Source organism: Schistocerca nitens, chromosome 3, assembly GCF_023898315.1.
Source record: "Schistocerca nitens isolate TAMUIC-IGC-003100 chromosome 3, iqSchNite1.1, whole genome shotgun sequence".
NCBI lineage: Eukaryota > Metazoa > Arthropoda > Insecta > Orthoptera > Acrididae > Schistocerca > Schistocerca nitens.
The window spans coordinates 750,331,987-750,908,702 of NC_064616.1; the positions used below are offsets into that span (position 1 = coordinate 750,331,987).

Sequence of the window (576,716 nt, forward strand, 5' to 3'; positions counted from 1 at the left end):
TTTACATTGCCAGTTTCATTCAAATTTCTTCCCTGTTTTGGACAAATTTAGTGGCCAAGATTGGAGTCAGTACTATTTATTCCTGATTACCAATTTTATCAGTTAAGACTGTCATTTTCTAATCTTTAGAAAACTTGTTGTTATACATATTGTTCACTTTGACTATATCACATGTACCAAAGTGACATTATACATTCATAATGGAACAGTACATATAAGTATAAGTCTTTTAAAGATCTGAAGATGACAGTATTAACTATTGAAACCAGTAATCAGGAATAAATAGTAGTGAATGAGATCTTGGGTATTAAAATTTCTCCAAAGCAATTATGGATTTCTCCTTCTTATGAGAAATTTCAATCTTCCCTGTTTATTGACATTTATTAGCAGTTCTGTGGAAGCATCATAGTGCAGCACTGCAGAAACAATAGGCAACTTGCAAGCATAGGATGTTGGCATACTGATTACAGCAACAATGCTGTTTTCACATTGTGAGTCAGACCAGGCCCCCTACCGCAAACCAGCCAGCACAGTGTTAAAGCAATTATCTTACAGAATGACCCAAATAGTTTACCTACTGGTGGGTTGCAGAAATATTGTCAGGAATATGACTAGAGATGATGCCTCAGCACAAAAAATTAGCCACTATCTCGTATAAATTGCCGTGACTTACTATCAGAGATATTCACAGTGCAGCAGATTGACTATGAAATGGGCCAATGATGGACACTGCCACACCACAGAGCAGTGAGCAACTACTGTGAGTGTGGCCAGCTGCCACCATGGCACCATCGGCTAGTACCAAGTCCACTTTCTGGGACTTGGTACCACCTCACTGGTGGGTCACTCTTTGTTTGCCCAACAGCAGCTCGACTCATGCCCAGCAGGCAGCAGGTCATAACTGGAGCAGTAGAGATGCCCTCCCTTCTATGTTGGCGTGGACACTGATGGTGACACATGCCACCACTCACAGAGATGGGACTTGCCATTGGGAGGCTAACACCCTCTGCAAGTGTCCTGGTTATCTCCTGCACCACTGATGTCACACCCACAGCACGAAATGCATGATTGGACAGATAACTGAAGCAGTAGAGCTGCCTCCCTTGTATGCTGGTGTGGCCACTGATGGTGCCACATGCCACCACATACAGAGGCAGGACTTCCCATTTGGAGGCTAACACCCTCTTTTTGACTGACTTCAGCTGGTGTCAGCAGTGGGACTTTTATGGGTCACTAACTTGTTTTTGCTGGAGGTATCATGGAGTGTGAATGGGTCTTTTTCCAAGTGTGTAATTAAATTTATGAACTTAGTATGTGGTGGGGAGCCACAGGCAGTGTTCTGTGGGTGTGTAAATAAGCATATTAGTTTCACAATATGTGTTATCATGAGCAGGGAGAGTGGCTCATTGTCTATGAATATGTAAGGTGTTAACCATGTGTAGAAATCAAGGAGGTGAAACTGAGTGCTGTCAAAAGTATTCATTGTTCTCAGTGTATAAAATAATGGGAATGAGCAGCTGTTCAGGCAGAGCAGTTAAGCTACAGTAGGAAGTATTATGATGATGTTTCAGTTCAGTGTCCTCTGTTTGATTTTATTTTGCTATGTTGTGTTTATTAATTAGAGTTTTCATGAAAGGAGAGTATTGGAATTGTAAGAAATGTGAGTTAGTTTGCATTCTTTGGAATGGGCACTGGTGTTGAGGTCAGTACCACTGGGACTGGGGTTTTCAGTACCACAAGCTGCCACTACAGAGGAGGAGTTAAAAATTGTAGCAGCCAAAGGAGATCAGATGGAAGTATGCTATGCAAAATTGTCTAAGAGACTGGGAACACTTTGGTCGGAGGGGAAGGAACATCTGCATTCACATCATACTCCAGAAGCCTGTCATGGTAGGTGGCAGAGGGTACTTCTTGTACCATTACCCTACCCTCTTTCACTTGCAAGTGGTGCATGGGAAGAATGATTGTCTTACACCTCTGTATTGGATCTAATTTCTCGAATTTTCTCATCATGGGCATTATGTGAGATGTATGTGGGATGAAGTAATATATTGTCTGACTTTTCCTGGAAAGTGTTCTCTCAAAATTACAATAGTAAACCTCTCTGTGATGCTTGACACCTCTCTTGTATTATCTGTCGGTGGTGTTTGTTGATCATATCAGTAACACTCTCCTACTACTATGACTAAATGATCACATGATGAAATGCACCACTCTGAATCGAATCTTCTCTACCACTACTATCAGTCCTGTTGTGGTTCCATGTTGATGAACAGTGCTCAAGAATCAGTCAACCAAGTACCTTATAAGCCACTTCCTTCATGAATGAGTTACATTTCCTTAAGATTCTTCCTATGAACCTCAGTCTGGCATCTGTTTTTGCTATTATCTGTTTTATATGGTCATTCCACTTAAGATCACTTTGAATAGTTACTCTTAGATATTTTGTGGTAGATACTGTTTCCAGCAAGTTGCCATCAATAGTCTAGTTGTGCAGGACTGGATTTCTTCCAAAAGGTATGCAATATATATATATATTTATTTACATTGAGGGTGAACTGCCAGAGCCTATGCTATTCATCAGTCCTGTGCAGATCATTCTGCAAAGTGATACTGTCTCCTGGCATTGCTACTTTGTTATAGATAACTACATCATCTGTGAACAGTCTTAAAGAGCATCTGATGTTTTCTAGTAGATTATATATATATATATATATATACACACACACACACACACATTGTAAACAATAATGGTCCTATTACACTTCCTTGGGATACACCAGAAATTACCTTTACATCTGTTGATTTTGCTCCATTAAGAGCAGTGCGTTGAGTGCTTTAATGACTTCCATCCCAACTCGCGTATCATATCTGCCACACTCTCTCCCCTATTATGTGATAATACAAGATTGTCTCTTAGGAAGGCTTCTAGTGACACTTTATCCGCTTTTTTAAATAAAATTCTTTTGCGTTTGTTTCTGGTGGATTTGGAAGAAACGGTATTGAGCCTAGCTACAATGACCTTGTGATCACTAATCCCTGTATCAGTCATGATGCTCTCTATTAGCTCTGGATTGTTTGTGGCTAAGAGGTCAAGTGTGTTTTCGCAACCATTTACAATTCACGTGGGTTCATGGACTAACTGCTCGAAATAATTTTCGGAGAAAGCATTTAGGACAATCTCGGAAGATGTTTTCTGCCTACCACCGGTTTTGAACAAGTATTTTTGCCAACATATCGAGGGAAGGTTGAAGTCCCCACCAACTATAACCATATGAGTGGGGTATTTATTTGTTACGAGACACAAATTTTCTCTGAACTGTTCAGCAGAGTCTGGGGGTCGGTAGAAGGAGTCAATTATTAACTTAGTTCAGCTGTTAAGTATAACCTCCACCCATACCAATTCACACGGAGTATCTACTTCGACCTCACTACAAGTTAAACCACTACTGACAGACACAAACACTCCACCACCAATTCTGCCTAATCTATCTTTTCTGAACATCGTCTGAGACTTTGTAAAAATTTCTGCAGAACTTATTTCAGGCTTTAGCCAGCTTTCTGTACCTATAACGATTTCAGCTTCTGTGCTTTCTATTAGCGCTTGAAGCTCAGGGACTTTCCCAGCACAACTACAACAATTTACAACTACAATTCCGACTGTTCCTTGATCCAAGCATGTCCTGTATTTGCCATGCACCCTTTGAGATTACAGCCCACCCCGCACTTTCTCGAGGCCTTCTAACCTAAAAAACCACCCAGTCCACGCCACACAGCCTCCGCTACCCGTGTAGCTGCCAACTGAGTGTAGTGAACTCCTGACCTATTCAGCGGAACCCGAAATCCCACCACCCTATGGCGCAAGTCAAGGAATCTGCAGCCAACACGGTCACACAACCGTCTGAGCCTCTGATTCAGACCCTCCACCCAGCTCTGCACCAAAGGTCCGCAGTCAGTTCTGTCAATGATGCTGCAGATGATGAGCTCTGTCTTCATCTTGTAAGCAAGACCGGCAGCCTTCACCAAATCAGATAGCCATGGAATCCAGAGAGAATTTCCTCAGATCCAAAGCGGCACACGTCATTAGTGCCAACATGTGCCATGACCTGCAGCTGGCTGCACCCTGTGCTCTTCATGGCATCCGGAAGGACCCTTTCCACATCAGGAATGACTCCACCTGGAATGCACACGGAGTGCACACTGGATTTCTTCCCCTCCTTAGCCGCCATATCCCTAAGGGGCCCCATTATGCACCTAACATTGGAGCTTCCAACTACCAATAAGCCCACCCTCTGCGATTGCCCGGACCTTGAAGGCTGAGAATCATCCTCTGAAACAGGGCAGGCAGCTGCATCTGGCTCAGCCAGAGACAGTACCTGAAACCTGTTTGTCAGACGCACTGGGGAGGCTTTCTGATCAGCCTCTGGGGACTTCTTTCACTGCCTGCCACACCTTGGAACGACCTCCCAATCAACCACAGACGAGGGCTCAGCCCTACTGCGGGCAGCAACTGGAACAACCACAGCGGCAGACCGATCTGGGGACAGATAGGACGAGGTTGACATCCCCGTGATACCCAAGTCCGGCTCCCCACAGTGGTGCCCATTGGCAACAGCCTCAAGCTTGGCGACCGAAGTCAGCGCCGCCTGCAGCTGTGAGCGAAGGGATGCCAACTCAGCCCTCATGCGAACACAGCAATCACAGTCCCTGTCCATTCTAATTGAAGCTGAACAACAGTTACTGAAACACGAGTCCGTGCCTAGATAACGCAAGGTAAACACGCAAATAATGTATGAACTAACCTGTACAAATGCCTAACTACTGCACTACAATCTGCCTGAATTTACGATTACAGTAACTAAAACTCGAAATTACACCTCCTATACGAAACTCACATGCAATTTAAGTAAGAATCTACGAAGTAAACATAGAAAAGAAGCTATATACGTATCTTTCTGTGCTATCGATGTGCACCAACTGGGAGCTCACGCCACACTGGTCTCTGAGAGCCTACTAGGCAGACAAGTGCCGCTGACGTACGGAAACAAAACAAATGCCTAATGAGTGCACTACAATCTGCCTGAATTTATGATTACAGTAACTAAAGCTCGAAATTACACCTCCTATACGAAACTCACACGCAATGTAAGTAAGAATCTACGAAGTAAACACAGAAAAGAAGCTATATACATATCTTTCTGCACTGTCGATGTGCACCAACTGGGAGCTCAGGCCACCACTGTCTACAGTACTATGAGTCTCATTGAAGGAACAGAGTGAACTGAGTTTTGCAAGATCTCTGTTGCACAATCCATGTTGCTTTATACAAGGAAATCTTTGTTCTCCAGAAACGTCATGATTCTTGAGCATAAAACGTGTTCCATAATTGTACAACAGATTGATGTCAATTATATACATCTACAATTGTGTGCATCTATCCTATGGCCCTTCTTGATCATTGGAATGACTTGAACTTTTGTCCAGTTGCTAGGTAGCCCTCAATGCTCCAGTGACTTGTGATAAACTGCTGCTATTAAGGGAGCAAGTTCTTTTGCATACTCTTTGTAGAGTCTTATAGGTATCTCATCTGGTCCAGATGCCTTTCCCCTACAAAGCAACTGTAGTTGCTTTTCTATTCCCTGATTGATTATCTCAGTATCTGCTATTTTAACATTCATATGATGACTGAGAAGAGGGACTGTGTTAAATCTTCTGTGGTGAAATAATTTCAGCAGATCAAATAGAGTAGTTCAATCTTCTCTCTTTTATTGTCAATTTCAGTGTCAGTATGGTCTTTTGAGTGAATGAATAAGTGATTTCAAACCATTTAATGATTTTACATAAGACCAAAACATTTTTTATTCCCAGATCAGGTGACAAAATTTTTCTTTCAATGTCATTGGCTGCTTCTATCATTACTCTCTGTACACTCATTTGTGTTTCATTCAGCTTTTGTTTTCAGCTGGGTTCTGACTCTTCTTGAGTCTGAGATGAAGTTCTCTTTATCTTTTTATTTTCTCTGGGGCCCACAGCATGGTAGATATCTTGTAATGACATAATAAAATAAAAAATGATAATGTACCAGAATGCTGTTATAATTGTTAATTTCAATTACATTAGCATAGGCCTATTTTGGCATTATCTCCATCATCAGGCTATCTGCAACCAAATACACTTTGTTAAAATTTGTAACATTATAGCTAAATACAATTTTGCTTTACTGTGTGCTAGTACTTGCTTCCGTATTGCATTGTGGCACTGTTGCATAGCTTGTTTTCAACTGTAGCCAAGCTTTTAAATATTTATCTTAATTTCTATTAGTTGCTTTTTGTCACAGATGTAATCTAGGCCTTTTATTGCTTATAAATACTGTCAATGTTTCGACAGCTATAATTGACAGCTAATTCATAGATAATTACAAATGAATAAACAAATTGTAACCATACAGCATTGCTGGATTAGCTGTCACTACATTATGTACAAGCAATAAAAGACCTAGCTTACATCTGAAAACAACAGCCATTAATAGAAATTAATATAAATATTTAAAAACTTGGCTAGTGTTGAAAATGACCTAAAGAACAGTGAGATTATAAGACAGAGCCAAAATGAAATATAGAAGTAAGTACTAGCACAGAGTAAAACAAAACTGTTATTAGTTATAATGTTACGACTTTTAACAAAGTGTATTTGGTTGTAGATAGACTGATAATTGTAATAATGCTGAAATAGGCCTATTGCTAACGTAATTGCAATTAACTGTTATAGCAGCTTCCTGGTACATTACTGTTTTTTATTTTATTATGTCATTACAAGAAGCTCTCTTTGTTTATGGAGCACTTTTCTAACAGAGCTATTAAACAACAGTGGGTCTTTACCATGCCCTAAGACCTTCCTCAGAACAGACTTGTCTAAGGCACATTGAACAATGCTTTTGAATTTTTTCCATTTGTGTTCCACATCTTCATCCTCATCACTGAATATTTGATGCAGCCTACTCAGAAACTCTGCAGTTTTTATCCTGTCACACTTGCTAAGCAAAAATATCTTCCTACCTTTCTTAACATTCCTCATAAAACCTGTAGTCATAGTTGCTATCACAGCCTAATGATCACTGATACCTTCCTCTGAGTTACCGTAACTGGTTGGAAAAGTTCAGGTCTGTTTGTTGCTAGGAGGTCTAAGATGTTACCTTCATGAGTTGGTTCTCTATCTGCTCCAAGTAATTTTCAGACAAGACATTCAGAATAATGTCACATGGAGTCCTGTCTCTGGCACCAGGCAATTCATCTCTGATCGCAAGGGCAGTTTCTCTAACCTTGAAAACACTCACATCCCTGCCACATGTACTCCATTACCCTAGTAGCCAATACATTCTTTCACATAGTGCACATCTGACCTACTAAGGGGAACACTACAGTTCTCCATCCAGTAGCAAAAGTTGAAAAATTAACATCTAATACCATCATAGAGTTGTTTGAGCCTCTGGTTTAGACCTTCCACTCTGCTCCAAACCAGAGAACTGTGATCAACCCTGGGTATAACGCAACAAGTAGACAGTTTAGCCTGCACCCTGTGTGCAGTACTAGTTGCCTTCACCAAATCAGCCACCTGATGAAAAGAGCTGATGATGGCAGGCACCATTCGTGGCAGCATGTGCGACTGTTTGCAGCCAGTCAGTGCACTTGATATCCACTGACAGAGCCTCTTCCATGTCATGATGTACGAGACGTCCCGCCAAACATACCGAGTGCACATTGGCATTCTTTTCCACCCTGCATGCTATTTCCCTGAGAGGCTCCACCTAATATTGCAGCTCCCAATGTCTAGCATACCCATCCTCACCCCCAGCACTTGTCTGTATCAGGCAGGAGAATCGGCCACTGGCTCAACAGGAGTGGTGCCCATGCTGGCTCAGGTTAGTACCTTGTACCTGTTACTCACACATAAGGAGCCAGTCATGCAGCTCATTCCCTCTTTTGCCTTCCACCTGGTGACATGCAAACCCACCACTGTCTGCCACTCACTCTTGAGTGATGACTGACATTCAGATGTTGTATATTGAAAGATGCAGTGACAACCAGGTCACCAGTGGATTCCAATAGCACCAAAGGTGTCACAGGTCTCATCACCAGTGCCCCACTGTTATGGCAGCTTTGAGCATTAGCCATAAGCCTGTTGACCACAGCTAATGCAGCATCCAGCTGTTTATGGACAGCAGTCAGTTCTCTTTGTGTCTACTAACAACAAGCACAATCCCTGGCCTTATCATATTGTGTAATTACTGATACAAGATTGCAAAAAGTATGAACAAAGCAGTCAAGATAAACTTAGAAAGTACTAGCACATCCTGTGAAAGGAAGCTTAAGAAATGGAAATTAAGATGAGAAAAATTAAGAAGAGAAAATATTGATGAAATAGCTTTCCACAATACTCTGGAGTATTCAGACGAGGTGCAGAGACGATTCAGTGACTGTTGGGTTAAAATGGTGGGGGGGAGGGGGAGGAGGAGATAAAGAATAGGAAGATTTTGGAGAGGATGGAGAGAAGGGACAGAGAGGAGCAAGAAGAAGAAAACTGAAAGATAGGGGAAGAGGTTTGTGTCTAGTTTACCTGCTCCTGCAGTATGTCCAACAACCATTTATGTAATTGAGCTTCTCAACTCTGTTAGGAGTAGGTCAGAATCTGGTCAGATAGTCTCTTGAATGGAGTAATTAAGATAAATAGTGAAGAGGGAGATGATGTGCAAAGTTGGCTCATTACAAGAGGTACTAATATTATGGATGTTGAAAGGAGTAATGAGGGAATATTAGCTCTGAAATCACATTGAACTGTGAAGGCTAAGGTAGCTGTAGTGCCATAAGAAGCAAGTGTGGACTGCACTAATGCAAATAAGCATGTGGATAACAACCTAAGTAATTTAAGTACAGTAGTTTCTATCCCATTTGGGTGATAATGGGTGTTGTTTAGAAGCTATGAAGTCTGGGCCAGATACCCATGGAAGTGTACATGCCACTGATTCTTGGGTTGTGTAGAGTGGAACAGCCAATGATTATGATGTTGTAGGTACTATGGGGAGTGCACAGATAGCTATTAATGTTGATAGTTGTGCTGCAGATGTTGTGGAATAAATGGTACAAGTGCATATATTTCCTCAGAATCAGGGTGTACTTATGAAAAGGAAGAAGCAATGTGTTTGTGAAGTTAGTGATCAAATCAACAAGGTGGAATCTGCTGAGGAAGGTATGCATGGGGTTCAGAATGCCATGGTAGTGTGAGCATTAGTTCACAACCTTGCAGAGCAAGCTGCTGGTGTGTGCTATGACCTGTTCACAACACTGCAGTAGTCTGATGTGCACAATGAGTGTAATGTAGGTGAAGGATATGAAGAAAATCAGAGAGTAAACTTTCTGTCCAAACTTTATGCAAAATTGACCTTTTTGTGCAAACAATGAAATTTAGGGGGACAAAATTCCAGCTAGGGCAAACTGTCACCAGCAGATTCCTGTTGCAAGGTTTGTCCATTTTAACGGACAAATTGGTTAAATTGGGAACAAAAATGCTAATATTTAATTCATGTGATACAGTGCCACAAGGCACCAGAAAGTTACTTTAGGTGATCAGGGGCACTGGAAAGCTGAGCATTTTGGAAGAATTCAGTTTGTGATTAAAGCTACAATGACTATCTGTTGATGTATTGTGAGTAGTAGTACCATGTGTGATTCATGGGTGAGGAAAGGTCTGGGAGTATGTTTTATAGGAAAGCATGGGGGAAACTATTGACACAGAGAAAAGTTCCAAAACAGCAGATTGAAAATGCTCTGGATGGACAAAAAGAGATTCTGGGCATAAGAGTTTAATAAAGCCAGACAATGTGCTTTTAAAGAAGTTTTGTTCATGATATTTTATTAAAAGGCAAACAGTTTTTCAGTACCATTCTTCTTTATAAGTAGAAAGTAAGAAGTAAAAAATAATTATTGTATGTGTGACATTGTAATGTGGGTAGTAGTAAGAAATGTATTCCACAGTATTTAAGAGGTTATAAGACTATTGAACAAGCCATAAGGATCTTGAATGTGGTGAGGTGATGTGTTAAACAGTATACAGAGAGTTTCCAAGATGATATGGCTAACGGGAAGTTATTAGTTGAAAGTTGTATTGTACGTGCTCATAGGAACTATTGGACTGCTAATGAGTGTGGCAAAGATGTAACCTTGTTGTTGTAAGTAAGGATCTAGTGGGCTAAGCATCATAGCATACAGTTGCAGCCTCTGGACCTCGTGGTTCAAACTACCTGGTACTTATGAAGTGAAAATTTTTGTAAATATTGTACATTGTTGGCTGTGGATATTGAATTTTGCTGCAGTCCAGTCCATAGTAGTGGCCCAAGGGCTGGGTCTTTGAAAGAAAGGGGGTGGGGCTTGGTAATGTAGCACCACCACTATTTTTCTGGCAATTCTGTGGAAGCATAGCAGCACAGCACTGTATGAGGTCTGTTCAAAAAACTCTGGAACATTCATAATTTCATACCAGTGGAAGTGAAATGTGAGTGGCATCCCTGCAAATGCCTGTGTTTAATGTGTAACTGCCAGAAGTATCATTGTTGCATGCCTGTTAGTTATTGTTCAGTGCTGTATTAAGTAGAATGTTTGTCACACAGTTTGTGAATTTTGAGATACCAGAGTTAGAGGAGCAATACACCTGCATTAAATTTTGTGTGAAACTCAAGAAAACCTTTAAAGAGACACATCAAATTATCCAGGGTGCCTATGGTGATGAGTGACTAAGCCATACATGATGTTACAAATGGTTCACACAGTTTAAAAATAGCCAGATGGAAGTTAAAGATGACCCTCACTCAGGACACCTTTTGAATTCTACTGATGATGCTCATGTTAGGAATGTCAACAAAATTGTGTATGCCAATCAAAGACTGGCTGTTTGAGAGATTGAAGAAGAATGTAACATTTCAGTTGGATCACGTTATGCAATCCTGAAACAGCATCTTGGAATGCAACATGTTGCTGCCAAGTTTGTCCCATGGCTCATGAGTTAAACCTCACAATGTGTCAGGAAAGGTTTTTCCAAGACCAAAAAAACTCATCAGGTCAGGTCAAATGTCAAAGCCATGCTGATAGTTTTCTTTGACTTTGAAGTATTAGTTCATAATGAATTTGTGCCAGAGGGACAAACTGTTAATTGATGGTACTATTGGGATTTGTGACAATGCCTGTGAAAAATGTGAAAAGGAAACATCCTGAAGTGTGGCAAGACAATTCATGGCTCATGCATCACGATAACACATCTGCACATTCATCCTTGTTGGTGTGTGACTATTACACAAAAAACAAAATCACAATGCTGCCTCATCCTCCACAGTCTCCAGATATGACCCCTATGGACCTTTCTTATTTCCAAAGTTGAAAACCCCATTGAAAGGATAAAGATTTGCAATGATAGATGAGATGAAAAAAAAAAAAAAAAAAAAACTCGCAGATCGCAAGTTGCATGATCCAGCAAGAGGCATATCAAGACTGCTTCCGGAAGTGGAAACAACACTTGGAGCAGTGTATCAGTTGTGAGTGAGAGTATTTGGAAGCAGATCATGCACAATAAGTAAGAAAAATTTTGTGGACAAAGTTATGAAATTTTTTGAACAGACCTCATAGAAGCCTAAGGCACGTGGCAGGCACACGATGCCAGCATACTGATTATAGCAAGAGAGTTTTCTTTTATGCAAGACAGATCAGATCCAGCACCATGAACAAGCAAGTGCAGCAATAAGGCAAGGGTCATACAAAATGGACCAAGTGGTTTCCCTGTTGGGAGCCAGATAAATGTAGTTGGGAACATGATTGTAAGCTATGCCACAACACAAAGAATGTGACACTGTCTTCTATAAATAACTGAATGACTGTCAAGAAGGGCTATGCCACACACTGCTGCACCATGGGAGAGCATGCAGCCACCATGAGCTCAGCCATTTGTCACCATGGTACTATCTGCTGCCGCAAGTGCCGCTTGGATGCTGGTATGAGCACTTTGACACCTTGCACCATCACTCGCAGAGGTGGGACTTCCCACCAGAAAGCTGCAGCCTCTGCAGGTGTTCTGGCCATCTGCTGTGCCTCTAATGGCAAACACTGAGTGTGGCATATGGAAATGGTGTGCATGCTGCTAGCCGGCCATAGGCATCAGCATTCTGGGTTGCATCATCAGGACTTGCCATTTGGATGCCAGGTGATGGTACAACATGCGTGCTATTACACCACAGCATCTGAGTGTAGCTTCATAAGTTGTAATAAAGTGACTGGCTTGTTGACAATCTTTTAACGAGCTACCACTGGCCTGCATTCTCACCATGACCCCTTGCCACTGTCCAGTCCTGTCTAGAAGCAGCCTGCCACTCCCTCATGACTTTAACACTGAAGGACAATGATTTGCTTCCTGACTGCCAGTCATGAAGTGAACCACTATTGTGTCCCTAATAACATACTGTTCCAACTTATGCAAAACTATTGCACGGTCCATACAATGAAATGCTTTTGTTAAATCAAAGAAAATACCTGCTGTCCTTAAGTTGTCATTTTTTCCTAATAATGCCTCACATAAATAAGAAATATTGCCTTTCTGTTGATAATCCTCTCCTGAAGCCATATCTCAGTATATGAAATTTGCTGAGTCTGACAACAAATTATCTCAGCTGAGATGTGATACTTCTCTCTTATACATTGCTTTCTCAAAAAATTCTAGAAACACTGTTAGCAAAGGCATATGGTGGTACCAGTAATTGAATGCATTCTGTCTTTCTCCCTCTTTAGAAAGTGGTTTTACTAATGAGTATTTCAAGCTGTTAGGAAACTGGCCATACCTGAAAGACACATTGCACCAGTGAACGAGTACAGAATTAATACATTGTGCACTGATTTCCATAAGAATACTTGATATTTCAGCTTATTCATGGAGTTTCTACTTTTTAGTGACTTAATAACTTATTCAGTTTCATCTTTGTTTGTTATGTGTTCATGCATGAGCTATTATTTGTCACAGAACATCAAATTTTATAAATTCTGCTTGTTTATCTGTACCAATAAACTTCTGGTTTAACCTACCAGCTACTGTCAAGAAAGATTATTAAATTTTTGGCACAACTATGGTAAATCACTAATAGGTTCATTCTGTAATATACTGAATGTCCACATTCTGCCCTGATACCTCTTTCACAATTGGCCATCTAGTTTTGATTTTTTCCTCAGTTTTCTATTCTCTTGGTGTAATTCATACTTTTTAATGTGAAAGAGCTGTCAAAGAAAGTGGTAAAGATTTGTGGAAATGAGTTTTATTTATCCCAAACTGTCTGTATTGTAGACTTCTTGTCCTTTGTGATTCGCTTTTTAATGTTTGATTTGCAGAGCTACTCATGTCTTTAAATCTTTTGTTTCCTACTTTGGGTTATTCCTTTCAGTATTACTAGCTGTGCATCATGATCTGATAGAATATCAATGATTTTTCTCACACTGTGCCCATCAACGAGAGAAGAATCTTTGAAGGAATAAGTCTCTTACAGATGTCCTAGTAAAGAGGAAACAACATTCAAGCTCACCATGAGATCATGTTGGCCTAGTTGAAAGTTCTGAAGCCACTGGACGAAATGCATGAACTTCTACATGTGATGCTGACAATTGCCAACAAAGCAGCTGAGCATCACTGTGAGAGTTTTTGCCACTTCATACATTGTTGCAACAATACTGTTTATGATGGGACAGAGCAGCATCACTTGTTTATTAACTTTAGGTAATCCATAAAATCTAGAAGGAGAAGCCACTTTTGGACAAAGTTTTCCTCGTTGTTTTATCTTTGATAGTGATCTACTGCATTTTGGTAGTCTCCCTCTTTACTTGGTTGGTTGGATCATTTTTTGTAGCCATTATCCTCTAGTAGGTTGCACATTTTCTGCTTGTATCCTTGAAGTGGTAACAAGACCTGCTGAATGAATTACTGTCTCAGAATCTTCTGGGAGGCATTCAAGTGTTTTCCTCTCCCCCATGGAACAATTTGGCTCTTGTAAGTGTGTATCATATTTCATGCTGTATTTTTGTTACTGCATTGAGGGGAAGAGCAACCTGTTCCACTGCACTGATAAAATCTGCTGCTGGTACTGTTAGTGTTGGTGAAAAATTTAATCTCTTCCTCAGTACAGATAAGACTGCATCATCAACTATTTTCCCTCTACAATTGATTTAAGTCCAATGAGGCTCTTCTTCCTTTGATTTAGGTACAAGGCATTTGTATTTTATAGCTTTCCAGCATGTTGTGATCCTTTTCCTCTCCAGAGCCAGGATGTTACTTCCAGTGACCTGTGTGGTGGCTGAAGTTCTGATATGATGAATGAACTTCAAAAAAGTTGGTATGATTCTGTTTTGGCATCTCAGCAAGTGTTTACCATAAGCCCCTGCTTATAGTTATATGCTTCCAGCTGCTATGCATCCTCACTACAGCTGTGCAACTGGATCACAGTTTGCTGTCAGAAAAATCACAGTTCATAGTAATCAATCGAGAGTCATTGAGTAGAATGGAACTGATATCCGGGATTCCCCAATGAAGTCTCATAGGCCCTCTGCTATTTCTAATCTATATAAATGTTTTAGGAGACAATATGAGCAACCATCTTAGATTTTTTGCGGATGATGCTGTCATATACAATATATTAACATCATTAGAAAATGAAAACCAAATGGTGCAAAAAGCAGCAATTGGCTGTAAATAAGGAATAATGTGAGGTCATACACATCAGTATTAAAAGAAATCTGTTAAACTTCAATTAAACAATAAATCACATAAATCTAAAGAGCGTCAGTTCAACTATATACCAAGGAATTACAATCATAATAACTTAATTTGGAACAATCACAAAGATAATGTTGTGGGGAAGGTGAACAAAGAGTGAATTTTATTGGCAGAACACTTAGAAGATGTAACATGTCTACTAAACAGACTACCTATACTACACTAGCTCATCCTCTGCTATAGTATTGCTGTGTGGTATGGGATCCTTACCAGAGAGGATTGGCTGAGGACACCGAAAAAGTCCAGAGGAGGACAGCTCATTTTGTATTACAGCGAAATACCAACTTTCTCCTCTGAAGGCAAAAATATTTTATTGATACCAACCCACTTAGGAAGATGGGATCATGATAAATTGGGGAAATTCAGAACTTGTTCAGAAAGATTTAAATGTATCATTTTTCCCACCCACTGTTCAAGAGCAGAACCATAGAGAAATATTCTGAAGGTGTATCAGTGAACTTCCTGCCAGGCACTAAGTGTGAATTGCAGAGTAGTCCTATAGATTTAGAAGTGCTCCTAAGCACATTAGTACATTTGATTCACAGGTTCTCTGACAAAAAAGAGTTTAAGAGTGGAACTGCAGAGCTACAGACCATCTTCCATAAGAAAAATTATAGCACTCATGATATCCAGCATCCCATAAATCTGAAGACACTTGCATCACAGCTTGCAGAGGAAGGAAAGACGTGTTGTGATAGTGTTTATCTGTTACATTCTGAACACATCAGCAAAAATTGGAAGACTACTCTGGCTGCCCACCACCCAAGATGGAATTCTACTTGGATTTTTGTAGGTATGACCTAATACTCTGGAAACCACAGAATTAACACGTGCCATGCAAGTACAGGAAAATGTACAAAGCTCAAACTATCCTGACAGTGCAGAAAAGATACCTATAGCTTATGCATCACTTGAATAAAGAACAACCAACAAAGTCAACTCAGAGTTTGCTCCACCTCTAATGGTCATACCAAGGCACCAATTTGTTAAAACAGGCTAACACATTCTGGGACTGCATACTATAAGAGTCTCTAGAGATCTATCTGTATGTTGAACTTATAAATAAAGATAATGGCTACCAACTCTGTAAGGGTTGTAGCATATCATTGAGTGTACTGTAAGCACAATGGCACTCTGTGGGAAGATTCACTCACATCATGGCAATTAAGTAGCTAAGGGCACACCTCACAAATCTGGCTCTTCCACAGCGGCATCATTTTGAGGCCTATGGTCAAGGCACAGGGGCTGAAGAAAATGGCTTGTTCCACAACTTTGCATAACCCACCCCTCTCCCCTCGTCTCCATCTAAAGGGTAGCAATAAGGTAAATTGCAAAAGCATCATACAGTGAAAAAATGTAAAATCATACTTCTGTTATGAATGTTTTCCATGACTATTTCTGTGGCTTGGGTCTTTAAAGTATTAATGTAGTGTACGAGCTTAATATTGTTCATGACCTGACGCTACATTAATCACCCACAGTAATATGTGGGTACTGTTTATACTTTCAGCCATTTTCTACAAAAAAATGAAATTTGTGAATGAGTCAGTATTTTTACTTGTTTTCTGTCAGTTGGAATTTAAATTTATCAATATAAACTGTGTAAAAACCCACGAGAACAATTTTTTTAAAAAGAATATGTGGCTAAAACAACACTTAATTATGTTTCCATGTAGGGATTACTCATGCACAAGGTTGAGATTTGTGGTTGCCCAGTATAAGATGTTGTGAGAATTTACAAGTTCCAACAATGAAATCATATTTCATCTGTCTTAAATAGTAGAACTAATCTTCATCAGTCATACCAAGAATCTTTCTATGATGTTGCAGTTACAGTAGTACCTAGAGTTCCCCTAGTTTGATTTCATCTATTCTTGGACTTGTGTGAGTCAGCGCATTCTGAAGTTCTTACTTTTTTGATGCAGATCTTTAATAACCATCTTGGCAATAGTGCTTGGACGAGATGGCTGAGATGCCACTAGTCTCCCTGCTGGAAGACTTTAAGACAGTCTCGCAATGTGCACATAAAATGAGTGCAATAGACACACCCTGTGACACTCACTGCTGTGTTTTTTATGAAGCCATCAGTGATCTGACATCTAGATATAGATATATGAGCAAACTCATCTTTGTTTACATTGTAAACATTACCTGGCTTATCACAACATGGCTTCTAATTTGTTTATGCTTTACACTGATGTGAGAAAAGTCATGGAATACCTCCTAATATCATGTTGGACCTCCTTTTACTAGTGCAGTGCAGCAGCTCAGTGTGAAATGGACTCAACAAGCCATTTCCCTGTAGAAATGTTGAGCCATGATACCTCTATGTTGTTGTTGTTGTGGTCTTCAGTCAAGAGACTGGTTTGATGCAGCTCACCATGCTACTCTGTCTTGTGCAAGCTTCTTCATCTCTGAGTAACTACTGCAACCTACATCCTTCTGAATCTGCTTAGTTTATTTATCTCTTGGTCTCTCTCCCTGATTTTTACCCTCCACCCTTCCCTCCAATACTAAATTGGTGATCCCTTGGTGTCTCATAATGTGTGCTACCAACTTATCCCTCCTTATAGTCAAGTTGTGCCACAAATTCCTCTTCTACCCAATTCTATTCAGTACATCCTCATTAGCTATGTGGTCTACCCACCTAATCTTCAGCATTCTTCTGTAGCATCACATTTTGAAAGCTTCTATTTTCTTCTTGTCTAAACAATTTATTGTCCATTTTTCACTTCCATGTTTCACTCCAAACAAATACTTTCAACAAAGACTTACTGAGACTTAAATCTTTACTCAGTGTTATCAAATTTCTCTTCTTCAGAAACAATTTTGTTGCCATAGCCAGTCTACATTTTATGTCCTCTCTATTTTGACTATCATCAGTTATTTTGCTCCCCAAATAGCAAAACTCATCTACTACTTTAAGTGTCTCATTTCCTAATCTGATTCCCTCAGCATCACCTTATTTAATTCTACTACAATGCATTATCCTCATTTTGCTTTTATTGATGTTCATCTTATATTCTCCTTTCAAGACACTGTCCATTCTGTTCAACTGTTCTTCCAGGTCGTTTGCTGTCTCTGACAGAATTGAAATGTTATCGGCAAAATGCAAGGTTTTTATTTCTTCTCCATGGATTTTAATTCCTACTCATTTTTTTTGTTTCCTTTGCTGCTTGCTCAATATACAGATTGAATAACATTGGGGATAGGCTACATCCCTGTCTCACTCCCTTCCAAACCACTGCTTTGCTTTCATTCTCCTCGACTCTTCTAACTGCCATGTGGTTTCTGTACAGATTGTAAATAGCCTTTCACTCCCTGTATTTTAGCCCTGCCACCTTCAGAATTTGAAAGAGAGTAATCTAGTCAACATTGTCAAAAGCTTTCTCTATGTCTGCAAATGCCAGAAATGTAGGTCTGGCTTTCCTTAAGCTATCTTCTAACATTGTCATAGGGTCAGTATTGCCTCACGTGTTCCAACTTTTCTACTGAATCCAAATTGATCTTCCCCAAGGTTGGCTTCTACCAGTTATTCCATTTGTCTGTAAAGAATTTGTGTTAGTACTTTGTAGCCGTGAATTATTAAACTGATAGTTTGGTAAAGTTCACACCTGTCAACACCTGCTTTCTTTGGGATTGGAATTACTATATTCTTCTTGGAGTCTGAGGGTATTTTGCCTATCTCATTCATTTTGCTCACTAGATGGTAGAGTTTTGTCATGGCTGGCTCTCCCAAGGCTATCAGTAGCTGTAATAGAATGTTGTCTATTCCCAGGGCCTTGTTTTTACTTACGTCTTTCATTGCTCTGACAAATTCTTCATGTAGTATCATGTTTCCCATTTCATCTTCATCTACATCCTCTTCCATTTCTGTAATATTCCCCTGAAGTGCATCGCCCTTGTATAGATCCTCTATATACTCCTTCCACCTTTCTGCTTTACCTTCTTTGCTTAGGACTGGTTTTCCATCTGAGCTCTTGATATTCATACAGGTGGTTCTTTTTTCTCCAAAGGTCTCTTTAATTTTCCTCTGGTCGTATCTATCTTAACCCTAGTGATATATGCCTTTACAGCCTTACATTTGTCCTCTATCCATTCCTGCTTAGCCATTTTGCACTTCCTGTTGATCTCATTTTTGAGATGTTTGTACTCCTTTTTGGCTGCTTCATTTACTGCATTTTTATATTTTCTCCTTTCATCAATCAAATTCAGTATCTCTTCTGTTACCTACTTAAACCTAACTAACCTAAGGACATCACACACATCCATGCCCGGGGCAAGATTTGAACCTGCAACGATGGCAGCAGCGCAGTTCCGGACTGAAGCACCTAGAACCACTCGGCCACAGCGGCTGGCAAACTTGATGGATTTGCACACACATTCCAACAACTGGTTAATGTGCTCAGTATGGGGTGTGACCACCTCTGGCAGCAATACGGGCCTGACAACAATGGGGCATGCTGTGAATGATGTCATCAGTCTCATGTTGTGGCAGTAATGCCCATTCTTCCTGCAGAGCTACTCACAGTCTTGGAGAGTTGGGTGGATGCTGACGTGATGCAAACTGTCTCCCTAGTGCATCACAGACATGCTCTATGGGATTCAAATCAGGAGAGTGAGTAGGCCACACCATGTGTGCAATATTTTCCATTTTGAAGAAAACATCAACCACTTGTGCTCTATAAGGTCAAGCATTATTGTCCATAAATAAAATGTCTGGGCCCACAGCACCTCGCAACAACTTTAAATGAGCTCCCAAGATCTTGTTACAGCACCTCCTACAATCCTCCTCAATCTCAGTCTCTTTCCACAATGTTTGGGTCCCAAAATTGTGTTCCACATTCCCTTCAGATGCAAATCCATCCAGAATCACGCTCCAGACTAAATCAGGACTCATCTGTGAAAGCAACATTGGCCCACTGTTTGTCTGTCCAGGTGGCAGGTTGATGACTCCAGGCCAGACCTTCCCTTCTGTGAAGACATGGCAGAGGTACACTTGCAGCATGTCTCCAACAATAAAGGCCACTCTTCCACAGTCTTCTGCACACCGTTTGTCCTGTTACAACATGTCCAGTGGATGCCGCAAGCTCACATGCCAGTTACTGTGCAGCACTAAGGCAGTAATATCGTGCCCTTACAGCCAAATAACAGTCCTCTGTTCTGAAGTCACAAGTGGTCTGACCTGCCCTAGTCTTTGGGACACAGTTTTGGTCTCTATAAACTGTTGCCACATCTGAGAAACAGCAGAATGATTAACATTAAGCCATGGGGCCAAATAAGTTTGCAACTGTTCTGCTCCCTTTCTTTCTATGACCCTCCACTGTAGAGAGTCCTTGTAGGCAACTTCTCTGTGACATAATGCACCATCTGTGACAGTGTACACAGCAATTGTGGATGTGGGGCTACTCAGCAAATGCTACCTTGTTTCATAGGTGCCCTGACATCATTGTTGGCTTGGTTATCCACTGACCAGAATGCCATCTTACCATGCAGAACATGACTATACAGACATGTGGTTAACAGTTGATATGATTATATCATGGATTAGACACAGGACAGGGAAAGAACAGTTTGTTGCTTTAATTTTGGACACCAATATAGTTCTTATTTAACTTTGTGAATATTCTTCTAGCAAGCACCACCTGCATCAATGTTCTATTATTTGCAGATTCTCTGCTCTGAGCAAAAGTTGTACATTTCTGCTACTATTTCGGCACTCATTTTCCTATACACCTTCACTGGTTTCACAATGTTCCAGACTTAGTTACTGTCAAGTATGAAAGAAAGTGGCAACATTGACAGCTCCTAAATTGCTGATATTATTTCAGTATAAATCCACAGTTTTAGGATTTGTGGAAACAGCAGGTGGAATTGCAGCAGCAAATACAACAGGTGATGCAGCTATGATTAGCTTAGCAACAAGAGTAGAACTGGCAGCTGATACAGCTACTGATACAACAGCAGCTGTGACAACATCTACATCTATACTCTGCAAGCCACCTTACAGTTTGTGGCAGAGGGGATTTCTGGTGTCAATACCTTTTCCCCTACCTGCAAATGGCATATTGGAGGAATGACTGTCAGTAAACCTTTGTATGAGCTTTCTAACTTTCTTACCATGGTAATTTTGTGAGGCATATGTGGGGGTAGGGAGGGGGGTATATGTTGCCCAAATGTTCCCAGAATGTACCCTCTTGGAATTTATATAGTAAGCCTCTCCATGATGAATAATGCCTCATTTGTAGCATCTGCCACTGGAGTTTGTTGAGCATCTATGTAATGCTCTTACACCAACTAAATGATCTATGGTGAAATGAATCACTCTTTTTGGATCTTCTCTGTCTTTTCTATTAATTCAAGCTGGTTCCAGACTGAAGAGTAATACCCAGGAATCGGTCAAACAAGTGTTTTTAAGCCACTTCTTTTATGAATGAATTAGGGGAAGGTGGGGTAAGGTGGCTACTCTATGGGAAATTGAATTTTCACAAAATTATGGTTATCAATAGAAGCTTACTGCCTACACTTTTTGAAAGTAAATATTATAAGGTATCATACCAAATATTTGTAAGTGAAAATAAAAATAATATATTGGAATTATATGCTTCTGAAATCTAATGAAGAGACCACTTTCCCCTATCTAGTGGGGTAATCTGGCAAGTTCCATCGCAATCCCATGTTTGTTGTTCTTATTTTTGGACTTACTTTCTAGACCTTTTGATGTCCTAGTATCTGATACAATACCACTTGCCTCGGACACATTGTTTCTAGTCTGATTTTGTATTAGGCCACAGGAGATAGTTTTTTTTTTTTTATTTTTTATTTATTTTTTTTATATTAAATGTAAAATGGACTAACGATGAATCCAACCTGAAGTATTATGCTTGATATGTGGAAGTAATCTAACACTTACCAGGGTAAACAACTTGGTCACTTTTCCTGACATGTAATGTGACCCCTTTTCCTGATCAGATGCCAGGGTGGCATTAGTGGTTTACAGATGAAACTATCAAATATAATAAGGCAACAAGGAACTACATTTGTAGTCCGAAAGACTTTGTTGAAACATTGATATGTTAAAAAAGTGTTACTGTAAATATAAGTGAGGTAACAAGACTAGTATAACTTATGTATGTTACATCAGACAACTGAAAATCAGAAAAGTTTTTACTAAAACATAGTGGAACAAACTTCCTGTGTCAAACTCACTGACAACAGTGATGGTGCATATTAGAACTAGTTTGACCACTTCTTTTTAGACGTCAGCAGTGTCCAGGTAAAAAAACATGCAATGACCACATTTGCCATCCTGGATACTTTATCCCACCTTCCTCTACATTTCCTTAAAATTCTTCCAATGAATTCCAGTCTGGCATTTGCTTTTCCTGTGATTTGTTTTATGTTGTTATTCTACATTAGGTTACTCCAGGCGGTACCCCTAAGTATTTTACAGTAGTTAATGTTTTAGTGGTTTCTCCCTAATAGTGTAATCAAACAGTAGTGGGTTTCTTCATTTATTTATGCACAATACACTACATTTATTTATGTTTGGTGTCAACTGTCAGCCCTACATCAAATGTCAATTCTCTGCAGGTCTTTCTGCATTTTGCTACAGTCTTATGACATTGAAATCCTCCTTTAGATAACAGTATTATCTATGAATAGCCTCACAGAGCCTATAATGTTGTCCATGAGATCATTAATACATGTTGTAGACAGTAGCAGCCCTATCACACTTCATTGGGGTACTAGCTTTATTACATACAATGCATTATTCTTCTGAGTATATAAGGCCTGACCAAGGTCACATATACTGGTCAGTGATTATTCTACATGACACAAGATAATTTTCTTTTAACTCTGTTATGCAGGCGAGTTGTGTCTTGCACAGTGACCACCTTCACTGTTTTAAACTCTCACAAGACCAACTGTCAATCCCTGCATCGACCATTGATTCTCTGCAGGTCTACCTGCATTTCAGTAGTCTTCTGTATCTGGTACTTATCTGTGGACAAATTCATGGTCTGCAAACAACCTCATTGCGCTTCTGATGTTAACCACTTGATCATTTACATATATTGTATACAGAATGGACCTATCACACTTCTTTGGATGCTCCTGAAATTACCTTTACATCTGTCAGTTTTGTGCCATTAAGAATCATGTGATGAGTTATATCTGCAAGGAAGTTCTAAATACACCACATAGCTGGTCCAGTATGTGATAATGTCATATTCTGTTCACCAAACAACAATGCGGATCTGCATCAATTGCCTCATTGAACTCAAGGAACATTGAATCAAGCTGGACACTATTGTCTATGGTGTTCTGGATCCATGGACTAAAATAACGAGTTGAGCTTCTCAAGGTCTCCTTTGTGGAATCCGTGATGATTTTTATAGAGGAGATTTTTGTTCTCTGGGCATGTTGTAATACATGAACATAAAACATGTTCCATAATTCTGCAACAGACTGATGTCAGGATCACCACAACAAGTGTCTGTTGACAATTTTTACCAAGCAGAAGAAATGCGGGAAGTTTATCTGTATCAACTAAATTCATGTAAGTTGTGAAGTATTTCTTACCCTTTGTTTCTTCAGGTCGTAAAAATATATGAATTAATTAAAAAATTACAGCTGTTTGCTGAGCCTATCAGTCTATAAATTTCTGGAACTTATGATATACTTTCTAGCCTGTATAGTAAGAAAACTCATGGCATAGCCACAACTATAAAATTTAATCAGTGTATCAAGTAACTGGGTAAATCATACACAGCATGAGTCACTGAACTTCAGGCTTTATTCAGACAGAATAAATTTTCATGTGAATCATGCAATGTGTTTTATTAATGAAGTTGAGTGCTTACTCCCCAAAAATCATATAAGAGCTAAAGTACTAAAAACATTAGACCACCTCTCTGTGAAGTTTTACAAATAGTATGAGTGTTCAACATTACTTCTTCTGTTCAGCAAACTTTTTGTGGCCAAATCTGATAATTAGCTGCGCGTCTGATGACATGCAAAAGTCATAATTATTGTCAGGGGATACCAACACAAGCCTACAATTTTGCTGCATCCCTGTGACAAGGCCTAAATTAAAAAGTAAGGTAGTTGGCAAATCATGTTAAGCCACAGTATTGGTAGACATTCAAAGACAAGAGCATAAATTATAATGTGTCATCAGTCTCCAGCACAAGCAGCATATGAAAGACATGGCTCACACAATGTTATCACTTTCAGATACTCATAAGTTACTGTAGTAATGTCCTGACTTCTACAACAAACACAAGAGAAGTCATTTGCTAAATGGGATGCAGAGTGCTTTGTCTGTCACATGTCTGGCCTCTTGGCCAACATGTGCATAGTTAGGTAGTGTACACAAAACAGTGTAACATGATTGTGTGCATTGCCACATTAAATTCAGCAGTCAACAGAGCTCCAACTAACATAGTGATCAAGGTGATTGTTAATAAATATGAGGTAGAGTTCCAAGCTGTAACAGAAGCAGCTGTGTCCCTGATTAACTAGGATACTGATGCAGCAGCTCCCTGTCACTACTGCAATCTCAGCAACAGACAGTCACCTACAAGTGTCAAGAAATTCCACTAATGGGCTAGCTCAATATAAAAGAAAGGTGTAAGCATGTAGGTAGAATACTAAGTCAAAAATTGATATTAGTCTTGACCACCATGTTTATTTTATTCTGCATTACATGTTTCAGACTTGTGCCATTCTCAAAGTCATCAGTGAAGAAACATTGGTACAATTACATAAAATGTTTATCACAAAAGTGGAACACACAAACACACAGTTAAAAAAATTGTAAAAGTACATGAAATATAATGTATATAAATACTATATAATATGAATTGATTGTATCAGTATTTCTGTATTTTAAAACAATATGATTTTCATAACTGCTGAATAGTACCATCCTCTAGTGATCTTCTTTACCCAGTACTTTGGCATGTACAGTTAGACAGTTTACACTCAAATGCCATCATGTAAGGTAGACCAGATACTCTGTATCCATGTTTGACAACTTCACTTTACATTTTACATATGAAAGTATTGTATATACAGGCTGTCTCAAACCTTTTGGTTCCAAATCAAACAGTTGATAGTGGGTTCATAACTGATTGTATTGAGATAGGGAACCAATGGCACCAAATTCATATTTATTGTGTTATGGACACACACACAATGTACAACACATAACAACAACTTAGCTCATAGTTATTGTTCAAAGTGACAACTGCCAGTCTCAATGCACGTACTGCAATGGCCCATGCAGTTCTGTTGCTCTCTTGTAAGTATCTCAGGTGTCTGTTGTACACTGGAACAGGCAGCATGTAATAAACAGCATACACCCCTGATCACCAGATAGACATACTGCACTCAATTTAGCCCATAGCATATATGTCATGTGGTAACTGCATGCATTGCACCAGCACATTAACCTGTGCTGCACACACACCATATCCCTTGTGTCAGCTGTCCATTGTATCACACAGCTTGTGATGTGCCCATGGTGAGGTGTGTTACTGTGTACAGTGCATAACATGTAGTCAAAGATGGAACGTTATACATCACGAGAGTTGGCAGACATGTATTTAATGTATGGTGCAGCAGGATGTAGTGTCCTTAAAGCAGCTCAAATGTACAGAGAATGCTTTTCCAACAGGCACCATCCCAATTGGAAGATGTTTATCTCTTTGGATACCAACTTACAAGAGACAGGATTGTTCACAGCACAGAGTGCCATTCAAACTCCAGGCTTTGAGGAGATAGTGTTGGATCATGTGGCCAACCATCCAGCAATAAATACCCATCAACGTGCCCATGAAATGCACACTTCAAAGGAAACAGTGTAGACAGTACTGGTGGAACAGGTATTACACTCCTATCAAAAAGAGCATGTGCAAGCACTGGGACCAATGGGTTTCGAGCACTGCATACATGTCTGTGAATGGATTATCCACTGTAGTGCCAAACATCATACAGTTTGTTTGTTCATGGATGAGACTTCATTCACCCATGATGGTGTTTTTAACAGTTGCAACAGCCATTTCTGGGGTGAGGACAATCCCCAGACCATCCATACTGGTGGCCACCAGCAATGACTCTCTGTCACTGTATGGGCGGACATTCTCCAAGATCACCTAACAGGACATTATTTGCTGCCTTCCCATTTGAATGGTCCACATTATGTGCTCCTGCGAGATGTGCTTCCACTGTTTGGAGACTTTACCCCTTGTTGTCCATGAAAGGATGCAATTTCAATGCAATGGCGCCCCAGCCATTAACATGTACAGTCATTGTTAGATTATGAGGGAAGGTCCTGTCCCATGGCCAGTGTGATTGCCAGTTGTCACACCTCTGAACTTTCTCCTCTGATGTTACATCAAGATGTTGGAGTATGAAACCCCTACAGAAATGGTTGAAGACCTGCTTCCCAGTGTCCAAGATGCCTTCCTCCTGGTCCAACAGGCATCAGGGATCTTTGAGATAGTGCAGCAGAACTTCATGCACCATTACCATGCATTTGTTGGGACCGGTGGTTGTCAATTTCAACAATCACTATGAGCTACATTGTTGTTACATGATGTGTGCTGTGTATGTCCATAATACAATAAACATATGTTTCTGACTTGGTTCCCTAATTCAGTATAATCAGTTGTGGACCCAATATAACCTCTTTTGGTTTGACCAAAAACGTTTGAGACACCCTGTATTTTTGTGAGTTTTACCTTCCTTAGCTTTTTATGATGTGTACTTTATCAATGGTTTTCACTGTGTGTTTGCTTCTCCATACTTACAATGTACATTCTATGTAATTGTACCAATGCATTTTTACTGATACCTTTTTGTGTATTTCTCTTATAGAGCCTTATAGAATGGTGTAAGGCCAAAATGCATAAGGCAGAATAAAATACATATGGTGATCAAGACTAATCTCAGTTTTTGAGTGCATTAAAATGGCCACAATGACTCATAAAGTATTTATGCATTTTGCTACTAGAATACAAATACTTCATGTAGTTAACTCGCTAGTGACAGCTAATATTTTGAGTTGGTCATTTTTACTAAATTGATGATCAGTATCCTTAGAGCCATCTCCCATTCAATTTAGCAACCTAGAAAAGTCTTGTACAGAATATTAATAATTGTTTACACCCAGGGCAGGATGTGCAAAAAAAAAAAAAAATTTAAGCAAGTATTCCACTGAAATCAGCTAAACAGTTGTATACTTGTCATGCATGTCCAGTACAATTTGCAATGCTGGGAACAGTTAAAACTAAGGTAGATTGCATGAGGTAAGTTCCATTATGCTTATGTTGATCAGTCAGTAGGTACCATAAAAAAATGGTCATAATCAAACAACTGTATGGGTCTATTAGAATAAATGGAGATTTTAAGGCCGCAACAAGGGAAAAAAAAAGATAAGGAAAAACTTTTCTTTTTTTTTACATCTACATCTACATTTACATATGTATTCCACATGCCATCATATCGTGCATCATGGAAGGTATCCTGTATGACTACTAGGGAGTTCCTTTCTTGTTTCACTCATGAATAGAGTGAGGGGAAAATCCACTGTCTATATGCCTCCATAAAAGCCCTAATTTCTCTTATCACATCTTTGTGGTCCTAATGCAAAATTTATGTTGGCATCAATAGAATCATTCTGCAGTCAGCTTCAAATTTTGTCAACAGTATTCCTCAAAAACAATGTCACCTTCCCTCCAGGGAATCCCGTTTGAGTTATCAAAGCATCTGTACAGCACTTGCATGTTGATCGAACCTATAGGCTGTTAGCAGTATGTCTCTCAATTGTTTCAATGTTTTCCTTTAATCTGACCTGGTGGAGATCCTAAATACTCAAGCAGTACTCAGGAAGTGGTCACACTAATGTTTATATGCAGTCTTCTTTACAGGTGACCCTCACTTTCCTAAAATTCTCCTAATAAACTGAAGTTGACCATTTGTCTCCCCCACTACAATCCTTATATACACTCCTGGAAATGGAAAAAAGAACACATTGACACCGGTGTGTCAGACCCACCATACTTGCTCCAGACACTGCGAGAGGGCTGTACAAGCAATGATCACACGCACGGCACAGCGGACACACCAGGAACCGCGGTGTTGGCCGTCGAATGGCGCTAGCTGCGCAGCATTTGTGCACCACCGCTGTCAGTGTCAGCCAGTTTGCCGTGGCATACGGAGCTCCATCGCAGTCTTTAACACTGGTAGCATGCCGCGACAGCGTGGACGTGAACCATATGTGCAGTTGACGGACTTTGAGCGAGGGCGTATAGTGGGCATGCGGGAGGCCGGGTGGACGTACCGCCGAATTGCTCAACACGTGGGGCGTGAGGTCTCCACAGTACATCGATGTTGTCGCCAGTGGTCGGCGGAAGGTGCATGTGCCCGTCGACCTGGGACCGGACCGCAGCGACGCACGGATGCACGCCAAGACCGTAGGATCCTACGCAGTGCCGTAGGGGACCGCACCGCCACTTCCCAGCAAATTAGGGACACTGTTGCTCCTGGGGTATCGGCAAGGACCATTCGTAACCGTCTCCATGAAGCTGGCCTACGGTCCCGCACACCGTTAGGCCGTCTTCCGCTCACGCCCCAACATCGTGCAGCCCGCCTCCAGTGGTGTCGCGACAGGTGTGAATGGAGGGACGAATGGAGACGTGTCGTCTTCAGCGATGAGAGTCGCTTCTGCCTTGGTGCCAATGATGGTCGTATGCGTGTTTGGTGCCGTGCAGGTGAGCGCCACAATCAGGACTGCATACGACCGAGGCACACAGGGCCAACACCCGGCATCATGGTGTGGGGAGCGATCTCCTACACTGGCCGTACACCACTGGTGATCGTCGAGGGGACACTGAATAGTGCACGGTACATCCAAACCGTCATCGAACCCATTGTTCTACCATTCCTAGACCGGCAAGGGAACTTGCTGTTCCAACAGGACAATGCACGTCCGCATGTATACCGTGCCACCCAACGTGCTCTAGAAGGTGTAAGTCAACTACCCTGGCCAGCAAGATCTCCGGATCTGTCCCCCATTGAGCATGTATGGGACTGGATGAAGCGTCGTCTCACGCGGTCTGCACGTCCAGCACGAACGCTGGTCCAACTGAGGCGCCAGGTGGAAATGGCATGGCAAGCCGTTCCACAGGACTACATCCAGCATCTCTACGATCGTCTCCATGGGAGAATAGCAGCCTGCATTGCTGCGAAAGGTGGATATACACTGTACTAGTGCCGACATTGTGCATGCTCTGTTGCCTGTGTCTATGTGCCTGTGGTTCTGTCAGTGTGATCATGTGATGTATCTGACCCCAGGAATGTGTCAATAAAGTTTCCCCTTCCTGGGACAATGAATTCACGGTGTTCTTATTTCAATTTCCAGGAGTGTATATTGTAGTTGCATGAGAAGGCCTGACAAATAATATGTTCATTAATGTTAAAACTGATAATGTACACACACCCTGTAAACTGACTCATTCCACATTCATTCCAATAAAAGAATTGTTAAAATGAGCTAACTAACTAACTCAGCTTAATAAAGATGAGCATCTGATTTTGTGACTTGAAGACCTGCTGACAAAATTATATGAAGGCCAGAATTTTTGAAGACTGATCTCACTAATATATATTTACAGATTGCCTTGGACACAGAAACAAGGTAAAAACTGGTGTTGAATATGCTTTCTGAAATGTAATGGGTCAACTGGTTGCTATTTGTAGTGGTCAGTGGTTTTGATTTTTCTGAGATTTCCCAAAAAATTGATTCACTGTTGCCTAAACCATGTTAATTACCTTGACAATATTATTGTAACATGGCCTACTTTAGAACAATACATGGAAAATCCATAAGTCTTGTTTGCCCACCTCCCAGAAAGTAGATGGTATATTTCTTATGCATGGTGTTCTGCAACTTCAAAAAATTGTATGAAATGTGTACTATTGCAACATTAATCCACCAGAGCTGCTTTTTATATTTTGCTCACTGCTACTGGTTTTGAGAGTTGGCTCATTCTCAGACATTACATTATACAAACTAAAATTCTATTTTTCAAATATTATCTGCTTTTGTTTTGGCATATTTGTGCTTGTAACCATGCACAAATGTGACAAAATGAAAGTAGATTATATCTGAAGAATAACATTTAAATTTGTATAAAGCACTGCTTGAGAAGGAACCATTGCTCAAAACCAGTAGCAGTAAATAAAACACAAAAGAAACAGCTCTGGTAGATTATTATTGCAACAATATGCACTTCACACAAAATTGATTGTGTTGCCATCTCAACAAATGAAGCTTCTTAAAGGTAAACATAAAGTACCTAGGACATCTTTTGAGTAAGAATGGTCTTATCCCCAGGGTGGAGCACACAGACACCACTAACAATCTATCAGTGCTACAAAATGTGAAAGACTTGCAGACTTTTTTGGCCAAAATTAACTACTATGATATATATCTATACTTGGTGTGTGTGTGTGTGTGTGAGTGTGTGAGGGGGGGGGGGGGGAGGGCAGTTCAAAATATGTTTTGTAGTGACCTGAGTACAATAATGATATGTCATAATTGTAATTTATATCATGTTTGGCCCCAACTGCTTACTCTCTGAACAAACTCCACAAAAAAGGCATTCAGTAGGGGTGGTCAAACACATCCTGCAATTGGGCCTGCATCTTCAGTTGGAATCCCATCTGGAGACAAGGCATAATCATTGGCCACAGTGAGTGCCATGTTTTTGAGATGGTCACTGAATATGATCAGCTGATCTAACAACAAAACAGCTTTGATACAAACCACACTCCTGTTTAGGACTGTCAAAGACTTGGAAACCCATATTATGACCCCAGCTCCAGTCCCACTAGCTAGCATGGGTCAGCCTTGCCCCTATCCTCACTCTAGTCTCTGCACTGGCCATAGTGACATTACACCATAGGGCCATGCAATCAGGAATGTTTTCTAAGGATTATACAGAGTAGAGATACTCACCAATGAAGGTAGTTCCTGATCTGTCATCATAGCAACTCTAACTACTCACTCTGATGGAAACAGGCCCTAGCAATGCAGCACAACCTGTGTAGACTGACCAGCTGTACCACCACCATCCTCACTGCAGCTGACCTGTCCAGACACTAAATTCCCACTAGATCATGAGGCTGAGGATCTCAGTGTCAGCCATACACTTCCCCAGTGGTCCTGGCAAAACCCCAGGCAACATCAATCCTATGTGCTAATTTAAGGGAGGAGTGATTTAATATCACATGACAGTTATTTCTACTTAGATGAGATGGCAAGAAATATTATTTGTTTCAAAGCTAAAGACTTTCAAATGTTCTTTTGTTGGGCACTCAAGACAAAATCCCTGTTATAACTGGAGTCAAAGGGGCACAAGTTCAATATCAGCGTTTATAGACTAACATCATTTTTGTGTAGAGTTATTATAAAAAAAGGAGGAGCTGCAACATATGTTCAAGTTGGACACAAAGTCGAAAATCTTGAAACAAATCATTTTTGTGTTGATCAGAATGTAGAAGCACATGCTTGTGATTTGCTATTGCAGAATATCTCTCTGATAATTGTAACAGTCTAGAGATCCCCTCTAGGAAACTTTCAGCTGTTTATATGAAATCTACATGCATTGTTGAGCTACCTGTCAGACGTAGAAGTAACAGTTATTAGTTTGTGATGATTGCACTGCAGATTTCTCAAAAGATGTAGACCAGAAAAATGAACCAGAATTATTATTAGAGTGTTTCAATCTAATTTCAGTAGTCAATTTTCCAACTAGTTTTCAGCAAGATAATAGGAAACTGATTGATAACGTTTTTGTAGACAGTGCTCAGGTTGAAACAGTTAATGTGTACCCATTTATTAATATAATATCTGATCATGATGCTGATGTAATGGAAGTAAACAATACAGCAACTTAAAAATCTGAGGCAGGTTCATAAAAAGCAGTGAGGCTTATTTATGAGAACTGTACAATCCTTTAAGAGTAAGTGAAAACAGGTGGTATGGGATGGGGTATACATATAATGATACTAATGATAAATTCAATTCATTCCACAGTAAATTTGTGTAAATATTTGAAAGTTGCTTTTCTAAAAAGTTACCAGAAACCATGTAATCCAAGGATAACTAAGGGAACTAAAAACTCATGTAAAGGGAAGAGGGAAATTTATATAAAGGCCATAATAAGTCAAGATCTGACATTACCTGCGTACTAGGGAAAAATATTATAATATTTTAAGGAAAGTCATTAAAACCTCAAGAAATCTGTGTCCTGATAGGAATTAACAAAGTAGATAATAAGGTTAAAACTATATCGGATATTGTCAAATGGGAGGCAGGACAGCCAGTCAGTGTACAAGATACCGTAACAATTACACTAAATGATAATGTTGTAACTGATAATTCAAAAGTAGCAAGCACTTTTAACAGTCACTTTGTAAATCAAGCAGCAAAAATAGGATTAAATGGTTTGCTTTAAGAAGCAAGAGAATACATTAAAAATATCATTCCACAAAACTTTAAGCAGCTAGAAGTAGCACCAACATCCTTCACAGAAATTAAGATAAATGCAAAAATACTAAAAAACAAACGTTCATATGTCACTGATGGAACTTCATACTCTTGAATTATGAAGCAATAGCAACCAAACAAATAGAAATACGAAAAGAATGTCCAGAAAAAGTTGGCTTGCAAATCTCTTTTCAGAAGTCTGAATTCTTCCGCTCAAAATTAAACATATAAAAATTAGATGCAAAGTATGGCAAAATAAACAGAGTTGCACATTTCAAATATCTATATGAAATTCTCAAATCTACAGGAGGAGAAAATTTGACTAAAAATATTAAGAGAGCTAACTGCAGAGTGTGAGACATATATAAAAGAAATGCATGTCTATTCCAACAAAGGTCACACACTGCAACACAGTCATCAAGCCTGAAATACTGTATGGAAGTGATTTCCCTTATGAAAAATTATGTGGAAAGCATACTGAAGGAAGAACACAAAACCAGTAGGAAAATTCTCATCCCAAAGCTGACAGAAGAGGGGTACAGATTACATTCTAGGAAAACCACAGAGAAGATGTCAAACCTAGCAGTAGCAGCAGATGTCAGAAAAAGAAGGTTAAAGTTCTACAGGCACATTAGCAGGCTACCACCAACAAGACTCACCAACAGAATTCTGGCTTACATACATGGGGTCAAGTCAACAATACCAAGGATCACAGAAGTTAAACATCACTAGAAAAAGTGCAAATCAATCCTATAGATATTGAAGACAGAAACATATACAGAGGTAAGATATATAAGTTGAATGTTAGGTCAGAGAATGAAGTTCCAAAGAAACAAGGGACGTAGTGGACAACAACAAATGAGACAAAATGCTTTGTGTGGTCCTACAGGGTCTCAACACAAATAAGGCTTGATTAGGGGGGGAAAAAAATTAAAAAAAAAAAAAATAAAAAAAAATTAAAAAAAAATTGCGATACTGTGATCTTCCAAGGTTTTTTTTTTTTATTTTATACTTCTTAAAACGCTATTTTAGTTCTTTTCTGAGCATCTAAAAAGGTGCATACGACATGTTTTATATCACTTCAACCACAGTGAAAGTACTATTGTACCACAGTTCAAATTCTACAGTTCTGAATTTTTCCTTCAGAGGTACAAGTGTGTACAGTCACAAATCCCGCACTATGTGTGTGTTTGTGTGTGTGTGTGTGTGTGTGAGTGTGTGCGCGCGTGCGTGTGTCTCCTGTGTCCACATATAATGTTTTTAAGTGTAGTTGTGTGACTAAGACAAAAAAAATAATGTGTACATTAAATTTAACACTAATTGTGTATGCATATCCTGTAAAGTGTAAACTGACTTTTTCCATATAATTTTGGTAAAAGAATTGTCCAAATGATCTATGGAACATGTTACTAACTAACTAACTAGCTAAGCATGATATGTGTGGCTTATGACACTTTGCACACAACAAGAAGGCTGCTTCAAGCCTCTGATACACACTTAAGTCCTTGTGTATGAAGCTGCAAGTATGTAAAATTAAGATATCTGTATATAGCTTGGCTCTCATTTGTTCACATTATGGATTTCACTTTGGATTCTCAACTTCTGTTATGACCATTTAGCTTCTGCCTTTTTGCTATCAACTACCACTCATGTTGGTAGCGTGCTTTCCATAGTTCTGCTGTTCTGAGCCAAACTTTTGCATCACCACTGATACTTCAGTGCTTAGAAACATAAACAGCTATGCTGTCTTCGCCATGTTCTGAACTTTATCACTGTTGAATATGATAGAAAAACCACTAAATTTACTAATCAATGACCATGTTTGGAATAGTTTTATAAAAAACCTCTGAGAATGTCTACATCTCTCTCTCCCTCTGTCCAAACAGGTCTCAGAAGGCCCCATGGTACAAACCTACTGCCGTGTCATCCTAGGCCAATAGACATCACTGGATGCTGATCTGGAGGGGCATGTGTTCAGCAAACCATTTTCCTGGCCATTTTCAGTTTTAATGACCAGAGCTGCTTTCTCTTAATGAAGCAACACCTCAACTGGCTCACAGGGGCTGACTGCACCCCTCTCACCAACAGCGCTCAGCAAACCTGGATGGTCTCCCATCCAAGTGCTAGCCAAACCCAACAGCAGTTAACTTCAGTGACCTGACAGGAACCAGTATTACCACTGCAGCAAGGCCACTAATGAGAATGTATACAGGATGTTACAAAAAGGTACAGCCAAACTTTCAGAAAACATTCCTCACACACAAATAAAGAAAAGATGTTAGGTGGACATGTGTCCAGAAATGCTTAATTTCCATGTTAGAGCTCATTTTAGTTTCGTTCCACCCACGCTCAATGGAGCACGTTATCAGGACTTCATACGGGATACTCTACCTGTGTTGCTAGAACATGTGCCTTTACAAGTACGACACAACATGTGGTTCATGCACGATGGACCTCCTGCACATTTCAGTCAAAGTGTTCGCACGCTTCTCAACAACAGTTTTGGTGACCGATGGATTGGTAGAGGCGGACCAATTCCATGGCCTCCATGCTCTCCTGACCTCAACCCTCTTGACTTTCATTTATGGGGGCATTTGAAGGCTCTTGTCTACGCAATCCCAGTACCAAATGTAGAGACTCTTCGTGCTCGTATTGTGGATGGCTGTGGTACAATACGCCATTCTCCAGGGCTGCATCAGTGCAACAGGGATTCCATGCGATGGAGGGTGGATGCATGTATCCTCGCTAACGGAGGACATTTTGAACATTTCCTGTAACAAAGTGTTTGAAGTCACATTGGTATGTTCTGTTGCTGTGTGTTTTCATTCCATGATTAATGTGATTTGAAGAGAAGTAATAAAATGAGCTCTAACATGGAAAGTAAGCGTTTCCGGACACGTGTCCACATAACATATTTTCTTTCTTTGTGTGTGAGGAATGTTCCCTGAAAGTTTGGCCGTACCTTCTTGTAACACCCTGTATACACCTTCTAGCAAATACACGGCTATTACAAATGATTGAAGCGATTTCATAAATTCACTGTAGCTCCATTCATTGACATATGGTCACGACACACTACAGATATGTAGAAAAACTCATAAACTTTTGTTCGGCTGAAGCCGCACTTCAGGTTTCTGCCGCCAGAGCGCTCGAGAGTGCAGTGAGACAGAATGACGACAGGAGCCGAGAAAGCGTATGTCGTGCTTGAAGTACACTTACATCAGTCAGTCATAACAGTGCAACGACACTTCAGGACGAAGTTCAACAAAGATCCACCAACTGCTAACTCCATTCGGTGATGTTATGCGCAGTTTAAAGCTTCTGGATGCCTCTGTAAGGGGAAATCAATGGGTCGGCCTGCAGTGAGCGAAGAAACGGTTGAACGCGTGCGGGCAAGTTTCACGCGTAGCCCGCGGAAGTCGACGAATAAAGCAAGCAGGGAGCTAAACGTACCACAGCCAACGGTTTGGAAAATCTTACGGAAAAGGCTAAAGCAGAAGCCTTACCGTTTACAATTTCTACAAGCCCTGACACCCAATGACAAAGTCAAACGCTTTGAATTTTCGGCGCGGTTGCAACAGCTCATGGAAGAGGATGCGTTCAGTGCGAAACTTGTTTTCAGTGATGAAGCAACATTTTTTCTTAATGGTGAAGTGAACAGACACAATGTGCGAATCTGGGCGGTAGAGAATCCTCACGCATTCGTGCAGCAAATTCACAATTCACCAAAAGTTAACGTGTTTTGTGCAATCTCATGGTTTAAAGTTTACGGCCCCTTTTTCTTCTGCGAAAAAAACGTTACAGGACACGTGTATCTGGACATGTTGAAAAACTGGCTCATGCCACAACTGGAGATTGACAGCACCGACTTCATCTTTCAACAGGATGGTGCTCCACCGCACTTCCATCATGATGTTCGGCATTTCTTAAACAGGAGATTGGAAAACCGGTGGATCGGTCGTGGTGGAGATCATGATCAGCAATTCATGTCATGGCCTCCACGCTCTCCCGACTTAACCCCATGCGATTTCTTTCTGTGGGGTTATGTGAAAGATTCAGTGTTTAAACCTACTCTACCAAGAAACGTGCCAGAACTGCGAGCTCGCATCAACGATGCTTTCGAATTCATTGATGGGGACATGCTGCGCCGAGTGTGGGAGGAACTTGATTATTGGCTTGATGTCTGCCGAATCACTAAAGGGGCACATATAGAACATTTGTGAATGCCTAAAAAAACTTTTTGAGTTTTTGTATGTGTGTGCAAAGCATTGTGAAAATATCTCAAATAATAAAGTTGTTGTAGAGCTGTGAAATCGCTTCAATCATTTGTAATAACCCTGTACTTACTACAGGTTCAAATGGCCAGATAGATTGCATATTGTGCAGGACATTTGCAGTGGATATGCTTGCATACTGTTTCCTCAGCAAGCACTGAACAGAAGTTCATAACTTTCATAATGTTGAGCACCCTGAACTCAGTCAACAATGTCAACCAAGTATTGAATATTGCTTTTTATCGCAATTGAACAAGTAAGTGTGTGACCTTTCTCCATGTGTTAAAGTTTTCTGTGTTCACTGTACTTTTCATATTTGTCACTGCTAAGCACGAGGTCTGTTCAAAAAATTTCAGAACATTTGTAATTTCGCTCCAGTGGTGTGTTGGAGCAAAATGTGGTTGGCATCCCTGCACACACCTGTATTTGATGTGTAACTGCCAGAAGTTTTATTGTTGTAAGTCAGTTATCATGCAGTGCTGTATTGAGCAGAATGTTGTGTCACACAGTTTGCAAATTTCAAGATGGCAGAGTTCGAGGAGCAATGCGTCTGCAATAAATTTTCCGTGAAACTCAATAAAACTTTTACAGAGACACCCCAAATGATGCATGCAGGAAGCCTATAGTGATGAGTGCTTAAGCCACACTTGGAGATAGGATTGGTTCACACAGTTTAAAAATGGCTAGACAGAAGTTAAAGATGACCCTCATTCAGAATAGTTTTCTTTGACTTTGAAGGATTGGTTCATCATGAGTTCATGCCACAAGGACAAACTGTTAATCAATGATACTATTGGGATGTGTTGTGATACCTACAAGAAAATGTGAGAAGGACATGGCCTGAAATATGGCAAGACAGTTCATGACTCTTCCATCATGATAATGCACCCACACATTCATCTATGTTGGTGCATGACTATTGCATTAAAAAAAAATCACACTGCTGCCTCATACTCCATATTCTCCAGACCTGGTCCCTGCAGATGTTTTTTCTATTTCCAAAGCAGAAAACCCTATGCAGATGGCGCTTCACATGATCCAGCAAGAGGCGTACCAAGACCGCTTCTAAAAGTGGAAATGGCATTGGGAGTGGTGTACCAATTGTGAAGGAGAGTATTTCAAAGGAGACCATGCACAATAACTAAAAGGTAAGTGTAGAAAAATTTTGTGGACAAAGTCCCAGAATTTTTTGAACAGACCTTGTAAGATCAGTTTTCAATTGCCAAAATTATATATTTCTGCTTCACTGTTAGTGTGTAAGATAAATACTTGTCATTTTCAATGAAGTTCACAGTAACACAAGACATTTGTAGGTTATTTGCTTAGCTTTTCAAACTCTTGATTGATATGAATAGCTAATTTCTTGACCATTTACCCAGATGAATGGCTACCACTATACAGTGCCCAAGGATCAACTGGAACATCAAATTGTGAAATATATTGCTTAGCGTAAGTTGCATTTCCATCATCCTCCTGAACTCAGTCTCCACTAGCCCCTGTTCTATACTTGCCTCTATCCCATCTCCTATATCCACCTCATCCTCTCTCCTCGTGCCACACCAGCTTCAGATAATCCTAGGTGCTTTTCTACTACATCTTAGTTCACATTCATGTTTGTTGCCTTACCTCTAGACCTTCAGCCATTCCCCTGTACTGTTTCATTAAGTGAGGAGGTTCAGTGATAAGACACTCGACTCATATTTTGGAGGATGGCAATTAAATCTTCATTCGCACATCCAGATTTACTTACCAATCCTTCCCTAAGCTAAGCTTGTGCTCCATCTCTGATGACATCATTGCCAGTGGGATTTTAAACCCTAATCCTCCTACTGTACTGTTTTATTATTCTTAGTACTCACCATAGCAACAATCACTATACATCCCACTAATCCTACAATTATTTAAATGTTCATTTAGTCTATTTATTAAGCTCCTTGATACATTGTGATGTTCTCATATTTAATTGCAGGCCTATATTATCTTGGCTCTTTATTTTTTTATTTATTGCTAGTGTTATTGCTATTCTGCAAGCCCTTTCATTTCAAACCTGACAATTTTTTATGTGTTTGTCCAGCTCGAGACAAGAATCTACTATTCATTACCTTTTCTCAAAGTCACTGTTGTTGTCTGGCTGCTCCACAAAAATTCTGTTACGACATGTAAAATCAGACAAATCTGACTGCTCATAAGTGTTACAGGGATTGGTAATACAGTATAAGAACTTAGATGAGAGAACAGTCTTAGCTGGCATTTGCTAGTACTATTTTTGTCATTAAGAACTTTGACAATTTTCAGTGTTTTTTACAACACTAAAAATATCATGAATCTTTACAGATATAAATAACTTCTGACAGACTTCCATAGTCATAATTTATGAATAAGTGCAGGATAAACATTGTCACATAAATTTGTGTTAGGTAGTGATTCTTATATTTGAAGACCCATTGCTGCAAAACTCAAGTCAAGACATAACTGATAGATCTTCTACTAAATGTACTCACCAGATTAATGTAGGTTTGTTTCTTCCTACACTACAATGATGGGAATGAAAAAAATCACAAGTAAAAAACAAAATAGAGGTAACAATAAGAAATTCTTTTGTTTAAAACATTAAAAAATACTCATTTTTACACAGTATGTAATGCACAATTTTTAACATGTGTAGATAATTTTTTTTTTGCATTTTTGTACTTAAAATGGCATCTGAATTATCCTCCTATTTGCTTCAACATAGAAACAACACAGCTGCAGCAAAAATATCAATGTGATATGTAACAACAAATGATACACTGAACAAAAACTGAGCTGACTCACAGAAATATAGAGTATGTTACAGTTTTAGAATCTGTATCTCAGTTTTGATGTGCTAGGAAGAATCATTTCATGACTGAAAGAAATCTGCATTTTAGTCTTATATACAATTTATTCAGCTGGATGTTTTTGACCCAAACAGCTGCTCCTCTTCTTGTACTTTTATACATTAACTGAACGAACTGCGACAACACCCATTACTTCTCCTCCACATTCTGATCTAGAACTATGGTTTCTTCCTCTTGTGCTGCCACTCTGGTGAGTGGCAGCAAATTCAGATCCACTATGGCATCCAGAGTCCAAAGTAGCATCACTATAGCAGGTCGAAGTTTGCTGTGTCTGTGACTCAGATTCTTCCTCAGTACTGGCATTTGCTTGATACAATCCTTCTATGAAGCTCCTACTACTGTTGATGTTGTTTGGATTATTTGACAGTCTCATGGAGCTATCCACATTAGCCACTGTAGGGACCAAAAAATTTAAACATCTGTCACTAGGAGATGATGATGCTGGGGAGTTAAAGTTTGTGCAGTGGGATGCATTAAGTCTTCCTGTAGTGTTTACCACATTATTTCCATTAAAGGTGTCATGTACTGTAATAAAATTTTTGTGATGCCAGTGAGTGTGTAAAAGCTGGGGTTTGGCTATTTGCAGTGGCTGTTCAGGGATTGTTTCATACTGTGCATCAGGAGCCAGAAAATGTTTATTTCTTTGTAGTAAGGGAAAGCTGTCTAGAGGCTCACTGTTAGCTTTATGAATACTGTTCCTTTGCTGATGTATGTGAAGCTTACTCAGCTGCAGCACTGCTGAGATGCAGGGAGTTTCATCCTGGTTATTCTTGTTGCTCACTAATACTTCATCATTGGGTATTCTTAGAACTGATGAGGGCTCTGGGCTTGTAATGGTATCTCCTATGACAACATCATTGTTACAGTATACTGAATTGTGATTGTAATTGTCACATTGTGGCAGAGAGTGTGTTACCTGACATGTATAACAATTTTCATTATTATCTGGTACATGAGAAGTAACACCAGCTTCACAGTCTGAAAGTGACATGGCTGACTGTTGGATATTTTGTGAAGTGTCATAATCATCATGAGATTTTGGTTCAATATGTTGCTTATTGCACAATAAATTATTATGATGTGATGCTTCCTGCTTGCCCACTGACAAATTATCTTTTGACAGGCTCCTCTGTCTTGTTAATATGAAATGAAAGCAACTGTTTGATAACGTATGTTTTTGGTGATTAAAAATATCAGTTGTTGAATTTTTACATTCAGAATCAATAATTTCATGCTTGCACTTGTTATGATATTGATTATTACTTTCTGATACTCCCAATTCATTTTCTGAAGTATTTTTTAAATTAACATGCTTTGTTGTGACACTGCTTCTTTGCTGTATGCCTGTTTGCTTCATATTAAGATGATGACTTTTATCTGATGTGGCAAAACACTGTGATACTTGGTGTAATACTTCTGGTTTGGGAACAATAGGCTCTTCTGCTGAAGAAGCTGTAACATTTTGTTTCTGTGGAGCTGAAGCTTCATCATAGAAAGATGAATCTGGCCCATCATTGTGAACAGACACATTACAGCAAGAAGAAACATCAGCAAAATAAACCTCAGATTCAGTTGGTTCATTTCCATTTCCATGTGGAGCTTCATGTACAGTAAAAGCTGAACTTGCCACTCCTCGCATTTGTGGTGATCTGTGATTTGGCAGTCTTCCATCATCCTCTGGCTCTGAATGACCATCAGTCGTTTCCAAACGATGTGGAGTCAATTTATCAGCAACATTAAAATCATTTAATGCTATTTTTTCAGACATACTTTGACTGCGGTATGCTTCTGTTATCTGACGTTGTTGACCAAATAATACTTGTATACTGTTTCGTGGGAAACTGGATGTTGTATTAATAGCAACAACATGAGTTGGAGATGTGTGCTGTTTCTTTTGATCAACAGAAAATGGTATGTTAGCAACTGATTTCACAGATGAAATATCTATCCTCTTCTTTGCTTTTCGTACTGGGAGTGTGTTACTTACTCTTTCTCTACTAACTGATGAATTTTTAGTATTTTCACTGCTACTGTCAGCTGAAGCAGGTAATTTTGATTCATCTGCATTTGTATAACTTTCAGTAAGCACATTTTTCCTAACTTCTTCCACATTTGTGTCATTGGAGCCTGCTGCCTGGAGCTGTGAATTACCAAAGCAGTTCTGCTCTCCAAGAAACTGGCCTTGTACATGACAGTGTCTGTGAACATGACTGACACATGGTGGGCTCATAGAACTAGAATGTGGGAGCACACCAAGGATAGGTTCACGATGAGCTGGACTACTATGGTTTGAGTATGGCGGTGGTGGTCCCCACATGTAGTAACCTGGGCCATAACTCTCCACTTGTACAGATGCAACACCAACTCTCCTCTCTCCCTGGTGGTTATGCATGTCTGGATTGGGACGGCTGCTGAAACCATATTGACTGTCTGGACTGCTAGTGGTATTCCGGTAATTTTGACTGCTTTCTCTGAAAATTTAAATAAAAACAGAGTTAAATGAATTATATTTAAGCCAAATGAATTTTTATCATTCTATTATTAATACCATATGAAATGTTCTGTTAGTTCAGAAAAATCTCACGTTTCGATTATTCTAACATTTTACGTACAAAAGATATGGAAAAATGAATGGTTGTGAATTATTCTACTTATATGACTGTTGTTCAGATGTAATCAAGTACTTTTATTGTTAGATAATGGATAATTGAATTGTAAGTTGCCTGTGCTACTGCAATTATTAAGGGATGCTGCTGAAAGGGTTTTTCTATTTAATAATTTCAGTGTGGACATGAGAAGGACTATGAGCAAACATTTTTTGTGCTCATACCAGATTAGTAGAATTCCACAATAAGTGTTACTCTGCAGAACAGGATTTTCAAAACTACAAACCAAGTGGGGTGGTGCAATGTTTAGCACACTGGACCCACATCTGGGAGGACGAAGGTTCAACCCCGCGTCTGGCCATCCTGATTTAGGTTTTTACGATTTCCCTGAATCACTCCAGGCAAATGCTGGGATGGTTCCTTTGATAGGGCATGGCTGAATTCCTTCCCTGTCCTTTCCTACTCCGATGAGACCAATGAACTCGCTATTTGGTCTCCTTCCCCCAACAACCCCAACCCCCCTCAAAACAACATCTAACAACCTGAAGACCACAAAGCTTCATTTGCTACTTTACAGATGATGTTCTCTTTCATAGAAATGAGCTTATTTGTTGATCTGACAGTGGCAGATCGGTTTGAAAAGAGAAATCCTATTTGTTCTCAGTGAAATATATTTTCAAAATCACCAGTGACTGAAAATACTTCAGCACATATATATAATTTTATTTTATTAAAGCAGGAATTGTACAACCTGAAAACCTGAATTATTTATTTTGATGCCTTACATAACAGACATTACCTGGTATTTTGGTTGGTTGTATTGCCTCGAGCCCAGGGCAAACGACACCAGCTCCAGCCAGATGTAGGCCTGTGTGTATTTGAATTCCCATCTTCACCTGGGTTTGGTGAATATAGGTTACCCACTCTGCGTGGTGTCCAGTATCTGCTAGGATTTCAAAAAACAGCGTAGATAGTGTAAAGTTAAAAGATTGGGTTATTTATTCTGCATTTGAATGTAAGTGCAGAGAAAAAATGACAAGAGAAACTAGAGACAGGAAACAAATAAATATGAGTTAAGTATCACAAGTAAAGTACCCAGTTCACTGCAAATAAATATTTTCATCTCAAATCACAATTGGGTCCAAATCTGCAGGCAGGTCATCAATGAAGTACAACACTTAACACTGAAAGCACATTTATAACTGAAACCAACATACAGTCAGAACAGAACTGCACTCCTGGATGAAGATTGCATCTCTTCATACAAACATCAAATACTCCAGAATGCTGCTCTTCATGTAACGATTAAATATTCCATAATATACAAACATTACAAACACAACATACTTCAAGAAAAGATAAATGTTAAGTAACAGGCTTGAATTGGTGAGCTGCAGCACATAAGCCAGCAATGGTAACTATTATTTCACACTGCATGCACCACAGCTCATAGCATTGATCACTCTCCTGGAGAAACAGCAACCCACTGTTTCAGATGTTGTCATTGGAGCCAACTACAGTGCTCTTGACCTAGATCTTATCAATGGTTCTCTATGTAGTGGCACTGGTGGGTCCTTGTGTTCTGGTCATGCCATTATATTGTCTTCACTACTGTGAGCATAGAAGGTAGCCCATTCCATAGAAGCTTAGTGATTCTCAAGTGGGTCTCCATGCAGAGGACGTGAATAATATCTCTGACCTTTTGTCGTCTTGATGAAGAATCATAACCCTTGACTTCATATGTGACATCCAACGAGCAACAAAGGAAATATTCTTCTCGGGAATGCAGCCGGATCATTACGTTTTCATGACACAATATTTCCGTGGTCCAACTGGCCGCCATCTTCAGGCGAGAGTGCTGAACGTTCGGCAAGATTGCGCACCAGCACTCTCACCTGAAGATGGTGGCCAGTTGGACCGCAGAAATATTGTGTCATGAAGATGTAATGATCCGGCTGCATTCCCGAGAAGAATATTATCAATTATTACGCCGGGAAAGCCTTCGTAGTCACACAAGCAACAAAGGATATGATATGGCCAAAAGTAGCACTTTAGTAACTTTTGTGGAAGTCCTACTTTCTGCACTGGTGTAAAAATCCATACCCAGTCTCGTGGGCTGCATCTCACTGGCTGGTGCTTCACATTATAGTGCTCTCAGTCTTCCTCCTACATGCCTAGGTTCCTTAAACCAACTATCTGCCTTGCTTCTTTGGTGCTGTTGATAAGGTGTTTCACATATTCATCCTGAGTATTACCCAGTTAAAACAGGAACAGCGTATCCATTGTCATTTCGGCTTCACAACCATGGAGCAGAAAGAATGGTGTGAATCATGTAGTGTCTTGCTTTGCTGTGGTGTATGTTAATGTCAATACAGGAAGTACTGTATCCCTATCTCTCTATCTGACACTAACATACACCAAGAGTGTACCAGCCAGCACCTTATTAAAGCATTCTGTGAGATGTTGGAGTAACATTGAAATGCTTCAGGATAGCTGGCTGTAGAAGCTGGGATGATGAGCAACAATTTCTGCCCCAATGGATCATATTTCCTCTTATACAATGCTGTGTTTAATAATTGGAATTCTCCTTTGGTTGGTTCCTCCTTTTTCAAGGCTTCTGTGGTTTTCAGCAGAGCTGGATCTTCCCTCTGTTGGGCAGCAGTACCATTTAATCCAGTGATGACTGAGATTCCATCCACACTTCTGTGTTCCAGCAAAGGATTCCTTGAAAGGCAGTCATGATCTTGTGTTTGCATCCACCTTTGTATACCACTGTGACATTGTGCTCCTGAAGCCTCAGTGTCCACCTCACCTGACAAACTGATGGATCATTTAGGTTAGTCAGCCTGCATAGAGAAAGGTGTGCATCACAAAGATGAATGGTTTACGAAATAAATAGAGCTGCAACTTTTTGTTACCCCACACAACTGCATGGTACTCTTTCTCAGTTGTAAAATAGATCATTTTGGATTTTAAGGGTAATCTGGAAATGTTAACTATCATTTTTTCAGCACCTTCCTGAATTTGCCCTAGAACTGCACCTATTCACAACTGCTAGGGCCAGGGTCAACTTCCATCTTGGTGTTCTTGTCAAACAATGCTAGGACTGGAGAAGGTGTTAGCACCTTCTTAAGGACAATGAAAGATGTTTCTCATACATTGTTCCAAGCAAATTTGGCATCTCCCTTCAGTAGCTCTTACCAAGAGATTCCAACGCCGTTCTCTTGCTTCCCCAAGATTTTTATTTCTTGGGCAGTTAGGAAGTTAGGAGACATATTTTTGGATTCGTACAGAGGCCTGCAGCTTGAGTGCACTTTGACATGGTTGGCAGGCAGCTTAGATGTTCTTCAAATTTCTTGAAAAAACAATAATGTTGTCTAGATAGCAAAGACATATTTTCCAATTAAGGTATTAAAGAGGATGTCCCCCATACATTCATAGGTGGTTGGAGCATTGCACATTTCAAATTGCATAACCTTAAACTCACAGAGTCTGTCATAAATTATAAAGACAGTCTTTTTCGAGTCAGCCTCATCAATGTCAGTTCTATAGCCTGCCTGCACGTCCATAGTTTAGAAATATTTTGCTTCTTTCAAGCAGTCTAGGGTGTCATCAATGCATGACAATGGATAGATTTCTTTCTTCTTCATTTTGTTCAGTTGTCATAGTCGATTCAGAAATGTCATGTGCTATGCTTCTTTTTCACAAGGACCACATGAGAAGACTAGTAGCCCTCTGGAGATTTAATGATGTCATCTTGCAGCATCTTTTACACTTGTTCCTATATTATTCATTCAGCAGGCAGCACTCTATATGACCACTGGCTAATTGGTGTATGATCCCCAGTGCTGATAAAGTGTTATACCTTGGATGGCTTGGTCTACCTTTTCTGCACTCTGGATTTGAGAGCATCTGAAAATTTACACAGAATGGCTATCACTCACCAACATTGTTCCTCAGTCAGGCTATTTCCCATGGGTAGTTTGATTGAAGCTTTCTCCCCCTGCATTATCTCTAATGGTAGCAGAGAATGATTCTTTGTTGATGACACTAAGCTGTCCTTCATGGATTGATTTGGCTGTCCCTTCACACATATCTTTAGAGATGAGTTCTGGCTGCTTGTGAAAACTGGTGATTCACAGTTTTCCAAAACCACCTAACAATGCTTGAGTGTCACTTTCTTTTGTGAGCCTGAGTAGCTTTGTGCAATTGACAAAAGCTTCACAGTTTAACTGAGCATCTCAAATGACCACTTGTCTCATTGATGATGGCTGGATAACGTCTTTAGGATAAACAGCCAGCTAGAGCAATTTTTGTTATGTGTGCTTATTGGAATTCCTTCATCAGTCTGGAGCTCTGATCCTCCACAGTCTATGACTGCTTATGGTGCCTGCAAGAAGTCCCATCTGAGAATAACATTGTGACTACTTTCTATTGGAATGACAGATTTAAATGGCTGTGTTCTGTCATTGATAATTATTCTTGCAATATGTTTTACTGTCAGCTGGACATATGTCCGCCCCTGGTAACTGAGTGGTCAGTATGACAGAATGTCAATCCTAAGGGCCTGGGTTCGATTCCAGGCTGGGTCAGAGGTTTTCTCCGCTCAGGGACAGGGTGTTGTGTTATGCTAATCATCATCATTTCATCCTCATCGACATGCAAGTCACTGAAGTGGCGTCAAATCAAAAGACTTGCATCTGGCGAATGGTCTACCCGACGGGAGGCCCTAGTCACATGACATTTACATTTATTTTTAGCTTGACATATTTCCCATTTGTGACCTTCAGCACAATTGCTTTCATCTTCTTTAGCTACTGTGATAATTGCCTGACATTACAAGAAAAGAAGCTCCTGAATCAACAAGTGCCTGGATAGGCTGGTCATCAGTGATGACATCAATGAGATTTCTTGACATCTTGGTGACTGTTGTCCATGGAGGATTTGCATCTCTGGCAGTCTCACCTTCACAGGTGGTCACCTTACTTAGTTTTCCTGAAGTTATGGCTGGTAGCTCTGTATGGCAATGGGAAAAAGCTGCAATGTATTGGGAGTGACAACATCCAGGGCATGACAATGGGCTTTGTCCCACAGGTCAACTATGACTGGCATGGAGAAGACTGTTGTGATGGTTGGTGTATTGCCATGTAATAGTGATAAAGCACTTGTCTTCTCTCTCTGCAGTAGTGTACAATGTGTCCAACGCATCCATGGGGAAAACATATTGACATGATGTCCTCTGTCCTCCAAATGTCTGTTCTTCCATGGGATGCAGTACTTGTCAGTGGAGTTGGTCATATCTGCAGTGATCAGATGTTGCATTGTCATTTGATGGTTGTTGCATAAGTCTGAGTTGGCCACTGCATAAGTCTGAGTTGGTCAAGTCCATTCTTGGAGTGTTTGACTAGTGGCAGAGATTGGTGCTAAAGATCAATACACCCTTCTTTAACATTCCCTGTTACCTCCTAATGCATGGGGCCCACATGGATGGCTGCTGTCCCTTGTTACTGTGACTGCCATACACTACTGTATCTCTTGTCTTCCTATCTGGCATATGAGAGAGGTGAATTTGTGGTGGTCTTCCACAACTGTCACAGAAATCACATTCTGCAACTGACCATATTTCTTTCATCCAGTTCTTCTTTGTAGCATTTTCTCAATTTTCTGGCACCACTTGGTGAATTTCTCTGCCATGACATACTTTACCAGAAGATATTGGCAAATGTCTTCTGTGACTCCTTTCATCAAGTGTGAGATTTTGTTGACTTCTGTCATACTGGGATTCATGATGGGGCATAGGGCCAAAATATCTATATGTATGAGCAGGTCATTTCCCCATTATGTTGGTCCTGTGCTTAAATTGTTCTTTTAATAATCAGACCTGCTGCAAATTGTTGCCAAATGTTTTCATCAGTTTGGCCTACCTTCACCAAACAATATCACATTGAAACCATAATCAACTCCAAATATGAAGGCAGGATCATAAGAAAGTTTTAAACTTAGCATCACTTGACACCAGCTTATAGGCAGAACAGAACTAAACTCCTGGACAGAGAATGCAGTTGCTTATACAAACACTGAATATTCCCAAATGCTGGTATTTATACAAATACTGAATATTTCAAAATAAACAAACATTACAAACATAACATATTTCAAGAACTGATAAACATTAAATGAGAAATAATTCCTGATGATTGGATTTGAACTGGTGATCCTAAGCACACCAGTCAGTGATGCTAACAATTATGCCATACTGCATGCACCACAGCTCATGACAATACTGATGAGAAACAAAGCAAACAAAATGGAAAAGAACTGATGTAATCATGAGAGCAGTATTTAAGAATTTTGAGAATTACATATTTACATCCAGCATTTGTGTTTAACCAGTTCAACAGTAATTTGGTGTATCAATTGGTGATGTGAACTAAGTTCACTGCTTTGCAATTTACATATTCAGATTCAAGGCCATTTTCAAAGTTAGCAGCTTCACAAAGTAATGGTGCATAGAAACTCCACACAACATAACTGATATGCCTAGGAAAATGCCAGTGCCTAAAATGATTACTAAATTATCTTATATCAGGATTGTCTACTGAACTGAGGAAAATGTGTAAAACCATTTTATATGCATGTCTGTCCACAGAATTTATTTTACTAAACAGAAAGAAAAGGAAGAAGCAAAAATAATAAACAATAATTAAAAAAGAGTTTTTGATTTTAACACAAAGTATTGAAAATATAATCAGTACCAAGGAACAATATTAATCTCAAGCAACATTAGATGATTTTTTTAAAAAAAATAGTAAGAGGTTCTTCAGAATGAGATTTCTGGTTGGAAATTCCATAGAGGCAAGAAAAGGAAAATAAATCTCTGTTTGCAGCAAAGAAAATACATGGCTCATCCATTTTCAAAGTAATGAAATGCAATAGCTTCTTCTTTAAGAAATTGTGCTTCTCATCACTGACACATATGTGGGAAAATTAAAGAGATGTGCTTTTGTGTTTCTGTTCATTATAATTGACTGCAGGAAATGAAGAACTGTTGTCTCTTATTCCTTGGATGTCCAAAGGCAGACATAATGATGAGAACTTCTCATGGTTACAGTACTTAAGGTATCTGATAGGAAGAATCACCAGAGATACTGAAGATCTTAAGCACCTCAGCTATAGATCTTGGATGATGATATCATTCATTTGCTTCAGTTTTAGAATTATTCTTTGCAGTTGCAGTTAAATTCTCCATTCACATTATACAGAGCTGTGAGACCTACATATATCAAGACCATCGGTATCATCCACCATGTGGGAATGAGGCTACCTATGGCTGCTTCCATCCACATTCCGTGGCTGGGCAGCCTACACTAGGAATCTGGTGGTAGCACCTTGTGGTGTGTTATGTCTATAGATGTTTTGCTGTTCCATGATCATCTACATTCCAAACTGTACCGCATTAAATGAATCGCCTATGAACACTTAAACCATTTGATATGTATGCCAAGCAGGGCCTAATGCTAGGTGGCATACTGAAAATATCACCCACAACCCAGAGTTGGAGCTGACTTCTAACCACTCTATTGAAGAGGCCCAAAAAAATGTAGGTTTAGCATTTTTAACTCTATTTTATAGAATTTTAAATAAACTCCACAACTAAATGGGTATATTCACTGATAGATCTAAACAGATGGGTTTTCATAGCTGCATTGTAACTTCTCCTGAGAATGTTCTTAAAATGTGTTTATGAAATTGGTGTACTCTGTCTCATGCATAGTTACATATAACCTAAAGGAACTGGAACAGATGATGTGTATTTGTAAAGCAAAATGTTTCACATGCTCTAAAGTTCTGAATCCATTGTATATGTTACACAGTCCAGACAATACTGGTCAACATTATACAGCTACAAAGGATTTGAATGAGGTGTTATTCCACTGGGTCAGAACACATGAGAATTCTGGGAAAAGAAGTGGCTGATATGACAGACAAGGAAGCATGTGCTGAAAATACTGTTGATTCACTGTGCTGTTGCCAAACAGACTATCACCTCAATGTTGATGTTCAGAGTCATATATCAGTGTAAATTCCATTCTAATGTAGAGGTTGTCAATCTCACCAACGTTATTATCCATGTACTCATGTGTAGCACAGGAACTGAGATTTGCAAAGCAAAATGAGAAACACTGAACTGTTTCCAAACATTCCTTCACAGAAAATATAATATAATTGGATGGATAAAAAATCAACTCACCAAGTGGAGTGGCAGAGGAAAACACACTTATCAATGGTATTGCAATTTACAAACTTTTGGAGCCAGTGGCTCCTTCATCTGGCAAAAGGGTTGAAGGGGAAGGAAGACTTCTTCTGCCAGAAGAAGGAGCCACTAGCTTTGGAAACTTGCTAGCTCTGAATACATTTTATACGTGTGTTCTGCTGTTGCCACTTGTTGAGTTGATTTTATATCCATCCAATTACATTATATTTTCAAAAGTTGCTTATTTTCATCGATATACACTACTGGCCATTAAAATTGCTACACCACGAAGATGACATGCTACAGATGTGAAATTTAACTGACAGGAAGAAGATGCTGTGATATGCAAATGATTAGCTTTTCAGAGCATTCACACAAGGTTGGAGCCGGTGACAACACCTACAACATGCTGACACGAGGAAAGTTTCCAACCGATTTCTCATACAGAAACAGTAGTTGACCGGCGTGGCCTGGTGAAACGTTGTAGTGATGCATTTTGTAAGGAGGAGAAATGCGTACCATCACATTTCCGACTTTGATAAAGGTTGGATTGTACCCTACGCGATTGCGATTTATCGTATCGCGACATTGCTGCTTGCGTTGGTCGAGATCCAATGACTGTTAGCAGAATACGGAATCAGTGGGTTCAGGAGGGTAATATGGAATTCCATGCTGGATCCCAATGACCTTGTATCACTAGCAGTTGAGATGACAGGCATCTTATCCGCATGGCTGTAACGGATCGTGCAGCCACGTCTCGATCCCTGAGTCAACAGATGGGACGTTTGCAAGACAACAACCATCTGCACGAACAGCTCGATGACGTTTGCAGCAGCATGGACCATCAGCTCGCAGACCATGGCTGCAGTTACCCTTGACTCTGCATCACAGACAGGAGCGCCTGCGATGGTGTACTCAACGACGAACTTGGGTGCACGAATGGCAAAACGTCATTTTTCGGATGAATCCAGGTTCTGTTTACAGCATCATGTTGGTCGCATCCGTTTGGCGACATCGCGGTGAACGCACATTGGAAGCGTGTATTCGTCATCGCCATACTGGCGTATCACCCGGCGTGACGATATGGGGTGCCATTGGTTACACGTCTCAGTCACCTCTTCTTCGCATTGATGGCACTTTGAACAGTGGACGTTACATTTCAGATGTGTTATGAGCCGTGGCTCTACCCTTCATTCGATCCCTGCGAAACCCTACATTTCAGCAGGATAATGCACGACCACATGTTGCAGGTGATACAGTTGTCTATAAGACAGTAGAAATGCCAGAGGGAAGATCTATTTGCAGAAGTATCTACAGAGGATTGATGAATGGTGCAGGGACTGGCAGTTGACCCCTAACACAAATAAATATAACATATTGCGCATAAATAGGAAAAGAAAATTACTACTGTACTACTACACTATTGTAACCACAGTAAAATATCTCGGAGTAACTACCTACAGCGAGCTTAATTGGAATGACAACGTAAAACAATTAGCAGAAAAAGGAGATGCCAGACAGAGATTCCCAGAAAGAATCTTAAGGAAATGTAACTAATTCACGAAAGAAGTGCCTAAAACGGAGCTTATTCCCCCGATTCTTGAGTATTGTTCACCAATATGACACCGTTACCAGGTACACTACTGGCCATTAAAATTGCTACACCACGAAGATGAAGTGCTACAGATGCGAAATTTAACCACAGGAAGAAGATGCTGTGATATGCAAATGATTAGCTTTTCAGAGCATTCACACAAGGTTGGCACCGTTAGCGACACCTACAACGTGCTGACATGAGGAAAGTTTCCAACCGATTTCTCATACACAAACAGCAGTTGACTGGCGTTGCCTGGTGAAACATTGTTGTGATGCCTCGTGTAAGGACGAGGAATGCGTACCATCACGTTTCCGACTTTGATAAAGGTCGGATTGTAGCCTATCGTTGGCGACACCTACAACGTGCTGACATGAGGAAAGTTTCCAACCGATTTCTCATACACAAACAGCAGTTGACCGGCGTTGCCTCGTGAAATGTTGTTGTGATGCCTCGTGTAAGGACGAGGAATGCGTACCATCACGTTTCCGACTTTGATAAAGGTCGGATTGTAGCCTATCGCGATTGCGATTTATCATATCGCGACATTGCTGCTCGCTTTGGTCGAGATCCAATGACTGTTAGCAGAATATGGAATCGGTGGGTTCAGGAGGGTAATACGGAACGCCGTGCTGGATCCCAACAGCCTCGTATCACTAGCAGTCGAGAAGACAGGCATCTCATCTGCATGGCTGTAACGGATCGTGCAGCCACGACTCGATCCCTGAGTCAACAGATGGGCACGCATGCAAGACAACAACCATCTGCAGGAACAGTTCGACGGCATTTGCAGCAGCATGGACTATCAGCTCAGAGACCATGGCTGTGGTTACCCTTGACGCTGCATCACAGGAAGGAGCGCCTGCGATGGTGTACTCAACGACGAACGTGGCTGCACGAATGGCAAAACGTCATTTTTCGGATGAATCCAGGTTCTGTTTACATCATCATGATGGCAGCATCTGTGTTTGGTTACATCGCGGTGAACGCACATTGGAAGCGTGTATTCGTCATCGCCATACTGGCGTATCACCCGGCATGATGGTATGGGGTGACATTGGTTACACGTCTCGGTCGCCTCTTGTTCGAATTGATGGCACTTTGAACAGTGCACGTTACATTTCAGATGTGTTACGAGCCGTGGCTCTACCCTTCATTCGATCCCTGTGAAACCCTACATTTCAGCAGGATAATGCACAACCACATGTTGCAGGTCCTGTACAGGCCTTTCTGGATACAGAACATGTTCCTGTGCTGCCCTGGCCAGCATATTCTCCAGATCTGTCACCAACTGAAAACGTCTGGTCAATGGTGGCCAAGCAACTCGGTCGTCACAATATGCCAGTCACTACTCTTGATGAACTGTGGTATCGTGTTGAAGCTGCATGGGCAGCTGTACCTGTACACGCCATCCAAGCTCTGTTTGACTCAATGCCCAGGCTTATCAAGGCCATTATTACGGCCAGAGGTGGTTGATCTGGGTACTGATTTCTCAGGATCTATGCACCCAAATTGCGTGAAAATGTAATCACATGTCTTTTCTAGTATAATATATTCGTCCAATGAATACCCATTTATCATCTGCATTTATTCTTGGTGTAATAATTTTAATGGCCAGTAGTGTATTCCTTTACAGAGGAAGAAGATACATCAGTGCTACCTCTATTTAATTCAGGTAACACCGCCAAGATGAGTGAGATATAGATTTTAGTATCAGTGCCATTGAGAAACAGCTGAAATCACTAAAATTAAACAAGGTTCCCGGAAAGTACTACAGACTCCCATGTATTCCTCTGAAATGGATTGTAAAGACAGCATTGTATATATACACTGCTGGCCACCGTAAATGCAACACCCTGTAGGAAGCATCCGAATCAAGTGAAATTTACACCATGGGTTTGCAGCGATGAGATATGCAACTGATTAGAATTTCAGCGCAGACGCACATCACGCGCGCCTGTGGCGTCATCTCATAGCGCCATTTAAGGCTTGGCGATTTCGACGAGTGTACATTTGGCACGTGTGTTTACCTTGTGGTTGTTTCACAAGACGATCAGTTATGCCTCGTAGACAACAGCGAACATCTTTTGATCAAGTATCCGAGTTCGACAGAGGAAGGATAGTGGCTTACCGAGATTGTAGATTATCATACAGAGAAATCGCTAGTCGTGTTGGACGAAACCAAACAACTGTAATGTGGATAAGTGACCGTTGGATGCAGGAGGGTACGACGGACCGACGTGGTCAATCGCATTCACCTCGGTGCACCACTGCACGTGCTGATAGGCAAATTGTGCGCATGGCAGTGGCGGATCGCTCAGTGACATCCCGAACGATAGCACAGCACACTGTGTCTGTAACGCATCATCCAGTGTCTGCGCGTACCATTCGACGCCGTTTACAGCAGTGACGCAGAACCACAGACGTCTCCGTCGCCAATGGTGTGATGACAGACGGATGTGGACGGCAGAATGGAATGACGTTGTCTTTACTGACGAGGCACGCTTCTGTCTGCTCACCACGATGGTCGGATTCGAGTGTGGAGACACCGTGGAGAGAGGATGCTGGACAGCTGCATTATGCACCGCCACACTGGTCTTGCACCGGGTATTATGGTATGGGGCAGCATTGGATATTACTCTCGCACGCCTCTAGTACGCATTGCCGGTACTTTAAATAGCCGACACTACATATCCGAGGGGCTGGAGCCAGTTGTCCTTCCTTACCTTTAGGGCTCGGCCACAGCCATATTTCAACAGGATAATGCGCAACCACACGTGGCACGCATTGTACAAAGGTTCTTCGTCAATAACCAGATTGAATTGCTTCCCTGGCCGGCTCACTCTCCAGATCTTTCGCCGATAGGAAAAATGTGGTCCATGGTTGCTCAACGAGTGACCCAGATTACATTCCCAGCTGCCACACCAGATGATCTTTGGCAACGTGTGGAAACTGCTTGGGCTGCTGTACCCCAGGAACACATCCAACGTCTCTTTGACTCAATGCCGAGACGTGTGGCAGCGGTGATCCCCAACAATGGCGGCTACTCTGGCTACTGATTCTGGCAGGAACCACATGTCACAGACGTCTGTAAACGTAATCATTTGATACTTGGTCAACATGTTATCTACAAAATAAATCTTGTTGTGCTACCTCTTGTCTTTCTTGGTGTTGCATTTACGGTGGCCAGCAGTGTATTAGAAAGTGCACAGAAGTATTTACGAGGTGTGGCTAGAAAAAAACCGGACTAGTACTGGTGAAACAATAAAACGAATGCAATAAGGCTGAAAGTCGCGTGGCCTGTCACGTGACTCTCGGTCCGCCTACTGCTTGAGTTTCATCTGCCTCCTGCACTCAGTCTGCCCGTGGCGTCTGTTTTAAGTAGTTGACGTTTTGTCTGTGCATCGGAAAATGTTGAGTGTACAGAAAGAACAGCGTGTTAACATCAAATTTTGTGTCAAACTAGGAAAATCTGCAAGTGAAACGTTTGTAATGTTACAACAAGTGTACGGCGATTATTGTTTATCGCGAACACAAGTGTTTGAGTGGTTTAAACGATTTAAAGATGGCCGCGAAGACACCAGTGATGACACTCGCACTGGCAGACCATTGTCAGCAAAAACTGATGCAAACATTGAAAAAATCGGTAAACTTGTTCGACAAGATCGCCGTTTAACAATCAGAGCAGTGTCTGAGTTAACAGGAGTTGACAAGGAAAGTGTTAGGCAGATTCTTCATGAAAGTTTCAACATCAACAAAGTGTGTTCAAAAATGGTTCCAAAGTGTCTCACAATTGAACAGAAGGAATGCCGAAGAATGATTTGTTCTGACATACTGGAAAACATTGAAAGTGATCCCACCCTCTTACAAAATCGCCAATCGATGCATTGGAAAACTCCTGGTTCTCCACGACAAAAAAAAGCACGAATGTCAAAATCGAAATTCAAGGCAATGATGATTGTTTTTTTTTGACATCAAAGGGATTGTGCACATTAATTGGGTACCAGAAGGACAAACAGTGAATCAGCATTACTACATTAGCGTCCTGGCTACCCTACGTGAGCGAGTACGGAGAAAACAGAACGATTTGTGGAGAAAAAAGTCATGGATCCTTCACCAAGACAATGCCCCATCTCACAGTGCGTTGTCAGTGAAGACGTTTTTGGCAAAACACAACATTCCCATCTTAGATCATCCACCCTACTCACCTGATTTGGCCCCTGTGACTTTTTTCTTTTCCCTAAAGTCAAGTCAGCTTTGAAAGGAACTAGATTTGAGACTGTTGAAGCAGTAAAAGAAAAAGCGACAGAAGTAATGTATGGACTTACCGAAAATGATCTGCAGCATTGCTATGAACAGTGGAAAATTCGTATGGAGCGGTGTAGAGACCGAGGAGGAGAGTACATTGAAGGAGATAACATGAAATTGTAAATAATTGTAAATAAATGTTTTTTCCAGCATCAGTCCGGTTTTTTTCTAGCCGCACCTCGTAAACAGTCATTCTTCACATGCACTTCACAGTTATTTTCAGGGTACAGTTGTATTTTTAGATTTTGATGTAGAAAACTTGTGGGTGGTAATGTCCATATCTCAACCATGACTGCAGTCTCAGGCAACTGAAACCACACTGTGAGCAGTGGCACCAGTGCATGATGGGAGTCACAACTGGGTGGGGGTAAGGAGGAGTCTGCGGCGGGGAGGGAGACAGATAGTATGGTGAGGATGGCTGACAGTGAAAAGCTGCAGGTTAGGCGGTTGGCAGGAGAGAGGTGGGGAGGGAGGAGGGAGCAGTAATGGGAAAGGAGAGAAATAGAAAGAAAAAGAGAAATAATTATTGTCAACAATAGCGGGCAGAGATTAATGGAAACTGATGTCAGAAGGGTTATGCGACCAGAGGAGGTGTTGCACAGATATCACTCAGCTGTGTAGTTCACAAAAACCGGTGGTGGATGGATGGCTCCAGATGACCCAGATTTGAAGCAGCCATTGAACTCAGGCATGTTGTGCTCAGCTGAATGTTGTACCACTGGGTGGTCGATGTTGTTCTTGGTCACAGTTTGGTGGTGACCAGTCATTCTGGTGGGCAGCTGGTTGGTTGACATACAGTCCCTGGCCAAATTATTAGACGAACTGCACATTTTTAATGTTGTTTGTAATAATTACATGTTGAGTACTATATTTAATGCGATTAATCAGAAAAATGATGACAGCTATTCAGGGAACTTATTACATTGTTGAATTTTGTATCTATTGTTGCTTCATGGCATTGGATTGTTGACTTATTGTAGGTATTAATATGCAGAGTACAATACAGGAAAGGACCTGTTGAATAGTGTTCTCACATGTAACTAGTGTAATATTTTGCTCACTTTTATTATCAATTTTGTAATGTCGACATCACAATTGATTGTTTAACAAACAGATATTACTAACTGTGACCTTTAAAATGGGTAAAAGAGGGGATATTTCACCACATAAAAAAGCTGAGGTCAAAGCCCTTATTAACACAAAAATGTATTCCAGTCATGAAATTTCACAATGGTTGGAAACATCAGAAGCTAGTGTGAGGCGCATAAAGAAGAAAATTGATTCAGGTGAAGAACTGAGCCCCAAAAGGAAGAATAAATGCTGAAGAAAACCAATGTTCACTCCAAGGTCAGAAAGTTTTCTCAAAAGAACTTGCCTAGAAAACAAATTTGAAACAACGAAACAGATAAAATCTCCAGAATGAGATTTTCACTGTGCAGTGGAGTGTGCGCTGATATGAAACTTCTTGGTAGATTAAAACTGTGTGCTGGACGATGACTCGAACTCAGGATCTTTGCCTAACACAAGCAAGTGCTCTACCATCTTACCTACCCAAGCACGACTCATGACCAGTCCGCACAGCTTCAATTCTGCCAATACCTCATCTCCTAGCTTCCAAACTTCACAGAAGCTCTTCTGTGAACCATGCAGAACTATCACTCCTGGAAGAAAGGATATTGCGGAGACATGACTTAGCCACAGCCTAGGGGTGGTTTCCAGAATGAGATTTTTCACTCTGCAGTGGAGTGTGCACTGATATGAAATTTCCTGGCAGACGAGGTACTGGCAGAATTGAAGCTGTGAGGATGGGTCGTGAGTCATGCTTGGGTAGCTCAGATGGTAGAGCACTTGCCCGCAAAAGGCAAAGGTCCCGAGTTTGAGTCACGGTCTGGCACACAGTTTTAATCTGCCAGGAAGTCTCATATCAGCGCACACTCCACTGCGGAGTGAAAATCTCATTCTGGAGACATCCTCCAGGCTGTGACTAAGCCATGTCTGTGCAATATACTTTCTCCCAGGAGTGCTAGTTCCACAAGATTCACAGAACAGCTTCTGTGAAGTTTGAAAGGTTGGAGACAAGGTACTGGCAGAATTGAAGCTGTTAGGATGGGACATGAGTCTGCTTGGGTAGCTCAGGTGGTAGAGCACTTGCCTGCAAAAGGCAAAGTCCTGAGTTTGAGTCTCGATCCAGCACACGGTTTTAATCTACCAGGAAGTTTCAGATAAAATCTCAACTGGAAGAGTCTAATGTGAATGCATCTGATGCACTGTTTGCAGAAAGTTGAAGGATATTGATTTCAAGGCCTGTCAACCCAATAGAAAACCAATGTTAACAGCCACAATGAAAGTAGAGCATCTGAAGTAGGTTAAACAGTGGGGTGATAAGGATGTGGATTTCTGGAGATTGGTAATTTAACTTTAAAATTATTATTTACAATATGATATAACCTATGTACATTTATTCATAGTATATTAATTATGTTTCTTGATTTTTACAGGTATGCTTCAGCGATGAAAACACATTTGAAATTTTAACTAACAAATGTCAGTATGTGCACCATCGAACAGGAGAAAAATTTCATCCCAACTGCATTATTCACACCACAAAATGCGCAACTAAGTTGATGATTTGGTCTGTCATCTGTGGCAAGGGTACAGGATGTCTTTACATGGTTAAAGGCATAATGAGGCAAGACCAGTTCAAGGAAGTCCTGCAAAAACAAAAACAGTTAATACCACAGCTCAGAGAATGGTTCCCGAATGGGGAACCATTTATTTTTATGCAGAATGGAGCTACCTGTCACACAGCCAGGTCAATTAAATCCTTTCCGAAGGAACAAAATATCCCTCTGTTAGACTGGCCTGGTAATAGTTCCAACATGAACCCCATAGAAAAAAAAAAGTATGGGAACTAATGAAGAGGGAGGTGGCAAAAGATGTCATCACAACAAAAACACAGCTCTTTGAGAAGATCATCAATGTGTGGTATCATTATCCGCAAATGCAGGAAACTGTACAGTCCTGCATTGACAGCATGCCATGTCATATTAAGGCTCTCATAGCTCCAAAAGTTGGCTCAACAAGATATTAAAATTAATGTTTTCACTTTCATAATATTTTAATTTTTGTTATAATTATTGAAATAAAATATTTTCAACAAATGCTACATTTTATTTATTTGTTATATCATCTTAGTTATGAAGTAGACAACTCATAATCATTTTATCACACTTTATGTATTAAAAACAAACAAATTTTGTTAGACATAAATAAAAAATTTACTTAAAAACTGTAGTGCATCTAATAAATTGGCCAAGGACTGTATTGACATAAAATGCTGTGTACTGATTGCAGCAGAGTTGGTATATGACACGGCTGCTTTCACAGATGGTCCTGCCTCTGATGGGATAGGATAACCCTGTGACAGTACTGGAATTGGATGTGCTGAGTTGGTGGATTGGGCAGGTCTCACACCTGGGCCTTCCACAGGGGCATGATGCCTGTGGCAATGGGATGGGAGTAGGAATGACATAGGGTTGGTCCAGGATGTCATGTAGTTTGGATGGGCAATGGAGTACAACTTTAGGAGAGTGGGAAGAATCTTGGATAAGATAGCCCTCATTTTAGGGCATTGTGATAAAGTCCTGGCAAAAATTATGCTTCAGTTGTTTCAGTCCAGGGTGATAATGGGTCATGAGGGGGCACATTTTTGTGGTTGATTCTCGGAGGTGGTAGAGGCATTAGGTGTGTGTGAGGATATGGCATGGGAAATCTGGTTGTGGAGTAGGTTTTGGGAGTAGTGCCTGCCTGTGAAGGCCCTCATGAGATCTTAAGCATACTGGGCAAGGAAGTTATCATCAGAGCAGATATGCTGTCCATGGCTGTATGGGAGTGATTTTTTGGTGTGCAAGGAGTGGCAGCTGCTGAAATGCAGGTACTGTCCCTACCCCTCTACCTAATGGTTTCTCCTTCCTCCCTCCTGCATTTATGACCACCTACCTGTCATTTTGCTTGGGACAGACAGGTATGGCTGAGGGGCCACATAAAGGTAACATGAGAGTTACCTGGGAGAATCTGCAGCAAGCAGATGTGTCTCAGCCTGGATAGCACTTCACTGAGTGGGATGCATTGTATCTTGCCTTATGTTAGAATAAGTTACTTTGGAGACTGCAGTTATCAGATTTATGTCTCATCCTGGTAAGTATTGCAGTGAGCAGAAAGCATTGTTATCTTGCCATGTGTTAGAGTAACAGGTAGCCTGGAGACTCCGTCACTGGTGGAGGTATGTCTCAGTCAAGTCAAGAGCAACAGTGAGTACACATCTTGTGTATTATGAGAATAAACATATTTTTATATCAGGGGTTGTGTTCTGGTAATTCATTTTAGTGAAAATAAGGGGCGACAGTGAATACTCTTGTACAATACACTTACAAAGTAAATGGACCATTGCAGAACCAGAGACCTGCAAGTGAACTGCATACACATTGATTTTTCATTCTCCTGACATATGTGAAATTTGGCATCTAGAACATTTTCCATTTCCACTCTTTAGTTGTATCAAAATATACTGAACAGCTGATGATGGTGTTTTAGTTAGAATTGAAACCTTTTCATTTCTTTTTCCATTTACCTGTGAATTTATAATCTATATTCAGTTACAAATGAACCACATTTGACCCGAACTGTCAGTTTATATGCTTAGGGATTGGCAGTTTTATATAAAGGCAGAATTACTGTACATTGTCAATCATATTACATTTATCACCACCTAGATGTGATGTTAGGAAACATAGTTCATGATGAAGGTTATTTGATGCCCACTGGTCAAGTACGTACATAAGGGAATGGACAGGGCATTCATATGAATTTCACTTACTGCTATATGTTACATATCTTTATTGCTGATGATAAATGAAATTTTTCAGTTTTTGTTAGTAACTTAAATGTAACTTAATATATTTTACAATTTAACCAAGTAATTATCCATGTTAAAGTTGTTGGCAACATTCCCTCATGCCACTGTGAAAGGGGAATATTGTATTGGTATATTTTAAGAGTTGTAGGTGTAATCTTTATGTAGATGGTTTTGTTATTTCTGTATACTTTTAATAATATTTTATTCTAACACATAAATTCAATTAAAGGTTTGTTACCTCTCATCCATAACCTCCCAAGGGAATCCTTCATGTGGAAGTGGGTAGCGGCAATCATCGCAGCAGTTGCAGTGGCGTGCTGTGTGCTGTTGTCGATACATATAACGACACCTCATCTCCAATTGTTCCCAGTACATTTTCTTTTTTTCATGACTGAAAAATTAAAACAAACTCCAATAAATGTTAAGTTAGAATTGTAACATTTTCATTTCTTTTTCTATTTGCCTATAAATTGATAATCCAGATGCAGTTACAAATGAGCCACATTTGACCCTAACTGTCAGTTTATATGCTTTGCTAAACGAAGTTTGTGAACTGCTTGCATAGCTTTGTGATGAAAATATTTTGTTAGAGGGCTAGCAGCACCATCATGAGTAGCTTTTGAGAAAACTGCAGGGCACCATGTCCACAGTTTATATTGCCTACACTAATACGTTATGACCTACCACCATACTACAGAGGGACAACTCACCATTCAAATGAACCAGGAGGCAACAAGAGTCATGTATACCACACTGTTTTGTTGAATTCTGCTGTATATAGATTACTGAAGGACACAGATGGACTTTAACCATGCTGAAAATGGTGCATGAACAGAAAAAATTTGATCAAATGAAGCCATATAGTTCCGGCAACTTTTTTCAAGACTCAAATATCTATGATGTATATTTGCAGACTGAAGCAATGAATGAAAAACAGTTTTATTTGATTAAAGCACCTATGATTGGATTTCAGACAGGATTCTCCATTTTATTTGATGCTGAGGTATTATTCCAATACAGCGGGAGAGACTCTGCAATGTTGTTCAAGTTTTGGGGGGAGTACCAAGTGGGCTGAGGTGTGAATGGGAATTTGGATTGAGGAAGGAGGTGTGCTAGGTTGTCCATGCTGTTGTGCAAAGCCACTGCACCAGTATGGCATAGTGGTTGTGCATCCGCCTAGTGAGTAGAGACCCAGGTTTGAATCCTGGCCTTGGTACAAATTCTCATTCACCACTTCAATGTCCATACACACAGAAAAAAAGATTTGAATTAGCTCTATGGAATTGAAATTGGGATGTGTTGACTGATGACTTTTCCAAATAATCATATTTTCCACTTTATGAGGTGGATGTTGATTTTTTTGTGCTTTTATGACAGTAAATGAGATGCATGAAATTTTGAATGAATTAAAAAAATTGTGTTTGTGGTTTGATGGCATATGTTTGTGGTTTATTTCTAATCACCATGACAACCAGAAAACAAGTATTTTTTTAATGTTGTTAACTTCATTTCTTGACAATGGGTGGCCACAATGGAGTGAGTGGTTTCCATCCATTTGCAATTCAATGTTCTCCTAGTATGGCCCATTTTTAATAATAGTCATGCCTGATGGTCTAATGGTGAAGCACATATCTGGAAACTGAAAGGTTGCAGGATCAAATCTCGGCCAGACCACAAAGTATTTCCATCTGCCTTTAACTATCCTTCACCTCTCAATGATGTGAAGATTCACCAGGACTGACAGGTGGTTTGGATTCCACATTAAACTGTACTTCAGCTTTCCCTGGTATGATTACTAGGGTAGGTTAGGGACATGTAAGTTTCTGAAGAGGCATCCAATTGAAAGACTCACACCAAACCTTTGAGCCACATGGACTCAGTATTATTGTCTCTGATGATTTTGTTGTTGGTTGGTTGGTCAGTTTAAAGGCAGGGGGAGGGACCAAACTGCTTGGTCATTGGTCCCATATCATTGTTAATGGGATGTTAAACCCTATACTTCCTATCTTTTATCCTAAATGAGGTATAAATGAAGCCATGCTACAAAGAAAAAGAAAGGAAGATTAGAGTTTAACATCCCATCAATGATGAAGTTCGATTTCAATGCTTGTTTTCAAAAATTCTTTTTCATGTGTATTCTGATTTCACATCTTCTAAGTTCTGAGGACTTTTGCCTTATAGGCCTTTTTCATTCTACAGAAGAGGAAAAGGTCACACAGGAGTTTGGACCTGCTGAGTAAGGTGGGTGCAAAATCTTGGGCATTTCATTTTGGCCATGAACTGCCTAATACTTCATGACATAGGATCAAGAACATTGTCATTTTGGAGGAACCTTGGATCACTACAATGTGGACAGTTTTTTTGCTGTATTGGCTCAAGCAGTCATTTTAGTATTTGAAGGTACGCACATTGGACAAAAACTAGTCACTCTCAGAAGGTGTTATACTAATACTGGGTAACACAGTCTCTGATCTTGCTAATGGCCTCAAAAAGTGAGGAAGAGAGTCCACAAATTTCTTTAGGTATGTCACATCCAACTCAAACCACTCATTCGTGATTAGAACCTGTAGAGCTACAAAATTGTGGGGATGTTGACTGCTAGATTTCACCTGCTGTTTCAAATGGTCCCAGACATTTTCTGTGGGATTAACAGTGGGTAATTTATATGTCAGTTGAAATTCAATAAGGTCCCTGAGTGTTTATCAAACCAGAATTTATACATGCTGCTCTGTGAAAATGGCTGTTGTCATCTTGGAGGATTGAAGTATCCACAGCATACTCATCATGAAGATGTAGAAGAAAAGGCTATCCTTGGTCACCAAGAATGTTCACAGTAACTTGAATAAATGGGCTAAAGTCACATTGTGAAAAACATCTTCAAAAAACCATTGAACTACCTCTGACCTGAACTACATCTGGATCAGAATAAAAAATGGTGTCTGACAGCTGTTTGATTACAGGACAGCAACAATCAGTCAAAAAATGAGCTCAGTCATGCCTTCTGTTCACTGTTGTTGTATTTCTCTGCTGTCTCATCAGTTTCTAGTTGCTACAGCCAGCTGTGGATGATACTTGCAACCAGTAATGTAATAATCATGGTTAATTTTCATTTTCTCCATTGCTTTCTTTTAAATAAACCCAGTACTGCACATTAATGAGCGGCATGTGAATGTATTCAGAATGGAATTGCCCAGCTCTTGCTGTCACTGCCATATTGCATGCATAGGCTTAGGTGAACTGACAACATCATCTCTTCCAATGCTGAACTGTCAATTACTTTGTTATTTTGATCATAGTATACACTCTCCTCACACTGCAGGTTAAATGCATTATTGGACTATCAGTTCACTTGTCACCTTGCATCATTCAAAAACATCTGCTTCCAGTCAGTTACTATCCAGTTTGTGTGTTGTTTGGCACACTGAAGATAGGCAGCTTTATGAAATGCTTTGAGTGATGGTCTTTTGCCAGGTACCCAGCTCTAAATGTCATATTACATGTAGTTCCCTTCACAAGGTTCCCTTGGAAACTGGTTGAGATGGCTCTGAAGTCAATGACAGCAGCAAAATGTCAGTAGAGTTTGAAACTGGTTGTCATTGCTGAGGTGTGACATTTGTCAGTTAGGATCTGTTTATGATCATTGATTTATACCATATTACATGGCCCTGAATGGTATATCATTTCTTGTAGACATATTGTACAGTCCAAATTAATACACTAACAGATCTGGCAGCATCATTCATGGTGTGGGAATCATCATGTTAGCTCCTTTCTGTCATGTCACCATGGTGATCCATGGAACTGCACCAATTCCATTCAACCAACTGGCACATATACACCACTTCATTGATATAGCTTATGTCAGCAGTGGAGGGTCACTTGATGACCTGGTACCAATTCTGCAGTACTCCAAAGTGTCGCTCTCTTGACATGGAGAGTGGGGCAGGAGGAGAGGAGTGGGGAAGTTGACTAATATTTTGTACAGTGATCTTATTAATATTGGTTAACTGTGTTGTGGTTCTCGGATACTTTGCTTTCTTAGCCATGCTGATGAAAACATCTTCCAAAGGCTTAGATTGTTTTGTATTTATTCAGGTGACAGAGATTGGCTGAAAGAGCTGCAGATCTGGATTTAAATCATAGCTGATCCTGTGCACACTTAATCTTAGATTGTATTTGTTTAATTTCAACAATTACAGTCATGAAGTCATAATTTTAAAAAAAACATTTTCAGTAAATTTTATCACTGTAATGGGAAATCCAAAAGAAACTGTTCAAAAGAAACAAAAAAATCAATAAAACATAAAATCTCACTACAACCAAGCTGCACTTCTAACAGAAATGTATAGAAATATGTTGGACATTGCATTAATATGAAAAAATTGCCATGATAGGTATTTTTTTTTTTACATGCAAGTAGCACTCTGGGAATCCCAGTTATTATTTAGACATGTTTTCTAACTGTTGCATTTAGTAGCAAGTGTGACTAGATTTTGGTGCGCAATACTTCGCTGTTAGTAATGTTCATTACTATTACTGTGAATATTTAGGTTAATTTTCTGCATTTGACATTTTAAATTGGAGCTCAACACTCCATTAAATTGAAGTTATATAATTGGAAATCCAAATGTGCAAATGTAACATGTTGCTTCTATCATTTAGTATAGTGAGGGGTGTTCAAGAATGTGAAGATTCGAAACATCTGTGTAGGGTTGTTCAGAGCCTCCATGTGGGGAAAGTGGTACATGTGAAATTTCTCATGATGAACAGGTGTTTCATATGGAGTTGGTTAGCAGTCTCTTCAGATTATTTACAAAAGTTTTCCTTCCATATCCAACACATAGAAGAACTGGAATCATCTGACTTTAAGAGATAATAAGAACTTGAAAATTTGGCATTTCTACAAGTGGAAAATAGTGTTAACTGGCTATTAAGCATATAGTGAGCAGAAAAACTACACTGCCTGTTCAATGGAACTGCAAATGTACACATCTGTTGCATCTAGACAACTAAGAACTCACATAAATGAATTTTATGCACTACTTCTAAGGGAAAACACTATTTCTTCCAATAGATGCTGCTCCATAATATAATATGCAATGTAATATAAAGAGCATCTTTTCTGGCAACTACTACTAATGATACAGATGATCTACACTAATAGCCATTAAAATTGCTACACCATGAAGATGACGTGCTACAGACGCAAAATTTAACTGACAGGAAGAAGGTGCTGTGATATGCAAATCATTAGCTTTTCAGAGCATTCACACAAGGTTGCTGACATGAGGAAAGTTTCCAACAGATTTCTCATACACAAAGAGCAGTTGACCACCGTTGCCTGGTGAAACGTTGTTGTGATGCCGCGTGTAAGGAGGAGAAATGTGTACCATCATGTTTCCAACTTTGATAAAGGTTGGATTGTAGCCTATCACGATTGCAGTTTATCGTATTGCGACATTGCTGCTCACGTTGATCGAGATCCAACGACTGTTAGCAGAATATGGAATTGGTGGGTTCAGGAGGGTAATACGGAACGCCGTGCTGGATCCCAATGGTGTCGTGTCACTAGCAGTCAAGATGACAGGCATCTTGTCCTCGTGGCTGTAACGGATCGTGCAGCCATGTCTAGGTCCCTGAGTCAACAGATGGGGACGTTTGCAAGACAACAACCATCTGCATGAACAGTTCAACGTCGTTTTGCAGCAGCATGGACTGTCAGCTTGGAGACCATGGCTGTGGTTACCCTTGACGCTGCATCACAGACAGGAGCGCCTGCAATGATGTACTCAATGACGAACCTGGGTGCACGAATGACAAAACATCATTTTTTTGAATGAATACAGGTACTGTTTACAGCATCATGATGATCACATCCGTGTTTGGCGGCATGGTGATGAACGCAAATTGGAAGTGTGTATCCATCATCGCCATACTGGTGTATCACCGGGCGTGATTGTATGGGGTGCCATTGGTTACACGTCTCGGTCACGTCTTGTTCTAACTGCAGGCACTTTGAACAGTGGACATTACATTTCAGACATGTTACGACCCGTGGCTCTACCCTTCATTCGATCCCTGCTAAACCTTACATTTCAGCAGGATAATGCACAACCGCATGTTCCAGATCCTGTACAAACCTTTCTGGATACAGAAAATGTTTGACTGCTGCCCTGGCCAGCACATTCTCCAGATCTCTCACCAATTGAAAACGTCTGGTCAATGGTGGCCGAGCAACTGGGTCGTCACAATACGCCAGTCACTACTCTCGATGAACTGTGGTATCGTGTTGAAGCTGCATGGGCAGCTGTCCCTGTACACGCCACCCAAGCTCTGTTTGACTCAATGCCCAGGCATATCAAGGCCGTTATTACAGCCAGAGGTGGTTGTCCTGGGTACTGATTTCTCAGGATCTATGCACCCAAATTGCGTGATAATGTAATCACATGTCAGTTCTAGTATAATAGATTTGTCCAATGAATACCCACTTATCATCTGCATTTCTTCTTGGTGTAGCAATTTTAATGGCCAGTAGTGTATTTATGTGCTCATGTTGCACATGAAATCAGAATGATTTAACGATATTTTGAGGAAAGCATTTACGTACTATAAATTGCTACTGAAAGTAATACAACATGAGAAAGGTCATATTAACTGTCATGATATTGCTTCAGTAAATAAGAATAATTTCATTCCTGGGAGTCATTTAACTTCTCTACAGTCAACTAATAGGAAAGTTTGTGTACTCTATGGTTCAATGTCTCATTGTCAGCAAGGTATTAGAGATGGAACACCAGTTCATTTGTACAAGGATGTGAGAGGGTCTTAGCCAAGTGTTTGTCAAAGAAAGCACCTCTGCCTTCATTTTAAGTGACAAAAATAAATCAGTATGTTGAGATAGGGATTTCTTGACTACAATTCAAGTGGCTATATACTGTGCTAAATTACTTGAATGTTGTTCTCTATGGAAATGAAATATAACATTATCCATAATAGAATTTGTCAGTTGAATTGATGTTTCAATGGTTATGAGTACGTTTATGAGGTTGTTAATGGCATTTGTCATATGCATGACACATATTATGAAGTTACTACACAACCATTCAGAATTATTACTTCTGTATTTGAATTTTTGTTTCTGAGTGTAATGTTTTTTTGTTAGCATAGAAATGTATGAAGTCATCAGGAGCATTATTCAAGTGTATTCAACCCAAACTGGACTCAAATTTAGAAGGAGTAAGCTTCAAATCATTGTCTATCTATTCAGATTTATGTTTTCCTGAACTACTTCTTGTAAATGCCAGAATAGTTTTCTGTAAAGTGTAAAGACTACAGCAGAGTCCTCCCCATGTCCTTCTCCAGCTGTCTCTAGTAATGACTGAGACATTAAACTATAACTAAGCAACAATCAAGCAACATGGCATAATTTTTAAGCCCATAGACTTATGTTGGAGAGGGATTAAATCCTTGTATCACACCCTGATTCAGTTTCTTCATAGTTTTTTTAGACATGGCTTAATTTGAAATATGGTCCTTTTATAAATCAGTGGCTTAGTCCCTCACACAACCTTCTTCAAATGAACAAGTGCTCCATTTATAGTTACCTCACTTGCAATTTAATATTCTTCTACTACCTCATTGTTCCCTACCATGTCTAGGAGCTCTTCTTTTCTGCAATGACTACTCTCCTCATTGACAGTAAACTCAAACTATTTGGCATATTACATATGAGCAAGTATGGCTGCTGACTGCAGTAGCTTTCTTAGCAGGTCAGTGGGCATTCACTTTCCTATTTGTATGAGGGCAAGGTAAAAGGTTCTTGGCCTGCCAGTGAGAGATTTTTTTAAATAAAAAATCATGCACTTATTGTTTTGTCCCCTTGTTCAAGATTTCCACAGTGTGTTGATTACATCCCTGAAGTGTGATTCTTTAAGTTCTCAATAAACCCATTTATGTCTACTCTAACTTCTTCCCATGACTCAAAATATTTTCCCATGCCAATTTCTTTTTAGGTCTGGGAGTACTATAAGCACCCCAGAAGATGTTACACCAGTTTTTAAGCAAGTCAGCTACCTCCAACATTACATCCTGAACTACCAGAATTGGCCCACCTACCACACTAGCAATGAGAGGGCTGATGTTTGTCACTTGGAGTTTGCTACTAATGTTGCACTTGCATGTGAGGCATTTTGTTTTGCTCTTGTTTTATGCCTCATACTTCTAACAATGGACATCTCATGGCACAATCATAGTTGGTAGACATCAGAAGATGCCAAATGTTGTCAACATGGTGGATGTTCCAACCAGTTCATACTCAGATCCCTATCATTTCCCCATTGCCAAAAACTTTCAGGTCATTTGCCTATGTCATGATTTTTTCTGGAACATTTCAGACTTCTTCAGATATATTTTGTAATGCAATTGGTCCAGAAGATGTTTTAAGTATTAGCCAGTCATTGTTTTACTCTTTGAAAGGTAATCATGGCCAACCCTTTGCACCAGAGAAATTTACTTCACCTATTTTGGTGCAAGGCAACATCATTATGCCACTGATTTGCTTACTGTTTTGTTTCTCACTTAATATGGTAGATCAAGCTTTCATCTACAGTAACAAGTCAGGGCATAATATCACTGAAAAATTCATTTTCATATTTGCTTTTGGTCAGTATTCAGCAAATATGACACATTTACTGCACAAAACCTTTTCATTATAAATATCTTTTGTGTGCAGTCAATTTATACACTGTCCCTAATTTAGAAAAGTTTCTGTTGTTGCTAGAATTCAAAACAAAGTATTTAATTATGACATATTTTTCAGGTTATTCACTTAAATGAAACACACAATGCATGGATATTTTAAATTGTTGTACAAGTAAAACTATTTTCTAGATTAAGTTGACCACTTGAGTTATATTAATATGCAATTTTTACCAACATATTTTCATTGTAATCATAATTACTTCTCTTGACCAACAAGCTGGTTGTGATTCTATGTGAGTCTCTTCAACATTGTCCAGTCACATTAATGTGACCATCTGTCAAAAGCCTGAATAAAAATCTTTTGCAATGCAGACCACTGCAAACATACACAAAAAGAGTCACTGAGACTCTCAAAGACACAAACAGGGATGTGGAGCCATGCCACTCCAGTACCATGGCCGCCTGTGATTGGTTTCTCAGCTGAGAATCCATGGTGCAAACAGCCCAGTCAAGGTGGTCCCACAGATTCTCAGTTGGGTTTAAATCTGGGGAGTTTGGTGTTGTGCCCAGGGGAGTTTGGTAAACTCATCCTGGTGTTCTTCAAACCACACACGTACACTGTGAGCTGTGTGAAATGTTACAATGTCCTGTTCATAGATGTGAATGTGCTGAGGAAAAACAAACTGCATGTAGGGGTGAACATGGTCTCTAAGGATAGATGCATACTCCTGTTGATCCACTGTGCCTTTCAGGATGATGGCATCACTGAGGCAATGCCGTGAAAATAATTACCAGGCTATAATGTTCCTTCCTAGTTGGAGAGTATTGGCTTCAGACATTTCACACCGTAGACACCAACAACCATCTGTCCAATGGAGCATAAAACATGATTCATCTGAAAAGGCCACCTGTTGCCACTCAGTGGATGTCCAATTACAGTACTGGCATGCAAATTCCAGCCTTTGTCACTGATGAACAGCAGTCAGCATGGGTGTGTGAATCAGGTGCCTGCTGCTAGTCCCATTCACATTAGCTGAATGGTTGTTCAGCAGACACAATTGGTAGCCCCTTGGTTCATCTGGGTAGTCAGTTGTGCAACAGTTGCATGTGTATTTACCCATACACATTTCCACAGCCTTTGTTCACCCTTGTCATCTGTGCCCCATGGTACATCACAGTTGCCTCATTACCAGTTTTTGATAGCACTAGTTTGCCATGCATGGTATATTTTAACCATGGCTGCATGCGAACAGTGTACAAACTTAGCCATTTTGGAAATTATTCCACCCCTCATCCAAAAGCCAATGATAATGCCCTTTTTGACATCAGGTAAATTGCTACGTTTCCGCATTATGACAATGACTGCACTGTTTTTCACATTCCTCTGGCACACATTTTATACCCTCCACAGTTAGTGCTGCCACCTGCCATCTGTGAGTAGTTATTGCATGATGATGTTGAACATAGACAGTGGTCACATTAATGTGAGTATATGTTGTATTATGCTTTGTTAATACACAATTTATGTTCTTGTTCATACACTGATGCCAATTTATATATATAATTTTGAGGTCCTTGAAGATCTGATTCTCCCTGTAATCACCATAATGTCTTTCTCTTTTTATCTTTTCAGGTGCATTTTGATAAAAGCATACTCAAGGAGATGTACATAGAACCACTATTGTCATATGAACATACCACTACAGTCATTCTACTTCCAGGATTTACAATAGTCTTTTTTATGGTCCTAGTTGCTATTGGATATCTTCAAAGTTTATATTATCATTGTTTGTCCTTTGTATCTGAGAAAGTGGAAGTGCTATTGTTGCCTTGAGATTACTCTTTGGTGGCCTAGTAATTTTTGATTATATCCAAACATCACTGTAGGTAGAAAATATGCTCTGCATAAGCAGTACTGCAATATCTAACATGCTAGATGGGGGAATATGGAAAAACTTGTACTTTGTTTCCATTCTTTTAGTGTATGATATATCTAAAACTATAATGCTACCTAAGTTCTGGAATTTCTCTCTCTCTCTCTCTCTCTCTCTCTCTCTCTCTCTGTCTCTTTCTCTCTTTGTCTCTCTCTGTTCATTCTCAATTTCAGAACAGACTCTAAACCCATTGTATTGGTTTTTCTGATTTTGAGACCCATCCCAATAAGTTCTTCATGTCATAAATTTAATTTAGCTAGCTCTTCAGCTTCTGTCACACCCTATACCACTATTCTGTCAGCACATGTGAAGTAAAGACCACATCATGATTAGTTTTGTGACTTGATAACACAATATTTCACAATGAAGAGTATTCCCAAGCATAAACAGCAGTACTGGACAAGCCAGATTTTGTAAATATTGCAATAAAAGATAGTTTTCTACATTAGGAGCTGAACTGAGCAGATACCTCATTGGAATACATCAGTCTGAATATAGAGGGTTTATTTGATGGTTTTTCTACCAGAACTTGTGTTGTATGAAAACAAAGCATTTCAAAACACTGTCACATAAAGACTTATTGAACACATTTTTAGTATGACATTTTATAATACAGCATTAAAAAATTTACACATCAGTGGTTGAAAGTGTTACAGAATCACTACATTCAAAAATATGGATGGAAATATGACCTCCCACAGTGTTTTACTCCCTCAGTTGGTGCATGTATATTGACTGTAGAAGTTAAAATTTTGTTTGAGTTAAACTTGGAAAGTTTGGAGTGAAACAAGTGAGAAGCACAAACTTTGAGTAATTCAAAGGGATGTGCACAAAAAACATCTTGGTAGTATACTGTCTTCAAATACAGCAAGTTGAGTTCTATTTTCCAGTGGCTATATAATTTTAACTTCTCATAGATGTTCAGATCTCTCGTGAAAACAGGAGTGTTTTTAAAGCTCCCATTTTCAATATGTTAAGCAGTCTTGAATCTGTTGATGTATCCACAATGTCCTTTGGAATTTTCTCTGCGTATCTTCAGCAATCATTATTAAAATTAATGCAGCTTCATATGTATTGATTTACAGAAGTCAAATCTGAGTAGTTGGAATTCTGGGTATAACTGACAATTTAGCTGGTGTTGCAGCTCACATTGATGAACATCCACCAAGTGATGATATTTGAGCACTCACAAATGTTATTGGAAATCATGTGAATAACATCTGCTATCATGTATTGTGTGAATATAGCTAAAGGGATTAGGTATTGGAGTTTTTTTTTTTTTTTTTTTTGACAGCTTTTAATACTTCATCCATTATGGAATGATGATAAACAACTTATAAGTTAGACCTGAGACTGTGTTTCAGATGTATCTGATCTTCTGTTCTTTAACTATTAACATAGTAAAATTGTTTCCCTCTTCAAATTATTCCAATATGTGCTTACATGATATTTTCACAATGTTCAGAAAGATAGTTACAAGTAATTTATTTGTCTCCCAGTTCTTCTCAGGATGCACTGTTTTCAGAAAAACATGTTCAACAATTTACCAATTAGGACTAATGTTGTGGTATACCACCTTCAGTGCAGATTCAATAGATTTTCTTAACCTGCCCACATGAATTGACTCATATACTTTAGAGGAAGTGAAATCAAAGTAACAACTCTGTCAGTGCAATTTTTCCTATAACCCTTTTTGAAGAGAGGGATGATGATGCATTACTTGTAGTCTATGATTGTTATATTTACTTTCCAAACCTTGTTGAGTATTCTGTACTACACCTCCTGACCAGTCTCGTCAAGTGCTTTGATTGTTTCTACACTGAAATTATCTGATCCACTACATTATTGTTTTACACTTTATATACTGCTGTCTTCACTTGTAATCAGGACAAACAATTTGTATTTACATTGCCAAAATAGTGCACTCCAACAATCTTCAGAGGATCAGCTGAAAATTAATGGATGATGATGGCCTGCTGAAATGATTTTAGCCATAACTGATCAGAAGATGATCAAAATGTACTTACAAGTTGAAAGACGAGCCCCAGAGTTACAAACATAATGAAAATACATCTTCAGTGATATTGATTACAAATTTGGGACAGGCCAGCATCCTGCAGTGACTGGTCATATTTTCAGCAAATAACATTAAGATTTTTTTTAGATGGTGGGATATGCATGGCCATAGCACAAGATGTAGACCAAATGTCTTAGTAGGTTTATACCACTCCCAAAAATTCAGAAATGACCTATTCAACTCAGGTAACTTTGTAAAAGCTCTGTGTCTCATATAAGATAGGAAATTAATGCATGAAACCATTAGAGTATAATACATAATTTCTTCTATAAACTAAATAAATTATTTTTCAGAAATTAACTTACACCATTTATAACCATTATTAAAAGAAATTCCCACAGTTTAGTAATTAACTGAAGCATGATGTGATTAATTTCAATTCCAAATTTGTTTGTTGCTACGAAAATTCAAAAGCAGTAATTTCATTTTTTGGTAAAGACCTACAACTCAATTACCTTTACGTAGCATTGCAGCCCAAATTATTTTCAGTAGGATTTATTGGATATTGTGTGAGTGTGTGAGGGGTGCGGGGAGGGGGAGTGAGAAAATTGTGTATGTGCAGGTTATATTTACCTGAGAAGCTGATAGACCAGCATACAAGAAAAAATACATATTAGAATTCCAATAACAGATAATCCAAATAAAGCTCGTAAGCATGAGTAGAGTGCTCCATGGATGACATCACAGTCTGGTGTTGAGTTGAAAACATACCGTAAACCTGCATGAAAGGAAAAATTGATTTCTAATTAATTTTTCAATAAAATAACTACTCAAACATTTCTATCACTCACCAACATTGCTTAGTTCTTAGGAAATTTAATTTTAATTTTTTAATGAATTAAAAAATGCCAAAAATCATTCAAAAAGCTCATATAGGCTCATTAAGAAATTGTTGTTTCCCACATTAAATCAGTTTTGTTAGCAGGATATATATAGAGGCAAAATGCTTAGCTGCCAAGAAGTATCAGAGACACTATGGTTGAAAATCAGAGGTTTCCAAGTGAAGAAACAGTTAGAGGAAACAAGATCAAGCCCTAAATCAGTAGAAACATTACCCAGGACTCTGGACACAGTGAGATAAACCTGTTGGTGATTTTCGTAATGAAATCCTGGTTATTCTTGTTTAATTTAATAATTTCTTCTTTTTTGCGCTATCCTATGAAGGATCCTCTGGTTCCAAAAGCTATTTGATGCCTATCTGTGCTGCTGCTTGGAGGTTAAAAAATGTTCTATGTAAATCAAATGGTTCAAATGGCTCTGAGCACTATGGGACTCAACTGCTGAGGTCATTAGTCCCCTAGAACTTAGAACTAGTTAAACCTAACTAACCTAAGGACATCACAAACATCCATGCCCGAGGCAGGATTCGAACCTATGTAAATCAAATTGTAGTTTAATTTTTGTGAACATTTTCCATATAGATATTAATAAATATGACATTATTCTTCATACAGTGTCAGTTACTGTCCAAACCAACCAGTAGTGTTTTTCTTTAATCATTTTCAAGACATATTTCTTAGTTGAATTATTAATTTTGCTAGAGAGTGTAAACATATCAACTGTACATCAATATCCAGCTATTTAGTGATACAGTTTGCAATGTAGAGCATGATGAGAGGAGGAGTGTGGGGGACAGAACAGAAAAAAAGTGTTTGCTTCCTGATAGTGAGCCTTTGCATTGAAAAAGTGTACAAATTAGATTATAAAAGGTTTGGCATCTGAGTTTTCATTTTGTATTGTCATTTATTATATAGACTTGAGATGATAATTCTATTTTGTTGTTACACAGTGCCATTTAAAATTCTAACATATATAAATATAGACACACATGGAATGTTATAGTATGTTAAGAATGGTACTATCTACAGGGTGGTTATAATCAAAGTGCAGCTACTCTTGGGGGTCCAGTGCAGGTTTTAATTATCATATGGCAATAAAACTTGGTAGATATGTTAATAAATTAATGTGGAGTAACTTACACTGGAAAAAAATTAGTTCCAGTTTTGATCATCATGTGCAAATCTGCTGCTATGCACAGTTAGTTTGATGGTATGACATCCATGCTGTCATTTGACAACCATAACATGAGTGGAAAGTATGGCTATTGAGAAATCAAGAAGAGAGACTGTGCACAGCTAGTGAATTTTTTTTATGTGAAAAGCAGCAATTAAAGTGTTGCATTGAGAGAGTATAACAGACTGAAAAGCCTGAGGAGAGACCCAATATCATTAAATGAATTAAGATGATAATGAAATTAAAATCTACAAACAAGCTTGGTGTGGCACCTAGAGAAGGAAGGCTGTAATTGACCACACATCACATGCCCTGATTAGCGCTAGTGCTCATGCAGTGTCACAAAAACTGTTCAACCCACGGCCAATAGCATGAAAAATTTTGTGGTCTATTTTACACTGGTACCTGTACAAGATCCAGATGGTGCACCAACTGAAACCCTATGATCTGCACAATGTTCTGAATTTGCTCTTCAGTTTCTGGCATGGATCAAAGTTGATGACTTGGGTGGTCAGGAAATATTCTATGGAGTAATGATACAATTTTACACTCCAGGGCGCAGTGAATACACAGAACTGTCAATTTAGAGGCACTGTTAAACTTTGTGTTGTGCATGAAGAGCCACTGCACTCAGCGTATGTGACTGTGTGGTGTGGATTCACAAGCACCTTTATTCTTGGCTAATTCTTCTTTGAAGACAATCTGCCTCTCAGATGCACCATGTCTTCTGGTGATTATTGAGACCTCCTTGTACAGCAGGTGCTTGCACTGTTTTCAGGCAAGATGGGGCAACACCTCATGTTGCATGCCTGGGGAGACATCTGTTTAATGCAACCTACCATGAACATGTTAGCTCCAGAGGTTTTCCACATGCATGGTCGGCAAGATCACCTGATCTAAAGCCGTGTGACTTTTGATACTGGAGATATCTAAAAGAATGGCTTTACCAGGGATACATTTGGCCTCTCCCTGTTCCGTAGGCCAGTATAAAGGAACTCATTACACAGATTCCACTGGATCTGCTGTGAGAAACTGTTGATTGCACCGTCGTCGTAACTGCCGTCTGCTTCACGTCTGCTGTGCAGCGAGCTATGTTAATTTAAGTATTAACTGTATTTTTCTTACTTGTCACTTCTTCTTCCGTGTGTTTTTGCTTCTAGGAAGCTTTAATTGTCGAGTGCTAGTGATAGTGTTCCATAGATTTAGTGTTCATTTTGAATACAGTCAGAGAGAGTCCCATTAGTCAGCCAGTAGTGCTAGTGTTTGTTTTGAATACAGTCCAGAGACTGGTAGTGCTATTTTCATTGTTTTCTGTAAGAAGTGTCTAGTAACCACAGTTTAGTCAACTATCAACAGCCTTTAGTGAATTAGCAGTCTAGTTAAAAGTTGATTAACTCTCAACAGTACATTGATTTCTTAGGATGGATAGGATGTGTGACTGCTGTGTACGGATGCAGGAGGAGCTGGCCACTGTTCGTGAACAGCTGAATGTGTTGATAGCAGCGGTCAGCGGTATTCAGGCTGCTGCCTCGGAGTGTAGCGGCAGTGGGGAGTCTGGTGCATCACATGGTACACCCCAGGTGTTCCATGTTTCACCCACTGTCCCTGCTGTCGAGACATCTTCGTGGGTACTGAGCGCGATTGGGCCACCCTCTCCCCAACGGGAGTGGCGGGTTCAGCAGCATTTACGGCACACGAGGCGGAGGGTCAATGTGGAGGCTGGCCGTGTGGCATCGCTCGCTCTGCCTGTGAGTGGACATGTGGCCGCTCCTTCAGCAAGGTCTGAGCAGGCACACGGGGGGAGGGGTTTATTAATTATTGGGAGCTCCAACGTTAGGCGGGTGATGGAGCCCCTTAGGGAAATAGCGGAAAGGTCGGGGAAGAAGGCCAGTGTTCACTCTGTCTGCTTGGCAGGGGTCTCATCCGAGATGTGGAGGAGGCCCTGCCGGCGGCGATAGAGAGCACTGGGTGCACCCGACTGCAAATTGTTGCTCATGTCGGCACCAATGACTCCTGCCGTCTGGGTTCAGAGATCATCCGCAGTTCATACAGGCGGTTGGCGGAGTTGGTGAAGGCGGAAACCCTCACTCGCGGGGTGGAATCTGAGCTAACTATTTGTAGTATCGTTCCCAGAACCGATCGCAGTCCTCTGGTTTGGAGCCGAGTGGAAGGCTTAAACCAGAGGCTCAGACGATTCTGCAGAGATCTGGGGTGCAAATTTCTCGACCTCCGCTATCAGGTGGAGAAATGTAGGGTCCCCCTGAATAGGTCAGGCATGCACTACACGCATGAAGTGGCTACAAGGGTAGCGGAGTACGTGTGGAGTGCACGTGTGGGTTTTTTAGGTTAGAGAATTCCCTCCCTAGACCCGACAAGACGCCTCCAAAGATGTGTCAAGGTAGGAGTAGGGAAAATGCAACAGGGAATAACAATATTAATGTGGTAATAGTAAACGGCAGGAGCATCTATAGAAAGGTCCCAGAACTGCTCTCATTAATAAACGGTCACAATGCCCGCATAGTACTAGGGACAGAAAGTTAGCTGAAACCAGATGTAAATAGTAATGAAATTCTAAACTCAGATTGGAATGTATACCACAGAGACAGGCTGGACGGTGAAGGGGGAGGTGCGTTTATAGCGATAAGAAGTGCAATAGTATCGAAGGAAATTGACGGAGATCCGAAATGTGAAATAATTTGGGTGAAGGTCACGGTTAAAGTAGGCTCAGACATGGTAATTAGATGTCTCTATAGGCCCCCTGGCTCGACAGCTGTTGTGGCTGAGTACCTGAAGGATAATTTGGAAAATATTTCGAGTAGATTTCCCCACCATGTTATAGTTCTGGATGGAGATTTTAATTTGCCGGATATAGACTGGGAGACTCAAACGTTCATAACAGGTGGCAGGGACAAAGAATTAAGTGAATTTTTTTTAAATGCTTTATCTGAAAACTACCTTGAACAGTTAAACAGAGACCCAACTCGTGGCAATAACATATTAGACCTTCTGGTGACAAACAGACCCAAACTATTTGAAAAAGTTAACGCAGAACAGGTAATCAGTGATCATAAAGCAGTTACTGCATCGATGATTTCAGCTGTAAATAGAAATGTTAAAAAAGCTAGTAAGATTTTTCTGTTTAGCAAAAGTGACTAAAAGCAGATTTCAGAGTACCTGGTGGCTCAACACAAATGTTTTGTCTCTAGTACAGATAATGTTGAGGATCAGTGGACGAAGTTCAAAACCATCGTAAAATACGTGTCAGATGAGTATGTGCCAAGCAAGATCATAAGAGATGGAAAAGTGCCACTGTGGTACAACAACCGAGTTAGAAAACTGCTGCGGAAGCAAAGGGAACTTCACAGCAAACATAAACATAGCCAAAGGTTTACAGACAAACAAAAAATTACACGAAGCGAAATGTAGTGTGAGGAGGGCTATGCGAGAGGCGTTCAATGAATTCGAAAGTATAGTTCTATGTACTGACTTGGCAGAAAATCCTAAGAAATTTTGGTCTTATGTCAAAGTGGTAGGTGGATCAAAACAAAATGTCGAGACACTCTGTGACCAAAATGGTACTGAAACAGAGGATGACAGACTAAAGGCCAAAATACTAAATGTCTTTTTCCAAAGCTGTTTCACAGAGGAAGACTGCACTGTAGTTCCTTCTCTAGATTGTCGCACAGATGACAAAATGGTAGATATCGAAATAGATGACAGAGGGATAGAGAAACAATTAAAATTGCGCAAAAGAGGAAAGGCAGCTGGACCTGATGGGATACCAGTTCGATTTTACACAGAGTACGCGAAGGAACTTGCCCCCCTTCTTGCAGCGGTGTACCGTAGGGCTCTAGAAGAATGTAGCATTCCAAAGGATTGGAAAAGGGTACAGGTCATCCCCATTTTCAAGAAGGGACGTCGAACAGATGTGCAGAACTATAGACCTATATCTCTAATGTCGATCAGTTGTAGAATTTTGGAACATGTATTATGCTCGAGTATAATGACTTTTCTGGAGACTAGAAATCTACTCTGTAGGAATCAGCATGAGTTTCGAAAAAGACGATCGTGTGAAACCCAGCTCGTGCTATTCGTCCACGAGACTCAGAGGTCCATAGAAATGGGTTCCCAGGTAGATGCCGTGTTTCTTGACTTCCGCAAGGCGTTCGATACAGTTCCCCACAGTCGTTTAATGAACAAAGTAAGAGCATATGGACTATCAGACCAACTGTGTGAATGGATTGAAGAGTTCCTAGATAACAGAATGCAGCATGTCATTCTCAATGGAGAGAAGTCTTCCGAAGTAAGAGTGATTTCAGGTGTGCCACAGGGGAGTGTCGTAGGACTGTTGCTATTCACAATATACACAGTTAGTTTGATGGTATGACATCCATGCTGTCATTTGACAACCATAACATGAGTGGAAAGTATGGCTATTGAGAAATCAAGAAGAGAGACTGTGCACAGCTAGTGAATTTTTTTTATGTGAAAAGCAGCAATTAAAGTGTTGCATTGAGAGAGTATAACAGACTGAAAAGCCTGAGGAGAGGCCCAATATCATTAAATGAATTAAGATGATAATGAAATTAAAATCTACAAACAAGCTTGGTGTGGCACCTAGAGAAGGAAGGCTGTAATTGACCACACATCACATGCCCTGATTAGCGCTAGTGCTCATGCAGTGTCACAAAAACTGTTCAACCCACGGCCAATAGCATGAAAAATTTTGTGGTCTATTTTACACTGGTACCTGTACAAGATCCAGATGGTGCACCAACTGAAACCCTATGATCTGCACAATGTTCTGAATTTGCTCTTCAGTTTCTGGCATGGATCAAAGTTGATGACTTGGGTGGTCAGGAAATATTCTATGGAGTAATGATACAATTTTACACTCCAGGGCGCAGTGAATACACAGAACTGTCAATTTAGAGGCACTGTTAAACTTTGTGTTGTGCATGAAGAGCCACTGCACTCAGCGTATGTGACTGTGTGGTGTGGATTCACAAGCACCTTTATTCTTGGCTAATTCTTCTTTGAAGACAATCTGCCTCTCAGATGCACCATGTCTTCTGGTGATTATTGAGACCTCCTTGTACAGCAGGTGATTACTGATTTGAAGGCGGTCAATGAATTCGAAAGTAAAGTGCTATGTACTGACTTGGCAGAAAATCCTAAGAAATTTTGGTCTTATGTCAAAGTGGTAGGTGGATCAAAACAAAATGTCGAGACACTCTGTGACCAAAATGGTACTGAAACAGAGGATGACAGACTAAAGGCCAAAATACTAAATGTCTTTTTCCAAAGCTGTTTCACAGAGGAAGACTGCACTGTAGTTCCTTCTCTAGATTGTCGCACAGATGACAAAATGGTAGATATCGAAATAGATGACAGAGGGATAGAGAAACAATTAAAATTGCGCAAAAGAGGAAAGGCAGCTGGACCTGATGGGATACCAGTTCGATTTTACACAGAGTACGCGAAGGAACTTGCCCCCCTTCTTGCAGCGGTGTACCGTAGGGCTCTAGAAGAATGTAGCATTCCAAAGGATTGGAAAAGGGTACAGGTCATCCCCATTTTCAAGAAGGGACGTCGAACAGATGTGCAGAACTATAGACCTATATCTCTAATGTCGATCAGTTGTAGAATTTTGGAACATGTATTATGCTCGAGTATAATGACTTTTCTGGAGACTAGAAATCTACTCTGTAGGAATCAGCATGAGTTTCGAAAAAGACGATCGTGTGAAACCCAGCTCGTGCTATTCGTCCACGAGACTCAGAGGTCCATAGAAATGGGTTCCCAGGTAGATGCCGTGTTTCTTGACTTCCACAAGGTGTTTGATACAGTTCCCCACAGTCGTTTAATGAACAAAGTAAGAGCATATGGACTATCAGACCAACTGTGTGAATGGATTGAAGAGTTCCTAGATAACAGAATGCAGCATGTCACTCTCAATGGAGAGAAGTCTTCCGAAGTAAGAGTGATTTCAGGTGTGCCACAGGGGAGTGTCGTAGGACCGTTGCTATTCACAATATACATAAATGACCTTGTGGATAACATCAGAAGTTCACTGAGGCTTTTTGCAGACAATGCTGTGGTATATCGAGAGGTTGTATCAATGGAAAATTGTACTGAAATGCAGAATGATCTACAGTGAATTGATGCATGGTGCAAGGAATGGCAATTGAATCTCAATGTAGACAAGTGTAATATGCTGCGAATACATGGAAAGAAAGATCCCTTATCATTTAGCTACAATATAGCAGGTCAGCAACTGGAAGCAGTTAATTCCATAAATTATCTGGGAGTACGCATTAGGAGTGATTTAAAATGGAATGATCATATAACGTTGATCATCGGTAAAGCAGACGCCAGACTGAGATTGATTGGAAGAATCCTAAGGAAATGCAATCCGAAAATAAAGGAAGTAGGTTACAGTACACTTGTTCGCCCACTGCTTGAATACTGCTCAGCCGTGTGGGATCCATACCAGATAGGGTTGATAGAAGAAATAGAGAATATCCAACGGAGATCAGTGCACTTTGTTACAGGATCATTTAGTAATCGCGAAAGCATTACGGAGATGATAGATAAACTCCAGTGGAAGACTCTGCAGGTTAGACGCTCAGTAGCTCGGTATGGGCTTTTGTTGAAGTTTTGAGAACATACCTTCACCGAGGAGTCAAGCAGTATATTGCTCCCTCCTACGTATATCTTGTGAAGAGACCATGAGGTTAAAATCAGAGAGATTAGAGCCCACACAGAGGCATACCGACAGTCCTTCTTTCCACGAACAATACGAGACTGGAATAGAAGGGAGAACCGATAGGTGCTCAAGGTACCCTCCGCCACACACTGTCAGGTGGCTTGCGGAGTATGGATGTAGATGTAGATGTAGATGTAGACTCTATGGATGCAGCATCTCATCATCATCTCCAGTCCACAAACTGACCAAACTGTATATATGACAGTTAATAGTAAAATCAATGTTATGCCTTTCTCATTGGTTTGGCTGTTGCTGTTCACATCCTGTTCTTAATCCATTACATATGGAAACATTTCTATATGCTTTTCTTGCATTCACAGTGCCAGATCTGCTTCTGATGGCTAAAACTGAAACCAATTTTTTTCCAGTATAAATTTTATTTTATTTTATTTATTTAAATGTCAAGTTCCGTAGGACCAAATTGAGGAGCAAATCTCCAAGGTCATGGAACGTGTCAGTACATGAACTTACAACGTAAAAAGTAATAACAGATAAAAATAAATGTTCATGAACCTGAAAGAAAATCAGTCCATAAGTTTAAGCAAACGCTATCATCAATACAATAAGAATCATCTTAATTTTTCAAGGAACTCCTCGACAGAATAGAAGGAGTGACCCATGAGGAAACTCTTCAGTTTCGATTTGAAAGCACATGGATTACTGCTAAGATTTTTGAATTCGAGTGGCAGCTTATTGAAAATGGATGCAGCAGTATACTGCACACCTTTTTGCACAAGAGTTAAGGAAGTCCGATCGAAATGGAGGTTTGATTTCTGCCGAGTATTAACCGAGTGAAAGCTGCTTATTCTTGGAAATAAACTAATATTGGTAACAAGAAACGACAATAAGGAATATACATATTGAGAGGCCAATGTCAAAATACCCAGACTCGTGAAAAGAGGTCGGCAAGAGGTTCATGAACTCACACATTTCTATATGCTTTTCTTGCATTCACAGTGCCAGATCTGCAACTGATGGCTAAAACTGAAACCAATTTTTTTCCAGTATAAATTTTATTTTATTTTATTTATTTAAATGTCAAGTTCCGTAGGACCAAATTGAGGAGCAAATCCCCAAGGTCATGGCCTGAACCGCCCGTTTCTGAGCCAAAAATATCCTTCTAGAATGGGAAGAGTTACCCCAAAACATAATACCATACGACATAAGTGAATGAAAATAAGCAAAGTAGACTAATTTACGTGTCGAAATATCACTCACTTTCGATACCATTCGAATAGTGAAAATGGCAGTATTAAGTCTTTGAACAAGATCCTGAATGTGGGCTTTCCACAAGAGCTTACTATCTATCCGAACACCTAGGAATTTGAACTGTTCAGTTTCACTAATCATATGCCCATTCTGTGAGATTAATATGCCAGGTTTTGTTGAATTGTGTGTTAGGAACTGTAAAAACTGAGTCTTACTGTGATTTAACATTAGTTTATTTTCTACAAGCCATGAACTGAGGTCATGTACTGCTCTACTTGAAACCGAGTCAATGTTGCACACAACATCCTTTACTACCAAGCTAGTGTCATCAGCAAACAGAAATATTTTAGAGTTACCCATAATACTAGAGGGCATATCATTTATATAAATAAGGAACAGGAGCGGCCCCAACACTGATCCCTGGGGCACTCCCCACTTGACAGTACCGCACTCAGATCCCACATCACAGCCGTTATCAACATTGTGAATAATGACCTTTTGCTGCCTGTTGCTAAAGTAAGAGGTGAACCAATTGTGAGCTACTCCCGTTATTCCGTAATTGTTCAACTTCTGGAGCAATATTGTGTGATCAAATGCCTTCGTTAAATCAAAATATATGCCAAGCGTTCGAAACTTTTTGTTTAGCCCATTCAGTACCTCACAGAGAAAAGAGAATATAGCATTTTCAGTTGTCAAATGACTTCTAAAGCCAAACTGTACATTTGATAGCAAATCGTGTGATATAAAATGATCAATTAACCTTACATACACAGCCTTTTCGATAACTTTTGCAAACACTGATGGCATAGAAATAGGTCTAAAATTATCTACATTATCCCTTTCTCCCTTTTTATAAAGTGGCTTTACTACTGAGTACTTTAATTGCTCAGGAAACTGACCATTCCTAAAGGAATAATTACAAATATGGCTAAATACAGGGCTAACATGTGCAGCACAGTACTTTAATATTCTACTAGACACTCCACCATAACCATGAGAGTCCTTAGTCTTCAGTGATTTGATTATTGTCTCAATCTCCCTCTTGTCTGTATCACAGTGGAGTATTTCAGACGTCAATCTCAGAAAGGCATTTGCTAAGAAATTTATATGATTTCCTGTAGATACTAAATTTTTATTTAATTCACCAGCAATGCTCAGAAAATGGTTGTTAAATACTGTACGTATATCTGATTTATCAGTGACAGAAATATTTTTACTGCAAACTGACTTTATATCGTCAACCTTGTGCTGCTGACCAGACACTTCCTTCACAACTGACCATATGGCTTTAATTTTATCCTGTGAATTAGCTATTCTATTTGCATACCACATACTTTTTGCCTTGCTAATAACATTTTTAAGCACCTTACATTACTGTTTGTAATGGGATACTGTAGCTTGATTGTGACTACTTCCAACATTTTGATATAATTCCCGCTTTGTTCTACATTATATCCTTATCCCACTAGTCAGCCAACCGGGCTGTCCATTACTGCTAATACTCCGTTTAGAATGTTCTAATGGAAAGCAACTCTCAAAGAGCATGAGAAATGTGTTATGGAAAGCATTGTATTTATCATCTATATTATCGGCACTATAAACATCTTGCCACTCTTGTTCCTTGACAAGCTTTGAAAAACTCGCTATTGCTGTTGGATTAACTTTCCTACGTAGTTTGTAATTAAATACGACACTGGTTAGAGTACAAAAACCTTTTAGTGTTAAAATTTGTGCATCATGGTCTGAAAGGCCATTCACCCTTTTACTAACAGAATGCCCATCTAGTAATGAAGAATGAATAAAAATATTGTCTATGACTGTGCTACTGTTCCCCTGCACCCTAGTTGGAAAAAACACAGTTTGCATCAGATCATATGAATTTAGGAGATCTACCAACATCCTTTTTCTTGCACAATCATGTACAAAATTAATATTGAAGTCACCACATAGAACTACTTTCTGGTACTTTCTACAAAACGAATCAAGAGCCCTCTCTAGCTTAAGCAAAAATGCTCTGAAGTCAGAGTTACGGGACCTATAAACAACAGCAATTAGAAGTTTAGTTTCACTAAATTCAACTAATGCTGCACAACTTTCAAATATCTGTTCAGTGCAGTGTCGTGATACGTGTATGGTCTCAAATTAAATACTGCTTTTTACATACAGAGCCACTCCCCCAGGCCGCAAGGAGCTCCTTGAGAAAGAGCCAGCTAATCTGTAGCCTGGTAAAGGAAGCCTCTGAATTATCAAATTATTTAAGTGGTGCTCAGATATACCAATAATTTCAGAGTTAGCATCTATTAGCAGTTCACTAACTTTATCTCTAATACCTCTTATACCTTGATGAAATATGCTAATTCCTTCTCTACTTTGAAACATTACATCCTCTGGAGGTGAGCCCTTAGTTAGAGGCAGATGATGTTCATCGGGCATTTGCCATACCCACACCCTGCCATCAGATCACCACATTGTGTACCATGATTTGTCACTCCACACAACATTTCTCCAGTGTTCAATCATCCAGTGTTTATGCTCCTTACACCAAGTGAGGCATCGTTTGGCATTTACCGACATGATGTATGGCTTATGAGCAGCCACTCGACCATGAAGTCCAAGTTTTCTCACCTCCGGCCTAACTGTCATAGTACTTGCTGTTGATCCTGATGCAGTTTGGAATTCCTGTGTGATGGTCTGGATAGATGTCTGCCTATTACACATTACAACCCTCTTCAACTGTTAGCGTTCTCTGCCAGTCAACAGATGAGGTCGGACTGTATGCTTTCATACTGTATGTGTCCCTTCAAGTTTCCACTTCACTATCACATTGGAAACAGTGGACCTAGGGTTGTTTAGGAGTGTGGAAATCTCATGTACAGACATATGACACGAGTGACATCCAATCACCTGACCACATTCGAAGTCCATGAGTTCCGCGGAGTGCCATATTCTGCTCTCTTACGATGTCTTAATGACTACTGAGATCACTGATATGGAGTACCTGACAGTAAGTGGCAGCACAATGCACCTAATACGAAAAATGTATGTTTTTGGGGTGTCCGGATACTTTTAGTCACATAGTGTATACATAACTCACAATGACTGCTTGATAATAACCTCAAAAAGTTGGTTGACACTTTAGTCAATGAAACTGTCAAAATCCTGTGTACATCTACATCTTCATCTAATTAGATACTCTGCAAGCCACTGTACGGTGCACAACAGAGGGTACTGTGTGCCACTACTGGTCATTTTCTTTCCTGTTCCACTTGCAGACAGAGTGAAGGGGTTCTAGGCGCTTCAGTCCGGAGCCGCGCTGCTGCTGCGTTCGCAGGTTCGAATCCTGCCTCGGGCATGGATGTGTGTGATGTCCTTAGGTTAGTTAGGTTTACGTAGTTCTAAGTTCTAGGGGACTGATGACCTCTGATGTTAAGTCCCATAGTGCTCAGAGCCATTTGAACCATTTGAACCAGAGTGAAGGAAAAACAACTGTTTATATGTCTCCGTATGAGCATTAATTTTTCATATCTTAACTTCATTGTCATTACGTGCAACTGTGCAACGTATGTTGGCGGCAGTTGAATCATTTGGCAGTCAGCTTCAAATGCCAGTTCTCTAAATTTTCTCTATAGTTTTCCTTAAAAAAAAAAAAAAAAAAAAAAAAAAAAAAAAAAAGAGAGAGAGAGAGAGAGAGAGAGAGAGAGAGAGAGAGAGAACACATCACTTTCCCTCCATGGATTCCCACTTGAGTTCCCGATGCATCTCCGTAACACTTACATGTTGTTCAAACCTACTGGTAACAAATGTAGCAGACTGCCTCTGAATTGTTTCAATGTCCTCCTTCACTCTGACCTGGTACAGATCCCAAACACTTGAGCAGTATTCAGGAATAGGCCACACCTGTGTCCTGTGTGCAGTCTACTTTACAGATAAACCCTACTTTCCTAAAATTCTTCTAATAAACTGAAGTTGATCATTTACCTTCCCTACCGCAGTTCTCACATGCTTGTTCGATTTTATATTGCTTTGCAATGTTACACTCATATATTTAAATGAGGTGACTGGGTCAAGCAGGACACTGCTAATGCTTTATCTGAATATCAAGTGTTTGTTGTTCCTACTCCTCCTCATTAACTTAGTTTTTCTATAATCACACCAACTAGAAATTCTGTCTAAGTCATCTTGTATCCTCTTACAGTCACTCAACTTCAACACCTTACCATACACCACAGCATCATCACCAAACAACCACAGATAACTGCCCACCCCATCTGCTAAATCATTTATGTATATAGAGAAGAACAACGGTCCTATCACACTTCCCTGAGGCACTCCTGACAATATCCTTGTATCTGGTGAACACTCACCATTGAGGACAATATACTGGGTTCTATTACTTAAGAAGTCTTCAAGCCACTCATTATTCATACCTTCATTAACAGCCTGGAATAGGCCACCATGTCAAGTGCTTTTTGGAAATCTAGAAATATGGACTCTCCCCTTTGCCTTTCTTCCATAGTTCTCAGTATATCATGTGAGAAAAGGCCAAGCTGAGTTTTGCATGTGTGATGCTTTCTAAAGCCATGCTGATTTGTGGACATGATCTTCTCAGCCTCAGGAAAATTTATTATATTTGAACTCAGAATATGTTCAAGGATTGTTGGAATAGTTTCCTCCCTCTGTCAGAAGGGCTGTTGCTGGCAATGTTGAGAGGGCAAAGCAGATCAATGACATCCATCATCCACTGCATGATCATCAAGCTGCAGTCTGTCGATTGAAAACTAGAAAGAGCTTCATCACTTGGACACAGCCACTCGAGCGAACACCTGAGTCTAGCTGTATCACCAGTTGAAAGAGCAATCTGCCACTGGATAACCCTGCAAAGGAAGAGCTGGCCCCAGGAAATGATCTGTTTGGAAATCACACAGTCATCTTAATGTGGATGTTCCCCAATGACAGACGAAAATGTAAAAATGGGGCATCCTTCCAGGTGGTGGAGACATGCCCTGCAATAGCAGAACAACACAAGATCTGGATCACTTGCTCATATGCCCTCTACTGGAACAACCTTGCACAATGCAAGACTTGATCAAGGCAAATATCAAGGCCATCAGAATTACTGTGTTCTGGAAATGCCAACTGGACACAGAAATGAATGAATGAGCAATCCCAAAATTTCCTATATAATACTTATATTAGCACTTATAAATGCAATACCATTTAAGATATTTATTCATTTTATAAGATTACATTTACAAATACTTTGACAAAGTAGCAAAAGTGAACTGTAGGAAATGCTGTAATTTTGGTTAGAAAATAAATCCCTTGTTTCTCAAGTATTTCATTTCTGTGGTAAGAGAGATGAAAATTTCGGTGCCAGTGTACTTAATACTTCTTTCAGATTCATAGTACATGTCATTCTTGTATGTGGTGGATATTTCTGGATACAGAACAAAGCACATGAGAGGAAACAAGCAATGGTATGCATCCCCAACTGCTGAAATAATTTGTGACAAGATATTCTTGGACTCAGTCTAACAATGATTCTACTCATTCTTTTCTGGGTGATGCAGATTTTTTTGAACAAGAGAATAGTCCCTCCCCCCCCCCCCCCCCCCCCAAAAAAAAAAGAAGGATAAAGTTCCACATAATGGGCAATGTGTACACAAATAAACCTTAAGAATTAATTATATATCTTCTTAAGCTCAAAAACCATTTAAAAACTTTTATTTAATTTTAATAAAATATTACTCAATCAAATACAAAAAAATTTAAAATATTGGATAAACTCAAGGAACCCACCTTCCTCCGTTTTGTCTGATGACTGTAGCAAAGCAGAATAGCATGTGCAGGTCTGTGTCTTTTGTGTGTACATACATTCACGTAGAGTTTGGAGCCTACTCATATGTATAACTGTTGTGCTAATGGTCACCACAATACACAGCACACCGCCAACTAAACAACATATCCCACACAGCTTGATCTAAAACAAGACAACAGTTTGTAAATTACAGGTTGTATTTCATTATAAGAAAGGATAAAACAGGTAGGAGAGGGCTGTTAGGGGACTCCTAAGGGTATAACAAAATGTATTACATTTTTAACTCTCATATACCTTTCAGCAACAACTCTTTCAGCATACTGCCTTCCATTTGTAAATGAAGTAATTCAAGATGTGCAATAACACACACTTAATAACAGCCACAGATAAAAGTATTTGTAAGTAACAATGATAAAAAAAACTAAGTATTTATGTGTAGATTTTATCTATTATCATCATTTCAAATGTTTGTGGATCTCAAGTTTGAAGAGTTCAGTGATAGGGTTGTTGTCATCAGATTTGACAGCAAGCCAATGCCAACAGTGGTAGCTCCAGTGTACAGAGCAATGTCACAAGCCACAGATGAAGAGAGAAAGAGAAAGTATATGACGATTTTGAATGGATAATTCATTAAGTAAAGGAAGATGAAAATCTGATAGTCCAGGGAGATTGGAAAGTAGTTGCAAGGGAAGAAATAGAAGAAAGGGTTATGAGAGAATATGGGCTTGGCAGTAGGAATGAGAGAGGATAAAACCAACTGAGTACTGCAATAAATTTCAGTTCATAATAATGAATATTGTGTTCAAAAATCACAAGAGGAAGAGGTATACATGGAAAAGATTGAGAGACATGGGAAGGTTCCAGCTGGATTATGTCATGGTCAGACAGAAATTCCAAAATTAGATGTTGGACTGTAAGGCATCACTGGGGGAAACGTCTACTCAAGTTGGTGTGTAGAATCTATGAAATTGGCAACATACCATCAGGTTTTCAGAAAAATATCATTCACAAAGTGCCAAAGATATCAAGTGCAGATAAGTGCAAGAACTATCACACCATCAGACTAACAGCTCATTTTTACAAGCTGCTGACAAGGACATTATGCAGAAGAATGGAAAAGAATATCAAGGATTCATTATATGATGATCAATTTGGCTTTAAGAAAGGTAAAGAAACCACAGAAGCCTTCTGACAGAGCAGTTGATAATGGAAGCAAGGCTAAAGAAAAATCAAGGCATGCTTATATGGTCATCAATCTAGAAAATGGTGCAATATGAACAGGAGTAAGCTTTAGGGAAAGGTGGGTAATACACAGTATGTACAAGAACCAAGAGGGAAAATTAAGACTGGAAGACCAAGAATGAAGTGCTTGGATTAAAAATGGTGTAAGACAGATATGCAGGTATTAATCTATACAATGAAGAAGCAGTTATAGAAATAAAAGAAAAGTTCAAGAGTTGGTTAAAATTAAGGATGAAATGTATCAGTGATAAGATTCCCTGATGATATTTCTAGCCTCAGTAAAAATGAAGATAGATTACTGGATCTGTTGAACTGAATGAACAGTTTAATGAGTACAGAATATGGATTAAGAGTAAACCAGGAAAAGACAAAGGTAATGAGATGTAGCAGGAATGAGAATAGCATGAAACTTAACATCAAAATTGATGATCATGAAATAGATGAAGTTAAGGAATTCTGCTATCTTGGAACCAAAATTAACCAACACAGACAAAACAAGGAAGACATAGGAAGCAGATTAGCACAGGCAAAGAGAGCATACCTGGCCAAGAGAAATCTACTGGTATCAAATATTGAGGAAGAAATTTCTGAGGATGTACATTTGGAGCACAGAATTGTGTGGTAGAGAACTATGGGCAGTGGAAAAACCAGAACAGGAGAAAATCAAAGGACTTGAGATGTGGTGCTAGAGTGGAATGTTGAGAATTAGGTGGACTGATAAAGAATGAGGAGGTTCTCCACAGAATCAGTGAAGGAAGGAACATATGGAAAACATTGACAAGAATAAGGGACGTATCAGCAGGACATGTATTACAACATCAGGAAATAACCTTCATGGTACTAGAGGGAGCTGTAGAGGGTAAAAACTGTAGGGCAAGACAGAGATTTGAATACATCCAACAAATAATTGAGGACATAGGGTGCAAGTGTTAGCCTGATATCAAGAGATTAGTGAAGGATTGGAATCCCTCACAGGCTGCATCAAACCAGTCAGAAGACTAATGACTCCAAAAAAATTTCAAAATTGGGTGTAACGTCATTTACTTAATTTGTGCCCATTATACTGCACTTTTGTATGAATTTCTTACAACTTTCTTTCACGCCATTTATTATTTCATCATTTGCTTTTAGTACTGTGCTGTTGTGTTTATGATATTGCTTTTCCTACAGTCTTTATACATTATTTCCCAGGTTGTTTTACAGACACAACTGGCAGAACTTATGTAACAAGCATATGGTAAATATAATTTTATAACAATCTAGGATAACACCAGGATCAGTCTCTGTCTTACTCTGTATGATGTGAGATTTGATATAGTCCATCATTTTCTAGTGTACTATTTGCAGACTTTGCAAAGCTCAGTTCAACATAAACTGTTATGAAGAGACAGACCATTAGGTTGTGGTTTTGCCTCCTAATAGTTATAATAGTGAATTTTTGGTGTGGATAATCCAGTTTTCAAAGGCTATATGAGATTACTTTCTTAGTTGCAGCAAGTTATTGACATAGAAAATTCGTAAAAATGTTTTTATTCATGTTGCTTAATAATATTTGATCACAAACAATTTCCATGTAAAATAGTATTAGTGTTGGAATCTCTTTATAGTGAAATAACTGTGAATCATTCCATAAAGCATGTTCATTAGTAATTAGGAATACAGCAGTCATGTGGTCTGTCCATGAAATTGCTGTGTTCCCTTTGGATTTATGACATGTGAGCACTATTGTTACAGGTTCTTGCATTTTTGTTGCATGTGACAGCAGCCCCAGATCTAGTATATTTCAGAACAGGGCAAAAACTTGATAGTGGCATAGTGGCACCCCCCCTCCCCCCTTTCCCCTCAAGTGTTTGAGATAGGACATCAAAATTTAACAAAAATTTGATTTTTCAAAAATATGTTCACTTTGTAGTCCACTTCTTCCTGAAGAGTGTGATACATAAAACATATATGTTCGAAAAAATGGAAGATGTTATTTGGTCTTAAGTGTGCCAAAGTGCAGTGCCATGCCTCTTCACACAACATTCTTCTATCTCACATCACTGTATTTCACTCTGTGGAATTCAAGCATGTATATTTTGTAATGGAAGCCGTGAAACCTATATTCAGGACAGTGGAAATTAAAATGTCCTATGGTGCCTCTCCTGCTTGCATTGACTGGTCTGACATCGTAACCCCCTCAAAAAAAAACTAATAATTAATACTGGGTGGGATTATTTGTAACCAGGAGAGTAAGAAATCTTCAGAAACTTTGCTTTCTTTATTGGCTGTTAGCTAACAACTTTCTGTTTTGAGTGCCATAAAATTTAGTAAATGAGTGTTGCCCACAATGTAATGTACGGATTTTTTTTCTTCAACAATTCTTTATTGAATGTAATGATAATTACGCATATGAAAGAATGATGTTTTATCTACACACTCAATTTTTCCACGTAATCTCCTTCCCATTCTATAGCCTTTCTCGAGCGCAAAACAAGGGCATCTATGCCTTGTCGGTACCAATCCTTGTCCTGGTGGTGGAGCCTGTGCTTCACTGTGTGAATCACCTCCTCATCATCCTCAAAATGTCTTCCACAAATGGCATCCTTTAATGGCCAAAGCAAGTGGAAGTCCAAGGGCTTGCAGCAACATGTCAGGTGTGATGGACGTGGATGGTCTCCCCAACCATTGCAAATTGTGGGGCTCCGGCAAACTGCCTTCTGATGATCTCAACCTCATGCCCAGTGACTAACTGTACTTCTGTCAACAGCAGATGCTCCATAGATTTTGCACAAGTGTTTGTGAATATTCCCCACAGTTTCTTTCTCTGCAGTGAGAACTTCAATGATGGCACATTGCTTGTAACATACATCACCTACAGATGCCATTTTGAAACTGTAGCAACTATGCTATTTGTCAGTAGTGATGAAAGCTTGGTCTGCTCATTCAGGAGACTTTAAATAAGACATACATAATGTTTTGCATTTCTAGCATCGTTTTTGGGTGAGAAAAAAATGCAGTGTATTACTTCCTGGCAACCCTCATAGGAAAGATTAAACCAGCAAAGACAAGAGACAGGTAAGGCAATAGACATTTTTCCAATCCTTATGTCCCAGCATTTTCTCTCTCTGTAATCTTGCTACAGCTTTACACAGCATGCTTTCCTTTCTGTGAAAGAACCTATTATCTCATCAACATTTGTCAAACACTTTTCTACATGAAAAATCAAAATGTCATTGTCTAATACTGAAAAAGCTGTTAATACAAATAGTACCCAAGACTGGTGTGGTTTCTCAATTTGATTATGTCTATTTTCTCAGTGTTGCTAGATAAAATGAAGTAGGCCTTTCTAATATTGCAGCAATTGTAACACATGCCAAATAAGCGAAACTGTTTCAGAACAAATGGTCATTTTTATCCACCGTAGTTACATAAATAACATGATAGAATATAATTCATGAAGTACCAATATCAAATGCTTAATAGATCTACTACAAGCAAAAAGTTTTATGTTAGGAAAAAGTTTCAGATTTCATTAATATGCTCCAGTTTATCAAGCATGAGATCAAAAAGTAGTAGTACAAAATTTTATATAAATTTGGAATTGTGATAATTCTTCCATACAATTTGTGTGATTCTGTAATATTCCTGCCATTGTCAAAACTTATTCTCTGGTTAGCTTCACTAACCCTACCAGAATCACCAGTTTAGTTATCCTGCATTTATTCTCCATTTTTTTATTTTTTTATTTTTTTAATATGTGTTAATACAACACATTTCCATGCTATTCTGAGAATAGAACTTAAGTGGCTGCTAACCAGGGACTGTATAACTGGGGCCTAGTAGTGTAGCAATCTGGCAAAAATTTTCTGTCAAAATTTCATTTCATATGTAATCTTTCTTAAATCTTAAAATTTCCATTCAGTAGTCTGAATCTATGGATTTCGCTAGTAATTATAGCAATGTTGATCATTCTCATACCCAATCAACCACATAAACAAACAGTGATTAGCATTCACCTATGCAAGTTTATTCAGCTCAGCTCTTATAGACCTGACCCCTTTTGTCTGTAGGAAAGTTTTTATTTCTAGATGCTATGGGGAATCCCCTGGCAGAGATGTCACATAAACTATGCACAAATTTAAAAATCAACTTATGATCTGTTCAGATAGCAACTTAGAATGTGTTCACAGATGTTCAAAATCCAATATGGATGCATTTGAATATCGAATGAACAACTGATAGAAACAACATGTGCTAGATGCTAGGCGCTTTGCAAAAAAAGTTTTTTTTTTCTTCAAGAATATTAATTTGGCACCCCCTGAAATTGCTGCCCAGAGCAGATACCTTCGTTTGCGTCCCCCCCCCCCCCCCCCCCCCCTGGATCTCGGTTGGTATAGCATGTGGCAGCAGTGAAAATGCAGAATTCTGAGAAAATACTGTAATTCTTTGACTGTGGTTGGCCAAGAGATCTGGTGGATGGCTTTCACTTTGTGAGGTAGTGGCAAGGAGCCTGATGGGAAAATATGATGTCCAGGAAAGACCACTTGCGGTTGACTGAAGATCATTTTATCATGTTCAGTACCACCTCATACTGTTCTAGCCACCTGAATACCTCAACGATATGTTGACAATGCTGTTCTAGCGAGACTGAAAATATCAGCATGTCATCTAAGTAGGCGAAACAAAAGGAGAGCCCTTGTAACATAGAATGGATGGATCTCTCCCAATTTTGCATGACTTTCTGGAGGTAAAATATCATGAACTAGCTCTCAAATAGGCTGAACAAGGTTATTATGACTGTCTTCAGAATATTTGTATGTAGGCCTTGGTGCACACTGTACAGGCAGGTGCCACTCATCACATGGTTGTAGTTGCAGAGCAATGGCACCGGGTCTCAATCTGTCACTGTATGGGCATTGAATGCTCTGTAGTCACCATAAAGCTGCCATGTACCACACTTCTTTGAACCAAATGCAATTAAAAACACTGCATGCCATATGTTGCTATGGAGAAACTGTTGATAACAGTTAATCAGAACGACATTGGCTGCCTACAACGGCGTATCATGATACATGGGTGTACAGGAGCAGATGCACAGATTGGACCCTGTGTCCACTAAATATTTCAAACCTGTCCATTGGGCAGTTTTGAACAGGTGCTGCAGCATAGATCAGATGAAGTACCTACATACAGTGGCACGCCTGTTTTCCAAATTTACTATGATACCAACAAATTTCTTGTTGTGGTTCAGTCACTGGTGCAGAAGTGGTGGATGATGGCCTGCCACTTGAGCATCCTCAGTGACTTGGCCAGTCTCGATCACTACTTGCATCACACTGAGACAATTATTGACTCATGTGCTGGGTCAACACGTCCACTTTAGCTGTCAGTGCATCATAGTCTACACATGATGCAGTTGTTCATGTGCTTGTGCACTGTATGGTTACCATACTGATGGGTGCCGCAGACATAGCATCTTGTACTTTATCCACCAGGTCCACCACTGCATCTGGAGACATATCTAACTCAGTTGCTATAATCCCCTTAATTGGAGACAGCAAACAGCTACTCCAAATAGTTCATAGCAGGCTGTCTGGATCTGTACCAGCATTGATCTTACTCTGCAGATACTGCAGGTACTGGGATGGTTTGTGGTCCACAATGCCCTCTTGTGTTAAAACCTGATGGAAGCATTCTTGTAGTGAAGCTGATACTTTCTGATTAACTATGTATTCAGCCAGTCATATAAATTGCTTTGAGGTGGTGTGGTAATTACATCCTGCACCTCAGTGACATAGCAGTGGTCGAGTTGACTTATGACCAATGTGAACTTCACAGACTCCGCAGTGATACCCAAGTAGAAGAAGCTAGCTTCAACTTGTGTGAATCAGAGGGCTGGATTGTGAGACCAGAAGGGCAGCAATCATGCTGTGTGTCTTAACACAGGGGGATTCATCACTACCAAGCATTCCATCATCTCATGAATTACCTTTGATAGTAACATGTCAAACTCATGCATTATGCAGGCAGATCATTTTGGGGTCATCACTTTAGCCATTGAGCTGTGATCCTGCCAATGCAACTGCAAATCTCACATAGAGTTATGATTAATTTGTACAAATGACACCTTCATTCTGAAGTAATAATAACTTTGTTCATTGTTGAAACTGGACAAAACAGCGAAACTTGTGAGCATCATGAATGCAGATATATGTGCTAGTCAGGAATGAACAAAACTTCTGTGTTTACCATAACTAAAATGACCCACGACAATGATAATTCTTTGTCGAAGAAAGAGTGTACACAAAACATAAAACTTCTATAGGCCTGAGAATAAACAGAACATAGGAAACATAATAGGAATTCTGCACTCCTGGAAGCTAGCGCAAAAATTGTTTTTAACAGCACAAAGTTTATAAACATAAAAATCACACCACACATGCACCAGACTGCACAGACAGCGCTGACATCCATGAAAAATACACCTCATAACTACATAGTATCAAAATTATGGCCCAACTTTTTGCATGGGGTCAACTGCTGGGGGCTGATATCTTGCAGGGGAACTTTTTTCTCCACAAAATATGAGGTCATGTTCCCTTGTCAGTAGTATCATAAAGCTGGAATTTATTCTGTGTGTAGCTCACAATACAAATGAAGACAACAATGAGAGATTCCCCAGTTATTTAATTATTAGCATTTAAAGACAAATATTTTTTATTAGTACAAGCACTTGTTTGTGCATTCCCTATATCATCAATAAATTGGAGCAATAACCTCGTTAGTTACCTACTCATGTATCCACATCACTAGCATTGCAAATATAATGGGAGCTGTTCATTATTGTTAAACTGAAGCAGAAATTACATGATTTTTGTAGAATTGTCAGAATTCTTGTGGTTAAAAAACTTGATGAAACAATTATAATCATACACATTAGCACAATAACAGAAAATCCAGGAGAGGATACAAACAATTACAAATTATGTTATTGTGACAACTGCTCATCTTTTAGTGAAACACATTAGTACTGGGAAGTTTCCAACTTTCATTCTTGTAAAGAATGCAGCACACTCACATATAATGCAAAATAGGTTTGGGTGAATGTGCTCATGTATACATGCATGTGCCTGCATGTGCACAGGCTCCATTTGTATGTTTTCAACCACTCACAGCTTTAGGTCAGATCAATATAAATAATGTACATTTATGAGTACCTTTATGTACACTTAATAATATTCCCTAAGTAGTTCTAAAGAGTTTCTAATATAAATAACTGATGCTAAGGAGGAAAAGTTCCCTGCCATTTAAGGACTTCAGTGCAGTGTTTTGCTTACCAGGTATTCGTAACGGTTCTTCCTACTTGCCAAACACATCACAATTAATCCAGTGACAATGAGCTGGAAAGAAATAAGAGAGGAAGCTTGTTTTAGTTGTATTGCATTATGCATGAAGTGATAATCCTGTTATTTTAAATGTGATGTAACCAGTCATGTAAAATTTAATGATTTATTGTTCTCCACAGTGAAAGAACCTACCAACAAAAATAAAAATCAAGAAATTGATGTATGATTGAATCAATACATGCTTTCTGTGTGTACTTTCCACTAATCATAATCAAGTGACAAAAATGGTATAAGTAAATTATCACTAAATTCTCAGTTCATGTGAAAAAATAGCTTCAAATAATATCCTTAGAAGAAACAGGTCTTATAATTCTCAATCTTAATTATATGTTTTGACCATGGACACTTGCAGCCACTACTAAAACATTAGGTTATCTAACAAAAAAAAAATTAATTCATTTGCATAAAGAAACATAACTGTAGCCAGTATTTCAGATTATAGGTTCAATCTGTGAAATGTACCAAAAAATAATAACCTAGAAGTTTCTGAGACTTAATTTCTCATCTTATATTCTGTTTCTTTGTCTTTTCACACATTATTTAATCATTTTCACATGGAGAGATGTCTCACCTGAAGAATCTCAACTATACTGGTTATCGCAGTATAATACTTTTGACAGCACTTCAGTTTGCTATCCATAAAAATTTTCCTTTAGTTGTCTTCATAGTTTTTGAAAATGTATGTTAAAGCATTGAGTAATTTGCTTTTTGTTAGTGTTAAATACAAGGAAGGCATCTCATTGCAACTGAAGACTTGAAAAACAAGTTAATACATTTTCCTGTTATATGGGAACATCCAGCTGTCAAGACATAAGTAATGCTTACTATAATATGTTTTCCAAATAGAATCCAATCAGCAGAACATATTTAAGTGTTAAGATTCTTGTGTTGCTGCAAATCAATAATTCTGCGAAGTGCTATGCTTTTGTAATATGCTTCTTCTTTATTTTGTAATGTTTGTCAAAAGAACTGCTCTCAGATCTCATACTATCAAAATAAAATGAGAACAAAAAGGAAAGGCCTAACTAGTTTTGGTAAATGATAAAAATCCAGGACATGTGGAATTAGTACTAAATAAAACAGGACCTCAGAATGTGGTGTGAATACATTGTGTGTTCACTAGTTACAAAAATTGTTCCTCAAAATGTGTTTTCCATGGAACTGCAGATGAACAAGGACATTCAACACTGTTGAGAAAATCAAAATTTGAATTTTTAAAAAAAATTTTTGTGTACTGAAGTACCTAACATACACTGAGGTGACAAAATTCATGGGATAGCGACATGTACATATTCAGGTGGTGATAGTATAATGTACACAAGGTATAAAAGGGCAGTACATTGGCAGAGATGTCATTTGTACTCACCTAATTCATGTGAAAAGGCTTCCCATGTCATTACGGCCATGCAACAGGAATTAGCAGACTTTGAACACAGAATGGTAATTGGACCTGGATGGATGGGATATTCCACTTTGGTATTCATTAAGAAATTCAATTTTCTGAGATTCACAGTGTCAACAGTGTGCCAAGAATACCAAATTTCAGGCATTACCTCTGACCATGGACAACACACAGTCCAACAGCCTTCACTTAATGACCAAGAGCAGCAGCACTTTCACAGAGTTATCAGTCTAACAGACAAGCAACACTGTGTGAAAAAACCACAGAAATCAATGTGGGACATATGACAAACTTATCTGTTTGGACAATGTGACAAAATTTGCTGTTAATGGGCTATGACAGCAGAAAACTGACACGAATGCCTTTGCTAACAGCATGACATTTCCTGCACTGCCCCACCTCGGCTCATGACCATGTCATTGGACCCTTGATGACTGGAAAACTATGGCCTGGTCAGATGAGTTCCAATTTCAGTTGGTAAGAACTGATGGTACAGTTTGATTGTGGTACAGACCCTTGACCACAGACCCAAGTTGCCAACAAGGCACTGTGTGAGCTGGTGGTGACTCCATAATGGTTTGGGCTGTATTTACATGGAATGGACTGGGTCCTCTAGTCCAACTGAACGAATCATTGACTGGAAATGATTATGTTTGTCTACTTGGAGACCATTGACAGTCACTCATTGACTTCACATTCTCAAACAACAGTTTCATGTCACCAGGTCACAATTGTTTGTGATTGGTTTGGGGAACATTCTGGACAATTTGAGTGAATGGTTTGACCATCCAACATGAATACCATCAGACATTTATGGGACATAAGCGAGAGGTCACATTGTGCACAACATCCTGCAATGGCAACACTTTTACAATTAAGTATGGCTGTAGAGGTTGCATGGCATAATATATCTGCAGGGAACTTCCAACAACTTGTTGAGTCCATGACACACTGAGCTGCTGCACTAAACTGGGCAAAAGGAAATCCACCATGATAATAGGAGGTATCTCATGACTTTTGTCACCTCAGTCTAAATTGTCTCTACAAACTGTGTTCATATGTTTTTTTTTTAATTTGATTTATTAGTGAAATTCTTCCACTCATATGTTATGATCAAACTGGACCCATGTGACAGATAAAAATTTATATACACATTCAATTACATCTTACCATAGTTGCTGGTACATAAGTTGGTACAGTCTCAAAGTAATTCAGTGAAGAAGTGTATGATCGTAGCATGAAGTATACTGTGAGAAACAGTATTCCCAAGAGTACAGACAGTCCTCCACATGCTGTGCAGAGGAAAACATATTTTCGGAGCCAGCAGGAATGTGGCAGAGCTGAAACAGAGCAGAAAATATTTAGCTTTATTCATAGTTGTGAACTACAGAGATGAAGGCATTTAATTGACTATTTCAAATATGAATGTAATGAAATTGTTTCTCAGTTTATCAATTTTCTCAGCTGACAATTTAAAAACTAATTTTATAATACATGGACATAAATGGAGCCTGTGATCCAATTCTTTCTCTATCCAAATACATCTAAATTAATTCTGGGCCACCTTATCAACAAGACTGATGAATGACTTGACAGTGGGTTATGATCAGTGATATGATCCATACCACATGTCTCTAAGTTCTGCATAGTGTGAATCCCAAATGACCTCACTGGTCATGGTCACTTCATAGATAATCATTACATTTTAGGCTAAGCAAGAATGTAAAACGTTGGAAACTCTGCAATTGATACTAGGTCATACGAATGATACAACATGAGAAGATGCCATTAGATCACAAGTGGCAGCTTGTTACCATTGACACAGTCTGGAAATCAGGCTGATTTTATGTCCTTTTGCCAACCTAATCAACTCATGGTGAACAGAATTCTGTTGTGAGGTATTAACACTTACAGATCCTATACTGGAAGATGTTTAATGTATAGTATCATCAGAGTCTCACAGGCTGCAAGCCTGCAGATGCTAGCTGCCGCAGAAGTAGCTGAGGTCAAATCATGGCTTTCACATTGTTTTGCCTATCTAACAACACTGTTCTCTGCAATGGATGGCTCAGAAACTGAATCCCAGTGCAGTTTCCTACCAATGTGTAAGGACTATTTTACATTATGTCAAATTTTGTAGTGTTCCTTGTTAGGCCCACTTTGGGCAAGCCATTTATGAGATGATAGCTTTATTAAGCAGCCAAGGGAGATAATTTACATTAACTATATCTGTTCATTACAAACAGTGCACTAAAATGCAGCAAACTGCACACAAGAAAAATAAAGGGTTAGGTGTGGTAGCTGCACGAAAGCAATTAAAGTACATGAATTACCAACTTTGGACCACAGCTAAGTTGATGGTATTGGTAGTGGTTGTTGTTTTGCAGTTGTCACTTCAAGGACAGGTTTGATGCCTCATCCCACACCGATCTATCCTGTGCAAGGCTCTTCATCTGTGCACAACTACTGCAACTTACAACCATTTGAACCTCCTTGCTGATGTCAAGCCTTGATACCCATCTAGAATTTTTACTGTCCACACTTCCCTCCATTACCAAACTGACGATTCCATGATACCTATCAAACTGATTCCCTATTTTAGTCAAGCTCTGTCATTTTTTTTTCCTCCCCAATTTCGTTCAGTATCTTCTCATCTAATCTTCAGCACTCCCCTGTTATACCACATTTCACTTTTTTTTTTTTTTTTAAGGCTGAACTGTTTATCATCCACACTTCACTTCCACATTAGGCTGCACTCCAGACAGACAAATACCTCTAGAAAAGACCTCCTAACATTTATATTTGATTTTAACACATTTCACTTTTTCAGAAATGCTTTCCTTGCTATTGCCAGTTTGGACTTTATATCCTCCCTACTTTGGTCATCATTAGTTATTTTTCTGCACAAATAACAAAACTCACCTGCTACTATTAGTGTCTCATTTACTAAAATAATTCCCTGACCATCACCTCATTTAATCTGACTATATTCCATTACTCTTGTTTTCCTTTTGTTCATGTTCATCTTATAACCTTTAACCAAAATGCTGCCTATTCTGTTCAGCTATTCTTCGAAGGCCTTTGCTGTCTCTGACAGAACTTCTGTGTTATTGGCAAATCTCAAAATTTTAAATTCCTCTCCCTGAATTTTAAGTGCTGTTACAAATATCTCCTTGGTTTCCTTCACAGCTTGCTCAACGTACACATCAAATAACGCCAGGCACAGTCTGCAGCCAATAATAGACAAAGGTGGATTATTCTCCATGATCTTGTACCACTCTTGCTGCTAATATTAATTATTTTTTTCTTTTAGAAACCGTTTTCATTAATAATGCATATAGATACATCAACGTATAGGGATCTACAGGAAATTACAAAATTTGTATTTAATTAAATTTTGTTTTACACAGTATAATTTACAGTCTGTTGATGTCAATAGTGTAAGGAGTTCATACAGGAACATTTTATTTAAAGAAATAATCATAATTTACTATACCTGAAAACAATGAGCTCATCAAAATTCTATCTTGATAGAAATTGTTTTAAAATTGACTTCATTTATTTGAAAGCTCTTATTCTTCTCATTCAAGCTAATGTTTTACAATTTCTGAAAACTTAATATTCCAAAAGTTACTCATATTCAAAATGTTTGTTTTCCAGAATATCCTGATTTTAAAAAACTTTCCAAAATCCACTGGTATATTTTTGTAGCCCCGATTTTTCTACTTCAAAAAATGTATACTCTTATTGAAATAATCTGACAGTTTATAAATTATTCCAGTTAGAAAATTTCACTAATGGCAGACCTTGTCTGGAAAATGCTTGGCAAATCTTGGGAACCCCTGAGCATATTAAAACTTCCCTGTAGTAAAGTAGTACCATTTTTAAATTATACAGATTCTGATTAAATAAATCTATTGTATCTTTGAAACTCTCTCTTTGTCTGTTTTTTTTATGTTAATGTCTGAAATTAAATGGTACAGTCCTTTGCCTTCTCAGGATTTCTGTAATATGTGCATCTTTTTATTCCTGGCATATAAGCAACATTGACACAGCTACTGTATAGTAGCAGCTTGAACTGACAACTGTAAACAACAAACGTGCATTAGACCAAGCAGCTTTGGGGATATAGAAGTATGTAAGTTACTATATTTTGCATATTTTTGTTCACTGATGTCTTATGGGATAATATTGTATGGCAACTCCTCACTTAGGCTAAAAGTATTCATCACACAAAAGAAGATAACTAGAATTATGTGTGGAGTTCATACACATACATCTTGTAGGTGTCCCTCTAATCCTAGAACAATGAAAAGGGGGGTGGGGGATGTTACATTGCTACTAAACTATCATAAAGTTTACTACTCCACATTTTATTAAAGGTAGTCAATTTATAGGTTATTCGTTAGCTAATTACCAGTATGAGCTCTCCAATAGCATGCAACGTACCAAATTAAGTACAAAATGTCATGTTACACTCTACTGCGTTTGTAAATTTTGTGAGGGTTCAATAATGAGGATTAAGCAGCTGGGAATATTAACCATGGCCTCACAGTACATTTATTCACTTATATAATCTGTTATCAACAATCCATCTGAGTTTGAGAGTAACAGAGATATTCGTATTTACAGCACTAGAGGGAAAAATGATCTGCATTACCCTTTATTGAATCTAGCTCTGCCACAGAAAGCAACAAATATGCAGTTATTAAACTCTTTGACAATATACCCATGGACATAAAATGTCTGGCAGATAGCAAAAATATCTTCGAATGTAGATTAAAGGGTTTTCTGCTTAACAACTCCTTCTATACCATAGAAGAATTCTTGAGTAGAGATAATTACTTATAATAATACCATAAATGGCCAGTATGCAACAATATAATAATTATTGTTTATTTTTTACTTAGTTGCATATAAGTGTTCTATGTTTGTTCTGTTGACACATTCCACATCATAACATTTATCGTGAATTTGATCTATGGAACAAGTACTATGACTAAGTGACTGAGCAGGCAGCATTCAATAGTGGATATGCAGCCACAATATGTCAACAATGTTGTATCGCAAATTGCAATGGAGCAATGTCTATAAATAAAGTGCTCAATATATTCTTCAGAATGTTTTGAAGCAGAGAAAAATGTGCCCAAACTTTGACAGGCACACTTTGACTCCAAAACAAAAACAATGATGAATGGATGCCTGCCATGACTTGGCTGAAATGCAAGATGTGAGGAACTCTATTCTGTAAAAAAGCATCACAGGTGACAAGACCTGGTGTTATCAACACCAACCTACCAAAGTAAGACAAAGTGCAGAAATTCACATGAAGCACAATGCTTTGAAGTCATAACTGACATTGAAGCCAATGTGATATGCAAGTTTAACAGTATCCCTAAGAAGGACTTTTCTGACAGTTTCACATGGTGGTATGAATGTTCTGTTTGTTGTAGTCAACTGAGGGGAGACTACATAGAACGTCTAAAATGTTATAGTTGCCATCTTAACTGTTCTCTGTTTTATCTATTAATCCAGTCTTGAAACTTTTTGGGCCAACTGGGGTTTTCAGACATCGTCCATAAAACCACAGTCAGTGGCTAGCGAGCATTCAGTATGTAAAAATCATTTAGTTGTCGTAAGTCATGATTGTGGAGTTATAGCGTAAAGTGTAGAGATTGGACTAAAAATATTGGAACACAGTGAGAAATGCATCCTTGAACATAAATGCAGATGCTAGCCAAGCCTGCATGTCATGCTGTTGTATTTGTCCATGAATGGCATCTGTGCAAGGCCCTCAATACACTGCAAGTGTCAGTCATGGTCAGAACAGTGTCCTGTGTTGTTGTCAGTACATTATGTCAGAGCTAAGTAAACTCAAACGTGGGAAAATAGTTGGTGATAGTATAATGAGTGTTTCTGTAACCAAGGGAGCTGGAGTGTTTGGTGTTTCAAGAGACTGTGGCGAATAGCTCAGGACTGGTTTTGTGAGCACGAAAATGAACTCTCACATCTCCCCTGGGCACCACAGTCACCAGATCTTGGCGATCTACTTTAGAGAGAAGGGTGCATGATCGCTATTTAGCTTCATCATCACTGCCTAAAGTTGTCACTACTTTTCAGGACAAATGGTACAATATTCTCTTAAAAACCATACAGGACCTGTATTATCCATTTCGAGGTGACTGGGAGCTGTTTTGAATGCCAATGGTTTTCCTACATGACAACAGGCATGGTAATGTGTTGTGGCTGTGGTGTTCGCATATTTTTGTCCATCTATTGAAGTATGCTACTTCACTGTGTTGCCATTTGAAAAATTGTGTTAAATTGCTCACAGATTATGTGAAGTGCTGACCTGTGAGTATTACAGTTGCAAATTGTGTGTTGGTCTTAAGGCAGCATGATTGACTGTGTGCAAGTACCCTATTTTAGTCATCCAGTAAGTGAGAATGGTGACAACGCCCGTATCGCAGTGGTAACACCAGTTCCGGTTAGATTACCGAAGTTAAGCTCTATCACGCTGGGCTAGGGAGCTGGACGTGTGACCATCTGGTCTGCCGAGTGCTGTTGGCAAGCAGGGTGCACTCAGTCCTTGTGAGGCAAACTGAGGAGCTACTTGACTGAAAGTAGCGGCACTGGTCTCGTAAACTGACATACAGCTGGGAGAGTAGTGTGCTGACCACATGCCCCTCCATATGATGCGTGTTGGCTGAGGATAACATGGCAGCCAGTCGGTACCACTGAGTCTTCATAATAATAATAATAATAATAATAATAATAATAATAATAATAATAATAATAATAATAATAGCTTTATTCAACATCGAATGGTACACTGCACATGTACAAAGAAACAGTAATGATTAAAGTTATTTGTACAATACACAAGACACATTCTTCTGAATACGTCATTAATTTACAACAAAATTACAATAAGATGTTTACTGATTTCTATTCACATGATTTCACAAAGCATTTGTTGTTCTTCATATAAGTATGGTACTCTTCTAATGTGTAGAAAGGGTGTTTTACTAAAAATTTCTTAAGCTGATGTTTCAGTTTAACTGTAGGAAGAGCCATAACTGCACTAGGCAGTGCATTAGCTAATTTTATACCTGAGAGCAGCTCAGTCAGTGTCAGTTAGACCGTCAGCGAGAGCGCATCGCTAGCTCCTGCTACTACTAAGGCGAGTACACCGTTTGCTTCTTACATATTTTACAAACAGCAGCGACTTATTTTCAGTTATCTGTGTAATTACTAGTTTATTTTTGTAATTTCTTGCGTGTTCGAGTGCTTACTAGGTAGAACCTTTTATTGCAATAACAGTGTTTTTGTACTTATTTGCTGCGCTTAGCTTTTAAATAGTTTTTCTGGGAAAACCTAGCGTAGTTTTCGCGTCTCGTATTTCAGTGAGTGTTTCTTGATTATCAGAGTAGCTCATCAGAAGATTATCTTGGGAATTTGTCACCGTATAGAGTAGGGTAAACATAGTCATGTGTAGGGACTGTGGTTGTTGTGAGCGGACGCAAGGAGAATTGGCCACTCTTCGGGGACAGGTGGAGGCTTTGTCTGTTAGGCTCATCGAGCTCGAGGCGCAGGCGTCGGCTCGTAGTGGCGTTGGGGCAACTGTGGTGAGACCTATGCCTACTTCGGTGGCCTTGGAATCACATGGAACCCCTGATGTCGCTGCGTCTTCCGGCAGTGAGCATCTTACCGGTCAGCCATCACTCCAGGGTGAATGGCGGACAGTGGTGGGCTCGCGCGTGCCTGGCCGAAAGGCGAAGGTGGGATCTGGCCGCGTGGCAGCTGCCTTACCCCTTTCCAACAGGTACGGGGTGCTTCCTAGTGGTGATGACATCGTTTCCGAGCCACCACAGGATGCCTCGCCTGTTGGGCCAGTGGCCGATTCTCCGGCAAGGTCCCGACAGTCACAGAGGGCGGGCCTATTAGTTATAGGGAGCTCCAACGTTAGGCGGGTTATGGAGCCCCTCAGGAAAATAGCGGGTAGGTCGGGGAAGAATGCCAGTGTGCACTCGGTGTGCTTGCCGGGGGGTCTCGTCCGTAATGTGGAGGAGGCCCTTCCGGCAGCTATTGAACGCACTGGGTGTGACCGGCTGCAGATAGTAGCACATGTCGGAACGAATGACGCCTGCCGCTTGGGTTCTGAGGCCATCCTTGGTTCCTTCCGGCGGCTGGCTGATTTGGTGAAGACAACCAGCATCGCACGCGGAGTGCAAGCTGAGCTTAATATCTGCAGCATAGTGCCCAGAGTCGATCGCGGTCCTCTGGTTTGGAGCCGTGTGGAGGGTCTAAACCAGAGGCTCAGACGACTCTGCGACTATAATGGTTGCAAATTCATCGACCTCCGTTATTGGGTGGAGAACTGTAGGGCCCCCCTAGACAGGTCAGGCGTGCACTACACACCGGAAGCAGCTACTAGGGTAGCAGAGTACGTGTGGCGTGCACACGGGGGTTTTTTAGGTTAGAGGGACCCCCCCTTGGGCGAAACGATAAAATACCTGACGGCTTACCAGAGAGAACATTATCATCGTTGATAAAGAACGTCCGTCCTCAGAGACCAAAAACAGGAAAAGTTAACGTAATATTGGTAAACTGCAGGAGTATCCAGGGCAAGGTTCCTGAATTAGTATCTCTTATTGAAGGAAATAGTGCGCATATAGTATTAGGAACGGAAAGTTGGTTAAAACCGGAAGTGAACAGTAACGAAATCCTAGACACAGAATGGAATATATACCGCAAGGATAGGATAAACGCCAATGGTGGAGGAGTATTTATAGCAGTAAAGAATTCAATAATATCCAGTGAAGTTATTAGCGAATGCGAATGTGAAATAATCTGGGTTAAGTTAAGTATCAAAGGTGGGTCAGATATGATAGTCGGATGCTTCTATAGGCCACCTGCATCAGCAACCGTAGTAGTTGAGCGCCTCAGAGAGAACCTGCAGAACGTCGTGAAGAAGTTTCGTGATCATACTATTGTAATAGGGGGAGACTTCAATCTACCAGGTATAGAATGGGATAGTCACACAATCAGAACTGGAGCCAGGGACAGAGACTCTTGTGACATTATCCTGACTGCCTTGTCCGAGAATTACTTCGAGCAGATAGTTAGAGAACCAACTCGTGAAGCTAACGTTTTAGACCTCATAGCAACAAATAGACCGGAACTTTTCGACTCCGTGAATGTAGAAGAGGGTATCAGTGATCATAAGTCAGTGGTTGCATCAATGACTACAAGTGTAATAAGAAATGCCAAGAAAGGAAGGAAAATCTATTTGCTTAACAAGAGTGATAGGGCACAAATCGCAGAATATCTGAGTGACCACCATCAAACGTTCATTTCTGAGGAAGAGGATGTGGAACAAAAATGGAAAAAATTCAGAAACATCGTCCAGTACGCCTTAGATAAGTTCGTACCGACTAAGGTCCAAAGCGAGGGGAAAGATCCACCGTGGTATAACAATCATGTACGAAAGGTGCTACGGAAACAAAGAAAGCTTCACCATAGGTTTAAGAGTAGTCGAATCATAGCTGATAAGGAAAAGCTGAACGAAGCGAAAAAGAGCGTAAAGAGAGCAATGAGAGAAGCATTCAACGAATTCGAACATAAAACATTGGCAAACAATCTAAACAAGAACCCTAAAAAGTTTTGGTCATATGTAAAATCGGTAAGCGGATCTAAATCCCCTATTCAGTCACTCGTTGACCACGATGGCACCGAAACAGAGGACGACCGAAGAAAGGCAGAAATACTGAATTCAGTGTTCCGAAACTGTTTCACTGCGGAAAATCGTAACACGGTCCCTGACTTCAGCCGTCGCACGGACGCCAAAATGGAAAATATTGAAATAAACGATATCGGAATTGAAAAACAACTGCTATCACTTAGTAGCGGAAAAGCATCCGGACCAGACGAGATACCCGTAAGATTCTACAGTGATTATGCTAAAGAACTTGCCCCCTTTCTATCAGCAATTTATCGTAGATCTCTGGAAGAACGTAAAGTACCTAGCGACTGGAAGAAAGCGCAGGTCGTTCCCATTTTCAAGAAGGGTCATAAATCAGATGCGAATAATTATAGGCCTATTTCGCTTACGTCAATCTGTTGTAGAATAATGGAACATGTTTTATGTTCTCGTATTATGACGTTCTTAGATAATACAAATCTCCTTCATCATAACCAACATGGATTCCGCAAACAGAGATCATGTGAAACTCAGCTCGCCCTATTTGTCCAAGAAATTCACAGTGCCGTAGACACTGGCGAGCAGATTGATGCCGTATTCCTGGACTTCAGGAAGGCATTTGATACGGTTCCGCACTTACGTTTAGTGAAAAAAATACGAGCTTACGGAATATCGGATCAGGTTTGTGATTGGATTCAGGATTTCCTAGAAGAAAGAACACAACATGTCATTCTTAACGGTTCAAAATCTGCAGATGTAGAGGTAATTTCGGGAGTACCGCAAGGAAGCGTGATAGGACCTTTATTGTTTACAATATACATAAATGACTTAGTTGACAACATCGGTAGCTCCGTGAGGCTATTTGCAGATGACACGGTTGTCTACAAGAAAGTAGCAACATCAGAAGACTCGTACGTACTCCAGGAAGACCTGCAGAGGATTAATGAATGGTGCGACAGCTGGCAGCTTTCCCTAAACGTAGATAAATGTAATATAATGCGCATACATAGGGGCAGAAATCCATTCCAGTACGATTATGCCATAGGTGGTAAATCATTGGAAGCGGTAACGACCGTAAAATACTTAGGAGTTACTATCCGGAGCGATCTGAAGTGGAATGATCACATAAAACAAATAGTGGGAAAGGCAGGCGCCAGGTTGAGATTCATAGGAAGAATTCTAAGAAAATGTGACTCATCGACGAAAGAAGTAGCTTACAAAACGCTTGTTCGTCCGATTCTTGAGTATTGCTCATCAGTATGGGACCCTTACCAGGTTGGATTAATAGAAGAGATAGACATGATCCAGCGAAAAGCAGCGCGATTCGTCATGGGGACATTTAGTCAGCGCGAGAGCGTTACGGAGATGCTGAACAAGCTCCAGTGGCGGACACTTCAAGAAAGGCGTTACGCAATACGGAGAGGTTTATTATCGAAATTACGAGAGAGCACATTCCGGGAAGAGATGGGCAACATATTACTACCGCCCACATATATCTCGCGTAATGATCACAACGAAAAGATCCGAGAAATTAGAGCAAATACGGAGACTTACAAGCAGTCGTTCTTCCCACGCACAATTCGTGAATGGAACAGGGAAGGGGGATCAGATAGTGGTACAATAAGTACCCTCCGCCACACACCGTAAGGTGGCTCGCGGAGTATAGATGTAGATGTAGATGTAGATGTACTGAGGCCCCTTTTCGTAAAGTGCTGTTCTGTGGCTGCCAATGTAAAATCTTTCCTTATTTCTAGTATTGTATTGGTGGAAATATGAATAAGTGTTTGGGTGCAGTCTTTCCACAAGCAATATGGCTTTTAGAATGTATGTGTTTATAACAGTTAACACCTCTGTTTTTGGAAACAAGTTGCCACAAGATTCCCTATATTTTGCTCCACATATTATTCTCACACCCCTTTTTTGAAGAATGAGTAGCTTATCTAGATTAGCTTTGGTTGTTGCCCCCCAAATTTCAATACTGTAGTTCAAGTGAGAAGAGAAAAGAGCATGGTATGCAATCTTTAGGACTACAGTGTCTTTATAGAACTTGTTAATAGTACTGATTGCAAATACATTTTTTTACAACTTAGTTGCTAGGGAGTCAATATGTGTGTCCTATTTCAGGTTGCTTTGGATTGTTACATCAAGGAATTTTACACTAGACTCTTTCTTTACCAATTCGTTGCCAATGTATAATTTAATCTCATTATTCAAACTACTTTTGTTAAAGTCCATCAAACATGTTTTAATGGTGCTTACATTTAAGTGGCTTTCATTAAAAAACTGAACAATTTCTTTTGTCACATTATTACACTTGGCCTCTAGTTCATTACATGATTCCTTTTTACACACAATGGACGAACCACTGGCATACAGAACAATTTTGGAATTTATAGTACAGTATTTAATATCATTTACATAGATCAAGAACAGAAGGGGGCCCAAACCGAGCCCTGGAGAACGCTATATTTTATGCAAGTGATCTCTGATTTGTAGACACCACTTTCCGTTTTAAGCAGAACAAACTGTTTTATATTGCTCATACAACACTTTTTAGGCCATAAGCAGCGCCTCTAATGCCCATGTTCCATAGCTTGTCTCATAGCATGTCAACATTCACACAATCAAAGGCTTTTTCCAGGTCTAGGTATACACCTGCCACACATTCCTTGCTTTCGATACCCCCTAACACCTCTTCAATTAGTTGAGCAGCTGCAGTGCTACTTGATTTACCTTTTAGGAATCCATTTTGATTTCAAACATCAGGTTGTGTTTGTTAAGAAAGCTTCTAATCCTGTTATATGTAACTATCTCGACTATTTTGGAAAAGACAGGAAGGATTGAGACTGGTCTGTAGTTTTCTATTTTGTTTTTGTCACTTTTCTTAAAAATGGGTGTTACCTGTGCTATTTTTAGTCTGTCTGGAAAGGTGCCTGATTCTATTATATTGATGACTGCTACAGACAGAGGTACAGATACATTTTGGCTACAGGCTTTTAAAACATTAATATTTAGGCCATCATGCCCAGCTGAATTAGAGGGTTTTAGAGAGCTAATGATGCCCATTATTTCTGCACAGTTTGTGTGGGCTAGATATCTACTATGGTCACATGTATTACCTTTAAAACTGTAGTGCATGTTTTTATGTTTGTCATTTATGGCTTCCCCTACAGAAGAAAAATATTCATTAAAAATATTTAAAATTTCCAGTTGGTCTTTTATGAGCATGCCATTGTGGTTAACAGTAAAGTCCATACAGGATTTGTCATTGCAGGTTCTAAAACTGTTTATGACTACCCAGATGCCAGCAGTTACGTTGTGTGAGTTTTGAAGCTTATTTGCAACATAGTTGCTCCTGGTCTGTGTGACTAAGTCCTTATAGTGTGCTTGATATATTTTGAAGGCTTCCTTTAGCTCAGGAATCTCTCTATTATTCAGCATTGCACTGTGGAGTAGTTTTAATTTTTCCCTAGCTTTACCCAAAAATTTTTGGTTATATTCTTTGTTTGTTTCATTTTTGTGATTACAACTGGGCATGTGGTACCAAAGCAGTAATAGAAGTCAGCAGCAAAGCTATCATATGAAAAGCTATTATTTTCAAACTATTTTATATGTGCTAGCATGCAGTTTAGTCTATTTATGTTGTCATTATACATTATTCTTTTAGTTCCAAACTGTTGCTTTGTGGTGACAGTGGGGGCCTCATGGAGCTCCAATTTAAGCTGTACTGCATGGCCTGTTCGGGCGGAGTTTAGTTTTAGTAATTGAGAAACAGAGCGCTTAGCGGCTTCCAAAAAGCTGTACACATAGTATCGAACGCTTATGAAACTTTTTCTCACTGACATCCGCCGTAAAATGATGAAAGAAGTTTATCGCTTACTACATTTTCGCTGTTCATGCCGTGCAACTTTAGCATCAGACATGACGGAAAGTTATTACTTTTTTACTATCGTCTACACTCACAACACAATTGGTAGACAAGTACCACTAAATGTACCTGCAAAATTAAATCACCGTACGATATACAGTTCAGGAGATAGGACGTCATTGATATTTAGACGCGCGAAAACTAGCTTTTGCTTAGAAATAGTGCGCAGTAGAAGTTCAACATCAGGCATGACATTTTAATGTATTACTTCTTTACTGAAAACTCTATTCGCATCTCACTTTTCAGAAAGTATTCCACATATCAGTAAACGAAGCTGCAAAATTATATCACTGTGTGACACGTAGTTAAGGAGATGCCACGTCATTAGCATTGAGCTCAGTGGAAAACTGCTTTTGCTTAAAATGGAGTGCAAATCACCCAGACCACATTCATCCAGTGTTTCTTAATGAGAGAAGTTAGCGACTTCCAACAAACCTTAAGCATACTTTCAAATCTATTCTAAAGCTATCCTCACTTACACGCTTAAGGCCAAATATTTAATACATGCACTCGTTTGTAAAGCAGTCGGACCTATGAAACTTTTTTATGCACGGGAGTTCGCTTCTTTACAGTATCGTGCGTTTACTGGTATCTTTCACTCTGTTATTTACCCTTTACAAAATTACTTAATGCCGTATCTTGCTCTGAAGTGTGTAAACCAGACAATTAATATCCTTTCATCACAAACGTGTTTGAAAAACCATAACACACTACTGGCCATTAAAATTGCTACACCACGAAGATGACGTGCTACAGACGCGAAATTTAACCGACAAGAAGAAGATGCTGTGATATGCAAATGATTTAGCTTTTCAGAGCATCCACACAAAGTTGGTGCCGGTGGCGACACCTACTACGTGCTGACATGAGGAAAGTTTCCAACCGATTTCTCGTACACAAACAGCAGCTGACCGGCGTTGCCTGGTGAAACGTTTTGTAATTCCTCGTGTAAGGAGAATGCGTACCATCACGTTTCCGACTTTGATAAAGGTCGGACTGTAGTCTATCGCGATTGCGGTTTATCGTATCGCGACAGCAGCTGGTACCGGCGGAGGTTCGAGTCCTCCCTCAGGCATGGGTGTGTGTGTTTGTCCTTAGGATAATTTACATTTCAGCAGGATAATGCATGACCGCATGTTGCAGGTCCTGTACGGGCCTTTCTGGATACAGAAAATGTTCGACTGCTGCCCTGGCCAGCACATTCTCCAGATCTCTCACCAACTGAAAACGTCTGGTCAATGGTGGCCGAGCAACTGACTCGTCACAATACGTCAGTCACTACTCATGATGAACTGTGGCATCGTGTTGAAGCTGCATGGGCAGCTGTACCTGTGCACTCCATCGAAGCTCTGTTTGACTCAATGCCCAGGTGTATCAAGGTCGTTATTACGGCCAGAGGTGGTTGTTCTGGGTACTGATTTTTCAGGATCTATGCACCCAAATTGCGTGAAAATGTAATCACATGTCAGTTTTAGTATAATGTAATTGTCCAATGAATACCCGTGTATCATCTGCATTTCTTCTTGGTATAGCAATTTTAATGGTCCGTAGTGTATGTCCATTTCCTTATTAATCATCGCAGGGTGGTTATCCTGCACGTTACTTATTGACGACAGAGGCAAACAGTGCTTTAGTGCTTGTCTTTACCAGGTTGTGCGTGTCTGGTGTAGTGGTGTCAAGCGACTGTCGGCTTTCAAGCAGTCCACGTGAGACGGCTGCTACCTCCACATGCTGGATGTTGCATGCATGTGGCTGTGGCTGGGTTGGTCCGGACCAGGCGTTTGATACCAATGACTCTGTCATCACCGACGAAGTACGTGACCCTACAGCAGGTATTAAAGTGTCTATCATCAAGCATCACAACGAAATGTCTCCCAGTTGGAGCATACAGAAACTTCTTGTCTCCCCTAAGCTTCTACAAAATTTTGTCCTGGAGGTTTCTTTATTTTGGTTTGGTGAACTCATAACGTCGTGCCACCAATAGAATTATTTGGTAGTAACTTTCCTTGCTCCTGAGTAACGCTGTCTTTTGTCGCACCATAAAACACACATTTTCCAATGATTGTTCCCCTTGCACTCTTTACAGAGCAGTCTTTAGTTTGCATATCCTGCCTCAGTCATGCATACTGTTGGATCGTAAGGTCAGTGGTCCCTGGAGTGTCCACTGTGCACTATCTTCGCTGACTTTGCGAAGCTCCAATGCGTAAGGTCACTCTCACAGGTACAGTGGCGCATGGTGAGACGCACAGTGCGACCTTGTCTGGCAACGTACATTTTTTTATTGCGTCTTAGGGCTTCCTATTCGACAGACTCATGAGGTCAATTTTTCACACTACCAAGAATTTTGTGTAAAATGTGGGTGACAATAGTGCCTTGCTGCTGTGTCATCATAGTTAGTTGTTCCCACTCTTATCAATTGACAACTCGCTTGGAACATGTGTAAGTCCATAGTACGAGGGTAATCCCAAAAGTAAGGTCTCCTATTTTTTATAAGTACATAGACCTGTTTATTTCTACAATGGTTTACATCAGTTTTCAGCTTGAACATTTAGCTATTTTTCGACATAATCACCATTTCTGTCGATGCATTTTTGGAGAAGCTGTGGCATGTCATACCAGCTCGCCGCCATGCTGTTCAGAAAGTTATGAACCTGAATGAGATTTTCACTCTGCAGCGGAGTGTGCGCTGATATGAAACTTCCTGGCAGATTAAAACTGTGTGCCGGACCGAGACTCGAACTCGGGACCTTTGCCTTGCCCGCGAAAGGCAAAGGTCCCGAGTTCGAGTCTCGGTCTGGCACACAGTTTTAATCTGCCAGGAAGTTTCATATCAGCGCACACTCCGCTGCAGAGTGAAAATCTCATTCTGGAAACATCCCCGAGGCTGTGGCTAAGCCATGTCCCCGCAATATCCTTTCTTCCAGGAGTGCTAGTCCTGCAAGGTTCGCAGAAGAGCTTCTGTGAAGTTTGGAAGATAGGAGACGAGATACTGGCAGAAGTGAAGCTGTGAGGACGGGGCGTGAGTCGTGCTTGGTAGTGCACTTGCCCGCGAAAGGCAAAGGACCCGAGTTCGAGTCTCGGTCGGGCACACAGTTTTAATCTGCCAGGAAGTTTCAGTTATGAACCTCTTCTTTCACATCGCCGTCGGAGCTGAATCGCTTTGCGGCCAAATGTTCTGTTAACCTAGGGAACAGGTGATAGTCAATGGGCGCCAAATCAGGACTATAGGGTGCGTGGGTGATTGTGTTCCACTGAAACTGTTGCAGGAGAGCGTTGTCATGGAGAATGTGTACGCCGTTGCCCAACATTCCTCTTCTTCGGTTCTGGATTGCCCGTTTGAGTTTTTTCAGAGTCTCACAGTACCTGTCAGCTTTAATTGTGTTCCCAGTGGGCATAAAGTCCACCAACAATACACCTTTCCCATCCCAAAAAACGTTGTCATGACTTTACCGGCAGACTGTGTTTGTTTGAATTACCGCGGCTGTGGCGAAGAAGGATGCCGCCACTGGCGTGATTGTTGCTTGGTTTCTGGTGTAAAGTTGTATGCCCAGGTTTCGTCACCCGTGACAATTGAGTCCAGGAACAGCATGGCGGCGAGCTGGTATGGCATGGACATACAAAAACTGCCACAGCGTCTACAAAAATGCATTGACAGAAATGGTGATTATGTCGGAAAATAGCCAAATGTTCGAGCTGTAAACTGATGTAAACCATTGTAGAAATAAAAAGATCCATGTACTTATATAAAAATAGGAGACCTTACTTTTGGGATTACGCTCGTATTAGACCCAGGTAAACCATTGCCAAGGTTGTTTTAAATTTGACTGTATGCGATACCAGTACATGAGCCACATTAATTAATATTGTCACCCACCATATTAGTTCCCTGTCATTGTCACTGGCCTTGTGAAAGTTAGTAGAATATAGATATCACCATGTTCTGCTGAAGAGAGTCTTCTCAGTATACACATCCTACAAGCGTGTCTCCCAACAACAGGATGTACATTATCTGATGACAAGTTTACGTACACCGTTACGTAATGCAGAACTGACTACTAGACGTCACGAGAGGTGGACTCGCCAGGGAAGTATTGTGTTGTCGGTATCCCACTGCCACCAGTGTACAGCATGGGTCAGTGTCTGACTTGATCCTGTATACATTGCATACAGCAGATGTCCCCACAACACCACTGATGAATCTGGCCTTATACGCTGATGACACAGCCTTGCGCACCAACAGCCTTAATGCATGGATACCGTAACGGAGAGTTCAGATGCATATAAATCAACTCGACAGCTAGGTGACACAATGGTGACTAGCTTTCAAACCAAAAAAATGAAGGCCATCATCATTATGAAATGGGTGGCGCCAGGATCTCTGCCACCGCCATCGTCGGAGGAACAGCCGTGAACCGGGCATCATCTGCCTGATACTTTGGCTTCGCGCCAGACAGCCTACATTCGACGCTACCCTCTCACGCCGGTCTTGATATCTACAAATGCCTCATATGATCTTTCCTCGAATATGCAGTAGCTACTTGGGGCAGTGTTCCAGACACCCACATCCGACGGCTGCAACAAATTCAGAGCAGGGATAGCGACTGACCCTCCACCTTCCTCAGGATTATCCACAGTACGAACTGCATCTGTTAGCTGATGTACCACGACTGAAAGAACGATATTGAGAAACTGGAAGAAAGTTTTACCAACAGACTGCCAAATCTGCAAACATACACATCAGAAACCCGGCCAACAATGGCAAGTACCGGCTCATTGAACAGTGGCCACAACACATTCGGGACTAGTACTGTGCGATAATTAAAAAAATAGAAAACAACAACAAAAACTGAATAAATAAAGTAAAACACAAAGTGTTAAAACTTCATCTTAAACTGGGAGTGAAGAGTTTCCAGTGCTGAAGTTCACTTCTTCATCGCAACGACAGAATGCGTTGGTCATAAGAGCTCAGTGACTTCGAAGGTCATCGGATGTCATCTGAGTAACAGAACCATCAGAAACATTTCAACCCTTCTACAGCTGCCAGACGCGACTGTTTGTGACGTGACCGTGAAGTGTGAACGAAAAGAAACAGCCACAGCTATCCCGAGGACCAACCAGGAAACTTGTACTGACGGACAGGGATGGGGAACAATGGTCGAGTATCTCGTCACACGCCACACATTTCTGTAGTCAGTGCTAAGCAACGCTTGACGTGACTTAACAGTGTGTAACACTGGACAGTGTGGATGGCTGGAAACGAGGGATTTGGTATGATGCGTTATGCTATACCACGCAGCAATCCGCTCGAAGGAAATGGGTTTGGCGAATGCATGGAGAACATTAGCTGCTATCATGTGTAGTTGGGTTGATGTGAGGGGAAGAGACCAAACAGCCGGGTCATCGGTCTCATCGGATTAGGGAAGGATGGGAAAGGAAGTCGGCCCTGCCCTTTCAAAGGCACCATCCCGGCATTTGCCTGAAGCGATTTAGGGAAATCACGGAAAACCTAAATAAGGATGGCCGGACGCGGGATTGAACCGTCGTCCTCTCGAATGCGAGTCCAGTGTTCTAACCACTGCGCCACCTCGCTCAGTTATCGTGTGTAGTGCCAACAGTGAAGTATAGAGGAGGTGGTGCTATGGAATGGGGGTGTTCTTCACGGTTGGGATGAGATCCCCCGGTTGCGCTTAAAAGTGCGAAATGCGGAAGGATAGGAATACATTTTACAGTATTGTGTACTGCGTACAGTTGAAGAACAGTTCAGAGACGATGACTGTTCGTATCAGCAGGGCAACGCCCCTTGTTATGAAACAGCATCTCTTAGGAAATGGTTTGTGGACAATAACATTCCTAAAATGGACTGGCATGCCCAGGGACCCGATCTGAACCCAGTGGAACACCTCTGGGGTGAATGAGAACGTCGACTTCACTTAAGATAGCAGTGTCCAACATCATTACCTTTTCTAGTTTTGGTTCTCGGTGAAGAATGGCCTGCCGTTCATCCACGAGCATTCACACACCTCACTGCATGTGTTCCAAGTAGAGATCGATCCGCCACAACGGTGACGTGTGGACACACCTCATATTAATGACCACTATTAGATATTCGGATACCTTTTATCAAATAGTGTATTCACGTATTGTGAGTTAGAAAGAAGAACTGACTTTTAGGTAGTTCGTACTTGTGCTGTCAGAGAGTATAGGACCATTTTCGGACTTACAATTATTCCAGATGAGTGGCTGGATTAATCAAAAGACTTTGCACATTAAGTAAGATTTCCTTAAGATGTGCATCATCATCATCATGATCATCATCCAATTGACACACACTGCTGGATACAGCTCTCCTCTGGAAAATTTCCCATGCAATGCTCGCGTCACATATCAGTATACGAATAAACAGTTTTGTCTAAGAACGATCTCAGGTTGATACTAGAACAATTACACTGTTGATCATTAAACTGCAACGACAGGAAAGGCAGCAAATAGCGAAATTTTGCTTATTATGTGTTAAATTGTAGAAGAAAGAATGCGCGATTAAATTTGGAGGTGATTTGCGGAGTATAGAGGATGCGAAATTTGGTACACAGAGCTGCCAGCAACTATAGCTCTAACCTGGCTACACATCAAGCTAAACTGAGCTTGGATGACAGATACAGATACGTCATTCCAAGCTACTTCAATGCTGTGCCAGAGCTCATCATTTGCAGTGGCTGGCGAGAGGTTGCATGACAGCTTCCCGGCAACCTGTGTCCAGATCGCGTAATTGGGTGAGAGATTTGGAGAACATCTACATCTACATCTACATGGGTACTCTACAAATCACATTTAAGTCCCTGGCGGATAGTTCATCGAACCACCTTCACAATTCTCTATTATTCCAATCTCGTATAGAGCGCGGAAAGAATGAACACCTATATCTTTCCGTACGAGCTCTGATTTCCTTTATTTTATCTTGGTGATCGTTCCTCCCTATGTAGGTCGGTGTCAACAAAATATTTTTGCATTCGGAGGAGAAAGTTGGTGATAGGAATTTTGTGAGAAGATTCCGTCGCAACGAAAGACGCCTTTCTTTTGATGATGTCCAGCCCAAATCCTGTATCATTTCTCTGACACTCTCGCACATATTTCGCGATGATACAAAATGTGCTGCCTCTCTTTGAACTTTTTCGATGTACTCCGTCAGTCCTATCCGGTAAGGATCCCACACCGCGCAGCAGTATTCTAAAAGAGGACCGACAAGCGTAGTGAAGGCAGTCTCCATAGTAGAACTGTTACATTTTCTAAGTGTCCTGCCAATAAAACGAAGCCTTTGGTTAGCCTTCCCCACAATACTTTCTATATGTTCCTTCCAATTTAAGTTGTTCGTAATTGTAATACCTAGGTATTTAGTTGAATTTGCGGCTTTTAGATTACACTGATTTGTTGTGTAACCGAAGTTTAACGAGTTACTTTTAGCACTCATGTGAATGACCTCACACTTTCGTTATTTAGAGTCAACTTCCACTTTTCGCACCATTCAGATATCTTTTCTAAATCGTTTTGCAGTTTGTTTTGGTCTTCTGATGACTTTGTTAGTCGATAAACGACAGCGTCATCTGCAAACAACTGAAAACGGCTGCTCAGATTGTCTCCAGAATCGTTAATATAGATAAGGAACAGCAAAGGGCCTATAACACTACCTTGGGGAACGCCAGAAATCACTTCTGTTTTACTCGATGACTTTCAGTCAATTACTACGAACTGTGACCTCTCTGACAGGAAATCACAAATCCAGTCACATAACTGAGACGATATTCCATAAGCATGCAATTTCACAACGAACCGCATGTGTGGAACAGTGTCAAAATCCTTCCGGAAATACAGAAATGCGGAATCGATCTGAAACCCCTTGTCAATATCACTCAAAACTGCATGTGAATAAAGAGATAGTTGTGTTTTCTAAACCCATGTTGACTGTGTGTCAATAGACCGTTTTCTTCGAGGTAATTCATAATGTTCGAACACAATATACACTACTGGCCATTAAAATTGCTACACCAAGAAGAAATGAGATGATAAACGGGTATTCATTGGACAAGTATATTATACTAAAACTGACATGTGATTACATTTTCACGCAATTTGGGTGCATAGATCCTGAGAAATCAGTACCCAGAACAACCACCTCTGGCCGTAATAACGGCCTTGATACGCCTGGGCATTGAGTGAAACAGAGCTTGGATGGCGTGTACAGGTACAGCTGCCCATGCAGCTTCAACACGATACCACAGTTCATCACGAGTAGTGATTGGCGTATTGTGACGAGCCACTTGCTCGACCACCGTTGACCAGGCGTTTTCAATTGGTGAGAGATCTAGAGAATGTACTGGCCAGGGCAGCAGTCGAACATTTTCTGTATCCAGAAAGGCCCGCACAGGACCAGCAACATGCGGTCGTGCATTTTCCTGCTCAAATGTAGGGTTTCGCAGGGATCGAATGAAGGGTAGAGCCACGGATCGTAACACATCTGAAATGTAGCGTCCACTGTTCAAAGTGCCGTCAATGCGAACAAGAGGTGACCGAGACGTGTAACCAATGGCACGCCATACCGTCTCGCCGGGTGATAACGCCAGTATGGCGATGACGAATAAACTCTTCCAATGTGCGTTCACCGCGGCCGCCAAACACGGATGCAACCATCATGATGCTGTAAACAGAACCTGGATTCATTCGAAAAAATGACGTTTTGCCATTCGTGCACCCAGGTTCGTCGTTGAGTACACCATCGCAGGCGCTCCTGTCCGTGATGCAGCGTCAAGGGCAACCGCAGCCATGGTCTCCGAGCTGATAGTCCATGCTGCTGCAAACGTCGTCGAACTGTTCGTGCAGATGGTTGTTGTCTTGCAAACATCCCCATCTGTTGACTCAGGGATCGAGACGTGGCTGCACGATCCGTTACAGCCATGCGGATAAGGTGCCTGTCATCTCGACTGCTAGTGATTAGATGTCGTTGGGATCCAGCACGGCGTTCCGTTTGTTGTTGTCTTGCAAACGTCCCCATCTGTTGACTCAGGGATCGAGACGTGGCTGCACGATCCGTTACAGCCATGCGGATAAGGTGCCTGTCATCTCGACTGCTAGTGATTAGATGTCGTTGGGATCCAGCACGGCGTTCCGTTTTACCCTCCTGTACCCACCGATTCCATATTCTGCTAACAGTCATTGGATCTCGACCAACGCGAGCGGCAATATCGCGATACGATAAACCGTAATCGCGATAGGCTACAATCCGACCTTTATCAAAGTCGGAAACGTGATGGTATGCATTTCTCCTCCTTATACGAGGCATCACAACAACGTTTCACCAGGCAACGCCGGTCAGCTGCTGTTTGTGTATGAGAAATCGGTTGGAAACTTTCCTCATGTCAGCACGTTGTAGGTGTCGCCACCGGTGTCAACCTTGTGTGAATGCTCTGAAAAGCTAATCATTGGCATATCACAGCATCTTCTTCCTGTCAGTTAAATTTGGCGTCGTAGTGTAGCAATTTTAATGGCCAGTAGTGTATGTTTTAAAATCCTGCTGCACATCGACGTTAACGATATTGGCCTGTAATTTATTGGATTACTCCTACTACCTTTCTTGAATATTGGTGTAACCTGTGCAACTTTCCAGTCATTGTGTTCGAATCTTTCTTCGGTCGAACGGTTGTATATGATTGTTTAGTATGAAGCATGCATCAGCATACTCCGAAAGGAACTTAATTGGTAAACAGTCTGGACCAGAAGACTTGCTTTTATTAAGTGATTTAAGTTGTTTCACTACTCCGAGGACATTTACGTTACTCATGTTGGCAGCTGTTCTCGATCCAAATTCTGGAATATATACTTCGTCCTCTTTTGTGAAGGCAATTAGGAAGGCTGTGTTCATTAACTTTGCTTTGGCAGCGCTGTCTTCGATAGTATCTCCATTGCTATCGTGCAGAGAAGGCATTGATTGTTTCTTGCCGGTAACATACTTGAGGTACGACCAGAATCTCTTTGCATTTTCTGCCAGGTTTCGAGACAAAGTTTCGTTGTGGAAACTGTTATAGGCATCTCGCATTGAAGTCCGCCCTAAATTTCGAGCTTCTGTAAAAGATCGCCAATCTTGGGGATTTTGCGTCTGTTTAAATTTGACATGTTTATTTCGTTGTTTCTGCAACAGTGTTCTAACCCGTTTTGTGTACCAAGGCGGATCAGTCCGTCGTTTGTTAATTTATTTGGTATAAATCTCTCAATTGCTGCCGATACTATTTCTTTGAATTTAAGGCACATCTTGTCTACACTTATATAATTAATTTGGACTGAGCGGAGATTGTCTCTTAGGGAGGCGTCAAGAGATCTCGAAAACACAGCGCATCCATCGGCCTCAACATTTATAAAGGTAAGTCGTGGTGTCTGAATTACTGGCTGAGTGAACCAGAGGTGATCGTTTTATGTACCCTGTGACACTCCATAAACCAGGTGCTTGGCCTGTATTATGAGCATTGAGACATGTGTATGTCCATTATGTGCTGTGTACCAGACTCGATAGGCCGCCATCCTGTACCTGATGTTGTCATTGGGCGCACCACTATTGTTGTGCTTCTCTCTCTGCTGCCACATCAAGGGAAGCTGCAACAGTGGTTGCTGTGCTGACAGTCTATGGTGCTCCAGACGTCATTGCACTGTCTGTGTGGATATTTGTCTTGCTGTAAGAAAGCCCATTTCCTTATTCAAGGTGCGTGACGTGCCTGCAAGATCCTACGCTGTTCTCTCGGGCGCTAGTCGCTCGGGCAGCTGATATCCTTTATGGCGTTGAGTATGGGTCTCCTGAACCCATCGGTTCCACATGCACATCGCAGTCGTGGGATCCTATCAGTGATCTCTGGATCCAACGAATGGGAGCAACGATAGTACAGAACGACAAACTGCAGTTTCGATAAGCAGCGATTCTGCTGCTGTCGAATTTTGAAATGTGCTGGTAAACTTTTCTCCTTTTAATATGAGGCATAACAGTATCTTGTCACAAACAAACAACATTAAAATGCGATTTGTGATTGAAAATCCCACTGAGTAGCCTTTTCTTATATACAAAATATTACTCCTACATCCTTTGTGTGGTTACCCACTGGGGTAGCCGAGAGCGATAATGCGCTGCTTCCTAGGCTCGGGTAGGTGCGCCAGCTCCGAATCGAATTCGCCTGGCGGATTACCGACGAGGGCCCAGCCTGGATGTCGTTTTTAGGCGGTTTTCCACATCCCGCTAGGTGAATACCGGACTGGTCCCCACGTTTCGCCTCAGTTACACGACTCGCAGGCATTTGAACACATTCGCACTATTCCATGGCTTACACTAGACACTGACAGCTGCAGTACACTCATTCTGTCCCAGGGGGTTCGGGGTGGCGGCAGGAAGGGCATCCGGCCACCCTCTGCAACTAACACTGCCAAATCAATAGTAATACGGCCGATCCCGCGTGACGCAGGACCAAGGCCCCAAGAAGGAAATCCTTTGTGTGGTTGTGTGTTGCTTATTCTAGCATTTAGTACACTTAATGCCAATTTTACGTTTATTGCAAGCCACCTTCCTCGTGTGGCAATGTTAACAGCCACCAGTGTGTACAGGGTGAATTGCCTAAAACTTGCACTGCATATATTGTGGAAATGGAAAGTGTTATCGATGTGCGGGTTTCACAGCATGGATTGGTAGTCAGGGACTCGTATTGTTAGCCAATCAACAGCCTGTAATAACATTTAGGAAGTGCATTTCTGTGCAAATATACGCTTCCTTAAATGGAACAATGCCACATTAAAAATGGGGTAAATTAGAATGTCAGTGGCGTTTGTTGCAGGATTCTTGTGAGAGTCGTTACGGGATATCGTATTTAGAAAAGTTGCGACACTGACACTTGTTTGTGTCATTCAGCCTGCGTAGTTGCTAGGAACGATGTTGTTTGCTTATAGTTTACTTGTGTGTTCCTTGAGTGCACTGCGTGTTGCTAGTCAGCGTGTGACAGTTCAAGCAGTAGATCGTGAGTTGACTATGGGATTTACCAATGCAGAAGAAGCCAACATGCTCATAGTGTATGAAGAGGGAGGGTGTAAGAAGAAAGCAGTTCGTTCTTGTGCGGTGTGTGCGGCAAGATAACTCAATAGATGTCAACCTTCTCGGCAATTGTTCATCAACCTCTTCAACCAGCTGTATGAAAGTGGTAATATAACACCTAGACAGCTTCACAGAAGGAAACAAGTGACGACAGAAGAGAGAGAAATTAATCTTCTTGTTGCTGTTGCAGTTGATCTGCACGTTAACTCCTGCGCAGTCGCATGAGGCAGTGGTATGAGTCAGGAAAGTGTCCTACACATTGTCCATTGACAAAGGTTCCGTCCCTATCACATCTCTCTCCATCAAGAGCTGCATGGAAATGATTGTGAGAATCATGTTAACTTCTCTACGTAGGCATTAAGACAGGATACTCCAGATGTATCAAGTATCTTGATAGTGATGAAGTCACATTTACCAATCATAGCCAGATAAACCGCCGAAACATGCACTGTTGATCTGTTGACAATCCCCGATGGATTCGTCAAGTGGAATGTCAGCGTCCATGGAGTATAAACGTGTGGTGTGGGATGGTGAACCATCAGCTCATAGGCCGGATTTTCTTAGACGGAACACTGAACGCGCATATGTATCGCAGTCTTCTAACAGACCATCTTCCACGGATGCTAGAAGACGTTCCTCTGCAGACTAAGAGGAACCTGTGGTAGCAACATGATGGCTGTGCAGCCCATACTACACGAAGTAATATAGTATGTTTTGACTAATTTTTTCCAAATCGTTGGATTGGACGCAGAGAATCTGTACCTTGGCCGGCCTGTTCCCCGGATTTGACGCCTGTAGACCTTTTTCTGTGAGGAAAGCTGAAAGACGCTGTCTGCAAGATCATGCCAACTACACCCAATGATATACAATGACGCAGTACTGCAGCCTGCTCGGACATCTCCGCTGAAATGCTAGCACGTGTGCAGCAGTCGTTCCATGCTAGACAGGAAGCATTTATTGCCGCTGTCGGTGGTTGTTTTGAACACAACCTGTTATGGGCAATTGTTTCGTTACTGGTCAGAATCCACGTAACTTGTGTTGTTCTTTAGTGCGTATTACCACACGTATTGTGTAAGTGTTGGTGTGGGAACTTTTCAAAATACGATACCTAGTAAACGACCCGCCCAAGAATATTGCAACAAACACCACTGATATTCTAATTTACCCTAATTTTAGTTTCTTAATGTCAATAGGCATGGTTCCATTTAAAAAGTGTGTGTACACAAAAATACACTTTCTGAGTATTGTTACAATCTGTTGATTGGCTAACAATGCCAGCTCCTGACTTCCAATCTATGCCGTGAAAACCGCACATCAATAGCACTTTTCATTTCCGCAATATTTGTGGTACAAATTTTAGTTAATTCACCTGGTAATTCACCGTGTATACATGCTGATTCCGTTACAAACTTTGAGGGATGATGGAGAAGGGTAAGCGTATGAATCTGAGGTAAAGGACCCTAGGCAAGAAACTATCGAGTTGAAATATATAAGCGAAACTCTACTCACGTTCCACCTTAATCTCCCGCAGTGCTCAGGCGAAAGACCCCAGCTTCCAAAAGCTGATCATGACGTACAGAATTCTCGTTGAATACTCTTCAAAACCCTCAGATAATTTCCCCTGTTGATAAAGTAGTTATGGTGCACGTAACTAGATTCAGAGAGGCCAGAGCATGGATTGGTAGTCAGGGACTCCTATTGTTACGATACAGTAATAACGAATTCCATTTACCTACATAAGTTTCACAAGCCACATCAATATCAATAGTTGTCCAAAACCGGCGTCCCCAAGCGTTAATGCAGGCATGGCATCGTAGCACATAGTTCTGTCGAACCCTTTCTAATAGCCCTGATGCCATCTGAACAGTGTTGCAGACAGCGAGAATTCTTCCCAGGAGATCCTCTTCGGTCTCGACAGGCGCCTCGTGCACAAGGCTTTTCACATGGAACCGTAAGAAGAAATCAAGTGGTTTGAGAGCAGATGAACGTGCTGGCCACCAAACAAGATCTCCTCTGCCTACCCACTTTTCAGAGAATGTCTGATCCAGGTGCTTACAAACCCTCAGTCCAAAGTGAGATGCGGCTCCATCAAGTTGGATCCACATCCGTTCACGAATAGCAAGTCGGATATATTCCAGAAGCCTGGCTCTTTGATACACACTATCGGAGGTATCGGAATGATTTTCGCTTATGGCTTTTGACCCGACCGTTTCCGGACCAGGGTCCCTTAACTGAAATTGATACATTTACCCTTCCCCATCATCCCTGAAAGTCTGTAACATCATCATGGAATCACTCTGTGTATTGTGAACAGAAACGGTCCTATAACACGCCCGACACTACTTACTCCATTCGCATTTCCTCTTCGATGAGACCTGTTGGGTTTTTTCCTGTTAGGAAGTGCTGGATCCCGTTACAAATGGAGCTCGTTATTAGGTATGAACCTTTTTTTAAATTTTAAGTCGTATGTTTCGCAGTTTTTACGGAATCTTGCTGGGGGGGGGGGGGGTGAGGTGGCACAATGGCTAAAACATTGTTACATGTATGTCGAAGGAAATGGCTTCAAATCCCCATCTGAAATGTTCATATGTGTGTGAAATCCTATGGGACTTAACTGCTAAGGTCATCAGTCCCTAAGCTCACACACTACTTAACCTAAATTATCCTAAGGACAAACACACACACCCATGCCCGAGGGAGGGCTCGAACCTCCGCCGGGACCAGCCGCACAGTCCATGACTGCAGCGCCTAGACCTCCCCATCTAACAATTGAGTTTAACGTTTTATGTGGATTCCCAAAAACTATAACAGCTGATGCCAGGATGGTCACTTTCATCCATTTCATCCATACCTGCAGCTACATGATTACTCTGCAATTCACACTAAGTGTTTGGCAGAGGGTTCATAAAACCGCTTTCAGACTATTTCTATACCGTCCCACTCTCGAATAGCGCTTGGAAAAATGAACACCTGAATCTCCCCACACGAACACTGATTTGTCTTACTACGATGATAATATCTCCCTAAGTTGGTGGGAGTCAACTAAATATTTCGGCATTCGGAAGCGAAAGCTGATTGAAATTTCGTGGAAAGGTTTTGTCTTAACGAAACTCACAATTGTCTTAATGATTGGAGCCGCATCTCACTTATCGCATCCGTGTCATTCGCTCCCCTATTTGGTGATGGTAAAAAAACGAGCTGCAATGCTTTGAAATTTTCTCTTTCTCATCTTAGTTCAGTCCGAGCGGCATACGCCTTTTTCTACACCGCGCAACAGAATTAAAGGATCACTTTTTTGAATCCACGTAATTGTCTCCCACTGCGACATATAAGTTTGAAATTTGTCTCAAAGGTGTGTACGACCTTCATTTCTAATGGTGCGAAAACGTGGCGCCCTGCGACGTCACCCTCGGGTTCGACGACGCTTTAAACAGCAAGGAGTCAATACGTGAGACAATAAGACCACAGCCCAGAAATTCATATGACGTGTAAGGTGGGTTAATGATCTCGTATTGGCGCGGAACTTGACCAAAATTCTGCCACCGTGGATGGAGCACTTTTATCTGACCCCCGCCCACCTCCACTCCCCACCCTCGCCGCGCGGGATTAGCCGAGCGGTCTCGAGCGCTGCAGTCATGGACTGTGCAGCTGGTCCCGGCGGAGGTTCGAGTCCTCCCTCGGGCATGGGTGTGTGTGTTCGTCCTTAGGATAATTTAGGTTAAGTAGAGTGTAAGCTTAGGGACTGATGACCTTAGCAGTTGAGTACCGTAAGATTTCACACACATTTTTGAACTCCCCACCCTCCGACCTGCCTCTGTGCCTGCCGTCTGCGTCCAGCACCTCCCCCCTTCCTCCCCACTTCCTCCCCCCCCCCCAAACCATCCGAACCCATTCCTTCCGTCGACATCGTTGCTCCGTGTACGGTTCGCACCCAGGTATGCGTGCTGGCGGCGCCTCCGCTGTTCCTCCAACTGAATCTGAAGTCAGTCCGTTGTGGGATATCTCCTTCCTCTTCATAAACAGGCTAATTGTGGGGTTCCTGGCCTTACCAAGAGTGTAGTCACTACCGCGACTGATGAACGGTTTTCTTACTCTAATCTCGGCAGATTATTTACTGAGACAATCCCTGAAGTTAAAATTTGTGTCCGAACCTTATTATCGTAATACATTCTTCGTAATTCTAATAGACAAAGTTCCGCTACTGCCGACGTGTTATGGTGCTGCAGTCTGGTGTGTCATTGATGTTCTCGGCAACGATCTCCGACAGTGCGCTCCGTTTGACCAATACATGTCTTGCAAGTTGGCGAGGTGTCTGATCCCAGATTTCCGTAGTCCGAGGTCGTCTTTGACATTATCAAGCCGTGCCTCTGTTTTAGCTGGTGGGCGATAGACTGTCCTCAGTTGGTGTTTCTGGAGAATTCGTCCTATTTTCCGAATAATGCGCTACAAAAAGAAATCAAAGCAGTGACCGCGTTTTCCTCAGGTTCCACTTCTGTTTCCACCGGATATACAGGGTGTTACAAAAAGGTACGGCCAAACTTTCAGGAAACATTCCTCACACACAAAGAAAGAAAATATGTTATGTGGACATGTGTCCGGAAACGCTTACTTTCCATGTTACAGCTCATTTTATTACTTCTCTTCAAATCACATTAATCATGGAATGGAAACACACAGCAACAGAACGTACCAGCGTGACTTCGAACACTTTGTTACAGGAAATGTTCAAAATGTCCTCCGTTAGCGAGGAAACATGCAACCAGCCTCCGTCGCATGGAATCCGTGATGCGCTGATGCATCCCTAGAGAACGGCGTATTGTATCACAGCCGTCCACAATACGAGCACGAAGAGTCTCTACATTTGGTACTGGGGTTGTGTAGACAAGAGCTTTCAAATGCCCCCATAAATGAAAGTCAAGAGGGTTGAGGTCAGGAGAGCGTGGAGGCCATGGAATTGGTCCGCCTCTACCAATCCATCGGTCACCGAATCTGTTGTTGAGAAGCGTACGAACACTTCGACTGAAATGTGCAGGAGCTCCATCGTGCATGAACCACATGTTGTGTCGTACTTGTATAGGCACATGTTCTAGCAGCACAGGTAGAGTATCCCGTATGAAATCATGATAACGTGCTCCATTGAGAGTAGGTGGAAGAACATGGGGCCCAATCAAGACATCACCAACAATGCCTGCCCAAACGTTCACAGAAAATCTGTGTTGATGACGTGATTGCACAATTGCGTGCGGATTCTCGTCAGCCCACACATGTTGCTTGTGAAAATTTGCAATTTGATCACGTTGGAATGAAGCCTCATCCGTAAAGAGAACATTTGCACTGAAATGAGGATTGGCATATTGTTGGATGAACCATTCGCAGAAGTGTACCCGTGGAGGCCAATCAGCTGCTGATAGTGCCTGCACACGCTGTACATGGTACGGAAACAACTGGTTCTTCCGTAGCACTCTCCATACAGTGACGTGGTCAACGTTACGTTGTACAGCAGCAACTTCTCTGACGCTGACATTAGGGTTATCGTCAACTGCACGAAGAATTGTCTCGTCCATTGCAGGTGTCCTCGTCGTTCTAGGTCTTCCCCAGTCGCTAGTCATAGGCTGGAATGTTCCGTGCTCCCTAAGACGCCGATCAATTGCTTCGAACGTCTTCCTGTCGGGGCACCTTCGTTCTGGAAATCTGTCTCGATACAAACGCACCGTGCCACGGCTATTGCTCAGTGCTAATCCATACATCAAATGGGCATCTGCCAACTCCGCATTTGTAAACATTGCACTGACTGCAAAACCCCGTTCGTGATGAACACTAACCTGTAGAGCAATGAGTGGCATGTCAACACAAGCACCGAAGTCAACATTACCTTCCTTCAATTGGGCCAACTGGCGGTGAATCGAGGAAGTACAGTACATACTGACGAAACTAAAATGAGCTCTAACATGGAAATTAATTGTTTCCGGACACATGTCCACATAACATTTTTTCTTTATTTGTGTGTGAGGAATGTTTCCTGAAAGTTTGGCTGTACCTTTTTGTAACACCCTGTACATTGGATGTAGGACGTAGAGCTCTGCGAATTTTTCATCCTTGTAACTGTTCTTCCGAAACCCCGTTCTTTGTTGAGACTTTCATTGAAAGGGAGGTTGCAGCCCAATGTACCAATGTTTGAGCACTCCATTCCTCGGGTGGTGGCGACTGTCCTCGCGTGTTTGTAAGTTGGTGCGCATATTCTTATGATACATACTGTAGCTCAATGTGCCCTCCGTTCTCCTTTTTACCATGGTATCCAGAAAGGGGAGCATTCCATCAGATTCGACTTCCACTGTAAAACTGATGTTCTGGTATATGCAACTGAGATGTATGAGGAAGTCATTCAGCTTGTTTCTTATCTTCCACATAGAGTGAATCAGAGGAAGATGGTAATCGGTGTATGACGCGTATTTGCTAGTGTTACTTCACTGTGCCAAGAGAGCGCAACATTCAGCGGTCTGCTGCTTCCTCGACTCTTAACTCTCGAGTGGCTAGCGGTAGCTGCCGTTATAGCGGATATTTTTAGTCCCTGGGAACCACAAAACTGTGCTATGTGTCAAAATCTACTCCGTAAAATAACAGCAGATATTTTTAAAAACAATAATAGTGATTTCTATACATTTGTAGCAATTCTAACAATAAGTTTATCACGTACTCTGTGTCTTGACCATAATGGAACCCGTGTTTCAACTTCCATCTCATCACGATACCTGGGAAAGAAGACGTATTTTCCTTCGGATAAGATGGACACGCGTAATACCTTTTTGGCACATTTACTTATTTTCAGACAATGCCTTGAGATTACGGAGAAGCATTCTAAAAGAACCAACATTCGTGGTGGATCTGACATCTCAGAACGCGACAATCCTAATGAATCCATTATTGCAAAAAATGTTCAAATGTGTGTGAAATCTTATGGGACTTAACTGCTAAGGTCATCAGTCCCTAAGCTTACACACTACTTAACCTAAATTATCCTAAGGACAAACACATACACCCATGCCCGAGGGAGGACTCGAACCTCCGCCATAATTGCAGAAGTTGAATCCAACGCAAGTGCTACACCTAAAGACGGGATCTCTACTTTGTTTGATAAGACTGTACCGATGCCAATTTCGGAAACACCAGAGAAAAGGAGAAAGAAAACTTTATCGCTGTTGACAGACCTGGAAAGATTACGAACTTTGAAAGCATCGCAACAGAAAAGGACTGACAAAAAAAAGTTCTCCAACCGCCAAACGAGGGAGAGAAGTAAAACCAATTTCTGAAGACAATGACTGTGTTGTGAATAAAAGAAACTGCTACGAAGAAAACGGCCCTTAAGTGGACTGGATTCAGGACATTGAATGGTCGGTAATTGCATTACCAGTTTTTCGTTTGTACTATTTCGCAATAAAATACCCGTATGTAATTAAATTGGTGATGTCAAATTTTGCCATCTTACCACGATCTTCTAGTAGTTCAACCCATAAAAAAATTACTACGGGACGTGAAAGTTATGTTTTTAACACATACATCAGTTTTCAACTCGGAGAAACCTTGCAAACACGTGTGATCAATTTCGTTTTGAAAATCTCAAAATTATCGCCATAATTTCATATAAAAACAAATAGTATGGCACCTTCCTCGAGGTACTTTGCATATTGGCAACAGCTGGTAAAAGTGGACTCCCATTGGCTACTCCTTCCATCTGCTGGTTATAGCCACCGCCGAAAAGAAAGCATTTTGAAGCCAATATATGCAATACATGCCGACTATACCTAAACTTGGACGGCTGCCACCACTCGGCGCAGCAGAATGGGATGCTCAAAATATTGATACATACACTACTGGCCATTAAAATTTCTACACCAAGAAGAAATGCAGATGATAAACTGGTATTCGTTGGACAAATATATTATACTAGAACTGACATGTGATTACATTTTCACGCAATTTGGGTGCATAGATCCTGAGAAATCAGTACCCAGAACAACCACCTCTGGCCGTAATAACGGCCTTGATAAGCCTGGGCATTGAGTCTGTAGTGGACTGACAAGGCAGCCAGTCCACAGAGACGGGTAGCCGAAAGGGCACACGTACACACACGCCGACTGGCGCGAAGTCTGGAACAGGATACGTGATGAATGTGATAAAGAAAAGAACGTAGTTACTAGAACACTTAACTTTTGTATCGTCCTTTGGTATACAGCATTCTTGATGATACAAGTGAGACTCTTTAGATTCATGAAGTAACTAATGGCGCCTTGCTAGGTCGTAGCCATGGACTTAGCTGAAGGCTATTCTAACTGTCTCTCGGCAAATGAGAGAAAGGCTTCGTCGGTGTAGTCGCTAGCAAAGTCGTCGTACAACTGGGGCGAGTGCTAGTACGTCTCTCTAGACCTGCCGTGTGGTGGCGCTCGGTCTGCGATCACACAGTGGCGACACGCAGGTCCGACATGTACTAATGGACCGCGGCCGATTTAAAGCTACCACCTAGCAAGTGTGGTGTCTGGCGGTGACACCACAGAGTCAAACAGAGCTTTGATGGCGTGTACAGGTACAGCTGCCCATGCAGCTTCAATACGATATCACAGTTCATCAAGAGTAGTAACTGGCCTGTTGTGACGAGCCAGTTGCTCGGCCACCATTGACCAGACGTTTCCAATTGGTGAGAGATCTGGAGAATGTGCTGGCCAGCGCAGCAGTCGAACATTTTCTGTATCCAGAAAGGGCCGCAACATGCGGTCGTGCATTATCCTGCTGAAATGTAGGGTTTCGCAGGGATCGAGTGAAGGGTAGAGCCAAGGGTCGTAACACATCCGAAATGTAACGTCCACTGTTCAAAGTGCCGTCAATGCGAACAAGAGGTGACCGAGACGTGTAACCAATGGCACCTCATACCATCACGCCGGGTGATACGCCAGTATGGAGATGACGAATACACGCTTCCAATGTGCGTTCACCGCGATGTCGCCAAACACGGATGCGACCATCATGATGCTGTAAACAGAACCTGGATTCGTCCGATAAAATGATGTTTTGCCATTCGTGTACCCAAGTTCGTCGTTGAGAACACCATTGCAGGCGCTACTGTCTGTGATGCAGCGTCAAGGGTAACTGCAGCCATGGTCTCCGAGGTGATAGTCCATGCTGCTGCAAACGTCGTCGAACTGTTCGTGCAGATGGTTGTTGTCTTGCAAACGTCCCCATCTGTTGACTCACGGATCGAGACGTGGCTGCACGATCCGTTACATCCATGCGGATGAGATGCCTGTCATCTCGACTGCTAGTGATACGAGGCCGTTAGGATCCAGCACGGCGTTCCGTATTACCCTCCTGAACCCACCGATTCCATATTCTGCTAACAGTCATTGGATCTCGACCAACGCGAGCAGCAATGTCGCGATACAAAAAAAATCTTCAAATGTGTGTGAAATCTCATGGGACTTAACTGCTAAGGTCATCAGTCCCTAATCTTACACACTACTTAATCTAAATTATCCTAAGGACAAACACACACACACCCATGCCTGAGGGAGGACTCGAACCTCCGCCGGGACCAGCCGCTGTCGCGATACGATAAACCGCAATCGCGATAGACTACAATCCGACCTTTATCAAAGTCGAAAACGTGATGGTACGCATTTCTCCTCCTTACACTAGGCATCACAAGAACGTTTCACCAGGCAACGCCGGTCAACTGCTGTTTGTGTATGTGAAATCGGTTGGAAACGTTCCTCATGTCAGCACGTTGTAGCTGTCGCCACCAGTGCCAACCTTGTGTGAATGCTCTGAAAAGCTAATCATTTGCATATCACAGCACCTTCTTCCTGTCGGTTAAATTTCGCGTCTGTAGCACGTCATCTTCGTGGTGTAGCTATTTTAATGGCCAGTAGTGTAGTATCGTATGTCTTACTGATATCGAAGAATATGCCAGTACAGTGATGCTTACCTGGGGAAGCCTGCTGAACAGCCGACTTTAGCAGGGTCAGGTTGTCGACAGTGGACCGAAATCTCCGGAATCCATTCTGAGAGTGGCTAAGGAGTCGCCTGGTCTGTACAAGTAGGATACTTGCGGTCCTTTCCTGGTTTGAGGAGAGGTGGTAGAAGTGCCTCCCTTCACGAGATGGTGAATTTGCCTGTCTGCCATATAAGATTAAAAAGATTCGAGGAGGATTTCCTTCGATGTTTGTGGCGAATGTCGAAGAATGCACTACCTGCTTTGGTCGTGACCAGGTGTAGTGGCATGCCCCTCAGGCAGGGCTGTTTCCAGCAGTCTAATTTGTCCCTCTCTACAGTCCCACGGTAGCTGTGAAACGTTAGATCCTGGCTGGAATGGGCAGTAGTTTTGCAAAATTCTCTGCCAGCGTCTGAGCTATGTCTCTGGACTTGTCCTAAGAGACAACCCTGTTTCAACACTGCTGCCATTGGTAAACGACTGTGTTTACCATAAATCCTCTGGATGGCTTCCCATACTTTTGTGTAACAAGTGGAACGGTTGATGGAATCCAGGAACTCTTGCCATGACCTTTTCTTGCTCTACTTACTCACGGGTCGAGGCCTGGTTTTCGCAACTCGAAAGGTTGTGAGGTTGTCTGCTGTTGGTCGGCATTTAAACTGGCGAAGAGCTGCACACCTGCCCTGGATCGCTGAACGGCACTCAGCAGTCCACTAAGGTGCAGATCACCTCCTACGATGACCAGAAGACTAGGGGATGGATAAGTCAGCGGCATGATGGATCACTCATGTGATGTGGTCCACCCATTTCTGGATGCTGTCACAGCGTTCAAACACAGCCAGCTGGCTAAACAGTGTCCAGTTAGCCCTGCTGACCATCCATTTTGGTGGCTTCTCTTTAGGTAGTGCTTCATCCAGTAGGTGAATGTGGAATGGGAAGTGGTCACTGGAATGAAGGTTGTCAATGACCTATCATTGAACAGAGTCTGTGAGGGCTGAAGAACAGAAAGAGAGGTCGATGGCTGATAGTGACCCATTAGCAGTACCGAAATAAGTGTTAGTACCTGGGTTGAGGATGCACAGCTGGTGAGATGTCATGAGATTTACCAAAAGCCGACCCTGAGGGCAAGTAGAGTTCGATCACCACAAGACATGATGGGCATTGGAGTCTTCCAGGAGGATAAATGGTTGTGGAAGTTGTTCTATAAGATTTGTTAGAGTCTCAGGGTCTATTGCACCTTGCGAAGGTAAATACAGCGAGCAAACAGTGGTCCTCCGACACACATGAATTTCAACAGCAACTGGTTGCAGCTCAGTAGCCGGGGGGAGAGCTGAGGAGTGGTGTGCATTAGTGTCAAACACAGCGACCCCTCCCTTAGCTCTTTCCCGTGATAGGTCATCATTGCAGTTTAGCAAATGTGCTTCCTGTAAACACAAGCATAAGAAGCGTGCCTGTGCTACGAGTTTTAGTTCCTCCACATGAGTCCTGATACCATTCAAGTTCCACTGTAGTATGGGAGCCATTTCAGTGGTGTGGTTTTAATTTACCCCTCTCTTTGCAACAGTAAGGTAAAGCACTTCTGCCGGCCGAAGTGGCCGTGCGGTTAAAGGCGCTGCAGTCTGGAACCGCAAGACCGCTACGGTCGCAGGTTCGAATCCTGCCTCGGGCATGGGTGTTTGTGATGTCCTTAGGTTAGTTAGGTTTAACTAGTTCTAAGTTCTAGGGGACTAATGACCTCAGAAGTTGAGTCCCATAGTGCTCAGAGCCATTTGAACCATTAAAGCACTTCTAGTGCGTGGGGGGGGGGGGGGGGAAGTGGAGGGGCTGTCTGATTCCTGGGCATCTAACTCCATGATGTCCTCCTCATCAGTCAGACGTGCCCAAATGACATCTGACGGCAGCTGGCACAGCTTTTGACCTGAATGTCGTAATCCTTTCCCTGCACCCTGTCCCTTTGAGGATGAGAGGGAAAGGGGGCGTTGGGAGGCACTCTGCCTTTCGTGCGCCTTTTTGATGCTCACTGCAGAAATGTTGTTGGTCATTTCTGTGGCAGCTGCTTGGATTGCCTTATCCTTACTTACTTTACCTTGGCATGTACACATGCAAGTACTGGTGCTGGTGGTGGATAGTTGTACGCTGAACATCGTCTGCGTCGAAGCGTCGACCGTATGAGCAGGTTTCTGTGCCATAGAAGCACAAGAAGTGGTAAAGACAGGTGGTTTCGTCGCGTTATATTCCTTTTTGGTCTCTGCGTGGGGTTACCCCGTTTGGTCACATTTAGTTCCAGAATTTTTGGTTTATCTGCAAAAACAGGGCAGTCTCGGCTCCAGACTAGGAGGGTCCCAGAGCAGTTAGCACAGACTGCTGGAGATGAAGAGTTAGTCCAGCTTCATGGGCTGCCTTTCCAAATTTTCCACAGGTCGCTTCAACCCCGCAACTCAGCTATATGTGGCCAAAACACTTGCATTTGTAGCACCGCATAGGTTCAGGTAGATAAGGCCTAACCATAAGTTAGAGGAAACCTGTCACGATGTGTTCAGGCAGCGTTAGAAATTGAAGGTCACAATGAAGGCGGCGGTCTCCTCAATTTCTCCATTGTTCCTACGTGTCCTTTGCTCTACGTCCACTATCGCATTTGTAGCACCGCATAGGTTCAGGTAGATAAGGCCTAACCATAAGTTAGAGGAAACCTGTCATGATGTGTTCAGGCTGCGTTAGAAATTGAAGGTCACAATGCAGGCGGCGGTCTCCTCAATTTATCCATTGTTCCTACATGTCCTTTGCTCTACGTCCACTATCGCCTGTGATGCCCATTTCTGTTTAATTTGAGCAATGTCTTTTTCAATAATGTCACGGCACGTGACCACATCCTTTTTGGAGTCAAGGGAATTATGCAATTCAACAATTATGTCATAATCACCCAAGTTTTATGACTTTTTAAGTAGTCCCACCTGCTGTGCCCTGTTAAGTCTCGACCATTAGGTAACCATTTCGCATCCGCTTTATAGATTTCAGGCTTCCAGCAAGTTCTTCCAAGCCTCTTAATCGCAAAAAAATTTGATTTACGACTCCTTGAGCTCTATTTCTATAGTGCAACTGATTCCTATTCTCAGGAGGGCTAGCGTTCCTCATTCATTTGGATGACTAGGTGTGAGTGCTTCCAGGCGGTGCACCCATGACGCTGGGAGGAGAAGAAGAAGATTTCACGGGCTCCATCTCGGTCCCACGAGCACATAGGGAAATAAGGGTCCACTCAGACAGAGCCCTGTGTGCCTGAGTAAGCCTTACACAACCGAGGCGCTGCAGGTTCCCCAGAGGTTGCCCGCTAACGACTGTTCCACCTCAACTGCCATGCATCTCACCAGCACGCAGTACACGTTGAGACTGAGGTTTTTTTGTTTTATAGAAGCTTTTACTATTCTTACAATCCGGGTGGTCAAGCCAAGATCCCCATTGCCTGTGACAGACAACATTCCACTGCCGCACCACACGGTGGTCACTGAAGCATGCGCAGAGCTTGCGGTGACAGAGAAGTGGGAGCACTTACCAGTCCCCAGTTCAGGAATCCCAGGGTCGCCAAGCCCGTATCCAGCAAACGAATGCTGAGCCCCTGAGGGAGCTGATTTTTGTGCTGTCAAGTCTACAAGTTCACTTGGCCAGTTATCGCTGCACAGTTGCAAGTTTCCATCAGTTGTCACGAGTTGCCAGCAGTTACCGTTGGGACATTGCCGGACAGTTACTACACAGACAGTTGTCGCAGTCGCTGCACAGTGTCACAGTAACCACTGAGTGTCTCCATGTGTATTATTAATAGATCCAGGACTTACATACTGTCACCAGCAGTGGAGCCAGACTAGAACTACTATTAGATTACCTAGTCTTTGTTCACTGGAGTCAGGTTTACACCAGTGTTCAGTACTTTAAATTCATTGCAACGTCTTCTTCTCATCATCACACTAAAGCTCGTTGTTTGTATAGGATATATATGATTTTAATAAGACCCGCCAGGTTAGCCGAGCGCGCTAACGCGCTGCTTCCTGGACTCGGGTAGGCGCGCCGGCCCCAGATCGAATCCGCCCGGCGGATTAACGACGAGAGCCGGTATGCCTGCCAGCCTGGATGTGGTTTTTAGGCGGTTTTCCACATCCTGCTAGCTGAATACCGGGATGGTCCCCACTTCCCGCCTCAGTTGCACGGCTCGCAGACATCTGAACACTCTCCCACTATTCCATGGATTATACGAGTCGCAGACAGTTGGGGTACACTAATTCCTTCCCGGGGGGTACGGGTAGGCGGCAGGAAGGGCATCCGGCCACCCCTTCCACTAACATTGCCACATCCAATTAACCATGCCCGCCCTGCATATCCGCGGGAAGAACGGCACAAGCGAAAGAAAGAATATATGATTTTAATAAATGAATGTTATTTGTTACTCACTGTGTTGCCACTATTAATTCTGTTGTTGTCTATTTTTGCTCTGTGACAAGACTAGTTGCAGAGTGTAAGTATGCCACCACAATGCCATAATTACTTTGTACTGTAGGGGGTTCGCTTTCTGCCATCTTTGTGCTGGATACCAAAGGTATTTGGTAAATACAGCAGTCATCACTCATTTGATTCCGTTGCCAGATAACGACCATTCTACACAATCTAGTCACATTAATGTGACTACCGCCTATTACAGACTTCAACGTGCAATAACCACTCACAGGCGGCAGGTGGCAGCAGTAGCTATGGAGGGTATATAAAGTGTGCTGGGGAACACGGAAAACAGTGCAGTTGTTGTAATGCGTGCGATTTATCTGACGTCCAAAACGACACGATCATTGGCTCTCGGGCTAAGGGAGGAAGCATTTCCGAAACGTCTAAGTCTGTAAACTCTTCGAGTTGCACTGTAAAAGCATGCAGTGCATGGCAAAATGGCGCTATGCTAAACGGGGACAAAGGCAACTGTGGTGCACCATGGGCCATAGATGTCAGGGATGAGCGACGGCAGCGAAGATGTGTACGGGCGAACAGACGTGCTGCTGTTAAGCAACTGACCAGTCATTGTCTCCTCAACGACGGTTCAGCGAACGTTTCTGCGTATGGACCTTCGCAGAAGGCGGCTGGTTCACGTATCCATGCTGATCGCTAATCATCAGACAGATGGTCGTTGTTGTGCACGGCGTGAAACGTCCGAAAGTAAACACCCTGACACAATCGTCGGAAGGATCCGCGACCGAGGAGGGAGCGTTATGGTCTGGGCATTCCCTTGGTGATGTCGTCATTGTGGAAGGCACAATGGATCAACGCAATTATGCATCTATCCTTGAGGACTTTGTCCACCCCTACACGCAGTTTGTTTTTCCGTGGCACGATGGCATCTACCAGCAGGACACTGCAACGTGTCACACAGCTCGCAATGAATGTGTGTGGTTCGAGGAGCACTAATGTGAGTTTACTGTACTCTCCTGGCCACCAGACTCACGATTTAAACCCAATCGAAAATCTGTGGGACCACCTCAGACGGGCTGTTCACACTATCGATCCTCAACCAGAAACCTAGAGCAGGTGACCACGGCACTGGAACCATAATGGCTCCACATCCGTGTCGGTACCTTCCAGAATCTCATTGGCTCTCTTCCCGCATGGATCGCAGCTGTCCGCACTGCAAAAGGTGATCATTCAGACTTTTGACATGTGGTAACACTAATGTGACTGGACAGTGTATGCATTACCGTGTTCAACTATATGCACACATGTCGCTTCACCTACCACCCATTTGCCTTCCTACATGTACCTCTCACCTCCGTTTCCTTTTCATTACTGTCATAATTACGTCTTCAACAGTAGTTTGTTCCCCAATTCATATGTTTGTTTTCCTATGTCTCCAATTAATTCCTAACATGTATCTTGCCGTTGCCACCGAACAGATATTAGTTTTTTAAAAGTTTCCGTATTAAAACGCCGTGTCTCACGGACTTACGCCAAAAGTGGTAATTACAGATGTACTATGTTGGAAAATTATCGATGCTGATTTCGATTTTATCATCTACGTCTGAACATCGATGGCCGATAATAACATCCTCGTTAATTGATGAATTTACAGATGGGCATAAACATCTACATCTACATCTATACTCCGCAAGTCACCCAATGGTGTGTGGCGGAGGGCACTTTACGTGCCACTGCATTGCCTCCCATTCCTGTTCCAGTCGCGTGTGGTTCGCGGGAAGAAAGACTGCCGGAAAGCCTCCGTGCGCGCTCGAATCTCTCTAATTTTACATTCGTGATCTCCTCGGGAGGTATAAGTAGGTGGAAGCAATATATTCGATACCTCATCCAGAAACGCACCCTCTCGAAACATTGACAGCGAGCTACACCGCGATGAAGAGCGCCTCTCTTGCAGAGTCTGCCACTTGAGTTTGCTAAACATCTCCGTAACGCTCTCACGCTTACCAAATAACCCTGTGACGAAACGCGCCGCTCTTCTTTGGATCTTCTCTATCTCCTCTGTTAACCCGACCTGGTACGGATCCCACACTGATGAGCAATACTCAAGTATAGGTCGAAGGAATGTTTTGTAAGCCACCTCCTTTGTTGATGGACTACATTTTCTAAGGACTCTCCCAATGATTCTCAACCTGGCACCCGCCTTACCAACAATTAATTTTATATGATCATTCCACTTCAAATCGTTCCGTACGCATACTCCCAGATGTTTTACAGAAGTAACTGCTACCAATGTATGTTCCGCTATCATATGATCATACAATAAAGGATCCTTCTTTCTATGTATTCGCAATACATTACATTTGTCTATGTTAAGGGTCAGTTGCCTCTCCCTGCACCAAGCGCCTATCCGCTGCAGATCTTCCTGTATTTCGCTGCAATTTTCTAATGCTGCAACTTCTCTGTATACTACAGCATCATCCGCCAAAAGCCGCATGGAACTTCCGACACTATCCACTAGGTCATTTATATAGAGGGTGTTACAAAAAGGTACGGCTAAACTTTCAGGAAACATTCCTCACACACAAATAAAGAAAATATGTTATGTGGACATGTGTCCGGAAACGCTTACTTTCCATGTTAGAGCTCATTTTATTACTTCTCTTCAAATCACATTAATCATGGAATGGAAACAGACAGCAACAGAACGTACCAGCGTGACTTCAAACACTTTGTTACAGGAAATGTTCAAAATGTCCTCCGTTAGCGAGGATACATGCATCCACCCTCTGTCGCATGGAATCCCTGATGCGCTGATGCAGCCCTGCAGAATGGCGTATTGTATCACAGCCGTCCACAATACGAGCGCGAAGAGTCTCTACATTTGGTACCCGGGTTGCGTAGACAAGAGCTTTCAAATGCCCCCATAAATGAAAGTCAAGAGGGTTGAGGTCAGGAGAGCGTGGAGGCCATGGAATTGGTCCGCCTCTACCAATCCATCGGTCACCGAATCTGTTGTTGAGAAGCGTACGAACACTTCGACTGAAATGTGCAGGAGCTCCATCGTGCATGAACCACATGTTGTGTCGTACTTGTAAAGGCACATGTTCTAGCAGCACAGGTAGAGTATCCCGTACGAAATCATGATAACGTGCTCCATTGAGCGTAGGTGGAAGAAACTAAAATGAGCTCTAACATGGAAATTAAGCGTTTCCGGACACATGTCCACATAACATCTTTTTTTTATTTGTGTGTGAGGAATGTTTCCTGAAAGTTTGGCCGTACCTTTCTGTAACACCCTGTATATTGTGAAAAGCAATGGTCCCATAACACTCCCCTGTGGCACGCCAGAGGTTACTTTAACGTCTGTAGACGTCTCCCCATTGAGAACAACATGCTGTGTTCTGTTTGCTAAAAACTCTTCAATCCAGCCACACAGCTGGTCTGATATTCCGTAGGCTCTTACTTTGTTTATCAGGCGACAGTGCGGAACTGTATCGAACGCCTTCCGGAAGTCAAGGAAAATGGCATCTACCTTGGACCCTGTATCTAATATTTTCTGGCTCTCATGAACAAATAAAGTGAGTTGGGTCTCACACGATCGCTGTTTGCGGAATCTATGTTGATTCCTACAGAGTAGATTCTGAGTTTCCAGAGATAACATGAGACGTGAGCAGGAAACATGTTCTAAAATTCTACAACAGATCGATATCAGTCGCCTATAGTTTTGCGCATATGTTCGACGACCCTTCTTGAAAACTGGAACAACGTTTGCTCTTTTCCAATCATTTGGAACCTTCCGTTCCTCTAGAGACTTGCGGTACACGGCTGCTAGAAGGAGGGCAAGTTCTTTCGCGTACACTGTGTAGAATCGAATTGGTATCCCGTCAGGTCCAGTGGACCCTCCCCTGTTGAGTGATTTCAGTTGCTTTTCTATTCCTTGGACACTTATTTCGATGTCAGCCATTAAACAAAGAAATACACTGTCTGACAGACAGAATGAAGCAACCAGAAGGGGAGAAGGAACCGGCACGAAAACTCACTGGTTGAGAGGGTATGTGATTTTATTTCAGTGATTACAATGTCGAGTCAAATTTGCAAGAAACTTAGCAGTATGAACCCAGCTGCCAGTACGACGTCGCACGGCCTCCGCCCTGCTTAATTCATGCGTCGATTCAGTTCGGAGGTGCGTCACAAAGCCTTTGCATTCTCTCCTGATGCAAGCTGGACAACAGCTATTGTAAGTGGTCCGTGATATCCTGGACTGAACACTGGAACAGGATTGACGTCCGAGCTGGTTCCTCCCATGTTCTATCGGGGACAGGAATGGTGTTCTTGCTGGCCACTGCAGCGCTTCAACATCACCCATGAAATTCATCGAAACACGTGCAGTGCGTGGGCGAGCATTGCCCTGTTGAAAAATGGCAGCACGACGCTGTTACATGAGGGGTAACACATGAGGACGCAAGATGTTCGTAGCGTACTGTTAGGCCGTGAGATTTCCCTCAGTCACTAGTAGCCGTGACCTGAAGGCATATCCGATAGCTCCCCACAGGATGACGCCAGGACTAATAATGCTGTGTCATTGCAAAACATTGGAAGGTCGCCGTCATACCTCAGGGTAGCTGAACACAATGCAACACCATTCATCAGCAGTCCATGCTTCCCAGTCATGGCACCACTCCAAACACAGCCGTTTGTGTTGTGGTGTTAACGGCAGCCTACGCACGGGATGGTAATTCCGTAGTGCAACTGCTGCTAGTCTCCGGCCAATGGTTTTGGCATAGAATGTTGCAAGGGACAGTTAATTGTTCTCGGATGGCAGACGCAGATGTGAAGGGGTTACTAAGTGCTTGGTGCACCATTCGGCGATCCTCATTGCGGTACAGAGATGCCGTCGACCGGATACTTCGCGGCTAGTATGCCTGTTCTCGTGCTCCCGTGCAGTCCCACATAGGGCTACTGTCACATAAGAATGCCCCACGAATCTGGATATTGCACGATTCGACTAGTGGGGAAAATGGAGACCCACAATGGGTCCTATTTCAAACTCCGTCAGGTACTGATAGTGCTGTTTCAGAGGAGTACTCTCCGTTCCCTTCACAGCAATCACGGAACATATGACGCCGTTCACCATTCTAATATACCCTATCGGGTCTGGTAACAACACTATACACGAACAACACTCATGCACTCTGGTGGTCGTCATACCTGTCACGGAGATTTGTAACTCGAATCATTTACATACCCTCCCTGGTGTGTACACGTACGAATGTACTCTGACATCGAACATGCATTCTGGGCGCGACACTTTTTTTGCAAGCAGTGTACATCTAACATAAAAACTGTTAATAAAAATACAGCAATAATCAATATGTAATATTCTACAAGTTTTTTTAAGTACTTTAAAAATAGCATTTTGAGCGAAGTTTTCCCTTCAGTCTCTTGCGCTGTTGACAGCTTCTGAGAATGGTCTTTCAGAAGCTAACGATATGACTGTAAAACACAAATATTTAAGTGCAAAATTACTGTTGCTTTGGTTTGGTAATGCCGATGACGTGATTCCATTGTGTGTATTGTGTATTGTGTATGGAACTGGGGACCTAGAAACGACGGAGAGGCTTCGTCACGCCCTAGCCCTCAGTGGTTCACAACAGGCCATAGCAATCCAACCGCTCCACCGCCGCTCCACACCGGATCCAGGTTTATTGTGCGGTTCGACAGTGTTTGCGCAGCAATCGCCGACATAGTGTAACTGAGGCGGAATAAGGGGAACTAGTCCGCACTCGCCGAGGCAGATGGAAAACCGCCTCAAAACCATCCACAGGCTGGCCGGCACACCGGACCTCGACACTAATGCGCCGAAAAGATTCGTGCCGGGGACCGGCACGCCTTCCCACACGGGAAGCAGCGCGTTGGACCGCGCGGCTAGCTGGGCGGGTTACGTGATTCCATACTTCTAATTGATTTTTTTTAAAATTTTGAAGGCGGTCTGTCACATATAACGGAACTGTGTTCGTAGGTTCGTTTCTGTTCTAGTTTGCTAATTACCCTTTTGTTTTGCTATTTGATATCCGCTCCATCAATCAAATTTAGTTTCTCTGTTTTCATTTAATTTATCAACGTATTGTCCATCCCCAAGGATAATAGTTTCAAGAGACGCAGGCATATCCTTCATAGCTTTGATTGCCTTCGGACATTCTAACGCATCCTGAAAGTACATGTTCTTGTATCTAGGATCGAGTAAAGCACACATGGCTAACATGTTTACAAGTTCGGCTGGAAGCACTTTTCCATTCTATTATAATGTGGCTCTTCACTTTATCTGCAATAGTCTGAACTGGTTACAGGATAGATATGTTGATTTTCAACATACTTGTTATTGTGATTACTTTACGGCAGTTGTGGACAACATTTGATGACCAGCGGACCTGATTGACATACACTATTGCCCTTAAAATTGCTACACCAAGAAGAAATGCAGATGATAAACCGGTATTCATTGGACAAATATATTATACTAGAACTGACATGTGATCACAGTTTCACGCAATTTGGGTGCATAGATCCTGAGAAATCAGTACCCAGAACAACCACCTCTGGCTGTAATAACGGCCTTGATACGCCTGGGCAATGAGTCAGAGCTTGGATGGCGTGTACAGGTACAGCTGCCCATGCAGCTTCAACACGATACCACAGATCATCAAGAGTAGTGACTGGCGTATTGTGACGAGCCAGTTGCTCGGCCACCATTGACCAGACGTTTTCAGTTGGTGAAAGATCTGGAGAATGTGCTGGCCAGGGCAGCAGTCGAACATTTTCTGTATCCAGAAAGGCCCGTACAGGACCTGCAACATGCGGTCGTGCATTATCCTGCTAAAATGTAGGGTTTCGCAGGGATCGAATGAAGTGTAGAGCCACGGGTAGTAACACATCTGAAATGTAACGTGCACTGTTCAAAGTGCCGTCAATGTGAACAAGAGGTGACCGAGACGTGTAACCAATGGCACCCCATACCATCACGCCGGGTGATACGCCAGTATGGCGATGACGAATACACGCTTCCAACGTGCGTTCTCTGCGATGTCGCCAAACACGGATGCGACTATTATGAAGCTGTAAACAGAACCTGGATTCATCCGAAAAAATGACGTTTTGCCATTCGTGCACCCAGGTTCGTCGTTGAGTACACCATCGCAGGCGCTCCTGTGTGTGATGCAGCGTCAAGGGTAACCGCAGCCATGGTCTCCGAGGTGATAGTCCATGCTGCTGCAAACGTCGTCGAACTGTTCGTGCAGATGGTTTTTGTATTGGAAATGTTCCCATCTGTTGACTCAAGAATCGAGACGTGGCTACACGATCCGTTACAGCCATGCGGATAAGATGCCTGTCATCTCGACTGCTAGTGATTAGATGTCGTTGGGATCCAGCACGGCGTTCCGTATTACCCTCTTGAACCCACCGATTCCATATTCTGCTAACAGTCAATAGATCTCGACCAACGCAAGCAGCAATGTCGCGATACGATAAACCGCATTCGCGATAGACTACAATCCGACCTTTATCAAAGTCGGAAACGTGATAGTACGCATTTCTCCTCCTTACACGAGGCATCACAACAACGTTTCACCTGGCAACGCCGGTCAACTGCTGTTTGTGTATGAGAAATCGGTTGGAAACCTTCCTCATGTCAGCACGTTGTAGCTGTCGCTACCGGCGCCAACCTTGTGTGAATGCTCTTAAAAGCTAATCATTTGCATATCACAGCATCTTCTTCCTGTCGGTTAAATTTCGCGTCTGTAGAACGCCATCTTCGTGGTGTAGCAATTTTAATGGCCAGTTGTGTACTTAATTAAGCTCGCAGGCGATCAAATCGTGTGGAGCGACAGCAGTGCTCATAGTGCATGAAGTAAAATCTATAGCGTCCGTTACATTAAGGTATATGGCACCAAAAGCGAATGGCACCTCTTTCACACGCCACGCCAGCAAACCATGCCGCACAACACGCGTTTTTTACAGCATATTAATTTTATGTTCAGCTAATATTCACCTCTTTACATACATTTAAGCGTCATGGACTTTGTTTCTTTACTTACGATATTTTACAATAGCTGTCTTAAAAACTTCCGTAGCAAACTTTTGCAGCGCTCGCTCACTTTCCCACGATTGGCTTCCGCGGGCCGGACTGAAACCAAGAAGTCGCAAGTTCCGCACCCGTGCTTAACGACTTGCAACGTACTTTTCTACGCAAATTTCACAAATAACCATTTCCATAGGCCGAAGAATGTCACAAATATCTGCCAGATGTACAATATCTGCAGTCTACAACTAGGTTTTGTTTGATGTGTACTTACATAATTCGAAGTATCATTTTTAGCAATTAAATAAACCTTCCAAACAACACGGATAAACACTGCATGATACCACGAAAGCATAACACGTATGAACAATGAAAGTTATTAGTCCATGCTTAGCTGCAACAAAAGTCAGCGTTCCTGCCATAATTTGTTCAAAAATATTGATCGCCGAGCCCCATTACCATGCTTGAGAAGATGCAAATGAGTAACACTGGTTATGACATATGATAAAAAAGATTCGTTTAAATAAGGAAAAAAAAATATTGATAGTCGCAACAAGTAGCCTTGTTTTTTTTTTTTTTTTTTTTTTTTTGACAACGTCGAAGGTCGATTTTTTGTTTGTCTTTAGTGACGATGTTACGTCATTTCAAAGACTTTAGTATCGATAATGGAACATCGATGTTAAAATCCCAGAATCGATATTTAGTAACATTCATTCTGGTAATACACAATGTTTCTAACCTTTTTTTTTTTTAATAAATCGGAAGCTAAGAATTGAGAACCGTATTTAGTGTACCAAAACATTACAGGCCATATTTACTCTTCAGTTTATTTCTTTTACTATCTATCCATTCCTCGTCTTCAAGTGCCCTAAATATAAAAAATCATCCATTTTTTCTATGACTCCACTGCTAATGTGAACTATTTCTTTTCAATATATTGGTTGTATATTATTTCACTCTTATCGTAACTGTCTTTCAATCGTACTTTTAAACTCGCTGTAGTAATTTCTTTTTTTCAGTGTTGAGAATTGTCTGCTCTAGAGGTGAACTGTACAATGTCATCATCAAAACAAAGCTGGTTCGTCCGCAGCTCGTGGTCATGCGGTAGCGTTCTCGCTTCCCACGCCCGGGTTCACAGGTTCGATACCCGGCAGGGTCAGGGATTTTCTCTGCCTCGTGATGACTGGGTGTTGTGTGATGTCTTTAGGTTAGATAGGTTTAAGTAGTTATAAGTTCTAGGGGACTGATGACCATAGATGTTAAGTCCCATAGTGCTCAGAGCCATTTGAACCATTTTTGAAGCTGGTTCAAATATCTCCACTAACATGCATTTCATCTTCATTTTCCCAGCTTAAGGACGTTAAAACTACTTCTAGGACTGCTAATATCTCGGGTAAGAAGCATCAATACAAAGTAGAAGACATTATGGGCACATAATGAAGAATACAATGATTTTTGCCTCGTTTCCTACACGGATGGAAGAGAACATGAGCGAGGAGTAGGGCGAGAGTAAGTAGGGTGGAAAATACCGTTGACGTCACGGTCAGTAGAGACGGTGCACAAGCTTTGATTGCGAAATGCATGGTGAAGGAAGTCCGTCGTGGCCGTGTCAAGGAACCATTTCAGCATTTGCCTTAAGTGATTTAACGAGGCCACGAAAAACCTAAATCAAGGATAACCAGGCGGGGATTTGAACTCCGGTCCTCGAGAATGCGAGCCCTGTGCATTCTTAACCACTGCGCCACCTCATTCGTCAGAAAATGGAGGCCGCTAAGGAATGTCAGAAGCATCTTCTCCCATCATCTCTACAGCGGCGAGCGAAATATATATCTACCTGGTATAAAAGTCTCGAAAGTGGAAAGACCAAGTGAAGTGGCGCAGTGGTAAGAACTGGACTCGCGTTCGAGAGTACAGCGGTTCAAATCCCGCATGTTCTTCTAAATCGCTTGGGGCGAATGCAGGGATGCTTCCTTCGAAAGGGCACGGCTGATTTTCTTCCCTATACTTCCGCAATACGCGCGTGTGTTGATGATCTCGTTGTCGACCGGATGTTAAACCCTAATCTTCCTTTCTTTCTTTCCAATACGAGACGGCATCAATTGTGGTTCCGATAGTAACACAGTTAGACTCTGCGTTAAAGGAGCTAATAACATCATCGAGCAGTATAATTTTCGTTTCTAAGGTACTCAGTTACACGAATTAATATTTTCTAAAATATCGACACAATTTTTCCTTAACCCTGGAACACTGAACGGGTGAAATGTTACATCGTTAGTAAACCATCGTAAATTTTACTACTCCATATTTTAGTCAAAGGAGGTCATAATTTATTGTTTATGCATTAATTGATTACAAGGTCTCCAGTGGTATGTCACATACAAGATAAGTACAAAATGTCCTGTTTTACTATTCTGACAATACTATACTGACAGTACCAGATTGACAGGAACCGCGAATTGGTATCAACTGCAATCGTAAATTTTATCCATAATCTAAGATTAAAGATTTAAATCTTGCAAGGCTGTGTGACGACAGATCTCTATAAAAAAATGTACTGGTGTTAAGATAAAGAAAGAACCGTTTGATGTAGTGCATCCAGTGTATGATTATTGATTAAAAATGTGTATAACATTCTATGTGTTTTTTATTTCTTACCTCTTATTCTATTGCAAGTACTAAAACTATTGTCACCAGTATTTTCACTGCAAAGATGCAACAGCAGAAAATCATATCATTTAACTAATTCTCCGTAAAAGCTCACTGCACGCCAGTATCTGACACAGTCGGTATCATGGAAGGGCATAGTGGTCATTATTTCCTATATAAACCCATTGCACGGAAGTATCTAATGTACAAAGCGTATTCGGAAAGTAAGGTCCGATCGGTCGCGAAATGGAAACCACTGTGAAAATCCAATAAAGCTTTGCACATATGTGTTGGGCAGTGTCTCTAGTATGCCCGTCGATCACATGACGTCGCTCTTTTCAGTTCGGTGCACACAGCGATCAGATGAAGATGCCTAGAAAATAGTGTCTCTCACAAGTACGAGAGCCTGGTGAGAAATTTCGCCTGAAGCTATGCAGCCCACATCACATAACTGTCATGCGTTTGCTTCTTCTTCAACACGATTCTCAGCCGCCTTTTGCAGAGGCAATGAAAATGCTCCTGCAGCGTTTTCAGTTGTGTTTGATTACCCACAATACAGCCCGTAATTGGCTCCCTCTGAGTTTCATCTCTGCTCCCATGAACCGCTGGCTATGAAGTCAACATTTTGGCACAGACAACGAGCTGTAGGCCAGTGCAGAGAATTAGCGGAAAGCGCTGGCGGCTGCCTTCTATAACGAGGATATTGGAAAGTTGGTACAACGCTAGGACAGACGTCTGAGTCGGATCGGCAACTATGAGGATAAGACGCTGAAAGTTGTAGCTAACTGTTGCAAATAAAACATTTTTGGTTTTCACAGTGGTTTCCATTTCGCGAGCGATCGGACCTTACTTTCCGAATACGCCTCGTAGTATGCATCATGGCAGAGTGGGTGAAGCATCAAGATTTTGTTGTAATCGACTGGAGCTACAAGAAAACCGGAAGAAGAATGGCGTACACCTTCCCGACAACATACGTGCAATAATTGTAAGTCCATCCAGCTGCGACAAGACATTCTCATGTCGCTCCTTTCACAACCGGATGGAGTCCGCTTTCAGCATGTATGTGTATTTTCAAAAACACTGTTTCAGCCCAATTATCAACTATTACCGGAGATATTGTAGGGTGTAGATGGTGTGACATACACATTTAATGAAAGCAGTGGTATCTCTCCACCGGAAAAAGTTAAGCCAAACACAGTGTTTATATTTGACGGCGTTGCTGTGGAAAACAAAGATGAAATTCGGCGATATTTCTTTTTCGGTGGCCATATTGCTTTTGACGTATTTTATCTGAGTCAGACATATTTCAAAATCCGAAAACAACTCGTGAGGGATAATGCAAACTTAATTATATAATTCAAACAGGACAATCTTAATTTAAAACACATTTACCAGAGTCGTCTAGGGACCGATATATCGTTCAATGATTTTGTAAAGATATGTGCAGATAGCAGGAATCACTCACAGTGTGAGTTCCTCGTTATTGATAAAACAAGAAGACTGAATGATGGCAGGTATACAGGGGACTTCCAGGAGTTACTATACACACTATGTGATCAAAAGTATCCTGACACCTGGCTGAAAATGACTTAGAAGGTCGTGGCGCCCTCCATCGGTAATGCTGGAATTCAGTATGGGGTTGGCCCACCCTTAGCCTTGATGAAAGCTTCCACTCTCGCAGGCATACGTTCAGTCAGGTGCTGTAAGGTTTCTTGGGTAATGGCAGTCCATTCTTCACGGAGTTCTGCACCGAGGAGAGGTATCGATGTCAGTCGGTGAGGCCTGGTGCGAAGTCGGCGTTCCAAAACATCTCAAAGGTGTTCTATAACATTCAGGTCAGAATTCTGTGCAGGTCAGCCCATTACAGGGATGTTATTGTCATGTAAGCACTCCGCCACAGGCCGTGCATCATGAACAGGTGCTCGATCGTGTTGAAAGATGCAATCGTCATTCCCGAATTGCTCTTCAACAGTGGGAAGCAAGAACGTGCTTAAAACATCAATGTAGGCCTGTGCTGTGATAGTGTCACGCAAAACAACAACGGGTGCAAGCCCCCTCCATGAAAAACAAGACCACACCATAACATCACCGCCTCCGAATTTTACTGTTGGCGCGACACACGCTGGCAGATGACGTTCCCCGGGCATTCGCCATACTCACACCCTGCCATCGGATCACCACATTGTGTACCGTGATTCGTCACTCCACACAACGTTTTTCCAACGTTCAATCGTCCAATGTTTACGCTCCTTATACCAATCGAGGCGTCGTTTGGTGTTTACCGGCGTGATTTGTGGCCTATGGGCAGCCGCTCGACCATGAAATCCAAGTTTTCTCACCTCCCGCCTAACTGTCATAGTACTTGCAGTGGATCCTGATGCAGTTTGGAATTCTTGTGTGATGGTCTGGATAAATGTCTGCTTATTACACATTACGACCCTCTTCAGCTGTCGGCGGTCTCTGTCAGTCAACAGACAAGGTCGGTCTGTATGCTTTTGTGCTGTATGTGTACCTTCACTTTTCCACTTCACTATCACATTGGAAACAGAAAACCTAGAGATGTTTAGGATAATGGAAATCTCGCGTACAGACGTATGATACAAGTGACGCCCAATCACCTGACCACGTTGGAATTCCGTGAGTTCCGAGGAGCGCACCATTCTTCTCTGTCCCGATGTCTAATGACTACTGAGGTCGCTGATATGGAGTACCTGGCAGTAGGTGCAGCACAATGTACCTAATATGAAAAACGTATGTTTTGGGGGATGTCTGGATACTTTTGATCACATAGTGTACATAGCCATGCAAAGAGGTGAGTACATCAGTATACGCATCACCATGGATAAATTCGCACGCATGCGGGGAGCTCTGTTTGGTAGAATGGATGTGCACAGACAAAACATTCGCTTGTACATGGACGCGAAAATTAAAACTCTCGAATGTAGAGTTGTAGGCGTATGCAAGGAACTAGAGACGTAGTGCCATACCCTTCTGAGACAGTGTATTTCTCCCTGTCAGTACAATCCGTGTTCAATGAAACATTGCAAGGAACTCATATCTCAATGATTGATTGGTTCATTCAATTTATGGATTCTCCCTATCAGTTGGGACAGTGCATAAGATTGTTGAGACTCCTACCACCGCTACCGTGACAATTCAGACATTAGACTACCTGGAGCTGCGTATTGTGGGTCAGAATAACCAACTTGTTGATTTTTGTGGTGAGGTTCAAATGGCTCTGAGCACTATGGGACTCAACTGCTGAGGTCATTAGTCCCCTAGAACTTAGAACTAGTTAAACCTAACTAACCTAAGGACATCACACACATCCATGCCCGAGGCAGGATTCGAACCTGCGACCGTAGCGGTCTCGCGGTTCCAGACTGCAGCGCCAGAACCGCGCGGCCACTTCGGCCGGCTTTGTGGTGAGGAAATCATTGTAAGACGACATCGATGACAAGATGGGCGTAAGGTACAAGCGCACACTGCGCACAGCACAGCACTTTGCAGTAGGACCGCAAGGTGATAACACATGTGAACTACGAGTTTCTTAGATTAGTAGGCTTGAAACCTCGCAATGACGTCGTCGCTCAATATGTCTCACCCAGTGGAATACGGTGACCGAATCAAAAGCCAGGGCCGGCCGCGGTGGTCTCGCGGTTAAGGCGCTCAGTCCGGAACCGCGTGACTGCTGCGGTCGCAGGTTCGGATCCTGCCTTGGGCATGGATGTGTGTGATGTCCTTAGGTTAGTTAGGTTTAAGTAGTTCTAAGTTCTAGGGGACTGATGACCACAGATGTTAAGTCCCATAGTGCTCAGAGCCATTTGAACCATTTGAACCAAAAGCCAGGAATACTTATCGCGTGAACCTTATGCTTAACGACATTTAACAAGAACGATGAAATTAAGATTGTCATCCAGCACCAAGACGCTTTAACTCTTACGTGCAAGAGTTTAAAAATTGGGATGGAACATTTAAGAAAAGGGATGGTAGTCAGACAGTGGGATCAAAGCTTACACGTAATACTTTGGCATTCCTGTTCCAGGAAATACGATATGAACTTAATGGGGTAGAGATTGATCGTACACGTAATGTTGGCATAGCATCAACCCTTAAAAAATATATCTCTTCATCACCCTCGGATTTGAATGGTTTAGAAAATGCAGCATGGTTCATAGACGAGCCTGTTGCAGAACAGCAGAAGAGTACCGCCGATCTACCGTATGCACACCTCTAAAAATGCTTATTGGATACTCTGAGGACATACAGCGAATTATTAAGAATGCTAAACAGGAGCTTATTCTGGTACGAAGTGCAACGCATAGCAACTCATACATTCAAGGAGCTCAAGAGGAGAATCAGATCATCATCAATAAAATTATATGGAAAATGCCACAAATCACAGTTGCAGACGAGCAGCGTTTGAAGCTTTTAAAAGTTCTGAATACCAGTATGTATATGCTATTAACTTTCTCCTCATGGGAGGTGTTTGAGTGCCCGGCGTTACCGACAGCGATATGACAAACATGGGCTATTGAAACCTCCGTGCAGCTGTAAACACTGACATTCACCATACTTGCATTTCAGACTAACAGAAGGAGAAATTAAGCAAATGATTTCACCGTATTTGACAACTGTAATTTAATATATGCCAAAGCCTACTTGAATTCAGAATTCTGTCCGTATGACAATTTACTGCTACAGTGGGATCAGAATATATACAGTCTAGCATTTGACATGTATGCAAGGTTCCGTGCTTCTAACCATGAAGGTGATGAAGAGATGAAGAGGAAGGCTGCCTACTCAGTCCACGGAAATTCAAGGAGCTGGCACCAACCATTGTAATAGACTGTTCTAAGCAGAATGAGATAGTTGAATCAGGACCAATAGACGTACAAATCGATTTTGAATCCTCATCAAATTTCCCTGAACACACTGCACCGTATGCTCTGTTTCTACATGGACGCGTGATTAACTGTTGGCCACTTACTGGTGTTGTGCAGCGTGCTGTATAAATGACCAAGTGCTGTGGCATACCCACAGCATTTCACAATGATAACTTGCAGTGTGAATATCGTTCCCGATATTAAAGGTTTCTGTGATGATGAGTGTAGACAATTCATATTTAAAGATCTTGTACTCATAGCATACGCAAAAGATGATAGTATAATAGAGACATTCTCAGCAAGAATTGCATCACCGAGGCCTTTCAAGGATGTGAACTGTGCTAAAACACGGAGGAGTGCTAAGTGGCTAACACGTTTCTTTCATGGACTCCACTGGGACTATTCTGGTATACCTTACAAGGAAAAGATGATGTCACTTCGAATATTCGATCATCCTGAGACCATCATCTACGTCAAAAGCGAGGAGAAGAGCACATGGATGCAGCGAATCTTCAGGTTTGCAACTATTCAAGACCTTGAAATCTACGGGTGCCCTGCTATCCATCAGCTCAAGAAGAAGAAGAAGTGTCAAAATAGTGTTGGCTGCTTAAAAAATGTGTAATTGCTATTAAGCTGGATTAATGAAAATAAATGAATTTTTTTACCTCACATTCTGTGTTTTTCTTTCTTTCTACCTAGCTCCTACTTAGATAGTATGTAGCTTTGCCCAGATTCTACGTCTGTGGCTTTGTTCAAGCACAGGAGATATAATTTCAGCCATGTTTGTTGTATGTCTTTGGAAGCGGACACGATCACATGCCGCCTGTTCCCTAACACCTTTACGTGCAGCACGATAGGCGAAATCCCATGCAGTCATTACATATATTTTATTTCCTACATCTTAAACGGCACCTCCCTCATTCTTCAAACTAATATCTTGTGCATCTTGTACAGCCTTTATATACATTTGTAAGGGTATGGATTTGTGAAATAACAACAATGACGTATGGTAACGAATAACAACTTTTTATTCAGACATAAATAGTCACAGCATTAATACAGCTTTACATCCACAAATCTTGTTGCTTTTACGATACACGAAGTAATTCTGTTTTTATATTCACAACTTTTTGTTACTATTTGAAATTTGTTTATTCACAGTTCTTTGTTTTACAAATAATAGTACTGATTGAATTTTTTTTTTTTTACTTTCTATTGCAGTACTGATTACAGCTATTGCAAACGTATAGTTTCTCTTACACTAATACTACTACTAGCGAATTCCACCCAAACAGAAGACCTAATTTATACGTTGAACTGGCTGGCCCTAAGCTTTTTGCACTTCAAACAGCTGAAACAATTTAATAATACAATGAAGCGGATGGCCTTAAAATGTTCATCCCAACCATCTACACTAAAATGAACTGGATGGAACGCACAATTAAAACTAGTATGACTTGGACAGCCAGCGGTAGGTGAAACTTCAAAACTAATCTATTTACACATGCACTCACAGAATCACACACGCATATGAAATGCAAAAGAGAAAAATATGGTAGAATTTTTTTCGCTTCATTCACTATTTTTTAAATTTATTAATGATTTTAGTTCAATTTTTAATCTGTTATATATCTGTTACCGGCCAAACCCGATTTTAGGATGAACTAGTTTCGCCTAGGTCAAACTCGTTCATCCTGTTACCGATAGAATAAAACAGTTTAGCCTAGGTCGAACAAGTTTATCCTAGTTAGAATTTTCATGCTTTAGGATAAATTGGTACGTCCTAGTCAGAACTAATTTTGCCTAGTGGCAACGCATGTCGCTGCCTGTACGAACGGGGAATCCCCGAATCATCTCTGGCTTGCCCCTCGCGCCTCTCAACGGCTCTTCGCTCGCACTGTTCTTGTTTTGAACGGTATTTTGCATCGACGAGTGGGTGTGTTAAGTTGCTGGTTGCGTTTAAAAGATTATGTAGTATAATTATTGTGAGGCGTTTCATCATGGATGAGCCTTCGTGTAGTAGACAAGCCAATCAAAAGCTGTGGGGAGAAAAGTTTCTGGAGGAAATTTTGCAGAGTGAAAACAAAAAGTCCTCTCATTATAATGTGTTATCAGTAGACGAATATGCGGATTTGGTTAAACAAGTAGAAGACGCGGAAAAGTTGGAAAAAAGAACATCATTACAAAAAAGAAGACTGAAACGATTTGCTGTTTTGAAAATTGGTGATGTGAAAAAACTCATTGCGGGGTATGAAGGGAATAAAAAATACTTTGAACCAGCTGATGAACTTTATGATGTGATTGACGCAGCTCATGTAGCTGTGGGTCATGGTGGTGGCGAGAGGATTTTAGCCGAGACAGAAAAAAACGCCAATATCACAAAGGAAATAATATGCCTCTTTTTATCAATGTGTGATGTTTGTCAACAAAAGAAGACAAAAAAGAAAAGACGGCTAGTTTCAAAGCCAATTCTCTATTCGGAAGTGAATAGCAGATGCCAAGTCGATTTGATTGATTTCCAAACACAACCAGACGGAAATTTAAAATCCATTCTAGTTTACCAACACCATCTCACAAAAGCTGTTCTCCTTCGAGCTTTAACATCAAAGAGGGCTGAAGAAGTGGCTTATCATTTGAATGACATATTCCTAACTGTATTATTCAATCTGATAATGGCAGAGAATTTGTCAATAATGTTATAAGTGAACTCTCAAAGCTTTGGTCAGAACTGAAAATTGTTCATGGAAAACCAAGGCACAGCGAAAGTCAGGGTTCTGTTGAATGTGCCAACCAAGACATTGAAAATATGATAAGCTCTTGGTTAAAGGACAACAATTCGACGAAGAGGTCGCAAGGATTAAGGTATGTCCAATTCATGAAAAATCGAGCTTACCACTCTGGTATAAAACAATCACCTTACAAAGCGTTATTCGGAATCGAATCTAGAGTAGGACTTTCCACTTCCTCGTTGCCTCAAGAAATCATAAATGATATTCACGATGAAGACGACCTAAAGAAGGCAATCGAAGGTGACAGCAATACTGAACAGTACGAAGACAGTGATGATGATAACATTGTTAAAATTGACACAAACGTCATTTAAGATGCTAGAAAAATTGCGACAGAAAATTTAAAAAAACAAGCTAAAAGAATGAAAGCTTCCTCCGACAAATGTCATCCACCAGCTGACACTGGAGACAACGTAACTATACCTATTCCAGATGTAGATAAAGGCAGAGGTGACCTTCGAAACATAATTGGAGTAATACTTACAAGGGAACCTTCCCATCGCACCCCCCTCAGATTTAGTTATAAGTTGGCACAGTGGATAGGCCTTGAGAAACTGAACACAGATCAATTGAGAAAACAGGAAGAAGTTGTGTGGAACTGTGAAAAAATAAGGAAATTATACAAACTGACTAGTTCATGGGAAGATAGGCAACATCATGGACACTGGGACTGCAGGAGCGCCGTGGTCTCGTGGTAACGTGAGCAGCTGCGGAACGAAAGGTCCTTGGTTCAAACTTCCATCGAGTGAAAAGTTTAATTTTTTATTTTCAGTTTATGTGACAACCTCTTATGTTTTCATCACTTTTTTGGGAGTGATTATCACATCCACAAGAAAACGTAAATCGGGCAAGGTAGAAGAATCTTTTTACCCATTCGCCAAGTGTACAAGTTAGGTGGGTCGACAACATATTCCTGTCATGTGACGCACATGCCGTCACCAGTGTCGTATAGAATATATCAGATGTGTTTTCCTGTGGAGGAATCGGTTGACCTATGACCTTGCTATCAAATGTTTTCGGTTCCCATTGGAGAGGCACGTCCTTTCGTCTACTAATCGCACGGTTTTGCGATGCGGTCGGAAAACACGGACACTAAACTTATTACAGTGAACAGAGACGTCAATGAACGAACGGACAAATAATAACTATGCAAAAATAAAGAAAGTAAGATTTTCACTCGAGGGAAGACTCGAACCAAGGAACTCTCATTCTGCAACTGCTCACGCTACCACGGTACCACGGCGTTTCTGAGCTCACGTTCTCCATGATGTTGCCTATGTCGCCCATGGACTACTCAGTTTGTATATTTTGCTTGTTTTTTCACAGTTCCACACAACTTCTTCCTGTTTTCTCAATTGATCTGTGTTCAGTTTATCAAGGCCTATCCACTGTGCCAACTTATAACTAAATCTGAGAGGGGGGCGATGGGGAGGTTCCCTTGTTAGAAAGACTGATGAGGGCCTCTACAAAGTTGGCACCAAACTTGGCCTATTTCAAAAACATTATTGCAGGTATAATTTCATTAAAATTTTTCATAATTTTTTGTAATAAAATATTAAAAAATATTTGTTTCAACTTCTTTTTTATTTTTTCAGAACTGATTTCGACGTCTGCATTCAGAAGTTTATAGATGTGGGAGATATTAACCAGGATATTGAAATATCTTTAAGGACTGCAGCCACAAAACATTCTGTTGGATCAGGGCAAGGCTTCGTAAAATGCAGTTCTATGAAAAACTGTACAACAAACAAATGCAATTGTAAAAAAGAAAACAAAGTACTCTGTAATTCCGAGTGCCACCAATGTAAACCTTGCAAAAATAAGTAAATAAGCAAATTGCAGATAAGGTGATTTCTGTGGATGGATATATTTAAGTTGACCTAGTGATAGATGTGAAATTACTGATTAGTTAATAAATAACTTTAATGAATCATATTGACTATTTTATTTCTATTCCTTTATTCAGTTTACTTTATAAAACTTGTAGAAGATACAAAGTAGATGAAATTATTTCAGACTAGGACGTACCAGTTTATGTAAATTTTAACTAGGATAAACCGATTCGACCGAGGCTAAACGGTTTCATCCTCTCGGTAACAGGATGAACGAGTTTGACCTAGGCGAAGCTAGTACATCCTAAAATCGGGTTTAGCCGGTAACATATATATATTGCACATTTTTAACTATTTTATAATTTTTTCTAGCAAATTCTGCTAATATATTCATGCATACACATTATGCTACTTATTCAAAAAAGATAAACAGAATATATTTATACACAAGTGTACGGAAATCCACACTAAAACGCACACACAAGCATACACACAGACAAAACTCACACATGCGGGCATACCATACATCATACATACAATATTTACACTATGGTAAAAGAGCCATACTATTCGGCACAAGCTCTCACTCTGCCAGTACTCACTCTCTCTCTCTCATTCACACCGTCAGAGTCCCTCATCCCCTCTCGCCCTTCAAGTAGATAGTGTGAGTAAGGGAGGGTCTCGATCCCGTCATCACAAATGGCTCTTTTATCGTCATTAGATGACACTCCGACTTTAGACTGCAGCACAGTGTACAGATCATGGCCTCGTGATCGAATACTAGTTTGCTGTACCAAATGCGAAGGTTGCGGCGGAGCACCGCGAATGCCATCGTACAGGCACTGCAAGAAGTCTTCGACCGTGAGGATACATGGTGCCGTACGTCGCACACTCTTACCCCGCCTCTGGGTGGCTCCATTTATTGCAGGATATGCATACATTTTGGATCATATACCCACAGACTCCACAATCCGCAATCCATGCGCCTCATCTTTATTAAGCTGATAACCTTCTTGTTATAACAGGGAGCGAAAGGCTATTTACAATTTGTACAGAAACCAGATGGCAGTTATAAGAGTCGAGGGGCATGAAAGAGAAGCAGTTGTTGGGAAGGGAGTGAGACAGGGTTGTAGCCTCTCCCCGATGTTATTCAATCTGTATATTGGGCAAGCAGTAAAGGAAACAAAAGAAAAATTCGGAGTAGGTATTAAAGTCCATGGTGAAGAAATAAAAACGTTGAGGTTCGCCGATGACATCGTAACTCTGTCAGAGACAGAATATATTTATACACAAGAGCATGGACAGTGTCTTGAAAGGAGGATATAAGATGAACATCAACAAAAGCAAAACGAGGATAATGGAATGTAGTCGAATTAAGTCGGGTGATGCTGAGGGAATTAGATTAGAAAATGAGACACTTAAAGTAGTAAAGGAGTTTTGCTATTTGGGGAGCAAAATAACTGATGATGGTCAAAGTAGAGAGGATATAAAATGTAGACTGGCAATGGCAAGGAAAGCGTTTCTGAAGAAGAGAAATTTGTTAACATCGAGTATAGATTTAAGTGTCAGGTAGTCGTTTCTGAAAGTATTTGTATGGAGTGTAGCCATGTATGGAAGTGAAACATGGACGATAAACAGTTTGGACAAGAAGAGATTGGAAGCTTTCGAAATGTGGTGCTACAGAAGAATGCTGAAGATTAGATGGGTAGATCACATAACTAATGGGGAGGTATTGAATAGAATTGGGGAGAAGAGGAGTTTGTGGCACAACTTGACAAGAAGAAGGGACAGGTTGGTAGGACATGTTCAGAGGCATCAGGAGATCACAAATTTAGCATTGGAGGGCAGTATGGAGGGTAAAAATCGTAGAGGGAGACCAAGAGATGAATACACTAAGCAGATTCAGAACGATGTATGTTGCAGTAAATACTGGGAGAAGCTTGCACAGGATAGAGTAGCATGGAGAGCTGCATCAAATCAGTCTCAGGACTGAAGACCACAACAACAACAACCTTCTTGTTCTGAGGAAAAATACTGTAAGGGTTATCGGCTGCATATCACAATGTGTCGAATTCATTACCGTGACATCTAATTACTTCATTTGGATCGCAGTTCTTCACCCAATAAAGCAAGTTATCTGTATCCATATGAAGTAACTTTTCGTACCAGGAAATGAGTTTAAGCAAACTCATAGTGGGAGCGGTACATGTGGAGTTGGGAGGTGCCCAATATACACATACCCAAATAGACTACTTTTGTAAACTCTTCTGAAACCTTCGACATCTCCACAGCAACGAAGTTCTTACTGTAATTACTGACCTGCTGAAAAGTTGGACTGGTGATGCACTTTCCTCCACCCCAATGCCCGTCCTATTTGGTCCTAATCAAAATATCACGTTCATTTCTTAAATTCTGCATGGTTTTACCGAAAATGGAATTATTCATCAATTTATAAAAATCTTTTTCGAAATCACTAGTCGTGCCCGCCCTCTTTTCGATATTTTCGGTATTTTCCTTCAACGAGGGGGACTGATTGAAGCATTCTACCCAGCTCCATCCCTAAGATGATACACTGCTGAAGATTATTATGATGAATTACATACCTTTGCTTGTGTCCAACAGTGATCAGTTTACCGAGAGTGCTTATTCGCAGAACTTGTAGCTCTGGACATAACGGGAAGCCGCTTGTCATTTCATGCAAACTAACAGGATGCTCTTGAACATTGTACTTTTTTTCCGTTATTCGTATGTTATAGGGGTGCCACCAGCACCGCCACGACAATAGCTTGATGCGGCATGTACACCTAGAGCGGTGGTTGTAGGGGGAGGTATCAAACACTCACCAGAGCAATGTGCTCCTTGCCCGCATCTCGTGGTCGTGCGGTAGCGTTCTCGCTTCCCACGCCCGGGTTCCCGTGTTCGATTCCCGGCGGGGTCAGGGATTTTCTCTGCTTAGTGATGGCTGGGTGTTGTGTGATGTCCTTAGGTTAGTTAGGTTTAAGTAGTTCTAAGTTCTAGGGGACTGATGACCATAGATGTTAAGTCCCATAGTGCTCAGAGCCATTTGAACCATTTTTGAACCGCTCCTTGCTGCACGAGAGGCAGCCACGGCTTGTTTTGCCGGCCCCCACACCATCGCATAACTTCTGGTGTCTGTGGATGATTCAGTCAGAGCAACGATATCCCAACCCCAGACTGGCGATTGTGGCGGCTCCAACATGCAGCAGCATCAGAGAGCGCCCTCGCCACAGCCTGCGTGCTCCCACAGAAGCTCACCACCATCACCTCCTCCTACTATGGCTCCGGCTTTTCGCCCTCGCCAGCAGCAGGTATGTGTGCCTCAGCGAATACCACTTCCCCCTCCCCAGTTCCCTCATCCACCTGTTTGACGTTTTCGTCTCCTAGTTGTACTATTAATGATAATGAACCTGTGGCTAGCGGTAGTGCTCTATCCTGTCCTGATAGTAAAGAACATCAGATTAGCGGCGTCATGACCCCTGTAGAATACTCGGCGGTTGCCACGGCCTTTGAGGGGCGTATCTTGTTTACTAGGATTGAGAATCCGGCTTGGGGGGGGGGGGGTTATCGCGACCCAGTCTGGTTTCTAGAAGCATGCCTCCCGGTGCTGGAGGCAGAGCCCCTCAAAGCCCTAGATGATACAGGATATAATGTCATTAAACGCAACGCAGTACTCTGCTGCGGGTTGAATCGTGAAACCACCTTGGGTGCTATACGGGACCTTTTTTCCAAGATGGAAGCGAGAAGGTCAGCTAAAGCACTCACCCAAATACCACACCGCGACATTCATATTCATGTCTATGATCCGTTAAATGGAGGGTCCAGTTACATCAAACTCCTTGAGGATATTAAGAACAAGCAGGCTTATATAAATGTTCAAAATGAAAATGATAACACTTGTTTTGCGTGGTCAATCCTGGCTTACAAAAGAAATTACCATTCCCGATACTATCCCGAGCACACAGCAGCATACAATGTACCAAAGAAAAAATCCCCGGAAGTTATAATTTTGATGCTATCGAGTTCTCTGCAAAGATTCAGGACATACCAAAATTTGAAGCACAAAATTCCGGAATATCGGTTCAGGTTTATGGCCTGAAGAAGTACCAGGAAAGCAATCCAGATGAGCAGAACAAGCATACTGTAGTTGGACCACTCCCTTTTTCTAAATAAGCAGGTGAGCGTGATCTTCATGTAAACATGCTGCTCTTCTTTGAAGGTGATAATCAGCATTACGTATGGATCAAAGACATGTCCTGCCTCCTTTACAGCCAATTGTCTAAACATAAAGATAAGGAAAACATTTGTTTCCGGTATCTAAATACTTTTTCAGAAGAAAAGTATTTAAAAAGCGATCTGAGGGACTGTGTATCCAAGGAACCAGTGCATGTTGTGATGCCTACAGAAGAAAACAAGTTCATTCAATTCAAGAATGCTCACCACAAGGAACGTTGTCCGTTTTTGTATACGCAGACTTCGAATGTCTCCTTGCCCTATCACCCGCTGTGAAGGGAACCCCTTAGCCTCACATACCACTTTCACACAAAAACACGTACCGTATGCGGCAGCCTACAACCTTGCATGTTCATATGATTCAAGTCTTAACCGCTATGAATCTTATGTCAGGGATAATCCTGCGGTTTGGTTGCTTACTGAGCTTGAAAAACTCTCATGATATGTTGATAGGCATTACAGCACCAACATACCCATGACCGAATCGGAGGAGGATAAAAAAGTATACAATGATGTAGTTAACTGTTGTATTTGTGTGCTGCCGTTAAATAGAAAAGCTGAAACTCAACGTAGAGATCATTGTCATTTTACGAGGAAGTTCCATGGTGCAGCTCACAACCCATACAATTTGAAGTATCAGTTACCACGACACGTACCAGTTTTCTTCCATAGGGTAAGATGCTCACTTTCATGTTGAGTAATTGCTTAATTTCGGCTGGAAGAAAAATCAGGTCAGTGTCCTGCCTGAGAGTGTTTAGAAGTATATTTAATTCTCCAAACGCATGACAACAAAAATTACGCTCCGCTTCCTTGATACACTACATTTTTTGTAGGAGCCACTCCACAAACTCGTTAAAACTCTACTTCGGAAGGATATGCATATCACCCAATCTGCACACCCCGATGAGGAAAGGTTCCAGCTTGTGACTAGGGAAGTAGGTTTCCCTTATGAATATCTGGATAGTAAGACGAAACTCGACGAAACCAGGCTACGCGACATATATGCATTTACCAGTTCTCTCACAGGCGATGCCATCACTAGTGCAGATTATGAGCATGCCATGAATGTCAGCCGGGAATTCAACATTCCAAATTCGAATGAATACGCAAGACTATACATGGAAACCAACATGCGCTTGCTTGCGGATGTTTCTGAGAAGTAGCGGAGTGTATGCATGGCCACGCACTCCCTGGACCCTGCCTTTTATTACACGGCACCTGGGTTGTTCTGGGACCAATGCTCAAGAAAACGAGGCGCAGCATCGAACTTTTGACTAATGCTGATATGATTCTTTTCTTTGAGCGCGGGATCCGTGGAGGACGTTTACAGTGTGTCCATAGACACGTCACGGCAAATAATCCACGTATGGGTGCGGGGTTCAATGGGGCCCTCGATTTAAGTTATATTCTATACTTGGATGTGAATAACATAAACGGGCCCGCCATGATACAGCAACTGCTGGTTGTTGGGTTTCAATGGGTGCCCAAAAGCGAATTAGAGGGGTTAGGTGGAAAAATATTGGGTTTGGCGGGTGGTGCTGATGTAGGGTATGTGGTGGAGGCACAACAAAGAGTGTTTTTCTAAAGCTAGCGGCTGCATCCAATTTTCCAGCCACTTGCCAGCAAACAAAGGATGTTTGTCTCAAATTTTTTTCTGCTTTACAGCCATGTTCTGTTCTTGCACAAAGCATACTTGAAGAAAAACAGAAGGCAAGTTATAACTTGCTGGTATGATATTCTTAGTTCCTGTTGGTCCTCTGCAAAATAGAGGGTGGTGTCTGAAAGTATATAAAGCCCAAACTCCACCACAATCGTCAGTCTCTGACAGTACCTAGTTGTGTCCATGTTATCCCTCAAATATGAAACGGTCAGCCAGCAGTGATACCAGCGGTAGTGGTGGTGGGAAATGAGCAAACTTGGGTCAATTGCCATGTAAGTGTTTATAAAAAGATTATAATTTCGAAGTAGAAGTATTCAAATTTTTCGAGATTGTGATACATTTTTGTAACAATTGGTCACAAAAGTTCTTTTTTCTTGCTATTACAGTATCTATTTTCCAAAATAAATCTCCTTTGTTTGCTGTCAAGTGGATGGAAAATTTGACACATCTGCTATCTTTAGAAAAACACCCTTTGTTCATTCTGAGATAGACAGATAGTCTGGCACGGCCAATGCCTGCTGCATCCCTCGAAATATATGTTGTTGTTTTCGTTAGGAAAAAATTGGGAATTTGTGGTAAGTACTATGGGACCCAACTGCTGAGGTCATCGGTCTCTAGGCTTCCACTGATTAATCTAACTTAACGTAACATACACTAAGGACAACACACACACTCATGCCCGAGGGAGGACTCGAACCTCTGACGGGGAAGCTATTTTCGTTAGGACACAGCTGTGGGGGAGACACTAACCTTCGAAAACAAATCTATTGCCTAACAATGCGCGCCTTGAGAACAATCATCCGATTTCCTGCTGGCTGCTGCCCCAGTGTAGTGTGGCGGCCGACGGGACCACAAGTGAGGGTGGTCACTATGCAGATCATTGGATATCGAGACAAATGGCGCACGTCGCATAGGTTGTGTCGTATAAGGCCTGCAGAAAGTTACGAATGCGCGTGGCATGGCGCCCTTTTATCGCAAGCCCCCCCTCACCCCCACCCCCACCCCCAGGAGAGTGGGGCAGGAGGCGGTAGGTGGGTCCGGTCGGGACCCAGGAGGAGAGGCAGCTGCAGCAGCTGTCAAGACTGCGATCCAGTGGGGGACAGATGGAGCACCCCCATGGTCACGCGAGGCGGCCTGGTGCCTGGTGTAGAAGGTGATGGAGGGATGAAACCTGGCACACCACTACTGCACTCGCGCCCAGAAGCGCACTACGGAGCGTCTTAATATACACTCCTGGAAATGGAAAAAAGAACACATTGACACCGGTGTGTCAGACCCACCATACTTGCTCCGGACACTGCGAGAGGGCTGTACAAGCAATGATCACACGCACGGCACAGCGGACACACCAGGAACCGCGGTGTTGGCCGTCGAATGGCGCTAGCTGCGCAGCATTTGTGCACCGCCGCCGTCAGTGTCAGTCAGTTTGCCGTGGCATACGGAGCTCCATCGCAGTCTTTAACACTGGTAGCATGCCGCGACAGCGTGGACGTGAACCGTATGTGCAGTTGACGGACTTTGAGCAAGGGCGTATAGTGGGCATGCGGAAGGCCGGGTGGACGTACCGCCGAATTGCTCAACACGTGGGGCGTGAGGTCTCCACAGTACATCGATGTTGTCGCCAGTGGTCGGCGGAAGGTGCACGTGCCCGTCGACCTGGGACCGGACCGCAGCGACGCACGGATGCACGCCAAGACCGTAGGATCCTACGCAGTGCCGTAGGGGACCGCACCGCCACTTCCCAGCAAATTAGGGACACTGTTGCTCCTGGGGTATCGGCGAGGACCATTCGCAACCGTCTCCATGAAGCTGGGCTACGGTCCCGCACACCGTTAGGCCGTCTTCCGCTCACGCCCCAACATCGTGCAGCCCGCCTCCAGTGGTGTCGCGACAGGCGTGAATGGAGGGACGAATGGAGACGTGTCGTCTTCAGCGATGAGAGTCGCTTCTGCCTTGGTGCCAATGATGGTCGTATGCGTGTTTGGCGCCGTGCAGGTGAGCGCCACAATCAGGACTGCATACGACCGAGGCACACAGGGCCAACACCCGGCATCATGGTGTGGGGAGCGATCTCCTACACTGGCCGTACACCACTGGTGATCGTCGAGAGGACACTGAATAGTGCACGGTACATCCAAACCGTCATCGAACCCATCGTTCTACCATTCCTAGACCGGCAAGGGAACTTGCTGTTCCAACAGGACAATGCACGTCCGCATGTATCCCGTGCCACCCAACGTGCTCTAGAAGGTGTAAGTCAACTACCCTGGCCAGCAAGATCTCCGGATCTGTCCCCCATTGAGCTTGTTTGGGACTGGATGAAGCGTCGTCTCACGCGGTCTGCACGTCCAGCACGAACGCTGGTCCAACTGAGGCGCCAGGTGGAAATGGCATGGCAAGCCGTTCCACAGGACTACATCCAGCATCTCTACGATCGTCTCCATGGGAGAATAGCAGCCTGCATTGCTGCGAAAGGTGGATATACACTGTACTAGTGCCGACATTGTGCATGTTCTGTTGCCTGTGCCTATGTGCCTGTGGTTCTGTCAATGTGATCATGTGATGTATCTGACCCCAGGAATGTGTCAATAAAGTTTCCCCTTCCTGGGACAATGAATTCACGGTGTTCTTATTTCAATTTCCAGGAGTGTATTTGCGACTGGAATATTTGAATCAATTGGAAGTTAAAAAAGACTATCCCTGTCCTACAAAATGAGAATTATGCCCTTATCACAGCATAATTCAACGATTTCCCGTTTTTTTCGATTTCTACAACCTATTCCCGTTTTATAAACAATTTCCACCAACAATTTCCATTAATATTATGTCCTCTGAATTGGCAATTGAATTGTACAGCGAAAATTCGGAATTCCCGCTAAAATTCGGAATTCCTGCCAATAGGGTAGGTGGGGGAGGGAAAGGGGGAGGGTTGGTGAGGGGGAGGGGTGCGGGGACCCACGTGCCGGCTGAGGAAAACACATGACGTCATCTGAAGGTAGGGTGGGTGTGGTTGTCTATAGGGGGTAATTAGTTGATCAATTTAATTAATTTGCATATCAATTTTATATCAAAATTCGTGTCATGGCCTGTTTACTATACCACTGATAACTCCACTGTACCCTTGGCTGGTATTGAATCTGGATGGCTCTGCCCCTCAGTGGACCATACGGCACAGTACTGCACATCATGTGGCCAGGTGGATGTGTGGTGTCCGACCCTACCATGGGCGTGTACTTGTGCATTGCCTCCATCACTTGAGATGTCTCAGCCTACTGTGTGGGGACAGTCTATGTCAATGGTATCCATTACACCATCAAGACCTGCATGTTACATGACAAGAGTGGCAGACTTGGACATTGCCCTTCTCCAGGAGGTCTATCCACAGCTGCATTTAGATCTTTATGGCTACACCACCTACAGCCTATCATCTGGTGATGGGGTGGGAGGAACAACTACCCTTCTCTGAGACAGCATTGAAGGGATGGGCGTGATGTACTTGCTGAATGCACGAGGTATAGCTCTCATGCTTTTTTTGGTCCATCTCATTAACGCTTACGTGACCTCCAGTACTATACACCAGTTATAGGCATGTTTTCTATTTGAGGGAGGTCGTCCCACTTTTTCAGGGAAACATAGACCATTATATAGTGGGCGGCGATTTTAACAGTGCCCTGTGGCCCAGGGACCAGATACCGCATTACATCCCATGCCCAGCTCTACACGCTCTGGTACGTGACCTCGTGGTCCACGACACATGGCTTTTACATCATGGGAACCAGTGCAGATATACGCACTTTACGGCTACTCTGCCAGTCGCGTGGACTGGATGTAAGTCTCGCATGGGCTCCACACAGTGACCTACGATGCAGAAATCTGACCACTGGTCTTCACCGATCACCTCACGTGTGTCTGCACTGTCATCTTGCCCTGGCAACTTATCCGAGGCAGCAGAGACGCATGGATGTTAAATGTCACTCTCCTTCACGAGGAAGCATGTTGGTAAGCAGTTGCTAACACGTGGCGGTGTTGTCCCAGACGCCTGCCCACATACGGTTCCACATTGCTGTGGAGGCTGTGATATGTCAAACCTGCACTCCAAAAGGCGCTGATAGCGTACGGACGTGACAGTTCGAGCTGGCAAAGGACGACAACAGAAATTTACTATACAGCGTTACGTGAGCTGGCGATGTAGCAGCCGTGCCCGAACGTCAGATGTCCTTACAATGCATCAAAGGCCGTCTACTACGCAACAGGGCAGAGCAGCTAGAAGGCGTCTGCATCTGTGCGAGAGTGCAAGACGGGATCCCCAACGAAATCAGCTCATCGCGGCGATAAACACGGAGACGGGGCCGCGCGGGATTAGCCGATCGGTCTAAGGCGCTGCAGTCATGGACTGTGCGGCTGGTCCCGGCGGAGGTTCGAATCCTCCCTCGGACATGGGTGTGTGTGTGTTTGTCCTTAGGATAATTTAGGTTAAGTAGTGTGAAAACTTAGGGACTGATGACCTTAGCAGTTAAGTCCCATAAGATTTCACACACACACGCGGAGGCGGGAGGACGCTCTGTGACACAAAAGGACATAGTACACACTTTCGCCTGGTACTAATGGGATCTTGAACATGGAAAATCCGCGGAACTTACGGGATTATGAAGAGGTGCTGCACTATCCCCCTTCTGCCCCCTAGGGACGTTGCACCCGATGATACCCTGCTGTTGCCCATCACATCCGACGAGCTGACATCGGCCTTAGCACGAGGAGTACCGAACAAATGCCCAGGACCAGGCGGTTTACCCCAGCAATTCACCCGCACTTTTTATGACCTTATGGGCAACAAGTGGCTCCGATGTTTCAAGGAGTGGTCCGCCGTGATTTCGCCGTTCTCACGAAATTCACAGACGGCATCCTGACCTCAGTAGCGAAACTGAATGGTGGTTGCAGGTGGCAGGACTTTCGCCCACTCACACTCCTCAACAACGACTACAAGATCTTCGCCAGCATCTTCAGCGCGCGTCTATACACGACTGTCGAAAAAGCAATCCACAGCGATCAGACATCTTTACGTGGTGTCAACAAGATTCATACAGAGTTAGGTGCATACCGCGACATAATAGCATTGCCAGTGGCCTGCAAAATACGAGACGCCCTTGTCATCGATTCCGACAACACATTCGACTGTGTCGACCACGGATACCTACGCGCAGTTTTGGAATGTAGGGGATTCACTCCAGGGTTTTCAAAGGTGGGTCTTCAATCGATCCACGGGGCGCGTTCCTGCATGATGGTGAAATGTTGCTAGTCTGGTCACATTGTTGTTGGACGGTCGGTGCGACAAGGATGCCCCTTGTCGGACATATTATTTGCGGCAGCTCTCGAACCAGCTTAGCATGGTCTACGTCTGCGATTAAAAGGCATCTGCACACGGGACGTGACCTTTCGTTGCGGTGCGTTCGCTAATGATGTGGTGTTCCTTGCCAGATCAGGGGATGAAATACACATGGCGCTTCAGTGGCTGCCGGCCTGAGTGGCCGTGCGGTTCTGGGCGCTACAGTCTGGAACCGAGCGACCGCTACGGTCGCAGGTTCGAATCCTGCCTCGGGCGTGGATGTGTGTGATGTCCTTAGGTTAGTTAGGTTTAATTAGTTCTAAGTTCTAGGCGACTGATGACCTCAGAAGTTGAGTCGCATAGTGCTCAGAGCCATTTGAACCATTTGAGCCATTCAGTGGCTACGCTAGTACGGGGCAGCCGCCGAGAGCGTCATCGACATTAAGAAGATGTCGAAGGGGGCTTCTCCTAACAACGGCGGTCACTTTTGGCAAGGTGCCCGTACTCAAATCTTTGGGAGTGCTGTTCTATAGCAATATCCGTCGCACGGCCGCTGCTACGTTCCGCTGACTACTACACCATACATGTGCTCTGATACAGGGCAACAAATTACGTCGAATGTACATGCTCCTATTACCACGTTATGTCAACACCTATCTTGTCTCCAAACTGAACTATTTCGCGCACGTCTCTTCCTTGACGGTTACGATGGCCGATAGATTTCATCAACATATGGACTTTTCGTGAGCGCAGGTCTTGTTTTTAAAGTCCGATACGCCACCCTGACGCCGCCGCAGCGGGCTGTCGGTATCGGTTTAATTCCTCTATAACAGAGCGCGATAGCTCTGTCTCAACGCTATGAATCGCGCGTGGACTTCTGCCCAAGTCAATCTGACGGGCATCCTGATAGCTAAAATGGCAACACGCTCTCTATAACCACCGATTTCTGTGGGACACATTTCTCCGACCCTCACCCACACCAGAGGGTTCTTGACTGACCTCAGCTACTTACGATCGGACTTTCTGTCGACACGGATGCCCAACACGAAAGTCTATTATTGCTTTTACCAACAGCAACAGCCCATCAATACGGTCGCACACCGGCACCCCTAAGTTGGCTGGAAAACGGTGTGGCGAGCAGTACACAAGCCTCTTCTACCGACGGCGACGTGTTCGTTGTGGTACGCGGTTGTGAACGGGGAATTCGCTACTCGTCAGCGGCTACAATGGATTCATCTGACGGTGGTTCCCTTGTGTCAAAGATGCTCAGTAGTTGATTCGGATGCGTACAGGCCTGACTAGTGACGCGACCAGCGGCTGCTGGCTGCTCAGGCAGCGCAAGCTGGCATTACTCTTGCGGCGATTGTCGGAGTCTATCTCCCATGGCGATAATTGCGCCCCGAAAGCGTATAATTTCGTCGAAGCAGGACTAATGCCATTAACTGGCTAAAAGGAGAGGTCTTTTCCTACATATTTCGTGATGTACATAAAGGCAAATGGCTCTGAGCACTAGGGGACTTAACATCTGAGGTCATCAGTCACCCTAGAACTTAGAACTACTTAAACCTAACTAAACTAAGGACATCACACACATCCATGCCCGAGGCAGGATTCGAACCTGCGACCGTAGCGGTAGCGCGGTTCCAGACTGAAGCGCCTAGAACCGCTAGGCCACACAGGCCGGCTACACAAAGGCACACTCGACTGTTGGTCCCTCCTGATTTGCGGACCCTCCTGCTCACAGGGGGGTTCTGGATATGAGACGCTGTATCCGAAGAAGAGCCCTGGAGCGTATTGATCCCCTACGGACGGAATAGGGGGCAACCCCTACCAAAAGACGTGAAGACGACTCGGAAGCTCGCTATGACAGTTGTAGGATCTTTTGTTAATAAAAAGTAAAATAAAGGAAAATGATAAATAAATAAATAAATAAATAAAAGTAGATAAACCTGCTAAATCCTCTCCCTGATCCTAGAGCACGTTGCGTAGGCGGGCCGACGGGATGGCCAGACATCGGGTGTCGGCCTCTGCCCCACCTGTCCTCCTGCTCCCCCAACGGTTTCTTAGGTAATAAGAGAAAAAATGCTGATAATGTACTAGCGCGCGAGAGGCAACGTTCCCGGGTTCGAGTCCCGATCCGGCACAGTTTGAATATTGTTTTTCTGTATTTGCTCTTTTGGTCACTGAGAATATTTTCGTTTTTATTTACAGCATCCCGAGTGAAATATTCTTTTTGTGGAGTGAGCATTCCAATTCTTTTGTTGCTATGGCATAATATTTCCACGTCTGTATGTATACCAGTGTAATGTTGATTTTCTTATACACTACTGGCCATTAAAATTACTACACCAAAGAAATGCAGATGATAAACGGGTAATCATTGGACAAATATACTATACCAGAACTGAAATGTGATTACATTTTCAAGCAATTTGGGTGCATAGATTCTGAGAAATCAGTACCCAGAACAATCACCACTGGCCGTAATAACGGCCTTGATACGCCTGGGAATTGAGTCAAACAGAGCTTGGATGGCGTGTACAGGTACAGCTGCCCATGCAGCTTCAACACGATACCACAGTTCATCAAGAGTAGTGACTGGCGTATTGTGACGAGCCAGTTGCTCGGCCACCATTGAACAGACGTTTTCAATTGGTGAGAGATCTAGAGAATGTGCTGGCCAGCGCAGCAGTCGAACATTTTCTGTATCCAGAAAGGCCCCTTACAGGACCTGCAACATGCGGTCGTGCATTATCCTGCTGAAATGTAGGGTTTCGCAGGGACCGTATGAAGGGTAGAGCCACGTTCCACGTCCACTGTTCAAAGTGCTGTCAACGCGAACAAGAGGTGACCGAGACGTGTAACCAATGGCACCCCATACCATCACGCCGGATGATACGCCAGTATGGCGATGACGAATACACGCTCCCAATGAGCGTTCACCGCGATGTCGCCAAACACGGATGCGACCATCATGATACTGTCAACAGAACCTGGTTTCATCCCAAAAAAGACGTTTTACCATTCGTGCACCCTGGTTCGTCGTTGAGTACACCATCGCAGGCGCTCCTGTCTGTGATGCAGCGTCAAGAGTAACCGCAGCCATGGTCTCCGAGCTGATAGTCCATGCTGCTGCAAACGTCGTCGAACTGTACGTGCAGGTGGTTGTTGTCTTGCAAACGTCCCCATCTGTAGACTCAGGGATCGAGACGTGGCTGCATGATCCGTTACAGCCATGCGGATAAGATGCCTGTCATCTCGACTGCTAGTGATACGAGGCCGTTGGGATCCAGCACGGCGTTCCGTATTACCCTCCTGAACCCACCGATTCCATATTCTGCTAACAGTCATTGGATCTCGACCAACGCGAGCAGCAGTGTCGCGATACGATAAACCGCAATCGTGATAGGCTACAATCCGACCTTTATAAAAGTTGGAAACGTGATTGTACGCATTTCTCCTCCTTACACGAGGTATCACAACAACGTTTCACCCGGCAACGCCGGTCAACTGCTGTTTGTGTATGAGAAATCGGTTGGAAATTTCCCTATGTCAGCACGTTGTAGTTGTCGCCACCGGCGCCAACCTTGTGTGAATTCTCTGAAAAGCTAATCATTTGCATATCACAGCATCTTCTTCCTGTCGGTTAAATTTCGCGTCTGTAGCACGTTATCTTCGTGGTGTAGGAATTTTAATGGCCAGTAGTGTATGTTCTGCGTATGTGGAATGGGTAAATTCACTCTTCCATGCCCCCCCCCCCCTCGCCACACACACTAATACAGTGACCCAACACCCTCACTCCCCCCATCTGCATACTATCAACCCACCCTACTCCAATTATTTTCAGCTCCCATATTCCCTCAGTCAGATGTAAAAAGCATGTGAGTATGACCATGTGCAGTGTGCTGTAGTATAGGTTATGTGCAGTGAAATGTTTAAATGCGGCCTATTCATAGGAAGGAACCTGTACTAAGTACCGCTAGTACATACCGAAGAAAATACGGATAAATGAAGAAAAAAACAGATAACTGAATGTAAGTTTAAGAAACGCAAACATATGTTTGTAGATGTGAGGACATGCTGAAAAGTAATACCTCCGAATTTTTTATTCTGTTCACAGTATAGGTTGAGGTGTTACATGCAATTATTGTTACTCGATCGATTTTCTCGCTTTCTGACGCAGCTGCAATCCTCTGACCCTAGAGGGCTCCGAATTGTATCGTGTAAAATGGTGGTGTGCAATGTTCAAATGGTTCAAATGGCTCTGAGCACTATGGGACTTAACATCTGTGGTCATCAGTCCCCTAGAACTTAGAACTACTTAAACCTAACTAACCTAAGGACATCACACACATCCATGCCTGAAGCAGGATTCGAACCTGCGACCGTAGCAGTCGCGCGGTTCCGGACTGAGCGCCTAGAACCGCTAGACCAGCGTGGCCGGCGGTGTGCAATGTAACTGCTGTATGTCAGCGCCCGAGAAACAGCGTGTTGTAATCCCTTGAAAAGCTGAAAGCACTAATTCGAAGATTTTTCAGCATGATAATGCCAGGCAACACACGAGCGCTGCGACATATGTAACAATTCGACGCCTTGGGTTCACTGTCTTCGATCATTCTTCATACAGTCCCGACTGGCCCCCATCCAATTTTGATATGTTTCCAAAACTGAAAGAACACCTTCGAGGACTTCACTTTTATAATGACCAAACAGTGAAAGCAGCGGTGAGTTGTGACTCCGTCAGTAAAATCAAACATTCTACACTGACAGTATCAACAAATTGATCTCTGGGTGGGAGATACGTGTTCGTCGCCAGGGTGACTATATTGAGGAATAAATAACATGAAGAATAAAGATGTAGAACGTTAACGAAGTTCGTTTTATTTAGAAAGCTTTAACAGTTTACACATAAAAAATCGGAGGCATTACTTTTCGGCAGTCTTTCGTAGTTAAATACGAGGGCTATCCACAAAGTACATTACGTTTTGGAATTAAAAATAAATTAAGTATTGGAATTTTTTTTAATTATATACAGATGAAAGCCACACTTAAATACTACTTTTCTACATAGTTGCCATTTAAATTAAGGAACTTATCGTAGCGATGGACGAGCTTGGAAATTCCTTCGTCGTAAAATTCGGCCGCCTGCGCCTTCAACCACGCGGTTACCTCTTCTTGAAGCTGTGCGTCGTCATCAAAACGCTGCATAGCCAACTACTTCTTCATTGCTGGGAATAAGTGGAAGTCGCTCGGTGCCAGGTCGGGACTGTACGGCGGATGAGGAAACAAACCCCACTTAAAAGATTCGACAACTTCACGAGTGGCATTTGCCGTGTGGGCCCGGGCGTTGTCGTGAATCAGCAAGATCTTTGAGCCCAACTTTCCCCTGCGCTTGTTTCGTATTGCTCTTCTGAGGTTGTGCAGAGTTTGGCAATACCTTTGAGAGTTTATTGTAGTGCCTCTTTCCAGGAAATCCACAAAAATCACACCTTTTCTGTCCCAAAAGACAGTCATTACGTGGTTGAAGGCGCAGGCGGCCGAATTTTACGACGAAGGAATTTCGAAGCTCGTCCATCGTTACGATAAGTGCCTTAATTTAAATGGCAACTATGTAGAAAAGTAGTATTTAAGTGTGGCTTTCATCTGTATATATTAAAAAAATTTCCAATACTTTATTTATTTTTAATTCCAAAACGTAATGTACTTTGTGGATAGCCCCCGTAATTTAAGACCTACCAACAACCACCGCAGGTCTCCTATTAAAACAAATATAATTAAATAACTTTTTTATATTGTAGACTAATGAAGATGCCTAGCATGAATAGGCGAAACATGTTTGATATACGCAAATAAAACATAGAGTTGGAAAAGACGGGTATTTTCTTATCTCTATGACAAAGCGTTATTGAAGTAATAAGTAAGGAAAATGGCTGCAAATATTAACAATAAAATTAAATTTTATGTCGAGCGCCTAACTAAATGATTTCTCTCCGCTGCTATTTTGAGCTGGGGCAGCCACTCGATTCTAGTCGAGTTAGGCTAATAATGCGAGCAGAAGCTGCTTGTGGAGAAACGGCGCTCCGTCAGCTCGGCGGTGCAGTGGAGGACCTCTCGTAGCGCTCAGGCCGCTCTTTACTTTTCCTGCTTATACAGGGAATCGATATAAGAACCTCTTGTTAGCCCATTCCACTTTGTGCTCTGCGCTTCCTGCCACCAGTTTGCCCGACCCTCCCACTTGCAAACTGTTCCTCCACTGATATCAGCTCTATTTATATGTAAATTGATCAACGCTTAACACGAAACGAGACGCAAGCCTGTTTTCCAACTACAGAGGCTTAAGCTTTTTGTTCTCTCGTTAGAAAATATATACCCTAATTCTGAATACATTATTGTTACCGCATATGTAAATAATTATATATGAACTTAGGAAACGATTATCCTGTGCAGATTTTATTTTCACACTTATTCAGCTAAACGGAAAAGGAATAAAATTTAGCTTAGTAACCTATATTTAGAAGCTGCGAATATGACGTTGAGAGGGCTAAAAGTGACGCAGTGTGAGGGGCAATAGCAACAAGGGTAAAACGAAAATACCTTACTAGTGCAAGAAAACCAGTTTTCGAAGGAAATTTGAAAAGTTATCAGCCTGGCGCAGAGACTGTACTAAAGTGAATGAGTTTGTTATGTTGGGACATGCTGTACATAACGAACGTCTAGAGTCACATTGATTTGTGTATTGGTTTTGGATATACGACTTTTTAAAATGGTCATCTTGTGAGTTTTCCTTACAAATGGATAAATATGAAAATTACGTTGTCATGAAGTTCGTTGTTTTGAATTGCTTAACGCTAACATAAATTCATCCAAATTTCCTGATTTTACCACGAGACTGTGCCTTAGCTTTTAATGAGTAAGTAGTGAAAGGCTGAGTTAAGATGTGTTCGTACGTTTCTAGAGGATGATTCTCTCGAAGAAAGTCCCAGAACTGTACCCGTAGATAAAGTATCGAAAGAGTGTACAATATAGTTCTGGATGAACGGCAATTGTAAGTGTGTGCAGTAATTGGAAGCTACAGTCATGACACCAGAGAAGTGTACAGCACGTTTAACACGATCAGGTACCTTTGAGTAGGTTTTGTGCAAGATGGGTGACTCGTTTGTTGAGTAACCAGCTCTCCAAGCTCTACATGCTAATCTCTCTTGTGCAAGCCTCTTTATCTCTGAGTAACTACTGCAGCCTACATTCATTTGAACCTGCTTACTGTATTCGCCATTTTGGCCCCGTTCTACAATTTTACCCCTCACACTTCCCTCCGTAACAAAATTTATGAGTCCTTGATGTACCAAGATGTATTCTATCAGTCAATCCCTTCACCTAGTCAAATTCCGCCACTATTTTCTGTTTCCCCCAATCGATTCAGTATATCCTCATTAGTTACTCGATCTACCCATCTCATCTAGAGCGTTATTCTGTAGTACGACATTGAAAGTACGTGTATTCTCCTCTTGTTTGAAATTCATATCGTCCACGTTTCTCCTCCGTACAAGGCTACATTCCAGACAAGTACATCCTCAAAATCAAATACGTAGATAAAATTTTCAGCACTGTTTTGACCGTTTTAGGAGAAATTGGAACTGTTATGTGCACTGATATGTTATTATGAGTGAGATGTCCTCAAGAAAGAACGAAAGTGCAGTCACAGCAATAAGCCTGCACAAAAAAAGGAAATCTCGATCTCATCTACCAGAAAGATTATGGGCGGTTTTTTTCCAGAACGTTAATGGACATTTTTTTATTGATTATGTTGCAAAGGTTAACTAAAAACTGGCGAATACTACAGAAGCCTCCTGAACCAAGTGATGGCAACAGTACATGAATGGGGTCTGGAATGAAAAGGAAAAAAATATAATCCTTCAGCTGGACAATGTTCCTGACTACAACCTGCGTACGTTGTGGGAGTCCTTTGAGCGCCCATGGATTAGAATAGCTTCCAACCACTTTCAAGGCCTCGTACAGTCACAACGCCACCTGTCGCCACCATTTTCAGAGCGAAAGGGAGTGTCACATGTTACTAGGCAGGCGGCTACAATTAAGCGATTGTATTTCTAAGTCCTTTTGGTTTGTATGGTAGAACAAATAATAGAATTTAAATTGATATTCCTTAGAAGTTTACCTATCTGAAATTAAGTCCTCGTGGTTTTGTCCTGTTTGTAGAGCTATACGAATGTATTTGGAAACATACATCACATCACACGAATGCATTAAGCAGTCGTTATTGCAAACAAAATCTGCAGGTCTCCTAATGTCGTAATCATCTGTGACAAATTAAAAATTAATTCCGTATCTTCATAGATACAGCACTTTCTTCGCCATAGATAAAACACTATCTTTCTCAGTTACATATGCCATATTTCACTAGTTTAATTTTTTTCTTGAAACCTAAGTATCGGCATCTACATGTTCCGAGATAAATTTCCAAGTGTTCTGAAGAGTATTTGTGTCAGACACCACCACCGTAATAAGCAAACTCCAAGTATTGCCTCAAGGTCGGCCCACAAGGTACGAAAACTATCTACACTACTGGCCATTAAAATTGCTACACCAAGAAGAAATGCAGATGGGTAATCATTGGACAAATGTATTATACTAGAACTGACATGTGACAACATTTTCACGCAAAGCTAATCATTTGCATATCACAGCATCTTCTTCATGTCGGTTAAATTTCGCATCTGTAGCACGTCATCATCGTGATGTAGCAATTTTAATGGCCATTAGTGTAAGACTTACAAGGGAATGGCACCTACTTGTCATCACGAATTTCATCCAGGCTTATAGTACACAATACTGGCCATTAAAATTGCTACACCACGAAGATGACGTGCTACAGACGTGAAATTTAACAAACAGGAAGAAGATGCTGAGATACGCAAATGATTAGCTTTTCAGAGCATTCACACAAGGTTGGTGCCGGTGGCAACACCTACAACGTGCTGACATGAGGAAAGTTTCCAACCGATTTCTCATACACAAACAGCAGTTAACCGGTGTTGCCTGGTGAAACGTTGTTGTGATGCCTCGTGTAAGGAGGAGAAATGCGTACCATCACGTTTTCGACTATGATAAAGGTCGGATTGTAGCCTATCACGACTGCGGTTTATCGTATCGCGACATTGCTGCTCGCGTTGGTCGAGATCAAATGACTGTTAGCAGAATATGGAATCGGTGGGTTCAGGAGGGTAATACGGTACGCCGTGCTGGATCCCAACGGCCTCGTATCACTAGCAGTCGAGATGACAGGCATCTTATCCGCATGGCTGTAACGGATCATGCAGCCACGTCTCGATCCCTGAGTCTACAGATGGGGACTTTTGCAAGACAACAACCATCTGCACAAACAGTTCGACGACGTTTGCAGCAGCATGGACTATCAGCTCGGAGGCCATGGTTGCGGTTACCCTTGACGCTGCATCACAGACAGGAGCGCCTGCGATGGTGTACTGTCGGCCGGGGTGGCCGAGCGGTTCTAGGCGCTACAGTCTGACACCGGCCGACCGCTACGGTCGCAGGTTCGAATCCTGCCTCGGGCATGGATGTGTGTGGTGTCCTTAGGTTAGTTAGATTTAAGTAGTTCTGATTTCTAGGGGACTGATGACCTCAGATGTTTAAGTCCCATACTGCCCAGAGCCATTTGTACCATTTGATGGTGTACTCAACGACGAACCTGGGTGCACGAATAGCAAAACGTCATTTTTTCGGATGAATCCACGTTCTGTTTACAGCATCATGATGGTCACATCCGTGTTTGGTGACATCGCGGTGAACGCACATTGGAAGCATGTATTCGTCATCGCGATACTGGCGTATCACCCGGCGTGATGGTATGTGGTGCCAATGGTTACACGTCTCGGTCTCCTCTTGTTCGCATTGACGGCACTTTGAACAGTGGACGCTACATTTCACATGTGTTACGAGCCGTGGCTCTACCCTTCTTTCGCTCCCTGCGAAACCCTACATTTCAGCAGGATAATGCACGACCGCATGTTGCAGGTCCTGTACGGAACTTTCTGGATACAGAAAATGTTCGACTGCTGCCCTGGCCAACACATTCTCCAGATCTCTCACCAATTGAAAACGTCTGGTCAATCGTGGCCGAGCAATTGGCTCGTCACAATACGCCAGTCACTACTCTTGATGAACTGTGGTACCGTGTTGAAGCTGCATGGGCAGCTGTACCTGTACATGCCATCCAAGCTCTGTTTGACTCAATGCTCAGGCGTATCAAGGCCACTATTACGGCCAGAGGTGGTTGTTCTGGGTACTGATTTGTCAGGATCTATGCACCCAAATTGTGTGAAAATGTAATTACATGTCAGTTCTAGTATAATATATTTGTCCAATGGATACCCATCTGCATTTCTTCTTGGTGTAGCAATTTTAATGGCCAGTAGTGTATGTAGGGCTTGGCCAGACATGTAAGTGACAGTAATGTGAGTTTCAGATGGTGAAGCTTTTAGACTAAATAGCATTTTGGGCGCAGGTCGGGCGAGGCCTGAGCCAGTATGTGAGGGTAGCTCCTAGGCAGCGGTTGGCATAGCGGGAAGATTATAGAACGGTAAACCTTTGGTCGTGCGAGTGCATACGTGAAAATTTTTGTTATTTTTATTTTCAATTTTTACGTTACTTACACTGCAAATAAACTGAAATAATCCTGAACATATTATAGTTGTTAATATCTTCTGAATAGGTATGGAAAGGAAGTGCAAAAGAAAATTCGGGATTGAAAATAAATTTCCATGAAGGGGTTGTAATGCGCACATGAGAACTTGGTGTATAAAATTAGATACTTTTATTATTTTACTGTTGATGATGTACACGTTAAGGGGTGATATTCATCCTTAAAACAGGGGAAGCAGTAGTCGCCTCGGCGTCTTGTAGACGTTATAAACGCTGCCTTTTTACAATTATAAGGTTGTTTTGAAGTTTCTATAGAAAACAAACCTAGTTTTCATTCATAAAAGATTCTCTCTCATCGAACAGTTTGGCAGCAAACCACGCACAACACATAATTTAGGCAAATGTTTGCGAGGCTTGCTTGCTATGTACATTGGAATGTACGAGGGTCGTTCATTAAGTAATGTCCCACTTTTTTTTCTCAGGACATATTTATTATTAAGAGTCAGAATTTGGTGACATTATACATCAACATGTCTTGTCCAAGGCCTATTTTTCTACATAGTATCCATCACGTTTTATGGCCGTATGCCAACGTTGTGGAAGAGCATGTATTCCCTGCTGGTAAAAGCTCTTGTCCTGTAGGTGCAGCACGTCTTTGAATATCCGAGAATCTCGATCATTGCAGACGCACTTCGGGTGCTGACCGACAACTGTAGAGCCAATGCTTGAGTTGTGATGTGCCGGTGGGCACGAATAATAGCACCCGCACGATTCAGCACGTCTGGAGCAGTGGCTATGACAGGACGTCTCGAGCGTGGCTGATTATGGAGCTCTGTTTCTGCATTTCCTGAGGCTGTAACTTTCTTTACCTACCGCCCAACTGTACTCCTATCAACTGCAGCATCGCCACACACTGCACACAAACGTTTATGGATGTTCACCACGGTTTCTTTTTCTGCACACAAGAATTCAATAACAGCACGCTGCTTGTAACGTGAGTCGTATGTAGACGACAATTTGACGCTGTACTACGGCTCCGTCATCTGCCAGAACGGTTCGAAACTTCACCGGCGTACAGAATAAACATCAAATGTGAAGCATCAACAAGGACGTTTGTCTATGTATATTAATGGCTTTTTAAAAATATGTGGAGCAAAAAAATGGTTCAAATGGCTCTGAGCACTATGGGACTTAACTGCTGAGGTCATCAGTCCCCTAGAACTTAGAACTACTTAAACCTAATTAACCTAAGGACATCACACACATCCATGCCCGAGGCAGGATTCGAACCTGCGACCGTAGCGGTCGAGCGGTTCCAGACTGTAGTGCCTAGAACGGCTCGGCCACTCAGGCCGGCTATGTGGAGCATTACTTATTGAACGACCCTCGTATTTTCATGCAGACTTCTCCAAGGTCGAACTGAAACTAACGGAATACGAAGTCCTGTGCGTTTTACTTACAATATCTTCTAGAGATGTTATTTGCAGAGTCCTCGTGGACGCTTTTAGTACGATTCTTTCTGGGAAATTTATTTGCTATCCCAAATTTTCTTTTACACTTCCTTATCATGTCTCATATTGAAATGTTAATAAACACAATTACTAAACTGTATTTCGGTTTATTTTTTATGTAAGTAACATAACAATTGAAAATAAAAAAGTTACCGCATACTTACTCGATCACACGACCCTCGTATTTACGTTCTGCAATTTATCCGCTGCCCTAACAGCTATCTAGAAACTACGCTAACATAAATGGCTGATGCCTCCTCCGACTCGGGCCAAAAATGCTATTTTTTTTTTTTTTAGTGCTTGGCTATCTGGTGCTCCCTGTCCTCTCACTTCCATTTCTGGCCAAGCCCTCCCTGCGTATGCCATAATTTCGAACGAAATCGATGATGACGAGTAGGCGAGGTCACCCTGTTAGCTTTGCCGTGTTCGTGCAACTGCGATCTGCCAATATGTAGCGAGATAAGACTGCAGATAAGTGGTTCCTTTACTTCATGCCCTTGGAAGCTGGAAGCTATTCAGGACAGCATGGAGGAGTTAGTATCCAAGACCAACGCTAACACATTTTTAAAGGACGATAAAGATACACTGCACTCTCTTTCATGAACATTACTTTTCATAGCACTACTAGTTCTTTCTTAGCCCAACTGAAAATCCATACACATGAACCAATGTCACTGCTTCATATGTGACTGTCGACACATATTCTAACTGTAACCAGTTTATCTCAAAGCGCAGCTTTCTAAGACAAACTCATTAACTAATTTTATTTATTTATATATTTTATTTATTTATTGATTTATTTAACCTGGCAAGATTAGGGCAATCAGGCCCTCTCTTACATCTAACCAGGCATTCTACTTATTTTACATTCATATGTTTTAGTAGGCATGTTAAAATACATCTAGTACAAAAAGTTAAATAAACAATTACAAAGGCACACCTGGAAAAATACATACATATAGAGTTTATATTCGTAGATCATAAGTACTGTTATAATTGGACATTATTGAAGAGATAGATTTTAGATAGGAGTGCTAGCAGCAGGGAGTATGAGGGAGACTGATGGTGAAGGGAGGAGAAGAATAGAGAGACACGATGAAACATAATTAAGGAAATATAAAGAAGATTGCGTGGCTAATAGAGATAGATGAAGAGGAAGGCATCTCAGGAGCAAGATAGGAGACGCCAGCTTTGCTATTTGACAGATGAGAGGATTGGCCTTGTACATTAATTTTGTGGAGAACGTTATGAGGATAATAGTAGGAAATGCTTCAACTTCTTAAAAGCAACAGGGGATTGAATTTTCCGCAAGGTAAGGGGCAGTTTGTTCCAGAGGCGGACAGCGGCAACTGAGAAGGAGTTTGCAAAAGTTTTTGTTTTGTGAGTGGGCACAGTTAGGATACCAAATAAGAGTTACCTCGTTTTTCGATTATGATGGCATGACAGGTTTTTAATCTCTGAAGCAAGGTACTGGGGTGCTTGTGCGACGAGGAGTCGGTGAAGTAGACATAGAGTGTGGTAGTCACGCAATTTGTCCGGCCGCAGCCACCCTAGCTCGGAATATGAAGCACTAACATGATCATATCGGCGAATGTTGCAGGTTAACGCACACAGGTATTCATGGTTAGTTCTAGCCGTCTTCTATTTTCACTACTCATGCGTTGTTGAATTACATCACAATAGTGGAGGTTCGGTAGAACGAGTGCTTGCACGAGCTGGCGTTTCAAGTCCTGTGGAAATATGTTCCGAAACTTTTTGGGAGCACAGAGACAAGCAGACGTCTTCCGGCACACTGCGACTGTATTCTCCGCCCAGTTGAGATGCTCATCCAAAGTTACACCAAAGTTCTTAACTGTTTTCTGATATGGTATTGGAGTACCGTCGAGCAGAATAGGAGGAAGCCGTTCGCGGAAATCTGAACTTATTAATTTCCTATGGGCTATTAAGATTACTTGCGTCTTTTTTGCATTTAGTTTAAGCCCAGGTTTTTCGCCCATGTCACTACTGAAGACAGATCATCATTCATCTGAGCGATTGCAGTTTTTACATCTTCAGGTCTGACGCTTAGGTAGAGCTGGAGGTCGTCGGCATGGGAATGATATTTAAAGGAGGACAGAACCGACGAAATATCGTTGACATATAAAGAAAACAAAAGTGGTCCTAAGACTGATCCTTGTGGCACTCCCGAGGAAACATTTTTCCAGGAAGATTTTTCATTTACGCAGACAACACATTGCTGTCTGTCTTTTAAGTAGCTTTCAAACCATCTCATTGCACTATCTGAGAAATTCAGCTGTTGCATTTTTCTGAGCAATATGTCAAAGTTAACAGTGTCAAAAGCTTTGCTGAAGTCCAGTAGAGTCAATATTGTTGCCTTTCGGTTGTCGATGGCATATTTCAGGTCATCAGTTACTTATCAAGTACCAGATTAATTAACTTTTTCAAATAGATTTTCACAGGATGTTCGTTATCTAATAAATCGTCAAAGCAAAAACAGACCTTGCAACTGCGGTTTATGCTAAAGTATTTTACGCATTTGGAGATGGGTAACCAAACTCATCTTTCTAAACGTCACTTCAAAACTACTATATCCGTCGCGTTCATGTGCTCCAGACGGCGAAATTCTTCTAACAAAATCAAAGACGATGACAGGGGCGATGAGAAAGGATCTAGGATGGGCGATCTGCAAGCTTTATTTTCAATTTTGTAAACTGTCGAGGGCAGGCGCGGAAGCGGCCTGACAAAGCTCCAGCCGCATCTTCCCCAGCGTCTTCCGTGAACGGGGGGGAGAATGAGATACATAAACACGCACCAGCTTTGCGATCGATATTTCGCCCCAAGCGAGAGGGAGACAGACGCAATACCAACATCAGCTACCCAGCGAGAGGCTAAAATTTTTACAGTTCCACTCTTCTGACATATGACATCCATAGCGAGCTTCTTGCGACCAAGTTAGTGTAATCCTTCCCTAGTAACCCTTAACTATGTCATGCTTATATCCAACACCTGGAGCGTGTTAAGCAGCTCCCCTGCTAAGAAAAACTGAATTAAATTTTTTGTTCTGTGGCTGTGTCGTGCGGATCTTTCTGTACACGATAGTAGCGACTAATGATTCGCTAAATATTTAACCTAGATCTTACCGGAAACCTTAGGAGTACTTCAGTTGCACCAAAAAAGCAATACAGTCGATGATCGTATGAAAGGGAGCTGCATCATACAGCTTAAAAGAGGCGACTAGGGTGCTATAGCTGTCATGTAGGACTTATCCGGTGTACCGTCCGAGTGCGCAATGAGAATGACAGATATTCAGAACAGATTTGAGAATCGTTTGACTCTTGAGGTTGACTACGAGAATGTCTAAAACTTAGAGCGAACCTTGAATAGCGGTGCCAAATTATCCATCGCTGTATCACGATACGACTGTTACAGGCAGAGTGAAAGGTATTGTGTGGGTACCGTAGCAGATTCGCTTTGTTTAACGATAGCGTCCGCAGGATTATTCTACATACGGTTTCCCTCCAGGAGAACAAAAGGAAGTAATTTTATGTGCGAGCTTGCTATATGGAGTGTAAGAATGTCAGATTCATGAACATTATTTTCTCTGTGATACCTACCAACAGCCACTACAAAACAAAAACCGCGCACAAATGTTGTGAAATACATGTCAACTGACATTCAGTAGAACGTATAAAAATTATAATGTAACACTATAACTAAGGAACCTAATTAGTGTGGAGTTTACCATGAAATTAAAGAAAGAGGTTGCCGTTACTTTGTAGATGAAGTGGGACAAGCATGTAATGACAGTTGTGGGGAAGGCGGATAGTCGTCTTCGGTTCATTGGTAGAATTTTGGGAAGATGTGGTTCATCTGTAAAGGAGACCCCTTACAAAACACTAATACGACCTATTCTTGAGTACTGCTCGAGCGTTTGGGATCCATATCAGGTCGGATTGAGGGAGGACATAGAAGCATTTCAGAGGCGGGCTGCTAGATTTGTTACTGGTAGGTTTGATCATCACGCGAGTGTTGCGGAAATGCTTCAGGAACTCGGGTGGGAGTCTCTAGAGGAAAGGAGGCGTTCGTTTCGTGAATCGCTACTGAGGAAATTTAGAGAACCAGCTTTTGAGGCTGACTGCAGTACAGTTTTACTGCCGCCAACTTACATTTCGCGGAAAGACCACAAAGATAAGATAAGAGAGATTAGGGCTCGTACAGAGGCATATAGGCAGTCATTTTGCCCTCGTTCTGTTTGGGAGTGGAACAGGGAGAGAAGATGCTAGTTGTGGTACGAGGTACCCTCCGCCACGCACCGAATGGTGGATTGCGGATTAAGTATGTAGTTGTAGATAAGATTAACTATTCACATTTTATAGGTTTGAAATTATACTTTAAGTTTGTTTGAAATCGCCAAGTCCAGTCCTTATGAAACACTAGATGAATATAGTCTAGGTAATTTGCTCTCCATTTTAAGGAAAAGCATATTTCTCACGCACCTCATTGTTTATGAGTCGTATCTCCTGAACTATGTGTCATAGAAAGATATAATTTTACACTTACATTCAGTGACATATCTAGATACTGTTTGCAAAGTGTGTTGCGAACACAGTTAGCGTTAAAGAAGTAATAAATTAAAACATCATGCCTGATGTTGAAGTTTTACTGTGCTCCATTTTAAGCAGAATCTAGTTTCCCACGCTTCTCAATGTCTATTACTTCATATAATCTGAACGATGTGCTGTACAGTGATATAATTTTGTAGGTACATTCAGTAATACATGTGGATACTCTCTGAAACCTGTGTTACAAATACGTTCGGTAGTAAAGAAGTAATAAATTGAAACGTCATGTCTCATGCGGACGTTTTACTGGATGAACAACGAAAATGTACTAAGCGATAAACTATTTTCCTTTCATCATTTTGTGGGAGATGTCAGCGGGAAAAAAGGTTTTGTAAAGGTTTGAAATTATGTGTAAAGTGTGTTGAAAATGGCTAAGTGCTCTCATTCTCAAGTATTGGACGAATAAATTTCGGACACTTGCACGCGGTCAGTTACGGTGCCTTAAGACGAACACACAGTTTTTAACTGTAAAGCTGGTCTTACTTTATTAAATCTTTAACATAAGGCTATACCTGAAACTTCCTGGCAGATTAAAACTGTGTGCTGGACCGAGACTCGAACTCGGGACCTTTGCCTTTTGCGGGTTCGCGGGCAAGTGCACTACCAACTTTTTTTTAAATCTCATTTTGTTCTAAATTGTTCGTTGTGTATGTTTGGGGCGGACGTCCCAGGACACCCCTTCAGGTTGTTCGTTGAGCAGTTCACTCAGATTTTTTGTTACAGAGGGTAACTAACCCGCTGACCGAACACGCTGAGCTACCGTGCCGGCGACCAACTGAGCTACCCAAGCACGACTCACGGCCCTACTTCAGCCAGTACCTCGTCTCCTACCTTCCAAACTTTACAGAAGCTCTCCTGCGAACCTTGCAGAACTAGCACTCCTGAAAGAAAGGACATTGCGGTGACATGGCTTAGCCACAGCCTGGGGGATGTTTCCAGAATGAGATTTTCACTCTGCAGCGGAGTGCGCGCTGATATGAAACTTCCTGGCAAGGCTGTACCTCTTCATGAGTAAACGATGATAGCTTTTTAATTTTTTAAATTCGGTCAATAGTTGCTCGTGCTATTGAAAATCAACTTTTGTCGCCCCTACAAGCCGGTAAAAAGGCAATTTGAAACTGGTACTGGTCTCCGGATTCCAGGATATTCTCTTAATAATATAGATATGCAATGTTGATAGCAGTACTCGTAGGTTAACTTATTATTTACAGTAGCTATTAATGAAGTATATAGAATGCTGAATTATTTTCAACTTTCCTGGGTGTCCTGAAACGCCATACTGGACTCGAAATTATGATACTACTACGTAAGAAAATTAATACTGTTCTGCACTACTCTACACTTAAACTTCGTACAAACATAACTGAGTGATACTAGAAATATATACGATTTGTAGAGGTTTGCTGTGAAAAGGGTATGTTTGGATGGGGACCTGTTGTGTGTCAGTTCTTTGTGCCTTTTATTGGTCTCTGGTTACGCTGTCCGTAGAAAGTTAGCGAACTAACTTCATCATGACGGCATCAGTCTAGCTTATTTATACAATACTTGAATAGTTTTTAACACATGAACTCAATAACATAGTAATGTACAAATAGCTAGAAAACATCCGTACAGGATTTCAGTGGCTCTAATGTTGTGTCAAAATTTATCAAGAATTCAAACAGGATTGTGTATAAGTTTGTCTACACTGTTGTCAATAGTATAACCACGTTAGTGAGGATTTATCGTTTCATTCGAACGAACATCTTAAATAACTAATACGTTTCCATGCCGTGTTTAGGGTAACGAAGGAATGCGTGGTTCACATACCGAATCTAACCAAATTCGCTGTGTTCTCGTGGTATCGCATTAATCATATGACGATGTTTTCGGCAACAACAATAGTTGAATTTCATTCTGATAGTGGTCATCAAAAACAGTCCTGTGGTCTATTTAGCGGTGGAGTTATTTTCCATACTTCAGTTTTTGGTGTAGCATTGCACTTTCGGTATACGTGGATGGAATTTCTGTGCCAGAAAACCCTGCACGAATTTTTGGTTGTATGTTTCGCGTTCATTTTCCTTCGTATAATTGTTGCATGACCACTCCTGGACCAGTGACCTTGTCCTTAGCCTTATATGCATTCTGTAACGTACTGATACAGCCGCGGTCTTTCCACCATTCCACAGTAATTTTCCTCTAAAGGCGCATCTTCCAATCCACTATACGAGAACGTTTTCACTTCTACCGCTTCTTGTTTTTTTTTTTTTTTTTTTTTTTTACGTAGATCTTTCAATATTCCAGTTGTCTGAATTAAAACTTAGGTGAAATTTCCCACTCCTGTGGGGGTGATTCAAAAGTCATGTCCCATAGGACAAAGTCTACATTGGTGATTCAGTACTCTTGATCCATAGGACAAAGTTGTAATTAGTGGAGATTGAGAAAATACAAAGAGACGAACGCATACTGCAGGTGTGCTTTAATCGCACAAACGAAATGTTATATCATAGGCCAATGACGAACTGAAACTGAACAGTACAATGCAACTACCATCTCCGGTCAGTTGTTCGCACGTACCTCTAATGCAGGAGGTATTCAAACTCATTGACATTTCGGCTGGGACGTTCCTCTCGTTATAGTTTTCACTATCTCCACTAATAGCGAATTTGTCCTACGGGGCCGCGCGGGATTAGTCGAGCGGTCTGAGGCGCTGTAGTCATGGACTGTGCGGCTGGTCCCGGCGGAGGTTCGAGTCCTCCCTCCGGCATGGGTGTGTGTGTTTGTCCTTAGGATATTTTAGGTTAAGTAATGTGTAAGCTTAGGGACTGATGACCTTAGCAGTTAAGTCCCATAAGATTTCACACACATTTGAACATTTTTTTGTCCTACGGGACATGACTTTTGAATCACCCTGTATAGAAAAGGGGTCCTAATCCCTTAGTGTTTTCCAAATCCCGTCATACGTCTCCAGATATCGGCTGAGTAGACCCTAGTACCACTTCCACAGTCGACTAAGCTGCCCCTGGTCTTGGTATTCAAGTGAAGGTGCTGTCTTTCAAAATTATGAAGTTGTTTTGAAACGTAGCTTTGAGCAGAAGCTCATTTATGCGGCCCATTCTACAACTTCCCCAGACAGCACCATGAACGTTGAAATTACCGATGGTAACTCGTGAATATATGATGTTATCCATTAGACCGTAAAAACCATGCTTACTGCAGACAACATTCGGTGCCCGATATACTACCAGAACATACATTACACTATTAAATATGCTTCAGGGAGACCACAACCAGACTCAAATAATTTAAAAAGAACTGTATATTATTTACACGACTGGTTTCGAGTCAATATGCACATCTTCAGATGGCTACCATTGTTTGTTTACAATTCCTTCTGTTACTGTACTGTATAAAAAATTTTATGTACTTCGGGCCACTTTGTTTGTTGTGTAGGAGCAGGCTACAAGCTACCGGCGATACTGACATCGTATTAAAACAAGTTTTGTCTTCCGAAGTTGGGCATAATGGCCCGAAACCGTTCATAACCATACATTTTTAAAGTATTTATGGCCGGTTGCGGTCCACCTCAACAATATTTCATCCAATGACAGCGACGGAGTTCAGTAAGATGTAGTGTAGATAAAAAAAATTGCTATTGTATTTCCTTTTCGTGTGCTAATGGCTAATGGCACATACCTCCAATGGATAATTTCCTGCGTTTATGAGTCTATCGTTACACTGCATTTCATTATTTATTATGCAGATAACTTCACCAAATTCATGTTTTTCATTTCAACGAATTGTATTACATTATTGCTCACAGATGCTATTCTCGACGTAACTGAGCTTCTGCCAACCTCACAGTAACCAGTTTACATTATTTTTAATAATGACTTGGGCATCCCTTGTTAGAACAACATTGTGAATGTTCCAGTTAACTTAAATTTTAAATTGCTCAGTAACTGTTGTGTTCCAGGCTTAAAGAAACGCTTCTCATTCAATCTCACAATACGATTCTTCAGTTCTTTCAAGATTAGTGATAGCAGGCATGCACATGTCACATAATATACCAATACGCCTTGGAATTGCAAATGACGTCATTGACCCCGTATGAATCTTGAGCAACTGAAGTGGCAGGAGTCGGGAAACGTAGCACAAATCGCTAGGAACTTGGGACACTGGTTGTGCCCTCTGATTTTGTGTTGGCAAAAGTTAGACCGTTGCCTCCCGTTGACTGTGTACTGCTGTGGCGGGTCGGCTGGATTGCTCGACCAGGCAGCATTGACTGCTCAGCCGGTGGTGGCGTTTTGCACCTACTCTTGCCACTGTCTTCCACATGTTCCTCTATTTGCTGATTCTGCCGAGAACTTCCTCATTTCTTTTCTTATCACTCCACTTATTTTTACATCCTTCTGTAACGTTACATCTCAAACGCTTCAATTCTCTTCTTTTCCGGATTTTCCACAGCACACGATACACACCCATGCAAAGATGTGCTCCAAACGTACATTTTCATAAATTTCTTCCTCAACTTAAGGCCAATGTTTGATACTAGTAGAGTACTTTTGGGCAGGAATGCCCTCTTTTGCTGTGCTGGTTGCTCTTTAAGTCCTCCTTGCTTCCTCATAACGTGCTCTTTTGCTTCCAAAGTAGCAGAATTCATTCGCTCCTTGTAATTGTGTGCTTGCACCTTATAAACTCAGGGTATTCCCTACCCGTGGTCTGATAGGATCCTTCACCGTTAGAACATTCATTATTTCCCTCAAAGTTGCATTTGTTAGCTTGTGCTGAACGGCACATTTTACATAGCGCACACCACCGCGACACTGATCTTGGGTATGTCTCTAGCGGAGGAAGCTACAACCCCATATCATATTCTGAACATACAGTTATACAGTGCAGATCGCACTGATAATGTACACAGATGTCGGAAAGACAACTCTCCAACTAATCAACAGACGGTCTTAATGAACGAGAGTAGTTTGGTAATGGCCTTTCGCAAGGCTTTCGATATGACACCGTTTCGACGGTCTGAAGGTTGATATCACTGCTTATTAATTCAGTTTCTCGTGTGGCTTTACGAAGCTGGGTCGATCTCATTCCAGACTTATCAGCCACAGAAAAATCTGACGTGATTATTCTATCGTATCGTGTAAATGACGTCAGTATGTAGGCTTTCTCTGCGAATTTCATTGATGAAATCTTCTCGGATTAGCAGGCGAATCGTGGCGTCGTATTGTCGCAATGTTTCGACGAGTTTCCTAATCACCATCTTCAAGCGATGTCAAAGACGCGAGTAGATTTCATCAACAACATCAGCATGCTTTCTACATGTTCCTACCGAGCTCTGATGTTCTACTATCCATGTTCACAAAGTCTGTAACACACGATTTTCCTGAGCAGTTGTGAAGCGCTGCAGTGGACTTCTCTGCAGGAATAATTTTATTGAATAGGACATTGTTATAACAAGTGTGTTACTAGATATTTGATGTGGTGAAAACACCATTTGTTGACTTTGTTAGTCACCAGTACAATCTTCATGTGGTTAGGTGCGATAATCACTTTAGAAATGTGCACATGCACCTAACAGTGCCTTTTACGTGCTACGCTAGGGATGTGTCCGATTTTGGGCGGGACTTTGGCAGGTGGCATATAGGTTTTAGCCGAATTTGACCTGGTAGCGGCGGCCTCGGAAAGTAGTCTATTGTAAGAAAATCGTCATGTCATTTAGCACTTCGTATTCTCGTGTCAGTAGCATCTGCACACAGAACTGCGCAGAAACTGAAACTGAAACCTCACAAAGTGACGGAATTCCATCAACTGACAAATTCAGGTACTTTAGTCCGTTGTCAATAATGCGACTGGCTATTGCAGTTTGTGCATGACTGAGGGGCTGACTCTAAAATGCTCTTTTTTCTGATGAAGATCTACATCTACATCATATTACGCAAGCCATCTAATGGTGTGTGGCGGAGGATACTTCTGTTACCACAAACTGATTTCCCGCCACTATGTTCCCAGTCGCGAATGGCGCGTGGAAAAGTGATTGTCGGTAAGCCTCTGTAGTGGCTCTAATTTCTCGAATTTTCTCGTTGTGGTGATTGTGCGAGATCTGTGTGGGAGGAAGTGATATGACTTCAGATTCTTCCCAGAAGATGTTCTCTCGAAATTTCAGTAATAAACTCCCTTTGACGCACAACGCCTCTCTTGTAAGGACTGCCAATGGAGTTTGTTGAGCATCTCGGTAAAGCTCTCGCGCCAACTAAACGATCCCTTTACGAAACGCGCCACTCTTCGTTGGATCTTCTCTACCTCTTCTATCAGTCCACCCTGGTAACCATCCCATATTGATGAGCAATACTCAAGATTCGGTAGAGCAGGCGCCTTATACGCCATTGCCTTCGTTGATGAAGATTCTTCCTGTGTATCTCAGTCTGGAGTTTATTTATCCTACTATTTGTTTTTTGTGGTCATTCTATTTAATGTCGCTCTGGATAGTTACTCCTAGATATTTTACTATAGATACTGTTTCCAGTAGTTTCTCATCAACCGTGTAGTTGTACAGTAGTGGCTTTCTTTTCCTATGTATCTGTAATATGTTACATTTATTTACGTTCAGGTTCAGCTGTCAAAGCCTGCGTCATTCATCCCTCCTCTGCAGGTCATTCTGAAAATCAATATTGTCTTCTGGCGTTGCTCGTTTCCTACATACAATCGCATAATCTGCGAACATTATTGAAGAGCATCCGACGCGTTCTACCAAGCTATTTATATACATTGTAAACAGTAAGGGTCCTACCACACTTACCTGAGTTAATCCGGAAATTTCCTTTACATCTGTCCATTTTGTTACGTTAAGGGCGACGTGTTGAGCTCTCTCTGAAGGAAGTCTTGAATCCAGTCCCAAAGCTGGTCCGATACTCAATAAACTCGTATTTCTTTCGCTAAACGGCAATGCGAGACGATGGGTAATGCCTTTTTGAAGTCAAGAAACACAGCATCAACCTTAGCGCCGTTGTCTATAGCGCTATGGATCTCGTGGAGGGACAGAGCGAGCTGAGTTTCGCAAGATCTCTGTTAATCATATCCATGTTGGTTTTTATAGACGAGATTCGCTTTCTCCAAAAACGTCATAATTCATTACTATAAAACATATTCCATTACTCTACAACAGATTGACGTCAACGATAGAGGTCTATAATTGCGTGCATCTGTCCTGCGGCTCTACTTGAAAACGGAAATGATTACGCTTTTTCCAGTCGCTAGGTAGCCATCGTTGCTCCAGTGATATATGATAAACTGATGCTACAAGGAGAGAAAGTTCTTTCGCATACTCTTTTTTAGAATCTAATACGTACCTCATCTGGTCCTGAAGCCTTTCCACTACTAAGTGACTGTAGTTGCTTTTCTGTTCTGCGACCGGTTATCTCAGTATCTGCCATTTCGACGTTCAGATGGTGATTGACAGGAGGGACTGTGTTACGATTTACGCGATGAAACTATTTCGGAAGACCGAATTCAGAATTTCGGCACTCTCCCTCTTATCTTCTGTTTCGGTGCCAGTATGGTCTTTGAGAGAATGAATATAATAAGTTCGAACCGCTTACTGATTTTATATAAGACCAAAACTTCTTAGGGTTTTTACTCAAATCGGCTCACAAAATTTTACTTCATAGGCACTGAACGATTCTCTCATTGCTCTCTTTTCGGTCATTTTCACTTCGTTCAACTTTTGTTTGTCAGCTAGGTTTTGACTTCTCATGAATCTGAGACGAAGCATGGTTGTGTTAATCAGTGTTAGTGAACTCGCAGAACAATACACGATGGAGTTCTAAAAAGCGTATTCAGTTACGTTAAGAGTCTCTGCGTTGTATAAAACGGGACGGTGGTGTGCAATTCGTGACAATAAGTATAGAAGCGACTGATTTAGAAAAAAAGGAATCTCATATTTCATTCTGAGACTTCTCTAGAAAGTGCTAAAATGGTTGTATACAGGAATCACGACTGGTTGCGGAATACTGCTCGAGTGTGTAGAGCCCAATACAAGACAGCCCGAAAAAAAGAGACTGAAGGAATATAAGTACTGCTATCGTTCTCTTCTCAGCACTCTTTTCGAAAGAACCACCATCAACACCAACAACCCAACAACTGCAGCAAAACTGACTTTTTTCAGTTTATCTTTGTCATTCTGCTTCGTTCTATTGATAAGGGGCGTTTGCAAATGTCTCTATCGGTATGAAATACGTGTGTAAATCAATATAACGACTTAGTTGGCAACTCTCATAGCAACAGCTACTATACCAGAACATCGGCATTTCCGCGTGATACTCAACGAAAGTATGGACCACGACATACCTCGCAGAAAAATATGTAAACCTGTGAACCGAAACAGAAAACGTTGACCAGAACCTAGTGTGGTAGAAAAAACTATCCACAGTCGTCGACGTGATTTCTCCCTTATTATGTTTTTCTAAACAAACACTTGCAGTCCGAGGTATTCCTGGATATCGAGTTTCTCCGTTCTTTTTGTTGCTCATAGAAACGCTTAGAAATCTGAATAGTAATGGAAGATACGTTTCGAGCTGTCCATTCGAGCTGAAGAATACGCTTTCTGCGCTGACCTAGTCTTCTTTGCCGCGTGCTGTTAGCGACAGTCTTACAAAGGGATCGCTCCCACTCATCATCACGGATTCTTCCAAATTTATCGTATACGCAGGACCTGGGCAGAAATGAAAGTGACGGATAGGGAGATCCAGATGGCCAAACGTTTAGAAGACGATATCAGTTTTGATGCGGGTCGTGCGAGTCATGAGCCATTTATGTTAGCGTAGTTTCCAGACAGTGGTTGGATCAGCTGTAAGAATAAAGAACGGTGATCCGAGAATCGCGGAAACTTTTTCTTTTTATTTTAAATTTTTACTTCACTTACATTGCAAATAAACTGAAAAAATGCGCAATATAGCGTATCTGTTCAAATTTGCATAAAAGGCATGAAAAGGAAAGGAAAATGAAAAATTAGGATTGCAAATAATTTCCTAGAAAGGTTTGTAGTTCCAGTTTTCACGAGGATTTTGAAAATAACTTTCCAAGTAGAGATTTTAATTAAAGCGTACAGAACTTCGTATTCTGTACCGTTAGCTTAATTTTTATCTGCGAGCAGCCCTCGGCAGCTGAACACGAACAGTAGGTTGCCCTGTTTTTATGATGAATATCTCCCCAGCTCTTGAAAATCATCAACCGTAAAATAATAAAAGAATCTAATTTTACATACGAAATTCATGTACCTTCCTGGAAATTTATTTTCAATCCCAAATTTTCCTTCGCCTAGGCTTTTCGTTCCTGTAACGAAAACATTAATAAACGCAATAACTGAGGATTATTTCAGTTCATTTGCGGTATAAGTAAAGTAAAAACTTAAAATTACCGATCACAAGTCTTTCTGCTGCTCCAACCGCCGCGTGTCAACTACGCAAACATAAATGGCTCATACCTCTCCCGACTCAGGCCAAAAACGCATTTTCTTCTAAACTCTTGGCCATCTGGAGCTCCCTCTTCTGTTACTTTCATTTCTGTCCAAGCCCTGCAAAAACCATCAATTTGGCAGCGATCGCTGTCTAGACTTCATGCAGCAGTTTCAAAGCCTTGTTTTCAGGACGTGATGAAGATGACTAGGTTATTTGTAGAAACAATCAATCCGACTGTACATTCGATAAAGTATCTTCTACCAGTAGCGCTGAGAAAGTTTCATAAAAGACTAAGTAAGACAGTTTGTCTGCAAATTACCGTTTGAAGGGCGGCTCATGAAAAATTAGTCACTTGTTAGTTAGGAGGATGATTCGAATGTAATGACATGATATGCGATGTTTTACTGGAGATAACACGCATCTTTAGCCGAGGTCGTTAACGCTCGCCTATATACTGGCGTTCGGGACGTTCAGCTAGGAGGCAGCCAATTCGAACAATACTGACGGAAGAAATTTTCGTCGCTTATATTTGGCCTACAAGGGGAGGAGAGATGGCGGCGGTGAGTTGGTGATCACCTGACTTTACACCAAGACCCTGCATTAAATTCCAAACTTCTCCGCAGGCTATCATGGAGTGAGATCATGTGACACTGTTAATAGTGATCCGTCCGTCCGCATGACGGCTTCCTTGGTGCTGCTCAGGAGAGTTTCACCCTCTGCATTATCTCAGTATTATAAAACGTAAACATGGAAACATACTATACACGTTGCTTCACAGTGCTTGCATTAAACTTGTAGGCGTGATAGATCATGTCATGAGAAACAGCTTTTGTTAGAGACAAAATGTTCGCTAAAGCTTTCCGGCGACGTTAGGTATCCTTTCGTATTGGTTATGCCCTGAGAGGTGGCGGGGTGTAGGCAGTCTGTGGCGTACATATACCTCGTGTGTTGCCTATAAAATTCAGTCACCTGATCAGTGTGAAAGGGGTACGCCCAGCAAAATTAAATTTCCTGATTCGCATCTGACGTACCTTTCTTCGCTTAGAGATACTCATTCATAAGGTTTTCCTGTCGAAGATCGCTCTATCAGTCTGCTGGTGTAGGTAGTATGCAGCACACCAGGTTAATAGCTCCTGGCAGACCGGTGAAATCTCGTCGTCCAAGGGCCGGCGAATACTAAAGGACGCCGGCCGAAGTGGCCGTGCGGTTAAAGGCGCTGCAGTCTGGAACCGCAAGACCGCTACGGTCGCAGGTTCGAATCCTGCCTCGGGCATGGATGTTTGTGATGTCCTTAGATTAGTTAGGTTTAACTAGTTCTAAGTTATAGGGGACTAATGACCTCAGCAGTTGAGTCCCATAGTGCTCAGAGCCATTTGAACCATTTTTACTAAAGGACGTCTACCATTGGTCGGAGGTGTCAGCGAACATATTGTCTCTAGCAAAAGTTGCTTCCATGAAGTGATCTGTCACCGCTAGAATCTTGATGCAAAGACATTAAAATGCCTTGTATACACATCCAATACAGCAACCTACACTTAACAGATACAATTAAGACGCAACTCACACACCACGAGGTAAGTGGCCGTGGTACACGGAGGAAGAAAATCCTCTCCGATTAGGCGGCTGCTATCCTCCGGGTAATTTCAGCCAATAATGCTATATGACTCTTTCGTTCACAGTGGACGTACGAGGGGCAGTCAAATGAAAACCGAACACCAGCCACAACCGGATCATCGAACAGTTCCATTCAAAAGTAACTACCACAAGCGTTAAGACATTTATTTCACTAGCAGACTAGACAACCAATTCTTGTTTCGTAAAGCGCGATCGGCCGCCGACGGATCCGCAGCTGCATCCACTCTTGCATTTCCTTTTCCGCCTGAAACCGACATCCACGCATGACTTTCTTCAGGTCACTAAAGATGTGAAAATCACACGGTGAAAGATCCGGGCTGTACGGAGGATGTTGCGGTATTTCCCAATCATATCGCTGAAGGGTGGCCTTCGTCCGATTGACATTGTGGGACGGGAGTTCTCGTGCAACACGATGATTCCACCCGACAGCATTCCGATTGCCTGAGGGCAAACGGAAAACCAACAGTCGAAAAATTAAGCATCGCCCCCGCAGAAGAAATCTAAAGCTGTTCACACCAGTTCTTCGACTGCAGGGGCCTTCTCTTCGTCGAATTCCTCGAACGTGGAACCACAATCAATGCGCAGCGCTATGAAGACAATTCTGAGAAACTGCGCTGCCATTACGCTTCAGCGATTTGCTTAGGAAACACCGCAACATTCTCCGTACAGCACGGATCTTTTACCGTGTGATTTTTACATCTTTGGCGACCTGAAGGACATGCGTGGACGTCCGTTTCAATCGGACGAGGGAGTGCAAGAGAGGGTGCGCTTGTGAATTCGACAGCGGCCGACCAAGTTCTAGTAAACAGGGATTGATCGTCTCGTCTCCCAGTGGGATAAATGTGTTAAGGCGTGTGATGATTATTTTTGAATGGAATCATTCCATGGCCCCGTTGCGGCGGGTATCGGTTTTCATTCGACTACCCCTTATACATGGTATAGCCCTCTTCCAACATGTACTACTGGCCATTAAAATTGCTACACCAAGAAGAAATGCAGATGAGAAAGGGATATTCACTAGACAGATATATTATACTAGAACTGATATGTGATTACATTTTCACGCAATTTGGGTGCATAGATTCTGAGAAATCAGTACCCAGAACAACCACCTCTGGCCGTAACAACGGCCTTGATACGCCTAGGCATTAAGTCAAACAGAGCTTGGATGTCGTGTACAGGTACAGCTGCCCATGCAGCTTCAACACGATACCACAGTTCATCACGAGTAGAGACTGGCATATTGTGACGAGCCAGTTGCTCGGCTACCATTGACCAGACGTTTTCAATTGGTGAGAGATCTGGAGAATGTGCTGGCCAGGGTAGCAGTCGAACATTTTCTGTATCCAGAAAGACCCGTACAGGACCTGCAACATTCTGTCGTGCACTATACTGCTGAAATGTAGGATTTCGCAGGGATCGAATGAACGGTAGAGCCACGGGTCGTAACACATCTGAAATGAAACTTCCACTGTTCAAAGTGCCGTCAATGCGAACAAGAGGTGACCGAGACGTGTAACCAGTGGCATCCCATACCATCACGCCGGGTGATACGCCAGTATGGCGATGACGAATACACGCTTCCAATGTGCGTTTACTGTGATGTCGCCAAACACGGATGCGACCATCATGATGCTGTAAGCAGAACCTGGATTCATCCGAAAAAATGACGTTTTGCCATTCGTGAACCCAGGTTCGTCGTTGAGTACACCAGGTCAAGTGCTCCTGTCTGTGATGCAGCGTCATAGGTAACCGCAGCCGTGGTCTCCGAGCTGATAGTCCATGCTGCTGCGAACGTCGTCGAACAGTTCGTGCAGATGGTTGTTGTCATGCAAACGTCCCCATCTGCTGACTCAGGGATCGAGACGTGGCTGCACTATCCGTTAGATCCATGCGGATAAGATGCCTGTCATCTCGACTGCTAGTGACACGAGGCCGTTGGGATCCAGCACGGCGTTCCGTATTACCATCCTGAATCCACCGATTCCATGTTCTGCTAACAGTCATTGGATCTCGACCAACGCGAGCAGCAATGTCGCGATACGATAAACCGCAATCGCGATAGGCTACAATCCGACCTTTATCGAAGTCGGAAACGTGATGGTACGCATTTCTCCTCCTTACACGTGGCATCACAACAACGTTTCACCAGGCAACGCCGGTCAACTGCTGTTTATGTATGAAAAATCGGTTGGAAACTTTCCTCATGTCAGCACGTTGTAGGTGTCGCCACCGGCGCCAACGTTGTGTGAATGCTCTGAGAAGCTAATCATTTGCATATCACAGCATCTTCTTCCTGTCGGTTAAATTTCGCGTCCGTAGCACGTCATGTTCGTGGCGTAGCAATTTTTATGACCAGTAATGTATCAGCTATATACAGGGGGAGTCAGTAACTATTGCCACCTAGAATAACTCCGAAAGTATGATAGTAGCTGAAAAGTTTGTGGGACAAATGTTGCATGGGAAAAAGGGTGCCATCATATGATGTCGCTCAGAGATATGAAGATCAACTTTTTTTTTTAATGGGATGTTATAGTTTGGTACTTATTTTCTAATAGCGGCACGTTTGATGGATACGCTGTATTCGGCGAATATTTACTATTTGCACGATATAGGAGAGAGAATTGGCAGAGCATGTGCTTCGATAATTGCCGATGTGATAAGGAATACCACTCAATGCATGATAAGAAGATTGCAGCACTGCATTGATACCAACGGTCATCACTTCGAACACCTTCTGTAAATGGACGTTCATGCCACCTTTGTGACCTTCGTTGACTTTCAAAGACCTTACTGTTGCAAATCATTGGATTCGTTTCGATAGCCGCTATCAGAAAAAAAGTAACAAACTACAGCATCCCATTGAAAAGAAAACAAAGTTGACCTTTATATCTCTGAAGCGACCCCACCTAGCAACAAGGAACCAACATCATACGATGGCTCCCGTTGTCCCATGCTACATTTGTCCCACAAACTTTTCAGCTACTATCATACTTTCGGAGTTATTCTAGGTGGCAATAGTTAGTGACTCACCTTGTATATACTTCTACTGATGTTCTCAAAAGCAGTAGGCACCGTTGTCAATAATAAGTATCGTGGCATCGGCTATTAAAAATCAGAGAGAAGCACCGAAATCGGAAACTGAATAGACCTCAATGGGGAAGCCAGTAGCTAAGAGGGTCTGAGTGCGACCCAATGGTTTAGTGGAGACCTACGTCTAACAACACAGTAAGTATACTTGCACTTCCTAGTGTAATCAACATTCATCAATTACAGAGCTGCGCTGATGTCTGTCTCGCCACATGGTCGCATCATTCCAAATCGTATACAATTACTGACAGTCTTCCCACATTATACCCTTCTCTAACACAGGGTAGTGGTACGAAGGCATGCTGAAAAGTAATGCCTCCGAATTTTTTATGTGGTAACTCTTAAAGCTGTACAAAGGTTATTAAAATTCTACTTCTTTACTTTCCAAGTCTACATGTTTTCAGTCCTCTGCGGCTACACGGCTCCGAATTGTAGAGTTTAGCATGGCTGTTTGTAACGTAATTATGCCAGTGCGTGTGAAACAGCGGGCTGTAATCGGGTTCCCAATTCTAATAGTTCGTCCACACTTGGAGCACCCTTTCCTTCATCATGACAATATCAGACCACACACGAGAGGTGCGATATCTGCAAGAATCCGACGTCTTGGGTTTACCGTCATCGATCATCCTCCATACAGCTCCGAGTTAGCCCCATTCGATTTTCATCTGTTTACAAAACTTAAACAACACCTTCGAGAACTTCGCTTTGATAGTGATGAAGAGGTGCAAGCTGAGTTGAGGTTGTGGCTCCTTCAACGAAGTCAAACGTTCTACAGTGACGGTATCAACAAACTGGTGTCTCGGGAGAAACGTGTTCGTCGCCAGGGTGACTATGTTGAGAAATGAATATGTAGACATGAAGAATAAGGATGTAGAATGTAATAACCTTTGTTTTATTTAAAAAAGCCTTAAAATATTTCAGATAAAAAATTCGGAGGCATTACTTTTCAACACGCCCTTGTAATATCTTTGAGTGGGGTTATGGTGGTATATACGGGGTGTTAAAAAAGTATTTCATATTTTTAGAGGTGATAGTATGGAGAAAAACAAGCAAAATATGTGAAGTAAACATGTGCTCTAAAATGCGCTTGTTCGTATTCGCTGCTCTGCAACACATCTCTTCTACTACTAGTCCTTTGCTATTACGTACGAGCTACAGAATGCAGTAAGCAAATGAGAACACATTATTCTGTTACTGTGAAACATCGGAGCTTCGAATATAATCTACTTGCTATTACATACGACCAGCACTTGTGAGCCAAAGCTAAGGAGGTGGTAAATGTGTTGACCATCACAGAAAAGCGTGCTTCAGTCCTCTGTCTTAGGAAATCACTCACTCTCTGAAAAACTCCAGAGTAGTCACATATGAGGTGGCTGGCACTGATGATGCGTTCCTTTAGTGTCTGTAAATCATTAATGGAGCTTGCGTACACCGAAGATTTTAATGTCCCCCACAAGCAAGACTCCAAAGGATTAAGATAGGGGGACGAGTTGGCCAACGTGAGAGCCTCCCCGATCAGTCTATTGTTCAATGATTGCCTGTGTGAAGTGTCCTCGGACATTTGGGTGAAAATGTGCTGGTGCTCCATAATGCACGAACCACATTTCCAGCAGTTGTTGGAATGATACCTCCTCTATCAGGACAGACAAGTCGTTTGGCAGGAACTGAAGATACCTCGCACCAGTCAGCCTGTTTGGACGTATGTTGTGTCCTATTAGTCTATAACCAATAATTACTCCACTCACATTAACTGAAAATCGGCGCTGATGTCATGCTACATCAACTGCGTGTGGATTTGCATCAGCTCACACATGCTGGTTATGAAAATTGACAATTTTATCTAGTGTGAAACAAGCCTCGTCTGAGAACAGTATCTTTGTTGCGAAAAGTGGATCTTCACCACATCTTTGTAACAGCCACTGGGAGAATTGCCTTCTGGTAGGCTGATATTGTGGCGGAACGCTGGCAGATGTTTACTGCATGCTCAAAAATGGCTCTGAGCACTATGCGACTTAACTTCTGAGGTCATCAGTAGCCTAGAACTTAGAACTAATTAAGCCTAACTAACCTAAGGACATCACACACATCCATGCCCGAGGCAGGATTCGAACCTGCGACCGTAGCGGTCGCTGGGTTCCAGACTGTAGCGCCTAGAACCGCACGGCCACTCCGGCCGGCTACTGCATGCTGTAACCACAGAAAATAACTGAGGAATGTGTCCCCATTGCCGGCCGCGGTGGTCTAGCGGTTCTAGGCGCTCAGTCCGGAACCGCGCGGCTGCTACGGTCGCAGTTTCGAATCCTGCCTCGGGCATGGATGTGTGTGATGTCCTTAGGTTAGTTAGGTTTAAGTAGTTCTAAGTTCTAGGGGACTGATGACCACAGATGTTAAGTCCCATAGTGCTCAGAACCATTTGAACCATTTGTCCCCATTTGTTTATTGCAGCCGGCCGGTGTGGCCGTGCGGTTCTAGACGCTTCAGTCTGGAACCGCGCGACCGCTACGGTCGCAGGTTCGAATCCTGCCTCGGGCATGGATGTGTGTGATGTCCTTAGGTTAGTTAGGTTTAAGTAGTTCTAAGTTCTAGGGGACTGATGACCATAGATGTTAAGTCCCATAGTGCTCAGAGCCATTTTTTTGTTTATTGCATTCTGCCGGTCCTTCGTAATAGCAAAGAACTTGTACAAGAAGATAGGTGATTCGCGGTAGCTATTAAGGTATGCATTTTAGAACCCATGTTTACTGGACATTTTTGCCTCGTTTTGGTCCATACTTCCTCCTCTAAAAATATGGAATACTTTTTTTAACACACTGTATATGTACTTGTATTGTGATGACCTTCTCGGAAACAGAAGGTACGGTTGCCGTGAATCAGTGCTGTAGCATCGTCTTCTGGCAGTTTGAGAGGATGAGCGGAAGTGGCAGCTGAATAATTCATAAAGGAGAAGCCGAGAGACGAGAAGGTCAGTGCGACCCAATAGGTCAACGACAACCTGCGTCTGACAAAACAGTCAACATACTTGCAGTTTCTGGTGTAACGACTCGACTCCCACTCTGGAGGGCGACGTTTCAAGTACATCTATATCAACATCCACATATATACGACAACATACTCCATAAACCACCTAACGGTGCGTGGCGGAGGATAATTCTGGTACTGCTAACTGATTCCTCCTTCCGTGTTCCATTCGTGAATGGCGGTTGGGAAGAATGATTGTCAGTGAGCCTCCGTATTGGCTTTAATTTCTCGAATTTTTTCGTCGTGATCATTACGCGAGACGTGTGTGGGAGGAAGTAAAATGCTGTCAGACTCTTACTGGAAAGTGCTCTCTCGCAATTTCAGTAGAAAACCTCTCCGTGATACCCAACGCCTCTCTTGTAACGACTGCCAATGGAGTTTGTTGAGCAGCTCGGTAATGCTCCCGCGTCAACTAAAAGATCCCGTGACGAAACGCGCCGCTCATCGTTGGATCTTGTCTGCCTCTTCTACCATTCCTAACTGGTAAGCTTCTCATATTGATGACCAATACTTAGGAATCAGAGGAACAAGCGCCTTCGTGGATGAGTTACATTTCGTTAAGATTCACATCCCTGTCCGGCCATCTGGATTTAGGTTTTCCGTGATTTCCCTAAATCACTGAAGGCAAATGCCGGATTCGTTCCTTCGAAAGGGCACTGCCGATTTAATTCCCATCATCAACCACAGTGCTGCGCCTATGTCTGTCGCTCCACAGGATTACATCGTTCCGAATAGTGTACAATTACTGACAGTCTTGACATTTTACACTGTTCACAAACACAGGGTAATGGTAAGGTTACTGGGTGAGATTATTATGGCCTACCGGTATTTATGACGACATTACGGTGTTTGTTACCTTAAACTTTAGACAAAAAAAAATAACGATAGATTGGTGACACGTGTAACTACACGTGACACATGCCCACGCACGAAAGAAGCCAATAAGACGTGCTGAAGCGATATATGGTGACAGCAAGAGAATGACAGCCTTAAGCAAGGACTTAGACTTCAGGTGGACCGTGAATTGCGTCGTTTCCAGCTAAAATAAAGCCCATTTACTTGCACCCTTACAACGGCGATTCACTTTCTTAAATGACTAAAGTAGCTAATGGGTCAGTCTCGTGCGCCAGAGCACGTAGAGACGCAAAAGCTGCCACCTATAGAGAAGTACAGAAGCAGTAGACGTGAACCGCCGCTAGTAAGAGCGTTGTGAGAGGGCGATTGGTGCGTGGTAGCGCCTTACCTGCGATGAGGCTCATGGCGCCAGCCAAGCGACATAGCGGCAGCGGACCCACTGCCGTCGATACGCCGGCACACGCCGACCCACGCCGCCGCCGCCGCCGCCGCTGCCGCCGCACCTGCGCACTGCTCGCCGCCTCCACAGCCTCATTAACGTCTCGTAATTACATGTCTACGCGTATCGATCACCAGGTTGACAGCTTACAAGAGGCTGCCGTTAACATCGCTTTTGTGAGGTTGTCAACGACATTGGCGTGTCGTTTTGGGACGTTGATAAATCTCTTCTTACTCCTCGAAACGATCCTTCGTCTTCGCTTTAGTTTTAAAATCTGGTTTTGTGTAAATTCCCGTTGTAATTTAATGATACAAGGGGCAGTCAAATGAAAACAGGACAGATGGGAAAAGAGTAAGTAAACTGTCAATTATTTCGGAAGTAATCGTCGTAACTGTTAATATGTTATCCCACGGTGAAAGATGCCGGTCAGTGTCTTCATGGAAAAATATTTGCGCTTACCTACGAAAAAATGACTGTACCCAGGCGTACATCTCTACGACTGCAGCAAATCGACGGCCACGAATGTCTTATTTCGCGGCTTCAAAAGTATGCAAATCGCATGGGGAGTGATCGGGATTGCATGGAGGATGTGTAAGGACTCTCTAGTGAAACTTCTGCAGCATAGTGGAAACAAGATGCCAACAAAAAGCTCGCCCATAAGCGGCCAAGGCTGTTTCGAGTACGCAGCAAAAGTTTCGCTGGAAAGCCCTTACACATCCTCCATGCAGTCCTGATTTCTCCCCATGCAATTTCCGTACTTCCGTGAAGAAAGACATTCGTGCCGGCGATTTGCTTCGGACAAACAGACGCACGCGTAGGTACAACCACGGTTTCGTATGCAACCGCACACATTTTTCCATGAAGGCATTGACCGTCTTGTTCATAGTGGGATATATGTATTAACATTTATGGCGATTACTTTTGAAATAATAAACAGTTTTCTTACTTTTTCCACATCTGTCTCGTTTTCATTTGAGGGCCCTTATACTACACTACTGGCCATTAAAATTGCTACACGAAGAAGAAATGCAGATCATAAATGGGTATTCATTGGACAAATATATTATACTAGGACTGACATGTCATTACATTTTCACGCAAATTTGGGTGCATAGATCCTGACAAATCAGTACCCACAACCACCTCTGGCCGTAATAACGGCCTTGATACGCTTGGGCATTGAGTCAAAAAGAGCTTCGATGGCGTGTGCAGGTACAGCTGCCCATGCAGCTTCAACACGATACCACAGTTCATCAAGAGCAGTGATTGGCGTATTGTGACGAGCCAGTTGCTCGGCCACCATTGACCAGACGTTTTCACTTGGTGAGAGATCTGGAGAATGTGCTGGCCAGGGTAGCAGTCGAACATTTTCTGTATCCAGAAAGGCCCATACAGGACCAGCAACATGCGGTCGTGCATTATCCTGCTGAAATGTAGGGTTTCGCAGGGATCAAATGAAGGGTAGAGCCACGGGTCGTAACACATCTGAAATGTAACGTCTACTGTTCAAAGTGACGTCAATACGAACAAGAGGTGACCGAGACGTGTAAACAATGGCACCTCATACCATCACGCCAGGTGATACGCCAGTATGGCGATGACGAATATACGGTTCCAATGTGCGTTCACCGCGATGTCGCCAAACACGGATGCGACCATCATGATTCTGTAAACAGAACCTGGATTCATCCGCAAAAATGACGTTTTGCCATTCGTGCACCCAGGTTCGTCGTTGAGTACACCATTGCAGGCGCTCTTGTCTGTGATGCAGCGTCAAGAGTAACTGCAGCCATGGTCTCCGAGCTGATAGTCCATGCTGCTGCAATCGTCGTCGAACTGTTCGTGCAGATGGTTGTTGTCTTGGCAAACGTCCCCATATATTGACTCAGGGACCGAGACGTGGGTGCACGATCCGTTACAGCCATGCGTATGCCTGTCATCTCGACTGCTAGTGCTACGAGGCCGTTGGGATCCAGCACGGCGTTCCGTATTACCCTCCTGAACCCACCGATTCCATATTCTGCTAACAGTCATTGGATCTCGACCAACGTGAGCAGCAATGTCGCGATACGATAAACCGCAATCGCGATAAGCTACAATACGACTTTTATCAAATTCGGAAACGTGATGGTACGCATTTCTCCTGCTTTGACGAGGCATCACAAAAACGTTTCGCCAGGCAACGCCGGTCAACTGCAGTTTGTGTATGAGAAATCGGTTGGAAACTTTCCTCATGTCAGCACGTTGTAGGTGTCGCCACCGGCGCCAACGTTGTGTGAATGCTCTGTAAAGCTAATCATTTGCATATCACAGCATCTTCTTCCTGTCGGTTAAATTTCGCATCTGTAGCATGTCATCTTCGTGGTGTAGCAATTTTAATGGCCAGTAGTGTATTTCTAATGGTCTTACTCGCTGGTGTGCGTCTTCTTGGGCTTGTTTTCACGAGCCCGTCGTGTCTGTAGTTTTTTATCTTTCGGTGCCCTGCTTTGAGTTAATTTCAGTATGGGCTAAATGCGGCATAGACACTTATTTGAGAGCTGGCATTTATAGCGTCAGCTAATATTATGCTGAAGCCCCTTTATCTTTTTTAAATTACATTTGAACTTATCCTGTTTCGGCTTATATAAACATCCTGTTTGCAGCCTTCTAATACACCATAGTAAACTGTGCATACGATCAACGATACCTAGCGGCCAAACCTCCTTAACTGCTTGTACTGCAGCTGTAAGCACAATGTGCCAACGACGGCCCTGCATCACGGGGCATCAATGTTCATCCCAGTGTTATCATGGTTTTATATTTTGTGACAATGCCAATCATTGCTAAAAAAATTTATTCTCTTGTTTTGCTAAGTTTAAGGAGACAAGTATGTTACTTGTTATATGCCTCTCAGGTCATGTCGATCAACGCTACTACTTACACTGTTGTAACTTATCATAATACTTTTACTCATAAATACGCCAATTGTTTCTTTCTTAAATCAATCTGATGATGATCGTAACGATCGAAACCGGCTATTAAATTTAATGTACAAATTTGCGCTCAAAGAATGTTTTGGTTTCCACGTACTGTTAAACACTGGATCACTGTTACCTTCAAGATGATCTTGTCACCCCTCACTAAAGTCGGGAAATTTGCTGTTCACCTCGAACAGCCATAGTTCATTTTGTAATAAACGCTTGTCATACACAACATTTAAGATTATAAGTATTGGCCATCGCTGGCCACTACTTTCTCCGATATTTCGGGCAATACACGAACGCCGCGGCGGAAAATCTGATCGCATTTTGAGGAAATACAAGAATCGATTCAGTTTAGCACTTGCTCATATGACCGGAAGTGCTGATCAGACAGGCCGTGTGCCATTGGTCTGAAAAGGTGGTAGTCAGGTTGAGCGATGTTTGGAGGATACGGGGGGGGGGGGGGGGAGGGGGGGAATAGGACTTCTCATTTCAACGTTTCCAAGTATATTTTGGCGGGATTTGCAACATGAAATCGAGCATTGTCATGCTACAAACTCACTTTTCATGTCAATCTTTGTACAGCAGCCTTTTGTCTTTCAGTGCTCGACTCTGTAGCATCAACTGCTTTCGATAAGGATCTCCTGTGATTGTTTCCATCGGTTTCAGTAGCTTCGAAAACCTTTTTTCTTCCACCACTATCCCAGTCTTTGACGTCAAAATCACCGTTATTGAAGAGCTGAATCCAATCTCTGCAGGTTCTTTCACTAAGAGGTGCCTCACCATAGATATTGCCCAACATTTTATGAGCATAAGCTGCAGATTCTCTTCATCATAAAGCAGAAAATTAAAACTACCCGGAAATAACGAGAATTGGGCTCGTAAGCTGACTTATTCAACAGACATTAATTTAATGATGCAATGACAAATCGACTAATATTTTGATGGCGTTATGTTTACAATTACCTGAGCTTATTTTATGATACTTACGACGTACCACCTGCACCACCACTTGCCCCTACTGCCATCTGTTTGCAGAACGGCGGAAGCAAAGTTGTAAACCTAATACGTTGTTAAGCTGAAGGCTGTCGGAAGCCAGAAAGAGCATTCCAAGATAGGAAATCAGAGACACAATGCGGAGAGCAGGCAGAAGTGTTACCTTTTAGGTAAATAAATGTAAATGTCGCGTGACAAGGGTCTCCCGTTGGGTAGACCGTTCGCCGGGTGCAAGTCTTTCGATTTGACGACACTTCGGCGACTTGCTCGTCGATGGGGATGAAACGATGATGATTCGGACAACACAACGCCCAGTCCCTGAGCGGAGAAAATCTTACGACCCAGCCGGGAATCAAACCCGGGCCCTTAGGATTGACCTTCCGTCGCGCTGACCACTCAGCCACAGGGGGCGGACACCGTTTAGGTGACCAGCTGTAAATAGTAACGACAGAAGCCTGGCCCAGGGTATAGGTTTCACTTCAGAGAATTGACTGATAACTTCATTCACTACCTAGAAGCTGTTTTAAGAGGGGCAGGACGTCAAACGGGCCGACTTGGAACAGAATAGGCATCACAGGACATTTTAATTTCCAGTGTCTATTCTTTTGCAAATAAATTCATAAAACTTTGCCAGCATGACCAGGAAGGATTCAGGATTCACACTCATTGCAGTGGAAGTTCGAAAACATAGCAAAAAAATTTTTTTTGCGTGTGAAAGTTCATCATTTTTTCACTTACTAATGGCAGCATTTGTTGCTATAGGTACACTTTTCTTCATAAGTTAGAGAGATTCTTCGATGAATTTTGCACAGCATACATACCATACTAACAGGTGTATGAAACTCTAGAATTTATTTAATTTATGAAAAAACGAATGAGCTGTTATATTTTAAACTTCATGATTAGAAAAAACACTAATTTTATAGTTATTTACCTCAATTTTTACCACAGTTTTTAGTAGATTTGGAGAATTATAGAGTTTCATACACCTTTACGTATGGTTTGTATGCTGTGCAAAATTCATCGAAGGATCTCTCTTACTTATGAAGAAAAGTGTACCTATAGCAACAAATGCTGCCATTAATAAGTGAAAAAAATGATGAAATTTCACATGTAAAAACATTATTTCGTTATTATTTTCGAAGTCCCACTGCTAAGAGTGTGAATTCTGAATCCTTCCTGGTCATGCTGACAAAGTTTTATGAATTTATTTGTAAAAGTATAGACAGTGTAAATTAAAATGTTCTGTGGTGCCTCTCCTGCTCCAAGTCGGCCCGTTTGACGTCCTACCCCCCTTAAAGTGTCTTAGTAGACAATGGTCGCAATCAGGCACGTCTCAGCACAGGAAACAAGTTTGATACTTCCTCCTGGAAATAAGCAACGTCAGTGATTTTACACTGGTTAGAGTGAGATTGGAAATGAGTAAAACTGCTAGAACAGCAGTCCTCACTCGCTAGAGGCCTCACGGAGGGGCCATGTGACGTAAAACACTTTTGTTGCTAGCCATAAAAGGACGGACAGTGATGTTTAGCTTTCAGCTGAACGATGTTTCTGTCATACTTGTTTGTTACTGCAAAAACCAGGGACATCCGTACCTACAGAGTAGGAGAGGGGGAGGGATTTTACCGTGATCAGAGGCGCCCCGGAGGCGCAGAGCCGCACATCAGATTGGCCCATGTCCTTAAAGTGTCAGTGTGTTGACGGGTGGACTATAGATAGGGAGAAATAATGCGTTTCCACAATCCTTTAAAAACCTAGGTTTTTGTATTCAATAGAATTCTCAGTCAGACTGTTGGCACCCCACCTACACTTGCCACTCGTCGGCAGCCTCGGTGAAACCTCCGACAAACCTGTTTTTCTCACTTGGAGTGCTGCTCTCAGTATTAGTATTTTACAATGCAGTTGGTGATTACTGCTTCTGTTAGCTCTCAACCCACGGGCTCAGACACTGACTTCCGTTGCGCAACCCGTCGCATCCTTTGCTTTTCTAGTGCGTCGCACCCTTTGCTTTTCTAGTGCTTAGAATTAGCTTATAGTGACCAGTTAGTCTGAAGAAAATACATAAGTTTATTCAGACACTGAAGTCCCCTGAGTCTCCTGCGAGTATCCTATCGAATCCCAAAATTAACGCCTTCGTAGGTGCCCTGTGAAAGTGTTTGGCGCTGATTCAGCAATCGACTTGCCGTCGCTGGAAGTTTGTCTTTCTCCATTTGCTCCTAATCGTTCGGGAATTGCAGACTGACCAATAATCCCTTTCTCTTCTCTCTCTTCCTCTCTCTCTCTCTCTTACGCAAGGACACTATATACAAACTATATAGTGTGTGTATAACCTCCCGGATGCTAACGAGGTGGATGGAAGCCAACTGAGTACTTAGAGGAACAAAACCAAAGATTGGAAACGTCTAGGTGCCCAACAACGATGTAGGGAATGAGGAACAAAGAGGAAGCACAAATAGAGAACATTGCTTCATCTTTCTTGGCGAAGAAAATCATCCGCTGCTCGGTAACACGAGAAACGATTACAGCGCATGCACACAAAGATAAACCCACACACCTTAAGCCACATTAATATGTAGCGGAAGATACTTCTGGTTCCACTATCTTCCCCCATTCTCTATTCGCGAATGGCATGTGGAAAGAATGGTTGTCGGTAACATCGGTAAACTTTCTAATTCCTCTGATATTCTCGTTGTGGTCATATCACGATACGTATGTAGGAGGAAGCGATATGCATAATGATTCTTCCCGAAATGTGCTCTCTCGCAATTTTTACAGCGAAACTTTCAGTGACACACAATGTCTCTCTTGCATCGTCTGTCAGCGGAGCTTCTTAAGCATTCTTGTAACTGTCTCGTGCGGACTCAGACAATAAACTCAGACAGATATTGTGAAACACTGACCAAACTCCGGCGAGCAATCCAGAATCGCCGGAGAGGACGGCTGACGGAGGGAGTAGTGCCTCTTCACTACAACGCTCGATCCCACGTCGCTCGTCAAACACAGGAGCTTTTGAAATTTGCGTGGACTGTTATGAGCCCCGCCCCCTCCCCTTCCGTACAGCGTTTATCACCTCTTTCCTTCCCTAAGTTAAAGGAACACATAGGTGGAAAATGCTTCAAGAGCGACAATGAAGTCCGAGGAGAGGTCACACTCTTCCTCAACGGGTTAGCGGGAGACTTCTTCGACTTAGGAATACAAAAACTGGAGCATCGTCTTCAAAAGTGTGTCGAAAAAAAAAATGGAGACTATGTTGAAAAGTAGACAAAAGTGTAAGCTTTTCAACGATGTATAAATCAATAACAATAAACAATGTTTTCTGTTTGCAAAAATGTTTTTGGTACAAACCTTGTACAATATGTCTTATGCAGTTCAAAAATGGCTCTGAGCACTATGGGACTTAACATCTGAGGTCATCAGTCCCCTTGAACTTAGAACTACATAAAACTTACTAACCTAAGGACATCTGTGGTGTCACTGCCAGACACCACACTTGCTAGGTGGTAGCTTAAATCGGCCGCGGTCCATTAGTACATGTCGGACCCGCGTGTCGCCACTGTGTGATCGTAGACCGAGCGCCACCACACGGCAGGTCTCGAGAGACGTACGAGAACTCGCCCCAGTTGTACGACGACGTTGCTAGCGACTATACGGACGAAGCCATTTCTCTCATTTGCCGAGAGACAGTTAGAATAGCCTTCAGCTAAGTTAATGGCTACGACTTAGCAAGGCGCCATTAGCCTTAAATAGCTTGTATATAAAGAGTCACTTGTATCGCCACAATCTCCAGATGTCTCATCAAGAACGATGTATACAAGGATGTATTAAAAGTTAAGTATATTCCAAAGATACGTATTTTCTTTATCACATTCATTAAGTCTCCTGTTTCAGACCTCACTCCATCCTTCGTGAGTTAGCGCGTGCATCTTGGCCGCCTCTTTCAATTAGTGTGCGTAGTGTTGGCAAGTCTGCCGACACTGCAACATCACACACATCCATGCCCGAGGCAGCATTCGAACCTGCGACCGCAGCGGTTGCGCGGTTCCAGATTGTAGCGCCTAGAACCGCTAGGCCACAGCGGCCGGCTCTTATGCAGTCATTCTCCTTTATGTCATTCCGGATGGTTACCACAGGTATTTTACGGTAGGCCTATTTACTGTTTCTAGCGACTTGTTGCCTATAATGAAAGCGGAAATTAGTGATTTCTTTGGCCTGTCTACGCGCAATATGTCACATTTATTTATGTACAGGTTCAACTGCCTGTCCCTGCACCATTCCTCGACCCTCTGCAGGTCTTACTACATTTCGCATCCTTCCCATAGATAACCCAGCATCAGGGAATTCATAACGTTATCAACTAGATTATCAATATATATTGTAAACCGTAAGGGCCCTGTCACACTTCCTTGGGGTACTAGCACTATTTCACACACTGCAATGTCAAAATTGCTTATTGTCGGTGATAAGTCTACATTACCTGAGATAATTTCCTTTTATGCGAGCAATTTGTGTCTTGCATTGTGGCCAGCTTCACTATATGGACACAATAGGATTTAAATTCCCATGTGACCATCCTGATTTATCCTTAACGTGATTTCACTAAATAATTTCAGCCGTACATCGACAAGATCCCTTCGACAATGGCACAGTCCACAGTCGACTGCCTCTCTCGGTTTTATCCAACTAAGCTGATGTTCTACCTGTAATTACACCGGTTTATATGGAACATTTAGCTCTAGCGTTCGTTTCTTTCTATGGATGATATTGTTACAGCACAGAATAATAAGGGGTAAGAAATTAGAAACTTTTATTGAAACTAATTAAGCAGGAAGCGAGCCAGTATGTCGCATGTGGTCCCGGCAACTGACACATTACGAACACTCTGCCAAGGGAGAATACTCATTCAGCAGAAAGAAGACTGAGACAGAAAACCAAAGGAAGCGAGGCAAGCATATTTGTTATCCCGTAACACATGGTGCAAGCAACTCTATCTCTTACAAAAGAGTATGTAGTGCGGAACTGACACGGCATTTTACAGTCTGTTAAGTGAATATAGCTGAATAAGGAGGATACATGCAGTTATTACGAACTGAACCTCACGTCATAGCCTCCAACTAGCTCCTTTAAAATACTGCAGCTTTCCAGTACATGTCAGGAGTTGATTAATGGCATTAACAGTAATAGCACTTGATTTCACGATTACGATACTGTAGTGAAGCTGTGTCCTAGATGGTCCAGCACAGTTTATGGACTAGCTGAAGCTGTACCCGATGAACTTCCTGCTGTTCGCCACCTACCATCTACTGATGGAGAAATTGACTATCTTCGAACAACACCACATCACAGGGTGCAGCCAGCACTGAAATTCAACATGAAAGCCAGAAACAGGGCGTCATGAGGTCCACGTTCCTGTTCAACATCCAGGCACCTCCAGGAGCTTACCTACCAGGACAGTAAGGAGGAAGTCAACCGGCCACATGACTAACGACACCCGGTACACCTCTGATGGGACATCAACGGTCATTGTAGAATTAGAAGTGGGACGGAGGACACTCCAGTGGTCAGCACGAGATCACTTCGCACTGGGCAACGGCCCGCAATGGTGCCGAGGTCGTAACACCTCACTTGGGTATGCAGAAGCTGAGCTGACTCGACAGACGTCAGCTAGAATCCAACATGCAGCTGGATGAAGCATCATCCGAGGCTGATGCCGAATAACGAAGACTTCTAAACGTTGAGGATAAATGATTAAACTCTAATAATGTTTCACTAACGTCGAAGACGCTGCACATGTTTCCAACAGCTGTCCTGACTTCATGCAGAGGTGTATCTGCCTTGCCCCTCTGTAATATTCATTTGAAAAATTTTCGCAGTAAGTTTCTCTTTCGTGTTTTTCATATAAAATAAAGGCGCTTTTTCCTTCGTTCTTCTGTCCTTTACCTCGTTCACGATTGCGCTGTACTTCTGTTAGGTCTTCCAATCTGTGATTTCCTATCTCGGAGAACCCAGTTTGTGCCTCTGTATCATCTATTTAATTTTAAACCAGGAAGTTAGGGATGGCTTTTAGAGTAGACAGAGGAAAAGACATTCTTAAGGACCACTCTGTTTCGTCTGGCAGTCATATGTAGTTAGTTTTTGATACATGAGTGTTGTTTCCAATCTGTTTTTTTTTCTTTTTCGGTGTGGTGTTTTAGTTGAGTTGTCTCTCGATATTGCTGTCTCTTACTTGCCATTTTTTGTTGCTGAATCATGAAACCACTACTATTATCAACATTTACGGTGCTAGAACACCATTTTACTGTAAATTAAAACTAGTTGCTTTAATCTACCGTGTAATCTTTTAAAATCGTGTTCTAAAAGTTTCGATAGTTTCCAGGAGCGTTCTTCTAACTTGTAACGAGGTCGCATGTCACTCTGAGATTCAAAGGACGGGTCCTAAGGAAACCTAATTTAGACAGAAAAAAGTACGAAACCTACGTGCGACCGATTACTGAATTTTACTTGCCAGTCCGGTATACATAACAGAGAACATTCAACTAAGAACAGTTCACATCTACACCGGCCCGCAAGAGCAACACAGAGATACTCATCCCACACAAGTGACAGAAGTGACAAGAGCAATATTGTGCACCGTGGAGAGTTTACTGTTAAAATTCCAAAAGCGTAATTTCAAAGAAGAGTCAAGGAACGCATTAAGTCTTCCATTGTATTGTTGTTGTTGTTGTCTTCAGTCCTGAGACTGGTTTGATGCAGCTCTCCATGCTACTCTATCCTGTGCAAGCTTCTTCATCTCCCAGTACCTACTGCAACCTACATCCTTCTGAATCTGCTTAGTGTATTCATCTCTTGGTCTCCCTCTACGATTTTTACCCTCCACGCTGCCCTCCAATGCTAAATTTGTGATCCCTTCATGCCTCAGAACATGTCCTACCAACCGGTCCCTTCTTCTTGTCAAGTTGTGCCACAAGCTCCTCTTTTCCCCAGTTCTATTCAAAACCTCCTCATTAGTTATGTGATCTACCCATCTAATCTTCAGCATTCTTCTGTAGCACCACATTACAAAAGCTTCTGTTCTCTTCTTGTCAAAACTATTTATCGTCCATGTTTCACTTCCATACATGGCTACACTCCATACAAATACTTTCAGAAACGACTTCCTGACACTTAAATCTATATTCAATGTTAACAAATTTCTCTTCTTCAGAAACGCTTTCTTTGCCATTGCCAGTCTACATTTTATATCCTCTCTACTTCGACCATCATCAGTTATTTTGCTCCCCAAATAGCAAAACTCCTTTACCACTTTAAGTGTCTCATTTCCTAATCTAACTCCCTCAGCATCACGCGACTTAATTCGACTACATTCCATTATCCTCGTTTTGCTTTTGTTGATGTTCATCTTACATCCTCCTTTCAAGACACTGTCCATTCCGTTCAACTGCTTTTCCAACTCCTTTACTGTCTCTGACAGAATTACAATGCCATCAGTGAACCACAACGTTTTTATTTCTTCTCCATGAATTTTAATACCTACTCCGAATTTTTCTTTTGTGTCCTTTACTGCTTGCTCAATATACAGATTGAATAACATCGGGGACAGGCTACAACCCTGTCTCACTCCCTTCCTAACCACTGCTTCCCTTTCATGCCCCTCGACTCTTATAACTGCCACCTGGATACTGTACAAATTGTAAATAGCCTTTCGCTCCCTGTATTTTACCCCTGCCATCTTTAGAATTTGAAGGAGAGTATTCCAGTCAACATTGTCAAAAGCTTTCTCTAAGTCTACAAATGCTAGAAACGTAGGTTTGCCTTTCCTTAATCTATTTTCTAAGATAAGTCGTAGGGTCAGTATTGCCTCACGTGTTCCAACATTTCTGCGGAATCCAAACGGATCTTCCCCGAGGTCGGCTTCTATCAGTTTTTCCATTCGTCTGTAAAGAATTCGCGTTAGTATTTTGCAGCTGTGACTTATTAAGCTGATAGTTCGGTAATTTTCACATCTGTCAACACCTGCTTTCTTTGGGATTGGAATTATTATATTCTTCTTGAAGTCTGAGGGTATTTCGCCTGTCTCATACATCTTGCTCACCAGATGGTAGAGTTTTGTCAGGACTGGCTCTCCCAAGGCTGTCAGTAGTTCTAATTTGAATGTTGTCCACTCCCGGGGCCTTGTTTCGACTCAGGTGTTTCAGTGCTCTGTCAAACTCTTCACGCAGTATCATATCTCACATTTCATCTTCATCTACATCCTCTTCCATTTCCATAATATTGTCTTCAAGTACATCGCCCTTGTATAGACCCTCTATATACTCCTTCCACCTTTCTGCTTTCCCTTCTTTGCTTAGAACTGGGTTACCATCTGAGCTCTTGATATTCATACAAGTGGTTCTCTTTTCTCGAAAGGTCTCTTTAATTTTCCTGTAGGCGGTATCTATCTTACCCCTAGTGAGATAAGCCTCTACATCCTTACATTTGTCCTCTAGCCATCCCTGCTTAGCCATTTTGCACTTCCTGACAATCTCATTTTTCAGACGTTTGTATTCCTTTTTTGCCTGCTTCATTTACTGCGTTTTTATATTTTCTCCTTTCATCAATTAAATTCAATATTTCTTCTGTTACCCAAGGATTTCTACGAGCCCTTGTCTTTTTACCTACTTGATCTTCTGCTGCCTTCACTACTTCATCCCTCAGAGCTACCCATTCTTCTTCTACTATATTTCTTTCCCCCATTCCTGTCAATTGTTCCCTTATGCTCTCCCTGAAATTCTGTACAACCTCTGGTTTAATCAGTTTATCCAGGTCCCATCTCCTTAAATTCCCACCTTTTTGCAGTTTCTTCAATTTTAATCTACAGTTCATAACCAATAGATTGTTGTCAGAGTCCACATCTGCCCCTGGAAATGTCTTACAATTTAAAACCTGGTTCCTAAATCTCTGTCTTACCATTATATAATCTATCTGATACCTTCTAGTATCTCCAGGATTTTTCCATGTATACAACCTTCTTTTATGATCCTTGAACCAAGTGTTAGCTATGATTAAGTTATGTTCTGTGCAAAATTCTACCAGACGGTTTCCTCTTTCATTTCTCTCCCCCAATCCATATTCACCCACTATGTTTCCTTCTCTCCCTTTTCCTAGTCTCGAATTCCAGTCACCCATGACTATTAAATTAACCATACAGTAAAGCTGCATGCCCTCGGGAAAAATTACGGCTGTAGTTTTCCCTTGCTTTCAACCGTTCGCAGTACGAGCACAGCAGGGCCGTTTTTGTTAGTGTTACAAGGCCAGATCAGTCAATCATCCAGACTGTTGCCCCTGCAACTACTGAAAAGGCTGCTGCCCCTCTTCAGGAACCACACGTTTGTCTGGCCTCTCAACAGATACCCCTCCGTTGTGGTTGCACCTACGGTACGGCCATCTGTATCGTTGAGGCACGCAAGCCTACCCACCAACGGCAAGGTCCATGGTTCATGGGGGCAGGTCCACTGTATATATATATATATATATATATATATATATATATATATATATATATAGACAATGACAGTAAAATTTTAAAAATAAAAGAAATTCGAGCTCATACGGAGTATTAGGAAAAATCATTTTCTTCCGCGCACCATTCCAGGCTGGAACAGGAAAAGGAGGAAATGATGGTGATCTAGATGGTAAGGTGACTTGTAGAGTATATATGTAAAAAAAACCTTAAGGTATGAGATACGTTCCATTTTTTTCATTTGGTAATTCATTTCAGCCTCTTACTTGCGTAAGCAATAGTTTGCTACTGTTAAACTGTCAGCTACTCTCTGGGATCATTACCAGCACTTAGCGAAGTAATGTTGTGCATAACACAGTCCAATCGTATCCTGGAGGAGCGAAGTTCAAATCCTTGTCCGGTCTTTTAGTTTTGCACTGTTCAGTCGCATGAAAGTGACCACATGTCAAAAGCCTGAATAACCACATTTTGCAGCACGGAGCGCTACCTAACTTGGAGGAAGAGAGTCAATGAAAGGTATCGACAGGAATGTGGAGCCATGACGACTCCAATGCCATGGTCAGTTTCGCTAGGTTGCTCAGTTGAGGATCCATGAGGTGAACAGCCCGATCGAAGTGGTCCCACAGTCTGGGAGGACATGGTCCCCAAAGATAGCTGCATATCTGTGTTGATCCATTATGCCTTACAGAATGACAAGATCAGCCAGTGAATGAACCGAAAAATTCCCCTGACCATGCTCCAACGATTGTTACAGGGTGTTTGCTTTCAGATGTTTCACGCCGTACACGCCAACATCCATCTGTTCGATGGAGCATAAAATATTATTCATCTAAAAAGGCTACCTGTCGCCAATTAGTAGAACGCCCAGTTGCGGTACTGGAGTGCAAATTCCAGTTTTGTACGCCGACAAAGTGCTGTAAGCATGGGTGCGTGAATCAGGCGCCTGCTGCAAAGGCCCAAATGCAGCAATGTTCGATCAACAGTTGTTGAGGAGACACTGTGGTGGCTTCTTGGTTCATCTGGATTGTCAGTTGCTCAACAGTTAAACACCAATTCGCCGGTACACATCTCCGCAAACCGTCGTCACCCTTGTCATCTATGGCCCCTGGTGCACCACAGTAGTCTCGGTGTCAGTTTTGGATCGTACCATTTTGTCATGCACGGCGTACTTTAACTGCGATGGCACATGAACAGTTAACGAACTCGCACTTTCGGAAATGGTTGGTTCAAATGGCTCTGAACACTATGGGACTTAACTGCTAAGGTCATCAGTCCCATAGAACTTAGAGCTACTTAAACCTAACTAACCTAAGGAAATCACACACATCCATGCCCGAGGCAGGATTCGAACCTGCGACCGTAGCGGTCGCGCGGTTCCAGACTGTAGCGCCTATAACCGCATGGCCACCCCGGCCAGCCTTTCGGAAATCCTTCACCCTTAGCTCGAAAGCCAAAGCTTCGTTTCCGGATTACGGAAACGACTGCTCTGTTATTTGAGTCCTCCTGACACGCTTTATGTACACTGAAGACCCAAAGAAGCTGGTAACACCTGTCTAATGTCATGTAGGGCCCCCGCGAGCACGCAGAAGTGGCGCAACACCACGTGGCATACACTCGACTAATGTCTGATGCACTGCTGGAGAGAACTGACACCATGAATCCTGCAGGGCTGTCCATAAATCCGTAAGAGTACGAGGGGGTGGAGATCTCTTCTGAACAGCACGCTGCAAGGCATCCCAGATATGCTCAATAATGTTCATGTCTGGGGAGTTTGGTGTCCAGCGGAAGTGTTTTAACTCAGGAGAGTGTTTCTGGAGCCACTCTGTACCAATTGCTCAAATTCGTCGGAATGCACAGTGGTCATGGTTCAAAAATGGCTCTGAGCGCTATGGGACTCAACTGCTGTGGTCATCAGTCCCCTAGAACTTAGAATTACTTAAACCTAACTAACCTAAGGACATCACACACATCCATGCCCGAGGCAGGATTCGAACCTGCGACCGTAGCAGTCGCACGGTTCCTGAATGCGCGCCTAGAACCGCGAGACCACCGCGGCCGGCACAGTGGTCATGAATGGATCCAGTTGATCAGACAGGATGCCAATGTATGTGTCACCTGTCGTATCTAGACATAGTAAGGGTTCCATATCACTCCAACTACAAGCACCCCACAGCATTACAGAGCCTCCACCAGCTTGAACAGTCCCCTGCTCACATGCAGGGTCCATGTATTCATGAGATTGTCTCCATACCCGTACACATCCGTCCGCTCGATACAACGTGAAACGTGACTCATCAGACCAGGCAACATGTTCCCAGTCATCAACAGTCCAATGTCGGTGTTCACGCCGCTTGGGATTAGCCGAGCGGTCTAAGGCGTTGCAGTCGTGGACTGTGCGGCTGGTCCCAGCGGAGGTTCGAGTCCTCCCTCGGGCATCAATGTCTGTGTTTGTCCTTAGGATAATTTAGGTTAAATAGTGTGTAAGCTTAGGGACTGATGATCTTAGCAGTTAAGTCCCAGAAGATTTCACACACGTTTGAACATTTCGGTGTTCACGGGCCCAGGCAACGGGTAAAGCTTTGTGTCGTGCAGTCATCAAAGGTACACGAGTGAGCCTTCGGCTCCGAAAGCCCATGCCGATAATGTTTCGCACGCTGCAAATTGTTGATGGCCCAGCATTGAAATGCGCAGCATTCTGTGGAAGGATTGCACTTCTGTCACGTTGAAAGGATGTTTTTCCGGCCGCAGCGATGTCGGAGATTTGATGTTTTACGTATTCCTGGTATTTACGGTACACTCACGAAATGGTCGTACGGGAAAATTCCCACTTCGTCGCTACCTCGGAGATTCTGTGTCCCATCGCTCGTGCGCCGATTATAACACCACGTTCAGACTCACTTAAATCTTGATAACCTGCCATTGCAGCAGCAGTAACCGATCTAACAACTGCGCCAGACACTTGTTGTCTTATACAGGCGTTGCCGATCGCAGCTTCGTATTTTGCCTGTTTACAAATCTCTGTGTTTGAATACACATGCCTATACGTTTTTGTGAATGGTTACTGCACACTGACGTCGAACACATTAATGTGACTAGACTGTGTAGGTTCCCTGTTGATTTATTAATCAATTAAGGTGACTGCTGGGATGGTTTGAGATGTGGCATCCGATGGAAGGGTTTGGATTTGGTGAATGATTTAAGAACGTTACATGTCATAATGTGTAGTGCCAACAGTGGAGTACGGAAGTGGTGGTGTTAAGTTTTGGAGGCGTTTTTCATTGTTACGGTATGGTCCCTTTATTATGATTAACAAAATGCTAAATACGAAAGAATATGTACATATTTTGCGGCATTATGTACTGCATAGAGAGAAGGAACAGTTTGGAGATTATGATTGTATCAGCGTGATAATGCACCCTACCGTAAAACAGACATTGATTCTCCACAATCCATCTTATGGCGCGTGGCGGAGGGTGGCCCATACCACTACTACTCAATTCCTATCCGGTTCCACTCGAAAATAGAACGAGGGAAAAACGACGGCCTATGTGCCTCCGTACGAGCCCTAATTTCTCGTATCTCATATTCGTGGTCCTTAAGCGAAATGCATGTTGGATGCAACAGAATTATTCTGCAGTCAGCTTCAGATGCTGGTTCTCTAAATTTTCTCAGTAGTGTTCGTCGAAAAGAATATCTCCTTCCCTCCAGGGATTTCCATTTGGGTTCCCGTTGCATGTCCGTAACACTTGCTTGTTGTTAGAATTCACCAGTAACAAATCTAGCAGCCTGCCTCCGAATTGCTTTGATGTCTCCCTTTAATGCGACACGGTTTTGATCCAAAACACTGGAGCAGTACTCAAGAGTAGGTCAGCCTAGTGTCTTACATGCCGCCTCCTTTACAAATGAACTACACTTTCCCAAAATTCTCCCAGTAGACCGAAGTCAATTATTCGCCTTCCCTACTACAGTTTTCACGTTCTTGTTCGATTTCATATCGCTTTGCAACGTTACGCCCAATTATTTAAACGACGTGACTGTGTCACGCAGGACACTGCTAATGCTTTATCCGAATATTAAGTGTTCCTCATTAACTTACGTTTTCCTACAACCAGAAGTAGCTGCCGTTCATCACACCAACTAGAAATTTTGTCTAAGTCATCTTGTATCCTCTTACAGTCACTCAACGACGACACCTTACCGTACATCTCAGCATCATCAGCAAACAACCACAGATTGTTGCCCACCCTGTTCGCCAAATCATTTATATATAGAGAGATACACTTCCCTGGGACACTCCTGACGATACCCTTGTCTCTGATGAACATTCGCTGTCTAGGACAACATACTGGGTTCTATAACTTAAGAAGTCTTCGAGCCACTCACATATCTGTGAACGTATTCCGTATGCCCGTACCTTCTTTACCAGCCTGCAATGGTGGCGTGATCCGTTTGTCAAACGGAGACAGTAAGCTCGGCTGCCCCTTTGGTGCTATTTGGGAGGCGTAGGCACTCTTCCGTGTTATGTGGCCAAAACTACGAACATCATCTGTTGGGCGAAAACTATGAAAACAAATACTCCAAACCGACATTTCACGTAAGCCACATCCCAACGCAAATCTGTAACGCAACCATCTGTGTAGCGTGCTTATAATTATGTATTATTTATATTTTCGAACAACTAATCAATAAAAAACACACCACATGCTCTAATGAAAGCATGAAAGCCGTCTTACGATAAATTGTAATGATTCGAAACCGGTAATGGTACCTTTTGAATAAAGAAACTTAAAATAAATTTGTGACTGGTAGCTGTCTCAACACCATCAACATTTGCCTTCAAACAACAGCCACTGTCTCCAACCACGTCATCATATGACAAAATTGCATTAACTCTTCTTTCTGTCTCTCATCATCAACAACACAAACACGACACTAGACTTTAGACGCACTCACAACAGTCATTGCATGAGTCAGTTACACTTTCTGCCATTAATATTACTTTTACCATACTTTCCCTCTGCTTTTTTATATTTATTATGTGGCAGATTGTGCTAGACTAAGAACATGTTAGTGACCTTTAAGCAAAAAAGAAATTGTCAGCTATGAACGTCTTGCACTTAAGTGCCTTGTAACCGATTAGATTAATGCAGCCGACTCTCTATAGTTCGAAGTTTCATGAGAGTTAACAAAAAGTTCGAATAACTAAGAGTTCGGTTTAACGGAAGTTTGTCAGATTAAGGTGGAATCAGGACAAAGTCGAACTGAAAGTATAACTTCAAAATGATACTGTAATTTCAATAACATAGGTATTTCTTTGGAAGCAGGAAGAAGCAGGAAGTGACAAACAGAACTCAAATTAAAACAAAGAAATATCTTAGCTATTCAGTTATATTTTAATTTAACATTACAAACGAAAGACACATACAAATTTTCAAGAATGCAGAAGAAAATTTGATTTCATTCATTTTTCCACGCTGAACAAACTGTCATCAACACTCACATTTTCTCCGCAGATCTTCTAAAAAACGAAGTTGGTGAGCCACCTTTCACTTGCGGCGAACCCTTCCACGCCCTGAATAGCAATGAATGACTTGACTTTATCTTTAAGCATATAAACTTGAATAGGTTTGTTTTGTCCTGAACATCGGCTAAGCCATTTCAGAAGCCACTCTTGAAGGGGCAGGAACTCAACCTGCCGCGTCCGCTCCCTCCATCCTTATGATATGTTTGCAGCAATCATATCTCTCTTCTCCCGGGGTTATTGACAGTGTGAATGACGGACTCGCGAAACTTTCCACTACATCCTCTTTTTTTCACGCAACATTCCAAGATCTCGATAACCGCGTCTTTTCTGCGAAAGTAAAGTTTCTTTATAGCATTTTTATAACTGATTTAAGTAGCCTAGAAATTTAGGCATTGTTGTAGGAACAAAAGGGTTCTGTGAAGAGCGGAATGACGAATCAATCATACGAGCAATCGACGAAAAATTCGAATTAGTGAGTGCCAGAAAAATTCGAATTAGTGAGTGTTAGGTAGCCGCTGATTTCGAACTGCAGAGTGTTTTCTACATCTACATCAACACTCCGCAAGCCACCTGATGGCGTGGCGGAGGCTAGTCCTGGTACCACTAACTGATCCCCCCTTCCCTGTTTCACTCGTGGATTGCGCATGGGAGCTCTAAATTCTCGATTATTTTTCGTCTTGGTCATTTCGCGAGATATAGGGGAAGGCGGGGCAAGACGGGGAGGTGGGGTAAGACGGGGAAGGGCTATAAGCTACAGTTAGAGAGCTGCCATCTCTGGATAGCTATGTCAACATCATCAATACACAGGTCCCAGTGGGTTGACATTGCTGAACCTTAGTTTCGCGGCGGTTTCTGTAAGCTTTGCAAGGCACGTACAATTGTTATACTGATTTGCAATGTTTTACACCTTTCGAGGTCCTAAAACATGTGTTTCGTGAACATTTGTGTAGACTGTATGTATATCACTGAATAGTACGTCTTATTAACAGTAAACTGCTGTGTCAGTAGTCAATGTTCACGAAATAGTGTTAATGTAGGAGTAACATAACCTGACAGCATATTAGGGGGCAAGACAGGGTGGGGCAAGATGGGGAGCTTCCCCGTCTTGCCCCTACTATTTGTCCAACCATTACGCTCTTATCGTCTCATGTGTTTACCTCGCTGCGGGCTTTGAACACGTACATTATACTTTGAATACAATTGTAAATAGCCTCTGAAGAAGGCTGGATACGGTGTATTAGCTGCGGACGCTGGGCGCGCGACACTTGTGCCGGGATAGAAAGTGATGATGACGAGGCTGTCCACACTTGGGTACTATGTGAAAGTAAGAGGCCTAAATAAAACGTAATACCTGATTCTACAATTCGCAGAACCATGTTTCGAAACCTTATCGTCACATGATTTCATTATTCCAGTCCTTATTTAAGCTTTAGAGATGAATTCATGTTAATTCCACATCTTACCCCGCATATGGGATAAGACGGGGAATTGGTAGTTTATGTTTCAAATCGAGATATTTCTAACTAAATTTAACAAGTTTTCAGGTTTCTTTGCATGCTATTGTAATTCAATGGTTAAGTAAACAAATGATAATCAAACCTACTTGAATTTGTCTATTTCTGTCCCTTTTGCAGGGGTTTAAAGTTAGCTTCCCCATCTTGCTACGCCTTCCCCTGTGTGGGAGGAAATGATATGTTGTCCGATTTTTTCCGGAACGTATTCTCTTGGAATTTCAAAAGCAAAGTACTGCGTGATGCACAACGCCTCTCTAGCAGCGTCTGAAACTGGAGTATCTTGACCATTTCCGTAAAGCTCTTTTTAAACGATCCTTTATGAAACACATCGCTCTTCGATAGATCTTCTCTTTCTCTTCTAGCATTTCTACACTACTGGCCATTAAAATTGCTACACCAAGAAGAAATGCAGATGATAAACGGGTATTAATTGGACAAATGTATTATACTATAACTGACATGTGATTACATTTTCACGCAATTTGGGTGCATAGATCCTGAGAAATCAGTACACAGAACAACCACCTCTGGCTGTAATAACGGCCTTGATATGCCTGGGCATTGAGTCAAACAGAGCTTGGATGACGTGTACAGGTACAGCTGCCCATGCAACTTGAACACGATACCGTAGTTCATCAAGAGTAGTGACTGGCGTATTGTGACGAGCCAGTTGCTCGGCCACCATTTACCAGACGTTTTCAATTGGTGAGAGATCTGGAGAATGTGCTGGCCAGGGTAGCAGTTGGACATTTTCTGTACCCAGAAAGGCCCGTACAGGGCCTGCAATTTGCGGTCGTGCATTATCCTGCTGAAATGTAGGGTTTCGCAGGGATCAAATGAAGGGTAGACCCACGGGTCGTAACATATCTGAAATGTAACGTGCACTGTTCAAAGTGCCGTCAATTCGAACAAGAGGTGACCGAGACGTGTAACCGATGTCACCCCATACCATCATGCCGGGTGATACGCCAGTATGGCGATGACGAATACACGCTTCCAATGTGCGTTCACCGCGATGTAACCAAACACGGATGCTGTCATCATGATGCTGTAAACAGAACCTGGATTCATCTGAAAAAATGTCGTTTTGCCATTCGTGCAGCCACGTTCGTCGTTGAGTACACCATCGCAGGCGCTCCTTCCTGTGATGCAGCGTCAAGGGTAACCACAGCCATGGTCTCCGAGCTGATAGTCCATGCTGCTGCAAATGCCGTCGATCTGTTCCTGCAGATGGTTGTTGTCTTGCACGCGTCCCCATCTGTTGACTCAGGGATCGAGACGTGGCTGCACGATCCGTTACAGCCATGCAGAAGAGATGCCTGTCTTCTCGACTGCTAGTGATACGAGGCCGTTGGGATCCAGCACGGCGTTCCGTACTATCCTCCTGAACCCACCGATTCCATATTCTGCTAACAGTCATTGGATCTCGACCAACGCGAGCAGTAATGTCGCGATAGGATAAACCGCAATCGCGATAGGCTACAATCCGACCTTGATCAAAGTCGGAAACGTGATGGTACGCATTCCTCGTCCTTACACGAGGCATCACAACAACGTTTCACCAGGCAACGCCGGTCAACTGCTGTTTGTGTATGAGAAATCGGTTGGAAACTTTCCTCATGTCAGCACGTTGTAGGTGTCGCCAACGGTGCCAACGTTGTGTGAATGCTCTGAAAAGCTAATCATTTGCATATCACAGCATCTTCTTCCTGTCGGTTAAATTTCGCGTCTGTAGCACGTCATCTTCGTGGTTCAAAATGGTTCAAATGGCTCTGAGCGCTATGGGACTCAACTGCTGTGGTCATAAGTCCCCTAGAACTTAGAACTACTTAAACCTAACTAACCTAAGGACATCACACACATCCATGCCCGAGGCAGGATTCGAACCTGCGACCGTAGCAGTCGCACGGTTCCGGACTGCGCGCCTAGAACCGCGAGACCACCGCGGCCGGCTTTTCCCCCTTCAAGCTAGACGAGTTTCGTTCTTTGTAGTTTTTTCGTTTGATGCTTATTTCGTGAGGTATTTGGCCCGTTCACTATTAATGGATCACCCCGTATACACTGTAAACAGTAACGGTACTTTCACACTTATTTGGGATACTCCGGAAATTACCTTTACATATATCGATTTCGTTCCGTTGAGAGTGACGTGTTGAGTTTTACCTGCAAGGTAGTCTTGAATTCAGCCGGTATTAAGGAAAACGAAATAGACATTATAGCAGCCAAAGAAGCGTGTAGCGATAACCAGATAGTTGAGTGTGTCGTCCCTCTACGTGCTGTCACCTCACAGTTGAGGCACAGTATCATGTACAGACGGGAAGAAGAGTGGCTGGGAACAACAGACCATAAGCCGCACCTAATCAAGCCAACAGCTCCACTGTGGCGTACCTCCTTCCAGCCATACCGACAAAAAAAAAATGGTTCAAATGGCTCTGAGCACTATGGGACTCAACTGCTGAGGTCATTAGTCCCCTAGAACTTAGAACTAGTTAAACCTAACTAACCTAAGGACATCACAAACATCCATGCCCGAGGCAGGATTCGAACCTGCGACCGTAGCGGTCTTGCGGTTCCAGACTGCAGCGCCTTTAACCGCACGGCCACTTCGGCCGGCGCCATACCGACAGAATGAAGTGTTAAGTTATATCTGCAACGAAGTCTTGAATCCACTCGCAAATCTGGTCCGATAATCGGTAAGATCGTTTTCTTTTTTTTCACTAAACGGCAGTGTGGGACGGAGACAAACACCGTCCTGAAGTCGAGGAACACGGCTTCAATCTGAGCGCCGTTATCTGCAGCGCTGTGGATCTCATTGAGGAACAGAGCGAGCTGAGTTTCACAAAATCTCTGTTCGGTTATCTCAATATCTGTCATTTACAAGTTGAGTACACCATCGCAGGGACTTTATTACGATCTTCCGCTGTCAAACAATTTCGGAAGTTTAAATTCAGTATCTTGGCATTCTCTCACTTATCTTCTGTTTCGATGCCAGTATGGTCATTGAGTGACTGAAGAGATGATTTAGAACCGCTTACTCACTTTACGTAAGACCAAAATGTCTTATGGTTTTTACTCAGATCGGTTGACAAGATTGTACTTTTAGAGTCATTGAACGCTTGTCTCATTGCTGAACTCGTGCTCATTTTCGCTTTGTTCAGATTTTGTTTGTCAGCTAGGTTTAGACTGGTCTTGAATCTATGATGCAACTCCTTACCTAGCATTTTTCCAACACGGCAATTAAACCTTAAGATCTTGCTCAGAACATGCTTGTGTAAGCCATATTGACCGAAGCATTTCAATTTTTTTCCCGTTTTTGCTCCACAGCTTCGTTCTCAGCACTAAATATTTGATGTTGACTGCTGAGGTACTCTGCAAATTGTGTCCTGTCACTCTTGCTAAGCAAAAATATTTCTCTCCTTTTCTTAACATTCCTTGTAATGCCCGTAGTTATAGTTGCTATTACAGCCTTATGATCACTGATACATTATTCTACATTGACTGATTCGTTAAACTCAGGTGTGTTTGTCGTTAGGAGGTCTAAAACATTACCTCCAAGAGTTGATTTTCAAATTATCTGCTCGAAGTAATTTTCGGGCAGGATATTCAGAGTAATGTCTAGTACCTATTTTGATAGCGTGCTCTATACCTGACAAGTTGGAGTTACAACGGAATGATCAGGGAAGTTATTAACGACATTCTGCAAGTTTTCTCTGAAGCGCTCTACCACTAAAGCTTTTCGGGGAGGTCTTCCATGACTATTGCTCCGATTTACCGAGTGCACCAAAACACATAGGATTTTTTCGTTTTATAGAGGGGATTTTTTTCAAGGGGCTCGATTTATCTAGTTATTTGATTTATCGAAGTTCGAATTAGCAAGAGACAACTATAGATTCAAATATAACATTTCCAAACACCATGAGCACATCCCTCTCCGCATACACACACTAGCAGAACAGTTCCTGTCGGAAAGGGGACGGGGGGAAGAGGGAGTAGATCCATGCACATGTATCCCCCTGCCACATGAGCTGCCGCGATTTCATTAACGTGACTGCAAGGCGAAAAGTTTCCTTACATGAAAATTTGTATGTGTGCGTTTGCGTGTATGGGCGCCCAACGGAGTTCCAGCTCCCTTACGAAAATTAGTAGAAACGAATGTGTTGAAAAATCTAAAATGTTATACAACAAGTAAAAGCCCATCTCTTACAAAATTACTCTATTCTCTTCCAGTATCACTCACGTTCACCTACAAAATCACACTGTTTTACGGCCTTTAAGAGAGTGTAGATATGGTCAGATTTTCTAAAACTGTTAACTAACACAATTAATAGAATAGAAACGCTAAAATAATTACATTGACATATGTGACTAGCTGATCACTTACAAAAAACATGGACGAACCAGCCACACTGATAACACAGTGAAGGCTTCCCCCTAAAGTTTTAAAAAACAAACCAAACATTTCACATAAATTTAAATTTCGTGCGACATTCTTGTCATTGTAAGTTAAGATATAGGACAAATTAGTGGGCAAATAAGCAGCAGCCCTCCTGTCCGAATATGAAACACAGTCAACTAAAATGTGGCTCACTGTGATCTGTACTCCACAAGCACCACACACCTCTCTGGAGCAAGAATAGATGCTTCATAGGGCTACGTCCTATACGCAAACGAGTGAAAAGATCTTAATCCCGTTTGTTTGGCTGGAATGGGGAACTCCATGTTCTAGCTGTTGATTTTACTAGGCGATGCATATAGTCTGTCATTTACAACCACACTTCTTCCTATCTACACATGACTCTGTGCCTAAAAAGTGAGGTGACAGCATGTAAGGGGACGGCATACTGTACTATCCGATTATCGTTGCACGCCTCTTTGGTTACTATATCCGCCATTTCGTTTTCCTTAATACCGACTGGGCTCAATACTTCCTTGCAGATAGAACTCAACATGGTACTCGTAATGAAACAAAATCGACGAATGTAAAGCTAATTTCGGGGGTACTCTAAGGATTGTGATAGGACCGTTACTGGTTACAATGTATGTAAATAATCTAGTAGCTCTTTAAGCTCTTTAAGTTCTTTAAGGCTGTTCGTAGCTGATATGGTTGTCTGTATGTAGGTAGCAACGCTGGAAGGCAGTAACTATGTACAGAGGAGTTTTGAATGGTGCCGTGACTGCCTGTTGACCATGAACATAAATAAATTTGATATATTGCGCGTGCATAGGGAAAGAAATCCACTGCTGCACAACTACACTATTGATGGGAAATTGCTTGAAACACTGAAACCCTAACCACCGTAATATATCTAGGAGTATCTGTCTGGAGCGACCTTTTGTGGCATGACCACGTCAAACAAAAGACAGGAAAAACATATGCGAGACAAATAGTCACAGAAAGAATCTCAAGGAAATATAATTCATACATCACAGAAGTGGCTAACAAAGCGCTTGTTCGACCGATTCTTGAGTACTGTTCATCAATTTTGGAACCTTACAAGGTAGGAATGATAGAAGACATAGAGACATAGAGATGATCCAATGAAGAGCGACGCGTTTCGTCACAGGATCGTTTAGTTGGCGCGAGAATGTTACAGAGATGCTCAACAAACTCCAGTAGCAATTGCTACAAGAGAGGAATTGTGCACTCGGAGAGGTTTACTATTGAAATTTCGAGAGAGTACTTTCTGGGAAGTGTCGGACAACGTATTATTTCCCCCCCACACCCGTGTCACGAAATGACTAAGAAGAGAAAATTCGAGAAATTGGAGTTAATGAAGAGCCTTACCGACAATCATTCTTCGCACGCGGAACAGGGAATGAGGAACGTTTAGCGGTAACAGAAGCACCCTACGCCACACACCGTAAGGTGGCTTTCAGAGTACCGTATTGATGTAGGGGACATAGATGTGAAAAGTTAAAGGCACTCAGAAAGTCGGAACAGACGAGGAATTTAGCAGTCGTATCATATCTCATTTGCTCCAGTGCGCTCAAGATCTACCGACTCCACACGAATTTCGACGCTAATAAGATCAAAAAATAGCTTTGTTTTCGTAAGTAAAAAGTATATTTGAGATGAGCTAGGATTGTACTTTCTATAAAATTGGACTTGGAACTTCAATAGAGCTCTTGCAGCTTAACTGAAGCTATCTTTACATAAATTTATGCACGGCGTTTTTTTCAAATAAAATCATTATTACAACGAATATCAAAGGAAAAATAGGCCTTTCTCTCGTGTTTCAAGTTCGGAAGTTAAGAGGTGTTAGATTCTTCTCTCTGGTGTATCTTTTTATAATGTCGCAAGCCACCAAAATTCAAGTGCATAGATTTCCGTATGATGAATGTTTTCATTCACATGATCTTCAGCAGCTGCGGATGCGCTGCATATAATATTGTTTGAGATTTCAATAAGTCATGCTTCACTTGTTTACTCGTATATTTCGTCAGTATGATTATAAGCGCCAGCTGCTACCTCTGCCATATCGAACTTCCTACTTTCATTACTTATTGCCCTCTCGGACAACACTAATATACACTCCTGGAAATGGAAAAAAGAACACATTGACACCGGTGTGTCAGACCCACCATACTTTCTCCGGACACTGCGAGAGGGCTGTACAAGCAATGATCACACGCACGGCACAGCGGACACACCAGGAACCGCGGTGTTGGCCGTCGAATGGCGCTAGCTGCGCAGCATTTGTGCACCGCCGCCGTCAGTGTCAGCCAGTTTGCCGTGGCATACGGAGCTCCATCGCAGTCTTTAACACTGGTAGCACGCCACGACAGCGTGGACGTGAACCGTATGTGCAGTTGACGGACTTTGAGCGAGGGCGTATAGTGGGCATGCGGGAGGCCGGGTGGACGTACCGCCGAATTGCTCAACACGTGGGGCGTGAGGTCTCCACAGTACATCGATGTTGTCGCCAGTGGTCGGCGGAAGGTGCACGTGCCCGTCGACCTGGGACCGGACCGCAGCGACGCACGGATGCACGCCAAGACCGTAGGATCCTACGCAGTGCCGTAGGGGACCGCACCGCCACTTCCCAGCAAATTAGGGACACTGTTGCTCCTGGGGTATCGGCGAGGACCATTCGCAACCGTCTCCATGAAGCTGGGCTACGGTCCCGCACACCGTTAGGCCGTCTTCCGCTCACGCCCCAACATCGTGCAGCCCGCCTCCAGTGGTGTCGCGACAGGCGTGAATGGAGGGACGAATGGAGACGTGTCGTCTTCAGCGATGAGAGTCGCTTCTGCGTTGGTGCCAATGATGGTCGTATGCGTGTTTGGCGCCGTGCAGGTGAACGCTACAATCAGGACTGCATACGACCGAGGCACACAGGGCCAACACCCGGCATCATGGTGTGGGGAGCGATCTCCTACACTGGCCGTACACCACTGGTGATCGTCGAGGGGACACTGAATAGTGCACGGTACATCCAAACCCTCATCGAACCCATCGTTCTACCATTCCTAGACCGGCAAGGGAACTTGCTGTTCCAACAGGACAATGCACGTCCGCATGTATCCCGTGCCACCCAACGTGCTCTAGAAGATGTAAGTCAACTACCCTGGCCAGCAAGATCTCCGGATCTGTCCCCCATTGAGCATGTTTGGGACTGGATGAAGCGTCGTCTCACGCGGTCTGCACGTCCAGCACGAACGCTGGTCCAACTGAGGCGCCAGGTGGAAATGGCATGGCAAGCCGTTCCACAGGACTACATCCAGCATCTCTACGATCGTCTCCACGGGAGAATAGCAGCCTGCATTGCTGCGAAAGGTGGATATACACTGTACTAGTGCCGACATTGTGCATGCTCTGTTGCCTGTGTCTATGTGCCTGTGGTTCTGTCAGTGTGATCATGTGATGTATCTGACCCCAGGAATGTGTCAATAAAGTTTCCCCTTCCTGGGACAATGAATTCACGGTGTTCTTATTTCAATTTCCAGGAGTGTAGTTCTGAGCGCATCGTTTGCTAACAAATGCACAGGAAACGAACTGCCATCTAAAGATACGGAGGCGCTGGTAGTAATGTCGGAAATCGACGGTAGTCGTTGCAATCTGATCCGGGTATGCGCAGCGAAGTCTCACTGTTCGAGCAGGTACTAGTCGCAAATTTGCAGCGGTAGCCTACGTCGCGATCATAAAGGTGTGTACCTAGCGAACACTATTGGCTCTGGCGCTATCCAACCGTGCACTACACTGGAAACGAACTGCCCTCTAAAGATACGGAGGCGCTGGTAGTAATGTCGGAAATCGACGGTAGTCGTTGCAATCTGATCCGGGTATGCGCAGCGAAGTCTCACTGTTCGAGCAGGTACTAGTCGCAAATTTGCAGCGGTAGCCTACGTCGCGATCATAAAGGTGTGTACCTAGCGAACACTATTGGCTCTGGCGCTATCCAACCGTGCACTACACATAGCACTGGCATAAAATCTGTGAGTCAGCTCTCTTGGAACTTTCGTGCTCTGGCCTCACCCGCCGATCAGGTCAGTTCGCACCACATTAAGTCTCTTCTTGACCGAAGCCTCTCCTTTTATACCACAGTTCCCATCTTGAACTCTTAGGAAGATATGTCGGTTAATTCATCAGATCCTATTTGCCATTAAATGACGTCTGATACGACCTGGTTTCTTACTGTTATCATACCTTACGTCACTACTGGACTAAACAAAAACAAAACCTCAAGCCTATTTGCCGTTTCTCCCATTACTTTGAAATTCGGTTACGATTTCCAGCTGAGACTCACTCTTCTTTCGAATCTATACGGCGTTTTCAGTATGGGGGACTGGAAGGGGGAGGGGGAGCAGGGGCTAATCACTGGCAATCCATCATCTGCAGCCTGGCTGGCACTGCTGTTTCCCTCACGCTGCTCGCAGTCCAGTCTAATATTTAACAGCTTTATGGTTTTATTTTCATGTATCCCTCTGAAAGTGATCGTGGTATATGTATAATTTGCGCTCTCGTTGAATTTCACCACCAGAACGTACACGGTGCTGGACACGGAATTTATTTCACCACCATCGACTTTTACTTTATAACTGTGTGATAGTTGCTCCTCTGTCGGTCCCCGCCTGAGGTCGATTAATTACTCATGTCACAGACTCCGGCTGTATAGTTGACTCAAATAGCTGCATAAAATACGGTCGCCAAATTAATTTACTTTAAGAGCTCTCTGTGAAACACAAGCTCACGGACGTCAATCGAATTAGAAATGTTCTGGATCAAAGGTCATCGACTCGATCACAGTTGCAGTGTTGGACAGCAATGTTGTGACCGTGTATCGATTCCAGAGCTGCAAAATGGGTGGGGGCAGCAACAAACAACCTATTATTTGTCTGCTTATAAAAAAATTAAAAAGACGAAAATCCAGGTAAAAACTGCAGAAGTTCTTAATATATTTCAATGCACAAGTTATAACAATAAAAACACACATAAATCCGATGTAAGTGAGAGAAAACAGAGGAACAATTGCAGCAGAGTTTTGCTACGCACGGAGAGTTTACCTTCATACTGCAACGTGGGTCGCTGTGGCGACAATGACCTCAGTACCGCACATGCTCTGAGTTGGAAGCGGAGGCTCATTGTTCATGGAGACGGTAGGACGACACGTCTTCTCTCTAACGCTGTTGTCTACAAGTGGGCTTTTGCACCAGCCTGAAAACCGTTGGCCTTTCACCAGCTGTTAGCGGCACTGGCTCCTCGCAGGCTGCCAACCCAATTGATGTCACGGGCACGCTCCTCCCACAGGAACTATAGAAGAATTCGTCCCTGTTAAGCTTCCTGGTTAGGTCGATTTTGTGCAAGGCTAGAGACAGACAATGTATCTTTCTTCTCCACGGAATTTGAACTTGACTCTCTCGCTCTCACTTAGTGTGCCACGAAGTGACCGTCGTACAACATTCTCCCAAACACTCGACTATGAGACGTATGGCGTCAAATGTGATATGTGATTCTTGCAGCTCATCCGTCAGCTCCCTCGCGCACGTAATTGACAGTTCAAAAAATAATAAATATCTACTAGAAAATATCGGAAGTTCTGTACGGCTGTTCGCAGATGATATGGTTGCCTATAAGAAAGTAACAACCCCCAGAAGACTATAGCGATTGGCAAAATGACCTGCAGAGGACTGATGAACGTCGCAGACACCGGAAATTGACCGTGAACGAAAATAAATTTAACACATTGCGCATAGGTAGGAGAAAAAATCCACAAGTGTCCAAGTACACCATTGATAACAAATTTCTGGAAACAAAATCTACCGTTAAAAAACTAGCAGGAACCATCAAGAGCGACCTTAATTGGAATGATCACAAAAAACAAGTAATAGGAAAAGCAGATGCCAGACAGAGATTTAGGAAGAATCTTAAGAAAATGTAACTCAGCCACCAAAGAAGTGGCTTAAAAGGCGCCTGTTCGATCGATTCTTGGGTGTTGCTGGGACCCACATCGGGTAGGAGTAATAGAGGAGATAGAGAAGTTCCAATGAGGAGCGGAATCGTTTAATCGGCGCGAGAGCGTTGCAGAGATGCTCAACAAACTCAAGTAGCAGACGCTGAAAGAGAGGCGTTCTGCGTCGCATAATACTTTTGTACTGAAATTCAGTGAGAGTAAATTCGAGGAAGAGTCGGACAACATATTACTTCCTTCTTTATTCGTGTCGCGAAAAAATTCGAGAAATTAGAGCTATTAAAGATGGCTACCGACAATCATTCTTCCCATGCGCCATTCGTGAATAGAACAGTGATTGGGGAATCAGTTAATGGTACTATATGTACCTTTCGCCACACACCGCCAAGTGGTTTACGGAGTACGGACGTATACATAGATGTACCAGTGGCGCAATTGTACTAGTACCTAAAATGTTTACGTATATAAATTTTATTGGTGGTTAGAGCTGTTAGAAAGGCATCTGCTTTGTTTTACTGCAATTAAAAAGTAAGTCTTTAAGTAGTACAATTAGAGACAATTTTACTTCTTGCCTTCTTTCAGTGACGTACGTAGACGCTTCAGAATTTGTATCACAAGAGAGTTAGTGGCATGTATAGCCATGATCGGCGAGAGACGTACACATGCGGGTTACGGGGCATGGTCGAGAAAACATCACTTACGGCGCGACAGGCACAACTTTGCAGCCGCTGCAGCTGTTACTGAGGGACAAAGTTCACGGCGTGACCTTGAGTGTTCCAGAGCATACGCTACAGTGCTCTCAGGCAGTGCAGGAGGTAGCTGCCTGTCATGTCACGTTATTTTGAGCAAAACCAATGAAATAAGCTGCAACCGTTCACTTTCTTTGCCATTTTTACTGTCAATAACAGCACATCAATTTGAAGAATCATTCTGCTATCCATTAGAATAAAAAGTAACATTATCAAGGCAGCTTTTCATTCATACTGTCATATGTGATGCATACCAAGTTTAAAAAGCAGCATAATGCTTCTCACTTCTTATTATTCGTGAATCCAATGACAGAACATACTAACGTAACCGTGAAACAGCAGAATAAGGTCGAATTGTCTTGACACACCAAGCGAAGTGTCACAGTGGTTAGGAAAACGGACTCGCATGGAGAAAGACAGTTCAGATCCGCATCCAGCCATACACATTTACGTTTTCCGTGATTTCCCTAAATCGCTCCAGGGAAATGCTCGGATAGTTCCTTTGGAAGAGAGCGGCCGATTGATTTCCTTCCGCATCCTTTAAACATTCCGAGTGGGTACTCCGTACCTAATGACCAAGATGTCGACGGGATATTAGACCCTACTCTTCCTTTTTTCCACACTAAATGTGTCACCACTGAGAATGGCCAGAGGTCTCAAAATCAGAACGGTATCATGGAACAACAATTATTCTTAGTCATTTACAGTCTCCTGTCATAAATTCCATATATGTAAAATGTACGAATTATTAGCAATGTCTCAAGGAGGTCGACCTAAAATTATCATCTGTTCGGTGTATTAGAGCTGACAGAGAACACAGAGAAAAAATAATTGTGCAGTTATTCGCGGATTTATTTGGTCACCATAAAAGCAAGATAAAACGAAAAAAACTCTTGTTGGAGACACTACGAAATAGCCGTTATGCGTCTTTGAATATTCCGGTACACGAAAATGCAATACGAGTGGATAAATGGATAATATCCTCCCGTAAATTATTATAAAACACGAAGATCCAAGCTTATACACTGTTCTCCTTTTTCTTTGCCTTTTTTTCCGTTCATCTACAGGGACTGCATCTTTATGTGGATTTTGACAATGTTAGTGGCAGTGGGTAGGCGGATGCCTTTCCTGACGCCACTACTCCACAGGGACGGAGTCTGAACTCCATCTGTCTGCGTCTGGAGTAAATCGATATTCGAGTCTGAGAACGTTTTCTAAAGGTTTTTGTAGCGTGCGTCAGGTGGGACGTAGTTATGAGCCCTGCATTCACCTAGAAATGCGCCTAAAAACCGCATCCAGGATGATCGGCTCACCAACCCCTATCATTAATCTCCGAGGGGGATCCGATCCACGGCAGGTTCGCCTCCCCGTATCCTGGAAGATGCGAATTAATGCGCTCGGATATCTGCGCGTGTTTCCAGATTTATACACTCCTGGTCATTAAAGTTGCAACATCATGAAGACGGCATGCACTAAACTTCAAATTGGCATGAAGTGTTTGCTGTTTCATTTACTATTTATTGCACGCTCACCAAGTATCACATACAGAATCCTGCGATGGTTTAGTACAGATTCCAAGGGTAGGACCCACTCATGAGTTAGACAGTTCGTCCGTAAGCAGATTCTGTAAGGCATTCTAGAGAATATCTGGTGTGCAACGATCACTCGTTAGTTCGAAGACTAATCCGTAAGCGAAGTGATATGTCTTGCGCCGGTTGAGGTGCAATGAGAACACAACCCAGGTAAACAACGTTGAACAGTTTTATTAACCAGTGCATCAACCAAAAGTTCCTTTTTGGAGAAAACTTAATCACTATGATAGTTGTGATTAATACTGAATTTACACAAGCCTCAACTGAGGATGAAGAGCATGAGGATGAAATAGTCACAGTTAAATATTCACTTGGTCGTAGAACAACATATCGTAGCAAAGATCGATAGTGATTGTGGTCACAGATACTGGTGATTGTCTCAATCGGCAGTGGCTGGCCTGCGGCATGGCGTCGGACATAACAAACATTCTGATTGAGACTCTGATTGAAGAACTGCAGATGTAGCCCCAAAGCTCGATGAAAGGCTGGCCTGGAGCAGCGTTGCGTCACCCTAAGTACCCAAACCGCGTAGAGATACTAGGGGAACTATTTGCGGTTATGTTACCCGCGTAAGCAAACAGATCCGTGGAGCCGGCGACCTCTAGCGATACTTGTGCTGCCGCCTGCTGGCCTAGTCAGGGTGCTTGATTAAAGTTCTGTGTTCCGCTGATGTAACCCCTTTCAAGCTGCACCTCTTGCATAACACAGGTGTAAGAGGGGTTGCAGATCTGCCAGGTGAGTGGCCCTTACATCACGCAGAGTCCTGGTCACAGCGATGTCGACGACGTTATGCGAAACTTGAGGCAGACAGAACACGGTGAGAATCAGACGCAAAGTGCCTGTAGCTGATTCTGGCTTGTCTTATATACAGCTGCGGATGAGTGGATCTGCCTAGGCAAATGGTGCCCGGGAGATGACGTGAAGAACTATCGTCAGGATGGAGTCACCTTCCGTGTCGTCGTCGGAAACTTTCATGTTTATATCTTCTGGCTGCTTATCTGCCTCGGCGGTGCCCCCTGTGTTGTTGTGGTGCAGAACGGAGCACAGTTGTCCGGCATGGAGTACTTCAGCAGGGCTGCAATCATTGACTGGCCTCATGTAGTAAGTGTTAAAAAATAAGGCTAGCCCTGCCTCCATTGGCGTCTCTCCTATGGTCTCTGAGATTTTTTGTTTGTATTTGCACAACATTCTTTCTGCCCTGCTGTTATATGATGAGTGAAAAGGTAGCACTGACATGTGCGATATGTCATTCTGGATGCACATTTCTCGGAATCTTCTTGTAGAAATAAAAAAACAGCCAATCAGTTGCAAAATAGAAGATTTATTAAAACCTCTTTACCATGGATTCAATGTTTATAAAAACGTCTTCTCCAGAAGGATATACTGACTATTGGATTACATGTTGTGGCGGAAGTCCATTAAAATTTAGCCGAAAGGCATCAATCAAATATATAATTTCTCCTATTGTGGTGGTGAAATTTTATATTTGACTGACGCCTTCCGGCTTTTTTTGTTCGTGCCTATACCACAACATGTAATCCAGTTGTCAATATTTTCTTCTAAAGAAGTTGTTTTTATAAATGTGGAAACCATGGTAAATGGGATACAATAAACCTTTCATTGTGCTACTGATTTCTCTAAGAATATTTCATCCTACGGTTGCTGCTCCAGCCACGTACAAAATTTTAAAAATTTCCGGTAATGTTTCAGATATAAATTGGGGGACCATTGTCCATTACTTTGATGTTTTGGCAGGCCTTCTAATGACAATACTTTTATTAGCTCCTGGAGAGAGCCTTCTGTAGCGATGAAACTCGTATCAACCACATAAGGGTAGCTCGACAACTTGTCCATCAGTAGGAGTCATCTGAATTTTAGGAAGACTCCACAAATCCCATGTACATTATGTCCAAAGGCTTTCATGGTGCTGACCATGGTGAACGGTTTTGTAGCGGGGTTGCATGATGCTCGGCACAGGTTATATGTTCGATGTCTCTATCGACCTGTGGTCAACACACATGTTGGCGCGCCATGTTCTTCATGCAGATCATTCCCAGTTTCCTCGATGTAGAAGATCTAAAACTCGAGGCCTCCGTGGCCAGAGAATGACCACAGGGAAGCCTTTGCGATCTGTGCCCACTAGATCAATTCATGAATAACCGAAAGTCGATTTTTCAAGTGAAAGAGCGTCCACAGCTAGAATGTCACTTGGGGGGGGGGGGGGGGGGGGCTGCGTTGACGAAACCGGTGCAGGACGTGCTGAATTGTTGAGACCTGTCTTGTAGCATAGGCTACCTTGATGACTGTTACGGGAAAGTTTTGCACAGCATCATGGGTTGACGAATCTATCTGGAAGCAGACCTCTGCCCTATTATCAAAGGCTGGGTTGGGACCTATAGGCAGGAAGGACAACATGTCGGCATTAGCATCTCTAGTTGTCGACTTTTAGTAATTTCATAGTCGTAGATGACGCCCATCTTTGCAGGTGCTGTGCTATCTGCTCAGATAGCCTTTTGCGCTGCCCGAATATTGTCAGTAAGGATTTACGATTATATGGAAGAGTGCTCCAAAGAGATAGGCGTGGAATATCGTGATGCTGTAAACGATGGTTAAGGCCTCTCATTCCATCTGGGAGAAATTTCTCTGGGCAGGTGTTAGCATTTTTGAAGCATACACGATAAGCTGTTCAATCTTTTCAGCGTTCATTTCAGATAGTGCCGTTGGCTGATGTGTCAGCTGCCAAGGTCGACGCTCATCTGGTTTCAAATGATGTAAGACATTGGGAAGATCGGAGATGTTCCTTTAGTTGTTTGTGGGCCCTGTCACACGCTATTGTCTACTTGAACTGTATCCCCTTCTTTCGTAACTGGTTTATGGAGAGGGAAATGGTAGATACGTATGGAACAAATTTCACATAATCGTTTATTTAGTACATGAAAGATTGAAAGTCTTTTATATTCTTGAATATTTGTAGTTTTTCAATGGCTTTTAAATAATGCTCCATAGGATAGAGACCGTTTTTGTTTAGCATGTGGCCCAAATATTCCACCTTTGCCTCGAAGAATTTTCTTTTGTTTCAGTTGTAGCATAGTCCGGTTGCCTGCAGTTTTTTCAGTGAGATACGTAGTTTTGATAGGTGTTCCTGTTGATTAGCTTCCGTGACGGCGATATCCTCCAAATAGTTTACGCATGATGAAATGTCTCTCGTCAATTCTTCTAAATATCGTTTGGACGGATCTGGTACACTAGCTACGCCAAGAGGCAATCGCTGAAACTGGTTGAGATCGAATGATGTATTAAGCACAGCTACTTTTTGAGCTTTTTTATCCAAGGGGATTTAGAGTGATGCATATTCGAGGCCAATCTTTGAGAAGAACTAGAAATCGTAGAGCTTGGCTAAAACTTCTTCAGGGAGTGGAATTGGGTAAACAATAGTAAATGATTACGAAATGATTGTACCTTTGAAGTCGTTGCAGAGGCGTAGTTTCCCGTTTGGTTTTTGAATATCACTAGTGACATTGCTCATGAATGGAAGTGATTTGCGTGACGACGCTGCTGCACTAATCGGTCCAGTTTAGCCTTAAAAGCCTCTTTTAATGTGAACGGATTGGATTGAGGCAGAACGAAACGGGAGACAGCCGATAGTTTCAAAGTGCTATGGGCTGTATCACTAGTTGCACAAGTCCGAAAATTCTTTTCACAGTACTCCTAACGATTGAAATAGAATCATGTCCAAAACTGCGTTTAGTGCGCAAGTGATAGGTAGCAAATCAGAAAGCTGAAAAAGCGTTTAGGCCGAAAGAATTGTCTATCGCCAGGCGATCTACTACCGGGCTGTCAGGACATCGAGTGAAATGCTCTTATCCGATATTCGCTGCAAACATTCCCTTGAGCTGTATGTGGTCGTTGCTATATCAAACTAGTTTTCCAATAGGTTGCGACAGCCCTGGGGAATCTAGACGCTGGAAGGTTTCCAGACTCATTAGTGTGATAGATGCGCCTGTGTCAACCTGAAAACGTTCGTTATGACTGCCTATAGTGAGGTCCTCGAACATTCGTATTGGCGATCCAAGCGGGTTTGCTGTCTGTGGCCTTATGCTGATTACAGCCATGCGCTCCAGATGAGGATCTGACAGCCGCAAACATCTACAAAAATGGTTCAAATGGCTCTGAGCACTATGGGACTTAACTTCTAAGGTCATCAGTCCCCTAGAACTTAGAACTACTTAAACCTAACTAACCTAAGGACATCACACACATCCATGCCCGAGGCAGGATTCGAACCTGCGACCGTAGCGGCCGCGCGGTTCCAGACTGTAGCGCCTTTAACCGCTTGGCCACCACGGCCGGCGTAAACATCTACATCTACATGATTACTCTGCAATTCACATTTAAGTGCTTGGTACAGGGTTCATCGAACCACAATCATACTATCTCCCTACCATTCCACTCCCGAACAGCGCGCGGGAAAAACGAACACCTAAACCTTTCTGTTCGAGCTCTGATTTCTCTTATTTTATTTTGATGATCATTCCTACCTATGTAGGTTGGGCTCAACAAAATATTTTCGCATTCGGAAGAGAAAGTTGGTGACTGAAATTTCGTAAATAGATCTCGCCGCGACGAAAAACGTCTTTGCTTTAATGACTTCCATCCTAACTCGCGTATCATATCTGCCACACTCTCTCCCCTATTACGAGATAATACAAAACGAGCTGCCCTTTTTTGCACCCTTTCGATGTCCTCCGTCAATCCCACCTGGTAAAGATCCCACACCGCGCAGCAATATTCTAACAGAGGACGGACGAGTGCAGTGTAAACTGTCTCTTTAGTGGACGTGTTGCATCTTCTAAGTGTCCTGCCAATGAAACGCAACCTTTGGCTCGCCTTCCCCACAATATTATCTATGTGGTCTTTCCAACTGAAGTTGTTCGTAATTTTTACACCCAGGTACTTAGTTGAATTGGCAGCCTTGAGAATTGTACTATTTATCGAGTAATCGAATTCCAACGGGTTTCTTTTGTAACTCATGTCGATCACCTCACACTTTTCGTTATTTAGCGTCAACTGCCACTTGCCACACCATACAGCAATCTTTTCTAAATAGCTTTGTAACTGATACTGGTCTTCGGATGACCTTACTAGACGGTAAATTACAGCATCATCTGCTAACAACCTAAGAGAACTGCTCAGATTGTCATCCAGGTCATTTATACAGGGTGAGTCGCCTAACGTTACCGCTGGATATACACTCCTGGATCTCTACGATCGTCTCCATGGGAGAATAGCAGCCTGCATTGCTGCGAAAGGTGGATATACACTGTACTAGTGCCGACATTGTGCATGCTCTGTTGCCTGTGTCTATGTGCCTGTGGTTCTGTCAGTGTGATCATGTGATGTATCTGACCCCAGGAATGTGTCAATAAAGTTTCCCCTTCCTGGGACAATGAATTCACGGTGTTCTTATTTCAATTTCCAGGAGTGTATATTCGCCTGGGAATAAGGTGGTGGGTCAGAACACGTCAAAGGAAAAAAATCAGCGTTTTCTGCTTTACTCGTGATTCTTATCAGAGCTGAGTTTTGCAGCGAAAGAACGAATGTCACGTAAGTTGTTAAGCTCTGGATGACTTTGTGATGTGTCAACGAGATTATGGAGTTTTTCAGAAGAAAAACAAACACCAAGTCTCAGTTTCAACTGTTCCAACACATAACCCTATCATAGACTGCCACCCGCGACGTCTTCATGGGTATCTATCTTTAATTCCACTTGTAAATTAATTACGTATTTATAGATATTTTGGAGTCCATCGTTGCACAGTATTAAAATTTTTAGAACTGTTTCTCTTTATATAGAGGGTGTTTCACAGTTCCTATTGCAGGCTTCTAGGGGCTGTAGAGAGGAAATAGTAGGCAAAGTTTTGACAGGGAACTCATATGTGGAAATAAACCGTTTGGATTAAAATAAGTGTGAAGAGCGGATCACTTTCAAATCCGGTGCTTCACGGTACGCACGAATCGTTTTGACAATGAGCTCTGACCTGTATGCTCTACAGCGTGGGAAATGTTCCGGGTACCCGTCGTCGCGTTCTCTTCTACGTTTCTAAGGATGTCCTCTTCGATGTCGAGAGTATGACGCGTCCCTGAAGCACCACAGTAAACAAATGCTTCAAATGGCTCTGAGCACTATGGGACTTAACTTCTGAGGTCATCAGTCCCCTAGAACTTAGAACTACTTAAACCTAACTAACCTAAGGGCATCACACACATCCATGCCCGAGGCAGGATTCGAACCTGCGACAGTAGCGGTCTTGCGGTTCCAGACTGTAGCGCCTAGAACCGCTCGACCACCTCGGCCGGCCACAGTAAACCCTTCTAGCTGCGAACCCTTCTAGTTGCCTACGTACGCAGCCGTTGTTGCCGTCAGACGAAAATGGTATCTGATGTCATAATTATAACAGGGACTGATGACCGCACCCTCTTCTCAGTTTGTGTGTGTACCGTGATTGATGAGTAACAGAAATGTGTATAGTTTTTTATAATCACATTGTGAAACAAGTTCTTGTTTAAATTCCAGATCTATCAAGGATTCCTATGAACTGCACGTATAAGGCAATATTGATGGTAATACGTGTGTGAAAGAGGGACGCTATGCACGAAGATCCTTGGAGCTACTTAGACCTGCACGTGTAAGGCAAGAGTGCCCCGACGTCCGACTGTGAAATTACTGAGCAAACTACAGAGCACCTGATTTGAGTGTTTATTTCGAAAATTTCTGTGTGGACTAAATGAACTGTATTTCTTGACACCAAAATCTGTGGACTGGCTAATAGATCTATATGTTCAGTTATAAAATACTCGAGTGTTTTTTTATGTTTTTTGTATTGTGTATTTCTTACGTATATTTAAATATTTTTATAAGAATGTAAAACGGCCATGTAAATCATACGAATATTTATATCATCTCCTTTCTATTTATTACTTAAATTTCTCGTAATACACAGTAACAGTACATTCCGCAGGCACTTTTTAATCATCTGCAGCATAGAATTAGACATCAAAGCATTCGACAGTGTATTCGTCATGGCCGTTGCGGAAGAGCAACTATCTGTAATCACCTATCTTTCCACGAGATGTTACACTCACTTTTCTCCTTCCTTCCAAGACAGCAGCGTATGGTTCAAGCATCACCACAACGTTCAGCGCCGAGCATGCTTAAGTAAATATGTGCACAAATATATCTTGGTGAAACAAACGTAATTTCTCTCAGCTGTTAGCCCAGGAATACCAGTAATATGAGATGACATTATGCCATGTATGGAAAACTAGTCGAAGCTAAATTTAGTTCAGACAGTTTTATTCGTCTCGTAACACGAAAACAAATTATAACAGTAAACAAATTCTGGAGTAGTTCTTAAGGCTACCTTCACTTATTCATGAATATCATAGTCTAGCTGTCAGATTTGTAGAGTACCATAATATCGTTCCTGTTGCTGTTATCACTGTCTAAATTATATTAGAACTCTCAAGATGAATGCTTTGGGAAGTACTTGGCAGATTTCTTCGTTCGTCTCTTCTAATTGAGTTGAGTGCTCTGTCTCTAGGAATCTCAAAATGCAAGAATAATGTCACCGTATACTTTTCGGTTAAATCTCCCATTTCAGTAACAAATGGCACCCGACCACGACTCCCCCATTGTTCAAAATCATCTAATGCGCTTACATACAATGCTAGTGACTAATCTTCCATTCCTGTAAACGATCTCCACGCTCTCAGCAGCCTAACGTCTCTATAAGAAAGACAACAAATATGATAGCGCATTTTAGAGTATCACAGTCATTTTCTTCAAGACCCTATTACAGCTAGTAAGACGTAGCCACACTTAGACAACAAATACTTTGACCGAGTATAAATTATCTTATCAAATATGCCGGGCACCTATTCGTTGACATTACTACAGGATATGTCCACCCTTCTCCTTTATGACGGCTTGAACTCTGATGGGACACTACCAATCTGGTGTCTCAATAACTGTGAAGGAATGGGAGCCCAATCTTATTCAAGAGCAGAAACCAGTGAAGATAGTGATGCTGGACGCTGGAGCCTGGAGCGAAATCAACTTTTCTAGCTCATCCCAAAGTTGTTCCATTGAGGTCAGGTTGGAATACTTGGCAGGACAGTCCATTTCAGGACTGTTATTGTCCATAAACCATTGCCTCACATATGCTTGACACCAAGAAGCTTATGTCCACGAATCAGCATGGTTTTAGAAAGCATCAACCGTGCGAAATTCAGTTTTCCGTTTTTTCACAAGATATCCTGCGAACTATAGATGAAGAGCAACAGACAGATTCCATATTTCTAGATTTCCGAAAAGCGTTTGACACGGTGCCCCTCACGTGACCTTCGTCCAACAGTTCAAAGGGCTCTAGAATGTAACGCAGGACAGCGACGATCAGTTTAGCTATGAAAAACTGTACGCTTTGTAATGTGTGCGAAGCAGAGGTGACGGATAAATACAATCAGATATCTTCAAAAAGATAACACATTCCACATTAACATGTATACTCTGAAAATCACACTTAAGTGCATGGCCTTCACAATACCTGTCTATTATTCCAATCTCGAACGGCAAGCGGAAAAATGGATCCCTGTATCTTTCCGTGCGAGCTCTGATTTCCTTTGTTTTATTATGATGATCGTTTCTCCCTGTGTAGGTCGGCGACAGCAAAATGTAGTCGCATTCGGCGGAGAAAGTTGGTGACTGAAATTTCGTGAGAAAATTCTGTCGCAATGAAAATTCCTTTGTTTTAATTATGTCCACCCCAAATCCAGTATCATGTCAGTGATTCTCTCTCCCCTATTTCGCCATAATACAAAACGTGCTGCCCTTTTTTTAACTTTCTCGATGTAGTCCGTTAGTCATATCCGGTAAGGATCCTACACCACGCAACAGTATACTAAAAGAGAACGGACAAGCGTAGTGTAGACAGTCTCTTCAGCAGATCTGTTATATTTTCAAAGTGTGCTGCCACTAAAACGCAGTCTTTGGTATCCTTCCCCCACAACACTTTCTATGTTAAGTTGTTTGTAATTGTAATTCCTAGGTACTTTGTTGAATGTACGGCCTTTAGATTTCACTGATTCATCGCGTAACCGAAATTTAACGGATTCCTCACACTTTTCGTTATTTAGGGTTAATTGACAATTTTTGCACCATACCGATATCTTTTTTAAATCGTTATACATTTTATTTTGATGTTATGAAGACTTTACTAGACGATAAACGACAGCTTCATCTGTAAATAACCTAAGACAGCTGCTCAGATTGTCGCCTAAACCGTTTATATAGATAAGGAACAGCAGAGGGCCTACAACACTACCTTGGGGAACGCCAGAAATCACTTCTGTTTTACTCGATGACCTTCCGTCAATTACTACGAATTGTGAACTCTGTGATAGGAAATCACTAATCCAGTCACATAACAGAGACGGTATTCCATAAGCAAGCAATTCCACTACAAGCCGCTTGCGTCGCGCAGCGTCAAAAGCCTTCGGGAAATCTAGCACTGTGGAATCAATTTCAAATCCCTTGTCAATAGCATTCAACACTTCGTACGTATAAAGAGCTAGTTGTCTTTCACAAGAACGATGTTTTCTAAATCCGGGCTGACTGTGTGCCAATAGACTGTTTTCCTCAATGTTATTCGTAATGTTCTAACACAATGTATGCTCCAAAGTCCTGCTGCATATCGACGTTAATCATATGAGCCTGTAATTTATTGAGTTACTCCTACTACCTTTCTTGAATATTGGTGTGACATGTGCAACTTTCCAGTCTTTTGGTTGTGTGTGATAGTTAAGTATGGAGATATTGTATCAGCATACTCTGAAAGGAACCTAATCGGTTTACAGTCCGGACTGGAAGACCTACTTTTATTAAGTGATTTAAGTTGTTTCACTGCTTGCAGAATATCTACTTCCAAGTTACTCATGTTGACAGCTGTTCCTGATTCAAATTCAGGAATATTTACTTTGTCTTCTTTGGTGAATGAGTTTCGGAAGGCTGTATTTAGTAACTCTGCTTTGGAAGCACCGTCGTCGATAATACACTACTGACCATTAAAATTGCTACACCAAGAAGAAACGCAGATGATAAACTGGTATTCATTGGACAAATATATTATACTAGAACTGACATGTGATTACATTTTCACGCAATTTGGATGCATAGATCGTGAGAAATCAGTACCAAGAATAACCATCTCTGGCCGTAACAACGGCCTTGATACGCCTGGGCCTTGAGTCAAACAGAGCTTGGATGGCATGTACAGGTACAGTTGCCCGTGCAGCTTCAACACGATACCACAGTTCATCAAGAGAAGTGACTGGCGTTTTGTGACGAGCCAGTTGCTCGGCCACCATTGGCCAGACGTTTTCAATTGGTGAGAGATCTGGAGATTGTGCTGGCCAGGGCAGCAGTCGAACATTTTCTGTATCCAGAAAGGCCCGTACAGGACCTGCAACATGCGGTCGTGCATTATCCTGCTGAAATGTAGGGTTTCGCAGAGATCGAATGAAGGGCAGAGCCACGGGTCGTAACACATCTGAAATGTAACGTCCACTGCTCAAAGTGCTGTCAATGCGACCAAGAGGTGACCGAGACGTGTAACCGATGGCACCACATACCATCACGCCGGAAGATAACACCAGTATGGCGATGTCGAATAAACTCTTCCAATGTGCGTTCACTGCGGTCGCCAAACACGGATGCAACCATCATGATGCTGTAAACACAACCTGGATTCATCCGTAAAAATGACGTTTTGCCATTCGTGCACCCAGGTTCGTCGTCGAGTACACCATCGCAGGCGCTCCTGTCTGTGATGCAGCGTCATGGGTAACCACAGCCATGGTCTCCGAGCTGATAGTCCTTGCTGCTGCAAACGTCGTCGAACTGTTCGTGCAGATGGTTGTTATCTTGCAAACGTCCCCATCTGTTGACTCAGGGATCGAGACGTGGCTACACGATCCGTTACAGCCATGCGGATAAGATGCCTGACATCTCGACTGCTAGTGATACGAGGCCGTTGGGATCCAGCACGGCGTTCCGTATTACCCTCCTGTACCCATCGATTCCATATTCTGCTAACAGTCATTGGATCTCGACCAACGCGAGCAGCAATGTCGCGATACAATAAACCGCAATCGCGATAGGCTACAATCCGACCTTTATCAAAGTCGGAAACGTGATGGTACGCATTTCTCCTCCTTACACGAGGCATCACAGCAAAGTTTCACCAGGCAACGCCGGTCAACTGCTGTTTGTGTATGAGAAATCGGTTGGAAACTTTCCTCATGTCAGCACGTTGTAGGTGTCGCCACCGGCGCCAACGTTGTGTGAATGCTCTTAAAAGCTAATCATTTGCATATCACAGCATCTTCTTCCCGTCGGTTAAATTTCGCATCTGTAGCACGTCATCTTCGTGGTGTAGCAATTTTAATGTCCAGTAGTGTCTTTCCACTGCTGTCGCGCAGAGAAGACATTGATTGTGTCTTTCTGCTAGCACACTTTTTACACGACCAGAATCTCTTTGGATTTTCTGCCAAGTTTCGAGACAAAGTATTGTCGTATATAAGCATCTCGCACTGATGTCCGCGCTAAACTTCGAGGTTCTGTAAGTGATCACCAGTCTTAAAGATTATGCGTTCGTTTAAATTTGGCATGCTTTTTTCGTTGTCCCTGCAACAGTATTGTGACCCGTTTTGTGTACCAAGGAGGATAAGCTCCATCGTTTGTTAATTTATTTTGTACAAATCTCTCAATTGCTAGAATGAGATTTTCACTCTTCAGCGGACACCACACTTGCTAGGTGGTAGCTTAAATCGGCCGCGGTCCATTAGTACATGTCGGACCCGCGTGTCGCCACTGTCAGGATCGCAGACCGAGCGCCACCACAAGGCAGGTCTCGAGAGACTGACTAGCACTCGCCCCAGTTGTACGACGACGTTGCTAGCGACTACACTGACGAAGCCTTTCTCTCGTTTGCCAAGAGACAGTTAGAATAGCCTTCAGCTAAGTCCATGGCTACGACCTAGCAAGGCGCCATTAACCATTTGTAAGGTTGCATGTACCTCAAGATAGAGTGTCACATGTATCATCCAGAATGCTGTATACCAAAGGACAATATAAAAGTTAAGTGTTCTAGTAGCTACGTTCTTTTCTTTATCACATTCATTACGAATCCTGTTCCAGACTTAACGCCAGACGGCGTGAGTTGACGCGTGCCCTTTCGGCTACTTCACTGTGGACTGGCTGCCTTAACAGTCCACTACAAAACTTCCTGGCAGATTAAAACTGTGTGCCCGACCGTGACTCGAACTCGTTACCTTTGCTTGTCGCGGGCAAGTGCTCTACCATCTGAGCTACCGAAGCACGACTCACGCCCGGTCCTCACAGCTTTACTTCTGCCAGAATCTCGTCTCCTACCTTCCAAACTTTACAGAAGCTCTCCTGCGAACCTCGCAGAACTAGCACTCCTGAAAGAAAGGATACTGTGGAGACATGGCTTAGCCACAGCCTGGGGGATGTTTCCAGAATGAGATATTCCGAATGGATAGGCTAAAGTCAGTTGGCGGTGGCGTGTTTGGCGCTGTTACAAGTAGTTCATCTTGTCGCGAAATTGAAGTAGTTAGCTTCTGTGAGTTAGTATGGGAAGAGGTCGTTCTTGGCAACCGGAATAAAATAATAATTTAATAATTGGACCCTTTTACCAACCTCCCTATTCATATGATAAAATTGCTGAAACGTTCAAAGATAACTTAAGGTTAATTTCAAACATGTACCCCACTCATACAATTATAGTTGGTGAGGACTTTAATTTACCTTCGATACGTTGGCGAAAATACAAATTTACATTCTGGAAACATTCCCCAGGCTGTGGCTAAGCCATGACTCCACAGTATCCTTTCTTTCAGGAGTGCTAGTTCTGCAAGGTTCGCAGGAGAGCTTCTGTAAACTTTGGAAGGATTGGAAGGTAGGAGATGAGATTCTGGCAGAAGTAAAGCTATGAGGACCGGGCGTGAGTCGTGCTTCGGTAGCTCAGATGGTAGAGCACTTGCCCGCGAAAGGCAAAGGTCCCGAGTTCAAAAATGGCTCTGAGCACTATGGGACTTAACTTCTGAGGTCATCAGTCCCCTAGAACTTAGAACTACTTAAACCTAACTAACCTAAGGACATCACACACATCCATGCCCGAGGCAGGATTCGAACCTGCGACCGCTGCAGTCGCGCGGTTCCAGACTGTAGCGCCTAGAACCACTCGGCCACTTCGGCCTGCGTCCCGAGTTCGAGTCTCGGTCGGGCACACAGTTTTAATCTGCCAGGAAGCTCTCAATTGCTGTCGATACTATTTCTTTGAATTCAAGCCACATCTGGTCTACATTCACATTGTTAATTTAGAAGGAGTGGAGTTGTCTCTCAGGAAAGCGTCAAGTGATTTTTTAATTTGTTTTTCTTTGAATAAGTATGTTTTTCGTTTATTTTTGGACGATTTGGGGATTACAATATTCAGTCTCGCTACGACATCGTTATGTTCACTGATCCCTATATCCGTTTTCATACTCGTTATTAGCTCAGGATTATTTGTTGCCAAGAGGTCAAGTGTGTTTTCACAACCGTTTAATATTCGCGTGGGCTCGGGAATTAACTGCTCGAAATAATTTTGAGAGAATGCGTTTAGCACAATTTGGGATGATGTGTTATGCGTACCTCCAGATGTGAATATGTATTTTCGCCAACGTATCGAAGGTAAATTAAAGTCCTCACCAACTATAATTGTATGAGAGGGGTACATGTTTGAAATTAACCTTCTACATCTACATCCATACTCCGCACGCCACCTGACGGTGTGTGGCGAAGTGTACCTTGAGTACCTCTATCGGTTCTCCCTTCTATTCCAGTCTCGTATTGCTTGTGGAAAGAAGGATTGTCGGTATGCCTCTGTGTGGGCTCTAATCTCTCTGATTTTATCCTCATGGCCTCTTCGCGAGATATACGTAGGAGGGAGCAGTATACTGCTTGACTCTTCGGTGAAGGTATGTTCTCGAAACTTTAACAAAAGCCCGTACCGAGCTACTGAGCGTCTCTCCTGCAGAGTCATCCACTGGAGTTTATCTATCATCTCCGTAACGCTCTCGCGTTAAGTTATCTTTGAACCTTTCAGCAATTTTATCGTTTGAATAGGGAGGTTGGTAAAAGGGGCCAATTATTAAATTATTATTTTATTCCGGTTGCCAAGAACGACCTCTTCCCATACTAACTCACAGAAACTAACTACTTCATTTTCGCGACAAGATGAACTACTTGTAACAGCGCCAAACACGCCACCGCCAACTGACTTTAGCCTATCCATTCGGAACACCGTTAGGTTCTTCGCAGAAATTTCGGTTGAACTTATCTCCGGCATTAGCCAACTTTCAGTGTCTATAAGGATTTGGGCAGCAGTGCTTTCTATTAGCGCTTGGAACTCTGATACTTACCCAATACAGCTACGGCAATTCATAACTGTTATACCAATACTTTCTGAATCTATGATCTTCCTGTGTTCGGCCTGCACCCTTTCAGACTGAAGCCCTTTTTGTTTTTTCCCGATACCCACTAACCTAAAATACCGCCCCGTCCACGCCACACAGCCCCTGTTACCCATGTAGCGCCTCCTGCTTGCATTGGACTCCTGACCAGTTCAGTGGAACCCGAAACCCAGCCACACTATGGCGCAAGTCGGGGAATCTGCAGCCTTCACTGTCACAGAACCGTCTGAATCTCAGATTCACTAATGAGTTTATTTACAATATGAGCACTTAATAACTGAGGTATACATAACTTTGAGTAGCAGTAGGTCCTTTTGCGGTGCTGCGCTATACACATCAAAAAAAGTTTTGCATCACCTCGGTTCCGAGAGTTTCGGAACCTGTACAGCAAATTGGAATAGAGATCAACATACACATCATTTCCACTCTTTTTATTGCTCATGAAAATCACACATTGCAAGTTGTACCACCATACAGCGAGACCTTCAGAGGTGGTGGTCCAGATTGCTGTACGCACTGGAACCTCTAATACCCAGTAGCACGTCTTCTTGCATCGATGCATGCCTGTATTCGTCGTGGCATACTATCCACAACTTCATCAAGGCACTGCTGGTCCAGCCGGCCGTGGTAGCTGAGCGGTTCTAGGCGCTTCAGTCTGAAACCGCGCGACAGCTATGGTCGCAGGTTCGAATCCCGCCTCGGGCATGGATGTGTGTGATGTCCTTAGGTTAGTTAGCTTTAAGTAGTTCAAAGTTCTAGGGGACTGATGACCTCAGATGTTAAGTCCCATAGTTCTCAGAGCCATTTGAACCATTTTGAACTGCTGGTCCAGATTGTCGCACTCCTCAACAGCGAGTCATCATTGATCCCTCAGAGTGGTTGGTGGGTCACATCGTCCATAAACAGCCCTTTTCAATCTATCCCAGATACACTCCTGGAAATGGAAAAAAGAACACATTGACACCGGTGTGTCAGACCCACCATACTTGCTCCGGACACTGCGAGAGGGCTGTACAAGCAATGATCACACGCACGGCACAGCGGACACACCAGGAACCGCGGTGTTGGCCGTCGAATGGCGCTAGCTGCGCAGCATTTGTGCACCGCCGCCGTCAGTGTCAGCCAGTTTGCCGTGGCATACGGAGCTCCATCGCAGTCTTTAACACTGGTAGCATGCCGCGACAGCGTGGACGAGAACCGTATGTGCAGTTGACGGACTTTGAGCGAGGGCGTATAGTGGGCATGCGGGAGGCCGGGTGGACGTACCGCCGAATTGCTCAACACGTGGGGCGTGAGGTCTCCACAGTACATCGATGTTGTCGCCAGTGGTCGGCGGAAGGTGCACGTGCCCGTCGACCTGGGACCGGACTGCAGCGACGCACGGATGCACGCCAAGACCGTAGGATCCTACGCAGTGCCGTAGGGGACCGCACCGCCACTTCCCAGCAAATTAGGGACACTGTTGCTCCTGGGGTATCGGCGAGGACCATTCGCAACCGTCTCCATGAAGCTGGGCTACGGTCCCGAACACCGTTAGGCCGTCTTCCGCTCACGCCCCAACATCGTGCAGCCCGCCTCCAGTGGTGTCGCGACAGGCGTGAATGAAGGGACGAATGGAGACGTGTCGTCTTCAGCGATGAGAGTCGCTTCTGCCTTGGTGCCAATGATGGTCGTATGCGTGTTTGGCGCCGTGCAGGTGAGCGCCACAATCAGGACTGCATACGACCGAGGCACACAGGGCCAACACCCGGCATCATGGTGTGGGGAGCGATCTCCTACACTGGCCGTACACCACTGGTGATCGTCGAGGGGACACTGAATAGTGCACGGTACATCCAAACCGTCATCGAACCCATCGTTCTACCATTCCTAGACCGGCAAGGGAACTTGCTGTTCCAACAGGACAATGCACGTCCGCATGTATCCCGTGCCACCCAACGTGCTCTAGAAGGTGTAAGTCAACTACCCTGGCCAGCAAGATCTCCGGATCTGTCCCCCATTGAGCATGTTTGGGACTGGATGAAGCGTCGTCTCACGCGGTCTGCACGTCCAGCACGAACGCTGGTCCAACTGAGGCGCCAGGTGGAAATGGCATGGCAAGCCGTTCCACAGGACTACATCCAGCATCTCTACGATCGTCTCCGTGGGAGAATAGCAGCCTGCATTGCTGCGAAAGGTGGATATACACTGTACTAGTGCCGACATTGTGCATGCTCTGTTGCCTGTGTCTATGTGCCTGTGGTTCTGTCAGTGTGATCATGTGATGTATCTGACCCCAGGAATGTGTCAATAAAGTTTCCCCTTCCTGGGACAATGAATTCACGGTGTTCTTATTTCAATTTCCAGGAGTGTATGTTCAATAGGGTTCATGTCTAGAGAACATGCTGGCCACTCTAGTCGAGCGATGTTGTTATCCTGAAGGAAGTCATTCACAAGACGTGCACGATGGGGGCGCGAACTGTCGTTCATGAAGACGAACGCCTCGCCAGTATGCTGCCGATATGGTTGCACTATTGGTCGGAGTATGGCATTCACGTATCGTACAGCCATTACGGCGCCTTTCATGACCACCAGCGGCGTACGTCAGCCCCACATAATGCCACCCGATAACAGCAGGGAAGCTTACCTTGCTGCACTTGCTGTACAGTATTTCTAAGGCGTTCAGCCTGATCGGGTTGCCTCCAAACACGTCTCCGACGATTGTCTGGTTAAAGGCATATTCAACACTCATTGGTGAAGAGAACGTGACGCCAATCCTGAGCTGTCCATTCGGCATGTTGTTGGGCCTATCTGTACCGCACTGCATGGTGTCGTGGTTGCAAAGATGGACCTCGCCACGGACGTCAGGACTGAAATGGCTCTGAGCACTATGAGACTTGACATCTGAGGTCATCAGTCCCCTAGAACTTAGAAGTACTTAAACCCAACTAACCTAAGGACATCACACACATCCATGTCCGACACGGCCGATTTCCTTCCCCGTCCTTCCCTAATCCGCTGAGACCGATGACCTCGCTGTCTGGTCTCCTTCCCAAAAACAACCAACCAACCATGCCCGAGGCAGGATTCGAACCTGCGACCGTAGCGGTCGCGCGGTTCCAGACTGAAGCGCCTAGAACCGCTCGGCCACTTATGCCGGCTGTCGGGACTGAAGTTGCACATCATGCAGCCTACTGTTCACAGTTTGATTCGTAACACGACGTCCTGTGGCTGCACGAAAAGCATTGTTCAACATGGTGGCGTTGCTGTCAGCGTTCCTCCGAGCCATAAACCGTAGGTAGCTGTCATCCACTGCAATAGTAGCCCTTGGGCGGCCTGAGCGAGGCATCTTATCGACAGTTCCTGTTTCTCTGTATCTCCTCCATGTCTGAACAACATCGCATTGGTTCACTCCGTGACGCCTGGACACTTGCCTTGTTGAGAGCCCTTCTTGGCACAAAGTAAGAATGCGGACTCGATCGAACCGCGGTATTGACCGTCTAGGCGTGGTTGAACTACAGACAACACGAGCCGTGTACCTCCTTCCTGGTGGTATGACTGGAACTGATCGGCTGTCGGACCGCCTCAGTCTAATAGGCGCTGCTCATGCATGGCTGTTTACATCTTTGGCCGGGTTTAGTAACATCTCTGAACAGTCAAAGAGACTGTGTCTGTGATACAATATGCACAGGCAATGTCTATGTTCAGGAGTTCTGGGAACCGGGGTGATGCAACACTTTTTTTGATGTGTGTATATACAATGAGAGTAATGTTCTTCATATAAACAAATAGTCATGAATGTTGGTACAGTCACATAAGTCACTGGTAACTAATAATGCTTACGAGGAGAACACGACAAGTCCCATAACCCGGATTCTCAGAAACTTCGCTCAGTGGAAGACAGGTCCAAATAAGCGAAGGCGTGTCTCAGTTCATCCGAAGGTACTCTACCGTGTCAGAGAAAACGACGGTCAATGTTTTCGATCCCCTTTATGTGCTTTTTAGCGAGCAAATACTACAAATGGGGTGGTGACTAGCGTCGTCGCTTCACAATTTTGCGCCCCGTGTACGAAACCCGATTATTGTTTTTTATTTTTGTTGTTCATTCATCTACCCACGTCCGTAAAAGGTTATTACACGAATATTTTCCAGTGTACATTGAAATAATGTTGTCCTCATTCATCTGCTAAACAGTATGCCTAACGAATGAATTTAAAAATATCTGTGGGAAAATTATCTGGCTCGAAATGGTTCAAATGGCTCTGAGCACTATGGGACTTAACTTCTAAGGTCATCAGTCCCCTAGGACTTAGAACTACTTAAACCTAACTAACCTAAGGACATCACACACATCCATTCCCGAGGCAGGATTCGAACCTGTGACCGTAGCGCCCACGCGGTTCCAGACTGTAGCGGCTAGAACCGCACGGTCACCCCGGCCGGCGAAAATTATCTGAAATTTTATTTGGTGAAATTCCTGTAGTGTATATTTCCTGTAGTGTATCTTGATTCACAAACAAACAAACAAAAAAATTACCAGCAGATGACACTGTAAGCGCCTTAACGTAAATGGGGTCGGCTACAAGCGACAGATAAATCGCAATACTACTGTTACGGGTTGTGTTGCACATTACACCATCCGTACTCTTCAACGTGCACGACTGCACAAGCTCGGCAATCAAGAATCGTGGCACTGTTAATTAGGTAAGCCCATCCACTATGGCAAGGTGGTCCCACATCGGATGGGAAAAATTGGTCTTTAACTGTTCTGAGGCCTAAAACCGCATAAAAAGCAAAATGACGTCGGTTTCTAATTGTCGTGAGACTGGCGCAAGACATGTTCAATATGCTGTCACTGTTCTCTGTCGCAAACAGAAATCGAGAAACAGCATGTTTCACAACAGGTCGGAGTGTCTCGGGGGTCGCGTTCAGAATACACTGCACAATGCATGCCTTCAATTCAGCTACGTTTGTAATTGGCACACTGAACACAATGTCTTCCACATAACGCCACAGACAGAATTCACATGGATTAAGATCAGGTGATCTGGACGGCCAGGCTGTAGGGAAATGACGGCTGATAATTCTAGCATTTCCGAAATGCCTCTGCAGCAGCCGCTTCACTGGCTGTGCAATGCGTGCAGGCTCGCCATCTTGCATAAAAATGATCCTACCCACACATCCAAGCCGTTGAAGGGTTGCGATGACATAGGTGCGCAAAACACTCTCATAGCGTTTACAGGTTTACCGTTGTCCATATTCTGTAATTCTAAAATATTCACATATCCTTGGAGATGGAAAACAGCTTCGTCTGCCTACAGAATGTCCGTGGACTACTTATCGTCCACTACCATGCGAGCAAGAAATTCCAGAGCGAACGTTTTTCTTGCTGGCAGGTCAGCAGGAAGCAACACCTGAAAATGGGTGATTTGGTATGGAAAGCAATGCAGGATTTTTGTAGGGTTTTATGCACCATACTCGCAGGCATGTCCAACGTTCGGGCAGTTTTCTGTGCACTGCATATTTGCACAGCACCGCTCGATCCCTCCTGCACTGCTGTGACCACATATTCGACAGACGTCGGATCAACTGCTTTCCTCCCTCTGCCACATTGAACTACAGAAGAACCCGTCTTTTCGAATTTTATAATCATTCCCTCCAGACCCTTAGCAGGCATCGGAACGAGGCCTTGTTTCATACTCTTTTGGGTCCGGAACTTCTGTAGGGCTGCCAGGGCACAGTCACCGTTCTTGTAAAAGACTTTATCAGCAAAGTGCAATCTTTCATGGAGACAGTCAAGTTTGGTGTCTCGGATGCAAACTGAGGAAAAACCGGGTGCTGCACGCCTGTTGGTGTGCAATTCTCACGTTTATAGCGCCATCTATTAATTTTTTTGTTTCATGGCTTTTCCACCTGTGTTAATAATATGCTGTTCAAATTTGACGTCATTCTGAGGAGACGTACTCTTTCTTCAGCGTTATGAAATTGGAACATCAATTGTAATGGACACCTTGTATAAGAATTAATACAAGAATTGATACAAAAATATGAGAATTTAAAATAAACTGGAACCACTGAAGATACCATAAACACATATATATTATAATAAATGTATGACACTATGAAACCCAGGTTTAATTTTATAATTAATATAACGTCCTTGCGTCCTCTAACTTGATATGGAACCTTATTGCAGTAACCTTCTACGGATATGGGCAGATAAATGAAAAAATAATACAATAAAATAAAATAAACTACTGGCCATTAAAATTACTACACCAAGAAGAAATGCAGATGATAAACGGGTATTCATTGGACAAATATATTATACTAGAACTGACATGTAATTACATTTTCACACAATTTGGCTGCATAGATCCTGAGAAATCAATACCCAGAACAACCACCTTTGGCCGTAATAGCGGCCTTGATGCGCCTGAGCATTGAGTCAAACAGAGCTTGGATGGCATGTACAGGTACAGCTGCCCATGCAGCTTCAACACGATACCACAGTTCATCAAGAGTAGTGTCTGGCGTATTGTGACGAGACAGTTGCTCGGTCACCATTGACCAGACGTTTTCAATAGGTGAAAGATCTGGAGAATGTGCTGGCCAGGGCAGCAGTCGAACATTTTCTGTATCCAGAAAGGCCCATACAGGACCTGCAACACGCGGTCGTGCATTATCCTGCTGAAATGCAGGGTTTCGCAGGGATCGAAAGAGCAACGGGTCGTAACACATCTGAAATGTAACGTCCACTATTCAAAGTGCCGTCAATGCGAACAAGAGGTGACCGAGACGTGTAACCAACGGCACTCCATACCAACACACCGGGTGATACGCCAGTATGGCGATGACGAATACACGCTTCCAATGTGCGTTCACCGTGATGACACCAAACACGGATGGGACCATCATGATGCTGTAAACAGAACCTGCATTCATCCGAAAAAATGACGTTTTGCCATTCGTGCACCCAGGTTCGTCGTTCAGTACACCATCGCAGGCGCTCCTGTCTGTGATGCAGCGTCAAGGGTAACCGCAGCCATGGTCTCCGAGGTGATAGTCCATGCTGCTGCAAACGCCGTCGAACTCTTCGTGCAGATTGTTGTTGTCTTGCAAACGTCCCCATCTGTTGACTCAGGGATCGAGACGTGGCTGCACGATCCGTTACAAAAAAAAAAAAAAAATGGCTCTGAGCACTGCGTGACTTAACTTCTGAGGTCATCAGTCCCCTAGAACTTAGAACTACTTAAACCTAACTAACCTAAGGACATCACACACATCCATGCCCGAGGCAGGATTCGAACCTGCGACTGTAGCGGTCGCGCGGTTCCAGACTGTAGCGCCTAGAACCGCTCGCCCACTCCGGCCAGCTGATCCGTTACAGCCATGCGGATAAGATGCCTGTCATCTCGACTGTTAGTGATACAAGGCCATTGGTATCCAGCACGGCGTTCCTTATTACCCTCCTGAACCCACCAATTCCATATTCTGCTAACAGTCATTGGATCTCGGCCAACAAGAGCAGCAATGTCGCGATACGATAAACCGCAATCGCGATAGGCTACAATCCGACCTTTATCAATGCCGGAAACGGGATGGTACGCATTTCTCCTCCTTACACGAGGCATCACAACAACGTTTCACCAGGCAATGCCGGTCAAGTGCCATTTGTGTATGAGAAATCGGTTGGAAACTTTCCTGATGTGAGCACGTTGTAGGTGTCGCCACCGGCGCCATCATTGTGAGAATGCTCTGAAAAGCTAATCATTTGCATATCACAGCATCTTCTTCCCGTCGGTTAAATTTCGCTTCTGTAGCATATCATCTTCGTGGTGTAGCAATTTTAATAGCCAGTTGTGTAAATAAAAACAAAAACATGGGCTTCGAACACGGGCCGCAGAAGTGAGAGGCCGTGACGCTAACCACTTTGCCACCATTTCGGATGAAAGTATCGCGGCCTAAATGACATTTAAATTACGTCGAAAACTTTTCTCAGAAACAGTCGAGTATCTACGGAGAGACACGAGTTAACTGGTTTTGACATCTCTTCCACTGAGCAAAGCTTCTGGGAAATCGGTTTAGCGGTTCGAGGCGCTATAGTCTGGAACCGCGCGACCGCTACGGTCGCAGGTTCGAATCCCGCCTCGGGCGTGGATGTGTGTGATGTCCTTAGGTTAGTTAGGTTTAAGTAGTTCTAAGTTCTAGGGGACTGATGACCTCAGAAATTAAGTCCCATAGTGCTCAGAGCCAAATCAGTTTATGGCACTTACTGTGTTCTCTTCGTTAGTAGCGGCGTGCTACGTCCATGTAATTTCCTCACTCCAGACCTCCGTACGGCTGCTAAGTCTGTAGATTGACAGAGACTGGGACAAAGCTCTGATTGCGGTTGCTTAAGAAGATGCGGCGGCCAATCAAATTCCCAGGCAGTGACGTGTGCCATTCTCTCAAACTAAGTTGACACCCGGAGAATTGGTTGATGAGACCGACTGTAAATGGGAAATGCCTTTAGCGTCGCTCCGATCAGCCATCGCGTCGAGTGTCAACTTAGTTTGCGAGAACGTATGCGTCGCGCTTCCCATCGGAGGCAGCGAGCGATGGAAGCGAGAGTTCGCAAGCGGCGTGCCTGCGGAGGTTTAACTGCCGCCTCCCGAGTAGCTGCGAGCGACGTGCGGCGCGCTGGGTGCTGTCGACGAAAGTGTCGTCGACGCCGCACTACTGCCTCATCCTGATTAAATATTAAAAATCAAAAGTTTTGCCGCCAGTATTCAAATGGTCTGTCTTCGGTTATAACGCCACCCAACAATTATGTATTGGGCACCACGTCTTTGGAAGTGGGAACGTTACTTGGTAAAGATTACGTTTACCAAGGTTTTGTCGATTTTTAAAGTTAACTCTCAGCAAATTATACGCTGATGTGCGAAACTTAAGAACAAACCTAACTTTCACGTGATATGTCATGGTCTAGTAACATGGCTCGATGTAACTTGGACCATGCGTAGATAGAACTTCTACAGTATAGTACAGAAGGTATTGAAAGAAATACGCATGACACGAACAGAAATGACACTTTTATTCAAAGACAAAAATTACACTGAAGTCACTGCAGTTCATCTTGGTCCCTTGGACATTAAAAACAGCGGGAGGTGGCTCTTACACTGAAGAACCAAAGAAACTGGTACATCTACCTAACGTGTAGAGCCCCCGCGAGCATGAAGAAGTTCCGCAACACGACGTGGCACGGACTCGACTAATGTCTGAAGTAGTGCTGGAGGGAACTGACACCATGAAGCCTGCAGGGCTGTCCATAAATCCGTAAGAGTATGAGGGGATGGAGATCTTTTCTGAACAGCACGTTGCAAGGCATCCCAGCTATGCTCCATAATGTTCGTATCTGGGGAGTTTGGTGGCCATCGGAAGTGTTTAAACTCGGAAGAGTGTTTCTAGAGTCACTCTAGAGCAATTCTGAACGCGTGAGGTGTCGCATTGTCCTGCTCGAATTGCCTAAGTTCGTCAGAATGCACAATGGACATGAATGGATGCAGGTGACCAGACAGGATGCTTGCCTACATGTCATCCGTCAGAGTCATATCCAGACGTATCAGGGGTCCCATATAGCTCCAACTACACGCACCCCACACCATTACAGTGCCTCCACTAGCTCGAACAGTCCCCTGCTGATATGCAGACTACATGGATTCATGAGATTGTCTCCATACCCGTACACGTCCATCCACTCGATACAACGTCAGGCGCGTAATGGGGCCCCTTAGGGATATGGCAGCAAGAGAGGGGAAGAAAACCAATGTGCACTCCGTGTGCATACCAGGGGGAGTCATTCCAGATGTGGAAAGGGTCCTTCCGGATGCCATGGAGGGTACAGGGTGCACCCATCTGCAGGTGGTCGCTCATGTCGGCACCAATGATGTGTGTCGCTATGGATCGGAGGAATTCCTCTCTGGTTTCCGGCGGCTATCTCATTTGGTGAAGACTGCCAGTCTCGCTAGCGGGATGAAAGCAGAGCTCACCATCTGCAGCATCGTCGACAGGACTGACTGCGGACCTTTCGTACAGAGCCGAGTGGAGGGTCTGAATCAGAGGCTGAGACGGTTCTGCGACCGTGTGGGCTGCAGATTCCTCGACTTGCGCCATAGGGTGGTGGGGTTTCGGGTTCCGCTGGGTAGGTCAGGAGTCCACTACACGCAGCAAGCGGCTACACGGGTAGCAGGGGTTGTGTGGCGTGGACTGGGCGGTTTTTTAGGTTAGATGGCCTCGGGCAAGTACAGAAAGGGCAACAGCCTCAAAGTGTGCGGGACAAAGTCAGGACATGCGGGGACCAAGCAGCAATCGGTATTGTAAATGTAAACTGTCGAAGCTGCGTTGGTAAAGTACCGGAACTTCAAGCGCTGATAGAAAGCACCGAAGCTGAAATCGTTATAGGTACAGAAAGCTGGCTGAAGCCAGAGATAAATTCTGCCGAAATTTTTACAAAGGCACAGACGGTGTTTAGAAAGGATAGATTGCATGCAACCGGTGGTGGCGTGTTTGTCGCTGTTAGTAGTAGTTTATCCTGTAGTGAAGTAGAAGTGGATAGTTCCTGTGAATTGTTATGGGTAGAGGTTACAATCAACAACCGAGCTAGGTTAATAATTGGCTCCTTTTACCGACCTCCCGACTCAGCAGCATTAGTGGCAGAACAACTGAGAGAAAATTTGGAATACATTTCACATAAATTTTCTCAGCATGTTATAGTCTTAGGTGGAGATTTCAATTTACCAGATATAGACTGGGACACTCAGATGTTTAGGACGGGTGGTAGGGAAAGAGCATCGAGTGACATTATACTGAGTGCACTATCCGAAAATTACCTCGAGCAATTAAACAGAGAACCGACTCGTGGAGATAACATCTTGGACCTACTGATAACAAATAGACCCGAACTTTTCGACTCTGTAAGCGCAGAACAGGGAATCAGTGATCATAAGGCCGTTGCAGCATCCCTGAACATGGAAGTTAATAGGAATATAAAAAAAGAGAGGAAGGTTTACCTGTTCAGCAAGGGTAATAGGAGGCAGATTTCAGACTACCTAACAGATCAAAACGAAAATTTCTGTTCCGACACTGACAATGTTGAGTGTTTATGGAAAAAGTTTAAGGCAATCGTAAAATGCGTTTTAGACAGGTACGTGCCGAGTAAAACTGTGAGGGACGGGAAAATCCCACCGTGGTTCAACAACGAAGTTAGGAAACTACTGCGAAAGCAAAGAGAGCTTCACTCCAAGTTTAAACACAGCCAAAACCTCTCAGACAAACAGAAGCTAAACGATGTCAAAGTTAGCGTAAGGAGGGCTATGCGTGAAGCGTTCAGTGAATTCGAAAGTAAAATTCTATGTACCGACTTGACAGAAAATCCTAGGAAGTTCTGGTCTTACGTTAAATCAGTAAGTGGCTCGAAACAGCATATCCAGACACTCCGGGATGATGATGGCATTGAAACAGAGGATGACACGCGTAAAGCTGAAATGCTAAACACCTTTTTCCAGAGCTGTTTCACAGAGGAAGACCGCACTGCAGCTCCTTCTCTAAATCCTCGCACAAACGAAAAAATGGCTGCCATCGAAATAAGTGTCCAAGGAATAGAAAAGCAACTGGAATCACTCAACAGAGGAAAGTCCACTGTATTTGACGGGATACCAATTCGATTCTACACAGAGTACGCGTAAGAACTTGCCCCCTTTCTAACAGCCGTGTACCGCAAGTCTCTAGAGGAACGGAAGGTTCCAAATGATTGGAAAAGAGCACAGGTAGCCCCAGTCTTCAAGAAGGGTCGCCGAGCAGATGCGCAAAACTATAGACCTATATCTCTGACGTCGATCTGTTGTAGAATTTTAGAACATGTTTTTTGCTCGAGTATCATGTCGTTTTTGGAAACCCAGAATCTACTCTGTAGGAATTAACATGGATTCCGGATACAGCGATCGTGTGAGACCCAACTCGCTTTATTTGTTCATGAGGCCCAGAAAATATTAGATACAGGCTCCCAGGTAGATGCCATTTTCCTTGACTTCCGGAAGGCGTTCGATACAGTTCCGCACTGTCGCCTGATAAACAAAGTAAGAGCCTACGGAATATCAGACCAGCTGTGTGGCTGGATTGAAGAGTTTTTAGCAAACAAAACACAGCATGTTGTTATCAATGGAGAGACGTCTACAGACGTTAAAGTAACCTCTGGCGTGCCACAGGGGAGTGTTATGGGACCATTGTTTTTCACAATATATATAAATGACCTAGTAGATAGTGTCGGAAGTTCCATGCGGCTTTTCACGGATGATGCTGTAGTATACAGAGAAGTTGCAGCATTAGAAAATTGTAGCGAAATGCAGGAAGATCTGCAGCGGACAGGCACTTGGTGCAGGGAGTGGCAACTGACCGCTAACATTGACAAATGTAATGTATTGCGAATACATAGAAAGAAGGATCCTTTATTGTATGATTATATGATAGCGGAACAAACACTGGTAGCAGTTACTTCTGTAAAATATCTGGTAGTATGCCTACGGAACGATTTGAAGTGGAATGATCATATAAAATTAATTGTTGGTAAGGCGGGTACCAGGTTGAGATTCATTGGAAGAGTCCTTAGAAAATGTAGTCCATCAACAAAGGAGGTGGCTTACAAAACACTCGTTCGACCTATACTTGAGTATTGCTCATCAGTGTGGGATCCGTACCAGATCGGGTTGACGGAGGAGATAGAGAAGATCCAAAGAAGAGCGGGGCGTTTCGTCACAGGGTTATTTGCTAAGCGTGATAGCGTTATGGAGATGTTTAGCAAACTCAAGTGGCAGACTCTGGAAGAGAGGCGCTCTGCATCGTGGTGTAGCTTGCTGTCCAGGTTTCGAGAGGTATCGAATATATTGCTTCCCCCTACTTATACCTCCCGAGGAGATCACGAATGTAAAATTAGAGAGATTCGAGCGCGCACGGAGGCTTTCAGACAGTCGTTCTTCCCGCGAACCATATGCGACTGGAACGGAAAAGGGAGGTAATGACAGTGCCACGTAAAGTGTGTAAGGTGTCAGGCAAATCCAACACCTTCCCTGAAAACCCTGACATGATAAGCAAATCCAGTAGTATGTCACATAGCTCCGAATAAATCGTGACATTAAATTAACCAAAGTAATACGAGTAACGAGTGAGCGAATGGAATACCACAGACTAACACAAGAATGCCTAAATGCGTGTCATACCTTCCAACCGTGAGACAGACGCAGTTCCGAGGGGAGAAACGAGAAGCCGAGAGCAGAACCGTGTTAAGCTGGAAGGCCTTACGATAAGGGACGGACACCCACGCCACCAGCTAACCGCTAGGACCACCCCAGTCGCAATTTTTAGCGTGAGACTTTTTCGCGTCTCTGTTACGTCAGGACCACCCTCCAACCCATGTTAAAAGATAGAGCCCTCCAGAAGAACAGTATAGATCTTACGATAACACTAAAAGGACCACACCAGCTGCAAGTTTTAGCGTGAGACTTTTTTGTGTCTCTGTTACATTGCAAACTTTAAAAACATTGCCCCACTACGAAAAGTATAACGTTTCTCATTGGATGGACAGAAGTTTTGTAGGCGGAGCTTAAGGTTAACATTGTGACCCTGATTGGTCAGATGAAAACACAGCCAGATATTTTTTTTAAACCAACTTCGGTAAATTGTGGTAAGGAGAAGTTAGGAGAGAGTTGCTTCCGAGACGGCGAGTTGAGCGGAGCTGTGCTGCCCGCCGCCCCTTGACGAACACCGACAAGGTAATGAACGCACGCGATGCCGCATAACAGCGCATAAAGCTTCACTCAGAACTGCAGTAGTCTCATCTGTTACACCCCCTTTTTGCGTAATACTAGTGTCGACCGTTAATTAAAGCTCATGGTGTTCACATTTGCCACTTGAAGTAAAACTCTGAAACGCGATGATTTTTCTGTTATATAGTTATTGAGAAGCCACATCAGCCACTGTAATTTACGACAAGTTAGATAAGTAATTAAAGATAATCGAGGGTCACTGTAGACCATTTTGATAGTTTTCTCTCTTGTGAAACTTAATTTAAACCTAGATTATAGATGTGATATGGCATAGGTCATCCTTCAATCCATTGTAGAACTTGGAAACCCATTCAGGGAATATTCGTTCACATTTTTGTTGAACGCAGTTGGTTTTTACCATCCTGTATTAAAACATTTCCTTTTATCAATAGTCCAATTTATAAACAATGTTTTGTGAGTAGAATAAAATTTCCAATGGTAAACTTAACTGCTTTTTCGACGTTATTTTACCAGCTAACTAAAAATAGGAAAGCCTTGAACCCCTTCCACTAAATTTAGTTTGTATTAAGATTCTTTTACAGGGAGTGCAGTGGAGCTGACGCTGAAATCATTAAGTATTTGGTTATATCATCGCTAGTCTCACTGAACTCTTCTGAACTCTACATGTCATGTGTGGTCTGGCGTCTCCTTACCAGCAACAAGTCCCAGGTTCAAACTAGTCAATTCCCTAAAAAAAACACGCTCAGAGCGTCGTTGCGCGAAAGTGGTAGGGAGACACGATATAGAACAACAGACACCACGCAGAATGTTAGAAGTGCCCTCCGCCACACACCGTTGGGTGGCTTGCGGAGTATAAATGTAGATGTAGATGTAGATGTACAATCTGAAAACGTAGATGTAGATGTACAATCTGAAACGAGACTCGTCCGACCAGTCAACATGTTTCCAGTCATCAACAGTTCAATGTCGGTGTTGACGAGGCCCGGTGAGGCGTAAAGCTTTGTGTCGTGCAGTCATCAAGGGTACACGAGTGGGCCTTCGGCTCCGAAAGGCCATATCGATGATGTTTCATTGAATAGTTCGTACGCTGACAGTTGTTGATGGCCCAGCATTGCAATTTGCACCAAGTTGCGGAAGAGTTGAACTTCTGTCACGTTGAACGATTCTCTTCAGTCGTCAGTGGTCCCGTTCTTGTAGGCTCTTTTCCCGGCCGCAGCGATGTCCGAGATTTGGTGCTTTTCAGGATTCCTGATATTAACTGTACGCTCGTGAAATGGTCGTATGGGAAAATCCCCACTTCATCGCTCCCTCCGAGATGCTCATTGCTCGTGCGCCGACCATAGCACCAGGTTCAAACTCTTTTAAATGTTGATAACCAACCATTGTAGCAGCAGTAACCGATCTAGCAACTGCACCAGACCCTTGTTGTATTATATAGGCTTTGCCGACCGCAGCACCGTATTCTGCCTGTTTACATATCCCTGTGTCTGAATACGCATGCCTACACCAGTTTCTTTGGAGCTTAAGTGTGAGTGTGTAATCACGAAAGATAGCTATGCTTGCTCTGCAACGTGCTCCCATGCTGGCCACAATGATAGTAAGGAGTTCTTGTGGTACGGCGTTTCATTCCTCCAACAGGGCGATTCACAACTGCTGGAGGGTCACTGGTGCGTGTGGACGTGCTGCAATACGTCTGCTCAATGCTTCTCGCATGTGCTCATTGGGATTTAAATAGATGAACCGGGCAGGGCAGAACCGTCGCCAAATATTCTCTCGTTCCAAGAGCTCCTCGAGTGCACTGTTCGATGCGGTCGCATATTGTCATCCGTAAAGGGGAAGTCAGGGCCGCATGCACCCCTCAAAAGAATCACATGCGGAAGACGTACAGTCCCACCATAAAACTGAACGCTAGGTGCACCGTGTTCAAGTATTTGAAAGTCAGTACGTTCATACAGCATGATGTCTACCCATACAACAACACCTGGATCACCAAATCGATCGTGTTCGGCAATGCTGCATGTACCTACATATGGCGAGAGGTGGGAACACGTAACGCACCCATGAACATTTTGTAATTGCCAGTGAATTCAGTGTAATTATTGTCTTCGAATAAAAATGTCATTTCTGTTCGTGTCACTGCGTATTTCTTTCAGTTACCTTATGTGCTATACTGGCAGTATGGTCCAAGTTTCATCGAGCTATATTTCTTGAAAGTGACTCAAGATACGAAAGTTACTTTCGTCCTTAACTTTTGCACTTGTCTGGATGTTTCTGATTGTTTTTTATACTCGCCACAATAAGATCGCAGTGATAAACATTAAGCAAGCAATAACCAGATTTCCTAAGCTACTGCGCATTGAACAAATTTTCCGTTCCATTTCGCTACGATTTTGCACCTATCGTGATTTAGGAGCTGGAAATATGTTAATCATCAGCCATATCCTTACTTAAAACTACACGATGAAATGACTAGTAGGTGACCTACCATCCTGTAACTTACTTTTATCGGCTACTTTCTGAGCAAGGGTAAAGAGAAGCATCAGTACAGCAACAGCTAACATCTTCATTAATGTGATAGGTCACACTACATTCAGTGTGAAAATAATTATTATTTGGTTATCAGACAATGAATGTGTTGTTTAGTCTAACGATTCGCATTAGAGAGACTAAGAATATGAGCTTTGCAAGTAGCGTACGCAGATGTATGTATAAAGTCGACTCAGTATAGGATATAGTGAGGATATTTCTAATAAGGAAGCAGAAAACTTCAACAATTATTTAATGTAATAATTATTTAAAGAAAACATGTTTAATATCACATGTTTTTACATCGGGCTAAAAACTATAAAATAACTTCTCCTAGCCTTATACAGCTTCCGAACCCCACGTAGATAGTTCTCAAAATCTGTGATCGTAAATTTTTTATAGATATGAAGTAATTGTAAGAGTTGTAACGAAAATGGAGGGGGGGGGGGCGCATCCAATAGACAATAGTTCATAACTATTCATGCATCACTTATGTTCTACATACGTCCCACGTCTTTTGTTAAGAGTCTTACAAATTTTTTCACAACTATTAAAAATTCACAATCACACATTCTTCAGACTTATCTATGTGGTGTTAGGAGTCTATATGGCGACAGAAGAAATTATTTGATATTTTTAGTCCAATTTAAAAACGTGATACATTAAAAAAATTTTATTTAAATAATTATTTTCTGCTTGTTAGTCTTACGTGTGTGCAATTTTTCAATCGATTTAAAACATCTTAATGAGATTACAACAGAGACATGTGGTAAATTTCATGTTTAGTTCAGTTTCTCTTCACCTGCATGAACCAGTACATTGCGTCCTCCTACGTGTATCTCGCAAAAGATGCTGAAGGTAAGAATTAGAGAGATTTCAGTGCACTCGTAGATTTACCAGCAACCATGGAAGTGTAATGAGCGTTTGACGTCATTGGCCAGGTGGCCCCTTACGGGGCAGGTCCGGCCGCCTTGGTGCAGGTCTTATTACATTCGACGCGACATTGGGCGACCTGCGAGCCGGATGGGGATGAAATGATGATGAAGACAACACAACACCCAGTCCCTGAGCGGAGAAAATTCCCGACTCGGGCCCCTCAGGACAGCAACCCGTCACGCTGACCATTCAGCTATCGCGGCGGCCACCAGCAACTATTATTCCCGAGAACCATTTGCGGATGGAAGTGGAAAAGGAAGTAATGGCAGTGGTGCTCAAAGTATCCTCCGCCACACACCAGGAAATAAAGCGACTTAATGTTGCACTGTCATCCAGTTCTGAGCTATGTTGTCAGTTTCTTCAAGTCCACAGCTCATTGTGAAACGACAGTGGTAAATAAAGTACCCTCTCCCACACATCACACAAGAAAGCTAGTTAATATTGCATTGTGATCTACTTCTAAGCTATGTTGAAGTTTCAAATCTCTAGCTCACCAGGAAGTAAGTTTAAAATCGACTGCAAAATTTGTACCGAAGAGACAATGAGACAGGAGAACGAGTTAATAAAAACGTAGTACAATGATTCACGTATGTACCAAATTTGGTTGAAATTGCTCCAGGCGTCCCTGAAGTATCTTCTCACCCCAACCCTCAGCTGTAGGTGCGCTGAAGCGGGACGGGGGACGGGGGACGGGGGACGGGGGACGTGGGGGGGGGGGGGGTCTTTCTATCACAGTAACATTTTTCCAGGTTGCAAGTGATATGCGTGTCATTTGGCAGAAACTGTTTCAGACGTTAAAGTGTGCGCCTATAAATCGAAAGAGTTGTCGCAGACTCTTTTGGCAGCAGCTAATTTATATTGCGTCTGAAGGAGCTGTGACCCAATTTGTTAAACACAACCGTCATGCAGGAACTCCATTGGAAAGGCGGTGCTCTGCGTTATGGTTCTCTGTCTTTCGTTTTCAGCTCCTCGCTCTTCTGTGTTGCAGGTAGGTGTTTCTTACACCCACACAATTTAATTGTTATCCAACCCACACAACTGAATTGTAATCCAGTTCTGAGCTGTGTTTAAAATTTCAAGTCTCTCTGGCTCATCGGAAAGTCAATTAAAAATCAGTTACAATATTTGTACCAGACAGAGAGACAAGAAAGCGACCTAATAAAAATGTGTTAATTAGAAATTAACTGAAACTGGAGAATACATATGTTCCCGATGTTACTGAAATAGGCAGACAATGCAATGATAGTTTCTTGTCGATCGCGGGCAAACTGAATCAAAACTTCTCCGACAACAATAACTACATAAATATCTTACAGAATGCTTTAAGGAACAAAAGTAAGTTGGTTTACTAGAAACTAGTATAAAATAAGCTAAGGTAATAATTAAATCTCTGAGAAATCTGCTACAAGGGAAGTGCATGACCTCGAACGCTCAGAAATGAATTAAAATGTCCTTAGAATGTAAATCGTTCATGCCAAAACCAGTGGTGTGAGTCATTCGCGTACAAAACTGCGTGTTTTACCATGAGATACATTTTAATGATAACGTACTGAAGGCGTAAAAGAGGGACTTTGGTAACGTAAAGAAGCAAAATAGGGATATAACAGGACCAAAAACACACATATTTCATTGCCGTGACATATTACTGTAGTTCCCTTTGCTTAAAATATTTACGTTACCTGAACAAATCATTTTTTCCAATGACGTGACAGTGTTGCTCAGAAATTCAATCTTCAAAGTGCAGGAGTGGGATTTCACTGAAGTGGTCCAAGCGCAGTGGAATAGAACAATGTGTACGTCTAACTGAAGCCACTTTTTCATAATCACTATCACTTCTGCATTCAAGCAGCCCAATATCAAATGCCACACTAATTACATTTTCAAATAATTGTATTGGTATGTAAATGTCATAATCTGCCGTTTGCCAAGGTTACGGTAACACAGGCTTGTATTTCGATGCAGAAAGCTGATTGTATACACAGAGTGCAATCTGATGGTGAGGTGACGATCGCGTTATCTTTACTTGTAGTTTTACACATTTTAGTCTTACAAAATCAACGATTTTTCTCATGTAGTGCTTATATTGCCTAAAGAAGAACACATCAAGAGACTGGCAATATTTTATTGCCTTCGGTGGCAATATTTCGAGCACAACATCCCTGTTTGGAAAACTTTCATCTAAGAGACGACCATCTGACCACCGTCGAATGGCGCTACCAGACAACAGTTGCATTTCGGATGTGAATGGCTCTTACCAACATGTTTGCAGTGAGCGATTTATGTTATAAGAAAATTTACGTTCGATTCTGAGCGTTCGTTGTCACGCACTTTCCTTGTTACTGTCCACGATTAGCACCTGTGAGACCCTAGTAATTTGTTTACATACCATGAGGTCATACGGGATAATATTTTGGGTTAACTGAGTCCAGATATAAGGAATATTTTTAGCCCGGAACGAAGCTAATCACATCATACATGATGATAATGTATGAAGCTCATGATGTAGGCATCTAGTTAAGAAGCTGATAATTCGCACAATGATCTCGCAGTACATCTGATCGCTTATGAAATCCGTGGATAATAGGAAATTCTTTCGAACAGACAACAAAACGAATTCAGCGAGTGAGAGACAGAGGAAAAACCTCTTTGTTGCGAGCAAATGCTCAACTGTTCTTCATACGACTGTGGTCCACACTGTAACAATCGTTTTCAACAGGCTTACATCAGAGTTGGAGATGGCTGCTGGCAAACTGCTCGTTCAGTGTCAGGTTTTAACAGCAAAGCCAAGAGCGTTTTCCTTAGAACCACTTAACTGCATTACAGAAATGTAATTTACTGAAATGAGTTGGACAGTGAAGAATTATCTCACCGTACAAAATATTATATATCATCTTAAATTAGCGCACTGGTCGTTTCTCAGCGCAGTAGATATTATGGGATTGATACTAGGCTATCTTGTGACCCTCCAGCGCTGGCCTAAACCACGGCAGTGAAGTGGTGTGCTTGTGCCAGTCGATTGTTTGGAATCAACGCAGTATGGAGATGAAGACGTGACAGAATGACAGAAAGGAGTTATCGTGTCTGGAAGTGCCCGTGACCTTACTGTGGATGAAGTTGCACGATTAGTTTGTGTACCAACTCGGCCTGTCCAAAGTGTCTACAATGAAACACAGCGTAAGAACAGTGATCGAAAAAAGGTCCTAACCGACAGGGACCGGAGACGAATGTCACGCTTTGTCGATGACAATCAGTTTCAAACACGACAGGAATTGCTGTTGTCAGTGAATGCAGATTCATATCAACAAGTTTCGAGCGAACATTTTGAAGGGCACTGCATTCAGTGGGCATTTGGAGTCGGATATCAGGTGAAAGTGAGTTCATTCTTTCCAGTGATAAGGTATATTCATACTTCTCCTTTTGAATAGCACTTTTTTTTTCATCAGTGTCACTACACAGGGTGTCCCACCTAAACTTTTCATCGCCAATATCTCTGGAACCACAATAGATTTTGACAAACGGCTTCCGCGGCTATGAATGTACGGCAGGGCCCCACGAAAGTAAATGCTATGCGACATTCTAAAACGCATGCAGTTATTGGTTTCAGCACAAACTCCTCATATTATTCCATACGCAATTAATAACACGATAAATCACAATAATAATGGCATTGGTTGCATCGCAATACGTCAATTATATCCCGAGAAATTTGAATGCGAATTTGACGCGTGAAATGAATGAAACGCGCCTATACTGGACGCTGCACATCCCTCGTTATCGCGATGTGACTGACGTATTACGACGCGACAAACGCTGTGCTTACATATTCTTAAGTGCATTATTAGTTTGTGGCCTGGGAAACATACGGATGTGCAGCCACCAACACAGAAAACAAGGACACCATTTACTCGTACGTGCCATACTGAACTGTTCGATAGTACAACAATGGACATAACGGTAACGAAATACAGATAACCACCGTCCAGAGTAAACAAAATTGATGGCTGTCAATGGGCTGCACAGAGGGGTACATGCTACAAGGTGTACAACTTTGCTTCCGCCGTTTTTTCCCCAACATTAAACAAATTGTTTACACATGTATCATCCAAATTATTTTCCATCGCTGGCCACTAATTTCTCCCATCTTTCGGGCAGTGTACGAATCCCGCGTCGAAAAAATTGTTCATCTTTGGAAGCGATCCACGCATCGATCCAATTTGTGACTTCTTCATGACATGGGAAGTGTTGGTCGGCCAGGCCATGCGCCATTGATCTAAACAGGTGATAGTCAGAGGGAGCAATGTCTGGAGAATACGGCGGGTGGGGTAGGACTTCCCATTTTAGCGTTTCAAAGTACGTTTTGACCTCTTTCGCAACGTGGGGTCGAGCGTTGTAGTGCCGCAAAATCACTTTATCGTGCCTCTCGCTATATTGCGGCCTTTCGTCTTTTAATATTCCGCTCAAACGCATTAATTGCGTTCGATAACGAGCACCTGTGATTGTTTCACTTGGCTTTAACACCTCATAGTACACGACGCCGAGCTGGTCCCACCAACTGCAGAGCATGATCTTGGAGCCGTGAATGTTCGGTGTGGCCGTCGACGTGGAAGCGTGTCCGGGATATCCACATGATTTTTTGTGTTTAGGGTTATCATAATGAACCCATTTTTCGTTCCCGGTCACAATTCAAAACAGAAAACCCTTCCGTTTTTGCCTCTGAAGCAACTGTTCACCAATTCACAAACGCCGTTCAACGTCTCTTGGCTTCGGCTCACACGAGACCCAAGTTCCTTCTTTCTGAATCATGCCTATAGCCTTGAGAAGTTTTGAAGTGGATTGCTGTGTCACTCCCACTAATCGTGCCAATTCTTCTTGAGTTTGACGCGAGTCTTCACTCAGCAATGTGCTACGGTCGCAGGTTCGAATCCTGCCTCGGGCATGGATGTGTGTGATGTCCTTAGGTTAGTTAGGTTTAAGTAGTTCTAAGTTCTAGGGGACTGATGACCACAGATGTTAAGTCCCATAGCGCTCAGAGTCATTTGAACCACTCAGCAATGTCTCCAATTCTGCATCTTCGAAAGCATTCTCTCTTCGACCACTAAGCCGGTCTACGGCGTTAAAATCACCGTTCTTGAAGCGATGAAACCACTCACGACACGTTATTTCACTAATAGCGTCCTTACCATATATACTTGAGAGCATTCGATGAGACTCAGCCGCTGTTTTCTTCATATTGAAACAAAACAGTAACACCTCCCGCAAATGACGAGAATTGTGCTCGTAAACTGACATTTTCAATCAACTTTATGAGCCGGCCGGTGTGGCCGAGCGGTTCTAGGCGCTTCAGTCTGGAACCGCGCGACCGCTACGGTCGCAGGTTCGAATCCTGCCTCGGGCATGGATGTGTGTGATGTCCTTAGGTTAGGTAGGTTTAAGCAGTTCTAAGTTCTAGGGGACTGATGACTTCCGATGTTAAGTCCCATAGTGCTCAGAGCCATTTGAACCAACTTTATGATGCAGACACAAATCGACTAATGTTTGAATGAGGTTATGTTGACCGAGGTCCAAGCTAACTGCCTGACGTCTGCGATCTGTTTCTTTCGACCGCTAGTTACCGTTTCCGCCACCTATCGGCAAACGGCGGAAGCAAAGTTTTACAACTTGTATTTGTATTTAGTTGTTCATCAATTACACAATGGTCCCCGCCACGTACATGACATCTCACTGAACATCTTTAATGACTGCGACACAATTGAACCGTTGCAGATGGTACAACGATATATAAACGTACAGCAGTACCAGGAAAACAAACATGTGTCTTCTCCGTAATACAGAAAATGTAGGCCAGAATGCAATCACACGTCTCACAGCCGAAACGCTACAGCTCATGTTCGAAGATCGTCTGCTTGGCAGCACCGTTGTGCGCACTCCATCGCGGTTCCACTCACGGCTATCCTTGTTTGTGGTGTCACTACAGCGTATGCAGCGGTAATACGGGCTTCCATGATGGCCATTGCTGTTGGGACCTGCTGATGCACCACATCTTCCACATGTCCCCAGAGAAAAAAATCCATGGGGTTGAGGTCCGGTGATAGTGCTGGAAATCCCTTCCAATCCATCGGGCATCCATCATGTTGATACCACATTATTTGACGCAAATGAAGCGGTAGGTCTTCCGTCAATCCGGGTAAGATACATCTCAGGAACTGCTCGCACTGTCGCCCGTTAAGATTGCGATCGCTGAAATACGAGCCAATGATGTGGTGTCCTATAATACCACACCATACAATGATACTACACTGACGATGTTCAACCCGGCGGATAGAGTGTGGGTTTTCTGGTGACCAGCAATGCACATTGTGTAAGTTGATGTTGCCATGGTTTGTAAACGTGGCCTCATCGTTAAACAGTATCCTACGCATAAAGTCGTGCCCTTGCTGCAGTCGGCCGGTGTGGCCGTGCGGTTCTAAGCGCTTCAGTTTGGAACCGCGTGACCGTTACGGTCGCAGGTTCGAATCCTGCCTCGGGCATGGATGTGTGTGATGTCCTTAGGTTAGTTAGGTTTAAGTAGTTCTAAGTTCTAGGGGACTGATGACCTCAGTAGTTAGGTCCCATAGTGCTCAGAGCCATTTGAACCATTTGAACCTTGCTGCAGTACGCACTGACTGTGAACGTCGTTGCCATGGAGACCTTGATGTACCACCACGTGATATGGATGGTATCTATGCCTGTGCAGAATACGCATCACACTTGTTCCAGCGATTTTCCATCTGTCTCTCCATTTCACGAATACGTACATGAAGTTTTATTGCAGTTGCCGCTTGAACAGCTACCTCTGCTGCTTCATGTGTTATGCCTGTGCTCCGAATCCGCGTTTTAGGAAACAACTGCCCTGTCGCGAGAAGATGGTTCAAATGGCTCTGAGCACTATGGGACTCAACTGCTGAGGTCATTAGTCCCCTAGAACTTAGAACTAGTTAAACCTAACTAACCTAAGGACATCACAAACATCCATGCCCGAGGCAGGATTCGAACCTGCGACCGTAGCGGTCTTGCGGTTCCAGGCTGCAGCGCCTTTAACTGCACGGCCTCGCGAGAAGACTTCTAACAGTATTCAAGAAGGTAGGGCGGGTCGGATGACGTCTATCAGGGTACCGCTGGGCATACATCTGTGCCGCACGTGTGTCATTTTGATGACATTCTCCTCTCAGTAATGTCAAGTCAACCATTTCCTCATTTGTGGATACCGTGTCGAATGCCTAGAACGGATGGACAGCTAAATTAATATCACGAATACAGCAGTGGCACCAATAATAGTGTACAGTGCAGCGGTGCCATGTACCTGTATGTACTTCCACACAGAACAACCTGCTTCGTAGTGAGCCATTCCCACACACTGAGGCGATTGCGACCCATTCCTGTTCACAATTACAGAGGCGAAAGGTTGACCTGCGCTGTTTAAGGGGGCAGCTACACTGGCCGCTATTGTTCCATGGATAAAAGCAGCATGCACGAGGAACACCGTTACGCACATGTCAATATTTGTGGCAGGAATCCCTAATATTACTTTTGGCTCTCTTGATAACAGTGAAAGTAAGAATACGTACGCCGGCCGCTGTGACCGAGCGGTTCTAGGCGTTTCAGTCGGGAACCGCGCTGCTGCTACGGTCGCAGGTTCGAATTCTGCCTCGGGCATGGATGTGTGTGATGTCCGTAGGTTAGTTAAGTTTAAGTAGTTCTAAGTCTAGGGGACTGATGACCTCAGTTTTTCGGATCATCACCTAGATCCACTCATATCCCATAGTGCTTAGAGCCCTTTGAACCATTTGAAAAATGCGTACGTCAATCAAATCGCGATTACGAGAAAAGTGCGGGTCACACTTGCAGCGCGGGAAGTGCACAAAGCAACGCGTTTCGTTTATTTCAGGAGTCAACGTCGCTTTTCAATTTCTCGGAATGTAATTGACGTATTGCGATGCAACCAACGCCGTTATTATTGGCATTTCTCATGTTATTGACTGCGTATGGAATAATGTGGGGTGTCCATCAGTTTCTCTTGAAACCGATATTTGCACACGCTTTATAATGTCTCATAGTATTTACTTTCGTGAGCCCCTGCCGTACATTCATATTGCTTTTCGTGGGACACATCTACCAAGTCGTTTGTCGATGTCTATTGTGATTCCAGAGATATTGGCGGTGAAAAGTTTATGAGGGACACCCTGTGAAGCATATTCTTTCCATGCACTTATACATTGCCCTCTTGAATAACTATACTTCAGTGCTTTACTGTTTCTAAAAGGTAATGTTTATACATACACTGTAGATTAATGTTACTTGCTAAATCTACATATTACAACTAGCAGTATTCAGTGTCAATGTTTTATGTATATGAACCCCCCCCCCTCTTTTCTTTCACGACTCATGTCATACGTTTCATATCTTATAAGCACATCACGTCTCTTATGTACGTATGTACGTACGTACGTACGTACGTACGCGTGTGTACGGGCACACGCAAACTGATGGTTGTGCATGTTGACTGCATGTAGATGGGACGCCCACGTCACAATAAAACTGAAATATATTTTAACGGAATAAATACCAAAAACCTACACGTGAAACATGTTGTAATAAGAGCTTTTCAAGTATATTGTGAAAATGTAAAAATGGTTCTTACACAAAAAAAACAGCGCAGGTTTTTTTTTGGGTAAGCAATGTAAAGGGATATTAACAAAAAACTGCAATTTTAAAAGTAAAAAGAAAATAATTTGCGTTCTAGTTTTAAGTTACCTACATAAGTTCCATCTAGTGGCAGCAACTATGTGTATGCCTTATCTTTGCCTCGCTGTCATCCAGTCGCACTGTATACTTCAAATGAAACGCCCCCATGATGTCATGTAGAGATAAACTTTTGTACAAATGAGCATTTTTACTATATGTCGTGCATGTTAAGAACTAACAAGCCTCTGTGTAGTGTTACATGTGTGAACATGCCCATTTGCACAAGTTTCTTTTTATCTACATACGGTTTTACTTTGTATGTGCAGTATATTCTCCCTCATAATGACGACATGGCATGGCTGATAAACTCCCCCACGCGGATCCTGTACGATCTCATTCCGTTCCCCCACCTCCTCCTTTTCCTTGAAAGGTTACGGATCCTGTACACCTCCCGCAAACTCGATCCTCCTCACCCGCTTGTCTCGCCCATCCTCTCCCGCCCCCGCCAGCTGCCGCGCTTGTATTTCCACATCCCACCCAGTCTCCATCTTTTCACCCTCCTTAGCCTCTCCCCAGGTGGCTTCCGCCAGCTCCCCCTTGCTGATGATGTCCTCCTCCCCTCCATCTACCCCTCCTATCAACTTTGGTCCTCCCCCCCACTTCCTGTGTCCTTTCCTTTAGGCACCCTCCCTCCCTTCTCTTTCCTTTTCGCCCCATCCCCCTTCCTCCACCCCTCTTCCCCCGGGCTTCCCCTCCCCCTTCCTCCCTTCCCCCATCTCCCCTGCCTATGGCATCTCTGCTCTCCCCTCTCCCTCTCCCACCCCCACCCCCCCTCCTCCTCTCTTGGCAGGTCCCCGGACTCGTACACGCTCAGTGGACTTTCCCGCACCGGAGATCATTGCCATCAGTGTCTCGTGTGTGTGCCTTCGTTTGTGTTTATTGTTCTTTCGCCGTCATGCCTCCACTGTTCACGTGTCCCGGCGCAGTCATCCGTGTTATGTGCCCCATGTCAATACGTGTTAGTGTTTTTTCTCATCCAGCGTGAACAGCTTCATGTTTATTGTTTTTTGTATCTACATTTTTTGCCAGCCGTTTTTATTGTATTGTCTGTGTCACCTATATGTCATATTATTGTACCACTTAAGGCTGAAGAGCAGTATAATATGCTGCTGACAGCCCGCCTGTATGAGGTGATTAAAATTACAATAAAGAAAAAAAAAGAAAAAAAAACATGATTTAGAAGCCTCCTACCTCTCCGATGTCTTTACCATCCCAGACGATCCCCTGTTCGATTACTCCCTCTTCCCGGATGTCCGCGATCAAACTGACACCTCTGTCCCTCCCCTCGCTCCTGGTTTCCAGTACTTGGACAACATTGCACACACCAAACTCAATGCCCCCATCACTACTCAGGATCTCATCGCTACACTCCGCATGAAACGCAACACTGCTCCTGGTCACGATCATGTCACCTATCGCCACCTTCGTGAAGCTCCTGCCTCCTTCCTCTCCACTCTGGCCAGGCTCTATAATGTGGTCCTGTCCACCAGCTACTACCCCGACCTGTGGAAAACCTCCCGCATCCTGATGTTCCTCAAACCCGACAAACCGCCTTCCGCTGTCTCCTCCTACCATCCCATCAGCCTTACCTCAGTCTTCAGAAAGGTCCTGGAATCCATCCTTACCCGACGCATCCACCAGCATCTCCGCTAGCACCGCCTCCTTCCCGTCACCCAGTGTGGCTTTCGGCCGTCCTTCTCTACCGATGACCTTCTCCTTCACCACACTCATCTCCTCTCCGAACAGCTCAATTCCCATCGCTCTGCTATCTTCCTCTCCCTCAACCTCGAACGTGCCTATGACTGTGTGTGGCATTCTGGTCTCCTCTTCAAGCTCCAAACCTTCGCTCTTCCTATTAAATACGTCCGTCTGAGCGGCTCCTTTCTTCCCCACTGTCCTTCCTACGTCACCATCCGTAACACGGATTCTTACACCACTTTCCCTCCACCGGTGTGCCCTGCCAAAGTTCCTTCCTCTCCCATCTTCTGTACCTTTTGTATACGGCGGACATGCCGCCACCTTCGCCCCCCATCCATCTTCTCCAGTACGCTGATGACACCGCCTTCTTTGCCCTCGCCCCCCCCCCCCCCCCTGTAGCGCTCCCAACACCTTCACCAATCCCATCTTGACCGGTTCCCCACTTGGTGCAACCAGTGGTTGCTTAAGGTCAATCCTCCCAAAACCCAGGCGATCATTGTAGGCAAAACCACCCCTTCCTTCCACCTCCTCGACTTCTATGTCACCATCTATGGCCGTACTATCACCCTCACCCCTACTCTTAAGTACCTTGGCGTCACCCTTGACCATCGCCTCTCCTGGACCCCCCATCTCCCGACAATCCAAGCCGAGGCACACTCCCGACTCCATCTCCTCAAGCTCCTTTCTGGCCGTACATGGGGTCTCTACACCTCCACCATCCTCCACACCTATAAATCCCTCATCCGCCCTATCCTCTGCTACGCCCACCCTGCCTGGATCTCCACCCCTCCTACCTTTTACAAATCCCTTCAAATCCTCAAACGCCATGCTCTTCGCCTCGCCTATTGCATCCGACTCCCCTCCCCCACGTGGTTCCTGTACGACCTTATCCCATTCCCCCACCTCCTCCTTTTCCTCGAACGGATACAGATCCTGGTTGCTTAAGGTCAATCCTTCCAAAACCCAGGCGATCATTGTAGGCAAAACCACCCCTTCCTTCCGCCTCCTCGACTTCTATGTCACCATCTATGGCCGTCCTATCACCCTCACCCCTACCCTTAAGTACCTTGGCGTCACCCTTGACCATCGCCTCTCCTGGACCCCCATCCCCCGACAATCCAAGCCGAGGCAAGCTCCCGACTCCGTCTCCTCAAGCTCCTTTCTGGCCGTACATGGGGTCTGGACACCTCCACCATCCTCCACACCTATAAATCCCTCATCCGCCCTATCCTCTGCTACGCCCACCCTGCCTGGATCTCCACCCCTCCTACCTTTTACAAATCCCTTCAAATCCTCAAACGCCATGCTCTTCGCCTCGCCTATCGCATCTGTCTCCCCTCCCCCACGCGGATCCTGTACGACCTTATCCCATTTCCCCACCTCCTCCTTTTCCTCGAACGGATACAGATCCTCTTTACCTCCCGTAAACTAGATCCCCCTCACCTGATTGTCTCTCACATCCTCTCCCACCCCCGTCTGCTGCCACGTCTGTATTTCCACATCCCACCTGCTCTCCATGTCTCCACTCTCCTTACCCTCTCCCAAGGTGGCTTCCGCCAGCTCCCCCTCCCTGATGATGCCCTCCTCCCCTCCATCTACCCCTCCTATCAACTTTGGTCCTCCCCTCCCACTTCCTGTCTTTTTTCCTTAGGGCACCCTCTCTCCCTTCTATCTCCCTTCCCTCCCTCTTCCCTTCCTCCCCCCTCCTCCCCCGGGCTTCCCCTACCCCTCATACCTTCATTCCTCCGCCCATCTCCTCTGCCATTGGCATCTCTGCTCTCCCCTCTCCCTCCCCCACCACCTTCTTCCCCTCTCGGCAGGTCCCCGTACTCGCACACTTTCAGTGGACATTCGCGCGCCGGAGATCATCGCCATCAGTTTTTCATGTGTGTGCCGTCGTGTTTGTGATTCAGTGTTTTTCGCCGCCCACGCTCCTTCGTTCACGTGTGTCGTCTAAATCAACAGTGTTTGTGCACAGTGCCGACAGTTTTCGTGTTTTTCGTCGAGTGTGAACGGCTTCATGTTTTTTTTTCATTACTGTATCTACTGTTTTTTAACCACCATTATGTTACTTTTATGTCCTCGTTGGTTTTTTCACTTATTGTACTGCTTGTGGCTGAAGAGCGGAGTAAAATTAACCACTGCCAGCCCACCTTGTATGAGGTGCATAATGACAATAAAGAAAGAAAAGAAAAGCATGATTTAGAACAAAAAAAATTTTGAATGTATGAAAACGTACAGTTACCCTTTTCTTATTTGTTACGACAAACATAAACGTTTTTCCCAAATCATGTTGGTAGATGTATCCCATGTAAAGCAATATGTTACAGGTCAGAAGATGACAGTTTCAGCTGTCGAGCCCGGTCGTCAATAATAAATACTAATTAATGGTTTCAGCTGTCGAGCCCGTTCGTCAATAATAAACATTAATTAATGTGAACTTGCCTATAAAAAAATTTTCAAAGTTAAATCCAGATTGCTCCTTCCATTTTCTCAATATGAGAAATTTCTATCAGGTAAAAGGCCGCTGCTCACAGCGGCACATAAAACCTTACATCTTCAGTTGGCCAAATAACACAGAATGCCGTATTTATCTGGCTGTAGCCGTGTAGTGTGATCGGACGATCCGCAGTTTTGCCTCTTCCCAAATGATGCAAAGCGTCGAGTCACCGACGACACAATGAGGCATTTCAGCCGTAATGCGTGGATTGTGCAGTTCAGGCCTCAAGAGGTTCTGTGATGATTTGGCGGTGTTTTTTGGATCATCACCTAGATCCACTCATTCAGGCTACTGTGAATGTAAACCATTGTGCCTAATTCAATTTTCTTGGTGACCAAATGCAACCCTTTCTACTAAATCTTCACGATGAACATGCTGATAACGCTACCGGCTTCTAAGATGACAACAGTTGTGTTCACAAGATTGCACGCATACATTTCTGGTTCGACCAGACGTCGACTGGCCAGCTATGTGACCGGATCTTAATCCCACAGAAAATGTCTGGACCCATATTGAGTAGCGGGTGAAACGCAGCAATTAACATTCCCGCGGTAACACAGAAGGAATAGCAGGAAGAACGTAAAGCTGCTTTAGCCTCGTAAACGTAATATTTACTCGATCTGAAACGGAAAAGAAGAAGAATTAGGTATCAGTGTGGAACTGAACAGAAGTTTTTTCGATAGCAAAGAAACACCGCGGTCATCTAATTATCGCGATTTATGGCTCTGAGGATAGCACAATTACGTCAGCAGATGAATTACGGCAACATTATCCGACATATCTTTGGTGTAGTTCCCGCTTACTCCTAGTGCTCCCTTTCAATCATTTAGGCCAAGTTGGTGCTCGAGCAGTATACTGTAGGGCCAACAGAAAAAAATTATAATTTTTTTGCTAGGCTTTGACTGTAAAACTTTCCTTACTGTGGTACCAGTAAAACTCCTACTATAGAGTCTTTAAGAATCGAACTTCCATGTATGAAACAGCTTCAAACCTTTGCTTTGCGCCGGCTAGTGTGGCCGAGCGGTTCTAGGCGCTTCAGTCCGGAACCGCGCTGCTGCTACGGTCGCAGGTTCGAATCCTGCCTCGGGCATGGATGTGTGTGATGTCCTTAGGTTAGTTAGGTTTAAGTAGTTCTAAGTTCTAGGGGACTGATGACCTCAGACGTTGTCCCATAGTGATCAGAGCCATTTGAACCATTTGAACCTTTGCTCGAGCGGTCTAAGGCACTGCAGTCATGGACTGTGCGGCTGGTCCCGGCGGAGGTTCGAGTCCTCCCTCGGGCATGGGTGTGTGTGTGTGTTTGTCCTTAGGATAATTTAGGCTAAGAAGTGTGTAAGCTTAGGGACTGATGACCTTAGCGGTTAAGTCCCATAAGATTTCACACACATTTGAACATTTGAACCTTTGCTTTGCAAATAAGTTAATGTAATACATATGAGACGTTAATAATGTGAGCGAGAAGAAGTTTAGAAAATACTTGACATTATTTTTAAAGTTTGTTGGAAGTATGCTAAGTGTTCTCATTATCAAAGAGCGGATGAATGTAGTCTGGGTAGATCGCGCTCCGTTTTAAGCGAAAGTTAGTTTTTCATGCATCTCAATGTTTATGAGGTCATATCTCCTGCATTACGTCTAGTACAATGATTTTGTACGTGCTTCCAGCGATATATATGAATGCTGTCCATAAAATATGTTGTGAATGTAGTCTCTAATAAGGAAGTAATGAATTAAATCATCAAGAGTGACACTGAAGTTTTACTGCATTAACAGCTAATGTAAAGGATAATTTTTTTTTTCCTTTTGTCATTTTGTGCGGGATTCAGGAAGGAAAAGTATCGTAAGGGTGTTTCTCGGAATTCGCTAAAGTGCTCTTATTCTCAAATACTGCGTGGATATACTCTTAGCAGTTTGCGCACGGTGATTTATGCTGCCTAAAAGAAATTTACACGATTTTTAACAGTGATACTTGACTTACTGGGTTAAAACTCTAAGATAGGATTGTAGTTCTTAATGTGAAGATTATGACAACATTTAAAATTTTTAAATTGAGTCAATAACTGAACGAAATACTGAAGACCAAATTGTTGTTACCCCCTGAAGCCATTAGATAGGCCGGGGTCAGGGATTTTCTCTGCCTCGTGATGGCTGGGTGTTGTGTGCTGTCCTTAGGTTAGTTAGGTTTAAATAGTTCTAAGTTCTAGGGGACTTTGCCCTGTGCGAAGTAATCCGGCAGTGACGTGTCGAGTGTGATTGCGGCGCGGGTGGAGGCCCACTGCCGGGGCGGAGCGGCGCAGCTTTCGCAGAATGGTCACGTGGGCCGAGGCGCGCCTATCGACCTGCCCTTGTCTTCCACCACTCCCGCTCCCAGGCAACAGCCTCAAACTTAATTTTGCCCAGCTGCCACGCGCATGTGTGTGCCCTAATGGCACTCTCCTGCTACCTCTTTTCGTCTCGAGCTGACAGTATTACTGTCATCCCCAGCTCCATCCGCACAAGTTCTTGCTTTAGCCCCGGAGTTCCGTGAACTCGCCTCTCACTTTTTCTCTCCAGTTGCTTTCCGTGCCGCGCTTGCCGCCAAACAACACGGAATGCTGTATACGAGACATAGAGTTGACGGCACGCTCTTATTTCCTTTGAATTACTCATTTTCGTGTTGAGAGTCTGTGTTATGCGTGTTAACAACGATTTCATTTAGCCTCTGGATTTCCCAGTTGACATTCTGCTAGACACATGCCCAATACTGCACAAAAACCTACTTATTAAATTCCAATCCATTATAATCCATTAATGCCCTCCGGTAGCCGTGTATACGGTTATGCAGAGTGTCCAAAAAAGATCCATACGAATTCACTTTCGCGGATCTAGGGTTCATTTCTGAGGGATCATAGTCTGTTATAGTCTTTCTCTCCCCCTCCCCCCTCACCCCGAGATTTAACTTGCCGTCACTCCCTCTATTAATCTGCCACAGATGCCAACGATTACAATAATGATAATAAAATGTTTAATTACACCGCCACAAAAGAAGTGAAGACATAGAAGGAAGAGCAGGAAAAAAAACCAAATCAAAATTACAAAGAAATTGGCAGTATAAGCCTACTTACGAGTGTGACGTTGTACACACTCTGGCCTCGATGCGTGCACTGATTTGGTTTGGAAGGGTGTCATAAAGCCGTTGTAACCTCTTCTTAGGAAAGCTGGCTTACAGCTGTTCAAAATATATGGATATGGTGTCTGTTCTTTCGGACATGTCCGAAAGAACGAACACCATTGATGACCTCCAGCCATCTAGAACGAAATTAGAATTATACAGGGTGATTCAAAAAGAATACCACAACTTTAAAAATGTGTATTTAATGAAAGAAACATAATATAACCTTCTGTTATACATCATTACAAAGAGTATTTAAAAAGGTTTTTTTTCACTTAAAAACAAGTTCAGAGATGTTCAATATGGCCCCCTCCAGACACTCGAGCAATATCAACCCGATACTCCAACTCGTTCCACACTCTCTGTAGCATACCAGGCATAACAGTTTGGATAGCTGCTGTTATTTCTCGTTTCAAATCATCAATGGTGGCTGGGAGAGGTGGCCGAAACACCATATCCTTAACATACCCTCATAAGAAAAAATCGCAGGGGGTAAGATCAGGGCTTCTTGGAGGCCAGTGATGAAGTGCTCTGTCACGGGCTGCCTGGCGGCCGATCCATCGCCTCGGGTAGTTGACGTTCAGGTAGTTACGGACAGATAAGTGCCAATGTGGTGGCGCTCCATCCTGCTGAAATATGAATTGTTGTGCTTCTTGTTTGAGCTGAGGAAACAGCCAATTCTCTAACATCTCCAGATACTGTAGTCCAGTTACAGTAGCACCTTCGAAGAAAAAGGGACCAAAAACTTTATTGGCTGAAATGGCACAGAAAACGTTCACCTTAGGCGAGTCACGTTCATACTGAGTTGTTTCCCGCGGATTCTCAGTGCCCCATATACAGACATTGTGACGGTTGACTTTCCCGTTAGTGTGGAAAGTTGCTTCATCACTAAACACAATCTTTGAAACGAAAGATTCATCTGTTTCCATTTGAGCAAGGATAAAATCACAGAAGTCGATTCTTTTAATCTTATCAGCTGCAGACAGTGCTTGAACCAATTTCAGACGATAAGGTTTCATAACTAACCTTTTTCATAGGACTCTCCATACAGTTGATTGTGGAATTTGCAGCTCTCTGCTAGCTCTGCGAGTCGATTTTCCTGGGCTGCGAACAAATGCTTGCTGGATGCGTGCTACATTTTCATCACTCGTTCTCGGCCGTCCAGAACTTTTCCCTTTGCACAAACACCCATTCTCTGTAAACTGTTTATACCAACGTTTAATACACCACCTATCAGGAGGTTTAACACCATACTTCGTTCGAAATGCACGCTGAACAACTGTCGTCGATTCACTTCTGCCGTACTCAATAACACAAAAAGCTTTCTGTTGAGCGGTCGCCATCTTAGCATCAACTGACGCTGACGCCTAGTCAACAGCGCCTCAAGCGAACAAATGTACAACTAAATGAAACTTTATAGCTCCCTTAATTCGCTGACAGATAGTGCTTGGCTCTGCCTTTTGTCGTCGCAGAGTTTTAAATTCCTAAAGTTGTGGTATTCTTTTTGAATCACCCTGTATATTAATACCTTCAGCTGCTGACGGGCGTTGATATATATCAACCGGGACAGGTGAAAATGTGTACCCTGAACGGGACTCGAATCCGAGATCTCCTGCTTACATGGCAGACGCTCTATCCATCTGAGTCACCGAGGGCACAGAGGATAGTGCGACTGCACGGACTATCCCGCGCATGCCTCCCGCGACATCCACATTCTCACCTTATATGTCCACACACTACATTAGTAGTTTCCCTACCCAACACACTCATTACTCGTGGAAAACATTCTTACCAAGTCCAGTAAGAGTTCGGACATGTCCGAAAGAACAGACACCATATCCCTATAAGTATATAGTTCTGGCAATACCGGCCATGACCTTCCTCTTCTGTGCGGATGCACACATATTACCCGAACTCTTATGGGACTTGATAAGAATGTCTTCCACGAGTAATGAGTGTGTTCGGTAGGGACACTACGAATGTAGTGTGTGAACATATAAGGTGAGAATGTGGGTCTAACGGGAGGCGTGCGCGGGATAGTCTCTGCAGTCGCCCTTTGTGGCTCAGATGGAGCCGGCACAGTAGCTCAACGTGTTCCGTCAGAGGGTTAGCTGCCCTCTGCAATAAAAAAAATAAAAATAAAAAAATAAAAAAATAAAGAAAACTGAGTGAAGGGCTCAACGAAAAGGCTGAACGGGTGTCATCGGACCACCGCCCCGAAAGAATTTAACGATCAATATAAAAAAAAGATGGATGGAATGTCTGCCATGTAAGCAGGATATCCGCGGTTCGAGTCCCGGTCGGAGCACACATTTTCACCTGTCCCCGTTGATATATAACAACGACCGTTAGCAGCCGAAGGTATTAATATATAATTCTAATTTTGCTGTTCAAAATGGTCTGTTATAACTTGTTGATATCCTAAATACTGGCACTGGGACGTAGTTCACGTCCGAGCTGGTCACGCACATGTTCTACTGGGGACAGATCTTGGGATAGTGCTGGCCACGGTAGTACCTCAGCATCACTCATACAGTTCATACAGACATACCCCATGTGTGGACGAGAATTGTCTTGTTGAAAAATGGCACCACGATACAGTCACATGAGAGGTAGCACGTGAGCACGCCTCATGTCCGTGACGAACTGTTGTGCCGTTAGTGTTCCCTCAGTCACTACCAGCCGTGACCTGAAGGCATACCGGGTGGCTCTCCACACCATGACACCAGAAATAACACCGCAGTTCCCCTCCAAGTCGCCGCCATATTTGCCGACGATGGTCATTCGAAGTAGTGCGAAACAGTATTCATCACTGAACATAATGTGACTCCATTCATCAGCAGTCGATGCTCCCCGGTCTCAGAACCACTCCAAAAGCAGTAGTTTCTGTAGTAATGTTAACGGCAGATTACGCATGGGACGGTAATTCCCTAGTCCGGGTGCTACTACTCTTAGACAAATGGTGCAGGATGACACAGAATGTTGCGGGGAGTCCATTACTGGTTCTCAGATTCCAGGGGCAGATGTGAATGGTTTATGATGTGCCTGGTGCAGAGTACGGCTATCCTTGCCTGCGGTGGTCAGACTTGGTCGACCGTAATCTTGCCGACCAGTATCCCTGTCCTCAAGTTCCCATACAGTCCAGCTTAATGACGCTGTCACATTCGAATGCCGCACAAATCTGAATATTTCATAATTCGACTAGCTAGCCAACTGAAGACCTACAACGAGGCCCCTCTGAAACTTTGTCAGTTGCTGATAACGCTATCTCGTACTAGTGCGTGGCATCTCCATGTCCTTCACAGTGATCACTCACCTCTGAAGCTGTTCACGGTCGTTATATACCCTTTCAGGTTTTGTAACAACACTACATATGAACAACATTAATGCCCTCTGGTAGCCGTTCACACAGAACTGTAACTCTAATCATTTACATACCCGCAGATGGTTCGTAAATGTGCGAAGGTAGATGTAATCCAACCATGTCTTTGGGTGCTTCAGTTTTTTATCAGCTAATGCATAACAATTATAACTTTCAAATCTTTTAATCAGTGATTATTGCAGTGTTATTATTAATATATTACTGGAGATGTGGTCCCGCTACGGGCTAAATAGAAGGCTGACTGTTTCTATGCCATACGCGCACAACTTCTTCTTATCTCCGAAGCGTCCTCAGTGGCTTGTAATATATGTTTGTTGTATGCATATAGTAAACGTGTTTCCAGGTATGTTACTGTACTATAACCCGTTCAATATAAGAATAAACCTGATGTAAGCCGGCGGGGTGGCCAGCGGTTCTAGGCGCTACAGTCTGGACCCGCGCGACCGCTACGGTCGCAGGTTCGAATCCTGCCTCGGGCATAGATGTGTGTGGTGTCCTTAGGTTAGTTAGGTTTAAGTAGTTCTAAGTTATAGGGGACTGATGACCTGAGATGTTAAGTCCCATAGTGCTCAGAGCCATATGAACCATTTTTTGAAACCTAATGTAATCATTGCACTATGTATTCTTCCGCGTTTGCTGGAACCTCATTCGATTTCCGTATCACGTGGGACTGCAGTCAAGCTGTCACGAGTACTGTCAAGTACGCTAATAAGGGTACGTTTTGTGCTGTGTGATAAGCGCACATCGACTTAGCGATAATACGGATTAACTTGGACAGCACTGGCTGGGCAGCTGGTACAGCTCGCCTGCAGTGACGTGGCCATCTGCAGTTCACACGTAAAAAAGAGACGAGCAGAGGAACAATACAGCTTCGAATGTCATTTAATTTTTAAGCAGAATAAAATAATACACTGCACATCTCCCGCAACACGCTCCTTAGACGACTAGACGAAAATCGCAACACGTTATGTTTTTAGCTAATGTACTATTGTAATTGGCCGGCCAGGGTGGCCGGGCGGTTCTAGGCGCTACAGTGTGGAACCGCGCGACAGCTACGGTCGGAGGTTCGAATCCTGTCTCGGGCATGGATGAATGTGATGTCCTTAGGTTAGTTAGGTTTAAGTAGTCCTAAGTTCTAGGGGAATGATGACCTCAGAAGTTAAGTCCCATAGTGCTCAGAGCCATTTGAACCATACTATTGTAATTAAAAACAAGAATGATGAAAATTCCTGACTTAATCACAGGCAAAGTTTTCTACATAAACTGTGTGTAACGTAAGAGAGTGTTGAAGGATTTCAACGTATAGTTAAATATTGAAGCCACTGGAGGTATTACTTACAGTCAGTCGTCTGGTAATCTCTTAGCTCCTTCCTTATCCGAATCCGAGAAATACATTTCAGTTCTGGAAGTGTCACCTGCTACGTTGATAACTAGCCCATCAACAATAGAATCCACGAAGCCAACCAGGGGCAGTATTTTCTTTTCTTCCTTTATGACGGCCGGCCGAAGTGGCCGTGCGGTTAAAGGCGCTGCAGTCTGGAACCGCAAGACCGCTACGGTCGCAGGTTCGAATCCTGCCTCGGGCATGGATGTTTGTGATGTCCTTAGGTTAGTTAGGTTTAACTAGTTCTAAGTTCTAGGGGACTAATGACCTCAGCAGTTGAGTCCCATAGTTCTCAGAGCCATTTGAACCATCCTTTATGACGAGCCGTTCTATATCCCGCGAGCGTTCGGCAGTGACGTGTGAAAATGCTGCGTTCGTTAGTTCCAATACGTCTGTCAGCTTAACAGTCTTGTTACTTCTAGGGTCAAATCCCGCAGCTTGGCTCCAGATCAATTCTGTTGGGTTCATATTGTAATGGTACAGTAGCAAATGCAAAAATGCAGCATTTGTATGAAGTGCTCGATGCTGTGAAAATGATTGTTTTTTTATGTTTCTACGATCCTTATCTACCTCTGCGGTATAAAATGATGGCTATTGTCCAAATAAAGAGGATTTGGTTTTTTATTTTTGCGTTAAAAAATTAAATTTTGTTTTCTTAATTTAACAACTTTTATGAACAGTCTTTAATTAAAATCGATACTTAAGAATTTTTATTTGAAATGGAAAGAGGAATTTCGCGTCCATTATGAAATTAGAAACAAGAAGACGTGCATTATTCATAAAAAAATGATGATGAGTTTTATAATTACGAGATGTAGGTATTTCAAATTGAACAAGAAAAGAAAGTGATACTGGTGAGATTTGAACTAACGAATGTATAAACGCATTTTGTTCACGTTCCATTACGCTACCGACTGCGCTACGCATTCAATCTATAGAAGGTTGGGGAATCTTTAAACCCCATTATCTCCGTAAATATATGAAAAACATTAAGAACAACCTATTTCTTGGCACTTTTTGTCCGTGTTCCACGTGTGTATCTCACTACGGAACAGAAAACAGCCTCAGCCATTTTCATACTGCGCTTTAACGGTGCGACAATCAGCGCACAACGCTGCTGAAGCTGTGACTGTACACGATTTTTGAAATAAAAGCCGGCCGGAGTGGCCGTGCGGTTCTGGGCGCTACAGTCTGGAGCCGAGCGACCGCTACGGTCGCAGGTTTGAATCCTGCCTCGGGCATGGATGTGTGTGATGTCCTTAGGTTAGTTAGGTTTAATTAGTTCTAAGTTCTAGGCGACTGAAGACCTCAGAAGTTAAGTCGCATAGTTCTCAGAGCCATTTGAACCATTTTTTTGAAATAAAAACTACGTAGCTAAAGCGTGATTAATAAAAAGTAGATAGCTGTTAATACATTTGAATATCTTAAAGTTTCATTTAACATAACGTAGTAATAAGATATCTAATAGGACCTACTTCCAAGAGCGTAACAACAACAGTGTACGTGTGCTGCGGCTTCTGACCAATCATCGCGTTTGTGTTTGTTTACATCAGGTTTATTCTTGCCGTGAACGAATTATAGCTGACTACCCGTCGTTGCCCGGCTTTGTATTTGCTCCTTCCCCTTATCTATGTCCATCTCCTCCTCCCCCCTCCCCATCCCTGTCGATCTCCTCCATCCCACACTCTCTCTCTCTCTCTCTCTCTTTTAATCTGCTCCTCCCTCCCCCCCCTCTCTCTCTGCCCATTTCCACCTCTTCCCTTTCTCTTTCCATCTGCTCCTCATAGCTCTCTCACCTTCTTCTCCTCCTCTCTCTGTCCATCACCTTGTGCTCTCTCTCTCTCTGTCTCTCTCTCTCTCTGCTCATTTACTTCTTTTCCCTTTCTCTTTCCATCTGCTCCTCATATCTCTCTTACCTTCTTCTACCCCTCTGTCTGTCCATCTCCTCCTTCCCATCTCTCTGTCCACCTCCTCCATCCCGCTATCTGTGTCCATCTCCTCCTTCCCCCTTTCTGTTCCTCCATCTTACTGTCCCTCACACTTCTCTGTCCATCACCCCCACCCCAAAAGGTGTTTGTTGGTCCTTCCCTCACAGCCATTCTTTCCAGATAGTAGGCAATGTGCGTACCAAGTTTAGTTGAAATCGATCCAGGGATTTAGGAGGAGGTGTGGAAAATAAATATATTTTTATGATTCATACAATGAAGTGACAAAAGTCATGGGATATGGATATGCGCATATACAGATGGCGGTAATATCGCATACACGAGGTATAAAAGGGCACTACATTGGCGGAGCTGTAATTTGCACTTAGGTGATTCAGGCGACGGCTTTCACTCAACGACCGAGAGCAGTGGCATTTGTGTAGAGTTGTCATTGTCAAGAGACAAGCAACACTTAGTGAAATAACAGCATAAGTCAATGTGGGACGTACTATGAACTCCTCCGTTAGGACAATGCGGCGAAATTTGGCGTTAATAGGCTACGGCAGCAGAAGACCGACGCGAGTGCCTTTGCTAATACGACATCGCTTGCAGTTCCACACTTGGGTTCTTGACCATATCGGTTGGACCCTAGACGACAGGAAAACCGTGGCCTGGTCAGATGAGTACCGATTTCACTCGGTAAGAGCTGATGGTAGGGTTAGAGTGTGGCGCAGACCCTACGAAGCCATGGACCCAAGTTGTCAACAAGGCACTGTCCAAGCTGGTAGTGTCTCCGTAATGGTGTGGGAGCTGCTCCTGTGGAACTGACTGGTTCTTCTGGTCCAACTGAACCGATTATTGTCTGAAATTGTTGTGCTAGGCTACTTGGACACCATTTGCATCCATTCATGGTCTTGATGTTCCCAAACAACGATGGAATTGTTATGGATGACAGTGCGCCATGTCACTGGGCACATTTGTTCTTGATTGGTTTGAAAAACATTCTAAAAATTCGAGCGAATGATTTGGCCACCCAGATCACCAGAAATGAATCCCATCGAACATTTATGGGACATAAACGAGAGATAATTTCGTGCAAAAAATCCTGCACCGACAATGATGGACGGCTAAAGAGGCAGCATGGTTTAATATTTCTGCAAGGGACTTCCAACGACTTGTTGAGCCCATGCCACATCGGGTTGCTGCACTACGTCGGGAAAAAGCATGTCCGACACGATATTAGAAGGTAACCCTTGACTTTTGTCCCCTCAGTGTGTATGTATACAGGGTGTTACAAAAAGGTACGGCCAAACTTTCAGGAAACATTCCTCACACACAAAGAAAGAAAATATGTTATGTGGACATATGTCCGGAAACGGCCGGCCGCGGTGGTCTCGCGGTTCAAGGCGCTCAGTCCAGAACCGCGAGACTGCTACGGTCACAGGTTCGAATCCTGCCTCGGGCATGGATGTTTGTGATGTCCTTAGGTTAGTTAGGTTTAAGTAGTTCTAAGTTCTAGGGGACTGATGACCACAGATGTTAAGTCCCATAGTGCTCAGAGCCATTTGAACCATTTGTCCGGAAACGCTTAATTTCCACTACTACTTCTCTTCAAATCACATTAATCATGGAATGGAAACACACAGCAACAGAACGTACCAGCGTGATTTCAAACACTTTGTTACAGGAAATGTTCAAAATGTCCTCCGCTAGCGAGGATACATGCATCCACCCTCCGTCGCATGGAATCCCTGATGCACTGATGCGGCCCTGGAGAATGGCGTATTGTATCACAGCCGTCCACAATACGAGCACGAAGAGTCTCTACATTTGGTACCGGGGTTGCGTAGACAAGAGCTTTCAAATGCCTCCATAAATGAAAGTCAAGAGGGTTGAGGTCAGGAGAGCGTGGAGGCCATGGAATTGGTCCGCCTCTACCAATCCATCGGTCACCGAATCTGTTGTTGAGAAGCGTACAAAAACTTCGACTGAAATGTGCAGGAGCTCCATCGTGCATGAACCACATGTTGTGTCGTACTTGTAAAGGCACATGTTCTAGCACATGATAACGTGCTCCATTAAGCGTAGGTGGACGACGAAACTAAAATGAGCTCTAACATGGAAATTAAGCGTTTCCAGACACATGTCCACATAACATCTTTTCTTTATTTGTGTGTGAGGAATTTTTCCTGAAAGTTTGGCCGTACCTTTTTGTAGCACCCTGTATATACGGATTACAGGTTTTCCGTTATTCTCTTATTGTTAGACAAGAAACTTCTTTCTGGAGTGCATGCTTCGTATGTTTAAATTGATGTTTGGATGTACTTTCGATATTTTGGTATCTGGTTATCATACACTCCTGGAAATGGAAAAAAGAACACATTGACACCGGTGTGTCAGACCCACCATACTTGCTCCGGACACTGCGAGAGGGCTGTACAAGCAATGATCACACGCACGGCACAGCGGACACACCAGGAACCGCGGTGTTGGCCGTCGAATGGCGCTAGCTGCGCAGCATTTGTGCACCGCCGCCGTCAGTGTCAGCCAGTTTGCCGTGGCATACGGAGCTCCATCGCAGTCTTTAACACTGGTAGCATGCCGCGACAGCGTGGACGTGAACCGTATGTGCAGTTGACGGACTTTGAGCGAGGGCGTATAGTGGGCATGCGGGAGGCCGGGTGGACGTACCGCCGAATTGCTCAACACGTGGGGCGTGAGGTCTCCACAGTACATCGATGTTGTCGCCAGTGGTCGGCGGAAGGTGCACGTGCCCGTCGACCTGGGACCGGACCGCAGCGACGCACGGATGCACGCCAAGACCGTAGGATCCTACGCAGTGCCGTAGGGGACCGCACCGCCACTTCCCAGCAAATTAGGGACACTGTTGCTCCTGGGGTATCGGCGAGGACCATTCGCAACCGTCTCCATGAAGCTGGGCTACGGTCCCGCACACCGTTAGACCGTCTTCCGCTCACGCCCCAACATCGTACAGCCCGCCTCCAGTGGTGTCGCGACAGGCGTGAATGGAGGGACGAATGGAGACGTGTCGTCTTCAGCGATGAGAGTCGCTTCTGCCTTGGTGCCAATGATGGTCGTATGCGTGTTTGGCGCCGTGCAGGTGAGCGCCACAATCAGGACTGCATACGACCGAGGCACACAGGGCCAACACCCGGCATCATGGTGTGGGGAGCGATCTCCTACACTGGCCGTACACCACTGGTGATCGTCGAGGGGACACTGAATAGTGCACGGTACATCCAAACCGTCATCGAACCCATCGTTCTACCATTCCTAGACCGGCAAGGGAACTTGCTGTTCCAACAGGACAATGCACGTCCGCATGTATCCCGTGCCACCCAACGTGCTCTAGAAGGTGTAAGTCAACTACCCTGGCCAGCAAGATCTCCGGATCTGTCCCCCATTGAGCATGTTTGGGACTGGATGAAGCGTCGTCTCACGCGGTCTGCACGTCCAGCACGAACGCTGGTCCAACTGAGGCGCCAGGTGGAAATGGCATGGCAAGCCGTTCCATAGGACTACATCCAGCATCTCTACGATCGTCTCCATGGGAGAATAGCAGCCTGCATTGCTGCGAAAGGTGGATATACACTGTACTAGTGCCGACATTGTGCATGCTCTGTTGCCTGTGTCTATGTGCCTGTGGTTCTGTCAGTGTGATCATGTGATGTATCTGACCCCAGGAATGTGTCAATAAAGTTTCCCCTTCCTGGGACAATGAATTCACGGTGTTCTTATTTCAATTTCCAGGAGTGTACATGACCTGTGCGCTGGCATCTAATGCCACATACCTCCAAAAACCTACGAACAAATTGTCGGATCTGTGATACACGGAATCAGTGATGTATTTCGTTCCAAAGACGGACGAACAAGCTATTAAGCAGGTGGTCATAATGCTTTGGCTCATCAGTGTATATCGGGAAGATAGATCGAACGCTGTATTGGAGGTGTGTTTACATTGTATGAGAACTAATTTGGGTGAAGATAAGTGTTAAAGGGAGTTGAAACATAGTCATCGGATGTTTTTATAGACCCGGTGCCTCAGGGATGGTAGTAGTGGAATATTTGAGGGAAAACTTGGAGAAGGTATTGCGTAAAGTTCCTGGTATTTCTGTAGTATTAGGTGGGGATTTCAACTTGCGCTGAATATTGTGAGATTTAAGTGATGAAGGCGGGTTATAGGGACATGGAATCGTGTGGAATTATTGTAACTGCCTTATCCCAAGCAGCTAATCATAGTACCAATTTGTGGAAAAAAAGTATTAGATCTCCTGTTCACCAAAAGGCCCGAACTTTTCTACTCAGCGTAGAATACGGAATCAGTGATCACAAGGCCGTTATAGTGCCACCTGATACGGCAGTAAATGGGAATTTAAAGAAAAGTAGGATGGTATTTTTGCTTACCAGAAGTGATAAGAATCAGATTTCAGATTACCTGAGCGGGCAACTTGGAAAATTCATCTCTAGGCCTGAAAATGTTGAGCATCAATGAATGAAGTTGAAGAATGTTGTACAATACGTCTTAGGCAGGTACGTTCTGAGCTACGTTGTGAGGGATGGGAAAGAACTGCCGTGGTTAGACAGCCGAGTTGGGAAGCTACTACGAAAGCAAACAGAGCGTCACTGCAAGTTTAGCCATACCCGCACAGACATCAAAGCTGAACGAACCCACAGTTGGCGTTAGGAGAACAATGCGTTGTAACGCCGGAAATGCATATCCTCCTATTTCCATCTATTGTACTATAAATTTTTTCCCTATTTTGATACCTGAAGATATAACATTTCTGTGTCTTCGTATATTGTAATTGTTTTACTATTTGTATATATATGCATTTATGTCGATGTATAATTGGTTTGTTTTGTGAATATTATTTGTATTTATACGCTGGGTCTGGCCTAGGGAAAACTATGCGATCGAACGAATACATCGATAGGTCGTGTGGAGAACCAAAGTGTTTAGGATCTTTGGTAGTGTGAACTCGGCCGCGTGGAGCGCGGGCAGAGCAGAGTCTGGCTGGAGGAGGGCAGTGGAGTAGGTGTGTTGTGTGACGCTCCCGCGAGTTGCCGCGCTTTCGGGGTTTGGCAGCATGTAATTACGCTCGAATTGCTATGATAGTTTCTGACATGGTGTCGCGGACGGGAAGCGTTAGCTGGCACACATCAAGAGCCCGTTTCGCCTGGTGACCGTGTCGAGAAGAAGGCGCGCTAACATCCAGCTTCTGCAACAGCGACGGCCGACAGTGAGTGACTGTCGTCACCTGCTCGACCGACGACTGCAGACCTTCAATCAACCAACAAGGAAGACTGGAAGCACGTAAAGTTTTAGAGCTGTATGGCAGACCTCAGCTTTTAAAATTGTTGCATCACAAAATTACAGCAACGTAGCATGAACCTTTGTTGCTCATTGTCCCAATTGCATTACCAAGCAGGGTCCCTTCCTTTTCCGGAATGAACCCGAGTGTCGTTGAAATTCAAACGCCACCATTAAAGTAATATCATTCGATTTCACTGCTTTAATTTCAAAGTTCAGTTAAGGTATTCATAGCTGGCTACAATATTTAGATTACACAAGCACAAATTAAGAGTGCGAGTTTTGTTACTGTATTTTAGCTTACCTGTGACTGCAGCTCAGCTTGTTACGTACTGAATTTTACTATTGTTAATTGTTCAGAATCATTTAATTCAAGTTCAAAGTTAAATCTCTTATTTCTAAATTGCGTAGATTCAAGTAGCTTTTGAAATGATTGTTGAGGTAGCCCAAGACTAACCGTATTTTACTGAATTTCGATGTGCTTCAGAAACAAAGCTCACTATTAATTTCAGTCACTAAATTAACTTTCAATTTTCCGGTTTTATTAATTCTTTTGCTAAATTAAGTCAAGAGTGTAGCGAAATTTATTACTTCTGACAAACTTTCAGTTTTCACACTACACGTGTCAACCTTCAGTTGTCACGCTTCTAGTGCTAATTATATGTGTAATAAATAACCTTTCTTTTTCAGTTACTATAGTAATTGTCCATAGGACTGGCGAGCGTAATTTCCCCCAAATCTCAAATATCTAATTACCGCTAGTTAATTGTTAACGTAACGGCCGCACATTTACTTTCTTTATTAACTTTACCCCTTTTCAAAATTAATTTCCACCAGTTTCATTTGCATTTTTCCTTTCATTTAGATGTAACCATTTCCTCCCTCTTTACCGACAGATTAACTTCGGTGACGATTGCTTTTCCCAAATTTCCATTAGGTACACGCGGTTTAATTTTTCACTTTCATTAAGGTCGATAAGTGAGGGTGAGGTTACAGCGTGAAGCGTTCAACGAATTCGAAGGTGAAATTCTATCTACCGATTTGAAAGAAAATCCTAAGTTAGTTTGGTCCTATGTTAAGCCAGTACATGGATCGAAGCCATTTGTTCAAAAATGGTTCAAATGGCTCTGAGCACTATGGGACTCAACTGCTGAGGTCATTAGTCCCCTAGAACTTAGAACTAGTTAAACCTAACTAACCTAAGGACATCACAAACATCCATGCCCGAGGCAGGATTCGAACCTGCGACCGTAGCGGTCTCGCGGTTCCAGACTGCAGCGCCTTTAACCGCACGGCCACTTCGGCCGGCGAAGCCACTTGTCCAGATTCGCTTTGACCGTAATTTCACCGAAACTGAGGATGACAGAAGGAAGGCCGAAATATTGAACACCTTTTTTCCAAACTTATAGTGGTTCTTCGTTTAAACTGTCTCACTACAGTCAAAATGACAGACATAGAAATAAATGGCCACAGGGCAGAAAAACAACTGAAATCGCTCGACGGTGGGAAAACCACTGGACCTGACGATATACCAATACGATTCTACATAGAATATGTAAAAGAACTTGCTCCTCTTCTAGCAGCAGCCTCCTCCCTCCCTCATCCCGTTACCAAATTGACGATTTCTCGGTGCCTCAGGACGCGTCTTATCAATCGATCCCTTCTTCTAGTGAAGTTGTGCCATAAATTTCTTTTTTCGCCAGTTAGATTCAGCATATCCTCATTTGTTATTCGATCTACCCAAATAATCTTCAACATTCTTCTATAGCACAAAAAAGAAAATGATTCAAATGGCTCTGAGCACTATGGGACTTAACATCTATGGTCATCAGTCCCCTAGAACTTAGAACTACTTAACCCTAACTAACCTAAGGACATCACACACATCCATGCCCGAGGCAGGATTCGAACATGCGACCGTAGCGGTCACGCGGTTCCAGACTGAAGCGCCTAGAACCGCACGGCCACACCGGCCGGCTAAGACACTATCCATTCCCTTCCAAAGTCCTTAGCCGTGTCTGACAGAATTACAATGTCGTCGGCGGACCGCAAAACTATTATTTCTTCTCCTTGAACTTACATCTTTTTTCAAATTTCTCATTGGGTACCTTCATAGCTTGCTTAATGAACACAATGAATAACATCGGGGATATGCTGCAACCCGATCTCACTTCGTTCTCAACTATGGTTTCACTTTCACGTCCCCTCACTCTTATAACTGCACCCTGGTTTCTGTACAATTGTAAATAACATTTCGCTTACTGTATTTTATCCCTGCTATCTTCAAAATTTCAAAGAATGTAGTTTTGTCCAATTATCAAAAGGTTTATCTAAATCTTTAAATACTATAAACATGGGTTTGCCTTTCTTTAACTTATCTTCTCAGATACGCAGTAGGGTCGGTAATAACCCACGTATTCCTAAATTTCTCCGGAACTCAAGCCGATCTTCCACAACGCCATTCTCTACCAGTTCTCTCGTAAATAATTCGTGACAATAGTTTGCAACCGTGACTTATTAAACTAATGGTTCGGTTGTATTCACACCTATCAGCATCTGCCTTGTTTGGAATTGGAATTATTACATACTTCATAAAGTCTGAGGATATTTCTTGCACACCATGTGGAATAATTTTGCCACGGCTTGCTCTCCCAAGCATCTAATTAATTCAGACGGAAAGTCGTCTACTCCAGGGGCATTGTTTTCACTTAGGTCTTTCAGTGATCTGTCAAATTCTTCTCGCAGTCTCATATTTCGTATCTCATCTTCACTTACTCTTCTCTTTCGATAATGTCCTCAAGTTTGTTGCCCTTAGTATATACAGTCTATATATCCCTTCCACCTTTCACCATTTCCTTCTTTGCTTGTTTTTGGCTTGTCATCTGAACTCTTGTTATTCATACAGCTGAAAGGTGTCAGGCAAATCCAACACCTTCCATGAAAACTCTGACATGATAAGCAAATCCGGCAGTATGTCGCATAGCTCCGAATAAATCCTTACATTAAATTAACCAAAGTAATACGATCAACGAGTGAGCAAATGGAATACCACAGACTAACAGAAGAACGCCTAAATGCATGTCATACCTTCCCACCGTGAAACAGACGCAGTTCCGAGGGGAGAAACGAGAACAGAAGCCGAGAGCAGAATCGTGTAGGCTAGGAGGCCCTACGATAAGGGACGGACACCCACGTCGCCAGCTGACCGCCAAAACCACCCCCCAGCCCATGTTAAAAGATAGAGCCCTTCAGAAGAACAGTATAGATCTTACGATAACACTAAAAGGGCCACACCAGCTGCAAGTTTTAGCGTGAGACTTTTTCGCGTCTCTGTTACGTTGCAAACGTTAAAAACATTGCCCCACCACAAAAGTATAACGTTTCTCATTGGATAGACAGAATTTTTGTAGGCGGAGCTTAAGGTTAACATTGAGACCCTGATTGGTCAGATGAAAACACAGCCAGATGCCGCATAACAGCGCATAAAGCTTCACTCAGAACTGCAGAAGTCTCGTCTGTTACACCCCCTTTTTGCGTAATACTAGTGTCGATTGTCAATTAAGGCTCATGCTGTTCACATTAGCCACTTGAAGTAAAAATCTGAAACGTGATGATTTTTCTATTATATAGTTATTGAGAATCCACATCAGCCACTGTAATTTACGACAAGTTAGATAAGTAATTAAAGATAATTAAGGGTCACTGTAGACCATTTTGATAGCTATAGATGTGATATGGCACAGGTCATCCTTCGATCCATTGTAGAACTTGGAAACCCATTCAGGGAAGATTCGTTCACATTTTTGTTGAACGCAGTTGGTTTTTAGCATCCTGTATTAAAACATTTCCTTTTATTAACAGTGCAATTTATAAACAATGTTTTGTGAATAGAATAAAATTTCCAATGGTAAACTTAACTGCTTTTTCGACGTTATTTTACCACCTAACTAAAAATAGGAAAGCCTTGAACCCCTTCCACTAAATTTAGTTAGTATTAAGATTCTTTTACAGGGAGTACAGTGGAGCTGACGCTGAAATCATTAAGTATTTGGTTATATCATCGCTAGTCTCACTGAACTCTTCTGAATTTCAGAAAAATTGGGTGATTTATTCAAGAGAAAGTGCTTCGCAATTTGAGCAAGTCCATAACGTGAAAAAGTCCACCTCTGGTCCTTATGAGAGCAGTTATTCGGCTTGGCTCTGATTGATAGGGTTGTTAATGTTCTCCTGGGGGATATCGTGCCAAATTCTGTCCAAAGGGTGCGTTAGATAGTCAAAATCCCGAACTGGCTGGAGGGCTCTGCCCGTAATGGGTTGGGTTAGATTGTTTGTGGGAAGAGACCAAACTGCAAGGTCATCGGTCTCATCGTATTAGGGAAGGAACTTGGCCGTGCCCTTTCGAATGAACCAACCCGGCATTTGCCTGGAGCGATTCAGGGAAATCAGGATGGCCGGACGCGGGATTGAACCGTCGTCCTCCCGAATGCAAGTCCAGTGTGCTATGCCCATTATGCTCCGAATGTTCTCAATTAGGCGTAGGTCCGGCCACCTTACTGGCCAATGTAGGGTTTGGCAAGCACGAAGTCAAATAGTAGAAACTGCCGCCATGCACATGCGGGCATTATCTTGCTGAAATGTAAGTCCGGGATGGCTTGCCATGAAGGGAAAGTAAAGAGGGCATAGACTATCGTCGACGTACTGCTGTACTGTGAGGATGCCGTGGATGACAACCGAAGGGGTCCTGCTATGAAATGAATGTCACCTCACATCATCATTCACGGTTGTCAGTCCGTACGGCGACTGGCAGTCAGATTGGTGTAACACCGCTGTCCGTGGCGTTTCCAGACACGTCTATGGTGGTTATAGGGACTCAGTTCGAAACAGGACCCATCACTGAAGACAATTCTACTACATCCAATGAGATTCTATGCCGAAAACGTGTCTTGAGACAACCTAGACTGTGGTGGGATACCAACCCAACTGCCGTCCGCCATACGGCCAGACAACCAGGAGTGATGGTCTGGGATGCCATTTCGTTTCATAATAGGACCCCTATGCTTGTCAACCGCGGTATCCTTATAGCACAGCAGTACATCGACGATATTGTACGCCCAGTCTTGTGGTCCTTCATTGCAAGCCATCCTGGGGTTGCATTTCAGCAAGATTTTGCTAGCTCACACAGCTTAGAGCTTCTACTGCTTGTCTTCGTGCTTGCCAAACCCTACATTGGCCAGCAAGATCCCCGGATCTACCCCCAATTGAGAACGTACGGGGCATTATGGGCAGGGACCTCCAACCAGTTCGGGATCTGATGATCTAACGCGCCAATTTGAAAGAAGTTGGCACGAAATACCCAGGCTACCATCCAGCAACCCTATCAATCATTGCCAAGCTGAATAACTGCTTGGATAAGGACCAGATGTGGACTTTCGCACGTTATTGACTTGTTCAAATTGTGGAAGTCTTTCTCTTTAATAAACCATCCATTTTTTACGCAAATTTAATCATTTGTCCTTTGACACATGTCCATCACATCTACCGATTCCCCTCCCCTTCGGATAATTCGTTCCTGAAGCGTCGTTTCTCTTTCTTCTTTTTCTTAGGTGCTGTTGGAACGCCAGAGTTTGAAGACGGATGCGTTGGAATCTATCCCGCGACACCGTCTTGAGTTAGACTGCTTCCCGGAATCTTAAACATGAATGTTTGAACCTCGTTCTTCTGAATATTTATCCCGAGGCATTACTTTTATAAGATTCCAAAGGTGTTACACGAACCAGCTTTCAATGTTAAGTGTAGACTGAACGTAGCGTATTTTTTCCGGTCCAGTGACCAGAACAGGAATAGGACTGTAATACATTTCTACAAGGCTCATATCGCTAGTGTAGGAATGGTTACCATTTAGCCCTGTTTCATGGGGTGAAGCAAATGACCCTTGGTTAAAATGGCTCTAAGAATCATGGGACTTAACATCTAAGGTTATCAATCCCTTAGACTTAGAAATACTTAAACCTAACTAACTTAAGGACATTACACACATTCATGCCCGAGGCAGGATTCGAACCTGCGACCGTAGCAGCAGCGCGATTCCGGACTGAAGCGTCAAGAACCGCTCGACCACAGCGGCCGGCGAATGACCCTTATCAAACTATTTAGTAAGTGTGTTGTGGAGGATGTCTATCCGAGTTCACTTAACAATGTTTTCTTCACCGAGCGTGGTGCATTACAATTACGCTGCTTAGTGAAATTGCGTGTTGCCTAACGGCTTGGGCGACGACAGTGGGAGTTTCTTTCGTGCCTTCACAACAAGAAGAGGAGAAACAAATTGTGGACATATACTTCGGGCAGCAGAGTGCCGTGTGTTAAGGACTGCGGAGCCCCTGAGGAACCTCTTGTTAGGGAACTGTGTAATCTAGCAATCGATCTGAAGAGGGCGTGGCCCCAACAAGCTGAGGTCACCAGCCATGCCGCCAAAGGTTACTTGACTGTCTGTAAGGGACGCCACCTGGGGAGGAAGAAGTGTTCGAGGGACGACTCAACTATCTATTCTGCCTGTAGAGATCACTGCACCAACTGTCCACTATGAAATGCAAGGAAATTAATGAATTCATTGTCACACGAAATATCTAATAATCGCAAACAACGAAATACAAGCACATACAATATATAAACCGGAAAAAACTGAAGGGAAGCGCGGTAAACAGATGTGCACAAATGGTCAACACAACTTCAAATGGTTCAAATGGCTCTGAGCACTATGGGACTTAACATCTGAGGTCATCAGTCCCCTAGAACTTAGAACTACTTAAACCTAACTAACCTAGGGACATCACACACCTCTACGCCCGAGGCAGGATTCGAACCTGCGACCGTAGCAGTCGCGCGATTCCGGACTGACGCGCCTAGAACCGCTTGGCCACCGCGGCCGGCAACACAACTTCAAGATAGAACTTTCGTAAGGTAATCTAATGCTACTGAACGTCACTCTGCTTACAGTCATCAAAGGTAAGAAATAAAGCATTTTAGATCGTTTTTTCGTAGCTAATTTCATTTAGGAAATGCCCAAATGACATTGTCTACCACGCATAATGTTTGGAACATTAGATTTTGAATTGAGTCGGAACAGTAAACATAGCTAAATGACAAAAGATGCGTTCAAGTTCTCAAGTCTCCTAATTTTATCCTGGGCCTTGGATGAGAACAGATGCATGCGCCTGAGCTTAGGACATTCGGCACTCTTGATTCATGCGTGGAGCTTCTTCCAGCATTAGAAGGAAAACGACCGTGAAAGGCAGCATAGGTATTCCTTAACGTCGCTCATGAGGCACTGTCCACTTAAAGTTTCTTCGTAACAGTTTAGAAGTGATGCTTCGTACCTGCTTCTCGTTCTTCCTCACCTTAATGATTTCTGCATTTTCAAACTCACTAGGTCTTCACTAGGTTTTTAATCCCACCGGTAGTGTATCAGTGATTTTTTCAGTGGGAAAAACTGCCGTATGATCACGGCAACGAGAATTTAAACCCTTCTGCCACCAAAATTATTTTACTCCTTCCTACCAAGGATAAGGGGGGGGGGGGATAATATAATTACCCCTGTTCGACATCGAATTTTTTTTAATTATAGGTCATACAGTCGCAAAATAATTCAGGATTTCCATTATTAATGTAAACTAACAGTTTATTAAAGATTTGAAGCAATCATTGGTTAGATTATTCTCCAAATACACAGAATTTAGGATCCTAAATGTGTAGCCACTTTGCGGACAGAACTGAAAATCAGAATTTGAAATAACAAACAAATACAGTCTTTTTAGATGAATTTTCGTGAGAGAAAATTCTACCACAATTGTGTGTCTTCTATGGTTTGTCACACTGGTTTTTTGCACTTTAAAGTACATGAATCGAGTTTCCCGGTCTCCGTTTCTCGGACACAATGCACATCTTTTTCCTGTCACTAATTCTCAAGTCTTTTCTTTGGTATCATCAAAAGAACATGCCCTCTTTATTTCAATTCCAATAGCTTCAGTTGCTCTTACAAGTACGGTATATAGTCCCGTTGGATTTCTTGCTCGTTCTTCCACGTGCAATTTCACTAACTTCAGGACAAGTTCCCGAAAGAACTGCCTCCTCCTTCTGCTGGAAACTTTCTGCCAGTTCAAATGGCTCTGAGCACTATGGGACTAAACATCTATGGTCATCAGTCCCCAAGAACTTAGAACTACTTAAACCTAACTAACCTAAGGACATCACACAACACCCAGCCATCACGAGGCAGAGAAAATCCCTGACCCCGCCGGGAATCGAACCCGGGAACCCGAGCGTGGGAAGCGAGAACGCTACCGCACGACCACGAGATGCGGGCTTTCTGCCAGTCTGGATAGTTTTGTGACCACAGAATATACACACTGAGAGCTGCGATGTCCACCATGTCCGTGAATATCCTGTACGGCCTACGATTTGTTGTATGAGAACAACTGTATTGTCTTGTCATAATGTCACTCATATCTGTTCCCCCTTTAGTCTCATCATAGTGAGCAGTTATGGTAGATGACTTGTTTTCTTTCTCTTCTTCAACAGAGTTATCATGGTATTGTGATAAAAGCAGAATAAAGCATTTCTTTTTCTTTGTAACGTATGAGACAATGATAATCTTTTTTGTAAATCCAGGTAAGGAAGATTTTTCCTCCTCTGTTGCATTGGGCAAAAACTCTTTTGGTATTTCTCTTTGGTTTGCTCTAACAGTTGCAACTGATGTTAGGTTGTGATCCAACAATTTTTCAGCTAACGGTATAGAAGTAAAAAAGTTATCTGTAGTGATTTCACTCCCAAACTGAAAATATGGTCCATCCATGTACAAAATAACGCGCTGCCCTTGATATACTTCTTTCTGGTTGTCCTTCATACCTGTATATACTTGTAGATTACATTCATGTCCATTTTAGCAAATTTGTATCCCGTACTTTCCTGGTTGCAATAACACACGACGGGTATTCGGAAAGTAAGGTCCGTTCGGTCGTGAAATGGACTCCACTGTGAAAATCAAAAATGTTTTATGTGGAACAGTTAGCTTAACCTTCCAGCTAATTCTCTACTTACTTGCCGCTCCGACTTAGACATTTGTCGTAGGGTTGTAGTAACATTCCAATGCGCTCGGCATAGAAACCCACACAGCTGTCCGTATTTTGCGCCACTTCTCTACACTTGTCTGTAGCTCGTTTTCTGTGCCAAAGTGTTGTCTTCATAGCAAGCGGTTCATGTGAGCAGAGATGAACATCAAAGGGTGCCTAGTCCGGGTTGTATGGTGGACGACCAAACACTTCCCATCGAACACGCCGCGGGAGCTTCTTCATTGCCCCTGCAGAGTGCGGCCGAGAACTGCACGAAGGAGGAAATGCATGGCAGTTATTTTATGTGGGCTGCATAGATTGAGGCGAAATCTTCTCGCCGGCCCTCATACTTGGCAGGAGGCACAGTTGTTCTGGGCACATTTACGTGCTCACTGTGTACTTAGAACTGGAAAGAGCGACGTGATGCATTCGATGAGCATACTGGAGATACTACCCAACACATCTGTGCAAAGCTTCGTTGGACTTTCACAGTGGTTTCCATTTCGCACCAGATCAGGTCTTACTTTATGAATTGCCTTCGTATATAATCTAAATAGGTTCAAAAATGGTTCTGAGCACTATGGGACTCAACTGCTGAGGTCATTAGTCCCCTAGAACTTAGAACTAGTTAAACCTAACTAACCTAAGGACATCACAAACATCCATGCCCGAGGCGGGATTCGAACCTGCGACCGTAGCGGTCTTGCGGTTCCAGACTGCAGTGCCTTTAACCGCACGGCCACTTCGGCCGGCAATCTAAATAGGCAGTCGCCTCACAAAGGCTGAGTGCACCTTGCTTGTCAACAGCGCTCGGCACGAGATGGTCACCCACCCAATTACTAGCCAAGCCTCACAGTGCTTAACTTCACTGATCTGACAGGAACCCGTGTTATTACTGCAGCAAAGCCGTTGGCTACATACTCATTAAGGCTACAATTATTTATGCACGTATTCACAAAGATACACTAAGTGATCAAAAGTATCCAGACACCTGGCTGAAAATGACTTACAAGTTCGTGGCAGCCTCTATTGGTAATGCTGGAATTCAGTATGGTCTTGGCCAACCCTTAGCTTTGATGACAGCTTCCACTCTCGCAGGCGTACGTTAAATTCGGTGTTAGAAGGTTTCTTGGTGAATGGCAACCCATTCTTCACGGAGTGCTGCACTGACGAGAGGTATCGACGTCGGTCGGTGAGGCATGGCACGAAGTCGGCGTTCCAAAACATGTCAAAGGTGTCCTGTAGGATTCAGGTCAGGACTCTAAACAGGCCAGTCCATTACAGGGATGTTACTGTCGTGTAACCACGACACCACAGGCCGTGCATTATAAACAGGAGCTCGATCGTGTTGAAAGATATTCTTCAACAGTATGAAGCAAGAAGGTGTTTAAAACATCAATGTAGGCCTGTGCTGTGATGGTGCCAAGCAAAACAACAAGTGGTGCAAGCCCCCTCCATGAAAAACACGACCACACCTCACATTACCACCTCCGAATTTTACTCTTGGCACTACACACGTTGGCAGATGATGTTCAACGGGCATCCGCCATACCCACACCCTGCCTTCGGATCGCCACATTGTGTACCGTGATTCGTCACTCCACACAGCGTTTTTCCACTGTTCAATCGTCCAATGTTTACGCTCCTTACACCAAGCGAGGCGTTGTTTGGCATTTACCGGCGTGACGTTTGGCTTATGAGCAGACGCTCGACCATGAAATCCAAGTTTTCTCACCACCCGCCTGACATTCATACTACTTGCAGTGTATCCTGATGCAGTCTGGAATTCCTGTGCGATGTTCTGGATATATGTCTGCCTATTACACCTTACGACCCTCTTCAACTCTCCGCGGTCACTGTCAGTCAACAGACGCGGTCAACCTGTACGCTTTTGTGCTGTACGTGCCCTTCGCGTTTCCACTTCACTATCACATCGGAAAGAGAGGACCTAGGGATGTTTAGGAGTGTGGAAATATCGCGTACAGACGTATGACACAAGTGACACCCAATAACCTGACCACGTTCGAGGTCCGTGAGTTCCTCGGAGCGCTCCATTCTGCTCTCTCACGATGTCTAATGACTACCGAGGTCGCTGATATAGAGTAATTGGCAGTAGGTGGCAGCACAATGCACCTAATATGAAAAACGTAAGTTTTTGGGGGTGTCCAGATACTTTTGATCAAATAGTATATCAAAAATCTTTCTTACTGTCTGGAGCTTCACATTTGAATCTGTAATTCTCATGTTGGGGGTTCCCATGTCATCATACCTCAAAATAGGTGATAATTGTTGAAATGTGGTACGTAACATAACAGCTGTGAAAAATGGATTTCGGAAAGCTAGGTGGATAGTCTATAACTCGGAAACATTAGTGCGAATTCCATGCGTTGGTTGGTTGGTTTATTTGGGGGAGGGGACCAAACAGCGAGTTCATCGGTCCCATCGGATTAGGGAGGGATGGGGAAGAAAGTCGGTCGTGCCCTTTCGGAGGAACAATTCCGCCATTTGCCTGAAGTGTTTAACGGAAATCACGGAAAACCTAAATCAGGATGGCCAGACGCGGGTTTGAACCGTCGTCGTCCCGAATGCGAGTCTAGTGTGCTGACCACTGCGCCACCTCGCTCGGTAGTTCCATGAGTCTTTCCTACAGCCAGCAGTATGTAAATAAATGACAACAACTCCTGATTTGTCATGTTGTGCTATTCTTTAGGTTGTTCTGCGTGCGGTTTATTGTATATACGAAATATTTCTTGTCTCTTTAATTAGTATTTGGAAATTTGTAGTAAGGACTATGGGACCAAACTTCTGAGGTCATCGTTCCCTAGGCTTACGCACTACTTAATCTAACTGAAACTAACTTACGCTAAGGATAACACACACACCCATGCCCGAGGGAGGACTCGAACCTCCGACGGGGGGAACGGGACGAACCGTGACAAGACCGCATGGCTACCCCGCGCGGCTTTAATTAGCATGCGCACGTATAATATCAAGCATGTTTTCAAGATGAAAGAGAGCAAACTCACAGCGACGGAAAAAATCGCAAAACTGAAAAATAATTAATGTAGAGTAATGAAGTTTCAGGAATACTTTTGTCTAGGTAACATATTTAAATGATTAACATTGCAAGATCACAGGTTACTGTAAGCGCGAGATAAGCCATTGCAAATGTGAAATGTTGGTACATTAATAACCGATGTAACCACCAGAATGTTGAATACGAGCATGAAAAGGTGCGTCCATTTGCACGTACAGGTGCCGGCCGGGGGGGGATTTGACAATACTGGGACGGCTGCCGCGCAGAATTAGCCGAGCGATCTGAGGCGCTACAGTCATGGACTGTGCGGCTGGTCCCGGCGGAGGTTCGAGTCCTCCTTCGTTCATGGGTGTGTGTGTTTCTCCTTAGGATAATTTAGGTTAAATAGTGTGTAAGCTTAGGGACTGATGACCTTAGCAGTTAAGTCCCATAAGATTTCACACACATTTGAACATTTTTTTGAACAGGGACGGCTAATGCAGGCTGCGGATGATGCTGTAGTTGTCGTCCTATGATGTCCCACATGTGCTCGACTGGAGACAGATCTGGTGATCAAGCAGACCAAGGCAACTTGTCGACACTCTGTATAGCATGTTGCGTTACAACAGCGGTATTTGGGCGAGTGTTATCCTGCTGGAAAACACTCGCTGAAATGCTGTGCATGAACTGCAGCAAGGTCAGATCGTCTGAATGACGTGTAAATTGGCAGCCAGGGAGCGTGGAATAACCACGAGAGTGCTCGTGCTGTCATACGAAATCGCACTCCAAACCATAACTCCAAGTGTAGATCCAGTGTGTCTAGCACGCAGACAAGTTGCTTGCAGGCCCTTAACTGGCCTCCTCCGAACCAACACACGGCCATCACTGGCACAGAGGCAGAACCAGCTTTCGACAGAAAACATAACAGACCTCTATCCTGCCCTCAAATGAGCTCTCGCTTGCCACCACTGAAGTGGCAAATTGTGGTGGTTTAGGGTCAGTGGAATTTACGCTACAGGGCGTCTGTCTTGGAGCTGAACTTTGTAACAGTTCTTTGTGACACTTTGGTGCCAATTGCTGCTCAAATTGCTGCTGCAAATGCAGTACGAAGCGCCAGAGCCATAGGCCAAACACGATATTCTTCCCTCTCGCCAGTGCCACGTAGCCGTCCGGAGCCCGGTCTTCTGCAACTGTACATTCTCGTGACCACCGCTGTCCGCTGTTATGTACAGTGGCTACATCCGTGCAAAGTCTTTTTGCAGTATCGCAGAAGGAACAGCCAGCTTCTCTACAGCCCTGTTACACAGCCTTGTTCAAACTCAGGCAGGTGTTGATAATGGCGTCTTTGTCACCTTAATGGCATTCTTGAGTAACATCAACTCACCACGTCCACTCTCAATTGTAATTAACGCTGACGATCGTTACAGCGTGTGTTTAAACCAAACCTGATTTGCAGTCTCATTGTGGCGCTACTAATGTCGCTCTTATATGACTGGTGCGAAATTTGAATAGACATCATCTTTCAGATGTAGAAACTCTCCCACACAACTTCCATTTGTGTAGCTCAACTCCTTGGTGCTGCGATTTTTTTCGTCAGTGTATTTACCATTGAATCTATTTTTACTGCCATTTATAGGACGATACTTTTGTCGAAGAATATTTTGAACTGGCTATCTTAGTTGACAGACTGGTGTAAAATGCCATGATTCCAGATTTGAGAATATCTGAAAGAAATATATCTTCATCCTTGTTTTCATCTTCTGATAAATTTTCAGACCCTGGTGGCTCTGTCATTAGACACATTTCGCTCATTTCTCTGACATCATCAGATTTTCAATAACTTCAACATTATCGTTTTCATCTTCATCATCCCACAAATTGTAAATACCACGACCTTCGTCACACAAATCATCTGGATTATCAGTATTTATGCAGGCCGCTGTGGCCGAGTGGTTCTAGGCGCTTCAGTCCGGAACCGCGATAATGCTACGGTCGCTGGTTCGAATCCTGCCTCGGGCATGGATGTTTGTGATGTCTTTAGGTTAGTTAGGTTTAAGTAGTTCTAAGTTCTAGGGGACTGATGACCTCAGATGTTAAGTCCCATAGTGCTCAGTGCCATTTGGACCATTTATCAGCATTTATAATCCTTTGAAAACTTCTGTACACTGTAACCCCTGTCCATATTCACGATCAGCTGTACAAGCTAAGAATGCCACAAATTAAAATAACAAGAAAGAAGTGTTATAAACTCGTTTTGTCCTTGTTTTCCTATATCAACAACGAAACTCCAAGTACTGCATACCAACAATATTATAACTTTTATTGTTTCTGCATGGAATAACAAGGCTATAAATGAAATTCTACTAGCAACAAATTTCGTAGTAAACACTGCCAAGGGGATAACGAGAACACCACACGTTCATCATGGAAAATAATTCTAAAATGAGATAAGTATATTGCGATGTATTATGAGAATAACGGTAAATGGATATGCAACGAACAAATACACAGACTTTCAAATTGTAAGCACTAGTTAACGTATAAATATCACGCGAAAAACGGGAAATGAGGTAATTCCATTACCCCCCACCCACCCCGCCCCCATCCCCCTTGGTAGCATAAGTGTAAATCTACGTTCGTCTGCAGTGTTGAAAATTGACAAGTTTGAGCTCTCTGGTGTAATACTGTGAAAAGGCGTTAGAACTAGAACCCATCTCCTTTCTCAGGACTTAATGAATGCAAATGCTGTCTTATAATTTACTTCTAATGTTCGGAGGACCTTCTAAAACTACGTCAAGTATCCAGTATACAATGTGCCCATCTCAATTACATTTTTATTAGGTTTTCACATACCGTCAAAAGGAGGGCATCAAGGGCTGAGTCCTAGATCAGTTGGTAGAGGTAGCAGCCATGACCGTACCCTTATTAAAATATTCATCTCTATTTGAAATAATTTATGTAAATCTTATTTGCATTATCACCACACATCCAGAAGCCACTGCATGGTTTGTGACGAACGGCACTCGAGGTAGACTATCTGATCAGAAGTATCCGGAAACCTGTTAGTGGAAATTTATACGGGGAGTGCCCACTGTATGCCTTGATAACGACTTGAATTCTGCTGCGGACAGGCAGCCCATTCTTCCTCAATACCCGAAACAGGAGAAGGCAGTGATGTTGGACGCTGTGTTCTGGGTCGAAGTCGACGTTCTAACTCATCCCAAAGGCGTTACATTCGGTTCAGATCGGGAATCTCGGCAGGCTAGTCTGTCTGAGGAAAGCTACAATGTTGTCGTCCACAAACCATTGCCTCACAGATGTTGCTGTACGACAGTGTATACGGTCATGCTGATACATTGTCGTCTCCGAACGGTTCCCCTACTGTACACAACACACAACGCTGTAAAATGTGTCCATATCCTTCCGCATTTAAAGTTTTCTTAAGATCATTAAGGGGACCACATTATAACCACGAGAAACACTCACATCCGTAACATCATATCCTCCTTACCTCACTGTTGTCCTACACAAGATCGCAGGTAAAATTCTCCAGGCATTCGCTAAACCCAAATCCTTCCATCAGATTGCCACAGGTTAAAGCGTGAATCGTCACTCCGAATCACTCGTTTCCAGACATACATCTATATGCATACTCCGTAGGCCACCGTACTGTCCATGGCAGATGGTACCCTGTACCACTACTAGTTATTTTCTTTCTACAGATAAGGTATTTGTGTGGTGCGAAAAGTGGCAATTGACCCTGAATAAAGAAAAGTGTGAAGTTATTCACATGAGCGCTAAAAGAAATCCGCTAAATTTCGATTACGTGATGAGTCACACAGATCTGAAGTCTGTAAATTCAGCTAAATACTTAGGGATTACAATTACAAACAACCTAAGTTGGAACGATCACATAGATAATGTTGTGGGTAGAGTAAACCAAAGACTGCGATTCATTGGCAGAACAATTAGAAGGTGCAACAGGTCCACTAAAGAGACTGCTTACAACACGCGTATCCCCCCTATTCTGGAGTATTGCTGTGAGGTGTGGGATCCACATCAGGTGCGACTGACGGATGACATCGAAAAAGTACGAAGAAGGGCAGCTCGTTTTGTATTATCGGGAAATAGTGGAGATAGTGCCACATACATGATACGTGAATTGGAGTGGCAATCATTAAAACAAAGGCGTTTTTCGTTGCGACGGGTTTTTCTCTTGAAATTTCAGTCTACATCTACGTAATTACTCTGCTGTTCACAATAAAGTGCCCGGCAGAGGGTTCAATGAACCACCTTCAAGCTGTCTCTCTACCGTTCCACGCGGGAAAAACGAGCACTTAAATTTTTCTGTGCGAGCCCTGATTTGTCTTATTTTATCGTGATGATCATTTCTCCCTATGTATGTGGGTGCCAACAGAATGTTTTCGCAGTCGGAGGAGAAAATTGGTGATTGAAATTTCATGAGAAGATCCCGTCGCAACGAAAAACGCCTTTGTTTTATTGATTGCCATTCCAATTCACGTATCATGTCTGTGAAACTATCTTTCCTATTTCGCGATAATACAAAACGAGCTGCCCTTCTTTGTACTTTTTCGATGTCATCCGTTAGTCCCACCTGATGTGGATCCCACACCGCACAGCAATACTCCAGAATAGGGCGGACAAGCGTGGTGTAAGCAGTCTCTTTAGTAGACCTGTAGCACCTTCTAAGTGTTCTGCCTATGAATCGCAGTCTTTGGTTTGCTATACCCACAATATTATCTATGTGACGTTCCAATTTAGGTTATTTGTAATTGTAATCCCTAAGTATTAAGTTGAATTTACAGCCGTCAGATTTGTGTGACTTATCGCGTAATCGAAATTTAGCTGATTTCTTTTAGTACTCATGTGAATAACATCACACTTTTCTTTATTCAGGGTCAATTGCCACTTTTCGCACCATACAGATATGTTACCTAAATTTTTTTGCAAGTCGTTTTGATCATCTGATGACTTTACAAGACGGTAAATGACAGCATCATCTGCAAACAATCGATCAGGGACAATACAGGGCCTATAACACTTCCTTGGGTTCAGATGGTTCAAATGGCTCTGAGCAATATGGGACTTAACATCTGTGGTCATCAGTCCCCTAGAACTTAGAACTACTTAAACCTAACTAACCTAAGGACATCACACATATCCATGCCCGAGGCAGGATTCGAACCTGCGACCGTAGCAGTCCCGCGGTTCCGGACTGAGCGCCTAGAACCGCTAGACCACCGCGGCCGGCACTTCCTTGGGCAACGCCGGATATTACTTCTGTTTTACTCGATGACTTTCCGTCTATTACTACGAAAATCACCAGTTTTCTCATCCGATTGCGAAAATATTCTGTTCACACCCATCTACATAGGGCGAAATGATCATGACGACAATATAAGAGAAAGCAGAGCTCGCACAGAAAAATTTAAGTGCTCGTTTTTTTCGCGCGTTGTTCGAGAGTGGAACGGTAGAGAGACAGCTTGAAGATGGTTCATTGAACCCTCTGCCAGGCACTTTCTTGTGAATAGCAGAGGAATCACGTAGATGTAGGTGTAGATGTAGATTTTCCAGTCACCAATAGAGCGAGGGAAAAACGACTGCCTATAGGGATAGGTTCCCAGGTATTTTAGTGGCTCGAAGACTTCATGAGTAATGGAACTTAGTACGTTGTGCTTGACGGCGAGTGTTCACCAGAGACAAGGCTGTCGTCAGAAGGTGGCCCAGTGAAGTGTGATCGGATCGCTATTATTCTGTACCGGGTGATCGTGTAAAAATTCTAGGGATTGATCAATGAGAGGATACGGAACAAAAAAGGTCGAACGAACTTACGTCCGGAAATGTACGGTTTCCATCCTAGAGACCATTTATTCAATCATACTTTGTTACAGAGACTGCGGTCTAACAGGCCCTGCACCATGCAGCCACAGTTACAGTATGCATGGTTTCCTCCTACAGGTTGATACTGTTCCTTATACGTCATGCCCTATCGCCCTCTGCTACCATAGTAATTGGTATTGTTGTGTCCGATTCACTTCTCTTGCTGACTCACCTTGTAGTGGATGTGATACAGCGTTGTACACAATGGTTCCGTATTCGAACCGAGAGCTTGCCGATATGACGTTGACTTAAGCAAAGGGAAATGTCAACGGGCGGCGGGCAGCAAGGCTGTATCAGAAGACCTGCCGACAACAACTACGGCATTCAATGTTAGCAACAGTGTTTCCCCGTTTGTCTGAGGCAGGGTCGTTTCAGGAAGTAGGAAATCATGAAGAACGTACCCGAAATGTTCGGACATCAGACTTCGAGGAATATGTGATTAACACTGTGGAAGTCGACCGCCGTATCAGTACCAGACAGTTGGCCCACCAGTGCAGGGTAAGCCAGATTACCGTTTGGGACATTCTTCATGACAATTGTTAGTACCTTTATCACTTACAGCGTGTGAAGGGATTACTAACGACAGGCTTTCCATATCGGGAGCAGTTTTGTCACTGGAATCTTCACAAGGCAACCACGATTCCGGGATTTGTGTTATCCATCCTATTCACAGATGAGGCCAACTTTACTCGGAGTGGCTTCTTCAACTTTTATCACAGTCATCTGTGGGATAGTATGCAGAACCCTCTTGGTATGGTGACAGCGAATCATCAGCATCGGTGCAGCCAGAATGTGTGGGCCCGGATAATTAGCGACCATATTTTGGGACCAGTCTTCCTTCCACGTCGACTAACAGGCCAGACCTATCGGCATTTCTTGCGGGTGACTTTGCTTCCATTGCTAGAAGAAGTGCCACTAGTGATCTGCTGTGGCTGCTACATGATGTTGCTCCAGCCCACTTCGCCGCTAGCGTCCGGACGCATCTCAATCGTGTCTTCCATGGTCGGTGGATCGGACGAGCGGGTCCAGTTGCATGGCCTGCTCATTCACCGGATGTCAACCCGTGCGATTTCTGGTTACGGAGTCCATTCCGGATGTGGAGACACTGGAGCAGTGAATTCATGCTGCCTTTGACACTGTTCGGATGCAGCCTGGCCTATGTGAACGCGTGAGACAGAACATGCTACGGCGCGTACACACATGCGTTGAGGCACATGGAAATCATTTTCAGCACATCGTGTAACTGTGGCTGCATGGTACAGTGCGTGTTATACCGCAGTCTCTGTAACAATGTATGATTGAATAAATGGTTTCTAGCAAGGAAATCGTGCATTTCCAGACATAAGTTCATTAGACCTTTTTTTCGTGGGTCTCAGAAATATGAGATTCATTAAGGCAAGTGTTCTCTCAGACCGCATATCACCAGTCTGTTACATTTATAGGCTGCGTACCAAGCATGTACGGTCTTCCCCTGCTGACGCCGAATGTCCTATCTCTCTGGCCAGGGGCGTGAGGGATAATGAATTCGTCAGTGGCAACACCGTCGTTATCGTGTGATTTTGTTTTTGCTGAGTGCTGATTGAGAGATTCAGTAACCTTCTTAAAGATCTCTCTTAGCGTTTGCTGTAGATCCTTATGCCTTAACCTTAGCAACCGTAATGTTTCTCTAACGGCTTTCCGCTCGTGAATGACTTTCTGCTTCGTTGACATCTCGATGTATACTAATCAGACGTCTCAGCAGCGTACGACTTTATACATCCGTCTCTAGCTCCCCTTTCTCCACAACAAGGGCCTCTACATCTGTTTTCCCCTCAATAGCCTGGACCTTTCCAATTGAGTCAGTTACTGTCTTACCGATTTCATTAACTAACTCGTTTAATGCGTTGATCATTCCCAGAAGAGTTTGGTAATATGTCTCTAGCTCCCTGTGCATACCTCCAACTTTATGCACGATAGTCTGAGTTCTCGCATCCATGTGCAAGTGAATGTTCTGTCTATATACATCCATTGTCTCGGGTTGCAAGCTAGACATGCGCTCGAATTTGTCCCTGGAGCGGCGTATACTGATGTACTCACCTCTCTTACCGGGCTATACAGGGTGTTACAAAAAGGTACGGCCAAACTTTCAGGAGACATTCCTCACACACAAAGAAAGAAAATATGTTATGTGGACATGTGTCCGGAAACGCTTACTTTCCATGTTTGAGCTCATTTTATTACTTCTCTTCAAATCACATTAATCATGGAATGGAAACACACAGCAACAGAACGTACCAGCGTGATTTCAAACACTTTGTTACAGGAAATGTTCAAAATGTCCTCCGCTAGCGAGGATACATGCATCCACTCTCCGTCGCATGGAATCCCTGATGCACTGATGCAGCCCTGGAGAATGGCGTATTGTATCACAGCCGTCCACAATACGAGCACGAAGAGTCTCTACATTTGGTACCGGGGTTGCGTAGACAAGAGCTTTCAAATGCCCCCATAAATGAAAGTCAAGAGGGTTGAGGTCAGGAGAGCGTGGAGGCCATGGAATTGGTCCGCCTCTACCAATCCATCGGTCACCGAATCTGTTGTTGAGAAGCGTACGAACACTTCGACTGAAATGTGCAGGAGCTCCATCGTGCATGAACCACATGTTGTGTCGTACTTGTAAAGGCACATGTTCTAGCAGCACAGGTAGAGTATCCCATATGAAATCATGATAACGTGCTTCATTGAGCGTAGGTGGAAAAGCATGGGGCCCAATCAAGACATCACCAACAATGCCTGCCCAAACGTTCACAGAACGTGATTGCAAAATTGCGTGCGGATTCTCGTCAGCCCACACATGTTGATTGTGAAAATTTACAATTTGATCACGTTGGAATGAAGCCTTATCCGTAAAGAGAACATTTGCACTGAAATGAGGATTGACACATTGTTGGATGAACCATTCGCAAAAGTGTACCCGTGGAGGCCAATCAGCTGCTGATAGTGGCTGCACACGCTGTACATGGTACGGAAACAACTGGGGAACCGCAAGACCGCTACGGTCGCAGGTTCGAATCCTGCCTCGGGCATGGATGTTTGTGATGTCCTTAGGTTAGTTAGGTTTAACTAGTTCTAAGTTCTAGGGGACTAATGACCTCGGCAGTTGAGTCCCATAGTGCTCAGAGCCATTTGAACCATTTTTTTGAAACAACTGGCTCTCCCGTGGCACTCTCCATACAGTGACGTGGTCAACGTTACCTTGTACAGCAGCAACGTCTCTGACGCTGACATTAGGGTTATCGTCAACTTCACGAAGAATTGCCTCGTCCATTGCAGGTGTCCTCGTCGTTCTAGTTCTTCTCCAGTCGCGAGTCATGGGCTGGAATGTTCCGTGCTCCCTAAGACGCCGATCAATTGCTTCGAACGTCTTCCTGTCGGGACACCTTCGTTCTGGAAATCTGTCTCGATACAAACGTACCGCGCCACGGCTATTGTCCCGTGCTGATTCATACATCAAATGGGCATCTGCCAACTCCGCATTTGTAAACATTGCACTGACTGCAAAACCACGTTCGTGATGAACACTAACCTGTTGATGCTACGTACTGATGTGCTTGATGCTAGTACTGTAGAGCAATGAGTCGCATGTCAACACAAGCACCGAAGTCAACATTACCTTCCTTCAATTGGGCCAACTGGCGGTGAATCGAGGTAGTACAGTACATACTGACGAAACTAAAATGACCTCTAACATGGAAATTAAGCGTTTCCGGACTCATTTCCACATAACATCTTTTCTTTATTTGTGTGTGAGGAAAGTTTCCTGAAATTTTGGCCATACCTTTTTGTAACACCCTGTATATAGGGAAACTCTTGGATGTTTCGCCTATACCTACCATCATTTAGTTTTCTTGTTTTATCAATAACGAGAAACCCATACTGTGAAAGGTTTCAGCAATTGGCACATATATTTACAATCCTATGGGGAACCAGCTCTGACCGTGCTGCTGTTGGCGTGTCCTACCATCGTGGCGGCGCTGGTGTCTAGTGTGAACTTCTATCATGCGCAGACGGCTCTGATGAAGCTTGGAATCCATCCTAGGATCATCCCGATACTGCGATCGCAAACCTCTGTGCCCAGCGAGTAGCGGAGGTGACCGCTGGGCTGACGAGGGCATGTCGTAGGCCTCTGGAGGTCCCAGAGGGTCCGTTGTTGTCCGCCATGCGGCAGTTCGGCCGGAGTGCGCCCATATGTCGGTGTGGTCCCACAGGTGGCCAGGAACAGCGTCACAAATGGAATATTGATGACCACGAATTGGCAGGACTGTTCGTTTAACATCTACATCTAAATCTACACGATTACTCTCCAATTCACAATTAAGAGCCTGGCAGAATGTTCATCGAACCACCTTCAAGCCATTTCCTTACCATTCCACTCTCGAACAGCACGTGGAAGAAACGAACACTTGAATTTTTTCCGAGCTAGTTCCGAGTTCTCTTATTTTCTTATGATGATCATTTGTCCCTATGTAGGTAGCCGCCAATAAAATATTTTCACACTCTGAGGATAAAGTAGGTGATGGAAATGTTATTATAAGATCCTGAGGAAACGCAAAACGCCTTTGTTTTAATGATTTGCATCACAGTTCACGTATCATATCCGTGCAACTCGCTCCCCTTTTTCTTGATAGTACAAAACAAGCTCCCCATCTTTGAACTTTTTCGATGTCCTCTGTCAGTCCTGTCTAATGCAGATCCCACACCGCACCATAATACTCCACAAGAGGCCGGACAAGCGTAGCGTATGCAGTCTTTAGCAGACCTTATGCATTTTCTAAGTATTTTGCCAATAAATAGCAGTCTTTGGTTTGCTTCCCTCGAAGCATTATCTATGTGATCTTACCAGTTTAAGTTATCCGTAATTTTACCCGTAACAAGGGAAGCTCCCCATCACACCCCCCTCAGATTTAGTTATAAGTTGGAACAGTGGATAGGCCTTGAAAAACTGAACACAGATCAATCGAGAAAACAGGAAGAAGTTGTGTAGAACTATGAAAAAAATAAGCAAAATGTACAAACTGAGTAGTCCATGTGCAAGATAGGCAACATCAAGGACAGGCTGAGCTCAGGAACGTCGTAGTCCCGTGGTTAGCGTGAGCAGCTCCGGAACGAGAAGTCCTTGGTTCAAGTCTTCCCTCGAGAGAAAATTTTGCTTTCTTTATTTTCGCAAAGTTATGATCTGTCCGTTCGTTCATTGACGTCTCTGTTCACTGTAATAAGTTTAGTGTCTGTGTTTTGCGACCGCACCGCAAAACCGTGCGATTAGTAGACGAAAGGACGTGCCTCTCCAATGGGAACCGAAAACATTTGATCGCAAGGTCATAGGTCAACCGATTCCTCCACAGGAATACACGTCTGGTATATTCTATACGACACTGGTGACGGCATGTGCGTCACATGACAGGAATATGTTGTCGACCCACCTAACTTGTACACTTGGCGAATGGCTAAAAAGATTCTTCTACCTTGCCCGATTTAGGTTCTTGTGGGTGTGATAATCATTCCCAAAAAAGTGATGATAACATAAGAGTTTGTCACATAAACTACAACAAATGAATGCAACAGTTTCACAGTCGCACAGTTTTCCCTGTGCTCTTTCAAAACATATGTTTTTAACGTTTTCAAATTTTTCCGTGTGTAGACCGTCAAATCCTGCATATGTCCAAGCAAATCTGAACATGTCCTGGAATTTTGGAGAGCGAAGTTGATATATAAAAAATTAAACTTTTCAGTCGAGGGAAGATTCGAACCAAGGACCTTCCCTTCCGCAGCTGCTCATGCTAACCACGGGACCGCAACGCTGCAGTGCTCACATTATCCTTGATGTTGCCAATTTTGCACATGGACTACTCAGTTTGTATATTTTGCTTATTTTTTTATAGTTCCATACAACTTCTTCCTGTTTTCTCGATTGATCTGTGTTCAGTTTTTCAAGGCCTATCCCCTGTGCCAACTTATAACTAAATCTGAGGGGGGTGCGATTGGGAGGTTCCCTTGTAAGTATTTAGCTGAATTTACAGCATTTAGATTCGTGCGATTTCGTGTACCTGAAATTTTGCGGGTTCCATTTAGTACTCATGTGGATGACTTCACACTTTTCGTTATTTAGAGTCAATTCCCACATACAGATATCTTGTCTAAATCGTTTTGAAATTGGTTTTGATCGTCTGATGACAGCAATTCATCACAACTTCGCTGTTCCACCAGATACTTAACATTACCTTTTGTGGATGTGTGCAGGTATTTATATGGGAAGTTTCTGCTTTGTTTGGGTTCAACCATTTCTTTCTTTTTCTTAGATTAGAATAAAGACACCATTTATCGTCACCAGTAACGATACATTATAGGAATGGTCGGTATTGTTCACGAACCAATTGATGATGACCAAGCAGAGATGCACATATAGCCACCGGCTGATTTTGGCTTAGAGTATGCGGTACCAATACACCTTTTGGAACCTTCCCCTTTGCTTGCAAATATCGCACGATGGTAAAATGATCATAGTACATCACATTTGTCAGTTTTCGAGTACACTGACGTGTACCATTGTGGATTCTTGCGTTGAAACGATCTTCATCAAATCCCGAAAGCCTTGCTGAACGTGGAGAGTCAAATGGTTCAAATGGCTCTGAGCACTATGGGACTTAACTTCTGAGGTCATCAGCCCCCTATAACTTAGAACTACTGAAACCTAACTAACCTAAGGACATCACACACATCAATGCCCGAGGCAGGATTCGAACCTGCTACCGTAGCAGTTGCGTGGTTCCGGAGTGAAGCGCCTAGAACCGCTCGGCCACCGCCGCCAGCGAACGTGGAGAGTCCCCAATGTCAAAACGACCATGCTTAAAACGAGAAAACCATTTTCTTACTGTGCGCCGTCCAATGGCATTATCCTCATACAAGGCACAAATGTTTCTGGCTGTCTCTGCTGCTGTAAGCTCACTGCTGAACTCAAGCAGAAGAATGTGTCGGAAATGATTTAATTTCCCCACTTGGCACTCCATTTTCTAGCGTCCGAAGCTCCACTCACCATCTCCAAATGACAAAAGAACAATATGTAAACTTAAATAGCAACAGTGAACTACAAATAAAAAATGACAAAGGATAAATAATCCCATAGCCACCGGAATACCAATGAGCAAACCAAAAACGCTACGACCTTACACACCAAACTAATAATTATTTGCAAATTTTAAGCCTGGTGGAAACAGGTCTGAAAATTCGGTGCACAGAGAATCACAATCATCGAATAGTACAACATCTGATATAATGTTGATGTAGTCCACTATTTTAAAACTGAAAGATGAAAAACCGTTTAAAACTGAAAGATGAAAAACCGTCCATGTCAAAACTGTTTTGCACCTGATGTGGTTGTTAAATTAGGAAAGTAATCAGACAGCTGACTTCTTCGTACATGATGTGACAAAAGTCATGGGACACCGCCTAATACCGTGTCGGACCTTCTTTTTCCCCGGCGTAGTGCAACTCGACGTAGCATGGACTCAACAAGTCGTTGGAAGTCTCCTACAGAAATATTGAGCCATGCTGCCTCTGTACCCGCCCATAATTGCGAAAATAATGCTGGTGCAGATATTTTGTGCACGAACTGACCCCTCGATTATGTTCCATAGATATTCGATGGGATTCATATCGAACGATCTGGGTGGCCAAATCGTTCGCTCGAATTGTCCAGAATGTTCTTCAAAACAAACGCGAACAACTGTGGCCTAGTGACATGGCACATTGTCATCTATAAAAATTCCATCATTGTTTGGGAATATGAAATCCATGAATGGCTGCAAATGGTCTCAGCAGGCTCAGTTGGACCAGAGGACACATTGCATTCCCTGTAAACACAGCCCACACCATTATGGAGTCACCACCAGCTTGCACAATGCCTTTTTGACAATTTGGGTCAATGGCTTCGTGGGGCCTGGGCCACTCTCGAACTCTACCGTCACCTCTTACCAACTGAAATCGGGACTCATCTGACCAGGCTACGGTTCTCCAGTCACCTAGAGCCCGTGCGATATGGTCAAGAGCCCAGAAGAGGCCATGCAGGCGATTTCGTGGTGTTGGCAAAGGCACTCGCGTCAGTCGTCTGCTGCGATAGCCGATTAACGCAGAATTTCGTCGAAGTGTCCTAATGCATACGTTTGTTGTACATCCCACGTTGACTTCTGCGGTTATTTCACGCAGTGTTGTTTGTCTGTTAGCACTGATAACTCTACACAAACGCCGTTGCTCTCGGTTGTTAAGCGAAGGTCGTATCCCGCTGCGTTGTCTATGGTGAGAGGTAATATCTGAAATTTGGTGTTCTCGGCACACTCTTGACACTGTGGATCTCGGAATATTGAATTCCCTAAGAATTTCCGAAATGGAAAGTCCTATGCATCTAGCTCAAACTACCATTCCGCTTTCAAAGGCTGTTAATTCCCGTTAGGCTGTTAGCAAGCGGGGTGCACTCAGCCCTTGTGAGGCAAACTGAGGAGCTACTTGGTTGAGAAGTTGCGGCTCCGGTCTCGTAAATTGACATACGGCTGGGAGAGCGGTGTGATGACTACATGCCCCTCCATATCCTCATCCAGTGACGCCTGTGGGCTGAGGATGATACGGCGACCGAACGAACGGCGACCAAGGCCTGTTCTGACGGAGTTGAGTCGGTGCTTGATGCAGCATTGTAGCCTTTGGGATGTCGGCTGAAGAGAGAGGGAATCGATGTGAGCATAGGTTTGCGCTGCTGCGGCGTTGTCGGTGCTACTCACAAGGGAACCTCCCCATCGCACTCCAGTCAGATTTAGTTATAAGTTGGCACAGTGGATAGGCCTTGAAAAACTGAACACAGATCAATTGAGAAAACAGGAAGAAGTTGTGTGGAACTGTAAAAAAATAAGCAAAATATACAAACTGAGTAGTCCATGGGCAAGATAGGCAACATCATGGATAGCGTGAGCTCAGGAGCGCTGTGGTCCCGTGGTAGCGTGAGCAGCTGCAGAACGAGAGGTCCTTGGTTCAAGTCTTCCTTCGAGTGAAAAGTTTACTTTCTTTATTTTTGTATAGTTATGATCTGTCCGTTCGTTCATTGACGTTTCTGATCACTGTAATAAGTTTAGTGTCTGTGTTTTGCGACCGCATCGCAAAACCGTGCGATTAGTAGACGAAAGGACGTGCCTCTCCAATGGGAACCGAAAACATTTGATCGCAAGGTCATAGGTCAACCGATTTCTCCACAGGAAAACACATCTGATATATTCTATACGATACTGGTGACGGCATGTGCGTCACATGACAGGAATATGTTGTCGACCCACCTAACTTGTACACTTGGCGAAGGGGAAAAAAGATTCTTCTACCTTGCCCGATTTAGGTTTCCTTGTGGATGTGATAATCACTCCCAAAAAAGTGATGATAACATAAGAGTTTGTCACATAAACTGAAAATAAAAAGCCGGCCGAAGTGGCCGTGCGGTTAAAGGCGCTGCAGTCTGGAACCGCAAGACCGCTACGGTGGCAGGTTCGAATCCTGCCTCGGGCATGGATGTTTGTGATGTCCTTAGGTTAGTTAGGTTTAACTAGTTCTAAGTTCTAGGGGACTAATGACCTCAGCAGTTGAGTCCCATAGTGCTCAGAGCCATTTTTTTTAAATAAAAAACTAAACTTTTCACTCGATGGAAGATTTGAACCAAGGACCTCTCGTTCCGCAGCTGCTCACGTTACCAGGGGACCACGGCGCTCCTGAACTTTTGTCCTATATGTTACATATCTTGCCCGTGGCCTACTCAGTTTGTATATTTTGCTTATTTTTTCACAGTTCCACTCAACTTCTTCCTGTTTTCTCGATTGATCTGTGTTCAGTTTTTCAAGGCCTATCCACTGTGCCAACTTATAACTAAATCTGAGGGGGGTGCGATGGGGAGGTTCCCTAGTCATTGCCATTCTGAGCACCCTGGATACTGCTTCCTGCTATGGATATAGCAAGGCTGATCGGTATAGGGAGTACGTGAAGAAAGTGTGTCAAGTACGTTTGGGCCTTGTCTTTAAATGGACGTTGAGGTTTCAATCCCTAGTCGGGCGACGAAGATGAACTTGATGAGTTCTCATAGAATGCAGAATTTCGTGGCTGTAACATAGAAAAAAATGTTGTCGGGCTTACGTCTGACAAACAGTGCGCACTGTAGAATTCCGCAGGGAGGAGTATCAGAGGCTTTATCGCCGATGCTATCCCGAAAAATCCGCGTTAGTTTAGCATGCTCTAGACAACGGTCACTGTGTCAAATTTGACGAAACTTCTGGCGTGGTTCGCGCTAACGACGGCTTCTTGGACTGCGAAACAAGAATCACCGATAACACTCTTAATAGAGACAGCGGCCTGCAGCTCAGCGTGGCGTAGGATCCAGTGATCGCGACGCTGAGGTGGGCGCATCGAACAACGAGTCAATGGCGATGCCGTCAGCACCAGCGACGTCACAACCGGCACCTCGTGTATGTAAGGGCAGATCAGCAGCCCGATGGCAGTCATACCACTTGAAAATGGTCAAGGAGTGCTTATTCGAAAGCTCGTGGAATTTTAACCACATGGCGCGTTTGGAAGTCCGAGAGCATTTTATTTGATGAGTTGTGATCATGTTTACTGTGGCGTTAATGGGAACGTCGTTTTACAAAATCTACTTCACTTTCATCAAAATTTTGGTGCGCTGCATTCGATATTTTAAGCATTTTTACGGAAGATATGGTGCTTTCGCATAATTTTATTGTGCTGTATCTGACATTTCAAAAGTTTTTGCTATTGTTAACACTTCTTCAACAGTAGGGATTGTTAATTTTAATACCTACACACAAAGTTCATTATCAGGTGCATATATAATTATTATATCTCGCACTAACGATTAAGCATAGGACTGTTTACAATTTTGATTTTCTCACAAAGATTGACACTTACACGGCAGCCCTTTGAGATCAGTTGCATATGTAGCATGTGATTCATACAATTTCTTGCGACAGTGAAAAAATGTGAGCCCAGCTGCAACAGCATGTGTTTGTTGCTCATAATTCTTAGAAAGCAGTCTTTGGATTTCGGACATATCTAAGCGCTCATGTCTGTCGAGAGGGGATAATTTTTTATAGAAGACACAGTATTGAGGGATAGTAAATAATAGAAATGTGCTTTGTTTAGTAATGTCGTTTACGTTACTAGCCTGAAAGTGGAGCTGCAGACGTCTGTTGTACGAGTTCCCAGTATTTGTCTTCTAGACGAAATGTCTCGAATGGTTGAGGTGGATGTTGTTCTGGCTTCATGAGCTACTGTAGTACGAGCAGTTGCTGCTGTTGTTCCATTTGAAGTTCTAACTATTGCTGCCACAGTTTCGTGAATTCTGGATCTGTAACCACTGAACATAGTCTATTGTCCTTAACAGCAAACTAACAAGGGTAGAGCACTTGCCCGCGAAGGCAAAGGTCCCGAGTTCGAGTCTCGGTCCGGCACAGAGTTTTAATCTATCAGGAAGTTTCATATCAGCGCACACTGCGCCGCAGAGTGAAAATCTCCTTCTGGTAACAAGGGAACAGTCCCAAGTGTAAATGCCGGTCGGAGTGGCCGAGCTGTTCTAGGCGCTACAAATGGCTCTGAGAACAATTGGACTGAGGTCATCAATCCCCTAGAACTTAGAACTATTTAAACCTAACTAACCTAAAGACATCACACACATCCATGCCCGAGGCAGGATTCGAACCTGCGACCGTAGCGGTCGCGCGGTTCCAGACTGTAGCGCCTAGAACCGCTCGGCCATTCCGGCCGGCTAGACGCTACAGTCTGGAACCGCGCGCCCGCTACGGTCGCAGGTTCGAATCCTGCCTCTGGCATGGATGTGTGTGACGTCCTTAGGTTAGTTAGGTTTAAGTAGTTCTAAGTTCTAGGGGACTTGTGGGGCGGCTGGTGGAAATTATTTGTTTTATATGTTCCTATTATTTAATGTAGAAATTATGCATTTCCCTGCCGTTTAACCATATGTGGGGCGGCGGGTGGAAATTATGTTGTTGTTAAAATGTAGAATGTTATTTATGCTGTCTTTCGCCGTTCTCAACACTGGCTCTCTAACTACAATTTTGGCAACCAGAAAGTGATTAGCAAAACGTGAAGCCTGTAGTTAGAATTCCTAGTGCCAACTTCATCTGAGAAATACACTTATAGCTACAGCTTATAGCTCTGAGGAATTAGGAGATTGTCTGGGATTCATAATCAAAAACGATTGTGTAAAAAAAAATTCTCTGTATTCTGAAAGTCACAGATGAAAAGAAAAAAAAATCCATACGATCTGACTAACAGAGCAGTTCAGAGTCTAATGCGCTGATGCAACTAACTGTCCAAATTAAATGTTTAAATGAATGCTCGCCATAATTTGATGATTAGGTTCATCAAACGCCACGCTAAATAATGGTAAAATGTTTGTCCCGCGGCGGCACGTGAAAATACGACATACGCAAACTGAAGATCGATAATTAAAGTCATCCCAGAATTAACACTTCACTCGAAAATTATTTCATGGTTACGCGTAGCCCAAGTAACTTAATACGGCATCCGAGGCTGTTTATAGCAATGATACCGACGCGACGCGACGCGACGCGACGCGACGCGACGCGACTCCAACACAGGTGGTGTGCTATTCAACGTCTGGAGAGAACTGGGGCCTTGCTTCCTCGCGCAGTGTTTATATATATAAGGCCGCGGTGCGGACGGCTAAGGGAACGCCTGATCAAATCGGCTCTCCCGACTAGCCGCTGGGCTAGTAATGCACCACATTAAGTTACTGAATAAATCATAGCTTCTTTTGCTGATGGCCGATGAAGCTCTCAATTGAAATGTGCATTCAACACACAGGTAAGTAATCATAATAAAAGTTTGACGTGGCTAAGTTAAATATTTTGGGCGAGAGAATTAATTTAATTACACTGCACGCAGTAGACGAGCTCTGAACTTGCCCTTTGGAGATACGCTATCGCTATAGTTTTATAGTTATTCAAATGAAACTTCTCACATCTGTATGGTTATAGCGGATCTCCATTCTACTTAAATATAAACATCCTAGCCTTATTTATTAGCCTACTTAATCTATCTTGCTTCCTTAATTTTTAAGAAAAAACCAGAAAATTATGAATTTCAACTAATATCTTAATTTGTGAGATCCAAAGAACTGTTTCTATTAAATTATTATGGAAAAGGAATCTAAATATAAATTTTTAAATCTCTAGCTCTCTTCTGTTGCGCCAATGATTTTTACAGAAAAACGTCCAAATTTCAAAAATGGTTAAAGTTATCGAACTGATATTCAATACATATTAATTTAGTATTACTCCTGACATGCTAGAACCGTTTCAGGTTATTTACTTGATTTTTAAAGTATTGCGCAACATTTATGACGTCATAGCTAGTTACAGCGGACTGGCTGGCACACAATGGAAAGACTGATGTGAATTTACTACGGCGTGAGTAGGCTGCTTCCCTACAGACTGATGACCTCAGAAGTTAAGTCCCATAGGGCTCAGAGCCATTTTCCAAATGAAAATAAACGAGCTTGATGAAACTTGGACTGTATGTAGGGGGGGGGGGGGCAAAATGATGCAAGTTATATGTTTTTGTATGTGCATAATTTTTCGGTGAAGGGGTAAAACACACCCTGAGAGTTAATTTGACGTGTTAGGTTTAGAGGGAATATCTTCGAAACGATGATATATAAAAATGTTTTTATATAAAAGTGGATATGTAACTGACATTCTTGAAAACCGTATAATCAACTATTGTAATAATTTTAAATTTTACAAAATACCTCACGCCATTAATTGAATTTGGAAAATGAAAACTTTTGTTACAACATGAATTAAATACGCTTTCAAGCCACAAACAACCACTTGTAATAAAGCTAGTTTCTGATATAGTACTTTTTTGGGGAAAAAACTGAGTTCAATGTGCTGTCGCAGTATTTTTTATATACCTAATTAAAATAGCTAAACGTTCATTATTATTCAAATTACCTATTTTACTTATGTTTACTTTATATTTAAAATTGTTGTTTGACTTTTACATTCATGTTTTTTATTGTTTTTTAGTTTACCGTTTCACATACGTGTAGTTTGCTAATGGAAAATAATAAGTAACTCATTATTATGGTACAAAAGCCTTACAATAATGATAATATCTAAATAATTTCTTAAAACACAACGATTTTCTTACATCATGCACATAAAATGAACAAAGTTTTTTCACAAAATATACACAACAGGGAACAATATAAAACAGAATTCAACAGCATTTAAAATTGTCGTGACTGATCCTCTACGTATCATGATTTGTATCAGGTATATTTCAGTAAAATTATTAATCCTTGGAGACGAAAATTGATTACGTACCAGGGACTGCAGCTTGATTTTATTGTTTTTCAAATGGAGATTGACATAATAACCATTCAACATAACTAGTTCTGGAAATCGTGTCACAAAGTTCTTTCAACTTCAAAAGCTATATGTGTCCGATGGCTGAACCTGTGCCGTCGAGCCTTTTGGGATCACCTGATTATACAGTTGTTTTGAATATGGTTAATTACGTATCAAATTTCGAAGACATTGTCTTTAAACTTAATACGTTAAATTGTCTTTTGGTGTATGTTTTACCTCTTAAAAGTGGAATTGAGCACAAACAAAAAATTCGAATAGCATTATTATGCCACCTCTACATGCTCAGCATAGTTTATATACACTTGGGAATGTTCACTTGTAAGTGAAAGTTCTCATCATCAATACTGCATTGCACCTGCTATGGCGCAACACACTCTTTATTACATAGAAAATGTGAATACACTGCAATCACTCGACAGTTCATAATTAGAGCCCGTATTTGGTAGCCATACATTGTAGAACACACCAAGAGGGTTATCCAGATCTTCGAGGGCCAAGCCAGTCAGTAAGTAATACATAGCACAGCCGTCTGGAACGTAGTCGAATTGAAATCCCATAAACAGCCAGCCATGAAAGTAAAATTTATGCGAAGTACATATTTTAGCACAGCATGATTCGAAGTGTCTTGCTGCTGCCCAGGAAGTCGTTGATAGGAGGGTGGGGGGGGGGGGGGGGGACACCTTGCTGTCGGGTGACAGAGATACAGCACTCACCATTTCCCAATCCGAGCTTGTGCTCTCTGTCTCTAATGAGGTCGATGTTGACGGGACATTAAACTCTAATCTCCTTTTTCCTTCCCTTCTCGTGGTCAGCGTCGCATTCGTGAAGTATCGTCACTGACTACAAGGCAAATTCCACTCACAAAATTCAACTATACAGGGTGGTTAGAAACAGTCTGAAAAACTTTTACGGCTGTTGCAGGACAAGTTGTGCTGTGAAATAAATGTTAAGAAAAAGTGCAAACGTTGCGCAGTTTCCGAGTTAATAAGCTTTGAAGTTAGCCAATCAGGCCGTTGTGTGCACAAATTCAAGCGGCTCGACAGACACAATTAGTGTCAGTTGTTCTCATAGCGTGGATGATAGCGCGCAAGACTACTCAGCCTTTGGTTCGGGTTCGATACTTACTCCCGTCCCAAGTCCAATTTTTGTATTGCTCTCTTGTTCGGTATTAGGAAATCAAACGAAGAACATGTTCGGCGACACCGTGTCTAGCGGGCCGCTTGAATTCGCGCGTGCAACGACCTGATTGGCTAACTTCAATGATAATTAACTCAAAAACAGCGCAGCGTATCGAATTTTTTTCTCACCAACGATTTCTCAACACAACATACCCTTCCACACCGTTACAAGCTTTACAGACTTTTTCTGACAACCCTGTACATCATTCGTTCCTCTTTCGCTACACCATCGATGACGAACTGCTTGATACGACGAGAAGAAGTCTGGGAAGACACCCTTGTTCGTAGCCCGACTACCAGAAAACAGTTCCTGGAGGTTTTAGTGAGCACACTATGTACAATATTGGTTTTAAGCCGTTCTGTTGTCACCGCGCCACCAGCAATAACTACCCATCTGATGCGGTCAGTGGTGTAGACATTCCAGTTTTGTCTACCCATGCTTGCTTGCTAGCCAGGCAGGCAAGCCGCCGCGTGTTATCAGCAGAACTGGCAGGCAACTTTACTTCCCGCCAAGTGAACATACCCCAGACCATAACGCTCTCTCCTCCAGCCTGGACTCTTCCACCGATTGTTGCAGGGCCGTACACGCGAAAGATCATCTGCGCGATGGAGCATAAAACGTGATTCATCTAACAAGGCCACCTGCCGCCAATCAATGGACATCTAGTTGCGGTACTGAAGTGCAAATTCCAGCTGTCGTCTCCGATGAACAGCAGCCAGCATGAAGCAGGCATATGCTGCAGAGGCCGATATGCAGCAATGGTCGCTGAACACTTGTTGGGGAGAGACTGTTGGTAGCCCCCTGGTTCATCTGGGCAGCTGGTTGCTCAACAGTTGCACCGTTTTTCGTCTGTGCAGCCGTCTTTCATCACTCTCGTCTGTGGCCTGTGGTGCATCACAGGCGCCTCGGTGCCAGTTTCCATGGAGCCATTTTCCCATGCGCGCTGTATTTTAACCACGGCGGCATGCAAACCGTTTACAAACTTAGCCCTTTCGGAAATACTGCCACCATTGGCCCAAAAGCCAATAACATACTCTTTTGGACGTCAGATAAAATGTTCCGTTTCTACTTTACGACAACGACAGCGCTGTTTTCCGCGTGCACCCCCCCCCCCCCCCCCCATGACACGCTTTATACACACTCCACAACCAGTGCTGCCACCTGCCGTCGTGAGTGGTTATTGCACGTTGACGTCGAGCATAGAAGGTGATCACATTAATGTGAATAGACTGTGTAGGATGTAATTTCAGTGCGTACATTGTTCACAATCCGCGGAATCATTCATCTTGTTGGTTGGTTGGTTGTTTGGGGAAGGAGACCAGACAGCGTGGTCATCGGTCTCATCGGATTAGGGAAGAATGGGGAAGGAAGTCGGCCGTGCCCTTTCAGAGGAACCATCCCGGAATTTGCCTGGAGTGATTTAGGGAAATCACGGAAAACCTAAATCAGGATGGCCGGACGCGGGATTGAACCGTCGTCCTCCCGAATGCGAGTCCAGTGATTCATCTTGTTCTGATTCAGCATAACGCTTCTGGTGTACACGGGGAATGACTGACGCCGTAGACATGACTAAGTACAAACACAACCAATAAAAAACGAAAGTAGTGAATATTTTAGATAAAAGTAAAAAGTTCGGTATCTTAATAGATATTCGCTATCTCCTACGTGTTTATAACACTTGTATTCTAGCTTTGAGAAATATTGTCTCGTGTATCAACGTAGAAAATTCCATACAATCGGCAGGTGTTTACCACGAAGCTTCACTAGATAATTTACAACGTGCTGACATGAGGAAAGTTTCCAACCGATTTCTCATACACAAACAGCAGTTGACCGGCGTTGCTTAGTGAAACGTTGTTGTGATGCCTCGTGTAAGGAGGAGAAATGCGTACCATCACGTTTCCGATTTTGGTAAAGTTCGGATTGTAGCCTATCGCGACTGCGGTTTATCGTATCGCGATATTGCTGCTCGCGTTGGTCGAGATCCAATGACTGTTAGCAGAATATGAAATCGGTGGTTCAGGAGGGTCATACGGAACGCCGTGCTGGATCCCAACGGCCTCGTCTCACTAGCAGTCGAGATGACAGGCATCTTATCCGCATGGCTGTAACGGATCGTGCAACAACGTCTCGATCCCTGAGTCAACAGATGGGGATGTTTGCAGGACAACAACCATCTGCACGAACAGTTCGACGACGTTTGCAGCAGCATGGACTATCACCTCGGAGACCATGGCTGCGGTTACCCTTGACGCTGCATCACAGACAGGAGCGCCTGCGATGGTGTACTCAACGACGAACCTGGGTGCACGAATGGCAAAACGTCATTTTTTCGGATGAATCCAGGTTCTGTTTACAGCATCATGATGGTCACATCCGTGTTTGGCGACATCGCGGTGAACGCACATTGGAAGCGTGTATTCGTCATCGCCATACTCTCGTATCACCCGGCGTGATGGTATGGGGTGCCATTGGTTACACGTCTCGGTCACCTCTTGTTCGCATTGACGGCACTTTGAACAGTGGACGTTACATTTCAGATGTGTTACGACCCGACGGCTCTACCCTTCATTCGATACCTGCGAAACCCTACATTTCAGCAGGATAATGCACGACCGCAAATTGCAGGTCCTGTACGGGCCTTTCTGGATACAGCAAATGTTCGACTGCTGCCCTGGCCAGCACATTCTCCAGATCTCTCACCAATTGAAAACGTCTGTTCAATGGCGGCCGAGCAACTGGCTCGTTACAATACGCCAGTCACTACTCTTGATGAACTGTGGTATCGTGTTTGAAGCTGCATAGGTAGCTGTACCTGTACACGTCATCCAAGCTCTGTTTGACTCAATGCCCAGGCGTATCGAGGCCGTTATTACGGCCAGAGGTGATTGTTCTGGGTACTGATTTCTCAGGATCTATGCACCTAAATTGCTTGAAAATGTACCCACATGTCAGTTCTAGTATAATATATTTGTCCAATGAATACCCGTTTATCATCTGCTATTCTTCCAGGTGTAGCAATTTTAATGGCCAGTAGTGTAATATATGCATGAAACGGTGACTGCAACGAAGGAGTTTAGTTGATCGTGGCGTGTCGAAAACCAGCGCCGTCGACACTAGATAATCGTATTTCCAAGTCCTTTTTTCGTACTTACCATTCTCTGTGAAGAACGGGCTTCAGTACGGGCACCATTTGTGACGCGCAAACGTCAATACGATTCTCAAATTCTTGCAATACACGTCACAATGTGTCATGATCTATATCAGCGACTGCATTAATTATCCTTACTCCGTAAGGAGAAATTAGTGTAAGGAATGGAAACACGCAGAAGATTTCAGTCTCAATTCATACATGTACACACCATCGACTCGTACATAAATGACTACGTTTGCAATTCTCTGTGACTCTTGGAGCGACCACCAGAGTGCATTAGTGTTGTTCGTGTTTAGGGCTGTAACCAGGCCTGGTAGGGTACATAAATGACATAAACAGAGTTAGATGTTGAGTGATCACTGTGCAAGACACAGAGATACCGCGTAGTCGTGTGACGCAGCGTTATCATCACCTGAAAGAGTTTGAAAGGGGTTTCATTCTGGGTCTCCATTCGGCCGGATGCTCGAATTGTGCAATATCCACATCCGTGGGGCATTCGGACGTGTCAGTGGCCTGATGTTAGCTGCACGGTGTTATGAGTGCAGTCATACTCGTCACCGAGGTTCTGGTCGATCACGTCTGACCGCCACAAGGGAGGATCGCCGTATTATGCAACAGGCACATCGTAATCCCTTCACATCTGCCTCTGCCATCCGAGAAAAAGTAATGGACTCCATGCATCATTATGTCATCCCGTACCATTGATAGGAGTAGGCAGCAGCCGAACTGGTAAATTACCGTCCCATGTGTAGACTGCTGATAACACCACGACACAACCGGCTGCTTTTGGAGTGGTCCTGGGCCTGGGAGCCATGGACTGCTGATGAATGGCGACGCATTGTGTTCAGCACTAAATCATGGTTCCTCTCTACCACAAAAGATGTCGTCGGCCGGTATGGCAGCGACATAGGTAGAGGTTCTATTCTCACCAATTGTGAAATGGTCGCGTATACAAACAATGATCCAATACTGTCAAATGTTTTTTAGTCCTGTCTTTGATCACAATATGAATTCATATTGTGATCAAAGACTGGAATAAAAAACATTTGAGGTTCTAGTCTTCCAAGGTTTTGGAGAGGACCACGGTATTACTCCTATCGACATGGTGTGGGGAACAGTCGTTATGACTTCAGGTCACAGAGTGGTTGGAGGAACTTCGAAGGCACAATGGTACGTCTCGGACATCGTGCGTCCTCGTGTATTTCATGCGACAGAATCGTGGTGCCATTATTAAACAGGACAATGCTAGTTTATACATGGCGCATGTCACTATGAACTGTGTAGGTGATGCTGAGGTACTGTCGTGATCAGCAACATCCTCTGATCAGTCCCTAGCCGTGATGTCAAGAACCGGTTACAACAGTCGTGGGCTAACTTACCTCAGTAGAGCATAAAACGGCTTTATGACACCCTTCCCTAACGAAACAGTGCATACATCCTAGCAAAAGGGTGAGCAACGTCATACTGACAAGTGGCCTCATACTACCAAGTCGTTTGTAAATTCGACTATACTTTGTAATCACTGAAATAAGTTCGCATATCCTCTCAACCCGTAATTCGACTATATCTTGTAATCAACTGAAATAAGATCACATACCATCTCAACCAGTGAAGTTTCATTTCGTTTCCGTCTTCCTTTCTAGGCGCTACACTTCTTTTTGCGAGACGATGTACATGGAGTTAAATCAGTTGACCGGACGGATCACTCAAGAAGAAGAGTAAAATGGTGATGCTGATGGCACATGAAAATGATCATATCAAAATGGTTCAAATGGCTCTGAGCACTATGGGACTTAACTGCTAGGGTCATCAGTCCCCTAGAACTTAGAACTACTTAAACCTAACTAACCCAAGGACATCACACACATCCATGCCCGAGGCAGGATTTGAACCTGCGACCGTAGCGGTCGCGCGGTTCCAGACTGTAGCGCCTAGAACCGCTCGGCCTCTCCGGCCGGCAAAATGATCATATCCATGATGGAGGTGGAATGATGAGTACGGCAAAGGAGCCATGTTGAAACGCAGGAAGCAACTAACAGTCATTGAGAGGAAGGGCGGAGGAGGGAGGAAAACGGAAGGATGGGGTGAGTTGGAGTGTTGTTGACTGGGGCTGGAAGGATGCGTAAATCTCAGGACGGATTTCATCGTTAAGTAATGGGGATATGTAGAAGTTCTTGTGGGAGAGGATGAATAAGGCGTGGAGGTGCATGTAAGGTTCGAAACGGATGTAGTGGCGCATAAGGGATTTATAGCTGAGGATAATAATAATAATAATAATACAAAAACTAGCTTAGGCGCCAAGTGCATATGCTTACAGTGTGTCCAGCAAAGGAGTTCCTTGTTTCAAAATTAAATATCTCGAAAACTAAGAACGATAAACGAGTACAACGAATGGTATGTTTATTGTGAAAGTTGTAAGAAGTTTATCCAGAAGTTATATAGAACTTTTAAAGTAATTTGAAAAATGTGCAAACAGATGGTGCTGTAATTGCAATACCCAGTGTCTATAAATAGTGCGTCGCAGCTCAGAGGTATCAGTTCAGTTGAAACATGAAAGTAAGTTGGCGTACCGAAGGAAGGAGTATTCCAGTGAACAACGTATTTTCTTGTACTGGAATACCACAGGTTAGAACACAGTCCTATTTCAACAAGGCGCAGCTTTCAAAAGCGATTTAATGTTTCAAAAACCACGATGTGTGAAGCAAACCACTATATTCTCCCAAAGTTACTGTTTGGGCTGAACTACGCAGAAGAGGCATTATTGGCTCTTTTTTCGTGCGAGAAACGATCACCAGTGAGCGTTATGTTGCAATTTAGGAACAATTTGTATTTACACACCGTTGGGGAATCAAACATACACCGTATGGTTCATGCAAGATGGGGCCAGATCACATAGCACGGAGCAGGTGTTTAGCTTTCTTTGTGAATACTTCGGGAACAGAGTCACTGTGTTGGGTTACTGCAGACTTACTGGCGCAGAGATGGACTTGCCTCCATATTCGTCCGGTGTGACCCCTTGTTACTACTTTTTGTGGGCCACGTTGAGCCGGCCGGTGTGACTGAGCGGTTCTAGGCGCTTCAGTCTGTAACCGTGCGAGTGCTGCGGTCGCAAGTTCGAATCCTGCCTCGGGCGTGGATGTGTGTGATGTCCTTAGGTTAGTTAGGTTTAAGTAGTTCTACGTTCTAGGGGACTGATGACTTCAGATGTTAAGTCCCATAGTGCTCAGAGCCATTTGAACCATTTTTGAGCACGTTGAAAGAACACTGTCTACCGGAACCATCCCACGACGCTGGACTAGCTGGAATCGGCGATCTGTACGGCATCTGACTCCACTTCCGTTAAGACACTGCAGGATATGATGGCAAGTTTCATTGTTCTCTTGCACCTCATCCTTACACGTCTGATACTGTACGAGCTGCACAACGTACAGAACAATCCGTTAACAGCTATTTGAACTATTTCTAAACTTCTGTACAGCTTCTGTCTAAAATTCTTACAACTTTCACAATAAACATGCCTCTTGTTGTACTCGTCTATCGATCTTAGTTTTCGAGATATTTAATTTTGAAATCAGGAGCTCCTTCGCTGAACACCGTATACGAGGTGTGGCTAGAAAAAAACCGGACTAGTACTGGTGAAACAATAAAACGAATGTAATAAGGCTGAAAGTCGCGTGGCCTGTCACGTGACTCGCTCCGCCTACTGCTCGAGTTTCATCTGCCTCCTGCACTCAGTGTGCCCGTGGCGTCTGTTTTAAGTAGTTGACGTTTTGTCTGTGCGTCGGAAAATGTTGAGTGTACAGAAAGAACAGCGTGTTAACATCAAATTTTGTTTCAAACTAGGAAAATCTGCAAGTGAAACGTTTGTAATGTTACAACAAGTGTACGGCGATGATTGTTTATCGCGAACACAAGTGTTAGAGTGGTTTAAACGATTTAAAGATGGCCGCGAAGACACCAGTGATGACACTCGCACTGGCAGACCATTGTCAGCAAAAACTGATGCAAACATTGAAAAAATCGGTAAACTTGTTCGACAAGATCGCCGTTTAACAATCAGAGCAGTGTCTGAGTTAACAGGAGTTGACGCCACGGGCAGACTGAGTGCAGGAGGCAGATGAAACTCGAGCAGTAGGCGGAGCGAGTCACGTGACAGGCCACGCGACTTTCAGCCTTATTGCATTCGTTTTATTGTTTCACCAGTACTAGTCCGGTTTTTTTCTAGCCACACCTCGTATATAGGTCCGTCTTCAAAAACTCAGCCCAGGTTGCTATGCAGTTTTATCACGTGAACATGTTGCTCGGTTACAGCGCCGCCGGTGTGGGTATAGGCAGTGTCGAGCACGAACTCTGTTTATTTCCGGCTGGCAGGCTGCAGGGGACCCCAAGTCGGCCACAGCGTTTTTGACTGACCGAGATACTAAAAGCGTCTTGCTCCAGACAACGCTGCCACGGGGCGTTGGTCGAGTCTTGCATTCCACTGGCATCTCATTTAAATGTAGTTTTGTGTAAGTCCTAGAGGACTGTTTCAACTTTCCCCCTACGTTGATGGTCTGTTTCCTCTGTATTACTGAGTTATATCGTGATAACAAGATCACAATATGCTCCGGCCGTCTATCTGAGATTCCCACAAAAGGAACAACTATAAAAGTTCGTGATACGTTAAAGGAAGATCATAAAATGAACTGGTGCGAAATTTCTGTGGAACGATTGCTCCACATTGTGAATGGAAAGCTGAACATGTGAAAGCTGTGAAACTGTGTACCTAATGGACCTTGTGAGTGCTGCCTTTTAGCGATAAATAGATACATGAGAACATTTCAACACAGATTTTAGCACTTTTCACAAATTTTCAAAACCATGGATGGAATTTGAATCTATAATCAGATTCCAGACCCCAAGCAACAATCGATTAGTACATTAAAAAATCTGGGTAGGACGTACCAAAAAGGACGAAAACCATTTTATATGGTGCGATGGTTATGGCAATTTTTTACGAATACCAGTGAATAACCCTGAATGATTGCTTGGAGCAAGATAAAATCATGTCTGGCCCGTCTCATGGCTTAATACTGGATCTTGACTGAAAAACGATGGGTAGTGTCAAACAGCAGAAAAATCACTCTAGAGCACACAGCAGTAGATACAATTGCGAAAATGTGTCCGTTGATAATCGAACCGATTCCTGATCCATTTTATTACTCCCTAGTTTTTTTTAATTTTCTAATTATAGAAATTTTTAGTCATACAAAGAAGTGATGGCTTTTATAACATTATTATTTTTCGGAGAGAGGCACAACCTATTTTCCCAAACGGATGAAAAATTGGAAACATGGTGCTGAGCTAAACAAGGCCTGTAGCTTTCAAAACAGACTTCTTCGGAAAAAAAAGCGTTTGTTGTTTTCTAATAAAATAGGCACATCGTTAAACGGCAATTGACTGTCATGTGGATGATGGCGTCGCGATAATACTCCGTCCTCTCAAAAGGCTCCGAGATCGGTTATTGGTGTACTTGCGACATAAGCACAATATATGTGATGGTAGCTTGAATTAACAACTACCGTAAACAATAGATGAGCCTCCGACCAGTGTTGGGTAGTGGCCGTGCAGCTGTAGTTTGTCTACGTTGTTGTGCGACAAATCACAGTGGAAGAACATTTCTAAACCAAGCATTCAAGTCATCCTCCAGAATGTTTTGAAGAACAGAAAGTTGTGTACAAAGTTTGTCCCTCAAATCTTGACTCCGCCACAAAAACGACAACGCGTGGACGCCTGCCTTGACTTGACTGGAATTTAAAACGTAGGCCGCGCGGTGTAGCCACGCGGGCTTGGGCGCCTTGTCACGGTCCGTGCGCCTGCCCCCGTCGGAGGTTCGAGTTCTCCCTCGGGCATGGGTGTGTGTGTGTGTGTGTGTGTTGCCCATAGCGTAAGTTAGTTTAAGTTAGATCAAATAGTGTGTAGGCATAGCGACCGATGACCTCAGCAGTTTGGTCCCATAAGACCTTACCACAAATTTCCAATTTCCAATAAAACGTGGACAGTTCTTTCCTGGAGAAAATCATCACAGGTGACTAGACGAGTTGGTCAACATTCAAAAGAACGACTTTTATGTGGCTATATGAACGTTCTGCGCATTGTACTCAAGTGGAAGAGACTATGTAGAACACCTAAAGCAATTAAACCGCCATCTTAACTTTTATCTATTTTCTATTAATCTAGTCTCGAAAGCTGTTGAATTGACGGGGGTATAATCGCGTTATTGGTTGTGTCGTCTTTGGTGCTCAGTACAATGCCATAAATGGCATTTTTGTATTCGGTCTCCTTCCTCCGTGCCCTCTTCGAACTCGCGTTGGCCGGTTCTCAAGTTGTACTGAGTTGCAAACCGCAATCTGCTTTGCGTGTATTTTCTTACATTCTGATTTGAATTATCTCTATATTATCGCATCTCAGAAATCGCGATTGTATGTCATCCAATACAACTCTACGCCCATTTAACCCATTGTTTCTGCAGCAACGGATCACATGTTGATTTTGCATGGGCGCAAATACCTCTCCTTTCTGAAGTGCCTATCGCCTGTCCTAAGTAAGGTGTACGTGCATTGTATTAAATATTTTGAAATTTATTCGCTAACTGCGAGTTTCTTGACATCAGCTGCATTAGGTATAGATCTACTACTCAATAGTGACAGATGAAAATTTCTGTCGGACCAGGACTCGAACCTGGATTTCCCGCTTATCGCGAGCGGTCGGCTTAACCACATCGACTATCCATGCACACTCCCCGGACCGACCAAACATACATATTTCACACTGTTTATATCCTTATATCGTATGATGATGATAATTTTTTGTTTGTGGGGCGCCCAATTGCGCGCCGTACAATGTCCCAATCTTTACCCAGTCTCATTTAGCCACTTTCACGAATGATGGTAATGATGAAATGATGAGGACAACACAAACACCCAGTCACCAGGCAGAAAATTCCGAACCCGGCCGGGAATCGAACCTGGCACCCCGTGATCCAGAGGCAGCAACGCTAACCACTAGACCACACGCTGCGTACTTTGTATATCGTAGTATACTAAATTATTCAACCTAATACTCATAACGGTACTTGGATTCCCGCAACAGGGGGAATGAGACAACAATGGATCGAGACTAATGTTGTTATCCTCGCGTGCCAGCCGGTGTGGCCAAGCGGTTCTAGGCGCTACAGTCTGGAACCGCGCGACCGCTACGGTCGCAGGTTCGAATCCTGCCTTGGGCATGGATGTGTGTGATGTCCTTAGGTTAGTTAGGTTTAAGTAGTTCTAAGTTCTAGGAGACTAATGACCTCAGAAGTTAAGTCCCATAGTGCTCAGAGCCATTTGAACCATTTTTTTTATCCTCGCGTGCTTGCCTAGGCTAGTAATATTTGTACGCAAGTCTGAAAAAAAAGACACTGTTGACGATTCACAGCTGTTCGAAATATTTCGAAATTTATTCATCGACTGCATATTCGTTAACATCAACAGAATTAGGCATAGATATACATTCAAAGTGGCAAAAGTCATGGGGGAGTGGTATGCACATGTACAGACGGCGGTAGCATTGTGCACACAAGGTATAAAAGAGCAGTGCATTGACGGAGTTGTCATTTGTACTCAGGAGATTCATGCGAAAACGATTCCGACGTGATTACGCCACATGACAGAAATTAACGGACTTTGAAACCGGAATGGTAGTTGGAGCTGTATGCATAGGAAAATCCATTATCCTTAGGGAATTCAGTGTTACGCGACCCCCAGCGTCAAGAGAGTGCCGAGGATACCAAATTTCAGGCATTAGCTCTCACCACGGACGACGAAGTAGCCGACGGCCTTCACTTAACGACTGAGAGCAGCGGCGTTTCCGTAGAGTTGTCAATGGTAACAGACAAACAACATTGCGTGAAATAACAGCAGATATCAATGTGGGACGTACGACGAATGTATTCGTTAGGACAGAGAGGAGAAATTTGGCGTTGACGACTGACGCGAGTGACTTTGCTAACAGCTCGACGTCGCCTGCAGCGCTGTTCCTAGGCTCGTGATCGTATCGGTTGGACCCTAGACTGGAAAACCAGGGGTTGGTCGGATGAGTCCCGATTTCGGGTTTGAGTGTGGCACACACCCCACGAAACCATGGAGCCAGGTTTTCAAGGCACTATGCAAGCTGGTGGTGGCTCCATAACGATGTGGGTTGTGTTTACACGGAATGGACTGTGTCATATGGTCCAACTGAACCGATCATTGATTGGAAATGGTTATGTTCGACTACTTGGAGACCTGCCGGCCGCGGTGGTCTCGCGGTTCTAGGCGCGCAGTCCGGAACCGTGCGACTGCTACGGTCGCAGGTTCGAATCCTGCCCCGGGCATGGATGTGTGTGATGTCCTTAGGTTAGTTAGGTTTAAGTAGTTCTAAGTTCTAGGGGACTAATGACCACAGCAGTTGAGTCCCATAGTGCTCAGAGCCATTTGAACCATTTGAACTACTTGGAGACCATTTGCAACCATTCATGGACTTCATGTTCCCAAACAACTATGGAATTTTTGTGGATGACATTGTGCCATGTCACCGGCCCACAATTGTTCGCCGTTGGTTTGAAGAACATTCTGGACAATTAGAGCGAATGATTTAGCAACCCAGATCGCCTGACATAAATCCCATGAAAACATTTATGGGACATAATCGACAGGTCAGTTCGTGCACAAAATCCTGCACCGGCAACACTTTCGCAATTCTGGACGGCTATAGAGGCAGCATGGCTGAATATTTCTGCATGGGACTTTCAACGACTAATTGAGTCCATGACACGTCGAGCTGCCGCACTACGCCGGGCAAAAGGACGTCCGACACGATATTAGGAGGTGTCCTATGATTTTTGTCATCTCAGTGTTCATAAATAGACACGTACACCCATTTTTATGGACACGGCTACGTTTACAGGTTAACGGGGAATTATGCACTCATTGAATACTAGATTTCGGTATTCATCTACATCTACATCGTTACTCTGCAATTCACACTTAAGTGGCTGGCAGAGGGTTCTTCAAACAATTTTCATACTACTTCTCTACCATTCCCCTCTCGAATGGCGTGTGGGAAAAAGGAACACCTAAATCTTTCCGTTCGAGCTCTGATTTCTCTTATTTTATTATGATGATCATCCCTACGTGGGTGGGTGTCAACAAAATATTTTCGCATTCAGAAGAGGAAGTTGGTGAATGAAATTTCGTAAATATATCTCGCCGCAAAGAAAATCGCCTTTGTTTTAGTGACAGCCACCCCAGCTCGCATATCATATCAGTGACACTCTCACCCCTAGTGCGGGATAACGCGAAACGAGCTGCCCTTCTTTGCACTTTTTCAACGTCCTCCGTCAATCCTACCTGGTAAGGATCCCATACCGCGCAGCAATATTCCAGCTGAGGACGTTCAAGTGTAATGTAGGCTGTCTCTTTAGTGCGTTTGTCGCATCTTCTAAGTGTTCTGCCAACAAAGCACAGTCTTTGTTTCGCCTACCCCACAATATTATCTATGTGGTTTTTCCATGTTAAGTTGCTCGTAATTGTAATTCCTAGGTATTTAGTCGGATTGACAGCCCTTAGATTTGTGCGATTTATCGTATACCCTAAATTTATCGGACTTCTTTTAGTACCCTTTTGGATGACCTCGCACTTTTCTTTGTTTAGTGCCAACTGCCACTTTTCGCACCATATAGAAATTCTCGCTAGATCATTTAGTAATTGGAATTGGTCGTCTGATGATTTCACTACACGGTTTACAGCGTCATCTGCAAACAATCTAATGGGGCTGCTCAGATTATCACTTCGATCATTTATGTAAATCAGGAACAGCAGAGGGCCTATGACACTACCGAAAACCACTTTTACCGGAAATTTCCGAGAGATCCTGTTATCTTGAACGGCAACTTGCCAACAAACAGAAGAAAATCTTTGCCACCATAATATCCTCCTGCACCAATTGCTGATTTTGTATTTTAACTGATAACACTCTGTTGATGCGCTGGGCGGTGTATTCATTTGCGCTGGAGACTGCTCTTACAAGTGAACTTCTTTGTCAGACTCTCAGAACTGGAAACACTGTGTGTGCGCTATCAGCGTCTTAAGCACACTCATTGTTTGTGATAGATGATGACAATTCGAAGACTGAACATAAATCCGTGTGAGTACGTTTACGATCAACTCAGTGACCCAGAGAGCCATCATTCTTACGTCAATTCAAAACATCCAAGAACGACAGGCAACCATCCTTTTATGTTTCCGTGAAAAATTGGAAGTTCTTATTTATGAATGGGTCTGAGATGGCGCGAAAACTCAATTACTTTGTCTTCTCAATTGGGGCTACACTACGAAAGCATCATTAAAATGCCTCCAAAAATATGGGTTTTTAGGGCTTCTTTTCTAGGGCTCTTTCCTCAAAATTCCTCCTAAAATGTTTGGCCACCAAGGGAGAGAGGCGGCTTTCCATGGTGCCCCATCAGTCTCTTGAAGAAAAAAAAATCCCTGTTTCACATAAAATACGTTGAGGTAAGAGCATTCGAGAATATGGCTGCGATGACTGCCTGAGAGTAACCAGTGACCTGAACCAGACAGTCTGCAAGTGGGATCCTTATAGAAAGGGAGACCAAGTCAAGGCTAACTAAGTTCTGTGTTATTCAGATGAAGTACTCCAAATGGTCTCAATAAGGGTGTAAGTGCTAGCGTGTGAGACAGAGAAATTCAAATGGCTCTGAGCACTATGGGACTTAACATCTATGGTCATCAGTCCCCTAGAACTTAGAACTACTTAAACCTAACTAACCTAAGGACATCACACAACACCCAGCCATCACGAGGCAGAGAAAATCCCTGACCCCGCCGGGAATCGAACCCGGGAACCCGAGCGTGGGAAGCGAGAACGCTACCGCACGACCACGAGATGCGGGCGACAGAGAAGTGAGTCATACCTACACTGAATGTGCATCGCAGGTTAATGGCCGTGCATAATACACTGGCCACCCTGAGTGTGATTTTTAAGTGCTTTCCTACGTTCGTTTAGAGAAATGGTGATATACAAACAATTAATAGACGATAACATATGAGTAGTGGGACAATGAATATTCAGGAGCATTTTGTTAGTACAGGTTGCCTACATCAGGGCAAGCATACACTCAGGGGCAAATCTATTGTTCTATTTCATGCCAGCCCTTAACCTTTTGGTTGACAGGTCCTTAACCTACACAACTTTATATCAAATTGATATCAAATTAATTAATTAATTAATCACTCCATCTCTCATGATAACATCATGGTTCCCTCCATGTTTCTGTGCCACTTATTCTATTTCGAATGCTTTTGAATGGGGTTTCTGGGCCACTTTTGTTTGTCACCCACCCCTCTGGGAAATCCCAGAAACCCTGGACCACTTCTGATGTCAAATTAATTGACTAACTAATTAAACTGATCAATTAATTAAACCCTCCCCCTCCAGGCAAACCTCCAGATCTCCCCTCCCACCCTCCACCCCACTCCACTCCCCCATCTAGGGGAAAAGGACTCAATCTGTGCTGGAGAGGAAAGATCTCATGATACGAAACTGAAGTTAATGCCAGTTACATAGCAGAGGATATACTGTTTATTTAATTTTCAGGGGCTGAGTCTCTTTATTTGGCGGAAAAAGCTCACATCCAGCAACTATACATGTCCTAATTATGTAATTACCCTGCTGTAGATTGGAATTGTTGTCTTGTTGGGAAATTTTCGTGTATGTTCTCACATTGACATACAGGGATCAACTGAGCTAGTGCACAATGAACCCACCAGAGAACGTCCTACCCCCCCACACTCATCCCCTCCTCTCCACCCATCCCAGAAGAAATTGGCAGGAAAAAGACTCAGTCTGTGCTGAAGGGGTAGGATCTCACGACACGAAATTCAAATGATTGACAATAATATATTGATGTATATTCCTTATTTAATCAGTTTGTGGGAGACGGGGCTCCCCCACTTGGGTAGAGGTCATGTCTGTACCCCCTCACCTCCACTTCCCATGATGTAATAACTGTAAGTACTGAGGAATGGAATATGCGATGTAGTAGCCATCATTTGGTGTCTTCCACGCATGTGTCTATCGTCAAGGCGACGCCACAAAGGTCAAAAATCGCCTAATGTCGTAATTACAGATCACAATACTAATACCACGGTCCACAGACCAAATATCGGCCTCCTTTGAACTTGTGGCCCCCAAAAAAGCCATCAAATGGTGGCATTCTGTTGATCGGGAAATTCCAGAATTCCAGAATCGCTTCCTGTCTCTGTCTCTCTCAAAATGCCACTTCCATTTTGTCTGCGTGAACAAACATCACCAAACATACAGATGGAGGTTTTCCTCTCTCCTCAGAATACCGTCATCCTATTGGCTAATGCAGGGTGCAAAGGGAAAGCTGACACAATTTCGATATCAAAAATATAGGGAAATAGTCCATTTGCACTACCCTGTCAAATTAATTGTTTAACAAAATTTCAGGAGTCAGTCGCTTAAAACACTCACCACCACCTTACAATGATCCTTCTTCGTGATAGAACATATTTTCAACTTCTGAGTATCACACATAAACTTCTACAAATCAAGTAATGAACTCTCCACCACAAATAGATCGTAGCACTAAATATAAATGAGGTCATGTATGCACCAACGTTTGAGAACACAAGCACCCTCCTCCACCGCAACGTTTCCACTAAACATATCAAGTGAAAAAAATCCAACCGATGACATAAACTCATGATCGTGAAGAACGTACCATCTGCCGACTGGCAGGAGCCGTAGTCGCACCATCCGCCGCTGGCAGGGGCATCGCACTGTCTCACGAGCGCCGGTGAGGAGAGAACTGCACACGTACGCCTATGCCAGCAGCTGCACACCCATTCCCCGGCACCCACTCGCCCACCGTACCAAACGCTCAGAGGTCAAGGGAGACAGTCACCAAGCAGTCAACCGATCAATTTACGTGGGTGGAATAATCGTCCAGTGCAAACAACTGTCATTTTCAATCTTCTCACGCGAACACATATGTCTGGTTCTGTCGCTGCTCACCCTACACACTGGTCACTAACCGCCTGTCACAGGCTAAGCTAATCAGCAACTTCGGTCGCTGACTCCTCATGACCACTCCTCCTGCAGCACACTGTGAGTCAAACAGCAGCTACTCGGATGTATGTGGTAGTTCTAATCAGTTCCACCCCGCCATAGATCCCCCAGTTTAAAAAATCCATTCTACCTAATCCGAGACAGTGACGTTGTTGACGATACATCTCGAATTTCTCACGCAAAATGGAAGTTTCTCCCTTTTGTACAAGTTATTTTCGAAGACAGAAGATATCGGGACATACGGGCGTTTTCACATCACGAAAGTATCGATACTTGTGAAAATCCTGTAAAAGTATGGAATAGGTTATATTTATCTCATAAGGGAGAAACAACTGTTCTAATCAGCTTAATATCTGTTACATCCTGCGTCACAGGACTAGAATATTGAACACATTTTCAGCTCATGACAGGGTGCTAAAATCTACCTCTATCACAGGATGACTCCTCACTTTCAAACTTCCTTAAAGTAACCGAATGCTTCACCACATACGAAGTCTCTTAAAGTAACAGCACAGAGAAGTTGTAAATATCAGGTTTATACTTTCGTATTACTGTATAAATTCGGTAATACATCTGATTTTACTACGATGGTCGTCTCTCCCTGTGTAGGTTGGAGACTGAAATTTCGCCACAACGAAAAAACGCCTGATTACCGCTCCCACTTCCAAATCATATCCATGGTATACTAGCCATTGCTTCCACACACCAGACAGCACATCATTGATATGAAATTGATAGGCGAATTAATTTAATTGATCACGAGAGTCACTTTGCATGGTGAGTATTTCTTTTCAGCAGTCGGATTAGACTCACCAGGTAGCTGAAATGGGAATCTCTGGGACGAAGCCAATGTTGTTTTCAGGTAACACCATTGAGAACCGACATTTGAAGCTGACTGCAGAAGGTTTCTACCATCCATAAAAGCGGTCTTCGTTTTACAGTCACACACAATAGTTGCTGATCATATCCATGTTAAAAAACTATACATGTTTTATAATTTGAGGCATGGTATTGCTCGTGAATGAAGTGGTCTTCCACACAAATACCGTGACATTGAAGGTAGATGGTGCTAGCTGGGATTTGTATTAACAGGTCGAAAGTGCAGGTGAACGTCTGCAGCTGCGTAAGCTCGCGATAAAATCACCCTTCTCATCGAATTTAACAAGTGATTCGGCTAAGAAATGTGGTATGAAAGCGATACTTGCAACTACCTCTTGCCACTGCTAGATATTTTCCACGCTAACAAACAGTATTTGTAACACATTCTATCTCAACACCATGTAGACAATGTAACAGAGGTTCCACTCTATATCCATGGGGTTATAGGCGAGGGAGGATGATGGTTGATTGAGAATGATTACATACAGTAGATGGTGTGCTATGTGAGGAATCACTTAAAAATGCTTTTCAGGTCTATAGTGTTACGCTTTATGGTAGAAATTACATCCACTGATTTGGAATCAAGTCTCTCCATTCAACCACATACTTGCGTTGGATCCTATGTAGATGTCTTTTAATGATTACAGCTACTGATGAATCATATTTGTGGCACTCTCATACCTCGAAATGAGTCACCTTTTTCTAACCTATCTGCTAAGGAGGTCAGTACCAAGAAGGTATTGGCAAGAGACAAATGAGAAATATTAGGCATGTGGAGTGCAACGCAGCAGATATACACTGAAGCGCCAAATAAACTGGTATCGGCACGCATATTCAAATACGGAGATATGCAAACAGTCAGAATACGGCGCTGCAGTCGGCAACGCCTATATAAGACAGCAAGTGTCTGGCGCAGTCATTAGAGCAGTTACTCCTGCTACAATGGCAGATTATCAAGATTTAAGTAGTTTGAACGTGGTATTATAGTCAGCGTATGAGCAGTGGGACACAGCACCCCTGAGGTAATGATGAAATGGGGATTTTCCCATACCATCATTTCACGAGTGTACCGTGAATATCAGTAATACAGTAAAACATCAAATCTCGGATATCGCTGCAGCTGGAAAAAGATCCTGCAAAAATGGGACCACTGAAGAGAATCTTTGATCGTGACAGAAGTGCAACCCTTCCGCAAATTGTTACAGATTTCAATGCTAGGCCACCAACAAATGTCAGTGTCAAACCATTCATCGAAACATCACCGATATGGGCTTTCGGAGCCAAAGGCCCACTCGTGTACCCTTGATGACTGCACTACACAAAGCTTTATGCCTCGTCTGTGCCCATCAACGCCAACAGTGGACTATTGATGGCTGGAAACGTGTTGCCTGGTCAGACGAGTCTTGTTTCAAATTGTATTGAGTGGATGGACGTATCTGGATATGGAGACAATCTCATGAATCCATGGACCCTGCATGACAGCAGGGGACAGTTCAAGCTGGTGGAGGCTCTGTAATAGTGTGTGCCGTGTGCAGCTGGAGTGATATGGGACCCCTGATACGTCTAGAAACGACTCTGACAGGTGACATGTACATAAGCATCTTGTCTGATCACCTGCATCCATTCATGTCCATTGTGCATTTGGACGGACTTGCGTAATTCCAGCAGGATAATGCGACACCCTACATGTCCAGAGTTGCTACAGAGTGGCTCCAGGAACACTCTTCTGAGTTTAAACACTTCTGCTGGCCACCCAACTCCCCAGACATGAACATTATTGAGCACATCTGGGATGCCTTGCCACGTGCTATTCAGAAGAGATCTCCACCCCCTTGTACTCTTACGGATTTATGGACAGCCCTGCAGGATTCATGGTGTCAATTCCCTCCAGCACTACTTCAGACGTTAGTTGACTCCGTGGCACGTCGTGATGCGGCACTTCTGCGTGCTCGCGGGGGCCCTATACGGTATTAGGCAAGTGTACCAGTTTCTTTGGCTCTTCAGTGTATGTCAAACGTCTGACATGCATTCAATCTGCATGTTTTCTATCGAACTCACTATGGTGATCAACTTGAAGATGATAAAACTACTTCATTCTATGCTAAAGCGAAACATAAATTAGTTGTGATACATGCACAATACAACTTTCCAGACCCTGCCCACTGTTCGCATATGATTATGGTTCAGAAATTATACTATGCCCACATCAGTGCTATAAAATGATCATCAGCAATGGAAAGTGCCTCTTACAAGGGAACCTTCCCATCGCACCCCCCTCAGATTCAGTTATAAGTTGGCAGAGTGGATAGGCCTTGAAAAACTGAACACAGATCAATCAAGAAAAACAGGAAGAAGTTGTGTGGAACTATGAAAAAAATAAGCAAAATATACAAACTGAGTAGTCCATGTGCAGGATATACAACTTTATGGGTCCTGTCTGGTGAGGCGTGCTGTGGTCCTGTGGTTAGCGTGAGCAGCTGTAGAACGAAAGGTCCGTATTTCAAGTCTTCCCTCACGTGAAAATTTTAATTGTTTGTTTTCAGACAATTATTATCTGTCCGTCCGATGCGATCACTTTTTTGGGAGTGCTAATCACATCCACAAGAAAACCTAAATCGGTCAAGGTAGAAGAATCTTTGTAGCCATTCGCCAAGTGTACAAGTTAGTTGGGTCGACAACATATTCCTGTCATGTGACGCACATGCCGTCACCAGTATCGTATAGAATATATCAGACGTGTTTTCCTGTGGAGGAATCGGTTGACCTATGACCTTGCGATCAAATGTTTTCGGTTCCCATTGGAGAGGCACGTCCTTTCGTCTACTAATCGCACGGTTTTGCGGTGCGGTCGCAAAACACAGACACTAAACTTATTACAGTGAACAGAGACGTCAATGAACGAACGGACAGATCATAACTTTGCGAAAATAAAGAACGTAAATTTTTCACTCGACGGAGGACTTGAACCAATGACCTCTTGTTCTGCTGCTGCTCACGCTAACCACGGGACCATGGCGGTCCTGAACTCCTACCGTCCTTATTGCTGCTTATGTTGCGCAAAGACTACTCAGTTTGTACATTTTGCTTATTTTTTTCATAGTTCCACACATCTTCTTCCTTTTTTTCTCGATTGATCTGTGTTCAGTTTTTAAAGGCCTATCCACTGTTCCAACTTATAGCTAAATCTGAGGGGGGTGTGATGGAGAGGTTCCCTTGTTAGAGGAAAGCAGACAAGTGCGTAGCAGCAGTGTTTGACATGTGAATTTAGACGCCATGCTGCACAAACTCTGTAAACAGGACAACTGTCAAGCGAATGTATACATACCTCGCAAACACCTGTCACTAACTTAGAATCAGTTACTAAACTGAAGACTTGATTTATGAACAAGATGTGGCAGAGAAATGGAGTACTTCGGATAGATCTTCGTTCTCAAAAAAATGGTTTAAATGGCTCTGAGCACTATGGGACTCAACATCTTAGGTCATAAGTCCCCTAGAACTTAGAACTACTTAAACCTAACTAACCAAAGGACATCACACACACCCATACCCGAGGCAGGATTCGAACCTGCGACCGTAGCAGTCCCGCGGTTCCGGACTGCCGCGCCAGAACCGCTAGACCACCGCGGCCGGCTTTCGTTCTCCTAGCGGCGGGTGTTGAAATATGTTTCCAATCAATGGGCATGATTGATCACACATGCGTTGGAAGTCCTCTGCTGACAGTGGTATGAAGACGTTTGCTGTTGACGACTACAGTTAGATAGCACTCTAAGTGACACACAGAACTTGCAGTTGTATACGAATCAATCACAAGTTATACTACACAGTTGATGCACCCCAAGAGAACAACAGAAAAAAATTGGTTAAGTGCGTGATAAATGACATGCAGTAAGATCTCCTTCTCTTTAGAATGCATCATCAGTCTACCATTACCTCGTTACAAACCCTCTCAACCAGTCAGTCTATCTACTTTCTATAATCCTTTAACGCAGATCCATGTCAATTTAGAGGCAGGTGGTCCTCTTTTCCAGGAAAGCATCAAAGACAGCAGTCAACTTGCATGTATCACTCTTACCTCAATAGATGTACAGTAGAATGTTGTTATAAAACCATGCTGCAACTGTTCTGTAAAGTATTTGATAGCTGGCACCATATGGTTGTGATCGGTGGACAGTACAGAGAAGCACATCGTAAATACTGTTTGTTACGGTTTAAAACACCTAAACAGTCTTGCACAGGGTCAAACAAGTGCTCCATTCGATAGTTTATATTGCAGTCTCCTCCCCACCCTCACTCTCTGGGCTGGTAATACAATGGCTCTGAGCACTATGGGACTTAACATCCATGGTCATCAGTCCCCTAGAACTTAAACTACTTAACCCTAACTAACCTAAGGACATCACACAACACCCAGTCATCACGAGGCAAAGAAAATCCCTGACCCCGCCGGGTAATACAATGCTTTTTAGCTAAGTACACCTTATAAAAATCTATAAGGTGGTTGCCAATAACTTTGGGATCACACTTGTTAAACATTCTGTTCCAGTCGTCTTATCGCTATCGACGAAAAATGACTGTTTCCCTGGTTCCTGGAGCTTCCATGTCAAGTTTTTCCCGTATTCCTCTTGCAGTCACATCTCATTCCCATGTACAAGAATTTTCCTGCACCAACAGAAGACATGCACGTACTCCCTCATTCTCCCTTAATTTCCCCGCATTTTGGCGTGTTTTCCATCAGTTTATACGAATTTTCCGTCAATTTTGGTAATTTTATCTATTTTTTGTCACTTCTGCCCATGCACTCATGACATCACTTCTCGCCTCGTATTCTACAGTTGTAGTACATTTGCTCTTTTTTTGTATATCTGTGTCCGTAAGTGTGTTTTTTAAAGAACATTTTAATAGTTGTGAAACAAATCCCTACAGTAGATGGCTACTACCTTTATATAATGTATCTTAAATGGTAATTAAGTCGATGATATGTACTAGACAGAGTCAATGGCTCCCACATTGACTATGGATAATGTGATTTTACGTCCTACATTTTTTGAAGAAGACAGTTTTCAAGTCGTCGAAACCATGACTGAGGTGTAATATACCTGTATTTTGCTACTGATTGGTTGATATTTCAAATCAATTGAAGCACTACGAACAATCACAGTAGCTGATATGAAAAAAAGCTAGCTAATATTTATGAAATTTGATTTCACAGCAACCACTAGAGTAATTAAATACGATGTCATTGTGTTAATAATAGAATAATATTTGCCAAATCCCGAAGAAACTATCCTCGTACTCTATGCAATTGAAGCTAGGCAAAAGAAGAAGATTTCAGTAAGGGTGCAAGATATTTAGCTAAATCATATGCTGATCTAGCATGTTCATCATGATATCCACTATGTAACTCTTACAGTCTGCTGCAATACATGCTAGATCTCGCCCTTTTTCACTGCCTGAGCATCCAGTCGACATCGACAACGGTCCGCTAGGAGAGATCCGTTTGAGGTTTAAAGACGCATGGCCTTTACAAGGCCGACTTACCTTGTGGTGGTGGTGACAGGGCGGGTGGAGGCCCATGGAGGTGGGAAGTGGCTTCTGCGTTGTGCGAGGAGTCTGGCTGGATATCGTCAGCGGCATCGACGGCCGCGTCACCGGAAGCAGAGCGGCGTGGTCGTGGCCGTGGTCGGGGGCGTGGAGGCGGCGGACGTGGGGGCAGCGCTGGCGGTGGCTGCGGGGGCGGCGGCGGTGGCGGGGGCGGCTGCGGCTCCGGCGCAGACATGACATCCTGCGCATGCAAGCCAGAGCTTAGCAATGACACGCGAGGAAATCCCCTGATAATGCTTTCCATCTACAGCTGGGAACTTTTAAATGCAGACTTCAAGATGTAACCGCTGCAAAGAAGTGGATTTGATGCTGACGCCAAAGTGGAGGAAGTGGTGCGAGCGTTACAGACGGTGCAAGAGAAGGCCATCTCAACACATGTTAGGAATTCAAAAGGGTTTAAAATTCCGTGGAGTCCAACCCTACAGTATTTGAGATGCAGATCAAGGCATGCGGGAAGATATTACTAGCGATCCTTAGGAGAAACAGAACAACAAAGAAAGAGCCGGCCGCGGTGGTCTCGCGGTTCTAGGCGCGCAGTCCGGAACCGTGCCACTGCTACGGTCGCAGGTTCGAATCCTGCCTCGGGCATGGATGTGTGTGATGTCCTTAGGTTAGTTAGGTTTAAGTAGTTCTAAGTTCTAGGGGACTGATGACCACAGCAGTTGAGTCCCATAGTGCTCAGAGCCATTTGAACCATTTTTTGAACAAAGAAAGATGAATTTCTATCGAACAGTCAAGCAAAATTATAAAGACCTACTACACCAAACAAGCGTAGAAGAATGGGAGGCGTACCTTAAAGACCAAATGGTATAAAATGCATGGAATTTTCCATACAAATTTGCAAGAAACAAGTTTCGATCACTCTCTATTGTGTTATCAACCTTGAGATGATCTGATGGCACGATGACGAAAGACTGGGAGACATCAGTTCAGTAGCCCCCCCCCCCCCCCCCCCCCGTCCCTCACCTGCTGAGAACTCTGCTGCCAGACGATACGACGATGGAAGACGCAGAGTACCATCAGTAGCTTCGCTCTTAATTACTAGAGAAGCATATATATAACAGTGTTGTGATTCCATTTGTGCAGGAGAAAGTGAGGATGGCAATAATGAATATAAAGAAAAATAAAGCACCAGGGGCTGATAGAATTATGGCAGGAGCGTTGCATTATATAGTTGACCAAATTAAACCATATATAACTATGTTATTAAACGCATGTCTTTTTTGGGGACGGATGTCCGGAATATGGGAAATCTCGAATATCATTATACCAAAAAAAAGGGCAAGAAAAAGACACAGGACTGCCGAAACTTTACAGGCCGATTTTTTTGGGAAATCCTCTAGCCAAAGTACAGGAAAAGCTTCTGTGTCGCCGCCTAAGAGACCACAGACAAATCGTAGGCATGACCCCCTGTAGCACGGTTTCAATAAAGAGAAATCCACAGAGAATGCGGTATATAGCGCAATGAACATTGTCAACATCTCAGACGACAAGTATGTTATAGGTATAATGATTGATACATCTGGGGCGTCTGCCCTGTTCAAAAGACTGAAACAGATGGATTGTCCCAGGTGTCTCTATGCGAGCCTACGAGATTACTGCACAGCCAGGCAGGTAGGATTAGAACGTGCCTAAAAGGAAATTGTGAAAAATATCACCAAAAGCTGCCCGAAGTCTTTGCTTGAGGACCAGAGTTGTAGAGTATAAAAACATTAGAAGCTGCATCGCCTACGCAGATAACCTGCTAATTATAGTATCTGCCAACGCAAGGGGTTAAATTAGAGTATAATAGTAGGGTAGTTCTTGAAAGACTAAGTAAGCGGTGCGTAGAAAATAAACTAACGATAGCAGCGCACAAAACAGTAGATACAAGTATGTCGCTAAAAGGAACACTATCAAGAACGAGGAACCCCATAACCAGAATAAACGACCAACCTGTAAAAAGAAAGGAATTATATAAATACCTTGGTATAAACATCGACGAAAAGCAAAAATTTCATGCACGTGTAATAATCGTCCGCCAGCGAGGCATTAAAGTACTAAACAAAATAGCAACAATTGATCAAAGAATTTTTCAGTTGCCATTTAGTGCAATAAGAAAGTACCACAACACAATCGCAACCGTTATTGTGGGCTACGAGTAGAGCGTTTGCGTTCATAGAGCCAGAAAGGTAAGTGCAGCACAGGCTTTAGGGAGAAGTGTATTCCTGCGCCTGGCAGGCGCGCATAGAGCAACGCTGACTTTGGCGCTGCTGGTGATAGGCCCACTAGGCTTGGTAGCGATTCGGCGCGGCATTGATTTAATAAGTCCTTGGTACGTTTCCAGAAGTATATGGCACCATCTATCAACGCACAGATCACACAATTTCCAAAAATTACCGACTACTGATTTGTGAGCGTGAAGCTGATGCCCGATAGTGTCTCAGACGTGTTCCATCGAGTTCAGATCACGCATATTTGGTGGCCACGACATCACCATGAGTTCACTATCATGCTACTCAAACCAATGTTATAAGACTTAGGCCGTGTGTCACGGACAGTTACCCAGCTGAAAGATGTCATCGCCCTCAGTAAAGACATCAAACATGAAGGGATGCAAATTGTCCGCAGTAATGTTCACGTAGGCCACAGCTGTCACGACGCTTTCGATTACCATCATAGGTCGCACAGTATATCAGTGAATGTCCCCAAAATAGCTTAATAATGTCCCCACCAGCCTCAGTCCGTGCCACGGTGCATGTTTCGAACAGTCTTTCGCCTGGATGATGGCGTATTCGGACATGGCTATCGACCTGGTTTAACAAGAAATGTGGTTCTTCCAACCAGGCGGGACCTTTCCACAGAACCAAGGTCCAATCTCGATTATTCCATGGCTATTGCAGTCGTAGTAGATTAGTGGTTCCCAACCTAGGGCTAATTACCGCTGAGGGGTAAAATGTAATTTTCTGAAGGGTGAAAACAAAAGGATTCTATTGTGTTTTAGTCACGAAACTGAATTATTTTTAAACGATCACTATTTCGGAAGACTTTAATACTGATTACGTTAGTTACCAATAGCTACAGTTCTTATTTCAAACACTAGGAGCAAAGCGTAAGATCATGTGCAAGAGATTATAGCTTGTGCAACCATCTATGACAGTAAAATTGAGACGTATGAATCGCATATTCTTAAAAATCTTATGAAAATTCCTCCTCTGAGTTGTAGATACTTCTATAACAGACCAAAAATTGCTTCATTATCCACTCCGCAACGATAAACGAATAACTGACAGCAAAGCAGTAATTATTTAATGTCTTATTGATTCATTAGTTCATTAGTTAGTGGTTTAATAAAACACTTACAAAAACTAAATGCCATTTGTGTTTCATAGTTTTAAAAATAGAAGTGTTAAAAAATATTTTTCATTCTGAAGTTTAGTTAGGCGTTAATGTCGATGACGACATGGGGGGGAGGGGGCAGTAGGAGGAGGGATGGTACTAGCTAATATCTGTTTTTACTCAGGGATAATTGTCTCAGAAAGGTTGGGAACTCCTGTAACGGATTATGTCAGTGGGACGAGATGGAAACGTGGGGGGATTGCCTGCTGCAGAGCCCAATGTTCAACAAAGCGGCCGCGCGAAGTAGCCGAGAGGTTTGAGTCGCCTTGTCTCGGTCCGCGCGGCTCCCCCCGTCAGAGGTTCGAGTCATCCCTCGGGCATCGGTGTGTGTGTGTTGTCCTTAGCATAAGTAGAGTGTAAGCGTGGGGACCGATGACCTCAACAGTTTGATTCCATAAGACATTACCACAAATTTCCAAATTTTCAACATAGCGTGGTGAACTGCTTGTCGAAAACGCTAGTGCATGAACCAGCCTTGTACTCTACATCTACATCCATACTCTGCAAGCCACCTGACGGTGTGTGGCGGAGGAATGGCGCTAGCTGTAGCATATCTGTCGTCAGATATGCTACAGATCGCCGCCGATTCTGCTTTGGAGAGCGGGCAAGCCTCCGACCTTAATCATTGGTCTCCTTCTACAGTTTTTAACCCCCACACTAAACTCCATTGCGAAACTGTCGATTATTTAATGTCTCACGGTGTGCCCTATCTACCGATGCCTATTAGTCATGTTCTGCAATATATTTATTTTTTCCCCAATTATATCCAGTACCTTTTCGTTAGTTACCCGATGTTCCCATCTAATCCTCAACCTTCTTTCGTAAAACCTTATTTCAAAAGTTTCTATTCTCTTCTTGTCTAAAATGTTTATTGTCAACATTTAACTTCCGTATGAGGCTACAGACGAGACAGACACATGGATCTATACGATGTTAACAAATTTCTCTTTTTCAAAAAAGGTTCCCTTGGTAATACCAGTCTTCATCTTATATCCTCTCTACTTTTATTATCATCAGTTGTTTTGCTGATCGAATAGCAACATTCATCTACCGCTTTTAGTATCTCATTTCCTAACCCAGACCCCGCAGCATCGCCTGATTTAATTCGACTACATTCCATTACTCTTGTTTCACTTCTGTTGGTATTCATCTTATAGCGTCTTTTTAAGACACTATGCGTTCCATTTAATTGTTCTTAAGTCCTTTGCCTTTCCTGACACACACACACACACACACACACACACACACACACACACACACACACACACGTAGCTATGCTGTCAGGTTGTCTGATTGCTACGCGGAGGACCATCGTCGTGAGGCCAACTGAGAAGCTACTTCAGTGAGAAATAATGGCTCCAAGGTCCAGGAAGCCGACTACGGTCGGGAGAGCGTTGTGCTAATTAGAGGTCTGCATTTGACGTTTATGCTCACTCGAAGTGCTCAGTGTATGTAGTTCCACGAAGTCCGGCAAATGTCGATACAGTCGCTTTGGACACGTGTGTGTGTTCTGGGGAGGGGGAGGGGGAGGAGAGGGGAAGAGGGGGCAACTGCACTCGACTTCCTTGAAGCTCGTCCGAGCGTTTCATTCTCGAATTGCCGGCCATCTACTAGAGTTACACGGTGCCGCTCAGTCGCCCTATCCAGGATCACGGCGCGTGAACCTGAATTGAAGGACAGTGCGAAAGCGAAACTTGATTCGAAAGAATATATTCTGAGTGCGAAATGGTCGTAACACTGTCTAGAAGAGATTTTCATTAGTAACTGATAAGGACGTACGTTATATGTACTGTAGCAAGTGCTGTGTTCTCCTTACGGATCCGCAATCACACATCTGAAGGCAGAACAAGTAAATGTGTAAGTTCTGAAGCATTGCTCGCTTCACTGAAAGCTATTTTAATTAAAGAGGTGCGTAGAAATGTGTGCAAGAGATGTTCGTCAATTTACATTAATATTAGGTGTAGGATTTCGCGTTTTATGTCAGGGGCTTGTAAATATCTGTTCAGAATTGGTATATGTAGACGTCTCCAACATCTTGCCTCATCTTAAGACAGTATCAGGAAAAAGTGAAAGAGAAGCGAATAATATATGGGAGAGTATGATGCCCAGCATTATCCAGGCCATAGGCGTGAATGCATATTGATGTACAGCGAATATAGGATCGATAAAAAAAAATCTCCTCCCGAACAGGCCATGAAGGCCCAACGGTACCGACCGGCCGCCGTGTCATCCTCAGAAAAAAAATTATTCAAATGGCTCTGAGCACTATGCGACTTAACTTCTGAGGTCATCAGTCACCTAGAACGTAGAACTAATTAAACCTAACTAACCTAAGGACATCACACACAGCCATGCCCGAGGCAGGATTCGAACTGCGACCGTAGCGGTCGCTCGGCTCCAGACTGTAGCGCCTAGAACCGCCCGGCCATTCCTGCCGGCGTGTCATCCTCCGCCCATAGGCGTCACTGGATGAGGATATGGAGGGGCATGTGGTCAGCACACCGCTCTCCCAGCCGTATGTCAGTTACAGGATCGATACATATAGGAAAATGAATAACATATTTATCCCTGCGTACTTTGTTTATCAAGATTAGCCCCTTCGAAATGTAGTATTGGTGAAAACTCTCTTTTCTGATGAAAAGAAATTGGGGAATTTATTGAGAACTACACTGGGAAAACGTTATTCAAATTGTTGGGAGTAAACCCCATCGTTTTAAGACTTCATTTCTCACTGACCGAGACGGTAATATATGCAAGGCACTTCAGCCTTTCAGCATTATGTATGCAATTTTCGATGACAACTATTTGATAAATGAGGTTGCAGTGTTTATTCCACGGCTTATGGTGCCAAAGAGATTGTCCGTTTCACAAAGAAAACTGATGACGTAAATTCGATACAGACAAGCTTGAAGCAAGAACAGCATTTTTAGGATGTAGTTAGGTGGTATGACAAAATTGTGGAAATGCTTCTGGAGGGAGGCACCTCTGAAAAAATTACTGGTTACGACAACAACATTGCAAAAGAACTCGTTGTATGTTAGAGCCATTCAAAGGTGCAATCGGAATGCTGGTAGGCGAGGAGTGTCCAACAGTTCAGTTTGTTTATTATTGGTGCACAAACTGGTAAGTCATTGTAATACAGGGCCCGAAGATACAGAGGTACGTTTAAATTACTGTAGACCCAGTTCTCTTGTTTAATACACGCTGTGTGTCCAGCAAATGAAAATTGCAATTAACTGCAAAACAGTATAGCTGTCGTATTATCGGCTGTTAACTGTAGATACTACGAGCGCTGAAAGAGCGCTGTCTCCATGTCATAGAGGAGAAAGTCGAAATTCGAACATTGCACAGAATAGCAACATTTCTGTGATCGCATTTCCGATTGTTGAAAATTCTGTGTCTGACAGAAATGAGATGCTGAATACTGTCAATGAGATATGTGATGAAACATTAGTTCCTGATAAGCTAGCATAAAATTATAACATGGCAGTAGTAGCTTACTCTATTTTTGTGATATCTCTAAATATTGATTTGGGGTCGCTGAGTGAATGTCAGCCGCGCTCGGAAGCCAAAAAAGTCTCCGTTTTCGGAGTGACTAGACAGTGGACCATACCATACTCAACCTACCGATGATGTTGACTTTCATATAACCCGACGACGATGATCAGTTTGAGAGGTGACAGCATAACCGTAGTTTCTTTCCCACACTGTCTAATTTAGCGAGAAGAATGTTTTGTGTTCCAGCAACAAGTACGACAAGTGAAGCACGGAATCTTATCTCGGGCAGACGAAGCAGACTTGATCCGAAACGCGTCGATTCATTTTAATTACGGTAACATTGAATAATTGAGAGACAATTTTGTTCCTGTTCGATACCTAATTTCTTAGGTGTTCAAGTTCATATACGTACATTTGAATCAGTAAAGCATATGATGTTATAAAAAACGGCACTCTGATTCTTAATCACCATCATTACAAAAACTGGTAGTTACAAAGAGTACCTGTGAAACTACAAACTGTTTCCAAATTTTCGTTGTTGCATAAAGCAAGCAATTTTTTTTTCTCATCGACCACAGTGATGTCGCTATTAGACAGTACCTCCGAGGAATGTAATTAAATGTAATTAGCTGTTGGGGGTATTTCGGAAGCGACAACGGCCTGCAGACTCACAGAGCAGCTGCTAAAACGGCCGTAACGGCAGCGGGGTGAGCGCTTCCACCCCTCACCCCCCCCCCCCTTCCACATCACCCTAACCGAACGGCACTCCGTGGCGCTCGACGACAGCCTGTGAACTTCGAGCATTCGCACTCGGGCAAGCTACCCCCGAGAGTAGTGGCCTCGAGTAAGTATGAGGGAGAAAAACGCCTTGTTTGCAGATCTCTATAGTGCTAACCAAACTTTTATCCATTCCATGTGTGATGGGTTGGTAGGTGGTTGGCTGATTTGGCGGAGGGGACCAAAAAGCGAGGTCATCAGACCCATCGGATGAGGGAAGGATGGGGAGGGAAATCGGCTGTGCCCTTTCAAAGGAACCATCCCGGCATTTGTCTGAAGCGATTTCGGGAAATGACGGGAAAGCTAAATCAGGATGCCCGGACTTCGCTTTGAACCGTCGTTCTCCCGAATGCGAGTCCAATGTGCTAACCACTGCATCACTTCGCTTGGTACACGTGTGATTAAAGCCCAAAATACGATGCTTACCTCAGTCGTTTGATATACCAGGATGTTGGCGGTAGGAAGCCTAAAAGTGCGCGCATTGACGGGGAACCTCACTTAACGTTTCAACTAGAGGACATTGTTATTCGTATTACGCCACAACTTCAGAAGTTTAAGAATGTTACCAATCAATATGTCTGCTGCTGATTATCTTCGTAGCAGTGCGCTTTTACTAAAAGCAGCGTAAGACCTGATGCAGAAACATTCATCACTGAATTTCTTTTCTGTGGACCAATAATGATAAAAAAAGGCTTTGCTTTAACGACAAATGTTGAAAATCTGCATGTATCACTCGAGGCTGCACGAGGGACATTGATTTTGCATGTACAGCATCTAAAGTCTTGCGCGTTCGAGAAAGATGTATGTGACATGTGTTATGCAGTCTGAGCTGATAAACTGAACATATAACACTTGCTGTCGTTCATTAAATACGTGGAAGACAAATATACAGGTTGTTTGGTGTATAAGTGCAGATAATTTGATCATTGGTACATTAATACACTACTGGCCATTAAAATTGCTACACCACCAAGATGACGTGCTACAGACGCGAAATTTAACCGACTGGAAGAAGATGTTGTGATATGCAAATGATTAGCCTTTCAGAGCATTCACACAAGGTGGCGCCGGTGGCGACACCTACAACGTGCTCACATGAGGAAAGTTTCCAACCGATTTCTCATACACAAACAGCAGTTGACCGGCGTTGCCTAGTGAAACGTTGTTGTGATGCCTCGTGTAAGGAGGAGAAATGCGTACCATCACGTTTCCGACTTTGATAAAGGTCGGATTGTAGCCTATCGCGATTGCGGTTTATCGTATCGCGACACTGCTGCTCGCGTTGGTCGAGATACAATGACTGTTAGCATAATATGGAATCGGTGGGTTCAGGAGGGTAATACGGAACGCCGTGCTGGATCCCAACGGCCTCGTCTCACTAGCAGTCCAGATGACAGGCATCTTAACCGCATGACTGTAACGGATGGTGCAACCACGTCTCGATCGCTGAGTCAACAGATGGGGACATTTGCAAGACAACAACCGTCTGCACCAACAGTTCCACGACGTTTGCAGCAGCATGGACTATCAGCTCGGAGACCATGGCTGCAGTTACCCTTGACGCTGCATGACAGGCAGGAGCGCCTGCGATGGTGTGCTCAACGACGAACCTGGGTGCACGAATGGCAAAACGTCATTTTTTTTGGATGAATCCAGGTTCTGTTTACAGCATCATGATGGTCGCATCCGTGTTTGGCGACATCGCGGTGAATGCACATTGGAAGTGTGTATTCGTCATCGCCATACTAGCGTATCACCCGGCGTGATGGTATGGGGTGCCATTGGTTACACGTCTCGGTCACTGCTTGTTCGCATTGACGGCACTTTGAACAGTGAACGTTACATTTTAGATGCGTTACGACCATTGTCTCTACCCTTCATTCGATCCCTGCGAAACCCTACATTTCAGTAGGATAATGCACGACCGCATGTTGCAGGTCCTGTACGGTCCTTTCTGGATACAGAAAATGTTCGACTACTGCCCTGGCCAGCACATTCTCCAGATCGCTCACCAATTGAAAACGTCTGGTCAATGGTTGCCGAGCAATTGGCCCGTCACAATACGTCCGTCACTACTCTTGATGACCTGTGGCATCCTGTTGAAGCTGCATGGGCAGCTGTACCTGTACACGCCATCCAAGCTCCGTTTGACTCAATGCCCAGGCGTATCAAGGCCGTTGTTACGGCCAGAGGCGGTTGTTCTGGGTACTGATTTCTCAGAATCTATGCACCCAAATTGCGTGAAAATGTAATCACATGTCAGTTCTAGTATAATATATCTGTCCAATGAGTACCTTTTTATCATCTGCATTTCTTCTTGGTGTAGCAATTTTAATGGCCAGTAGTGTAGTTTGCAACCTATGTTTCTGCATGATCGCAACGGCACCACTAATAAGACCCCGCCTTTCAGCATACACTAACCGTATTGCGTCCACTTCAACATCTACCCTGCTCAGCAGGGGAAATCAAGCATTAATGGCTTGTTCTTGCGACATGTACCTGGAGGTACTAATCAACCTGAAACCTACTAATCCTAATAGCTATAATCATTAGTCTTCAAATAAAGTAAATATTTCTGCAATTTTGTTCAATACACTGTCCCTAGTCACCAATAAAAATATCTGCACTTACACTATGTGATCGAAAGTATACGGACACCTGGCTGAAAATGACTTACAAGTTCGTGGCGCCCTCCATCTGTTATGCTTGATGACAGCTTCCACTCTCGCAGGCATACGCTCAATCAGGTGCTGGAAGGTTTCTTTGGGCATGGCAGCCCATTCTTCACGGAGTGCTGCACTGAGGTGAGGTACCGATGCCGGTCGGTGAGGCCTGGCACGAAGTCGGCATTCCAAAACATCCCAAAGGTGTTCTATAGGATTCAGGTCAGGACTCTGTGCATGCCAGTCCATTACAGGGATGTTATTGTCGTGTAACCACTCCGCCACATGCCGCCATTATGAACAGGTGCTTGATCATGTTGAAAGATTCAGTCCCAATCCCCGAATTGCTCTTCAACAGTGGGAAGCAACATGGTGCATAAAACATCAATGTAGGCCTGTGCTATGATACTGCCACGCAAAACAACAAGGGATGCAACCCCCCCTCCATGAGAAACACGACCACACCAAAACACCACCACCTCCGAATTTTACTCTTGGCAGTACACAAGCTGGCAGATGACGGTCGCCGGCCGTTCGTCATACCCACACCTTGCCGGACCGCCACATTGTGTGCCGTGATTCGTCATTCCACACAACGTTTTTCCACTGTTCAGTCGTCCAATCTTTACGTTCCTTACACCAAGCGAGGCGTCGTTTGGTATTTACGCGGCGTGATGTGTGGCTTATGAGCAACCGCTCGACCATGAAATCCAAGTTTTCTTACCTCCAGCCTAACTGTTATAGTACTTGCAGTGGACCCTGATGCAAATTGGAATTCATGTGTTATGGTCTGGATAGATGCCTACCTATTACACATTACGCCCCTCTTCTACTGTCGGCAGTCTGTCAGTCAACAGACGCGGTCGGCCAGTACGCCTTTGTGCTGTACTTGTCCCTTCACGTTTCCACTTCACTATTACATCGGAAAAAGTGGACCTAGGGATGTTTAGAAGTGTGGAAATCTCGCGTACAGACGTATGACACAAGTGACACTCAATCACCTGACCACGTTCGAAGTCCGCGAGTTCCGCGGAGCGCCCCGTTCTGCTCTCTCACGATGTCTAATAACTACTGAGGTCGCTGATATGGAGTACCTGGCAGTAGGTGGCAGCACAGTGCACCTAATATGAAAAACGTATGTATTTGGGGGTGTCCGGATGCTCTTGATCACATAGTGTATATCCCTAACACCCTGTATAGTGACAGTGAGGGAGACTGTGTTCCCATTTTGGTGCTTCGAAAATTTCAGATACTGTCTATTAAACATACACGCTATAGTAGTGATGGATAACATGGTACGAGGGGCGTTCAGAAAGTAAGCTCCGATCGGTCGCGAAATGGAAACGACTATGAAAATCCGATAATGCTTTGCACAGATGTGTTGGGTAGTGTCTCTAGTATAACCCCAGTTAGCATCACGTCGCTCTTCTCATTTCTGAGCTCGCAGTGAGTGCGTAAAGATGTCTAGAAAATAGTGTCTGCCGCCAAGTACGAGGGCCTGGTGAGAAATTTCGCCTGAAGCTATGCAGCTAACATTACATAACTGTCGTGCTGTTTCTTCTTCAAGACAATTCTCAGCCGCATTCTGCAGGGGCAATGAAGATGCTCCTGCATCGTTTTCAAATGGAAATGTGAGATTACCCACAATACAGTCTGCAATTGTCTCCCCCTGAGTTTCATCTCTGGTCACATGAACCGCTGTCTTTGAAGACAACATTTTGACACAGACAACGAGGTGTAGGCCAGCGTGGAGAATTGGCGGAAAGCACTGGCGGCTGCCTTCTATGATGAGGCTACTGAAAAGTTGGTACAACGCTATGACAAAAGTCTAAGTCAGAACGGCGACTACGTAGAGAATTAGCTGAAAGGTGTAGCTAATTGTTACAAGTAAAACATTTCTGATGTTCACTGTGGTTTCAATTTGGCAATCAATCGGAGCTTACTTTCTGAACAGGCCTCGTATTATTTTACTTATAGCCGTTATTTTTCAGAAGTTGTAGTATGTATTTCAGAATAAAATTCAGGCGTCAGTCGCCCTTTCCTTATACACTCCTGGAAATTGAAATAAGAACACCGTGAATTCATTGTCCCAGGAAGGGGAAACTTTATTGACACATTCCTGGGGTCAGATACATCACATGATCACACTGACAGAACCACAGGCACATAGACACAGGCAACAGAGCATGCACAATGTCGGCACTAGTACAGTGTATATCCACCTTTCGCAGCAATGCAGGCTGCTATTCTCCCATGGAGACGATCGTAGAGATGCTGGATGTAGTCCTGTGGAACGGCTTGCCATGCCATTTCCACCTGGCGCCTCAGTTGGACCAGCGTTCGTGCTGGACGTGCAGACCGCGTGCGACGACGCTTCATCCAGTCCCAAACATGCTCAATGGGGGACAGATCCGGAGATCTTGCTGGCCAGGGTAGTTGACTTACACCTTCTAGAGCACGTTGGATGGCACGGGATACATGCGGACGTGCATTGTCCTGTTGGAACAGCAAGTTCCCTTGCCGGTCTAGGAATGGTAGAACGATGGGTTCGATGACGGTTTGGATGTACCGTGCACTATTCAGTGTCCCCTCGACGATCACCAGTGGTGTACGGCCAGTGTAGGAGATCGCTCCCCACACCATGATGCCGGGTGTTGGCCCTGTGTGCCTCGGTCGTATGCAGTCCTGATTGTGGCGCTCACCTGCACGGCGCCAAACACGCATACGACCATCATTGGCACCAAGGCAGAAGCGACTCTCATCGCTGAAGACGACACGTCTCCATTCGTCCCTCCATTCACGCCTGTCGCGACACCACTGGAGGCGGGCTGCACGATGTTGGGGCGTGAGCGGAAGACGGCCTAACGGTGTGCGGGACCGTAGCCCAGCTTCATGGAGACGGTTGCGAATGGTCCTCGCCGATACCCCAGGAGCAACAGTGTCCCTAATTTGCTGGGAAGTGGCGGTGCGGTCCCCTACGGCACTGCGTAGGATCCTACGGTCTTGGCGTGCATCCGTGCGTCGCTTCGGTCCGGTCCCAGGTCGACGGGCACGTGCACCTTCCGCCGACCACTGGCGACGACATCGATGTACTGTGGAGACCTCACGCCCCACGTGTTGAGCAATTCGGCGGTACGTCCACCCGGCCTCCCGCATGCCCACTATACGCCCTCGCTCAAAGTCCGTCAACTGCACATACGGTTCACGTCCACGCTGTCGCGGCATGCTACCAGTGTTAAAGACTGCGATGGAGCTCCGTATGCCACGGCAAACTGGCTGACACTGACGGCGGCGGTGCACAAATGCTGCGCAGCTAGCGCCATTCGACGGCCAACACCGCGGTTCCTGGTGTGTCCGCTGTGCCGTGCGTGTGATCATTGCTTGTACAGCCCTCTCGCAGTGTCCGGAGCAAGTATGGTGGGTCTGACACACCGGTGTCAATGTATTCTTTTTTCCATTTCCAGGAGTGTATATTACAACTATGTGCCACGTTTCTTCAGATGTATTATATATAGTGTGTTTGAGGTTTACGGGCGCTGAACAGCGTGGTCATCAGCGCCCATATTATATATAGCTTCCTCATATACCTTAGTTATATTTTTACATGCCTGCTGCTGGCGTGGTCATCAGCGCCCATATTATATATAGCTTCCTCATATACCTTAGTTATATTTTTACATGCCTGCTGCTGGCACACCAGCCTGACATGTACCCAGACGGGATTCGTGCACTGTAAATTATCAATTACAATAATCATTTACAACATGTACGTTTTTGGAAATATCATGGCAATTTGCATTCATGAAGAAGATTTTGACATTTGCTAAACCAATACCAAGTAAGTATGTATAATACACTTCCTGTACTTTACATAAATCTATAGCCAAGGTGTAATGATTTATAAGATCCCTAATTTTGTTATCTTCTGAAACCGGTAAAGAAGATAAAAATATCTGTGCAACTGACGACTGAATTTCATTCCGAAGTAATCGAATATTGTTGTTCTTAATCCGACTACTGGAGGGCTAGTAAGATGTAACGGAAAATTCTGCCAGCTGTAGGCTGTGACAGCCGTATGCTACGGTCCATACTAGACTGTAAAATAACATCGTCAAACGTATTTTATAAAAGAAATATTTGAAACGGCGCCAGGTCTGTGCGGAAATTCGTTCCTCTGATTACAACTCTTTACATCACAGAGTCGCATGGGCCGTGCTGTAGATGTCTCATCTTGTCTTACTTGATATCTTAATAACACCTATTGTGGGTAAATACAATCGACTCACGATGACTCGAAGGTCAAGGGACATCGGAAAAGTTCGAATAACTGAGAACTCGCTTTAATGGATGTGTGGCTGATCAAGGAAAAGGCGAAGTAAGGGCCTCCCCTCCGGAAATAAATTTCAAAAATATTGCTTTAGTTTCAATAACGTTCGCATTTGTTTACAAAGCAACAACTACAACTCAAAAGAAAGTTTATTTATTTTTTTGTTTCATTAATTTTTATTTATTTTCATATATAAAACGAAAAGTACGTACTAATTTCGGAAAATATACAAGGAATCCTCAGTTTTTTATTCCAAAGAGGAAAATGAACATTTTTCTTTTTCGTCACAGGCCATGAACGTGGGTTCATCACTTTGAACCGGAAACAAAACGGCAATCCATGGAGTGACAATGATCTTATTTTGTCAACGCATTTTCTGTAGTGACTAAAGCCGAAAATTCATTCCATTCATCTAAGAGGGGCGTTCAATAACTAATGCAACACAGTTTTTTCTCGTACAATTTTGGTTGAAAAATGCGGAATTTGTTGTGGGACATCGTGGATGGTTCAAATGGCTCTGCGCACTATGGGACTTAACAGCTGAGGTCATCAGTCCCCTAGAACTTAGAACTACTTAAACCTAACCAACCTAAGGACATCACACACATCCATACTCGAGGCAGGAGTCGAACCTGAGACCGTAGCAGTCGCGCGGTTCCGGACTGAAGCACCTAGAACCGCTCGGCCACCGCGGCCGGCCGACATCGTGGGATATTCCTGCTTCAGCCCATATACGAGGGCCGTTCAGAAAGTAACCTCCGGTTGATTTAAAAAAATACACCAAGTTAAATAAAAATATTTTAATATATACATCTTACAACTACATCTTTGCACTATTTTTCTACATAGTCTCCATAGCGATTGAGGCACTTATCGTATCTCTTCACAAGCTTTGAAATTCCTTCTGCATAAAAATCACCCGCTTGTGCCTGGAGCCAGCCTGTGACCGCATCGTGCACAGAACTTACGGTAACCCAATCTTGCTGTCACTATCTCGTACAAGAGAGTCTTAGAAATCTGTGGAAAACCAGTAGACAACTCCGACATTGAGAAACGTCGATTTTCACGAACTTTTGCATCAACGAGTTCGTCAGTCTACCACTCCTCTCTTCATCATGAACGTTTTCTCGTCCACTTTTAAATAAACGTACCCATTCACGGACAACTCCTTCACTCATAACTCTTGGTCCGTACATGATGAATAGCTGCTGCAGAATATCCTTTGGCTGTAAAAAACCTTATGACAGCACGCACTTCACATTTGGCGGGGTTTTCTATTGCAGCACACATTTCAAACTGCCACAAAAACTAAACTAGCGCAGGTACGACGTTCACTCGACCACGGCTTGATGCCGACTGACCTGTTGAGTGCGTGAACGCACAGATGGCGTCGCTACTCCCCCCACAACCCGCACTGTGACCAATCGGAGGTTACTTTCTGAACCGCCCTCGTAGTTTCACGAAGTTCCGATAGGTGACGGTGCTATACGTAGCCTTCAAAGTGGCGTCTGTAACGGAAGTGTGTTCCAACAAGAGAGCTGTCATTCAGTTTCTTTTGGCCGAAAGCCAGAACATAGCAGATATTCGTAGGAGCTTGCACAATGTCTACGGAGACATGGCAGTGAACAAAAACACGGTGGGTCATTAGGCCAGGCGTCTGAAATCATCGTAACAAGGTAGCGTAAATCTGTCCATCTCCCGCGTTCTGACCGGCCGTACACAGCTCTGACGCCTGCTGTGTTGGAACGTGCGGACACTGTCATTCGGGATGATCGACGGATCAGAATCAGACACCTCGCTGCTCAACTGGACCTCTCTGTTGGTAGTGCTGACACAATCGTCCACCAGCTGGAGTACTCAAAGGTGTGTGAAGGCTGGGTTTCTCGGCGCCTAACAGAAGACCGTTACGAGCAACGAAGGACCATACGTGCGGAAGTGCTTGGCCTTTCGAGGCTGACCATGATAATGTTTTGTCGAACATCGTCACAGGCGATGAAACGTGGATTCATCACTTTAAACCGGAAACAAAACGGCAATCCATGGAGTGGCGGCACACCATCTCTCCTACGTAGAAAAAGTTTAAAGCCGCAACCTGAGCCGGTAAAGACATGGAGACGATCTTCAGGGACTCTGAAAGGGATTATTCTATTTGATTTCTTGATACAATAATTTACCAACAGCCGTATTTATTGTAGAAATTTATTTTATGAACTTCTTATACGCTGCCAGTTTCGTGTATCAAATACACGGATCCAGTTATATGGCTCCTTCCGTGTATAGCGATTTTACGACTATGACGTGTCGCCTGGCCACCAAGAGCTGTTGCATAGCGATTTGATACACGGATCCAGTTATATGGCTCCTCCCGTGTATAGCGATTTTACGATTATGACGTGTGGGGCCTGAAGATGGCACCAATGTAACGCCGAAACTGGTAGCATATAAAACGTTCATAAAATAAATTTCTACAATACATACGGCTGTTGGTAAATTATTGTATCAATAAATACATGCCAGCCGTTGTCCCACAGTCCATAATGGATCAACAAAGATTATTCTATTTGATGTCCTCCCTAACGTTGCAACGATCAACTCTGAAGTGTATTGTGCTGCTCTCAGGAAACTGAAGGAACTACTTCAGTGTGTTTGCCGTCAGAAAAATGCAAACGAACTTCTCCTTCTCCACGCCAACGCAAGGCCTCATACAAGTCTGCAGAGCCGAGAGGAATTCACAAAACTTCATTGGACAGTGCTTCCTCATCCACCCTACAGCCCGTACCTCACCCCTTCCGGTTTACATCTGTTTGGCCCAATGCAGGATGGACTCCGCGGGAAGCAGTATGTGGATGTCGGGGAGGTTATTGGTGCAGCAAGAAGTTGGCTCCGACGTCGACCACAGAATGGTACCGTGCAGGCATACAGGCCCTCGCAGTCAGGTGGCGTAACGACGTCTCACTGAACGGAGATTATGTTGAAAGCTATGGTTTTGTAGCCAAAAGAGTGGGGAATAGTATGGTGTATTGGGATCCTAAATAAAACCAACCTGCTTTCAGGGAAAAAAATGTGTTACATTACTTATTGAACACCGCTCGTAGTATCCTAGCTATCCTCACTCATAAAACGAAAACGTTAGTGAACTTCTTCTCTGTTGCTGCTGCCAGTCTCTGGAACAAGCTGCCGTGGATTCTGTGTACAATTCAGTGCCCTGTTGTTTTTAACTAGAAGTTGAGGCAGTTACTTTTGTTCAAAAATGGTTCAAATGGCTCTGAGCACTATGGGACTTAACTTCTGAGGTCATCAGTCCCCTAGAACTTAGAACTACTTAAACCTAACTAACCTAAGGACATCACACACATCCATACTCGAGGCAGGATTCGAACCTGCGACCGTAGCGATCATGCGGTTCCAGACTGTAGCGCCTAGAACCGCACGACCACCCCGGACGGCAGTTACGCATAAAATACGAAGAAGAGCAGATAGAAGAGGTTGACAGTCTTAAATTCCTGGGGTTACAACTTGATAATAAATTCAGTTGGGAAGAGCACACCACAGAACTGCAGAAACGCCTTAACAAATCTGTATTTGCAATTCGAGTGTTAGCAGACATAGGCGACATAAAAATGAAAAAGCTTGCATACTTTGCCTACTTTCATTCCATAATGTCATATGGTATAATATTTTGGGGTAACTCTTCAACTCAAACAGAAGTTTTCAGAGTCCAAAAGCGTGTAATACGTATTATTTGTGGAGTAAATTCACGGACGTCCTGTAGAAACCTCTTCAAAGAACTGGGTATACAAACGACTGCCTCTCAGTATATTTACTCATTAATGAAATTTGTCCTAAATAATATATCTCTTTTTCCAACAAACAGCTCAGTTCATACATACAATACCAGGAACAAAAATGATCTGCACAAGGACTTAAAAGCACTTACTTTAGTTCAAAAAGGGATCCACTACTCAGGAAAACTCATCTTCAATAATTTGCCAGTAAACATAAAAAATTTAGTTACAAATAAAGATCAGTTTAAAAGGAGCCTGAAAGACTTACTAGCGGCCAACTCCTTCTACTCCATTGACGAATGTTTTAATAGAAACAAATGATGTATTGTATATATTCATACTATTAGTATTGTTATTTCAGCTTTAAAAAAAAATTGGCATGTTCCACATCCACGAGGACCCCTCAGCACGGATCTATGGAACGAAAACTAATCTAATCTAATCTAATCTAATCTAGAGAACAGAGGGGGTTGTGGACAGTGCTGGGCAGGACGGCACACGACACGGGAAGTGCTAGACGTGAGGGCGGGACTGACGCTCGGTCGGCGGAATGACTTGGACAGTGGAGCAGTTTGCGAGTGGTCGCGGACGATAGAAATATTTCGGAGTGCAGACCCGTACTCGAGTGTGATATCCGTGGTTTCTCAGTGAAGTCGTAGTATGCGTTCAGAAGTGAATATCTCACGAGCTATGTTGTTGTTCATAACTAATTACGTGTAGTAGGAATCCATTGTTTCCCTGTTATTCAACTTATATTTTATTCAATTGCTGGACCATCGACACCAATAAGTGTTTTGCAGGAATATACCGCAGTCTCAAAAGTACTTCTACTATCGTACTCATCATTTAAAGTCGTTAAGATAGGACCTGTAGATTTTATTTAATTGCACTCTTTCATTTATAAATTTATATGTTACTTTCATAATTCACAATTGCCGAGTGATAGAAACCTTCGACCATTCGATTCATGCGTTTACTCTTATCGTATACTGTAGACTCAGCAGTATTTGGCCTGTAATGCGGAAACTATGTACCCCAGCCCCTAGACTACGAAACCAGCCAAAACTTTTAATACGAGGGGCGTTCAGAAAGTAAGCTCCGATCGGTCGCGAAATGGAAACGACTATGAAAATCCGATAAAGCTTTGCACAGATGTGTTGGGTAGTGTCTCTAGTATAACCCCAGTTAGCATCACGTCGCTCTTCTCATTTCTGAGCTCGCAGTGAGTGCGTAAAGATGTCTAGAAAATAGTGTCTGCCGCCAAGTACGAGGGCCTGGTGAGAAATTTCGCCTGAAGCTATGCAGCTAACATTACATAACTGTCGTGCTGTTTCTTCTTCAAGACAATTCTCAGCCGCATTCTGCAGGGGCAATGAAGATGCTCCTGCATCGTTTTCAAATGGAAATGTGAGATTACCCACAATACAGTCCGCAATTGTCTCCTCCTGAGTTTCATCTCTGGTCACATGAACCGCTGTCTTTGAAGACAACATTTTGACACAGACAACGAGGTGTAGGCCAGCGTGGAGAATTGGCGGAAAGCACTGGCGGCTGCCTTCTACGATAAGGCTATTGAAAAGTTGGTACAACGCTATGACAAAAGTCTAAGTCAGAACGGCGACTACGTAGAGAAGTAGCTGAAAGGTGTAGCTAATTGTTACAAGTAAAACATTTCTGATGTTCACTGTGGTTTCAATTTGGCAATCAATCGGAGCTTACTTTCTGAACAGGCCTCGTATTTGAACTTTGAGTCTGGGGCTACGTAGTTGAGGGTCACCACCACCACGTCATTTCATCATATATTCTGTGAAAGCCCGCAACCCCTATATCTCATGCCCATTGCTGCTAGCGCTCATAAAACCTTCCTTTACGTAATTTCTAATTGTTGCTGTACTTATCATGTACGAATATAAACTGAGTGTTTTCGTCTGCATTATTGTAATTACTAATTTCTACTGTTCAACAAAATTAAAGTATCTCTTTTTTGAAACCTCGTAATTGTCTCCCATTACGAGGCGTAAATTTGAAATTCGGCTGAAAGGTGCCTACAAGATTTCTCTGTAAAGGTGCAAAATGCGAGGCACCCTGCCATGTTCCTCGGGTTCAGCAAGGCTTCAAACAACAAGGTCTGCCGCGCGGGATTAGCAGAGCGGTTTAAGGCGCTACAGTCATGGACTGTGCGGCTAGTCCTGGTGGAGGTTCGAGTTCTCCCTCGGGCATGGGTGTGTGTGTGTTTGTCCTTAGGAAATTTAGGTTAAGTAGTGTGTAAGCTTAAGGACTGATGACCTTAGCAGTTAAGTCCCATAAGATTTCACACACACATTACAACAAGTTGTGACCACATGCGAAAAAAAGGCATCTGCTCAGAACTTTATGTGTGCCTTAAGAGGGTTAATGATGTCACATTGGCACCAAATTTCAGCACAGTTCTCCCCAACGCCACCGTGGACGTGTCGCACGATGGGAAGGCAGTCACACCCATCTTACCCACATTTCACCCCTTCTTTTGATGCCTCTGGGACGGAGGTTAGACCGGCAATGCACAGCGTTTAAATAATGCGTTCTTCTTATGGGTGGCCGAGGGAAAAATTTCAGACATACTGTCACTAAGAATCGACACGAGAAGGCCTCAGAGGGTGGTGTAAATGGCGTCAATGAAAACACCCCTTCTATTGAGGCGTTGATTCCTACATATTTCGCTGTCTAAAGCAACAGTTTGCAGTGTAATGAGCAACAGGACGGCGTTCTTGACCACCTTTGACACTGGCGACACCTCCGGACGTTTCAACCCTCTAAAGACACTGTGGTGCTGTAACCCTATTGATCATGATCGCACCCTTTTGGAGTACAGCGCTACCGCAATTTTTGCTCTTGTATACAGATTAGAACCACTAGGGACCGGTGAAAACCATTCGACGAAAACTGAACGTGATTCGAAGCAGTAAAGGAGGTTTATGCTTTTTCATCGCTCCTGTTTCGTGCCCTCCTGTGGCGAGATCGCGGGTCGTGGGTGTTACTACATTAACATGAGCTTGAATAAAACAGATGGGTCCCTCTAACACCACCCAATTCAGCAACACCTTCGGTGCCTCTCACTCACGCACCTTTCTTGAGCGTTTTAAAAATGTACCCGTCAGAAACTTTGTCACCAATTCAGTAGAGCGGCTGCTCTGGCGCCTGGAGATACGCAAACCTCACTTGAGGATTGTCGAAAGGGTTGCCTAATCATCAGTCTTATCGTAACAAATGTAATGAAAATATGCAGATTACCTATAGATGTAAGAGAGTGCTAATAACCCTAATCTTCCCAGTTTAACTAAATCATCACGATAAATGATAACCGCCAAACAGTTGCAAAATAAAGATTTATTGAAATCCTTGAGCACTGGTTCGGTATATCTAAATATACCTTCATCAGAAGCAAAAATACACCTGAACAGGAAGAAACCTTCATTAGCGAAAAACTTGGTTGCTTAAAGCTATAAGTTTTTTTTTTCTTCTGTCTCACTTATGTTGCTAGGTATATTTAGATATACCGAAACCGTGGTCAAGGATATCAATAAATCTTTATTCTGCAACTGTTTGGCTGTTATCATTTACCGTGAAGAATTTCAACAGTTGCTGCTTCAACCATGTTTAAAATTTTTAAATAAATCAGTCAATAAATAAAATAAATAAATGAATGAATAAATACACTCACAATCGACTACTTCCATTCTGAGGCTGTACATGCAGAATGACGCCTTTGCCTGTTTTGTAGTCACAGATGGAATCAGCTCTATTTCTTCTTCTTCTTCTTCTTCTTCTTCTTCTTAATACAAACGACATTCCCGGGGTCGCTTCCTGCCGCCATATCATACATTTTCAGCAATCCGATCCATCTACTTCAGCACCTATGACAGTGCTGATGGCGGAATCCCGAAAGTTTTCGCTACAACCTTTCTTTTTCACTCCACATTTCACGGCCTCAGTAATCTCTTTCTTTTCTGCGAGAGGTTAACACTGTACTTCTCTGAACTCACTTTTACAACTGATGTACATACTGTAGTACATTATGCATTCATGAGTAAACAACGAAATACGAGTACATTGTTTTAATGCAGGTCTTCCCAAACTGAGGGTCACGAGAACATGTTGAGTATAGTGTAATCAGCTAAAAAACAGCTTTTCGTAACATTTAATATTATCCTTCGTTTTCGACAACTGTGTTAACATCGTTTGTTGTGCAGTAAAATATGAAAAACTGTAACCTCTCGCTATGTACAGACAACGCTTACACTTTCTTCAGTTTTTATTTTCAACAGCGACAGTCATCGGTAATGATAAACGTTCATAGTCGTTTGATGTGGCGTTTTGCCACATTGTTTCCTCTACTTTCGCAACGCTTAACTGGTGGCGCAAGGAGAACTCCCGTCAGGTTCCAGCACTCGCGCACGTCGGCTAGCTGTGTTGAAGATCACGGGATCTGTGTGCGATCGGTTAGTAACAATTGAAGATTTTTCCATTAGTCACATAAAACGTACGGAAACACATAACCGCCATGCTTTATTACACGATATAGATTTTAACCTTAGGCCATTATCAAGTATTACAAATATCAAAATCATCTGGCTTCTGTGGAACACAATTCATCGTTAAAATATATATCTTCGGTTATGTAAACATGATGTTTCGTAAGTAAAAGTGAGAATATTTTTGTAATATGTCAATTGGCTGGCGCCTTGCATAACCTACTAACAGGAGAATTTTTGACGTTTGTAACGCTTGATAAAGGCCGAAGGGTGAAATGTAGATCGCGTAATAAAGATTTCGTACTGTTCATCCAGTCACTAACTGTTTGAGACCTAGCTAATGGCTCAGTTTAAGTCTCAGTGCTTATATGTTTGTAAGTACAGTGCACGATATTACTATTCTACATAACGTAGTCCCGCGTTTCTACCGTGCTTCGGCAATCGAAACCCGAAACGAGCGAGCGATTTATGTCGAGCTACTGTCTGACATTGTTTCAAAGTCGAAAAGAATACACATTATTTTAGCAATCAGAATGTGGTTAAATCTGTCAAAGACCAAGACAACAGACAATACTGAAGCTACCGATCCGGCAGCACTGGGGTCATCCAGTTACAACAGATATGTGCAAAGTGTCTTCGCACTTGAAAAAACGGAAATACTTTTATATTCGCTAATACAGAAGATAGGCCTGTATACTTGGTTTCCAATAAATGCTTAGAGAGTGAAAGCCTGAAACCTGTAAAATTATACACACATCTATTTATAAAACCCTCTGTCTATTCCAATAAACATGTAAAATCCTTTGAACGGATCTTGGATCATAGAAAATAAAAGAAATTTACTGAATCCAACATACTGGTCGATAAAAGGCATTTAAGATCATCCCAAGAAGCCTCTCAATCACGAACGCTGAAAATACATATACTACAAAGATCTTGTGTAACCAGTAACAGTACGCACGAGTGAAATCATTCTGTAGCAACAATTCGCAGGCGAATCAAAAAATTAAAAACAAATCCACTGTTGAATGATGCAGTGGGTAGACATATTTTGGAAATTACCAATGATCAGTGTGAGCAGCTTAATTCAAGAATAGAAAGAAGTTAGAAATTTGCAATTTAGGTGACTGATTCGATATTGCTACTAATTTCTGGAAGCTATTGGTATATGACAGTTATACGAATTTTTCGATGAAATGAGCCTCGAATCGAATAAATGTGCTGGAGAAAGTAGTGATGGGCGCAGCGGCAACGACAGGAGGATTTAGTAGTAGTAGTAAAAGTATTAGTAGTATTAGTGATGGTTGTGGTGATAACGGTAGTGTTGGTGGTAATTTTACCCCTCCGCGGATCACTGTTAGAAGGATACTGGATATGCCTTGGTACCACAACTTAAGAACAACAAAAATAACGTAATGCATATATTCAGAGATTTAAATACTTACAGGTCGAGGTTGAGGAGGTTGAGAAGAGCGTGGAATTATAGTAGGAACCATCTAGGCATTTACTTGAAGTACTTTAAGGCAATCACGTAAAACCAAATACAAGGGCAATTTGTTGAAAACAATTGTACCTTTTTCTGTTTCTCCGTAGTCTACAGTAATGTTTTGCAAAGACGTTATTTAACGTTGTAACAGGTTAGTTCTAAGCTGTTCATACATTTCTTAGTGCCAGTCAGTTCATACAATATATACACACTGTTTCAGAAAGTAAAACTATGCACAATATCAGATATCAGGACCACAGCGACGATGTTTGATTTACATTTAGTGTACTTCCCAATTGCTAGACAGAAAAATTGAGTATCCATCCCCCCTACAGTTAGTGAGATGTTGAGCTTTGAAAGAGGATACGGTGTTAGTATATACACTACACAGATTTGGGAGTTGAGTTTCCAAGAAAGGGAAAGACGTATTACGAAATTGTTATGTTAAATGATAGATGTTTTGTTATTATTATTAACTTGTGTTTAGTTTTTTATCAATACCCTACTCTTTATTACCTAAATACTCCTTTACTGTATAGAATGTATTGCATTACGGGTACATTTAGCTGCCTTTAAATAGGTTCGTTTTAGTTATCACTTTAATGTCCTAGGGTAATTTATTGTACAGTTTCATTCCTTGGTACAACATTCTGTTTAGAATTTTATATTTATTCTATCTTGGTAAATGTAAGTTCAGTCTATCTTCAAAAGTATTTTCTGTAATGTAATTTTCAGAAGTATTTGGTACCAGAACTAAAAATAATCAGATTTTATTCAGAATGCTTTTGCCGTAAGAATGGAACATGTGAGACATCTCTCGCTAAATTCCGAGGAAGAACTGGAGAACCAGTCCTGTGATTCAAATTACAAACGTGAATTTTAAAGAAAAAGATTTAACATATTCTGCCTTGATCTCAAGGCAGAACTTCCGGTACCGTCGGATTTAGCAATGAGTGTTCATCTGCATTTTCTGCCACTTTTTGTGTGAAACACCAGATTCAACAATGATAGCCATTGAATCGAAATACTATGTAAGCATTCATAATGTCGAGAGTGAGATGACACCAGCCGTGTCTTTCATTAAGCAACGTTTCGAGCTCTTGTTTGAATAAGGAGTCATATCTATCACGTTAAAGGTAAATTTACCTTTTCCCATTCTACAGTAAAATATCGTTTTTAACGTTCAAATAGTATGTGATAGATTCATTTTGTATTTAAAATTTTATTATCTTCTCCTGTTTGTTCCTTTCAATTGTTGGGGCTTTAATCTACAGTTTTATCAGAGTTCTTTAACGATATATTTGTATCGCTCAAGTGTTCCTTCTCAAATACTGTTCTCGCGTAAGAATTTCCTCGATTACGGTTTCAGCAACGATGATCTCTGGCATAGGTCATTCGTAAAAATACATGTAGAAACTAGTATATTGGTTGTTTGCATACCCTATTAGCAATAACTACAAATATAACAGCAAGTGGGAGTTCCGAAAAAAAGCGCCAGTACAAAATGTACTGCTGATGAAAACGTTGAGGCCCGCCTTAACCACGGCATCACCTCGCCCGGATAGCGCGTTGCCGGTTGCATAAGAGTTAATGAAGACAGTGTTGAAAGAGCACTTTCCCTTTTCCCTCTTGTGGATTCATTCTCGTGCTATTTGAGATCTGGCAGGACTCAGGATGAGTTGAGTGGTTTTAATATGACCTAGCAACTAGGTATTTCTCGATAATGGGTATGGAACAATAATCATCGACACCACTTTTCATAATAGGTCGTTGTTTCGCAGTCCAAGTATTAAATATTTCTGGTGACAGGAAAGACAGATGACAAGGACATGCAATCCATCTTCTAAACATTATATTTGATACCACCAACATGCCCTCTTAACAGAATATCTTCATAAAAACCTAGTTTTATGACCAAAATGCTAAATGAAACAATTTGGAACGATAAACCTCGGTGAAGTAGTCTAACAACTCAGGAAGTGAACAACGAAAACAAATTTCAAGAGTCAATCGGAAACAAAATGGAACAGCTCTTAAAGTTGTCTTGTTTACTTTTAATGTCTGTTCGTCAGCAGTCCATGGAACGTACAGTCACCTTGACCGTCTGCCAAAAATAATTAAAGAAATCGCAGAAATGAGTTCACCCGGATTTGATTCACATTCCGTAAGTGTACCAGTCTACTTTCGTATATCTCTGTCACACTGTTTTTAGCACATAACACTTTGTGAACAAGTAAATGGTAGTGTGTGAAAGCTAGAAAGGTACTGCGTATCTGCCAAGTATAAGCGTAGAAATGCTAACGAAAAGAGTAACGAGCGCGTGGGGTAGCCCTGCCGTCTGAGGCATCTTGTCACGGTCCGCGCAGCTCTCCCCGTCGGAGGTTCGAGTCCTCCCTCGGGCATGGGTATGTGTGTCGTCCTTAGAGTAAGTTCGTTCAATTTACATTAGATAGTGTGTAAGCGTAGGGACCGATGACCTCAGCAGTTTGGTCCCATAAGACCTTACTTCAAATTTCCAAATTTTCCAAAAAGGGTAACTCTGGGAGTTGGTTGGTTGACTTGGCAGAGGGGACCAAACAGAGAGGTCATCGGTCCCATCGGGTTGGAGAAGGATGGGGAAGGAAGTCGCCCGTGCCCTTTCAAAGGAACCATCCCGGCATTTGCCTGAAGCGATTTAGCGAAATCACGGAAAACCTAAATCAGGATGGCCGCACGCGGGTTTGAACCGTTGGCCTCCCGAATGCGAGTTCAGTGTGCTTACCACTGCGCCATCACGCTCGGTGCTGGTAGTTGAATGACTTTTAAGCGATTTAGCAAATCACAGTAACTTCTTGTCCGTTCCATACCTTCCATTTCTTTTCGTCTCTTTCTTCTCTTCCCTTCCTCTGAGAAATGACTGATGTACACTGTTTCATCCCGCGATCTTTTTTAAAATGAAATTGAGCTACATCAATTGCATATGAACTGGTTATAGCCTTCTACTTTCAATGCATATATGATTACAGCCGGCAGCTTGAAGGAAACGCGTACCTGGCCAGCTGCGATCCAAACAGAACATCCAAACGAGAGTCATAATTTTTGGCACTCGAGTAAAACAGCTCCGGTATTACTGCACTGTGACATTATAGAAGAGAATTACAGAGCTTTTTAAAGCTAGTAAACACGTATTCAGAAGAAATTGAGTTGCTGTTGGAACGAACTGTTTGTAATTCTCATTAAGCACTAAAAGAATGCAATCCTCGGAACCACCAAAAGGTAACGGAATGAACCATCGAAACGCGTAATGGTTCAAATGCATTACGACTTTTCTCATTTAGATCTAATTATCAGTCACAGCCCTCAAACTGCTGCCCTACATGGAAGAAACGTTACCGGTCCCCTAAAGTTATAAATAAATTATCTGAAGGAAAATGCCATAAGAAACCGAAAACATTTCGCAGATTATTTAATTATTGACAAGCAAGCCTTATCAAAGAATATTGTACAAGTAACAGTGCGATCTCGATATAATACCTGTATGGTGAAATAAGTGGCAACTGAACTCATTTTTACACAAAAAGGAAACTTCTTAACTCTAATAAATATTGAAGTATTTTATAATCTAGCTGTAAGGTTAAATATTCAGGAAGGAGTTAGGTGCATCACTCAAATACTACAGAGCAATTATGTATTATGGAAAGACATGAGCACTCAAACAATCTGGGGCGACTGCCATTCGTTTCCAAATTAAGCCGACAGGTATTACTGTCTTCCTTCTCCTAGAGTGCTGTTTCTCTGTTCAAATAATACCCACGCGTTTGTTACAGACATATCATTTCAATAGTGTCCTACTATAGTTCACCGATAAGTGACTAAGGCAAAACGTAGTAAATTCTGCAGGAATTCTCTCCTCTTAAGAAACGACTTGCATCACTCTTTTACAAAGTTTGTACCGTGATTCCAAAATAAATTATGTCTCCAGCATTTGTGTCCACACTTTTTACTGGTACAAGTACTTTTGAAACTAGTAGAGGCCGGCCGGTGTGCCCTTGCGGTTCTAGGCGCTTCAGTCTGGAACCGCCAGACCGCTACGGTCGCAGGTTCGAATCCTGCCTCGGGCATGGATGTGTGTGATGTCCTTAGGTTAGTTAGGTTTAAGTAGTTCTAAGTTCTAGGGGACTGATGACCACAGATGTTAAGTCCCATAGTGCTCAGAGCCATTTGATGGAGGTCAGAACTGCGACTTCCAGCGTTTAAACCATTCGGTTTTCTTATGGGTGGCGGACGAAAAACATTTCAGATACACCGCCGCTCAGAATCGGCACGAAAACGCATTTGGGGGTGGCATAAAGGGCGTCAATGAAGTCATAACTTCGCTTGGGGAATTGATTCCCACACATTTCGCGGTCGAACGCGATAGTTCGCTATGTGATAAGCAATAGGACGACATTCTTGACAACGTTAGACACCGCTACCATCGCCTGAGCGTCTCAGCCTTACTCTAAGGACAAAGTGGGGCTGCAACAGTACTATGAAAATACGAATTTATATCTGTGATGTGACGATTTGGAGAATCTTAATTTCTTCTGTCCCCTTATTGATCTTCATCTTTCACGACCTCACGTACTTGTCACAATGGCTGACAACAGACTGATTTCTAGACACTTCATCACCGGAATTATTGTAAGACGTATGTGTATGATTCGGGATCCAATACTGGATGGGGGAGGGAATTTTTCCTCGTTCCTGTCCGTCCAGAGTGGCCACATGTCCTCTCATCCCGCTATCAGTTGAGTACCGGGGTTGTTTCCCGGGGATAAAAGACGACCTGAGCGATGAGACGGTCACCTTCCCTCTCCTACTACCACAGCGATGAAAGTTGAACTCCGCCTGCAGTCAATCCAGTAGCCCGGTCACAGGTTTGCGCCACAGACTTTACCTTTACCTTATGTGTATGATGGTACGACCACGACAGTTTCACGTTACAGCACGGCCTCAATTGCATTATTCCTTTCCTTCGAAATGGAGTGTCTATGAACGTCTTGTAGCACTTTCTATTATAATCGCAAGGCTTTATTTTCCTTCTACGGGGTTCTCTGAAATCCCTGATTCATGGTAAATAGTATTCTGTCATTATCAGTCAGAGAGGGAGAATGGGGTCCGTCTGTCACATAACACGGAGGGATTCAGTCATTATCGAATGGCCTTCAACAATCCCTTCTTCGAATAGTCGAAGACTGCACCACGGATTTCGTTTCGAACAAGATTTACGAATAAAAGTTATGTGGCTTAAAGTCTTGTCTGTCTGTGTTGTTATCGATTTTCTCGCTCGTATATCTTTCGTTTCGTTTACATGTGGCGTATACTAGTATTTGCAATGACGATTTTTGTTTCTTTAGTTTACAGATTAGTCAAACAGAAACAAAGACAATAAAAATGTATGGGTATTATTGCAGCTAAATTTCAGTTTCATTTATCCACACCATCTAGATCGATGTATAATATCAATTAAAAAGAGACAGTGTGTGGCGGGGAACGAAGCTGGGAGGGGAGGAGGACGCTGTCTTTCCCACTTAATTAGCTCTGCAGTCAGTCCCACTAGGCTGTATTCTACCCATGACAATCTGATATACAAACATGAGCCTGTCTGACAGTCTTGCCACTCTTTCTTCGTGGATTCTGCAAGAGCACAGAAGCACTCGAGACATCTCTTCACTTTTCTCGACAGTATGCAGTTCAGTTGTACTGACATTTATAGACACAGGAAAGTGGGAAACCCCATTTTGTGTTTTTAAGTCAGTGTATAACACTATACACTAAATATTTTGGCTCACTTACGGCTCATCCTATATACTCAACATGTCACAGTGAAGCGTATGGCAAGACATTTAGGAGTATTTTGTACCAACGTAAGCGATACTCTGTCCTCTGCCCATTTGCGCATAGAGCTACAGGAAAATATCTGTGCGTCTCCATATGTGCTACGATCTCTGTTATTGTATTTTGTAATGGTTCCTATACAATTTCAGGAGATTTGTTGTAAAACCTACCTTGAATACTGGCTCCCTAAATTTAACCAAAGCGCTTCGTGAGAAAAATGTCGTTTTTCCATAGATTTAGATTTACACTCCCTGAGCAGATCTACTACTTATTTGAATGACCTCTACAGATCTGTACGACCTTAGCAGCGAGACTTTGAATTCGTTCGATACCTTCTGTCATGCCTCTTTCATAAGAAGTTTCTTCAAAATAGACTTATTCCAGCAAATAAACAGGGTGGTTAGAAACAGACTGGAAAGCTTGTAAGAGTATTGCAGGGTACGTTGTGCTGAGAAATAATCGTTAAGAAAAAACTTCGATACCTTGCTCCGTTTCAGAGATAATTTGCATTGGAATTAGCTAGTCAGGCCGCTGCGTGCGCAATTTCGAATGGCCCTCCAGATACAGCTAGTGTCAGTTGTTATCCTAGCGTAGATGATATTGCATGAAGCTGCTCAGTCTTTGGCTCGGGTTCGATCTTTACTACCGTCCATGTCCAAATTTTGTATCGCTCTCTTGTTCGGTTTTAGGAAACCAAACGAGGGACACGTTCGGCGACACCGTCTCCGGCGGGCTGCTTGGATTTGCGTGAGTAAACGTCTGACTGGCTAACTTCATTGCAAACTCTCAAACGGAGCAATGGATCAAGTAGTTTTTTTTTTTTTTTCCAGCGCAACCTACCCTGCAACACAATCACGAGCTTTACAGACTGTTTCCGACCAACCTGTATGTCTTCGTTTCACCTTTTCTAATCTTGATTTCACATATTTGTCCCGTTACATATCATTGTGCAGTATTATCCCTAGACGAAACCTGAGTTTCTTCTGGCATATAAAATGTTCAAACAACTTTCGGAGACGCAGCCGGGTGACAACTTCGACAGCCTGAAAAATGTGTTGTGTACACGACTCGAGAGGTACACACCAATAGCGTGAGAAGCCGCCAGCAACGCAGACACCACTCGTCAGGTACCTTGTCAAATCCTTCCACCAACGCCAATAAAAGACGACGCTCCATTAACACGCACTCAGTTCCTGCAGCGCCAGCAGTTCCTGCAGGAGGAAGCAATTCCTGCACTTACTCTACGGTGCACACTTCTGCGAATTCCTTTCAGAAGACAGCAATTACGACTTAGTGGTTGCTGTTTATGGAGCAATAGATACAATCTGCTGTGAGTGTCTATGTATTATTTTCCGTAATAGTGATAATATCATAGACTGCCACGAGACGGCGAGGTTATTTATATTTCTTTGTATTAGGTATATAACAAGTGCCACACACCATATTGTTACCAAAAGTAAGTAAAATTCAGTATCGTCACTATTAATATATGTTATTAGTTATTTCTTATTGTGTTGGCACATTTCCATTCAAGTGCTGTCCTGTCAAGCAAGTGAAAAATTTTATATACTAGTGTGGACAGTGCTATCTTTTATAGAACTGTAGTAGATACAATTTTTCTGCTACTGTGGATGTTTGAGCTGAATTGATAGTAACATACAGTTACAACATCCCAACAAAATGACAGGGAGTTCACCATTCAAAATATCGGCGATTGTCGAATATGTCACCTGGCTGTTTTCCCACGAGCTGTTTCAAGAATTATCACTATAAGTTAAAACGACGTGGCAGGCAAAATTACTTTTTCCACTGCTCTTCTAATAGGATATTACACTTTTTTTGCTTTTATGGGAATATTCTCGCGTTTATCGGAATTTAATGCCTGCTGCCATTCAGCACATAAAGTGGAAATACTGTCGAAGTTGTTCCATATTCCTTACGATAGTAGACGGCTGTAAGGGTACAGGCAGGAATTTTGCTGACATCAGCATCAGCATTCCTGGAATTAATGACATCAGCATCAGCCTTCTACGAATCACCAACATCAGCATCCTGCACTCAGGCAATGACATTATTCCCTGAATTTCCTCACCCCTTCCTCTCCCCATTTCCTCTGTGGCCAATCCCCTGTGAAAACGGTCGTAATGTCACTACCGTATGTCAATTAACGCAGTAAATGGTCTCGATTCCGAGATTTTTCGATCAGTACCTCAACGTATGACTATCTTGAGTCACTATTACTGGCATAATCACCAACTTTCCAGCTACTTTATTTGCTAGTGTTAAGAAAAAGGACAGACTCTAGGAAGAGTCACTGTCTCCATGACCGTAACTACGGGAATGCGAAGAATAACTATACATCTTGGTAGCAGAGACATAAATACCTAATGGGGTCAATGTCTGATAATTAATTCTACACACACGTCGCAGACTTTTCGTGTTGGAAACTTCTTATAAGTTTCTGGTTGGTTAGCGAATAAGACAAGCAAAAATTCTAGTATAAAATCTTTATTTATTTCTGCCATACACATGCACACACAGGAAAAAACCTTTCTTTATGTGTGTTTGGTGTAGTTTTAATTACATCCAGCTTAATTTTTAACTTATAATGTAAATCTACGACTGAATCACGCATTTCTTTCCCTGGCCAAGTACAAAGAAGGTATGGTCTCAGGTTCCAATAAATATCTTTTTATTCATGTCAAACTATCTCTTTTACGGTTTTATCCAGTAGTTCTGTTCCTTCCAGCAAATCTTCTAGCCAAGAGCATTTGGGAAGTTTAATTTTACCCTTTATTTCCTGCGTAATACTGTTGTTATAACACTCAACATCTGCCTGAGCGTATAATAGAGCTCTTCTGCTGCACATTTTTGTGGAATTTCGGTGCAGAACTTTAAGTTTACGACTTTTGCACAAAAAAAAAAAACTGCGCTTACCCGACTCGTTCAGTTCAATCTAAAATTATAGAGCATGCATCTTTACATATAGACTGCTTGTTTAGCATCTGTAGCAATGGGTGGTGTGTGTGGGTTTACAGAAAATATCATGGTGTCTTTATTTCACACTAATTCAGTTTCCTGCTCCGCTAACAAATGGAGTCGAAGGAAATACATCTGTTTGTTAGCCTCCCGACTCAACAGTGTGGATGTGTCCATTCCGGTGGTAGCTGACTTCTGCTTAAGACGAAATACTACTGCAAATCCGCCTTCGAAAATCGACTGCGTTCTGAATTTGCATTGAGCGCGCAGCTGTGTGTGGGGGGACATAGTGCCTCGTAAAAATACACTCAGTATGGAGGTGACCGGCTGCATGGCATCGTGATGCTGTACAGTCTTTCCCTCTCAATGTTAATTCATAAGTTTGCATAAGATGTGATGCTGACACGTATATGGATGCAGGACGTGCGTTATTCAAGTATTCCGACATTTTTTTGTTATCCATCTGGAAAACTGTTTACAGAACTTACCAGGTTGGATTAACAGATATGAAATGTAACTGTCAACAGAAAATATGATGAAGCCTATTTTTTAACAGTTGGAAAGGCAAACCAGTCCAGTGTTTATATATGCATATGTCAGAACACCAACCAGGCGGAAAAATTAGCTGATTCTACACACATGTCGTGGGTTCTTCGTGGTTTCTGTGGATGATGATGCAGCAGTAGCACCACCACTACCACCATCACCATCACAAAAGCATATGAGCTACTATTCCGCACTTAGCATGTAGATCGAAGGCTTTCCGACTCGAGCAATAGTTTAGTTTATCGCTGTATTGCAAAGAGGAAGCACTCTGTCAGGAGATGTGCTGGCCGCGTGTGTTATCTGACACTGATCGTGATGGCAGGTGACTTCTCAGTGTGACTGTGGCATGGCTGTCAAGTAGAGGGAAAGGTGGAGTATGTAGCACCTCGCAAAATTCCTGGTGCTGAGCGCTGTACAGCCTCTCTCTGTGTTAATTTATAGATATGCATTAAGATATGTATGAGTACAGGTTGCTTCTCATTCCAATATTCCGACCTTTTTTTTTTTTCTTAAACCACCCCAGGTAGTACAGCTGGTAGTTTTGGTGGGCGAGGTGGTCATTACGTCGACACTTAACAGGTGTGACATACTTCTAATGTGTACAGCACTTTGATTTTTACAGATCTCATCATCTTGCAACAGTAATGTGATTGTGAATAACGATAAGAAAGCTGGGATTGACTGTTTAATGTGAATGACCTCTAGCTGTAGAGTAAAGATATATAACAAATTTATATGTCAAATTACAAGTCTAGGAGTGAACCAAGTTATCAGTAGGTATGTGTTTGTTCCTGTACTAGAATGTATGAGTGTCTTTTTCAACCCTAACAAATGGTGTTTGCAACACACTTCCATGTGGTGCCCACTAACGAATAACTTACAGAACAGCTGATGTGTAATTTTGAGATTAATTCCATTGCCCAAGTGCTGGATGCTGACATTTGCGATTCTGGGAAAACTGTTACTGATGTCATCAATTTCAGGAATGCTGATGTCAGTGAAATTCCTGCCAGAACATACACTGTTCCTCTACTTACAGTGCTCCAGCTACGGTACTTTCCTGTAGGTAAAAGTATAGTGAGTCATCAATTTGGGACTGCTGTTGATCCTATCTGATATGACGTTTACATGTATCGATTCCATTGGCGATTAATCACACTTACTTGGAAAAAAAATATTGTTATTTTCTTTCTATTGACCATTCAATGGCCATTACGATGTACCGTCTTGTTAGTCAAAAATTCTTCCTGGCAATAACATTTTACAGAGATTTTCCCTATGATTATGTTCTGGTTATCAGTCGACAATGAGGTCGAGTCGCGAACAACGATGAGAATTGTAGGAAGACGGAATTTACCTGTTCAGCTGCATCTATTTCTATATTTCTAACACCTTTGTGTGAAGTAAGCGGGTTGGGCTTTACACGAGCGTTTTTTTTTTTTTTTTAATCAGTGCTGAGTCTTTGAAAGAAACCTCTTTTCCACCAACAATGTTACAATGTTAGGGTGTAGCATATGATCAAGCACAATGCAATAGAAGGAAGTTGAGAATATCCGTCTGATGGTTGTAATTTCATACATCCGTTCTTTTGACCTTTTTTATAAACTGGAGTGATTTGCAGACTTATCAGTTGACACGAGAGATTCTCGGTAAATACGAGTTAGAAACAGAATTAATTCCGTATGGTATGCTTTGTGAAATCTAATCGAAATATGTCATACACTGAAGCCCTATCCACTTTCAGTAGTCTCAATTATTGTCTGGTAATATTAGCTATGGAGTCATGGAGCTAAAGCAAGTGATCAGAATGTAGTATATACACTGAAGAACCAAAACAACTGGTACGCCTGCCTAATATCGTGTAGGGCCCCCGTGAGCACCCACAAGTGCCGCAACAGGACGTGGCATAGCCTCAACTAACGTCTATAGTAGTGCTGGAGGGAATTGACACCATAAATCTTGCAGGGCTGTCCATAAATCCGTAATAGGGGGTGGAGGTCTCTTCTGAACAGCAAATTGCAAGGTATCCCAGATATGCTAAATAATGTTCATCTCTGGGGATTTTGGTGGCCAGCAGAAGTGTTTAATAGTCAAGTGTAGACAAGCCCATATCGATGACGCTTCGTTGAATGGTTCGCTGATACTTGTTGATGGCCCAGCACTGAAATCTGCAGCAGTTTGCGGAAGGGTTGCATTTCTGTCACGTTGAACGATTCTCTTCACTCATGGTTGGTCCCGTTCTTGTAGGATCTTTCTCCGGCCGCAGCGATGTCGGAGATTTGATGTTTTACCGGATTTACGGTACACGCGTGAAATGGTCGTACGGGAAAGTCCCCACTTCATCGCTACCTCGGAGGTGCTGTGCTCCATCGCTCGTGGGCCGAGTATAAAACCACGTTCAAACTCATTTAATTCTTGATAACCTGCCATTGCAGCCGCAGTAACCGATCGAACACTGCGCCAGACACTTATTGTCTTAAAAATGCGTTGCCGACCTCAGCGCCGTATTCTGCCTGTTAACATATCTCTGTATTTGAATACGTATGCCTATACCAGTTTCTTTGGCACTTCAGTGTAGTATACAGTCGCACTGACATGTTACAATTTATTGTCTATCAGTGTCTGCTGCGAACATCATTATTAAGATCCTACATAAAGGCAAAACACAAGGTTACCGACAATGTTAAAATTCTACAAAAAATCTACTTACAGAATCGTTTACGCAAAGTGCTCGTAAATAATGATAACGAATAACAGCTCCTGATGCCAACTAAGCCCATTGATACTCATGTGGTTTTTGGAGTTCGTACTGTTATCCCGTGAAACACGCTAATGGATACAGTGCTAAATTTGTCATGATCTAGCCGGCCATCTCGTGAATTAGACCTGAAAAATGCCTGAGTATGTTCTTTTCACGGAAAACAAATGAATATTGAGGACCGTAGCAGGCGCTGGGAGTCGAATCCGGCTATAAATAGCGGAGCGAATACGTGTTTCGGGAATACAGTGTGGGCTCCAGAAAACAAATGTGCGTGAATCGCGGTAGCGGGCGCCGGAAGCCGAACTCGGCAGTAAATAGGGACGCAACACCAGCAATATTTCACAGTGTGATTGGTGTCCATGTAGCGAGTGCATACAGCAATACAGTTCACAGTATCTGAAGAAGAAGAAGAAGTCTGGGCCAATTGTCGGAACTTCGTATGAGTATTGAACATAAAGGCCTACATATTGTTTTTCACTACAGTTGACGTTGAAAGACGAAATACATCTACATCATACTCCGCTAGCCACCTGAATGTGTGTGGCTGAGGGTACTTTCGGAACCATTATCTGAGCCCACCAACCCGGTCCCATTAGCGAGTAGTGCGTGGGAAGAATGATTGTCGGCAAACCTCTGTATTGGCTCTAATTTCTCGAATTTTCTACGCGTGGTCAATACGCGAGATGTATGTGGGAGGGGGGAAGTAATATGTTGTTGTCCGGATCCTCCTGAAAAGTGCTGTCCCGAAATTTCAGTTGTAAAGCTCTCCATGATGCACAACGCCTCTTTTGTAACGTCTGCCAGTGGAGTTTGTTTAGCATCTCCGTAACGCTCTCTCGCCAGCTAAACGATCCCGTGACGAAACGCGCCGCTGTTCACTGGATCTTCTTTATCTCCTCTATCAGTCCTACCTGATAGGGATCCCAGATAGATGAACAATACTCAAGAATCGGGCGAACAAGTGCCTTATAAGCCATTTCTTTCATGGATGAGTTACAATTCCTTAAGATTCTTCCGATGAATCTGAGTCTGGTGTCTGCCTTTCCCACTATCTGTTTTATATGGTCATTCCACTTAAGGTCGCTCTGGATAGTTACGCCTAGATATTTTACGGCAGACGCTGTCTCCAGCTGTTCGTCACCAATAGTGAAGCTGTACGGGAGTGGATTTCTTTTCCTATGTATGCGCAATATGTTACATTTATTTACGTTCAGGGTCAACTGCCAGAGCCTGCACCACACATCAGTTCTCTGCAGGCCGTTCTGCAAATTCTTACTATCGTCTGGCGTTGCTATTTTGGCATAGACAACTGCATCATCTGCAAATAGCCTTAAGGAGCATGCGATGGTTTCTACTAAATCATTTATATACACTCCTGGAAATTGAAATAAGAACACCGTGAATTCATTGTCCCGGGAAGGGGAAACTTTATTGACACATTCCTGGGGTCAGATACATCACATGATCACACTGACAGAACCACAGGCACATAGACACAGGCAACAGAGCATGCACAATGTCGGCACTAGTACAGTGTATATCCACCTTTCGCAGCAATGCAGGCTGCTATTCTCCCATGGAGACGATCGTAGAGATGCTGGATGTAGTCCTGTGGAACGGCTTGCCATACCATTTCCACCTGGCGCCTCAGTTGGACCAGCGTTCGTGCTGGACGTGCAGACCGCGTGAGACGACGCTTCATCCAGTCCCAAACATGCTCAATGGGGGACAGATCCGGAGATCTTGCTGGCCAGGGTAGTTGACTTACACCTTCTAGAGCACGTTGGGTGGCACGGGATACATGCGGACGTGCATTGTCCTGTTGGAACAGCAAGTTCCCTTGCCGGTCTAGGAATGGTAGAACGATGGGTTCGATGACGGTTTGGATGTACCGTGCACTATTCAGTGTCCCCTCGACGATCACCAGTGGTGTACGGCCAGTGTAGGAGATCGCTCCCCACACCATGATGCCGGGTGTTGGCCCTGTGTGCCTCGGTCGTATGCAGTCCTGATTGTGGCGCTCACCTGCACGGCGCCAAACACGCATACGACCATCATTGGCACCAAGGCAGAAGCGACTCTCATCGCTGAAGACGATACGTCTCCATTCGTCCCTCCATTCACGCCTGTCGCGACACCACTGGAGGCGGGATGCACGATGTTGGGGCGTGAGCGGAAGACGGCCTAACGGTGTGCGGGACCGTAGCCCAGCTTCATGGAGACGGTTGCGAATGGTCCTCGCCGATACCCCAGGAGCAACAGTGTCCCTAATTTGCTGGGAAGTGGCGGTGCGGTCCCCTACGGCACTGCGTAGGATCCTACGGTCTTGGCGTGCATCCGTGCGTCGCTGCGGTCCGGTCCCAGGTCGACGGGCACGTGCACCTTCCGCCGACCACTGGCGACAACATCGATGTACTGTGGAGACCTCACGCCCCACGTGTTGAGCAATTCGGCGGTACGTCCACCCGGCCTCCCGCATGCCCACTATACGCCCTCGCTCGAAGTCCGTCAACTGCACATACGGTTCACGTCCACGCTGTCGCGGCATGCTACCAGTGTTAAAGACTGCGATGGAGCTCCGTTTGCCACGGCAAACTGGCTGACACTGACGGCGGCGGTGCACAAATGCTGCGCAGCTAGCGCCATTCGACGACCAACACCGCGGTTCCTGGTGTGTCCGCTGTGCCGTGCGTGTGATCATTGCTTGTACAGCCCTCTCGCAGTGTCCGGAGCAAGTATGGTGGGTCTGACACACCGGTGTCAATGTGTTCTTTTTTCCATTTCCAGGAGTGTATATTGTAAACAGCAACGGTCCTATCACACTTCCCTGTGGTACTCCGGATATCACCTTTACATCTGTCGCTTTAGTTCTGTTAAGAACGATGTGTTGAGTTCTATCTGCAAGAAAGTCTTGAATCCAATCGCAGGTCTGCTCCGATACTCTGTAAGCTCGTGTTTTTTTTTCATTAAACAGCAATGCCGGACGGTGTCAAATGCCTTACTGAAATCAGAAATACGGCATCAACCTGAGCGCCGTTGTCCACTGCGCTGTGGATGGAGGAACAGAGCGAGCTGAGTTTCGCAAGATCTCTGTTTGCGGAATCCATGTTGATTTTAAAGAGGAGATGTTCATTTTTCAAAAACTTCGTAATTCTTGAGCATAAAACATGTTCCATAATTCTACAACAAATTGACGTCAACGATATAGGTCTATAATTGTGTGGCTCTGTCTTACGGCCTTTCTTAAAAACGGGAATGACCTGCGCTTTTATCCAGTCGTTACGTACCTTTCGTTGCTGAAGCGATCTACGATAAATTACTGCTAAAGGGGAGCAAGTTCTTTCTCATAATCTTTATAGAATCTTATAGGTATCCCATCTGGTCCAGAAGCCTTTCCACTACTAAGCGATTGTAACTGCTTTTCAATTCTGCGATCGGTTATTTGAATATCTGTCATTTCGATGTTCGTACGACGATTGAAAGGAGGGACAGGGTTACGATCTTCGGCGGTGAAACAACTTCGGAAGACCGAATTCAGTATTTCGGCCTCCTCTCTGTTATCTTCAGTTTCGGTGCCGATGTGGTCGCTGAGACAATGAATAGATGATTTTGACCCACTTACTGATTTTACATACGACCAAAATCTCTTAGGGTTTTTACTCAGGTTGGTAGACAACGTCTTACTTTCAGAACCATTGAACGCTTCTCTCATCGTTCTCCTTACGCTCATTTATCTTCGTTCAGGTTTTGTTTGTCAGCTAGATTTTTACTTCTCTTGAATCTGAGATGAAATGCTCTTTGTTTACGTAGCGCTTTTCTAACACGGCCAATTAACCATGGTGGATCTTTCCCATCCTTAAAACCTTATTCGGAATATACTTGTCTAGGGCATGTTGAACGATGCCTTTGAATTTTTTCCATTTGTTCTCCACATCTTCTTCCTCATCACCGAATATTTGATGCTGACTGCTGAGATATTCTGAAATTTGTATCCTGTGACCCTTACTGAGCAAATATATCTTCCCACCTTTCTTAACATTACTTGTAGAACCCGTCATCATAGATGCTGTCACAGCCTTATGATAACTGATACTTTCCTCTGCGTTAACTGATTCGATAAGTTCAGGAGATCTGTTTGTTGACAGGAGGTCTAAGATAAACCATTCATTCTACACTCGCCCTGTCTATTGGCATTCATGGAAGTTTTTGCTGCCAAAGAGAGAAAAAATGAATCATCTTCCAATTAACAGTGCAAAATGAGAAGCTTTCATTCCATCTTTGAGAGCATACTGTAGTAAAAAACTGTAAGCAGGCACTCAGCTTCAATACGCAAGGACGCACCAAGAAATGGGCGCCATATAAATACCTCCCAACGTAATAAAACATCAGCTCTTTGTAAAACCTCTGTAAATTCGTGAAATCTCTGTGACAAAATGACATGTTTCGCACAATTTGCAAGCAGTCTATCAAATCGATTATGTAAGTAGATTTCTTGTAGCATTTGAACATTGTCAGTAACCTTTCATTTAAGTTTTTTTGTTGGAAACTTGATAATGGGTGCTTGCAGTCTGATACCCATTGTAAATAATTTGTAACATCCAAATGAGACTGAATATCACAGTTGCAGGCACCAGATATTGTTGACGTCAATACGAACGACGACCTGCAACCTACGGTTTCTATTGTTCCCAGGATGATCTCTTCCAAAAAATTCCACGTGGTATACGGAGTGGACACTGGGTACTTTTATCTCCCATGTTGCTATTTAGACTAAGGGAGATCAACATGCGTTTAGTGTTCGAGCTTCTTACAAATAACGTCACCTTCTTTCTCCTCTGTGGCTGCCCGATTGGTTCAAATGGCTCTCAGCACGATGGGATTTAACTGCAGTGGTCATCAGTCCCCTAGAACTTAGAACTACTTAAACCTAACTAACCTAAGGACATCACACACATCCATGCCCGAGGCAGGATTCGAACCTGCGACCGTAGCGGTCACACGGTTCCAGACTGTAGCGCCTAGAACCGCACGGCCACTCTGGCCGGCCGTGGCTGCCCGTTCCTCAACGAAGGATATGCCGCAGCTCGATCAGAAGTGGCAAGGTCCATTGGCTCTGTGTCACTAACACACTACGACAATGTCATAAATGTAACCGACGGACATATGAATCTTGCATATTGGTCATTTACTACATACATTTCCTGGGCAACAGATCCAGCACTGGGTACGACACGCCAGCCACCATTAGGTAAACACCTGATGCCAAATTGGAGGCCGCAACGGGCTTTCGATCTTCGGAGGCCGGCCTGGGTGACCGAGCGGTTCTAAGCGCTACACCCTGGAGCCGCGCGACCGCTACGGTCGCAGGTTCGAATCCTGCCTCGGGCATGGATGTGTGTGATGTCCTTAGGTTAGTTAGGTTTAAGTAGTTCTAAGTTTTAGGGGACTGATGACCTCAGAAGTTAAGTCCCATAGTGCTCAGAGCCATTTGAACAATTTTTTTTATCTTAGGAGACCGTCCTGCTACTTCATCATCGGCACAGCTCACAATGCTCATATCAAGCCGGACGACAGAATTTGATGTTTTCATCAAGATCCCGCAACGATCTCAACCCTATTCATTTCTTCTGATAAAAGTAGCGCTTATTTCTACATGAAGCCACACTAAAAAGTTCTTACCCATGACCCTAGCTATCGAAACACTCATAGAAAGTAAAAATAAAGCAGTAATTCACAAACAGTAGCTGCCAAATGTTGGGTCTCTCTCAGAAACACATGTAAGGATCTAATGTATCTTTCTGTGATACTGCCGTGGTCGTGCTCTAAGATATCCCTTGATCTGTCCACGGCCTAAGATACGGGGAGTCACATAGAACGTCATCGTCGCCTAACTTTCAGTTTTCAGGATATCTTGGAACCAGCTATATTCCCTGTAAATGACGATAGAAAAAGATACAACGGCTGTACAGCCTCGATTCATTTCCACTATTCCTGCGGGCTCGACATCAAAAATGGTTCAAATAGCTCTGAGCACTATGGGACTCAACTGCTGAGGTCATTAGTCCCCTAGAACTTAGAACTAGTTAAACCTAACTAACCTAAGGACATCACAAACATCCATGCCCGAGGCAGGATTCGAACCTGCGACCATAGCGGTCTCGCGGTTCCAGACTGCAGCGCCTTTAACCGCACGGCCACTTCGGCCGGCCGGCTCGACATCATTGTCGGTGGATATTTCAGCAGCGAAGGATCAAAAAAATGGTTCAAATGGCTCTGATCACTATGGGACTCAACATCTTAGGTCATAAGTCCCCTAGAACTTAGAACTACTTAAACCTAACTAACCTAAGGACATCACACACACCCATGCCCGAGGCAGGATTCGAACCTGCGACCGTAGCAGTCCCGCGGTTCCGGACTGCAGCGCCAGAACCGCACGGCCACCGCGGCCGGCAGCGAAGGATTGCAACGCAAATGAAGAACTTTTATTCGCATACAGTCTGTTCAAAAATTCAGTGCCCAAACTAGCAGGGATGATGTTGGAGACGAAAACAAATATATTTTGTAAAGCAACCATGTGTTGTAAACACATATTGCTGGAGTACTGAGTGCGGAGAAGGTTATTGTGCGTGGTTGGGAATAAAACTGTGTTAAATGTTTTTCATTGTTTTATTGTTCTGATCACTATTGCTGTACAATAAGTGGTCAAAATGAGCACCATTAACCTCAGCGCAGAGGCGGTATCGACGAGCAGGGAGTCCCTCGTTCGCTGGAAAATTTTTGCTTCAGATGGCTCTGAGCCCTATGGGACTTAACATCTGAAGGCATCAGTCCCCTAGAACTTAGAACTACTTAAACCTAACTAACCTAAGGACATCACACACATCCATGCCCGAGGCAGGATTCGAACCTGCGACCGTAGCAGCAACGCGGTTCCGGACTGAAGCGCCTAGAACCGCTCGGCCACAACGGTAGGCAAAATTTTTGGTGTGTTCTGTATTTTTGTAGTTCTTAAAAAATTCTAGCAACCAATACTGCCTCCAAGTCAACACCTCGACTTTCATGTAGCCCCAGAGAAAGAATGTGGTGAGGTCCGGGGATCTTGCAGGTTCCCATGTGTAGCGGTCCAAGTTGAAACTGTAATTGTCATACAGGTACTAGCGCAACCCGCTTTTCACTGACTCAGTGTCAAAGAGCATGACATCACAACATACCACGTATCTCAAATCAAAAACATTGTAAACACTGTTCTATCGTAATTATGGATGGTTAACTTCCAAGAATCTTTTACCACAAGTGGAATAATGAGGCAAAATCTCATGTAAACTTCAATAAGTGTGTATATAGACGTGAACAACCACCTGAAGAAGAACCTGTCGGTTCGAAACCGGGAACGGCGGCATTTGTGTTAATAAATAGCATTATTAATAATGGCTGGTTGCCGTTTTCTTCGTTGCAAGAATAACTTGTATGTTGCATTTTAACTGTAGACACACATATCCGAGACAGGTATATGCGAGATAGGTGCATCTCTCAATACTGAAGATCTGATCCACCTTAAACCGCTAGTCAGATGGCAGAACGTTCGCGCTGTTCATTGCATTGCTTGTGAATGCTTTCAGAAAGCATGGTGACGCTCTTTGTACATCAGAGCTCGGTTGTATCCAGATTTCTCTTGCATCACTGACGTCAAGTACGGCTTACTCGTTTGTCACCTTGTAGAACCATTTTCATCGTCTCAGACAATGTGTACTGCGGCAGCGAATTGTCGAACCCACCACCGGGGACTACAGACGTTGTTTGCGAAGCTGCATCAGTTACCTGCGAGAAAGCAGGGAAACCTATGTTACGTTGTAAACCGTATTTTTCTCCGAAGAACGGGTAACGTACTGGAGGCAGACAGTCATACCTATTCTGGAGTCCTAAATTATACCTTTTCACACCAAAGTTTCTGTCACAAAGGATAAGTATTGAAAAAAAAATACTTGAGATATTAGAGGAGGTAAAATGAAAGAAATGCGGATGACCGCTAACTGCATGGTTTACTTTATTAGTGATTTAACCTATCTTAAGGTGACAAAAACCAGGGGATTCCTCCTAACATCGTGTCGGACCTCGGTTTTCCAGGTGTAGTGCAGCATCTCGACGTAACATGGATTCAACATGTCGCTGGAAATCCCATGCAGAAATATTGAGCGATGCTGCCTCTGAAGCCGTCTGTAACTGCTTAAGTGTTGCCGGTGCAGAATGTTGTGTATGAACTTATCTCTCGATTATGTCCCATAAAGTCAGGTGGGATTCATGTCGGGCGATATGGCTGGCCAAATTATTCGCTCGAATTACGACTTGTCCAGAATGTTCTTCAAAACAATCGCGAACATACGGGTCTGTGACATGAAATAGTTGTTTGGGAACTTGAAGTCCATGAATGGCTGCAAATGTCTCCAAATAGGCGAACATAAGCATTTCCAGTCAATGATCGGTTCAGTTGAACCGGGGGACCTAGTCCATTCCATGTAAACACAGCCCACACAATCATGGAGGCGCCATTAGTTTGATCAGTGCTTTGTTGACAATTTGGTTCCATGGTTTAGTGGGATTTGCGCCACACTAGAAAATTGCCATCACCTCTTACCAACTAAAATCGGGACTCATTCGACCAGGTCAGGATTTTCCAGTAGTCTAGGGTCCAACTGATGTGGCCATGAGCCAGAAGAGGCGCTGCAGGTGACGTCGTGCTGTCAGCAAAGGCACGCCAAATTTCGTCGCAGTGTCCTAACGGATACGTTCATCGTACGTCCCACATTGATTTCTGCGGTTATTTCAGGCGGTGTTGCTCGTCTGTTGACACTGACAATTCTGTGCAAACGCCGCTGCTCTCGGTCGTTAAGTGAATGCCATCGGCGACATGGTGAAAGGTAATACCTGACATTTGGTATTCTCGGCGCACTCTTGACACTATGGAGCTCTGACTATTGAAGTACCTAACGATTTCCCAAATGGAATGTCTCATGCGTCTATCTCGAACTACCATTCCGCGTTCAAAGTCCGTTGATTCCTGTCGTGCAGCTATAATCACGGCGGTAACCTTTTCAAGTTAATCAGCTAAGTTCAAATGACAGCTCCACCCATGCACTCATCTTTTATTTATTTATTTTTATTTATTTATTTATTGTTCCGTGGGACCAAATTAAGGAGAAGTCTCCATGGTCATGGAACGAGTCAATACATGAAATTATAACACGATATTAGAAACAGATAAAATGAAATATAAAAAAACATATTCAGGTGACAAGTAAGTTTAAATAAAGAAAATCAACAATGTAACACTGGAATTTGCTTAATTTTTTAGCTCTTCCAGGAGTTCCTCGACAGAATAGCAGGAGTGAGCCATGAGGAAACTCTTCAGTTTAGACTTAAAAGAGTTTGGGCTACTGCTAAGATTTTTGAGTTCTTGTGGTAGCTTATTGAAAATGGATGCAGCTGAATACTGCACTCCTTTCTGCATAAGAGTGAAGGAAGTGCATTCCACATGCAGATTGGATTTCTGTCTAGTATTAACTGAGTGAAAGCTGCTAACTCTTGGGAATAGGCTAATATTGCTAACAACAAACGACATTAAAGAAAAAATATACTGTAAGGGCAATGTCAGAATTCCCAGACTATTGAATAGGGGTCGACAAGAGGTTCTCGAACTTACACCACATATAGCTCGAACAGCCCGTTTTTGAGCCAAAAATACCCTTTTTGAATCAGAAGAATTACCCCAAAAAATAATACCATACGGCATAAGCGTATGGAAATATGCGAAGTAGACTACTTTTCGTGTCGAAGTGTCACTTATTTCAGATACTGTTCGAATGGTAAATAAAGCAACATCTAGTTTCTGAACAAGATCCTGGACATGGGCTTTCCACAACAGCTTACTATCTATCCGAACGCCTACGAACCTGAACTGTTCCGTCTCGCTTATAATATGCCCATTCTGTCTGATCCAAATATCGGTTCTTGTTGAATTGTGAGTTAGAAACTATAAAAACTGAGTCTTACTGTGATTTAGCATCAAACTATTTTCCACAAGCCACGAACTTATTTCATGAACTACATTATTTGATACTGTTTCAATATTACACACATTCAATATTACACACGATGATGATGATGTTTGGTTTGTGGGGCGCTCAACTGCGTGGTTATCAGCGCCCGTACAATTTCCCAACCGTTGCTCAGTCCAATTTCGCCACTGTCTTGGATGATGATGAAATGATGAGGACAACACAAACACCCAGTCATCTCGAGGCAGGTGAAAATCCCTGACCCCGCCGGGAATCGAACCCGGGACCCCGTGCTCGGGAAGCGAGAACGCTACCGCGAGACCACGAGCGGCGGACAATATTACACACATTACCTTGAGTACGCGTTACTACCGCCATCTTTATATGTGCATGTCGCTATCCCACGACTTTTATCACCTTAGTGTGTAACTTTGACGAATACCCAGAATCACGTAGTTGTCAGTTAAATTTCTATTGTAATGCCTTGCAACCATACATCTTAAAATTTTTATGACATAGATTTTAACAAAGAGCAAGGTAAGCCAGGAGGTCAGTCCATAATTAAATGTCTATGGGTAATGTTACTTAAGTGCCTCAAGTGGAACAAACAATTCAGATCAATTATAAAGAAACTGAACAGATTGGAAGTATTCTCAGAGCCTATAATACAACATAGATCAAGTTTGTTGGCAAGTGGAGAAATTCATAGATCAAGGTTGTTGGGAATTGAAAAAATTCATTTACATCATGTTATTCGTGAGTCATTTGCATGAGAATATGAAGAGAGACTGCATGTAAATTTATTGCGGGAAGTGCAAGAGCGCTTCTTATGTTATTTCGTTACTAAAATTCTAGCTGTGAATACGTTTTCGCGCCCAACCAAAACTCCCACTTTCTCCAACTCTTATTAGGAAAAGATTAACTGAGCATAATCTACGTGAAAACAATATGCTCCACTACTAAAAATCATTCAGAGTCGGCAATTACATTTTTTAAGGTGCAACATAGAGCTAGTGAACTTCGGCGTACCTCCAAACAAATCTTATCTATGTAGGCATTGCTTCCACAGCATTTCATTGAAACTCTCTTAAGAACAATGTACAAATTGTCAAATATTTCCTATTTCGATGAGTCATATTACCTTTGAAAGATCCGTAAACTTGCCGGATAATTAGCCATTTAATCAACTTTATCTTCCACCAGGGACCAAATTCCATTTTTTTAATTCCATGGTTGTGTCTCAATGGTTAATACGGGAGGTAAAACGGATTTACGGCTATTTTATGAGATCGATGTGACTTGATTTTGGTGAAATCATTATCGATATCTGTAACGTATAAAGATATAATGCGAACTTGAACTGTCTCATCCTAGACATTACTGGCTGGGAACTAAACATCTAAGGTCTATAGAACGCTAACACGGCAGTACTGGCGAGCCCCTGCAACACAGCTATTACTGGAAACCCAGATGTGCGACTAGCCGAAAAACAGGCAACCGCAGGGAAACCGTACTGTATACAGCACGCAAACCAGCCACACACACCCCCTACACCGTCTGTGAGCCGATCTACACTCCTGGAAATGGAAAAAAGAACACATTGACACCGGTGTGTCAGACCCACCATACTTGCTCCGGACACTGCGAGAGGGCTGTACAAGCAATGATCACACGCACGGCACAGCGGACACACCAGGAACCGCGGTGTTGGCCGTCGAATGGCGCTAGCTGCGCAGCATTTGTGCACCGCCGCCGTCAGTGTCAGCCACTTTGCCGTGGCATACGGAGCTCCATCGCAGTCTTTAACACTGGTAGCATGCCGCGACAGCGTGGACGTGAACCGTATGTGCAGTTGACGGACTTCGAGCGAGGGCGTATAGTGGGCATGCGGGAGGCCGGGTGGACGTACCGCCGAATTGCTCAACACGTGGGGCGTGAGGTCTCCACAGTACATCGATGTTGTCGCCAGTGGTCGGCGGAAGGTGCACGTGCCCGTCGACCTGGGACCGGACCGCAGCGACGCACGGATGCACGCCAAGACCGTAGGATCCTACGCAGTGCCGTAGGGGACCGCACCGCCACTTCCCAGCAAATTAGGGACACTGTTGCTCCTGGGGTATCGGCGAGGACCATTCGCAACCGTCTCCATGAAGCTGGGCTACGGTCCCGCACACCGTTAGGCCGTCTTCCGCTCACGCCCCAACATCGTGCAGCCCGCCTCCAGTGGTGTCGCGACAGGCGTGAATGGAGGGACGAATGGAGACGTGTCGTCTTCAGCGATGAGAGTCGCTTCTGCCTTGGTGCCAATGATGGTCGTATGCGTGTTTGGCGCCGTGCAGGTGAGCGCCACAATCAGGACTGCATACGACCGAGGCACACAGGGCCAACACCCGGCATCATGGTGTGGGGAGCGATCTCCTACACTGGCCGTACACCACTTGTGATCGTCGAGGGGACACTGAATAGTGCACGGTACATCCAAACCGTCATCGAACCCATCGTTCTACCATTCCTAGACCGGCAAGGGAACTTGCTGTTCCAACAGGACAATGCACGTCCGCATGTATCCTGTGCCACCCAACGTGCTCTAGAAGGTGTAAGTCAACTACCCTGGCCAGCAAGATCTCCGGATCTGTCCCCCATTGAGCATGTTTGGGACTGGATGAAGCGTCGTCTCACGCGGTCTGCACGTCCAGCACGAACGCTGGTCCAACTGAGGCGCCAGGTGGAAATGGCATGGCAAGCCGTTCCACAGGACTACATCCAGCATCTCTACGATCGTCTCCATGGGAGAATAGCAGCCTGCATTGCTGCGAAAGGTGGATATACACTGTACTAGTGCCGACATTGTGCATGCTCTGTTGCCTGTGTCTATGTGCCTGTGGTTCTGTCAGTGTGATCATGTGATGTATCTGACCCCAGGAATGTGTCAATAAAGTTTCCCCTTCCTGGGACAATGAATTCACGGTATTCTTATTTCAATTTCCAGGAGTGTATGACCGATCGCCCACTAATCTACAACGACCTTGAACTGTTGCAGGGACGCAGCAACTGCAGCAAGCGCCGCAACAAGCTCCAACAACGACAAAGGTAACGATGCACGATACCTCGAACTAACACAACCACACCTTGCATGCACTGTCGCAGATAGCAAGCCGCTACTGCCCTTACTACCCGTCCTACTGTCGCAGAGGTTTTTTTTTTCCCTTGGCTCTTGCCTTGGCACTTTTTTTCCTCTGCTCTTACAACCGCTACCCTTCAATCGTTTTCGACCACTTCTATCTCCTGATGGACCATGTTAATGAGTAATCTTACCCAGACGCATGGACAACATCACAGCCCGCATCCTGTGACGCCTGATTCAAAAACTAACATGTTTACGGAGGTGACAGTAGAACTTTTGGTTTGGTCACCACGTTGGTGTGAGCGTGGAGGGGCCCCATCCTTTGTGAAGTCTCATCCTACATTGAACTTCATGAAAATGCTCAGAAAAGCATATCGGAAATAGGAATATTAAATATGTGTGAAAGCCTTCGTATAATTTGTACCTAAGTATAGGGAAATTGTAACAACATGAGAAATCGCCATTACAGCATGTAATTAATATTGTATACAATAACAGTAAATGAGTTGTCTACAAAACGAACCTATTTAAAAGACAAAACTGCATCTACTAAATCAAGACAAGACAGAGGAACGGTTATGCTTCAGATATATCTTTAACTACTGTTAAAATAAATATGCTGTACTCTGCAACACATTTTTTCATTTTGTTTACGAGATGAGCAGAAGGGAGTTAGTGGCAAACCGTTTGTTTTCAAACCTAAGTGAAAGTTTTTCTCTTGTCAAATATCTTCCATTCCTCTAATGAAAACTTCAGGTCTACTCAGTTTTACTTTGGAGATGCAATTCAAACAAAATTGTTTTTAGATTTACTTCGAAAGCAGTTAGAGGCAGTTCATGTCAAACCTCAGGTTACAAACATGAGTTGAAGGCTTCCACCGCGACAAGTTTCTTCTAGTTCCTGCATGAATACTTTATTTAAGTCTGCGTAACTACGGTATGGGGATTCATATTAATTACTAGTACCCAGTACTGTTCACATATGATTTCTTCGGATTGTTTGGTAATGTTATTACAATTCTAATGCACCAAAATACATTGCGAAATACGAAAGCTGTTCATTTTATGCGACTACATGCTTTTTTTCTGATCCAACCGTTATGACCTGAGTTCCTACGGTTTTCTCAAATCATTCTACGCGAATGCTGGGGTGGTTTACACTAGGCGACACTTTCCTCTTCCCATACGTTTTTTAAGATACGCAAAATTAAGTTCATGCTTTTATTATATGTGTATTATTATTACTTTTTCATAGTTATTTTCATTCTGTCATTTCATACTGTCATGTTTGATTGTTCTCTTTTGTTTCCTTTCAGTAAGAAATACAGGTGTATCCCCTAACACCTGCCACTGCAGTATATGTCAAATGAAATACAGAGAACAGACAAAATAGTATAATTGCCGTAGTATAGTGTCCTGCGGCGCAAGAGCATCCGTGAGCGTTGGGGTTTTTAACTCATTTACTGCCATTTCGGGCTTACAACGAGGGCAAATTGTCAGTCCCCAGTTAATTGGTGTATCCGTAATTATTGTTGCAAATCTGCCAAGGGCATCTAGAGCTATTGTATGTAATATTGCAGATTACAGAATGAATGGGAAATTTCATCGGCTCACACAACAGTGGAAGGAAAACAGATCTGATTACAGGAAATAAACGGCTTTAAACAAGATTGTTAGCTCTACCACGAACGTGAGTGTTAAGCTTAAGATATGCTTAAAATACAATATGTCCACGACAAGATGACAGTACCTGCATAAATATCATAAATTGTGCAGCTGTTATTTTCAAATCCACACATCCAAACATATTACAAAAATGGGTGTACTTAATGAGTTTTTTTGCGTGGCCATCCTCCGCAGCAAGCACAGAAATATTTGTTCTGTAAATAAAAACCGTTTTTCACGTTGCAAGAAAAGGTGGTTTGTATCTATAAAAATAATACAGGTGTACGTACACTGATCAGCCAGAAAATTATTACCAACGACCTACTGTCGATATAAATTCGTGCAATTCGTCCAGGCAATAGCAGCGGCACCTGGCGAGGAACGACGGCTAATCAGACACACCACTGTGCATGCATTTAGTGTCAGTGCTGTCCGTGTGTAGTATGGGGAAGGTGTCCGATCTATCTGAGTTTGAGCGAGGGCAGATTGTGATGGCCCGGAGGCTCGGCACGAGCATTTCGGGAACTGCACGACTTGTCGGGCGTTCGACGAGTGCTGTGGTGAGTGTCCTTAACATGTGGCGAAACCAAGGTGAAACCACGTCCAAACGTCGTGGAGTTGGGCGGCCACCTCACATCACATGTCGGACGTCACAGGATGGGCAGACTGGTAAAACAGGACAGGCGGCGAACTGCGGCGGAACAAACATCACACTTCAATGCTCTGCAGAGTACAAGTATGTCTGAACACACAGTGCACCGAACACTCCTAACAATGGGCATCCGCAGCTAACGACCCATGCATGTGCCAATATTGACATAACATCGGCAACTACGACTGAAATGGGCACGTGACCATCGGCAATGGACGTTGGCACACTAGCCGAGCGTTGCATGGTCTAATGAACCCCGATACCTTCTTCGTCATGCCGACGTGGCCTAGGTGGCGTGGGGGGGAGGGGGGGGGCGAATCCGTCATCTTCCAGGGGACCAGCTCCTTGACACCTGTACTACGGGACGGAGACAAGCTGGCGGCGGCTCCATTATCCTCTGGGGAGCATTCACGCGGGCATCCATGGCTCCAGTGGAGCTCGTGCAAGGCACTATAGTGGCCAGGCAGTATTGTACACTGGTTGCAGACCACATACACCCCTTCTTGACAATCACGTTTCCAGGCGGTAGTGATATTTTTCAACAAGATAATGCTCCATGTTACAAGGCCAGGAGTGTGATGGAGTGGTTCAAGAAACACGTTGGCGAGTTCCAATTGATGTGCTGGCCCCCAAGTGGCTAGATCTGAAACCAGTCGAACACATCTCTGATGTGATTTAACGTGGCGCCAGAGCTCATCGCCCACCTCCCCGGAATTTACGGGAATTACTTGACTTGTGCAGATGTGGTGCCAACTCCTTCCAGCAAACTACCATGGCCTCATTGCTTCCATGCTGCGACGCGTCGCCTCTGGTATCCGTGCCAGAGGTGTACATACCGGCTATTAGGTGGGTGGTCATAATGTTCTGGCTGATCAGTGTATGTTCGCATATTTCACATCTCCTTCTAAACCCCTGGACTGATTTCAACCAAACGTGGTACACACATCACTTACTGTCTAGAAAGAATAGCTGTGGGGATAAGAATCACCTGTCTATTAAAGGGTTGAAAAAGCAGTGTAGCTCACGACGCGCGATTACCCATTACGTAGTCACCCAGTATATGAGAATGAGAGCATTTAGTGACTTGCAACAAACTTAACACATAATTTTAAACCTTTACGAAAGTGCTTCTCTCTGGCAGGCACGCCAAATATTGAAAGGAAAATAGTTTATCGCTTGATACATTTTCGCTGTTCATGCAGTAAAACTGGAGCATCATGCATGACGTTTTAATTTATTACTTCTTTATTACTAGCTCTGTTCGCAACAGATGTTGCAGACAGTATCCATATATACTACTGAATGTACCTACAAAATTATATCATTGTACGATGCGTAGTTGCCGGCCGGTGTGGCCGAGCGGTTCTAGGCGCTTCAGTCTGGAACCGCGCGACCGCTACGGTCGCAGGTTCGAATCCCGCCCCGGGCATTGATGTGTGTGATGTCCTTAGGTTAGTTAGGTTTAAGTAGTTCTAAGTTCTAGGGGACTGATGACCTCAGATGTTAAGTCCCATAGTGCTCAGAGCCATTTTACGATGCGTAGTTAAGCAGATATGACGCCATAAACACCGAGATTCGTGAAAAAATATATTCTCTTAAAACGAAGCGCAAATTACTCTCACCCAGTGTTTGATAATGGGAGCACTGAACGACTTCCAACAAACTATAAACATAGCTTCAAACTTTTCTAAACTTTTTCTCGCTTACGCGCTTGACATCAAATACTTACTACATTCGTTCATTTTTAATGTAATCAGAAGTTCGAAACTGTTTTACACATTAGAGTTCAATTCCATATAGAATCGTGTGTTTACTGAGTACTCAGTATCTGGAAAGACGTAGTGTGGGGTTAAGAACCGCATACATCCCATAGGAGTGGAAACGGAAAGGGGGTGATATTGAAGCATAGCTCAGGAACAACTGAGCAATTTCAAGCAAATTTGTTAGTTACATTACTTATTATTTGTATAAAAATACTGTGGGAGTAGCCCGCATCTCGTGGTCGTGCGGTAGCGTTCTCGCTTCCCACGCCCGGGTTCCCGGGTTCGATTCCCGGCGGGGTCAGGGATTTTCTCTGCCTCGTGATGGCTGGGTGTTGTGTGCTGTCCTTAGGTTAGTTAGGTTTAAGTAGTTCTAAGTTCTAGGGGCCTTATGACCACAGCAGTTGAGTCCCATAGTGCTCAGAGCCATTTGACCCATTTTTTACTGTGGGAGTAAGATTCACCGCTGCTTCTATGGGCAGGCGAGTGAATGAGAAGCGGTCACTTAAAAGCGTTCGAAAACAACACGTTGGTATTTATGTAAACATGAACTATATGATGGGGAAGGAAAGGAAGATGATGGGTGGGAAATCGTGGCGGCTAGCCGCACAGGGTGTTGTGGTAAGGCAGTGGCGAAATTTGAAAATCTGTGCTGGAACGGGACTCGAACCAGGATTTACCGCTTCTCATGAGCGGTATTCTTAACAGCTTCGGCCATCCGAACACGGTCTCTGGACGACACAAATTTCCAACTTATCGCACTATTCAATGCAGCGTCCTTCGTCCATAAAACTCTCTGCTTGCAAATTCTGATTCCTGTAGGATTTTGGACGATATTTGTGCATCCGAACTGAAACAAACGCCGGAGAGCCGTACCCTCTTTTTCGGAAATGTATGAATCTGAGTGGTGCCTGTTCGTCGCACATGTCCAACAGAACAGACACCACTCAAATATGTACTAGCTGGTATTTATTCCTATATTTAGTTGACTGGTAATACTACCAAAAGTATGAATTGCAATTTGTCTCTTATTTATGTTATTCATTGTTCAAATGGTTCAAATGGCTCTGAGTACTATGGGACTTAACATCTATGGTCATCAGTCCCCTAGAACTTAGAACTACTTAAACCTAACTAACCTAAGGACAGCACACAACACCCAGTCATCACGAGGCAGAGAAAATCCCTGACCCCGCCGGGAATCGAACCCGGGAACCCGGGCGTGGGAAGCGAGAACGCTACCGCACGACCACGAGCTGCGGACTTGTTCAGTGTGGCCGAAGTGGCCGTGCGGTTAAAGGCGCTGCAGTCTGGAACCGCAAGACCGCTACGGTCGCAGGTTCGAATCCTGCCTCGGGCATGGATGTTTGTGATGTCCTTAGGTTAGTTAGGTTTAACTAGTTCTAAGTTCTAGGGGACTAATGACCTCAGCAGTTGAGTCCCATAGTGCTCAGAGCCACTTGTTCAGTGTGTCAACCACGTCACGAGAATGTGCATGCAGTGAGCCAACAATTTTATCAACGTGTTTCGGGACCTAAGACCAAGCCACACTGCCGAATACCATACAGAAATTTAACATCCTCTCTCGAATCATATACAGGGTGAGTCACCTAACGTTACCGCTGGATATATTTCGTACACCACATCAAATACTGACGAATCGATTCCACAGACCGAACGTGACGAGAGGGGCTAGTGTAATTGGTTAATACAAACCATAAAAAAATGCACGGAAGTATGTTTTTTTAACACAAACCTACGTTTTTTTAAATGGAACGTCGTTAGTTTTGTTAGCACATCTGAACATATAAACAAATACGTAATCAGTGCCGTTTGTTGTATTGTAAAATGTTAATTACATCCGGAGATATTGTAACCTAAAGTTGACGCTTGAGTACCACTCCTCCGCTGTTCGATAGTGTGTATCGGAGAGCACCGAATTACGTAGGGATCCAAAGGGAACGGTGATGGACCTTAGGTACAGAAGAGACTGGAACAGCACATTACGTCCACATGCTAACACCATTTTATTGGTCTTTTTCACTGACGCACATGTACATTACCATGAGGGGTTAGGTACACGTATACACGTAGTTTCCGTTTTCAATTACAGAGTGGAATAGAGTGTGTCCAGACATGTCAGGCCAATAGATGTTCAATGTGGTGGCCATCATTTGCTGCGCACAATTGCAATCTCTGGCGTAATGAATGTCGTACACGCCGCAGTACATCTGGTGTAATGTCGCCGCAGGCTGCCCCAATACGTTGTTTCATATCCTCTGGGGTTGTAGGCACATCACGGTACACATTCTCCTTTAACGTACCCCACAGAAAGAAGTCCAGGGGTGTAAGATCAGGAGAACGGGCTGGCCAAACTATGTGTCCTCCACGTCCTATGAAACGCCCGTCGAACGTGTACCTCACCCCTCATGGTAATGTACATGTGCGTCAGTGAAAAAGACCAATGAAAAGGTGTTAGCATGTGGACGTAATGTGCTGTTCCAGTCTCTTCTGTACCTAAGGTCCATCACCGTCCTTTGGATCCCTACGTAATTCGGTGCTCTCCGATACACACGATCGAACAGCGGAGGAGTGGTGCTCAAGTGTCAAATTTAGGTTACAATATCTCCGGATGTAATTAACATTTTACAATGCAACAAACGGCACTGATTACGTATTTGTTTATATGTTCAGATGTGCTAACAAAACTAACGGGGTTCCATTTAAAAAACGTAGGTTTGTGTTAAAAACCATACTTCCGTGCATTTTTTTATGGTTTGTATTAACCAATTACACTAGCCCCTCTCCTCACGTTCGGTCTGTGGAATCGATTCGTCAGTATTTGATGTGGTATACGAAATATATCCAGCGGTAATGTTAGGTGACTCACCTTGTATACATAGGTCGTATCATAATTAATGGGGTAAAAGCATACAGCTGAAAGTGCACGATACCAGAAGCAAAAAAGGCTCAGTAAACATAAGGTCGAATATGTATACCGTAAGAGCTACGAGCAATTTTTCATCTTCGATACTACGAAACAAATCTCTTCTACTGCAAGATCTTTGCTTTCCATATTTTGCGAAGTGGTAGTGTGGACCAAAATAAGAAAAAAATGTCCTGCAAACATGTGCTCTAAAACGCATACCTTTAAAGTTACGAGCACCGGCACAACAAATTCGTTACGACGGCTTGCATGTGTCCGGCAAAGAGAAGCGGACGTCCCAGTGTGAGTGAAGTGAATGTACCGGGTGATCAAAATCATCATCATCTTTTAAGACTGATTACGACTTTCAGCGTTCAGTCTGGAGCATAGCCCCCTTATAAAATTCCTCCATGATCCCCTATTCAGTGCTAACATTGGTGCCTCAACTGATGTTAAACCTATTACTTCAAAATCATTCTTAACCGAATCCAGGCACCTTCTCCTTGGTCTGCCCCGACTCCTCCTACCCTCTACTGCTGAACCCATGAGTCTCTTGGGTAACCTTGCTTCTCCCAAGCGTGTAACATGACCCCACCATCTAAGCCTGTTCACCCTGACTGCTACATCTATAGAGTTCATTCCCAGTTTTTCTTTGATTTCCTCATTGTGGACACCCTCCTGTCATTGTTCCCATCTACTAGTACCTGCAATCATCCTAGCTAGTTTCGTATCCGTAACCTCAACCTTGTTGATAAGGTAACCTGAATCCACCCAGCTTTCGCTCCCGTACACCAAAGTTGGTCGGAAGATTGACCGGTGCACAGATAACTTAGTCTTGGTACTGACTTCCTTCTTGCAGAAGAAAGTAGATCGTAGCTGAGCGCTCACTGCATTAACTTTGCTACACCTCGCTTCCAGTTCTTTCACTATGTTGCCATCCTGTGAGAATACGCATCCTAAGTACTTGAAACCGTCCACCTGTTCTAACTTTGTTCCTCCTATTTGGCACTCGATCTGTTTATATTTCTTTCCCACTGACATTACTTTCGTTTTGGAGATGCTAATCTTCATACCATAGTCCTTACATTTCTGATCTAGCTCTGAAATATTACTTTGCAAACTTTCAATCGAATCTGCCATCACAACTAAGTCATCCGCATATGCAAGACTGCTTATTTTGTGTTCACATATCTTGATCTCACCCAGCCAGTCTATTGTTTTCAACATATTGTAAGTAGGCTGTTTATGTTTTTTTATTGGTAACGCCACCTCTGTATAAAAATCACTGGCTGTGCTGTGTGCAGTCTGTGGCTGCTTTGCATTGTTGTAATACTCGCCATTGTAGTGTTAGGCAGCTGGCTGTGAACAGCGCGTAGCGTTGCGCAGTTGGAGGTGAGCCGCCAGCAGTGGTGGATGTGGGGAGAGAGATGGCGGAGTTTTGTAATTTGTCATGAACTGCTATATATAATATGACTATTAAGGTAAATACAGTGTTTGTTCTCTATCAAAATCTTTCATTTGCTAACTATCCCTATCAGTAGTTAGTGCCTTCCATAGTTTGAATCTTTTATTTAGCTGGCAGTAGTGGCGCTTGCTGTATTGCAGTAGCTTGAGTAGCGAAGATTTTTGTGAGGTAAGTGATTTGTGAAAGGTATAGTTTAATGTTAGTCAGGGCCCATTCTTTTGTAGGGATTATTGAAAGTCAGATTGCGTTCCGCTAACAAAATATTGTGTGTCAGTTTAAGCACAGTCGTGTATAAATGTTTAAAGGGGACGTTTCAATATGATCCATAAATAATATGAACAACAGTGGAGACAGGTTGCAGCCTTGTCTTACCCCTGAAACTACTCTGAACCATGAACTCAATTTACCGTCAACTCCAACTGCTGCCTGACTATCCGTGTAAAGACCTTCAATTGCTTGCAAAAGTTTGCCTCCTATTCCATAATCTCGTAGAACAGACAATAATTTCCTCCTAGGAACCCGGTCATATGCCTTCTCTAGATCTATAAAGCATAGATACAGTTCCCTGTTCCACTCATAACACTTCTCCATTATTTGCCGTAAGCTAAAGATCTGGTCCTGACAACCTCTAAGAGGCCTAAACCCACACTGATTTTCATCCAATTTGTCCTCAACTAATACTCGCACTTTCCTTTCAACAACACCTGAGAAGATTTTACCCACAACGCTGATTAAAGAGATACCTCTGTAGTTGTTATAATCTTTTCTGTTTCCATGTTTAAAGATTGGTGTGATTACTGCTTTTGTCCAGTCTGATGGAACCTGTCCCGACTCCCAGGCCAATTCAATTATCCTGTGTAGCCATTTAAGACCTGACATTCCACTGTATTTGATGAGTTCCGACTTAATTTCATCCACCCCAGCTGCTTTATTGCACTGCAATCTATTGACCATTTTCTCCACTTCCTCAAATGTGATCCTATTTCCATCATCATTCCTATCCCATTCTACCTCGAAATCTGAAACATTGCTGATCGTATTTTCACCTACATTGAGCAACTCTTCAAAATATTCCCTCCATCTGCCCAAGGCATCCACAGGATTCACCTGCAGTTTTCCTGACCTGTCCTAAATACTTGTCATTTCCTTCTTACCTCCCTTTCGAAGACTGCTAATTACACTCCAGAATGGTTTTCCAGCAGCTTGACCCATAGTCTTCAACCTGTTTCCAAAGTCTTCCCAAGATTTCTTCTTGGATGCTGCAATTATCTGTTTGGCTTTGTTTCTTTCTTCAACATAACTTTCTCTGTCTACCTGAGTTCTAGTATGTAGCCATTTTTGATACGCCTTCTTTTTCCTTTTACAGGCTACCTTGACTGTGACATTCCACCAAGCTGTATGCTTCAGCCTACTTTTACACACTACCGTTCCAAGACATTCTTTAGCCACTTCTAGTACTGTGTCCCTGTACCTTGTCCATTCCTTTTCCAATGACTGTAATTGACTACATTCAACTAACTGGTACCTTTCTGAGAACGCTGTCATGTACTTGTGCCTGATTTCCTTATCCTGAAGTTTCTCCACTCTTATCCTCCTACATATGGACCTGACCTCCTGCACTTTCGGCCTCACAATCCCAATTTCACTGCAGATTAAATAATGATCAGTGTAATCAAAGAATCCCCTGAATACACGTGTATCCCTCACAGCCTTCCTGAATTCCTGATCTGTTATTATATAGTCAATGACAGATCTGGTTCCCCTGCGTTCCCAAGTATACCGGTGAATGTTCTTATGTTTAAAAAAAGAGTTTGTGATTACTAAGCCCATACTGGCACAGAAATCCAAGAGTTGTTTCCCGTTCCTGTTGGCCTCCATATCCTCTCCAAATTTACCCATAACCTTTTCATACCATTCTGTTCGATTTCCAATCCTGGCATTAAAATCACCCATGAGCAGAACACTGTCCTTGTCCTTTACTCTAACAACTACATCACTGAGTGCCTCATAAAAACTATCCATCTTATCTTGATCTGTCCCTTCACAATGCGAATATACCGACACAATCCTAATTTTCTTGCTAGACACTGTCAAATCCATCCACATCAGTCGTTCGTTTACATACCTTACTGCAACTACGCTGGGTTCCATTTCTTTCCTGATGTAAAGCCCTACACCTCATTGTGATATTCCTGCTTTGACTCCTGACAGGCAGACCTTGTATTCTCCCACTTCCTCTTCTTTCTCACCCCTTACCCGAATGTCACTAACAGCTAAAACGTCCAGCCCCATCTTACTTGCAGCCTCTGCCAGCTCTGCCTTCTTCCCAGAGTAGCCCCCATTGATATTAATGGCTCCCCATCTCAATACCATTTGTTTGCCAAGTCGTATCTTAGGAGTACCTAGTTTGTCAGTTAGAGGAGGGACTCCGTCACCTCCAAAGGTCCGAGGCATTTTGCTCTGATTGTTGCCAGCATCATATTTAAAGTACCAGGGAAGCAGGTTGCTAGCCTTGCTTGCCCCGAGTCCCATTGAGTTTTACCCCTAACGGTTGAGGGACTAACCGGTGGATTTGGTAGTCTTTGCCGTATGAGCACAAAGGTGACCACGACTCAGAATATGTCCGAGATGCCCAGCCTTATTCCAAAGTAGCTGGTATCCCGACTGTCGGGACCACTTACTTGGCCACTCATACGTTGCCCGTGGTTCATGAACTAGGACATGACTACAGGAACCCACACCATGAACCATGATCCAAAAGTCAGTATAAATTTGAAAACTTAATAAACCACGGAATAATGTAGATAGAGAGGTAAAAATTGACACGCATGCTTGGAATGACATGGGGTTTTATTAGAACAAAAAAAAAACACCTCATATTGCTAGACGCGTGAAAGATCTCTTGCGCGCGTCGTTTGGTGATGATCGTGTGCTCCGCCGCCACTTTCGTCATGCTTGGCCTCCCAGGTCCCCAGACCTCAGTCCTTGCGATTATTGGCTTTGGGGTTACCTGAAGTCGCAAGTGTATCGTGATCGACCGACATCTCTAGGGATGCTGAATGACAACATCCGACGCCAATGCTCACCATAACTCCGGACATGCTTTACAGTGCTGTTCACAACATTATTCCTCGACTACAGCTATTTTTGGGGAATGATGGTGGACATATTGAGCATTTCCTGTAAAGAACATCGTCTTTGCTTTGTCTTACTTTTTTATGCTAATTATTGCTATTCTGATCAGATGAAGCGCCATCTGTCGGACATTTTTGAACGTTTGTATTTTTTTGCTTCTAATAAAACCCCATGTCATTCCAAGCATGTGTGTCAATTTGTCTCTATCTACATTATCCGTGATTTATTCTGACTTTTTGATACTGACTTTTTGATCACCCGGTAGATCGCGTACGAGAGACATTCATAAGGAGTCCAAAGAAATCGGTGCGTCGTGCATCCCGTGAACTCGAAATGGCTCCAATGATAGTGTGGAAAGTCCTGCGACAGAAGCTGTCTATGAAACCATTAGAATTGGAGCTAGTGCAGATATTCCTACTTGGACATGTTGCAGCAATGGCTGATGTCTGGAATGCAATCGGACTCTCCGTTCTTCTTTCAGCAGGAAGGAGCTCCACTCTATTTTCATCGTGAAGTTCGTGGGTACCTGAACACGGAGCTACCGCATCGATGGATCGACCGTGCTACAGAAGGGGACAGCTGTTTCCTGAAATGGCCTCCCAGATCACCAAATCTCACTGCGTGTGACTTTTTTCTGTGGAGACATGTTAAAGGTCTGGTGTTTGTACCGCCTCTACCACGTGATGTAGCAGAGCTCCGGGAGAGAATACGGGAAGCGACTGCCACAGTCGACGATGCCATGCTGGGACGGATATGGAAAGAATTCGATTACCGTGCAATGTAGACTAGCCTCCCCGTGGTGCACCCTGGGCAACGTGATTTTTTATCACGGCTAAATAGTCTACAAATCTGGCTGCTGGACCTGTGAGGATTTCCCAGCTTTACAGAATCAGCACAGACATGAACGCGAATACCCGAAACAACGGTTCCTCTCAGAACCCGTTGACCAAGGACATTGGAGATGTCCTTAAAATCTTACAACTCAACGTAGAAGGAATGAGTAGAGCTAAATCTGAATACCTAATTAAAGTCCTGGGCAACCATTCAGTGGATGCTGTCTTGCTCCAGGAAACACATTGCGCCGACGAAAAGCAGTTGAAAAATAGATGCAAACTTCCAGGCTATTCCCTTGCTGCAGCAACTTATTCCACGCTAACTATGGCACTGCCAACTACTTTAAAAACAACACTGACCAGGTCCACGATATAAAAACACACACTGACCCAAGCGCCTACGTCATAAGAACAAAAATTGCTGATATTGAAGTCATCAACCTCTACAAACCCCCAACTCAGTCATGGAATGACTCTGCTATTTCCAACATACAACATCCTACAGTGATAATGGGCAATTTCAACAGCCACAGTACCCAGTGGGGACATAACAACACCAATGAGGATGGGGAGGGAGTAATGAAATGGGCGGACATAGAAGACGTCTTCTTGATCCATGATCTAAAGGATAAAGAGACTTTCCACTCGGCTAGATCGAAAAAGAGACTACAACCCCGATCTGTGCTTTGTTTCCAGAGACGCCAAAAAGCTACCATTATGCTGCAATAAACAGATCTTGCCTGATTTTCCTCATAGCCAGCACAGGCCCGTCCTGCTACATGTCGGTATACAGATTCCAATAGTGAGATCTACACCTAAACCTCGATGGAATTTTGGCAAAGCCAACTAGGAAGCCTTAACCGCCGAAATGGACCACAACATCCAATGGATCCCACCCGCAACGAAGAACTACAACCGCTTTGTGGGATTACTCCTAGGCATTGCCAAACAACACATTCCCAGAGGCTACAGGAAAACTTATATTCCCGGCTGGAGCCAAGAATGCATAGACCTATATAATGCATATTCGCAAAACAACGATCCTGAAATTGCGGACGAGCTTCTCCAATGCCTGGACTCAGCAAGACGAGAAAAGTGGCACACTCTCATGAAAAATATGGACTTCAAGCACTCCAGCAAGAAAGCCTGGTGCCTTCTTAAAAACCTAGGTGAAAGCTCCATTAAAACCTGTATGGGTGGCAACATACACCCCAAAGAGGTAGCAAACAGAATAGTTAACCTTACGAGAAAAAACACCACGCAGCAACAAGGATAAGACTGTGAAAGTAAAGAAAGAACTGAGAACCAAGCTCCGACAGTCCACACCCGACAACAATTTCTCAAAAACCTTTGCCATCCTAGAGATCACAGAAGCACTGAAAGAAACGACAATGGGTAAAGCGGTTGGTTTAGATGAGGTCTACCCCGAGTTCTTACGGCACCTAGGACCTCGAGCTCTACTGTGGCTAACTCAGTTTTACAATGACATCCAACGATCGGAAACACTACCACCACTATTTAAACAAACCAAGATCGTCGCCATTCTTAAGCCTGGCAAAGATGGAAAGCTCCCAGAGGACTATAGACCTATAGCTCTTCTAAGTGTATGCTACAAACTATTGGAGAGACTTATTCTCAACAGAATAAAACCCATTGCTGAGAATTTCATTCCTATTGAACAAGCCGGATTTAGACCCGGTCGGAGCTGCTGTGATCAAGTATTATCTCTTACCACACATATTGAGAGTGGATTTCAAAGGAAGAGAAAGACAGTCGCCGTGTTCATAGATATATCGTCAGCATATGACACAGTGTGGAGGGAGGCAATGATTCTTAAACTCCAACGCATTATTCCTTGCAAGAAAACGGCTACCCTAATCAACAATTTGCTTTGAAATAGATTTTTTGAAGTACACCTAGATGGAGAGATAAGCAAGAAATATAGGTTAAATGATGGCCTGCCCCAAGGATCCGTGCTAGCTCCATTACTTTTTAATATATATACATCAGACCTACCAGAGACATCTTCTAAGAAGTTTATCTATGCAGCCAATATTGCTCTCACATATCAACATCAAGACTTCTACAATTCCGAAAGAATCATTGAGGAAGACCTTATCAAAATGGATGAATATTTCGAAACATGGAGGCTCAGACCTAATACTTCTAAAACCCAAGTCTCCTGTTTCCACCTCAACAACAGACAGGCAAACTATGCACCCCACGTAGAGTTCAGAGGCCAGCTGCTTAACTACAATCCCCTCCCAAAGTATCTGGGAATTACATTGGACCGATCTCTGACGTACAAGGAGCACTTATACAAATGCGCAGCAAAAATCAAAACCAGAAATAATGTCCTACACAAACTCACTGGAAGTAGCTGGGGAGCAAGCGCCACAGTTCTCAGAACATCTGCTCTTGCACTAGTATATTCGGTGGCTGAATACTGCGCTCCGGTCTGGCTAAACAGCACTCATACAGCAACGGTGGACACCCAGCTAAACGACACCATGAGGCTCATCTCAGGCACTATTAAACCGACGCCCCACCAATGGCTCCCGGTACTGGCTAACATAGCCCCACCTCATCTAAGGCGAAGATCTGAACTGAAAAGGGAATGGCAAAAGTGCGCTAACAACCGTGACCTACCCTTACACGAAGACTGCAAGAATCCCAGCCACAGGCTCAAGTCCCGTAAACCATCATGGAGATTAGGGCAACAGCTGATCGAGGACAATTATGATATCGACGAAGCCTGGCGTCGGCAATGGGACATGTCTAACCCTGATCACCTTAACTTAGTCTCGGACCCAACCGTACGGCCCGAGGGCTTCGGTCTTCCCAGAAAATCTTAGACAACTTTAAATCGTATCCGAACAGGCTATGGTAGATGTAATTACTGGAAGCACAAATGGGGACAGACTGACTCACCCAACTGCGACTGTGGGAATCCACAAACTCTACATCATATCGCAATGGACTGCCCTACGAGGAGATTCCCTGGCACAATGCAGGAGCTGCACCTCCTGGAGGGAGATGCCTCTGGCTGGCTGAGGGACTTGGACATACAACCATGAGTCTGGTCTACTCGTCTCCTTCTGAAAAACCTATTACTAGATACTATTACTATAATTTCTATGTATTTTTGTGTATTTTGTGTTTTACTTCCTTTTTCGATCTAATAATTGTTTGTTGCCTGTAACATTGACCATTCATTGTTTTTATACGTTTTTTGTGTTACTACTTACTTACTGCTGTATTCTATTAGCCATACGAAATATATATATACCGTATTGACGTCTGCCGGGTCACTCATGGTTCACATATCAAATGTTCGTTAAAAAACTTTCTGAATTTCTCTTCAAAATGCAATATGTATGGCATCTGTACAATCTTCAGTTCTTGTGCTATAAATAATTGAAAGTGTTCCCAGATCTTATGTACATCTTATATATATATATATATATATATATATATATATATATATATATATACTCCTGGAAATTGAAATAAGAACACCGTGAATTCATTGTCCCAGGAAGGGGAAACTTTATTGACACATTCCTGGGGTCAGATACATCACATGATCACACTGACAGAACCACAGGCACATAGACACAGGCTACAGAGCATGCACAATGTCGGCACTAGTACAGTGTATATCCACCTTTCGCAGCAATGCAGGCTGCTATTCTCCCATGGAGACGATCGTAGAGATGCTGGATGTAGTCCTGTGGAACGGCTTGCCATGCCATTTCCACCTGGCGCCTCAGTTGGACCAGCGTTCGTGCTGGATGTGCAGACCGCGTGAGACGACGCTTCATCCAGTCCCAAACATGCTCAATGGGGGACAGATCCGGAGATCTTGCTGGCCAGGGTAGTTGACTTACACCTTCTAGAGCACGTTGGGTGGCACGGGATACATGCGGACGTGCATTGTCCTGTTGGAACAGCAAGTTCCCTTGCCGGTCTAGGAATGGTAGAACGATGGGTTCGATGACGGTTTGGATGTACCGTGCACTATTCAGTGTCCCCTCGACGATCACCAGTGGTGTACGGCCAGTGTAGGAGATCGCTCCCCACACCATGATGCCGGGTGTTGGCCCTGTGTGCCTCGGTCGTATGCAGTCCTGATTGTGGCGCTCACCTGCACGGCGCCACACACGCATACGACCATCATTGGCACCAAGGCAGAAGCGACTCTCATCGCTGAAGACGACACGTCTCCATTCGTCCCTCCATTCACGCCTGTCGCGACACCACTGGAGGCGGGCTGCACGATGTTGGGGCGTGAGCGGAAGACGGCCTAACGGTGTGCGGGACCGTAGCCCAGCTTCATGGAGACGGTTGCGAATGGTCCTCGCCGATACCCCAGGAGCAACAGTGCCCCTAATTTGCTGGGAAGTGGCGGTGCGGTCCCCTACGGCACTGCGTAGGATCCTACGGTCTTGGCGTGCATCCGTGCGTCGCTGCGGTCCGGTCCCAGGTCGACGGGCACGTGCACCTTCCGCCGATCACTGGCGACAACATCGATGTACTGTGGAGACCTCACGCCCCACGTGTTGAGCAATTCGGCGGTACGTCTACCCGGCCTCCCGCATGCCCACTATACGCCCTCGCTCAAAGTCCGTCAACTGCACATACGGTTCACGTCCACGCTGTCGCGGCATGCTACCAGTGTTAAAGACTGCGATGGAGCTCCGTATGCCACGGCAAATTGGCTGACACTGACGGCGGCGGTGCACAAATGCTGCGCAGCTAGCGCCATTCGACGGCCAACACCGCGGTTCCTGGTGTGTCCGCTGTGCCGTGCGTGTGATCATTGCTTGTACAGCCCTCTCGCAGTGTCCGGAGCAAGTATGGTGGGTCTGACACACCGGTGTCAATGTGTTCTTTTTTCCATTTCCAGGAATATATATATATATATATATATATATATATATATATATATATATATATATATATATATGTGTGTGTGTGTGTGTGTGTGCGTGTGTGTGTGTGTGTGTGTGTGTGTGTGTAATATATGTCACATACACATGTGTTCAACTTCTCCTCCTAATTGGTACGCATATTACTTACTACCTGGAAAGAAAAACTGTGGCCATAACAACTACCAACTTACCATTGGGATGGGGGTGAGGGTGACAACAGGTTCAGGATCAGAGAAGTGGAGGAGGAGGAGGAGTAGATAGAGAGGCGTTGAGGAGATGGACAGACAGAGAAGGTGAAGGAGGTGGAAAGCGAGAGGGAGGGGAGGAGGAGATAGACGGTGGCAGGGGAGGACGGATAGAACGAGGTTGGCGGAAGAAGTGGATAGAGTGTGGTGGAGGAGGAGATGGGAGGAAAGTAGGAGGAGGAGATGAACAGAGAGGGAAGGAAGGAGGAAAGGGACAGAGACAGAGGAGATGGATAGAGAGAGCAGGGAGGAAGAGGTGGATAGGCAGAGGGTGAGGAGGATATGGATTGAGACAGGTGGAGGAGATGGACAGAAAGAGGGGGCAGGAAGAGATGGACCAATCGAAGAAGGAGGAGATATGCCAACAAAGGGAGGAGGAGGAGATGGACAGAGAGACTGGGGAAGATGAAGTGTACAGAGAGAGGATGGAGGAGGGGATAGACAGAGGGAAAGGAGAGGAGGAGATGGACAGAGAGAAGGAAGACGAGAAGGTGGACACAGAGAAGGGAGAGGGGTGGAGATGGACATAGAGAGAGGAGAAGTGGCAGACGGATAGAGAGAGGGGAAGGGGAGATGACATATAGAGAGGGGATGAGGAGGGGGGCATGAGAAGGACGGACAGAGGGGAAGGAGGAGATGGACGAAGTGATGGAGGAGGAGGAAATGGGCAGATAGATGGAGAAGAAGGCGATAGACTGAGAGAGACAGAGGAGGAGGAGACAGACAGAGAGCGGGGGTTGTACACTCCTGGAAATTGAAATAAGAACACCGTGAATTCATTGTCCCAGGAAGGGGAAACTTTATTGACACATTCCTGGGGTCAGATACATCACATGATCACACTGACAGAACCACAGGCACATAGACACAGGCAACAGAGCATGCACAATGTCGGCACTAGTACAGTGTATATCCACCTTTCGCAGCAATGCAGGCTGCTATTCTCCCATGGAGACGATCGTAGAGATGCTGGATGTAGTCCTGTGGAACGGCTTGCCATGCCATTTCCACCTGGCGCCTCAGTTGGACCAGCGTTCGTGCTGGACGTGCAGACCGCGTGAGACGACGCTTCATCCAGTCCCAAACATGCTCAATGGGGGACAGATCCGGAGATCTTGCTGGCCAGGGTGGTTGACTTACACCTTCTAGAGCACGTTGGGTGGCACGGGATACATGCGGACGTGCATTGTCCTGTTGGAACAGCAAGTTCCCTTGCCGGTCTAGGAACGGTAGAACGATGGGTTCGATGACGGTTTGGGTGTACCGTGCACTATTCAGTGTCCCCTCGGCGATCACCAGTGGTGTACGGCCAGTGTAGGAGATCGCTCCCCACACCATGATGCCGGGTGTTGGCCCTGTGTGCCTCGGTCGTATGCAGTCCTGATTGTGGCGCTCACCTGCACGGCGCCAAACACGCATACGACCATCATTGGCACCAAGGCAGAAGCGACTCTCATCGCTGAAGACGACACGTCTCCATTCGTCCCTCCATTCACGCCTGTCGCGACACCACTGGAGGCGGGCTGCACGATGTTGGGGCGTGAGCGGAAGACGGCCTAACGGTGTGCGGGACCGTAGCCCAGCTTCATGGAGACGGTTGCGAATGGTCCTCGCCGATACCCCAGGAGCAACAGTGTCCCTAATTTGCTGGGAAGTGGCGGTGCAGTCCCCTACGGCACTGCGTAGGATCCTACGGTCTTGGCGTGCATCCGTGCGTCGCTGCGGTCCGGTCCCAGGTCGACGGGCACGTGCACCTTCCGCCGACCACTGGCGACAACATCGATGTACTGTGGAGACCTCACGCCCCACGTGTTGAGCAATTCGGCGGTACGTCCACCCGGCCTCCCGCATGCCCACTATACGCCCTCGCTCAAAGTCCGTCAACTGCACATACGGTTCACGTCCACGCTGTCGCGGCATGCTACCAGTGTTAAAGACTGCGATGGAGCTCCGTATGCCACGGCAAACTGGCTGACACTGACGGCGGCGGTGCACAAATGCTGCGCAGCTAGCGCCATTCGACGGCCAACACCGCGGTTCCTGGTGTGTCCGCTGTGCCGTGCGTGTGATCATTGCTTGTACAGCCCTCTCGCAGTGTCCGGAGCAAGTATAGTGGGTCTGACACACCGGTGTCAATGTGTTCTTTTTTCCATTTCCAGGAGTGTAGATGGACAGAGAGAGGGGACTGGAGGAGGTGGAAAGAAAGAGTGGAGGAGGAAATGGGTAAAACGTGGAGAGAGGAGGAGATAGACAAAGAGAAGAGGAAGGAGGAGGAGTGTAGGAGGCAGGTGTAGAAAGATGGAGAAGTATACTGGACAGGTGCTAAAAGATGGGGTGAGGAAGCTGGTGGAAAAGTGAGGGGGTGTGAGGTAGAAGAGGGACAGAGCACTATGAAACAGCTGGAAGAGTGGAGAGAGTAATAGAAGGGGAAAGTAGATTAGAGAGAGATCAGACATACACTAAAAAGCTAAAAAAACTGGTACAACTGCCTAATATCGTGTAGGACCCCCGCGAGCATACAGAAGTGCCACAACACGACGTGGCATGGACTCGACTAAAGTAGTGCTGGATGGAATTGACACCGTGAATCTTGCAGGGCTGTCCATAAATCCGTAAGAGTACGAGGGGGTGGAGATTTCTTCTGAACAGCACGTTGCAAGGCATCCCAGATATGCTCATAATGTTCATCTCTGTGGATTTTGGGGGCCAGCGGAAATGTTCAAACTCAGAAGAGTGTTCCTGGAGCCGGTATTGACGGGCCCAGACGAGGCGTAATGCTTTGTGTCGTGCAGTCGTCAAGTATACACGAGTGGGCCTTCGGCTCCGAAAATCCATAACGATGATGCTCCGTTGAATGGTTCGATGATACTTGTTGATGGCCCAGCACTGAAATCTGCAGCAATTTGCAGAAGGGTTGCATTTCTGTCACGTTGAAGGATTCTCTTTAGTCGTCGTTGGTCCCGTTCTTGCCGGATCTTTTTCCGGCCGCAGCGATGTCGGAGATTTGATGTTTTACCGGATTCCTGATATTCACGGTACACTCGTGAAATGGTCGTACGGGAAAATCCCCACTCCATCGCTACCTCGGAGATGCTGTACTCCATCGCTCGTGCGCCGACTGTAACACCACGTTGAAAGTCGCTTAAATCTTGATAACCTGCCATTGCAGCATCAGTAACCGATCTAACACTGCACTAGACACTTATTGTCTTAAACAGGCGTTGCCGACCTCAGCGCCGTACTCTGCCTGTTTACATATGTCTGTATTTGATTAGGTTATGTCTATACCAGTTTCTTTGGCCCTTCAGTGCTGTATACAATCTCACTGACACGTTGCAATTTATTATTAAGTTTCCCACATAAAGCCAAAACCCAAGGTTACGGACTATGTTAAAATTCTACAAAAAATCTACTCACAGAATCGTTTTCGTAAAATGCTCGAAAATAATGATTACGAATAGTGACTCCTGGTGCCAACTAAGCCCATTGATGCCCATGGAGTCTCAGAAGAATGTTCTTGCAGCCACCCTGTAGCAGTTCTGGACGTGTGGGGCTTAGCATTGTCCTGCTGGAATTGACTAAGTCCGTCCGAATGTACAATGGACATGAATGGATGCAGCTGATCAGACAGGATGCTTACCTAAGTTTGCTCTCTCAGAGTCGTATCTAGACATATCAGTGGGCCAATATCACTCCAACTGCACACGCCCCACACCATTACAGAGCCTCCACCAGCTTGAACAGTCTCATGCTGACATGCAGGGTCCATGGATTCATGAGGTTGTCTCCATACCCGTACGCGATACAATTTGAAACGAGACTCGCCAGACCAGGCAACATATTTCCAGTCTTCAACAGTCCAATGTCGGTGTTCATGGGCCCAGGCGAGGAATAAAGCTGTGTGCCGTGCACTCGTCAAAGGAACACGAGTGCGCCTTCGGCTCCGAAAGCCCATATTGATGATGTTTCGTTCAATGGTTCGTACACTGACACTCGTTGACGGCCCAGCACTGAAATCTCCAGCAATTTGCGGAAGGGCTGCTTTTCTGTCACGTTGGACGATTCTCTGCAGTCGTCGTTGGTATCGATCTTGCAGTATATTTTTCTGGCCTGATGTTTTACCGGATCCCTGGTATTCACGGTACACTCGTGAAATGGTCGTACGTGAAAATCCCCACTTCATCGCTAAGTCGGAGTTGCTGTGTCCCATCGCTCGTGCATTGACTATAATACCACGTTCAAACTCACTTAAATCTTCATAACATGCCATTGTAGCAGCAGTAACCGATCTAACAACTGCTCCAGACACTTGTGCTATATAGGCGTTGCCAACCGCAGCGCCGTATTCTGCTTGTTTACATAGCTCTGTATTAGAATAAGCATACCTATACCAGTTTCTTTAGCGCTTCAGTGTATATGTGAGCAATATGTGATATACGCCTCTGTGTGTGAGGCGGTGGGTGAAAACCTAGTGATAATAATAGCAATAATAATAGTAGAAATAGTAACAGCTGTATTGATGTTTCGCTGGAAGTTGAAGCTACCCCAGTAATCCTTCTGGGCAAAGGAAGCCTACATTTTGACTTAGTATCCGGGCTACATAAATGAGAAGAAGGCTGTAGTAAAAGCAGAATGCAAGATTTCAAGGCCTGAGCAGATTTTCATGCCACGATCTTACGTTTTTGAAACTGTGCGCTTTACCATTGGACCACCAGTCCTGACGCATAAGACGAAACGTTCACCATGTGGGAATCCATAGGGTGATCGTGCGTGTGGAAAACTCTATTCCAAGAAATTTCAGTCTACTGACCTGGTGGTGGAAACATCGTAGTTTGGCATTTCTCGTCTGCATGTTGCATCGAAATTTTCGTATTTATAATGATGACCCAAATTATCAAATGTACAGAGTGCTCAAAAATGGAGATTATTTATTTTTGTTCCATCAGTCCTCTGTGTCAATGGTACAAGTTCATGGAACAAAAAATGGCTCTGAGCTGTATGGGGCTTAACTGCTGAGGTCATCAGTCCCCTACAACTTAGAACTGCTTAAACCTAACTAACCTAAGGACATCACACACATCCATGCCCGAGGCAGGATTCGTACCTGCGACCGGAGCGGTCGCGCGGTCCCAGACTGAAGCGCCTAGAACCACGCGACTACTACGGCCAATTCACGAAACAAATCATTTCACATTTAAAACATTGCTTTAAAGGGGTATCAGCACTTTTAAGGCTCTCAACTGCAAAATGTTTGAATTAAAATAACAGCAATAATATTACAGACCCGCCCGAATAGCCACACGTGTTAACACGCCTCTTACGGGATTCGGGGAGGCGGGCCGCCCCGGATCGAATCCGCCCTGCGGATAGCCAGTGTGCCGGACAGACTGTATGTTGTTTTCAGGCTGTTTCCCACGTCCGACTAGCTGAATAGCGGGTTGGTACCCACTTATCGGCACACGATGTGCTAACATTTGAAAACTTTTGCAGATTTCCCATGGGACAACTGGGGTACACAAATACCTTTCCAAGGGCGACAGGCAAGGCAGCCGGCCACATCCGAAAATTAACTTGCCGACCCTGCGAAGATACGGGATAAACGCCAGGAAAGAGGACTACTACACATTCAGCATATGAATTATTTTTCTTCTACTAAACTTTCGTAGTTTTCCGCCAATTTCAGGGCACACTAATTACTATAAGACAATGGAGTGTACCTAGTGGCCGGTCGGAGTGGTCGAGCGGTTCTAGGCGCTACAGTCTGGAACCGCGCGACCGCTACGGTCGCAGGTTCGAATCCTGCCTCGGGCATGGATGTGTGTGATGTCCTTAGGTTAGTTAGGTTCAGGTAGTTATAAGTTCTAGGAGACTGATGACCTCAGAAGTTAAGTCCCATAGTGCTCAGAGCCATTTAAACCATTTTTTGTACCTAGTGGAATGAGTTTGCCAGAGAGAGGACAAAAAAACTACAGTTTGTCTTTAACTGTAGAATTCTGCTGAAAATTTATGGCGCTATATTGTGCACTTACTCTGACATAGTATTAACAACAATGTGCTAGTAATACACTCCTGGAAATGGAAAAAAGAACACATTGACACCGGTGTGTCAGACCCACCATACTTGCTCCGGACACTGCGAGAGGGCTGTACAAGCAATGATCACACGCACGGCACAGCGGACACACCAGGAACCGCGGTGTTGGCCGTCGAATGGCGCTAGCTGCGCAGCATTTGTGCACCGCCGCCGTCAGTGTCAGCCAGTTTGCCGTGGCATACGGAGCTCCATCGCAGTCTTTAACACTGCTAGCATGCCGCGACAGCGTGGACGTGAACCGTATGTGCAGTTGACGGACTTTGAGCGAGGGCGTATAGTGGGCATGCGGGAGGCCGGGTGGACGTACCGCCGAATTGCTCAACACGTGGGGCGTGAGGTCTCCACAGTACATCGATGTTGTCGCCAGTGGTCGGCGGAAGGTGCACGTGCCCGTCGACCTGGGACCGGACCGCAGCGACGCACGGATGCACGCCAAGACCGTAGGATCCTACGCAGTGCCGTAGGGGACCGCACCGCCGCTTCCCAGCAAATTAGGGACACTGTTGCTCCTGGGGTATCGGCGAGGACCATTCGCAACCGTCTCCATGAAGCTGGGCTACGGTCCCGCACACCGTTAGGCCGTCTTCCGCTCACGCCCCAACATCGTGCAGCCCGCCTCCAGTGGTGTCGCGACAGGCGTGAATGGAGGGACGAATGGAGACGTGTCGTCTTCAGCGATGAGAGTCGCTTCTGCCTTGGTGCCAATGATGGTCGTATGCGTGTTTGGCGCCGTGCAGGTGAGCGCCACAATCAGGACTGCATACGACCGAGGCACACAGGGCCAACACCCGGCATCATGGTGTGGGGAGCGATCTCCTACACTGGCCGTACACCACTGGTGATCGTCGAGGGGACACTGAATAGTGCACGGTACATCCAAACCGTCATCGAACCCATCGTTCTACCATTCCTAGACCGGCAAGGGAACTTGCTGTTCCAACAGGACAATGCACGTCCGCATGTATCCCGTGCCACCCAACGTGCTCTAGAAGGTGTAAGTCAGCTACCCTGGCCAGCAAGATCTCCGGATCTGTCCCCCATTGAGCATGTTTGGGACTGGATGAAGCGTCGTCTCACGCGGTCTGCACGTCCAGCACGAACGCTGGTCCAACTGAGGCGCCAGGTGAAAATGGCATGGCAAGCCGTTCCACAGGACTACATCCAGCATCTCTACGATCGTCTCCATGGGAGAATAGCAGCCTGCATTGCTGCGAAAGGTGGATATACACTGTACTAGTGCCGACATTGTGCATGCTCTGTTGCCTGTGTCTATGTGCCTGTGGTTCTGTCAGTGTGATCATGTGATGTATCTGACCCCAGGAATGTGTCAATAAAGTTTCCCCTTCCTGGGACAATGAATTCACGGTGTTCTTATTTCAATTTCCAGGAGTGTATATACAGGTCTTTTCTCTACCTTGCAGAAAGCTTCACATACTGTCAAGACAATCATTTAATGTAGTTCATACAGTGAGGTGGCAAAAGTCAAGGGATACTTCCTAAAAGCGTGTCGAACCTCTTTTTCCTCGGCGTAATGCAGCAACTCGACGTGGCACGAACTCAACAAGCGGCTGGACATCCCTGCAAAAATATTCAGCCATGTTGGATCTATAGCCGTCCATAATTGCCGGTGCAGGATTTTGCGCACGAGCTGACCTCCCGATTATGTCCCATAAATATTCGATGAGATTCATGTCGGGCCATCTGGGTGGCCAGATCAAAAAATGGTTCAAATGGCTCTGAGCACTATGGGACTTAACTTCTAAGGTCATCATTCCCATAGAACTGAGAACTACTTAAACCTAACTAACCTAAGGACATGACACACATCCATGCCGAAGGCAGGATTCGAACCTGCGACCGTAGCGGTCGCTCTGTTCCAGACTGTAGCGCCTAGAACCACTCGGCCACCCCGGCCTATGTGGCCAAATCATTCGCTCGAATTACGACTTATCCAAAATGTTCTTCAAATCAATCGTGAACAATTGTGGCCCGGTGACTTGGCGCGTTGTCATCCACGAAAATTCCATCGCTGGTTGGGAAAATGAAGTCCATAAATGGCTGCAAATAGCCGAACATAACCATTCCCAGTCACTGATTGGTTGTACTCCAGCCGCGCGGGAATAGCCGCGCGGTCTTAGGCGCTGCAGTCACGGACTGTGCGGCTGGTCCCGGCGGAGGTTCGAGTACTTCCTCGGGCATGGGTATGTGTGTTTGTCTTAGGCTAATTTAGGTTAAGTAGTGTGTAAGTTTAGGAACTGATGACCTTAGCAGTTAAGTGCCATAAGATTTCACACACATTTGAACATTTTTTTGTTCTACTCCATGTAAACACAGCCCACACAATTATGGATCAACCACCAGCTTGCACAATGACTTCTTAACAACTTGGATCCATAGCTTCGCCATGTGTGCCCCATACTCGAACCCTACCATCACCACTTGCCAACTGAAATCGTTACTCATCGGACCAGGTCACGGTTTTCGAGTCGTCTAGGATCCAGCCGATATCGTCACGTGCCCAGGACAGACGCTGTAGGCGATGTCGTGCCGTTAGCAAAGGCTTGTCAGTTGTCTACTGCCATAGCCCATTAACGGCAAATTTCGCCGCGCTGTCCTGACGGATACGTTCATCGTACGTCCCACTCTAATTTCTGCCGTTATTTCACGCATTGTTGCTTCTCTGATAGCACCGACAACTCTACGCAAACGCCGTTGCTCTCGATCATTAAGTGAAGGCCGTCAGCCACTGAGTTGGCTTTGGTTAGAGGTAATGCCTGAAATTTGGCATTCTTGGCACATTCTTGATACTATGGATCTCGAAATGTTGAATTCCATAACGATTTCCGAAATGGAATGTCCTATGCGTCTAGCTGCAACTATTACTCCGAGTTCATAGAATGTTAATTCCCGTGGTGCGGCCATAGTCACGTCGGAAACCGTCCGCAGCTCGTGGTCTAGGGGCTAGCGTTGCTGCCTCTGGATCACGGGGTCCTGGATTCGATTCCCGGCCGGATTGGGGATTTTCTCTGCCTGGGGACTGGGTGTTTGCGTTGTCCTCATCATTTCATCATCATCATCATTCGTGATAGTGGCTAGATTGGATTGTGAAAAAAATTTGGACTGTGCAAAAATTTCGAATTTGTACGGGCGGTGATGACCGCGTAGTTGAGCGCCCCCCAAACCAAACATCATCATCATTACGTCGGAAACCTTTTCACGTTAATCACTTGAGCGCAAATGATAGCTTCATCAGTTCAAAAATGGCTCTAAGCAATATGGGACTTAACATCTGAGGTCATCAGTCCCCTAGACTTAGAACTACTTAAACCTAACTAACCTGAGGACATCACACACATTCATGCCTGAGGCAGGATTCGAACCTGCGACCGTAGCAGCAGCGCAGTTCCGAACTGAAGTGCCTAGAACGGCTCGGCCACAGCGGCCGGCCATAGCTCCATCAGTGCACTGCCCTTTTTATGCCATGTGTACGCTATACTACAGTCGTATGTATATATGCATATCACTATCTCATGACTTTATATAGAGTTATGTCTCTTTTACGACTAGTGTAAGATAGCATATACCCTGACAAGTACCTTCAGCCCATGCATTATGTGTACGACAACGCGGAGAAAAATCATAATACGGCAGGAGCAGGAGCTACCGACGCCTCAACAGTAGTTCGCGGCATTTCGAGATAAGCCCCATTAACAGCAAAATACGCGTTGTCAGCAGCAGTTTGAACAACACGAGCTCCTGCTCAGTAACTCCGCAGGAACAGTAACGATCACTGGCATCGCAGTCTCTATCTTTAGTTCTACGTTGAGCACTTGCGTCTTTCGATGAGTACATGAAACATTTGGAAACATATATTAGAAGACTTTTACTACACTTCGATCATTTCTGGGTAACTGATCAATAGATCAAACTATTTTTCTTTTTTGCTTTGTCAAACCCACAATGTTTTTCGTTTCCACATAAACGTGCCACCCTAGCTGACCTCGTATCCTTATATTTTGTAGAAATATGTGATCTACTGAATGCTCATTTTCGTAAACTCTCGTTGTGTCATCACAGTTGTATTTTTACCAGAATTAGAAATAGATTAATGAGTCTTATCGTTCGTAGGAAGCAGGCCTACATGTACGCATGATTTTACCTTCCAGCGATATCAGCAGTTGCATGCAGATTTCTTAAGCCACGAAGTGCTTTTATGGAATGATCGAGACAAGGAAGTTCAATACGAGACGATATAAATGACAGACCACTCTTTGGACGACGCACTTCTTGGGTGGTCCAATCTACAGACATACATCTGCAGCAAGAAAAGGAGGTTTCCAAAGTTCATTAACCACTTTCTTATCGGTTCTTTTCTAGTAAACACGTCATTATTTTTTGTCAGAGCGCTGCGGCTGCAACAAGAACCATACTGCAAACAACTCGGCCGGCACAGCTTTACGGTGCACAATGAAACGCCGTTCTTATCATGTCGTGAGCTCGTCCGCTCAATGTCATTTTCACTCAAAATGAAAACCGCCCTGCCGTCATTCTGCTTACCCATCATATTCTGATTGTTTTGTGTTTCATGGACGATCAACACGTCACTTCTGGCAAGAAACTTGCGGCTACCATAACACACGTGCACATACAGAAAAATAAAAGAAACGCTCGAGCCTTAATATAAATTTCAAATGCATGTAGATTTGACGCGACCCGATACTAGCACGGCTACAAGACACCATGTAAACTGTCGTTCCGTTTATGAATCGAATAATCCAGTTTCAAGTTGATACTGGTGCAGCCGCCACAGTAATTAATGCGCCTTCGTTCTCGTATTATCAAATAGGGTGTTTACCACTGTCCCCTGCAACGAGTGCTGTTGTTTCCTTTAGATATCAAAAGATACCTGTCAAGGGTAAAGTCCTTATTAGCGCTAGATACGCGAATGCATCACGTCAGACAAAATTTCTGGCTATTACACAGCCTAACGTTTCTAAGGTTGTCGTCCTAGATACCTTCACGAACAATGGTTTTAAAATTCAATACATGGCAATCTAATATCACCTACTATTCCTCTAATGGTCCTGAAAGAATTGTGCCAAGAATCTGCTACATTATTTTCACCTGGCATCAGATGTGCACCTCAATTAGGAACCTACATTAAACTCAGGCCAGCCACCACCCCTAAATTTTTCAGTGCGCGCCCTATACGGTTTTCAGTTAGGAATGACCTCTAGAATGAACTGGGTTTAGTCGATTCCGTGACCGCAGATGAACGAGAAAAACAAATAGTCATCGCTATGTTTCATGAAACATAACGGTTATTTACGCATATATTGCGATTTAAAGGTGAGAGATGGTTTCCAGAAGTTGACCTCACATATGTTATCCTGCAACTTCCGTTAGACGATGCTTCTCAGTGCATTAGCCATTTGTACGCTCTTCGGACTACAGAGATACATGACATTGCCTTTCAGAACAGCCAACACATATACATCATTTTTTAAAGTTTGCTCAAGTAAGTAACTGAAAATATACCGAGTGCAACCACAGAGACCATTGGAATAATGTGCGAACCTTCTCTGGAGTACATGAGGCAGGCTTAAAATGTAACTTAGTGAACTTTTTTCAAGACATGTAGAATATCCATGTCACATCCTTAGTTGAAATGGCATGCCGTTTGGAAGATATAGATACAATACCAAACTCAAAAAAACTTGAAGAGACTACGGATTTTCCTACGCAAAATAAACTGTATTAATTTCGGTTACGGGATGCACCTCGGTATTCATTGCATCAAGATGAAACACCTATCTGTTCCATATATGCTAACATTTACTCCCGGCAATTGATTGCATATCGCAGCAGACTTATCCCTATACGGAAAAGGCACCGTTCTAGCCCATTGAAACAATGGCTGCAGCAAAGAATACATCGGGAGACCAATGTAGAAATTAAATCAAGCTCATATTAGGTACTAACAATTTGAGATGAAACTTTAGTAATCGTATACGGGATAAAAAAGGTTCCGCTTTACGTACATGAGATAAAGTTTCACTTAATTAACAGGACAGAAGACTTTAATAGAAATCTTCGGGCCGCGAATAAGTATCTTATAACTAGACGCTTAGCACTTGTAGTGTTAGATATTCTTTCTCATTGCTTACATCTGCCACTTATACTGCAAGCCGATTTCTAAACACAGCCTCACAGACACGTTCTCACCAGTGTGACACTAACTGCGGACACTTCTCTCTCTTGCTGAAAAAAAACGTAAATTTTGTTTTTTTGTCACATGATATAAAGTTTTTTTTCTCTATTCTCCTTTTTGTATTCGTACTCACTAAAGCGATTTTTTGAGTGATCCGCATTTTACGACCACTTTTCTTTAGAATCCTTATATGTCCGAATCATTCTGCGATCATGTATGTATTTACAAGAAGATCAAAGCTGGAAGTAGAGAGAAAGGATGAATTTTTTGCCATAAAGCAATATGCTGCATTCCTTGAGTAAATCATTAAAATCTTTTGGTGAGGACATCGTCCATTTATAAGCTGACAAAGACCTAGAAACGATCTATAAAGGTCTCCAGTAATAGCGCAAGCCACCGAAAAAGCGACGGAACCCGGCTCATTGCGAAAAAGCGTCGTTGTACATCCAAAAAGTCGTCCCAAGAAGTTCTTAAATGACCACACTATACATGCTTTATTCTCACAAAAGCGAGTATTATAAGTCGTGCAAGGGATCCTTACATAAATACACATCTAGACATACATTGCGTGGTAATTTCACCCTCACAATTACTGCAGCTTTTGAATTTTTATACAAGGAACACTGGAGGATAACACGGATAAAATAGTCTAGCTCGTATTACATCTGTCTGCCAGGGTTCTAGAGCGTCATCAGTATGGAGTCAAACGGTACTGTGGCTGCAACCAGCGAAACATTACGTAAAACTTTCGCCATAGAAAGATTACCACAAAAAAAAGTCGTATCAAATAATTGCCATCAATATACCGCTCATCACTTTTGAAAGTTTTGTAGGCAAAGAGGGATCTTTAATTTCACGTACGCACCATCCAGCGCTGAAATGGACAGGGAGGCACAGCATGTAGTTTAAACGTTTAAAACCCAAATGGCAAAAATAGTTATGGAATCTTTATCATCAAATATAGCCCTCATTTTATTCTTGACCACTTACACAACAGTTAAGTGTCCAGCAGAGAACCAGTATGACACTAACTGAGGACACTTCTCTCTCTTGCTCAAACAAAAACGTATATTATATTTTTTTTATGACATGATATAAAGTTTATTTCTCTATTCCCCTTTTTGTATTCGTATTCACTAAAGCGGTTTTTTGAGTGATCCGCATTTTACGACCATTTTTTTTAGAATCCTTATATGTCCAAATAATTCTGCGATCATGTCTGTATTTAAGAAAAGATCAAAGTTGCAAGTAGAGGGAAAGGATAAATTTTTTGCCATAAAGCGATACGCTGCTATTCCTTGACGATATCATTAAAATCTTATAACAAATTAGTTACCTTATTTTATCGCTGATACCGTTGTACGGCATCCAACACTAATCATCTTTACTATATTTTTTAATATGTATGTACTTCAAGCTGTTCATAACTTGCTTATAATTGTGTTACAACAAAATGTGTTTCGTTAGTAGCTAGGGGAAATAAAATGTTTAATTTGTCAACAATGAGAGAAAACAGAGAACCTGATAATTTCCTGATACTTGTCAGAGACACTGAGTGTGCGAAACAGATCAGCAAGCATTTTATTTGTAGATGATCCAAATGGTTCAAATGGCTCTGAGCACTATGGGACCTAACATCTGAGATCATCAGTCCCCTAGAACTTAGAACTACTTAAACCTAACTAACCTAAGGACATCACACACATCCATGCCTGAGGCAGGATTCGAACCTGCGACCGTAGCGGTCGCGCGATTCCAGACTGAAGCACCTAGAACCGCTCGGCCACAACGGCCGGCTTGTAAATGATCCAGTTCTAAGTGTTAGCTGTTCCAGTAACGAACTGAGAAGTAAATGAAATACTTGGAAGGGCAAAATTTTACAGACTTGGTAGCGGAAGACTGTGTAACTACCCACTGGGGAAGTGCCACGATATGATTTGTCTGCAAAACGGTAAGTAGCCGAAAAATACCGAATCGACGACGGCTAGCCGTACACAAGTCCTATAGGACAAACTGCTGTGTTGGCAGAAGAGCCAACACCGTGTTGCTAGAGGAGGCCGAAATGCACGCGTTTAATTACACGCAGACTGGCGTGAGGTCTGGAACAGGACAATGTCTTGAGAATTGCAATAAAGTACGAAAATCTTGTAATACTTAACTTTAATCCATAATTGGAGAACATCGCTCTTGATGATACAAAAGTATATATAATCTCAATATATACTGGTAATGGCGCCTTGCTAGGTCGTAGCAAATGACGTAGCTGAAGGCTATGCTAACTATCGTCTCGGCAAATGAGAGCGTATTTGTCAGTGAATCTTTCCTAGCAAAGTCGGCTGTACAACTGAGGCGAGTGCTAGGACGTCTCTCTAGACCTGCCGTGTGGTGGCGCTCGGTCTGCAATCACTGACAGTGGCGACACGCGGGTCCGACGTATACTAATGGACCGCGGCCGATTTAAAGGCTACCACCTAGCAAGTGTGGTGTCTGGCGGTGACACCACACAAACCGAGAGGAATTCAAACGTGAAGACAATTATCGTGAACACTGTAAAAAACACTACCTGAATGGCATCCCGAGAGAAATGTCCAAGAAAAGCCAAGAAGAGGGTGTAACTGTGTGCAATAGTAACGTCGGCGATGGGGAAAGCTTCGGATCGTCAACAGAACTGGCCGAGGAACGCGCATTCACTTTCCTCGATGCCAGACGGTCTTGACAACGGACGCCGAGTCCCCGCCACCCACGGTGCTGTTGTGAAACCATACAACGCTGGACGCCCAACGCTGGTACGTTCATCTCGATATCGATGTACGAATCCAGCGACGATACTAAAACCAGTGGTTGATTTTCATTTCTGAAATCCAGTTCTGGGGTATCTGCAAAATCGTTAGGAACGACTGTCATAACTTTTTTGACTGGCTAAGAAAACTGTCAAGCCACAATTTACTTAAAACGTGGGCATCGACGGAAGTCGTGTGGTGTAAGTTATAACATTTCGTATGTAAAATTCGACAGTTTTCTAATAGCCAAACCACGTTTGCGGGCAAGTGTATTTTCCCGAAGAAACACAAATCTTTTATTTAACAAGCCAAATACTTCATTATGTGTTTTATTTTTACACGCACTTGCTCCAGAAGATTTGGCTAGTACTCGCTAGTTATTTTTTTACCATTTGCGAGGTAGTCAACAAGAAGGATACCTTTTCGATCCAAGAAACTTGACCATAACTTTTTCTGTAGATTAAATCGAATTCACCATTTTTCATTCCAGGCCACCAGTATCTACACACAGCTTAGACTTTTTTGTGTCTGATGTGAAATGGCGGACCCATGTCTGAATCACAGAAACAAATCGCCGCAAATAATAAGTTCCACTCTTTTTTGAAATATCTAAATAGTGCTGAGAAATTCGATTTTCACAACTATTTTTGCTCAGCAGTCGGGAAACTGACTCATAGTTCATTCTTCGTATAAAATGTACTGTTCTCTTTCTTCTGACACATCTACAGCGTCAGCTCTTCCTTACTGGCTCCTAAGCAAATGTGTATGAACAAAACTATTTCACACATCAAGTTGACGCTTGTTTTATTACGTAATAAGGATCAGTACAACAAAAAATAAAGTTCTGTTCTCCTTTAATGTTAGTCGAGAGGAGTTTCACCCTCTCTTTTCTCTAAAACACATCACACACACACACACATCACAAGGAGAAACGCCACTGTCCGTGGAGGAAAAAAAATATCCCACCTTCATCACTTGTGATATGCTAACTTAATTTTCATTACACACTGTCGTTCCTTGATGTCGTAGCGGGCAATATTTTGGCACAATTCATTTGAGGCGCAAAAAGTTTCTTCTCAAAAACGTGGTAAGTGAGCTTAATTACCAACATCACAGGGGATACTATTTAATAAGCTAAGAATTTTTAGAATGACTTCGAAGTACTCTTATGAGCCTTGTTGTTAACATGCACTTGTTTGAGAGGAACAGACGCATCCATTTAGTAAATACAAGTATAGGGAACGTTTCTTTGTCTGTCTGTCAGAAAAGTGTACGTTAGTACGTAGCATAGAATTTTCATTTCACTTCCGCAAGAACTTTTGGCAGTCTTAAAGCGCATATTTTCAAACCACATTTTAAAACATTGCGAAGAAAGAACTCCTACATAACGAACATTCAACTATGACTGTTATTATTTCAACTATCAACGTTGTGAAAAGCAATGCCTCCGAATTTTTTATGTGAAAACTTTTAATGCTTTTTAAATTAAACGAACGTTATTAATATTCTACACCTTTATTATTCATATCTACATATCTGGAACTCTCTGCCACTAGAAGGCTCCGAATTGTGCCGTGAAACACGGCGGTATATAACATAACTATGCCGGTGCGTGGAAAACAGCGTGCTATAATCGAGTTTCGGTTTAGATGAGTTCGTCCACACATGGAGCACCGTATCCTTCAGCATAACAATCTGACGCCTCACGTTCACTGTCATCGGTCATCCTCCATATAGTCCCGACTTGGTCCCATCCGATTTTCATCTATTTCCAGAACTTAAGGAACATTTTCAAGGACTTTACTTTGACAGCGATGAAGCAATGGAAGCAGAGGTAAGGTCGTGGCTCCGTCAACAAATTCAAACATTCTACAGTGACGCTGTCAACAAATTGGTCTCACGTTGGGTGACATGTGATCGTCGCCAGGGTGACTATGTTGAGAAATAAATATACAGGGTGAGTCACCTAACATTACCGCTGGATGTATTTCGTATACCACATCAAATACTGACGAATCGATTCCACAGACCGAACGTGAGGAGAGGGGCTAGTGTAATTGGTTAATACAAACCATAAAAAAATGCACGGAAGTATGTTTTTTAACACAAACCTACGTTTTTTTAAATGGAACCCCGTTAGTTTTGTTAGCACATCTGAACATATAAACAAATACGTAATCAGTGCCGTTTGTTGCATTGTAAAATGTTAATTACATCCGGAGATATTGTAACCTAAAGTTGAAGCTTGAGTACCACTCCTCCGCTGTTCGATCGTGTGTATCGGAGAGCACCGAATTACGTAGGGATCCAAAGGGAACGGTGATGGACCTTAGGTACAGAAGAGACTGGAACAGCACATTACGTCCACATGCTAACACCATTTTATTGGTCTTTTTCACTGACGCACATGTACATTACCATGAGGGGTGAGGTACACGTTCGACGGACGTTTCATAGGACGTGGAGGACGCATAGTCTGGCCAGCCAGTTCTCCTGATCTTACACCCCTGGACTTCTTTCTGTGGGGTACGTTAAAGGAGAATGTGTACCGTGATGTGCCTACAACCCCAGAGGATATGAAACAACGTATTGGGGCAGCCTGCGGCGACATTACACCAGATGTACAGCGGCGTGTACGACATTCATTACTCCAGAGACTGCAATTGTGTGCAGCAAATGATGGCCACCACATGGAACATCTATTGGCCTGACATGTCGGGACACATTCTATTCCACTCCGTAATTGAAAACGGAAACCACGTGTGTTCGTGTACCTCACCCCTCATGGTAATGTACATGTGCGTCAGTGAAAAAGACCAATAAAAAGGTGTTAGCATGTGGACGTAATGTGCTGTTCCAGTCTCTTCTGTACCTAAGGTCCATCACGGTTCCCTTTGAATCCCTACGTAATTCGGTGCTCTCCGATACACACGATCGAACAGCGGAGGAGTGGTACTCAAGCGTCAACTTTAGGTTACAATATCTCCGGATGTAGTTAACATTTTACAATGCAACAAACGGCACTGATTACGTATTTGTTTATACGTTCAGATGTGCTAACAAAACTAACGGGGTTCCATTTAAAAAAACGTAGGTTTGTGTTAAAAACCATACTTCCGGGCATTTTTTTATGGTTTGTATTAACCAATTACACTAGCCCCTCTCCTCACGTTCGGTCTGTGGAATCGATTCGTCAGTATTTGATGTGGTATACGAAATATATCCAGCGGTAACGTTAGGCGACTCATCCTGTATACATACGAAGAATGAAGATGTAGAATGTTAATAATATTTGTTTTACTTAAAAAGCTTTGATAGTTTTCACACAAAAAATTAGGAGGCATTACATTTCAGCACGCCATCATAAAATAATGTAGTCTAGAAAAGACAGTTTTTGAAATGAGGATTTTTATCTGGTCCTGCTATCCTGATTTAAGTTCTCCAGTGCTTTCTCAGATCATCCACACGAAGACAGAATGGTCTGAACAATAGACCACACTTAATGTGTATGTGACAGTGTTACGTTATCCAAAATGGACAAATATGTGAGGCAGATATGCCCTAGGAACAGCAGGACGCATGCAGAGCTGGCGGATCCTGTAGTGTTCTGCTTCTGTAGCGAGTGTTAGGCGTCTGAACCGATTAACAAGATTATAGTGAAGCTCTGCACTTTAAAGAATGATGGGTAGCTGTTTTATTACAGAGTCATAAGAGGAGATGAGGTGTAGCACATGATTTAATGGACGGATGAGTATGATTCTTTAGACATAGATAAGTTTTCAGGACAGGAAGAATTTGATAGGCTAACGCCTTCCAAGGTGTGGAAGGAGGTATTCGTCGTCATATTAGCTGCGTGGAAAGAACTACAGCAAGCTAATTTGAAGTATGAAACAGACGGAAGAGCGCACTCAGACGAATTTCTGTGACAGGTGAATGGCAATATAGACGACTCGTGAGACAACATGAACTACTAGTTCTGCCAGGATTGACTGCTTTAAGTTCGCCTCTCAACAGAAGAGTAGGCGGTGTGATGAATTTTGCTGAAGCTGGCTGTCATCGTTAATGCTTTCTCCGATTATATATTCAAGTCCTCCTATAATAAAGAGTAATTAAGAACTTAGTCCTGACCGATTTAGACGAACTTCAGTAAAAATTACAGAAACTTATATTACCACTCGTTCATGGTGAAACAGCATCTGAAGAAGTGGGAGAAAAGTAAATTTTTTCTGTTTCTCAAAACAGCAATAGGCCATAATGCACTTGGCTGAACAATCGTCTGTGCGGTATTTATGAAGCACAGTAATAAACTCTCACTGTATTCATGAGATCAACGTATCATTAAATCAGCACGCCTTTGCAATCAGTTTTCTGACAAGTAAACGAACGGAACACACATAAATGGGCAAAACCTCAGTTTCCCAATGACTTCTGTCAACATGAAACTGTGTGTAAGTATAGCATGTGCAGTGCTGTAGTGACAAAATTTTGAGTTTTTAAATACTCCTCACATAAACGCGAGTAATTTTTTTTATTTTGTACACTTACGCGTACTATGTTTCTGTTTATGACTTAAACAAGTGCATGTTGACAAATTCTAATCAGGTTTTTGGTGAAATTGGCAATAAAATACCAATTCTACTTTTGCTTTTAAGTATCCACATGATATCTGCATTTGGGATTTATGTGGCTTTCCTCAGTCTCTTTAAGGCAGTATTATTACTCCATGTATTTAATAAATTATTGTTCACTTAACATAATGATATGTTCTATGGTAATGCATCATTGTTACAGTGGTGTTATGGAGTAACGCATGTATCACTGAAACATGTGGCTGCTGGAATGACGCGCAACAACTGGTTGCAAAAATCTTCCTGAATGACATTAAAAATATGGATAATAGCCGACACAAAAATACACCAGATAATTGCCATACCACGGAGATGCGTTCTTTCCATCTACACTAAAGATAAAGGGCGCAATTTTTGGCAAACTTGCGACACATTTTATGGCACCCAAAAGATGCAACGATTAATTTGGTCTCGCAGGATCTGTCAGTAATGGAGGTAATTACGTAAAAGTTAAAAAAATGAAAGTATGAAGTTAATAGTTGTAGTGGGTACATTAAACATCGTTACAAAGGCCATAACAGCCTCTGTCTTACACCTCGGGACATTTCGATGGCTTACCCCTTTTCGCAGAAATGGAAATCTTCTGGTCTTCCTGGGTGATTGACCCAACCTGACGTAATAATGTTCTCCTCTCCTAGCCAAGTACATGAGTCCCGGCTGACTGTACCCCCGGCGGGGCGTCCCTTGTCACTGGAGCCTACATAGAGCGGCACACGGATGACGCACTGTCTTCCTGTGTATGCCGGCACTCAGACACATAGTTGAGCACGAGACATGGGACGCAGCAAGGCGCGACGCGGTTGTTTACTGGCGCACAGATGTTGGGAGCTCGGCAGTCGGCGACCACTGCAGCCTTGGGCCGGCGGAATGTTGCGCCTCCCCCTGCCCCCCTCTAACACACCTCCCTACTCCTCCTCCCTCTCACTCTTACGGACCCCTCCCACTCCCCCTCCCTCGGCAGAAACCTGTTCTGCCGCTTCCCACACGCCGCATTCCCAAATCCCCTCTCCCTTCTCCAGAAATTGCTCGCTCGCACTCGTTATCCGACGTGCTTTGGAGCTGCACGCTCGGCCAACCCTTCAAAGACTAATCGTTCTCCTGTTCCGTGGATCGCAGGACACGCCGATCGCCTCATCGTTCACTCATCTTACGATTTTGGATGGCGATTCCAACATTTCTTCATTTCGTTTTGCTATATCATCTAAAATGGCTGCCAACTGTATCAGCTCATGTTGTAGCCATCATTTTTATCGACAGTAACTCCTTGATGTACTGTGTCATGGTAACGAAAATCATAAAATGGTTGTAACAAAAAAGGTAAGACGAATTTTTATCAGGACGTTGGACAGCTTTCTGACGTGCAGCCTAGACTGGGCGACTACTCAGCGATCGAATTGTCCGCAGATGGATACAATATTCCCCAGGTTGCTTACGCGTCGTGTTTACAGTCCAACCATGATCTACTCAGGCGTTCCCTCTTGCAATCATAGTGTGTGTAATAAGGGTCGAGGTAGCAGTAAGATCTACTTTCTTCCGATTCTTATTCTTCCTATCACGTACACAGAGAGAAGGATCAAAAGGAGAGACATTAGGTTAGAATGCTCCATGGGCGAGAAGGGCTTTAGAGTGGGAACACAAGCTTGCAATGGACGAGCTGAGTAATGAAATCGACTACGACCTTCTAAAAGGAAGCATCCTGCAGTTCGCCGTGATTTATGTGAAACTATGAAAAACTTAAACGTTAATGCCTATACTGGAATTTTAATTCTTCCCAAATGCGACACTATTCCCTTGATCACTGCATTGGCCTGTCCACCCGAAGCGGATAGTATTCGAATATACAGGGTGACCCAAAAGTCCGTCAATATTTGAAAATTCTTTACTTCACCGAATAATGTAGGTAGAGAGTTAAAAATTGACACACATCCTTGAAAAGACATTAGGTTTTACTGAAACCAAAAAAGTTCACAAAATGGCCAACAGATGGCACTTCGTACGATACAAAAGCAATAATTAGCATAACAATTGATTTTTAGCAAAGATAGTGTTCTTTATAACAGCTGCTCGCCGGCCGAAGTGGCCGTGCGGTTAAAGGCGCTGCAGTCTGGAACCGCAAGACCGCTACGGTCGCAGGTTCGAATCCTGCCTCGGGCATGGATGTTTGTGATGTCCTTAGGTTAGTTAGGTTTAACTAGTTCTAAGTTCTAGGGGACTAATGACCTCAGCAGTTGAGTCCCATAGTGCTCAGAGCCATTTGAACCATTTGAACAGCTGCTCAGCATGTCGGCCGTCATTCATCAACAGTAACTGTAGTCGAGGAACAATATTGTGAACAGCACTACACAGCATATCAGCAGGTATGCTGAGAAATTGCCGTTGGATGTTATCTTTTAGCATCCCTAACGAGGTCGGACGATTTCAGGTAACTCCAGAACCAATAATCACACGTATTGAAGTCTGGGGACCTGGGAAGTCAAGCATGACGGACGTGATGGCACAGCACGCGATCCTCACCAAATGCACAAGAGGTCTTTCATAGGTGTAGCAGTATGGTGTGGAGCGCCATCCTGCATAAAAGTAGTACCTTCTAGCAGGCGTTTATCAGCCAAGTTAGTGATTAACTCACTCCCTCTCTCACTACAACTCATTTTATACGCTTTTCTCATCAGGCCTCACTTACGTGTTGCTGTCCGACGAAATCTATTTGCCAGTTTTTGCTCTCGTTTTTAGTTTCAATAAAACCTCATATCATTTCAGGCATGTGTGTCAATTTTTACGTCTCTGACCGCATTATTCCGTGAATTAGAGAATTTTCAAATGTTAGAGGACTTCTGGGTCACCTGTACATAAAACAGCAGTTAGTTGGAAGTTTAGTTTGTACAGCGCAGTTCTTTACTATGCATGATACTATTGCACATCGTGCACCATATCCAGGGGTGGTTCGAGAAAATTTTTCCACAAAAGCGACCTATCATTCTGCACTCTCTCCCCTTTTCTTTCCTCCCTCCGTCATACATTAGCCGCCGTTGCTTGGGCTCTTTAAAAATAAATCTAAATGTAGTGAGCGTGATAAGTGGTTATTTTCACTACTAATTATGATCCACCCTGTGTACAAATTTTGCCCTAGGAGCGCCTTTAGCATCCTTCTCACCCTGGCGTCCCGAACGGCCGCTTGTGTTGCTTAGATCTTAATCCAAGCCCAGACTATTTCTTTTCTGTGATGGCCTAAGAACCTGCCATTTATGGACGAACTACAATTTCACTTCGAATTCTAACCCAAATGCTGTATAGTATTTTTCACATGCATGGAATGTTGCTATTGGTGAAATTCAAAATAAGCACTAGAAATAATCCCAGGACCGCCTGGGATATGAAAAAAGCTGACAAAACTTATTAAATAATATCAGAGTATTTCTATCGCAGAGGTAAAACATAAAACAAAAAAGTTTTTAGTAACCTTTACGCTATTCGCTTTAGCAGAACCAGTTCCCTTTCAAAATACACTTCACTGTTTTGATTTGTATTTCCATAAATAAGGTTCATCACTGTGCTAAACTTCTAGTCTCTCTCTTAAAGTGTGAAGAATATTTTCGTGCGGAAACGTAACAGGCCTTTATTTATATGCTTTTGGAAACCTGCCTGGCAAGAAACTTGATGCAGTTAGGGGTTGTTGTAAAATTCTGACTGACGTGAAGATATCCAGAAGTATTTGGTGAGTGATGCGGCTATGGTCACATATTTGTGACAAATATATAGCAAATTGTGATATTGAAAGTTATATGAGATCTTATTACTGTATGAGCAAACAGGGAGGGGACAGTTAGATTTTATATTAAAGATGGCTTTTATTGTAATGTGTGTGAATTCCTAAGGGACCAAACTGCTTATGTCATCGGTCCCTGAACTACTTAAACTACCTTATGCTAAGAACAACACACACTCCTATGCCAGAGGGAGGACTCGAACCGCCGGCGGGAGAGGCCGCGCAATCCGTCACATGGCTGCCACTCCGCGAGGCTGCTTTGTTATAATCAAGCAGCAGAGTAATTTGTGGACTACTTATCTCGCACAATTGTTCGCTTATCCTTATACAATTTGGTTGCGAAATGAATTTTGTTTTATATTTTTTATATGAAGTCAGACAATCGTCATGTTTATTTACGTGGCATAATTGTGTCTAGTGAAAAGGATTTCGTCTGAAACCAATCAATAAATCTAATTGATGTGCGACAGCACACAAGAAATTCAGCCGTTCTTAATATTCATTCCGGATGACTGTATTACACCATCAAACAACACTGCTCTGAAAAACTTAAGGACAAAATAAATAAAGTAACATAACATATTCTTGAAAGGAGGATATAAGATGAACATCAAAAAAAGCAAAACGAGAATAATGGAATGTAATCGAGTTAACTCGGGTGATGCTGAGGGAATTAGATTAGGGAATGAGACACTTAAAGTAGTAAAGGAGTTTTGCTATTTGGGGAGCAAAATAACTGATGATGGTCGAAGTAGAGAGGATATAAAATGTAGACTGGCAATGGAAAGGAAAGCGTTTCTGAAGAAGAAAAATTTGTTAACATCGAGTATAGATTTAAGTGTCAGGAAGTCGTTTCTGAGAGTATTTGTATGGAGTGTAGCCATTTATGGAAGTGAAACATGGACGATAAATAGTTCGGACAAGAAGAGAATAGAAGCTTTCGAAATGTGGTGCTACAGAAGAATGCTGAAGATTAAATGGATAGCTCACATAACTAATGAAGAGGTTTTGAATAGAATTGGGGAGAAGAGGAGTTTGTGGCACAACTTGACTAGAAGACGGGATCGGTTGGTAGGACATGTTCTGAGGCATCAAGGGATCACCAATTTAGTATTGGAGGGCAGCGTGGAGGGTAAAAACCGTAGAGACAGACGAAGAGATGAATACACTAAGCAGATTCAGAAGGATGTAGGCTGCAGTACGTACTGGGAGATGAAGCAGCTTGCACCGGATAGAGTAGCATGGAGACCTGCATCAAACCAGTCTCAGGACTGAAGACCAGAACAACAACAACAACAACAACATATTAACAACTCGGTGGAAATGAATGAAAGTGCGGAAGAATGCTGCCATACGTCTCCCAGTCGTGCACAGAAAGCCGGACGGCCGGCCGGAGTGGCCGAGCGGTTAAAGGCGCTACAGTCTGGAACCGCACGACCGCTACGGTCGCAGGTTCGAATCCTGCCTCGGACATGGATGTGTGTGATGTCCTTAGGTTAGTTAGGTTTAAGTAGTTTTAAGTTCTAGGGGACTTATGACCACAGCAGTTGAGTCCCATAGTGCTCAGAGCCATTTGAACCATTTGAACCAAAGCCGGACGTCTCATTGTGTGAGGTCAGCGTGGCCATAGCGCCAGATGTGGCTGGCCCCGCAAAATTCAAATGGCTCTGAGCACTATGGGACCTAGCTTCTGAGGTCATCAGTCCCCTAGAACTTAGAACTACTTAAACCTAACTAACCTAAGGACATCACGCACATCTATTCCCGAGGTAGGATTCGAACCTGCGACCGTAGCGGTCGTGCGGTTCCAGACTCAAACGCCTATAACCGCTCGGCCACAACGACCGGCGCTGGTCCCGGGACGCGAAGCAGTTGAAGGCACGGGAAAAGAGAGTGCATGCCAATCAGCGATCAGTTACGGTGCACTGTGGTGGTGTTCTTCATTACAACACGGCCCGGACATAAACTTTTGGATAACTTCACACGGGGAAGAATCCTCGGGAAGCTGGAAGAAGACGAAGTGTGACGAGTGGAGCCCAAGAGTTTTGTATTGCTCACAGCTTGTTTCGCCTGCATAGGGATCGTTCCGAACCACGGGCACAGAGGTGATTGACCATGGTCAACTATAGCAGCAGATGGCCACTACATCGAGCAACAGGAGAGAACCTCTTAAGTAATAGAACCCAGTACGTTGTCCTCGATGGTGAGTGTTCATCGGAGGTGAGGGTATCATCTGGAGTGCCCCAGGGAAGTGTGGTAGGTCCGCTGTTGTTTTCTATCTACATAAATGATCTTTTGGATAGGGTGGATAGCAATGTGCGGCTGTTTGCTGATGATGCTGTGGTGTACGGGAAGGTGTCGTCGTTGAGTGACTGTAAGAGGATACAGGATGACTTGGACAGGATTTATGATTGGTGTAAAGAATGGCAGCAAACTCTAAATATAGATAAATGTAAATTAATGCAGATGAATAGGAAAAAGAATCCTGTAATGTTTGAATACTCCATTAGTAGTGTAGCGCTTGACACAGTCACGTCGATTAAATATTTGGGCGTAAGATTGCAGAGCGATATGAAGTGGGACAAGCATGTAATGGCAGTTGTGGGGAAGGCAGATAGTCGTCTTCGGTTCATTGGTAGAATTTTGGGAAGATGTGGTTCATCTGTAAAGGAGACCGCTTACAAAACACTAATACGACCTATTCTTGAATACTCCTCGAGCATTTGGGATCCCTATCAGGTCGGATTGAGGGAGGTCATAGAAGCAATTCAGAGGCGGGCTGCTAGATTTGTTACTGGTAGGTTTGATCATCACGCGAGTGTTACGGAAATGCTTCAGGAACTCGTGTGGCTAGAGGAAAGGAGGCGTTATTTTCGTTAATCGCTACTGAGGAAATTTAGTTGACCAGCATTTGAGGCTGACTGCGGTACAATTTTACTGCCGTTAACTTACATTTCGCGGAAAGACCACAAAGATAAGATAAGAGAGATTAGGGCTCGTACAGAGGCATATAGGCTGTCATTTTTCCCTCGTTCTGTTTGGGAGTGGAACAGGGAGAAAAGATGCTAGTTGTGCTCCGATGTACCCTCCGCCACGCACTGTATGGTGGATTGCGGAGTATGTATGTAGATGCAGATGTAGAACGAACCCACGTCAAACAGGTGGTGCAAATGCAACCACATTTAACAGGACTCTAAGGAACGCACTCTCACTCTTCACAGTGGCACGTATGGGGATTATCTCTTTGCCTGACGACCAGTACGTTGTGTTCCGTTGACATCCACACATCAACGGCACCGTTTGCGATGGTGCCAAGAGCATAGATACTGGAGAAACGAATATAGGGGTCACGTGTTCTCGGACGAGAGTAGATTCAGTCTGAACAGTGATTCTAGACGTACCCTCTTACTGTGAGAGTTGGGAACCCGCAATGAACCCACAAACATTGTCGAAAATGATCGTTTTTGTAGTCCAGGTGTTATGGCGCGGGTAAGTAAAATGTTACATGAAAATGTTGAACTAAAAATTTTTGAACATTGGTCAATGTTATTGTAACACTGTACTCCTTCCCTTTGTGCATCTTTTCAAAGGTCGCTTCTGCCCTGACCTCATTTTTATGGATGACAATGCTCGACTGCCAGAGCAGGAGGATGAGCTTTTGGAGCGAGACGATATTCGGCGAGTGGATTGACTCCCCGCTTTCGCGAGTTAAATCGAATCGAGCACGTATTGTATCACATCCACATGCTCCAATGACCATTCAACAATTGTCAAACACCCTGGTGGAGGAATGGAACTTTCTACCACAAGAAATCCTTAGCAACCTTGTTGCCAGCATGGAAGCACTATTTAGGGACTGTACTGCCGTCCGGGGTGATCACACACCCTACTAATAACCATGTGCCGCATTTTGTAATGTCCAGGGGACCATCATAAATCGCAGTGACTCCAGTGTAATAATTTACTTTGAATAAAATTACTCATACTACACTGAATGATATACGGGATGTTCAAAAAGTCTCTCCGCAGTGCTGTATGAGTGTTAGCCGCGCGTGCCGTATGATTGTTTGCCTGCCTGGGTTACTTCCCAATTTTTCAAAGAAACAATAAACGCACAACGATACTACGATATTCTGTACCCATTCATAGGACAACTTGTGTTAAGTGAAATACTGAACGATTATTTTCAACAAGATGGTGCAACCGCGCATACAGCTCGCGTTTTAACGTCACTGCTTGCTGACGTTTTTGGTGTCGCATAATTTCACAGGGACTTTGGCCTCCACGATCGCCTGACCTAACACCACCTGGCTTTTTCTTCTGGGGTGCAGTGAAAGCAACTGTCAATAAAAACCGTCCAAAATCCATCGATGAATTGAAAACTGCAATATCCACTTTCACTGCTTCTGTTACAGAAGAAATATTACAGTTTGTGTTTGGAAACATGATTAGACGAATTGAATTGTGTATTCAACAACAGGGGGGACACTTTCAACATTTAATGTGAAAACTTGTGAGTAAAAATGAATATTCAATAAATTAATAACTTGTATTTCATTGAGTTTCATTTCGGTATATTCATGCGGCATAAGGTACGCGCAGCTAACAATGGTACGGCACTGCGGAGAGACGGTTTGAACACCCCGTATATAGAGTACATGTTAATTAATGAAGTGGAATGGCACAGTCTGAAGTAGAAGACTTTGGAAGCAAAAGCGTCTCAACAAACATGGGTCTGCAAACGGAGCGTTTCTGAGATAATTTCAAATCTATTGTTACCAAATTGTGTTTCAACGTCATCCTACGTAAAAAATGCTAATGGTTTAGAGAAATCAGAGGAGGCAGATAAAATCGCTGGACAATGGCGCCTAAGGAGGGCCCCCAGGCATCCTTGTGTGACCGGGCAGGCAAGACGACGCCCACCGACAATGGCCCAAAGCTAGCCGTCGCAGGGGTGCGAGCACTACCTTGGCGCCCCTTCGCTGATATTGAAGTTAAGTTGATTAGTTAATTCAGCCGTAGTATTCAGAAATTTTATTATTGTTCGAATTTAGTTAACACAGGACCGCAGAAATGTTCAAATGTGTGTGAATTTCTAAGGGACCAAACTTCTGAGATCATCGGTCCCTAGAGTTACACACTACTTAAACTAACTTATAGAGAGTGACACACGGGAGAAGGACGGTTTTGAACTGCGTAGTACTGAGGGCGCGGTGGTGGGAGATGGTCGTGGTGGGGATAATTCTGATCACACAAGACGCCATTTCATTTACTCAGTCACTATGGAGCAGTGGGACTTGCAACGTCGAGTGTTTGTCTATGACAGTTTCGTGAAAAGTGGTGAGTCTATTATTGCTACGCAGCGATTGTCTCGTGCGCGGTTTAATGTCGGTCGACATGGAGCTGTTCCCAGCCGTAACACAATCCTCAGATGGGTGGAAAACTTCAGACCAACTGGAAACATACTAGATAAGAAGCATCCTGGCGTGAGACGCAGAGTAACGACACCAGAAAATGTTGAAAGGGTAAGGCAAGCGGCAGTCAGAAGCCCAGGACGGTCAGCTAGACGTCATGCTAGTGAGTTACGAATTAATCGTGAATCGGTTAGACAAATTTTGCATAGAGAATTCAAATTCCATCCCTACAAAATGCTCGTTGTCCAACAACAGATTTTGCTGTACGAGAAGACTTCGCTTACAGAATGCAAGTGGTTTTGGGATCGAATGAAAATGAAATTTTATTGATGAGCGATGAAACTCATTTTCATTTAAACGGGACCGTGAATAAGCAAAACCAACGTTACTGGGCTCCATAGCTTCCACACCTTATCCACCAGCGTCCTCTACACTCAAAAAAAGTAACAGTCTGCTGTGCTCTTGCCTCTGTTGGCATTATTGGACCTTATTTTTTTGAAGAGAACGGGGCCACAGTTACTGTTAATTCGGTTCGTTACATTCGTATGCTTGAAACATTCTTGAAACCAGAACCAAGAAGACGACGAATCCCTTTAAAACGCGTTTGGTTCCAGCAGGATCGGGCAACATTGCACGCCGCAAACACTTCAATGACGGTTCCTAGACGCGTGTTTCCTGGCCGGATTATCTCACGTTTTGGCAATGTTCCTTGGCCTCCCAGGCCTCCCGACTTGTCAATTTGTGACTTTTTTCTGTGGGGGTACCTTAAGAACTGTGTCTATAACCACAAACCACGAAATTTGGATGAGTTGTAGAATGCAATCATTCAAGAAATTGCTGCCATCCCTGCAGAGATTTTAGTCCGTATGATGGAGGATTTTGAGAAGAGACTTGAGTCCTGCATTCGAAATGATGGACATCATCTTGACGACATTGTTTTTCACAAATAAATTTGTTAACTAAAATAGCAAATAATGAGCTTTGATTTTGTGTAACTAAACATGCATTAATTTTAAAGTTGGCTGAGTATTATTTCATTAAAAACCGTCCGTCTGCCGTGTGTCACCTTGTACTAAGAACAACACACACACCCATGCCCGAGGGAAGACTCGAACCTCCGGCGGGAGGGATAGGACCGCATGGAACAGCTGATTGCTGTTATCACATATTTTTCCTGGTTTTTGCTTCCCAATACTCTTCTTCATTCGTACTCCCTGTTGTTATCTTACTTCTTCTGTCCGTATCCTTACTCTCTTCTTTTGTATTTTCTCCTCGAAACCCTTGACATGTGTACCTTTTCCCTGAATCCGTGTCTGTTTTCTGTGTCCCATTCCCAACTCCTGTATATCTTTCTTAACTTCCATACTCCATTAAATTCGAGATTTGGATTTTTGTCAAAGAAGTTAATTTTTGTTCAGCCTCTTGTCACCTATTCTTTTTAAATGGCTGTAAAATATAATTCTCAGCTTTCTCATTTCATCGACAGTTTTTTCACACACCTCCTTCATCCTTCTCAATTTCCAAATCCGATTTTCATGCTTTGGACATAAAATTTTTGTAAGTATGCTTCTTTTTTTCTATCACCAGTTTATTTAAGTGTCTGGCTGTGTTTATGCCGGCGCAGTCTGAGGCATAAAGACAGCCGGTTTCGATCACCACGTTTCAATGTCTCTGTTTTATATTAATAGATAAGAGTTTTTTATTGAACATGTTCTTTGTTAAATGGAATGCGAGTTTCATTTTTCTGCCTCTGTTTATGTTAGCTGCTTTGTGCAGAGCAATTAGATGGATTATTTCTCCCAAGTTTTTAAATTCTGAAACTTCCTTTCTTTTTCCATGGTTTGATTCCATATATTTTGGTGTACCTCTAACGTTAGTCATGTTATTGGTTCTTTTCGAATTAAATTTGTAATCCAGTTTTTTCTGTTACCTCTTGGAGAATGGTTATCTCTTCCGTTGCATCTTGTAGGTTGTCTACTAAGATTGCTAAATCATCAGCAAAAGCTAAGCAGTGGAGTTGAAAGTTCTCTAGCTTCCTTCCAAGTTTCACTTTATTTATTCTCGCTTCAATCGTTCTTTTCACCAATTGTCGTACTACTTTCTCCAAAACTTAATTGAGTAATGACGGAGACAGTCCAACACCCTGCTTCATTAATTTCGAAACGTCTTGACACGCCGCCTGAGTGTACACATTCAGTGCGCGCGCTTACGGTGGTAAGTGCAGCCTCCTGCAATGCGTTGCTCTCAGCGATTGAGCTGTTTAGGTGAAGAAGGTATTGGACCTGCTTAACTTCACATAATCCCATAGATGGTCATATGCGGTCGGTGTTTGTTCACTTTTCCTGTGTATGGGGACCCGTTAGCTCATCAGGTACTGTACTGACGGTATCACGGGAGCGTATCAAGGGTGCTTTCTATGTTGTTTTATACTATTTTATAATTAATGTTCGCTACGTAGCTGAAAATTGGTGACTATGAACGATGGGTCATCCCACTCTCTCTTTTTTTTTTATCAGAACAGGACTTGATTTTATTGCACCTGAGCCGGCCAGAGTGGCCGAGCAGTTCTAGGCGCTACAGTCTGGAACCGCGCGACCGCTACGGTCGCAGGTTCGAATCCTGCCTCGGGCATGGATGTGTGTAATGTCCTTAGGTTAGTTAGGTTTAAGAAATTCTAAGTTCTAGAGGACTGATGACCTCAGCAGTTAAGTCCCGTAGTGCTCAGAGCCATTTGAACCATTTTATTGCACCTGACGATGCAGCTAAAATGCTGTGAATCGATCGTGCTTATAAATAAAGTGGTCTTATCTCCAAGATGATATATCCAGGCTGCGGCTGCCCTGACTGCAAAGACTTCTGCATAAAATTTTAATTAGAAAATGGTGTTAGTCATAATTTGCTAAATTATTGAAGAAGTAGAAAAAATTAGGCCGAGCGTAAATTTGTCTCCCTCTAGTATTTAACTGAAGAGAAACAGTCATTGTGCTGACTAAAGCAGAAATTGAAGCGGCTGATTTCCAGAAGCCATTTATGTAAAATAACTGACGATGGGAAAATTGATATTTGACATTTCTAACAGAACCGCTTCAGGACTTAACGTGTAATCACGATAGCAAAAAACGGCTTCTAAAATACGATTTTCGGCTTCCGGAAGTTGTGTCGGATGCAAACGTAGTGATTACGAAATGGGTGTAGTGCTGTTCTCGTCTCTGCGTTGAGTTTCTAATTCTTTCGAATATCTCTGGATAATTTTCAAAATTGATGACAAACATTTATAATTCTCTGCTTCGGTTCTTCATTCGTGTTTAGGTGAGTGCTGTGCATGGAGTTTTTGAGGTGTTTTGTAACACAAAAATCCAACGGAGGCGGACCTCCTCGTTGGACTCCAAGACCACCTGCTCTGAATCATTCGCACTTTTGTGTCTAGCAGAACCCTAAAAGCGTCGTGTACAGCACTCCCGTTAACATGGTAGGCGAACTGGAGCAGCAAAATGTAAATTCCTGTCAACACTTTGGAAATGATGCAGAATTGGTGGAAAGAGGCTGAAAGTCATGCGGTGGCTGGTACAGCACAGCACCGAGTTGCAAGGTCAACACTTTCAATACCACCTTTCGTAGGCATGAGTGTACAGTTAATTTAACATGCATTTGTAAAATGCAAAAGTAGTAAAGTGTTAATTCCTCTTTAAAAACAATTATACTTTCACCAATGTATCCAATGACGTCTCACAACCATTACGACTTTAATAACTAGAACGACGTTTACAAGCAATGAAGTCAGCAGAGGCTGGTGACAAAGAATTCATAACCTCCCAGACATTTCGTTTGCGAGCTCATATTTTCCGAGTCTCTGTTGCTTCTATTGTCTTCAGAGTGGGCGGCAAGTAACTCCCTATTTTTAATATTTTCTCCCTCCTAAGGTATTGTAAGTGTGAACTCAATTTTTTGCACAAATGTAGTTTCTTACATACTATTATCTTTCAAAAAGTTGCACCTCAGAGTGTGCTCCAGTATTTTCTAGGCACTGTCTTAGACGAACGTGAACGTTTGTTGCGATCTTCCTCAAGAACTCAGCAGGTACACCACTACACCACTTACGACCTCACGGATCTCATTCTCAAGATCGCCAAGAGTTTGTCGTTTGCTGCAATACACTTCTTCCTTAGCCCACCCCGTAAAAAGAAGTTGCATGGGATGAGGTATGGACTTCGCCCATGTCATTGCAAAGCATGTCACTGCAAAGCGTTCATCAGGCCATTGTCTTACAGAGAAGACGTAATGTGGGGGAGCTTAACTTGCGTAAATAGCAGTTCATGTGACTTTTCCCATTCAGAAATTATAGGCCATACAAAATTTTCTAATATTTCCAGGCATCTTTCGGCATTCATAACGTCTCCCAGCAGATAGAGTCCAATAATGCGGGAAGACGTTAATCCACACCATGCTCTCACTTTCGGCTTGCTCTGTATTTCTTCAGTGGCCTCTTTGGGATCACTTTTTGCAGAAATGATGGCTATTATGACGATTAACGAAGTCAACTACATGAAACACAGCTTCATCTCTCCACAGGATGTTTTCAAACACATGTGCGCATCATTTCACAAAATTCAACACGACCATCGCAATCATCTGGATGGAACGTTTGGACGTAATGGTGCGACTGCTACGGTCGCAGGTTCGAATCCTGCCTCGGGCATGGATGTGTGTGATGTCCTTAGGTTAGTTAGGTTTAAGTAGTTCTAAGTTCTAGGGGACTGATGACCACAGCAGTTGAGTCCCATAGTGCTCAGAGCCATTTGAACCATTTGGACGTAATGAGGCTTCCATGGTCTGTAAAGTAACTCTTTGTCGATAACTGCATGCATAGAATAGTGTTAAAGGCCATTCTCTCTTGTAGCCTGTCTTGCTGATTTTGAAGGGCTTTGCTCAAACATCTCCTTCACTGTGGCCACCTTTTCCTCTTATATCGAAGCCGAGGGCCTCCCTAAACTCTTGATATCCATGTCACTTTGGTAGTCGTTAATTCTGTGTGGCAATGTTTCATTGATTTTACATCCAGAACAGCTTGTCTCCCATGTTGGCCTCTCCACGACCTTCGGATCCGACAGACCTCAAATCTTGCTGCATTTTTGGCACTATTCTCAATGGTCAATCGTCCCGGAATGTCTGTGGCTTCAATGGAAAATTAAAGGCCTCACAGGATCTGGAAAGAATGCTGGGTGGTTGTAATTAAAGTGAAGCTACTCACAGAGCTCCAGTGTGGGCTGCAATCATTGTATGGTAGCGAAACTTGGTAGATATTCTAAGGTGTCAATGAGGAATCAATTCACCATGGAACAATTAGTTACAATTTCGGCCACCAGGTGTAAATCTGACGCTGTGTGTGCAAGAAAAACGTTTAGAAATATTTCCAAATGTAATGGATTAGGAACGGATGCGAGCAGAAAATATCAAAAAAGTGAGAAAGGCATAGTGTTTATTTTATTATTAACCGCCCCTTACACAGTTCAAATGGTTCAAATGGCTCTGAGCACTATGGGACTCAACTGCTGAGGTCATTAGTCCCCTAGAACTTAGAACTAGTTAAACCTAAATAACCTAAGGACATCACAAACATCCATGCCCGAGGCAGGATTCGAACCCGCGACCCAGCGGTCTTGCGGTTCCAGACTGCAGCGCCTTTAACCGCACGGCCACTTCGGCCGGCCTTACACAGTTAGTCCAATATGAGCACCAAGGACGTGAACGAGATGCTGTACACCCGATGGCCAAAACTGGCACTAATTTTTTTACAGCGTTCTGCATTAGCATATTTACCAAATTTCGTTGCCATACGACAATGGACATTGGCCTTCCGTGAGTAGCTGTACTTCAATTATAACTACCAAGTATGAAAGAAAAAGGCCTACCCTAGTCTATAAAACAAAATAACTTCCACAGCTATCTTCACACAACATCAATAAAATTCAAAATTCAAAATAGGGAGTTACTTTCCGCCCGCGCTGTATTTCTGCTCTGTACTCTGCAGGCCACTGTGAAGTGCATGAAAAATGGCGCGTCCCTTGTAATACGAATTAGGGTTCTTGCCTTCTATTCCCGTATGGAGCGGAAGAGGACTGAGTGCTTAAATGCCTCTGTGTACAGAGTACTTAATGTGTTCTTGTGTTCGTGTTCCCTACAGAAGCGGTATGTTACTTCTTTACTGTACTTGGAGCTAACAGTGAACTAAATGTTGTCCTTTACTTGAAACAGTTTCTTGCTGAGGAGTGCCAACACCCAAAGTACTTTCGCACAGCAGATGACGACCAATATCACATGGACAGCATGAGCAATATCGCATGGACACCATAAGTTACTGTAATTTTAAACGTGATCACCCGTCTAAGGATGAACCTGACAGTTTGAAACCGGTAGCGGCGCTTTTTCTATTTAATAAATAGCATTACTAAAGATGGCAGATGGTTGCTTTTATTTTTTTGTAAGAATTAACCTGTGTTTTTTCTGAACTAGAGCCACAGTACTTCTAAATGTTCCTGCCCACAGTTAAAGGATTAAAGTTCTCCCTTGAGATAAGAAAGAACAGCCTCTTCAATGTACTTTACCGAACATGTAATCATACACTTGTGTAATTGCCTTTTGTACTTTGGTTCTCGAAGTTACTATAGTCTTCTCATGGTCAGCAACAGAATGTTCAACGTGGACGCTAGAGATCAGAAATAGAGTAAGGGTTAGTGTCCGGGTTTCATACTTTACAAATAAAGGCACCGCCGTAACATCAACTGCTAAGAGCTTCCTTCGTTCCCACTGTAGTTCCGCGAATGTGACGAGTTTGAAAACTGTGGCGCCGCGGTCGCTTCATCCTCGTCGACTCGTTTTCACTGGGCGAAGCACGTAGGAGTGTAAGGCTAGCCGCGACTGTTAGCACGGAAGATGAGCACACTATCTTGCTGCTGTGAAGTAGCACTGACAAGGCGAAATGACCGATTGTCGGAATCAGATGGCCTTCAACAAAGCTCTGTTTTGTGGGAGTATGGAGGGTGTAAGACGACAATAAATTAAGTGATGCAAGTACACAATTCCACGTGTATTCCATTAGAGGAGGAAAATATCTTATATAAGTTCCACTTTATAGTCTTCACTTCAGCCGAAAAATATACAAATTTCGTCCAATGCAAACAAGTGCTGTACTCTTGTTTATTCCAACTCCGCCATGAGAAATCATGTATATTGCGTCAAACGAAAATTGGGCGCAAAGAAACGTCGCTGTTATATCCCTCCTACAAAATAGTAAATCATTTCTGAATTCGTTTGGTCATGGCAACTTGTGTTTATGGACTAACAGTGAGTCGTGTACCTTATCATTCATTTCAGTAATTTATTTTAATAATTTATCACCATTTAGAGATGTCATATTTTCTGGTACCGTCGCTACACACTCGTCAACGCCTCGAAAGTGTATTTGTGTCAACGAAATTGTTAGACATTCTCAGAATATGTACTTAAGGAAAATATTATGGAAATGGAAGAGGACGTAGATGAAGATGAAATGGGAGATATGATACTGCGGAAGAGTTTGACAGAGCACTGAAAGACCTGAGTCGAAACAAGGCCCCGGGAGTAGACAACATTCCATTAGGACTACTGATTGCCTTGGGAGAGCAAGACTTGACAAAACTCTACTATCTGGTGAGCAAGATGTATCAGACAGGCGAAATACCCTCAGACTTCAAGAAGAATATTATAATTCCAGTCCTAAAGAAAGCAGGTGTTGACGGATGTGAAAATTACCGAACTATCAGTTTAATAAGTCACAGCTGCAAAATACTAACGCGAATTCTTTACAGACGAATGGGAAAACTGGTAGGAACCGACCTCGGGGAAGATCAGTGTGGATTCCGTCGAAATGCTGGAACACGTGAGGCAATACTGACCCTACGAATTAATTTAGAAGACAGATTAAGGAAAGGCAAATCTACGTTTCTAGCATTTGTAAACTTAGAGAAAGCTTTTGACAATGTTTACTGGAACTCTCTCTTTCAAATTCTGAAGATGGCAGTGGTCAAACACAGGGAGCGAAAGGCTATTTACAATTTGTACAGAAACCAGATGGCAGTTATAAGAGTCGAGGGGCATGAAAAGGAAGCAGTGGTTGGGAAGGGAGTGAGATGGGGTTGTAGCCTATCCCAGATGATATTCAATTTGTATATTGAGCAAGCAGTAAGGGAAACAAGAGAAACATTTGGAGTAGGAATTAAAATCCACGGAGAAGAAATAAAAATGTTGAGGTTCGCCGATAACATTATAATTCTGTCAGAGACAGCAAAGGACCTGGAAGAGCAGTTGAACGGAATGGACAGTGTCTTGAAAGTAAGATATAAGATTAACATCAACAAAAGCAAGACGAGGATAATGGAATGTAGTCATTAAATCTGGTGATGCTGAGGGAATTAGATTAGGAAATGAGACACATAAAGTAGTAGACTATTTTCGCTATTTGGGGAGCAAAATAACTGATGATGGTCGAAGTAGAGAGGATCTAAAATGTAGACTGGCAATGGCAAGGAAAGCGTTTCTGAAGAAGAGAAATTTGTTAACATAGAGTACAGATTTAAGTGTCAAGGAGTCGTTTCTGAAAGTAGTTGTATGGATGTAGCCATGTATGGAAGTGAAACATGGACGATAAATAGTTTAGACAAGAAGAGAATAGAAGCTTTCGAAATGTGGTGCTACAGAAGAATGCTGAAGATTAGATGGGTAGATCACATAACTAATGAGGTTTTGAATAGAATTGGGGAGAAGAGGAGTTTGTGGCACAACTTGACTAGAAGAAGGGATCGGTTGGTAGGACATGTTCTGAGACATGAAGGGATCACCAATTTAGTATTGGAGGGAAGCGTGGAGGGTAAAAATCGTAGAGGGAGACCAAGAGATGAATAGACTAAGCAGATTCAGAAGGATGTAGGTTGCAGTAGGTACTGGGAGATGATGAAGGTTGCACAGGATGGATAGCATGGAGATCTGCGTCAAACCAGTCTCTGAACTGAAGACCACAACTACAACAACAACAACATATTAAATGTTAAAATAATGTTTTATCTTTACAAATGTATGTATTAGGTTGCTGCATAAGATCGTAGCGCTTTTGCTTTCCATGATGATATTCCTGGTTCTTTTATTAATCGTTTGTCATTTTTTATTTACTGTTTTTGCTATGTTGTCATTCTATTATTTGGAGATAGTGGAGTCATGGACGCTAGAAAATGGAGTGCCAAGTGGAGTAATCGGGAACATTCCCGACGTATTCTTTTGTTTGAGTTCAATGAAGGGGTGACAGCAGCGGAAGCAGCCAGAAACATTTGCACCGTGTATGGGGATAATGCCATTGGACAGAGCACGGCAACAAAACGGTTTTCTCGCATTAAAGGGGATTATTTTGACATTAGTGATCTCCACGTTCAGAAAGACCTTTGGGGTTTGGTGAAGAGCTTTTAAACGCATGGTCTATCTATAAATGCTGACATTTATTGTCAACAACTAAGAAGTCTTGCAGTCGCAGTCCAAGAACGAAGACCACAAAGACTGCGTAAAGTGATGCTGCTTCACGATAACGCCTGACCGCATTCTGCTACACTGACAAAAAACACTGTACAGAAGCTGGATTGGGAAGTCATTCCGCACCCAACCGGTTTTCATCTTTTCCGGTCGCTATCGGACGTCTTTCAAGGAGCTTCCTTTCCGGATGAAAATGCCCACCGAACATGGCTGACAAGTTCTTCGTTTCAAAAGCACGTGATTCCTGTAGTCGGCTAATCAAAAACTTGGCAGACTGTTGTAAGTAGCAAAGGAGAATATATTATTGATGCCGGCCGGTGTGGCCGAGCGGTTCTAGGCGCTTCAGTCTGGAACCGCGCGACCGCTACGGTCGCAGGTTCGAATCTTGCCTCGGGCATGGATGTGTGTGATGTCCTTAGGTTAGTTAGGTTTAAGTAGTTCTAAGTTCTAGGGGACTGATGACCTCAGATGTTAAGTCCCATAGTGCTCACAAGGGAACCTCCCCATCGCACCCTCCTCAGATTCAGTTATAAGTTGGCACAGTCGATAGGCCTTGAAAAACTGAACACAGATCAATCGAGAAAACAGGAAGAAATTGTGTGGAACTATGAAAAAATAAGCAAAATATACAAACTAAGCAGTCCATAGGAAACATAAGCAACATCAAGGACGATGTGAGCACAAGAGCGCCGTGGTCCCGTGGTTAGCGTCAGCAGCTGCGGAACGAGAGGTTATTGGTTCAAGTCTTCCCTCGAGTGAAAATTTTTTATTTTCAGACAATTATCAGAGTTCAGGCACTCACACATAATCAACTTCGCTGTGCAAAATTCCAGGACATGTTCAGATTTGCTTGGACATATGCAGGATTTGACGGCCTACACACGGAAAAATTTGAAAACCTTAAAAACATATGTTTTGACAGAGCACAGAGAAAACTGTGCGACTGTGAAACTGTTGCATTCATTTTTTGAAGTTTATGTGCCATACTCTTATGTTTTCATCAATTTTTTGGAAGTGATTATCACATCCACAAGAAAACCTAAATCGGACAAGGTAGAAGAATCTTTTTACCCATTCGCCAAGTGTACAAGTTAGGTGGGTCGACAACATATTCATGTCATGTGACGCACATGCCGTCACCAGTGTCGTGTAGAATATATCAGACGTGTTTTCCTGTGGAGGAATCGGTTGACCTATGACCTTGCGATCAAATGTTTTCGGTTCCCATTGGAGAGGCACGTCCTTTCGTCTACTGATCGCACGGTTTTGCGGTGCGGTCGCAAAACACAGACACTAAACTTATTACAGTGAACAGAGACGTCAATGAACGAACGGACAGATCATAACTTTGCGAAAGTAAAGAAAGTAAAATTTTCAGTCGAGGGAAGACTTGAACCAAGGACCTCTCGCTCCGCAGCTGTTCACGCTAATCACGGGACCACGGCGCGCCTGTGCTGATATCTTCCTTGATGTTGCCCATGTTGCCCATGGACTACTCAGTTAGTATATTTTGCTTATTTTTTCACACAACTTCTTCCTGTTTTCTCGATTGATCTGTGTTCAGTTTTTCAAGGCCTATCCACTGTGCCAAATTATAACTAAATCTGAGGGGGGTGCGATGGGGAGGTTCCCTTGTCAGAGCCATTTGAACCAAAGATTATTGATTATTGAAGTCTCTGTTATGTGTATCTGTTGTGTTTATTAAACCTATGGAAAAACGCTACGAACTTACGCACCAAACCAATATAAACATAACAATATTCACTGCTAACAGAACAGTCGTCATATTGGTATGTAGCTTGCTTCTGTCATTTAGGCAGGTCGGACATTTTGAGGCACTTGAAAATGGCTATGTAGCTGAAATCATAAAATTAATGTTATATTGCTAGAGAAGGTCGAAATGCACGCTATAAGCTCACGCAGGATGGCGTGAGGTCTGAAACAGGATACGTAATGAATGCTATAAAGAAAAGTACGTAGCTTCTGGAATACTTAACTTTAATCCATCATTTGTATACATCGTTCTTGATGAGACATGCTTCATACGATAACTATCAATTGCTATGGCGCCTTGCTAGGTCGTAGCCATTGACTTAGCTGAAGGCTATTCTAACTATCTGCTCTGCAAATGAGCGAGGCTTCGTCGGTGTGCATCGCTAGCTAAGTCGTCCGTACAACTAGGGCGAGTGCTACTCCGTCTCTCGAGACCTGCCGTGTGGTGGCGCTCGGTCTGCGATCACTGACAGTGGCGACACGCGGGTCCGACATGTACTAATGGACCGCGGCCGATTTAAAGCTACCACTTAGCAAGTGTGGTGTCTGGCGGTGACACCACAATTAATGAGTAGCAATTTGCATTTTAATGGTGGAAATTTCCTTCAAAACGGTTGAATAGTTAGCGGGAATGCCGCGAGTCCGCGGTTATACTTACCAACTTGTGTACTCGCTGTTCTTTCTGAGCGAGTCGAGTCCATTTGTAACCGACAACAGACTCAGGTGGCGAGCAGGCTGCGGAAAAGACTTAAAGAGTCGAGTCTACGGGCACAGGGAGACTGAGAGGACAGAGATGACGTCACAGGGCTCGCAGGCGAATTTAAAGCGAGTATACAGAGCTCATTTCTAATCTCTAATGGATACCCGCAATGAGATCAGGTATGTTTACACAACCACTGTTGCTCTTTTCAAAAGCGCACTCAGGAGGACGACGATTCGAATTCCCGCCGGGCCATCCAGATTTAGACTTTCTGTGACTTCCCTAAATCGTCTGATGCAAATGTCAGAATGCTTTCTTTGAAAGGGCACGGCCGATTTCCTTCCCGATCCTTCCCTAGTCCGAGCTTGCGCACCGTCTCTAATGACCTCGTTGTCGACGGGACGTTAAACTCTAATCTTCCTTTTTTCTTCCTTCGAAGACGCCGGCTCTACAATTAACAACGCGCACGCTACGTTGCTGCTGCTGCTGCCGCCAGGCTGTACGCTCCAATATGAAAGCCACATCACTTACCGTGCCTCGTCACTCCATGAAACGCTTCCCACTGCTCCACAGACCAATCAGGATGTAGTTTGCAGTGCTGTAATGACATCACGCATCCTTTCTTATGATGAGGCTTTTTCATGGAGAAGCAAACAGATTACGAAAATTCGCGTTCTTTCTGTCACAGACGGCGTCATTCGACCTGCAGCTGATGCCCTCACCAGTAGTTCCCAAGGAAGGCTGATATTTGGTTTCCTATGTAGTGGTCTCTGTCCTTTTATTTCTTAGACCTACGAGAACGAGAACTGGCAAGTACACTAAGTGATCAAAGGTAATCGGACACCCCCAAAAACATACGATTTTCATATTAGGTGCATTGTGCTGACACCTAATGCCAGGTACTCCATATCAGCGACATCAGTAGTCATTAGACATCGTGAGAGAGCAGAATAGGGCGCTCCGCGAAACTCACTGACTTCGAGGGTGGTCAGGTGATGGGGTGTCACTTGTCTCATATGTCTGTACGCGAGATTTTCACACTCCTAAACATCCCTACGTTCACTCTTTCCGATGTGATAGTGAAGTGGAAACGTGGAGGGACACGTACAGCACAAAAGCGTATAGGCCAATCTCGTCTGTTGACTGACAGAGACCGCCGACAGTTGAAGAGGGTCGTAATGTGTAATAGGCAGACATCTATCACACAGGAATTCCAAACTGCATCAGGATACACTGCAAGTACTATGGCAGTTAGGCGGGAGGTGAGAAATCTTGGATTTCTTGGTCGAGCGTCTGCTCATAAGCCACACGTCACGCCGGTAAATGCCAAACTACGCCTCGCTTGGTGTAAGGAGCGTAAACATTTGACGATTGAACAGTGGAAAACTTTGTGTGGAGTGACGAATCACGGTGCACAATGTGGCGATCCGATGGCAGAGTGTGGTATGGCGAATGCCCGGTGAACGTCATCTGCCAGCGTGTGTAGTGCCAAAAGTAAAATTCGGAGGCGGTGGTTTTATGGTGTGGTCGTGTTTTTTTTTTTTATGGAGGGAGCTTGCACTCCTTGTTGTTTTGCGTGGCACTATCACAGCACAGGCCTACATTGATGTTTCAAGCACCTTCTTGATTACCACTGTTGAAGAGCAATTCGGGGTTGGCAATTGCGTCTTTCAACACGATCGAGCACCTGTTCATAACGCACGGCCTGTGGCGGAGTGGTTACACAACAATAACATCCCTGTAATGGACTGGCCTGCCCAGAGTCCTGACCTGAATCCGATAGAACATCTTTGGGATGTTTTGGAACGCCGACTTCGTGCCAGGTCCCACCGACCGACATCGATACCTCTCCTCAGTGCAGCACTCCGTGAAGAATCGGTTGCCATTCCAGCACCTGATTGAACGAGTGCCTACGAGAGTGGATGCTGTTTCAAGGCTAAGGGTGGGCCAACACCATACTGAATTCCAGCATTACCGATGGAGGGCGCCACGAACTTGTAAGGCATTTTCAGACAGGTGTCCGGATACTTTTGATCACATAGTGTAGATCCCTCATGTTCGTAAACTGAAAAGACATTGCTAAAAGTGCACATGTAACAATGTTTCATGCTTGTTGGCCTCTACAGTCGAGTCCCGTTCAAACTAACTCAAGTTCCTCCCTTGACTCGTTTTGACAGTAAGCACGTCTACCGTTTTGACATACTGCGTCCGTATCTACTACCCTACCATGACATCATTATATTTGACCTTCCGTGACCGCTATCGGAAACGCACAGTGATATCACAGTAAACAAAAACCACATCAATTTTTAGACTGTCGTCTACACTGTGGAAGCTCGAATAGCTTCAAGAGCAAGTTGTCTGGTCTTTGAAACAGCAGAACACATTGTGATCGGCCTCAAGCGCGCAGGTAAACACATGAGCCAACCGAAGCATCCTCACACCCAGGTGTAATAATATTGTGATCGACTAATATATCCCATTGAATACACGTCTTAACATCACACATAGAGCGCCTGTTACGGTACCCGGTGACTTCTGCCCACATACTGTATTACAAAACGAAAGCAGCGTAAAAATATACTTTTCGTATAGTAATGTGAAAGATTTTCACGTGTTAATGCCACGCAGTGCGGATTCACAACAGAATGCCGAAAAGAATCAATCTAAAAGCAGAGTTTTAGCGCCGGTTAATCCGCTAGAGGTTTGTATAAATGGAAAGGTATTGGTGGCGGGGGGTGAATAAATAATGAGAGAGAGTGTTGAGCTTAATTCGTTCACTAAATAGTAGTGCCTCTTTAAGTCCAGCTGCACGATATTTTGCCAAGGTGTTTACTACTGAACTCCTATCGATCGTAATTCCTGCGACACTCAGTCCGTACGTTTGCGGCCAGTGAGTGTTAATTTCGTGTCAGTAAACGCAAGCATTGGTGGATGAATTATTTTCCACCAACGCGATAGAGAAAGCGACATCGCGCGTTAAATGAACACGCAGAACGTGAGGGTGCGTTATTTTTATGCTGGATTAACGACTGTATTCACGTAAGAACATCGAACCAGTACACTGCACTGTCAGAAATTTCGAAAGCTTCAATACTGCTCCGATGACCATTGAAAGGCAAATGCTACACGAAGTACGAGTGTGAGACAGGATGGACTACGGCTTGGACAAGCGTCAGCTGGCCACAGAAATAACGCAGGAAATTTTAGCGTATTTCGAGAGTTACTACTTTCTTTCATTTTTGTAAAAGTAATGCAGAAGTAAGCAATAGAATGTTCCTGAAACAAGCGTTGGTAAATTGGGATCCTCTGTGTAAAGTCATTTAGCTCTAGTGCAAACAGTATCTGAGAACAATACTCACTGGATCGGAAAAGTAAGTGAGCAGTTTATGTTTCAAAATCTCGTCGACAGCTCAGTCACAGAGATGGATCCTCGCTAAGTTATGCATTGATGAGAACGTAAATGCAGACACCTCTTTCAAGTAACGACACCAACATTCGCTTCATGTGGTATGGCGTTCACTGTCGTCTAAAGCCCATGAAGCATCATCATTGCTGCGAGAACTTGCAGTGGAGCCCACTACAATCCATTGAAGGAAATGTATAAAGCATTGGATTCGTATTCGGGGCGATAGGGGTACATATCTTTACCTGGTTATTCTGATTTAGTTTCCGTGGGTTTCCCAAGTACACTACCGGCCATTAAAATTGCTACACCACGAAGATGACGTGCTACAGACGTGAAATTTAACCGACAGGAAGAAGATGCTGTGATATGCAAATGATTAGCTTTTCAGAGCATTCACACAAGGTTGGCGCCGGTGGTGACACCTACAACGTGCTGACATGAGGAAAGTTTCCAACCGATTTCTCATACACAAACAGCAGTTAACTCGCGTTGCCTGGTGAAACGTTGTTGTGATGCCTCGCGTAAGGAGGAGAAATGCGTACCATCACGTTTTCGACTTTGATAAAGGTTTGATTGTAACCTATCGCCATTGCGGTTTATGGTATCACGACATTGCTGCTCGCGTTGGTCGAGATCCAATGACTGATAGCAGGATATGGAATCGGTGGGTTCAGGAGAGTAATACAGAACACCGTGCTGGATCCCAACGGCCTCGTATCACTAGCAGTCGAGATGACAGGCATCATACCCGCATGGCTATAACGGATCATGCAGCCTCGTCTCGATCCCTGAGTCAACAGATGGGGACGTTTGCAAGACAACAACCATCACCACGAACAGTTCGACGACGTTTTCAGTAGCATGGACTATCAACTCGGAGACCATGGCTGGGGTTACACTTGACGCTGCATCACAGACAGGAACGCCTGCGATGGTGTACTCAACGACGAACCTGGGTGCACGAATGGCAAAACATCATTTTTTCGGATGAATTGAGGTTCTGTTTACAGCATGATGATGCTCGCATCCGTGTTTGGCGACATCGCGGTGAACGCACATTGGAAGCGTGTATTCGTTATCGCCATACTCTCGTATCACCCGGCGTGATGGTATGGGGTGCCATTGGTTACACGTCTCCGTCACCTCTTGTTCGCATTGACGGCACTTTGAACAATGGACGTTACATTTCAGATGTGTTACGACCCGTGGCTCTACCCTTCATTCGATCCCTGCGAAACCCTACATTTCAGCAGGATAATGCACGGCCGCATGTTGCAGGTCCTGTACGGGCCAATCTGGATACAAAAAATGTTCGACTGCTGCCCTGGGCAGCACATTCTCCAGATCTCTCACCAACTGAAAAAGTCTGGTCAGTGGTGGCGGAGCAACTGGCTCGTCACAATACGCCAGTCACTACTCTTGATGAACTGTGGTGTTGAAGCTGCATGGGCATCTGTACCTGTACACGCCATCCAAGCTCTGTTTGACTACTCAATGCCCAGGCGTATCAAGGCCGTTATTACGGCCAGAGGTGGTTGCTCTGGGTACTGATTTCTCAGGATCTATGCACCCGAACTGCGTGAAAATGTAATCACATGTCAGTTTTAGTATAATATATTCGTCCAATGAATACCCGTTTATCATCTGCATTCCTTCTTGGTGTAGCAATTTTAATGGCCAGTAGTGTACATGGTCCGGTAACATTAATGTGGCCTCCACCAATGTTCGACGTCAACGTGCAATACACGCCCACAAATGGCAGGTGGCAGCTCTATTAGTCGAGAGTATATAAAGCATGTCAAGGATATGCGGAAAGCAGTACAGTTATTGTCGAAATGCGGAAACAGAGCGATTTATCAGATGTCCAAAAGGGCATGATCAATGACTTTCAGGCCGAAGATGGAATCATTTCCGAAATCACTGAGTTTGTAAACTGTTTGTGTGCCCCCGTTACTAAAGTATACTGTGCATGGAAAAATGGCGCTATCCAAAACCGGCGCCCAGGCAACTGTGGTGCACCACGGAGCATAGATGACAGGGATGAACGACGGCTGCGGAGATGTGCGCGGGCAAATAAACGTGCAACTGTTGGGCAACTGGCAGCCCAGATGAACCAAGGAGCTACCAAAATTGTCTCCTCAACGACCATTCGGCGGATGCAGCTGCATGTGGGCCTTCGCAACAGGCGCCTGGTTCATGCACCCTTACCGACTGCTATTCATCGGCGACGAAGGCTGGAATTTGTACGCCAGTACAGCAACTGGACGTCCACTGATTGGCGACAGATATCATTTACAGATAAATCACGATTTATGCTCTATCGTACAGATGGCCGTTGGTGTGTACGGCGTGAAATGTGTGAAAGCAAACAACCTGCATGCGTTATGGTGATGGGGGAGGGAATTATTTCATGGCATTCCCTGGGTCATCTCGTCGTTCTGGAAGAAACAATAGATCGACACATGTATGCTTCTGCCCTTGGGGACAATGTCCACCTCCGCATACAGTTTGTTTTTTCTCGGTACGATGGCATCTATCAGCAAGACGGTTCAACGTGCCAGACAACTCATAGTATTCAAGCGTGTTTCGAAGAGCACCAGGATTAGTTTATCGTATTCCCGTGGCCACCAAACTCCCCACTCGAGAATCTATGGGAACACCTCGATCAGGCTGTTCGCGCCATGACTCATCAACCGAGAACCATGGCCTTGGAGACGGCATGGCTCCACTTCCCTGTCCGTACCTGTGACTTTTCCTGCACGTCCAGCAGTCCGCGCTGCAAATGTTGATTATGCTGCTTTTTGACAGGTGATCACATTATTGTGACTGTACTGTTTAGAATAAAGCGACTGATATGACGTTTCTTTTGAAACGCAAACGGACAAATGCCTCTTTTGTCTTTGTTCTATCCGGGCTTGTGTTCTGTCACTAACGGTCTCGTCACTAACATGGCTTTTGATGGGTCTCGATCTTCCACCATAATCGAGTCCATCAACATGAGGTGACAAATATGAGGTAGCCAAGGACGTGGAAACGTGGGTTCTACTATGCCAAGACTGCTTGGTAGCTACAACAGAAAAACGCAATTAATTAGCAGGAGTACAACTTAAAGTATTTACTACTTAACTTTGCTGTAGTCCATGATCAGTTGGTTAACAATTATAACTAAGCGTCTGTAGAATGACATCATTTACAAGTCACAAATTTTGCAGTGACGAATTAATCTCTCGTAATCTTGTATGTCGAATCCTGTGAATTTGAAGACTAACTTGGAACGGAGCTACAAAGACTTGATGGCAGCAGTGACTGAGCTGCAGACTATGACTAACATCGGCGCTGGCTGACCACTGAGCGCGGCGGCGAACTGTAGACTGGCACAACTGCACTAACCTCCTGCTGCACATGAAGTGGCCTAGCGGTGCCTCGCGGCGAGCGAAAGTACTGCGCCTGGCTGTGTACTCCTTGGCTAACACAACCGTTCTTCTGTTCCGCTTATCGAGAGAATCGTATCCGGCCGATCGATCTTTCAGGCTGCAGTGTGGTCGTATGACTGACGACATCGCAGCTTTAAGCCCCGATTTTTCCGTTTCTCACTTAATCTTGCGACTCTTCATTTCTCCCATCGACGTTTCTCGATCGCAAAACGTTACAACGGTAAGGCTACTGCTGCAAACATTTTTTAATGTTATCGTTTTCTTATGAATTGGTAGCAATGAAATTTCAATTATAATGTGTACCTTGAGACATACCCTGATGACCCAAAACATCATGACAGTACAGCATCTGTTTCGCGTCTCATGGATTCTAAAACTCCTTAGTAGGTTTTTGGACGTATGTAACACCAGATGTCTACGCACAGGTCACTCAATCGCCATAATTAACGGTCCGGTCGTTTGTGGGCGCGAAGCTAGTGCCCAATCTTGTCCCATATGTGCTCCTGCCAGTTCAGGCCATGCGAATTTGGGGGCCGAGACATAAACATGAGTTCACCATCATGCTCACCAACCCTCTACAGCATGATTCTGGCCATGTAACACGGACAGTTATCCTGCTAGAAGATGATATCGCCGTCGAAGACATCAGGCTGCAGGGGTTGCAGTTGGTCAGCAATAATGTTCACGCAGTTCACAGCTGCCATGGTGCCTTTGATTAATGCCACATGTCTCATGGAAGCCTAGATGAATGACCCCCACAGCATAATACAGCCCCAATTGGCCTGCGTCCTGCATGGAGCATATCTCGAACAGCTGTTCGCTTGGATGATGATACGTTTCATTGATACACAGACCAGGCTCAATGATCCTCTCTCTCTCTCTCTCTTTCCAAGCATTAATCTCGACATGCGGGGTCTGCTGGTTAATCAGATGTGGCATGTTAATGTTAAGGGGTGGCTGGATGCCCTTCCTGTCGCCAAACCGTACCCCTCTGGAAGGAATTAGTGGACCTGAACTGTCTGCATCTAGTGTAATCCATGGAATAGTGCGAATGTGTTCAGATGTCTGCAGGCCATGTAACTGAGGCGGAACATGGGGACCAGCCCGGTATTCACCTAGTGGGATGTGAAAAACCGCCTAAAAACCACATCTAGGCTGGCCGGCACACTGGCCCTCGTCGTTAATCCGCTGGGCGTATTCGATCCGGGGCCGGCGAGCCTACCCGAGTCCAGGAAGCAGCGCGTTAGCGCTCTCGGCTACCCTGGCAGATCCCAGGTTCAATGATCGTGTGCTCATTGAAATCATGATTGAATATTTGAGTCTGGTTAGTACGGAAACACTAAGGATTCGTCTGCTGCTCAGCCTCAAGCTGAACAACGTCCGCAGAAGACGTGCATCGAAACACTTGTTCCTGCATTACCATTGTACTCTTCCGTCAGATCTACCACAGATGCTCATGACAGTGGCACACGGACAGCCGATTTCCGAGATGCTTGTTCGCAGGAGCCTACCCACAAAAATCTGCCCTTTGACAAAGTCGCTTATATCAAAGTATTTTCCTATTTGCGGCTAGTATCGTCGCTAAAGTGATTCCCCATTCGTCCCAGCTCTGCTTATACATGATGTCCCAGAAATGTTACGAAAAACTTCGAGGGATTGTAGAGGCTGTCTTGAGGAACAAATAGAGGACAGAAACCCGTGTCTGGAAATGTTACAACGACGCTGCAGAGCGTCGAAGTAATAGGCGTCGGCGCCTGACACTAGGCCACCACTTCGGCGGCAAACGTGATTTTGTACGCTGAAGTACCGTCGGCGGAACTTCTCGCAATGTTATTCAGTGATCACGACTGACTGCCGCGATCGCCAATGAAGAAGATGGAGCTAGCTGCTGCATAGAATGTGCTTGTCTCGTAGGAATGCGATGCTCTTTTGTCTCGGTGGATGATGGCTGGGGACACTTGTTTTCATCAGCAGTTTATTTTTCTCCTGCGTACCGAAAAAAATTGGAGATTTAAGAGAGTTCCAGGAGAAAATTAAACAGCAGATGGAAACCTGTGTCCAAACCGTCATCCACCTAGGCAACAAGGCATCGAATTTGTTGAAGGCAAGGCGTTCCTACGCAGCAGCTAGCTCCATCTTCTTCACTGGCGATCGCGGCTATCAGTCGCAATCACTGAATAACAAACATCATTGCGAGACATTAAGCCTACAGTCCATCAGCCTACAAAGCCGCGTTTGCTGCCGAAGAGGTGGCCTAGTGGTTGGCGCCAGCCCCTATGATTTCGACGTTCTGTAGCATCGTTGGATGACATTTCTGGACATGGGTTCCTATCCTCCATTTGTTCCTCAAGACACCGTCTACAATCCCTCGAAGTCTGTTACAACATTTCTGGGACACCCTATATACACTACTGGCATTAAAATTGCTACACCAAGAAGAAATGCAGATGATAAACGGGTATTAATTGGACAAATATATTATACTAGAACTGACTTGTGATTACATTTTCACGCAATTTGGGTGCATAGATCCTGAGAAATCAGTATCCAGAACAACCACCTCTGGCCGTAATAACGGCCTTGATATGCCTGTCGCAGCTCGTGGTCTCGCGGTCGCGTTCTCGCTTCCCGAGCACGGGGTCCCGGGTTCGATTCCCGGCGGGGTCAGGGCTTTTCACCTGCCTCGAGATGACTGGGTGTTTGTGTTGTCCTCATCATTTCATCATTCATGAAAGTGGCGAGTTTGGAGTGAATGAATAAAGGTAGTAAATTTGTACGGGCGCTGATAACTGCACAGTTGAGCGCCCCACAAACCAAACATCAACATCATCATGATCAACTGATGATGAGTCAAACTGAGCTTGGATGGCGTGTACAGGTACAACTGCCCATGCAGCTTCAACACGATACCACAATTCATCAAGAGTAGTATCTGGCATATTGTGACGAGCCAGTTGCTAGGCCACCATTGACCAGACGTTTTCAGTTGGTGAGAGATCTGGAGAACGTGCTGGCCAGGGCAGCAGTCGAACATTTTCTGTATCCAGAAAGCCCCGTACAGGACCTGCAACATGCGGTCGTGCATTATCCTGCTGAAACGTAGGGTTTCGCAGGGATCGACTGAAGGGTAGAGCCACGGGTCGTAACACAACTGAAATGTAACGTCCACTGTTCAAAGTGCCGTTAATGCGTACAAGAGGTGACGGAGACGTGTAACCAATGGCACCCCATACCATCACGCCGGGTGATACGCCAGTATGGCGATGGCGAATACACGCTTCCAATGTGCGTTCACCGCGATGTCGCCAAACGCGGATGCGACCATCGTGATGCTGTAAACAGAACCTGGATTCATACGAAAAAATGACGTTTTGCGATTCGTGCACCCAGGTTCGTCGTTGAGTACACCATCGCAGGCGCTCCTGTCTGTGATGCAGCGTCAAGGGTAATCGCAGCCATGGTCTCCAAGCTGATAGTCCATGCTGCTGCAAACGCCGTCGAACTTTTCGTGCAGATGGTTGTGGTCTCGCAAACGTCCCCATCTGTTGACCCTGGGATCGAGACGTGGCTGCACGATCCGTTAGAGCCATGCGGATAAGATGCCTGTCATCTCGGCTGCTAGTGATACGAGGCCGTTGGGATCCACGCGAGCAGTAATGTCGCGATACGATAAACCGTAATCGCCATAGGCTACAATCCGACCTTTATCAAAGTCGGAAACGTGATGCTATGCATTTCTCCTCCTTACACGAGGCATCACAACAACATTTCACCAGGCAACACCGGTCAGCTGCTGTTTTTGTATGAGAAATCGGTTGGAAACTTTCCTCATATCAGCACATGGTAGGTGTCGCCACCGGCGCCAACCTTGTGTGAATGCTCTGAAAAGCTAATCATTTGCATATCAGAGCATCTCCTTCCTGTCGGTCAAATTTCGCGTCATCTTCGTGGTGTAACATTTTTAATGGGCAGTAGTGTACATTCCTTACTGTGTCATGTGCCTACAGTGCCACCAGGCAGCTTTCGCTTTCACAGTGAGCAGTGGTCTGACACGTTTTCTTAGTTTATCTTGTTATATTACGTGTCATGCCTGTCAATGTTTTATTAATGTAATAAGTGTTGTGGAAATCAAATCATATTTATATAAGAGGCATCATGGTTTCTAAGTTTTATTGATGTAAGAGGTGTTATGGTTGTCAAATGTTGTCAATGTAACAAGTGTCATGGACACTACGAAAAGAAAGGAACCTGTATTAAGTAGTAATGTTTAACACAGCACACAGGTGTAGTGCTGGGAAGGCATGATGCGTGTGACGCTAGGCAGGCGAGAAGTGGAGGAAACGTAACAGTGTCCCCACACAGAGGCGAAAGCGGTTCGTTCACATCCACAGTCACTGCCAGACGTATCATGTCTATGAGCAAGAGCTATAACAGCGGTCATACAACAGAGGTGAACACGGAAATGGTAACAAGGCCTCCATGTTTGAGAGTCGTTTCAACCGAAGTTGGAAGTTTCCAGAAATTTGGAAGGCCTTCGATAGCATCAGGAGAGAGAAATGCTGCTGGAGAAACTCATCCAGAATTCCTGAAAAATAAGTATTCATGCTACTAGCGCACAGGAACAAGGTAGTTATTGTCACTACTGGGGAGCGGTTACTACAACAGCCGTCATCGGGAGCAGTCAATATAGAGTACCACTTCGATGCCGCTGCAGCAAAAACTATGAGAAGTCTGTCCACTTTGAGGGAAAGAAACGGAGATTTCGATAAGTATCCAGCGACACTTATTGTCTTCAGTTTTCTGCCTGTTGGTAAAGAACATGCTCTGTAGAATTTGTCTCTAGTAGCAACAATGAGTAATAGTCGGTACCAGGTGATTATAATTAAAATGTAGCTCCTCAGAGAGGTCCAATGTGGTCTTTAATTATCGTTTGGCAGCGAAACTTGATAGATATTCTAATACGTCAATGTGGAACCGATTTACACTGGAAAAAATTAGTTCCAGTTTTGACTACCAGGTGCAAATTTGGCGCTGTGAATGCAAGAAAGACATACACAAATGTTACCATGCGCAATGGATTAGGAACAAGATGTGGGCAGGAGAGGTCAAACAAGTGACGAAAGGTATAGTGTTCATTTTATTATTAACCGCCGCTTACACAATTTGTTCAATATGAGCATCGGAGACGCCGACGGGATGCCTACAGCGCCAGATTTTCACCTGGTGACCTGGAAAAGATAGCCACTCAGACTGGCAACACGAATGTGCATTTCGTGGAACTGTTTCAGCGTTACGATCGGCCTCATCTTAATACAGCCGTCAGGCGTAATGACATGAGACCTGGGGGTGCGCTGATGACAGAAAGCATGGGTCACATTTCAGTGGTGTCGGTGGAGTCTATCAGCAGGACGGGTTTCACTAGACATGGCCTGCACCTCAACAGGTATGCGAAGGGGAGGTTGGCAAAGCTTATAGGTGACAGCATAGGTGGGGGTGGTGGGATCACTCATGGGAAAATTCCTATAGTACTGGAAGTTAGAGCTGCACCTTTTTTAGATTGAAGTCAGCTGATAGGTATTCCTGCTTAAGGGAAGTCTCTCTAAGAAAGGAACCACTTTCAACAAAGCTTAGGTATCCGAGTAATGAGGGAATTAATATATTTCATCAAAATATACAAGTTGTTAGAGATAAAGTTAGTGAACTGCCTATAGATGTTGACTCTGAAATTATTGGTATGTCTGAACATTTCTTAAATAAGGAGATAATTCAGAGGCTTCCTTTACCAGGATACAGGTTGGCTGGCAGCTTTTCTAGGAGCTCTTTGCGGTGTGGGGGAGTAGCCATGTATGTGAAAAACGGCATCCCATTTGAGTCAATTGACGTTTCAAAGTACTGCACTGAAAAGGTGTTTCAATGTTGTGCAGGTGTGGTTAAATTTAGTGGAGCTAAACTCCTAACTGTTGTTATTTATAGATCCCCAGACTCCGATTTCACAACATTTTTGCTAAAGCTAGAGGAGGTTCTTGGTTCACTTTATACGAAATACAAAAAGTTAGTTATATTTGGTGACTTCAATATTAATTGTATAAGTGATTGTGCAAGGAAAAGGATGCTGGTAGACCTCCTTAATTCATATAATCTTATGCAGACCGTATTCTTTCCAACGAGAGTGCAAGGGAACAGTAGAACAACCATAGACAACATTTTTGTTCATTCCTCATTACTAGAAGGGCATTCTGTTAGCAAAAAGGTGAATGGCCTTTCAGATCATGATGCACAAATTTTAACTCTAAAAGATTTTTGTGCTGCAACACATGTTAAATATAGTTATTAACTGTTTAGGAAAGCTCATCCATTTGCTGTAGACCTTTGTAAACCTTATCAAGGAACAAGGGTGGCAAGATGTTTATAGTACTGATACAGTAGACGATAAATATAATGCTTTCCTCAAGGCTTTTCTCGTTTTCTTTGAAAGTTGCTTTCCGTTAGAACGTTCAAAACAGGGTACTACCACAAACAGGCAGCCTGGGTGGCTGACTAGAGGGATAAGAATATCTTGTAGAACAAAGTGGCAATTATATCAAAACGTTAGAAACAGTCACAATCTAAATGATGCAGCCCATTACAAACAGTATTGTGAGGTGCTTAAAAACGTTATTAGGAAGGCAAAAAGTATGTGGTATGCAAATAGAATAGCTAAGTCTCAGGATAAAATTAAAACCATATGGTCAGTCGTAAAGGAAGCGGCTGGTCTGCAGAGACAGGTCGAGGATATAGAATCAGTGCGTAGTGGGAATGTCCGTGCTACTAATAAGTCGCATATATGTACAGTATTTAATAATCACTTTCTGAATATAGCAGGTGAACTAAATAGAAACCTAGTCCCAACAGGGAATCATATAGCGCTCTTAGAAAAAAGTGTTCCGAGACTGTTTTCTGAAATGCTCCTCCATGATACTGACAAGAGGGAGATTAAGTTAATAATTAAATCACTAAAGACCAAGAACTCTCATGGATATGACGGGGTATCTAGCAGATTACTGAAGTATTGTTCTATGTATGTTAGCCTAGTACTTAGCCATATCTGTAAGTTTTCCTTTAGTAGTGGTCGGTTTCCTGACCGATTAAAGTACTCGGTAGTGAAGCCACTTTATAAAAAGGGAGACAGGGATAATGTTGACAATTTTAGACCTATTTCTATGCCATCGGTGTCTGCTAAAGTCATCGAGAAGGTTGTATATACAAGGTTACTGGAGCATTTAAATTCACATAATTTGCTGTCAAATGTACAGTTTGGTTTTAGAAATGGTTTAACAACTGAAAATGCTATATTCTCTTTTCTCTGTGAGGTTTTGGACGGATTAAATAAAAGGTTGCGAACGCTAGGTGTTCTCTTTGATTTAACGAAGGCTTTTGACTGTGTTGACCTCAAAATATTACTGCAGAAGTTGGACCATTATGGAGTAAGGGGAGTAGCTTGCAATTGGTTCGCCTCTTACTTTAAGAACAGAAAGCAGAAGGTAATTTTCCGCAATATTGAGAGTGGTAGTGATGTTCAGTCCCAATGGGGCACTATTAAGTGGGGCGTTTCCCAAGGGTCGGTGCTGGGGCCACTGCTGTTTCTTATTTATATAAGTGATATGCCTTCTAGTATTACAGATGATTCAAAAATACTTCTGTTTGCTGATGACACCAGCTTGGTAGTGAAGTATCTTGTGTGTAATATTGAAACAGTATCAAATAATGTAGTTCATGAAATAAGTTTGTGGCTTGTGGAAAATAATTAGATGCTAAATCACAGAAAGACTCAGTTTTTACAGTTTCTAACTCACAATTCAACAAGAACCGATATTTTGATCAGACAGAATGGGCATATTATAATCGAGACGGAACAGTTCAAGTTCCTAGGCGTTCGGATTGATAGTAAGCTGCTGTGGAAAGCCCATGTTCAGGATCTTGTTCAGAAACTAAATGCTGCTTTTTACCATTAAAACAGTATCTAAAATAAGTGACATTACAACACGAAAAGTAGTCTGCTTCGCATATTTCCATACGCTTATGCCGTATGGTATTATTTTTTGGGGTAATTCTTCTGATTCAAAAAGGGTATTTTTGGCTCAAAAACGGGCTGTTCGAGCTATATGTGGTGTAAATTCGAGAACTTCTTGTCGACCCCTATTCAATAGTCTGGGAATTCTGACATTGCCCTCACAGTATATATTCTCTTTAATGTCGTTTGTTGTTAGCAATATTAGCTTATTCCCAAGAGTTAGCAGCTTTCACTCAGTTAATAATAGGCAGAAATCAAATCTGCATGTGGAATGCACTTCCTTGACTCTTGTGCAGAAAGGAGTGCAATATTCTGCTGCATCCATTTTCAATAATCTACCACAAGAACTAAAAAGTCTTAGCAGTAGCTCAAAAACTTTTAAGTCTAAACTGAAGAGTTTCCTCATGGCTCACTCCTTCTATTCTGTCGAGGAGCTCCTGGAAGAGCTGAAAAATTAAGCAAATTCCAGTGTTATATTGTTGATTTTCTTTATTTAATCTTACGACTTGTCGCCTGAATATGTTTCTTATATTTCATTTTATCTGTTTCTACTATCGTGTTATAATTTCATGTATTGACTCGTTCCATTAGCATGGAGACTTCTTCTTTATTTGGTCCCACGGAACAATAAATAAATAAAAATTGGAACTTATTTTGCTTCGAGCGTAAATCGGTTTCGCATTAACGCATTAGCATATCTGCCAAGTTTTTCTGACATACGATAATTGCAGCCCACGCTAGACCTCCACGAGTAGGGGCACTTTAATTATAAACAACCAGTATATTCTGTGTGTGAAAATATACACAGGAACAAGTGCTGTCTTACGTTTGTCTTCTAATGTGCATAATTTGTGTAATTGCATGGGTAACGTGCAATAATTAGTATTTTCTGTGTGTCAGAATATAGAGAGGAACAAGCGCTGTCTCGCACCTGTCTCCTATTTCTTTTCGAATACTCGATTGTGAATTGTCAGAAAAAGTTGCAGGCAGAGTACTCATGCCTGATAGTGAAATATAAAATCAGGACCGGGAGTTGCTGGAATGGACTAACAATAGAGTGATAGAATGTAATCTTTCATGTGTAAAGGTATAAAGCCAGTGTAAGACGCCTCTCCGAGTAAGGCTGAACTATTAGGAAATAAGGTTTTCTTAAACTGTGTCGTTAAGGGCTTGCACCCTTATTCACTTCCTACAAAGACAACAACTTCGCCTCTCCATTACAAAATCACCTGTGCTAAGCATCCTAAGGAGAATTTCTCCCTCTCACACCATCAAAGGTAACTTATCGGACCTCGGTCCACATTGTGGTCAGTGTCCTGATTGCGCCACGGAGCCCACACCTTCGTCCCAAGTTGGTAATAGCACCTGTGCCGAGATGCGACATAGGAGGGCAGTTTCTTTTTTCAAGGTTCGATCGGTCGCGGAATTAAAATCATAGTGAAACTCCGATAAAGCTTTGAGCAGATGTATTGCACGTGGTCTCTAGTATGCCCGTCGATCGCGTCACTTCGCACTTTTCAGTTCTAAGCGCGTAGTGAGCACGTGACATTGCCTAGAACACTAGTACCTCCCACCGAGTGTGACATTCGAGTTTTTCATGTTGAGCGGTACCGCCTGATTTCCTGCAACCCATGTAACGTAACTGTCATGCGTGACAGCAAAGTGTAGCAACTGTGCAGCTGTACAGATGTTCATGATGCAGGTGGTCAGGAAAAGCAGCAAGTTTCAACCGATGATCTTGTTCAGCAAGTGGACCTGGCGATTCTAGAAAATCAACAAGCGAAGAGGAATATTGCCATCAGGCATTGTGCTATGAGGACACCATTTGGACACAGACAAGGAGGTGTAGGCCACCTAGAGAATTGAAGGAAAGCACAATGCTACGACAGATGCGTGAGTCGGAACAGTTACTATGTAAAGAATTAGCTGAAAGCTGTAGCTAAATGTCGGAAATAAATGACTTTGACGCTCTGAGATTTCCATTTCGCGACCAATCGGAGCATAAACATAAATAGCCCTCGTATATTTTATAAACGAAATACTTCTTACATGTTTCTTGGCACCACAAATGCTTACAAATGCCTCCTCAGAAACTATAAAATGCATCATATAACTAAGGAAAAAAGACCATAAAGAACAAGGTTCCGTCGTGTCACAAATCCAGAAAACACAATGGACCAAATCAAGTGTTCAAGACATTCTCCAGAATGTTTTCAAGAAGAGAAAAGTGTGTGCAAAGTTTGTCCACATACCTTGACTTCCGAACAAAACCAAGGAAGAGTGGACTCAAGGCGCGACTTGACTGAAATGAAACACGCGGATAATTCTTTTCTGGAAAAAACTATCACTAGTGACGAGGCTTGGTGTTATCAGTACGAATCCACCATAAAACGACAAATTACAGAAATTCACGTAAAGGATCGACGATTTGACGACATACCCGACATTCAAGCCAATGTGACGCAAGAATCCAGCAACATCCCAAAGGAGGACTTTTCTGAGAATTTCTCATAACTGTATGAGCGTTCTGTGCGTTGCCCTCAACTACGGGGAGGGAGAGACTACACAGAAAACATGTAGCGTTAAAACCACCATCTCCATCTTAACGATTCACTATATTTTTTATTAATTCAGTCTCGAAACTTTTTGGACTTTTGCGGAATATCTTATGCATTGTGAGTGCTCCACAGAGTGTACTTGAACGCAGCCTCACAGAATATCACCTTATAGGCCCCATGTTATCATAATCTTTCTGTATTGGCAAATTCCCGTCGTCATTTGGTTAAAAGCCACTGATAGTTTTCTAGTGAGGTGAAACGTTTCATCTTACTGGCTAGAGCGACCGCAAGGCAGTGGCCCCTAGGTTTGAATGCATTCCTAATTTACTTCCACTGGTCTCTAAGGTTAAAATTCTGCAGCACTCATCTTCCGCTATGGCGGAAATCTAGACCCAAGACTTCTAGTAGGTTCAAGATCTTGAGTTTTAGTTACGTCTGAGTATTTCTCCATGATTTTACTCCTAGACTGCCTGATTAACTCTTGTAATTTCAGGAGGTTCAGTGTGGGTCAGGACCGAAAGCTAAGTTAACTGAGCGAGAGTAAGTGCTCCTGAGATAATTTTCATAGTCTCTAATTGCTGAACATCCACTCTAATCACGTTAGCGCCGCTATTGCACACAGATGTACCAAAGCCAGAAAGAGCAGAGTTCATTAACATGTTTGCATCTCAGTTCTATGGTGTACCTGCCGGTTTAGCTAAAACAGCTCGACAGCTGATCAATTTCTGCTTCATATCGTTCTAGTAAAATGTGTACCATAGTTTACGGTCCAGCGTCACTCGCAAATAAAAAAGTGTGTCCTCATGCATTATGAGTTGGCTCTCTATTTGCGGTAGCAGGTTTCTAGATACATCCCTGTTATCGCTGCTCTAACTGTCTGAGACAACTACACTATGTGATCGAAAGTATACGGACACCTGGCTGTAAATGACTTATAAGTCCGTAACGCCCTCCGTCGGTAATGGTGTCAGTAAGGTGTTGTTCCACCCTTAGCCTTGATGACAGCTTCCGTACTCGCAGGCATACGTTCAGTCATGTGCTGTAAGGTTTCTTGGCGAATGAGAACCCATTCTTCACGGAGTGCTTCTCTGAGGAGAGGAATCGATGTCGGTTGGTGAGGCCTGGCACGAAATTTGGGTTCCAAGACATCCCAAAGGTGTTCTATACGATTCAGGTCAGGACTCTGTGCAGGTCAGTCCATTGCAGGGATGTTATGGTCGTGTAACCACCCAGCCACAGGCCATGCATTATGAACAGGTGCTCGATCGTGTTGAAAGATTAAATCACCATCCCCGAATTGCTCTTCAACAGTGGGAAGCAAGATGGTGCTTAAGACATCAATGTAGGCCTGTGCTGTGATAGTACCACGCAAAACAACAAGGAGTGTAAACCCCCACCATGAAAACCATGACCAAAACTTGACACCATCGCCTCCGAATTTTTCCTTTGGCACTATACACGCTGGCATATGATTTTCACCGGGCATTCGCCATACCCACACCCTGCCATCGGGTTGCCACATTGTGTACTGTGATTCATCATTCCACACAACGTTTTTTCATTGTTCAATCGTCCCATGTTTACGCTCCTTACACCAAGCGAGGCGTCGTTTGGCATTTACCGGCGTGATGTGTGACTTATGAGTAGCCGTTCGACCATGATATCCAAGTTTTCTCACCTCCCGCCTAACTGTCATAGTACTTGCAGTGGATTCTGATGCAGTTTGGAATTCGTGTGTGGTGGTCTGGACAGATTTCTGCCTATTACACTTTACGACCCTCTTCAACTGTCGGCGGTCTCTGTCCGTCAACAGATGAGATCGGCCTGTACGCTTTTGTGCTGTACGTGTCCCTTCACGTTTCCACTTCACTATAACATCGGAAAGAGTGGACTTAGGGATGTTTAGGAGTGTGAAAATCTCGCGTGCAGACGTAGACACAAGTGACACCCAATCACCTGATCACGTTTGAAGTACGTGAGTTCCGCCGTGCGGGCCGGCCACTGTGGCCGAGCTGTTCTAGGCGCTTCAGTCTGGAACCGCGCTGGTGCTACGGTCGCCGGTTCGGATCCTGCCTCGGGCATGGGTGTGTGTGATGTCCATAGGTTAGTTAGGTTTAAGTAGTTCTAAGTCTAGGGGACTGATGAACTCAGATGTTAAGTCCCATAGTGCTTAGAGCCATTCGAACAATTTTTTCCGCCGTGAGCCCCTTTCTGCTCTCTCACGATGTCTAATGACTACTGAAGTCGCTGATATGGAGTACCTGGCAGCACAATGCACCGAATACGTAAAACGTATGTTTTTGGGGGTGTCCGGATATTTTTGATCACATATTGTATGATGTATCACTTACTGTAATGTTTATATAGTATCACAGATCTCTGTGAAATTTCCATTCGTATTCCTGTAAGTTTTTTCCAGGTGAGCTACGAGCAGGTAATCGGCGTATACGAATTTTGTTAGACGATACTTCTGAAGTGTCTGCTATGTGGAAATTCAATAAACGAGGGACAGTTTCTGTTCATTTGTAGTCGAAGGAGACAGATGAGACTGAGGAGATGATAGTCTGTGGAGTATTATGGATGGAACCCATACTGGGTGTTAGGAAGGCTTAGGTGCTGTTCTAAACGTTTGTGGCAGCGCTGAGTTAGAATGGGTTCAAACAGTTTGTTAAAGATGGAATTAAGGCTTATGTGTTAGTGGGAGAAGGTTTCACCGGGAGGTTTATTGGGTTTCATTGGAGATTTTCCACGGCTCAGGTTGTAAGGTGAGATATAGGGCGGCTATGTGCAGCAATGCTATGTCTTACAGGAGAGAGAAGGTACTTTAAGAAGGCGGCAGCTAACAGTCAAGACGAGGCATTGTGTTGTGTTTTCTGGAGAGCGCTGCTTTAATGTCTTGTGTTGTAATTGGTTTATCTAATTCGGTTTGTGTCGTTGTGTGTAGGTACTGAAAGCTAGGAGCTGGGATGGTTGTACTGATACTCTGGTGGGATAGGAGACCATAGTGTGGTCGAAGATCGGATCTTTGAGAACACTGGGGATATCTTTAAGTATGACTCAACGAGGATGGCTTAATGAAGTTGTCCTGTAATGATTGGTTGTTGTGGAGGAGAGAATAATGCGGGGATGAATTTGTACCATTGTGGCAGGTGAATGCCTTCCAATACTTTTTTAGTTTATGAGAAATGTGATGTTGGTCTTTGTACAGACTATCGCCATTTCCAGCCTTTCATTGCCTGAATAACATTATACTAGATGTATTATAAGTGTAGCTGTCTGTGGCATGTGAGAGTATCAGGTGTGAAGGAAGGATCAACACAGAACACAGGATTCTCTTAGGAGGAGTGGAGTACGTAGGCTGATGGGGCAAAATTTGACGGTTAAATACGAGGGTGAGTATGGCTTGATATTATACAAGGTGGTTTGAAGAAAGGACACGGTATGGAATGCGTCATGATAATTGGTTGTCATTCGATTTGGGAATGGATAGAGTCCTGGAAGCGAATCCAGTTGGTATGACAACAGTCTTGTATAAATTTAGGGGTGGGGGATTGCAGCGGGTGATGTCTGTTGGGTGTAGTGTAGAGGACTGTGGGGACTATGTGGAGATGATTTTCAATCGGACCGAGGACATTTTCAGTGATGCGCCAAAAGAAATTAGGTGAAGTGAGGACGCCATTTGGCATGGAGATGTTTTCAGGTTGGTTGTATTGGGTTAGGGAAACCTGGTCAGCTCGTGGGGTGGTAGTAAATCGACGTCACCGCGCAGGTTTGGGAGAGGAGAGACTATGGATAAAAAGATGTGTAGCAATAATATGTGTCGAGCAGGTGCAGTATATGTGGATGAGGACATCATAGGGTATAGGGTCGTTGGGGATACTCACTGCAAAACGGCTCTGAGCACTATGGGACTCAACTGCTGAGGTCATTAGTCCCCTAGAACTTAGAACTAGTTAAACCTAACTAACCTAAGGACATCACAAACATCCATGCCCGAGGCAGGATTCGAACCTGCGACCGTAGCGGTCTTGCGGTTCCAGACTGCAGCGCCTTTAACCGCACGGCCACTTCGGCCGGCTATACTCACTGCCTGAGAAGAAAATGAAGCTTCCAGAAATCATACTTGGATGTCAATGTAACTTCGTATACATACACACCTTTGATGATTTTGTAAATAATTAGAGTTGCAATTCTCTATGACACGTAGAACGGCCACGAGAGTGCATTAGTGTTATTCGTGTCTAGTGCTGTTACCAGGCCTGGTAGAATACGTAAGGGGCGTGAAAGCGTCAGATATTGAGTGATCACTGTCAAAATCTCCCCACGTACTCGAGTGAGACAGCATTATCAACACCTCAAAGAGTTTGAAAGAAGCCTCATTGTGTGCCTCCATTTTGCCAAATGATCGGCGCAGGGAACGTGGGGGGGGGGGGGGGGGGGGCATGTGTACGCGTCGTCAACGTTCCGGTAAACCACGTCTGACAACCAAAAGGGAAGAATGCAGTATTCTACACCAAGCACAATGCAGCCCCTTCATATTTGCCCTCGCCACTCCAGAACCGGTAATGGTCTCCCTGTAACATTCTGTGTCATCCTGCACCATTGGTTACAGACTAGAAACACGTAGACTACGGAATTACCATCCCAAACGTAGGCTGCTATTAACACAACACAGAGGGCTGCATAACTAACGCCATGTCGTAGGAACCATGATCTTTCTTGTTATAACAAATAAACAAACGCCGTATGGGTCACTTCTTTTATTACCAAATCCCGGTTTCAGTTTGCGCTCCAGATCATCTTCACGCCTGGCGAAATGCAGGAAGCAGTATTCTCCTGCACCCAGATCCAAAAACTGAGGTGTTTAAAACACGATCTGTAATGTGTCTGGACTGAAAATCCAAAGTTTGTAATGGACGTCAATGGATTTCAAAAATGTTTTAAAGGTTGTAGTGGACGGCAGTACCTGTGCTCTCTAGAAACGATATGACTGGACGAGTCACAATTTTGGTTCTTCTGGTGTGTCCTCTACTCGCAGTTGAAAAACCCTGATGCCTTAGTGAATTCCACAGTGTCTCTCCTCGGGATGGGTGGCATGGTGAACCGAGTTTCAGCGCGTAGGTGCACTCGCTCGCAGGATGGAACCGGCGCTGGGGAAATGCGCAAAAAAATGCCTACTGTTCATACAGTGGCAGAGGTGGAGGCAAAATCGATGAATTTCTTTGGAAGAAGTGAACGTTTAATTCATGGACACTGAACAGTAATTCTTCGATAAACGTTTTGACTAGACATTTCTCCTGCCTACATGATCAAGTGGCAGATGGGACGTAGAGAAGAACACAGTCTTCAGGCTTTAGTAGCCGAACGAAAAGATTCCCTGAAGTGAGAGGACCCATCGAAATCTCGCCAGCGATGTCTGACCACCATTTCGCCTCGGTCGGATGAAATAACGAAGTTTACACACGACGGAAAATCCTGCAAACTGTGGTAGCTGTTGAACAGTACAAGCGGGTGCCAAGTACCAAATTCTCCTCCTATATTGTAAAATCAATAAAATCCAGTCTGATAACAGCTCTGAGTACTTATCGGTTTAGTGCAGATAATATGTATGACATTTGTACCTATTCAGTATTTTTTTTATTTCCTAGTTAAACATCTGTTTTTTCCTTTAATCCATTGGGATGTGTGACTCTGGCGACTAGAAATATAAATTCTGGTAATCTCTTATAAGTAAATCATTTCAAGTCACTTTGTCATATCTGCTGGGAATCTGAAAGTAATTTACAATAATGAAAAGAAACTGAATCACAAAATTAAAGCAAAAATAAAGCGAACACCCACAGCAGCATACAAAAACAAACAACCTGTCACCAACTTAAAAACACAGAGACAACAACCAATACCGATTCTCCATATTCGGGAGTCACCACCACCAACATAGACATACACAAATTATCTAATCATCCGACTGTGCACAAATAGCCAGTTTCCAGCAATGGTACACTGTCTCTTACAACAAGTAAGCAGCCCATAGAATAGCCAACATATTCAAGAAACAACGGCTAAAAATAGCCTACAGGACAAACAACTCAATATGGAGAAAACTAAGAGACACCAACACAAGCACATACAAACACAAGACATCTGGTGTTTACCAATTGACGTTTTATGTGGGACTGACAAGGAGAAACTTTAATACCAGCTACACAGAACATGGAAGAGCATTAAAAAATAACAGCTGTCATTCTATATCTGCTGAACACCTTATGGACATGAAACACAGCCCAACAAACGCAACTCTGATTTGAAAATTCTTAAAAGCCGGAACAGCCCCCCTCCGTACAAAAACTAATAATTTTATTGAAGAAAACTGTCAAATACAAAAATCCATAATTGAAGAAAAACAAGTAATAAATGAAAACACAGTACTCTGCAAGGGAACTCTGTTCTCTGTCCTCAAAGAACTATCAAACATCAACCGGTAAACAACCAAAGCGTCTCTTCCAAACACACACACACACACACACACAGTCTTTCACATAGTATTAGCTAATGGTAGGCATAATCATAACATGCCCAGTCGTAAAAATTTCGAAGTAAATAACTGTTCTACATTAAGTTCTATATGGTTACGGATGACAAACTGCGAAACAAAACAAGGTAGTTAAACAGCATAAAATCCAGGAAATCCACAGCATGCGGTAACAAGAAGATAATAAAAGTCCGACTGATGATCTTGAAACTACAACGAAACTTGTCTATGGAATAAAAATAAAAATGAAAACTGTGTTTTCCTCAAGATGGGCAAATCTATACTGTTTCATATATTGATACATTTTGCACTGTTATCAAGAACATCAGTACACTGGTACAAAAAAAAACCATACTAATATGATGAGAACCATTGACAAATGGAAAGGGTATCATGTGCACGGAACAGCTGTTACAGAGTGGATAAGCCTCCGAACCCCACGTTCTGTGAAGAGTCGTGGACGTCCAATCTTTCAGCGCCTAGTGGCTGTTTCACTGTCCTTCTACTTCTTTCCGTGGATGCTCACGATAGGAGCACGTGAACATTCGACCATCTTTGCCGTTTGCGAGACACTCGTCCACAGGCTGTGCGTAATAACACAGGCCAACGATGGAAGAACTTTTTTGCTGAAAATACCTTATTCTTACGTTTTTTAGGGTGTAAAATCCAAATATGATAGTTAAGAAACTGTATCACCCACCATATCTTCACATTTTACAGTTAAATTTATTAAATTAAGCGATGTTTTGAAGAATTTAACAGCTATTATATAGTTAAAATAATTTAAAAAGGAGGTGTAATGAATGTAGATGACGTTGGTAGCACTGCCGAAAAACATTTACTGGCAAAAAAAGATCGATTCTATTTTTGTGTTAACAGATGGTGTTACGTTTACTGTCAACGTAACCTCACTTTCCCGTTTCCTGTACATGTGCTCATTACAACGTCTAATCGTGTTTGTAAAAACTCTACTGACAGTTTTTTTGTATTGGTTGTGAATTTTTGATTAAAAAACACCAACGAAACATTACAGACTTTGTGAAAAAGATTTAGCTATCATACTTTGGATCTAAACTTGGTGATCAAGATAAATCTTGGACGCCGCAAAATGTATGTTATGTGTGTTGAAGATCTGATAAAATCGTCCAAAAAGGAGATAAGCCTTTAGATTTGCTGTTCCTATGATATGGAGGGAGCCAAGGAATCATTTCGATGATTGCCGCTTTTGCAGTTTTGATATTACTGGTCATAATTCGAAAAACAAGAAGGTAATAGGTACAATCTGATTGATGTGAACCAGATGATGATGAATTCCATTGTAATACAGAAAGTCTAGAGCCCAAATTGTTTACTCACACCGAGTTTAACGACTTCGTTAGTGATCTGGGCTTAACGAAAGAGAAAGGTGAATTGCTTGGCTCTAGATTAAAAGAAAAGAACTTATTGGCAGTTGGAACCAGCACATACATGTATAGAAAGAGAGAGCAGCAATTTTCCAAGTTTTCTCAACAAGAAGGTGATTTAATGTACAGCTCAGACATTCCCGGTCTAATGAATGAGTTTGGTACTGAAGACAAAAAGGAAGACTGGAGGCTGTTTATTGATTCATCTAAAACTTGTTTAAAGGCTGTTTTATTACACAATGGTAACAAAAAAATGGCTCTGAGCACTATGGGACTTAACATCTATGGTCATCAGTCCCCTAGAACTTAGAACTACTTAAACCTAACTAACCTAAGGACAGCACACAACACCCAGCCATCACGAGGCAGAGAAAATCCCTGACCCCGCCGGGAATCGAACCCGGGAACCCGGGCGTGGGAAGCGAGAACGCTACCGCACGACCACGAGATGCGGGCACAATGGTAACATGTATGCATCTATACCTATTGGACATTCTGTGCATATGAAAGAAAGCTATGAAAACCTAGAAATAGTGCTAAATAAAATAGGCCATTCTGCTCATGGTTGGATGATTTGTGGCTTTTTAATGGTACTAAAAGCCACCTGGGTTATGACTCTGTGGAAACTTCTGGGAAGTAAAGTGTTGTTTTGTACTACTTACCATCGAACACGACCCATGAGCTCCAGCCACAGGATGAGGCAGTGCTTCGATCCTCTGAACACCACTGGCATCAAGAGGTGATGATATACTGGCAAAATCATGACGAGAGAACAATAAAAAACAACACTTTAGGAAACACTTAATCAAAGTTTGGAAAAGATCTATGATAATCTCTAAAATAAAGTTTGGTTTTCAAACGAAGTGAATGTTTCTATACGATCTTACTCCAGTTTCTGGAATTGTATTTGTACCAAGTACAACTTCTGAATAACTAGATCCTGAAACTTCAGAACCTCTGAGATCACCACCCCTGATATCAGAACCAAAAGAAATCAGCTTCTCAAACTGAACCATCAATTGAGTCAATTAGGAATCGAACGGGAGTGCCCATATTGTTATTAAACACTTTTTACTCTGTTATAGAACCCATAACTAATTCAGATGGACATTCTGATGTTGAAATTACTTATATGTTTTCTAAGCTACTCCTTACTCCAAAGAAGAAAATAACTAAAATATCCAACAGAACATCAACAATGAATAGGAAAGACATTATTTAGAACAAAAGAATTAGTTTGAAAACAAGATGGAACGACAATATTCTAAGTTCAGCCAGCTCTTTGCAGCCCCGTCAAAGACACCAATGAAAATGGCCAGATTGATGAAGGAAAAAAAGTCGTGGTTTGTGATGTGTGCAAAGAAGATGCAGGAATGACATCAGGATGTGCATAGTCTACGGTGATTATACCCATGAACAGGGTGTTGGGTTTAAAAAAGAGGACAAAGAAAGATTCACACGTCCAAGCTGCAGTGACAATTGACTTTTGCTTAAAGTAATAATTCTTTAATAATGTAGTTTTTCGTAACAGTATATGTTTTTGTGAGCCAAGTAGTGTTATGGCATTCCTTAAATAAAATACACCTATTAATTCAATAGAAAATTATAAATTTGTGTACATACTTATATAAATCCATAACTTTATTTGAACAAAATGGACAGTTTGCGAGAAAATATGTATCTTAGATGCAATACATACTATAAACTGAGATATGTGATTGAAGTGTAGTGTTTTACACATATTTCAATAAAAATATTGGTTAGGTCATATTGAGTACACGGCGTGTACATGACCGAAACAGGCGACATGGCGCAGTTGTTAGCACGCTGCACTCGATTTCGGGAGGACTATGGTTCAAGTCCCCATCCGGCCATCCTCAGGTTTTCCAAGATGTCCTTAACTCACTTAAGATAAATGCCAGGATGGTTCCCTTGAAAGGGCACGGCCGATTTCTTCTACATTCTTACCTAATTCGAGCTTGTGCTCCGTATCTAATGACACCGCTGTCGACAAGTCTCTATTCTTCCTTTTCCAACAATCCCATAATCAAGTTTTGGAAAAATCTGTTATTATAGCTTAACAAAACATTTCAGTTGCTCTAAATCTTGTTGTTATGTGCTTCATAGACTGCAATTTACTTTGTAATTAATTAAAATTACGTGCTATGTCTTCTAAAAATTACAAAAAATTGAATCTTAGGATGACGGTTCAAACTCGCGTGGGGCCATCCTGATTTAGGTTTTCGGTGATTTCCCTAAATTGCTTCAGGCAAATGCCGGAATGGTTTATTTGAAAGGGCACAGCCGATTTTCTTCCCCATTCTTTCCTAATCCGAGCTTGAACTCCGTCTCTAATTACCTCGTTGTCGATGGGACGTTAAACACTAATCTCGTCCTCCGCCTCCTCCAGAACACCTCATCATTGAGTGTGCGGTACATAGACATGTAACAGAGGAAGTAATGTGCTGAGGAACAAAAGGATACACAACAGAGACAGGGATAGATTGTTGTGTGATCTATTGAAAAAGATAAGTCAGAAGGCGTCATCATAAGATCTAGAATTACGAGTATATCTTCAGTAAGACACAGAAATTTAAGAGATAGTACCCAGGGACGTCTCAGGAAGGACGGCAAGTCGAAAAAAGATAGAAACCAACGTGAAGGAATAGGAGTACAAGTGCAGATCAAGGAAAAGAAGAGGGATCACACAAGTGGACAGGACACTAACACGATAGCAACAATTATCTTTGATCGATTCGTCGACTGCATGTATGACGTCATACGAACGGAACAAATGAAACACTGTAGCTATTTCATGTAAAAATAGCTATCGATAAGTAAACTTATAGAGCATAAAAGATCAAAAGTACATTGATTTACTGAATAATTTTTATTGGTAATAGGAATCTGCTGAGGCGTGTCAAGGGTGTGAATAAGCAGAGATTGTCCCTCTGACCTGACATTCCATACGTGCTCTAAGAAACTAATTCGTGTAACAATCTTATGCTCCGCGAATTGTTAAAGTCGTCAGAGAGGTAAATTCAGTAACATCATATCAAGGAAGCAGCACGTACGAGCTGTGAAGACCTGTGCCCCATTACATGGTTGCTCCAGCCTTACATGCTTCTTGCGCTGGTACCATGAGGTGATACTCCGGACGATAATAACAGATCAAAATTTCTTTTGCCTTAACAGTCATGACACAAACGTGATGTACTATTGTATACTTACAAATTGGACAAGAAGACAGATCAGATTATGAGACAAATACTATGATGAGTATTAGAATATTAGAAAATATACACTGAGGTGACAAAAGTCATGGGATAGCGATACGCACATGTGCCGATGGCGGTAGAATCGCATACACAAGGTATAAAAGGGCAGTGTGTTGGTGGAGAGTTCATTTGTACACCAGTGACTTATGTGAAAAGGTTTCCGATGTGATTATGACTGCAAGCCGAGAATTAACAGACTCTGAACGAGGAATGGTTGTGGGAACTAGATGCATGGGACAGTCCGTTTCGGAAATCGTTATGGAATTCAATATTCCGCTATCCATAGTGTCACGATTGTGCCGAGACTACACATTTCAGGCATTACCTCTCACCACGGGCAACGCAGTGGCCTAGGGCCTCCACTTAACGACGGAGAGCAGCGGCGTTTGCGTAGAGTTCTCGGTGCTAATATACAAGCAACACTGTGTAAAATAACCTAAAAAAATCCATGTGGGACGTACGACGAACGTATTCGTTAGGACAGTCTGGTGAAATTTGGCGTTAATGGACTACAGCACTAGACGATCGACGCGAGTATCTTTGCTAACAGCACCTGGCTCGGGACCATATCCGTTGGACCATAGACGACTGGAAAACCGTGGCCTGATCAGATGAGTCCCGATTTCAATTGCTAAGAGCTGATGGTAGGATTCGAGTGTGGCGTAATCCCCACCAAGCCATGGATCCAGACTGTCAACAAGGCACTGTGCAAGCTGGTTGTGGCTCCATAATTGTGTGGGCTCTGTTTGCATAGAACGGACTGGGTCGTCTGGTCCAACTGAGTCGATGATTGACTGCAAATGATTATGTTCGGTTACCTGGAGACCATTTTTAGCCATTCATAGATTTCACATTCCCAAAAAGCGAAGGAATTTTTATGCATAACAATGCGCCATGTCAGAACGTTCTGGACAATTCGAGGGAATGTTTTGGCCACCCAACCCCGGCATTAATCCCATCGAACATTTACGGGACATAATCAGAAGCTCAGTTCGTGCACAAAATCCTGCACCGGCAACATTTTCGCAATTGTGGAAGGCTACAGAGACAGCACGGCTCAATAATTCTGCTGGGGGCATCCAATGACTTATTGAGTCCACACCACTTGCTGCGTTACGCCGAGCGGAAGGAGGTCCGACACGATATTAGGAGGTATCCCATGACTTTAGTCACCTAAGTGTAGTGTAGGAATGTTTGCGCTCCAGGGAACCAGTGACAAACGGTGCGGTTAACGAAAGGAATTCAGCTGTGGTTGCCATGGACGTACGCATCTAAGTCTGCTAATACCAGTAATTATAATATACAACTACTGGCCATTAAAATTGCTACACCACGAAGATGACGTGCTACAGACGCGAAATTTAACCGACAGGAAGGCGATGCTGTGATATGCAAATGATTAGCTTTTCAGAGCGTACACACAAGGTTGGCGCCGGTGGCGACAGCTACAACGTGCTGACATGAGGAAAGTTTGCAACCGATTTCTCATACACAAACAGCAGTTGACCGGCGTTCCCTGGGGAAACGTTGTTGTGATGCCTCGTGTAAGGAGGAGAAATGCGTACCATCATGTTTCCGACTTTGATAAAGGTCGGATTGTAGCCTATCGCGATTGCGGTTTATGGTATCGCGACATTGCTGCTCGTGTTGGTCGAGATCCAATGACTGGAATCTATGGGTTCAGGGGGGTAATACGGAACGCCGTGCTGGATCCCAATGGCCTCGTATCACCAGCAGTCGAGATGACAGGCGTCTTATCCGCGTAGCTGTAACGGATCGTGCAGCCACGTCTCGATCCCTGAGTCAACACATGGGGACGTTTGCAAGACAACAACCATCTGCAAGAACAGTTCGACAACATTTGCAGCAGCATGGACTATCAGCTCGGAGACCATGGCTGCAGTTACCCTTGACGCTGCATCACAGACAGGAGCGCCTGCGATAGTGTACTCAACGACGAACTTGGTTGCACGAATGGCAAAACGTCATTTTTCGGATGAATCCAGGTTCTGTTTACAGCATCATGATGGTCGAATCCGTGTTTGGCGACATCGCGGTGAACGCACATTGGAAGCGTGTATTTGCCATCGCCATACTGGCATATCACCCGGCGTGACGGTATGGGGTACCTCGGTCACCTCTTGTTCGCATTGACGGCACTTTGAACAGTGGACGTTACATTTCAGATGTGTTAGGACCCGTGGCTCTACCCTTCATTCGATCCCTGCGAAACCCTACATTTCAGCAGGATAATGCAGACGGCCGGGGTCGCCGAGCGGTTCTAGGCGCTACAGTCTGGAACCGCGCGACCGCTACGGTCGCAGGTTCGAATCCTGCCTCGGGCATGGATGTGTGTGACGTCCTTAGGTTAGTTAGGTTTAAGCAGTTCTAAGTTCTATGGGACTGATGACCTTAGACGTTAAGTCCCATAGTGCTCAGAGCCATTTGAACCAGCCAGGATAATGCACGGCCGCATTTTGCAGCTCCTGTACGGGCATTTCTGGATACAGAAAATGTTCGACTGCTGCCCTGGCCAGCACATTCTCCAGATATCTCATCAATTGAAAACGTTTGGTCAATGGTGGCCGAGCAACTGGCTCGTCACAATACGCCAGTCACTGCTCGTGATGAACTGTGGTATCGTGTTGAAGCTGCATGGGTAGCTGTACCTGTACACGCCATCCAAGCTCTGTTTGACTCAATGCCCAGGCGTATCAAGGCCGTTATTACGGCCAGAGGTGGTTGTTCTGGGTACTGATTTCTCAGGATCTATGCACCCGCATTGCGTGAAAATGTAATCACATGTCAGTTCTAGTATAATATATTTGTCCAGTGAACATCCGTTTATCATCTGCATTTCTTCTTGGTGTAGCAATTTTAATGGCCAGTAGTGTAGTTTTAATTTAATTTCATATAAACAATTTACAGTGTATATGTTGAAGTAGATCAGTGATATATCATGCTGCTATTTATGTAATAATATACCTTTCTCTTTCTGCAACAGTCAGCACTGTTTGTTATAGTCACTAGGTGGCTAAACCTATGTGTGGTGGTAAATAAATAAATAAAGACCTATCAGTATAAGTGACACAGTAAATCCGAGCGGCCACACGACCGTTTACAGGTGCCTGACCGTAGATGAAAACGTTCTCAGCTTGCTCCTGGAATCACACAATATTCGACACAGTGAATAATGTTGTCCGGGGTCTATAATAGTTCGTGGTGACCCCTACACTGAGAATGACATTTACAGCACTAGATTATCAATCTCCCACGAAAGGTGTCGGAACCCTTGTTAGATTTTCAAATAACGTCCGGGAATTCAGCCAGGTAACACTTTCAGCGACCGCCGATATTTCGGCTGGAGAACACCCCGCCATTTTCAAGGGAAACTGCAACGGACAGGGGATGTACAGGCAAATTTAAAACTTCGGTTCTCGGACTGATGCAGGAAAGATAACACACACACTTAATACTAGTACCACCAAAGATGACCGAAGTCAGAGCTATCGATAGTGAGACTACGAACTAGCAGGTGAGGTAACATTGACTCTGTCCCTCTGTTTTTTGACAAGGGAGAGAGCCGGATTCCAAACAGAGTTTAAACAAAAACCTCCATCCCTGTTAAAGAGGTTGCTCGCTAATTTAATCTCAACTGCCTTCTTAATAACACTGTCCCAATTGCTGGACATGTATGCCAATATCTTGGTGTTATTACATAACATGAGGTGACCAGCATCCAAGCAATGTTAGGCAATAGCAGATCTACTCGGCTGCTGTAATCGTGTCTGCCGTTTATGCTCAGTACATCGGTCCTCCACGATCCTGATAGTTTGACCAATATATGCCATGCAGCAGCTACAAGGAATGCGATATACACCCGCCTTACGCAGACCAAGATCATCCTTAACAGAACTCAAAAGCGCTCTAATTTTAGATGGAGGTCGGAAAAACATTTCACAGCGTATTTCCATAAAATACGACCGATCTTGTTGGAGGTGTTTCCTACATAAGGCAAAAAGGCAGTAGACTTAGGTGTCGACTCAGAATTATCATCAATCACCCGATGTACAGTTGGTCGATAGCGCAACGCACGTTCAATCTGTCTGTCACTATAACCATTTTGACGAAACGTAACTTCAAGGTGGGGCAGCTCAGCTGGCAAAGTCTCAGCGTCAGAAACGACATATGCCCTGTGTACCAAGGTATGAAGTACCCCTTCACGCTGAGCCGGATGGTGACAACTTTTATCCTGTAAGTACAAGTCGGTGTGAGTACGTTTCCTGTAGACTTCATGTCCCAATGATTCATCATCCTTCCTCCTAACCAAAACGTCAAGGAAAGGAAGACAACCGTCCTCTTACACCTCCATCGTAAAAAGAATGTTCGGGTGGATCGAGTTCAGATTTTCTAGAAAGGCACTCAAATTCTCCCTACCATGAGGTCAAACAACAAAGGTATCGTCAACATATCTAAAGAAACAGGCGGGTTTCTATGGCGCCGACTCCAATACACGTTCCTCGAAGCCTTCCATAAACACATTTGCGATCACAGGGGACAAAGGACTACCCATCGCAACTCCATCTGTCTGCTCGTAATACTGGTCATTGAATAAAAAGTATGTGGATGTCAACACATGCAAAAAGAGATTAGTTAATTCAGCACCAAACCTAGCCTCAGTTAACCCCTTTTTATATAATAACACCGAGATACTGGCATGCACGTCCAGCTATTGTGAAAGTGTTATTAAGGAGGCAGTAGAGATTAAATTAGCAAGCAACCTCGTTAACAGGGATGGAGGTTTTCGTTTAAACTCTGTTTGGAATCCGGCTCTCTCTCTTGTCAAAAAACAGAGGGACAGAGTTAATGCTACCTCACCTGCGAGTTGGTAGTCTCATTATAGATAGCTCTGACTTTGGTCATCTTTGGTGGCACTAGTGTTCAGTGTGTGTGTTATCTTTCCTGCATCAGTCCGAGAACTGAGGTCTTAAATTTGCATGTACATCGCCTTTCCGTTGCAGTTTGCCTTGAAAATGGCAGGGTGTTCTCCCGCTGAAATATCGGCGGTCGCTGAAAGTGTTACCTGGCTGAATTCCCGGAAGTTATTTGAAAGTTGTACACGCCAGGAGAAACTCAGGTCTCACTTGTTAGGTCGCAGGTTCGAATCCTGCCTCGGGCATGGCTGTGTGTGATGTCCTTAGGTTGGTTAGGTTTAAGTAGTTCTACGTTCTAGGTGACTGATGACCTCAGAAGTTAAGTCCGATAGTGCTCAGAGCCATTTGAACCAACCATATAATTTACGTATTCCCCCTATTCCGTTAATGACACCCTTCAAACAACGTAACTGCGCAGCTGGCTGTAGTTTATCGATGTCCTGACTGACCTGCGTCCTTTTATTGGTTTCCATGGCTCTACGTGTCAATTTGGCGTCGTAGCCATTGGCCAAGAGCGTTGTTCACAACATTTTAAAGTTAGGTGTCGTACTGGGAACACCGCGTAGGCGCTGTGCGCGGATGGTCAGAGGGCAGGTGGCCAAGTTCTTCTGTGCTGTGCAGTGGCGAGATTCGGCGTGTAAATGCCTGTACTCGTGTGTTGGCTTTCGACATACTCTGTGCTCTAGAATGACGTTCAGTCTTCTACACGCCGCCATGTCTAGGAATGGAACTGCATCATGCTTCTCTATTTCAAGGATGCACTGGTTTTCGTGCAGGTTATTCAAATACTCATGAAACCTATGTAGCTCTGACTCACCATCGGGCCATCTAGCGGAAGTGTCGACTATGTATCTGAATCAGCAGGGTGGACGTTATGGAGCCGAACAAAGTGTCGTTGCTTTAAGTACATCCATGAACATGTCTGCGGATAATGGGGATAGGGAAGGATCTGTTTGTTTCCGGGCGACTTCGAGTACGTTGATGAAAAACAGTACTCCACCAAGTCGCATATATCTGGAAGGACATGCTCCCGTAGGATGTGAAGTTTTGTCAACAGGGATGTTTGTAAGTAGGAATTTTACATCGAAGCTAACCGTGAGGTCCTTCGGTGAAACTGTCTCTCTCTTTATGCCTTCTATAAAGTGCATCGAGTTCTTCATGTAAGAATCCGTTATACCTTTTTTTTCAGGTTAGACATTTTGCCTAGTTGTGTGCAGGCGAGTTCACTCTATCTGCTGTCAGCCTTGAAGGGTGTTAACTGACTCTTACCACTGAAGTCTGCACACGTATATTACGTAATGTGTTTTGAAGTGTACCAGTACTTATAGCAGACTCGCCTTCTATTTCCATAAATAACGTGGTACTAACTATTTTCTTTGTTCCCCTTTAAGTATATCTTGTTAATTAATATTCACCGCGCATGCGCTTCAAATTTCCTAATAGAAATTTGGCTGTTGACTGAGAGAAACTATCGAGACAAAAAGACAGTTAACTTCTATAATTAGCTTCTGTTTCAGTCATGCAGGGTGTTCCAAAACTAGAGGGCATAATTTTGAGCATGTGTTCCCATATGATGACAAGGAAAAAGTTCATAGCAACACGTGTCTGGAAATCTGAACTGAAATTTAAACGGAGGATGACACAGAAAAGACCGAAATACTAAACTTCTTTTTCCAAAACTATTTCACAGAGGGAGATCGCACTGTAGTATCTCGTTTAAATCATCGCAGAAACGAATAAAGGACAGATATCGAAATAAGTGACCTAAGGATAGAAAAGCAACTGAAATCGCTCAACACAGGAAGGGAGACTGGACCTGACGGGATTCCAATTCGATTCCAGGTAAATTATATTCTAGGTCCCCGCAATGACTTACGTATATAAAGTTTGGGATAATGCAAGTGTTAGAAAGAAAGTTTTCAAAAATGGCTCTGAGCACTATTGGACTTAACTTCTGAGGTCATCAGTCCCCTATAACTTAGAACTACTTAAACCTAACTAACCTAAGGACATCACATACATCCATGCCCGAGGCAGGATTCGAACTTGCGACCGTAGCGGTCGCGCGGTTCCAGACTGTAGCGCCTAGAACCGCTCGGCCACCTCAGCTGGCGGAAAGTTTTCATTGTACAAAAGGGTACAATCAGATCGTCATGTAGAAAAACGTTTAAGATATCAGGTAAAATTTCAAATAAAATACAACATAAATAATATATTAAAGTTAAAATGTGCAGTAACGTGCATGGTTATATTAATAAACAAAAAATGATTTCATAACGTTTCACTGAAGCAATTTTAGATTGAGAGTGGCCGAATTACCCTGTGACAAAAACTTTCGACCATTTATGTTAGCAGGTGAAACATACAGGATGTTTCAAAAATAGAGGGCATAATTTCGGGTGTGTATCTCCGATATGTATACAATAAAAACAGTTCATTGTAACATGTTTATAGGGTTATTACAAATGATTGAAGCGATTTCACAGCTCTACAATAACTTTATTATTTGAGATATTTTCACAATGCTTTGCACACACATACAAAAACTCAAAAAGTTTTTTTAGGCATTCACAAATGTTCGATATGTGCCCCTATAGTGATTCGGCAGACATCATGCCGATAATCAAGTTCCTCCCACACTCGGCGCAGCATGTCCCCATCAATGAGTTCGAAAGCATCGTTGATGCGAGCTCGCAGTTCTGGCACGTTTCTTGGTAGAGGAGGTTTAAACACTGAATCTTTCACATAACCCCACAGAAAGAAATCGCATGGGGTTAAGTCGGGAGAGCGTGGAGGCCATGAATTGCTGATCATGATCTCCACCACGACCGATCCATCGGTTTTCCAATCTCCTGTTTAAGAAATGCCGAACATCATGATGGAAGTGCGGTGAAGCACCATCCTGTTGAAAGATGAAGTCGGCGCTGTCGGTCTCCAGTTGTGGCATGAGCCAATTTTCCAGCATGTCCAGATACACGTGTCCTGTAACGTTTTTTTCGCAGAAGAAAAAGGGGCCGTAAACTTTAAACCGTGAGATTGCACAAAACACGTTAACTTTTGGTGAATTGCGAATTTGCTGCACGAGTGCGTGAGGATTCTCTACCGCCCAGATTCGCACATTGTGTCTGTTCACTTCACCATTAAGAAAAAAATGTTGCTTCATCACTGAAAACAAGTTTCGCACTGAACGCATCCTCTTCCATGAGCTGTTGCAACCGCGCCGAAAATTCAAAGCGTTTGACTTTGTCATCGGGTGTCAGGGCTTGTAGCAATTGTAAACGGTAAGGCTTCTGCTTTAGCCTTTTCCGTAAGATTTTCCAAACCGTCGGCTGTGGTACGTTTAGCTCCCTGCTTGCTTTATTCGTCGACTTCCGTGGGCTACGCGTGAAACTTGCCCGCACGCGTTCAACCGTTTCTTCGCTCACTCCAGGCCGACCCGTTGATTTCCCCTTACAGAGGCATCCAGAAGCTTTAAACTGCGCATACCATCGCCGAATGGAGTTAGCAGTTGGTGGATCTTTGTTGAACTTCGTCCTGAAGTGTCGTTGCACTGTTATGACTGACTGATGTGAGTGCATTTCAAGCACGACATACGCTTTCTCGGCTCCTGTCGCCATTTTGTCTCACTGCGCTCTCGAGCGCTCTGGCGGCAGAAACGTGAAGTGCTGCTTCAGCCGAACGAAACTTTATGAGTTTTTCTACATATCTGTAGTGTGTCGTGACCATATGTCAATGAATGGAGCTACAGTGAATTTATGAAATCGTTTCAATCATTTGTAATAGCCCTGTATATCGAGCCATTTGCCAGCCACTTGTGCCTCCGGCACAACACCAGCGCCAAGCGGGTAGTATTGCTCCGGTGCTGCAGGCGCTTCTTCTCAAGAGAGAGTACATGCGCCGAACAATGCAAGTACACGTTTAGTTTAGAAACTTTACTGCTGAGAAACAATAGCACGCCTGTTGACATGCTAACCTCCAGTGGGAGCCACCAAAGGCGTCAGTCTCGCCCACCAGCAGCGCGCGTACCTACGACAGCGGCGACGCAATGGCGGGGACTATAGTTACACCCACAGGCCATGTGCTCGCCAAGCGCCTTGCAGATATCCTGCCGTCTGTTGCCTATTTAAGACGCTGCTTGACCGCCAGCAGGTAGCTTTCGTTCACGCTCTGGGCTTTACGCTGGCCACATTCAGCGGCCCATGCATCGGAGCTCACAATGGAAGCACCAAGCAGTTCCGTCCAGCAGAGCGAAGCCTCTGGATTTACTCTGCACCGCGACGCTGTTCTAGCCACTAGCCATCACCCTCGGAGCTCTGCCTCTTCTGACGCTGGCCCTCCCTGGAGTTAGTGTCCCTAGACAGGAACTCTTCTGTGGAACTTAGACTGTGAACTGGTACCTACTAGTGACCGTAAAGACCATCATTTTGACTTCATCATATTCATATCGTATCAAGAGGATCTTTTTAGTTGTGTGTATCAGAGTATAACTTATGTTGAACTTTGATTTTTATGGGTGCGCTAGTAAAGTGTCAGTTACGCACTATTGGGGATCAGCAATTCTGCGTGTATGCCTTATCAGTGCAGGACACAAAAATTGGCGAAGAACATATTGTCACTGTTCCCAGTGTAGTCGTCTCGCGTCACAGCAACCGAACTTGACTTCCATCACGTGCCACCCAGACACTATACTCCTCTAGTTGAGCCTGATGCTGGCCACGCCGCTTCTTTTGTTCGCCAAAAGAAAACAGCCATGGCTAGCCGTCTTTAAGAGGGTAGTATAGCACTTCGTGTTCTTCTCACATCTGGGATCCATGCGACTCTGTGTGCCGGCCTCTGTGGCCGAGCGGTTCTACGCGCTTCAGTCCGGAACCGCGCTGCTGCTACGGTCGCAGGTTCGAATCCTGCCTCGGGCACGGATGTGTGCGATGTCCTTAGGTTACTTAGGTTTAAGTAGTTCTAAGTCTAGGGGACTGATGACCTCAGATGTTAAGTCCCATAGTGCTTAGAGCCATTTGAACCATTTTTTGCGACTCTGTGTTGGTTTCATCGTTTCCTGTGGTGCTTCGACTTCTCCTGCGATCCACGTCTCACACGGCTTCAGTACACAGCAGACGGCTCTTCTGCCACCGTCATCCCACCTGGCCAAGGCTGATGCTGCCTTGCCGCTCATGTCTTCGCCAAGAAGATGGAGCCATGCCCGGCCTTCCTCGTGAGGGTGGCATCAACACTTTGTGCCTTTTCTCTTCCGGGTGCCTTGCAGCAGTGTTCTGTTTTCTTCGCTCCCTTGGTGCTTCACCCTCTCGTCTTCTTCCTTTCATTCCCATGATATAGATTCTGGAACCCGGCAGTGCATTCCAATGATGCCATAACACCCTCCAGCCCCGGCTCTTCGCGTGCTCCTATGCACGCCATGCATTCCGGGCTGTCGCTCCTCTCTGCCCGGGAGACCTTATCAGTCCTTCCTTGTGTTCCGAGCAGGGGTAAAACCGTCGTCACAGCAGCGTGGGGTAGCCGCGCAGTCTAAGGCTGCTTGCACATTACACGATTTCGCCCGTATGGGCAAATTTTCTTAGTCAACTGTTGAAGAGCATGAAACCTTTCACATTGTACGGTTACAACACGGGCTCGATTTTTAGACGTGTTGCAGCCGTCCAGTGCCACTGCCGCCACACGGCACCGCCACGGCACCGTGCCGTACTCTCGGCTCGGTGGCCCACGTGACCAAGTGCACGCTTTCACACTACACGATTTCAGTTGTACGTGAGCTGTCCCCAGTGTTACTTCTGCTGCGTTCATTTTGGTTTCAGGTTGCGATTTTCCGTGTTTTTAGTTTGTGTGTGTCGCTGGCTTATTTTCACACTATGGAAGGAATTGACGCTGAAATTTGATATCATTAGTTGAATCAAAACCTGTATTATGTGACAAAACTTTAGATATTGATAAGGATAGAAACGCAACAAGAAAAGCCTGGGAAGAGGTATGTTCAGCACGCAACCCAGATTTTGAGAGCATTAGCTAGTTTTTCCAGTCAGATTACAACTAGCGTAGAAGAACATTCCTTGTATCCGCATAGGCCTATAAGTGGACTGCAAAATCATTCAAAGGAAGCACACCATTCAACGCCTCTCCAAAAAAGTACACAATCCAAACCAGAAACACAGACAACATCACATGACCTGCACGAAATTGTTGACAGTGACTCTCCTCAAAGTGAAAATGTTGCAAGTCCGTCTATTTCTCCTCCAGGTGATTCCTCATATTCCGATTTCTTCGACTGATATCATCAATTTGTTTTTGGAACGTCACAAATAATCTACCAAAACAATAAACATAATGAAATCCATAGTTTGATCAGAAACCTACAATGTTTGTATTTTCCGAATTTCATATTTCATAGTATTTTTATTGATAACATAATCTCAAATCCAGCCTAATAAATAAAATCGATTGTTTTACATGTACTTTATTCTTTTGCCTACTACTACAATATCACCTTACTGCATAACCATCTTTCCTGTTTGTATGGTACTTTGGTAAATAGAAATATAATAAAAGAATTTTATATACAGAATTTGAAAAAATGCAGCAATAAGAGTTTATACATGAATTATTTAGCTTCAGTGGCGTAGTTGTCCAAACACCAGTAATAACAAAGCTGTATTTAAAAACTTTCCTTAAAGTCATAGCCAGCATTTCAATAGGCTGTAAACAGTTTCTGAATTGAGAGTTTTGGCGTTGCAGAACATTCTTCAGTTCCCTGTGCAATTCATCGAAGGAGCCAACTGCTATACGAAAGTAGTTAAAAAACTTTCGGTCGTCGTTTCTCAGGTCTGCAAATAATGTGTAGAAAACCCCGACTTCCTCACGACTCAGATTAATTGGATGAACCCAGTGAAGACGATTGCGCCTTCGTCTTCTCCGACGTCGATACAGCATCCATAACGCAATGACTTGTTCACGATCCATAATAAGAACTGTAGCAGGTCACACTTTGAAGGGAACTGATGCTCTTGTTTAACGTTTAAAAATCGTTCAGTGTGAAAATCAACCGACTCCGGTGTAAACCCGTACGGTTTTTCCTGTACGGACGAAATCGTGTAATGTGCAAGCACCCTAAGGCGTCTTGTCACGGTCCGTGCGGCTCGCCCCGTTGGAGGCTCGAGTCCTCCCTCGGGCATGGGTGTGTGTGTTGTCCATAGCGTAAGTTAGTTTAAGTTAGTTTAAGTAGTGTGTAGACTTAGGAACCGATGGCCTCTGCAGTTTGGTCCCATAGGACCTTACGACAAAATTTTTCCGTCGTCACACAGACCGTGGAATGGAACGTCAAAGTTGAGTGCTGAGTTTCTGACTTCACAGCGTGGAGAAAACACGTTGGTGACTCTTTCCGAACGTGAAGAGCAATATCAAATATGTCAGCTATACCGAAGGCGCGTTTGAACGTAAACCGATGAGATGGGAGAACGCCAACTACGTCACATTAAGGCCACCTCTCTTTTTAGCATAGAATCAGGAGACGCCATTATTGGCTTTCAATTGAAGCTCATATTTTGGTGGGTTTTCTATTGTAACTTACGTTCTATGAATATACGCCGTTTCAAAGCAGCAGCAAATTGAGAGTATCTCGAAAGCCCTTCGATATATTGTAATAAAATGACGGGAAACGTCATATTAGTGATAAAAGAATTTTTGAATAGTAGCTTGCGTGTTACCAAACTACGCCGTTTCAAGGCAACGGCACACTGAAGATCCTTTACAAACACGTTGTTCTTGGTACGATTTGTTAGAATGAAATGTTAGTTAATAACATGTCTGCGACTAAAGCTTTCAGGAGATGGTAACATAGAAGACATTGTCGTTAACAATGGAAGTTTAGTGTAACGTAATGAATAGAGACATGGAGTCGCAATCATGTGTGAATTATAGGTTGTTTATGTCCCACTATATGTAAATATTTTTTTACTGGCCTTCACGTTTGTTAAAGTTCTGGGACTTCCTTATTCATTTTAGTAGTATCTTCTGTAATATTCGATGTTATGACCACAGCACGATTCAGCTGAACCTCCTATGGGTTTTATGCAACCGCAACGCCTTCAACTACCAGACGCCTAATTTTCATATTTTCTGGCTCTCTATGCACCAACTATTAATCTTACTGAAAAAAATGAACAGAACCTTTTTGTAGGAAATGTAATGTAGTTAAACTTTGTACTGGAATACGTTTTGGCTAGAGGCCATAGTTTCCGAATTAATCAAAAAAATGCACAAAAATGACCTTCAGACACGTTCTTCTTGAATAACTCGAAAACATGGCCTCCAGCGAAAACGTATCCCAGTACAAAATGTAGCTATATTAAATTTCCTACAGAAAGGTTCTGTTCATTTTCTTCTGTACGAGTAATAGCTGGCGCGTAGCGAAGGAGAGAATATTAAAATCTTGTGTGTGTTTTTTGGAAGGCATTGAGAGTTGCATAAAACCCACAGGTAGGGGCAGCTGAATCACTTTGTATATAAACACGCTCCCTCTGAGGAGTGAGCTTGTTCGATTCACTTTATGTACAAGAGAGCTTGCATTACTTGCAGTACGAGATTTTTTATTTTATTATTTCAAGTTGTTGTTGTTGTTGTGGTCTTCAGTCCTGAGACTGGTTTGATGCAGCTCTCCACGCTACTCTATCCTGTGCAAGCTTCTTCATCTCCTAGTACGTACTGCAGCCTACATCCCTCTGAATCTGCTTAGTGTATTCATCTCTTGGTCTCCCTCTACGATTTTTACCCTCCAATACTAAATTGGTGATCCCTTGATGCCTCAGAACATGTCCTACCAACCGATCCCTTCTTCTAGTCAAGTTGTGCCACAAACACCTCTTCTTCCCAATAAACAAACTGTGTGATTGCGATCCAGATACACGCGACAACAGCAACTGGACAGCCATCCACTCGCAATCACCAAAGCTGTTGGTCAAATCACATAATCGGCACGTCCAATGTGACATAGGCGCCGTGTCTCATGTGGTTAATTTTGGCGTCCGCATCCACGTCGATGTCAGATGCTCCGTCGGGTTTGAGGACGACTGAAAGCTATATGAGCTAGTTTAAGCCTGTCCATTTCGAGAACTCGGGTGTTCTGAGTAGTTCGCGCGTCACCTGTAGCCGCGAACTGCGACTAGAGCGCGGTCACGTAGACGACATCGAGGCACACCGCATGCACTATTCCGATCGTTTCTCAGCGCTCGGCAGCGCGGTGGACATAGTCATCGCGTAGCGCGCTGGACGTCATGGCCCGTGTGACGACGGCTTAGGGTGTACTGTAACATCCCTGATGCGGGAGTCGGTGTGATGCTGCCCCTGCAAAAGTTCAAAATTGACATTACTATTTGATTCACGTGGGTAGGTGGCCCAGTCTGCATAAGATTGATTAGTTGCCTTTTTTTCGTTGCCAAAATTCTTACCTAGCTTCAATAACACGTTTCTTCGTCGAAAAATGTTCTTATACTAAAGAAAATATTCTAGGTGATACGGGCAACTATTCTAGGGATAAAGTACGGGATTTCCTGACAACAACATGGCATTTTGTCTTTCCGAATCGGAAATGTGGCATCCCATAAGGAATAACTGCAGTCATTCGCGGTAAGTGTCTCACACTTCACTTTGTTCGTTAAAGAGTGTAAAAGCTACACTACTGGCCATTAAAATTGCTACACCAAGAAGAAATGCAGATGATAAACGGATATTCATTGGACAATTATATTATACTAGAACTGACATGTGATTACATTTTCACGCAATTTGGGTGCATTGATCCTGAGAAATCAGTACCCAGAACAACCACCTCTGGCCGTAATAACGGCCTTGATACGCCTGGGCATTGAGTCAAACAGAGCTTGGATGGCGTGTACAGGTGCAGCTGCCCATGCAGCTTCAACACGATACCACAATTGATCAACAGTAGCGACTGGCGTATTGTGACGAGCCAGTTGCTTGGCCACCATTGACCTGACGTTTTCAGTTGGTGAGAGATCTGGAGAATGTGCTGGCCAGGACAGCAGTCGAACATTTTCTGTATCCAGAAAGGCCCATACAGGACCTGCAATATGCGGTCGTGCGTTATCCTGCTGAAATGTAGGGTTTCGCAGGGATCGAATAAAGGGTAGAGCCACGGGTCGTAACACATCTGAAATGTAACGTCCACTGTTCAAAATGCCGTCAATGCGAACAAGAGGTGACCGAGACGTGTAACCAAAGGCACCCCATACCACCACGCCGGGTGATACGCCAGTATGGCGATGACGAATACACGCTTCCAATGTGCGTTCACCGCGATGTCGCCAAACACGGATGCCACCATCATGATGCTGTAAACAGAACCTGGATTCATCCGAAAAAATGACGTTTTGCCATTCGTGCACCCAGGTTCGTCGTTGAGTACACCATCGCAGGCGCTCCTGTCTGTGATGCAGCGTCAAGGATAACCGCAGCCATGGTCTCCGAGCTGATAGTCCATGCTGCTGCAAACGTCGTCGAACTGTTCTTGTAGATGGTTGTTGTCTTGCAAACGTCCCAATCTGTTGACTCAGGGATCGAGACGTGGCTGCACGATCCGTTACAGCCATGCGGGTGAGATGCCTGTCATCTAGACTGCTAGTGATACGAGGACGTTCGGATCCAGTACGGTGTTCTGTATTACCCTCCTGAACCCACCGATTCCATATTCTGCTAACAGTCATTGGATCTCGACCAACGCGAGCAGCAATGTCACGATACGATAAACCGCAATGGCGATAGGCTGCAATCCGACCTTTATCAAAGTTGGAAACGTGATGGTACGCATTTCCCCTCCTTTCACGAGGCATCACAACAACGTTTCACCAGTCAACGCCGGTCAACTGCTGTTTGTAAGTGTCGCCACCGGCGCCAACCTTGTGTGAATGCTCTGAAAAGGTGATCATTTGCATATCACAGCATCTTCTTCCTGTCGGATAAATTTTGCGCCTGTAGCAGGTCATCTTCGTGGTGTAGCAATTTTAAGGGCCAGTAGTGTATAAACATGGGTTGCACGGAAGAAGTACCTGTTACATTCGCTAACGCACGGCACGGTAGCTCAGCGTGTTCGGTCAGAGGGTTAGCTGCCCCCTGTAATAAAGAAAACTGAGTTAATCGATCAGCAACGAACTTTAACGGGTGTCTTACGACGTCCGCCCGGAGCAGATTCAACGAACAAAAGCGGACAGAATGAGATTAAAAAAAAAAAAGTGGATAGCGTGACGGATTGCCGTCTTATGGGCCCGGGTTCGATTCCCGGCTGGGTCGGAGATTTACTCGGCTCAGGGACTGCGTGTTGTGTTGTCTTCATCATCATTTCATCTCCATCCGGCGAGCAGATCGCCCAATGTGGCGTCGAATGTAAAAAGGCCTGCACCAAGGCGGCCGGACCTGTCCCGCAAGGGACCTCCCGGCCAATGACGCCAAACGCTCATTTCCATTTCCATAGCTGATGGTTGTCCATATTCGTAATTGCGAATATATTTCATGTAAAACTGTCATATTTTACAGAACGCTCCCCTGAGCAGTACAAGCTGCCTTTAAGCAGACAATCCACATCCTCCACAATTTCACATGACACACCTTCTTTAAAGGCCATCTGATTCCGACAGTCGGTAATTTCGCCTCGCCAGTGCTACTTCACAGCAGCAAGATCGCGTACTCATCATCGGCACTAAAAGTAAGTCACGACTAGCCTTACACTCCTGCACGCTGCAGTAAGAGAGAACGCATCGACGAGTGTGAAGCGAGTGGAGCGCCACAGTTTTCAGGCTCGTCATACTAGCGGAACTGCAATAGGAACGGAGGAAGCCCATTAGCACTCACGTAACAGCGGCGTCTCGATTTGTGAAGTATGCAGCCCCAATACTGGACACGTTTTCGCTTTGTTTCTGATCTCTAGCGAGAACCAAGCCAGTAGACCGACCGGTGCGAACTTCCACTGCATTAGAAGTGGCTCAGATCGGTCCTTGGCAGACTTACATGCAGGAATCTGGTACTCGAAACTCATGACCTCGTCAGGGGACGCTACTCTTTGGTAGGGTCGCCAGCTACTCGGCTTCTGTAGTGCCGTCGGGGCGCCACTACACTCGGGTTACAAATAGAAAAAAGAGAATTTTATGTATGAATGCATGATTTCGCGGCGATATGAATTAATAAAATTTTCTCGGGTTTCCAGCCGCGTCAGGTGGTTAAAATCCCACGAGCTTTCGACCGAACTCTCCTCAGTCATTGTCAAGTTACCACTTGACTGCTGTGTCGCCGTGGCCGCGTAGTTATATAGCCGCACTGCTGGCTGCGACGTCACTAGTGCTCTCTGCCTCGCCATATATGGTAAAGTTAGCATCCAGCGTCCGCCACGTCCGTTTTAACCTCGCTATGGCCGGGTCCCAGGCTGTGCTGAGCTGCAAACCGCCGTCCTCGTTGATAGTGTTTTCGGAGGTTTTTATTTCAATAGCTTCTTTTATGACGCTATCCCAAAATCCCTCCATCCTCACAACGACAGATGTAGAATTCGGTGTCCATTTTCTAAGGCGTGTTCTGCCACGGCTGATTTTTTCTGGATAGCGTAAGCGTAAGCACCTCTCGTGTTCCGTCCGGCGTTGCTCCACAGTGCGTACTGTTTGGTCGACGTAGTAACAGCCACACTGACATGGTATCTTGTACACTCCAGGCGTTCTAAGCCCTAGATCGTCCTTCACAGGCCTCATGAGCTGTCAAAATTTTACTGGGGGCCTGATCACCGATGAAATGTTACATCTCTTCAGGAGCCGGCTAATCTTTCCTGACACTGTACCACAGAAAGGCAAAAACACAAGTTTCTTCCTTTCTTCTTTGGTGGTGTTCTCTTCGCTGTTGGTGTGTTTCTTGCGTGTCACACCAAATATAGCCTGTGACACCTGTCCGTGGCTGTACCCGTTTTCCCGGAAGACTTTTCGTTGTGAGGACGGAGGAATTTTGGGATAACGTCATTAAAGAAGTGATTGAAATAAAAACCTCCGAAAACACCATCAACAAGGACGACGGTTTGCAGCTCAGCACAACATGGGACCCGGCCATCGCGAGGTAAAAACGGGCGCGACGGACGCGGGATGATACCATTACCATATATGGCGAGTAAGAGAGTACTAGTGACGTCAAAGTAAGCAGTGCGGCTATATAATGACGCGGCCACGGCGACACAGCAGTCATTCTTACCACTTGACAATGACTGAGGAGAGCTCGGTCGAAAGCTCGTGGGATTTTAACCATCTGACGCGGCTGGAAGCACGAGAAAATTTTATTCAAATGGTTCAAATGGCTCTGAGCACTATGGGACTCAACATCTTAGGTCATAAGTCCCCTAGAACTTAGAACTACTTAAACCTAACTAACCTAAGGACATCACACACACCCATGCCCGAGGCAGGATTCGAACCTGCGACCGTAGCAGTCCCGCGGTTCCGGACTGCAGCGCCAGAACCGCTAGACCACCGCGGCCGGCGAAAATTTTATTACGAGAAATTTTATACTTCCCACCTACCGCATCAAACTTTATGCCCAGGCTTCTCAATACATGGGAATGAAAATTTATAAAAAATTAAAAGCAAACAAGTTAATGTAGACGAAGATAGGTCTACAGGAAACAAAGCTATACCTGGTACTGATACTGAAATGCTGTTACTCAGTGAACGAACACGTTCAAGACGAACTGGTAATGTGAGCTGGATATAACATGTTGCCGGCCGGAGTGACCGAACGGTTCTAGGCGCTACAGTATGGAACCGCGTGACCGCTACGGTCGTAGGTTCGAATCCTGCCGTGGGCATCGATGTGTGTGATGTCCTTAGCTTAGTTAGGTGTAAGTAGTTCTAAGTTCTTGGGGAGCCCTTTGAACAATTATAACATGTTACACATCCCACTAAGCATACGTAGCTGTTCATAGAACTATCACTGTAGTGTTATATCATTATTTATAAGTGTAAAAATTATTATGACTACATTGTAAATACATGAAATGTCTCCTGTATGCAAACCAAAAGGATATCAAATGTATGACACGAGATGAATGGACCACAATTCCGTCTCTTACATTTTGTATTTTGTTTCTTTTCTTACAACTGTCCAAATTGCTTTGCTTTTATTGTCTGAAATGCATAATAGTCTGCCATTCATAGATTTATTTGCTGCTAGCAACACCCTCCTGTACATTCTTTTGTATGTTTGATAGTAATCTAGACACCCTTGGCCATTTTCATTGCTTTTTAGCGAGCAGGGGTACAGTCGTGCTCAAAAGTATCCGAACGAAGGAATATCATGAAACTTCCTGCAGATTAAAACTGTGTGCCCGACAGAGACTCGAACTCGGGACTTTTGCGTTTCGCGGGCAAGTGCTCTACCATCTGAGCTACCGAAGCACGACTCACGCCCGGTCTCACGGCTTCACTTCTGCCAGTATCTCGTCTCCTACCTTCCAAACTTTACAGAAGCTCTCCTGCGAACCTTGCAGAACTAGCACTCCTGAAAGAAAGGATACTGCGGAGACATGGCTTAACCACAGCCTGAGGGATGTTTCCAGAATGAGATTTTCACTCTGCAGCGGAGTGTGCGCTGATATGAAACTTCCTGGCAGATTAAAACTGTGTACCCGACCGAGACTCGAACTAGAGCACTTGCCCGCGAAAGGCAAAGGTCCCGAGTTCGAGTCTCGGTCGGGCACACAGTTTTAATCTGCCAGGAAGTTTCATATCAGCGCACACTCCGCTGCAGAGTGAAAATCTCATTCTGGAAGGAATATCATGTTTAACATGACTGTCTGACCACAATGCCATTATACCTTCTTCACTTGGCGTAGCCAGAAGAGAATGGAATCTGTCTCTCCTTATCAAAAAACATCAGCAGAAGTTGGAATCGAACACAGACCATAATTTTAGGAACCTAGCATCAACCCAAGAGACCACCAAATTCTCTTCTCTCTCAGTCATTTTTCTATCATAACAATGTTGCGCCACACTGGATGAGAATTCTGACACACAGGCTCCTTGTAGTGGTTTGAAGCATGTTCAGAACATTCATTTACTTGGTTGACCGAATCGCCATAAAATTTTTTATAATTAAATAACAAAACTTAAGTGCTGCGTTATAGTTTCATATAGTGTCTCAGCACAGGAGAGTTAGGAGCTACATGTTGCTGTAGACTTATCAACGGTGACATTTTTCACAAAGAAGAAAATTTTATAGAAATGCTTAATAATAGTGAAATTCAACCTTAAAGAGCTTCAAAGATTCACATAAGACCATGAAAATGGATTTAATATAATTTTCTTATTGAACAGTGAATCCCTAACTGCGGGAATGAAGATGAGGGTCTTCTTGTGATACATTGGGGCTTGAGGAGGAGAAGGAGATTAGTGTTTAAGTTCCCGTCGACGACGATTTCATTAGGGACGTAGCAAAAGCTCGGATTGGGGAAGAATGGTGAAGGAAATCGCCCGTGCCCTTTCAAAGGAACCAGCCCGGCATTTGCTGAAGCGATTTAGGGATATCACGGGAAACCTAAATTAAGATGGCCGGATGCGGGTTTGAACCGTCCTCCTCCCGAATGCGTGGAGAGTTCGATTTTGGGTACAGGGCTGCAGAGGACACACAATATGTCTCGGAGCATGGTAGAAATATGAAATTAATGTTAGTAACATAATAACTCATAGTGATAAAACGAAGTGTGATATAACTGTAAAATATGCGCGACTTTTTGAAAATTTCTGCGAAGTAGCTGATCTTAATTTAACTACAGAAAAATCTCGCAGGAGACCAGTTTACACAAGAGTTTTCTTCCAAATCATAGCTATATGATTTTGCAAAGCAAATGCGTCATCACATCTGGGAAGATATGTATGCTGAAAATAATATAGAGACTAAGTTCTGTAAATTTCCATCACAATGTAAAAATTTTAGGAAGTACTCCCAAAAGTATTATGTTCTGTGGGAGGTACAAGAAACAATGAGTGGGTCATCAAGAAATAAGAAATCCTCCCAAACCCCAAAGTACAGTCGTGCTCAGAAGTATCCGAACGACCTGAATTGCATTTCGCCTGATTCTAATGCAACCCACATAGCGCAGCTGTCTAGCAGGTCCTCTAATCGCCCCTCGGTACAGTCGTCTGACTATTGAAAATGCTTCCAACAAGTCACCGCTAGAAAACACTGCTCTGTATCGCAATAACTCAAGATATAAAGTAATACCAAGGTACTACAAATATCAGGGAACAACTTGTGACAGATAAGACGGTTCTTAAGGCTTGTAAGCTCACATTTATTACAATAAATGACATACATTAAATGTTAGTACTCTCATTATTACGTCAGATAGGTAATTCACGTAGTAAGTTCGTCGTATTCATGATTTCCTCTTCAAAATAACATACCGCACTTATTATTTAACACAAAATGACATTAAAAATTTAAGTTATTTACGAGCAGCTAGTTGAGAATATGTATGAACTTCAAATGACACGACGAACCGTCTCGTCCTGCATATGGATTCAAACCCACGTCATGCAGACTAAGCACAGACTTCGTGACTGACGGAATCTAACAGTCATGCCTGACTAGGCATACAGAGAACGATATACCTCAATTTTAGACAGTATCAGTTAGCAAATATCAACTTTAAATTACATAACGTAAACATTTTTAACGGACACGAATTCCTACCCAGCATCTATGGTCCTTGTTAACAAACTACGAGAGATGTTAAACATTGCTTCTTCACAAGTAACTTACTTGAAATGTCGTGAGGTAAAGCTTTGTGTTGGACAGGGATTCGAACCCAGAACCAATAGGATTGTCATCGAAGCACAATCAACTGTGACATATCGGATTTTCTCGGCAGTAGTTAGATGTTTTAACTGAAATGACGAGACGAAACATTAGTTTTTTCTTTTCCAGGACACAAACCTGGTACCTATCGCTGTTATATTCTAGAGAAAACGAACGTTAAAAATGGGTTTGTTACACCAGCAGCGACATGTGAACATGTTTGAACTAGAAATAATATGACGAAGAGTTCAGTGCTGACTGGAATTCGAACCCCAGACATATCGTTGTTGCCTGTACACAAAGAGACGTCAGCTACCGAATTTTTCTCCACCAGCAGCTCGGAATAACGTCCTTGAATTTACAATGTTTTCGCAAACAGTTCTGTGTCTCACTGGGACTCAAAAATGTCAAATATCGTTAGTGTTGACAACGAATGAAAATACATTAAAAATCAATATTATTATCCACCAGCAGATAGGTGTTCTCATGTTAGAGCTTGATAATACATAATGGAAGCTTTAGGGCCGGGCCTAGGATTCGACCCTTTCACGCGCAATATGTGGAGATGTTGAGGAATCTGCAGTTTTGGACAAAAAACAAATTGCAGTCGAGCTGTATTGTCACGAAGGGATCAAATTCCGCGTTAAGGGCGGTCTGAGTTGCAATCCCAGTTCAGAACCAAGTTTACCGACATACAGAAGCTCAAATAAAAGATGGAATAAGTGCTGTGACCCTACATAGCGTTTGTTTCGCCACTAGGAATTAATAGAAAGTATAAGGAAGGTTACTAACGATAGAGTTTCATCGTGTCGCGGCTCCTGACTTTATTGTGGTTCAACCTAACGTCTTCTTGGTAAAGAAGGAATACCATGTTTAACATGACTGTCAGACCACAGTGCCATTATACCTTCTTCACTTGGCGTAGCCAGAAGAGAATGGAATCTGTCTCTCCTTATCAAAAATCATCAGCAGAAGTTGGAATCGAACCCAGACCATAAGTTTAGGAACCTAGCATCAACCCAAGAGACCACCAAATTCTCTTCTCTCTCAGTCATTTTTCTATCATAACAATATGCGCCACACTGGATGAGAATTCTGACACACAGGCTCCTTGTAGTGGTTTGAAGCATGTTCAGTACATTCATTTACTTGGTTGACCGAATCGCCATGAACTAGCTGCCTCGGCTACCCAGTGCATACATTCGACTCTATTTTGTAATCACCGAAATAAAATCACGTAACTGACACCTACACAGAAATTTAAATAGGAAGTGTTCCTTTCCATTTGAGCTACTCTATTGTGCTATCTGTTTGTTGAAACCGTCGTGCAGTGCAAAAGAAAAGCTGTAACTGTCTGTCTCCCAGAATTCTACATCTGGCCATATGCATTATCTCACAGCACTGTGCAATGCGGATATTCAGGAGGAATTGTTGTTGAGTTCTGGAGGCGTTGTAGCTTTGTGCTTTGGTAGCGTAACGGTAAGCGTCGCGGGTTTGGGTACATTCACTGCTATATTTTTTAAAACGCCATACTGCTGTCTGTTGAAGTTATCTATCCAATGGGACTTTGAACATAATTCCCTTCACTTCTCAACCCAATAGTCACATGTGGAAAAAAAGCTAACTTCTGCGACATTTTGTTCTTTTTAGGTTTAATAGATGGCCAGGCTGCAGATGCATCTCGAAACTTTTGTATTATGTATGGGGAGAGCGCATCGTGCTAAAATACGTCAGGAAAGTATTTTCTACATTACCTGTCGTGTGGCAGTGGCATTTTATTCTTCATCAAACCTTGTTTGACAGCTTTAACTCAGATCAAGTTTTCTACATGCATGTAATCAATAATCTGCATGTGCATTGTCAGACTTACAGATAACATCAGAAAATTTCATCACATATCGTTGATGATTAATTTCTCTCTCATATTAACTAATGTTTTAACACTGAAAGTAACAGTACGTAAATTGTGCACTGTATTATAAGAAATGAAATAAAACTACCCACGATAACCTTACGACGAAAGTCTGTTTCAATAAAACTGAGTATCTGTACACAAGCGTGCCTCTATCGGCACGAATTAGTAAAATACTAATCATTTAGATTTCGATTGGGTCTGTGTTTGATTGGTATGCTGTGTCATACTCATAAATTGGCGTCTTCTCTTTCGTTTGTGTGTTGCGCATGGTGCAAGAAATATTTGTGTTTTGCTTACTTCTGTGTCGTGTTTCAGCCCACCGAATGCGAGCAAGCTCACAAATAGGCTATCAATAATTGGAATTACGCAGTAATACACTTAAAATGTCTATTTTTGCATTATGTATCCGGATGAAAATAACTGTAAATAGATTATATGCTTACTTGCTTATTACTCGCGCTTCTCGATGCTTTCCTCAGAAAATAAAAAGAAGAATAAAGAGAGAGAGAGAGACAGAGTGAGAAAGTCAGAAATGTATTTCAAATATCAGCTCGGTGACTCCATGTTCGTCTCGTGATGTAAAGCAAGGATAGTTGATAGGTAGTATCTAGTTGTACTAGTGATATGTATGGCTACAGGGGTCTTTCTTTTCTCTCTGCAGACAACCAGAACAACATTCAGTAACAAAGAGGTAAGAAGACCTATACAGTGCGACAATTAAACACTCAGTCTTTCTTGGTTCTTAACAGTTGTCTGTAATGCAGTTAACATCGTTGATTACTGATTTTTTATTACTACCATTGTCATTGTTATTCTTCACCTCACAACAGATTTCCTATCACTCACTGCTGCCGATACACGTTACGAATGGATCAGGATGAATGGAATGTGGGATGTTTCGTCATGAATATACACATTTCTCTCGGCGTCTTATGTTCAGGGTAATATGAAAATCTCGGTAAGAGATGACAACGGGATGCCGATGATACAGGCAAAAATATCCAATTATTTCTGTCGACTTAACACCATGACGACAGACATATTGGCGTCTCGGTGTATTTTGATTATAATTCGTTAGCCTTCTTGCGACCTCGTTTTAATACCTCGTGGGAGGAGGCATAATTTATTGCTTTTTGAACACCGAGCAATAACACACAAAGATAGTACATGGAAGGATACAAAGAAACAATCAGACACATGGGTGTGGATCCAGTTCATCATTAGAAGACTAAACAAGAGGGAAATATTAGGAAAGCAATGAATACGCTGATTAGTATACATTATTTGTATAGATCGGAAGATGAAAAAGCCCAGGGCCTGTGATGATAAAGGGCCCGTTTATGTTCAAACGGGTTCAAATGGCTCTGAGCATTATGCTACTTAACTTCTGAGGTCATCAGTCGCCTAGAACTTAGAACTAATTAAACCTAACTAACCTAAGGACATCACACACATCCATGCCCGAGGCAGGATTCGAACCTGCGACCGTAGCGGACCCCCGGCTACAAACTGTAGCGCCTGGAACCGCACGGCCACTGCGGCCGGCGCCCGTTTAGGTCAGGCATATTGAATACAGAAGTGGAAGAGAGAGCACCACTAAATTCCACAATCCGCATGCATTGCATACACACAGAAATTACTGTTACAGTGTTCTATTGGAGCCCAATGAGTGAATTGCATATTTTCCGGTGAAAAAGAGCACTGGCAAACAGTTTTCGCTACATTAGGTTACTTAAACTGGTGTCACTCTGAGCTAGAATTTATGGTCAGCCACTAAGTATAAGGTCAATGTGTCGGATGCGGGTTTTGCAACTGTGAAATACTTTCCTACATTATAGAAGTGAACATTGAATTTGAACTAATAATGCGAAAATTTTGAACTTGGATAGCTTACAATGAAAATCTTTCTGTTTATTACGAAGGAAAACAATTGATTTTCTAAAACATTCTCTGCCATACACAACTTTAAACATGTCACGTCGACCAAATCATGTGGATGAACTGACAGCGACGTATAACGGAAGGCAGTAAGATCCCTTGGCTTTTGGTTTGGCAGTATTCGACAGCCATTTCTAGGCGCAAATAAATTAAGAAAGGCAGCGCGTTTCTGTTATCAACTAACGTCTTCATCATTTACTTTAGTTTTAATGTAATCTGCGAGTAATTGCTGATGTTTGATGTTAATATGAGAAGGACTCCGTAGACAGGGAAAGAACCTCTTCCTGGGCAACTACTTCTATAATGACCAAAAGGCATTAAATGATCTTCAAGCACATGTGTTCCAGCAACGGTATGAAGAAAATGATAGTAACAACGACGGTAATAATCGAATTATCCGGTGACTTAACACTCCACAGTGGATTTTCTCGAACTATGAAATTTGCTGAATTAGTGAATATTTCAAAATGGCTTCACATCGAAGCTATGATGCCTAGAAGAGTCTTTACATCCTGCTGACATGAGAATAGCATACTCTCCACGTCAGAATATTGCTTCTACTTAACCATTTAATGGGCTCGAATTTTTCCAACGTGACTAATTTTGTAAGCCAAGCATATCATCCGTTACAGCACACTCCTGGGGCTGGGAAATGTGGCCAGAATGGTCTGGTGGAACGAACTATCACAGGTGCAATGTGTGGGTTCAGGCATTTACTTTTAAGAGGCACAAACAGATTTATATTACCTCTGGTAACCTCAAGAGAAAGACGTTATAATCCAGGATCCGCATTAAACATCACGTTCCTTCATTACCAATTGGGCAGAGCCGGTTTACGTTGGGAAATGATATAGGCGGTAAACAGAAATACTGTCTCCAGTAAATTTACTTACATTAGGAAATTTTATTTTATTTGATGAAACGATAGCCATTTAAAGGAACAGGGCTCTTATTTTTCTTGTACTTGATTGAACTAGAGACGTTGAAAAATTTGGTGCTTGAATGTGATTCGAATTCGTATCTCATCTTTCGAGGATCTGAATCTCTCGGAACAGTATAGTTCAATCATTTTGTTCCTTTTCCCAAGACTGCAATCTTCTCTAAGTCTCCTCCAAAGGTAAGTATGTGGGTCCGAATCCTGATCCAGTACAAAAACATTCATAATTTCATTTCAAGCCCTATCACGTGCATACCAGTCTGCTAGTGAAAATTAATGTGGATTTTTAATGTCTGTTCATGTGTTGCCAACAATCGCAATAGGTGTCGTTATTTCTGGTCAAACACGCACACATCTTACTGTTGGTGAGTTAGCAAGTGTTACTTAAGCTATGTTCGAGGATGATAAAGAAGGAAGGTAGGTGTGCAGTTCGATTGTCGCACAGGCACAAAAATTTGTATCCTTATTTTAGATTCAAACATCTTGCAGCTGGTAAGAAAAACCGATACGTAACATTTGATTTTACTTAGTTAACAATCCGATTGCGTGTGGGGTTCGTATCTCCGTCACAGAACTTGACATCATGCGCTTCATCGTTAAATGCATGAACACTTTGTTCCTTCTACATGAAGGTATATCACACATATTTCGTGGTTAGTTAACAGGGACGAAAGGGTCTTTACAGGAGTCCCGGTTTATTACAAAAACTGTCGTCTTTTATTTTCAAGTTTAGATTTGGTTACTGATATTGGCGAAAATTTCTGTAATTCGTGCCTCTTCATGACTAGTCAGCAACCACAGATCATGAATACGACATTTCATAATGATGTAGAACGTCTCATTTTAATGAAAGATTTCTTTACATACCATGATTCAGTTTCTTTGCAACAATTCTTTAATCTCTCTCTCTCATTCTTTTTTTATTTCTCTCTCTCTGTCTCTCTCTCTCTCTCTCTCTCTCTCTCTCTCTCTCACACACACACACACACACACACACACACACACACAGTGTTTTTTCTTTTACTTTTATTTGTTTGTTGAGCTCGACTATCGGCAAGGCACGAAAACGCTCGTCAATGATTTTCTTAGTTTTGAGTACACTTACGAAAGAAATATAAAAACAACTATGAGAGTTACAGATTTATGAAGCTTAGTTATCAGTCAGTTCTTGAGTATTATTAGTAACTGCGCTTCAGTCCCTAAACCCAGTTACAGAAATGTGAATCAGACAGATAACGTATTCCAGGCCGTAGCAGCCGCGTCTTTGATACGTCAGCTATGGTCACTTCCCAGCCCACTGTAGGATCACATCGGTTCGTCTTCTTCCTGCTGATAATGTAACTGAGATTTGGCAACAAGGCAAGGTATATTTGGCAACTCTGTGATCGACGAGTTACTTCCTGGTGTGCACGGAATGAAGCCTCAAAATTCACTTGATGTTTCCTATAATTTCCATTGAATAATCTGAGTTAGTAGCGCTTGAGCTGTAACAAAAGATTGTAAATTTACGGTTTTCAGCCCAGTAAAGTCCTTGCACGGGAAAATCGCATCTAATCTCGTCCTTTAAATAGCGGTTTACGAGTTCTAGCCACTACTGGTCTCGTAAGAGGATACCTAGACGCATGCGTCTTCCCTAGCTCGGTGGAAACGTGCTAACCCGTGAGAAAGCGTCTGTTAAGGTTTGCAGTTCCAGTCTTACTGACTATAACGTTTTTATCCCTTCTGTGAAAGTACTACAAGCAGTCAGATCACACATCGATAAGGAAATCGCAAGAAAATACTTTCGGCCCATAGTGCAATGGTGAAAAACTTACAATGCAGCACAACAGGTAACGCCTCATTCCGCTGCTGACAAGCAAATTTTGGGTTTCTAGGAATACATAACTCTATTTATGACTATGACACAGCATACCAATCAAACACAGACCCAATCGAAATCTAAGTGATTGGTATTTTACTAATTCGTGCCGATAGAGGCACGCTTGTGTACAGATACTCAGTTTTATTGAAACAGACTTTCGTCGTAAGGTTATCGTGGGTAGTTTTATTTCATTTCTTATAATACAGTGCACAATTTACGTACGGTTACTTTCAGTGTTAAAACATTAGTTAATATGAGAGAGAAATTAATCATCAACGATATGTGCAAATTCTCTGATGTTATCTGTAACAGTCTGACAATGCACATGCAGTTTATTGATTACATGCATGTAGAAAACTTGATCTGAGTTAAAGCTGTCAAACAAGGTTTGATGTATTTTAGCACGATGCGCTCTCCCCATACATAATACAAAAGTTTCGAGATGCATCTGCAGCCTGGCCATCTATTAAACCTAAAAAGAACAAAATGTCGCAGAAGTTAGCTTTTTTTCCACATGCGACTATTGGGTTGAGAAGTGAAGGGAATTATGTTCAAAGTCCCATTGGATCGATAACTTCAACAGACAGCAGTATGGCGTTTTAAAAAATATAGCAGTGATTCACCCAAACCAGCGACGCTTACCGTTACGCTACCAGCTGACACAAAGCTACAACGCCTCCAGAACTCAACAACAATTCCTCCTGAATATCCGCATTGCACAGTGCTGTGAGATAATGGATATGGCCGGATGTAGACTTCTGGGAGACAGACAGTTACAGCTTTTCTTTTGCACTGCACGACGGTTTCAACAAACAGATAGCGCAACAGAGTAGCTCAAATGGAACGAAACACTTCCTATTTAAATTTCTGTGTAGGTGTCAGTTACGTGATTTTATTTCGGTGATTACAAAATAGAGTCGAATGTATGCACTGGGTAGCTGAGGCAGCTAGTTCATGGCGATTCGGTCAACCAAGTAAATGAATGTACTGAACATGCTTCAAACCACTACAAGCAGCCTGTGTGTCAGAATTCTCATCCAGTGTGGCGCAATATTGTTATGATAGAAAAATGACTGAGATAGAAGAGAATTTGGTGGTCTCTTGGGTTGATGCTAGGTTCCTAAACTTATGGTCTGGGTTCGATTCCAACTTCTGCTGATGATTTTTGATAAGGAGAGACAGATTCCATTCTCTTCTGGCTACGCCAAGTGAAGAAGGTATAATGGCACTGTGGTCTGACAGTCATGTTAAACATGGTATTCCTTCTTTACCAAGAAGACGTTAGGTTGAACCACAATAAAGTCAGGAGCCGCGACACGAAGAAACTTTATCATTAGTAACCTTCCTTATACTTTCTATTAATTTCTAGTGGCGAAACAAACGCTATGTAGGGTCACAGGACACTTATTCCATCTTTTATTTGAGCTTCTGTGTGTCGATAAACTTGGTTCTGAACTGGGAATGCAACTCAGACCGCCCTTAACGCGGAATTTGATCCCTTCGTGACAATAAGGCTCGACTGCAATTTGTTTTTTGTCCAAAACTGCAGATTCCTCAACATCTCCACATATTGCGCGTGAAAGGGTCGAATCCTAGGCCCGGCCCTAAAGCTTTCATTATGTATTATCAAGATCTAGCATGAGAACACCTATCTGCTGGTGGATAATAATTTTGATTTTTAATGTATTTTCATTCGTTGTCAGCACTAACGATATTTGACGTTTTTGAGTCCCAGTGAGACACAGAACTGTTTGCGAAAACATTGTAAATTCAAGGACGTTATTCCGAGCTGCTGGTGGAGAAAAATTCGGTAGCTGACGTCTCTTTGTGTACAGGCAACAACTATATGTCTGGGGTTCGAATTCCAGTCAGCACTGAACTCTTCGTCATATTATTTCTAGTTCAAACATGCTCACATGTCGCTGCTGGTGTAACAAACCCATTTTTAACGTTCGTTTTCTCTAGAATATAACAGCGATAGGTACCATGTTTGAGTCCTGGAAAAGAAAAAACTAATGTTTCGTCTCGTCATTTCAGTTAAAACATCTAACTACTGCCGAGAAAATCCGATATGTCACAGTTGATTGTGCTTCGATGACAATCCTATTGGTTCTGGGTTCGAATCCCTGTCCAACACAAAGCTTTACCTCACGACATTTCAAGTAAGTTACTTGTGAAGAAGCAATGTTTAACATCTCTCGTAGTTCGTTAACAAGGACCATAAATGCTGGGTAGGAATTCACGTCCGTTAAAAATGTTTACGTTATGTAATTTAAAGTTGATATTTGCTAACTGATACTGTCTAAAATTGAGGTGTATCATTCTCTGTATGCCTAGTCAGGTATGACTGTTAGATTCCGTCAGTCACGAAGTCTTTGCTTAGTCTGCATGACGTGGGTTTGAATCCATATGCAGGACGAGACGGTTCGTCGTGTCATTTGAAGTTCATACATATTCTCAACTAGCTGCTCGTAAATAACTTAAATTTTTAATGTCATTTTGTGTTAAATAATAAGTGCGGTATGTTATTTTGAAGAGGAAATCATGAATACGACGAACTTACTACGTGAATTACCTATCTGACGTAATAATGAGAGTACTAACATTTAATGTATGTCATTTATTGTAATAAATGTGAGCTTACAAGCCTTAAGAACCGTCTTATCTGTCACAAGATGTTCCCTGATATTTGTAGTACCTTGGTATTACTTTACATCTTGAGTTATTGCGATACAGAGCAGTGTTTTCTAGCGGTGACTTGTTGGAAGCATTTTCAATAGTCAGACGACTGTACCGAGGGGCGATTAGAGGACCTGCTAGACAGCTGCGCTATGTGGGTTGCATTAGAATCAGGCGAAATGCAATTCAGGTCGTTCGGATACTTCTGAGCACGACTGTACTTTGGGGTTTGGGAGGATTTCTTATTTCTTGATGACCCACTCATTGTTTCTTGTACCTCCCACAGAACATAATACTTTTGGGAGTACTTCCTAAAATTTTTACATACTGATGGAAATTTACAGAACTTAGTCTCTATATTATTTTCAGCATACATATCTTCCCAGATGTGATGACGCATTTGCTTTGCAAAATCATATAGCTATGATTTGGAAGAAAACTCTTGTGTAAACTGGTCTCCTGCGAGATTTTTCTGTAGTTAAATTAAGATCAGCTACTTCGCAGAAATTTTCAAAAAGTCGTGCATATTTTACAGTTACATCACACTTCGTTTTATCACTATGAGTTATTATGTTAATAACGTTAATTTCATATTTCTACCATGCTCCGAGACATATTGTGTGTCCTCTGCAGCCCTGTACCCAAAATCGAACTCTCCACGCATTCGGGAGGAGGACGGTTCAAACCCGCGTCCGGCCATCTTGATTTAGGTTTCCCGTGATATCCCTAAATCGCTTCAGCAAACGCCGGGCTGGTTCCTTTGAAAGGGCACGGGCGATTTCCTTCACCATTCTTCCCTAATCCGAGCTTTTGCTCCGTCCCTAATGAAATCGTCGTCGACGGGAACTTAAACACTAATCTCCTCCTTCTCCTGAAGCCCCAATGTATCATAAGAAGACCCTAGTCTTCATTCCCGCAGTTAGGGATCCACTGTTCAATAAGAAAATTATATTAAATCCCTTTTCATGGTCTTATGTGAATCTTTGCAGCTCTTTAAGGTTGAATTTCACTATTATTAAGCATTTCTATAAAATTTTCTTCTTTGTGAAAAATGTCACCGTTGAGAAGTCTACAGCAACATGTAGCTCCTAACTCTCTTGTGCTGAGACACTATATGAAACTATAACGCAGCACTTAAGTTTTGTTATTTAATTATAAAAAATTTTATGGCGATTCGGTCAACCAAGTAAATGAATGTACTGAACATGCTTCAAACCACTACAAGGAGCCTGTGTGTCAGAATTCTCATCCAGTGTGGCGCAACATTGTTATGATAGAAAAATGACTGAGAGAGAAGAGAATTTGGTGGTCTCTTGGGTTGATGCTAGGTTCCTAAACTTAGGGTCTGTGTTCGATTCCAACTTCTGTTGATGATTTTTGATAAGGAGAGACAGATTCCATTCTCTTCTGGCTACGCCAAGTGAAGAAGGTATAATGGCATTGTGGTCAGACAGTCATGTTAAACATGATATTCCTTCCAGAATGAGATTTTCACTCTGCAGCGGAGTGTGCGCTGATATGAAACTTCCTGGCAGATTAAAACTGTGTGCCCGACCGAGACTCGAACTCGGGACCTTTGCCTTTCGCGGGCAAGTGCTCTAGTTCGAGTCTCGGTCGGGCACACAGTTTTAATCTGCCAGGAAGTTTCATATCAGCGCACACTCCGCTGCAGAGTGAAAATCTCATTCTGGAAACATCCCCCAGGCTGTGGCTAAGCCATGTCTCCGCAGTATCCTTTCTTTCAGGAGTGCTAGTTCTGCAAGGTTCGCAGGAGAGCTTCTGTAAAGTTTGGAAGGTAGGAGACGAGATACTGGCGGAAGTGAAGCCGTGAGACTGGGCGTGAGTCGTGCTTCGGTAGCTCAGATGGTAGAGCACTTGCCCGCGAAAGGCAAAAGTCCCGAGTTCGAGTCTCTGTCGGGCACACAGTTTTAATCTGCCGGATGTTTCATGATATTCCTTCGTTCGGATACTTTTGAGCACGACTGTACCTCTGCTCGCTAAAAAGCAATGAAAACGGCCAAGGGTGTCTAGATTACTATCAAACATACAAAAGAATGTACAGGAGGGTGTTGCTAGCAGCAAATAAATCTATGAATGGCGGACTATTATGCATTTCAGACAATAAAAGCAAAGCAATTTGGACAGTTGTAAGAAAAGAAACAGGAAAGGAGAAATCAGAGGTAAATTAGATACAAAATGTAAGAGACGGAATTGTGGTGCATTCATCTCGTGTCATACATTTGATATCCGTTTGGTTTGCATACAGGAGACATTTCATGTATTTACAATGTAGTCATAATAATTTTTACACTTATAAATAATGATATAACACTAAAGTGATATTTCTATGAACAGCTACGTATGCTTAGCGGGATGTGTAACATGTTATAATGGTTCAAATGGCTCTGAGCACTATGGGACTTAACCTCTGAGGTCATCTGTCCCCAAGAACTTAGAACTACTTACACCTAACTAAGCTAAGGACATCACACACATCCATGCCCACGGCAGGATTCGAACCTAAGACCGTAGCGGTCACGCAGTTCCATACTGTAGCGCCTAGAACCGCTCGGTCACTCCGGCCGGCAACATGTTATATCCAGCTCACATTACCAGTTCGTCTTGAACGTGTTCGTTCACTGAGTAACAGCATTTCAGTATCAGTACCAGGTATAGCTTTGTTTCCTGTAGACCTATCTTCGTCTACATTAACTTGTTTGCTTTTAATTTTTTATAAATTTTCATTCCCATGTATTGAGAAGCCTGGGCATAAAGTTTGATGCGGTAGGTGGGAAGTATAAAATTTCTCTTAATAAAATTTTCTCGGGCTTCCAGCCGCGTCAGATGGTTAAACCACCTGACGCGGCTGGAAACCCGAGAAAATTTTATTAATTCATATCGCCGCGAAACCATGCATTCATACATAAAATTCTCTTTTTTCTATTTGTAACCCGAGTGTAGTGGCGCCCCGACGGCACTACAGAAGCCGAGTAGCTGGCGCAACATTACTGTCGACCCTACCAAAGAGTAGCGTCATATAGCTTTCAGTCGTCCTCAAACCCGACGGAGCATCTAACATCGACGTGGACGCGGACGCCAAAATCAACCACATGAAACACGGCGCCTATGTCACATTGGTCGTGCCGATTATGTGATTTGACCAACAGCTTTGGTGATTGCGAGTGGATGGCTGTCCAGTTGCTGTTGTCGCGTGTATCTGGATCGCAATCACACAGTTTGTTTATTGGGAAGAAGAGGTGTTTGTGGCACAACTTGACTAGAAGAAGGGATCGGTTGGTAGGACATGTTCTGAGGCATCAAGGGATCACCAATTTAGTATTGGAGGGTAAAAATCGTAGAGGGAGACCAAGAGATGAATACACTAAGCAGATTCAGAGGGATGTAGGCTGCAGTACGTACTAGGAGATGAAGAAGCTTGCACAGGATAGAGTAGCGTGGAGAGCTGCATCAAACCAGTCTCAGGACTGAAGACCACAACAACAACAACAACTTGAAATAATAAAATAAAAAATCTCGTACTGCAAGTAATGCAAGCTCTCTTGTACATAAAGTGAATCGAACAAGCTCACTCCTCAGAGGGAGCGTGTTTATATACAAAGTGATTCAGCTGCCCCTACCTGTGGGTTTTATGCAACTCTCAATGCCTTCAAAAACACACACACAAGATTTTAATATTCTCTCCTTCGCTACGCGCCAGCTATTACTCGTACAGAAGAAAATGAACAGAACCTTTCTGTAGGAAATTTAATATAGCTACATTTTGTACTGGGATACGTTTTCGCTGGATGCCATGTTTTCGAGTTATTCAAGAAGAACGTGTCTGAAGGTCATTTTTGTGCATTTTTCTTGAATAATTCGGAAACTATGGCCTCTAGCCAAAACGTATTCCAGTACAAAGTTTAACTACATTACATTTCCTACAAAAAGGTTCTGTTCATTTTTTTCAGTAAGATTAATAGTTGGTGCATAGAGAGCCAGAAAATATGAAAATTAGGCGTCTGGTAGTTGAAGGCGTTGCGGTTGCATAAAACCCATAGGAGGTTCAGCTGAATCGTGCTGTGGTCATAACATCGAATATTACAGAAGATACTACTAAAATGAATAAGGAAGTCCCAGAACTTTAACAAACGTGAAGGCCAGTAAAAAAATATTTACATATAGTGGGACATAAACAACCTATAATTCACACATGATTGCGACTCCATGTCTCTATTCATTACGTTACACTAAACTTCCATTGTTAACGACAATGTCTTCTATGTTACCATCTCCTGAAAGCTTTAGTCGCAGACATGTTATTAACTAACATTTCATTCTAACAAATCGTACCAAGAACAACGTGTTTGTAAAGGATCTTCAGTTTGCCGTTGCCTTGAAACGGCGTAGTTTGGTAACACGCAAGCTACTATTCAAAAATTCTTTTATCACTAATATGACGTTTCCCGTCATTTTATTACAATATATCGAAGGGCTTTCGAGATACTCTCAATTTGCTGCTGCTTTGAAACGGCGTATACTCATAGAACGTAAGTTACAATAGAAAACCCACCAAAATATGAGCTTCAATTGAAAGCCAATAATGGCGTCTCCTGATTCTATGCTAAAAAGAGAGGTGGCCTTAATGTGACGTAGTTGGCGTTCTCCCATCTCATCGGTTTACGTTCAAACGCGCCTTCGGTATAGCTGACATATTTGATATTGCTCTTCACGTTCGGAAAGAGTCACCAACGTGTTTTCTCCACGCTGTGAAGTCAGAAACTCAGCACTCAACTTTGACGTTCCATTCCACGGTCTGTGTGACGACGGAAAAATTTTGTCGTAAGGTCCTATGGGACCAAACTGCAGAGGTCATCGGTTCCTAAGTCCACACACTACTTAAACTAACTTACGCTATGGACAACACACACACCCATGCCCGAGGGAGGACTCGAGCCTCCAACGGGGCGAGCCGCACGGACCGTGACAAGACGCCTTAGGGTGCTTGCACATTACACGATTTCGTCCGTACAGGAAAAACCGTACGGGTTTAAACCGGAGTCGGTTGATTTTCACACTGAACGATTTTTAAACGTTAAACAAGAGCATCAGTTCCCTTCAAAGTGTGACCTGCTACAGTTCTTATTATGGATCGTGAACAAGTCATTGCGTTATGGATACTGTATCGACGTCGGAGAAGACGAAGGCGCAATCGTCTTCACTGGGTTCATCCAATTAATCTGAGTCGTGAGGAAGTCGGGGTTTTCTACACATTATTTGCAGACCTGAGAAACGACGACCGAAAGTTTTTTAACTACTTTCGTATAGCAGTTGGCTCCTTCGATGAATTGCACAGGGAACTGAAGAATGTTCTGCAACGCCAAAACTCTCAATTCAGAAACTGTTTACAGCCTATTGAAATGCTGGCTATGACTTTAAGGAAAGTTTTTAAATACAGCTTTGTTATTACTGGTGTTTGAACAACTACGCCACTGAAGCTAAATAATTCATGTATAAACTCTTATTGCTGTATTTTTTCAAATTCTGTATATAAAATTCTTTTATTATATTTCTATTTACCAAAGTACTATACAAACAGGAAAGATGGTTATGCAGTAAGGTGATATTGTAGTAGTAGGCAAAACAATAAAGTACATGTAAAACAATCGATTTTATTTATTAGGCTGGATTTGAGATTATGTTATCAATAAAAATACTATGAAATATGAAATTCGGAAAATACAAACATTGTAGGTTTCTGATCAAATTATGGATTTCATTATGTTTATTGTTTTGGTAGATTATTTGTGACGTTCCAAAAACAAATTGATGATATCAGTCGAAGAAATCGGAATACGAGGAATCACCTGAAGGAGAAATAGACGGACTTGCAACATTTTCACTTTGAGGAGCGTCACTGTCAACAATTTCGTGCAGGTCATGTGATGTTGTCTGTGTTTCTGGTTTGGATTGTGTACTTTTTTGGAGAGGCGTTGAATGGTGTGCTTCCTTTGAATGATTTTGCAGTCCACATATAGGCCTATGCGGATACAAGGAATGTTCTTCTACGCTAGTTGTAATCTGACTGGAAAAACTAGCTAATGCTCTCAAAATCTGGGTTGCGTGCTGAACATACCTCTTCCCAGGCTTTTCTTGTTGCGTTTCTATCCTTATCAATATCTAAAGTTTTGTCACATAATACAGGTTTTGATTCAACTAATGATATCAAATTTCAGCGTCAATTCCTTCCATAGTGTGAAAATAAGCCAGCGACACACACAAACTAAAAACACGGAAAATCGCAACCTGAAACCAAAATGAACGCAGCAGAAGTAACACTGGGGACAGCTCACGTACAACTGAAATCGTGTAGTGTGAAAGGGTGCACTTGGTCACGTGGGCCACCGAGCCGAGAGTACGGCACGGTGCCGTGGCGGTGCCGTGTGGCGGCAGTGGCACTGGACGGCTGCAACTCGTCTAAAAATCGAGCCCGTGTTGTAACCGTACAATGTGAAAGGTCTCATGCTCTTCAACAGTTGACTAAGAAAATTTGCCCATACGGGCGAAATCGTGTAATGTGCAAGCAGCCTTAGACTGCGCGGCTACCCCACGCCGCTGTGACGACGGTTTTCCGCCTGCTCGGATATGAAATCTGAGTCGTCTGTGATGGAAGTAATGCGAATAGCTCAAGCCTATGAACTTACCCACTCAACCCAGAATTTGTTTACGATGTGAGGAGATGTTGCGGCAGTTGGGCCTCCGGCACCAGTTATGCCGGACTTCTCTCTACTTCCGGCGGAGTCCTCACCTTCTCCACTCGTCTATTGAAGTGTAGACTTCTCAGAGGCAGCCCAGTAAATTTAGGATGGCTGCTCGATAAGGAATGATCATAATATTTCTTTGACAACGTACCTTTGCTCATCCTCATTATTTTAATTAACCTCAAAATAGTCTCCCTTAGATGCTGCGCATTTGTCCCAGCGTTTCTACCAGTCTACAAAGACATGCTGGAAACCATTTATGAAAGATCCGTAAGAATCGCTGCAGCTGTTCATGTCTCGAGAGTTTGGTGGCCAGCGGAAGTGTTTAAAATCAGAAGAGTGTTCCTGGAGCCACTGTGTAGCAATTCTTGATGTGTGGGGTATCGCATTATCGTGCTGGAAACGCCCAAGTCCGTTGGGACACACAATGGACATGAATGGATGCAGGTTATCAGACATGGTGCTTATGTATGTGTCACCTGTCAGGCTCATATCTAGATGTATCAGTGGTCCCATATCACTCCAACTGCACACGCCCCACACCATTACAGAGTCTCCACAAGCTTGAACAGTCCCCTGCTGACGTGTGGGGTCCATGGATTCATGAAGTTGTCTCCATACCCATACCCGTCATCCCACTTGATACGACGGTTCAATCCCGTCTCCAACCATCCTGATTTAGGTTTTCCGTGATTTCCCTAAATCGTTTCAGGCAAATGCCGGGATGGTTCCTTTCAAAGGGCACGGCCGATTTCCTTCCCAATCCTTCCCTAACCCGAGCTTGCGCTCCGTCTCTAATGACCTCGTTGTCGACGGGACGTTAAACACTAACAACCACCACCACTTGATACATTTTGAAACGAAACGCATCCAACCAGGCAACATGTTTCCAGTCATCAACAGTCCAATGTTGGTGTTGATGGGCCCAGGCAAGGTGTAAAGTTTTGTGTCATGCAGTCATCAAGGGTACATGAGTGGGCTTTTGCCTCTGAAAGCCCATATCGATGATGTTTTGTTGAATGGTTCGCACGCTGACACTTGTTGATGACCCAGCACTGAAATCTGCAGCAATTTGTGGAAGGGTTGCACTTCAGTCAGGTTGAACAATTCAGTCACTGTTGGTCCCGTTCTTGCAGGATCTTTTTCTGGCCGCAGTGATGTCAGAGATTTGATATTTTACGAGATTCCTGATATTCACGGTACACTCGTGAAATGGTCATATGGGAAAATCCCTACTTCATCGCTACTCCAGAGATGCTGCTTCCCATTGTTCATATGCCGACTAGAACACCTCATTCAAACTCACTTAAATCGTCATATCCTGCCATTGTAGCAGCGGTAACCAATCTAACAATTGCATCAGGCACTTTTTGTCTTTTATAGATGTTGCCAGCCATAGCTCCATATTCAGCCTGTTTACATATCTTTGTATTTGAATACACATGCCTATACCAGTTTCTTTGGCACTTCAGTGTAAATTAAACTCACTGAAAAAGGAAGCAGCGAGGTGCCACAGTTTATAGTGGACCAGCAGGTGTAGATTGTCAGTTCAATCCTGTATCTGACTAGTAGTGTGGCAACAGAAGTTGGTGGAGCTGGAGAAGATGTGAAAAACCACATAGAGGAGGCAAATGCTGCCTTCATACAACTGTATCCAATATAGAAAAAGAGAAACATCACATGCAAAACTAAAATTGTATTTTCAATACAAATATGAATTCTGTCCTTCTGTATGCAATGAAGGTCGGAAAGTAGACAAGAAGATAACATCACATCAGAAGATAACACACAGTTTCATAAATGTCTCCAGTGCATAATGAATATCTGGTGGCCAGAAAAAATAAGTAATGAAGATAGCAAGGAGAGTTGGCTAGATATGGGCAGAACTGAGAGAAACAGCCAAAGACAGAGACGGATGGCAAATTCTCTTGGATGTCCTATGCCCCCATAGGGGCCAAAGGAATTAAGTAAATACATTACACTGTCACACTCTAACTGGAGAGGTCTGACACAAATTTTATAAGGATTCTAATTAATCCAGAAGCTGACATAGTTGTCCCATTTATCAAAATCTGTTCTTGGAGAACATGCAACTTGTGATGAATAAATTTTAAATTCTTTTGCAAAATTGTGTACATTGTGCAGACTACCTTGTCTCAGCCTCTTAATGTCTTCTTGGATCTTTACTGTCTTATTCTTATTAGGTAGCTTGTTCTTTACAATACCTCTTGTTGTGCTCAGATTGCAAACCAATCCAATAATCATACTGTGTCTGGTACCAGAATATACATATACAAATCTGTTTTAAATGCCTTAGTGTTTATGATTTGTTGGCATTGAAACATGGGAACTGAACTGAACAAGAATACAAACAAAACTGTCTTCTGATGTCATTATTCAACTGCCCTAATGGTAAAGGGTAGATATACAGTGTTGTAACTTCATTTTCTACTCTCATATATGATACACTAACTAACGTCCTCCAATTTATGATAGCATAGTTTTTGCTGCAACTACCAAATTTATGTGGGCACTGCTTCATAGTTTGCCTGTGAAGTTAGTACTTGATTCAGCCACTAGAGGCTAGTACAACAGCAGATGCATGGGCAGCCTGCCAGCTGTGCCCCCTGTTAGAACTAATGACTCTGCAGGCCAGAGGAGCAGGCTCTGCTGGCCATTTGTGTATTTCCTGTTGTGTGTACTTTGTCTCTCATGTTTTATCCTTTCTCATGTAATAAAGTTACAGTGTTCCTGGGTTAGAATACTTAGGCAATGAGGACGGGAATCAACAGTGCTTAAATCTCTTCTCGAGCAACAGAAAGCACTGACATTGCTATTTCCAGTTAAAGGACTGAATTGGCACAAAGTACAGCCTCAGCAACAACATACCCACTGCCTTTCCCTGTGTGTGACAATGCAGCAGAAGACTGGGGTGCTTATGCCAAATGCCTGCAACAACATTTCCAGAAATTCAGGATAAAAGACATACATTTGTGTAAGGCTCTTATTTGTGTTGTGGATCTCCCCTCTTGAGTATCAGCTGTTGTGTCAGCTCGCCCTCTTACAAAAACCTTTAAGCCTTTCTTTTGATCAGACATGTGAGTTATTTTCTATCTATCATTGTAAATGTACTCATGTTATGCTGATTGTATGGAGTTTTACCATTGCCAAAAGCAGCCAAAACAGTCATACAGGGCATGGGCAGCAGAGCTACATGGACCTAGTCATCATTGTAATTTTGTGACAAATGTTCACAAGTAATCTTATGTTGAATTGATGTTTCAACGTGCAATCATATGTCTTGCTCCTGATAGGGACGTTTGAGAGTGAGCTCTGCAGTGTGAAAACACTGCACTTTCATAAGTATTAAACATGCCTTAGTCATTTGAAGTTTCACAAGCCTGTGCAGGTAGTCAGATGTAAGCCTGGTCTGAAGTTTCAGAAATCAGTTCCTCCCAGCCTTCAGCTATTTTCAGTTGGGACAGAGAAGCTATTGCAGTAGTCCAATAGATGTCTCAGCATCATACAGGTAATCATAAATCACAAAAACAACAGTCCATGTCACGACAGCAACAGCCTCATGCTCCACTGCCTTCTTGCCCATACTGTTTCATTCAACATGAATGGACCATCTGCCCCAAGTGCTGGGCAACATGTAATTGGTGTCATTAAAAGGACACATCGCTTCTGTATATAACTCCCTTTTTAACCTGAGTCAGGATTAACTCAACATGCACGTGAACAATGTGTCAGCAGTGATGGTGTCGCCAAGCGAGTTACACAGTGAAGCATGTGTGTTTAACGAACAATTGAGAATGCAGGTGAACAGGGGTGCAGCAGTAACATCGGTGAATTCTCGAACTCTTGTGGGTTTGGACTCTCCCCCTCCATCCCCAGTGTCACAGAGGTTGGTGAGTTACAACAAACATTAGATTCCCATTCTTGTACAGTTTCCTGCACCTTTTGTTTACAAGGGTGTGGTTCATTCATTTACATTCCTAGTTGTGGACAATACTTACATTGAAAACATGTTTGGTTGGACATTTTTAAATTTTTTGAATTTACCATTGATGATGAAGTGCATTTAGTTTCTGATCAAGTTCCATATCAACAGTTAGATGCACGCTGTGTCAAATTCCCTCTTTATTTTCTCCAGTACTGGGTTGTGCAACAGAATTTCAGGCTCATATTATGATGAAACAGTCTGCCCACCCCCATTTTCTCCAGGCCTGCGCAGTACCGTTAACTGCCGTCTGCTTCACGTCTGCTGTGCAGCGAGCTACCTTACTTTAAGTATTAACTGTATTTTTCTTACTTTTCACTCCTTCTTCCGTGTGTCTTTGCTTTTAGGAAGCTTTAATTGTCGAGTGCTAGTAATGGTGTTCCATAGATTTCGTGTTTGTTTTGAATACAGTCAGAGAGAGAGAGTACCTTTAGTCAACCATAGTGCCAGTAGTGCTAGTGTTTGTTTTCAATACAGTCCAGAGATAGGTAGTGCTATTTTCATTGTTTTCTACAAGAAGTGGCTAGCAATCACAGTTTAGTCAATAATCAGCCGCCTTTAGTGAATTAGCAGTCTAGTTAAAAGTTGATTTACTCTCTACAGTAAATTGATTCCTTAGGATGGATAGGATGTGTGACTGCTGTGTACGGACGCAGGAGGAGCTGGCCACTGTTCACGAACAGCTGAGCGTGTTGATGGCCACGGTCAGCCGTCTTCAGGCTGCTGCCTCGGAGTGTAGTGGCAGTGGGGAGTCTGGTGCGTCGCATGGTACACCCCAGGTGTTACATGCTTCACCCACTGTCCCTGCTGTCCAGACATCTTCGCGGGTACCGGGCGCGGTTGGGGCACCCTCTCCCCAAGGGGAGTGGCGGGTTCAGCGGCGTTCGCGGCGCACGAGGCGGAGGGTAAATGTGGAGGCTGGCCGTGTGGCATCGCCCGCTCTGCCTGTGAGTGGACATGTGGCTGCTCCTTCAGCAAGGTCCGAGCGACACACGGGGGGAGGGGTTTATTAGTTATTGGGAGTTCCAACGTTAGGCGGGTGATGGAGCCCCTTAGGGAAATAGCGGAAAGGTCGGGGAAGAAGGCCAGTGTACACTCTGTCTGCTTGCCGAGGGTCTCATCCGAGATGTGGAGGAGGCCCTACCGGCGGCGATAGAGAGCACTGGGTGCACCCGACTGCAAATTGTTGCTCATGTCAGCACCAATGACTCCTGCCGTCTGGGTTCAGAGGTCATCCTCAGTTCGTACAGGCGGTTGGCGGAATTGGTGAAGGCGGAAAGCCTCGCTCGCGGGGTGGAATCTGAGCTAACTATTTGTAGTATCGTTCCCAGAACCGATCGCGGTCCTCTGGTTTGGAGCCGAGTGGAAGGCTTAAACCAGAGGCTCAGACGATTCTGCGGAGATCTGGGGTGCAAATTTCTCGACCTCTGCTATCGTGTGGAGAAATGTAGGGTCCCCCTGAATAGGTCAGGCGTGCACTACACGCCGGAAGCGGCTACAAGGGTAGCGGAGTACGTGTGGAGTGCACATGGGGTTTTTTTAGGTTAGAGAATTCCCTCCCTAGGCCCGACAAGACGCCTCCTGAGACGCGGCAAGGTAGGAGTAGGCAAAATGCAACAGGGAATGACAATATTAATGTGCTAATAGTAAACTGCAGGAGCGTCTATAGAAAGGTCCCAGAACTGCTCTCGTTAATAAACGCTCACAACGCCCATATAGTACTAGAGACAGAAAGTTGGCTGAAACCAGACGTAAACAGTAATGAAATCCTAAACTCAGATTGGAATGTATACCGCAGAGACAGGCTGGACAGTGAAGGGGGAGGCGTGTTTATAGGGATAAGAAGTGCAATAGTATCGAAGGAAATTGACGGAGATCCGAAATGTGAAATAATTTGGGTGAAGGTCATGGTTAAAGCAGGCTCAGACATGGTAATTGGATGTCTCTATAGGCCCCCTGGCTCAGCAGCTGTTGTGGCTGAGCACCTGAAGGATAATTTGGAAAATATTTCGAGTAGATTTCCACACCATGTTATAGTTGTGGGTGGAGATTTTAATTTGCCGGATATAGACTGGGAGATTCAAACGTTCATAATGGGTGGCAGGGACAAAGAATCCAGTGAAATTTTTTTAAGTGCTTTATCTGAAAACTACCTTGAGCAGTTAAACAGAGGACCAACTCGTGGCGATAACATATTAGACCTTCTGGTGACAAACAGACCCGAACTATTTGAAACAGTTAACGCAGAACAGGGAATCAGCAATCATAAAGCGGTTACGGCATTGATGATTTCAGCTGTAAATAGAAATATTAAAAAAGGTAGGAAGATTTTTCTGTTTAGCAAAAGTGACAAAAAGCAGATTTCAGAGTACCTGACGGCTCAACACAAAAGTTTTGTCTCAAGTACAGATAGTGTTGAGGATCAGTGGACAAAGTTCAAAACCATCGTACAATATGCGTTAGATGAGTATGTGCCAAGCAAGGTCGTAAGAGATGGAAGAGAGCCACCGTGGTACAACAACCGAGTTAGAAAACTGCTGCGGAAGCAAAGGGAACTTCACAGCAAACATAAACATAGCCAAAGCCTTGCAGATAAACAAAAATTACGCGAAGCGAAATGTAGGGTGAGGAAGGCTATGCGAGAGGCGTTCAATGAATTCGAAAGTTAAGTTCTATGTACTGACTTGGCAGAAAATTTTGGTCTTATGTCAAAGCGGTAGGTGGATCAAAACAAAATGTCCAGACACTCTGTGACCAAAATGGTACTGAAACAGAGGATGACAGACTAAAGGCCGACATACTAAATGTATTTTTCCAAAGCTGTTTCACAGAGGAAGAATGCACTGTAGTTCCTTCTCTAGATTGTCGTACAGATGACAAAATGGTAGATATCGAAATAGACGACAGAGGGATAGAGAAACAATTAAAATCGCTCAAAAGAGGGATAACAGTTCGATTTTACACAGAGTAGGCGAAGGAACTTGTCCCCCTTCTTGCAGCGGTGTACCGTAGGTCTCTGGAAGAGCGTAGCGTTCCAAAGGATTGGAAAAGGGCACAGGTCATCCCCGTTTTCAAGAAGGGATGTCGAACAGATGTGTAGAACTATAGACCTATATCTCTAACGTCGATCAGTTGTAGAATTTTGGAACACGTATTATGTTCGAGTATAATGACTTTTCTGGAGACTAGAAATCTACTCTGTAGGAATCAGCATAGGTTTCGAAAAAGACGGTCGTGTGAAACCCAGCTCGCGCTATTCGTCCACAAGACTCAGAGGGCCATAGACACGGGTTCACAGGTAGATGCCGTGTTTCTTGACTTCCGCAAGGCGTTCGATAGGTTACAGTTCCCCACAGTCGTTTAATGAACAAAGTAAGAGCATATGGACTATCAGACCAATTGTGTGATTGGATTGAAGAGTTCCTAGGTAACAGAACGCAGCATGTCATTCTCAATGGAGAGAAGTCTTCCGAAGTAAGAGTGATTTCAGGTGTGCCGCAGGGGAGTAACGTAGAACCGTTGCTATTCACAATATACATAAATGACCTTGTGGATGATATCGGAAGTTCACTGAGGCTTTTTTGCGGATGATGCTGTGGTATATCGAGAGGTTGTAACGAGGAAAATTGTACTGAAATGCAGGAGGATCTGCAACGAATTGACGCATGGTGCAGGGAATGGCAATTGAATCTCAATGTAGACAAGTGTAATGTGCTGCGAATACATAGAAAGATAGATCCCTTATCATTTAGCTACAAAATAGCAGGTCAGCAACTGGAAGCAGTTAATTCCATTAATTATCTGGGAGTACGCATTAGGAGTGATTTAAAATGGAATGATCATATAAAGTTGATCGTCGATAAAGCAGATACCAGACTGAGATTCATTGGAAGAATCGTAAGGAAACGCAATCCGAAAACAAAGGAAGTAGGTTACAGTATGCTTATTCGCCCACTGCTTGAATACTGTTCAGCAGTGTGGGATCCGTACCAGATAGGGTTGATAGAAGAGATAGAGAAGATCCAACGGAGAACAGTGCGCTTCGTTACAGGATCATTTAGTAATCACGAAAGCGTTACGGAGATGATAGATAAACTCCAGTGGAAGACTCTGCAGGAGAGACGCTCAGTAGCTCGGTATGGGCTTTTGTTAAAGTTTCGAGAACATACCTTCACTGAAGAGTCAAGCAGTATATTGCTCCCTCCTACGTATATCTCATGAAGAGACCGTGAGGATAAAATCAGAGAGATTAGAGCCCACACAGAAGCATACCAACAATCCTTCTTTCCACGAACAATACGAGACTGGAATAGAAGGTAGAACCGATACAGGTACTCAGGGTACCCTCCGCCACACACTGTCAGGTGGCTTGCGGAGTATGGATGTAGATGTAGATGTAGATATCAATTAAAAGCAGAATCATGTGGCTTCAATCCCTTGATGTTATTTGACCTATTTCTTCCAGTGAATGGTCAACATCACTGTTGATAGTAAAAAACCTACAGATAAATTATGCCTCTGTGGTGATTTTTAAAAAATCAATTAATGGACAGTCAGTCGTTGATACCTATCCTTTCCTGGCCACTGTGGCCAAGTGGTTCTAGGCACTTCAGTCCGGAACTGCGCTGCCGCTATGATCGCACGTTCGAATCCCACCTCGTGCATGGATGTGTATGATGTCCTTAGGTTAGTTAGGTTTAAGTAGTTCTAAGTCTAGGGGACTGATGACCTCCGATGTTAAGTTCTATAGTGCTTAGAGCCATTTGAACCATACCTATGCTTTACCGCACCTTGACAAGCTATTAGCAAAATTAGTGGGCAGCATTATTTTTCAAAGATTGACATAGCAGATGCTGCTAGATGAGGACACCTTCTAGTTATTAATATACCATTTGGGTTTTATCAATATCAGCATTTGCCTTTTGGTGTAGCAAGCAACTTATTGCATCAGTTACAGTCTGCATCAACTATTTATGTCATGTAATAGTGTCTGGTACCTCTACAGAAGAACATTTTCAGAGCCTTCAGGCTCTATTTTCTATTTCACAGTCTGCAGGCTTAAAGTGCAATTTGGACACAACACAATTTTTTCAGTCATCTATTATTTATTTGGGGTTTGAAGTGTCATGTGCTGGCATTGAATCACCAGCATATTGATGCTATTGTTGCATTTCCACACTGCATGTCCATCAAGAATTACATGCATTTTTAGGAAAAATCACTCACTACCACAAATTCATACCAGATGCTGTAATTGAGGCACAATCACTCCATGCATTATTATGTAAGATGTTCCTTTCCAGTGGTCCCCAGCTTGTGACAGGGCATGCAAATTGCCAAAATTTAAGCTTCAGTAAGCGCCTTGTTTGGTCACTTTTCAGCCAGACCAGCACATTGAGTTGGCCATAGATGCATCTCAGTTTGGCCTTGGTGCTGTCCTTGCTCATAAGTATGAAGATGGGTCAGAACGTCCTATTGCGGGTGCCTCTAAAACCTCAAATCAGCACAAGATCATTATTCTCAGATAGAGAAATAAGCTTTAGCAATTGTGTATGCTCTAAAAAATTATGAGTCTAACTTTCACCAGATGACAGACCACAGACAACTGGTGTCTCTTTTTAACACTTTGGCGTCCTTGCTGGAGAAAGCTACATGTTGCTTACAGTGGTGGGCTCTTTTTCTTTCATGATGCAATTATGATATACATTTTTGACTTACAGTGCAACACCTTATTACATTTGCTGATTGGTCTGGAGTCAGAGTTTGATAAAGAGGAATTGCCTTGTTTCCAGTTAAACATGGAAGCTCAAAATTTTATTGATGGTTTTTGTATTAGTAGCATTAAAATTGCAGCTATTGGTCTTATTTTAAGTAAAATTCTTTCTTTTGTGCAACACAGCTGGCCAAACAAACCTCCGGGCTGTGCTTATGACCTTTTAAGAAATAATTTTGCATTACAAAATCATCTCTCTGTTTGGGATGGAGATCTCATGTTAGCTGTGGATGATACCAGTGCCATAGTTGTAATCCTGTCTGGCCTTTGGCATGAGGTTATGTGTTTATTACATGTGGGCCACTAGGGTACATTACGTACAAAAGTGTTAACACATTGAAATGTGTTTTGGCCAGGCATTGAAGGCGAAATTGCACAAGTTGTTGTAACCTGACCACAGCATGCCACCCATCAGGCAGCCCCCCTGTGTTTCTTTGTCGCTGTGGCCAGCTCCACAGCAGCCTTGGGAATAAACCTGGATCATTGTAACTGATGAATATTCTAAGTTCCCATATGTGGTGCATTGTCTGCCTACTTCTGTGGTGACAACGATTTTAGCTCATCAAAAATTTTTGCAGTGGAAGGTTTTCCATATGCGTTAGTTACAGACAACAGCCCCCAGTTCATATCTCAGGAATTTGAAGATTTTTGTAAAAAAAAGTGGTGTTTGCCATGCCACAGTCCTTCTTTCCACCCCCAATTGAATGGGGAAGCAGAACAACAAGTACAAACATTTAAGGCTCAGATGAAAAAAATACATTTTGAATATGTCACTGGAAGTGCCTCTTTACCAGTTCCTCACTTCTTGTAGGTTTACCCCTGTTGGATATAAGAGTCCAGCAGAGCTGTTGTACAGCCATCAGCCCTGGACTCTGCAATATCTGCTTCATCTGATGCCAGAACATCTGTTGACACTAGTGCAGCAACACTTTTGGACTGGCACAGCTGTTTGGGCTCGTGGTGTTGGCTACCAACTGGATTGGGTACCAGTGGTCATCAGTAATCACTGTAACCAACACCTCTGCATCAGTTGCACTGCTGAAGGGAGGAGGTAATGACACTTTGTCCAACTATGACCCTGCATAGGTGGCTGCACACCGGGAATACCTCCATCACCCTCACATCCTCCGTCCGCCTGGCCATTTCCTACATCATAGTCACTCCCCCACACCACCACTGCTGACACCTTCACAACTGTCTCCTCTGCTGTAGGTGCCCCTTCAGCTGTCAAGTGCCAAGGCAGGACCCTGCTTCCGAGGTTGTTACAGCTAACGCCTCTGACACTGCCGCCTCGATCACAACTATTGCCACCTTTACCACGGCCAACTGGGTTTGACTCATTTGTGGAAACGGAAGCCATGTCACCATCACCTGTGCTACCATTTAGTCTCTCACAGAGGGAGGGACACTGCACCATCTGCACACAACTTTTGACCCTAAGCACAAGTGGCAGTGCATCTCATGACTCAACAACCAGCGTCAGTGACAAGAGAAATGGACATGAGCACAATGTTCACTTCTTTACAAAGGAAGAGTAGTGCTGTAACTACCAAATTTGTGTGTTCAACACTTCATAGTTTGCACATGAAGTTTTTGCTTGATTCAGCCACTAGCGGCTGCTCAGCTTGCTAGTATGACAGCAGATGTGTGCACAGCCTGCCAGATGTGTGCCCTGTTAGAACTACTGACTATACAGGGCAGATCACAAGGCTCTGCCAGTCACTTGGGTGTTGTCTGTTGTATGTGTTTTGTCTCTCATTTATTTATGCCTTTTCATGTAATAAAGTGACAGTGTTCTTGGGTTAGAACAATTTTCTGTCACTTTTGGAAAGTGTTCAAATGTCTCATGTGTAACTACATAACTGTAGGATCTTACTCCTGTGATCACTTCAACCATGAAAAAAAAATATAAATAAAAAAGATTAACCATTTCCACACAATCAACACTGAGTATGGCTTCATGAGGAGACATTCATGACAAAAGGTAAATGGAGATACACAGATGAGGGTGTGTAGCGTAAGTCTGAAAACAAAAGTGTAAATAAGTAGGAGAAACAGTTGCTGAGAAATGTGGCTAGAAAATGAGAAATTAAAAAAATTGTGAGAATCATACTCATCACAGTGAGATGTCAGTTATTCTGGAGGAAGGTCTTATTGCTAGTATTGTTTTTTTATCGTCCACATTCCTATACTTCTTGAAGTCAGTGAATGAATGAATGAAAACTGATAGCAGTAACTGATCCCTTGTATGTGTTACATGATGCGAACTGAGCATTTCTTTCTTCTGGGTAGATTAGTATCACATGACTCTGACATCAATTCTGATGGCAAGGCAGAGACATTAGTGGTATTAGGGTCTGTTTTTTAATGTCAGTTGTATGAGGCAAACTAGACATGTCAGGTTGTCATCTGCCAAACAGACAATAAATACTCCCTCGCCTTTACTGAAATATGTTGAATAAATCCTCTAGTAATGTAACACCCTACTTTTTGTATGAGAACCCTGTACTCTTGCGTTGTTTACAACTACAGATTTGCTATTTTGTATTACAGATTTTGGCTTGCAATGTCTTTCGGCATATCTTTGGTGCTGATTTGGTTTTCCCACTCACTTTCAAAGGCTCTATGCTAATTTAATGACTGTCCAAATAGCTCAGGAGTTCTACAATAACCTTTCTACAACAAACAGTAACTTTCAAATTTTTGCATAGCCAATAGTCCCACCTATTATGAAGTTTTACTGCTCCCTTCAGAAATTGCATATGTTCTAGTGATACAAATGTACTATGTTTTTGTACAATAGTAGTACTACTGAAACAATGAGGAAAGTTCTTATAGTGCACTGAGATTTGCAACATGGATCACAGCTTCTGAATTTATAGAAACAACAGTTGTATCACTGGGAGGTCAGATGATCAATTTCTGTTTCATAGAATGTGGTCAAATACTGACAGATCTACACCCACTCATGCACTCTCTCGACTGACTGAAACTGACACCCACAGATGTCTTTCTTCAGGTTGCCAAAGATGTGAAAATCACATGGTGAAAGATCCAGTCTGTATGAGGGATATTACAGTGTTTCCCAACCAATTTTCTGAAGTGTAGCATTCATCTGATTGGTAGTGTCAGTGTAGGCATTATTGTGCTTCCATCTGACAGCATTTCTGAGTGTTTCGACCTTATGGCACATTGCAGTTTCTGCAAAGTGTCTTCATAACATGGCACATTGCATGTGGTTCCACACTCAAAGAACTCTATGAGTTGTGGGCCCTTGCAGTTGCAGACAGTGGCCATACTGACCTTACCGGAACTTGTGTGAACAGCTTTGGATTTCTTTCGTGGGGGAGATGTGGGATGTTTCCACTTTGACTTTGCCATTTGCCCTCAGGATAACAGAATGCTGTCAGGCAGAATCATCCTGCTGTAAGATAATCCCCTCCCTCACACTGCCAATTGGACAAATGTTACAATTCAGTGATTTGGTTGGGAGAAATTGCAACATCCTCTTTACAGCCAAGATCATTCACCTTGTGATTTTCACATCTTTGGCAACCTGAAGAAAGACACGCATGGATATTGGTTTCAGATAGACAAAGAAGTGGAAGAGTGGGTGCAGTTGAGGATCTGTCAGTGGCCGCCCATTCTATGAAACAGAAATTGATCAAATTGTCTCCCAGTAGGATAAAATGTCTTAACATGTGTGGTGATTGCTTTTAAGTGGAACCATTCCATGGTCCTGTTGTAGTGTGTCTTTGGTTTTCATTTGGCTGCCCCTTATGTATCATCATAGAGAATCACATTTGATTTACAGCTTGTGAATTAGAACATGTATCACTGTTGGATGTAAACAAAATGTTTTCTTCCTGAATAGATGAAGTGATAATGAAGATTTTTCATACAATTATATAATATGGAGAGCATCACATTTAATTTATAGATTGTGAATTGAAACAAATATCACTTTTACATGTAATCAAAATATTCTCTTACTGAATAGGTGGAATGATAATGCAGATATATCCTCACTTGTTTCTCAAACTTTTTTAATGTCTGTGATAGATTTTATAGCTTCAGAAAGTTTTAGGAAGTTGTATTACAATTGGTTCCTCTTTTGCATGTCTTAGTATTTACAAACATAACATGAAGATTATGTTGTTGCCTTGTAAAATGATTGGGAATATATGATTTTTTCAGATTTTCATTGTTAATTTTATGTTAATTGATGAAAAGCAATGTTTTGAAGATGTACACACAGGGCAATGCTGGTATGTTTAATTTTGTAAACAATGGCATCGATGAATATCTAATGCACTTCCTTTTACCATAATGATTTTGATAGCTCTTTTTGTATTCTGGAAGTGCTCTGTGTATTAATTTGTGCTACAGGACAGCTACTCCAGAAAATGATTCCCCATTTTGGATATGAATGAAAAGTCTACATAATATGCACTCACAATTGCATGCTCATTTTTGCAGCTTTCCAGGTTCCTGAGGGCATATTTAGCTTTGAAGTAACATGTGCCACATTTTTTGTAGTCCTCAATTTAGAGCACAGAAGGCATTAATTAATACTTGCTGAATACATTACAGCATAGAAAAAATGACACATAGCTTGTAAAAGTTATTGATCCTATGAATGCTCTAGGAATACAAATGAAACCAATTGGAAATAACATAGCTTGAATTACAGTGTGAAAACCACTGATAACTAGATGTCACAAGAGGCAGACCCACCAGCCTAAAAAGAAGTGTGGAGTACTGTATTGTCAGTAGAGAAGTAGTAGCAGCAGAATGGATCAGTCAGGAGAGATCAGTGACTTAGAATGTTGACTAGTCACTGGATGTCATCTGAGCAACAAATACATCAGGATATTTCAACTCTTCTAAAACTGCCCAAGTAAACTTTTGATGATATAATTATGGAGTGGAAATGTAAGGTACAATTGTAGCTAAACCTAGATCAGCCAGACCTAGTGATGGACAGGGACCGTCAAGTGTTGCAGGAGATGGCTGTAACAAATCACATGAAATCTGCAGAAAGAATCACTCATGAATCATCAAATGCTACTGGTAGTCCATAGCACAATGGCTGTATGTAGGGAACTAAAAAGAATGCAGTACAAAAGTTAAACAGCTCCTCGTAAGACACACATTTCTGTAGTTAGTGCTAAATGATGTTTGGGGTGGCATAAAGAGTGACACCACTCGACAGCGGGTGATTGGAAATGAGTAATTTGAACTGGTGAGTCTTGTTATAACACACAACAATCTGATGGAAGGGTTTGGGTTTGGTGAATGCCTGGAGAATTTTACCTGCCATCAATAGTAGTGCCAACTGTGAAGTACATAAAAGGTGGTGTTAAAGTAGGGCAATATTTTGTTTTTATTAATAATTAGCTGGTAGGTGTCACAGTGTTTATCTAGACAATCCTAATTTTATTCAGTTTTTATTATGAGTCCTGTGTCATCAGCAACAGTTCTGTTTTTTCGGGCTCTGTATTGAATGTCAGATCAGTAGTATAGATAACAAAAAGGAATGGCTTCTCTTCAGGACTGAAGTGACTCAGAAGCAGTTGCATCAGCTAACACAGGAAAAAACACTCTGGTGAACAGTGCAATGGTGTTGTAGGGCTGTCTTTGGAATCACTTAGTTCTGACAGTCACACATGTTTTATGTATTCCTGCCAAGCAATAAAGTGTACTATTACATGCTTGAAGTCTTGGTGATTTTATCTGGAGCACCCTCACCTGGGTCTTCTACACAGAGCCTTGTCAAACACCACAGGTGATTGTGGCCTTATTTGATAAGCACTAGAGGCTAATCTAGTTTTGTTGTCTGTAAATATTATGCTAACTTTCACTTTCAGTTTTCTGTGTGGTCAATCATGTCAAATGCTTTTGTGGCACATTTCTAGAACTATTCATATTATTTGCTTAAGTTTTAGAACACTGTGTATACATTTATTTATGACCAGGCTCAATATACCATCAAAACCAACCAAGGTGTACCTTTTAGCTCCTTGATAGTTTTTAATACAGCTTCTTTGATTGTGTTGATAATAAACATTTAGTTTAACAGTATCAGCTAACACACTCAGTTTAGATGTATTTACATTGTTCCAGCTCTAACCTGACAACCAAGTGTTGCTGGTACCAGCTAACATCCCATTTATTGATTTACACAGGCTGCACATAAATCATAAATGGTTACTTGAATCTGGACTCAGGTGCACAAAACTTTCAAGCTCATATTTCACTGAAAACATCTGCACAGCTGCATATCCTCAGATATTGGTCATTACAATTTGCCATAAGAAATTCTGTTAAAACTGAATAAAACTGATAACAATAGCTTGATGTCACTATACTCATATCAGTTGACTGATGGGTAGAACTGATGTAAAAATAAAACAGAAAAAACCTTTTGGATTTATTGGTGCACGCAGCAAGTTCTAAGCCACAGCAAATGTTCAGTCTTACATGGATCTTTACCCAATAAAATAACCACAAGAATTACTGCCAGTATTAGCCAGTGGCCACTAATTTTTGAAAGTAGATACGGCTGATGCATATTTGCAGCTCCCATTTGATGATGAATCCCTAAAACTCTCACATTGAGCACATCATTTGGGGTTTATTAACATAAACACTTGCTCTTGATGTGTTTAGTGCCTCTACATTATGTTAAAGATACATGAAGCAGTTGTTCTACCATATTTCAAATTGCACACAATATCTTGATGATGTTTTCATAATGGGGCCTACCCAAGAAAACAATATGGTTAGTCTTTAAGCATTATTTACCAACATGCAGGAGAATCAATTGTAAATGTGTCCTGTTATTCCCTATTAATAATTATGTATTTGTCATTAACTGCTTTCATTAAATACATTATTATTAATACAACATATATGCAGTTTCTTTAAGACCTTAGAATACATTTTAAGTAAAAACAGGCTCATGTGTATGGCAGAGCATGCAGCTGCCACTGATAAACCATCAGTGCTGAGAAATCTAAAAGTAATCCTTCTCCCACAAAGTAAATTATTAATTTATACCCAGAGTAGCTCAGATTGTGCACCTTTTCAAACAAAATTGCCAAAAAAGTGTATCATTTGGGTGGTCTGATGGATGACAGTAAGCATTCCTGGAACTAAATAGGATAGTTGATCTGTTCTGTCCATAGTAATGTCCATGCCTGGCAAGTGGCTTATGTTAACAAATGACACATCACAGTAAGAGATCGAGTCTGAGCTGTTGGGTAAACACACACGTGTAATTGAGCAGCCAACAACACCCACTTTTAAAACTTTCCCAACAGCCCTATACAGCTATTTACAAATGAAAAATTATTTTTGGAGTCAAGAAATTTCATGTTTATCTATGTATAAAAATTCACTTGATTCTGGACCAGAAACTAGTGATCACCCTTTTTAGCCCCTATTCTATGCTCCCAGAAAAAAAGGATTGTTGTAAAACAGGATGCCATGTATTTTGAGCTCATTTTAAATGTGCACCAAACCCTGGATGAATTTTCCTTTACTGCAGACAATGTACCCACACCCACAGCCACAGAGTGGGACCCACTACATCATATATTATTGTCATCAACACAGTGGGAGTTGCCACAGCACCCACCAAATAGGACAAACCCACCATACCAGGCATTCTTCTTCTTGTAGCATCTTCCCGTTGTTCCACATATCACACTGAGGGGGTGGGGGGGGGGGAGGGGGGGGCAGGTGATTAGAATGAAGGCTCTACCATGACACTACATTTAGTGGTTTAGAGGCCTGGAATTAGTTCTGAGACTGAACCTACTGCATGGGCCTACCACATTTGTGCCCAAACCAGTTAGTCCCTGTGCAATATTTCTCTCTCTCTGGCCAAAACCTGAACAGGTATTTGGCTATACCATAGGTAGGAGAATTGATTGTGTCTACTATCAGGCTTAGTGGTACCACCCTCTTGTGTATCTTGGGGAGGCCATATAACCATGGTGGAACTACTTGACAGCTGGTGCATACCGATTTTACTGGCCCATACCAGTAAGTGACATAGTTGTGAGGGATGAGTGACTTAAATTTCTTATATGTATCATCAATATCAATCATCTCAGCAATAGCCATGACTCATGCCTTTCCCACCATCCTCACAATCTATGGCATTCACCACACCATTTTGTCCAATAATGGTTTTCACTTTGTTGGCTCCATATTTATGGTATTCTGTTAGTGTAACAGCATAAGCACCTGGCCACTGCCCCATTTCATGCAAAGCAGAGTGGTTGATCAAGATACTTAAAGTGCAAATTCTACAAACATCATCTAAGGAAACACTCTCCAGCTTCCTAGCTACAAACTGCTAACAGACATAGACCACACAAAATTTGCATTGTCACAGACAGATTGCTACATTTTCTGCTGCCAAAACAATGACCCTAAACCCTAACATTTACATTCCTTTTATATGCAGGCTGGCACTTTTGGCCCAGACTCATGCTGCACACAGAGCATCATCACTGACTAATGACGGCACCCACTTTTGAGTTTATTGTCAGACAAAATCAATTGATACATTACAGAAATCAGCTTGTGCCATGACAACCATCACAAAATTAGCCCTGAGCTGGGCCTATCATATACCTGGATACACCAGTGAAAAGAGCTCTTGTAATTTTGCCAATTGGTGTACATCTACCTTGTTCCATACGTGTTTGTCCCCTTGCCTTGGCAGCCCTGCAATGTGCAAACTCACACTGAACTATACCAGCAATCAAAGGCTTGCACGGGATGGATGTGAATGTGAATGTGAACTGAGTCAAAAACCTATCTGCCACCCATGCCATATCCTGATTCCAATTTGCTGAATGCTGACCCTAGCAGTGCCTTGTACCCCAGAGCCCTCTCAGTTGCCTTGATGTTCACTTTCACCATAGTTGTCTGTACCTGACATTAACATTCAGGAAATAATGGACAAGATCAACACTATTCCTCCCTTTGCCCCATCGATCATCATACTTCCTCTACCTACTTCTTGTCCTAGCTGCCAATTTAATAAGGAAGGGATTTTGTATTGTGCATTTCCAACATTGACTCTGATGCCAAGGCAGAGGCAATAGTGGAATTGGAGCCAACGTCTTTTGACACCATGCATTTCAGTCACTCTTGGTGAGAAAGATGGTTACATAGTCTGACAAACAACCAATAAATACTCAGGTGTGACTCCCTGACATCCTGTGTACTGCATTTAAGTGTAACCTCCAGTAACATAACAACCCAACACCCTCCTCTTATTTACATTCACAGACTTGCAAATTGGTATTACAGATTTTGACACATAATGACTTTGGCTTCATCTTGATCTCTCTATTGGTTTACTTTTCACTTTTTGATTGCAGTTTAATGACTGCCTGTGTTGGTCAACCACACGTTCCATATACTTGTGATTGACTCACTAACTGGATCTACGGAACAAGAAATAAATAAATAAATAAACACTACAATTTTCACATATTCACTGCTACCAACAGGGGCCACCCACTATACAGCTTTGTTGGTGCACTCAGCAGCCACAGTCCATAGATTCTACAATGCTGAATAGTATAGGGAGACAGATCTGAATGTCCTGTGGTTACTTCCTTATTGATTGAGTCATAACCCAACATATCTCACCCAAATCTTTGCAGTAGTAGTAGCAGTAGTTGTAGTAGTAGTATTACTACTAGCAGTAGTTTCATTCGTCTGTTCATCTCTTTTCCAAGAATGTTACAAATGTTTTGGTATTACAATTTGAGAACAACAATAATAATATAACTCATATATACAGGCATTTACAGGCTTACAGGTCTGGTTTGACAAGGAACCATCCCAGCATTCTCCTGAAGTAATTTAGGGATGCCATAGAAAACCTAAATCAGAATGGCCAGATGAAGACTGGAGCCTCTACATACCTGAATATCTGTTTAAAATAGTGCTACCTCTTTTGGTTTATCCCTAGTGTACAATATGGTTTTGCAAGGAAGTTATCTGATAATGTAAAAGGCTAGTACTACATTGTTCATCCATTTCTCAATCCCAGTCTCTTCACACACTACATACACTATTAGTTGACATAAGGGACTATAGCAATGATTTTTGGTTTCCATTTAGTGTGCCATAACTTCCCATTTGCTTGTCGAAAAAACATCTATAATTAGTGAGATGTTGAGCTCAGAATGAGAATAAGGTATTGGTATTATACATTGCTTAGTTTTTAGAGTAAGCTTTTCCAGAAAAGAAAGAAAAGAAGGAAACAGTGTATTGTGAAAGTGTTATGTGAAGTGACTGATGTTTTATTATTTATTTGCATTCCATTTTTTACCAACTCCTACTGTGTTATATAAGTCATCCTTCACTGTATAGAATTACTTTGCTTAACAGGCACTTCTTAACTGCTTTCGAATAAGTTTGTTTTAATAGTCTCTTAGGGCAATTTATTGAACAGTTTCATTCCTTCTAGGAAAATGCTGGTTTGAGTTTTATGTTTATTCTGTGACTGAAACTATATAGTGGTATTACTGATTTGAAGCTTGTAACAAACCAAGATTAAGGCCAATCAGATAAAATGAATTATTCAATACCACCTTTATTCGTGAAGTGTATGATGCCATTTGCATACTGGAAATATGTGGTCATGAGCACATGGTGGAATAATTCCACTGTGTCTTTGATGAAGAGATTCTCCAGTAGTTTCAAGGAGTTCTCTAATGGTACTCTCGTGAAGAAGGATGTAATGTCAAATCTGACCATAATATCAGTTTCGTCAAGATGCCACTCCTTGAGTGTCTTAACAAACTCCATGGAATTCTTGATGTGGTGGGGACATTTACCCATGCGAGGCTTTAATAGTTGAGCCAGGTGTTTGGCTCTACCACAGGTAGGAGAGAACTGATCATGTCTTTTATCGGGCGTAGTGGTACCTCCCTCTTGTGCATCTTGAGGAGGCAGTATAACTGTGGTGGAACTGGAGCTCTGGAGTAAAGCTATTTTATCAGGTCCTGGTTCAGACCTGTATTATTGAGATGACCGATGGTTTTTCTAGTCACAGCTGTTATAGGGTCCTTCTCCACTTGTTTGTAGGCCTGGTCCTGCAGCAGTGAATTAATCTTGTCCCAGTAGTCAGCTGCTCTTAGCAGCATAGTCAGTCTCTTTGTCTGCTGGTAGAATGACAGTATCCTCATCTTCTCTGAGGCTGTGTATTGCACTGTGTTCTGCCACCGAGATATTGGTTTTTGGCATTCTCGCTTTGTCTAGGATTCTGCAGGTCTCCTTTCTCTCCTCTTCAGTAGCTTCAGACAGCAGCCAATGTATGGCCTGTTTGATGCTGCTGATGATCTCTAGTTTTGATAATAAGATTGAAATTGGTGCAAAGTTTAATACTTTGCTGGTGAGGTTGACAGTGGTCCTCAAATCCTAGGTGTCAGCCTCCTGCTGTTGTGCACCTGGTAGTCATTGGAACTTGTTTTGCTGTTTCTTGGTGGCCTTCCACTTGTACAGATGACTGGAGGTGAAGATATTGCCATCTACCCACTCCCATGTGAAAGTTGAGAGTGTTGAAGCGAGTTTCAGGTGACATGCGAGTAAGGCGCATCCAGTTTTGTCAAGTCCAGACTGTTTGATGCATATGTGCTCCCTCAACAGTGCTGAGCTGGCACATTGCAGGATGCATTTTGTTCTTGCCGTATGGATAGGATATCGCAGGTGTGTGAACTGTGGCAGTCTGTCCTTGTGCCAACAACATTGCAAGAATGCAAGTCTGATGAGCAAACTTCATTCTTGATTCAAAGTTTTAGCAGTGATTTGACACTGCAATGTATGTCCTCTCCATAGACGTGCATTATATGAGAATGCAGCTTTTCTTGGCGAATTTCAATGATAAAATTTTCTTGGGTTGTCAGCCGAGTCAATGCATTGTTCTCCAGCAATTTTAAAGCAAGTTCGTAACTTGCCATCTTCAGGCAAAGTGATGGATTCACATCTCGTCCGGATCTTTATAGCTGTGGGTCCACTGACTTCTCTGCATCTTTGGCACTGGTCGGGCCAATCAGACGCGAGCAGAATTGGCGCTGCAGCATGTTGTGGGGGGCCACCGGGGGTGTCGGGTCCTGGTGTCTCGTCTCAGTGCGGCCTGCTTATTCCATCCGCCGCCACCGATCTACCTCCATTGGTGTGCTCTTGTCTTATTCTTGATATTGTTCTGCTGTGTTCTATGCAGTGCTTAGTTGGAAGTCACTATCCCAATTGACCAGGTCATCACTGACTCGTATCTCCACTGCCTCCTTAATAATAGAGTCCCAGAAACCTTACGCTCTACACAGTCTCTTGGTTTCTCCAAACTTAAATGTGCATTCTTCACTGAGGCTGTGCTCCACTACTGTGGATTTTTCTTTTTGTCTGAGGCAAATGCTTCTCACATGTTCAGAGGTGCATTGTGTTATGCAACACTGCGTCTGTGCAATATGTTGTTTTCCACCTTCACAGGAAATGCTGTAGACACCCAGTATTCTTAGACCCAAGTTTTCGTTCATTGAACCCAGCATATTTCTGATTTTTGCTGGAAGGTGGAATATGGTGAGAAAGGAGACCTGCAGAATCCTAGACAAAGCGAGAATGCTTAAACCAACATCTCGGTGGCAGGGCAATACGCAGCCTCAGAGAAGATGAGGATACTGTCATTCTACCAGCAGACAAAGAGACTGTGACTATGCTGCTAAGAGTGGCTGACTACTGGGACAAAATTAATTGGCTGCTGCAGAACCAGGCCTACAAACAAGTGGAGAAGGACCCTATAACAGCTGTGACTAGAAAAACCACCGGTCATCTCAATAACTCAGGTCTGAACCAGGACCTGATAAAATGGCTTTACCCCAGAGCTCCAGTTCCACCACGGTTATACTGCCTCCCCAAGATACACAAGAAGGAGGTACCACTACACCTGATAGTAGACATGATCTGTTCTCCTATCTATGGTACAGCCAAACACCTGGTACAACTATTCAAGCCTCTCGTGGGTAAATGTCCCCACCACATCAAGAATTCCATGGAGTTTGTTAAGACTCAAGGAGAGGCGTCTTGACAAAAATGATATTATGGTCAGCTTTGACATTACATCCTTCTTCACGAGGGTACCATTAGAGGACTCCTTGAAACTACTGGAGAATCACTTTGATGAAGACACCATTCACTTATGACCATGTATTTCCAGTGTTGGGGCAAGTTTTACCACCAGGTGGATGGAGTTGCTATGGGATCCCCACTGGCACCATGTATCACCAATCTGTACATGGAATACTGTTTGTTGACAAAGTGAGACTTGATGTATTATGTATATGTGCACACTGGCTAGCCCAACCACAAACAGAATACTACAGAAACATTGAATATTTAGAAATGGTGAATGCATGGTGTAGAGAAACTACTATCCATGGTGGCGTGGCTGTGTATGTAAATAGTAAACTCAGTGCCAATAAAATTAACTTAAGTAAATTTTGTGTAGATCTAGACCTAGAATTAGCTGCTTTGGGACTGTCAGATGCTAACTTAATTGTTGTTTCTGTCTACCATTCCCCAGATGGAAACTTTGAAAATTTCCTCTACCAGTTGGAAAGCTGTCTGTGTCACCTAGTGCACTTAGAAACAAAAATTGCTTTATGTGGAGACTTCAACATTCATATTGGAGAAGGTAATGGTAAAGAAAGAGGTTTCATGAACCTAGTAAGCAGCTATGGGCTATTCATAGGAAACTCTTTACCAACAAGAGGAGCTATTTGTCTTGACACAATTGTGACAAACCTAAATAGTTGGGACTACAAAGTAAGTGTGGTGGACCCTATACTAGCAGATCACCATGCAGTAATCATGAAGTTATGGACAAACTCAGTACATACACAACAAATTCCCAGCTGGCATTCAAATTATGTATTTAGAAATAGAGTTATTACAAAGAAAAGCTTAGATGATTTCAAAACTATAGTGTCTTCTATAGATTGGCACCAAACAATTGATGAATTGCCACCACATTCTGCGTTCAGTCACATGTTCCAGACCCTTGAAGTGAATTTTGATGAACATTTCCCATTAAAACCCAAGAGATATTCAAATGCTATATCAAAAGGTAGACAAAAATCTAACAAAGTGAAGAGGTGGTATACTCCTAGACTAACCAAAATAAAATGTATTTTCCAAATACTAAATGAGAAGGTCAAAGCTGCTAAAGATATAGGATAGACTGTGCTCTAGTTATTTACAGACCAAAAGGATCTACAGAAAGGAAGTAGAAAAAACAAAGAAGGAAAGTAATGCCAGATTTATCGAAGAAGCTCACAATCCTTGTAAAGCAGCATGGGACCTGGTTAATGAGCACAGGAAAAAGCCCACCTCTTGCTCTAATTCTTGCAGTCCAGATGAGATTAATGACTATTTTATAAAAATAGTGGAAAACACAGTGGATAAATTCCTGACTTTGGAATAGATCCTGCAGCTGCTGTGAAATTTGAGAAAAAATGCAGCATGGTAATGTGGAAGAGAGTGTATCCAAAAGAAATAATAAAAATTGTAAAAAGCTACAAATCTTCAGGGGGCTCTGATATTTATGGCATGTCCTGTACGATGTTAAAAACTATAATCAGTGAAATTGCACAGACATTAGCAGCAGTAATAAATAAAAACCTCCGTGCAGGGGAATTTCCAGGCTTCCTGAAAGTAGCATGCACAGTGCCTGTTCACAAAAAAGGCAATCCACATGAAGTGTCAAGATACAGGCCCATATCTATAATATCAGTACTAGTGAAGGTGATGGAATCGATAATGAAAGATAACTATTAAGTTACTTTGAAGGAAATAGTCTCTTTTATGATGCGCAACATGGCTTTCGGAAGTGCAGGTCAACAACAACAGCTCTACTTGACTTAGTTACAAACGTAGGTCAGGGTTTTGAAGACAAAGAGTCTATAGCACTGGTTCTCTGTGATCCCAGTAACGCATTTGACTGCATCCCACATAAGGCCCTGCTCAGAAAGCTAAAAACATATGGTATAGGGGGATCTGACCTGCAAACTCTTGAACCCTACCTGAGAAACAGATGACAGATTGTCTCTGTGCAAGGAGCTGATTCAGGTGAGAAGCAGCTACAGCATGGTGTGCCACAGGGATCAGTAATAGGGCCCCTGCTGTTCCTTATCTTCATAAATGACATAGGCTCCAATGGGCACATCTTGCAGTTTGCGGAAGATACAACCTTGTTCTCAATAGGAGAGAATGTTGAACAGGCAGTCCAACAAGCAGAGGTCTTGTTCAATGAAGCTAAGGTCTGGTTTATCATGAACAAAATGAAAATTAATGAAGAAAAAACTCAGAGGGTGATATGCAGCCTCAGCAATACTGGAGCACTGGGTAACACAGTAGATGTTAAACTTCTGGGCTTTCTCATTGATACCAAATTAACCTGGCAACAGCACACCAAACATGTATGTTCCAAACTTTCATGGGTCCTGTACCTCTTCAGGAAACTGAAAAGTATAGTACCAGAACAGTACCTTCAAACTGTGTACTGTGCAATGTTACACAGCCACATCAGTTATGGGCTGTTGTTTTGGGGCCATTCTGCAGGCTGCAAGAATGTGCTTTTACTGCAAAAGAAAGCAATGAGGATCATTACTTCAAGAAAAAAACAGACCACTGTAAATCAATTTTCACCAGGTTAGGTGTTCTGACTGTTTACAGCCAGTATATATTGAACTGCCTCTTCCATATAAAGAGAAACCATGACATTTACAGAAAGAGAAATGAAGCTGCCACACCCTGAATATTGTTGTATTTGCCTGCTTGAGACTCGACTGCCCTGTCTCTGCCTCCCTTGGCTTACCTGGCTGTGTGCACCTGCGCGTTAGTGGCATACTCAGCTCCCCTCCACTTCCCCTTGTCCACAAAGGCCGGTGCACTGCACTTGCTAGCAGGTATCGAGACTAATCTCTGCTGCTTCTATGCTGGCTTTTAACAAGGAAGTGAACAGCCATGCGGTTTGTGCTCATAGTCATTTTTGTGTGATTTTAGTGCATATTTTCATTGTGTCGCCAACATGAGTGAGCCAGCAACTGAACACCTTATAGAATTTTTATTAAAAATGCCTTTTTCTACATTAACGTACGAAAAAAAGTGTGGATTGAAGGACAAACGACCTACTCCTATACTCAGTTCAGTTTTAAGTGAAGCCAAACAAAACCGCACTGCCAACCGGGATGGCCGAGCGGTTCTAGGCGCTACAGTCTGGAACTGTGCGACCGCTACTGTCGCAGGTTCGAATCCTGCCTTGGGCATGGATGTGTGTGATGTCCTTAGGTTAGTTATTTTTAAGTAGTTCTAAGTTCTAGGGGACTGACGACCTTAGAAGTTAAGTACCATAGTGCTCAGAGCCATTTGAACCATTTGAAAAATGCACTTTTCAGACAACCTTGTACGAAAAGTATACTTGGCTGACGGCGAATGCAGTTAATAACAGATTATATTGTTATATATGTCTTCTGTTTAGTGGTGACAAGGAATGGTGCAATGAGGGAATTTGTACAATAAAGAACTTTGACAGGAAAGCACAAAAGCATCAGATATCAAAACGTCACCTGCAGAACAAAGATTCATTTCAGTTACTGGGCAAAAGTGGAATTGAGCATGCCCTTTCTGAAGCCACTCGTCTGACAACAATAAAATACAATGAACAAGTTGCATCCAACAGGAGAGTACTGGCTCGTCTTATTAAGGCAATTACATTTCTTTGTAAACAAGAACTAGCTTTTCGCGGCCATCGAGAAGATGAATCCTACAACAACAAAGGTAACTATCTGGAATTGTTGGATTTACTAGCTCAAGGAGAGCAGTTAATATGAGACAATCTGTCATCATCTTCAACCTTTAAAGGAACTTCTCCAGATATACAGAATGATGTAACAGAAATGATAACTCTGGCAGTTAATGAGAAAATAAAATCTGAAATTCAGAACTGCAATTTCATTTCGATTCAGGCTGATGAAACATTAGATGTGTCATGCAAGAGTCAAATGAGTATAATATTATGGCACGGTATTGCAGACAAAATTTAGGAAAGATTCGTTGGATCTTACGATGTTTCTGGAGGTAAAACTGCTGAAGGTTTGTCAAACATTATCCAAGCAGTATTGAAAGAATGGAATGTGGAAGGAAAAGTGGTTAGTCAAACATATGATGGCACTTCAGTAATGGCCGGCAGAGAAAGAGGACTACAACAATTTGTGAAGTAGTTCTGTGCTGTTTATTCATTGTTATGCACACCAACTGAATTTGGTACTGTTACATGCTTCTAAAATCCCACGACAAGTACACATGTTTGTAAGTGATCTTACTGCATTCCATTCGTTTTTCAGCAAATCATGAAAACGAACTGTATTGCTAACTGAGAAAGGATTTAAACTGCCACATGGAAGCAACACTCGCTGGAACTTTCGTTCCAGAGCAGCTTCAACAATACCTACTCATTTCTCAGAGCTATATAGTGTTTTGAATTATATAATTGATGATATAGACTCTCAGTGGGACCAAGAATCTTTGAAGTGTACTGTGGAAATGAAACGACGGATGGATGATCCTGCATTTGTCTATTTGATTTGCTTCTACCGAGGGTGCTTTGTTTATGTTGATCATCTCTTTAATGTTCTCCAGTCAAAATCTGTCAGTATAACTGCTTGCCATGACGAAATAGGAACTCTTTTGAGAATCTTACGACAATTAAGAATGGAAACATTCATTGATTGAATGCATTAAATGCAGCTTGTGTTTGAATGGCAACTTATCGTTCTGTGACAGTCAAAAGACATCTCTCAGGGCCCTAACTTAAGAGATACTGGATTTGAAAATTGTTCAGATGGAAAGAAGATTTCGAGACTTTACCCAAATTCAGTTTGTTGAACTTTTGAACGAAAGGTGTTTCCCGAACTATCGAAAAGAATTCCCAAAGTTGAAATTGCTTCAGTTATTAGAACAGTACCCTTTTTTCAAACAAGAACAACTTGAAAATTAACTGTGTAACATACACGCTGATGAGAAAAAACACTTATCTACAAGAATCCTCTTAAAGTACATTGTCAACAATGATTTATACTCTGTTTATGAAGAAACAATGAAGTTCCTGCATTTGGTTTTGACCCTGACCTCAACTACAGCAAGCAGTGAACAAAGCATGAGTACTCTTAAACGGATGAAGAATTATTTAAGGAAATCGATGTCCAACACTCAGCTGTCATGTTTGAGCAATATAAAAGACACTACTTGGAGAGCTATCCAGTGATCAGATCTTTGTAGACCAAGTTATAGACTTATTCGTGCAAAGAAAAAGACAGGCGCATTGCACTTGTGTACAAGAAAATACACTCCTGGAAATTGCAATAAGAACACCGTGAATTCATTGTCCCAGGAAGGGGAAACTTTATTGACACATTCCTGGGGTCAGATACATCACATGATCACACTGACAGAACCACAGGCACATAGACACAGGCAACAGAGCATGCACAATGTCGGCACTAGTACAGTGTATATCCACCTTTCGCAGCAATGCAGGCTGCTATTCTCCCATGGAGACGATCGTAGAGATGCTGGATGTAGTCCTGTGGAACGGCTTGCCATGCCATTTCCACCTGGCACCTCAGTTGGACCAGCGTTCGTGCTGGACGTGCAGACCGCGTGAGACGACGCTTCATCCAGTCCCAAACATGCTCAATGGGGGACAGATCCGGAGATCTTGCTGGCCAGGGTAGTTGACTTACACCTTCTAGAGCACGTTGGGTGGCACGGGATACATGCGGATGTGCATTGTCCTGTTGGAACAGCACGTTCCCTTGCCGGTCTAGGAATGGTAGAACGATGGGTTCGATGACGGTTTGGATGTACCGTGCACTATTCAGTGTCCCCTCGACGATCACCAGTGGTGTACGGCCAGTGTAGGAGATCGCTCCCCACACCATGATGCCGGGTGTTGGCCCTGTGTGCCTCGGTCGTATGCAGTCCTGATTGTGGCGCTCACCTGCACGGCGCCAAACACGCATACGACCAACATTGGCACCAAGGCAGAAGCGACTCTCATCGCTGAAGACGACACGTCTCCATTCGTCCCTCCATTCACGCCTGTCGCGACACCACTGGAGGCGGGCTGCACGATGTTGGGGCGTGAGCGGAAGACGGCCTAACGGTGTGCGGGACCGTAGCCCAGCTTCATGGAGATGGTTGCGAATGGTCCTCGCCGATACCCCAGGAGCAACAGTGTCCCTAATTTGCTGGGAAGTGGCGGTGCGGTCCCCTACGGCACTGCGTAGGATCCTACGGTCTTGGCGTGCATCCGTGCGTCGCTGCGGTCTGGTCCCAGGTCGACGGGCACGTGCACCTTCCGCCGACCACTGGCGACAACATCGATGTACTGTGGAGACCTCACGCCCCACGTGTTGAGCAATTCGGCGGTACGTCCACCCGGCCTCCCGCATGCCCACTATACGCCCTCGCTCAAAGTCCGTCAACTCCACATACGGTTCACGTCCACACTGTCGCGGCATGCTACCAGTGTTAAAGACTGCGATGGAGCTCCGTATGCCACGGCAAACTGGCTGACACTGACGGCGGCGGTGCACAAATGCTGTGCAGCTAGCGCCATTCGACGGCCAACACCGCGGTTCCTGGTGTGTCCGCTGTGCCGTGCGTGTGATCATTGCTTGTACAGCCCTCTCGCAGTGTCCGGAGCAAGTATGGTGGGTCTGACACACCGGTGTCAATGTGTTCTTTTTTCCATTTCCAGGAGTGTACAAGTGATTCTTCACTTGCTGCTGGAGTTCTACAAATCTATCATCGTTTCTTGAACAAATTAGTTATTATTATTATTATTATTATTATTGGCAGTGGTAGTGGTACTAGTAGTTGTTGTTGTTTTATTTCATGCATTTTGTTTCATTTGTTTAAATTATTGTTTATTGTACTATTTTGTCTCCCTATAATAACTGTAGAGTCTCCCCAACCTTTACAACCATGCTACGCCACTGCTTGCAGTATTAAATTACTGTCATAGTAGAGTTGTATTCATGTATTTTGATAATGTTGTATCTTGACACTGACTGTCTAGCTGTGGCTAGTGAATGACATACAATTGGTAATAAGGTAATAAAAATAAGGTAATAATGTACTTTGAGGAGATCACCTTGGAAACGGCACGCCTTAAACCCAAGGTCTTTTATTGTTACATAAATGATACTTTCGCGGTCTGGCCCCATAGCGAAGACACTCTAATGGGATTTCTCAACCATCTGAACAGCGTACATGAGAACATCAAGTTTACAATGGAATTGGAAGAAAATGCGTGCCTACCCTTCCTCAATATCTTAATAAAGAAGAAAATGGATGGCACACTGGGACATTCGGTCTACTGAAACAAAACACACACAGACCTGTACCTCAGCGTCAGCAGCTGCCATCACCCAGCACAATGGAAATCCGTGGTCACTACCCTTGTCAGCAGACTCATGGCCTATGTGACAAGGACAGTTTATCTACTGAGATTCAGCACCTGAAGTAAATCATACAGAAGAATGGATACACTGAAACGCATATTAGACATGCTCTCAAGATGAGCAAGAAGAAGAAGAAGGAGCACCTCCAGGAAAAAGAGAACAACAAAGGTCTGGTGTTCCTCTCATATGCAGTGCCGCCCATGGCCAAGATTGCCAGGATACTGGAGAAGAACAAGATAAAAATCATCTTCCATCCTTCAGCAAAACTCAGAAATATACTGGGCTCAATGAAGGACAAAAAAATGGCTCTGAACACTATGGGACTTAATTGCTGAGTCATCAGTCCCCTAGAACTTAGAACTACTTGAACCTAACTAACCTAAGGACATCACACACATCCATGCCCAATGCAGGATTCGAACCTGCAACCGTAGCAGTCGCGCAGTTCCAGACTGCACCGCCTAGAACCACTTGGCCACTCTGGCTGGCAATGAAGGACAACTTGGGTCTAAGAACACTGGGTGTCTATAGCATTTCCTGTGAATGTGGGAAACAATATATTGGTCAGACACAGTGTTGTATAACACAACACATCTCTGAACATGTGAGAAGTGTTAGCTTCAGACAAGAAGAAAAATTCACGGTAGCAAAGCAAGCCCCAGTGATGAACACAGGTTTTGATTTGAAGAAACCAAGAGACTGTGTAGAGCAAATCATTTCTGGGACTCTATTAATAAAGAGGCAGTGGAGATATGGGTCAGTGATAACTTGGTCAATCAGGATAGTGGCTGCCAACTCAGCACAGCAAGGAACACAACACGACATTAACAAGAATAAGACAAAAGTGCACTGGTGGAGGCAGGTCGATGGTGGCAGATGGAATAAACAGGCTGCACTGAGACGAGAGGCCAAGACCCATTGCCCATGGCTCTTCCTGCACCACATGCCTCTGCGCTGATTCCGCTCATTCCTGATTGGCCCAACCAGCACCAAGGATGAAGAGAAGCCCACGGTGCAGCAGCTATAAAGATCCGTACGAGAAATGAACTCAACACTTTGCCTGAAGATGGCAAGTAAGAAACTTGCTGAAACATTGCTGGAGAACAATGCATTGACTCGGCTGTCAATCCGAGAAGATTTTATCATCGCACTGGAAATTAGTTCTACCTAATTTGTTCCAGAGGACAGTTTGTAATTTGCATTCCTCAGAGGCACATTGTAGTTTGAATATTTATGCAAATAGTTTATGGTTCTTTTGTACTCTGAAAATGTGTATTAATTGAGCTTATTTTTATTAGTGCTCATATTTTGGTTCAAGCGTGTTATGGCGTGATGTTTGAAACTGTTTGGAGACTTTTCCATTGTGACTTTTTTTTGTGGCTTTATATAATTTTGAATCAAATTAGAAATTATGCAACTAACTGTTAATAAGACAAAAAGCAGATAAAACAAAAGATAACTACATATAAACATGTGATGTCCTCTCTGCAACTAAGATCCCTCATATCACCAAGAAAATGAGCAATGTTTTGAGTTTTACCAAAATGTGAGTACATTATTACCTTAAATAATGGGTAATTTAATCCACTTCTCACTCTCTCATGATTATCAGAGCCACTAAATTAGCATGAAAATAGTTAAAAGAATGCATAAAGAATCATAAACAATATAGGAGAGAGGGATGAAATTTATAATGAATGATGTGCTAACATAAAATTTAATCTATTCCATGACATATTGGACGATGGCCTTGCCGCAGTGGATACACTGATTCCCATCAGATCACCAACGTTAAGCACTGTCGGGCATGTCCGGCACTTGGATGGGTGACCATCTGGGCTGCCATGCACTGTTGCCATTTTTTGGGGCACACTCAGCCTCATGATGCCAATTGAGACGCTACTCGACTGAATAGTAGTGGCTCCGGTCAAAGAAAACCATCGTCACAACCGGCAGAGCGGTGTGCTGACCACACACCCCTCCTATCCACATCCTCATCTGAGGATGACACGGCGGTCGGATGGTCCCAATGGGCCACTTACGGCCTGAAGACGGAGTGCTTTTAGTGCATGATATATTGATACCATTGTTTGAAAATAGCTTTCTGCATGATTATTAAAGCTGAACCAAAGCAAAATGAAGCCTTTATAACAAAACCTGATAAAGATAATGCTGTAATTGTTGCCAGTACAAATGATACGTTCCTAAAACTTTAAATTTTTTTCAGGAAGTTAACATTTCTGAATTGAAGGAGAACCCCACTTCCACTTTACAAAAAGAAATCAGGTGTGTTATAGGGGATGCCAAACATCTGTTAAAGCCTTTTCATAAGAAACAGTTGATTAACCAGAATCCACAGTGGAGGTCCAAACTGTCAGATTTTGAACAGTATTGGCAGTGACTACCATGAGTAAGCTAAGCTTTTCATGGTAAGAGTAAAAAGTCATATATCTTCCAAAATAATTGTTCAGTAGCAAATAGATTCTGGTGAATAAAATTAAAAATCTGGATGTAAGCAAGAGATAAAATTAATATCATTCAACATTACTAATTTGCACACTAAAGTACCATTTCAAACAACTATAGAAGTCATGGAGAAAAACATAAGTACTTTTATAAAAGATAAAACGGATGAACAAATTACAGGCCTTATACAGTTACTAAAAGTGGTAGTTAAATACAGTTATTTGTAATTCAGTAGAAAACTGTTTCAACAACCTGATGTGCTTGTGTGGGTAATCTGTTATAGAGTCCTCTAGCAGACAGTTTTATAAATTGACAAGCAGAGACATTTTTCAGAGATATTACTCTTCTACAGAATTAGGCACTCATTCCTACAATAGGTACATGGATAATATTTTTATTATATACAATGAAACTAATGAAGACGTAAATGAACTCTGAAATATTTAATAATCTTCATGAGAAAATTAGTTTCACTTGTGAGTTATGAAATGAGAAACTAGAGCTAGATTATTTGGATCTAAATTGGCCATAGTAAAATAATTTTTGATGTCTTCTGTAAGACAATGAATACTGATCAGATTGTGCCTTCAGATTCAACACATCCTCCATTCCATAAGACAGCTTTTGTTCATTCAGCTATCCATCATGTTTTAGTCACACCTTTATCACCTAAAGGAAGAAATTAATTTAAATGAACCAGTGGCTTTTAACAAGGGCAATGAATCCTCATTAGTGGAAGTAATTTGCAGATAGAAATCCAACAAAATAATCACTAATCTATGTAACTGTCTGAATAGTGATAATGGTAAAAGAAAATGTACTTCAGTGTGCCACTCATGTAATATATAATATAAGATACAGTGTTTGTTATTTTCTCCACAAATAAGAGTTGACAAAAAAATTTAATCCAAAATTTAAAAACTGAAAATGAACGTTTACATTGCTTAGGAGTTTACAAAGTTGCTTGCAGTATGTGCCCATTGTTTTATATCGAACAAACTGGTGGGGCTTTTAACATAAGAATGAGGAATGCTTGCTAGGCAACAAGGGTATCAATGTTCATGATTCTACTTTTGTGGAGCATTTATTAATGTTGGGACATAATCCTAAGGAAGCAAATGAAATGATCATTCCTCATAGAGGGAAAAAAGGGTATAAACTTGATGTCTTTGAGAAACTTGAGATTTTTAGAATACGGTCAGTAATGGTGACCTTACGTTAAAGAAACAACTATAGTTAAGAAACAGCAGCTTTTTTTAATGCCTTTAAACCACTGCTTGCAACTATATGTTATCTTGGTTCATGTTTCCATTCACTTGAACTTCAGAAATGTTGTTCCCTTTGTGGGTTTTGTACTTCCATACTGACAACATACCAGATGCCACTGTATACCACATTCTGTTTTGCAGATTTTATTAAAGTATAATTCCTCCCCCATTTTTTGCATATTGTGACATCTTGATAAAATTCTGATACACTGTGTTCTCTAGTCACAGCACATATCCGTAATTAACCATTTTATGCTACATATTGTCATAGTCATTTTTATAAAACTTATTTTATTTCTTTACATTTTTCATACAAACATTGTTTTATTCTACAAACAATTTATTGTCTTTGAAACATCTACATATCTATCATACTGATGTATTACTGAAACAGTTGCATATTTCATATGGTTGAGTGTTTACCACTCTGCTTGCACCCTGTAAGTGACGTGTTATACACTATGTTTACCTGGCATTGTAACCACTTGCCACACTTTCAGTTCAGTGTGTGCTCATTAAACAAGTACCTAATGTAACCTACATCCTTCTGAATCTGATTAGTGTATTCATCTCTTGGCCTCCCTCTACGATTTTAACCCTCCACTCTGCCCTCCAATACTAAATTTGTGATCCCTTCATGCCTCAGAACATGTCCTACCAACCAGTCACTTCTTCTTGTCAAGTTGTGCCACAAACTCCTCTTCTCCCCAATTCTCTTCAATACCTCCTCATTAGTTATGTGATCTACCCATCTAATCTTCAGCATTCTTCTGTAGCACCACATTTCGAAAGCTTCTACTCTCTTCTTGTCCAAACTATTTATCGTCCATGTTTCACTTCCATACATGGCTACACTCCATACAAATACTTCCAGAATCCACTTCCTGACACTTAAATCTATACTCAATGTTAACAAATTTCTCTTCTTCAGAAACGCTTTCCTTGCAATTGCAAGTCTACATTTTATATCCTCTCTACTACGACCATCATCAGTTATTTTGCTCCACAAATAGCAAAACTCCTGTACTACTTTAAGTGCCTCATTTCCTAATCTAATTCCCTCAGCATCACCCGACTTAATTCGACTACATTCCATTATCCTTGTTTTGCTTTGGTTGATGTTCATCTTATATCCTCATTTTCCGACACTGTCCATTCTGTTCAACTGCTCTTCCAAGTCCTTTGCTGTCTCTGACAGAATTACAATATCATCGGCGAACCTCAAAGTTTTTATTTCCTCTCCGTGGATTTTAATACCTACTCCAAATTTTTCTTTTGTTTCCTTTACTGCTTGCTCAATATACTGCTTGAATAATATCAGGGAGAGGCTACAATACTATCTCACTCCCTTCCCAACCACTGCTTCCCTTTCATGCCCCTCTACTCTTATAACTGCCATCTGGTTTCTGTACAAATTGTAAATAGCCTTTCGCTCCCTGTATTTTACCCCTGCCACCTTTAGAATTTGAAAGAGAGTATTCCAGTCAACACTGTCAAAAGCTTTCTCTAAGTCTACAAATGCTAGAAACGTAGGTTTGCCTTTCCTTAATCTTTCTTCTAAGATAAGTTGTAAGGTCAGTATTGCCTCATGTGTTCCAACATTTCTAAGGAATCCAAACTGATCTTCCCCAAGGTCAGCTTCTACCAGTTTTTCCATTTGTCTATAAAGAATTCGAATTAGTATTTTGCAGCTGTGACTTATTAAACTGATAGTTTGGTAATTTTCACATCTTTCAACACCGGCTTTCTTTGGGATTGGAACTATTATATTCTTCTTGAGTCTGAGGCTATTTTGCCTGTCTCATACATCTTGGTCACCAGATGGTAGAGTTTTGTCAGGACTGGCTCTCCCAAGGCCGTCAGTAGTTCTCATGGAATTTTGTCTACTTCCAGGGCCTTCTTTCAACTCAGGTCTTTCAGTGCTCTGACAAACTTTTGATGCAGTATCGTATCTCCCATTTCATCATCATCTACATTCTCTTCCATTTCCATAATACTGTCCTCAAGTACATGGCCCCTGTGTAGACCCTCTATATACTCCTTCCACCTTTCTGCTTTCCCTTCTTTGCTTAGAACTGGGTTTCCATCTGAGCTCTTGATATTCATACAAGTTGTTCTCTTTTCTCCAAAGGTCTCTTTAATTTTCCTGTAGGCAGTATCTATCTTACGCCTAGTGGGATAAGCCTCTACATCCCTACATTTGTCCTCTAGCCATCCCTGCTTAGCCATTTTGCACTTCCTGTTGATCTAATTTTTTAGACATTTGTATTCCTTTTTGCCTGCTTCATTTACTGCATTTTTATATTTTCTCCTTTCATCAATTAAATTCAATATTTCTTCTGTTACCCAAGGATTTCTACTAGCCCTCGTCTTTTTACCTACTTGATCCTCTGCTGCCTTCACTACTTCATCCCTCAGAGTTACCCATTCTTCTTCTACTGTATTTCTTTCCCCCATTTCTGTCAATTGTTCCCTTATGCTCTCCCTGAAACTCTGTACAACCTCTGGTTTAGTCAGCTTATCCAGGTCCCATCTGCTTAAATTCCGACCTTTTTGCAGTTTCTTTAGTTTTAATCTACAGCTCATAACCAATAGATTGTGGTCAGAGTCCACATCTGCCCCTGGAAATGTCTTAAAATTTAATACCTGGTTCCTAAATCTCTGTCTTACCATTATATAATCTATCTGAAACCTTCTAGTATCTCCAGGATTCTTCCATGTATACAACCTTCTTTCATGATTCTTGAACCAAGTGTTAGCTATGATTAGTTATGCTCTGTGCAAAATTCTACCAGACGGCTCCTCTTTCATTTCTTACCACCAGTCCATATTCACCTACTATGCTTCCTTCTCTCCCTTTTCCTACTCTCGAATTCAAGTCACCCATGACTATTAAATATTCATCTCCCTTCACTACCTCAATAATTTGTTTTATCTCATCATACATTTCATCCATTTCTTCATCATCTGCAGAGCTAGTTGGCATATAAACTTGTACTACTGTAGTAAGTGTGGTCTTCATGTCTATCTTAGCCACAATAATGCATTCACTATGCTGTTTGTAGTAGCTTACCCGCACTCCTATTTTTTTATTCATTATTAAACCTACTCCTGCATTACCCCTATTTGATTTTGTATTTATAACCCTGTATTCACCTGACCAAAAGTCTTGTTCCTCCTGTGACCGAACTTCTCTAATCCCCACTATATCTAACTTTAATCTATCCATTTCCCTTTTTAAATTTCCTAACCTACCTGCCTGATTAAGGGATCTGACATTCCACACTCTGATCCGTAGATTGCCAGTTTTCTTTCTCCTTATAACGATGTCCTCTTGAGTAATCCCCACCCGGAGATCCGAATGGGGGACTATTTTACCCAAGAGGATGACATCAACTACTGAAAAGGCTGCTGCCCCTCTTCAGGAACCACATGTTTGTCTAGCCTCTCAACAGAAACCCCTCTGTTGTGGTTGCACCTACGGTACGGCCATCTGTATTGCTGAGGCACACAATAATATATAATGCATCATTAACGCTAAGCATTTCTCCAGAAAGAGTGACATACATCATTGTTAAGCCCCTCTATAAGAAAGGTGATGGGAGAGATGTCAGTAATTACCAACCTGTATCACTACTGACAACATTTTCCACAATTTTTGAGAAGGCGATGTATTCTAGATTAATGTGACAACTGAGCAACAGTAATATCCTAAGCATATCACAGTTTGTATTTCAGAAGAGTTGCTCTACTGAGAATGCCATTTGCCTGTTTATTCATTACATTTTACAAGCTTTACAAAACAAAACAGCATCATTTGTTATTTTCTATGACCTATTTAAGTTATTTGACTGTTTGAATCACAATATTCTCTTAGATAAACTGAGGTTTATGGGGTTGATGGTATAGCCAACAGATGGATGGTCTCATGTCCAATCAAAGAATGCAGAAATGGTTACTTAGAAATTCAATTAATGCAGCCAAAGGATATTATTCTGAGAGTGGAGAAATGCGTATGCAGCTCCCTAAGGCTCAATTTTAGGTCCACTATTGTGCATTATGTATGTGTGAATGGTCTTCCATCTAATATACAAAAACAGAATTAGTTATTCTCGGAGATGGCACTAGTATTGCAGTCAGTATACATGCAGAAACTGAATAAATGGTAAACAATGTTCTTAAAAGTATCACTGAGATGTTTTCTGTGAATGATCTCACCCAAAATTTTGAAAATACACAACACATTCAGTTCTGCATATCTAGAGGCACTACACCAAAGGTAAGTGTAACACATGGTGGAGAAATAATAAGCTCGTTTGATGTCATAATTCTTAGGTGTCCATATTGATGAGAATTTCAACTGGAAAAATCACGTTTTGGAGCTCCTAAAACAACTTAGTTCAGCCACATTTCCACTTAGCTTTTTGTAAATTTTGGGGAAAGACAAACCAGAAAGTTGAAATATTTAGCATATTTTCATTCATTAATGCCATTTGGAATACACTGAAGTGACAGGAGTCATGGGATACCTACTAATATCCTGTCGGACCTCGTTTTGTGTGGCATAGAGGAACAATTCAGTATGGCATGGACTCAAAAATTCATTGGAAGTCCCCTGCAAAAATATTGAGCCATGCGGTTTATATAGCTATCCATAACTGTGAAAGTGTTGCTGGAGCAGCATTTTGTGCAGAAAGTGACCTGTTGATTATATCTCACAAATGTTCAGTGGGATTCATGTCAGGCAGTCTGGGTGGCAAAATCATATACCTCACTGTCCAAATGGATATGTTCAGCATACATCCCCCATTGATTTCTGTGGTTACTTTGTGCAGTGTTGCTTGTCTGTTAGCACTGACAGATTTGTTGTTAAATGAAAGCCATCGACAATTATGTTGCCCATGATGAGAGGTAATGTCTGAAATTTGATATTCTCAGCACACTCTTGACACTGTGAGTTTCAAAACATTGAATTCCCTAATGATTTCTGAAATGTAATTTCCCATGCATCCAGCTCCAACTACCATTCTGCATTTAAAATCTGTTAATTTTCACTGTGTGGCCATAATCAAACCATAAATCTTTTCATGTGAATCACTTGTGTACAAATGACAGCTCTGCCAATGCACTGCCCCTTTATACCTTGTGTACATGATACTACTGCCATCTGTATACATGCATATTGCTATCCCATGGCATTTGTCAACTCAATGTAGTGTTCTGGGGTAACTAATGTTTAAGGAAGAAAGTCTTCATTGCTCAAAACCATGGTGTAAAAATAGCATGTGGTGCTCACACATGATCTGGTTGACATCTGCTCAAGAGCTAGGCATTTTGACTACAGCTTCACAGTATATTTTTAGTTCCTCATGGAATTTGTTGTGAATAATCCACTGCAGTTCAAAAGGACCAATGATGCACATAATTGCAATACCAGGAGAAAAAATGACATTCATTACAACACCACATTAAGGTTGTTCTTAGGACTAACAGATGTACACGATGCTGCAAGTAAAATTTTCATCACTTACCCAGTGGTGTAAAAGTCTGTATACAGCAAAGTAAAATTTGAAAACAAACTGAAAAAGTATCTCCTTGAGAATTCTTTCTCCTATGTGAAAGAACTTCTATTATTGTTATGTTTAACAAGTGGCAGGCAGCAATTTTGGAATTACTGACTCCTATCTGTTTTCTTTTTTTCTTTTTTTTTAGGTTGGTGTTGAGTGAACCATTTGTAAATAATATAAAATGACTCATTCCACATCATTACAATTGACCATGCTAATTATTGATGTAACATGAAACTAACTTACTAGCTCCAAATTTTGTCTCTGTGCTCAGTTCACTTAAATTTATAACCTCATGGTTTAGGTTCATACTATTTTTAACAGAGAAAGCTACAACATTATGTTTTACACTTGTTCTGTAGTAGCTAGTCACCATTCATTATCGAACAGTACAATTAATTTTAATTCTTCATGACTAAGGTAGGGTTCATTTTCCAAAAGCACCATACAGTTTAAGTTTTCATTTAATTTTCATTTCATTTCATTTATTATCATCGTTTGCATCATTTACATGATATAGGAATTGTCATAATACTGTCCAGAATACACACAGCAGAATATTACAAATTTCTATCAAACACATAAAATTAACATTATATAATATGTTGAAAATTAAAACATTGAATTAATGGGTTGTTCTTTTACATGCTCTTTTAACATGTACCATATGTGATGAATTTTTATATAATTAGTACATTTTGCAAAACACATATTACACATAATTTAGAGTTAATAGAGTATAAACACGACATAGAGCTGACAATGAGAACTACATGATATTGCCAATACAGCTATCAGTTAGTGATTTAAGGATTCAAAATATTCCTCTATGCTATAAAAACATTTATTTATCAGATACTTTTTTTAATCTGGCTTAAATTTTCTTCATCTTCTGTACGCCTGATGCAGAGTGGCAGAGCATTATAAAGCTTTATTCCATAGTGGCCCACATGTTTTTGAGTTTTTGTTTTTCTTGTTCTTTCTACATTCCGATTCTTACAGATGCATATATTGTAGTCATGAGGATCTGAATTTACATTTAAACTACTCAAGTGCATTCTTGTATGCAGTATGCTTTTTAATATGTACAAAGATGGTACTGTAAGTATGTTTAGCTGTGTGAACAAGGGCTTGCAGTGTGTTTGTGGAGAGCTGTGTGTAATAATTCTAATGGCCATTTTCTGTAATTTAAAAACCTCTCTCAAGTGCCATTTAGTTGCACCTCAGAATGTTATTCCATAGGATATAATAGAATCAAAATAAGCCATATACACTAATCTTGTACACTCTGCACTGCAAACTCTAGAAATTATTCTCAGTGCAAAACATGCTGAATTGAGTTCTTTGAATAAGTGTGTGACATGGTTTTTCCAGCTCAAGTGCTGATCAACGTACATGCCCAAAAATTTTGTAGATGAGACTTTCTCTATTTCATGGTCACTCAATGATAAATGGTGATCATCCTTCTCATTTACTTTGCCATACTGCGTATAATTTGTTTTATTTAAATTGAGTGTTAACTTATTAGTGTAAAACCACTGTTGCACACTCTTCAGAACTTTTTCATCTGTCATCACTTATAATTATGCTTGTATCATCTGCAAATAACATAATTTTTGATGATTTGTTGGGCCTTACAGTGTCATTGATGTAGATTAGGAATAATAGGGGGCCAAGAACACTACCCTGAGAGACACCTACTGCCTCTTTCTTAGCATCAGATACCCACCTTATTTTTTGCTTATTCTGAGATGATGTGAGTTCCACAACCTGAGTTCTATCTTGGAGATAGGATTCAAACTATTTCCTCCCAATTCCTTTGATGCCTATTGCCTCCAGTTTGTCAAGGAGAATTTGATGATCTACTGTATCGAAGGCCTTGGAAAGATCTAGTTGATTCCTACCACACATTTGTTATTGTCTAAATTTCTAATAATTTTTTCTGTGTAGGCCTGTATAGCTGTTTCTGAGCTGTGACTTGAACGAAAACCATGTTGATTACAATTTAGAAGATTGAAGGTGGCAAGGTAGCCAAGGTAGCTTATGAGTCTAATTTTCATCAGTTTTTCAAAAATGTTTGATAAAGATGGAAGGAGGGATATAGGTCTATAGTTTTCTAACTTATGTGTATCCCCATTTTTGAATAATGGTTTAACCTTAGAAATTTTCAGTCTTTGGGGGAACACACCTTCATTGAATGATAAATTGGCAATATGTACCAGTGTTTCCAAGATTTGTGAGGTGACTTTTTTTATTATTGTCACTGGAACTTCATCCAGTCCTGCAGACATTTTGGGTTTCATACTGTTAATTACTTTCAATATTTCATATTTATTAGTGGGACTAATTATCATGCTACTGACTACTTTTGGTGCTGTTGTTTTCTCTTCTTTGGTAAAGCTCTTGCTTAATTTATCAGGTACACTTAGAAAGTAGTTGTTAATGTAATTGGGCAAGACTTCCTTCTTTATTTCAATGTTATCACTAGATGTAAGTACAGTATCCTGGTCTTAAGAGCTTTTTCTTATTTCTCTTTTAACAATTTCCCATGTGGTCGGTCCTTGATTTATTGTCTGACTTCCTTGTCAGTCTATCATTACTTAATACTTTTGCTAGATTAATTACCATTCTATATACCTTTTTGTAGTTACTAACATTTTTTTTAAAATTAGGGTCAGTATTAGTTTTCATTTTGGAGTTTAGTCTTTTCATAATCTTGGAAGAGTTTTTAATGCCAGATGTGACCCAAGAATTTGTGTGTCTATGGCCAGATGAGTTGATTTTAACTAATCTTTTTGGAAAGCACATTTCAAAATTTGTCATGAAAAGAGAGGAGAAAACATTGGATGCAGCATCTGTATCAGTTTGTGGCAATACTTCTGCCCAAGATTGGTTAGGCAGTGTGATACTAAACTGGTTGCAGTTTTCAGGAGAGAAAATTCTCTTATACATATGATGTACTGTTTTTGTATGTATTGGAACTGTGAGCACTTTAATAATAAATGCATTATGATCAGATATTCCTAGGTCAATATTCAAAACTTCTGTATCTGGGCTTTCTATATTTGAAAATATATTATCTATAAGACTTTTTGAAGTGTTTGTTACCCTTGTAGGACTGTTTATATTAATATAGAGGTTGAAACAGTGTAGAATATTGAGCAATTTAATTTTAAATGAACTATCTACAAGCGTATTGACATTAAAGTCTCCACATACAATTATAGATGACTTCTCATCATGTAAGATGGCAGATGATACTGTATAGTCTGTAACTGTTTCTGGTACTATTGAAGCTGTTGTGGAGGATTCATTTGCTTCAGCTTCTTTTGTGGCAAGTGAAGAGTCTGCTGCTGGATCTGTTGCCAGTGAATTAGTTTCTTTCTTATGTTGGAGAATTTCAGTTGCTGTGATGGGTGGTGGTAGTGGTATGGTAAGGCAATTTTTGTCTTCAACAGCCAACACTGCATTAAGTATTTCTCGACTAATGAATGCTTTTCCAAGTTTATTTCTGTGTAGCCCATGCCTGGTAAAATGACTTCTTTCTGAAGATGGTACATTCACATATGTGGCATTCTGGAAGCTTCGGCGTATTTTTTCAAATTTTCTATTAGTAACTGTGAGTGCCTTGTTGACAAGATTTTTTCCATCAGATCCTTTGTGGTATACTTGCAATATAGAAGTTCACATTTGTAATTTTCTGTAGTGTGCTTCTTAGCACTCTTGTGGTGAGTTTAATCTCATCCAGTCAGTACTGAAGTGAGTTAACTTTGTACTTCAAAGACTGCAAATTAATGGACAAGAAAATTACAGATTTTGCCTGGGAGTTATCTGTTTGAGATAATTTACTTTGTTGTTCCTGATTTTTCTTAATATGCTGCACCGTATTATGCAGAGAATGGTTGTGGTCTGAGCTACTTCCTTCTTTTACTGGTTGTTTCACCACTTGGGGATTATGAGGGTGAAAAATGTACTTGGTATATGACAATTTCCTGTAAATTGTATTGTGTTACAAGGGAACCAGCTGTATGATACACTTTCCCCATTCCTCAGTTTCTTTCCAGGCTGGCTTCTTATGCTTTCATGTAATAATTTATCTGAATTATTTGTCTCTTACCACTGTGTTTGAGACAGAAGCCATGTCTTGTATAGCATCCTAGGGCTATTTTTCTCTTACCTCTATGACTGAGATTAAGATCATGTCTTCTTGAATGGCATTCCCTGTTCATTTTACCTTTGTGTAGTAGCACTACATTGCATACTTTCTATAGATTTTCTTCAGGTCAGCATTAAATTTTATAATTTCAGTACTGTCACAGGATCAGCCTGGGAATCATAACTTCTAAGAACATTGAGAACTATTACATTTATTTGATTTAAGATGGACAGAGTATTTTTGTATTTTTTAGGTATTCCACTGGAACAAACTATCTGCTGTTAAGTAGAAATGATAATTTCTGTGTGTGTGTGTGTGTGTGTGTGTGTGTGTGTGTGTGTGTGTGTGTGGGTGGGTGGGTGGGTGGGTGGGTGGGTGGGTGTGTGGGTGGGAGGGTTGGGGGGGGGGGGGGGAGTACTACTTTTTCATATTCCACAATTTAATTTCATTGAAATTATATTTTCCCTGTACAATTAACAAATGCGTTATGTACTCTGATTAAGTATTTGTCTTCTGCTGCAATTTCAATAATTTTTTTTTCCTGTCTGCATGATTAAAAACTTTCTTGTAATCTATCAACGCCATTTTTATACATTTCTAAAAGTATTTAAATTTGCCAACTAAAAGCTTTAGGTGAAAATGTCTGTCAGCATAAGCCCTTTGTTTTTTAATACAATTTTTTCTTCACTTGATGGGTTATCACATTGAGCTCAGACTTTAGTATTTACTATTCTGATAAACATTCATATCTAGTTGTAAGAAGACTTGTTCCTTTGTAATTTTTATAGTTTTTAAGAGTTGTTTTCCTGAAAAGCTTTATATCCACAGCTTTTTGTCAATCTGCTCACAGGCCTTCTTCTGCCCACATGTTATTTAGCACTCTGAAGGACCTCCAGTTTTAGGCTGCCATTAGTACATTTAAATTGTTCAGTATGAAGTATGTCTTCACCCATTGCTTCATTATTTTATTCCTCCCCAAATATATGTTGGTATAAGTACTTTAATGCTCTTTAGTTTTCTTGGTTAGACATCACTAGATTTGTTATTACCTGAGCACTGAGGTCTTTTCTCAAATCAAAATACTTAGGCTTTTGAAGCAATTTCTGTGTGTTTCAGAAGACTTTGTTCTTAAAATGATCTTAATTTCTTTTTTCCCAGTGTGGACACTCTTTTTGTTTCCTAAACATTTGAGCTGCCCCACACTGTCATTCCATGGTGCAGGTACAGTTCAAACAGTCCATGGTATATAGTGTATTTTCCATGAGCTGTTGGGCAGTAGTGTTTACAGAAATATGTGCTCTTCTTTCAAGCTGTTCCACATGTTGGTCACTGTACAGTCTTGTTGTGTCATCCAAAATAAAATGTTTTCTTCACTTCTTTTTCTGTTCATACTGATGTTCACATGATTAAACCAAACTTCAAAGTCCCCAGGAGGGTATATACTCATTTGTGTACTTTGTGAATGGTGAACACTGGACCTGAGCTAATGTGGTGATTTATACATCATATTCATTTTTTGTCTAATATGTAAGCTTTTCAAGTATTGTCTATTATCATATATTCCTTCAATATGTATTGGGAACACATATCTAAAACTTTTTAAGTGTTTTTACATAGCAGATTAATGAAATAGTTGTTTATTACATGTTCAAAAGTCTCATGGTTTTGAAACAAAGCCTGTGTTTGGTTGTAA

At 43.0% G+C, this 576,716-nt stretch overlaps 1 protein-coding gene across 2 annotated transcripts; it reads right to left on the reverse strand.

Moving 5' to 3' along the window:
- Positions 1-39,313: 39,313 nt before the first annotated feature.
- LOC126248750 (uncharacterized) lies at positions 39,314-444,327 on the reverse strand. 2 transcript variants are annotated; one of them, XM_049950087.1, is made up of 9 exons: positions 444,067-444,327; positions 356,370-356,613; positions 100,963-101,132; positions 98,322-98,384; positions 89,742-89,922; positions 74,525-74,669; positions 61,479-61,631; positions 42,969-43,115; positions 39,314-42,034 (listed from the first exon to the last, which is right to left on the reverse strand). In XM_049950087.1, exons 1-9 carry the CDS (start codon positions 444,154-444,156, stop codon positions 39,658-39,660), a joined length of 3,570 nt encoding a protein of 1,189 aa, XP_049806044.1. In that variant the 5' UTR covers positions 444,157-444,327; the 3' UTR covers positions 39,314-39,657. The 2 variants fall into 2 exon arrangements, with proteins under 2 accessions (XP_049806044.1, XP_049806043.1); XM_049950086.1 differs by lacking the exons at positions 356,370-356,613; positions 444,067-444,327 and adding an exon at positions 206,652-206,689.
- Between the last annotated feature and the right edge of the window lie 132,389 nt (positions 444,328-576,716).

Bases quoted from the DNA above. Each gene is read 5' to 3' on its own strand.
- LOC126248750 (XM_049950087.1), bottom strand. From the start codon at position 444,156: ATGTACTTGGCTAGGAGAGGAGAACATTATTACGTCAGGTTGGGTCAA. The intron at 98,385-100,962 runs GTAAGATGTAAT...ATTTCTTTCCAG, and splicing joins CTTATGTACCAGCAACTATG to CTCATTGTCACTGGATTAAT. The intron at 61,632-74,524 runs GTAAATATAACC...TTAATTTTTCAG, and splicing joins CTGGTCTATCAGCTTCTCAG to TCATGAAAAAAAGAAAATGT.